We start from the raw sequence: 506,560 nt of genomic DNA, 5'->3' as shown, positions 1-506,560 counted from the left end.
CCAAGGTACTGGACTGGTTCAATCACTCCCACCCCTGCTTGATTTGTAGTTACTTGACAATTCACTGCTGATCTCTGACATTATACATTCATTAGACTACAGGGCTACTTAAAGATGAGTGCTTGTTCATCAGGAGTACATGGCTCATAATGTGGCTGTCAGGCAGGGCAGTCTTTAATTACCACATCTTAATGATGTCCTTTTCCACTGGAGAGCCTCAGTAAAATGCACCATGTGCAGTGTGCTCCATGGACACTGTAGTTCTCTCCCAGCTGCCACAGGAATGCTCCTTTCTTCCTCTGGGTCCCAACAGCACAAGAAGAAGCTGGCATTTTCCTCCTGCATCCACTCAACTGCTTCTTGATGTTTTTATTTTAAAAGTCAGTTTTCAAGTACTCTGCCTGGCTATCAGTGAATCTGTAGCCACCAAGCACGGGCCATGGCATCAGGACAGTGCTGCTCAGCCAAGGGGGCAGGAACAGTCTGGGCTTCTGGCACTCAGCCTCATCTCTGCAAGGAAATCTCTGTGGGACTGTCAGCAAGTCATTCTTCCTTCTTGTGCAATTGGGAATCATTTCCTACCTGACAATCACGATGTGAGGCCTGACATGTTGTGCTAGTTATGGAAAGGGAGGTCCTGGATGGAAAGCCCTACAGATGAGCAAAGGATTGTTGCTATTAATGGATATGATAGCACATAAATGTGCTTTATTCCCTCTCAATGAGACAAACTTAATAGTTTATTAAAGAAATTCCTAGTGAAGTTGCATAACAGCCTCAGAGCTGTGGATGCAGTGTATGATTCTACTCAAAAAATAACTTAGCAAAACATAAAGATATATATGATGAATGAGGAATATTTTTTCCTTGAGAAGGGGGAAATCACTGGACAATCAGAGCCTGAATAATTTAAAGGTGTGTTTACCCCCTTGGCTCCCTGTGCAAATAAATTCCTAACTGATCACGTGGCTCTCTGCAAGGAGCATAAGATGCAAGTGTCAAAATCACCAAAGGAAGTGAAAGTAGAAGAGCAAGGTAGTCTCTTAGCTTACAATAGCATGTGGGGGTTGGTGTTCTCTAGTGTCTAGAGCAGTGGACCTAGGATAATAATCTTAGATTTATTTCCAGCTCTGCTTCTGACTTGCTGTGATAATCACTTTACCTCTCGGTGCCTTTTTCTCCACCTGTAAAATGGGTGTAAGAATTTCCACCTACCTCACAGGGATGTTGTGAGGCTTCCTTAACTCTGTTTGTAAAGTAAGTAGGAATGATCTGATGAAAAGCACTGCTGAAATGCATGGTATCCTTGTTATTTCTTGGCAGAACTGCTAACTTGGGTAATATATGACTCCTCAACCAGAAGGGCAATAGTTTGGAAATGTGAACACTGCACTCCACTGACAACATTAACATGGATGTGGGTTTGCCATGGGTAAAAAAGACTTTACTGATTCCCTCACCCATGTGTCCCACCTTAGCCAAGGCCATGTGTGAAGCTGTGGTGACAGTGTGGTGGTGTGGACCCCTCTTCTCCATCCCCAGCACCCCCTCTGGGGCAGCATTTGTGCTGAAACAAGGCAGCTCCTGGAGCACTTGGTTCAGGCTGGTGGAGCTCTGACAGTTTTGAGGTGCTTGCAAGGCATGTGGGAGAGGGTTGGATCATACAGAGTATTGCTGGGCTTCTGTTTTAAACCACTCAGAGCAACAGAGACTGACACCCACAGCCTCTCAGTGCTGAAACACAGTGAGGTGCAGGTTCCTCCTCCTGCAGAAGAGGAGAGATTTGGGGGAATCTCTGCTCTCTAGGTCTGTGTGGGCATCAAATCTACTTAATGGTGGGGGAAGCCCTATCCCTCCTGCTGCTCAGTAACTCACTGACTGTGCAGTTTTACATTTAAAGAGCAGCTGTGTCACACAGTGCTGAAAAAAAAAAGTGGCAGTTTGCTGTTTTGTATAGAAAATGGCTTTTCAGGCTGACAACCGAAAGTAATCCTAGCCTAGGCTTAGTTTTGTTTAGTAAAGACAGGAACATCCATGAGTACTACACTAAAGCCTTCCTGTAAGCCCAAGGCAGCTGTGATAAAACAGTATATGGTGCCAGATTTCCTGAGGGCCAGGGCTGGATAAATGTACCAAAATCAGGGGACTTGTCCAAGTATTGGAATGGTTTTTCACCCCAACAGAATGACATTGCCATTGCTTGGGCTCTGTGTGTGCTGTACCTTTTAACATGGCTCAGGAAAGGCTTTTTGCCAACACCAAATGCGTTCACACAGCTGAGCAGTAACCATGGCAAGTGAGTATGTGTCAGCTTTGCCAAGACATAGCCTGGCACACAATCCTTTCCTTGCCACTAGCTTGGCACCAGCCTATTTCAGAAGAAGAGGCAGGACTTATCTATCTGTCAGCAATTCAAGCTTTCCTCTCAGCAGCCTGCTGCACGAAGAGACACAGGAGGTTTGTTCAGCCTGGGGAGGAAGGGGCTGAGGGCATCGGGAGCCCTAAGTGTTTTCTTCAGGTTCCTAAGGGAGAGGAATTCCAGGGAAGATGGAGGCAGACTCTTGATAGATGTGCACAGCAAAAGATCAGAGGCAACAATGACAATGAGCAGCTAAGGAAAATTTTGCCTAAAAGAAACTCTGACAAGGAAAAAAATTGTTGAGATGGAGAGTGGTTCAGCACTAAAGCAGGTGTCCAGAGACATGGTGGGATCTTCGTCCTTGGGGGATGAAGCTTGTCTGGGGAAAGCACTGAGCATCCAAATCTGACTGTATTGAGCAGAAGGTTGGGCCAGGTGATGCCTCCCAGCCTGAATTGTCTATCCCATGGGATATCCCATGCTGGAAGCCACTGCATGGTGGAGTGACACTGCAGTAGAGCTGGTTTGGGCTGTCCCAAAGGCCACACCACGTCCCCAGGCACCGGCAGAGGTTGATGCACACACAGTCAGCTGGTGAAGTGCTCAAGGCCTGGCTGGATGGGGCTCTGAGCAGCCTGGTCTGAGGGAAAGCGTCTCTGCCCATGGGAGGGGTTTGGAACTGGATGATCTTCAAGGTCCCTTCCAACCCAAACTATTCTTAGGATTCTGTGATTCTATGAAATGATGTTTGGTAGCTACAAAAGCTGCTTGAGGCCAGAATCGTGTTGTGTAACTGGTTTGGAAAAAGCATTATAAATAAAATTAAAAAAAAAAGAAAAAAGAGAGTATGCTTTTCAACAGATTAAATCATGGAAACATAGCGGCTTAGGTCTGTCCATATTTTAATTTCAGCATCAAGTGTGCCTTTAAATCCATCTGAAAGTGCAGAGGACTGCATTTTAGCATTCTGTCAACAAAAACCTGTGTGTTTTAAAGCTTGCTGATCTGGGATGAAGCAGCACTGAATAGAAATGGTGATTACAGAGCTACTGACAGAACATTTTGAAAAAAACAAAGAGTGTTGGCCTCTGCCTTGCTAGATCCAGCTTGGTACAGTGAAAGCAAACCAGGCATTTTTTGGCTTCCAAGGTGGAAAAGCTATATACAAAAATGCTCAGGTAAGTTTTTCAATACATACATGTTAGTTCACAAAAGAGTCACAGACAACCCTGTAAAGGAATCCATGAATTGCCAGTGAGCATCATCACCTGAACTCATCACAAATAAACTCAAAGGAAATGCAGAAATCAGAACGATGTGGGAATGCTTCCAGCTTCAGAGTTCTTGTTTATGAAAACCTCAGGAGAGAAGAAAAAAGAAAATGGGTGGCTGGCTGCCAGCTGAGGCTATTTGTCATAAATATGCCCTGTAGCACCTTCTGGAAACCTGTGTGATTTCTAAATATACTCTTGGCCAAATCCCATGATTTAATTCAGTATTCTGCACCTTCCTGTGTTACTTAAAAGGCTTGATTTTGGTTCTCTTTACAAACTGAACACAAAATAGCCTCATTCACTATAATGTGTGGAAGAATAACTACAACTGAGAAGATTCCTTTGTACCTGTGGAGGGCCATGGACCCTTCTCCCCACACATGCACATCAGTGACTGTGTGAGGAGGAACAGCACAAAATTAATTTTCCATTTTCTTTTCACACTTTTTGTCTTCCCTGAAGGAGAAGCCCTGGGCTGAGAGGTGGGTGTAGGGCTGGGTTTTTCCTGTAGGAATTATCTTGTTCCCTGTGTGTTTCTCCCAAGGCCCAGGGATCAGTAATTCACAGCTAAGCAGTTTCAAGCCTGTTTCCAAACACATGCAAAGAAGAAAGTTTAAGACCTATGACCAAACTCTGCCTTGTTTTTTACCCCTGTGTGGAAGTTGAGTTGCCAAGGCATAAACAAGATCAGAATTTGGCTCTCTAGAACTTATTTTTAAAGGATTTCCTGTTAACCTTGCTCTCTAAAAGGCAACCAACAGCTAACCTTGCCCCACAACCTACCAACACAGAACAAAACAACCACAAATCCCTCCGAACTCAGGAATATCATCACTTAAAGAAACAACAGTTTTTAAGCAGCAGATACAGAAAGAAAGAAGAGGCAAGGCCTGATCTCAGCTCTGCATTAACTGGCAGTGATACCAGAAGGTGTAAAGCAAGAGGTCTCAGATCAAATACAATAACCTGCTCCCTCAGTTCATTTCTCCATGAAAACTGAATGTGTTCTTCTCTTTGCAATACTGCAGACAAGGAGACAAATTTCAAACCAAGAAGTCTGAGAGCAAGACAGAAAGCCAAACAATCAGAGACCGTGGGACTAATCTGGTGTCTCGGCACAACCAAACATAGATTTGTTTTCTTAGTGAAATGAGTTGTAATGAATAAAGTTTCCTGATTTTCAGTCAGCAGGGGCTCTGTGCTTTGTTAAACTCATAATTTGATTCTCCTCTTCCTGTTTATTATTCTGAATACAGAGAGTTTTGAGTGGCAATGGTTAGAATCACAGAATCAGAATAATTAAAGTCAGAAAAGGCCTCCAAGATCATCAAGTCCAATTGCCAATCCAGCACCACCCTCAAACCATGTCCTCAAGCACCATATCCATGTTTTTCAAACATTTCCAGGGATGGTGACTCCACCACTTCCCTGTGCAGTCTGTTCCAATGATTTACAATCTTTTCTGTGATTTTTCCCCCCGCCAATGTCTAATCTAAATGTCCCCAATGGTGCCACTTGAGGCCATTTCCTCAAGGTGTGTATTTAAGAGGAAAAAAGAAAAATATTCAGACGCCATGAAGGTCAAGTGGGAACACGACTGTGACATGAAGGATTGGATTTCACACTGATAGCCATCAGGAAATTCCCTGTCTGCGCTTTTGCTTCCCTTCTGGCCCCATTCCTTGATATATTGTAATTGCAAGTCCTGAAGGCGTCCACAGCCCAGTTCTCAGCCTGGAGGGAGGATGGAGAGGGCTCCAGATCAATCTCCCCTTGCGGGGGAAGATGGGCCAGGAGCAGTTGTGGTGTCTCTGCTGCCCTGCAGAGGAGTCACAGCGGTGGTAAAATGACAGAATCACAGAAATGTTTGGGTCTTTAAGAGATCTTAAAGGCCATCCAGTTCCACACCTCTGTCTGTCATGGACAGGGATTCACCCACCACACCAGGTTGTTCAGAGTTTCACCCAGCCTGGCCTTAAACACTTCCAGGGATGGGGCACCCATGTCTATGGAAACCTTTTCCAGTGCCTCACCATCCTCACCGTAAAGAATTTCTTTGTAATGTTTAACAGTATGAATCCATTCCCCCTTGTCCTGGCACTCCACGCTCCTGTACAAAACCCCTTTTCATCTTTCTTGCAGGCTCCCTTCAAGGCTGCAGTTAGGTCACCCCTAAGCCATCTCTTTGCAGGCTGAACAATCCCAATTCCCTCAGCCTTTTGTCACAGGAGTGACAATTAACTCGGTGGCTCCCTCTGGACTTGCTCCAACAGGTCCATGTGCCCCTCAGAGCTCGGTGTTCACCCTCCCCTTATTTCTGCGCCTCGCACGACTCCTTCTGCCTCCAGCCCAGCAGCGGGTGCCCTTCCCGCGGCTTTGAGGGCAGCTGAGTTTCGCAGGGGCAGCAGAAGGACTCAAGTCCCCGCTCCGTGCCCTCACAGCGGCACCGCCATGTTCCCCCCCCTCCCGGGGCCCGCCACGGGGCGGAGCCTCCCCGCCGTGGCCCCGCCCCATTGCCCCGCCCCCGCCGCGAGGAGGGCGGGGCGCCTGCGCACGGCCGCCACCGGAGGCGGAAGCGCGGCGGGCGGAGCGGGGCGGAGCGGGCAGCGTTGGGCGCCGCCATGAGCTTCCTCATCGACTCCAGCATCATGTTCACCTCGCAGGTAGCTCCCCCTTGCCCGCCGCTGCTGCGAGCGCGGCGCCTCCGGCCGGCAGAAGGGCGAGGGAGCGGGGAGGTGCCGCCGTCACCGGGCTTCCCTCTCCCTGCGCCCGGTCCGTGCCTGGAGAGGCGCGAGGGCGGCGCCTGGGGGCGCGCGTGCGCAGCGCCCCGCGCGGGGGGCGCGCGGACCCTCAGGGGCGGCCGGGCCCGACGCAGCCCAGTTAAATTTAAACTTTACCCCTGCTAAAATTTAAATTTAAATTTAAATTTCTCCTGTTGGGACAGACGGGGAAGTTCACCTTGCTGGTCTCTGCTGAGTGCTCGGTTTGTTTCTGTTGTTTTTTACCAAGGCTGAACCTGTGCAGTTGGACCAGATGAAAATGCGTTCAAGGGATCACAGAGGGGTCTGGTTTAAGCTGCTGAGCTGGTGTGAAAGTTTGGTTCTGTAGTGATGAAGGATGAGCTGAGGAAAAGGAACCTTCCCCCTCTCAGCAGCAGGTGGTTGTCTTTGATAGACTTCAGTGCACAATTTTCATTCCTGACAACTTTCAGGACAGCTTTTGGCTGTTTCTTAGAAGAATAATGCCCTCCTATTTGATAACACTTTGATTTTTGCTTACAACGTGCTTTTTCACTCTTGGTGTCTTGAAGGGTTTAGGTTAGCATTATAGTGTAGCTTTGGTATTGTTAACAGTTCATCCAGAACAAAAACTCCCACTTTTTTTTTGCTTTGAGTTCTGAGCTCTAACTTATCTGACAGCTTTTCTTTCATTTCTGATGGCAGCTTTAAAATCTCTCATTACCTTCAGCAGTACCAAAAGTTAGATGTTCAAGTCGCTGCATGTAATTGTTAAGTGCTCAAGATTTTGCTGCGTTTGTATGTTGCCATTCACCTGCAGTGTCTTAGAGTGTGAACTTTTACCAAAGTGTGTTTCTTTGCTTTTGTACAGTCCCTAACAAAGGAGAGTCTAATCTTGTTTAGTTCTTGGTGTTTATTGTACCTACTTATCTCTTCATCTTTTACTTATTTTTAAAAGTTTGTCTCTACCTTTTTCCTTCTTCCCACTGTTAAATGTGGAATTACTTGATGCAGATCCCATTTGCTTATCATACTTATTTAGCTTATGACCCCTAGATAGGAGGCTTATGGAATATCTTTCCTTTTTGCTAGCAGCTGCTTTAAAGTCTGAAGTCCTCAAACAAGTTTTGCCAGCTGTTACAAATCACTCATTCGACCTCATTCCTATATTTCAGTTGTTCTTTCAAGGCAGCTCTGTTTGATCTTTGTGCCCAGCATTCCAGGTATTGCTTGTCTGTAAATCATGTTGGTGTGTTACCTTTGCCACCGTGGCTACTCCTGATATGCAGGGAGGTAATGCACAACAATTCCTTTGTTTTTGCCTTGGAATGTTTCTCATCATCATGGCAGGGTGGGCAGAAAGCTCTGGCCTTTCCCATGTGCTCTGAGTATGTAATACTCAAAATACACTGACTTTATTCTGTGGTATCTGACATATACTGAATTTTGTCTTTGCCTTGGACAAAGCTACTTCTGTAAAAAACACTGAGTATTTCCTGAATTCTCTTTTTGCTTGGGTTCTTTTAAATCATTACACTCCCTTTCAGTCTGATGAGGAGGAGATGGGACTGCCCATGGGAGGCTTGACAGCACAGTCCCCTTTTGCTGTCTGAAGACAGGTAATTGCAATTTTGGCCACCTTGTTCAGTTTGTATTTACTTCATTTAAGTCACCTGCAAAATAGCTGTGATATTAAGCTGATCCCTTCTGGAGTGTGAAGAAACTTTAACAAATTTTGTCATGTGCTTTTGTGACCACTGAAGTGCAAAGTGTAATTGGCTTTTTCTGCTTCTCCTGCCTTGTCCATGTGGCTTCCTGCAGCTCTGGGTTGTGCTTTGAGGCATTCAGCACTGCCTTTTCCCACCTTAGAGATCCTTGTAGCATCTTTCACCCCTGTCAGACACTGACAATGTGTCAGTAACCAGATGTACTGTAAAGACCTCTACAAAAATTCACATGCACTTCTAGTCTACAAGAAACAGCAGATGTTTTTTATAAAATTTACTCATCCCTAGAAGATGTGTATTCAAGTGTTTGCTTTACCTCAATTTCTGTATTTCCTGTAAAAAAACCCATAGGCTTTAATTCTGTAGATAACAAGAATCAAGAGTGCAAAGGATTCTGGCAGGCCAGGTACTGAGGAATTCTGAGAATTTAGGAACACCAAAATCTGTTGTCTTGATTAGATCTTCCTTAAGGCCATAGCATTTTGTATCTGCTACACTTAGATTTTAAAACATTATTTTTTCCATGGTACCCTGGCAAGTTTTAATCTTTTGTGGATCTTGGGTGCTTTGGGTGAGCTCTCTTCTTTCCATTTGTTTAATTTGCAGTCAGCAGTGCAGTGGGTTTGAGTTTGGCAAGTTGCAGGATGCAAATGTTGAGGCTTTGTCTCTTCTGCAGGTGCTGTTCTTTGGATTTGGGTGGCTCTTCTTCATGAGAAAGCTCTTCAAGGATTATGAGGTGAGAAGGAGCCTTTAGTTACAAGTCTGTATCTTAAATAAAGAATATCTTAAATACTCCTAATTATAGAAATGTTTTTAAAACTGCATTTAGCCTTATTCCTCTCTTTAATCCCTTTTATTTTATCTGCACTTACTTTCTTTTTAATTTCCTCTTGTGCTTCTGGTGGAAAGACTGGATATCTGAGAAAACCAGTTCTTCTGTGGCCACTGAAAGTTTCCATACTGGCTACTGTTAAATAAAAAGAAATCTGCAGGAGATGCAGGGGTAAAAGGAAACTGAGGGAACTGTTTTGCCTTTTAAAGATGGGTAAACCCACCCTATATAAGGTGAAATTTTTGAGACAAAATCAAATCCAGTGATTAACTTTAAACTCAGTGAGATGTGTTCATTGCAGCTGTATTGGTTGTGATGATGGGATGGGATAAAAATACCATTCCCTTATCCATAGTGGAGTATCAGATTGTAGTCTAGGTCAGACATGGTTTAAATGCAAGCCAAATTCAGACCCTGACAGTTTTTCTGTTGTGGATTTAATTTTAAAATCTTAAGGTTAGTATCCAAGAGCTCTCTTGGTGTATGAGTTTGCCCTCTGTTTTCCAAGAGGTTTTTGGCAGATGAAGGGCTTGGTGCCTTTAAGCAAGAGACCCCATCATACCTTGTGATTTGTTTTGTTATCTGAGGATATCAGGATGCCATTCCAGAAGTGCAAGTGCCTGATGTCTCTGGGTTGTTCTCTGCTTTGCAGGTGCGACAGTATGTGGTCCAGGTGATCTTCTCTGTGACTTTTGCCTTCTCTTGTACCATGTTTGAGCTCATCATCTTTGAGATTTTGGGAGTGCTGAACAGCAGGTGAGTCTGGGAGCCCACTGGGGACTGGCCTGCCTTGTACTCTGCAGCATTTTCAGTCTAACTTCTAAATTAATGGATTAGTGTTGGATTGGGGAAATCATGGAGAAAACTGTCAGCAGCTCAATGAAAATGTTTGTGCAGCAACATTTATTTATTTGACAGAACATGTCAAATAAATAGTAGCCATAAGCTTCCAATTTCCCATGCAATTGCTATTAACAATTGGTCTGGGTCCTTAGGGCAGGGCTTTTGCCTTTGAGTTCTCCATTTGTGAAGTTAAAAGAAATGATTTCTTTTATGGAAGTATTGTAACTCTTCAGATCATGCCAAGAGCACTTTTCAGATGCTAAAGACTACAGAATGTTTAAGCACTGGTTTTTCTTTGGTGGTCAGGGGTGTGAATAAGATGTGAAGCTAATTGTGGAGTGAAAGCTAGTCCAACAATACAGGATTTGTGAATCAAAGGTGAATCCTCCCGTGACAATAGGATGAGGAGTTTTACATAAAGGGGATGTTAAAAACTGTCATCTTTGGAAGTCAGTAGCAAAGAGAAGATAGAACAATACCATGTAGAGGCTAAGTTGGGTTTCTTCTTGTTCTGTCTCATCATACAAATATAAGAGAGCAGTCCAAGGGGTTGAAAGGCACGAAGTACAGAACTGATGAAAGGTAATGTTAGTTCTGTATGTTATTAATACATGGGGCTGGTAGCCAGAGAGATCACTGAGGAGAATGCTTTTGTGAGCTTCAGTAAAGGGCTAGACTTCAGTACAGATGAAAATGTTTGCTTCTCAATTAGTTAGGAAAAAGTGACAAGGGTTCTTGTCATTTCTTCTTCCCTGAGGATAAGAGTTAATATTGGGAATGGGGACATGTATTTTTCTGTTCAAGTAAAGTGAAAAGTCAGTTCAGCCAAGATGAGTCTCACCTGCATTTGAGTACTCTAATTTGGTCAGAGGAGTATTCATCATGCTGGTCTATATATATATTTATAAAACCTTGCTTTGCAAAGTCTTGCAGATGAGACAATTCACTCTGAAATGAAACATGCTGACTTATCAACATTAAATATTTTAGTCTTTTCAATATGAATTAGTTTTTTTTTTTTGACTCAGCTGTTCATTAGAAAATTAATTACTGCTTATACTTAGTTTTGATTTACTGTTCAACTAGATGAGCAGTCAGTCACATGAATCATGCTGCAACTGGCATTAGTCACCATAGAAAATACAGTATTTGATAAAAGACCCAGTGTGGTTTTCTGGATAGTTATTTAGTTTTAAATACACATCCTTGACCTCTTTTATTTAAAAATAAAACCATACAAAACTCCAAACCAAACAACTCCCTCTCTTCTACCCTAATAAAAATAAAACCCCAGATTATTCTATATGCTAAGCCAAAATTATTCATTGCTTGATGTAGTTGAAAAGATTTCACTGACATGCAGTTTTCTTTGAGAAATTTGTTGTATTATGACTTTGTGCTAATCAGTATTTTGGCTTTATTTCAGCTCTCGTTATTTTCATTGGAAGCTGAACCTGTGTGTCATTTTGCTCATCCTAATTTTCATGGTGCCCTTCTACATTGGTTACTTTGTTGTGAGCAATATCAGATTATGTGAGTACTTGGTTTGTGGCAGGGGAGCTGCTGATTTGAGACTAGAAATACAAATGAGAAATAATTTGGTTACTGTCCTTGTACCTTCTTCCTTGCCCTGATTTTATTCTGGCTAAATACCTTCTCTTTGGAACTTTCTGCTTTATCATGAACCACTCATTGAACAGTCAGGAAATGTTTCACATGACCCCAGAAAATGCTGCTTTTCTTCAGAAGTTTCAACAGAAAGTTGAGCACTTTGGAGTGATATTACTGGGATTTTTGTTCCTTTGCAGTTTTAAGCTTGCAGCCAAACTCTGCAGCCCTTGGCAGGGCTGTGTTTTTCTGCTAGGGGGCAAAAGAAATGAGGCAGAGAAGCTCAATAAATCACTTCTGAAGCAGAAAAGCTCAGTAAATTACTTTTGCTGGTTTTGTTTCTGCTCTCTGGATGAGGCCTCTTCCATGGGCTAATGGACACTTAACCCTTGAGTTGATACACATCACTCTTTTGTGTGAAGCTTAGGCTTATGGGTTTGGAATATTAAATATGTAGTTTTGCCATGAAGATGAAATATTTAAGATTCACTTTCAACATCACACAAGGAAGAAGCAGTGAAATGTGGACAGCAGAGCCTTGTGTGAGGTGCACACTGCAAGCTGTAGCTCTGTCAGGTGACACCTGCTTTGGCCACCAGTTCTCAAAGTAGCCTTTAGATCAATGTAGTAATGTTGCAAGCTATAAAAAGCCCTAAAGGAAGAGCCTGTTTTAATCACTCCCTTTCTCCTCTCCATCAGTGCACAGACAGAAGCTGCTTTTTGCCTGTGTTGTGTGGTTGACATTCATGTATTTCTTCTGGAAGTTGGGGGATCCCTTTCCTATCCTCAGCCCAAAACATGGTGAGTTTCATTTTATTGCTCATTTCTTCCCTCCTGCAAATAGGCTTTGTTATTTCACTTTTATTTTGGAGCTGTTATTATCTCAGCTCTGCAGTTGGGACTAGAAAGAAAGTTGTAGAAGGTAGTTCCTGGAACTGAGGGTCTGCTCTGCTTTGAAATCTGCAGTGTGAAGGTTGTGATAGAAATGGGTGGATACATCTGGATTATTTTCATTAGTTTTCCTTCAGTACCACAGGAAAACTTGAAGGAATTAAGTCCTAACTGAACCTAGACTATGTAAGGATGTGGTGTACTGTTGCAGACACAGAAACTTCATTTCTGTGAAAAGTTGATCACAATTTTTATTCACCTATTTCTTTCTATTATGGAGGCTAAACCTAGTTTATTTAAGGAGTAGATCATCAACCAATCCTTAATCTGGCATTTTTTCAGTCAGGTTTTTCTTTCTTGTGGCTGAAATCAGATGAGTTTAGCATGAGTGCCTGTCCAGTTGTGTCCAAAACACAGCAGTGTGCCTGAACTCCAGACTGTGGCCAGCAAGGGGCCTGGCAGTTGTGCTGGCTTTGGTACAGGTTCCTGCTGTGCCTGTGCCCAGAGGCTGTGCAGTTGCATGGCACTGGAGTGTGGCTTGCTAAGTCCTGCTGGATCCAGAGCTGTTGTGTACAGAATTAGCTTGGGTGTTGTGGCCATGAGTATTTTCAGTGTGAGGATCCTGTGTGCTCTTGGGCTAGTTTGGGTGCAGCAGAGCTGGCATGGGCCTGGCTGTGCTGAACCCTTGAGGCACCTGGCTCTGCTGAAGGGTTGTAACACTGTTAGAAGCAGACTGCTTGTCACTGGTGTTACCTGTGTAACTACACTGCCTTTCTATTTCCCCTGCACTGGAAAATTGTTTGGATATTGTTCCCAACAGGTGAAATTCAGTCCATTTCATGGAAATTGGTGAATGTGTCTGTCTGCATGCAAAATGCTCAGCTTAGTCCTTCTGTTCTGTGGGAAGCTGCTTGACTCTGTACTCACATGAGAAGTTGAAGGATACCAGCTGGTATAGGGTCTCTTTACCTTTTCATCTGTGATCCTAAAAGTTTCCTAAGAGAAAATGTATGTCTGTGTTTTGCAATTGTCATTTGCTTCTGAAATCCAGCAGCTGATGTACAGCCCAGATCCCTTTGCCCAGTGTTCCATTGCCAAGAAAGGCTTGTATCCATTGAGAGCTGCAGAAGGTGCTTGAGTTGGCAGAATGTAACAATCCAGTGAAACTTAGCCATGGGGTTTGGGTAATCTTCTTTAGGTCACCAAAAAGTTCTGGGAGGCTGTGTAACATCTGCAGATTTCCAGAATGGGTAGTAGGATGTTTTCTGGTTTTAATTGTACTTTACAGGGTGTGATGCCTCCACTTAAGAGTTCTACAGTGCCTTATGGTACCAGGTGTGGACATGAGGTCAGAGCAAAGGATCCTACGTGTTTGTTCCCTGCTGTATTGTTGGGGTGCTGCTGTGGTTTCATCAGGGACTGTGCCCCAGTTCAGGCAGGTGTGGATGGGGATGGCAGTGTCTTGCAGCTGAGAGATGCAGCATTGAGCAAGGCTCCCTTGGACTGTAACTTATCCAACAAACCTGAGGTTGGGAGCTTGTAGTAGAAGGAAGGTTATGCCTAATGACACATCAATATTCCAATAAAGCTCTGTCTGAGTTGATGGAACATTCATTCACTTTATGTGTGAGCTTCATGGGGAAGCATTGCTCCAACCAGTGGGATGTCATGTCATTTTGAAGGCACCTCTGTTTTAAGTGCTGCAGTCTGACAGTGTGTGGGGCAAAAGGCCAGTGTATTGTAGCACATTCTGTAGCTCCTGTAAATCTCTGTGCAGCTGCACATGACTGGGTGTCTCAGTTTCCCTTTGTGAAGTCTTTTTGCCTTGTTTTCATCATTCATTCCACTTCTCTGAAGCATGAAATGTGGTTTGGCGCTCAGCCATCTCAGCTTTGCAGTCGTGTAAGCTCTAAATGTGCTGTGTGTGGCAGCTGCTCTATAACCAGCTCCCTAAAAAGTGAGTGGTGTTTACGACACATGGCACTGTGTCCTGGGAAGGCAGGTTGGGGTCTGTGGTTAAGAATAAATGCAGTGCTTGGTGATGGTTACAGCACAGGCTTGATGTTCATGTTGAATTACATGTTTTAGAGTCCACTTGGTGCTCAGGTAGAAGATCTTGTTGGTGGTCATCTCAGCAACGTGTTTGTGTCAGCCAGATGAACACTGAACAGCCAGGAGCAGCTTGAGCTTCCCAAGCCCACTGTCCTACCAGCACAGCTTGTGTCTGATCTGGAGGGGTGCTTCTAATGGGATTGGGGGTTCAGATGCTTTTAGGCCAATGGTTTTGGTGATAATTGCTGATAATTGCAGAAGTGCCTTTCTGGAAGACACTCTTTTATAAGTACCTGGTGGATGATCTGTGTTCCCACCTCAGCAAATGGCAAACATATTTTATTAGTTCATAACCAAAATATTGATATTTAGTCCTCTCCACATATCTGTATATCTGTCTTAAGTTTCTTCATAGCTGGAGTTCCCCATCCCTGTTTCTAAGCATGGTAATGTGATTTCTGAGGGAGACTTCCTACCCCTTTCTCCTAGTCCCTGTCTGTCCTTCCTGTTACCCGGGGTCATTGCAGTGGGAAGGCAGTCAGATGAATTAAGCAGCTCTATGTTATGTTAGGAAGGCACCAAGTGTGGAACAGAGTGAAGAGAGCAAGGTTGCTGATGCCATGTTTTTCCCTCCCTCAGGAATCCTGTCTATAGAACAGCTCATCAGCCGTGTTGGTGTGATTGGGGTGACACTCATGGCTTTGCTGTCAGGATTTGGGGCTGTCAACTGTCCATACACTTACATGTCCTACTTTCTCAGGTAACTTCAGCCCTGTGAAATACTTGTCTAGCTTTTTGAGATTATTTTTTGCTTTTCCTGTGACATTGTTTCAGGTTTTTTTTTTATTTTTTCTCTGAATCTAGCTGTTGTCATGTCTGCATGCTAGAACCATATACAGGCTTTTCTTTGCCTCATAGGCATGTGCACATCTCTGAAATGGGGTGGCTGGCCTAACTGGGGTCTTTATTTTGCAGGAATGTGACAGATGCAGATATTCTGGCTCTGGAGCGACGACTCCTTCAGACCATGGACATGATTGTTAGCAAGAAAAAAAGGTGAGAGGACAACAGTAGCACGAAATTATTTATCTCAAGGATTTGCAATCATTGTGGCATAAAATGGTTCTTGAAATCTGCATTGTGTTGAGGTGTGTGGTGTTTTGTTCTGGCTTGATAAATGACTTTTTTAACACCAAGTAGTGCCCTTTGTGGCTTCAGTGGCACAGATTAGGCTTCCAAGACCATTTGTAACTCTCTGCTGGCAGCAGCATAACTGAGCTGTAGGATGGGCACCTTTCTCTCCTGCTCAGTCAAGGCCCCTTAGGCCTCTGCAGCTCCTCTTACTCGTGGATTCAGGACAGAAAGTGGTTTGTACATGTGGATCCTGGTCAAAGCTGCAGCAGGGTAGTGAGCTGGTGTGGACACAGCTATGTTCTTGCAAACAGCAAGGTTCATGCTGGTTAAGTTTTGCAGAATTTTAAAACATTGCTAATGTGGATATCCTGTAGTACATCAGAACTCTGCTGGCATTGGTTTGGCTTGTTCCCTGTCCCCCAAGCTAAAAAAACCCTACTTTCAGAAGCAATATAATTTCATTTACACTGGAAAGATTTTTGTCTGCATATTTCATATCAGTATTACATATTTCATGTCTTGCTAGTAGTGCAGAATAAATCCAGTTACTGGAGTTACTTCAGAAGTTTGACTATCTGACACAACAGTCTCCCAGTTTTACTTTTGGTGCCTTAATGTTTCAATGGAAGCTTTTAACTTGTGCAGGGGAGCTTTTAGGTAGCCTAACCTTGCCAAATTTATCACCATGTATGTATCTGCTGATGAGTATTAGCTCATGGAAGTGTAGTTAAAGCATAACCTCCTCCCCCTTTGAAAATGTTAAGTGGTGAACAACTGTTAACTCTGTATTTGTGGTCATGTGTGAGATGGTAAGTAGTGAGAGAATTTAATTACTGAGGTTTAATTGATTTAATTGACTGGAAGGACTCTCAAAGAATGCCACAGTTAAAAGATACTGTGTAGTGCTGTTTCTGACTCTGCTCTTTTGTTTTGTGCAGTGTTTTTGGATCTCTGGTCCAGGGAGAGTGGTGTTGGGGTAAAAGTCAGGATGCCAGAGGCTTGTAACTAACTAACTAGCACATTCATGCCTCTGTGGCCAGGAAATCTGAATATGGCAACTTCCCAACCATTATGAAGAGCCATGTATTAATCGCTCAGGAATTATAATGAAACTCATGTATATGTTTAAAAAAAAAACTCAACAAAAACCACAAAACAATGTGCAAAATTAAGTGGTCTCAGAACTGTGCAAGAAATAGCAGAAGCTTGAGTTCTGTAGATTCTTGTTCTCTTTTTTGCTTTGGCAGAGAGCAGTGCATGATTGGACTATTTGCTCATGTAAAGCCAAATTTAAAAGGTTAGATATGTATCAATCCAAATGCAATCAAGTAATTGGCAGAACAAGTGGGAATAGCAATATTTTCCAGCTCAGGGTAAATGCTGCAGTTCCATAAATTGTCAGTGATGTGCTGGCCACCTTCTCAGTACTACTGATAGTTCAGAACTTATCAGTGAGCACAAGAGTTGTAAGAAAATAGAACATAAAGCTTTTTGTTTTCTTTGCTGATCCTGACATTTCTTCTCATGCCAACCCTTATTCATGCTGGCTTTCTAGTCAGTAGGAGATAGCTGTGAAAGTTGTTTGTCCTGATGGTTTTTGCACAGGAATCACTTTTCTCTCCTTCCTGAGCACCATCAAGTAAAGCCTTATGGAAACTCCCCTCTAAGGCTGTCAGATTCTTTATGCTTGTTCTTGCAGGTGTGACATAACTAATCCTCAGGTTTGAAATGCCAACATTCTGATGGCATTGCTTCATTTGTGTCATGTTAGAGCCAGATCAGCTGATATAATAAATATCACACACTGTCATTACCAATCTACATGCACAGGGTGTGTGGGGTTTGCCTGTGCATCCTTTCTGTGAAGTCTCCAGAGCTCCTGTGTGGATACAGAGATCCCTTCCACCTCTAAAAAGAGAAGATTTGCCTTTGTGTTTCACCTGGGTATTGCTGCATTTTTGCTGCAATGCTGTGGATCATTTGGGATGGATGGACCATGTGAATCTGTGTACTGTGAAAAAAGCAAGGATTAAAAATGCATTTCTTACATTTGGCAGCTATCAGAATTCTAATATCTCTGTTATTTGTAGTCTGTGGCCATATGTGCTTTTATCTGTATGTAGGATGCCCTAAGGGTGTTTCTTTTGCTGATGTCAAAGGAATGATGGAATGATTTTTAATTTTTTTTTTATTACACTGCTTATCAACATCCTTGAAGAGGGCTCAGTGCCAAATGTAGCAATGCTGGAAGGAAGAAGGAGAAGAAAGGAACTGAACACCACAGAATCATGGATCATCCTGAGAATCCTGTGAATAGTTTTAGCTTAGGAATGGATAGCTTGCTCACAAATTTCAGTGGGGAGAAATGTGAGGGAAGGAGAGCAGAAGGCAGCAGTGCTGGTGGGGATTATGCTGTGGTGCACATGGAAGTGTGAGGGATGATACACAGCAGCTGCTGCTGGAGTGTTGGAATTAACTCAGGAGTCACATTCAGATGGCCTGCAGCACCCAGTGCTTCAGTCCAAGAATGGATTGGTGTGTTTGTGCTTCACAGCAGCTTGTCATGCAGCCCAGCAGTGAGTGACAGCATACAGAGTGCTCTGCACACCATCCACTGCTCAGGGCTCCATGGAAAAGGTGATGTGCCCTGATAAAGAAGAGGTGTCCAAGGGGAGGCAGGAGCATGAGAAGTCTTCTAATTCCTGAGCTTGAGATAACACAGTCATGTGTTTGAGGAAAGGAAAGCAGCTGATCATATGACTGAGAAATCCATTTGAATTCTGAATGTTTAACTGGGTTTAAATCCTTTAGGGTTGAAACAGGATCCTGAATGGAAGCCTTGGGAAGTGGCTCATTGAATCTCACTTGATTAGATCTGGGCTCTACTCCAGAGCTAATCAGGATAATTTTATGTAGCGGGATTGGTGTTTAGGGGAAGAAAAAAGGGTCATCTATTTTTGGTGAATTTAGTTTAACAGCGTCGTCTAAGAAACTGGTGGATTTGTTTTTTCTTTTTTTCTTGTTTTGATTTTTCATGAAAATATTATATTCCTAAGGACTTGTATTTTCTACTCTTTCAGGATAGCAGTGGCTCACAGGACAATGTTCCAGAGAGGAGAAGTGCATAACAGACCCACTGGCTTCTGGGGAATGATAAAAAGTGTTACAACATCTGTTCCTGGCAGTGAAAGTATCCTTCATCTGCATGCTGGCACCTGCCTTGGGAGGTGCATCCAGCTTGCTTTGTTTTGAGAGGTAGAATGTTAGCTGGGACAGTCACAAAGCATTTGTGTTTCAGCACATTTCAAGCCTGATGTCTCCTGGGAAGTTTGTTCTTTAGCACTCTCTGACCTTTTGCCCAGGCCTGGGGCACAGTTTTACTGTGACACAGGCAGAAGTTTTATGTTTCTGCCCTGCTCTATAAATGTTCTGTTGCATCACCATGGGTGAGGTGTGCAGCAGATCAGGGGACACTTGCTGTGCACACTTACCACAGATTGATAGAATGGTTTGGGTTAGAAGGGACCTTAAAGATCATCCAGTTCCCTGTAGAAGGAATCTCTTGGGAATGACTCTAACAGAGTTGCTTACCAATCATTTCTGTCAGACCACTTGAAGTGCATTTTGCATATTTGAGGCTGAGGACTCTTCTTCCTCTCCTTTCACACTAGCTGCTAAAATCAGAATTTGGCTATTTGACAGACTATTCATAGTAATCACTAATCTCTTGCAGCAGTTACTCAGCAGTTTTGTTTATGAAGATGATGTGAGATGACATTGTGAGATGCACTTCAGTGGCAAGGGACACTCATCAAAGTGGAGCAGCAGAACCAGAGTTTTTGAGAGCTCTGGTTCTAATCTGTGATGAGTTTCCCAGGCAAAGAAAGAGAGTTTATTGCACAACTGCCTAAATACTGTGTCCTGCCTACCTCCTTAAACTGGAGTAGTGTGCATCAGGTTCATCCTTGAGATTTCTTTCTTGCTGTTTTAATGAGGACCATGAAGTCTGAATTACAAAGCTGATCTGGGTGTAAGAAGAGACCAAACCATTAGATGTGGCCCTTGAGCTGAAGGTGGGGAATGTTTTCTCAATGAAGAATTCATGGTGTGTTCTAGCCTTGACTATGTTGGTTTGCCAGATCTGTCTCTTATCCAGCAAGAAGTGGATGCCCTGGAAGAATTGAGTCGGCAGCTTTTCCTGGAAACTGCTGACTTGCATGCAACAAAGGTACACAGCAAATAACTGTGGTGTTATTTGGTGTTATAACTGTGGCCCAAATGTTGTAATGCAGTGGAGTGAGGATCTGTTCCTTCAACTTTGGGGCCAGATGAGAGTTCAGATCCATCCCTGAGTCTGCCCCATGCCCCTACAACTATTTACAAGCTTATGAATTAACACTTAGGAGTTCAGAAAATTTGAATTGAAATATGTAGAGAGATAGGGCTGTGTTTGCTACTGTTGGTGTTCCACTACAATTTTATATTGTGGGTGATTGTGAAAATGACATATTTTTTAATGTTCTGCTCCCTCTCCCTTATTTTGTATTTCCAGGAGAGAATAGAGTATTCCAAAACTTTCCAGGGAAAATACTTTAACTTCTTGGGTTATTTTTTCTCTATCTATTGTGTCTGGAAAATCTTCATGGTATGTAAATGTTTTATTTCATTTTTTTAATGGATGTATGCAAATATACCCTGCATAGATTATGCTATGCATGTGGTCTATTAAGTAATGGTATAGTTTCTTTAAAATCCAGAAATTCTGAAAGAAACTGGCCCTTGATTGAAATAAAGCTCTGGATCTTTGGCAATCTGGCCACCCCCTGCCTTTTCTTGGTGGTACAATGAGCCTCACCTGTGAGAGTGAGAAATGCTTTTGCCTTTTTGCTTGAATGTAAATCCATCTCTCTTGCAGGCAACCATCAATATTGTATTTGACCGTGTGGGGAAGACTGATCCAGTCACAAGAGGAATTGAGATCACTGTAAATTACCTGGGAATCCAGTTTGATGTGAGTCTTTATTAATTCTTGCAGCCTTTTCAGCAGTTCATATCTTATCTAAATAAAATCATCCTGCTGCTAGGGAGAAAGTGATAGACCCTGGGAATGTGGCTTTCCTTTTGACTTACTGAGGAGGAAAGGAAAATGCACCAAGAATGTTGCTTTCACACTGATTTTATGCTGAGATGGGGTTGTGGTCTTGACAGGGAGGCAGTGATTTGGGTTTTTTTGTTTTGGAGAAATAGAAGCACTTTAGACAATCTGCTTAGATTAATACATTCAGCTCCAGAGTAATTTTGATTTTTTTTATGCAAATAGTTGTTCTGTCATTTACACCATCTATGAAAATGGGGTTCTTTGTGATTGCTATAAACTAAATCTCCTTCTCTTGTGTTTGGAGTAAACAATTGCTAATACATTTCTGAAAATGTCTGCTATATAAACCTTGTCTACAATAGATATCTGTACAATTAGGAGAGACAAAGACCCTGAAAAATTGGCAGCTATACTAGGTGGTGTAAATGAAGTTAGTGTTAAAGTTTTAACTGTGTTCTTTTTATTGATAACAGGTAAAATTCTGGTCTCAGCACATTTCCTTTATTCTTGTTGGAATAATCATTGTTACCTCTATTAGAGGGTTGTTAATCACACTTACAAAGGTAAGAACCAGGACACTCAAGTGGTTTTACACAGAGAAATTGATTATCAGATCTTTACCTTTTGATGGAACAAGTACTGTATAAATGCATATTTCAGTATGTATTTGTGTTTAAATATCTGAATATAAATTCTTGCAGAGGGAGGAAGGTAGGAAGAATACCTTTTGCAGGATACTTCCTCAGTCTCTGTCAGGAAAGGATCTAGATGTTAAATAAGATATAAAATGTAAGCAAGGGCTCACAATGCTGCTGTAGCCAAGGCTTATTAGTAAGGTTGATGAGATGGTGGTTAAAAGCATTTGCATTACTTAATTTAAGCTGCTGGTAGGACTGAAAGGCTCTGAAAGGTAGACTGAAAGGACTTGACCTGGCCTTTGGTACCTATGCTTGGACTTCTCTCTATTGTTCTGTGATTTTTAACTCAAGGTGCAGCTGGCTGGGGAAGATTGATGCAGACTAGGGTTTATGAAAATTTATGAAAATTTGAGGTTTATGAGAGTAGTTTGCAGGTAGCCCTCTAGAATGCATGGTTTTGATGGGGTATTTTGAGATAAAGAGGTATTGAATGTTGTGTACCTTTCACTCTGTCCTAAGGCACATCAGACTTACCTAACTGCTTATTTCCAATGTTTTTGGGTTTTTTCCCTAGTTCTTCTATGCCATTTCCAGCAGCAAGTCCTCCAACGTTATTGTTCTGCTGTTGGCGCAGATAATGGTGAGTATGGAGAAGGGTGGGCACACCCACGTGCATTTCTGCATGAAACACCTGGCAGCATGTCTGTGTGCTGCCCTGTCAGCCCCAGGGGCTGGGCTGAGGCAGTGACTGCTGTCCCTGCCCTGGCCTGCAGGGAATGTACTTTGTGTCCTCAGTGCTGCTGATCCGCATGAGCATGCCGCCGGAATACCGCACCATCATCACGGAGGTCCTGGGAGAGCTGCAGTTCAACTTCTACCACCGCTGGTTCGATGTGATATTCCTAGTCAGTGCCCTCTCCAGCATCCTCTTCCTCTATTTAGCACACAAACAAGCCCCAGAAAAGCATATGGCCCTCTGAGGCACAACTGCAGCCATGCACTGCTCTCTGTCCCGTCAGCTGCGCTGCTGCAGCTCCTGTGGGTTGCACAACTTGGAGAGACAGGACTGCTCTGTGTGTTCTGGCTCCTTGAACCTCCACACGTGTCATCACCAAGCTCTGTGGCTCGTTTTGTTCAGTGCCACAGCTGGAAGGGATGGGGGTGTGTGTGTTAAACTTGAAACAGGTAATTGCCAGGCAATAAAAGCAATGCTGGATACACCACTGCCCAGGGGCATCAGAGCTTGTGTGGTAGGCTGGCTGAGAGAACACCTCCTGCTGTTGGAACATCATCTTCACAGAAGGCACCGAGAAATGTGATTTTTCTTTTGAAAATCAACTTATAATTGGGGTTTGGAGGACAGCAATTCTGGAATTGAATGTTTGAGTCTGTGGAATTAAATAAGCTTTTGTAATATGTGAGTATCACAGTTGTTTTTTGTCAGTCCCAAAGATTTGGCTGGATTTGAGCCAGAAGGTGGTTGGGATTTGCAGTTCCAGCAGGAGTGGAGTGGAGAGAACTCCATTTCTGTATGTAGTGTGTGCTAGTGTGTATCACTAGTACCTACTACCCTTAGGAACTGGAGATTTGCTTTCTCTTACTGAGTGTCAGCTTTCTTTTCTCTCTCTGCAAAAGTGGAACTGAGGTTTTGGGTTCCTCTTTGGTAGAGTTCAGTGTTGAGTTGAAGACCACTGCCATGCCTTGTTTACATTGTATGTTAGGAATTTTATTCTTGTGACTTAAACTTTTAGGTTCTCATTGCCACTTTCTCAAGCTTTGTTTTATAGTTGTTCTGGAACATAAATTGTAGGTGGTAAGAGTAAGATTTGGAGGGGGGAAAATAACCACTCTAAACAATTTATTTTTGTATTGTCTTTGGTGTACAGCAAGGAAGCAAAGTGCACAGCAGCAGCATTACAGAGCCATTTGTGTCACATTCAGGACAACATGGTGGTGACTTGGGGTTAGACAAATGTGCATGACTGAATTACATCCACAGCTGTATGCAGAGGAGACTAAATAGTGATTAAACATCTTGAGTTGTGAATTACAAACTTAGCTTAATGTTTGAAGGAAGTTTCTGCAGTGTTAGCAGGAAGAAGGATCACAATGCACAGAGTGCCTGGGCTTATGCCATTTCAGAGCAGCTGCACTGCTGTAAGCAAAGATGCCGCAGAGATTGAGGTGATGGCCTTGGAGAGCTCCTTTTCCTGGGAAATGGGCAGAAATCAATTGCTCTTTATTAAGAGCTTATCCATAACAGCCTAAGATGCTTACAAATCTATAAAACATTTCCAGCTCCTGCTGCAGGACATTAATTATAAAGTTGCAGTTCTTTAGGCCTTTTCAGAAGTGAGTGAGTGCCCATTGCACAAGGCAGAAATTGTGCCAGTGGAGCACAACTGCAGGGTGTTAAATGGATGCAGGTTACACTGAAGTGTTTATTGCAGCAAGGGTTTGCAGTCCTTTATGGTTCTGGTACTCCTTGGAACAGCCAAGTTCTGAGAGGTGGAATAGCAAAGAAGAACTGAAGAAAAGATTTGGCAGGTTTCTTTTTTGTTGTTCTTGGCATAGTTTTGTCTCTTCACAACTTTGTGTCATCACTGTTGTCGCTGTCAGCTCTTGTGGAGGCTGCTGATTGGGAGGAGGAGGAGGATGAGTCTGCCTGCAGAGGAGTAACAAAGATGTTGTGATTATTTTCAGTTTGTAAATATGTTTGATAGTCTGCACTGTTGCAGACTCCTGTTTTCATCTGCACTAATCACACACTTGTTTAGAGGACAGAATGAACCAACAAATAGCATTTTTATTGTTGAAGGGTTTTTGTTGTTTAAGTACATTTTCAGATAATTCTGTTCAATAGAAGGTTTTTATTGTTGAATTCCCGTATCTGCACAATTTGAGCACAAAAGTAGTGCTGACTTCTGCAAAATGCAGCTTGGGTACTAAGACATTCTTGAAAAAACTTGCAGGCAAGGCTCATGAAAAATAAATGGGAAACACTATTGGTCTTACCTGGTCTGTCTCTTTTGCATGATTAGAAAATAAACATTTTAATATTTAAGGCTGACCACAGAGGGTTTAAACTGTTTCAAGAAGTCACACCTCGCTTTTCTGACTTTAGTCATGCTTTGGATTCTTTCTAGTGTAAAATAACTTCAAATCAGCACATTGCCTAGAAAGTGTCATAACGTGTCACTTGCTGCTGCTTCTCCAAAGGGATCCATTTTGAAATATTTCATGTGGTTTTCACAAGCGTTGTTTATGTTTTCTGTTTAAGCACTGTTTCTGTTTTATTTAAGAACTTTCTCCTCCACTTCCACAATTGTATTGCCTGTTTCCCATCATTGGGTTTTCTGTATTTGGATTATCTTGTTCCATAAAATCTCTTGTATGTGCATTGTTTGTGTGATTTCATCTTGCATTAAAGATACTCACCTGTATTACTTGTGGGAAAAGAAGACTTGTTGTGATAATTTACAGCTTTCCTTTTAAGAACTTGCAAAAATTCAGGCTCAAGTTAACAATTCTAGGTCTGGAAAACTTACTACCTGAAAGAAAAAAGTGTTTTTTCTATCCCCTGTGTGATCCCTCAGCACCTGCCTAACGCAGGATTACTCACCCTTTCCCTTGGCTCAGGTGAGTTCCTCTCTGGCTCTGCTGGATGGTTTTCTGTGTGAGCAGGAGGCTCAGGAGTGTCTGACTCTGCCATGGAGGCTGTGATGGGAATGTTTTGGCCTTGGAAGTACCTGTAAGCATCTTTGCTGCACACCAGCAGTGTCAGTCTGTCCCCAGTGCTCTGGATCCTTGCCACCACCTTGTCATAGGATTCCTTGGTCACATTCACTCCGTTCACTTCCACCAGGAAATCGTTGTTTTCCACACCTGCTCTGCCAGCTGCTCCCTGGCTTTGTACCTGCAGAGGGGAGTGCAAAGCAGGGTCTGGCAGAAAGCTTGGAAAGGTGCATGAACAGGTGAGTTACTGCTTTCCACAGAGCCTGCTGAAATAGGCATGGGGAAGGGGAGATTTGGGATGGCCGATGGGCCCAGACATAATAAACGTGGAGCCCATCAGTTTGACATTTTAAGATGATCGACTTACATTATATGTGGCATGGTAGAGCCATGAAGAGGGGTAAAAAAAGAGTTTTCTAACTATTTGGAGGTCTCTATAGTCCAGTAACTTCAAAGTTTAGAACAACTCACTAGTCCTTTAGTAATGAGCGGGACCTTTCCTCTCAAGAAAGCTGAAATTACAGGTGTAATTTGGGACAGAAGGAGTTTGGTTTTTACCAGCTGTGGATTTCAGGGAAGGTGGGTAGAATTAGGGCAAAGGCATCTCTTCTGTAGTGAAGCTGTTCTACAGTGAAAACCAGTTCTGTCTAAAATACTAATTTTAGTGTGCCAGACTCATGAATAAAAGCAGAAATTATGCAAAAGTCGAGTTCTACCCTCTAGATCTCTAACAGAAGGAATGTTTTCTGGTGCTGATTTTTTATCTTAGGCCAACAATGTTAGTCTGACTTAAACAATTCTAACTCTGATCAGAGGACATTGGCAAAGAGATTTTTGTGGCTTTTCTTGCATTTGTTTGCAGGATGGAGGGGAGGAAGCTGCCCAACAGACTGCTTGAGCTTCTTGCTCCCTGTTCTTCATTAGTACCTCAGTGATGAACAATCCAGGTTTGTTCTTGATCATGTTTAAACTGAAGCCAAATCCATTAGGTCCTTTCACCATCTTGCAGATCCTTGGCTTGTGGTTCACTTTCTGCTCAGTGTGCAACTCCACTCTTTCCTCCATTTTAGCCGGGGTTGAATCCTGTGCTTTGTAGTAGTACAAGAAAGGGGAAATTTGAGCCTGAAAAAGGTGACAAAATTACATTAAAATGAGAATTTCTGTTGTGAAATCTGTTTCAGACTCTCATGCTCAACATATTTTGCTTGAAATTTTGTTAATGACTCAGACTTTAGCTGCAGTGAAGAATTCTTCCCTATTCTAATTGGATAACTACAGTGTTGATCTGTGTGAGAAGGGAAGTTTGTTATTTATAAATAGTTACACAGTCATTAGCTCTGAATTGGATGTCTTAACAGCAAACCTTTTTTTGTGATGTGTTTGAATGTAGAAATTTTGCAATAATGTCTATAAAAATCAGGAAGAGGCCAAAGATTTGGGTGTTAAGTGACTTGCTGTACCAGTGTAAGTGGAGTTGCTGGCATTCAGGTGTCTCTTAGACATTTCCTGCGAGTTGAAAAAGCGTCAGAGCAGATTTTGGCTGTTCCATTGTGATAAATTACCAATTCCTAGCAGTGGTTTGTGTTTTCTCACCAGTTTGTACATGCTGTCAGTTTCCTTATCCACCACCAGCAGGGAGGTTCTTTCCTCAGACTGCTTTATTTTTCCCACCACGCTTTCGTGATCCAGCCCGTCCACTCGCTCGCCGTTGACAGCCACCAGGATGTCATTGTCCTTCAGACCTGCCATGGCTGCTGGGCTTCCAGAACTAACATCTTTGATTACGTGGTCTGAGATAAGAAAGAAGGGGAGAAAGATTGCTGTGAAGGCAGAGCTGGGTGAGTTTTAAAGGCATAAAAAAGCGTGGCAAATGTAAATTAATTGCACTTTGGGTTGAGGATGTTTTCCCTGAGGATTTCTCTTAGATGGCCAGCAAAAGCCAAAGAGAATGAGGGCTGTGAACATCATATAGGAAGAAATGGTACAGCAAATGCCATGGCCTGTGTGTTAACTTGGATCTTACCACCAGTATTTTGTTCCAGCCGTAGATAGAATCCATAACCGCTTTTTCCTTTCTGGATCTCAATAAGTCGTGGTTTGAGGGGAAGCAACCTTAGGCTGGCGCTCTCTTTGCTCAGTGCCATCCTCTGGCTTGTGAAATAGCGGTCTGTTTCTTCATTTGAAAGTAGAAACATAACATGATTTTCAGACTTCTTTACCTGTGACAGCACATGTACAGTCTCAGATGTCACCCCTTCAACAGCACGTGGGAATTGGGGATATTTGGTGACTGGTGCACTGGTACATAGCAGAGTCTGGGTGCTGTTAGTCCAGGCTACACACTGATTTTTCTTTTCCCCCCTTACAGTCAGAAATCTGGACCATGACAATATCAAGGGCATGTAATGAATGGGGAAATTTTCCATATTTCATGCTGTGTTCCTGACCTGTAGGGAATTACCTGTGGAGGGCCATGGGGGTGGCATACAGTGCTGTAGAATCCAGGGAGCCTGAGTAGATATTGTTTAGCTATTCTAGGTATGGAACTCTCTAATATCGACTTACTGTGTCATCTATACCACTATTTTAGATTACAGTCAAGTTTCTGTCACTCTTAATCCTCTCCTGTCTCCCTGTATTACTGATATTACTGATTCTGAGGTGAGTTTTTTTCCTGTCCAACCTCTCCAAGCCTGTCTTTTCTCTTAGTCCTTTCTACTCTAATGGGTGCTCTTTTTACTCCTCCTAACCAGTGTCACTGTGCTGCTGGTTCTTTAGCTCAAAGAAACCCAGGTGTTGCACAATTCCATAGTTAGCCCTGTGCCCTGAATGCTGCTGGAATGCTGGAGTCTCATGGCTCTCTGAAATCTCTTCAGCCCCAGCTGCGTTTTAGCAGTGCCAGCAGCAGAAAGCTGGAAGCCTCATTAGCATTGTTCTTTGCAGCCAATTAGTGAAATTACTTGCACAGTAAATTTCATGAGTTTTGGACTTCTTCACAGGAGAAAGGGGACTACTGTCTAAAATCATGGGATCTTCCCTGTATCATCAGAGGCTTCCTTCTTCCTGCCCTGGAAACCACATTTGGTGACTTGCTCTTCTGCCATTAGCAGCATTTCCAGGACTTCTAGGGAATGGATTTATTGAATAGATTTCCTGGCAGCAGTGTACTTGTGCTATTGAGAATCCTTTGGCCTGTCTTGATGGCAGTGCTCATTGAGAGGCAGCTCAAGAGGCTGCTGGATACCAGAGCCAGCACAGAGGGCTACGCTGAAGTGCTGGTGCTGCATGAACAGCAGCTCCCAAGATTTACTGTCAAGTGCTTAAATCAGCCAGCCTGGCCTCCTCAGTAACCCTGATAGGTTGCTGTGAAAGTAGGCCAGAACAGAGGATAAATCAATACCTTTTCCACCACTTCCTCGTGGGTGTCATTTTCCACATTTTTCCCATTGATTTCAATCAGGCGATCGTTATTTTGGACACCAGCCTTTGCAGCTGCTCCTTGTGATGAAAGCTCTACTATGAACAGCCCCTTCTGTCCTAAAATAAATGAAAACTCATTACACAGGGTAAGTCACTGCAACAGGCCTGAATGTAGCAGTTAAGGAAACTCAGCACTGATGTCCTCAGAGATTCTTGGCCCCTGCTTGCACCACAGGAGCACCACAAACGTTCCACACAAACTCTCCTCTGTCTCTTACTCTGGCCTGGAAAATCCCTTTGGCGGTGGAGGGAGATGTTTGTTCACTATCTGCAGCTCAAAATGGTGTTAATTTCTCTACCAGGATTGCAAAGTGGCTGATTAACATAGCTGAAAGGGATTTGATTCCTATTCCCCCCCACCCTCCTCTGCCCCCATCGTTTTGAAGAGAGAAGCTGCTTTTATGTTATTTTATACATTTAATAATTTCCTGTGTTTGGAAGCCTTCTATGTTTGGTCCTTCAATTATATTGTGTTCCAAAATACCCTTTAGAGGGCTCTTTGGAGGTGGTGCTTTCCAGAGGACCTCCCTCTTCCGTTGACTGGCCTTGGAAAAAAGGCATATATGGAAACGGTTCAAAATCCTTTTCTTTCTAAATGCATTAACTCAGAAATCAGGGAAAGTGTTTATTACAGCTGTCTAGAACCTCATGTGCTAATTCCTGAGGTGATTTTAGGAATGGAACAGGACTTAACATAGCACATTGAGTGTATATCTAGTGTTGGAGCAGGGACTGTAAATTTGGTTTTGTTAAGTGGGCTTAAGTAACAAGCAGAAAATAGCTTATTATTTTTCTATCTTTTTTTTCCCCCCCATCTGTTTTCCACTCCATGAGAAGCATGGTCCTCAGAAAACCTTGCACTGTCTATGCTGTGCAGAAATGTTCTGGAGATGGATCTGAACTCATCCTGCTACTTCTCACTTCCTTTCTGTTAGCAAGAGCAGTTTGTGTGTCCCCACTAACTCCCACGTGTTAACTGTGGCTGCCTCTGTCCCTGCAGCCAAATACACACATATTTATAGTTATAGATATAAACTATATTTATAGATATAAACTATATTTATATTTATAGATATAAACTATATTTGTATTTATAATATTTACATTTATATTTGGATCTCCAGTTTGTTCTCTGCAAGGAGAAGGCTCTCACCTTCTGTGCTTTTCAGGGAGAAGCCGTAGCCTGTCTCCTCCTTCACCAGGTAGCAGAGCCGGGGCTGTGGAGCTGCAGTGGCCGTGGATGGTGGGCACTGCTGCTCCTGCTGTTGGCCTGTGGATGCCTTTTGACCCAGCCCTTCCAAGTTCACTCCCTCCTTTTGTGCCTTTTCATAGGATGCATCATCCAGGACGAGGAGCACCACGGAATTCCCGCTGTTCCTGACCATCTCCGCCACCTGTGATGGACAAGGGGAAATGGAAGCAGGCACTGGAGTGATGGAGCTAAAAGCTTTCCCCAGGAAAAGCTGCACTGTCACTGCCTTTGTTGTCTCACCCCCTGCTCATGCACTGGGGAGATGTCACCATGATATTCTCTGAAAAACCCTCTTTGCCCAGGATTTTCTCCTGGGAAGCTGAGAAGCTTCAGAGAGCAATGAAAACCATAATTATCTCATTGCTGCCCCTGTGTTTGCTGCTTTGGAATGTGGCTTGGACATTTTTTTACCAACAGGTGAACGTTTGATTGGTTCCATGTGAATTGCTTTTTCTTCATGACCAATCACAGCTAGCTGTGTGGGACTCTGAGGAGTTAGGCAGGAACTTTCATTATTATCTTGTTAAGCCTGCTGATGTATCCTTTCTCTTTCTTTAGTATAGTTTTAGTATAGCATTCTATAATATGATATGATAATTTAATATATCACCCTTCTGAGAACTTGGAGTCGGATTCTCACCTCTCTCCTCATCCTGGGGACCCTCACAAACACCACAGGGAGGCATCCCAAAGACATCCTATGCCTGTGGTGGGTAATGAATGATGCAGGGGGATAACAACCTGGAGAAGCAGCTTCCCACAGCAGCTGTGGGCCTGGGGCACGGTGTGGATCCCAGAGAGGGCAGGTTTGTACCTGTGCATGCTCCTCCTTGTCCACGAAGGCGCCGTTCACCCTGAGCACCCTGTCTCCATCCCGCAGGCCAGCCCTGTCGGCCGGGCTGCCGCGCTCCACGTTGCGGATGAGGTGTCCGGCCGTGTCCTGCTCAACCCGCAGGAAGAACCCGAACTTCTGCTGGGGCTGCTTGCTCACTGTGCACTCTCTGGGCTGCAGAGTGGAAGCCATCTCTGCCAGACAGGATGGAGAAAACACCTGTGAGTAAGAACAGGAGGCTTACCTGGGGTATATTCCCTCTAATTACATGTCAAGAGGGTTCGCTTCAGAATTCTTGGGGTGGATTTTTTTGGTGTGGATGTTGTTTTTTGTTTGTTTGTTTGTTTGTGGGATTTTGTTTTTGTTTTTGGTTTTTTTTTTGGTTTTTTGGCCCCAGGAAATCTTCCAGCTGTGCAAAGCTGAATTTAGTTAACAAGGCTATCAAGAAGAAACCAAACCTATTTCCCTGACCCTCCTTGCTTTTTTTTTTTTTTTGTTGTCGCTGTATCTCAAATGAATTTAAGCCAAATGCAGAACTGAAATAAGAAAAGTCTGCCTGTGAAAACATAGTAAGGATTGTGGAAAGGGTGTAATACCAAGATTAAGTTTTACAGAGGAAATGAAGTTTTGGGAAAAGGGATTTTAAGTGGAGGAAAGGGATATTTCCCCTGCCTTTGACACTTGGGGGACCTCATGTGGGTACTGTCCCCATTTTTGATCTCCCCAAGTAATTGCCATATTTGAGCTAGTTTGCAGAGGGAATTTTGGTTCTAAAACACTTATTTAAGGAGGCTGAGGGAATTTTGGTTCTAAACCACTTATTTAAGGAGGCTGAGAGAGCTGGGTTTTTTTTGTCTTGGGAAGAGAAAGTAAAGGGAAAATCTTATTGATGTTAAATCTTATTGATGTTTTCTCACTGCCCAACTGGATAATGTGGAGAACACAGACAGACTCTTCTTGGAAATTAACAGTGGGAGGATGAGAGGGAACAGACATAGGCTGCAGCACGGCAAGGGAAATTCCAACCACACATCCATAAGGACAGCTTCTCCTCTTGGGGGCAGTCAGATGTGACTAGAAGTGCCCAGAGAGGCTGTGAAATCTCTGTCCTTGGAGATACCTGGATTGGGCCCTGAGCAAACCTGATCTAAGCTGGCCCTGTTTTCTGTGGGGCATTGCACCAGGCAACTTCTAAAAGTCCCTTCCTGCCTAAAATGCTCTGGGATGTAAAGAACCTCTGGTTTGGGAGAAGCTCGTCATGCAGGAATAGCACAGATGGATGGTAAATAACAGGTGGGACCAGGGAACATCTCCCAAGACATTGTCCTGCCAGAGATCCATGAAGACAGAGGAATGACACAAATGAAGACAAATTCCTCCAGTTGGAAAATCCAGGTAATTAGCAACCTTGGTTATTATTTTACTGGAAAGACTTTTTTTTTTTTTTTCCTGACAGAACTCAGTTCTTTGGCTCTGCTGGCAGTCAAATCCTTCTGAGAGAGCAGCTCAGTGCAGAGCCACGCTGTGGCTGCCCATGGTGCAGGCTCTGTGCTGTGGGATGTGAAGCTGCCCTGTTGGTGGTACTTGGGCAGCACCCAGCACCCCATGGATGTGTGGGGTGAGTTTGGCACAGATGCCACTGGAGCTGGGGAATGCAGGAATTTCAGCTTGCAAGGATGTGCAGCCTGCAGTTCCTGATTCACTTGTGCTCCATGGTCAGGTGCCTTGAGCATTTTTGGGTCTCTGTGTATTGCGCAGACATTAACTAATAAAGGCATGAACTTTCTTGTTATTTGAACATGGTTTAGAACATATCAGACTGTATCAATTGCAAGTACAATTCAAAGCAGCCTTTCCTGACAAACACTGGGAATCAGTGGATGCAAAACCAGTACTACACAGAGCTGGAGAAATAGTAGGCTTCTATGTGAAAAATAATTTATTCATATTTAGAAGAGGAGAGAAGGTTACAAAGCACTTCATACGACACCTTTTGATCTGTGCAAAATTATTTGTTTTGCAAAAAGGAGTTTTCAAAGGGAAAAGGGATTAGGAAAAAAGGAATTTCTTACCTGTATATCAATGTAGAGCAGCCTTCACTTGAGGTCTCTTGCTGCTCCTCCTGTGGCTGTACGTATAAGTAAGGCTGGACTTTGATTGGGCAAAGGTTGATTTAAAAGATGATTTATTTAACCAAGTTTCACTGAATGTGTGGTACCTTGATAGGCTGTCTTGTCCTTGTGGGCAGAAGTGCTAATCACATGCGTTTCTCATTAGCCTTGCATTTTGTCCTACTGAGATTATACTCAAAAACTCACTCAGGGAGGTCATCTGAGGCAAGCCTGACCTTTGCTCTGAGAAATGCCTCAAAGGGAGCAGGTTTGGGTGCTGCTGGATGGACTTGGGCCAGCAGCATTTGCTTGCAGGTTAGGAAGTTACTGGTTAAAATCTGTATACCCATTGTTGGATGAAAAAAGAAAAAAGGGCTGTGTCAAGTTAACCTTGACTGAGCCACTTTCAGCCCCTTGCTCTACAGGACATGGGGAGAAAATAGGATTAAAAAGATTGAAGAATTCAGGATAAGGACCATGACTGGGAGAGATGCATTGAAAAAAAACGGATTTGTGATTGAGGGGTGAGCCCTGACTGTTGAGGCCATAACACACATGTGAAACATGCACAGCAATCAAGTGACCATGTGGGTAAAATCTCCCTGGAGCAGGTGGAGGGAGGTGTCTGTGACATCCATGTGGTGAGGCATGGCAAGCTGGCCACACTGTAGGTGCACTGTGGGCTCCTCTGCCTTGGGAAAAGGAAAGTGCTTTTGTGGGATGGTCTTTGCTCAGACCCAGGTGCACCTGGTGCAGGAGAAAGTGGAAATGTGTACCTCAGGGAGATTTATCCCTGGCAGAAAAAAAGCCATTATTTGACTTGTATGGTATAGGAAGGAGTACAGCAGGAATCATCTGAACCAGCAGAGAATGAGCCTCACCATGTGAGTGCAGTGCTGACCCACCCCAAGTGGTCGTGTTGCCTGAGTGATCACCCTGACAGGTAGGACCAAAGTAATTGACTGTTCTTATGGAAATTTGGGGGAGGGAGGGCATGGAATGGAGGAATAATATCTGTGTATATGTCAAGGGACAAGGTATAGTGGTCATAGAGGACATATAAACCTGACTGCTGGATGTAAAGATGGTTTAGGTACACAGCATAAGTTGTAAGTGTTGGTAAGAAGCAGTTTCAGGAAAGATAAATAGATGGAATGAAAAGATTTGAGTAGAAATGAAGCAATGCATGAGTGGCACAGAGGATACTTTGATATCTCAGATCACACGTGAAATGAATGGTGTGGAATGAGGGGTTGGGACTGTGCTGTGTCTGCCTGGGGTGGAGTTAACTCTCCCTGGCAGCCTTTGTGGTGCTGTGCTCTGTATCTGTGGCTGGGACAGTGTTGATGCTGCTACACCACTCTTTAGGCTGCTGAGGAACACTGTTTGCTTCCTCTCGTGCCTTTTCTCCCCTTCACTCCTCCCAGACCACAGGGAGGGGACAGAGTGGTGACAGCTGACCTGAACTGTCCAAAGGGATGTTCCATATCCAAAGGGATATTCCATATTCCACACCCTCAGCATTAAAAGCTTGGTAAAAGGAGGAGGAAGGGCAGCTGTTTGTGGTTGTGGTGGTTTTCCACCACCAGCTGTTGTGCATGTTGAGGTGTAGCTTTCCATGAAGGTAGCTGGAGATCTGCCTGCCGATGGGAACCAGGGAATCAATTCCCATTTTTCTTTACTTGCACGTGCAGCTTTCCTTTCCTCTCCCTACCCAGCTATCCGTATCTCAATGCATAAGTCCAGCCTTTCTTTTATTTTGTCCCCATTCAGCAGGAGAGGAGTGAGAGGGAGTCAGGATGGATGCTTGGCTGTTGTTTGGGGTCAGCCTGTCACAAGGGCATAATTTATCCATGATCCATGAGCATGTGCAGGATATACTTATGGCCATGGATTGACCTGAGGGTGTTTCTAATGTTTAGAGGTGGAAGCCTCTAAATTTGAGATACCAAGGTAATTACTAAACTGACCGTGTGAACTTCTTGTTAAAAAACCTAATTCAACTTTAAAAACCTTTAAAACTGCTTATTTCACTCATTGATTTCCTATGGAATTGGATTATTAGAAGTAATACCTGTGTTTTCCCTGGCTGTCTGCTCTGTTTAATTCCAAGACAAGGTAACAGGAGTGATCACAACCCAAATGTGCTGCAACATGACAGCCACTGATGTTGTAAAAGCCTTACTGTAATCCCCTTACCCTAAGTGGATTTGCAAGCTGTTGTGGCTTGGAGTTGCTCCTTTTGGTACAGCTTCAAGCCCATGAAGTGAAGGAAGTGAGCCCTGGTGTTTTAGGGACCAGACAAGTCAAACCTGCCCTGTCCTGTGCTTGCAACCTTTCCCAAAAGTCAGACAGGCTGGATGATGAAGGACATCAGATTGCCTCATCAGCCAAGATGGGAACTCCACAAGGATCTCAGCTCAGCATACAAGGAAATACCTGATCCAAGGTTTATTTTTTAATTGCAGTGCCACTGCCATATCAAGTGAGGTAATTTTGGGTCCCGACAGGATTTTTCCAAGATAAAGGTGCTACATGAATGTAAAATATTAGTGAAGCTCAGAAATTCAAAAAATTTCCTATCCTAGAATGAAAATTATTTGAGAATTGATCAGAGTAAAGGCAGCTTGTGTAAGGTCTCAATTTGTCATTTCTAGAAGCCAGTGTATAAGATATGTAATAATGAAGTGGTACTCTAGAAAAGCAAACCCCGAGAACCAAGTCTGAAACTGAGGTAAAGCAGGAGGGTAAAAAAATGCCTTTTGTCATCACTGAGTTGCTTGGATATGTACTTTTCCCATAATGATGCATTTTTTTAAAACAAAGGCCCTTGAGCCTCTCAAGTGTATTCATACAGCTACAAAAATGAGGAGAAGGTATCTTACAAAAAAGGAGAAGATAACTTACTTTTTAACACTGTGAAAAGTGGTAAAATATGAAAAACCCCTCTTAATTTACAATATTCCTACATTGCAGGATTTGGCAACACTGACTTATGTGGTGTGGTTCTATTAGCACAGGCAATAGATTTAGGGGGTGTGCTTTCTCCAAATTATATCCCTTTCCAACTGTATCCTGGTTTGGTAATACATGAACCTTTGTTTCTAGTGTCATGGTATTATCCTGTGGGATAACATTTACAAAATATTTTCTGTAATTTCTTTTCGCCAAATCTTTCCTGATGTTTGGTTAGAAAAATTTATGTGAAACTCACCTGTGTTAGTAAAAATAGTCAGAAATAAGTGTTTTCTGGTAGTTGTAAGTGTTCACATTGTTTCCTCTGTGTGTTGGGGGAACGGAGGGAAGCACCTTTGTTCTCAATTTTGGTACTTGCTGGGATCTCTGACATTAGTAAATTCACAGGTGAAGTATATCTTTAATGTCTTTAATATGAGTGTAAATTTACAAAGTTCAGTCGACTAAAAGGTGCCTTTTGTTATTAACACCATTTTACAAGGTGTCTAGCCCTGAACTTGAATGACTGTACTTCATATGTTTTGTCCTGAAAATAAAATTGTGCTGAAATGACCTGTAACACTGCCAGCTTTGTTGTGTTGACAAAAGGTTTATGTGGCTATTTTGGTATAAAAATGTTCCTTCTTTGTTATGATCACTCACTTTCTTGCCTGGGAGCATGTGTACCTCCCTTAAAAATTGCTGTGATGAGGGTTTCTGAATAGTGCTTGTTCACCTTCTGCTTACTGTAGACTTGCTGACCACAGGCTCATTTCTCTCCTTGCAGTGCCATCCTTTTCTTGCATTCAGAACAAAGCAGTTAATGAAAATTCATGGTCAAATATTTGGAAGTATACTTTATTTGCTGCTGTATTTAAGACTTTCAGAATCACTGCAGCCTTTTCCCTTTGCCCCTTCTTTTGCCTATGATGGTTTTTCCACTTTAGTTTGGCAATTGTTGTATAAAGCACCATGTGATTTAGTTACAGAAATATTTGGTTCACTGAAGTCCTCTGTGATCATGAAGCAAAGTCCATTTGAGCTACCAAATGAACACTCATCCTGTACAAAGCCAAGTGTAATTAATTCTCTCTCCTCTGGTGACCACATGCTTCTGACATGGTAAAGAGAGGGGAAAAAAGGAGGGGAAGCAAATGTTGCAATCCTACTGGTTTGCAGGATCTTAGAAGAAGGACAGAATACCCCTTCTTTGAGCATTTTGGCCTAATATCTTCCTGAAAAGTAGGAGAGGAAAGAAATTAATTTGCTGTCGCTGTGTTTGCAGCAAAGAGAGGTTTTCTGTCCTCTGGACCTGTCAGCAAGGAACTTGGACGTGGGCAGTCCTCTCGCCCCAGGCTTTGCTCTTTGTGCTTTAAACATTGAACTGTCTTCCTTGGTGCCCTTTTTGCTGGAGAATATATAAACTCTGAGCAATGCTTTCTTTTTAGAATGTTCTGTATTGATCATGAATTTGGGCTTTTAGGTGCACAATTTACTACTGAGTTAACTATGAGTTCCTCCTTTTCCTCCTGTCAGACTGAAATCAGTGTTAAAACCCCAGAAATTTCTGTTGCAGCAAAAATTCAAAGGTCTTAAAAAGGAGGAGTTATGCAAGCTAAGTGGTTTTTTTTGGTGGATTTGTTGTAGTAAATGGCAGTACACATGTGGATATATTCACATGCAGCAATCAGGCTGTGTGCAGCCTGCTTGGCTAGCTGGAGCTGATGTTGGTGAGATTAATGCTGCCTGAATGGAAATGCCTTTGGAATTCTCCTCTTCCCTCAGGCCCTGGTACCTTGAGAAGACTTTTCATTCCAGCTCATCCCATTGGACATTTTCTGGATGTGTGTTTCTTCAGTTTTGCCTTTCATTTGCTGTATCATTTAGTGCTCTTTGGACATGCAGGATGCTGAGACATAAAAAATAATGAAGTCTGGCTTTTCCCATCCAGCTCATGGATTTTTCTTTTTACTACAGTATGTACTTTTATGAAATGTTTCTTTTTCTCTTGCCTATGAAAGAAAAGTGTAAGTTACTTACCTTCTCTGTTGCATGCGCATTTCTTGCCCTTTGGAGGGCAGATTTCCGAATTTGACAGCAGACTGTGTTCCTTTTCTTTTAAGCTTTGGAAATGTAGAGATAATAACCATGTCTAATTCCCTATTTTCCTCAAGCGGTACAATGAAAAGGTGCTTATACAATTACCAGAGAAAGCATCTACCCTTGCTCCAGAATACAGCTCAGTGAGACAGGAAGCATCCAAGCCTAAGGCATCGATTTCTCTTTCTCTTCCCTTCTTCCATTTCTCCTCCTGCTCCCTGTGTCTTGTCCCATTCCACCCCCAAGTCTGTAATCCTTCAAGGAAATGCTCCTAATTTCTGCATTAACCTGTCTGTAGCAGTCAGTGTTTAGTTCCCCTTTGCCAGTAAAGGGTCTGTTCTGGAATTTCATTACCCTAAGATGAGGCTGAGCTGATATTTGGAGTGCTTGGGTGCTTCAGCCTCAGCTAATTAGGACCCAACTTCTGCATCAAATTTCTCATTGGGTGCACTCACTCTTGCAGCAAAGAGGATTTAAATTGGACTAGCATTCATTTACCTTTCTATCTGAGATCAGTGACCATAACGGGGAAAAAAATCTGAATGTAGCCTTGAAGGCAATGAGAAATACAAACTTCCTGTAGGTTTCCATCTTCTTGGTTGCTGCATATTGGCTTTTGTGTTGGGAGAACCATTGTGTTCTGCTCTGATGAGGCTTTTGTGATGTTTATAGAACTTTTAATAGAAACGTGAGGGTGGATAATGCCTGGTCTTTATTAGTTCTTGTCACTTTGTGGCTTTGAAAGGCTTGTTATCTGTTATCACAAAAAGGAAATGGCTACTGCTATGTTTGGCGCTGCAGAAATGCAGAATGCAGCCCTTTTTCCTGTGTAACTATTGAAAACCATTATTATAAGCTTTGGGAGGGATATAAATCTAGACCCTAGTTGAACCCAAGACTAATAAATTAAAAAAATAGTATAAGATTAAATTATTTTAATATAGTCTAAAAGGCAGTAGCATTTGTATGAGCTTATATTTATTCTTTTAAAATTCCCTCCAAATAAGCAAGAGATCCTACCAGGAAGCCATGCCTAAATATAAGGACAGGATAAGTCTCAACAAAATGCATACCTGGAAATAAGGTTGGTTTGATTATAAAACTGGTTTTGGTTACAGCAGAATTTGTGCCCTTGATTTGACTGGAAGATGACACCAACTTTCTAGAAAATACCCACCTACATCTCAGCCTTCTGCCAGTCTTGAAAATCACCCTGATCATCCTGACATGACCATATCTGGGCCTAAAAAATGATCCTGAAATGCTGAACTGGATTGAGAGCTGCAGCGAGTGGCACATGCCCTTTCAAGAAGTAAAAGACCAGAGAAGGAAAAACAGAAGATCCCGTTATCCACAGACACGACTGAAGCTGGTTCCTTGGCATGTCATGCTGCAGAGGAAGAATTTACACATATCTGGGTCACTGGGGAAGCCAATGTAAGCCTGAATGAAACTCCTGTGTGTGGCAGTAAATTCAGGATTTGAGTCCCTATAGCCAGTGACAAGATCCTAAGAAGGTAAGCAGTAAATAATTTATCCTCCTGTCTTTTTTTTTTTAATTTTTAAAAAAGAATTAAAATATTTTTAAATTTAATTTTTTCTTTTGCTTTGCAGGGGGCAGTTACACTGTTATCCCTTGCTTTTTGTTTGCCTGTGCACATGACAGATTCCCAGCAGAGTTCTTTAATGATTTCCTAAACTTAAACCTCAACTTCTCACTGAGTCAGATTTTCTCATAACAATGGTTGCATTTTAAGCTGTTGCACGACTTAACCATTAGGCATTTTTTTTAAAGCTCACTGTGTCCTTTTGAAAAAAAGAATGATAGAGTATGAATCCTCCTGTAACAAAAGGAAAAAAAAGTACCTAGTGCACACTCAAAGTGCATTTATATTAAGAAAGGTAATTGAAAATAAAGGATGTTGACATTGTCTTAAACTCTCCTAGGGTTACCTTAGTGAGTGGCAATAATCTGTTATTTTACTTTGAGAGCTTGATCACTTGACTGTGTTACCCTGTTGTTCCACTATAATATTGTGAAATTCTATATTTAATTAATTTAGTTAATACTGCGGTCTTAATTTCTCAAGGTTTGCATACTTTTTATTTGATTGACATAATTAATTTTGTTATATTGATTAAAAAAGTGGTGCATTTTTTCACTAGATGGTATCCTGTTTTAATTCAATAGAGAACTCTTGGGTATTGATGTTAATTTTTTAATTTTTAAATTTTATTTCCCTATCTTGATATCAGAAAGTAAAACTGACAGCTAATTGTCATTGCTAGAAGCCAATGTATATGTAATAATGAAGTGGTACTCTAGAAAAGCAAACCCGGAGAACTAAGTCTGGAACTGAGGTAAAGCAGGAAGGTAAAAAATGCCTTTTATCATCATTGAGTTGTTTGGATATGTATTTTTCCCATGATGATGCATTTTTTTTAAACAAAGTAGGATAAAAAATCAGGATTTCAACAGCTAAATTTTATAATTGTTTAAACTTTTGATTAAATATAAACACAGAGAAGAACTCAAACAATTTTTTCCCTCCTCTTTCAAGAGGAGGTGGGTTTCTAAAGCAGGACACATGTAGGATACTGGAGGACAGTGCAGAACACACTGTCTGATCCTGTAATTTATTTTTTTTTTGCTAGTCCTGACTGCCTTGCAATCCTTTAATCAAATTTGTTAACTGTTGTATTGAATCTGATGGATTTACCAAAGCTGGGCTGCCTGAGGAGGTCTCATTTGCCTGAAAGCAAATGGGCACATATTTAGATTTACCCAAGAGAAACTTTGCTATTTTGATATTTACTTTTTTTCTGTGGTTGAAATAGTCGATTTTTCCCTCTTTCAAGCCCTCAGCACATTTGTCTACCTGTGCTACTCAGCTCCAGGGGTGTTGAGAATGTGTGTGCAGCTCACAGTGCTGGCTTCGAGCCTGCCAAGGCTTTTCTCAGATGAAAAGGTTGTTCACTACTCAGTTTTTGAGGGAAAAACCTCAGAGACATGCCCAGGGCTGTTTGCTGGTAAATGTGAATCCAGAGGCTTCTCTGAGGAGCTGAGTAACTGGGATTACACTGCACTGAGACCCAGTGCTGAATGTGTTCAGAGTGCACTGCTGCTCTGCAGGAGAAGGGATTCCTTGGGATTGCCATGAGATGTCAGAGAGTGGAAGGAGAAGAGAAAAATCCACCTTGCTTTGCTCTCAGAGCTGTGCATGCTCTGTGAGTGGCTGCTGCTTGTGTCTGAGGGCTCAACCTTTTGTGTCTTCCTAAGGAAGTTTGGAAGCAGCTCTGGAAGTGAATGTTTTCCTGCACAGAGTATTTACATTTTCAGTGAGCAGGTCTGGGGCACTGAACTGGTTTTTGTCAGTATTAAGGGTCTGATTGCTTCAATGGCTGGCAGAGGCTGTGGGCTGGCAGCTCCCATTATTCCCCTTCCATGAACCACTGGGCTCTGGGCACATCTGGAGCTGTTAAAAGAGCAGCTGAGCCCGTGCTTGTTTCCTGCAGTCTGAAATTGAAACATCTTCTGAGTCTTGTAAGAGTCTGAAAATCACTGGGCTGTCAAGGAAGTCTAAGCCAAGCTGGCCTTAATTAATAAAAGCGAACAGAATCTCCTGGTCCTGGGTAGCTGACCCATAACTGAAAGTTTGACACCAGAGAGTGCAATGTGGACCCTTTCAGAGCACTGACAGAGAGCTGAAAGATAAATGAAAAATGCACAGAATAGTTAAAATAACAAGAAACCAACCAGACATTTAAATTTTTGCAAGTACAGCCTACACAGGAATTTCTAGTGGTATAGTTATATATTTATCTGCACTTCTCTATACTGCTATAGGATATAGTATATAAAAGTGCAGATAAATGCTTGTTTGTAATTTTTAATCCCATTTGCTGTCCTCCCCTGCCAACAGAAAGATCAGGGCATACCCAAAATAACTGTTTTAATTCACACCAGCACACAGGACACAAACACGCAGCTCAAAAGGACCAGGCAATGTGGAACAACCAGAAATCTTTCCATGGCTAAGGTGAGTGGGGGAAAAAAAATCAATCCCAAAGCAAACAAACACTTTCTTTTGATTTTAAGTTTTCTATTGAATCACAGAACCTCTCAAGCCATCTACCCATCTGGAAAATGGAGGCCAAGCAAACCACTCATGTTTTCTCCTTTCCAGCAGTGTAACCAAGTTCCACTTGCTGGTCTGGCACTTAAAGATGTTTCTAAAAGACAGCTTTGTTTTTCTAGGAAAAAGAAAAATCTATATTTTGAAATAAAGCAAGAAGCTCTCCTGCCTCTTAACACTGGTCTGAAACAGGAGGATGTTGTGGTAAGCATTGCTCTTTTTTCTTTCTGAATTTCTCTCTTTTTTTCCTGATGCTCACATCAGAATTCTCCCACTTAAAGTACAGTAATTAAGAATTTTTTAAGTTACAGTAATAAGATTTTTTTTCATCATTGAAAAAGAGATGTGGCATGTTTTTTTATATATTCATGTTGGTGGGAGTCTCTTACCTCTACTAGCAAGATAATTCGATACAGGTGCTCTCTTGAGGAGGAGAAACAATTAAAAATGAGTTTTTCTGACTTTTGGCTTTTTTCCAGTCCAGTTTAGGAGTTCTTGGTGTGGCCAGGAGGTGCTGCCTGGGTTCTGGGAAAGAAAGAACATCTATTGCACTAAGCTTCTGTTGAGGCATGATGTATTTCAGTCTTTTGTTTTCTCTATGCTCAATTTTGCCCAGAGAGCTGGGAGGTGAAACCTGATCCCAACAGAGAGCTATTTTGAACCAATCAGTATTTTTAGATTATCTTTCAATGGAACAGCTCAACATTTGATAAAAGGAAAAAACCTTCAAATTGAAGAAATAAGAACAAAGACCCTTCCCAAATATCCCTCTCCCCTGATGCTTTCACTTGCTTGTTTTTTGAAGAGAGGATGCTTTCCTCATCTTCCATTTTAATGAAAACAGCAAAGCTTATGGAGAATATTCTGTTGGCTGCAAGATTTTGTTAGGAAATAGATTTTCTGTCCTCTTATGTGAAGGAAAAAGTAGAGTTTCATTGTGTTGCCTGTTATCCTGGGTGCTGTGTGCACATCTGAAGCACAAGGCAGCCCCTCCTTTTACCATCCTGGAAATCATTTATGCATCTGCCACAAAATACCTGGAAGAAGGAAAGGACCTGGATTGGAGCTGCACCAGCAGAATCACAAATTGAGGCTCATGGGTAAAAAGGAGCCAATAAGGACAGAGAGACTGGGTTTGGAAAGGAGATGGAGAGCTTGCACCTCTCTCAAAACTCAGAACCCATGGCAAAATCATGTCCTCACTGAAAACACCTGGAAATATGTGCAGTCAATCAGTAAGACAGTGTCTGCTATCAGTGCAGAGCCAAAATAAAGAGTATTTTCCTAACTGCTGTGGGCCACTTTGGCATGGTGAGTGTAGCAGGTAAGGGGCTTGCTTGTCCAGGGAGCTGGGAGGTGACAAGCAGAAATTCCTGCATGGTAAAAGCCGAGTTTATCTAGATGTATCCTCTCCTCCTAGGGTGTGAAACTGGAATTGATTGCTGCCACACTGTGACATGTGCAATAAGTTTCATACTCTGTCTCTTCATCTGTGCGTGCTAAATGCAAGGCTGACACGTGAAAAATGTCAGGGATTTGTTTTAGCTCGGCTGTGCATTTCTCTGAGCTGATGGGAACAGCTTCCCGTGGGATTTCTACTCTGAGCACCGCTACCAGAGCTGAAAGAATCTGGGTGAAAAAAGCAGGGTGGGAAAAATGTGTGTTAGTCTTGGGTTAGATGCAGGTCTACCCCAGCTCATCTGTTCTGGGTTCATTGCCACAGCTGCATTCACTGGCAGCAAAACTATTTTACCTAAAATTGAGATCTATGAATTTTCTTGAATTGAGGGCTTTGTGTGTGCCTTATCACCCCTGGAATTCATTTTTGTGTGAGTAGAACTCAGGGAGGATTGGTGCCTAGGGGGAGTGGGACCTGAGGTATGGCAGCCACTGCTGGGAGTTACTTGTTCTTTTAGAGGTGCCTTTTTAATTCTCCTGCTTCATTGGTTAGAAGAGAAAAAAAATAATGTGCAGAAAGGCTGGGGAGGCTGAAAGACACGGTGGCAGTGCCCCTGTGCAATCATTTCTTTAAGTGTCTTACCTGGTCATCACACCTTACATGGTGGGCTGTCCTCTACTTGTGCCCAGTGACTTCAGCTCCACACCCCCAGCACAGGGAATATCCATTAGGCCTAAGTAGCCAAAGGTGGTGAGTTCCCAGAGCTTTTTGGGTTGATTCTGATGTGTGTTGGGCTGAGAAACCAGCTCACATTGCTTCCAGGCTGTTCCCCAGCTTTGTGAAAATGTAGGGATTTATATTCACCTTTCTTTCTCCTTCCTAAAGTTTTCTCGAAAATATTTTGACTAGAAATAAAACGAGAATTATGCCTTCAGTCATCTTTTTGACACCAATTTTTAGGTAAAGGAAACATGCAATTCTGCAGGCTTTTATTTTCGTGTTTGTCCTTGTAATATCAGGTGTGGCAGTGCCAACTCCACTGAGAGTACAGAAGTTTACCTGGAATGGAGCAAAGTTGTGAGAGTGGATTTGGATTCTGGGCTGGAAAAGATGTGGGCTGTGGTCATGATATCCTGGATAATTGTCTGTGTCAAAGGTAAGAAGATAGATACATATATTTTAATATTTTTTTTCTGCAAATAAGGTGTATGACTGATTTTACAAAATCACAAGTTTCTTGGGAGGATTTCTGGAATTGTCTATATATTTATTGACCCCCCTTCCCCATTTTTTTTCTCCAGCTGTACTTTCTGGGACCTGCTTCCCATGCAGGGAGGTTTTCTCCTTTCTTCTACTGCTCTCTGCACAAAGAAGGAATTGTTTTCCTGTGTTTTTCTCTGCTCTGAAATATCTTCTGGCTCATTTCTAGCCCATCCTCTGTGCTCTTCAGCTTGCTCTGAGGAACCTGAGAACACTCTCAGTGGGATGAGCTCAAGGTGGGGAATGCACAGGAAGCAGAAATGAAGTTTGTGTCAAACTCCCTCTTGTACAAACAGAAACCAAAATAAGTTGTGATGTTTTACCCAACTCTGTGATATTTTGAAAGCTTATTTTGTCTACAGCCTTTTAACACTGCTGTGTCCCTCTCCCCCTTTCCAAGTATTTGCATTTTGTGAAAGGATTTCTCTCTCAGGCCTTAAAATTTGGTACCAAATGACAAGGAAAAAAGATGGTTACAGGTTCCACAGGTTACACCTGTGTCTGTTCCTGTGGTGGCTAAGGCTTGTCTGGTGAGCACTGCTGATCTCTGCTGTGTTTTTCATGCTTGGACATGGGTGTAATGTTTTTGCGTGTCAAAGCAGACACACAAACCAAGTGAAAATTTATCTCCTTGTCCCTTTGCAAGGGATCTGATTGTTTATCAGTTCTGAAGGGCTGCAATGGCTGCTGCTGTGAGAGCCTTTCAATCACAGGCAGCCTGATTTTGGATTCATATTGAAATAAATGTGTAAGCCCCATCTGACTTAGGAGCACCCTTAGCAAGCAGTAGAGATGTTTTGTTAGGATGGAAAAGGGATGTGGAGGGGCTCAGGGAGCACTGCATGATGCTGTGTTTTGGGCTCCAGGGAGCCAGTTTGGACTGCAGATATTTTTAGCACCATTCTTCAGCAGGCAGCACGCTGTACAACTGCGCATCAGCTTCTCCCTACGTTGGTGTAGCTCTGTTTCCACCTCCTGGCAGCTACGAGGAATAGCTGTGGAGAGAATAAGGAGGGTTTTTCTTGTTTTTGCAAGGCACTGGAAGATGAAGTAGGAATTTTAAAGAGGCAGCTCTCTCGAGCTCAGGGGGATTTTTAACTCCTTGGCATTCAGTATTCCATGCTGTGTATAGGCACAGAAGCTGCTTCCAAATATCCTGCTTTGCAACAATCGTGAATATGAGTCCTTGAGCTCAGGGGTCATAAAAACAAGGTGCTTGCAGCAGGTCTGTGAGTAATAAGACACCAGAGAGACATTTTACACTGAGGGAGGGAGCATCAGTGTATATCCATGGTAACTGGAGGCACAAACACACCCAGTGAAATCCCAGCTCCAAATACCTGTGCATTCTGTCTATTAGAAATATCAGCTGTTACAGAGGCACATTCTGTTATGGAAGACACATAATCAAGACTGGGGATTCTGTGATGTGAGTAACAAGAAAATGCTAATTTTTTGTCAAAAATGGGTGTTTTAGGTGGCTCAAAGAATCAAAGGAATTGGCAAAAGCAGGTTTAATGTTAAAGTGAAAGTATGAGAAAATGCATTGGCTCACTCTACTGCTTACTAGATGGGTAAAGCAGACAAAAATGCTCAAATGTAAAATCAATCAATCTAAAACTAAAATCAACCACAAGTGATCTACACTGAGGCTGGGGAAAGCAAAAGGGTAAAGATGGGGAAAGATAAGGATAGAAAAGAATAAGGAAAGCCCTCTCAATGTTCAGAGAGGTCTGCCTGGCCAGACTTAAGCCTGGACTTGGCCAATGGCTTAGGCATAAACTCAGATTGTTATCTGGGCAAGAAAAATAAGTTTTCAAAGCTGTTTAGTAAAAACCAAAATAACTAGTTCCTGGGAACAGACAGTGTTTCTGATAAGGTCAGCCCAGATGCAGTTCATCAAGGCCAAGGCTTAATGAGCATTTTTAAATCATAGTGCAGCCTGAGGAGAGTGGGGGAGGTGTTCTGTGAGTGTCCTTCAGTAGTAAGAAAACACTAATTTTCCCAAATAGAAATCTCTTGCACAAGTCAGTATGACTTCGCCTTGTCCTTGACAAGGGTGGAGCCAGAGATGGGTTTTCTTTCAGGAAAATCAGAATTCTCAGAAATCTCTAGTGCCTGTTTCTTGTCCCATGCCAGGGCAATGCCATCTCCCTGTTTCACAGGAAAGAATGACAGTTCTTTACCCATCTCAGAAATGTCCTGTGTAAACAAGGAAAGACAACTTTGAGTAGATTGTGCAGTACATGTTTCTAGAGCCTGTAAAGAAATATAGCCTGTTAGTCCAAAGCTTCCAGATCAAAAGTAGTTTTCAGTGAAAATGCATTTTCAAGCCAACTGTCCAGGTATGCGTTCAGCCAGAATTCCTCACCCTGTATGTTCCTTATGCCCTTGTTAACTGCATTAAAACTACTTTGGAAGGGTTTTGCAGCACAGGTACATAACCCTGATGGAGTAGAGGTGCTGGACTCACTGAATCTGGACTTTGAGAGAAGTTGTTTCCTTCATTGTTCAGTTGCAGGTACCTCCCATTTAAAATGCCAGTAGTTGTCCACAGGTCTTCTTATTTTACATGAGGAATTACCTTATTTGGGGGAGATCATCCTCTTCAAAGAGGTTTGTTGGAAGCCTGTATAGTTCAAAGTTGCTTTTGGTTTATCCCTTTAGATGCGTTTTTAAAATCACTTTTTTCCAGAGACACTTTCATTACAAAAGCCATAAACTAGCTCTGACAACAAACCACGTGGAAGCAATGTGCAAAACTCGGATTTCCAGTAGAGGAGACTTTGCAAAAAAGCCAATTAACTTTTCCTGCTGTGTCAGAGGGCTGTGAGGGCAGCATCTCCAAGTGTGTGCATAAAGTTGTACCTCTATATAATGATTTAAAAAAATATTCATGTAGGTAGCCATACACATAGACATGGCCACAGCACAGGTACTTTTAGCAGATTAAGACATGATTGATTCTTCATGTGTTTTAAGTGAGCCTTTAGCTGTGCACAGACACAGCCATATGGCTGTAGCCTATGTATGTACATAGCCTATACAAGCCTGAGGGCAGGGGTGGCCAAAAGGTTGTGGTCTGTGGCATGAATTACATTCAGCAGAGTCCTTGTGGTGGTGAGCTAGAGGCTTTCTGAGTCTCTGTCTTACACTTGTGCATTCTGTTTGCTTGTTGATTTTTTTTGTTTGGTTGGTTTTTCGCATCTTACTTCCCTTTCTCTCATTTGTGTCGTAGTGCTGCACTTCAACCTTTCACACAGAGCCTTTGGACACTGGATCAGGAGACAATGATGTGAATGTTCTCCCAGCCTGGAGAAGCTCTGCCACCCTGTCCTCAGGAGCTTCCCCTCTGGGCTGTACTTTAAACCACTCTGGGAAGATGGGAAAATGAAGATCTTTTATCAGCAACACCCACAGTCCCATGACAGCATTAACATCTGTGGGAGATGACCTGAACTTATTCTGTGTTTTTCACCTGCAGACCACTGGGCTACAAAATATGGGGGGAAGTTTGCTTAGCAGAAACCTGGATAAGGACATGTTGTAGGACTGCTCCCAGCTACTCCACTCTCCTGCATCATCCTGCCTCAAACAGAGCTTAAATTCTGCCAGCAGTACTGGTAACCAGAAGAGAAATGAGGTGAGAAGTTTCACTGGAAACCACCAGGGAGAATTTTTCTACACCACTGACACAGAGCTACCTGGCTTCTGAGAAAGGGAGTCTGTGACAGCAAAGAAACCTATATGGTGGGGAAGGAAAAAGGACAAGCATCCCCTGTGGGGATATTTCGCCACACCAAAAGAGTGTAGGCAGTGATAAATGGCATCCTGATCCTGGTGTCATGACTTTACTTGGTATTTGAGAGGTGGGATGTGTAGTTATTTCAAATATAGATGTGGGTTTCTATTTTAGGTATGTTTTGTTACACAACCAGTTTATTTCACTTGAAAAAAAAAAGAAGCCCACAGAAAGGAAAATGAAAGAAAACTATTCCTCCTTTGCCATATAAGAGCAGTATGCATTTCATATTTGTAAGTGTTGATCTAGCTGCTCTATAAACACAGGGAACAGCTTTTTCTCTTCCTTAAATATATAAATGAGTAAAATACATATTTTCTTCTGAGCAATGACTCCAATGAGGGAGGAGAATGCAGCTCCTTGAGGCTGGAGAGGCTGTCTCCCAGCTGATGGGGGCTCCTGGGGCTTCTTGCAGGATCTTCCCAGCTGTCCATGGAATGGGGAAGCTGTAGATTTCAGAGAAAATGATGTTCCCTGAAGTGTGAAGGGGAAGGAGCAGTGAAGAGCAGGAGGAGAGAGGTTGGGTAAGTCCCTGCTTAGCACTGCCTAAACCATGGTTAGTGGTGCTACAGATGGGACAGACTGACAGGTGAGGAAGGACTGCCTGGAATTTAATTTCTGCTGGACACCAGGTCTTATGCTATTTCTGGGATTTTTAAAGCAGGAATTAATTGAGGTTTGTATCTTCTTTATGTGCAGTTCGGATGTGTGGTGCAATTCCATCATGCAAATTCCATCATTCCAAACTCCATGTTTGGCTGTGGAGGGGGAGGCCAGTACCTCTGACTGAAAGATGGGGAGGAAACCTTCCTATATGGAGTCTGAGATACATCCTGATGCTTACTAAAGGAGTCAAACATCAAGGTATAAACCATCTCCCATCTGTTCATCTCTGAATACTTGTATGGAAGACTTTTCCTCTGGCTATCCACAATCCTGAAAGCAGTAATTACACTTGTGGGTTGCTAATTCCCAGGGTTTTTTTTTTTCTGGGAAATCAGCAGCAAAAAGCAGCAGGCCCACAAGGGGCAGGAGTTAAAGCAGTTAAGATGATGAACATATGTGTGGTAGGTAGATTTGTCTGCTGCAGTGCTGGGATTGAGTGAGAAGCTCCTGAGGTTGAAGACCTACAAGTGAGAAGGGGATTCTCTAGGGCCAGGAGCAAAAGTTGCTGAGCATGGCCCTGCTGGCCCAGTGCAGTCAACTACAGTTAAAAAAGAAATACATTTCCCTGATCTTTGCAAATTGTGATATAATTGCCTCTGGATATTTTAACAAGGAAGTGTCAGGTTTTACAGGCTGCATTACCAGCAGGGCTTTTCCCCATCTGTTTGCTGACATTGGTGAGAGCCACAGATGGTTTGTACCTGGGAAAGTCAAGGTGTTAGGTACAAGAACTGGGGTTTTTTTGTGGTTTTGTTTGTTTGTTTTGTTTGTTTGTTTGTTTGTTTTCATAAAATGGAAAATGTAAAGGGAATGTCTTCTCTCTTTCTGGAAGGAAGAGAATGAGCTACCAGAATGTTGTTCACATTCATCCTTTGCTCCTACTGCCCCTTCCCAACACTGGATTATTCCCTGAGGGACTGGCTGCAAGGCAGCTTCAGGTGTGAGGAATATGCCTTGGCTTGTGCTGTAACTTCATGGGACTAAACTATTTTCCAGATGAGCTAGTGATAAAAAGGCAAATATATCCTAGAAGAGGGGAGATGCCCAACTGCTTTCTGGAATTACAGCTACTATGTATGACAAATTTTTTTCCCCTGGGGAAAAATCCACAATTTGTAATGCTGGTATTACTTTAAATGCTGCTATCTTGATGAATTCAATAGATGGCACAAATCTCTGTCTTGCTGTGGAGGAAATTTCAAAACTATTTACTTTTAGGTATATTTACATAAACACTGTAATCTTACAGTTGTTTGGAAACTTGCTTGTGATTGTTTTGAGAGCTGATTCTACTAGCCTAATTCTCTCTTTCAGAAAGCCATGCACCCTCTATTTCCCATTTTGCAGAGAAAGCTTTGTAGTTTGGTAGTGAATGAAACTAGCTCACAAACTGGAGGGACTAAATTTCAAATCATCTCTGACTTCAACTGATGCCAGCGACTGAGAGACAGAGAGTGTGAGAAGAAAATGCACCGTGGAGTTTCTGATCCATCAGTCCCAGAGAGAGCTAAGAGTGTTCTGCTGTGCTAGTAGAGGAATACAGAGGGCAGTTTTCAGGGTCAGGATATCTTTAAGAGAATAAACATACCAGGAGGCTCTGAGGTCAAGGCAGAGGTCCATGACCCAGCAGCACTGCCAGGGGCCAGCCACAGATGGCTGAGAACAGAGAAAGAGCACAGCCAATCCTCTTCCCCCAGAGCTTTCCATTTCAGCTTTGGGAGTGTTTACCTGCTGCCCCTTTTGGTATGTTTTGTCTTCCACCCAGGGCATTCCAAGTCTTGCTATATTTTGTTGTTTCATTTTCAGTGGAGGGACTCGAGGAATTCCCAGCAGAGGAACCATTGGTAGGGAGAAATGGGAGCAGAAGAGGCTGACCTGGGGATGTTGAAAATACAGTATAACCAGCATCTCTCACTTCAGAAAAGCTGCAGGCTTTTGAGTTGGGTGTGTGGGATCTTGGTGATGAGGTAGAAACATCAAATACTGCGTAGAAGATGCTGATACTGCTCTGACTGCCAAAATTGTGGATTTGGATTTTAAATAACACATCCTTCACTTGCAGAGCAGTTACTTTACCCTTATAAGAGAATTGATGCAGATGTGTGTCACTGCTTTCTCTTCTTGCCATGCCTTCCAGCCCTTCCTTTCCCAAAGACACACATCTTACACAGAACAGAGTGCCTTCTAAGACAGAGTCTTTTGTACCCCTTAAAATGTGCTTTCACTTCAAAACAGAACCATATTCTGTTTTGAAGTGAGGTAAACACAGGAATGGCTCTGTGGTAAAAACAGAGGTAAACATGGGAATGGCTCTGTGACAGACTGGTTATCCTTTAAAAACTTGTGGTGACAACTGATGCTCTGATGGGTACCTGACCTTTTCTCTTTTCAGGCTGTGTTAGCGAATATTTAAATCATGTTGGACATTGCATGTACTTGCCTGGTTTTAGGTTGATGCTTTCATAGCTCAAGGCTTGTGGCTGGTGTGTGATGACAACAGACAGCTCAGGTTGTGGCTTGTTTGCCATGTCACAAAGCAGTTTGTTTCTCTCAATTTAACTCTGCCACATCCTCTTCAGGGCAGAGGGTTTTTTTGACTAATCTCTTTCAAGAGGGGAGGGGGGTGGAAGCTTTATCTGTCTGTAAGAAAAATCAGCTGCATGTGAAGGTCTCAGAAGCAACAACAGAAAGAAACTAATGAACCATACAGCTGAACGCAGGGATGGACTCTCCTAAACTGAGATAGTTCCCACTTTGCCATTATATTTGGGCTCTTGGAAGGGACAGAGAGGGAGCGGAGCTCCAGGTACATCCCTGCAGTTCCCTGTGTGCAGGAGCTGCCTTGGAATGAGCCCTCAGGACTGGGATCTCCGTGGGAGCGGCTGCCAGGGCTGAAGTCTCCCTTCAGGAGGAGAATTGGAAGACCAGAGCACGCTGGAGCTGCTGCTGCTCCCCTCCCTGGGGTGAGGAGGGCTCCTCTGGAGCCCCTAAAGGGAGCGGATCTCCCCCAGCCTCAGCTCTCCTTGGGATGAATCCGAGCGGGAAGAGTGGCACACGCATCGCAAGGTCTCGTGCCAGCCACCGCCACCGAGGCTGAGTAAAAAATTTAATTTATTTTAGGGTAAAAAGTTTAATTTATTTTTATGCAGCTGTTGAGGCGTTTTAATTCCATCAAAGGCAATAAGACAAGGCGAGCCACCAAGTGTTCGTTTGCTACTTTTAAATGGGTTTGATTCATCTCTGCTTGGTTGTGCCTTTATGGATTTTGAGAGTTCCTTCTCGCTCAGAGGCACAACTGTTCAAGGGCTGTGAATTTTAAAAATTGGAGATTAAATTCTGTGTTTCACCCATGAATATTTAAAGAGAGTCATATACTCTCTCCTTTCTGTAAGGTCCCATTTTTAATCATTAATGCCTGTTCTTTTGAGCAAATAAACCGCATATATGAGATTTCAATGCATTTTAAAAAAAGATACTTCTCTGGGACAAGTTCCAATATGAAAATATTCTATTATGAATATTTATGGACTCATCAAAATTGGTGAAGACTGAATTTGCTGATAGAAATTGTGGAAGGTTTGTTATTTTTTCTTTTACTTTCCTTTTGAAAGAGATCGAGCAATTCTTTGCAAATTGGGTCAAGTTCAGGACATAAGTCTGGTCAAAATGTATATTTTAAATTTTTTTAGTTAAAAAAAATCAGTTTTTAAAGAGTCAAACTGTTTTGATTGAAAGCAACTTTTGCATGCATAATGTATCCAAATTGCAAAGAAAAAAAAAATCCCAAAATTCTGACAGTGCTGAATAAAATGAAACAAAACAAAATATTTCCTTTATGGAAGATTTTATGTGAATGAAAGTGAAATTTGAGATGTTTTTAATGTAAGAATTACATTGCTAGTTGCATATTAGTAGCAGAATATGGGTCAATGTGGTTGTGTTGGTGTTTTTTACCAGGTGGTAACAAAAGATTTTCATCCAGATGCATGACGATTCTTTGTTAGAGTTGTGAGCAAAACAATTCTTTGAGGAAAACAATTCTATTGAGGGTGGTCAGGCACCGGAACAGGATGCCCAGAAAAGCTGTGGACGCCCCATCCCTGGAAGTGTTCAGGGTCAGGTTGGATGGAGCTCTGAGCAACCTGGTCTGATGGAAGTGCCCATGGCAGGGGTTTGGAACTGGAGGATCCTTCAGGTGCCTCCCAACCCAAACCATTCTGTGATTCAGTGACTTGAACATGCACTTGCATCACCCTGTGTTAAGGAAAACACCATCTATTGCATCTGGCTCGTGCCTGTGGCAGCTTTTGTTCTTCCTATGCCACACACGTGGCAGCCTTGTGGCTTCTCTCCTCTACACCAGGCATCCTCTCATGGTTTGTTTCACATTTAAAATGAAATCTTTGACTTGGGAATGAAAACATCATCGTGTCAGTATTTCCCATGGGATGGGAGCACAATTTTCCAATCATCTCTAGCTGTGGGTGCCTGATTCAGAAAGTAAATTATTAAAGAGATAGAAATGGCAGCATTTATAAGGCATGGTTTGTTAAAAGGTTTAGAGAGTTGTAGAACAGCAGGAGTTACTAGATGCCTCTTCAGTTCACCCTGCCTATGAAAGCAAGAAACAAACTCATATGATTTTGATCCCTTACAATAGGAGGGTTGCTCTTTTTGCTCTGCTCCAAAAGGGGAGTTACTCTTCAAGAAATTGATAGCATCCAAAGGCTAGGAATAATTTCTTTGCCAAATAGTTGATGAAGTCTAGATCCTGAGTGGTACCGGAGATCCAGGATTTTAAAAAACTGTTTGCAAACAGTAGCTTGTTTTTTGTTTGCTTTGGAGTTTTGTTTTGTTGGTTTTTTTTTTTTTGGTCTTTTTTATTTTTAAATTTTTTTTTCAACTCTGTTTCCCTATTTTTGCTTTACTTTCTTCACTGGCGCTTGACATGGGGTCTTGTTTAGAACTCCTGCTTTCAAAGGAAATGGGTTTTACTACATGCTCTCTTTGAAAGGATGAACACAACTATTTTTGACTACATGCCATTTTCTTTGCCTTCCTTTTCTGCAGTGCTGATTCCTTCTGATAAAGATGGCTCAGAAATGGGCAGTTTTGGCTGTGCTCCTTTTCTTGCCAATCAATCTGGTTGAAGGTAAGTGAAAAAGATCCAAAACTGCATGTAGCACTGTTTGGTACTCTGTATTTCCAGGACATTGAAAGTTCATAGTACAGCAGAGCAAATTTTGCCTATTGTTTTCTGGGAATGGAAAGAGTAATGTCACCTTGGCTGGCAAAACAATTGAGTGCCTTGCAGAGTGGCACAGAATGAAAAATCTGACAGGAATCCAAAACTGGTCATCTAAAGACACACCTGTTCAGCTGGGACAATGGCAGGAGAGCTATGATTTCTGGAATAAAAGGGATCCACATGTTTCTTACTAAACTTCTGGTCCAAGTGATGTTGGTGCCACAGGTGTGTGTTCCACAGCTATACTGAGTTTTACTGGCACTTGAAGCAAGGCACCTAATTCAGGAGCACAATACATTTTTGAAAGTAGTTTCCTTCCCCTTAAGAATGAATTTTGACCTCCCCATCAATTTTTCAAACCCTATATTAAAGTGATAGAAATTTATTGCCTAAAATGAAGGTGGAGGACTTGCAACTTGTCAGCATCAGTGTCCACAGCAAAAAGGCACCATCTCTGCTGCACTTCCAAACTCCAGGAAGGTGGATCTGGAAGTTGAATACTAATAAATGCCCCAAAGCTGCCAGTACAGTCAGGAAGTATATTTTTAAGGGTGATGAAGGCAAGGGTTTCCTGTACTTTTACAGTGGCTGAAGCACCTTTTTAATGTCTTTTTGTCATCTTATGCAGCTCACAACTGGGTGAGTGCGGAGATTGGCCGTGAAGCTGTGCTGAGTTGCCCCAACATCTCCGAGGTGCCTTTGCTGGTGATTTGGAAGAGGAATTGCACAAGTTGCTTGTCCTACAGAAGGGATCTCAATAAGACAAGCAGCCTGAACTGCAGTGAGAGGATCACATGGAAATATTCACCTGGCAGAGACCCTGCACTTCGTATTTACCCTGTGGACCTCGAGGATGAGGGAATTTACACCTGTGACTTGGTCAATGCCGAAGGGAATTTTCAGTTGCTCTCTTCTCTGATTGTGATAGGTAAGACTGCATCACTAAAATAAAAATGAAATTAGTCTATTTGCAACATAGGCAGGAACAAAAGAATACTAGGAAGCATAATGAATACATCAAATCATCTTTTTTTTATATAGTCAAGTAAATTATATCTAGGTTTCCATGAAAAAAAGGGAAGATTTTTTTTGTTCTGGCTATATTACTTAAGCCATCTCAATGTAACTAAAAATCATAAAAAATTAATTTTTCAACTCTGTAATTGCTATTTTTTGGTCATTGATTTGTTTTGGATTTGGGTTTTGAAGTATTTTTGGTTCTTCCCTGCAGAATCCTGCCTTTCTGATACATGTTTAGGTGTTGTGTGAGGCTTTCCCTGTTTTGCCAAATGCATAATATGAGTTGTTGGACTTCAAGCAGAACAGTTTTGCCCAATTCCTCTTTTATTTCCCTGCTATCAGATTTTTGATTCTTCATATTGAAACTCCTTAATATTCTACCTGAAGCTTCAGCAATTTGCCTTTTCATCAGTGAGGTTGTAAATCTTTGTTGAATCCACCCCTCTCTGTCACCCCATCTCCTGTTAATCTGTCATCACCTTTTGGCAAACAGGAAGAAGCAGCACTTGGGATGCTGCCAGCTAGTTTTTGAGGTGTCCACCTTGGACTTTTTGATGTATTGTTTTTCCTTTAAGATGTGCTAATATTTCAAATTATTTTTAAATCTCACACATTGGTCATACAATGTACAAAATACCACCTGATTTTCAGTTTCTCAGCTGGTGATTTTATACTAAAAAATGGAATAGAAATAAAACATATGAATAGAAATAATGGCTGTGGCTCTTAAAAATTTCTTTTGCAGTGCCTCCTACAGTGACTCTGACCCATGACAAGAGCAGGGTGGCTGTGTGCCAGGCATCTGCAGGAAAGCCAGCTGCTGACATCTCCTGGATCCCTGCAAGCAACCACAGCTCTGAGGAGGAATTCCATCACCCCAACGGAACAGTGACCAGAGTGAGCTACTTTGGCTGGGCCAACAGCTCAATTCCCTCTGTCACCTGCCTGGTCACCCACGCAGCCATGAACCAGACTCTGGTCATGGACCTGAGATGTAAATAATGCTGTTTTGTGATTGCTTTTCATCATGTCTTGGGCTTCTCTCTGCTGTTTTGTGCAGCTGTTCCCACTAAATGCCAGGGCTCTGGAGCTAGGGTAGCATGGTTAAAGGTGAAGTCCTAGTGTTGAGAGATAAATTAATGATTTTGACACCAAATGCTTTGTGGCACTCTATGGAGAAGCTCTCAGTGTGTTTTTCTTTCAATTCCTGTTCTGTTTTACAAGAATTCCTTATTCTGCTTTCAGTGGGTTCACCTTGGCTGGCTGCCAGGTGCTCTCCAAGCTGCTCTATTGCTCCCTCCTCTTCAACAAGACAGGGAGAAAAATACAATGGCCAGCTCATGGGTCAAGCTGAAGACAGGGAGAGATCATTCACCAATTACTGTCACAGGCAAAAGAGACTTGAGGGAAAGTAATTTCTTGCCACTCAAATCAGAAGAGGACAGCGAGAAACAAGAAAGAATTTAAAAGCAACTTCCTCGCAACATTTTGTCCAGCTTTTCCACTGTAGTGATAGCGTGGAGAAAATTTCCTTGGAGCGTGTCTGTCTGTGACTTGCAAGTGTTCCAAAGGTAGTAAAGGCCAAAATTCAGCTTCTCTGTCTGTGCTGAACCTGTTGGAAGGCTATTGCAGTAAGGATTTATAAGAGCAGCTAAAGATGTGCTCATATCACCAAAGTACTCTGCTAGTGGAGGCATGAAGAACAGAAATCAGCATAAACCAGTCATTAATAACAGCATTTTGCAGGGATGGCTGCTCAGTTGTTCAGGGCTAGGAGTACTTGAAGAAAATGAGAATGGAGAGGCAGATGAGTTGAAAATGAAAATGTGTTTGTGCACACAAATGCCTGGGAGTGTGAGGCAGCTTCTTATTGCTGGTTGGCACCCAGACATCTTATCTGTTTCTCTCTGCTTTGTTTGGAAGCAGAGGATTAGCTTTTTCTTCCAGATAAGGTAGGCAGTTATGTCACACATTCATGGATACTGACATCTAGCTCTGTAACCTGCTCTCTTTTCTCATTGCTCAGACACCTCCCATATGCTTCCCTACATCCTGATGGCAGGAGCAGCTGCCATTGCTGTCATTGGTCTGACTTTATGCTTGATTTTCAAGTGCAGAGGTGAGTCTTTTGAATCTGAAATATATTGCAATCCCATTGCTGACCATGTGCAGGTACAAGGACATGCACTTTATTGTTGAGACTGAGGTGGGAGGCAAGGATTGAGGAAAATGTTCATATATGCACATTTTGGAAAAGTCATAATAAAATAAGGGGTAGAAATTTAAAATATGTCTGGAGTTTTGAAAGAGCCACAGGTATTGTGGTATTAATGCATTACAGACATGTCAGAGATTCATTCATGATAAAAGGTCTCTTTCTGAGAATAGGGCAGGCTTTGAGGTTTTAGAATTATTTTGTTTGTTCTGCATTTACTGGCACAGAATTCAGTACTTAATAATGACAGTTCATAAACTAATGACTAAACACAAACTATCCTTGTTTCCATGAGCAGTGATAATTTTTCCCTTGAGCAAGTGTAGGAATAGGCCAAATAGTTTGATATCTTGCAGATAATTGTGTATTGGGCATATTAGATAGCTGATTAGTTTAATTTCTCATTCTAAATGCAAAACACAGCTACTAAGAAGAAAATCAACTCTACCCCAGTAGAAACCAGGGCACCCAGCATGACCAAAAGTTTCAATGAAGGGAAAAATAAAATAAGAGCGTGTTAAAAAGCAGGATGTAAAAAAAACTTAACGTATGAGAGTGACTGTATTTTGAAGAAAGTCTTTCAAGAGCTGGGGGCAGCTAGAGAAGAACCCCAGCTATAATAGCTGTGCACCCTGCACCATCAAACCACTCTAACTTCCTGACATCCTCCTTTCAGCTTGCTGCTTACCAAAACGGGCACGGGGCCCAGCAGAACACTCTACAGTAAGTGGGCTTTGTGTGCGTGTGCTTTGCAGGTTTTGGTGTTTTCTTCACTAAAACTTGGAATTTCTTTGCAATGTGTCTGCTCTGAGAAACCCCCCATCCACCTCTGTGAGCACTTGGAGGGTGGGACAGGGAACACATCATCTGTGAGAATGTCTGGTGTTTGGATGGCCCTATCTTCATTTACAATCAGAGTATTTGAGCAATTGTTTGAGCACTGGATAGAGAAGGGTGTGGTGCATTTCCTGTCTATAAGTTGCATTTACAATGCTGAATTTTATTTCTCCCAAAATGTAATATTTTCATATTTCTGCTTCACAGAGTAGTCTTTACTCAGACGTTTTATTTAAGAATGTGTATTCTTAATGGAAGAAGCTTGCCTGATTAAAGATTGGATAGAACTAGACATGCCTTTTACAATGAGGGGAAAAAGGTCCACTTTGTTTCACTGTATTGGAGATAAACACAGCTATGAAACTTATTTTTATGTGGCAGTTCATATACTTGTAAGCCAGGAAACACCAGGGATAAATCTTCCACCACAACTTTTACTCACTCTCTAATTCCAGTGTGTTGTGATATATATATAACAAAAATGAAAATGTGCTGCTTTTCCACAGGGCTTCTGCCTCACTTAATGCACATGGAAAGACCAATTATTTCCTATTTTGTTTTCTGCTCATGATTTAATTAATGGTCGTGTGCCCTGTTGGTTGCAAACCAGTCAGAGTGCTCTGAAGTTAAAATGATTCATTTCCTGATATGCTCTTTGGTGGCACTCAGGACCATTTCATTGATGAGAGGTGGAGTTGCAGAGATCAAAGGCTTCCAGTGATTTTAGGCGCCTAAATTGGATTGCTTGTGGTCTGTCTGTTTTGTTTTCAGAGAAGCTTGCATTGTTCATTTTCATCTATTTTGCTGTAGATACCAACTTTCAAAATTTGTTTTTGAAAAGACAGTATTAAGAAAAAAACAATATTAAGAAAAAAATTTCAGAGGCTGTCCTGTTGAGGCTTTGTGAAGGCTGTTCTTGCATCTGTCTGCCAGTTCATGTTTCACCCTCTGTGCTCTACCATTTTGCTCAGGGAGCTCAGAGAAATCACTTCACATTTCTTTTGCAACAGTCATGTTACCTACCAGGTATCTTCTGCTCTTTGCTTTTAGTTTGGGATCTATAGGAATGACAGTCCCACAAAATTCTACAATGTAATCCAATGGCACATGTTTTTCTTCCTGTTGCAGGCTAGAGCCTCGAAGTTCCCACCTCCACATGCAAGAAGAGCAGCAGTCAATCCTCCTGACTTTCCAGAGAGCAGCTATGTGAATTACAACCCAAGATCTATTTATGTAAGATTAGGACAGTGTAGGCACAAGTAGCCAGCTCAGCTACTAATGATCCCCAGGTACTCAAACTTGTACTTCAACTCTTAAGCCTCAGGCCTTACCCCCAAAAAACTTTGTCTTTCCTGACCTGACGATGGTGGACAACTTACTTACTTTAGTAAGTTCTTTTCTCTTTCTCTAAATATCAGTACAGCTCTAGAGAAAGTTGGAAATTTTAAATATTGAATTAGGGAAATACCTTAATTTTGTTAGAAAATGGATTCTGATGTAGGTGCTGACTTTCCTCAAAACAATCATGGACATATTTCTGTGCCAGAGTAAAAGACTGCTGGTGAAAATGTAGCACTTTTCTTTCAATTTTTACAACTGGATTCACTGCAAAGTTCCGTGTTGGAGACTTGAAAGTGGCATGGGAGACCTCAAAACACAGAAGGTCAAAGCAATACATCTAACAGAAATGCCCAAATGAGAGAGTTTTAGGTTGTTGTTTTTTGCTTGTTTTGTTTTCTGGTTGCAATGACAGATGATGACCTCATATTTGACATCTTCATATTTTTAACATATTTCTTTTTCAATTAATCTTTCTGTTTGCATTACTAATTGATGGAAAATAAAACCAATTTGATCTTATACTGGATATGGAAATAAGAAACAGCAATGGACAATTTTTGGACACATGAGAATATTTACTGGAAGGATTTTTGTGGTTATTTGGGAAATGTTTTTTCACCAATTTCTGAGAAGCTGAGATCACATCATGGTTTTACTGAGAACAGAAATGTTAAGTTGTATAAGGTGCAGGTGGTGTGCTTGTTTAAAACAAAGGAAAAAAAGACAACCCTAACCGCACCATTTATTTCTTTTCATCTTCTGTGCCCAAGCTAAAAAAACCTCCACAGAGTGGCTGTTAATTTCAGTTTTCATTGGTCAGGTCTGTCAGAGCTTCCAAACACTAATGCAGCAGTAACTAAACTGAAATGTGTGCTTTGAGGAGCCTTTTTCTGCTTGTTTCTGCAGGGTTATCTCTGCTCCATAAGCATTCTTAGGCATGAGCATATCCCAGTGCCTTTTAATTGCACTTTATCACTTCTAAATAGACGTGGATGTCTGCTGACATCACTCCAGCCTTTCATTTTAGTCAGAAAGGCATGAAGAATGGCTCTCTGCCTTAAGGAAAAGGACCTGCAGAGGCCATGCTGGTTTCCAGGCTTGGTGGACAAGCAAAGCCTTTCCTGTGGTGCTGGATGTCCATGGTGGGTTGCTCTCAGAGCTCTGTGCAGCATCATCATGCCTTCTGCAGGAAGGGAGAGGCCCTTTTCATGTGTAAAACCTCTGGGAGAAGTAAGTGACAGCTTGGAAGCAGTGCAAATAGGTTGGAAATGATGCTAGGGAGGAAAAGTGTTTTGTAGCTCTAGTGAAATCTGCAGCAGTGCCTTAGTCCAAGGCGATGTCAAGGGGTCATTTGTGACTTGCAGCTTCTGAAACAGAGGGAAGGTCTCTTGTTGCTTAAGGAACTGCCCAGTCAGGTTTAAATCTGGTGTTTTCTCAGTGGGGTAAATGAGCATGGATTGTTTTTGTGGACAGCTACAGCAATCTCTGACTTTTTGAGAAGCTGGATCATTGCAGCCACACCCAAGGATGACAAGGCTGTTAAAATTAAGAGTTAGGCTGTGGAGCAGCCTGGTTCTGGGAATCACTGTGCATGTGTGCTGTGATCATTAGGATGTAATGTAATTTTTCCTCACTTCCTTTGCCCCAAGTGAGATGTTGAAGGGTGAGATCTCATAGAGACAGAAAAGATAGAGCTAGACAGGGAGATGATGGTGTGTGGAGAGAAAGCTCTCTGAAGCTATCTGTGATAATTTGTCCTGGCTGAAAACTACGGTTTTCACACTCCTATCTTTATTTTCACCTTTAATTTGTATTTGGTGGAATTGGCCCAGTCACCTGCAATGTGTCAGCACTTTTGTTAACGTAGAAATTCTGAGCAGACTTAGATCTGAAATGAGGTACTCTGGCAATGACATGGGCTACCCTGGAATAAAACTGCCCTTTTTCTTTTTAGGCTTGTTGTGTATGATTAATAGAAGTTATCAGGCCAAAGAGAATAATGTGGCTATGGGGCTGGTTGTAAGAAAGGCTGGGACATCAATAAAGCTTTTCCAGGTACTTTCACTGTTGGTTATGACTGGTAAATGGCAGGGTTTTGTCATATGTGGAGCTCCTGGTGTGGGCTTTGGTGGCTTCCTCTCTGCCTGCCATGACCAGAGCCATGTGTGCCATGCTTCTTGGGCTGATGAGCTGGTCTGCTGAGTATTTGAGAATCAGAAATAAATCACTTAAATATTTTCTGTCATGCTGCTTTTGTATGGGATAGGCAGCTTGGTGTAACCCAAAGAACAACTCAAAATGTGTGTTTGGTGTCTTATCACAATTTGGTCTTAAAAATAAGCAACTTAAAATGTTTTTATATTTATCATGATTTCTCTCACCTCCCTGTTAATTATGAGCACATTTTTGGTGACCATACGCTTTTTATTTGCACTGAAAGAAAATTTAATCAAGGCAGGTATTTTAGACTGCCAAAACGTGTAGGAAAATGCTGACTGTTTGTTGAATAATCATTGTGAGAGAGCTACTAAAAAGTGATGGGAATTGGAGTCAACTATTTGCACATTGTCACAAGTACAACATTTTTAAAAAAGCCTGGGAGCGTGACACTGCTGTTTCAGATTGACTATTTAGTCAAATGCACAGTTGACCGAATGTCACTTGAGCTTTTTAGCACCAGATGTGATTATAGATGAAAATGCTCCTGTTTATTGTGTGGATTTTCACTCACATTGTTCATAGGACACTCTTTGTAATCATGATGATGTCTGCTTTCTGATTAATCTATGAACAATTTGTCTTCTGGAAATAGCAGGTGTTGTGATGCCTCTTTCTCTTCACTGAATATGGAAAAAATGGTGACAAAGCATTATGTTTAGAGCCTCATAAATTGGAATATGACTTTAGATTATGAACAATATTTGTTTAAAATCACAAATTTCAACACCAGGGTTGAAATGAAGGTGAACAATTTTCCTACAGACTCTGGAAATGGAGCAGATGTCCAAAGAGTATTTGCCAGTTCAGTGAAGAGCTCGATTTTCCTAAGTTTGAAGATGCAGCTATAAGTGTTGCCTAACCTTCCTGGCATCAATTTGTCACAACTTTTCCTCTCTGATGAGAAAATAATGCTTTCCTTGGTTCTCCTCTCGTAAATGTAACACCTGTGATGTCTTTGTGACCTGCTCTTTCTGACTTTGTGAAGTCTTTGCTGTTAATGATAACTTGTCAGCTCCTTGATTTTGTGTCCACAGTCTGTATACACCTGTCATGTGCTGGAGGCAGTGAAGAGCTCAGGAATTAACCAAGTGGGATTTTTTTCTACATTTCCTATGACTTCTCTGTCCTGCTGTAGTTTGTACTTGTGCTCTTAATGATGCTTCTTTAAGCAAGTGCCTTCTTTTCTTTTTTCCTCCCCAATCTTTTCATGCACTAGTTTTCTCAGTTTATTGATTTTTATGTTCTCCAAGTATTTTATTACCTAGTTTTATTTCTTTCTCTTTCTGGCATCAAGTACAATTTTATTCTTCATTATTTTGTTGCCTTTTGTATGTGTGTAACTAGAGGTTTCAAATAGTGACTTGTTTTGGAATTTTTTAGTGCTTTTCACTGAACTTCTCCATAGGGACATATTTACTCCAGGTCTCCTTCATTTTTTTGCCCCAATGCATAATAGGAAATTAATCACTTCTGATGAGAAACATCTTCTGTTCTTAGACTTCTGTGAACCTAAGCTCACTTACCAAATCCAAATGCATTATATGTAGCATTTTATTTGTTCTTGGCTGACATCTGTCTTACAGAATCACAGAATTGTTAAGGTTGGAAATATCCTCTGAGATCATCAAGTCCAACCATTAACCCAGCACTATCATGGTCACAACTAAACTGTGCTCCTCTGTGACAGATTTACATGTTTTTGAACACATACAGTGTTGGTGATTTCACCACTTCCCTGGGCAGCCTGTTACAATGCCTGACCAGCTTTTCAGTGAAGAAATTTTACTAAATATTTAATGCACTCTGCAGCACCCATGAGGAAGAGGAAACTGAGAGCGAGAAACTGCCAACACCAAGGTCAGTGGAGAAGGAGGCCAGGAGATGCTCCAGGTACCAAAGCTGGGATTCCCTTGCAGCCTCTGGTGAGACCATGGTGAGGCAGCTGTGCCCCAGCATCCCATGGGGGTCCATGGAGGAGCAGATTTCCACCTGCAGCTCGTGGGGATCCCATCCTGGAGTACACTTCTGGCAGGAGCTGTGACCTTGGAGAGGGATCCATGGAGGAATGGGTTTTCTGGCAGAAATCACACTGGAGCAGTCTGTTCCTGAGGGACTGCATCCCATGGAAAGGACCCCCACTGGAGCAGTTTGTGAAGCACTCTGTCCATGGTAAGGAACTTGCTGGAACAGAGGAACTGCGTGAAGAAGGAGTGGTGGAGGTGAAGAACCCCAAACCCCATTCCCCACCCCACTGCACGGCTGATGAATTTGAGGTAAATCTGTGAAGGGAGTGAGAGCAAAGGTGGTTTCAATTTTGTTTATTTGACATTATCCTACTCTGTTGTTAATTGCTAATAAAAGAAATTAACTTCCCCAAGTCAAGTCTGCTTTGCCCATGACACTAACCAGTGATCTCCCTGTTCTTATCTTGACCCATGAACTTTTCCATCATATTTTCTCCCCCTGTTGTGCTGAGGAGGGGGAGTGAGAGAGTGTCTGGCTGAGTTCTGTCAGGTGGCAGCCAGCCAAGGTCAGTGCACCAGGCAAGGCTTAGTCACCAGCAGAGCTATAATAGGAAAGAGGATGCTGTAAACATCGCATTCTACATTATTAAGGCATTTTTATGCCGATGGTCCCTCTCTAGGTCTTCTGACTTTAATCTCATCACTGTGTACTGAGCTCTGAAAATTTCATTTCCACTCATTCTATTCTCTCAGCTGTCAATAAGTACTGCTGAGCAAACAAGGCTAAGTGCTTTTGGGATTGATTTTTTTCTCACCTCTGTCACAGTGTTTATATTGTCATATCATAATGCTCGTATCTAGCTGTGCTTATATCTTAGATTTCCATGTGTGCATCTGAAAAAGAAAACATGGACAGCCCCCCTGAAATTGTTTCCGTGCTAGATTTGTGATCTCTGAAGAGTGCAACCCCCTCTTCTGTGCAAAACATGTGGCCACATGCTGCAGAACAACGTGCTTAGTACATGAATGTCTTGTAATTCACTCCATCTTGTGTGAGAGGAGTGTTGCGTGGAATAAACAGACAAACCAGCCAACTACTGAAAAGCTCTGGTCTGGCTGCTCATCTTTTTGTGCAACTTGCTTGAAATATTCAAATCAGGAAGATTGGAATCCAACATCACCAGTCAGTGTATTGTTAGGGCTGCCTCCTTAATCAGGCAAGTTAGTGCCTGCAAAGCTCTGATACCTTCAGGAGCACTGCCTGCCCCCAGGTCTGAATATGCACCAGCTACACTTAGTATCACACCCTTCATCATTGTCATTCTTGTGTAATCAACAGTGGCTGCCAATTTCATGCTGCTATAGATAGCAGAAATAAAAATGTACACCTATATGCAAACATCTTGATTCATAGTTACATTGCTCTGTGTGTGTGTGAAGCTGTGAATATACACAGGAAAAGTTATGGGGTTTTTTTTCCCTGAGAAATTAATTTCGTAATAATTTCCCATCAACAGAACATCTCATTATATATAAATGTTGTGAAAGACCTTATAAGACAGATAGACACATGAGGGATAAAATGAAAAGTTGCTGTGGAAACCATAACCTGAAATAAATCTTTCTTCTGTGCACTCAAAATCCCAGTCTTTGTCTTCTATTAGAATATTGTTTGCATATAATTTCCCTCTTTTAGAAAGAATCTGAATTTCTGATACACAAATGGAAATGCCATCTTGACAGTGACTGTAAAGTGCATCTCAGACTAATGGAAATTTTTTTTCCTCTCCTGTGAGTATTTTAAGCCTTGTCTTGGTATCAGTCTGGTGGAAGGCAGAAAAAAATGTTGGTCAGTACAGCCCACATCTGACCAGCTGCAGCAGTTTTGAACTGATTATATTAATTGGACCTATTTTTGGTGTAGGAGACAGCTTGGGATAGGCTATAAAGGAGAGAATAAGAAACACATAGAAGATGCTAAGGCACAGAGGAAATGTTTGGCTAAACACAAAACATTCTTTTAGCTCTCAGCTTGCAGCTGTCATCATCCCTCTATTGCACATTCTTAGAAAAACACATTTCAAATGGGGCCTGTCAAATGAGCAAAAAGAGATTTGAGCTCTGGCATGGAGAGGCTGGATCACGTTCTGTCCTTGGGACTCTCCTGTAGCTGTTGTTCTCTGCAGTCATCTGCTGGCAGATGCGCTCACACGGTGTTAGCCTGGGTCAGGAATGTGCTTTTGAAAAGAAGCTCCCGTGCTCGCTGTGCGGGGTTGGTATTGTCCAGCAGCCTTGCAGCACACAGCAAACGCTGCATCTGCTCTGCAACACCCCTGGGCTTCACCTAAAGCTACCCAGCTGCTCTCGGGTGTTCAGCTCACAGGATCAGACCAGAGCCAGCCCAAAATAAAATCCCCCAGCTCGTGCTGTGCTCTGTCAAATCACTCCTGCTGAGCTACGCAGCTGATGAGATAAACTTAGCTTTTGTTAAACAAGCCCTTCCCGCAGTGCGATTTTTCTTTTTAATCTGTTTTGTATGCAAGAAATAACCTCAGCATCAGCTCCAAGAAGGCACTGAAAAATACCAATTTGCAGTACTCATGTATTGAAGATCTTTTTTGATCACACAAAGGATGTGCGTGGAAAAGATGAGGCCAACTATTGAGTGTGCTCCTCTGATTCTCAGTCTAGCAAAAAGCACTGGGGACTGATTCTTCACCTGCTAAAACTGGATTGCTTGGCAAGAAAACATAGCAGACATGGCTTCATGCAGGCATTATTGCTGGCTAAGCCTCATGTTTTCTTCACAAATGCTGAAATACCACAAAGAATGATTTAAGATCAATCTGCACAGTGATTTGCAAATGCATTAGTCCCATTTCCCTTATTCAGTAGTTACATATATAGAAATATATATATATATAAACTGGCATAGAATTTCTACTGTTTTTGCACAACAGCTTGCATTTGAAAGGTCATTGTGCTTAACTGCCAATGGAGAATTAGCATATCTGTGAAAAAAAAAAAGGAGGGTATGTATGTGACAAAAATGTAAAAAGCCAAATTCTTGGCATACACCTACTAGATGTAATGTCAAAGTCCCATATCTGGAGTTCACCCTCAGCAAACATTTTAGATACAGACACCACCTGATGGGCAGGCAATTCTTCTGCCCTTCCAGTTTTAGCGCCATCACTGGAGAGCTCAGCCTCGTAGAGTTTGATGGAATTGGGGCTGAATTGGTACCTGAATGCCTCTGTTGTGTCTTATGCCCTGCCCATGGCAGGGGGGGCTGTTACCAGAGGAACTTTGAGGCTCCCTTCCAACCCAAACCATTCCATGATTCTATGACTTGAATGAGGAGCTGGCTGTGAAACAAGCCCAGACATTGTGAAACACATCTCTTTGTCAGCAGCTCAGAGGAACATTCTGAGGATGGCTTGAGACTGTTTTAACTTTGTGAAATATTTTATAGAATGGTCCAGAATGGCCAGAAGAGAAAAGACCATAGGAAGCCACAACTATCTGACCCTTTGAAAACCTTGCTCAGCTTCTTACAGTCAAGGGTTTAGGACTTTGTGAGATGGAGGTTGTGTTTGAATCATCTCTTTACAGCCACTGGTAAACCTGCCCACCATAATTATTTTAATGACATTTAACCTTTTTATGTTTTTTAATATATAAGATCCAGCAATGAGTTCCATGAATTTAATTATGTTCTGGGAAAGACTATTTTTGCTGGTGATTCAAACCCACTTCTTGGTAGTTAAATGCTGAGAGGAGGAGGCATTACTGTGGTGAAGCTGAAGAAAACAATCAATAAGTAGCACAAGAAACAGTAGTGGCAAAGAAGAGAAGCAAAGCACCTCACTCCAAAAGAGAGGCAAGAGTCAGGAAGACTAATAGTAGGGAGAGGACCTCAAAGATTCCCACCTGCCCCCAAAGGGCACATCCAGGAGTGTAAACAACCCTGGCTAAGGAAAAATTGGTCAGGTTTTCACTGGTGAATGGGAGACTCATGACCTACATCCCTAAGGAAGGACTAGGACATGGTCTTGAGGCTGAAAAAGATTCTGAAGGTCATAGGAAGAATCAACAATAGATTTTTCCCTTTTAAAAGAACTATCAATGTCCAAAGGAAAAAACCCCAAAACTGTGTGAAAGTGTGAAAGTGATATTCAACAAAGACTTGGTTTAGGTGAAACTTGGTAAAATACTTTGAAAGGAAGGACAGAAAAGCTCCTCCAGATCACTGCAGTCAGGGCAAGGAGTGTGGTTAGAAGGAAAAGCCATGCAAAGGGGCATCCCCCATGGGAGGGTGGATAATGCTGAAGACACAGCTTCCTGGGATCACACTTAACAAGGCTTGTGAAAGGAAATCTAAATAAAGAAATGAATGAAATTGTTTGGAAAAGTAGTGAAGTCCTTAGAGCTATTTTTATAATACAAGGAGAAGGGGAAAAGGGAATAAAACTGCTGCCAACTGTAGTTAAGTGGGCAATATCAAAGTATTTACTTTTATATGCCTAGAAAGTATGGTCAGGAGATAACAGAGATTGTGTTCCCACCAAGTGTTTATTGCAGGTGTTGTTAGAGCAGGAAACTGAATATCCTCATCAACTACAACAATTACATTGAGGTGGAAGAGCAGCAGTGATTATTACATGACAGGCGCAATCATGTCGGAAATGGGCTGTAGAGAAATGATAGAATAATGATTTTAAAGGTATTGGAGGAGTAGAAACATACTTTAAAGATGTTAAGAAAAAAAAGGGTAATGTGGATAACATAGATTAGTTTCCATCAGAATTATTCCAGGAAAAGATGTCAAAGGAAGCCCTCCTGGGATAGACTGGGGAGTTGAATTTGGATGCAAATAAAGAATTACCTAATGCTTTTAGAGAGTGAAATACTCCAGAGATTTGTGTCACAGGAAATTTTCTTAGTCATCCAGACTGAAAACCATTAGCAATCATACACCATGGGAGTGACAACAGAAGATCTATTTAACTCCACAGTCAATGAACCAGGGACTGATACAACTTAAAATTTTGTTTCTGAGACTAAACATTAATAACTTAGAGGAGATGTAGAAAAACCTTTAGTGAGCAAGTGAGGTTGATTTAGCTGATGTGACCTGTGACATGGGTATGTGATCCTAATTTAAAAAGGAAAAATCATGCATAACTAGGGGGAACTAAATGGTGAAGAACAGACCAAAAAGCTCAAGATTTCATTTTAAATGAAACTGGGAATTTCTTTATGTTAAAGATATAGTGATGTTGGAGACTTCTCTTCTAAACCAAAGGAAATATCAGCCCAGCCAGCTCTGGAAATAAGGGAAAATTCAATTCAAACAGATATTAGGAACATGGGAAAACCCTGAAAGGATGGGGAAAGATGATTGCCCTGCAAAAGGGCCTGTCCTAAGGATCAAGAAGCTCAGGGAATTGCTAACACCTGTGCAATTGCAGAGCTGGTCCTGCAAAATACCTTTAATTGCTAAGCAGGGGGCTTGCTAGGTTTTTGGGCTATAAAAGCTGTGGTGAGAGCAGCTCTGAGTCCTAAAGCTCTCACTGCACCCCTGCACTTTGGGAGAGCTAGAGGATCTTGTGGAGTTGGTGTTTGGAGTCATGGACAGCCAGTGCTCTGTAAGTAGGAAAAGGGGGTGTGGGCATAAGAAGTGCTACAGAGAAACATTTGGAGTTTTTTCTGTAATGAACAGAACGTTTTGATCCAAGTTTGCTTTTGGTACCTGGCAAGGTGGGCTGGGCCAGGGCTCTGTGTTAGCCCAGAGACTCCTGTGGTATGAGGCAGAAGGGGGTCAGTCTGAGCAGTGAAAAGCCTTGAGAAGGGGTACAAATGAAGTATTTAACTGCAAAGTGTTAGGAAATTTTAATTATCAGTCTCATCACTAATTTGATGTGTGATGGATTCACATCAGAGGATTCAGCATCTGTTTGGGCAGAGATGGAAATGAATCTTTGTTGATGCAAGGTACACATTCAGCATGATTCCCATGTGTTTTTTGTGTCCATTCTTTGGGGATAAATAGACACCCCAAAAATCACCACCTGCCTAAGGAGGATGTGCCCCTCCTCAAATCCTGTAGTGGCTGTATCTGGATCAGCAAATTGCTGAATATGGTAAGAGCTTGATATCTGCTTGATATTTGTAAGATCACAGCCTTCCTCAGGGTACCATGTGGCAGCCTGAGGAGCCATCTTAGTGTGGTGTTGAATAGACAGAGTGAAAATTTGATTGTGGCCTTCCACAGGAACTTGCTTAACATTTTTCCTACTGGTTTTATACAAAATTTCCTCATGTGAAATAACTTTTCACTTTCCACTATCTCTGAAAACACAAGCTGACTATGGCCTTGTTTTCACTGATTACTCACAGTGTCTCTGATGGTTTTTGATTTGTTTTACTTTAAAATCCCACTTGTTTGAGTCCCAGTTTCGGTGTTTGGCTACTCTGTGTTTCTGGATTTTAAAATGATTGAAAACCCAGAGAATCTGATACCACAGCTGTTAATGGCAAATTAGGCAAATCTCAGTTGTACTATTTTCTGAAGCCCCAGCTATGACTTTAAATGATAAAGGTTAATAGTAAGGAGACTAGCCAAAAAGAATAAATTTCTATATTGTTTAATCAAATCTCTACTCTAGACCCTGCACTTTTATGTCAAAGAAGGTCCCTTGCTTGTTTCCTTTAACATTTTACAGACTTAAAAATGGCTTAATGAAGCCTAAGGAGAGAATCAAATCATGTCATAGTAGGTGAGGAGAATTTGGTTTAGTTCTTTGTAGCTGTTTTCTTCTGTGATCTTGGGCAATAGTTTCTCCTTCTCTGTCTCTCTGGTACGATTTTTTATCTCTAACTGAGGACACAGAACAAAGGAAACTTTCTTGTTTCTGCTGGAGACGCATTCTTTTAATTACTATAAAAGACAATGAAGAGCTCAGACAGTAAAGCAAGGGGATTGTGTTAAATACAAGAGAGGGAAAAAAACCCAAAGCCACTCTGAGGCTTCTGACTTAAGGCTGGATTGTTTAAAAATCTCTATCAATTTGTTGTGCCCTCTGTGAAGATGGGAAGTGAGGACACCAATAACATCTGCACCTTACGGGGTTAGAGATCCAACCTCTGCTGCCAACTCAAACCTTGGTCTCACTTTTTCAAATATCTTTGCAACTGTTAATCTCTGATGTTGAACAAGACTGTAGAAAACACATCCATCTGTGAAATGGAAGTGTATAATGAAAGGACTTTTTCTGGCTTTTGGTGGTTTTTTTTTTTTTGGCTGATGTTGTTATTAAAATAGAAAATAAGATACTTAATGAATTTCTCTTGTCCTACTTGAGTTCTGTGCCTAGATGGCTACAACTTGGGTTTATTAACAACTTTGAAAAGGAGATAAGTAGATCAGCAAGGAAATGAGACATCACATTGATCTCCCATAACTATCAAGACTGTCCACAAATGGTGCTGGCTGATACCTTTGGATTTGATGACCTTCAGGCAGAAGCAGCCTGGAAGGAAGGAATTTCCCTGCAATATTAGACAAAACAGCCACCTGACAGGACAAACTACTGACTGATAGTGCTGTCATTCAGATGAATGTCTGGTTTATTGCCACTGTCTTTTTTTAATCCCCATTTGCTTGGGGAGCACTCTTTAGCCTTTTTGGGACAAGGTAATATCTGTATTTCTGCACTTGAAAAAAAGCCCAGGTGCTTGACTTTGCTCTTTTGACACAATTGGAAATGTGCAAATGGAAAAACCCATGAATTTGTGGGCAGTAATTCTGCACGTAGAGGCTATGTATCAGACTCTGGCTGCCCTGTGTTCTGTGAAGCCTCTCTGAGCAGTGGGCTACCTGTGAAGAAGTGGGTTGTACTGAAGCAGGAGGAGATCATGGTGATGATGGGGTCAGAGCAAGGAAATGACCGCAGTGTGGGGGATGTGTGAAAGAGGGAACTAGAAATACACCTCTAAAGACCAGGGAGGAAATGGTAACATGTCTAAGTCTTCTGCTGCATTAAAAGAGAATTATCTTTTACTTATATTTTGGGTTACTAAGGCGTACTTTGTATGTATAGATAGTCAGATCAGAAAATGCATTGCTGAGTGTAGTGCGAGTCCTATGGATTGGATAAGTGGGTCCCAGCTATTCTAAATGAGCCACAGCTGCCAAGTCCTTAGTTGGGCAGCAGCTGTGGCTCGTAAAGGTAACTGGGATAAAAGGGGTGGGCTGAGCCCCTGTGGAAGCCACGAGGAACTGTACTGCAGAGAAGAACTGCATGGTAGAAAACCAGCTAGAAGGTATGGACTTTAAGAATATAATAACAACAGTATGGGACTCTAGAAATATGAAATACAACAAGATAACAGCTGAGGGCAGTGATACTCCCCATTCCATTCTGGCAGCAAAGGCCAGAGTTATCTGGAGCATATTCTTGGTCAGCATTGCTTCCACAGCTGATGCCAAGCAAGAGGCAAGCTGGACTAATTGGCCAGCAGGGACTTCCTTGTATGAAAAAGGCCCTCAAAAGGCTCAGGAGTGACCATACCTTAATAACAGCAGACTGTCTAGCTAGCAGTGGTTGTATTTCAGTGGAAGGGCTAAAGGGACACAGGCCTGTCATCTTCCTTGGCTGTGTGTTTGGGCTGGCCTTTCCCTGACTGCAGTGACCCCAGCCCTGTGGACCTGTGAGCCAGCATGTCCCACACTGTCCTTGTGTAGCTGCTGCTGGGACACCAGCTCAGCTGGGCACTGAGATACCTCTGGGGAGGGTGCTCTCCCTGGGGGCTGGATTGTGGATTTCACTCATTCTGGTTATGCTCCAAGCCACACTCAGCACCCTGGCTCACCATCAGTCTTCCTTTTCCTTACCAGGGCCTGGGGAAGCTCTTATCCTTATTTGTTTCAGATCAGCTTGCTTCATTTTACCTTGGGGCCTTTGACAGGTGCCTTGTGTGATGCAGAGATGATCACTCACTCATCTGTGATTTCCTGAGGTGTTGGTGACAATGTTTGAACTTCCCTGCTACAGTAATGAAACTCCAGGAGAGGCATTTGAGCAAGGAGATCTCCCATGCCAGAACATTTGTCTGGATGTTATGTAGTGACAGAAAGAAATAAATTGAGACAGGGGAATAAGGGAAGGAGTTTACTCCACACTTATTAAATGGTGAGCTACTGCAGGTAGAAAAGAGTCTCTGTGATATTTTTGCATCAAACAAATGTTGACTATTTTAAAGAGCACTATCTGGCAAGAGATCCTACCCACACGTTTCTGGGCAATTGAATGGGAGGATGTGGTTTGCACCACATCGTGATGGTGCTGAATGCAGGGTTACTGTTCATACATCTTTCCAAACAATCTGAAAATGTGAATTCTCTGCTGTTTAAAACTAGCTTGCCTTGAGGTTGTCTGAATATATGTAATTACCACCAATATTAGCAATATATTCCACAGCAGAAGGGAATGAGATGGGATCATACTGCCACTGTGTATTCCCTTGGAAATGCAGCATGTGTAACTGTAACTGGCCTCACGGTTGTGATGAAAGATTTGGATTGATTTTTTTTTTTTAATCCTTTGATTTTATTTTGTTCTCCCCCTTAGAATCCAACAAAACTTGGAAAGCAATTTCCAGGTCCGGCAAAGTTGTTTGTGTGGCTTTTTTTGTTTTGCTTTGTTTATTTCTTTGTTTTGTGTCTGTATGACAGTGAAGAAGGGATATAGGGCAGAAAAAATAGATGTTGACAGAAGCACAGGAGTCAAAAAATTTGTCATAATTTTTCTTTTTTAGCTTTGCAAAGCAGCTCAAGTATTTCTATGGCTTTTGTGCTGCCTATATTTAAAAAAAGACTAAAAAAAGAATTCAAACTGCATGTGAATTGCATAAACAATTCTAGATTTACTTTTTGAGAAACAGGAATAGAATTGGACAGCTGACAAGAACCAGCTGAAGCACTTGGGTATAAATCAATGGCTAGGCAATGCATGAGAGAGAATTTCTTAACATGAAAAATGTCGGGGGAATTGGAAAGAGCCCTTTCTAGAATAGTTCCTCAGGTGTTCTCTTGCTCAGAAAAAATCTGCCGTCATGTTTGGTGATTTCTAACTCTGAAAAGGATTGTTTGTGGCACTTTAGCTCTGTGTTCATGTACAAATATTTGTGTGGTTTATATGTGTTTCTTTGTGTACATGTTCTGGCCTCAGCTGAGACTTTAAAGCTCTTCTCCTCAGTACCCTGAGTGGACTACTGCCCAGTATTCCACCAAATTCAGACATGCTGTTGGTTGAATTTCACAGAAAATGTATGAAGACATTAAGACTTCAGTTATTTGTACTTCAGCATGATTTTTATTTCCTAGAATGAAATTCCAGTCATTGACAACTTTATGATTCCAGAACAGAACTCCCCACTGCCACGTGCTTTGCTTTGTCTTTGTGCAGTATGAGAGGGGTTACAGATTCTGGAGATGAGGAAGTTTTTGGTCACTTTGCACAGTACTGTGCAATATCAAAAAGTGGTAAAGAGCAACTGTGAACAAAACCTCTAGTCCAGTAACACAAACAAATCAAATGGAGAGCTAAGTGGCTATTCCTGTAGTACTTGCTATTGTTCATGAGTACTTAGAATTAAATCCTGAAATAAGCCAAATAACACCTCAGAACCAGTGTATCTAGAAACTGCCTTAGAAGCTTTTACCTGTCACTGAAGCCTTTATTACTGTTTTATCAGCTCCCCTGATATCTAGTGATTTGTGATTTTTCTCCCCTATGTACATTTTTTGACTGCGTAGGTGTTTCTGCACACCATTTCAAATGACAGTATTTTCTGAGCTTTGCTTGGGAGGTCGTGCACACACTGCTGAACTCCCCAGACTTGCCAACTTTAATTGGAATGCTCTGGAGTCCCATTCAGCTCACAAAATGTTGCTCACTACCTCAGTCTTGAAGCAGCCATGAGAGGGAGCAAAGGTCATGTTCTCTTTCTGGGAAACCTCCATTGCCTCTGGCACCTGGTTGTCCCAGGAGCCTCATGCTAAGGGGGTTTTAACCTAGAGGAAAGCGCTATTGCAGCTCCCTTGCTCACCAACCCAGCCTTCAACCTGCTCTGTGCCCAGTGGCTCCTCCCAGTGATGATTCCTTAGGAAATCAACCTTTCACTGAAATTTTTCTTCCTTTTGTGTGTGTGGTGCACCAAGTCTGTAAATGAGCAGATGCTGTGGTGCATCAGGCACAGCAGCACTGGCCGGTCGAGGGAGGTGATTGTTCCCCTCCGCTCCGCACTGGTGCGGCCTTACCTTGGGCCCTGAGGGCGTTTTTGTGTGCCATGATATAAAAAAGGCATGGAGCCATTGGAGAATGTCCAAAGGAGAGCCATGAGGATGGTGAAGGGACCGGAGGGGAAGCCGTAAGAGGAATGGTTGGGATCTCTTGGTCTGTTCAGCCCAAGGAGAGGCTGAGGGGAGACCTCATTGCGGTCTTCAACACCCTCATGAGGGGAAGCAGAGCGGCTGACGTAGCTCTCCTCTCTCTGGTGTCCAGCCCTGAGGGAACAGCATGGAGCTGTGCAAGGAGGAGAAAATGGCCTGGATATCAGGGAAAGGTTCCTCATCCAGATGATGGCTGTGCACTGAAACAGGCTCTACAGGGAACTGGTCTCAGATCCAAGCCTGCCAGAGTTCAAGAAGTGCTTGGGTAAAGCTGTTGGGCACATGATGGGATTGTTGGAGTGTGCGAGGCCAGGGACGCGATGGTTGGACTTACTTGATGATCCTCGTGGTTCCTTTACAACTCAGGGTATTGTATGATTCTCTGATAAACCTACTGAACAGGGGTGCAGGTAGACATGGGGGGTTCTGAAATTCTTGCTGGTAAAGGAGAAATGCCATGCTGATGGTTTCCCCACTTTATCGGTACGTTTGTTCCCCGGCCAGGGCTGCCTATGACCGGGCGGCCCGGGGTGCCATGGTGGGCACTCGGGGAGCGGGGCTTGGCAGCCAGCCGAGCCCAGCCTGGCCGGGAGGGTGTGTGGGACGGTAGCCGGGGCCGTGACCCGCGGGCAGGGACCGGGAGCCGGGGCTGTGACCCGCGGGCAGGGACCGGGAGCTCGGCCGAGGCCGCTGCCGGGCTCAGGTGCCGCTAGAGGGACCCGCCCGCCCGGGAAAAGGCTCCGCAGGCCGGCGCATCCCCGGCACATCCCCGGCCCTGCAGCGAGCCTCCAGCGGCTCCGGGCTCTGGCACGGCGAGAACAGCCCCAAATCGCCTCCAGTTCCCACCCCTGGCTGGGAACTCCTGGTTTCTTGCCCACGGAGAGGAGCTGGGGTTACCCTCTCATTAAGTGTCCGGGTGCTGAGGCAAAGCTGCTCTGCCCCGTGAGAACCCAGCCCTCAGTGGGAACCTCTCCTTCCTCCTTCTTTCGTCTGTGCTGTTTCCCTGTCTGCACCTGAGCCAATAATCCCCCGTTCCTCTTTGGTGGTGTGTTTTTTTTTTTTTTTTTTTTTTTTTTTTTTTTTTTTTTTTTGTTGTTGTTGTACAGCTGAGGATGAGAGAAGGCAAAGCAGGTTCACAGCCTGCCTCGTTCCCCTGAAGGGTCTTTAAACGAGAGCTCTTTACCCCAATTATACAAAATAAGTCAAACCTGCTACTGGAATAACTTTTCCCCTTCCCTCCCAGTGTGCAGTGTGTTGTAGGTGAGAAGAGAGTGTGGAGAGGGGTGAATAGAAAGGGTGATTCAGAGGAGTGTCACTTGATTTATTTTCTCTTAAATCTAGGCTGCTTCCTTCTATTTCTATTTTATGCCCTATTTGCAGGTTTAGAGCTTGGAGGGTGTTTCAGTTGCTTTTTGTTATTCTTCTCCAGTCAAGTGAAAGAGAGGCGTGCAGGAGTAAATTGTTATGGAGTGCTTTAACACCATGTTCAGTGAGCTGGAGACACAGGCGAGGGCCGGGCTGGCAGGGGCTGGGGAGGATTGGCATACACTGGGGTATTTAACTAAGCAGAGCAGGAAACGTGGTAGTGGCTTGACTGTCTAAGTTGTACTTCTGAAATATAAAGCAAGCTGAGCATCTATCCTTGCCACATCTAAAGCAAAGGACAAAGTCTCCATTCAGCTCTCCAGGTGCTTGAGGTGGCTTTTGAGAAGGCGGGAGGGTATTGGAATATAGATAAGATTTTAAGATATCCTTTCTTACTGCTAATTTTTTTTCTCTGCTGTTCGTACCTCTCAAGATCTCCGTGCTTGCAGCTCCCCAGCCTCACTGGCTGAGCACGGCTGGTGCTGACCAGAGTTGTCACAGCAGTTTTGGAGCAGGATCACGTGTGCTGGGCTGTGCAGTGCTGCACTGACCCTGCGTGGGATGGAGGTGGCAAAACCACCTCCTCTCCCTCTCTCAGCTCCGGGAGGTGCCAGGCAGCTCCCAAGTGAACTGGCACTTCTGTTCGCTGGATCTGAGCTGTGATGAGTTCAAGCAAGTTTACTTCAAGGCTGCCAAGCCCTATAAGGAGAAAATGGCTCAGTCTTTCTCTCTCCCTGTTCTCCTCCTCCTTCTCCTTTCCTGATTTGCCTTGCTCCACAGGTCTCATTTTCAGCCCTCAGACAGTAGCATGTGATTCCTTGTGAAGTTAAGAAAGGTCTTCCTGCTCTCCCTTCACCTCCTTTCACCTCCCCTCCACCCCAGGACCTCAGGATGAGGTGCTGGCTGCCTCCTTCCCTTAGTTTTTAGTTTTCTGGCTATAAAAATTATATAAGACCTACCTGAGATAATTAATTAATTAGTATTCCTTCCACACTTTGAAAACCCGATGAAAGAAATACTTGTCAAAATGCAGGAGACCATCTATGCAAGAGGTTTGAAACAGTCCAATAGTAACATGTATTTATGTGTGAAAATGAAGTCCTGCTTAGCTGTTATGGATATATCTTGCTTGGCAAAATGTTTTGGGTTCAAAATGACTGCAGTTTACTGGCTGTTAGATTTGGAAGACAAATCCCCAACCTGAAAATATGTAGCTTGAATTTTCCTTATCTTAAATTCCGGTGTTTTTGCATATATCTAAGCTGATGGATCACCTCAAGCTTCAGAGGTGAACTTTTTGATGACAGAAGATGCAAGGCCTGTATTGACCAGAGCTGTTGAGGTAATTCAGCACTGTTTTGCTGATCACTGGCATTCTCCTTGAAGGGATCTCTTTTTGTGTCTGGCTGGGAGCAGTGCTGCTCTGTGTTGAGCCCACCTGGCCATGAGTCAGTTCAGCCTGCCTCCAGAGTAGTAGATGACTGTGAAAGATTTTTTTTTTCTTGTGGATGCAGGCACAGCTTTGCTGCTATTGGTTAGTGGTGTGTGTTTGTGGGGCAGCTATCTTCCAGTGCCTGCCAGACTAGAAACATCTGGAGTGCAAACTGGCTGGTTCCTCATTTTGTGGCTGTGGACTGCTTCATGCAGCTTTGTGCTGTGAAAGATAGGAAACCAGGCTTAGCCAAGAGCGAGCTGCTTAGCAGACGCTTGCTGTCATACAAATTAACCACAGCTTTTGCATCTTGGAGTGCTGCCAGAGCACAGAACCAGCTATTGCATTAAATGTCTACCACCAGTCATGATCTAAACTGAAAGTGAGAAGATTAATCCCTCTTCTAGCATTACCTTAGCAGTTAGCGCTTTTTGTGGTGTTAAACGTGTTTTTCATCTTTAAACCCAAACCATGAAATACAGCTCTGGATTTCAGATAAATGGGTGTGCAGGAAGAAGGAAAAAGTCTTAATTTAGTGAGGAGAAAACATCATCCATGTGCAGGAGGTATCTTGCTTTAAAGTGGAAAGAGAGGCTAATTTTTATTAGTGCTACCCATCTGGTGCATAGCAATGAATACCTTCAGAACTTCAGAATATTTAAAATAATCTTAGACCTATATTATATATAATATATTATACACAAGAGTAGATACAATTGGTTTGACCTATTAATGGGTTAAGAGCAATAGCATTGGATAAGTAGCATCTTTGACTTTACACAGCCCCAACCAGGATTTGAAATTCTTAATTGTACTGATGTACTTAGACTAATGAAAATGAAACACAGTACTTTTTCCTTGCCTGAAAATATTCCCTTCTGAAATTTTCCTGAGTTGCAGAGTTCTTACTTAAGAAGTAACTCACTTGAATGTGAAGTAAACAACTGAAATTTACGAAACTCATACTTTGGTAAGTCAGGATAGAAAGTGAGGATATAAAATTGCTTTGAGTTGCTGGTGTTCATTATGTGTGGGATATTTGACACCAGAAAGTCTGTTTTGAATTTGGCTGGTAACCTTGGCTGTTCACAGCCCTTGCTGCTGACTTCTGTTTGTTCTGTTCTCTGTAATCTTTCCTCTTAGCCAAGATCAGTATCATCAAAGATTTAATTTTTTGGAGTTACTTTATGATGGCTAGAAATACTAAATCACAAAACTGTTGATGTTTCTTTTAGAGTTTAGCTTTCCTGATTGAGCAGTGAAGTAAGAAATTTGATCATGATTCTCCAGTAGACAATGAAAAATCTGAAAAAAAAAATTGGTTTAATTAATTTCAGGATTTCACAGGGAAGGAGATATCAATGTCTTGCTGGTAGTTTTTAGCAGTTCTGCTATTGGTAGTACTGTCCCTGTACTAGGAATGACACATGTTAGGATTCTTCCTAATCTTTACAGGGCTGCTACAAGGGTTTCCTCTCACTCTTGCAGGATTTACTCTTTGGTGTACAGAGTTACAAAGAGCCCTTTTTTTTGTTCTTTTTTTTTTTTTTTTTTTGTTTTGTTTTCAGCAGCAGCTACAGCAGTGATTTTCTTTTTCTCTTCTGCGAGGGGAATGTGACGTGCAAAGGTCGAGTAGTAATGTGTACTTGCCTAGAAATAACGTGCTGAGTTTGTAACTGCTGGAGAAAACAATTTGGCACGGAGCTATTTCTGAGCACCTCCCCAGCACCGAGAACAATCAGGCGCCAGCTGAAGGCAGCGGCTGCCAAAAGCGCATTTGGATGAGGTGGGTGTTCCTGGGTGGCACAGTCATGTGTTAACAAGTGTGACTGCATCACTAAAACAAATGTGTTTTTGAGTCCCCAAGCTCTCTGTAGGGGTGTGCCATCCTCAGGAGGAAAGGACACAGTAAAGCATCTGGCAGGGAGGAAAGGCAAAGAAATGAGTGCAGCACAACGAGGTGTATCTGACTGCTTGTTGTTTGTAAAAACCATCCACCTGAGCTGCATGTTGTGTTCACTGCTGCTTCAGGAACAATTCTCTGTGAAAGCTGAAGTGGGAGTGGGTCAGGTGCTCGAAATCCAGTTCTCTGGGTGTTGGAATAAATGTAACTGATGGATGGGCAGCAAACAGCAATGGGAGGGCAGCTGCAGCAGTGACAGGGACTCAGGAAGCTCTGTGCAAACTCTGGAGGACATGTAAACCCTTTCCCTGAAATACACTCAGAGTCTTCTGGCAGAGGTGGGAAACCAGACACACTTTTTTTCTCTTTGCTGAGACTGAACTCTCACAGGGCACAGAACTACTTGCAAAAAAAAAAATCTTAGCTCCAGAGCTTAAAATTGTGCTCCTTGAACCTGGTGTGAAGGTCCAGTGGAAGCCTGTGTGCTTCACAGGGAGGGAAAGCAGCATTCTGCAGACATCTTAATGTCTATCCATTTTGAAAGGGGAATTCTTGTATTTTTTCTGGATGCATCACATGCATGGGTGAATGCTTAGGATGAAATGATACTGTGTGGTGCTGTGTGGGGAAGTGTTTGGCACAGTGGGTTCTGTGAGGGAACGAGTGATGAGTCGCAGTCAGACACCAAGAAATGATGGTCCACAAGCTGCAAGTGCTTTTAATGGAATAACTTCCCACTTGTTTGATCAGATTTCTTGTAGTTGCCTCTCCCACCGCTGTGCTGAAGGGCGAGCAGATACAGCTCAGTGAAAACAGTACAGAAGAAACCACCCTGCATCTTGAGAAATGTTTAGCAGCTTAATTAGTTTCAGAGTATAATACTGTTAACAGTGCATAAATGACAGATATTTTCTGTTTATCTACATATGGTTCCTTCTTTCAGCTTCACCCATTATTATTTAAATGAGTATTTTAAGTATCTTTTCTCCTGAAAAGCAGCCCCTATTTTTCCTTCCAATTTGATTTCACAAGATATTGTCAAACATCTTCCTAGTAAGAGGATAAACAATATAGTCTGTACTCCAGCAGCCATAAAGGGAGCGGCAGGGGGAGAGGAATGGATTCCCCCAAGACACCCAGGGTTGTGACTCAGGAAATGTGGGAACAGAGGTCTTCAAGAATGAACGATTTTGTGGGGTTTTCTGTGCTGCCTCCTGCTAATCTGCTAATCCTTTTGGAAAGCTAAAATTCATGGCTCTTTCTGGAGACAGCAGAGCACAGCTGATGCTGAGAGCAATTTTTTCTCTCAGCATAATGCAGCCAGTGCTGAGGTCATGGGAGCTGCAGAGGCTGTGCTCTGACTGCAATGGTAATAAAGCGTGCTGGCTTGCACTGAGCGTGAGCCAATTCCCCTCCATCGCATCCCAGTATCTTCAAAATTTAGCTGTGCCACTGCTGTGCTAGGGCTCCATGGCATGACAAGTGAGCTTTCCATTAGATCCCTGTCTGTGTTAAAATCAACAGCAAATGCACTGTTTCTGTTAATTCTGAATAGCATTTCATTTGGACCTCGATGGGGAAGCAGAATACAGTAAGCTGTAAGTGACAGAAACAAATTAGTTCAGTATCTCAAGTTTCAAACCTCGTCATCTTGCAGGAAACCCTTTTGACAGCTGTTGTGTCAGCTGGTAGCCAGCAGGGAAAACACAAAAATTATTACAAACTCCAGAGTTTGTATACAGAGGAATGAGAGGGGGAGAGATAAATGACAGTGAATTTTTTCTCTAATACAAACCACTCAAAGTCTCTTGGAAGAGCAATTGCAAGGGCCAGTGACACCTTTCCCCACCTAAAGGTGACCATGGTGCTGTCATTTCTCAGTTCCTTTGTGGTGTCCCTAGGCTGGTGGCCCAGGTGCCAAACTGGAGAACCTCTGCAGGAGGTTACTGCTGCTGACAGTGTGGTTTGTAATTCCTGTAGGGAGTTTCAAGGCTCTGTTCCTGTGAGGCAGCACTGAATGTCTGACAAAGAATTTGAATCTGGGCTCTTAGTGACACAGCCTGAATCTGTTTGTCCTGAAAAGTGCAAAACCTGGGCTTTGGCGTGGCTCTTAACAGCTTCATGGCTTTGCATCTAGAGCGTGTTGGTCAGGATTGGCCAAGCTGCCATCTTTCAGGCCTTGGAAGGGATTTGTTCATACAGGTCTTATTTGACTAAGTAACTTAGGGTGGGCTGGAGTTTCTGTAATGCCTTGTTAACTCTGCTGGGAATGGGGATATGGATGGATGCTCTGGAGGAAGGAGGGCTTTAGAGGTGAGCTTCTCAGTGAGCATCCCACAGGATTCCCTGCCCAGATGTGCAGTGCATACTGAGGTCACTCCCTCTTCCCCTGCTGCAGAAGGTGCTGCACAGCCTTTTCCAGAGACCCATGCTGCCAGCACTGTGGTGCTTTCTCACTAGCTTGGGAAGGCAGCACAGCCCTGGTGCTTGGGGCAGTTGAGAAGAGGCTCAGGGGCATCAGGCTTCTGAGGATGGAGGGCTGAACAAACTGAGCTAGAGCTGTCAGCCCCCATCCTTCAAACCGTACTGAGCCACCCTCTGTCAGCAGTGCTCAGCCCTGGCATGAGCTGTGCCTGGTTTGGTGCTGCAGGTCGCAGGCTCTGTGCCTGGCCAGGTGTGAGGACATGGAGAAAGGAGTGTCTCCTTGTCTCGTGCTTCTCTCCCCTCTAATATCTGCACAAGAGAACCAGCTGCTCTTTATGAACCTTCCCTTTCCCTCACAGGTGGTGTCTCAGAGCACCAGGCACTCCGTGTACCCAGCTCACTGGAGGAGCCTCAGATGTTTGGCTGTTTCCCTCGGGGTTATGCTCACATCTGCTGTGGGTGTGCAGTGGCAGGGGGCTCCCAACACTGGCTTGCTATGAAACTGGTAAGCCATGAGAGCCCCTTGCCTGCTGCTGGGTTGTGGACTTCCATAGAGAAGTCCACCTATGGAACAAGGCAGAGCTACAGCTCACTGACTTAGCGTGATGGTAGATATATTTAAAGCTACTACCCTTGGCTGAGAATGGCTTGGCTCTATGCTGCAGGCCTGTGCCAGACTGTTAAAATCATGTGGTCATTATATGGTATATTTTCTATCTTATATCAGTAGGGTTTAAAATGTGTGTTTTGTTTTACTTAACATTTCATTGATGACTGAGGGTTACTTTTAAAAAAGTTTTGTTTCTTCATCTACTTCAAGTGCATATTTCCTTCATATTTAAGGTAATACCTTATGCTTCAAGCTAGGCAGCTGTGCAAATCCCAACTGGATCAGAGCTACCTCTTTTTCTAGAGCAAAACCAATCCCAGATGATCCATCTCTTTAAAACTTGGGCAATTAATGCTCCCAATATTACCTATACAAAAAAAGTCAGTATAATGCAAATACAGAGTCCTGGTGCTTTGCCTTAAATACAACAAATGCCATCTCAGTTATATAAATTTATACAGGTTAAAAAACAACGAATGTGTTCTCTTATATGAACAAAAGCTCTTAAAGGTATTGCCCGCACCGTACAAGCTTCTGGAAGGCTTTCTTGAAATCTTCATTAAAGATTGTGTAGATTAAAGGGTTAATAAGGGAGTTTATATATCCCAGCCATGCCAGGAAATTAGACATGTCCTCTGAGATGTGACACGTTTCACAGGTATTAACAACTACTTCTTTTACAAAAAATGGGAGCCAGCAGATCACAAATGCCCCCAGGATCAAACCCAGCGTCGTCGCTGCCTTTCGCTCTCTCGTGCTGGAGATTCTCTGTTTTTTCCAGGACTTCTCGTGCTTGGATTCAGACCTGGGACTTCGTAGGGTGATGTTGATTTTATCAGAGCTCACCAGGGGATCTGAGGTCTTCTCTGTTGTGCTGGGCATTGAAGCTGATTTGGTGCTTCTTTCACCCGCGTCCAAAAGGACTTGTCCGTTCACGCCCTCCTCCCTCACGATCCGGCTGACGCTTCTCCTGTGAAATGTCTTTGCTGCTTTGTAGATCTTGTAGTACAGGATCAGGATCAAGGCCAGCGGGATGTAGAAGGCGCCAAACGTGGAGTAAATGGTGAAAACGATGTGGTCGTGTTTGATGATGCATTCGTCCTCCCTGCTGGTTGTCTGGTGCCTCCAAAACAAAGGTGGCATGGAGATAAAAATGGATATGATCCATACAACTGCTATCATGATGCCAGCGTGCTTAGGTGTCCTTTTCCGGGCGTATTCCACGGCATCCGTGATCGCTCGGTACCGGTCCAAAGCAATGGCGGAGAGGTGCAGGATGGAACAAGTGCAGCACGTGATGTCCACGCTCAGCCAGATGTCACACACCACCTGGCCCATGATCCAGGTCTCCTTCACGATGTAGACAATGCTGAAGGGCATCACCAGCACTGCCACAAGGAAGTCAGTCACTGCAAGAGAGCAGATGAGATAGTTGGCGGGGTGGTGGAGCTTTCTTGTCACAATTATTGCAGTCATCACCAGAGAATTGATGGCCGTTGTCATTAGAGCCAGCACAGAGAGGGTAATGGAAATGAGAATCTTGGATGTCGCCCATTTGAAAGGTTCTTCTGATGTACTGTTTTGTTCAGTTGAGTTTATTAAATCCATGTTCCCTTTTAAAGATGGTCTTTACCCGTAGCAGTTACCTGTTGGAAAAGTAAAAACATTAATGTGATGCACCCTTGATTTTTGTCATCTTAAAAGAGTGTGGGCCCTAAGCTTACAAGAAGTTCAGACTTATCATTAGAAATTATTCTGGCTCTAAACTACAACCTGGTTCCTTGAGTGGCTAAAAATACTTACTTCCCTTCTAGCTAGAAGCACTTATTCTGAATGCTTTGTAGAGGAGTCCTGAAACTGCTTAATGTGAACAACCTCATCCTAAAGTAAGCACTAATACTTCTTTTAGGCTCATGCTCTCTGCTCCACTAAGCAGTGTAATGACTGTTGAAAACATTAATGCAGCAGGCATAATGCTTATTTTCCCCATATAAACTCATTTTCCCCATCAATAAGTGACTCATTCCTCATGTATTAGCTAACCATGGGATTTCTTAACTGGGACATAGCTTTGAAAAGAAAATAGAAATGTGAAACATTGCCATACGCCCTGGGGTGACACCATACAAACAGGAGAAGAAAAACATGGTGTGATCAAAGTGTTGTATTACGTCTTCCTCTTACGCATCTCTAAAATGAAATATCTTAATAGGTTTTAAAGCTTCAAATGGTTCACTTATTGGCTAAGTGAAAATATTAGATGTACATTAGAGTCCTGAGAACATCTTTACTTTTCCTCAAGTTTTGCTGTTCTGTGGTTTCTGCCAAAGAAAACTGAAGAAAACTTGGGTGCTACCTGTTCTGTTAATGACTCTTTTTATGCAAATAGCCTAACTCCTCCTATGAGTGACTTTTCCTCCTATGAGTGACTTTTCCTCCTATGAGTGACTTTTCCTCCTATGAGTGACTTTTCCTCCTTTGCAGGAAGGAAAATGGAGGAAAATACTGATGAAATAAGTTCTTGGTTGTGTTCTGGGGATGTGTTCTTATCAAGAAGAGTTTCTGAGTACCCTGCAGAGTGCAGCTGACTTGGAGTTTCCAGCTTTTACTGTGAGTGACAAGCTCTGCTCTAAGGATCAGGTTTCCTTCTCTAGTGAGTGTTGACCTGCAATTTCTTGTCTAAGATCTACTTGATGAACACCCAAGTGGGATTATCTTTCACAGGTTTTTGAGTGTATTGAGTGAGTTGCACTTGTGTTACCTTGGATGCCACAAGTAGGGAAATATGTGAGATTAGTGAATATTTTTTCTTTCAGAAATTTGGTTTCGTTAACATAACTAAAGCTTTTTGATATTATGCTGGAGTGGCTGAAAAAGAATCTTGTTTCCTGTTTATAACCTTGGACCCAACTCATTCACTTGGCTTGATATTTTAACCCAGGCAATACTTAATATGCTACTGACTGCTCAGGAATATTTTTAGCACTGATTGACCAACATTTAATTGAATGGAAACACAAGGAAAGGAAATATATTTTATATGGTGATATTTGCACATGCTTAGCAGGTACTTGTCCTGTACAGGAGTTGATCACAACATGCGTGTGCTTTCTGTGTTCCTTTCTCTGAACTTGAAATATACTTTACACATGTAAAAACAGATCTTTCATCATGTCAGTGTCACCTTAAATCCTCCTGAATCCACACTAATTTCTGTTTTGCAGATATTTTTGTCTATAGCTAGCTGCCTTCTGGGGAAAGAACAGACACATATGCTATTATCTGGGGAATGCTCAATCTCTGCTAAATAAATCTTCCTTTTCAAGCTTGTGCAAATACATACAGAAAAGTTTATTGGGAAAAAAACAAATATATCTGTTGATATTCAGCAATTGATCATACTGTGGTTAATCACTCATTACGGTTAATCACCTTATAAATTTCTAACTCTTTGGATATTAGTCCTTAATTGCAAGCAAGGAAAAGCAATTTAGGGCTAATGAAAGCTGATTAATAATTTTTGAAAGATTCTTCAGTTCGAGACTGAGGAGTAAGGAAGACACTATGGGTAGATTTGTAAGAGTGGCGTGTAGGAATACGTGGTTTCCTTAGTGCTGCTGTGATTTGGAGGCTCTTTATGAGAAGCACAGTGGCAGAAATGTGCACATTTCTGGGCAGTGATTGTGCCTCTCTGTGTGGAGGCAGAGCCACGAGGGCTGAGCTGCTTGGGGCTGCCAGTCACAAAATTTGGTGGCTTTCCTGGTGGAGTGAGGTGGGGACCCATTTCTAACTGGTGCAGCTTTACTGGGTGGTCATTAACTAAAAAGATTGTTTTATAAATATGTGGAGTTGAAGCATTGGCAGTATTTAAGGACTGCTGCTTCTTTCTCTTTTGATAATGGCCAGAAGTGACCTAATTCTGGATTTTTTCTTAAGTGGAACTCAGTTCAGTCAGTTGCTATGGCTGGCTCCTGCCCTGAGCAAGCAACCAACGCACTCTCAGGAGTATGAAGGATGATCCTGCAGACAGTGACTGCATTAGAATGCAGGAGAGCTGGCCTCTGCCCCTCTGCTGTAGCCTTTCCTTGTCAATTTTTGAGCAAATTCATTACAGTGCTTCTGCTAATTCACTGTAAAACAAGAGGAATTCCCTGGAACCTTGGTTTGTTTATTTTTATTGCTTTCTCTTAGTAGCATGATTTATCTCTTGTGGAATGGGTTCGACAGTGACTATTTCAAGCACGCAGTTATTTTCAAAGAGTTGCTGCAGTCCAGATATTTGTAAAGCTACTTATGTGGAGTTGGCAGCTCAGGGCCCTCTTGTAGAGCTTATCAGTGATATTTCTCCATCAGCCATCTCTGATATCACTCTATCAGCTTATCACTGATAACTCAAATTCCATGGCATTCTTGCTGCAGATAGAAATGTTGTTTTTTATTACCTTTTCAACACTCAGCTGTTGTTCCAAAACTCTGGAAAGACATGAAATTTTGATTGCATTACATTGTCCTGAATTGAAGACCGGTGAAAATGGTGTCTTGTACTTTAATCATTATTTATTTATTATTATTAACGATTGTTGAACAAGAGCTCTGTAAACAAAGGAAGCTGCTGTTTACCCAAGATAGCATGCCAGTTATCTTGGACACAGGAATATTATTATTTTGGAGGAATTAGCCACTTCTACAAATCTTTTTTCCTTCCCTTCCAGATCTGGCATATTAAGGTGACCTGAATGTAAATAGTTCCTTGTCTGTAAACACACACATTTATCATCTTACTGATCATGTTTAGAAGGCATGGATGAAAATGTTTGTGCAGCCTTATCACAAAAGTAAGCATTGAGTTTGTCTGGTGGCCACTCAAGAAAAATGGATGTTGCAGGTGTTTCAGCTTTTCTTGAGCATGTGCATGTTATTAAGCCCATAATCCACCATTTGTGACTAAGATTTACAAAATAACAATGGAATTGATCTTGTTCAACAGCCTTAGTCTGCCATTCCAGGTTTGGAAAACAGTACTGCTCTGCCTTTGAAAACATGACAAATAAGTAAAAATGCCTAATGCTAGAGAAACCTGACTGGGAATAGCTTTGGGAAAGGTATCATCAGTCTGCTGTTTGGGGTTCTGAATGTTGATTGAAGTGCTAGAAATGTGCAGCTCTTGATTTTTGGACCTGTTTTTTTCTTTTTTTCTCTTTTTAAAATATTGCTTTAAGCATTGGTGGGGAGAAAACTTGCTGATTAGGGTTTAAGTACTGCTTTCAAATACAGGTTTTCTGAGGGTACTGGGAGGGGTGGGAGAAGGTGTTTACTTTTGTTCTGTGTGGGTTCATGAGCAAAATGTGTCTTAATTAAAAAACAGTAAGAGTAATCAGGCAGCAAAATAAGCCAGGGATTGAATTTAGGGTATTTAAACTGCTATAGGCAGCAATAGCAGCCTTTGTGCTGTAAGTAAACACAAAGTTGTGCCAGGGCAGAGAAAGCTCCTGCATTTCCACCTTCCACCAGGCTTCAGCTGGCTTTCAAATGGAACACTTCACTTGCCAGCAGGTTGGCCACTCTGACCTGCAAGCCATTTGGATCTAAAATTGTTTATGAGGCTTTATAAACTTGTACAAATCCTTCCTAACGTGTCTCTGTGTCTTTAGATACTGACCAAGGATGTACTAATGACAATTAGCTTCATCCACCATATTGAGTGGAGGGAAATATGGCTGCTTTGGATTAAAAAAAAAAAAAAATCCCCTTTAAGAAAGAAGAGCTTGTACTTGGATCTGACAGGGGATGTGTACTTTGAGCTTGAACTCCCATGTCCCAACAGAGGAGGAAGGGTAGAGGGACACTTTCACTTGATTCTTGGTGTCCTTAGATCCTTTCCTACCAATAACTCTTAGGCTCCTACAGCCACAGTGCATCCCTGGGCCAAGGTTTGTAAGGAAGTTCTTTGCCAGCTGAAGGCTGCTGCAGCAAGCCTGCCTCTCTTGGAATGCAAAGTAGATGTCTGTCAGCAGATTGAAGTGCGAAGCAGAAGTTACAAGGTTGCCAACTCTCCTTACCCAGCCTGCATGTCCTCATGCTTAAAACCTTGGTTTTTTTCTTTTTTTTCCCCCATATCTGCCATTTAACTCAGAGGTAGAGTTATTTCCAGTTTTTAATCTGTCAGCAAATATTTGTATATGCATGCTAAAGTAATGCTCAAGATTCCCTGTTTGGGTGATGCTATCCAGTCCATGGGACTGAGCACAGTTTGGACCTGAAATGTATTGGCAGCTGGAGGAATAACTTAAAAGCTGTTTAGTTTTTGCTGTATGAGTCTCCACAAACTGGAGTTATTTATGATTTCCACTTGTAAAAGGTCACAACAGATCTAGAAACACAGACAACAAATAACTGCAAAATTACAGGTAAATCAATTGAACTAATACCAACTGAAGATAATGTGGAATTCTGTCTCCCAAGCATGCCTCAGGAGAAGCAGGGGCAAATAAATATGCTTTGCAGCATGCTCTGAATACCAATATATCACAGGAAGGAAACAAGTCTGAGTCCTGGAGAACAGGTATCTCCATGTCTGAGCACAGGTGCTCTGATTTCTTACAGAATGGCAAAGGAAAGTCCTTTTGTGTGCCTTGAACCTGGTTTTGGTGCTTTTCTTAGCAGTGTAACAGTCTTCAGTCCTTCTGTGGCAAAATGATGTGCTGCAGTATGTTTTGTGTCAGGCACAGCAAAGATTATGCTTGCTTTAGATTTTCTGGATGTCTCTTTAAATTTATTCTGCCAGCAGAAATAATCCCAAATGGCTAAAAGACAGTCTGATAGACTTGGCCCTGAAAATTACCACCTCACATGTCTACTTTGTCATGTTATTGCAACAAAGAGAGGCAGTGCTTCCACTGAAGCAGCTGAAATGCAAAGTCTGAAGCCTTCCTCGAGCTGCCAGGGAAAGGGAATTTGCCCTCTGCCACTGGGTGCTGACAGGAGAGATGCAAGCACCCACTCCAGCAGGACAGGAATGCAGGCAGTGCTCTCTGGTAAAAGGGAAGCACTGGAATAGCTCTGTCCTCATCTCCTTGATGTGATTAACTCACCTTCACATTTCCCACTGTGATTCCTTTGCCAGGTTCTCTGCTTGTGTGCCTAGGACTGCAGTGTAGTCCCAGACTGCCTGTCAAGCCTGCCTGGAGTGGAGGATCCCTCCCCTGCTTGTTGGCATCTTATCTGTAGCAACCCCTGCATCTGCTTGTGTGGAGGAATGTGATGTTCAGAGGGTAATTATGCATTCCTTGCTGCTGCTAACGTTGAAGTTAGGGGTTGGCTTTCTGGCTCCTTTTGGAAAATTAGTCACTTGCCTGTGTTTGCTCTTTATTTCATGTCCCTCTGCCATCTGTTTTAATCTAGCTGAGGGGTGTGGGGGGGTAGGGAAGGAGGAGCAGCAAGAACACAGGATGATGGACTTGCTTATATAACACATGGCTCCCAAATCCAGCTTCAGTTACTTGGGTGGTCACAGAGTGATCCTCTTATGATTTGATCATTTTTGGCTGGAGAAAGAGAAGATTTCATTCTTCTATTCATAGTTCTCCAGAAGAGATGACAGTGACTTGTTTCTTTGTTAGGTGAAGGGATTTGGTTTCCTCCCCTATTTGAGGCTGATCTGAACCCCTAGTCCAGATCTCTGAGGATGAATGCCTGGCTGGTTGTCCATTGTGTTGAATATGTTGTGGTTGAGCCCCAGAGGATCAGATCCTGGACAGTAGAGCCCATAGGAGCTGCTTCCTGCCATCTTTTCTGCTGCTGATGTTCAAAACTCTTTAAATAAATAAATAACTATATGTGAGCAATAGTGTTTGAGCACCCCATCCTCCAGTGTGAGCTCCACACTGAACAGACTAGCACATCCATGATGATAAATACAAAATCCCATGTACCCCTGTGGCCACCACCCTGTCCTTAGAGGGGGTTGAGATCTGAACTTGATGCCTCCATAACATAAGGGGCCACTCACTTCCCATCCCTACTCTTTGGTATTTATTCTTTGGATTTGGATCTAACATGCCTGAGATGTTCCATTCAACTAAAATTTTTCAGTATTACGAAAAAGTTTAAAATTTTTGCTTTACTCCTGCTGAAAAAAAAGCAAGTTCCTGTTTGTTTTTACTTGAAGTTTTTTTTTTTTCTTTTTTTGATTGGTAGTGAATCAAAGAAGTGACTAATCACCCATTTTTTTATCTGATTTGTACAACTAGTTTTTTACTAGGCAGGAGTGGCTTGTTTTCATTATCAACTAAATTTGTACAGGGGGCTGAAGATGCAGAATGGCTTTGCTTGTGTTCCAAAAAAAAACTGCCTTTTCAGGTAAGGGCTTGAACCCTGTAGGAATCACAAGGCTGTGCTGGAGCAGGGAGGTTGAGAGGCAGTTTTAGTTTGCTTGAACAGTCATAAAATGCAGCCTTGTTTCTCCCACTTCCCACTCATCCTTATGCTTTGAGGCCATGTGTTCTTTGACAGCCCTCTGAAAACACTTGTATGTGCAGCTGCAAGTCCCAAACCTCCTTCACTGACAGACCTCCCTCTGAAACTCTTTTACAAGAAGGAGGTTCAGTAACAAAATAAACAATATTTTCAAATGTGTGCCTGGAAAAGATCTCTTATTTCAATCTATAACATAACAAAACATAATTTTCAGACTATACCCTGGTCCAACAGCTGGGGAATTATTTTTCTGCTGTGTGATCACCAGGACAGCTTTGAGGGAGAATTGGTCTCAGAAGAGTTTGCTGGAAAAAGAGTGAAGGCAACCACATCCCTGTGCTCCTCATCTGCAGCAGGATTGTGTGTGACACAAGAACAGCACAAATCTGTGGCTGATCACTTACAGTTAGGAGAGATGGCAAAATTCACTTAATCTTTAATCTCATCTCTGACTAGTTTTTAGAGACTGATGCTGCTTTAGATAGTATTTGTCTCACTGCATATTTCCAATGTCTTTCTCTGTACTTCTTCTCACTGTGTCATTTGTCTTTGTTCTAGTCCTTATCTGATCATCTTGGAGACTGAAGGTCATTTCCCCTTGATCTTGTTATCCATATGGCATGGCATAATCCTATCAGATGCAAACTCTGCATTGGGTTTGCCCTAAACAGCTTCTCTAACATTTCTAACATTCTCTAAACCCAAAACACTTCTCTAACATTTCCTTTACCAGGACTAACAGAGACAATTCAGGCTATTTCCCCTAAATGATGTGCATGTAGCCCTGGCCAAGAAGTACTTCAAGCAAAACAAACAAAACAGTCCTTAAAGCTGATGATTTTGGAATAGGGAAGAATATTAAGAGCATCAATCTTTTATAGGAAGTAGAATTCAAGATTTTTATTTTTGTCCTGTCTCCATGGGAAAGACAGGGAGGAAAGCTGCCAGAAAAGCAGGAAGAATTTGTGGGAAGCTTTCTCAAACTGATGCATCCATGGCACAAGATTTTGTTGGGGAGGAATGTTTGTTTTTTTTCTTTCAGACAATGCTTTTCTGCTAGAGGATGCCAGGCTTCCTTACCTTGATGACTTGTACACTTAGATTGGTGGCTGTCTTTCTAAAATTCAGATTCCGTGCCTTCAAACTTAGATTTATACTAACCAGGATGTGATTTTTGCTATACTCTGCATGGGGTGCCACAGTGCTGGTGATGCAATACAGAGAACTATTCTTGTCCCTGCTTTCTCCTGCATGGAGCCAGAGCATTAATGTGGGCAGGTAACTGATCAGACTTGCCATGAGCACCACAGGATAACCACAAAGTCCTCATTTGTTTCTTTCATGTGCTTTTCCTGTTGTGTGGAGTTTTCGTTGTTGGTTTTTTTTTTTTCCTGCTTGTTTGGTTGGTTTTAATTATATTTTTTTAGGGATTTAAATCCTAGCATTGACACAACTGAATATTTTAGCCAGAAGAATTATGTTCACACAGTGAATTGGCATAAATGCTAATGGCAGAAACCCCATTAGTTCCAGGGCTGTTTAAACCATCTGTGTCTTGAGATCTGGGATGCAGCTATGCTGGCAAACCTTCTCTAGTGCAGATTGGGCTTTAGCTTTCCTCCTTTTCACATTTCCAACTACTCTGCAGCTCTTGAGCATGCCTTTCTCTTTACTTCAGTTTCTTACTGCGCTGCAATGTGCTTTTCTTTAAAAGCAGCAGCATTTAGGCAGAGTAAGTCCCAGGACTTGTTTAGACAGAATAAGTCCCAGCCTGCATGAAATCAAGTGTGTGATGAGGAGAGTTGGGGGAGATAGGGGAGAGTACATCATATGCAGGAGTTGTGAGGAGCACTTGAGGAAGAGGAATGGCTGGGAAGGAGGGCTGCTGGAGTAACCAACCCCTGCTCAGTGTTGGATGTGTCTGTATCCCACACTGCTGCTGAACTGCATTGACACGATACAGATACAGCAACTTCCTTGCAGAGCTAAGATGCATCAAGCAGCACTTCCACACGGTGCTGTGGAGGTCAGTGTTTGGGATTTCTGAGATTTCTGGCAGCTTTCCTTGGCTCAGTGTGTGTCTGCAGCAGTGGGGATGAGAGGAAGGCAAACTGGAGCAGCTGCCACCAGCCCAGACTGGCAGCTGGTCTGGAAATGCCTTATGTGTGATGAGGACTGGGAGCCCAGCAAAATCTCCCAAGAGCCTGTTTTGGCAGAGAATGACTGTCTCTGTGGTCAGCTGCCATCAAATCTTGCTGAAGAATTCCTGGAAACATTCAGCCTTGGGTGTATTTTTAGGGTACAACACTGTGCAGCGGGACAGTCTCAAACTGTCCAAACACAGAACAAGGATTTATCCTCCTTAGGAAGCTCCCTGGATGTGCCAGGTCTCTTGTTGTAGATGTTGTGAATACTAAATCAGCTCTTAAGCTCTCTGATGCTTTGTGAACTCATTTTCATTTCTGATAGGAAAATAACAGACTGTCACACACAACTTTTTTCCTTTGCATAATTCAGATGTAGTTGTGACACTTGACACACAGCACAGATGACTGTGAATGACTCCTTAAAATTTAAACAGATGATTCAGAATTAATTATGAAAACTAACCTTATAGTTGTCCCAGGAATTCAGTACAGATGATCATTGTCTAAGAAGATAACCCAGCTCCAGCTGACCCCCCAAATTTCTCATTGATAAAGCAGCTAAAGAATCTTAAATTACAGACTAAGGAAGTATTTAAAAGTTTTTTTGTTTTCCTGTTGTTGATACTTTTTTTCCTTTCAGAATCTATCAATAATGGCTTTCTAAGATATTTTAAAACATAACATTGTGACTCTGAAGGCCTTCAACATTGTACAGAAGTTTAGATACAACTTTGTCCTCGGGATTCTTGGAGGCAGCACTTTAGCTCTTCGTTTCCTGAGTAAGAAAAACCTATGCAGCTTCAAAAGAAGGTGGTGCAAATGTAACTTTTAGAGTTAGATTGTAATTATAACATGAAGAGGAAATAATTCTAGCAGCTGATTTCTCTTTAAGTTGTATGCTGAGAAAATGAAATTTGTGTTTTTATATGGTAAGAATGTTTCTTTGAAAACCTGGTGCACTCTTGCAATGTATTTCAATATATTTCACAACAACTGTTAAAAAAAACCTGTTTGACTGTACCTGCACATGATAACATGAAATATTAGTTTGGTTGTGAAAAGAAGCATTAAACAGACTGGGTCTAATTGCCCAAATCCACAGAAGGCACATCAGTGCTCTGAACTGCTGCAGGAGAGCTCAGCAAACCTCCAGCTGATTCTCAGCAATTGCAGGCTTTCTGTGGCCCCTGTCGTTTCTGAGAGAGAGCAAGATTGTAAGATGTGCTTTCACATAATAACATGGTAAAAAGCAAGAGTAAAGGACAGAGGCAAATGGTTAAAATGCTGATCTTCAGGGACTGGAAGAGGCCTGGAAAAATCAAAGGTGAGCCCTTGCTTCAGCATGATCTGGCTTGTTTGTTATGTATGGGAACAACGTCATGCTTAGCACTGCTGGAAATGCTGAATTCCTTTCCCTGGGTTGCTTACAGTCCAGCTGTCACATTGGGAAGCTGGAGGATTTCTCTGTGGACTAGAACATGAAAAACTATTTTTCTACTAGGAGATTGGAAAAGACCAAATTATAACTTCAAAGCTGTCTGCTCAAAAATGCTTTTTCAATTTTAACCTTTGAAGCGACTGGAATTTATGAAAAAAGGCTTTTAGCATTTTAACATCAATATACTGTAGATAAGCAGTGAGACCTGCAGTGCAGGTTCTGACATTGTTTGCCCTTGTGTAGGTACACATGTGTATATTGCATCATATTTTCCCCCATCATTTCTGTGTTTTCTATTTCAAGAAGTCATCACTGAAAAGTACATTTCCTTAGTGTTCAAAATGCTTCTTTGCTCTTTGAAGCTGAAGGATTTTATAATGTTAACTCTTCTGGAAAGGAGCAAATGCCCACTTCTGTAAAATACCTTGGGGTTTTTTAACTCATTCCAAGTTTTCCCATTTTCAGCCACTAAATGATGACATTACGTTCTGTGATTCTTTTTCCTCTTTGTTTCTTTATTCACAATGTTTTGGTTGTGACTAGTTGATATATAGCAATTAATGCCCCTCCTAGTCCCAAGGGTTAGAGGCTTTCTTAAAAAGACACAAGGGGTTATATATGCATAAATCAGGGGGATTCTCTCTCTGATCAGTTGACCTGAGTATCTAAGGCTTCAAGTAAGACTGAAGAGAGATAGCTGGATCACCTGTTGGAGCAGGAAAAATGGCTGTGGTTACCAGCACCTGAAGAAATTACATTTATTTTTACATGGAAGCTCCATCTCTTTGTACTTTTTTAGCTCTGGGATTTGAGGTTGGAAAGTTCCAACACCATTAGCTGCAGTTCCTGGCTCTGCTCTTACTTGACCTCTACTGCAAGATTATTATATTTTCTGATAATTCAAATGTATGGTTTTAGACCCAGGCAAGCAGTCACAGTATTTTCTACCTGCAAAGAGTTTGAGTTTCTTTGTTCTCTCTGTTTCTGATAAATGCCTCCTAATGAAAAAAAGTAATCATTAGGCACTAATTTACACCATGCAGCAAACTTTATCTAAAATCTTAGAATTGGTTGTGTGGGAAATAACATTATATTATGCACTTACACTTTTTCTTTGATTACTGCTGTATAACCTGGTTTGACCATAATATTGACTGTCATTATTTTCTCTTCACTAGATAATAGGCAGCACTGCATGAAAGAATAGTTGATGAATTAATGGTTATGTCTTGGCAGTTTTCTAAGTCCAAATACGAATTTTAATTTGGAAAAAAACCCTATAACAAACAAAATAGGAACTTTCAGAAAATTTGTGATTTGAGGTAGCGTTGTTCAAGGTAAAAATGCAGTGCACGGAAGTCCTTGTTTCCCTATTATTTTGAGTTAGTCGTGGAAAAAATGCTGCAGACCTTTAAATACCATGAAGGTTTATCTTACCTCGGTTGGAGATAAGGTATTTTGTGAAAAGTAGGTGCAGAACAGCACTGAAGAAAGAAGCAAAACTGCCCTCCCCAAGCCTAAGAAAAAACCAACGAAATAGAAAATAACAAAAACAACAACAACAAACCAACCCCCAAAAATAAAATTTGACTGTCTTATAATCATCAAATATGGCAGAGGATCATTAGATTAACCTTTTGTTATGATGAAAAGCATTGCTGTAAGATGTTTTTCAGCTGTATTTAATGGGATCAGTAGGTTTATGCTCCTTATTACATTGAAACGGATAAAGATTTTAATTTAGATAAATGGGTACCTGACATGGTGTGTTGTTGTGGGTTTTTTATATAACTGCTGCTTTTATGTTTGCTTCTGACTTCTGTGATGATTAACAGATAATTACTTTTCCTGAAGTGAGCAGTGCTGAATTTGGGTGGCAAGAAGGAATTATGTATTTTGTGTGGATGCTGCAGCAGGAACAGTGTAGCTGGTGTCCATGTGGGTAATCCTGAATGAAAGCAGCTGCATCTGCCCAACTCAGAGAACTTGGCTGCCCTTTTTGGTTTGCCTCTGCCTGATTTAGAGAGCTGTGTCAAAATGTGCCTCTTCAGGCCTGTGAAACAGATGAATCAGTTTAAGTGCTAGAGGTTGTTACTCAGTTGGGAGAAGTTGATACTGGTGACAAAACTGTTTTGGAAAGGTCCCCGTTGGATGCCAGAGCAGGACAATACAAATCAAGCAACTGTGCTGGCCCCTTCCTGCCTCTCTGAACTGATTTCTTTCTTCTGTACCAGGGCACCTCTTTGCCACCTTGGCATCCACCCTGCATGCCCAGGATCCCGTGTGCCCTGCAGTGTCCAGCAGCTGGTGCCAAGCAGGGTGGTGGGATCCCTGCTGTTGCTTTGTGACTGCTAGGAAATCATGCTTCAGGATGCACTAGGAGAGCTTGGTGAGTGAATGGCTTCAGTGTGAAAAATGGACAATCCAGCAATTGTGCTTTGTAAATACATTGAACACTGTTAGCTCTGCAGGTAGTCCTGTGATGGAAAGATTGAATTAAGGTATAAAATGCATTTAGGCTAGAAAGTATCCAGCTCAAATAATCTGTTACAGCTTCTAGTTGTTCTTCCTTCAGTCTGAGTGCAGGATACTTTAATCACATCTATTTAATTTCATCCAAGGTTGCTCGGATGCCGTGGTGTGGAGTGCCAGTGATGACTCCCACAAAGTTATGCTGCAGAACCACTCGGAAATAACAAAGCTCACTATCTACAGGTGTCAGCATGGTCAAACAGTTGCACATTGCTCAAGGTAACCTTTTCAAAGACAAGTGGTGATGAGAAGTTCGGGTTTCTGAAAGAGTGAATGGCTGAAGCCTCTGGGAGCTGCTATCAGCAGTGCTGTGTTTGGGGGCACAGCAGGTCCTCCTTTCTTCTTTTCTCATCCCCTCCTGTTTGCATAATGAAATGCAGTGAAAAGAGGGTTTGCTTATCAGATGCTTTGAACACAAGGCAATTATTAATCAGTCCTTTTACCCCAGTAATTCCTTTACACCTGGAAAAAATAAATGCATTCCAGCCTGGCCTCCTTGCCCCATGCCACTGCTGGTGTCATACATGTTTTTCTATGTCTGGCTGAACAATTGCCAGATCAAGGCTTAGGGTCTGTAAGCCTTAATAGGTTTTAAGATAACTGTTTGATTGTTACTTAATAATGTATTTTTTCAGCCTAATATGATTAAAAATCTTTTACTGCCATGATAGTTGTTACAGAATACCCAGAAGGAGGATATTGAGCTGTCTTTGAATTACAAGTTGGTGTCATTGCGGCTCTTCTTTTGCTCACATGTAGAGTAGGTGCTTTTGTAGGGAAGAGGTGCTTTTGACCTTTTTTCAACTGCTGGGAGTGTGCTTTCTTGAGTTTTTGTGTGGGTGAGAAGTATGCCTGAGAAGGAAGCTGGGCTGCGTCAGTGACAGCATTGTGCTAACAGAAGTCTGCAGAAGAATTGTTGAGACATCCGTTTAGGAAATGGGTGGCAGGGGGCTCTTCATTTGCTTGACTCTGTGGCATAACAAAGTTATTTTCCAGTCTGGAACTGAAGGAAGTATTTGGATTTTTGACTGCCACTGTATGAGAGATTCATCAGAACAATAATAATAACAACAGCAGTTACTTCAGGCTTCTTCATCTCCATGTGTTGGCTGCATTGCAGGTTGCTAATAAAAGTGGTGTTATAGATTGCAGTGGCTTATATTTGGAATAGGTCTTTTTATAATCTCAGTTCACCATGGATGATGTTTACTGCATTTGCACTTTTAAAAGCAGTTATGTAACATCAGCAAAAGGTGTGTCAGAGGAAAGGCAATTGACTTGGAAAAGTTTTCATAAGCTGTATTATTAAGTATTTATCTGTGTGGTCTCAGAGCAGGTAAGTAAAGTAACTGCCTTTAAGAATGTCACAAATGCTGCTTGGGACTGCTGGGAGAGCACTACTTGGACCGTTTATCTATCAAAACAAGAGACTGATGAGCACAGGAACTTTCTTCTGACAAGAGTAAAAATGTCAGTCTGGGCAGTTCTTGCTGTTTCAAGCCTTTGTTTTTAATTTAAAATTCTACTACCATTTGATCAGAACATTAAAGTCTTGCTCAAATTCTGTGTCCTGTTCAATCAGGAGATTTTTTTATTCCTATATGCATGCCACAGATTCTAGAGAATCTAACAATTCATTTGCTAGGGAGTGAAGAGTCCACATGCCTCCTTCTGGACGTGGTTTTGTGTGGTTAGAAATTATATTATATTGGCTATAAAGAAGCTTTTAGTGCTAATGCTGTAGTCATATATAGGAGAGTTTTTGAAAAGACAACAACCATACAGCCTACATTTTTTGACTTTAGCCAAAAGACACAGATTCAGCTGCTTGCTTTTCCTGAAGCTCTGTTTATGACCAGAGAAAAGCTCGTAAAGATTCTCCTATTCTCCTCTCTCTCCATGACAAAAACCTCATGCATCAATTTCTTGAGAAGCTCTTTTAACATCTAGGTGACTTCCTTTGTACCTTTAAAGAACATTTCATCTTGCATTGATATTTAAATCAAATGCATCTCAACCTATAGGAAATGCTACAGATAAGTATCTAAAATTGAAGTGATTTAAAGGAATTAAATGTGGTAAAATAATATTTTCCTAGTCTGTTATATTGAAAACAGTATGTCAGGGACTGTATTTGTTTCATTGTATTTTTAATATTTAGGCTTAATGGTGCACCCGTTCCTCTAGGCTCTACTGCAATTTTCCTACTTGGACATAAGGAGTTAATGAATTAAACTTTCTCTATGAAGGAGATGTAACCCTTCCTTCAGCACATAGAATTATGGCAATAATAATGACTGGCAATAGAAAATTCACATACATATAAATTTAATTACCCATTTTTTGTCTCTGGACATCTGGATTGCCAACAACACATGGCACTAAAATTGGTTTTTGGGTTTCGTGATTTTATTAATCATTTAGGTGTCTGATAATGTTAGCAGTAGAGTGTCTATGAGTAGGGAGAGAAGTTGAATATTTCCTGGCCCCCCTTTTCCTTCCTCATCTGCTAGAAACACAGATGCTAGCGAAGTTAAAGACAAGATTTTTGCCTTTTTCCTTCAGCTGCAAAGAAATGTAAAAAATGGGCGACTTAGTGCCCCAGGAGGGGTCGAATAAGTACTTTCCTTTTGCTCTAGTGGCAAAAATGTCTTGAAGTAAAGCTGAGCTCAGTCCCCTGTTTCATAGAGCTTTTAGAATATTTTTCCGTGCAATTTGACGGAATGCTCCCATTTGGCTGCCTTTCCCATTCCATACCCCTTGGCAGCAGTGAGTTGGTCACATTTTCCCTGCCAATCTCTGCACAGTCTGCAAGCAGTCTGAGCCATGAGCACTGTCCATTAGTTCTGCAGCAGAGAGCCCAGCAGCAAATCCTTCCTGATGCATCTCCTGGGGAGCAGATTTGCTTCTCGGGTCCACTGCTTCTGATCCGTCAGGTGCAAATCCCGCCTAAGCACACTGAAAGGTTACAGAGGACTCTGTGAGCTCTTGCTTGAACTTCTCAGGGTGATTTATTAAGCCTGGAGAGCCATTTGGAAGTGTAATGGGTGTCTAGGATGCTGAAAAGCTGTCTGAGACCAGGAGCCTACCATTAAGGATGACATACTGGTTCAGCAGCATTTGCATTTATAAGGGTTTTTACCTTGGAGCAATTATGGTTTCACCCAGGTGCGATGGTGTAGGAGGGTTTCTGAAGGTGCAAGCTGGAGTTCCAGGGTGCAAGCACTTTGTGCCATCCTTGGGAGCCTTGATGTGCGCACAGGGTGAGCTGGAATCAAATGCTAATTGATCCACCACAATACCCCTGCCAATAGGTGCCTCCTTCCAGGAGAAGCCATCCAAGTGCCTCAAACATCTAAAGCAGGGATTCAGGCATGGCAAATCAACATGTTCACCATGCCTTACATAAGAATGCAGTCATTTTCTTAGTTGCTAGTGAGAGAGAGCTGAGTATAAATAACTTAAAAACAATTTAGCTGGTCAACAGCTGTAAACTTCTCTCCAAGGAAAGACAAAATTTATTGACAAAGTACTTTTTGGTGTGCTTGAGCATAACAAGACAGAAGGAGGCTCTTGGGTTTTCTTCTAGCCAAGGCAGAGCTGCAGGTGGAAGATCTCTTACATAAAATGGTGTAGTTCAAGGATGTATCCATGAAAGACAATTTTTGTAGAATTTCTTTCTGAGTCTTATATTCTCTAGTAAGAAAATATTTTTTTCCCAAGAAAACAAGTGTTGCTGAAAATAACTCTGGCATAATAATAACAATGGTGCTTCAAAGGACAACGGTCTCCTCCTTTTCAAATTAACTTGGTACTTCACTTGAAAGTCAATCCCTTTTGCATTTCACATGGGTGAAGTTAAACTGTGGCGCATATTTGATTCCACAGCTGCTGGCAAGAGCTATTGTTTGGAAGCAGTGGTGCCAGAAAAGACACTTTTCTGCCAATGATGGCAGATGACCCAGCTCCAGATGAGGCATCATCAGTGTTGTTCTGTCTAGGGTAGATTACCCTTGCCACAAAGGGATCTGGCATTATCCTTAGTGTACTTGGCACCTCAAGGAGCAAAGCAAGCAGCAAAGCTCAGGAAGGAAAGCTGGAGTAATCTGTGTAGCTGGTAAGCTTTTCTCAGGCACATTGTACATTGCCTGCTTCCTCTCTTAGGCTGAGCTTTTCCTCCATGCCTTACACTGAGTGATCTTGTGTTTCTTAGCAGAAGCTACATGAAGGATTAAAAGTAATAGCATATTTTTTTCTGTTGGAGAAAGGTATCCCTAGGCTTAAGCTCCTGGTAGTGGAGAAAGATCCAAAGCTGATTTTTATTGACACCTTGCTTGAGTGTATGGACAAAATAAAACCTGTCTGTCTTTGCACTGATGACACACTGACTGGGGACTGGGAAAGTGAGATAGCTCCCAAAATGACCTCTCTGTTCCCTCTAGGAAACTGCCTTTTATAAGCTGGAGAGGAATGATCCTAGCAGCCCACCTCTATTATACATCCCAAAGGGACAAGGTTCGGGGAGCACCCTGTCTCCTTGTCAGTGCTGGTCAACAAGATGAAATGCAGTCACTCAGGAGGTGTGTGGGAGTGACAGCTGCCTCATGCACCTCTAGCATGGCTGGAGGTGGTGTTTGTCTTCCCATTGCTCTTTCATCTGTGAACTGCAGCTTGAAAATCCCATGAGGGAGCTCAGAGAAGCTTTTCTCCCAGGAGGGCCTCCCATGCTGCGTTCAGAATTTAAAAAGTACCATGCTGGAGCATTAGAGAGCAAGCTGGAAGTAAATTATGACAAATCAATTAGCTACAAGTGCTATTTAGAGAGTGTTTTGGATTGAAATAGGCACCTAAGAGCGTGAAGTATTCTGTCAAATCATTGAACATGAGGGTGAAAAATGGAGGAAGTCCATTTTAGTACACATGTTCAGCCACATTAATTAGAGCAAACTGATAATTTTCTTCTGCTGGGAAATGTTGAGTCTGCTCTCAAAAGAAAATCAGCTCTTTAGAGGGAAAACTCTCCAGCAGGTTATTGTGTGCAGGCTCCACTTATGACCGTGTGAGATTTCCCTACCCATGTGTCACGCTCCACATTGGGAACATTGGGGGAAAATAACATTTTAAACCATAAATGGTGGGATTTAAATGACTAAATGCAGCTATCTAATCCTTAATTGTCACCCTACACAGGGAAGCAGTCATCTCCAGGGCAGAGTTGTTCTCAGCCTGAAGTAGCTGTCTCAGTTGAGTCAGGTGAATTATGCCTGGGAATTCTTATTTCTCCCCACTGATTGTAAAGGGAGCCTGGGAAGAGTGACTCACATACAGAAGTGTGCAGTGTGGCCCTCTAGAGCTAAGGGAGATGATCTAAACTTAAGATTGCCAAACAGAGCATTTGTCCCTGTCCATTGTGGTTTTACAGTGGCCAGAGAACACATGGTATGGAAATTGCAGAGCTGCAGTCGTTCATCAGTGTAGATAACCAACAGAGCAGGGCATGCAAGGAGCATTTTTTAGGATGTTTATAGTAATATCAACACTGAGATGACCTCTGCTGGGGAATTTATCCCATTGGGATTCACCAGCTGTCTTTGCACCCTTGTAAAAGAAAACTCAGAGGAAAAGCAAGAGAACTTAGAATTTAATCTCATTTCAGCCTGTTTGTATTACTCTTAGAAGATAGGTGCTTTCCTGTAATACTTCTGTTATTAAAATTCTCCTTTTCCCTTTCTCTTCTACGTGGAAAATTGTATATGGTGCCACTTGGATTTTATCTTATTGGCAATAATCAGTTTCTCATAAATGAGAATATGGGAATATGAGATGTGAGGTAATGGTGAAATTTATGGACCTGAAGAACTTTCAGTGAGTCTTCAACAATGTATTAGGTCTAAATTCACACATTTTAAAAATGTACCATGGACATAGGGTTGTGTTGAGGGCCTGTGTCTAGAACAGCAAAAGTTGGCTATTTCCCTATGTTAAACTATAAAAGCACTTCTAACTTCAAGGACACGGAACTGCAAGCTGCTAAATATATTTTTTTTTTTAACTAATATGTGTCTCTATAAAGACAATGAATTGTGACTGCCTTCTCATCTTGTGCAAAGAACAATAAGTCTTAGAAGGCAGCAGCTTTAAAGATTGGTACTTAATTAGAAAGTGTCCTAAATGAAAAGTCAGCGTTTTAATAAATTTCCTCTAAGATGAAAGAAATGTCTCTCAAAGGAAATTGCAGCAGATGTGTGAGTACTTGGGATCACTGGGGAGACCTTGGCATTTGAAGGCAGAGAACTTGAACTGTGAAGAGTTTGCTCAGTAGTTTTGAAGAATGTGTCTGTGTGCAAACACAGTGTGTGCATAACATTGAAAAATGTCTATAAACACGTAGATATATAGAGGTTTTTATACACACTAAAAAAATCCCAAAACAGCTCCCTCCATATACAGGAATAGGCATCTTTCTGAGCAGCACTAGTGGGTGGGAGGAGAGGTGGTAGCAGAAGTTGTTGTAGGAGTTTGTGAAGAAACAGCACAGCCTAGAAGGGATAACTGAGCCTAAGATGGGACCCCTGATTCCCAGGGCTGGGAATCCTGCATAAAATCACCCTTTCCTGCCTCCTTTGTTGCTGGTGGGACTTCTGAGAGCTTTTTGCATGCCATAGGTCCTTGACAAAACAAAAGCTGTCAGGGATGGAGGGGAGTGGGAAATCCCCTTCCAGCAGCTGTTCCTTGGTCCTCTTGGACACCACGGCTTGGTGTTCTCAGCCCCTGGATCCCAGCCTGCCCTGGGCAAGGTGAGGGGCAGCCGGGATGTGCCTGCTCCCTCTGCCCTGCTGCCCCCACCTGCTGTGCCCACAGCACTTGGGGGAAGTCTGATGGGGCAGGCTCAGAGCCATCCTCCCCATGTGGGTTTTGGTTTTCTCATCCTTCCCACACCAATGCCACTGGGAGTAATTTCCAATAACTCTCACATCCTTCCTCCTAAGTGATCCATGAATAACTTGGAAGAGCTCCTTTGGGCCATTATTTTAAACTGGCAGCTGTGAGTGATGCTGCTGTGGGAGGCTGGTACACAGTGTCTTGCACTCTCTTTATCACCCAGCTCATCCAATATGCTGGTGCTTGCAATGGGCTCCATGGGACTTTGATGCTTAATCTGTGTTTGAAGTCATGTTTTTCCTAGCACTTTTTGTAATTGAACAATTACAGAAGGTTACTTTTGGTAATGTAGGCTGCTACTGTCTTCCAGGTAGTTTCAGACCACTTAATACTAATTTTCTTAAATCAATGTAAAATTTGTTAAGCCAAGCAATGTCCTGTATGAGTTTATTCTTCAGTTCAGACAGAAGTATTTTATAAACTCCTCTGCAGGAAATGTCCAATTGAGTTGTTAAAACTTCTTGCCAGGTTCAAAATTACATTAACTGTTTTACCAGCAGAACAGGGGATTGTTGAAGAAACATCTGTTCTGAAAGGCTTATCAAATTTTTACTCCCTCATCATCAGATTAGTTTTTTGTCTTGTTCATTCAGTTGTGTTGCCTGACAATTTACTGCAATTTTCTGCTCATTTCTTTGACCTACAGTTTGGGATTTAAAGGTTATAAGTACTAGGCTAGTAGGAAACATTGGTTTAGTAGGAGAGATGGAAATATTTCCTGCATCATAGCAGTTTTGATAATATTGGTAAGCAGAAGAATTTTCTTCATTATCAAGTAATTTAAAGAGTGTTTCTAAGAGTAATGGATGTAATGCTCCATACATCCTCAAGTTGCTGCATTTCAATGACAACTTTGTATTATGGGGAAGGACAACTTTGGGAGTTACTGTGCAGTTATTTTGTGTTTAGAATGGATGGCTGGCAGGGATTTCTAAGATCTGTGCACCCAAAAACAGAGGAAGTTTCACATTTCACAGTATCACTGCCCACCTTGCTGTACCTGAGCAGCAGCCTCTGCTTGGCCTTCCTCAAACTGATTAGTTCCTCCAAAATATGCTCCCAGAATTTCCTGCCCTCAGGAGCCAACAATTGCTCTCAACCAGCACTGGAATATTGATGTTAAATTTCCTTACTTTATAGATATATTTATATAAATATAGGAATATATATATGTATAAAATCTTGTCATATGAACTTTCTGTGAATTCCCTGCTGATTTTGAGAATTACAGGACAATGAAGGCCCTCTCCAGACATTATTTTCCTTAGAGAACAGTCCAGTTCTCTATAATTCCATCTGGGATACTATAGTGCAGTGCAGATGAACAGTTTCTGCAATAATCATGTTAGTTCTGCAATAATGGAATTGCTTCATTAATAGAATATCAATTCTCTAATTATCTTATTCTATTTCAAATCCCATAAACCTCATTTGTACAAGAAAGCTGATTAGCACAGTGCTGCAGCATGAAGCTGTAACAGCACAACAATAAATGTGTTATGCATTTTCTTAGTAATGCCTTTTTTTGGTGATAAATACCTAGCTATTTTTAAAGCAACAATTGCAAGACTTATTGCTTTAGCTTTTGTGGGAATTACTAAGGGATGAACGATTGCATTGATATAATGAATATAACCTTGCATAAAAATAATGCTAAATGATTGGGGAAAGCGAGGTTATTTGAAAGATTTTGTGTGTTTGTATACAAACTAAGTGATCCTTAAGGACAAATAAGGAGAGAAATTTGCTAAGGAAGCATGTTTTGCTGGCTTGATGATTTTTTTTAATTTGCTGGACTAATGGTTTAGGCGACCTATTAGGTATCTAATGGAAATGTTTAAAACAACTATTTTTAAGTGACATTTTCAGTAATAAGCCAAGTAAGTCAAGTACAAATACAGTATGCAAATAGAGTATGTTAATAGAGTTCATGTGGTACACAGCAAGTTTGGAAACCCAAACTCCATCCCATGCATGTCTATGTTTAGAGCAGGTCAGTGCAGTGATTCTAAATCTGAGCACATTGATACTATTCAGAACTAGAACAAAAGAGTGAAATAAGACAGAACTCACTAAATCTTTGAAAAAAATTGCAGAATTTCCTTAACAGAAGAAATCACGTATCTTGTGCTTTGAACAGAGCACAAAAAAATGTGGGGGTTGTGACTGACAGGTTTCAGTCTTGAAAATGGTAAAAGTTTGAACATCTTTCAAAAAAGACTTTGAAAGTAAGGATGGTTGAATCATGCTGTTTGCCTGTCTTTTACATGATAGCCAGCTTGAGTTGCAGAATGAGATGTAGCTGTTTATAGTCCTTTTTAAAGGGGAATGGAGTATATGCACATAATGCTTTGAATATCTCTCTCTCTCTCTGGGGATACTCAAGTGGCCATTTTGGGAAGAAACAGAAAAAAAAATAAAAGTCTAGGTCTCTTCTGACTTCAGAGAAGCACTTCTTAAAAATAACCATTACCTTTCTTCCTCAGAAACTCTAAAATCTGAGCAGATTTGCCTTGCATTCAGATCACTGCAGTCTCAGCAAGCACAGGTGCAAATATGCAGCACAAAGGCCAGTCTCCCTGGGGATGCTGCTCTCCTGTATTTCCTCCCCAGCCCCTCCTGCTTGTCAGACTGTACTTCTCTCACAGCAATTTCTTCAGTGTTACATGAGCTGCATTTCAGAGGAGTGTTTAGAAGAGCAGAACAAACACAAGGGATGCCTTTCTGGAGGACTCTGGGGGAAAAAAGCTGATGAACCATAGCCTTCCTCCCTCCCTGCATGTAGCCTGTAGCAGCCAGCCAAGGGTGCACTAGCTGTGTTTACCTCTGGCAGAGATAAACTGGACATCCTTGGCAGCCTCATGTCCTAGGACAATAGGAATATTTAAAGTTCTAGCTGGCTGTGCCTTGCTGTGGGTCAGTAGGACAGGCAGGGATAATTACATAGGTCTCCTGGAACCATCAGCTCAGAGCTTTAATGACCAGGTGGCCAAACAGCCAGAAACTTCTTCAGAGCTTGGCTGAAGGGTGCTCTCTTCCTGTCTTGGCCCTGAAGAGTTGTGAGAATGGAAAGACAAGGTGCTGCTGAGAAAATAGGAAATGTAGAAGGTGATGAATGCTTCTTGCGCGTCCATTTGTTGAAACGTGATGAGACAGTTGCCATAGAAATGCTGTTCTCTGCTCAATACAATGGGTGCCTGTTCCAGGAAGCCATTGACAGCTGTCACAAACAGCTTTCCATGAATTTAAATGTCTAGAGTAATGTAAAGGGAAATGAGTTCTTGTGTTTCCTTCTAGATCAGATGCTCTAAGTTTTGATTTTACTTAGGGGAATATGGCTGAGCAGAGCATCAGCTGTTACACATGGTCTGCAAAGTGAATGTAACTGCAGTTTGGTTTTGCTGTAAACAAAGAACAGCATATGTTTTCCAGAAAGAAATTAACTTGCATCTTTTAAGATTGTTTTGATAGACCAGAACTTGCAACTGTCTTGACTTACACTACCAGACTATAAAGTTACACAAATTAATTTGTTTCAGAAGACAATTTTGGCAGTTTGAAACAATATACTCCATAAGAATAAAGTGCTTGGTAAGGAACAGTTTTCAGCTGTAAATACCTTAGGATATCCAAACTATTATGAATACAACTAGTAAGTGTATTATGAAAGGTCATTTAGCAAGGAAGAGGCTTCTTATTTGTTTTTGTGGCCAGCATTCCTTATCCCAGTGGTGTGCCCAGGTACTGCAGGAGGTAACAGCAGCTGAGGGAGAGCACTGAGCACATAGTATGAGCTTCTGGTCTACTTTTTTGGGTTATCACTTTGTTCTGCAGGCCTCAGTTGAAAGCAAACTCCTTTGGGCAGAAGTTACTCATCAGAGCAGTCAAAGTTGAGCTGCCTCAGGGGAGGAAGAATGAGCTGTACCAAACAGCCAGTGGAAACAATGAGTAAGAAATGGAAGGCTCTAAAAGTGTTTTGCAGAGGAAAGAGGCAATTCATGGATCCATTTAGTAGCTCATGCTATTTACAAAATTTTGGTGGTCAGGCATTATGCTTGTAAGAACTCGTTTATTTCATTACGAGATGAGAAAGATGAAAATTAAATTATTTTATGTAAGCAAATCCCTTTATGGAAGACTAGACTCTGTTACAAATGAAGAGAGGGCCAGTTCACTTTCTTTTCCCCAAAGCTTGCTGGACTGGAACAGCATCCTTAAACAGCCTTATAGTCATTTAAAAACTGCGACTGACTTGACTTTTTTAAAGAGACTTGCTACTTTCCTTTTCTGATAGTTAAATTTGGGTATGCAAGAAGATGTGCCTGTAGTAATTACCTGTAAAATTTATCTGTCCAGGTGAATGTGTTACGTAACCTACAGACAGAGTGCTTACTGAAAACTGCAGCTGGAGGATAGTTACTTTGCTTCTCCTGCACTGCCCCTCTACTCTAAAGGGACCTCTCTGGCCCATTACATCTTAAAAATTGAGAGTAGGATAGCTGCAGGCTAATTTATTAATTACTGGGAAGACTTGAGTCTATGTGAGAGTCTAGGTCAGAGATTTAGTGTTCCCTTTTCCTTTCCATGGAATCTCTCCAGCACTATAAGTTGCCAAAATATTCACAGCTACTCTGATGGGGAAGAGAAAACTTAGCAGCAAGGCAGCACCCAATCCCCTTTAGGGCACAATGATCTGGCACTTGTCTTGCTCCCAGGCCTCTGTGGATCCAGGTGAGCATCACAACCTTCATCTCACACTCAGTGCCTCCCCAAGTCCTGCTGGCAGGGTTTCTGGCTCTGCTCTGCTTGTTACTTGCACCTTGCAAAGGTGCAAGGAGAGCCTGCTCAAGTCCTAAGGGGGCAGGGAGAATAGTTGATGATTCCCCGTACTAGAATTGAACATCTGAATTGAACAACTGAACATCACTCTGTGGGTTACAGATGCTGTACTGGGAACCTGGGGAACAAGGGGGTCCCAAAATGACTGGGATCCAAGGGGATTCAAGGTACAGATCTCTGATTGAGAGCTGTGGTCATCCCTGCTGAAGGGACACGATTGCTCAGCACTTTGTGTCTTGGGGAACTTGCCAAGTTCTTGTTCATTATAGGGCAAACTTAATTTGGCACTACTGACTGCCAGAAGCCTGAAGTCACACTGAGGTTTAGTGCTCTGTTTCCTGCAGCTACTGTAAACAAATATGTGCTGTCTGCTAAGAGCATCATGTACTTGTTCAGCATTAGACTTACAGACAGCTTTGTTCTTGGAGCAGTTCTTTTATTTATCATTGCATGAGAATTTGCAAACCTATTTTCTCAACATCAGTACTGATCCTGCTTTTGCTTTTCCATCTCTGATTTGTTGAATATCGTTAATCTTGGCAGGATTCAATTGCTTGAAATAACCATATTGTGTATCCTGAAATGGCCTACTGTGAGGCTTCAAATTTGAGGGCTCTTAGAGCTGCAGCTTAATTTACATGATGCTGCTAGCATTTTCAAAGTATTTATTTCTGTTTGTAAACATTTGTGCTTTGATGAATGGCAGTCTATTGTCAACAATCCTGCGCCTTCTTTCTATTTCTCTGCTTTCCCAACCAGAGACAGGACTGATTTTACCCACACTGTGTGTGACTTTTTTCCTCTTTAAAAACACATGTATTCTTCTATTCTATTGAAATGGAGAAAACTTCTGCCACTGGGTGTGGGGATGTGGCAGTAGTACTGTTCACTTGTGGACAAAATAAATGCAACCTCTCTTGAAAGTGCACCACAGCATGAGACTCTCATTTATGTCAGTGTCCTTGGGAACCAAACCACTGCATGTCCTTCCTGCAATCCACAGCCTGTGCTATGAGATGGAGCTCCAGAGGGACCCCTCCCTTCCCATACTGTCCTGAATATTGAAACTTGAACCTGCTTGGACAAATTTCCCCCCTTATGTGCTTGAACCTTTTCTTCTTGTGGTGATTTCTCCCCTCCGTGGAGGGAGAGGAAGAAAATCTACAGCAGATTTATGGCTTTCTGTCAGCTGAGGACAGCCTGATACACTGGAACCACTGTGATCTCCTGCAAAACATGGCAGGGTAATCTATTGAGTCTTGCAGAGCCCACAGCTGTCTTCTCTTAGAGAGGAGAAGGTCTTTTGGCTTGTAAAACATTTGGAAATGAAGGATAAAGAGGGGTAAAAGTTGCCCAATTTCTGTGTTCTGGAAAGTCTGGTAGATTTTAACTTTTTAAAGTAAATCAGTTACCTTTTTATCTCTAAGTCACTGGAATGAAAAATATCCTAAACAATACTTACATAATGTTGCAAGATTTCTTACTCCTAACTCATTAAATGTTGTTTTGTTCTCTGACAGCCTATGCCTCCAATAAGAAATTCCTCCTTTGGGAATGCCACAGACTGTGCAGAGTGCAGGGCCCAGTCCCTGAAGTGGATGTGTCTAGGTCTGAATTTAGAGAGACGGACATTCCAGCTGGAGTGGGTGGTGTCTCCAAAACCTCAGGTGGGAAGCAGATGCAGGATCACTCTATTGTCTTGGTGATGGGTTTGGAAGGCTCTGCTACCAGCCTGGTTACAGCAAGAGCATCAGCATGCTGAATTAAACTGCTTGAGTCATAGCAGAATGCATCAAGAAAGATTAATTCCTGTCCAAGAACACCTGATACGTGATGAGGTTTGAAATTTTTATTTATTAAAAAAACAAACCCAACCAAATCAAACATCTTCCCTTTTCCTCTCAGCCAGTCTCCTGTCTGCTTTTTATTTTGCTGTAGCTCAAGACCCAACACCATGGATGCTGTGGTGAAAAATGTCACTGATATTACGTGAAGATAATTACTGTTTTCAGTGCTGCTTGGAGCATTTAATTTCATGTTCAATACAAATGAAACAAACTGCTTTCACAAAATAACTTTACAGTTTCTTCCCTTTGTGTTTCCATGGAGGAAATATCATTCTCTTTCTGGATTATCCTTTGCAAAGAATACTTTTGCCCTGGCTAAACTTCCCTATGAGGATTGACCCTGACTTAAGGGAATACTGAGTGGGAGACTAACAGAATTGAGTTAGAGTTTCTGTACTTTTAAATATCAGAAAGTAACAGAAGGGGAGGTTGCTTGAAATCTTTGTTAATTTGTTAGTCCATAGATAAAGGGTTTAATGTTATTAATGAAATTCATGATACTTGTGATAATGAGTGATTATTTGTCCTTTACCATTAAAGCCACAATGTAGTTACTTGCTGCATGGATTACAATCTGCCTTGCAAAGGGCAAGCCCCGAGGGGCTACATTTCAGTGAATTGGAAGAAAAGGAAAAGGACAGGTGGATGTGCAGCACTTCTGTACCTTTCTGCTTTCAAGGGCAGCTCTCTGAGTAAAAGGCCGTCTGACCACTGCAGCTGATGGCTCTCAGCCCCAGTTTACCATCTCCTTAAACTGAGTCAGTGGTGATTGCAGGCATCTAAAGGAGAACTACAGGGTGCAATGTCTTGCTCTAGAATATTGCTTCAATCTTGAATATACTTTTAAAGCAGCAACTTTTGACTTTTTTTGTGGCAATTCTAGAAAATTGTAGAGAGTAATGGCAAAGTTGTGACAAAGCCTGAAAAGCAACAAAACTGAAACGATAAGCAGGCATATAACTTAGAAAATTGTCTTTCTCCTTTGGTGTCAAAATAACTCTTTCTTGTAGTTTTGGTAGAAAAGAGATTATGAGAGGCTTCCAGCACCTCTGGAAAGTGCTGGAAACAAAGTGTTTGCAGCACCAGGTAGGGCTTCATCTATCTGCTGCAAGTTCTGGAGCCCAGACTGTCTATGGTTTATCCTAATTTTACAGGTAGAAAAGTCAAAATAAGAGAAAAGAAAGCTGACCTGAGTTTGTGAGCAGGGCAAGGTGAATGCTGAATTCTGCCTTAGGGTATGACAAAAAGAAAACAGAAGATTTGTGATTTTAAGATTGTTAGTTTGGCTTCTTGGGCAGTAGATGGCCTGGTAGCTCAGTGGTTTATCCATCCTGCACTGGTTTCGTGCTGTGCGTGCTTTGCTAAACTATTGCTGAGCTTCTGCTCTTGTGCAGAGGCCAGATTTCTTCAAAATTATCATCAAACAACATCTGTCTGCTGCTTGGGGACCCTGTGTGCTCAGTAAATCAGTAGGTAGACTGCAGAACTTGATTAAGACTTAGGTCTTTGCAATGCCCTTGGTAGTTCATCACTGCTAAGCAGAAACGCAGCCTTGTAATTTCATAAAGGCCAGTTAGGCCCTTCAGAAATAACGCCAGTAGTTATGCTGATGGATCAAGTGTGGGATCTCTGGATATAAAGCATTGCTGTTCATCATGGGATATAAAAATTTATATGGAGGGATCCTGTTGTGGGAGACTTTCTGTCTGTGTTGAAGTGGGTTGGTCGTAGCTAGAATTTGACTCTTCTGTACCAGCACGTTTTTTAAGTGAGAAAAGCTATTTGCATAAAATACAATAATGCCTCCCACCTGACATTTACAGGGGGAAGAAAAGAGTATTTTCCCAATTTTTACTACCCTTTGTTCATGGTGATATCTTTAGCTACAGGCTTGTCTTGTTAATTGATTGAATTATTTAAGTTGCTGATTTATTTAGTGAAGGCAAAATTAGTATTTTTGTCTCTGACTGCCACAGGGCTTGGAAGAATAGTCAAGGTATTTTTACTGATCTTTCAGTGCATTACCCAAGAACATGTTTCCTGTGTACTAGGTAAAAACAGGTGGAGAAATCTGATTTCTTTATTTTGAAAAGCTTACCTCATAGAAGTAAGAAAATTCTCTGCACAGGCCTTTTGGTTTTTTCTCCCTACAGAGGCCTTCCCATGAAAGGTCAGAATTTTGCTACAGCTCTGGATGAGCCTCATGAAGTTATTTACAAAGGTGCATGTTGTCCTGTAGGTTGTGTAAGCCAGAACTGCAGTGTATGTGTTTTGTGGGCATTTCTTCACTGTGTATAGTGCATGTCTGCACTGATAATGTGACAAAGTCTGATGTTGGCTCAGCAGAAAGTCCTTCTGGGTTTGTGTGCTGCTTCCCTTCGTGCCTCTGGCTGAACAGCCCCCTCACTTCCCTCAGCCAGCCTGTCCTGTAAAAATGTGTCAGCTGCCTTTGTCACCCCGGTGCCCTTTCCTCTCCAGAGCGTGCACAACACAGCAGCGTCTTGCAGAGGCACCTCGTCACTTGTAATTCATCCTCTCTTCCACAAGGAGCAACGCTGCTAAGTCCTTTAACTGGGGATTAATCTTTCTGTCTTCTACTCTTTGAGTTGCTGCCAATCAACTATTATTTATAAAACAAGCTCTTGGGTGATGATGGCAGATCTCATAAGTCACTGCTCAGCTTCTGCCATACGTTACTGAGACTACTGGCATAAATTCAAGTACATTCAGTTACTCATTTCTAATTTGGTCAGTACAGAGCAATTTTATCCCCATATCACTGCCCATACTGGCACATGCAAGCAAGCAACCAACTGCCCCTTCATTTACCCCCTACAGCTCTACAGATCAGAAACAGAGGGCAGGAGTTACTCTGCTGTGATCTCCTGGGAGGTTTTTCAGAAATGCTATTCTACCCTGCAGTGCTTAAAAACAGGAGCACTACTACTGAGATCCACCCTAGGAGAACTGGGTGAGTTTTGGAGGAGAAGGGAGCTCTGAATTGCAGAAATGAGGGCTGATCATTTTGGAGATGCTAACAATGAGCTTCAGCAGTGTTTGTATGGAATGGCCTCTATAGCTCCTTCCTTTCTTTGCCTCTGAAGCTATTGCAGTAATGCTGATAAAATCTTCATACCACACTAGTCTCAAGAGAGATGTAGAAGCAAGGAGACAGATATGTGTTAATTAATCTCTGGTTTGCACCATGCTTCAGTCAGTCTCTAGATATGACATGGGTGGTCAGTGTTGTGTTAGTCACAAAGCCTTGTGCCGAGGTGAGCCTTGGCAATTTTGTTTGGATGCTTACACAATGAATACTGGATAAGTCTCTTGAACTTCTGAAACTTTCTGAGGAACAAGCTCTCTTTGGGATGTCAAATCTTGTAGTTCATGCTTTAAGCTAAGTCTAATAGCCTGAAATACCTTCTTTACTGTTTTGCAACATTCCTGGATCTGGTATTATTCAAGCAATGCAGAAATATAAAAAAACCCCACCACAAATATGGGAGAGGACTGTGAGGATTCTACCAAATAAACCTCAGACTGTTCAAAAAACAATTCCCTGCCCCCCCTGACCCTTTTTATTTTTTATTTTTTTTTAAGATTCTGGGCATACCTTCAGATTATTTTCCTACTAAATATGAAGTTTCCACCTCCCATAGTGGAGGTGGTTAAAATCCAATCTCATTTAAATTTGGTACTCCACTATCAAAAACCATGAAAAAAAATACTGCCAAAGACTTGAGACCTACAGTTACCAGTCACATGATGTCTAGGTCTATTTTGCTAACCATCCCCCATGCTTAGTTTGTTCCCCAGCCTGCAATAACCAACTTGAGATTTACTGCTGCCATTAACTTGCTTATTATCTAGAGACTCCTAATGTAGTTGATGAATACCTGTGTTCTGTGCCACGTTGTTTTCAAAGGTTTTCTTTTTCTTCTTACAAGGTGTGAGGCTGATCCCACAGATTCTCACTTTGAAGCATTGTTTGTAATATTAATTTGGTGAAACAGGAAAGACAGCAGCAAGATTTTCTTTCTAACTTACACACTCCATTGAAAGGCTGAAGAGATCTGAAGCTTTGTTTGCCCTTGCAAGTTCAGAGAGGTTCATTCCTTTTGTGTGGGAATACTTGTCTTCCTAAACCTATTAACAGTGAGGCTTTGTGAGTCACAGAATCACAGACATCTTGGTTGGATGGGGCAGGTGCAGGTTGCCTCACCCAGCCTCCTCTTTGTACTGGGGACTTGCTGACATTAGAGACCAGGTCAGCATGGCTTTGTACTTGTGAGTTTTGAAAATCCTCAATAATTGAGACATTACAAGCTCTGTGGGAAACTTCCCTGTCCTGCCAGTGAGGATGTTTTTCCTAGTGTCCAACCTGAACCTATTAAGACAATGTTTGTAAATGTTGTCATTCTTCATTATCTTGCCTGCCACTCTCAAAACCAGTTTGGTTTCATGGTCTTTAGCCTCCCTAACAGTATTTGCACTAGATCATCCTTTTTTTAGTCTGATAGATCACCCCTTCTTTGAGGAGAGAACAACCCCTATTCTTCACCCTCTCTCACAAGCCATGTGCCCTGGGCCCTGATTATCTCATAGGCCGGACTTTCTCCTTTTTCTCCACATCCATCTTGATCTCCCCCTTCTTTGCAGAAGAGGCTGAAGTACTGCAAGTCTGGCCTGATCAGTGCTGACTGGATTGGGATAATGACCTCTGGACCTGCTGGACATGCTTATTTTAATGTAGCCATTTGCTTTGTTTCTGACACAAGTGCAGTGTTGGTTTATGTTAATCTGGCACCCATGGTAACCTCAGGACCTTTTTGGCAGGGTTAATTTCAGCCCACTTGATTTCCTGCCCTGGCAGGTGCCTGGGGTTTTTCTTCCCTGAGTGCATAGCTTTGCACTTGGCTGTGTTGAACTTCATGATGTTTGTTTGCTCAGTCCTCAAATTTATAGCCAGCTCCCTTTGTGTCTGTCTTTTGTCATGTCAGAAACTTCCAATCTATTACCCTAGAGGATACAAAAAATCACAGGCAAGTTTCTGCTCTGATTTATTTTGGGGGCGATGTCTCTATGCATGAACTATAGAGGGAACCATGGAAGACTTATTGCCTAAGCTATGGTTGGCTTTTGAGAGTCTTCAGCTTTAGTTTCCAGAAGTGAGAACAGTGAAATGACAGAGAAACTAGTATTGTATTTTCTTTTCATCCTGCTGTGCCGTGCCAAGTCTGAATGGAATGGAGCAAGAGCTTTTTTTTTGTTTGCTGTGATGTTCTGCTTTCTATCTATTCTGCCTTCCAAATATTGTGTTTCATCTTTAATGGTTATGGCACCCATTAAGCTGAGAACAGTCTTATGACTGAACCATCTTCACAGACTGTTAGCCTCATTATAGAACCTTAACTTAATGTTCAGACTGTCAGTGCATTAATAATTGTTTGGTATAAAATGTTGGCTTGCCTTCCTGCTTTGCCTTGCTGCCTATTCTCTTCTCTTAAGGTTCCATTATTTGTAAATAGGGCAGCCTGTGGCCAGTTAACCCATAGTGGGGTTTCCTTGTTACTCTTCCTGTTAAACATCTGATACATCCCAATTTTTCTTGTATTTTCATCAGATTTCCTTTTTATTTTATTTTAGACACTTTGCTTTAGACAGTAAGACCCCAATGGATATGTCTTCTGTGCATATTCTTCTCTTTTAATTTTTGTTATCCTCTCAAGGGTTATCTGCTTTCTGCTATTGACCATGCAGACATTATTTAGGCATGTTTAGCTTCTGCAGTAGTTTTAAGTTTTAAGCCAATGTGTAGATGACTAAAAATCTTTCAGTAGAAATGCAGGTCCCCATGTGATAACTGATGTCATGCACTAGTAGAGTTGTGGGTTTATTTTTGCCTAAATGTTTTGAGTGGATCTCTTAGAAGCTGTTCATGTAAAGGTTTACAGACCCCAAGATGAAAACAACCATTTTGTTTTATCTGATGGGAAAACAGAAAAGGAATAATCTTAGGCTGTAGCCTACAGTAGAGAAAGCCACATGGGATGAGTACATGTAATAAATATCTGATATTTCCTAGAGGATTCACAGCACATATTTGACTCCCTTTGTTCACTAAAGGATAAAAGGCTAATAAGCAAAACCTGGTTTTGAGAAACCACAAGGATCTTTCACTTTGATAGACGTTTTCAACAAAAACTTAGAACATGAAATCAGCATGCCTCGTTCTGTTCTGTCTCAGCTTGACCCGGACTAGGTGAGAGGGACAGTATTTTACCAGGGCAAGGGGTGTGCTGTTGTTAAGGACAGCAGAAAAAGGCACTGGGCTGATGAGTGACTGACTTGCTCTCTCCCAGCAGCAGCACTTTCTCTTTTCAGCCACCAGCCATCCTGATGCAGCCATATGAAAAGCCCACTGCTGAGGGGGAGTGAGTGTGACATTCTCTTCTGTGGAACTCAGAGCTAAATTAGCACAGTCCTCCTCCCCCATTTCTTCCTTCATGGATTGCAGTGCTGGGGCTGTATTAATGAGGCACCAGCCCTGTGGAGAATGTTGTTCTGGTGCCAAAGTTCAAGATGGGTAAAAATGTCTGAAAATGTTCAGTTTTCTACAGGTTATAATTTTTTACAAAAAGATTCTTTCATTTGTTTTTTCCTTTCTTGGTTGTAGCTTTAAGAAATTACCTATTTTATATAAAGAGATGTTTAGTGCTTGCAATTTCATTGTCTTCCACCCTGTTTTAGCTGTGGATGTGTTTACCCACATCAGAGGACATCTCTGGTGGTGTTAATAATATCTAGTTTTTATGAATTTGGTGGTTTGCTGTATTCCCAGAAAGAGAACTTACAGATAATAACCCTAAAAGTTTCTTACATTATTTCCCACTGTGAAATGTGGGGTTTGTAGGATAAATGACCTGAATCAATTCACTAAGTGGTCTCTGGACTGCTGGTGGTTGGAGGGCTGGGCAGCACTCTGCTCCTCAGCTAAAATAAGTGCCTATTTCACACTGCTTTGTAAGGGAAGCCACCCTTGATTTCATCAGTGTCTTCTCTTTCAACTCCAGGGTCCTGATTTTGTTTGGCACTAGGGCAGGACAAGAAGCAGGAAAGTGCCTGAAATGGATGCATGGAAAAATCATGCCTGGAGAAAGTGCTTGTTCCTAACTGCCACGAGCTGCAGGTTGGCTGCTGGTTGAAGAATGAATAATTACATTCCCTTTTAAATTACACACTTTAGAAGTGGTGTGGATTTTCCCTTTTTTTAGTCAGTCACATGTCCTGATCCAGCAATGTGTTTTAGTTCTTTTTAAACTCGGATGATACTTTGAAATAAATAAAGCCAGCATGTGCTCCAACACTGCTCTCAAGCATGAGTTCTTTCCAACATCCAGGCCCTAACTTTTAAAAAAGTGATAATTTCTAGGATAATTTCATGCATTCAGAATTCCTGTGGGCATTTAGCTGACGTGCCTCATGACAGACACCCAAAACCCAGAGCGTGTGTGATGTGGGCCAGGCAGGAACTGAGAGCTGACCCCCAGCCCAGTGCCTTAGCTACAATCCCACCCCCAGCCACTGGAACTGGAGAGTGCACAGGGCAGGGAGCAGAAATCAGGGCTGCTTAACCAGGCTGGTGATTTCAGGGATGAAGCTGATAGAAGAGCAGAGGCAGAGAAGTGCACCGAGGGGAGCAATTTTAAATTCTTAATTATAGAGTGCCTGAAGAAGGCTGGGCGCTTGCTGGAGCACAGATCAAGTGCTTTCTCCTCTGATGGGATCAGGCCACTTTGGCTACTTGTGTCAAGTCCCTTTCAGACATGACACTGCTTTGATTCCTCCCACTCCCCAGAGGACTGTAATTAAGAAGTTACTGCCTCCCAAGTGTGCAATTATGTTCTCTGAAACCCAATAACCAGCGCTGAGTGTAAAACATCCCCTGCCTCCTGCGTGAGCACCCTTCTGACACATAGGTACCTCAGCTTTGGCAAACTGCAGAGGATGTTTTGTCCCCAGACCATGTGTTGAATGTGAAGTGTTAGAAAGGGGATCAAAAGGAAGACATGAAGTAGGTAAAACACAAATAAGGGTGTAAGTATGCTTGGTAGGTATTTTTGACATAAAAGCTAGAATAAAAGCTCATATGAATGTCTGAGTAGTTGTTGAGTTCGCCAGAAAGGAGGAATGAAAGACTTCCAAGGGCTGCAAGTTGGGGTTTTGATGTTTTGCCAGAGTTTCTGTGCTGTTGACAAAAATAAAATTCAAGGAGTTATTACCCCTTAAAGACTTTTGTTTACACCCAGTTATGCCAGTCCCAATTTTAATCTTCTGCAAAGGCAAAACTCACTTTGTGAAAGTAGTATATACGAGACAGAAATATAATCTGCTGGAAAACTGGTTTTGAACAGTAATCTTGAGTGTTTCACCATGCCAGTGTTACTGTCACATCTGACAAATATTTACTTTTCTCTTGTTTAAGGCACTCCAGCAATAGAAACAAACAATTCCCAGGCACCATTTCCCAACACAGTCAGGATTTGGAGCTAAACCTCCCTTGTTGCCAGGCTTGCTGGGCTCTGGGTGGGCATGAAGCCTGTTTTCATCCCTCCCTCACTGCAACAGCCTTTAGGCTTCCAAATGTGCTTCCCTTGTTTAGACTAAAGAACTTGATTTCTTTGATATTTCTTCTTAGTCCACAGTTTCTACTTATCCGATTTTTTTCCTTGTTCTTTCCTGTGTGCTTTCCAGTATGACCCTGACCCTCCTAAAGTGGTCAAAAATGAACAGAGCAGTCTAGGGTGATGTTTTATGTATTACACTATAATAATATATAAATATAGTGTATTACACTAAAATAATATAATATTTTGTGGGGTTTTCTCTCCCCTCTCCAATAGCATGGCATTGTTTGTGATCCCTTAAATCCTTCTCTGCAGAGTCCCTCACAACCCTGCTTTGTACAGGTGATTATTCCTAACTCAGTGTAGTGCTTTGAAATTCGCTATGGACAATGAATGAGACAAATGTTTCTTTTTAAATGGGCTGTTTCCTCCAGTTTGCCCACATACGTGCTTGATTTAGGGCTGAGTTGTCAGAGCTGTGCCACAATCAAGGACACTTTTTACCAGAAAAAGGCAATTGTCTGTGCTTGAACTGTTCTTCTAGAAGAGGACTTGCAGCTCAGAAGACAGTAATAACTTTCAGAGAACGTTAAAAATGAAAAAAAAAAAAAAAAAAGAAAAATAAAAGAGGAGTATTCCAGGGGAAAAAATGAGTATATAGTTTTAAAAGTCAGGTTCATTGCCTAGTGTCTTTAAGTAGTATATTTTCTCAGTTCTACAAGTCATGGCAACTTCAAATAAATTAAGTATAAACAGTTAGGCTAGTTCCACACCAAGGATTAATGGCAACACATTGAGAAAAAAAACAAGAAGTAAACTAAGCAAAAAGTGAAGGAAGCACTTAACTTTGTTTGGTAGATGATTCTACTAAATTAAAATGTAATTAATTTTACTAAATTCTGACTTAGCTAATGAGCATAGTTAACAAATATACAATAGAATCTTCAATTCCTTCACTTCCAAAATTACTTTTGGAATCATTCCTGCTTTCTACCTGCTGTTGTCATGCCTGAGCTATGAAGTCACTTGTAAGAACTAACCTGGAAATATGTTAGAAGCACTGCAGTTATTCCAGCTGCTTTGAGCAGGGAAAAGTGATGCATACATAATGTTCTAGTTAGTATTTCTTCAAAATGTGTCCTGAGCGTTGTTAGAAGCACTGGGAGCAAGACATGAAAATAACAGCATTATCTGGCTTGCAGACTTCTACCTTCCAAATATAACTTCAATATGAGTCTATAAACCTATTTTTTGGGAGGTATCCCTTCAGTTCTGTTACCTGTACCACTAGTTAATTCTTGTATTCAAAATAAAAGGATGAAGAGAGTATTTTAGTTCTGAATGTGCCCATTTCTGAACAGAACAGGGAGCACTACAATATTTGTAGTAGTCTGGCTGTTTCTTAGTTAATTATAAACATCTGGTCAAACTGGCATCCCTATGACTGTGCTTGCTACAGAATATAGTATCTTCCTTCTGCTTCCTGTTGGTTTTCAAAGGGATTTCTATTTCCTACAAAATAGCTGTTAGTGTTGACAACAGCTCCTTTTAGCTTGAATGTTCCTGAATGGGTGAAAAGAATCTAGATTTGCACAACAGAAGGTAAAAAATCTAATTTAGGCAAATATTTTAAAGTGTTGTTGAATATATTGAAAAACCATCCCACACCTAAAATGACAAATGCCTGTATAGGACATATCAGCACTCTGCTGTCACATTGCAATATGTTGTATGACATTATTGGATCTCCAGGTTTGCTAGAGAAAAGTGAAAAGGGAAATAGAATTGCTGTTTCATACCTTAGAGAGGAATGTAATCATCATGAAATTCATTCAGGTGCCAATGCCTAAATCCATCCACATATTTTCCACTCCTAATGTGATTTTGACTTCCTGCAGCTTTGCAAAACACAAAAAAACCCTCAAACCAAACAAAAAAGAGTTGTCATGCTGATTTTGTGCCTTAGGATGAATTGGTAATGAAAGGGAAAAGAAACTAAAGGCTTCAGGATTAGACACTTGCCTCTGGATCTTAAAATCAGCTTTAGTCCTCCTTCTGTTCTAATATCAGTTACCAACTCTGAAGTCACTTAAGGCTCTTGTCCCTCTGTATAATCTCAAATGCTTGACTTGAGAGCCCATCTCTGATTTGCAGGAGTGATAAGGTGATGGGAAAAGCTGATATCCAGGAGGTTTAGAGTAAAACCAGAGGGCTGGGCATTACTAAAACCTAAGGCCACTGCCCTTGGGGGTTGGGGCAGAGGCCTTCACTGGATTTTGGTAAAATCTGTAGCAATGAACACCACTGGAAAACAGCATGGGCATTTCTAACTCGCTGTGGGGTAAAAGTATTACCTTCCCAAATAGGTCTAAAAATGCTGCTTATGTAACTTTTGTGTTTTTACAATGTGATTGATGGGTTTTTCCTTTAGAATTTTCACTATGGGTGTTTACAGTTATTTATTTTACGTTTCTGGGCAAGAGAAACCTATTTAACTCAATGTCAGAGAATAAATTAAGTCATCCTTCAGTATGTCACTTTTAATCTGGAGATCACTCTGAAGATATTTTTCATGATTTTGCATCTAGAAATATCAGTCTGATAATTTGTCTAAACTCCTTGAATACCATCTCTTACAGATACACTTATTTAAGGAAACTTATGGTTTAAATTTTGACTCCACTGTGTGTAAAATATGTTTCTTAAAATTCTTCTATCGTTTACAGAGATAAATATTACTATATCATTTTATGACCTTTACTGTTATCTTATTTAGAATCCTAGGAAAATCTGAAAAAGCTAATTTGATTCTAAAATAATATATGTTAATTATATTTAGCTAGCAGGGTACTGTTTTGAAATTATAGAAATTTAGCTGAGATGCACAACTTTCCTGTTTAATTCTGTCTTACCCACAGACCAGATAGATGGCTGCTTGACTTCCTAAATTTTGATCCCGATGTGTAAAAACAACCTCCACCTCTCCCATAAGAGGGCTGGGAAAAGCTGTGGGATATTGTTATGCCTCATAAATCCTATCTTGTCATGGTTTCACTCCAGCTCTCTTCCCTCTTTCCCTCATTTTCCTGAGGAGGTGCTGCCCTTGCACTCTGGCTGTGTTGCCTTTTTGCCTCCTGTTTTATTATCCACGCTGTTCAAGCACTAAAATTTGCTCTCTTAAAGAACAAAACAGTTTCTAACAGGATGAACCTGAACACAAAAGCCTACAGGTTTTATGCCTGAGAGTAATGACAGAGGGCAGCTGTGTCACACATATCTGTCCCCCTCCAGAACATCCTTTGTATCCAAATTCTGACTCCCTCATACCACAGCACAGCCATGTAATTCAAGTGTCATGGTGTGAAAATGTTACTCTGCCAGGTTAGGATGGGGGTTTTCATCTTTTTAGATTTATCTGAAAAAACCCCAAGTATGTGATAAGAATTATATATAATAACTGTGTTTTGGTGCCACAAGAGCTACCAGCCTGAGGGAGAATATCTGGGAGATGATTACAGGCTCAAATCAAACATTGCTTTGGCCCTGAGTCATGGCTGCAGCATTTCCCACCATAAAACACTGGCAAAAGGGCTGGCCCAGCAGGTGCCAAGTCTGGCTCTAAGTCTGATTGGTGATTGCTCTGGGGCTCAAACTTTGGGTCAGCTTTACTGGGCTGACCATGAAACTGAGTGAAATGAGTTGGGGTGATGAATTGTGCCCTCCTAGAGAATCACTCATTCCAGCTGCTGTCCTCTAAGCACACTCACACCTGACAGTCTTTATCTCTGTTGTTGGCTTTTGCAAATAGGGATGATAAGAACTAAAGGGCAGAAAATTGCCCCAGCACCTATGGATAAATGTACAAATGCAGTGCAGGCAACATTTCCCCCAGGAACTTTTCTGGTCTACCTCATTTTCTCCTGGCCATGCAGAAATTTTCCATGACTTTCCAAAAAATTAGTTATTGTCAAATTGTTTGCTCCAGATGATGCCAGGTCTGGGCAGCCTGAGACCATCTACACCAGCTGGTTTGGTGGCTGTGTTTCTTTTTGCTGGTGTGCTGCACAGAGACCATTTCCATGTGGCTTCAGGTGCCTTTCCTACAATTTCAGTGTTTTCATTTTCTAAATGAAGACTAAATTCTAGATATCTACTTCTCCTGTGTAGAAAATGACATATACCTCATATAGGGATATCCTAAACTGGAATGGGAATTCCTGGTTTCCCTTCAGTCTTCCATGTTAATTTACACCTTGGCCTCTGGTGATAATTTTTAACTGAGGTGTTACACTTCCAACCCTTTTGGCTTCTTACATGCTGCTGAACATTGGCTTCACTGGTGCATTTATATTTGTAAAGGAGTCACTACAGAGCAAGCAAGGTCAAAACTGTCACTGTTGCAGATGAAAAATAGAATTTCAAATAAATGGGGAGATTAACTTTTTCCTTTGAAAAGCAACTCTATTTTTCAGGAATAAAATACACCTCTAACTGCAACAAGAAAATAATTTTCACTAAGTTACTAATAAGTGCACTTTTGAAATGTGCACGCATTTGGACTGAGATGTCTGAAGTGTGCTTGAAATTTATCTAAAGTATGGTTCTAAGCATGTAAGATGGTGAAAAATAGTATTTCTGTTTAGTAGGCATGGGTGGTGTTATCTAATAACATAAGTTTGAATTCACACAGTAACATTTAAAATCTATTTATAAGTGAAAGACTAACATACAGATGAGTGAATATAGGTCAGAGAGGGGAGTTAGAGAGAATGGGAATAATAACACCTCTGGCTACATGGGCTGATGAAGCACCACTGCTGCCAGGGAAAAAGGTTCACAAAAATAGCTTGGTGTTTAAGTAAATTGTGGCTGCTTGCAGCAGAACAAAATACCAAACATTCTGAGCTTTACAGCCCTGCAGACTGCCTGAGGAGCTTTGTATTTCATCCCAGAGGCAGACATAGAGTGCTTATTATTCAAATACCCACCACTTATCCCTGATAATGCTTTCAAGGCATACCTGACTGAACTGTAAAAATCCCAATCTGGTCAAGTGCTGGTTTAATATGCACAGACACTGGCTTGCAAATCGCCATGGATTGTTTTCATGAACTACAGTTTTACTATCAAGATTTAATTAAGAAATGTATCAGAGCCTTTGGAAGAAGTAGGGTTGTTGGGGTGTTGGACCAGTGCAACGTGTGACGTAAAAATCTGTGCACTGACCAAGCTGCCTTCCCAAAAGGGAAAAGGGACAGGATTGCTTAAAAAAGCCACCAAGCCCTTACCTATAATGGACATGGTGCTTTTACATCATTCTCATCACTGTGAGCCACATTATGTAGCTGGGATTTGATTGTATTAACCTACATATTGCAGTCTTGAAAATCCTGGGGAAAGGACACATTTTATGGCACTATAAAGTCATCGTTTTTCTGCTGCTGTATGAAGATTATTACGTTCCCTGAAAGCACATAACAGATTTAATCCGAAATGGGATGTATTATTTTTTTCTGTACAAGCAAGCTGTCTGGCAGGCAGCAGGAAATAAAGAGAATGATTATTATTAGGTTTTAGTGACTTAAAGTAATATTTGTATAAATGCATATACATAGAACCACTAAAAACATCCCCACAACAAAAAATATTAAAGCTGATATGTTGATTTTCAATGAAGTTTTGAAATAGTGAAGCCTAATGGGCAGCCAGACATCATTCACAAATACAAATTAATATAAATTAAGAAATGTTTCTGCTCTAAACCTCATGTGTTAAACCTAATCAGTATTTACTGTATTATCTCTGAATAGAATAAGGACAGCACATTATCTGTTTCAGTAATGCAAAGTTAATTTTAGCTGTCAGAAGGTTGGAGTCAAAGACCTATAAAAGAATATATTTCCTGAGTGAAATCTAAAGGGACATTTTAATTTGTTTCTGTTCCATTGCTTCTGAATAAATTGTTTTGAAGCAGATAATGAATTCATGTAAGTGCTAGTCTTCTGTTCTGGTCCTAAAATTTCTAAAAGCATTTCTAAGAAAGCTCTTTTTTCCTACTTTTCAAGCATAACCAAACACATTGGGGTTTTTTTTCAGTGTTAAAATGCCTTTGTGAGGGCAGTTCAAGCAAGAGTTTTCAAAGTTCAAATTACTTTAAGTAAAATTTATACAGTTGTGTCAGACTTGTTTAAGATGTTCAATATGCATTTAAGTATAATTTTCAGGGCTGTAACTATGTTAGCTGTTTCCAGATGCTCACCATGGGGGAGGAGAATCCTAAACTTGGAGAAAGTTTCTGAATTTTAATTTGCACTAGCAAGGTGATTATTTGAAGGTAAGTGATTTAGAGCTGTTGAGAGATGAAGTGTGCAAGCAAAAGCCTCTCCTGCATGTTTTCAACTCACTATAATGCATATTCAGCTTCTGAGGCTCAAAGCTGCAAATTTGTCTTTTACCTGTGCAAGACAAATTACAGAGAAATTTCAGCGGAAGTAGCAGGGAAGGTATTTGCAAGCATGGTTTTAATAACAACACACACCCCCTACTACTGAATTCATGAAACCCTGGCTGGGAAATTATTAAAACTGCAGCACTGATCACCACAGGATGCTGAAACAGCCAACACTAAAAATAGATGGGAGACAAATCACAGCAAATTCATGGGTAAGGAACCACCACTGTTACCTGAACTCTACCGGTAACGTCCATCCCAGGAATTCCTAAGATGTTTAGAGCAGGACTATTCCAGTGTGGTATTTAGAAAAGTCACAGAGTGAATGTTTTTTGGGTCTTAGTGAAAAATACCTGTGTAGTGACATGGAAGAACTTATTGGTTCATAGCAGTGAATTATAAAGAACTTAACAGGAGCAATGCTCTGTTTAGTGCTTTGGGGTTCTTGCATGCAAACTGGAAAGTTTTTGCCAGATTGTTAATTGACTGAAAGGATTCCTCTAGCCTTGGAGAACCAGGCTGAAAAGTTTTCTGTGGCAAAGCAGCAGCTTCCCCTTTAGTGATGGATTCTGGCCCTGATGAGCCAGAGGGCTCAGTCACTCCCCTCCGTGGCACAATGACTCATTTCCCTGGCTGCTGCTGTAAGCTCTGCCTTCCTTCAGCTGAGAATAAGTGAGGCTGTACCAGAGCTTGTAACACACTGAGCTATAAAATCTGTTGCTAAACACAAGTCATTTTGTGTCTGAGGCTCATGAGGGAATGGGAGGGAGATACCAGAGTTGGCAAGTTAGCCCAGCACTTCAAAGGACAAAAAGCCCCTAGTTAGTTTGACTTCCTTAGGTTTTCTTCTAGATGTCTTATTTTTTCCTAGCTGGATGCCTAGATAAGCTCAGGAAAGTGGATACTCCCCTCTTTTCCACAAAATTATGACATTCCTTTCTGTAGGATAACCTGTTAAATTTTGCCACTACCTCTTTCTGCCCCTGGAGTATCTAAAATACCAAGAAATGTTCTTTGAATATCCTTCAGATTAGAAGGCTGATTTGTTTGAAACAGGCACGAGGATCCTCTGTGCTTCTGCTGTGCTGCACCCTCTGTGTTTGCAACACAAGTGACCATAGCCCAGCCACCCAGAACGGGCAGCAGCAAGGCACCAAACCCCCAAACCCTCCCTTGCTCCCTTCTTACAGAGCTTGCAGAAAAAAAAAACCAAACCCAGAAAAACAAGTGGAGAGCACAGGGTTCCTTCAAACCCATGCAAAGGTTGGTTGGTTTGTTTGTTTGTTTTCTTCTCTGCTTTCCAGTAAGGACAGAAGCTGGTGAAAGCACCAAGCTGCCATGCTTGATGGAAAAGTTATTAAAAGCTGGACCCACAGCTTGCAGTCCCAGAGAGGGCTCTGCTGGCCTGCCTGCTTTTTATACCACAGAGAAGTTTTTCTTACTTGTGTTGTTTCTGTAGGGTTGTGAGCCCAAAACACAGTTTAAACTGCTTTGAGTCAGTACCTGAGGACAGCTGGGTAAGGGAACATACATGTGTTGGGTATAGAATAAAACAGCTGCCTGTGGAAACATTCTTAGGGCTGCAAGTTTACAACTGAAGGGGTATTTAATGGGCAGCAAATGTAAACTATTAAATCCCAACCTATGTGGCCTTCAATTATCTGGCATAACTCCAGCTTCTGAAGGGCTTTAGTTAAATTGTTACAATTCATCTGGTTAAGAAAGACCACAAGTGTTTTCAAAACCACTTTTCCCCAAGCCTTCACTTTGCCTATTCATACTGAAAGCTCTCTAGCAAATGGACTACTTATTATTGTATTTTTGTGCAGTATGAGTGCCTGGGTTTGGAGGCACTACTGCAATAACTCAATTATAAGCAAATAACCACTTCAGGGTAATTCCACACAGACCTTCATATTCACATTTTTGTACCTCAGATACATTCACAGCTTGCTCAGTGCATCAATTAATTAAGCTAATCTGAACCTACTTATGACAAATGTCTCTAGCTTCCAAGTTGTGGAACTGTTTTATCTTTTTGAAACATAAATTGCAAATTTTGAAGGTTGGGGCTTATGTTTATGGATCTTAAAGCAGTGAAAGAGATGGGAAAGAAAAAAGACCAAACCCAGCAATATCCTTGTCCTGGTGAGCAAGAGCAGCAAAACTGTCAATTTTTGCCTTTTCTTCTTATGGGTCAGTTCAAAATCCATCTCTCTGAGTAGCAGCTCAGCATCTGGCAGACAGATTTGTTGCCAAGTAGTCCATTTCTATTATTTTAAGTACCAGCCTGAATCCACAGCAGGTTTCTCAGCTGCTTCCTTATTTTACATAATTAATCAGTGCAATAACTGCTAAACTTTAGAAATCGTTTTATGGAGGTGATGACCAAGATATCTGAAGACATGAAATTGAAATGCAGGTTTAATGTCTCCTCCTAGTCAAACACAGCATATTTGTGTTTTAGGGTTGCCTTTTTGTAAGCTGCAATAACAAAATGCGAACTGCTTACTGATGCAATTTGCCATAATAATATTTAAGTAGGTGATCTTCTGTAGTTTTGTTTTTTTTTGTTTTTACTATCCTATCTACTCTTTCAGATACAGCTGAAGGCAGGATGCGTGTGTTTGTCCAGCTTAGCAGTATACATATTTATAATTTAAAGCCAAATCCTGTTCCAAAGTAAAGGAAATAGTATTCTCATAAGAGACTCAGAGAACTGGACCTTTGTTTGCCTGGCCAAGTAAATACCAACTCACTGAAGGAGTGTAGAATTAAATCTAAGTTTCCAGCTTGGTGCAGGGATAGGTGAAGATCTGATGATCACTGTCTCAAAATTTCCATTCCAAAGCCCTATTTCTCTACTGTTCTCTACTTTTTAGCTAACCTTAAGCAGCTGGTTGAAATTTCTGTCTGCCTTGGGTTATTTTCTTTTCAGCGTAGGAAAAGAAGAAAGAAACATTTCCAGGAAATATACGTTAGAATATTTTCCAGCAGTCATGTTTTTCAGAGGCAGGCAGAGAAAAGTTCAATTGCTCTTGTCACTGTAAAATGTCAGTGAATATTTTTCTTGGCTGAGAAATTCTAGCTGTCTTTTATGACCCTGACATCTGACATAGGATGACCTTGCTGGTGGCCTTGACATCTTTGTGGAAGCTCAATTAAATCTGAGCAACAGAAAAATAAAATCTCACAAAGTGTACAGGCTTAGTACAGACTTCATAGATTTTTGAGAAATGAATTCTGCAAAAAATGCCAGTGTTAAGGTCTGTTGCCTCATAGGAAAACCACAATGCATTGTATTTCCATTCCATCTCCAAGCTATCATCAGTCTCTTAGGTGCTCCATCATCTCCAGCATGTCAGCAGCTGATTCCAAAGGATCCTGTTTTGTCAAACAGCTCTTTGTTAGCAGTTTAATCTTTGGAAGCTGCTCTGGGTCAGAGAACATCAAGAAATCCTGTATTTAGAATAAGTAATATTTACATTTGGCTGCCTTGTATTTTTTCTCTACAGAAATATTGATCTTTCTTCCCAAGAAAGGACCTGAAAGACCCCAGGGCACAAGTTTCTAATGACAGGCTCAGATAAAACCCAACACACTCTTTCGGGACAACATTTACATGCAAGCTTTGATTTTTATGGATTATAGCCCTTAGCTGTCATGGGAGACAAAGCTCAAAACAGCACAGACCTTGTCAAAACCTCTGCAGCAAGGACACTAAAAGCACCCAACAGCTGTCACATACAGGAACCCCTGGAATTTGCTGCTCACTAAAGAGTGGCCAGCATTTCTTGAACAGACCATGCTACCTGTTCCCCTGCACTGGGGATGTTGCCAAAGGTATTTGCTTATGTTAATCTACCCTGTGAATTAAAGGTGAATTTAATTTAAAAAATTAAAATTTTTTTCTTTCCCATGTTTCTGATAAACTCCTCTTCCTGAAGTCACCAACTCCTACTGAGTGAGGAAGTTTCATGCACCTGTTTATATAAAGGGAAACAAAACTGTCATTTCCTAAGTTTTTCAGCTTCTTTTAGTAGAATTCCTCTCACCTCCTTTTATATCTCTGCCTAAGCTAAAAGCAATCTGTGCTAGACAGGTACTCTTTGGCACTTTGGGCACCCTTTTTGGGAGAGGAGTGAAGCAAATACTGGGGTGAGATTGTGCTGACCTATTTACACCAGATGCCTTGCACCTCACAGTGTCTGCTTCTCTCTATTACTGCAAAAAGAAAGTTGGAGTGATTGGTTCAAGATGTCTGTCTTTGGTGAGTTAAATTCTAACCTTTATTTGCAGGTACTCAAATAAGGACCTGAAAATAAAGGCTAGAATTTAGCGTTTAAGTGTTTAAGCTTTGACTGAGAATAAGGAATAATTGGCAATTTTCTGGTTGAAAGGTGTTGTTGTGATAGTCAGCAGGAATGGGTTCTAATAGATTTTAATTGATCCAGCTTAGCTGTACCTACCCTATCTGCCCTAACTGAGCTTTGTTTAATTCAGCTAAACGTGTTTAGGTGATAACACTGTGCTCAAAACAGGACACAAGCTTATCAAATATTGTAGTTAACATCATTTTTAAAAACACATTTTCAAAGTCTGAAAATTTCTTCCCCCTGTAATTATAAGTGTATGCATTTTACTGAAGTAGCAGCAACTTGCTTTTCCTTATCTTAACTGTAAATGACCCTATTCATTTGTAGCTAAAATTGTCCTCCCCAGAGTGCACTGGCTTCAGCAGGATTACAACTTGCATGATTTTAGCTGATAGACTCTCCTGCAGATACATAACCTAAAGAAGTAACACATTCCTGGCAATACATGATAAAAGAAGCGCTTGGCAAAGGTCAGCTTTTCAGATGTTTCATGGAAATCTCATTAAGTACAGTCTTCTGATAGGTCCTCTTCTTCTGCCTCAGTGTCTGTACCAATTGTCCTGAATTTCTGATTGAAGTTGGGCATCTCAGTGACTTTTCTAACAAGTTAGAAGGTTCCAGTATAATTAAAATAACCTCAAAGTCAAATTTAACAGGTGAGAATTTTGATAAAACTCTTTGAATTAACTCTATTGTATCCAAGTAAAACAATCTTTAAATTATCAGTCCTTCTGAATGTAGCTAAGCCTGCTAAGATTTGAGTGAATGTCAGGCAAATTCCTAAATATTTGAACAAAAAAGCCTTGCTGAAGCAATTTTTCTCTATTAATGGTACCTATGCCAAAATGAAACCCTTGTGCAAGCAGGGCCTATCTTCTTTTCAGTTTTCCATTTTAAATCCAAAGTTTCCCTTCATTTCAGCTTTCTATTTGAAATCCTAACTTTTGTCTGCCATGATGACTTGTTGTTAAGCTGCTGTTAAAAGTCTAGGTTGGTGCATATCTTAAAAGACTGCAGGTAATGGAGATCAGAAAAAGAAAGTAGATGATCCAAAAGTTTTGATGATCTCTAGCTCAGTGCTGAGGGAAAACTCATCACTACCAGCATTGTTTCTGCCTACAAACTCCAGAAATGGTTTAAGCTGAGCCCCTACAAACAGAGAAATGTTAATATTTATGTGGTGACATTTTGTTTGACCATCAAGCCAGTTTTCAGCTGACAGACTGCTGTAAAATAAAAAGATGGACAGCAACTAAAAAAGAATAAAATTAAGCTGTGTATTAGATATGAATCAATTACAGAGTGAGATGACAAGCTCATTCTCTTTCCTGCTGGAGGTGGGGAAGCAGAGTACTCCATGACCTTGAGGTTTCTTTCAGAGCACATTTGCTTTCCTTACATGCACAGCAATATGTGAGCTTAAAGGCTGGCTCTTAAAATCTGCATTACATTCCCCTTTAGGAAGTTGTAAGTTACAGAGAGTCTTCATTCATGTTTTAGAAGAGTCTGTGTGCCAGTTTTCTGCTCTTGTACTTGTTCAGGATGCTTGATCCCAGCATTACAGAGATCCCTGCAACCTCTGTTGCATTGCAAGGCCTTGGAGTGAGGTGGCTGCCAGGAGGCTGAGCAGTAAGGACACATCAGCTCCAAAGAGCTAATGGTGAGTTCCATGGGGCACTGCAGGGGTTAAACTCACTGCCATCCTCTCTGCTCATGTGCAGAAGGACTTGTGTCATGTGAGCTTTTGGTCAGCACAAGCCTGCAGGATGCCCTTGCCCACTTCAGTAAACTTCAGTCACTTGTGTTGTACTGAACTGAGAAGGAAAGCCCTGCAAATTTGAAACCTAGAAGTAACCCCCATGAGACACTCAGCTGTCCCAAATATAGCTGGGACAGCTCAATGTCTGGTGAGGGCCCCAGTGGAGGCATCACTCCATTGGGGATGTGAATTCCTGTGGAGAACCCTCAGCCCAAGTCACAGAGAGTATCTCCTGAGACACCAAAGAAAAAAATAATGGAGTCCATTCAAAGGCAAGTAGGTGGTAAATGTTTCCATGGATTACAAAAGATGAAGTAGCCCACCAGATGTTGGAAGATGCAAGTACTTAATCCATAGAAGAAAAAAGCTGCAGGGATATCTCATGCCTCTGGAAAACTGCAGAAGGACAGACTTCACAAGCCCAGTGCTGTCCACTGACTCAGCTTCAGTCTCAGCCTTATTGAGGGGTATGAGATACAGGAACAGTCTACCAATATGCTGGTAATTTAAATGACAGATGCTGATAAGTACTTTTTTCCCTTCCTGCCTGAGCTTTACTCAAATTCTTCCATTAAAATATATAATTGAGTACCTAGACAGTTGCATTTTGATTTGCATCTCTTGCCAACCCAATATATCTTTCAGATAAGCCTTTCATGCATTACTTTTAATAATAATGTCTTAAATTAAAAGGCTGCTTCCATCAGCATAATGAAGCAAGATAGCCAAGGAAAATAGCTATGTGCCTCAGAAAATCATTAAAGTAAGAAAAAAAATCCATGAAAAAGGGATGATAATGAGAAAATATTGAGCCTCAAAGATGACAATACTGAAAGGAGAGACTGCATTTAGGGCTTACTTACTGTATGGGAGGGGCTGTTTTTCCAGAGATCTTGCCTTTTATTTTTTAATTCTAACAAATCACATAAAATTTTGGCAACTCAGTTACTTTTAAATTGCCATAGGCATCTAGGAGTTTACTAGCACAAAACCTGTGCCTGATAGTGCTATCAGGGATAATCCTTTATGCTACTTATGTAAGTGTTAGTTTTAATGATTTCCCTTCTTCCAACACTGAGAAACCTACAACTTAATAATGACAAACACTAGAGCTGCTCAAAGAAGGCAATTTATTGTAATCAAGATATGCTTTCTAATTACCCTCCTGGTCTCTATTTAAGCTGCAGATTGTGCTACTTATATTTATCTTAGAAATGCGTTGTCCATATAAAATCCTTTTTTAAAAAGAAATATTTGAAAAGGTACTGAAAAATATTATAGAGATTAAAAGGAACTTGCACAGTGAGCACTAATGAGGCACGTGCTTGCCTTTGAATTGCATTCCCTCTTCCTCTCCCTCCCATCTTTATCTCTTATCTTCAGGCAGCCACGGCAGCGTTAAACAAGACAAGCAGTTCCCATCTGACTCCTCTCTGCCTGTGTGCTGAGCTGTGCCGCTGCTCCTGGCAGGCTGTGGGCACTCAGGGACACTCGGGGGCTCTGCAGGAGGAGCTGACACACATCCAGCCTCAGACAGGTGCTGTAAACCTGCTCCCTGCTCGCCGTGACTACGCAGAGACAAAAGGCTCTGCCTGGGACACAACAACCCTTGGCTGCTGGAGCACAGATGGTGTGCAAGTGCTTTGTGTGACACGAGGTGTTAGAAAGTGCTCAGCTCACTAACGTGCTGTCAGGACCTGTTTTCTCCAAGCTGCCAGCCTGTCATTGTCTTTTGGAAACCAGCATGCAGCCAGGAAAACCATTTCCATCAGAAACAGAAGCTCTGTTTATACTTCACTTTCATTTTCTCCTACCAGGTAATTTCTCTCTCTAATGTCACCACAGGTATTACAGTAGAATTAAGGAACAGCCAAAATTTCTCTTTCATTACATAAAAACCCATAACTAGAAGAGAGAAATTAGGTTTTAAAAATGACAAGAGTAAAGGAAAGAGAAGCTTTCAAACCCAGCATTCCCCACACCTGAATCTGCTGAACTTCCCAGATACAGTATAAAAGTCTTCCTTTTCTCTATGAATTGTAGAGCTGGCAGCTGGAGGAATTCCTGGCCAAGGTAAAATCCAGCTTAGAAGTAGGAAATAATACAAGTTTGGGAACTTTGTCTTTCTGTATATGTTCTTCATGGAATCAGCAAGGGCTTGGAAGGGCTGAAATTCGCCCCTATTCTGATCTATTTTTGACTAAAATCTGTTGGTTTCTTAAACAGTACCATGAACCAACAGGATGACTTTAATCCATTTTAGAGCTACCCAGTGACATTTTTAATTTTTTCTCTTATGACAAATGCAGCAACCTTGTCTTTACCTCTTACTGTAAGACTTTAAAAAATGCAATTTGCTGTATCTCTCAGAGTGTGGACACAATCCTGAGATGGTAGGGGTCAGAACTTGTGTAGATATAGATGAGGGTAAGGAGAGCTGAACATGGGAACACATCAGCCTTAAGGGTCTTTCTTCCTCTAGCAAAAAAAAAAGCAAAAAAAAACCCCATGTGGTTAAATACCTTAGAAAGTCTCTGAATGTCAAATGGTGGCACATGAATACTCTGTCTCAACATATGGAATTTTCAGGTTCATTTATGAGCAATCATATTTCATGTTCATTTGCTCAGGCAATTAAATGATTGCTGAAGATTTACTTTGTTTCTTTTTGCTTGATTATTCAATAACATTATTATTATTTGCTTTATTATTCATCTCAGTGTTAAATGACAATTTTTTCTCATGATATTGTTGCAGGAAGATTTACCCTTCTGTTTTTAAACATTTTTGTATTCAAACTAATTGAATACATTACCACTGAAATGTTATCAATGTTAAGCTGTTATATTTGAATGATTGCAGGAAACAAGGATTTTGAGATTTCACCTTTGTTGTTAAAAATCTACAATTAGGCTATGGAAAACGTTACTTGGTGAAACTGCACAAGGCAAAACCAGAAATAAAATCAAGCATATGGTGGCTAATACAAAAATGGAGAAAAGTGTTCTCACAAAATATCTTTGTGCTGCTGGGCTTTCCATCTTCAAAATGTCTTGCAAAGGTTAAGTCTTTAAAATATATCTGTGCAATGAAGCATTATATTGGCACCATTGTTTCTTTCCCCTCAGTTAAAGTAGATGTTGAGTGTTTAAATGTCCAAGGCTGTGGAGAAGGTCGCTCAGATCTAGCACTGCAGGCTAAGCTGCTTCTGCAGTGCCTGAATTTCTCAGACTTCTTCATTTATTCAGTCATCCTTCTGTCATCCACTGCTTTGCTTTTCTCAACTGATTGTCCTCTTTGACACCTTTTCCTGGCTGGACTGCAGCTTTCCACTGCACTCAGTGTGCTCAGATTGCCCCATTAAGCCTTCAATAACCCCACGGGTCAACCCTCACTTGGCTGTGTTTCCCTGCTCCCACTTGAGGCTTTTTGCAGTGCAGACTTTTCTCTCCTCCTGTTTTACTTTAAGGAAAGGTCAGTCTGGCAGAGGTCAGCAAAACTCTGTATTCAACCTGCTTTGCAGAACCCCTATGGAAGACCCAACCAAATGAATTTGATCTCTAAAGCAGGTTCATCCCAAACACATGTATAAAGTCTCTGTGTGTCAGGGTAGAAAGCAACTCACCATCTCCTGTGTCAGGAATCACCTTGGAAAAGCTGCCTCTGGGAATAGGACTGGTAGTAGGAATTCAATCAGCCTTAGCAACACTGGATACTGCCAAAAACCTGCAAGAAAGCAAAAAAACCATAATATAGGCTCTGTAAATGACAATGAATGATGTCTCCTTCAGGGAAAGGAAAAGATTCTTCAGGCCTAATCTGTAGCTTTCAGGATCTCTCCAAATAGCTGGGAATGATTGTTTAAAAGCTTAGAGACCAGTGCCAGGAGCTCCCCCTGCTCAGAGTTCACACAAGAGCATGGCTGGTGATGACAGAAATACTTTGGAATGAGCTAATGACCAGCAAGGGCCTTGCAGGATTAGACACGCCAGCAATCGACTCCACTTGAGGAACCGGAGAAATTGAAAGGTCTGACTTGTACTTTGCTGAAGATAAACGACCTGTTAAAGCAAAGGGGAAGGAAGTTTAGCCAAACCAGCAGTTTTAGTGTGTCTCAAGCTTTTAGCACCCGGGTGCATCTGTCAGGTTCTAATTGTCAACTCCCACTGACTGCAGCAGGAGCCCAGGGCACTTGGCATTGTGCAGTATTAACCTGCTGTTATTAAGCTAAAGAGATAAACATGCCAGAGTATGTGATGTTTGAACTGCAAGGCATTGTTTCTTGCATTCTCCCAACTTTAATATATTTTTTTCCCAGTTAGCAGTGTCTCACAGCAAGCAACTGCCTAAAGAGGAAACATAATGCAAAAGAATATGCACTGTGAAAAGTCTGCACTGTGAAGTGCAGAAATATATCATTCTACCAAGAGTAGGCTGATTTAATTTTAAATATAAAATCTTTAAATAGCTAATGTGCTTAAAATGTAGAAAATCAGATAACAAAAGCAGTTCTTGTTTCAAAGGAGAATAGCAGTCAGTGAGAAAAATGAATAAAAAGAAGACAAAGTGACAAAAGAAATAAGGAAATATCATTGATTTCCTGGGAAAAAAAGGATAAAACCTAATAATTTTTCACACATTATCAAATAACATGGTAATTTATCCAGAATATAATTATGCTAAGATTTGGCTGTTACTTGGTATCAGATGAGTTCTTTCAGCTCAGAGTGTTCCGGGGCAGGTTTTGAGGGTGGTTTCAGACATGTTTGCTGGAATTATGGCTAATATCCCTGGAGGTGTTCAAGAAATGACTGAATTAGTGCTGTGGTTTAGTAGAAAGTGTGGTGCTTGGTCAAGGGTTGGATTTGGTGATCTTGGAGTTCTTTTCCAGCCTTATTGATTCCATGGTTCTGTGGGCTAGGCTAGGATAGTAAAGGATGTGGCTTCTTGAGGTTGTCAGGGCAACTTTGGGAAGTTCTGGTTCTATTATTGCTAAAGGAAGGGTGAGAGCACCGAGCAAATCCTGAGTTACAACATCAGTGCTGCATGTGTTGCAAAAACTTGGGAAAGTAAAAGCTCTTATACTTTTGTACCCATTCTGCTGGTAGACGTAAGACATTTTTCAAAAATTAAGCCTCCTGCTTAGTACAGAACGTTAACCTTCAAAGTGTAACTTATTGGCAGTAATAACAGAGTTTAAAAAGTAAAATGAGTGCCTGTGCTCTGTTTTTCCCTGCTCTCCTTTGTAATTCAGATTTCTCTTTCTCTAGGCAAGGTCAGAAAGGACAGAAGGCAGAGGGGCCAGCACGATCTGCTGTGGGAATATGCAGCACTCAGGACATAATGATCCACTTGGCTGTGTCTCATTGAGCATCCACCAGATGACCATCAGGAACTGACAGAGGTAGAGGCAGAGTGGCCCTTTTGTCTGGTTTTGTTTGGAAGTTGGTGTAACCATTGCCTCCATCCTTTTCTCTCAGCGCACTCCTTCAGATGTAGCAAAACTTGTCTGAATAAGACTGCAGGAGTGCACAAGAGCTGGGATAATTTTAGGGTTATCTTAAAATGCTCAGAAGGATTTCCATCTTAAGGGGTGGATGGAGAGGAAGCTGGCTTTAGTTCTTGTTTGACATCTTGCACCTTTGTTCCCAGGTAAGAAATTTTAAGTATCAGAACATCTAGGCAGCACCAGAATACCTCAGGGATTTTATTTGGCTTTTCAAACAAATAAGAAATCTCTTTCTTCACAAGCTCAAGCTCTTTTTCATGCATGCCTTACCCCTGCAGTCTATCCTTTTCCCATTCTGTTATTTTTCAGCTTCTGCATCTTCACATTTTCATCTTCATCTCAACACAGCTCTTTACATTCAGCTCATCTCCAATTGCATTGCCTATTTCTGACATGCATGTGCTTACACAGTCAAGAATTTAATTGTTGGCACTGCCATCCCATGACTTCAGTCTTGTCTGAATGGGGAAAGTGACCTCTGAAGGGGATCTGGAGGCCCCCTGGCTGTTCCAATCAGTATTTGCTCCCGTTATTTGGAGTTGTTTGGAGTGCTGCCAGCCATTCCTGTGCAGGGAGATTTGCAAGCTGCCTACAAGCTCTTGTGAAGACCTTGTCTGAATGGGAAGGATGTGGGAGTCCTTGTTGATGATACAGCTGTATGGATGGATGTTTTACCTCTTCATTTATCATTATCATTATAATTTCATTATCATTACCTTAGCAGTTTCAGCTTAATTAAAATGTAAGCACCCTGGACCGGGAGGATCAGCACAGGAACTGATCAGACCTCCCCAAGAGGAATCTTATGTAGCTGGAAAGCAGTGTTCATATGGATTTATGCTTTCTTTTATGCATCACAAAAAAATCAGGTAATGTTCAATGAGTAAAGTGAGGCTGGGTTTAAAGTAGTGCTAAATGCAGGCAAAGACAGAGAAGAAGACATTACAAAACTGCAGAAATAAGGATTCTTGGAACTATTGATGGGCAATTTACAATTAGAGGAATTTTTGTTATGGTAGAACATCCTCACATAAGCAAAAAAAAAAAAAAAGGGATTTGCCCCAAATCCTATGAACTCTCTTTTGTTTATTAAACAGAAGCCAAGATTTTAAAAGATTTGCAGTTGTTTTGTACATATGAAGACTTAATATTTCTGAACAAAACCCAAACCTCTTTTCACCCAATATAAAATCATTTCACATCTGCTCAAAATCCCAGCAGTCTCAGTTTCTGCGTGGCAGCAACTTCCTCTGGGAAGGTAGTCCAACAGAAGAAATTCTGGGCCTGTTTCCACCTCTGAAACACATTTATTTTTTCCATTGCTTCTCAAACCTCATGGTAATCCTACTTCAAGTCTGAATATTTATTCTGGAGGTTGAAGTCTGAGAGTAACCAAAGCCCAGAACTATCCATTCCAGCCCTCCTTCCTTAGCAAAGACATTGGTATTACGAGGGCTTTGGTCTTGTGAATCACAATGGGAAAAATCTCGTGAAATGTGTGGAAGGAAAGCTTTTCTTGTGGTTAAAAATAGCATCTGCAATAATTCCATGAGAAGAATAAAAGTGAGTTTCTTCCCGTGTAGAGGATGCTAAATAGGACTTTTTGAAATGGTACCTTTTCCTAGGACAATTATGGAAGAAAAACAGCTTTCCATGAATGTAACAGCTGTTTTAAAGGCTCAGCTGGCAGCATCATTTCCTATCATGCAGAAGATCTAAGTTCAAGATCACACACAAGTTTTTGTCTTCTCAAAAGGCAGCAGGAAGTGAAGGTGGCATAAAGAAAATTACAATCTTACTGCAACGGCAAACAGAAATCTCTCTGTGATCATGAGCTGAGTTTGTGTTTCCTGTACAAAAGTAGCAAGGAGTTAGAAGCAGATAATACTCCCTAGAATAGCTTGACATCCATAGCTGGGTGAGAATTCTCTTTTTCTTTAAATTTACAGTGGCTGCATCTGATGTTCCAGAAAATGATGGATCAGTACAGTCCTATAAATCCCAAACACATATGTAGTATATCTTTTCAGAAATAACTTACAAAACAGCCTTCCAGAGGAGGAGAGGTCTGCAATAATGACAGCACCCTGACAGTGCAATAAAGAGGAATTCATTATTCAGACTGCAGGGGTTGACAATGGCCAGAGGGCAAATGCATAAAATAAGAAGAAAGAGTCAATGCTCAAATGTCAAAAACTCTCTGCCACAAGAGGAAAAAAAGAGAAATGTGTTCAAAATATATTTCCTCTGTATAGGAATGATGGTGGTGATGATAATAATAACATTTATCTGAGTATGATAAATATTGCTGAGGATGAAGCATTATATGACATCATCTGTGTATAAATAAACTGTCCCTTTCCAGTTTCCATTGCCATAAAATAAAAAAGAAACTTTTGCAATCTAGAAAGTGGCAGCAAACCAAAGAGTTAAATATGTAGGATGGTTGGTTTTGTGAGTAATCCTAATTGACAGTTTTTAAGCTACTGTTCAATTCTAGAAACAAATCTGATTGTTATCATTATTTCTTTTATTACCTGAAGAGGATAATATCTACTCACCAGTGCAACTACTTCAGTATGAAATTTTGCAGGCATAAACTGCACCCTTAAACAAGATCTCAATCCCACAAAGGAACAGCAATAAGCTGGGTAAAAGCCCAGTTGTTTTTGTGGAGTTATTTAGTTCTAAACAAACTTCCCTTGCAGTCTGTCTGTTTTTTATTTTTAGTTCCTCCTTCTTTGCTATTGAACGCTTTTGTAAGAAGGAAGGATTCTTGTTCTGTATTTTTCTTCCCCTGCCATTTCCCATATGAAGCTACAGTCCTCTGATGGCTTGTATGAAGAGGATTAGAAACATGTCATCACTAATTGCAGATGAGGATTTAAAGGAGAGCTGGGCAGGAGAAGCACAAAGATGAGATTGCCTGACCTGTCTTGATTAGGCTGTGGATGTTCTGTGCCTGCCTCCCACATCTGCCCTCATCTTATGGCAAGGGAAAATTGTTGGTTGTTGAACAGGATGAAAGACTGATTTCTGCACTGCTCCTAAAGACCCATTTCTGCCATGAGGACTACATAAAGTTGGTTGGCTCATAATGCACAAGGCAGGGTGAAGTTGCAAAGAAGAATCACTTTTAACTCAAAGGGGAAAAAAAAGCCAGATTACACTTGTGGGATTGTTTCTTTCTCCCCAACAGATTTTTTTTTTTGTTTGTATTAAACTGTAAACTGAGTCACTGTATCCTCACACGCACCACACAAGTGTGAAAGTAGCAGTGGCTAAGCAAGTCCTCACCATCTGTGAGCATTGCCACTGCTTAATGTCAAACCAGTACCAGTTTGGCTAATAAGGTTAAGGAATTACATAACTTAAGTGGAATTACAACAGATTTACACCAGTGTGTGTTCCCCTCGCTTTTACTTCAGGATGAATCAATTATGAAACATAAATCCAAGTAATGGATACAATATTTATAACCATTTAGGCTCCCAGGCATTGATTAACCATGACTGAGAGAACTTCTTCTTGTGGAAATGGATGTTGGATCATAAAGAACCTGTAAGTTCCCATCTAGGGCTGTGAACTACTTGGAAGGACATTTTACTCTAGCTCTAGCACTCTTTGAAAGGTTGAAGTCTGAGGAGATAAGACACAAGAAGGAGGGCCAAGTAGTCAGAGTTGCTTTACACTCTTCTGTATGGATCGTTCCTCAGTGAGTCACATAAGTAGAAGAAATTTAATGAAGATGCCCCTTCATCTGCTTTAAAAAACAATAAACAATGCTACATTCTTCAGGCCTTGCAACAAGGTCAAAAGTTACTCAAGAGTTCCAAAAAGTGGTAAAGATGAGCCAGAGTGATATGAATTATCTTCAGACTTGTAAACCACAGAGTTTTGTCACAATTTTCAGGACTTGTCTGTCAAGCTTTGACAGATTAGGAATCTGAAAAGGATGATTTCTGGATTAAGACTAAAAATAAAGCCTGAACTTCACTTTCAAGGAGAAAGTATGTTTATTTTGATTAATAAAGAAATATGCAGTAAAACCTACCTCCTTCTCTGCCAACATAGTTATAACCACAATTCCACATCTCTGTCGCTCCCATAACAAATTTTGGGCTCTTGTTTTGGCAATAAAAATGTCTTTTACAAAGTGATTTGGAGAACAATCTGTGACTTATTTAAGGAAATAATGAAATACCTCAGTCTGCTCACAATTAAAGGTAAATAGCATTTTTAGCTGCATTAATAGACTTCTTGATGTAACCTGCTGGTTCTTGGTCATCTAAGTTTATGATGTACACCAGTATCTTTCTGCAAAATCTCTGTTGCTAAAATGGGCTCATTTTCTTGTCACTTAATCACTCAATTGGAGCACTTCTAGTGAGGAAAAACAGGGATTAACAGATGGAGAAATAAATAATGGGATTAAAAAAGGTGCATGTTGTTTCTGGACTGGTACAGCAGGCTGTGTGCTGCCTGTTTCACAGACAAATGTCTTACACCCCAAAAGGTCATGTCTCTAGAGCAGGCAGCCCTTCAGTCCTGTGTAACATTCTTTTAGCAAAGTTATCATATGGCTCAAACTTTCCTGAAACAGTGACTCTCTTTTAAAGTATAGCTATTGGTGATGCAAGATTTAAAGGAGACAAAGTTCTTGGAAAATGAAAGGAAATCTTGCCATAAGCTTTATCAATGGCTTGCCAACCCTTTGGAGACAGACAACTTTGGTGTTGGTTCATCTTTACTCACAGTTTGGGGTTCTGGATATAATGGTGGCTTACAGGAACATGTTGGGACTAACTCCCTTCTTCCTGATGCAGGTGCTGCTGCTGGAAGAGTTTTTGGGGAAGAGCTGTGAAACACAGAAATGGTGATGGATATACAGCAGGGGACCACTAAAGGTACTTGTTTATATTTTTCTTCCAGAGGAGGTCTGTAGAGCTAACATAAATGTTTATATTATCCTTCACTGCGGCTTTCAACTAAATTCAGTTTAAGAATCTCAACTTTTTCACAGTATTTGTTTGTGAGGCCCTGGTGAATGCAGCTCCAAAGGATGCTGCTGGCAGAGGTACCTTTTGAAACAGATGTGTTTAATGGTGATGTGCAGTCAAAGAATTGCTCTCCATTCTGCTAAATTACATTTTGTTTTAGCACTCCAATCTTTAAGCCATATCCAGAAGCTGGATCTGTTTAGGAAAATTCACTGGCAGCCTGGCTGAGATTACATCTCAAGCAATCATTTTAATATGTAGTTATAAATCACTTCTAACTTTCTGCACGTAGAGTGTTTTCTGTTGATGTATTTGAGAACATTGTAGAGAGGTTTGTAATTAAATGAGGAAAAAGTAGGACTTCTTTTATGAAGAAATAAATTTTTAATGCCATAGAAATAAGGGAATTTTGAAAATGCTATGCACTCTTTATTTTTGCTTTGTACCTGAAAGTTGCTCAAAAGTAATTGCATTTCTCTTTAAAAGACAGTGGAGAGAGAAATAGCCAGCTTTCTTTTACATTTGGAATAAAAAAATTTATCAAGTAGAGAGACCACTGACTTAGGTAAAGATGTCTAGATTTTTCTACATTTTCAGGGAAAAGACCTCCAAAATCTTTTGCCAAATTGAGTACTAAACTGTATCTTTCTATGCATTAAAAATGCCCATGCTTCACAGTAGGGTTTAGCTTTAAAATTATGTGCTATGGCTCAAAACCCACAGAGTTCAGTTTCTAGTACCAAATGTAGAAAATACCCTTCTCTTCCTCGTCCTTTTCCAGCCCAGGGTGGCCAGTTTAGTGTTCTGCCTGTTTTTGATTAAAGGTGAGGTACCCTATGATCCAGCATGGTAATTACTGTATTCCAGTGTAAGTCACAGACCATTGCTGCTATTATTTATTCTGAGACAAAAACATTCATTCACCCCTCTCCAGCTACAGGCTGCAAATTCTTAATGACTTGACTTTTGCTGTGAGTGAAACCACTTTATTTTTCATTTGCTCCAGTTGCTGAGATAGCTGCACTATCTGTTGTCCATTCTGTGTGCAAAGATTTGAAATTTGTCAGTGCTCTCTTTCACTATGGATCAGAAACCAGATAAGTTTTCAATGTTAAGGATGGTCACTTGTACCTCATCCAGTTTCTGCAGGCTTATATAAATGCACACATTTGTCAGACCACTCTCTCTACAGAAATTTTCTTTTTTCCTTTGTGGAGTTGGTGGGGGTGTCTTGCACACTTGAGGTTATATTGGCAAATTCCTAGAAAAAATGGATGATAGACTAAGGAGTTTATTGAACATGTTTTTTTGTGGGAAAGGCTTACTAGGTTCACTTCATTTTGTACAAAACCAGAGGCAAAAATGGAGCAGAAGTCTACACATAAGCAGAAACCCCAAAATAGCCTCCAGCCCCCCAACTTTTTCTCCTAGAACTGTTTAATGTGGGAAAAAGCTGAGTGCACAAAGCCACTCCATCGCGAGCTAGTGAGTCACTGCCTTCAATGTGTGCCTCTTTGGTTCACGCTGACGTACTTGCAGCTAAACTTTTTAGGCTTGCCAGTTCTCTGGAGAAGATGTACAGAAAAGTTGGGAATTTTCAAGATACAGCTCATCTATTCACCATGTATAGCACTTCTGAGAAACCAAGCATCTAACAATAGGGAAAGGGAAGGGAAGGGAGCGGGGCAGATACGGATCTGAGTAAAAGACCTGCAGAAGTGCTTTCAGCTTGTTAGAAACTTTTAGGACCTAAAACTTCTTAGTATTTAAGTACCTGCCTTGAAGAAGCTGTAGGTAGCAACAATAGGTGAAAGTGCTTTTTAAAAGAAGCGAGCAAATCTGTTCCTTTCTTAATAGAAAAATCCACACAATCTGTCAAGGAGTGGTAAGTGTTCTTCAAAGCAGACAAATACCAATGGCATGACATTTCCTGCCTGTCCTACTAATGAATAGGACATTGAGTAGAATCCTAGAATGGCTTGGGTTCCTCAAATTCATCAAGTTCCAACCCCCATGCCAGGGGCAAGAACAGAGAGTAAGCAAGGAGAGGTCAGAGAAGGACAAGAGGCTGGGATGAGGTGTGCAGTGGAGTGGATAAAGGTAGGCAAAGCTGCTGTAACTAACCATACTTGAAACTGGATCTTTCACTCCATGCCAGCAAACAGAAAACAAATTTTTCATTGTCCTCAGCGTCCCTTTACATTGCAAATGACAGGAATGTACAGGTAGAAGAAAGATCAGTCTTCAAAATCAAAATGTTTTAAAATGGAAAAGTGCTATTGATTTTAAGTACACAGTGTTCATGCAGAAGATTAGATAATCAGTTTTATATTGAAAATATTGAAGTGCACACAGAGCATTTTTTTGGGGAGTAATAGAATATTTTCTTTTATATTCTTATGAGAACTCTATTGTGCTTGCACCACCATAAATTTTCCACTATTGTTTACGGACAGTTCAAGAATTTGAAGCCAAGATTTGGTGTTGCAAAAATTCAGATAAAAACTGTGAGGTAAAGTAGGAAATGTGCAGAACATCTCAGAGTTCCATATTCAGATTCCCTGAGTGAAAAAAACATCTTCAAGGAAGATAGATATATAATGAAAAGGCAGATAAGTGTTTCATCTCATTATTTCCTGTCCTAAACCTCAGGCTCATATCCTCCCCCTTGGCTTCTGAAGACAGAACTGCTTACTTTTCAATCATGAGTAATGCTTCCCTGTCCTAAAAATCCTTCTCCCACCTCTTAAAATAGTTTCCAATGCTGGAATCAAGGTACAACCTCAGCCAGAAGTGGTGAGGTCTAACCAAACGTCTCATTATCCTGACTGGAAAGTTAAGGCAGAGCTGCAAGCTCAGCTAACTGGGAGGAAAATAGTCTTAAAATATCAAATCTTCCAAGTGAGGAGACTGAAACAGGAAAGATCCCAGGGTTGTTTGAAGCCCCTCTTAGCCAATGTGGCACCTGTCAAGACTCAAGAGAACACCTGGCTGTGTGTTTACAGAGATGTGTCAGCTGATAGTCGCTGTTGTATCTCACTTCATGTGATGCAAAGGAGGTCTGGCACTTGCCCCAGGGTGGCTCCTGTGGAGACTGTGACTGCCTCAGAACTGCTCCTAGCAACTGCTGCCATCTCCATCTCTGGCAGTATTTGATCTGCTTGTAGGGGCTGGAACACGAAGTAGGCTTGGAAAAATGCACCCATGGCTGCTCTTCTTTGCCTGGGAAGGAGCGACTTGAGCCAAGATTCTCTTCTGCCTTACTGGGCTTGTTCTCAAGCTACTTTGCCAGGGCAAGAGACACAGGAAAGAGGGCACAGCAATGGAACAGTGCTGGCAAGAAGAGGGGGTTTTGCTAGCCCTAAGCTTAAGCATAATCTTCAGGGTCTGGAGGATTCCACAGAAGGAAAAGTTTGGATGAGCAAGGCTGGAGATGTGGCAAATGGCTCGTAACTAGCTGCGGTCTGCATGGATATGGTTAATGCTGCTTTTGGGTTTATGATTTGTGCTCAAAGAGCCTAAGCAATTAGATTTACTCCTAAATACCACAGGACCCAGGTGGCCAGTTGAGCAGATAGGATTTCTGCTGTGGGAAAGGTCTCTGCAGTGGCTAATACCTGGTTTATAGTGGGGACGGTAACAGCTGAGACAGAACGTGCTCAAGGTGTGCCAGTGGTGGAGCCACAGTTGAAATCTTTGATGCCAAGGATGGGGGTCTGGTCTGGCCAAGATTTGGGAAGGGGGGTCAGAGGGAAGGACAATGGTAGAAGCAGGAGAAAGGTCAGATTTGATGCTCTGGCTGTTTTAGGAGAAATAGGAAGGAGGAGAGTGACTCCCTGCACACAGAGACTGCACTTCTGGGGCAGCCAAATGGAATATGTGGGAGCATACAATTTGTAAGGCCTACATAGTGAATGCCTACAGCTGATGCTGATCTGAAGACTAAGATTTACTGCTGGTTGGTGCAGGACCTTGAGGACTTCTGCTGACAAAACCCACTAGCATATGGATGCTCTTGAATGAGGAAGGTGTTGCTGAACTCTGGGTGAAGGCTGCATTTCAGGCAAAGACTATATTTAAGGAGCTTGGCAATGAGAATTCAATAATTATGTTTATTTTTCCTTCCTAACATATTTGCTTGGCAGGTTAAGGGAAGGATTGATGATAAAATAGAGCAGGTGGCTCCAGATGTATCAGAAAGTTTGAGAGAACAGTAGGTCCAAGGAGGGTGAATGCTGGATGCTGACAGCAGGAGTGGAGTTTCAAGGGAGGCTGCTCAGAGTGAGAACAAACATAAGTGGAAGAAGGAAAGGGGAGGGAAGAGGCAAAAGCCAAAAGCAATTTCCAAAGGCTTCTCTCTTCATCCCTGTCCTCCTCATCTTCTGGGTACACCCTGACTTAACCCATGCCCTCTTAAAAACTGAAGGAAAAACTGAAAGCTACAGCTCTCCTTTATGTTCACACTAAATGATTTGATGCCTGATTAAGTGACCTGGCCAATTTCAGCATCCAGAGATCACTGCACCTTTTTCACCTCTTTTTCTCCTGCTGGTTAGCAGAAAACAGAACACAGCTGATTTTTTTTTAAGAGTGCTTTTGTTCAGAGCATTTAAAGTAAATATTTTTACATTGTGCGTCTTAAAATTTCTGGATATTGGTCTTCATCATTCTCAAGCGCAGGAATAGCACGTTAAAAAAGTATCAGCTACTGAAAATCATGAAGAAAATGCATAACAGGGTATTAGATGTATTTATATCTATGTATATGTTTGCATATGAGTGAAGGACTGAGACACCAAGAGTCTCCAGATCTCAATAAAAGGGCTGAATAAAAGGAGAAGCAGGATACTGTCTGTGAGGGTGACACGATATTGTAACCTGAAAACTAATTAAAGAACAGAATTTAAATAACATTTGGATGTAACAGCAGGAAATGCAAGGAACAGGTGTTTAACAAGATTTCTTTTGACTGTTTAACCTCTTTGCTAATGCCAAAAAGCCCAAACTCTGTCAAACTTCAGCTTTACCTCATGTCAGTAGTTGTCCTTTTGGCTATTTCATGACTCAGAGCATTTATTCTGCTGTTAGTTTGTCTCTAGGGATCTGGGTCTCTGCCATTAAGTGTTTTTGATCTCCATTGCATGTGTTGTTTTCTCTTCAGGGAGCAGTGAGATTACATGGCTGCAAATAAGGCTCAGAATTTGTGACTCTGCTCTGTGGGTTCACAACAGCATCTGCGGGAGAGATCGCCTCACAAAACTGAGTAGGATTTGTTTCCTAACACTTAGAAACCAGGGAAGGCTTTTCTTTGTGATCACTATAAAATACAAAAGCATAAATAAGTGTTTTGCAGTGTTTCAGGTATTGGTACAGTCTGTTAAGAGAGTAGGTCTCTGACACCCTGCTGAGTGACTGGGATTACATAATACACTTTATGTATACATCTCTTAAGAAGCTTCTTGTTTAAATGACCTTCTAGCAACGAGCTCTTTCTCTCTTTTATACTCTGATTTCACACAGTTTCTTGGATTTAGAAAACAAAAATAAGCTCAGGTGATACCTGCTCTTAACAGTCACCTTTAATTGTGTGTTTTCTTCCATCATGATTTTAAAAAGTTTCTTCTGAATTTCTTTTATTCAGTGTTTGAAGTGAAGAAATTGTTAGAATAGTAAAAGTATGCTTTCTTTAGGAGGGGGTTTCAACAACTTTAGACAACAGACAGAGTCAGTACTGAAAGATTCTGCCTGCATGAACTCCCACCCCCCACTCTCCTCCTACACACATTTAGACCTCTGCATGGCAGGGACATGCATCTCTAACTCTTTAGGCTCGTTTTCAGAAATTGATTCCATTAGCTGCTGCTTCTTTTTGTTATTTTTCCCTTTCATCTTCCTCCTTGCTTTCTGCCCAGCATGCAGTCCTACCTGCTGGCTGATGTTCTCCTTCCAAATTAGAGGGTTTGACACTAGAATCTTCTACAAATAAACTGATCTATCTTTTCACCCCATTCCTCCAGTAGATGTATAAATGAGAAGTGCCTTTTTCCTGAACCTTGCTCTCCTCTCCCCGACCTCTCTCTCCACACTGAGGGCATCAGCACCCTCTGTCACCTCTCCCTTCGAGGGGCCTGGCTGCCCTGGCTCAGGGCTGTGACATTTGTTGTCAGCTCTTTGTTGCTTACTGGATGTTATCTCCAGGGCTGATGGTGGCCCAAATTCCCCTACCAAAAATCCTGTTTAATCTCCTTCCCTGTTGTTATCATCAGTTATGACCTGTAGGTTTTCTGGTTTCTTTTTCCAGTTTTTCTCCTTTTTTTTTCTCCTGATAACAAGTGCACCAAGGACACACTTGCATTGTCCAGGGACCACGCTGATCTCCAGGATGGGGCTGCTGGAAGGGGAAAGAACATTTCTGACCAGAAGAACCTATCAATAGATGTACCTAGCTCACAACTTCCCACAGATTCCCTAGCTTGAACATATTTTTCCATCTTGAATTTAAAAGTAAACTGCAACACTTGGAAATAGGAGATCCATTGTGCAACACGTTCCAAATTCTTGCAGTGTCATGTCTGAAATGAGTGTTTCAGTCTCCATTTCTAAACTCCTGGGAAGCAGGAAAAGAACCAGGTTGAGTGCAGGATGCAAGAGAGTGCCTGTGTGGATGCTGATAGAAGGGTGGGCTTGAGTGCTCAGACAGGATTCAAGCCATTAAGCAGACAGATGCTTTAATGTTTCTCACCCTAGAGACTTGCTTCCTATACAATACTTCATCTTCTATGATCTTAATTAATACTAATTGGTAGATGATTGCCTCTAAAAGTACTATTCTATGGAGAAAACTAATCTCTGATATTACAGTGAATGATATTTGGGAGAAATCATAAGGTACTGCAGCCCTATGTAAATGATTAAATAGATTGCCTTTCTATGTTTTGATTTGTATCTGTTTATATATTGTTTTCCTTCACAGTCTATATTGTTACTCCCACACCTGGGGAGTTTCATCACGTTTTTTAAACCATAATGTGTGGCTAGAGGAGATCACACTTTTGAAAGCTGTAATGAACACCCATTATAAAATAAGGGATTTAGCTGTTTTCTTTTGTTTTCTTTGTTTGCTTTCAATCAGCAAACTAATTCTGCTTTTATGTAGAATTTGCTCCTTCATTTATATGGTAGAATGATTTAATTTTTGATCTATTCCTATTTGAGAAGGAATGCTCCTGCATACATCCCCAAGATCCTCTTTTAGTGAAGACTGTGATTACATGAAAGTAGAAGCAGAGATCTTAGATCTTAGTAAACAAAATCAGAGGATGAATTAATGTTTAAAGCTGGCTGTGACACTGAACTTGCAATTCACTTATTATTTTTGGCAGCAGCATGTCCAAACTGCCAAGACCATTCTTGGAAATCACAGCTGTGATGTCTATAATAGCTGAACTACAGGAAAGCTGCAGTTAGGTCATACTGCCTTGTCACTGCACATGAATAGTGCAAGTGATAATAGTTACCATTACTGCCTACTCATTTTGCAGCATGTTTTGTTCACTTAAAACAATTCCAATTATTAACAGCATGATAAAATTGTCTGCTGAGTGCATTCCCTACATGGTTGACTCAGGTAAGGAGGGTGGTGGGGGCAGATCAGCCCCAGCTGAATCCAACTGGGCCCTGTGGGTAAGGGCACAGAAAGGTCATGGAGTGGGCTGGGAGGGGAGGTCATGGGACTGGCTGGGGCCAGGTGGTTTTTGGAGGCCACCTGAGGAAGGAGAAGTTTCAAAGTGAAGCTGGGGCGAGGCCAAGGCCAGTCAGAGCCATGGATGGAGGGGAAGAAGCTTGCTGAGCTCTCTGTGCAGTGAGTACTTGAATGCATTTTCATAAGTAGGAAAAGGTCTCAGGAATTTATTGGCAGCCAGAGCTGCTGGTCAAGGGGGAGGTGTTAAAATTAGATGCTGAGCTGGAAGGGTATTAGGAAATTGATGCTTATTACCGTGTTTCAGCAACCTAATTCTTAGAGTAAGTTATATAGGGCGTGCTGCCAATTAGTTTCAAACAGAGCTTGAAAAGTGCTCCTGGCCTGATGTGAATACTATCAACTTCAGAAGAGCTCAACTGCTGTTTCAGAGCACTTACATGAACATACATTCCACATCTACAATTGCTTGTTTTACAGGATTAAGTTTCTTTTAGATGCTATTAATGGTTTGGAAACCTGTGCCAGCCTCCTGCATGCACAGGCTGTTTGACCACAGGTGTCTGATTTAGAAGGTCTGTAAAACATCTACTTTGCATATTTGCAACCAGTCCAGGAGCAAATTGCTTGATAATGCTGTTAGCAAGACAGGCCACATGTGGTGAAATGGCAGAAGCCATGGACAAACAAAATATTGTAGAAGCCTAAGTACTGGCAGTAGCAGGTGATATGATGCAGGAGTTGTCCAGAGCTCCAAAAGATTCTCTCTCGTAGTGAACTGCTTTTTTTTCAATTTCTTTTTTAAATTATTAATTTTTTTTGGCTCGGCTTTTTGCTTTTCTCAGCTGGTGCTGAAATGATTTGGCTTAGCCTGAGGGAAGTGCAGGGGAATTGCTGCCCCTAGACCTGGAAACGAATTTTGGCAGGGAAGCTGGCACATGCTCCTCACAGCCTGTTTTGAGCTGCAGCCAGTCAATGGGGCCTACCTTGGGGCAGTAAAGCTGAATGCTGAAAGACACTCTAGACTTCATCTCATAGGATTTGGGGCAGGGGGAAAGAAAACTTGGAAAACAAATAATGTGTCAAAGGTAGAAAGAACTTTCTCTTGGCAGGTAAACAAAACAATTCTGATGCAGAGGCTTAATACAATAGAGGTGTAACTTTTTTTTTAATAATAATTGTTTTGGCTGTACTGCTGCAACAATAACTCAAGAACCTGTAGTACAGACTTTGTTTTTCAGTCTGAAGCAATTCTTAGGTTTATAAATCCCTGCAGAACGTGATTGAGCCATGTTTTAAAAGTGAGTTCCTCATCTCAGCTGCTTTGTCTGCAAGATTGATCCAGAGTTTCATGCTGATAAACATGAAAGAAATTTATTTTCTTTGCCCAGCTTCCAGTTCTATCTGCTGTATTATGAGTTCATATTTACTTGAATTTTTACTGATGTCTTTGGAACAGATCCTATTTTCCTGTTTGCCCCCTCTCAAATTTGACATGACAAAACTGTCCAAGCTCTTGTAACTTGTCCATTCCTTTAATAATTTTTCTGTTCTTCCTCTGTACCCATTCTAACATTGCTTTTTTCAGAATGTAAATTACCAGAAAAGTAGTCCAAATACTATTTCAGTGAAATCTTTTAAAACAGTTTTTTTCTCTTACAAAATTATCTTGCCTAAAGTGTTTTCTGATGTCATTAACTTCTTCCACACCTGCATCACACCAACAACTCCATTGACCAGTGCAACCTGATTTTCCTCCTTTTAGCCATCTCTTTGACATAATCTTTATGGAAATTCAAACAGTGACTGAGATCAAACAATTCCATCTCCTAAGCTGTAATTTTTTTTTCTTTTTTTTTGTGAGAATATGTTATTTCCTCTTGGCATTGAAAGAAACCCAAGAGCTCTGGTCATGTTGGGCAGCATTCTGTAAGGTCATATTTAAGGATAAAAGCATGAATCTCACTCAACTAAAACCTCCAAACTTTCCTGAGACTCATAGAAAGCCCAAAATGTGCCCCATGCAGGTTGGTGATTGTGGTTACAACAGCAAGACAAACCCTGACAAGGGTTTGGTTGCCAAATCCACTCTTTTGGATTAAAGTCATAAATAAAAAAGGCAGAACAAACATAATTAAGTTGGACACAGTACTCAGACTTACAAAGCTTTTATGCATTTAATATGTGTAAGAGCCAAAGCAAACAAGAATTTGAATATAATAGAAATACTGTAAAGTGAAGAGATTCTGATTGTACAAACAATTTCATCCCTGATTTTTCTTTAGAGTAGGTGTTTTCAAAAACAAAGTCAGTGTTAAAAACACCACTCCAAGCTGCCATACCAGAGGATGATCTGGAAGTTTTTCCTATAGCTTTGTAGTGAAACACTGCAGACCTTGGTCTGATCTCCTGCCTATAACCAGACTATTTATCAGGTAGTGTTTAGTTATGGGGAAGAAGCAGGTAAAGCTACAAACGGCACAATCAAATAAAATACATTTAATTGCAAAGGCTTGAAGTTTTTCACTATGTGGAAAGTGGACTTTATCTAAGCCAAAAAGCCACTGTTCTATTGCCTAATAGTGACAGATTACAAAAAATTATATTCCATGACTCCCACAAGTCTACATCTGATGTACTTGCAGGGACTAAACACAAGTCACTCCTCAGAGAATACTGAGCTGTGAGGGATGCTGAAAAGAATGTGGGATGGAGGAGGCACGGGAAGATGGAGGGAAGAGCAGATGATGTTCTTCTCTCCCTGACGAGACACATAAAAGCTTTTCTACACAGCCCCATTCTACACCAACGTGTTCTCAGTACCCACATATTTTCAAAATGCATTACTATGTCTGATGTGTGTCACCAAAGCACAGCTTGTCAGGGAAAGAAGAGATTCAAACAGCCTGAAGACAGAGAGAAGTGTGTTCTAATCACAACCTTGTGCTCATTCAGAAGCTTTGTGTCATCTATTTTCCTTGGTGTTTCTTGTAGTTAAAGGCACTAATGATACTTCAAAATCTGATCCTTGCAGTGTCCAAAGACAATGTTTGCAAAGTATTTTGATGGCTGAAAATAGCACCAACTAAACAACACTTTTTGTCACTGGAGCATGCGCACTCAGATGCATTGATAACAGAAGGAGGTGGGCAGCTCTCTGTACTAGACAAAGAGTAGGAAACTTTCCATCCTCGTGAAGAAAAGTTTATTTGAAAATTTAAGAGTTTTACCAGAGTTTTACAAAAGCAAATGCACAAAAAGCTAGAGAATAAATAGCAGCATAAACAATTAATAACTAAGTGCTGAAATAAAATGCTTGTAGTGGGCAAAAATACTGTGCAAGGATGGTTTGGTGTGTCAAGAATTTCTTGAGGAGTTATTGAAGGAGTAATGTAAGTAAAGACAATTTGGGCTATAACAAGGAAGTTAAGCAATCAAGAGATGAGATCCAACAAATATCAAATATCAGAAATTTGTTTAAAAGCCACAATAGTGGCAATATAATCCTGAAGGGTGTCACATATCCATCTCAGCTGATGAACAGCTAATTAGTCTTGTAATGCTAGAAGCTAAAACAATCCCAGACAGTGGCATGGGTGAGGTGTCTTTACATCTGGAAGAGAATATGTGGTGAAATTAAAAGTTTCTCAGATGAGCCAGACATCCTTTATGCTCAGTGTAGTGTTCTTCTCTCATATTATGCTTGCTTGAAATGAACTTTTTGGCTTGATTATTTTTAAAATAATTTTATTTAGGAGGAGTAAATGTTCATAAAATACCCATTCCACTTTAAGTATCCTGAACAGCTCAGCCTGTGACTGAGAATATATTTACTGTAAGAGAGTCCCTTTACTTGAGGAAATTAACACAGCATTCCACTGACATAATTCTGAGAGGAACGTGATTTTTATATAACCTTAATCCATCCATTTAAAAGAAGTGATGTGGTTTCTACTTTTAATGGAAGTTTAGTTCTGCAGCAGACTTAAAACTTTCAGGGAAGACAGAAATTTCCTTAAATGTTGACACATAGAAGTGTTTAGACTTGAAAAGGGCCTTGAGTCCAAGCATTAACCCAGCATTGCCCAGTCCCCAACTAGACCATGTCCCCAAGCACCCCATCTGCACATCTTTAAACACCTCCAGGGATGGTGACTCCACCACTTCTGTGGGCAGCCTGCTCCAGGGCTTGACAGCTTTTTCCAATCATAATTTTTTTCCTGATATCCAATCTAAGCCTCCCCTGGCACTACCTGAGGCTGCTTCCTCTTGTCCTGTCACTTGTTACCTGGCAGAAAAGACCAACCCCACCTGGCTGTACTCTCCTTTCAGGGAATTGCAGAGAGTCACAAGGTGCCCTCTAAGCCTCCTTTTCTCCAGGATAAACACCCCCAGCTCCCTCAGCTGCTCCTCAAAACCCTTGTGCTCTAAACCCTTCCCCAGCTCTGTTATTCTTTGGATGTATGTAATGCAAAAATCTATAAATTATGGGGGTTTGGGGTTTTTTTTTGCATTTTCTTAATGTTCAATAGTCTTTCTAGGGTGCAATGCTTTACATCTGAAAGTAAAATGTCTGAAACAGATGAGAGGATTTTGTCTTTTTCACTTTATTGGCTACAAAGAGAGTGTGGGATGACCTGCCTGGATAGGTTTCTGAATTACATATGAAAATCTTGACTCAATGGCACCAATTGGTATAACTTCATTAAAAAAATGGATTTATAGAAAATATATTGTTGCTGCATGACTATCTTTTGTATGACTATCTGGCTGGACTGAAAATTGGCTGTGATAAATCCAGTGTGCTTTAAAGTAGATCAGCAATACCACTTGGCAAATCTCTCCTACTAAGCTAGGATTTTTTTTTTTTCTACTGAGGAAATGAGGGTAAAGGAGTTCTTTTCTACTTAAACATGTAGTCCAGAGTCCACCTGCCTGAGGAGATGCTAGGTAGCTCATATTTTTTGCAGGTCTTTGCTCTGAAACCTCCTGCAGCAGTCAGAACTTGAGGTTCTACTTCTGGGTCATTTTAGAGCTCTGAGCAGAGCCCAGCCCTGTGCTCAGCAGCAGCTCCTCACCACAGGCAGGAGCCACCATAAATGAAGTTTTTTAGGGGGCTGTAACTGTCCCAGACCTCTCTGCACTTGCTGTAACTGGCTGCAATTCCCACAGTCCTGGAAAAGATCTGTTCCCTAATAGTACATATCTTTTGAGGGTGTGTGCTAAACTACAATAGAGAGTCTATGTTATTTAGTTAATGTCTCAAGTGAGAATTTTGGAAACTGGATATAGAGCTTTCCTGATCTGTGCACAGTACACAAAGGACTCTGCCAAATCTGAAATTGCCATGACTAAACAGCTCTGCATTAATCATCTTACCAATTTAATTTTAAAATGAGAACAAGAGAACTTAAGCTCATCCTTTAGGTCTCTGAGGGGTTCTTTTTTGAACTTTTTGTTCCCCATTCCTCCTTTTCCCTGTTCATCTACTGAAGAGTGAAAAAAGGACCAGAACAGTAGATTTCATTTGGCTATTGATTCAACGTGTTAATGCTTCTACCACTGCCATTAGAGCTACTGTAGCTGGAAAATAAAGAAAAAGAAACAGTCTTCTTAAATTTCTCCAGTTGGTCTACTGGGTTTTCTGATTCCACATTCTTCCTGAGTGATAGAGGCTACTTTAATTTGCACAATATTAAGACAAACAAAAATTCCCACCCTGAAAGGCAAACCCAGCAGAACCACTTTTGGTAGCTACAGGTGTGGTAACTCTGCCATCCCCATCCACCCCTGTGTAAACCAAAAGTGAATAAATATTGGTTTACCCTTACAGGAATCTTGTAATTTCTGTTTCAAGCATATAACAGCAGAAGCAATGCACTGGCTAAATGATTTAACAGCTAATAAAATAGTGACTGTCCAAACCGCTTGTACAAATAAAGGTTAGATCAAGTTCACGCTGGGTTTTCTTAGACATGCATCCAAAATGCAATAAGAATTCTGAAGGGAACACATAGTGCTTAAAATACCAATGCAAATGCAAAGATTCTATTCTGCACCTGTGCTAAAATTCATGCTTGAGGCAATGCCATGAGAGAAACATGAGCTACTGGCGTGCATCAAAATGAAAACTTTAGCCTTCTATTTATGCACATTGATGCATGGTACTGAAGCGTTATGTGCATCTAAAAACAAAACCATTTTCTCTCCTCTTTGACTGTTTGAGGCCAGGAGGAGCAAATAAAGCCCTACCACAGGGAAGAGTTTTGTCTCGTGGTTTTGTGGGGTTAGATAGGATGGGGTTGGATCTGGGTCTGGGCCCTGTGCTTGAGGCAGTCCAGGCACCACCCCAGAAAATCTTTTGTCCTTGTTCCACCCCTCAGCATGATATCCCAAATCCCCTGCTGACATGATTTTGGCATTCTGAACTGCAAAAAAATGATGCCTTGGAGTGCCAGAGGGAAAGGCAAGCTGATTCCTTGTGTTATCTCCTTTATCTGTGCCTTTTTTTTTTCTTCTTGTCCCAGGGCTGTTAGGGAATTGGGAATTGTTAAAGCTGCTTCTTCAGGCTGATGCTTCAAATCCAGCCCAAGCTAACAATGGCTGTTTCAGTGTATGTAAAATTAACTTTTCCCAAGTTTCAGTGGATCCTGAGCTGTACCTCTTGAAATAATTGATAGTGTTGCCAGAAGTCTTAGCAGACAAGCCAAAGTTGAAGTTGTGATGTCCCCAGAGATCTTACTGGAGATCTGAGATGCATCATTTCCAGGGAGCAATGGGAGGTAATTATGGAGTTCAGGTGCTTTAGCCTGCATACATATTTTGGAGGGGGAAAAAGGAAAGGCAGCTCACACTGATACATTCCAAGTATATTCACCAGGTACACGTCCTGTACACAAACACTGTTAGCAAAATTTCTAAAAGCTTGTAAAACAGTATAGCTTGCTGCTCAGATATGAACTGGCTGTGTAATGCCTCACTGGAATGATGAGAATGCTACAACTGTATTTTACTGATTACTTCTGGCTCTACAGAAAAGCTAACACTTCCTTTAGTTTCAAGCCACAAAGCTGAGTCCAGCTCTGCAGGCCATGGTTTCTGCCCCATCACTCCAGCCACTCTGCTAAAATCTTTTGGTAAAGCAATTTTACATTCCTCAGAGGATATTGCAAAAGGGTGGAAGAAAAAAGCAGAAAGATGTAGGGTCTAAAAAATATGAAAATAACACTGAATCAAAACAGCGCCACCTCAGTGCTCCTTTCCTAATGGTTTAGTTATTAACCATTTATTTGAGAGCTAGATACACAGATGGCACTAATTCCCTACCAATGCAAAGTGCAGGATAAATATCATGTTAAAATAATGTATTACTGTAAATTAACATGCAAGTTTCCCACAAAATTCACTCATTTTGTATGAAATTGATGTATTTATTAATATTTAATGCTTCTACTCTGTGAGCTCCAGTAAGAGTTTTCTGTAGACAGTTTGTCTGTTATTTACAGGCACATATAATTGTAGTTGACAGCAGGAATGTAAAAATATTTGCAGGTAAATTTTACTCAAATAAAAATCTCAGCAACTTATAATTATTTGAGGAAGTTGAGGAATATATTTTAAATGTTAACAAAAGAGCAGTTAAACATATTCCAAACTGTCCCATCTGGCACAGCTGTAAATAACAATCTGTCTGTTTTAAACAGTCCTCTGTTGACTGTGTCAGCAAATGTTAGGATTATTTGCTACTAACTGACAATTTCATCTTTGAGTGTATTTATAAAGTTCTGCAGCACTGACACCAGTACATATATCATTTCTTGCAGATCAGTATAATGCTGAAAGAATCTTTGTGCAAACATACTTAAAGCTCTTCATCTTTATGTCTGAAGATGTTGATACGGATGGAGTTAGAAAGATTTATCATCATCTTTACTTTGATCCTCTTTCCTCCAAAAAAAGCAATAAGCTTAAAAAATTCATGCTTCTGGAGAAGTAGGGAAGGCAGTTTCATCTGCCACTGAAATCACTTAGGCATGAGGGACTGGCTGACTTCTGGATGTGAGTGGGTACAGCATAAATGTCTCAGAGATATTGTGTGTGCCACAGTGGTCTTTCATCAGAGCAGAATTTATGGGGATTTCCTAGCTACTAGATGAGTGGTGTGTAATGTGATTCCATAAATTACTGTGAAAAGCAGATAGCAGTACAATAAAAGTCAATACTGTTAGCAGGAACCAGTGTACGTTACCCTGCATGAACACAGCAAAAACATGGGGAGATCACCTCAGTCTTGCCCATGAGGGCTTTAATAGTGACCTCACACTGGCAGGGATTCCTGACCTTTGTTCCAAATGAAAATCAACATCTGGCCTGTTGGATTGGATATAAGACAAGTATTATGTGATAAAGTGTGTTTTCTGAAACACATTTTTCATTCTTTAAGTAGCAATTATCAGTTTGTTGCTTCCAGTTTAAAATAACTGCTTATTGCATCAGATAAAAACACTCTGCCTGTGCTCAGACTATGCTGTTACCTCTGCACAATGCACGTAAAACTTTCCAACTTTCTATGGCCAAAAGCAGATGAAAACAAAAGTGAGAAGTTTAAGCACTAAAATTTACACTGTTTCTTAAAGAACAAAGCTAAATTAAATTGTCTGTCTTTTTCCAACTCAGAAAACTTACTTGTCCTGGAAATTTCTTGCATGGAGTTGGGTAAAGAGGAGATGCTACAAATGTTCAGCAAAGGGCAGAGCAAACTGAATGTGAAAGCAGCATTCAGTCTCAGGTATTTCAAAAGCTGCTCTGAGAAGAGACTTTATCTAACATCTCCCACTTCGATGTAAAATTACCACCCACTCAGGATGTTATTTATGTGTATTCAAAGGCACAGCTACTTGCTTGCCTCTCAAACTGATGTTTTAACTATTTTCTTTGGTGTGCAAACCCAGCACAGGAGATGTGCTGACAGTAAACCAGGTTCAACATTTTCTTGTATGTCATTGGTGTTGTTTGTGAGTTCTGGTCTGTGCTGTCTGTGAAAAAAAATACTGGCAAGGAACAATGCTCAAGTGTCAGTGAAACAACTGGGCCAGAGGATTCCTCATTAAAGCCAATTATGCATGAGAAGGACTTTGCTTGATTGTCAGCTTGAGCTGGTAGCACTGACAGATTGGGGAAACCAAACCAAATTTAACTTGCTGATAATGTATATTTTACATGGAAATAACTCACAGACAACAACTTACAAAGTTCCCGCCTACTGCTTGTGTGACCACTTTTCAGACAGAACCATCATTTAAATGGAAGTAAAAAGCACCGCCACCCTCTCCTGAAGGTTTCATTGTGATCAAGCTAAATCTGTTTAGAATGGAATAGCTGGGTACAGAACACCTTTAAATTCATCATGAAAAATGTGTTGATAAACAGCCTGTCCCTTCTGTGAAACAAAATTGGAGAAAAAAACAGCTTTAATGGAAGGGTCTGTGAAGTTTAGTGTCTGTGAGGTAGCCAGATTTAAGACAGACTGGGGTATTTTTGTTGTTGTTGGCTTTATTTAAAAGCAGAATTTTCTTCCTTAAGTTGAAACTTTTGAAAGAGCTGGTCTTGCATAAGCAGGAGGATTGCAAAACTAAAAAAACACCCTTGCCCAAAATCCTGCACCCTCTTCCATATGGGATACAGGGGTAATGATGCCCCAGCATCCCTCCAGAACCCTTCATGCTTCAGGGCTAGAAGGAGAGCAGATTCTCTAGCACAGCCCCCTGTTCTCTTGTTTCATTCTCTGGTTTGTAGCAGTGTTTCAACTACATCAAACTGATGCTCTGAGGTTGAGAAAAAGAGATGCTGGCAAATTTCATTTCCAGCTTTGAAAAAAATTCCGTGATCCAACTGAATTCCATAACTGCATATCAATTGTTATAAAGGCAAAAAAACAAAAAACCCCAAACCCATATTAAGAAGATTCAGTAGAAAATGGAATTGGTTTTAGGGATAAATAAATACAAATTAGCTACGAAATGTCTTTGTTCAGTGAGTTTGAAGAACAATTGAAGTGCATACTTATTCAACAGATTTTTTTTTTTTTAAGCTTTCAGAAATGACAAACAGAGTTGACTGGAAGGAGAAACTACAGAATTGAAATTTGTGGTGTGTATATGTATATATATTTGCAATTATTACTTAATAAGATGCATTCAGAAGTAGTAAAGATGTAATATGCACTGAAAATAGCAGACATGGTAGAAAATTGCATCAAGAAAATGAATTAAATTGGATTTCAAGCCATCCATTACACAGTGGAAATGAACTTAGAAGAGGAAGATACAGCTTGACATGCAAAATAATTATTTTAAATGCGTATATGCATTAAAAGGTTGTGTCAATGTGCAGGCACAGCTCCAGTGACCTTGCCTGGTAGGGCATGGGGAATTTCGCCATCAGACTGCTGCAGGCTAATTAGCACTGCTCTCCTTTTCCAAAAATAGAATAGTAAACTTTACTCTTTATTTGCAGAACCCTTTTTCTCTTGGACTATTGCAAGGCTTTTTAATAAGAAACCTTAAAGTGCCTTGTGAAGTGAGTCAGATATTTTAACTGGGTGTGTCAAAGCAAATAAAAAGGGACTTATCATAGTGATGTGTGAGTGGCAGAGCAGGCTGAAGAGTTCCAAACAAAACATACTCAAGTTTGGTTAAGGCCTTGCAGGGAATATCCCATCTACTTGAAACTTGAAAAGCATAACAGTAATTATCTAAAGAAACTCGTACCTTCCATTTTATTCTCATATTTCAACACAGTCAATAATTTGGTTTAGGTTTTACAAACTACATAAACTCTGTTAAAGTTAAGAAGCAATTGATTGAGGGGAAAAGAGTTGGTTGCTTATCCCTAAGTGTGTCTCTCATCTGGGCAGTATGCGTAGAGTCAATTCCATGAGTGGAGGGTGAGCCATGTAGGGATTTCAGCCCCTGTTACAGCAGCAGAGCTTTACTTTTCCATTTCCTCCTTCCTCTCCAAGAACAACTAGAAGAACTCAGTCTGTGCCATGCCAGCACATTCAACAGAAACCTTTGCCTTCTGAGAGAAGAGAAAGAACAGACCCATTTGTTTCTGGTCTAGGAATGGTCTCCTACCCACCTCAGGCAAATTCATCTCTAAATTAATTCCATCAATCTCCATTTCTAAATCCTTCTATGCCAATTACCCTTAGAAAACTCTTCCCCAAATCCAACCTAATTGCACTGAAGGTGGCATATGTCCTTCTAACTTCATGTTGTGTTTGCTTTCTTGAAAACGTTACCCTTCAGCTAAAATATTATTTTCCATTTTCTGGTTTTTACTTCAACTGTGTGTTTGTTGACAGAATGCTTATCTGCCAAAGCTGTTACTTTGGCAAACTCAGCAACCTCTTTGCAGTTGTATGGTCACTTAAGAATGGATTGACACAGCAGAATAATTGAAAATATTTGCTCTACCTGCTATTTTGCATCCTGTTCTTTCAGAATTCTGCTGTGATGATTATTTGGTCTCAAAAGACCAAATAAGCTCCTTAGCAATTTTTCCTAACCTGATTCCCCTTAGCTATTCTGCCTCTTGTTCCATGTTCAGCATCCTTTCCTCTGATTGAAATGAGGCACAGAGTATTTACCCAGTTTTTGGGCTGCACCTAGATTATCTTTAATCTCTGTCCTTCCTGCACAGTAACTCCATTCCCCTCAGTTTACTTTAGTATCCTTTGCAAAGTCTAATTTTTGCTGTAAATCTGCATTTGTTAATTTCTAACACACAGCTTAATTTGATGCTCAGTACTTTCTTGCTGGTTCTTCATACTCAACATCTGTTTTTTGTTGCCACTGCTTATCCTACTGGGCAAGCCTATTTACACATTTAAAAGAGCAATCAAAGATTCAAACGATGGAAAAACACATTTCCTAAATGTGGTACTGCACTGTGCTTCACAGCTTCCAGGTCAGGTTATTCTAGCAGCTTGTTTTTGTTGTCCTAAAGGAAACTCTCATTAGACAGATGCAACATTCCCTTTGCTTATTTAGCATTGCTTAGTATGTACCATTTTCTGTTTATATGTGGCTTTCAAGCTATATTCTGGGTGAAACACTCATTTGTGTTCTCTAAAGATTTATGTGGCTTTATGTAGCTTCTATATTCACTCCTAAATGGTGACAAAATGAAACTTTTCTATTTACTCCATGGATGACATTTATGGACTGAGCAAAAATGAATGTGAAGTATTCTGGTTATTCAGAAGAAAAACACAACAGTAGTATTGGTTTCCTCAAGGAAGACATATTTTTTGATCTGGTGGTGTAAAATGAACACTAACCAGAATTTCAGCAATAAATCAACTTTTATAACAAGGACAGTGCATTAAGCTTAGATATATTTATGCTAACGCAGAAGTTTTCAACTCTGTTTTGTACGGGTGTTTAGCTAATTTCATTCCTCATATTCTCCACCTGCTCCCACACATCTAATAACTTCTTATTAAGGTTGCCTTTTGTTGTCTCCCATCATGTTTCTCTTGAATTTCCTTGAATTGCCTCTTTTTTTCTACTGCAGTTTGTTTTCAGCTCCTACTTTCAGAGTAATTTCTTGCTTCAACTGACCGCCTTCATAAACCTAAGCAGCTTTTGCCTTGAGTATTTTGTGATAGGCAACTTGGAGCCCTGTAAGGTCTCTTGCCACCTCGGTGTGAGGGGAGGGGAAGCTGTCCTTTGCAGCATCTGTTGCCTAGCAATGTTTCTCAGGTGCCTTTAGCTGTGCTGCATTGTGATCAAAGCTGGAAAGGCTGAGCGTAAGGGAAAGCGAAAATGGGCTTGAAAAACACTGCAATCAAAGCACAGCTCGGTGCAACATTCATGATTTTTACATGGCAGTGGAGAGACCCCAGCAACATGTGCCATTGTGTGCAAAAGGCTTAGCTCTGCTTCCCAAGTGCACAGCACTCCTTGGAGGAGAGAGAGTAGCATCACCATCCAGCAGCTCTCTGCTGGACCCTGTGGCACAGCTCTGCTCATTCCGGAGTCAAACTGATAGAGCTCAGCCTGGATTTCTGTTCTGAAATCAGCTGAGACATTTTCAGTCACCATCAGGTGGCATTAGAACCAGAGCCCAGGGTGGCAGTGTGTTTCCTGTGGGATGCATTGGTACAGGTGGGATGGAGCACCCTGAGAAGCTCGACTGCTTTCACCCAGGCATTGTTCTGTGGGATTCTCGTTCTCTGAACCTGAGAGAAGCAGAGAAAAGAATGATCAAAACAATTCTTATCTCACTGGCTGCTCCTGTGTTGTGCCAAAGTAGAATGCAATATGGAGATTGTTTACCCAAAGTGATGGTGTTTGGTTTCCTTGGCCTATCAGGGCCAAGCGTGTGTGCAGGCTGTCGGTCAGCAGACAGCCACAAGATTCTGGGCAGTTGAGTTGAGTGCTTGAGCAGATTCAGTTTAGATGTAGTGTAATATAGTATAGAATAATATAATATGATAAAGTAATTAATTAGCCTTCTGATACCATGGAGTCCTCCTCATCATTCTTCCCAGATGTCAGGCAAAAATATCACTGATAGATAAAGATAAAGGCTTGGCTTTTGCATGTACCACACCATCACTGTGACCCATCCGAGCTATTTCATGACATTGCAACTCATCCAGTCCAGCCCCTCACTAAAGGTGGGAAAGTTCCCTGTACCTTAACACTGGCCCTCTTGTTTTAAGGCTCAAAAAATAGAAATTGCAGAATAAATCTCATGTAAGAAGGATTTGTTAATAAGCATCATGCCCAAGTCACTGACATGTCAGGCTAAGTTCTACTTGTGAGATGATACTAATAACAACACTGCACAAACTTAGATAAACTAGTTAGTAGCATTCATGATGTCATAGGGAAAACAAGATTAATCATCCTGGCAAAACCAATCCTCTCTCAGTGACATCATCAGGATGGGAATATCTATATTAAGACAGAATAGCCCCAGCCTAAGATAGCATTTTCCAAAACTGTATTTATAGTTGGGGTGTTTGGGTTATTTCAGTGTGACTAATAATTAATTTAGGCATTCATACAAGTATTTTATCTATGGAGTGACCCCTAATAGAAACATGAGCATGTATTCTGTTGTTAAAAAATTGAATTCTGTGTGTGGTAGATAAAATTCCAGGGACAAAGATAAGTAAATCATCCTAAAGACAAAACTTAGAAAACCAGAAAGATTAGGATACAGTAACTAAAAAAATCTCATGGTAATCTCTTGTCTTTCTTTAAAGTTCACAAAAGAGAGGATTTCATCACCCTGTCTTGCAAAAGTGTGAGAGGGAAACATGGTAGAAAGATGATTTTGAATTGCACTTCAAACTTTCAGCACTGCTAGAGAGTTAAGCAGATAAATATCTCCCCCAACTAACCAGCTGCCAAGCAAGACTCTTCACAATGACATTTCATATACCATGCTTTTGGCATGTGAACAAAATCCATACCCTGCTGCTTCTCCCTCTCCTGACACTTCCTCAATTAGAAAGATCTTAGTTATTTGTCACAGTTTTATGTATTATATTCACAAAAAGAAAATGAAATTACTTTCAGGGAAAGGGGTAATTAGTAGCATACTCACCCAACTCCATGATTCCTCCAGTATTTTCACACTTCAGCCATTCTATACTGCATGTGAGTTTCAAGTTTAAACTGATCATTTGTTATATAAGATAATCTTTCAAGAAGAAGATAGTCTGATGTTTTGTTGACTGGAAAAACTTTAATTGAAAGTCTTGATTTGCAACAGTTTTTTCTTAAACTTTTTGAGCTTGAAAGAGTGTTTTTTTGTCTCTGTTTGGTGTCTGGTTTGAAGTTTTCTCAGAAAGGCATTCCTACAGTTCTTCACAGGAAAGCAAGGGAACGAGCCTTCAGAAGTAACAGATATAGGACTTTTAGTCTGAAACTATTTTCCTTTGCAAGGCTGGAGGAGGGAAAGGAGATAGAAATGAGATGGTAACAGTAGAACTATAGCTGGACTGAGAGTCTCACTGATCCCTATTCTGGTTTTGGACTTGCTCAAGCTTCCACAAAATATACCTTATAAATCAATAAATTAGTAAAGGCTTTTCCTCCTCTTTAAACTCTGGGAGGGAAAACATTCATCTCCCTGCTTTTGAAGGCTTGCCTACAATGCAAATTACAAGAAATTATGATTTAATTGAAAATTTTTGCACAGCAACTAATGGCCAAGATTCCTCACTACCCTTTTAAATCTGTGCTGCAGTGCATCTTTGAAACCACAACACCCCAAAAACAGTTAGTCCCATGACTGGTTAGTCTCTCTCATATTGAAGGGTTGGGAAAATTTATTGTGGGTGTTTTTTCCTCCTCAAAAGGTGGTGAGAAATCACACAAGAAGATCTGGGAATGCTGGGACTGGAGACCAGCATAAACTCAAAAATCTTCTGTATCATTCACCTGTCTTTTGCAAGCCATGTCCATTTTCCAGTTGTTGTGTGGCAGCAGGGAAGGAAGGTGGTGCAGTGAGATCCCTGTGGGGATGCTGCTGTCTCTGAGTGTGCCATGGCACAGATGGGAGGCCACAACAGTCAGTGGCTTTGTCAGTCTGGACAAAGGGGGATAAAGTCGAAGGGGTAGCTTTTGTGAGCTCTGCCTGCACCAAATGGACCAAGTCCAGCTCGGTTTCTGGGATTAGGGAATCAGTATTCATTTTTAGGAATGGATGTGATGTGGGACGAGGGTATGTAACAATTGCATGAGTGTGAATATCTGCCAGCCACTTTTTGCAACCCCCTTTCCCTGTGACTGGAGCCTTGATACTGGCACAGGGTGGCTGGGCAGGGCCAGGCATGCTGCTCTTCTCCTGGGAGACACATTCTATCCCCTGCTCATCCACTGGTTTGTATTGTCTCTTGCTGGTTGCGTAAAATACAATTCCAGCTGTACCCTCACTGGCTGCAAAGGAATGAGATTTTGGAAAGGTGGAAGGACAAAGGCAGTGCTTGCTGCAGAGCCAGAGGTAACAGAGCAAGGTTTGTTCACTGGGTTTTGCACAAGGGCTGTGACAGCAAGAAAACAACGTTTTCCATGGGTGAAAGGTGTGTTCAGAGACACTTTACATGGCTGGTGATGCTGCCTCTGGTGCCCTTGTGGGTAGTTGTGAAGCCTAGTTGATCATAAGTGCCTCATCTTCCTAATTTCCATCTACAAGCTCCACTGAATCTTTATTACCCTGCCCGAATGCTTTTCCGGTGTTTTTGAACAAGGGCAGGGCATTACTTTTACAGCCCAAGTGATTTTATGGAAAGGATTGAACTCGGGTCAACAGCAACTCATCCATAAGAAGTGCAAGCTTTAGGGAACTGAAACATAAACCCTATCAGAAATGGCTCAACCACCTCATTCAGTGCAGCCATGTGGATGTGGAAAACTTTCAAATTATCAAATTAATTCTAGCTTTTGCTCTTCCTCTGAGAAGAAAGCATGATGTTATAGTTCTTTCCTAGAAGCTTTGCTTTTCCTCTCAGTGCTGAAGAAAACTGAGAGGCTGCTGCATCCTGGAAGGAAGAGATGTAAGTATTCATTGCTGAGTGTGTACAGGCTGTGCATTGCTCTCTGTGAGGGGCAGGACTTCATTATGGAATGGTAGAGGGTGACCATATGGTACCAAAGTGTTTTCCAGTTCTGTTTCTGCACTATCTTCAAAAGCAATTCCTCTTTTCTCTGATTTTATTCTCTCTCCTTTTACAAGGCCTCCCCTCACTTTTTTCTCCTTCTTTTCTGGTCCCTGCCCAGACTTCAGGTTCTTATGTGTTCTGCCATTCCTTTTCCAGTTCCTGGCCCAGAAATCTGTCAGGTGTGTTGGAATGTTGCTGGGACAGAACTGAAACAGTGGTAGAGTAGGGGAAGGAGTTAAAACTGAAGACTGGGAAGCTTTGAAACAGAACACAATAGTTATTGTGCTAATTTTCATCTCCATAGCAACACTAATGCAATGTTTTTCCCTCACTCCTGGAATTCCCTTCCAATGTCTCCTCCTGGGCTCAGCCTGGAGACCAGCACTGGCACAGGGACTGGGAGGGTGCCTGTATGGCTTGGAATTGTTGGAAAATGGATGGGATTTGAAGAAATCAGTAGTAACCTCGTAGTGCAACTCCATGGGCTGCCCCTGAGGTGTGGCACAGATCTAACCAGGAGGTTTGTCACCAAGGAACAGAAAGGGTCTTGTTGAGATGGCGATGGCAGCTGGTGCAGTAGACAGTGATAATTCTGTGGGGAGCTGGAGCTTCTCACTGAGGCTCTGTGAGGATGAGAGGTCAATGTCACTATTATAGGTGACCCCTCAGAGAGGCACTCTTGCATTTCAATGTATTATCCTTGAAATTTGGGTTTAGGTCATCTGAAAGTCTGAGCAAATTGCCTAGTAAAAAATGAGACATTTTGCACTATTTTTTTCTGAATTCGAATCATTAATAGTGTGAGACTGTGATTAATGCAAACTGAGTATCTTAAAATCTGTAGGCATCTTTGCATATCTTAGTTTGGGTAATGTATCTTGTAGAAGTTAAAGGTAGCTGAAGGCTCAGAGCATCATTCAAACTGTAAAGCAAATTACAATCTCAATTGCATTTTCTCCTATTCCTGCTATCTTGGTAACCATGCTTGCATTGTTATAAGCTTTGGGGTTTTTTTTAACCCTCGTGGTACTATCACAGTGAGCAAGAAAAATCTGGGAGGGAGGAGCGTTTTTGATACTCCATAAATGCAAGTGTCCCAACACTGCTGAACACTGCTGTGCCATTTGGAGAATGCCAGAGGGTAAACTTTGAAGAGGCATAAGAAGCACCAAGAGGGAGAAGAAAATATTAGAAAGTGCTGTTGTGACAGATGGTGGGATGGTAGGCTGTTCTCAGATGGAAACATGTTGAAGAGTTTTGCCTCTCCAGTCTGGACAGCTTCTTGAGAACAGGCTGGGGGCAAAAACATCCAGAAAGCCTCAGAACAGCTTTAATGTGTGAGCTGTAAGTGCTGGTGGAGAAGAGTCAGTGAGCAGCTCTCTCAGTAGCTGTAGTGGCTGAACGTGTTCTGGTAGCAGTGCTGGATGTCCATGAAATCCATCAGGAGTCCTGGCTGGAATTCCTTGTGCCTTGGCTGAGGAATTGATGCTGTCCACAAAACATGGGAATGCAGTGGTGATCTTCCTAATAATCCATCAGTGCCATTTGGAGCCAAACCAGCACCTTCTGGGAGCCTTTTTGTCAAGGGACCCTGACTTCTCTTGCAGTGTGGGAGTATCCAAGTGTTTCCTCCTTGGCTCCTGGCACTGCTGGTTGTTACCATCAGCTCTGGCACTGCTCTGGCAGGTAGGACTGAGCACAGAGCTGTTCCTTTGAGAAGTTTTTCACTAGGATTCCTCAGGTTTGGACTAAGAGGCAATCTCTTGGAAGGTGTGTAGTTCTACAGCTGGAACGCTGCAGTGTTGGGAATTTAGCTGCTAGAGAATGGAAAATTACAAAGCTGTAGCTAATTCCAAGTCCTGCACCTGCAAGATAGTATGTCCTTGGGCATAGCTGTAGTATGATAACAAATAATGAAAGAGACATGAGAAAAGAGAGATGTAACCCCTAAGGAATGGGGAAGAGCTGATGTTGTGGTGTGGCCAATGGACAGTGTAAATTACAGAATATTCATGAGCTTATTACTCGCTGTATAAGTGTCTGATGCTCTCTTCAATAAACAGAACTTGCTTATCACTCATATTGAGTGTCCGAGTCTCCCCTCACTGACAAATAGCTCATCCCCGACAAAGGCCTCATTCTGCAACACTGCAGTTCTTAAAGTGGGAATGTCACAGGGGCATCCCATGGAAAGAGGGAGCTTGCAGCTAAACTGAGGGCTCAGTGAAGGAAAGCTGCAGGAAAGTTAACTCAAAACACAGAACTGCTTTCCCTGTCAGCTGACTCTGAAGTTAAAGTGATGTCATTTTCAAGCAAGTGTTCCATTTCACCAAAAGTTTATACTTACTACTCTTATATACCCTTCTTAGCCTGCAGACATGAGGCATTTCTATTTAAAAAAAAAAAATTAAAAGAGGAATAAACCTGGGCATCTTTTACTTCCTCCACTACCTTCTGTCCATCCCTTCTCCCATCTTGAAAGCCTTAACACCCAAATTAGAGACCTTCCTCTCCCCACATATTCAGAGCCTAGAGCGTACATGTAGTTTGCAGAGCACTGAGTGGGCTTAATGTACCATCAGGCTGGAACGTGTTAGGAGCTAATTCTGGGATGCATGAGCACAGGAATTGTCATGGGAACACAGCCTATAATCAAGAAGGATAAAAATTCCAGTAGGAAACCAGGCTATGGGAGACTTCCATCATGTTGCTCAAAACAACCCTAAAGAGAGAATTATTTTGCAATTATTTCAAAGGAGACACCATGCCGTGGAAACCCCTGATACAGCAAATTGCCTGTAATTAATAAAAGAGGGAACTTTAAAAGAATAATTTTTTCTAGTTATATCCAAAGACATAAACCTGCCCTTCTTCTAGACCCACTAATGAGAAAAAAATCCAAACATTTGGGGAGTCAGTTTCCCTCTGACTGAAATTCAGCTAGTAAACATTGTGTAAAAATATGTTTCCTCACTTTTTTTTTTAACTGACAGAAAGGAAGGTTTCACTTAGCCTACCACATAGTCAGATGCTTCCTTTTAATCCAGTTTCCTTGGGAAATAACAGTTACAAGATTGTGCCATTGTCAGTCCCCATGAGCTCCTTTTGAACTCATTGCCCAGTTTCAACTAAACTTGCAGAGAGATCAAGAGTCCCTTTGCCTTTGATGAAAACAAGCAGATACAAGGCAAGCCCCTGTTAATGGAAAGGCCACAGCATGTGTTCAACATATTATTAGACATTAGAGAGTCTGTGTGAGGGGAACAGAAGGACTGAAAACTTTTGTGAGAACAAAAACTACAGCAAGCAAGCTTTAAAAGTGTCACTTGCTCAGATAACTTCTTGGGAGTTGCTGTACTAAGCTCCATGATATAAGGACTTGTAATTGTTTTCTAATTCCAACCTGTGCAGGGCCTCCTGATAATTAAAGTGTCAGCATTTCAGTGATGAAAAGCCCCATTGAAAATCAATGTTCAGTTGCCATTGCTGCTTGCTGGGAAGACAGAAAGGTCTTGTGAAGGTCTGCAGAACCAGCTGTGAAAGCCTTCTGTCAGCTTGGCGGGAGGGGAGAGCTGTAAGACCAAACCACCATTTGCAAATTCTCATCCTTTAAACTTAGGGCTGGCTATAGAGAAAATCAGAGGCATATCTTTCATGTGGAGGCCTCCAGAACTGCATGTCCTGCTTAAAACTTATTTGCAGGTATTGTGCCTGTTCCCATACCAAGAGAACAGACTGAGTAACCCTGACTGGAAGCTGCAGGGCAGCTCCTCACAGGAAGATCTGTCAGTGTTAGCAATGGCACATCCTCAGAGAGCTCAAATGCCTTTTACTGTTCAATGTAGACTTTATTCCCAGTTCTTTGTTAATCAGGGGAATGCTCCTCACCTTGCTTTATGAGTCAGGACAGTGAGATGCAGGGAGACTAAATGGTGACACCAAGGTCACACATTTTGGCAGAGGATGAAGTTAAACCCAAACCCTCTGAGCTGTGGGCTGGCAGTGACTCTGGGAGCTGAGGAAGGGGCAGCCTTGAGATCTCTGCAGGGTGGAAAGCTCTTCCATGTGCCCTCTGCCCTTCTTCCCTTCTCAAATGAGCTCTCTGATTCCTGCTTGCACTTTTCTGACTGTACTTTGGCCTATCAGGCTTCCCAGAACTGACCATTATGCCATCACTTTTGAAATGACTTTTGAGTATAACCCATTGCAAACTTGGTATTACAAACCTGGTATTACAAAAATGGCTTGCTGCCTTCCCTTAGAGCATTCATAAACTATGTCCAAAAATACTCCAAAGTAGGTGCTAATAGCCTAGATTGATTCTGACTGCATAAAAGACAAGTAATTTCAAATTATGAAAATTAACTACTTACATAATTTGATTTATTCAGTTACAGTCTCTGTGAGGATTTAATGATGGTGCCTTATTCCCAGCTCTGCTGCTGCTGAACTGACAATATATCACAAGTGTGATTCAGAAAGGTCTAGCAAGAATGCTGGGGTGGTATGAGGGAAAAACAGGTAGATGATATAGCAGAACTTAAATTTCAGTCTCTGGCTTATAATTATTCCATCTTTTTCTCATCATCTGTGTTTATCCTACTGCATTTTGATTTAGGAGCTTCTTTAGGATCATATTTATTATGTATATTTATATCTATGTTTGCAATCTGATTACATCTTGTACTGGAATTCCTGGCTCAGATTTGCTGGACTTTTGCAATCCACGAAGGATTCCTCTGCCTCAGAAAAGACTTTCCTGTATCCCTAATCCACACAAGCAGGCACAGCCCCCAAGTCCAGCCTAGCTCCTGCCTCTTGCTCAGGAAGATGAGCCCTGCAGCCACTTGCAGATGCTGGCATGGAACACATTCCTAAGTCCCTTTATGGCAAGGAGCATAAAGGGATGGTGGTGGTGTACCTGTGTCTGAGAGGCAGCAAGCTGACAGCAGGAAAACCTGCTTAAATAAGGATTTACTTCCGTAATCAGACAGAGTCCCATGGCACAGTCTGTGACACAGCCTCCTCCCTGACACAGAGAATCTAATTCTGAAAAGGAGAGACTGCACTGGGAATATTTCTATCTTCACAGTTTATTTGTGAAGTTGTTACCTTTGTTCTGATAGGGACCCTTCTGCTTGCCACTGGCCTCTGCAATCACTCAGCTAAAAAGGGGTAAAAAAAGAGACAAGCACTTGCACACAAAACACATTGTGACTTGAGCAAGGGGCACTTAGAATTAACTTGGAACCTAAATTTGCAAACAAACCTAAGGGATAAGAGTAGCTAGCTGGATAAACTTCCTGAAGGCAGAAACATCTTTCCAATCTCCTCTTTAGCTCCTTGAAGGCATTATCATCACTTTGATCTAAATTGAATTGACTCCAAGCCAGTTTATTGCAATGTATGAGCTGCTCCCCTGTAGATGCTGGAGATGAGGCCCTTGCCTGAGAGCTCAGAGTGACACAGTTCTTCCTCAAAGGCACCAAATGAGAGGTGAGAACTGATTCCTGTGGTTCCCTCCACCACAGAGACAGAAGAAAAAGTGATTCTCACTTTCAGGATAGGTTTTAGAGGTAGATGAGGATGCAAAGAAAGAAAGAAAGGTATTTCTTAGCCTTTTTTTCCCCCTCCCTACCCTCAACCAAAACCACCTTCTCTTCCCTGGCTGGGAGGTGGCTGTGTCTGAGAAGGAGAACAGTTCTGCCCACAAGGCCCTCTCTACCCCTCCTGGATATCTCCTTGTTCCAATTCAGCTCTTTCTGAGCTGGCAGCAATTGCAGGCAGGAAGAGTCTGAGAAAGGAGTGACAAAGTCTTCTTTACTGAAAGCAAGAGCAATACTTCTTGATCCTTGATCATTGATTACAGCTCTTTAAAGGGCAGAACATCCAGCAATTGCATTTGACAGGTGTTGGGCCAGAAGATTTGTAACAGGAAACATGAGGGGTATGATTTGTTCTCATTATCACAAAAAGAAGATTTTTGTTCCAGTTGGAACAAACAAGTCTTTTATTTCCTGTCTTCTTTTATTACTTCAACAACTTATTAAATTCTTTATTTTTATTTTCTTAATATCTCTGCAATGCCTTAGCTTTTTAGGTCAGTGACTCATATCTACAGCTGCATAAGAGCAAACCTCTTCATATAAATGGCTTAATTTTCAGGCTGACCATGTAGTTTTATCATTCTTCAAATGATCTATGCTTCTCTAGATTAAATGGATGAGTTTCCAGAAAGTAAATGTGTTTGGGCTGCACAGACAGAGCTTTATGTCAGGTTCCTGCCAAAGAAGTCTGCACAATATTGTCTCAATAAAAAATGAGAAAGTAAAAATCATTTAGTCACAGGTGTACTACACATTAAGATGCAGAAAAGGCATCACTAAATTATGTCATTGCATAAGTAGTTCCCTCAGTAACAGTTAAGGGAAGAAACTAGTTGGTCACAACTAAAGAAAGTGCAGCTTTTATGAAAAGAACTGGCAATAAAAAAGTCAGAATTACACTTCTATGTGAAGTAAGTTCTGATGAATTCAAGCAGCTCCTGCAGTTTCCAGTGCTCTTTCCTGTGTAAATGGTGCTTCATCCCATATGTATTTTCAGCACATCTCTCTGTCTGAGACTTTAACTTAGATTCTCTACTGTTGCATTGAATTTCAATCCAGATTTCTGTGCCATTTCCACCAAGGTACCTCCCAGATTTATGAGAGAAGTGAAGATATATGTACTGTTCCCTTCTTTCTTGGTTACATACCTCTTGGATACATGGAAGTCAGATTTCAGCAGACTGATGCCTTCAGGTCAGAAAAATGGTAGCTTTTTCATCTTTCTGCATTTAAGTCCATTTTAATTCTATATCTTCCCAGATAAATTCAGGCCAAACCTGTCTTTCCAGTATTTCATAATGAGCTTTGTCATGTAACTTTTCTGATGGAGCAGAGATGAGCAATTTCTAAAAAAGGTTTTGAGGTTATGAGCTGATGGGGTGTGTTTCAAAGGCCCTGGTAACTGCAGAGGGTCACCAGTTTATCCTCACCACACACCCAAGAAGTCAGTCAGCATCACTGCTGTGTTATCTGGGGAGATGAGAGGCAAACTCCCTGAGCCCCTATATCATCCTTGGGCAGGGGTCTGGCTCTGCCTCTGAATCAGTAAAATGGAAGGAACTGTCACATTTCCACCCTCCCACACTGCAGTGGGATGGACACTCAGTAAAACCCAGCTGATACTGCAGTAGTGCAGACCACATGAGGCTTTAAAGGGAGAGAAGCATCTCTGAGGTCTGCAGTGGAAAGCATTTTCCAAAGAGAATCAGGACCCAGCCTCCTCTTTCTCTGTCTTTCCCTCAGGATAGGTCCAAATCAAACAGACCCAGCCCATTCTTGCAAGTGGATGCAACACAGTCCCCGTGCTTCTGGGGTGCTGTTTTCCCATTTATCATGAGCTGCACCCACCACCCTTTGCAAACAGCCCTTGACAAAGAAGAATTTAATGGGATTTTCTGCAAAAGTGTATTGAAAAGGAATGAAGAGTTTGCCAAAAATGTGTTCCTCTCTTCATGTGGATGTAAATCAAATCCCTGGGTTTACTTTCTATACTCTTGGATTCCAGCAGAGGTCAGCTCTGCCTGTGCTGGGGATGGACAAAGCAATTCAAAGTGTGGGTGCCTGCACACCTTGCAACACAAAGCTCTGCTTGCTTCCCACTGCCCCTCACAGCACGAACTTCAGCCCATTTCAGGCCCTCCTCTTAAATGGAGATAAAAGGGCTTTGAACCAGAGTATCTCTGTCTCCAGGACTGCCATAAAAGCTGGTCAGAGACCTCTTCTTGCTGCTGCTCTGTGGCTCCAAGCCTGCTTGAGAACAGCCTGTAATGAGCACAAGGAGAGGGGACTGTGACAGTGGTCCTTGGTGAGGTTAAAAGTGTTGCAAGATGAAAAACCCCCAAAGAGCAGGAAGTTATGTCTGGACTGTGCTTTTCAATTACTGACCTATTAGGGAAACAGAAATACTGCCATCCTGTTGCAACTATCTTCCTTTGCTGCTGTATCAGGATTGTTAAAAAAACCCCTACAACTGTGCTCAAAAATGTTTGGTTAAAGTTTGTTCTGGCAAAAAAAAAAAATTGAGTGTATCTACAAAAAAATTTACTTCTTTAAATGGCATTATCTTGGTGGATATATGGTCCACTAAAATTCTTATTTCCTCTACCAGTTACAGTGGTTCTTTAGCTCTTCAGAACACAAGACAGGAATATTTTGAAGCTGAAGGCAGATTGTGTTGACAAAAACTCTCTAGTTTAACCATAAAAATCTGCAAATGTCCAAGACATGTTTTTATTCTCTCTTCTTTTTCAAATTATTGCTACATTGAGATTTTTTGTTAATTGTCATTAGTGATTGACACACTTTGCAGACTTTTGAAGTTAGAAATTAATGACTGCTTTTCTGAAATTAGATGTCATGCTTTTGACAGAAATCTTTCATGCAACCAGTGATGTGTGCCATTGAGACAGCAGCTGCTTCTGAAGGATAGCATCTAAAAAACCCCAAAGAATCTCACTGTAAATCTAATGCCTGGTTTTCCTAAATAATACTTTTCACACTTTTCTGGTCTTTTTTGAATTTAGCTTCTTAATACTAAAAACCAGATGAAGTTTCAGTTCATCTAAGCACCTCTTTTCTTTGTTCTCTTTGGGAGATTTGGTAGATTGAGATGACAAAATGTGGTTTGCTTATTTCTTATAGCTGTATATAACAAGAAATGAGTGCCATTAGTCTAACAAACTACCAGAGGAGCCAATAAATAATTTCAGCACAAGATCAAGTATAGAACTAATGAGCAGCAGACTTGACTTGTTAGCTGATAATTGAGAGAAGAAATCTAAGCCCACTAGAAAGAGATGATTAAGGTGCACCTTCACAGTGAACTTACACTCTGTGTGCAGTTGTGCTGAGCAGCTCCAGCCCTTAGGAGTGTCAGATGAATGTCAGGCAAAGCAAGAAAAGCCATTTTTCATTTTAGTGCTTGTTCCTCCTGATGGCATTATCTGTTATAGGTCAAGCAGCTACAGCTGACAGCTTCATAGGTCATCTTAAAAACAAGATATACACTCAGAGCTGTTGCTGCTGATTAAAGATCACATATCTGAGTGCAGATGACACTCCTGGCTTTTGGGTGACTACAGGGGATTTGGAATTCCAGTGGGAACAGCACATTGTGTCCCAATACCTTGTACACACACAGCCCAGGCTGTTGTTCACGAGGGACTGTGTAACTGCCTCACCAAAGAGCAAATTGTGTTCTGGAAAAGTGACAGCATTTGTAAGGCTCCTATTGTTTGTTGTTACAAGGAGATCTGGATGGTCCAACACTTAGAGGGGCTGGCTGCCACTACAGATGGTCACAAGCAGGCTTCTCACTTAATGCCCTCTTTACCTGTCTGTCTTTGGCAGCTGCATCCAGGTATTTTGTAGGTCAGATTTGTCTTTACAGAGAGTTCAAAGCACCACTAACTTTGTGCCAAAAACTAATGGATGCATCCTGGGCTCCTCATCTTGCTGTTTCACTTTGTCATCTCTCCAGTGGTAACTACCTAGCTCTGGGCTGAGGAGAGTCTGATCTGCTTTTCCCAGGGAGAATTCTTAGGGTGTCTCTAGGCCACTGACAAAATCTGAAATGCAAACAAAAACCCTAATCCTGAATCACAAATCTCTGAAACAAACAGAAGAAGATGTCTCTCTTGTTGAGAGTTGCCTGCTCCCTGGCTGAAGTGGGGCTGGTGCCCACAGTATTCCTGTTAACTCCATCCAGAGCAGTGTGAGCAAACAGCTGTGCCCACACTCTGTGGCCTGTAACACAGGGCCATGTGGCTGAAAGACATCATCACTGTTTTTCAGAGATTTTATGGTTCAAAAAACCTAAACTGACATGAGGGCTCAATCAGTGGATTGGTAGTTTGATAGCCTAATATCAAAAGGAGAATAAATTGCACACCTTTGGACATGGCCCGAAGGTTTGTGAGCCCTTGAGAGTAGAACTGCTGGAAATGTGCTGGAAAACACTGTGCAGCACAGAAAGATCCCAATCTGGATGTGGTCCTGGCTATTGTGTTTATTTGGAATGGTCTCCTCAACAAATCACCTCTAAATCCACATCTGGCTTTTGTCTTGAAAGGAACTGATTGGTTTTCTGCATAACAGGGTCCAAAGAAACTCAAACTGATACTTTGATGATCAGGAGATGGGGACTTACCAGCACATCAGAGAAGTGACAGTGTAGACACAGATCCTTATTATTAATAGTGAATTGTTGTTTATTCTAGATGTAAACATCCTAAAATATTAATTAAAAAAAAACCCCAAAACCCCGTAATCACACAAGGCTTTGGTCTAGATGAAAAGAGACACATTTTTCCTTTTACAAAACAGCAGGGGCCCTTTTTGCCACTGGCAACTGTCAGTCTTCAGGTAATTTCATAATGAGACCTGCAGTACAGTCTTTGAGAAGAGTAAGACTAGAATGGAAGAAAAAAATTAAAAGCCTTCAGTAAAAGGCAGAGTGAAAAGGAGCTTGATTTATGACCCTAATGTAAAAATTCTTTGTGTGGAAGAGATGGTAATGATGCCATTATGTTGGGCAAGCCCAATACAGAAGATTGTTTATGTAGATACAAGTGTTAGGACAGAATGGAAGTCATTTCCCTAGGAAAGAAATCAACAGCCTTAAATGCATCTTTTACAGAGACCAAAATGCTATTAGACTTCTTAAGTTTGACTTTCCTCTTTTCTTGAGAGGATAATTATATTATTTGCTTGTTTTCTCTGGTACCTTTGAATTTTTTTCTGTGTCACTAAATAATGTCTGTCATTTTTTGCCCCTGGCTTCTCCTGTGGTTCATTCCCTCACTGATCTGGGGTTGTCACTGGCCCCACCATGGGCACCAGGCTCTGCCTGCCTGTGCTTGGCTGTGTCCCCTCTGTGAGGAGTGCCTGTGCCGGGGTCACCTGGGCTCCCAGCCCACGTCCCCCTTGCAGAGCAGCCCTGCTCTCCCTGTTCTCCAAATGCCCAGGCTCAGGATATGGATGGCCATGTAGCAGCTTTCCTAAAAGCAGTCACCAGTGACATCATCGGGACATGAATCAGCTCTGTGATATTGCTGGGGTGTCAGCTCTGCCCAGCCTGTCATTTCCCCTGTTAAATTTGCACTCTTGATTGTTCCTGCCCAAGAGCATCCCTGATACTGGTTCTATTCAGCTGCATTTTTAAGACAGCCTTTAATTCTAACTCAGTTGTTCCATCCATTTGTTCCTCCCCAACCTTTCATCACCTGCACGCTAACCAGCTTCAGAGGTTATTCCCTCAGCTCAACTGTTAATGAATAATTAAACACTAATTTTTATTAAACTATTAATTAACACACTTCAGGGTACCCAGGAGAGTCTCATGAACAATCACAAGTGGTGTAAGGTTTATAACTTGACAATAGTTATTATAATGAGCTATTTTTGATTAAAGCTTTCCAGATAATGGTACATACTCCTATATTTTCACCCAACACACACTTACTGCTTTGTGTCTGTGGCACTGTTAAAAGCTTGTGCTGTATTTACCAGGATTTATTAGAACACAAATTAGAGGAAGAGACTCTGATAACTGACTGGGCTGCATCTCTAAGTGATACTGATGAGGTCCAAGTTAGCCTACATCCTTTAGTGGTTGAGTTACCAATAAACCATGGCCAAAAATCTCTCTCAAGGGTGATATTTTGATCACAGACTTCTCTGTTTCTGTTGTCTCTGCTGGTTTCAGAGCACCCCCTCCTCATCAGTGACTCAGTGAGCCACAGTCATTGCAGTGAGGTGACAAACTTGTACTCCGTGGGCTCCACCACTGCCTACTGCAGAGGTTTCTCCAAGCCAGGCTGATCTTTTATAATCTAGCACAAAGCTAAGGATAGAAAAATGAGTATCAATAGCTACTTCACCCCTCCCTCCCTATTAAATTTAGAGGTAATCTTAGGCTTAATACAAATAAACTGGATGGGTTTAATGCTATCAAATCAACAGTGCTAGGTAAAAGAAAAAAAAGAATGTGTTTCTTTCCTCCTAGAGGAAGGATCACTCTTATATAGTGAAAGATCCAATTACAGCCCAAATTATGGCCATCTAGAGACTAGCTAATGTGGTTATATTGCAAATAAATCATCTGCACTTAAAACTAGAAAATGCTTGTTTTGATGTATTACAGCCACCCTCCAGTAAGTGTCACGCACAGTGGGGTCTGGATTCAGGCAGAAACAACAACCCAAAGGATTACTGCTGCCCACACAGGAAGTTTTCCAGGCAGGGAGTGCAATCAGCAGCACTCCAGCAAGTCAAAACCCAGGAAACTCAACAGTGGAGGATGAGGATAGACGGGCTGCCTGACACCTAATTGCTGTGAGACAGGAAAAACAGCAGGAATAGGACAGAAGATGCAAGGTGATGCTGAAGTCATGTTCTGCTGCTGGCCATAAAGGTGATTCACTGAACAGCGTGTCCCCTGTCAGAGGGAGGGAACAATACGCAGGAACATTTGGCATTCCAGTCCATGAGAAGACCCAAGCCAACTGTCCTGCTCTGCTCATCAGCTGCTGCAGGAACCAACTACAGACAGCTCTAGGAAGAAAGGAAAAGGAATACAACTTGACTAAAATGAACTTTTATTTCCACTGCTGTGAAGAAGGGGAAAGGGGATGCTGACTCTTGTCGTTTTGCCTGTAATTGTTATTGCAGACACGACTGTGTTACAGGTACAGTAATTTAATACTCTCAAACTCTATTTTGAAGGTCAAAGTGTTCTAACATCGTCATATTTTTGACTGTGACTTACAGCAGCAGAGTTTGGAAGTTCTCCTCAAGTCAGGAGAAGCTGCCAAATGAAACCACACTTCAATAGGTACAAAGTACCCTTTGGCAGAATTCCATCAAATTATAATCCCCTCTCATTACTGCATAAATATTTCTGGGTGAGGTAGCTAGTTCCAACCCTTCTCACTCATGTCAAAAATCTACGTACTGGATCAGATATTTCTGTGATTCCTAGTTTTCATTTCTGCTTTGCTTTCCTATTTCTCCAGCAGGTCAACATCCCAATGTTGCTTCACATTTCACCACAACTTTTTGTTCATTCACATGGGTTTTGTATTGGCACCATGGAGCTGTTCTGTGTGTTTGTGTACATATGTAAGCACAGACACCTACCTATATTTGCAAGTAGGCAGCTAAATCACCTTGGACCCTCTTTGCACCTCACAGCTCAATAGCAGCATTGTCACTCTGCAGTCCAGTATTCCCTGTGGCAGAGAATGACCTTTTAACAGTTAGGCACTTGGGGCATAACTGCTGTGTTTGTGCATGAGCCAGCTGACTGGCCGATTCTCTTTAGATGTTTTCACCATCAAACCATTCTATTTTCCACAATCAACACAAATTCAGTTCAGTCAAAGCCTGAAAAGGTAACACTGCCATTTAAAATAGTGGAGTAACGGTTTCTTACAAAATACGATGAATTAGGCACAAGATTCTAGGAACAAAAGAGAAAAAAAATTAGGCAGCCATTTTTTCACTTTGATAAGCCTTGTCTTAAATTTGGGGATGCTTGCCACTCAAAATTTTCAAAGCTCATCTTGCATTTTGACAAGAAGAAACAATACTTAAAGTCAACAAGGTTACTTTTCTCATATACTGATAGAGCTTTTCCAATCCTCCCATTTTGCAGAGGAGCCAGTGATGTGGGAGTCCTTAGGTTGGACTTTTTGTAGTGCTGAGCAGCTGATGCTTCATGGCAGAGCAAGGCAGTTTAAAATTAGCCATCCTGCTTTTAATTTTGGGCTTTTGCCCTCTCCCCTGTGGCAAACCTGCAAATGCACACAACAGGGATGTGCACCTGTAGGAGGCAAACCCAGTTTCATAACTCTTCCATTTCCAAGCAAGCTTCCCAAATTACCATGTGACACACTCCTACTGCAGGCAAGGCAAACTCAAAAGTGTTTAGTCGATTCTTAGGATGTCTAGGTCTGCATATTTCACTGTACTCCCATGTGCTTTTCTTCCTCCAGTGCAGAACCAAGGTCCTGAAGAGAATGTGGAGGAAATGACCTCCAATTCCATCCTCTTACTCCAGCATTAATTTATAACATGAATCATCAAGAAAATAACACTTTAACTACAATAGATATAATATACATTCCCAATATTTTCTAAAATGTGCCCTGGTTTTAATTAAAATGTGAATTGTACAAGCAGAAGGACTTGTTCCTCTGCCAGGAGCAAATCTCCAGCCATGGACATCAAATGTCCATGGAAAAAATATTTTGTTTTTTTTCATGCATTGAAACTTCTCCAACTTTATTACATTTGGAAACAGAATGTAATAGCAGAGGGCAACATTATGTCTGACATATATAATTAGTTTACAAAAAAAAATACAACCAGGGGACACAATTTTGATAGAACCACTTTTTTCACGCAATAGTTGCAGGATAATGGAGCACATTGATCCTTTTTGCTAAATGGTATGACAAAGAAAATGAGCATTTGTATAAAAATGCCATAACAGTTGAAGCTTGAATTAGGGAGTCTGTAACCTTTGCTTGTGCTTATAAATTGCCCTGCAGATGAGAATGTGACATCAAAAAAAAAGAGAAAGGCATTCAAAGCCGAGAGATGAAGAGATGCAACCCATCAAATACTGAAATGCTTTATGCATATGTGTACCCAATGTTAATCACTTCAGATCCTATAGTACAAATTGCCTCCAGCAGTTTCTAAAGTTATATCACAGGTTAAATGGACACCCACAGATAGAGATTAGTCATTTAAAAGACAAAGGTATAAAAACTGATTTCAACTGCTAAAGCTGTCTTAAAGTCAGTTTTTCATGCATTTTGAAGCTGTATCTTTTTTACCCTGTTTCTGGGTGAGGGGTTAATAGCAGGGCCAAACACTGAAACTGGCAGCATATAAAGCTTTTTCCTAGCAAATACCTTAGAGAAAATTGGGGCAAAAAGGTGTTATTCTTTCAGATCAAATAAATTCAGTTGTCTCTTTTAACAGCTGTGCATCAGTACGTCATTAAAAAGATCTGAATTTTAATCACTTATGCTCTCTCAAACACTAGAATAGTAGTATGTCACCCTCAGATGTGGAATTAGTACAAAATGACATGAGAGATGTCCTGTACCCCCAGCTCACGAGGAATCTCAGTGCTGAGGAGTCAGATTCTGCATGCAGTGGGTGCCTCCTGCCTGACTGAATTCTGTCAGCCTGGATGAAAAAAAAGGCAATTTGGAGCTCTCAGGGAACGAAGGAGGAGGAAGCATACAAAGAAACTTGCTTATTTGCAGGTTTCACTGAGGGCAGTGACAGCTGTAGAGTCCAAAACTTCTGGGAGTAATAATAATAATAATAATAATAATAATAATAATAATAATAATAATAATATCCAAAACAAAGGCTTGATTAATCTCCTCTTAAAAAAGCAGACTTTTAGCTAAGTCAGAAATCCTGTTTTAGATATTGTATTAACTTTTCGCAATAGCTTGGAGCTGATAACCTTTTTCTCTCCTTTAACATTCCAGGTGCTTCAGTCTCCACAATCAAAAAGAAGAAACTCACAGCTATTTATGAGAGGCTTGGTGGAAATCTGAACTTTGCAGAAATTCCACCAAAGAGAGAAGGTGTGAATGGTAACTGTGAAGAGGCTGAGGTACCAAGAGCAGTTTACTTATAGTACCTTAAAGCAACCTGTACCTTTCCAAGTGTTCAGAAAGTAATAATCCTTGGAGTTACTAATGCTCTGAGCACTGCTGCTGACCAATCACTTAACCCCTTGAAGTCCTATAGCTGAGAAAAAAATGACTCCTAATTCTATATTCCTGTTTCATGCAACACTGCAAGAAGTGAAGCGTGCAGCATCAGCAGTTTGTATGATCATAAACAAAAATAATTTTTTCAGCCCCTAAGCAAAGTACTTGTCTCTTGGGTCAACAGATCTTAGAATTTAGCAGACCAAATGAACCAGCAAATGCATGTTTTATCCCATTTTAATGCTAACAAGATAAATGATGGATGAACACAAGTTTTTAGAAGATTAATTTAAATACAGATGTAATCACAGCAGGCAGCAGTTCAGAGCAGAAACTGTGCCAAGTCCATGTGAGGTCCTGCCTCTCTTCTTTGACTACTGGGAGTCATTTCCAAGGCAAGGTCCCTAAAATATGTGCCAAATAGCAAATATTTTAAATCCCTCCTTCCTTTTTCCTTTCCCCTGCATTGTCTGTAGTCCTCTGTGGCTCAAAACCTCAACTCTCAAGTCCTGCACTTGGACAGTATCAGGTGTTTGCCTGTGAGGGTGAATATGCTCATGCATGTATGGGTAGGCAGATTAATGTGTGACTGACTTCTCAGAAAGGAAAGAAACAAGATCAATAAAGAGCAACAGGGTCTACCCTGAGCTAAGTTTTTCCCAAGTCAGACTTGGAAGTTTAGCCCATATTTTACAGCAAAGTTCAGGTCAGTAATTTTTATCAACTATGCAACTGATGCTCTCATTTTCTCTTGTTTGATGAGAGTAAGACACTCTTTTCTCCATGTATACATTGATATTTTTTTTAAACTAACCTCTCAATTTTAATTTTCCTCAGTTAATATCTGCTGGATTAATAGTCCAAAAAGAAGAACAGTTTATAGTAGCAAGCATAAGCATCTATGGAATTATAATACTAACAAAGACATTTCATTTCCTAAAGTTGGTTTTCATAATGTGCAGAAAGCCTGGGGTTGCCCAGTCTCATAAAGCATCCAACCAACACAGGGACTGTATAAAATGAATATCCTCTCAAAAAAAAGCCCTCTGGATTATGAAGCTGTACAAATTGTGTGACCTGTACAAATGAGAGCATGCTTCTATCTCTGAAAAGGCAACCAAATAATTAAAGGGCTAAGAAACACTACTTGGTTCAGATGATCTCTTGGCAGAATCCACAAGTTGAAACAGGATGAAAACAGAAGACAGTTCACTTGTTAACATCATAAACTAAAGACATTCAAAGCCTAGTCGGAATCTCAGCCGTGAATGCCAGCATATAAAACCTGTCAGCCTACAGGACTTCATGTGTGTAGCATACACACATCTTTGCTGTGGCAAAAATTAAAGGAAAAGCAAACTCAAGAGGATGCTGCCGCAGGAAATCTCATCTATGTTCAGGTTGGTAAAGCAAGTAAACATACTCACAAGGCTAGTATGAGCTAGGAACGTTTTCCTTCTTCAGTCCAACTTTAGGAAAAAGCACAACAGTCCTCCTCTGTTCTGAACCCCAATATTTCAAGTTCTCCGGCAGTACAAGATCAGATAATTAACAAAAACCAAAGGATGACGAAATGAAGCCAGATAAATAACAAATATCTACATACATAAGCACACAGCAAGCAAGATAATGAAAAGTTAGCTAGATTTACCGTTTTAATTATCCAAGTAGGTGGTTTGTTTGGGTTTGGATTTTTTTTTGGGGGGGTGGGAAACATCGGGCGCTGTTTTCACGAGGATTCCTCCATACGCATCGGGAGCGCGGAGAGCGAAGCCTTTCCCTCCGCAGCCGGCGCTGCCCCCGCCAAAACTGAAACGAGAGAAGGCGGGGAGGGGCGGGGAAGCGGCGGCCGGCGGGGAAAGCTCCGGCGCCGCCCCGAGCGCTCCGTGCCCGGCGCTGCGGCCGCGGCGGCTCCGCGCTGATCGCAATCGCGGGAGCCGCGGGGCCGAGCCCGCGGGATGCCCGGAGGGATGATGCCCGGCGTGATACCCTGTGTGATGTCCGGTGTGATGTCTGGTGTGATGCCCGGCGTGCTCCGCCCGCGGCTCCCGGGATGCGCCCCCCTGCATCCCCGGTGCGATGCTGACCGCGGACCCCGCGCTTGTGCCGCCTCCGCGGCTCCAGGGCTGGGAGGGGCCACATGGAGTGGGGGCGCCCTGGTTTATCCTAAATTGGGTGGAAAGGGTGCTGCCTGGAGCAGGGATGAAGGGGAGGTCTGCTTCAAGCAGCCGGCTTGTGTGGGATTTGGGATCTTCGCAAGTGCGGGTTCGTGGGTGAGGCTGTTCATCCGCTCCGGGATGTTACGGCCACGCTGTGAGGAAGGGGTGCCAGGGTGCGTGTGAAGTGGTGCAGAGGTGGACGAGCGTGTGCTCAGCGCTTCTGCAGAGAAACAGCGCAGCTGTCAGAGCTGTGTGCTTGGCCCAGCAGGACCTGGAGTGGGTGATGGCTTGCCGGGGAGCGCAGACACGCCTGGCAGCTGTGACCTGAGCCCCAGCCCTTCAGCACCACCGGCGCTCGCACACCCACTCGGTGCCTTCTGTCCCCTCTGCTTCCAGAGCTGGGACTGAGACTCAGCTCCTCTCAGTGGCTGTTTCCAGCCCAGCATCGGGGAGGGCTGAGTGCCGCACACACACAACCTGTTAGCAGGCACTGCTTTGAGCTCCCCTTTGCATGCTGCTCACAGTTCCCTTCCATGGTGCACATTTTACCCTGGTACCAAGTAATCCAGAGTGCCGCTCAGTGCCCTTTCCTTTAGCTCAGGATTTTTATTGTTTGCTTGGACCTCTATTTATATGTTTTTCTTTCTGAAGCAAACCCAAAATGAGTTTCAGTGAAACCAGCCCCTACATCCCATTGCAAATATTTATTCCACAAAAGCTTGAAAGAGTTGAAAGTACTAGAAGGTAATATCTAATGTTGTTTATTAAGAAATGCAAAGCCTTTAAAGACAGAAGTTCTAAAAACTACCTGCATCACACAGCTATGTTGTAACTTCTTCAGTCTAATTAAATGCAGTTTCCCCGGGTCATTTGGTGCCTGCCAGGTGCTGAACTTGCTGCTTAGGACCTGTCTTCTGCAGGCTTTTAAAGTTCCAGTTTTGTATGACCTGAACACCTTTTTTCCTTTTGAAGGTTTTGGCACTAGTGGCTACAATCTCCTCTCTCAGCTGCATGCATCACTGGCTACTGTTTGAATTAATGTATTATACCACAAGTGGCCTTAGAAATGGCAGAAATAATAGCAAAACATTCCTGCTCTGTCCATTGGTCCTGACCAGTAAGAGTCAACTGTTTATGATTAATCTCTGCACTGTAGTCTGCATCTGGTGTTAGATTGATGCCATTACACTCAGTCCAGCAAGAATGTGAAAGTGCCTCTCTGGAACTGACAATTTAGTGTATTATTTTTTTGCTCTGTCTGTAAACCTTTAAAATACATTTCTCCTAGGGAAAACTGCCTGATGACATTGATGGTGGCAGAAACTCTCTAGTAATTCCCAAAACAGTATGCAAGGGCATTGGATGTCGCAGTGAGAGCAAGTAGTCTCTCCATCTCCTTCAAATATCTCCTTAGGACCTCTTGCTTCCTGTGGTGTTTGCTGAGAGTTTGCTCATTGTTATTTTGTGTGCTGTTTTGGTTTCAAACTGTGGCTCATCCTCAGATTGTGTCCTGCTCAATGTAGTGACATCTTGTTCAGCTGCTGTGCCTCACAGAAATAGATTTGATGGTAGCAAGAGGCTTTTCTGTTCTGATCATATCAGGTAGCAATTTAAAGCTTGTTTTTCAGAGCCTTTTTTTTGTCATTGTCTTTTACACACACAGGAATGGTCATGCTGGGGCAGGCAGAAATTCTTTGTGAGTCTGTTGTTTTCTCCCTGAGGAGGGCTGCCAGTGGGTGCTTAGGAAAAGAGTACAAGACCTGGGCAAATACAGGGAGATCCTTGTCCTGGAACACCCTCTCATCTGGCTAAAGCTTAGGCAATGCAGGTTTTAAATACTTCCTATGCCTTTGTATCTAACCACCTTGAAGGATCTTTTCTTAAAGAGTGTCTACAGGTGGTTTTTGAACACATTTCTGCTTTTGGTATCTGCTCCATCACTCCAGCAAGGCATTCTACAGCACACATAGACATGGTGCTTATGGAAAAGTATTTCTTGATTATTTTAAACTTCTTTCCAAAAACTGTGTCAAACTGAAAGTCAAGAAGTGGTGGGAAAGGTTTACTTAGCTTAAGTGATATTTGGGTTAGTTTAGATAAAGTTATTTAATCCCCTGCATGAATTAAAAAGAAAAATATGGAAATGGATAATTGAACTGGAAATGGCTGCATTCAGGGTTTATTTAGGAAAGAATGTCCACACATCCTATGTACTTAAATCTCAATTTTTTGAGACAGTCTTTTTGCCCTGAATTTGCATGACATCTTCTGCATTAAAGTCTTTATCCTGGACTCAGGCTCTAAGACACAATGACACTAAAGTGGTAATAGTGGGTTGTTTGAATGGTAAATAAAAAGAAAATTTAAAAATTATATGGTGGCTGGTGTGTAAAGCTGGTATTGGAGAAGAGCAGGGCAGGAAACCCTCAGTTTAACACCTTGATTGAAATTCCAGTATCCAGCTGTAAAGTCCAGGTTGCTTTCTTCTTTCTCAAACTCTGCCTCACATGGTTATGTAGTGAAAGAAGGACTAGAGCTTCTTTTTAAGCCACCATCATTTGTAAACTCTCCTCCCTTCTTGACTGTGTAGACTTGATACATCTGAAACTTTCAGGGGTTTCCATCACATTTAAATTCCCCTTGTGCAACAAATCAGGTGGATAATTTGTATTTCCTGTATGGCATCCCTTTGCAGGCTCTTTTCCTTCCTGGGATGTTTCTTTCCAAGAATGTTAAGAAGCTTTAGTTGTCTGCTGCTTCTTCATCCTTTCGCATTCACTGATGTGGATCAGGTTGCTGAAGTTTGCTTGCAGACACCTTTCCGCTCTTCTTGGGTTGTAACTGCAGCTCTGGAAGTTAATCAGATTGGGATGCTGGAGTTGTTTCCCTTCTGTCCTTCCTCCTTACCTCTCATATTACCTCCTTACCTCTGCTGATACCAACTGTGACAGAGGGACAAAGGAAAGTTTTAGCGAGGTTTTTACAGTTGTGACACCACTATGCACTCCATCAGATCTCCCCTCGAAGCATTTGCTTTCTGGGGAGTGGAGAAGAGGCCCTGAACACATTTGTGTGGATATAACCAAAGACACCAAACAGAAGATAAAACAGCTTGAACTGATGTAAGAAATTAATGTGGCAGATACTGCTGTCAGAAAAATTTCCTCCCACTGGGTTTATGAAAGGCAAATATAAAAGTGGCTGTTTAGTCTCTGGGGCCACACTGTCTTGTGCAAGAAGCTCCTCCTTGGCAGTGGCAATTATTAGGGCCATAACTCAGCACTGCAGGGGATGCACATCCTTTTTTGATTTTTACTGCTGTGCTCTTAGAAGAGATCTAGCTGACCATTTCCCCCTGCTTTTAAATCCCTCTATACTTTTGCTTTCCTGTTGGAGCATATCTGTCTGTTGTGCATATCTTCACTAGCTCGTATTGGGGTGAAGGGGGACTGAATCAGTGTGACACAGAGATTTGGGGCAGCCTCAGCCCTAGGACAAAATCCCCTCAGAGCAGTGTGAGGGGTCTCAATGGCTTCATGGACAAGAAAGATGAAAAGGAGCTGGCGGAACAGTGTTTTGCATCAGAGCCATCTTTTGTAGCTGTTGCTGAGTCCCAGGATCCCTCACAGTTCTTGCCTTTTCTGCTTTACGATAAATATCTACACATTTGGGATAAACTGTGCCATGCAGATGCCAAGTTAGCTTCATTTGGATGACAGGGGTTATGATATTATTTACAGTATGATGTCTAGAGAGGTGAGAGTTGACTCTGCACTGCCATCATGTGCTGTGGTGTGCCCTTAACGAGGGTCAGAGGAGCAGGTCAGGAGCACAGGGACAAACCATCTGCAGTTTGCAAAACCAGGTGCTCAGCATCTCTCAAAGTCAGACCATTTGTTTGCATCCTTTAATTAAAACACTCTTAGTTCACTTAAAGGCCGATTATGAAGCGAGAATGAAGATTGCTGCTTCGGAAAACAGATGATCATTTCTGCTTAATGAAATGTGTGTGTGGCTCACTGCTATCCATCTAAGGAGGGGAAAACGTGAAGATATTTGTTCCCTGTAAATAACATTTACACTCCATGTATTCATACCTGCTCTCATCACAGGGGCCAAGGCATGAAGCTCAAGGGGGCTCTCCAGCACATTTAGCTATGGGGCAGGGCATGGTGTGTTGCTCTTCTTGAAAGAAAACTGGAGAAGCTAAGGCTGCCTCTTGGAATAAAAAAAAGGAAATGCCACACCTATTATGTCAGATGGTGGGAGAGGAGATGCCTAGCACCTGGGGACTGAAAAAGAAGACTGGAATTCTAAAAAGCCTGAATGTTGCCTCACAATGGACAGAGAAAGCAGAATGCAGTGAGAAATCACTCAGAAGAAAAGCACGGGTCTTATTGTCACCAGAAAAATTCATTTGAGTTTTCAGAATGTGGGAACTGGATTTGACACACAGCTGAGAGGGAGGACAAGGATGCTTATATCCTAATTTATTATGTCAGCAAGGAGTTTATTACCTCTTTCTTAGATTTAGTATCTTCCATTCCAGTTGTCGACTGGGACTTCAGTGGCTTTCTTCATGCCAGCATATACCAGAGTGTATATTCATGTACAGAACTACAGAAGCTGCCAAAATCCCTGTACTTTCCTCAGTCTTTCAAAAGTGAGGATGTTGTCCATATTTCATATATTTCTAAAGTTCATATTCTATGAAAAACAATTATTTATCCAAAGTGATAACTGCTTAAGAGGTAGGTGGATATGACAGCCCTGAGTTGACATGGTGGCGTTTGGTCAAAGGTTGGACTCAATGACCTTAGAGGTCTTTTCTATCCTTAATGATTCTATGATTTTATGAAATCTATTTTTAATTATAACAAAGAACATAGAAGAACTCTAGATGACAGGCACTTGAAACCTTGATCATTTTCACTGCTCCATTACTGGCTAACTACATTTAACAGATGACTTATTTAGACAGATTGCTGTCTCTGGGAATGCATGTTTTTTGTCTTCTGAAAATTGTGTTTTCCACTTGGCTGGGTGCTGCTGTTCTGTCAGCTGCTGTGATCATGTTTGCACACATGCACACACACACAAACACACTGAGCCTGGTATCAGGGCAACATCCCACTGGAAAAGGAGGAGTTTGACCAGCAGCACGGAGAATTGCTAATTACAGAGAAAAAAGGTGTACAATATCCTGATAGCTATGGTAATAGTGCCCTTACAGCTCATCATTAAGTCCATTAAAATTCTATGATTTGATGAAGAGGTAAAAAACCCCTAACAAATTCTGATGCTACAACACTCCTTCCCTTTGGGTAGTTTAGAGGCATTTTGTTCAGACTCCTGTTGAGAAAACCCAGAACTTCATTCCCTCCAATGAGTTACCAGAATAATTTTGATAAGAAGCACTCTGTTCTCTGCCCCAGGGTGCTGACCAGTTACTAGGCTGATTTTGTTCTGATTCAGATTTGTTGAAGATTTACTGAAGTCTGTGGGGCTCAGTCACTTTCACTGAGAACGAGAATCTTTGTCATATTCAAGAGTTTTAAAAGTAATAAAAACTTGCTGAAGGGAATAACTGCCTCCACCTGATGTAAAAAAAGCAGGTCTAACAATGCAAATGTTAAGAGTACTTAGATCTGTTTTTTTCAGTAAAGAAAAAGTCATCCATATCAGTCATCAGGAATGACAAAGGAGGTTTCTACATAACCTTATTCAAAATGAACTTAGGATCTCTGCTGGAGAAGAATCAGAAAAAGACAGCCAAACAGCAGAGGAGTAATAAAGCAAGTCTTCCAAGGTTAATGGTTAAATGGTGTACATGCATTTATTTCAGTGCTGTCAAGTCTACCATCCCTTGCTCTAAGCTTTTTTTTTTACACTTTTCATGGACATTTGTCATGATTTTGACTGAATGACACCAACATGACTTTTTGCAGGAAATACAAATTATCCACCTGATTTATTGCACAAGGGCAATTTAAATGTGATGGAAACCCCCAAAAGCTAGATCAGTATTTGCCACTGTTTGCTTCAACCAAGTGCTGACTGCCACAAAGACTGTGGGACTTCTTATTTTAAAAAAATCTTCTCCCCTTCCCTTACCCTTCTTCATTCATTATATGGGGTTTGCATGACCAGGTTTTGCTGGTGGGGGTCTGCAGAGGTAGGATCTGTGTGAAGCTGCCAGAAACTGCCTCTGTGTCCAACAGAACTCATGCCAGACTCACTGATGGCCAAGGCCAAGCCCTTCAAAGATGGTGGAACAGCCTCTGGGATTTGAGTAGGAGGAGGAGAAAAACCTGCACAACAAGCTGTGGCTGGAGAGAGAGGTGAGAGGGGAAGAAACAGTTCTGCAGACACCCAGGTCAGTGGAAAACGAGGGCCCCTGAGGTTTCCCTCCAGCCCATGGAGGATCCCAGAGTGGAGCCTGATATTTAAATGTGACTTTGTTAGTGGATACCTGAAATAAGGCTGTGGGGAACTGAGCACAGCCACCACTCCCTCTACCCCTGGGCTGCTGGTGGGGAGGAGGGAGAGAAAATTGTGAGTGAAGTTGAGCCTGAGAAAAAGGACTTTGGTGGGTAATAAAGCCATTTCCCCAAGTCAAATCTGTTTTGCTGGTGAGTGATCTCTCCCTTTTCTTGTATTGACCTCTCTCTGTTTTCCAGCTGAGAAGGGGAATGATAGATCATCTTCCAATGGCACCTGGTGTCAGCCCACCACACCTAGAAAGATATTAAAAAAATTCCACCCAGTTTGGCACTAAATAGCTTCTACTGATTCTCTTAAAGAGAAGATATATATATTATATATGTGTGTGTATCTCTGTGTGTATTTAAATGTATATAATGAACATGGGGGCACCATCCTTGTGTATGGTTGGTTGTGATTGACTAAAAAATAAATAGCTCACACAGAGAGAAAACATTTAATATAAGTTTAAATTATTAGATTTGCTCAGATATCTCTGAGTCTTTTTGTTTTCTGCTGCTTTGATTAATATTTTGAAAATTGCATTGAAAAATAAATAGCCTAGGGACTTATTTATTGCAAAGGCTTTGAATTTTCCATTATTAAGCAGCTTGACTGTGTTGCTCTTAAACAGACTGGGCTCAGGTGAGAAAATGGAAGAATAGATGAGACAAATATTCTAATGACTTCTAAATAAATGCATCTTTCCATGACAGTGTTTGCTTTTAAAGATCCCACTCTCTGAAATATCTTCTTGCATCATTAGTGAATAGTGTATAGCTGGCTGATTGTTCATCTTCTTTTATGTAAAAGCTTGGTGCATTTGCTTTGAGTGAAGACTATGGAATTAATGTGTTGAGACCTTAAAAGTCTCTGTTTTCTAAAAGAGAGAAAACAGAGACTTTTTTCTTTGCCACCAAACTACATCTCTTGAGATCTGTAAGATCAGGGTTTTTTCTCCCTCAGTTTCTTGGCTTGTAAAAATGTAAATCATATTTTAGGACCCTCTGCCACTCATCTATCTATATGTTTTCCTCCATCTCTGAAAAGCATATTATTTTGAAGTTCAGATGAGTTTCTTTAAAAAGTCCTGCTGGAAGAATATAGGTAAAGCTTTGTGGTGTTATTTTTTACCTCCCCTCTTTTTCTTTTCTGAGATGCTGGGCTCTCTCTGTCACCATGGAGCTTTGAACATTTTCCATTCATACATTTCCTGGGAGAATCCACTTTCTACATATGTTTTCTATCCTTTCATTTGTGTTTTTCTGTCTCTTCTACCTTGCATGCCTGCAAAGCTGTTAGACCTTCACCTGCTCCCTCACAGAGAAAGATGCCTTCTGAGCATGTTCTTTCCTCTGATTCCTGTGTTGTGCATGCTTTTTGCTTTTTCAGTCTTTAATCTGATCCTCCACCTCTAACAAAACCTTTGGTCTTAACATTTAGTAGGGACAATCTTTAATATTGTTTTCATATCCTTAGGGTAGGTCTTGCTTCTTACTCCTGCTTTGTTTTAGAATAGCCTAGAATCTTTATGAGGACTAGTAAAGTATCATTAAGACATCTGTCACATCCATAATCTTGAGATTTATTTGATATAGGAGTGACCAGTGTCACATTAGTTTGCTCCTGACATCATCTGTGTGGAGCTCAGCTACTGCTTTCCTTGAACTTTAATCCTTCTTGGTTTGCATTATGAAAACTGCCTTTGCAAGGAAAAAAGAAGTCTAACATGAAAACTGAGATTCTTCTTATGTGTTTTTCCTGAACTTTTATGCACACTCACACACATGTGTGTGTATATATATATATGTGTGTGTGTGTGTATATGTATATAATGAACATGGGGACATAATTCACCAGTCTTTTGGAAGGTGTTTATGAGGGAAAGCACTTGAAGTTAATAATAAAACACATTTAAAACTATAAACACATTACTTTGAGTTGACAAATGTAAGTGTTGATCTGCTTTGCAGGCTAGGTGGAGCTTGAGATTGGATCCAGCTGACTTTGATTGCCATTGGATCCAGCTGACTTTGTTATCAGATCCAGGTGGGAAACAGGTGATTTCTATAAAATAGCAGAAAGGAGGAGCTGGGTTTTCTTGTTTGGAGGAGACGTGGTGGGGTCTGAACTGCTTTCAGCCTGCCTGGGCTGGGTGGCCTCTCTGCTTCAGCAGTATGAAGGTATCCTGAAAATATATATACACACCTTAGTGGCAACTCTAGTAGCTCTGGGTAAGTTTTCAGCTTGTTTTGGTGCTCTGCAACAGAAAGTGTAGTTATTGGAAGAGAAGAAGATGGGAGTTTGGAGTTGGCACCTGAATTGGCAGCGTTCAGGCTGTGGACAAAGGATGAGACCTGGTGGATGCGGGGGAACAGGTGAGTGCTGCTGACTCCACAGAGTGTCTCTAATGGATCTCAGCAAAGTCCAGGTAAGGACATTTATGGCTGATACATTTCCATTTTGCTCAGGTTAAGTGCAGATAGCACCTGGTTCCTATATCTGGAGGGCATCACCTGCAGGGGTGGGCTCCAGCCTCACTGAGTGCTGCCCCAGAGGCCTCTTGGGTGAACAGTCTTGTCTTTGCTGCTCATTTCCATGGTGCTGTTGCCTGACTTTTGAGGTTGTTTTAAGAAACAAAGCTTTGCTGCATGTTATGACCCTTGTATTTGAAGGGGAGGAAGTATCTGGTGTCCAAGACCTTGCTGTTGCTGGCTGTTGTGGCCCTGAATGGAAATATTTGTGCCAATAACTGAGGGGTGAGCAGTCCTATTATTCTTAAGCTTTAGCTGAGCATGCTTTGGAGAACATAAAATTATATCTTGCTATTAACCTTGGGATAAACATTTGGAATTAAGGCAGTCAAATGCTTTGATGCTCTGAAAAGACTTATCCCCTTTTTAACTCTTAGTGTATGCATTTTGTTCTCTTGTTATAATGTGCTACTATAAGCCTAAATTAGAGCCCGTGGAGATGATGGAAATAGGAATTAATTGGACTTTATATGTTTTTTTTAATGAAATAGTGAAATAATATGTAATGGGCTTTGGTGTGGCATGATGGAGGTTGGGCAAGAGTATTTGGTTCCTTTTCTCTGTAGTTGTTTGTAATTAATGACATCTTACAGAAAGGTTTTGAATACTGCTGGAAATGCAAACCCTGCAGCACTAGCTTTTTCTCACACGTATTTTCCTAAGCAAAACTGCCCCTTTGTGATAACTCTTTTTAATATAAGCATGGAAAGAAACAAAAGATTCAGCAGAATAGCACCTGTGGTATTACTGAGAAATTGTTCCTGAAAGGATGCTGTACTCTAATGAAATATTTTTAGTATCTTTCTGACTCTTCCTGCTCTCCCACTGTTTAAAGCTGACTTTCCTTTATGCTTTCTTGGAGAACTTGTATATAGTGACCTTTAGAATGTGCTGCTTATTGATGATGATCCAACATGTATTTAAGACCTTTTATTTTGCTGAATACTGAGCTGAAATGCTATAAGTTTTGCAGAGAAGACCACAAAACATGTTGTGCATTCATTATTTGATGTAAAACTTAGCCAGTAGAAAACTGTTGGATGACCACTTCCTAGCTGAAAAAGTGGTGAATGAATTCCTTTGTTTCTATCTATGGCTTTTTCTTTCCCTATTTAAGTGTCTTCATCTGAACCCATGGGTTTTCTCGCTTTTAGCTTTCTGATTCTCTTCCCCATCCCACAGTGGGGGAGTGAGTGAGTGAGTGTGGGGCTGGGCTGAGCTTGTAAAACCACCATTCCCTTGAGAAGCACAATTAGAAACAAAGATTGGTTGGGACAGAAACCTGATTGCTTTAAGTAAAGGTCATAAGAGAACATCCAGGGAATGTTCATACTTGTAAACAAGTTTATTACTATCATGCTGCTGTTGTGGTAAACTCCTTTTCTGGAAAGGGGAGAACTGAAAAGAAGAACACAGTGTTCTCTTCTGTCTAGGTTTAACTGAGTCACCTGGTTGATGCTTTTACAGCAATAACTGCCTGATAATGATTTGTATTTTTTTTTTCTCTTCTCCTTGACTCACTTAGAATGAAAACTGCTGTGTAGGATTAAAACATGCAGAAATGATGGTGGAAGTTCTAATCTTCAAGACTGGCTTAGTTTCAGAATAGATGTAGGTGAATCGAATGCTGTGTGCAATTAATGTACTTAAAATTCAATATCTATTTCTGATGCATTAGGCAATGTTGGGGTTTCTTTTCCAAGAAGTCTGGAAATAGAAAAGCAACTTTTTAATACAACATGAGGCTGAACATAATAACTGTACCTCTATGAAACTTTTGGCAATGACTTATTTTTATAACCCAATAAAATAGAATGCATTTTTTTCAATTTGTTCTGCTTGCATTGTTGCAAAGTACTCCCACTTTTTACCCCCTCAAGAGTGAAAAACAATTCCTTGTAAATGCTTTTCACTGAAAAAACAGTTAGATATAAGTTACACCACTTGCTTTAAGCACCTGTCCAAGGATATGCACTGCTAATAGCTTTTTCCTAACAAAACTTAATCAATAAACATTAACTGGAGAATTGGAGAATGCAGGTTATTTGTTTTATTGTGTATCACTAAATAACATTTTTGAGTTTGATGATCAGCCTACCTTCTGAATTTCAATTTCTGCCAAGCCTGATTTATTATTGTTTTTCTTCCTCAAAGTGGTTCATATCAACATCAGGGTGGATTTTTCTACTGTACTGATATAGCAGTTAATAAATTTTATCAAAAGTTACAGAACTTGGTCAAATGTATGCAAATGTCTTATTTGTATGCAGCAGAATTTGCACACTCAATTTTGTAAATGTAAAACCCAAACGATGCTATTAGAGTTTTGCTCAAGGCTGCAACACTATAAAAGAAACTTAGAGTTTTTGCCAAGTTTTTTTTTTTATCCTACTATCTGTAAGTCTTGATGTAGCATGTCTACATCCATGTCTCTGTGTGCAATATTCAATATCCTGTTACACTGTGCCTTCATACCAGCATCTGTCTGTGCATAAATTGGTCAATGATTCTTGTTTTGCTCCAAATCCAGCACTGTCACTCCTCCAAGCTGAGAGTTAGGAAGTGCACTGGGAGTGTTTTGGGATTATTGTGCTGTCAGTAACTGCAGGGAAAGTGTAAAGGCTGTTTTGTGGCTGCCCTGGGTTTTTTGGGGAGCCTCTCTGCAGTGCCTGACTCTGCACAGCTCCTCCCTCCGCCACCTGTGTTCGTGAATCTTGCCTCATCCTAGTGAGTCCTTGAAGCGTTTCTTACATTAGTCTATGAAATATTTATCATTTCTGTCAGCAGACAATTTGCTTTTGTTTTTTTCCCTTCTCTGAAAGATGTGCTCCAGTCAGGACCCCTGAATCCTCCCCAGCTGGAGGGGATCTTACTGGGATTGGTGCCAGGGAGATGAGCGTCTGCTTAGCCCATGGAAAAGCAGCCCAGCTCTTCAGAGGAGCTGTTGTCTCCTAGGACTGCTGCAATAGCCAGAGATACTCACTGATTATTAATACCTGCATGAAGATTAACTCCTAATTTCTCTTTTCCTGTGGAAGAGTTGGAACTAATTTGATTTCTGAGCAGGAGCCACACAATCCCCAAGTATCTGTTCAGATGAAGCAATTCATTGTGTGGTATGACCTGGAGTAAATGTGAAATGATCAGCTGAACTTGCTTGATATGCAGAGGAAAGGGATTTTGCTTCAGAAAGGCGTAAAGATGTGGAGGTGGTATGGGTAGGAAATTATGGTTTACAGATCTTTACCCTAAAGTTCTCCTGATGTCCTTGTGCAGGGTAATAGCCAGTAATTAAATACAGCATGTGTTTGGTTTTTTTCCCCTTTCCTCTATGGTATGTATAATTTTACTTTGAGTTTAGTGACCTTGTTAATTACCTGCAAGTCTGAAGTTACTTACAGACAGCTTTAAGGCAAGGTAAATAAAGCACTAGGCATAATGCAACTTTTGGATAATAGCAATTATAGTTTTGAAGCATTACAGAAGTCTCTTGACACTGCAAGCTGTTTTTTGGGTTTTTTTTAATTGTGGAAGAGACATAATTTTTCTGTGTGGTTGCTATCTTGAGTATTTAAACTGCTTAATAGCTAGCACTGTAAATAAAAGCTGATGTCTGACTTGAAAAATACATGTATAACAAAAATGGAGCAACTTTATATGAAACTTACACCCACAGACTGGAGACATTTCTTCCATTCATTCTTTATAATTTCATGCTTCCTTTCAGGCTTATCCCTTGTGTTGCCTACTATTGTAACCTTTCATCTCACTGACCTGTGCCATGCTGGACATGACTTAATTATCTAAAATGGTCTAAAATCTAAAATTATCTAAATGGTCTTTAAGAAACATGCAACAATTATGTGGCCATAATATGATAGTAAACAGTGACAACTGCAAGATGCAGGTTAGGTTTCCATTTTTAATATCTGAAATAATATTTTGGGAATTAGTTCTTGACTTCTGATTTTTGGACTTGGAAGAGTTTTCAAGAAACAGCAAAAAAAAAATCCTTTAAACCATGTTAACAGCTGCTACATGTAATATTTCCATTTTCTAATCATTAATCTAAATGGAAATTATTGGTTTCTTTTCTTCTTCCAGTAAGAGTAAGACATTAATAAGTGAGGAATGTTCTCCTAGTTTTGTAGATAACCTGTTTAATGCAGTTATTTACCACAGAAATAGGAGGAATCATCACCTCAGATCACAGGTATCCTTCCTACAGGAGTATAAATGAGACAAAACAAATCTTTAGATGACAAGTTCAAGATCATTTCCCTTCAGAAAAAACCACCTTGGTGAAATTCCAGGCTAATTCCTGAGTAAAAAGCAGTTTGAGATATTTAAGGAGTAGAATTGTTATCAGAAGCTTTGCACAGTGAGGGGACAAGCTGTTCTGGATGCTGCAATATTTGGGCTGCCCAGGAGTGTGACTAGGATCAGTGAAGATGGGTTATCAACCTGGTGCTGCATTTCTCTCTTCAATTAAATATGTAAACCATGAACAGTTCTTCATATCTGGTGTGGTTTGCTTTAGGTGTTTTTTTTTGTTTTTTTTTTTTTTTTTTTTTTTTTTTTTTTTTGCTGTCTTCACATTAGATTGGGAAGTTTGGCTTTAATAAAATAATGATGTTCCTTTTGTGATGGTTGGGTGTGTGCAGGATTTGGTTGTACAGCACAAGGTGCAAAGCCAGGGTTTGGCTGGTATTGTGGTGCAGGAACAGTTAAACCAGAGATAAGATTTCTTTTATTTCAGTGGCTGAGTGCTCTAAGAGTCAAGCAGAAGGCAGTTAGGAGGTAGTGTGCCATTTTTCCTGGGATGGTAATTGAGCTGTTTCCTGGGACAAAAGCCTCTGTGAATCTCAAGCTGTGGTTTAGCTTGTTGCCAGCTGCTGTAGCACAGCCCTGAGGAGAGGGATTAGAGGATGCTTTGGATATGGCAGGGCAAGGGCGATGCCTTGAGGAAGACTGAGTATGAAAGATCCCCTGGCTTTAGTGTTCTCCTGGCAAAAACAAGGAGTCTTGGCTGTCTTGTAACTGTCATTTAAGACATTTTCTTCTTTTTATCCCCCATGTGCTTGTTTGTGAGAGCTTACAGGTTTTGGGCAATAAAATGTTGGTTTAATCTTTGCTCCTTAAGCATGTATGTGGTTCTTCTGGAACCGTGCAGCCCTGGAACATCAGGGATGGTGTTGGCAGAAGCAGCACATCATTAGGATACAGTCAACCTCTCCTGCAACCAAAATCCTCTCTTGGAAATGCACACACTCCCTTTAGCCTGTGAACAATTCTGCTTGCTGACTGAGCACTTGTGCTTTCTCCCCCGCCTCTCTCTGAATCTGACAGGCACCTGGGGAAAGGGAATAAATGTTGGGATATTTCTGCCTTTGTGTAATAACCACAAAATACATCTTGCAGTGCACTCCATATTTGACTGCTTTGGAAGGAAGGAAAACTTGCTTCTTCAGGGAGACAGATGCCATTTAGTGTACAGGATGTTCGTGATAAAGTAAAGAAATACTCGCTCGTGGGGCCTTGACTTTCTTTTCTATTTTAGAATATGGATATTTCTAGCACAAAAAAACTCTGCCTACAATATGGGAACAGAAATGATGGCAAGAATTGAGGATTTACCTCTCTTGACTTTAACCAAAGAAGTCTATTGAATAAAGAGAATCAAAACTGTAGGAGGAAAAAAGTGAAATAGAGGCTTGCAGGATGGTGACTTGGAGATTTAAGAGTGAGGAGTTTGCACTATAAGCTGTTAACAGCATCATTGCTCTGTGAATACCACAGAGGTTGATTTCAAGGAAACAGATTTTCTGTTATGGACGGGAACCATTTATTGTTTTGGGTTTGGTTTTTGTTGTTTTGGGTTTTTTTTAATGAAATGCATCTTAGGTCAGCTGATATCTGCAGCATCCATTTACAGCAAATAGTTGTCACTCCTGTTCTCCACTCAGTATATTTTTTTTTAAATAAAATAGTCTCTGCCCTCAGTTTCACAGCACCATAGGTGAGGATATCAGAGGTATCTCAGCATTGTGCACTTTCTGTCTGTTTTATTATTGAAAAGATGTCATATTTGGGTTAGCAGTAAAAGGAAAACAATTGAAAGTGTATGAAAGAGCAAGAGGAGATGGGGAGGCTCATAGTAGTGGAGGACAGATTTTTCATTTTAATGATATTTTATGGTGTGCTCCTGAATATGCATCAACAGGTTGTAAATAATCCAAAGAGAGGATTTGCACAGGCTCTGAAATGCTCTCAGTATCCCAGTTCAATTTCAAGCTGTGACAAATAAGCATAAATACTGCAAACAGCATTTTGCTCATCTCTCTAGCATTCAATCACTTATAAAACAGACTTAAAAGAAACAATGCTGTGAAACCTGGCTTAACTGACCACTGGGGAGAATGACAAAATTGGGAAATATCTTTTTAATGGATATTTTATAATTCTCTGGAATGCTTCATGGAGAAGCATTTTCAAAATATCAAAAATACTTTTTTGATATAAGGGTGATTTCTTGCATAACTCTAAATGTATGGAAAATATGACTTATGGAAATAATGGCCCAGTTTTCAATCCACTAAAGAACTTTGTAAGCAGCAGTAATTTCACAGTGACCTCTTTCTCTCAGTGAGGTGTGATGGCTCTGTGAGGATGTTTCAAAATAGTGGTGATCGTGAATTTGCAGTAGAAGTTTCTCTTAGGTGCTGGTTCCGACTAGACTTAATTAGGAAATAAAACTCTCTTGGGTCCTGGATAAAACTTATGAATAAAAAAAAATCATGAAAATTATGAATAAAAATTCATAACTGGGAGTGGAGAACCCCCTGCAATAGGCAATAGTCAGTGCCTCTTGTGGTAAGGCTTTATTAGGGATAAGTAAGGACTGAGCACAAATATTTTGACTGCATCGTATAACAAGGATTTGTTTCTGTGTAACCAGTGGAAAAGCTTTGGGTTCCACTGAGGATGGACGGGTATTTGTTTGAGTGCTTTCCAGAGGGTTTCATCATGTGGGGTTTGCTGAAGTGGCACTTGTACATCTCTTTAAAAGATCCAAAATCAGCTGGGTTTATTTCTTATTATTCTACTAATAGTAGAAGGCAGGGGGTCTTCTGTAGTCAGACAGCTGAGGAAACCTTGAAAGCTGGAATATTTTCAGATTCATGTTCCAAATGAAAAATGCTTATTAAACAATTGGATTGATACTTTTAGAGACACTGTAAATACACTAATGCATATACAATCCCTGAACACTTTACATTATGATTTTGAAAGCTGCACTTCCAGAATGGCACAGAAGATTGGTGGGCATCCTTCTTTCTAATGGCTGTATTGATCAGCTTTGTTCTTCAAACCTTTAGTTCCTCTTTTGGGATAATTTGGTCAGTCCCTGAGCACCTGAAGCCTGCTGTTTCTGGAGACACCAGGTTTTTCCTCTGCTCTGCCCACTCTGGTGGGCTGTGAGAGTGTTTGTGTCCCTTTGCAAGGGACTGAGGTGATGGAGGAGTGACAGCCACCTTCCCCAGTGCCCTGTGAGAAAACAGGGAATGGGCAGAGGGGAAACAGTGTGAGGGCCAAGGCAATCAGTGCTTAAGGAGAGAGTACTCTATACAGGGATTTAGAAATGGAGTCTTAAACAAGTCCATGTGCTGGCAGACAGAGCGCTTCACCATGAAACACATAAATCATCCAATTATGTATGATTTCTCATCATCAAGTGGCTGCATTCACCATGCTGATTCTGCTGCTGAACCCCATTGTCAGGTGATGTAGCAACCACCTAATTCTTCATTTGTGTATTCCTCACCATCTCCAGGGTGCCAGCCTGGTTCTGAAGTGTCCATGGGAACCTGAATGGACCAGAGGAGGCTTTCCCTTTCTCATTGAGTGGGCTCCACACACAGGAATGTGGTTCCTGTGAGCTTCCTAAACTCCTTGCCAAGTGTGAATGTGCATGAACACACACTCAGCTGTCAATTTAACAAGAAGCTGGCATTTTAGTTATGAAAAACCTGATCTGTCCAGCATCTTGGATGTCTAGATGCGAAATCCATCATGCAGGAAAGTATCTGCTTCTATGCCAGGAATTAAATCATGCTGCCTTCATAAAATCACATCACAGAGAAGTTTGATGAAGTGCAATCCATTTTTCAAGGCAAAGCACGGTCACTTGGCTACAGTCAGTGTCTGAAAGTGCAGCTGCTGCTTCATTGACATCTGTGAGATGGGCTGGCACCATTAATTCTGTAACCAAATTAATGCAGGTATTTGCAAGAGCTTTTGTTTTTCTCCTTCGAGTATCCGAAGGTCACACAGCTTCTTGAGGGTTGACTTCAGGCAATGTTTTTATTGGTTTAAGGACAAAATTTCATTGCTTGTAGGAAGTGCCCATACTGAAGATGGGTAAAATCCTGACATGAAAATGTTCATTCTTGTTGTGTTATGAACTTCTGATGCTTGTGCTGAGTAATTCAAGGAGTGCTGGCATGTCTTGCCATTGTATAACACCCCTTTCAGCTGTGGTATGTTGATTTTTCCTGTGGACACAAGCAGGTTTTTAGGAGGACAAATGGTGACTGATGCTTTTTTAAGTTTACCTGAGCTCCACACTTTCAGTGAAATATGAATTTGTAAGCTCATGAAAATACAGGTAGGAGAATAAACAGCTGTGTAACATGGAGGAAGATGGGAATTAATTGTGCTTGAAGGCGTTGATTGAAAAATAAAACAAGCCAAAGCAGTTCAAGGTCAACCAACAACTCTTTGCTTCCTTTTTTTTCTTCACTGAAGGATTGTTTCTTTCTGACCTGAAATCTTGAGCTCTCAGCTTCCTATAAGTTCAGATTGTGACTTAAGCTGTTGAACAGTATGGTTCATATTTATTTCTTGTGCTGATACAAGATCAGGCTCTCTGTTACTCCTTATGAGAAGGATTGAATAGCAATGTGGTAAATGTTAGATTAGATCAATATTTTGAAACTGTCATTTACAGCAGGAGGCTGCTGTGAAACCACAGGGTAAACCCAGATCTGTTATGTTTGTTGTAATTCTAATTTAGTTACAGGATTTATAGTTAACTGAGACTTACATTGCTGTATGCCACATGTTATACCCTGCTGAGCCTTCCTGTAAAAATCAAGCAGATGTTTCCAAATATATGGGTGATTAGGTTTGCTCAAAATTTTGCTGTTCATCAATTTTTATGCACCATATAATAGCTCTAATGGATTTTAGGTTGAATTACAATGGCAGAGGTATTCTTGGTGCAAATTGAAAAAGATGCCCACAGAACACTAAAGCTGCTGCATGGATATAGCACATGTTGAAATATCAGTCATGAATAAATGAGGCTGGACCTTTACAACTTTATTGATACTGCAAGGTCCTAAACATGGGAAATTCAGTGGCTCCACTTTATGGCCATCACTTACTGAAAGTATTTAGACTTTCAATTAGAATATAAATATACAAGTTTTTATTTGTCTTCTGCCTTCTGATTTGATACGGTCCTTTTTGAATGTCGGAACATTTCTCTCTGCTGGCTCCGTGTGTGTAAGACATGGTGACACTGACACATCCTCTCTAGTGAGAACCTCTTTGATGTTGGTAAAGCTGATTTTCTGATGCTTGGTGACCACTGCATAATTTGCATGAATACAAATGTTTCCAGCTCTATATACAGGTGCAGTGAGCTGCAGCCTTGGCCCTCAGCAAAGATCATCACTGTGGAGATGTGCAGGCCTATTTTGTCTTTGCTATAAAGGAATTTAGATTTTTGAGGACTTGTATGAAAGTGCACATGATCACACATCTCTCTTTATGTTGTATCTTTTCTTCCTAGAGAAGTTTGTCACCCTGTTTCTGGTACTCACTGATGTAGGTTCACTAATGAAGGTCATTTTGTGTAACTGAAATATTGTAATCCTCTTCCACTAGCAGTAACATATTCTACCACTCAGGTCTAAGAACAATTAAAATAAGTAATTCTCTCTTTATTTATACTAATATAATTTGATATGAATTTAAAATGTACTTGGATAATGGGAAAGGGCTCATTGCCACTGGTATTCTTGCACTGCAAGTGACTCTCATCCATTCAGGTCTTATCAGAGGTATTTATTTTAAAGCCATATTTAGTGCTGCTGTTATTGGCTGTGTTAAGAACCTCTTCCTGACATTCTTAATGCAATGAATTATTTGTCAGCAAACCTACAGTTTGCTGAGTTCTCCATCCATGTACCCAGAAGGATAAAGCAGTGGGAGAGCTTTGAGGGGGCTTCCTGTGCTGTGTTAGTAAAGGGAGAGTTTAAGTCTGGTTCAAACCCTGAACTGGCTGTACTAGCTCAGGTTGGAAGGTTTTCTCTACTTAGAAAAGGTTTATCCATGAGCAGAAATGAGCCAAGCACAACAGCTAAAATTGATTTTGGTTTAGCTTTACAATAAGGAGCAACTTTATATATATTGCTTTGGGTGCATGGAATAATGGCAATAGCTTCTGACTTTGAGTACAAAGTAACTTTCACAAAAGGATGAAATGTTGAGTTTTCTTGTTTTGCTTGCTTTCTTATACCAGTTCTTTTCTCCTTCTTGTTTCCCAAATTCCTTATTTGTTAGTTTTCCCTTTTGATTCTTCCTTTTTACTCCGTTGTCTCAAAGAAAATGAAATCCTTTCTTACAAGATTGGTGAGACAGAGGCAGATTTGCAATCACAGTAATGAGAATATGACACAATTTATTATGAGTGATAGTATAATTACTAGGAGATGTGATTTATTGCAGAAAGCTAAGTAGATACCAAGGCTGTTGGCATGAAGTCTCCTCCTCTTCACAAGGACCAAAATACAAACTTGCAGTAAGTCAGCAGTTCTTCCCCATTTTGATTTGGCATTTGCAACAAAATGGTTTGTTTTCTATCTAATCCAGCTCTGGAACTAGCAAAAGCCAAGTCCTTGAGAAATTTTAGTAATGCTCTGGAGCAAGAGGAAATTGTGCCAAGATTTTCATCTTTATATATATAAACCTTCATAAAAGGTTTTAAAGTTGCTGTACCCACAACTTTGTAATTTTTCATGTTTGGCATGCACTGGGCAGGGCTGCAGTGATATCTGTACAAAACACTTGACTTCTGCCTCAATAAAAAACATGAGGCATTCTTCTACTTCAGTTTATTAGTGCAACACTTCAGTTATAAATTATCCAGATTCTGCACTTTGTGAGAATTTAGCTCCTTTTGTATGGAGAGGAACAATTTTATTTTTTTCTTATGAGAGATCTTGCCAAGAACTTTTACTCTTTCAATATTTGCCAAATGTTTTCAGTCTCACCTTGATATATTGGCTACAGTTCTGAGATTCTCTAAAAACCTCAGCCTGTAAGTAATTAATGAGGCCATGATTACCTTGCTGTTTTCCATCTGTTGACTGCTCTCCAGGAGTCACTTTCACAATATTCACCAACTCTGACATGTTTAATTTGCTCTATGAATTATGTGTGACAAGAAATAATCTTGTTCACTGCACAGGAAAGAGCTCATGGTGTTTGTCTGCTGTGTGTGGCATTAACCTCAGCCACAGTTACCCCTAGAAATGTGGTCAGGATTAAAAAGAAAAAAAAATTAATTAGGGGAAAAATATGCCTGAACAATGAAATGGTTTTGAAGAAGCTTCCATAAGACACAAAGCAAGATAAAATGCTATTTTGTTTTGGTGTATTCAGTCATTAAACTTCACACCTGAAAGCCCCTGTCTGATACCTCTGCTGCCTGTGAGGCATTGATAAATTATGAGCAAAGCACCCCATTAATTCTGGAAGCAGTGAAGGAACCTTTGCAGCATTGTCATGAGATGAATGCATGGCTCAGCCATCAGAGATGATCAGTGTGTCTCCAAACCTCTTTTGTGGGCTTTTTGTGTCTCTAGGATAGGTGAGAGCCCTACTGTTTCTGCCTTCACCTGTTTTGGGGCTTTTGAAGTGTGTAAAGTTCTGATTTTGGTGATGCTAATGTGAATGGATAGGTAGTAAAATGTGTCAGAGTGATATCTGAACCTAGTGGTCCCTTTCCTGTCTGCTATGGCTTGTATGGATGTGAACCTAAGGAGATTTGGATGAAAACCATTCATCTCTTCAAATTATTTATTTTTTCCTAGTTCAGCATCACTGTGTGCTCACCCTCACTTGTGAATAATGGTAAACACAATTTTGTCATACTTGAGTGTGGGTCTAAAGGGGACCTAAATCATCTATAACAGGAATTCACTGATCTTTTCCACATAACTACACCCACTTTTTCTTGGAAGATGTACAGATGTTTGTTCAATGTTTTCAGTTTATTATCAGACAAGTTCATAAGAATCCTTTTCTAAGAGGGTTAAAGAGATTCTCTGTTTTACTGTAATAATTTCACAGTTTTTTGTTGATGGTGATTAATCACATTACAAGATTAGAAAGACTAGCCATTTTTACTTCCCAAAATATATTTATGAACATTTAATAACAACATGAATTATAAGAATTCATATATGTGAATTATATAATCAGTTTTTACCTCTGTTATATTCTGATCACTGGAAGTTCTGAAAGAATTGTGTAGCATGGAGGGAGGATGGAGTTGATGAGTGAATTGATTTGAGTTGGAGAACCAGAAATTTCCATTTAAAGTAGAAGACTTAAAGCCTTTTCTCTTAACTGAGAAGCTGTATCATTTAAATGAAAATTATTGTGTTTGGACATTGGTGGCAAAAATAACTTGAACTTGGTGGCCTTTTCTTCCCAAATGTGTTTTAGAGTTACATTTTTCTTTTTGAGAAGCAGTGATGTTTTAAAATGTTTTTAGGGAGACATTGCAATTGGCATTTCTTCATCTTAGGCTCTTAAGAAAATGAAAACTGCTGTGTAAGTGTTATCTGTGCTGCTCAGTACTGTCAAAAGGTTTGGATAGTAGAGGTGTAGCTTTGGACTGGAAGTGACTGGCAATTTGAGGTAGTTTGCAATAAAATAATTTGCAAAATATCTCCTCCAATGAATTTTACTTCAACAGGATTGCCTGGCTTGGTGATTTTTCCAAGATAAGTTACTGCATACCTGAAACAAAAGGTGCTTTTCTTACTGTCAGTTAATTGTTACATTTTGAGCTTTTTTAAAAATTGTAGGAGGCTTCTAGTTCAGTGTTCATTGGCTTACTTGTATGTAAATTAATTCAGTTCTATCTCTATGAAGAAAAACATTTTTTACTTTCTCTCCAATTAACAATTTGGAAATTTTTCTGGTTACTGCTTTTCAAAATAATAAAAAATATGGTGCTTCTAATTAAACTTCCCTTTTTAACATTGCATTCTGCATGCAATATTTTGCTTGAATCAGTCATGTTTTCCTACTTTTGTTACAGCACATGCCTCAATTTGTACCTTTCAATCTCAAGTTGTCAAATTAATTAGCTTGATTACACTGTATGTCATCAGACTAATAATGCACATCTTGTCTATATCTGGATCTGAAAAAGTGGTAGTTCAGCAATCAATGTATGTGGAAATAGTTTCATATTTTACATCAGGGAAAATATTTTACTAGGAGATCTTATGCTAATGATTTGGAAAAATCTGAAAGTTGAACTGGTGGGTAAAGAATCCAAGAGCTGATATGCTCATGCCAACATCTGCAATCTGGAAAACTGTCTGAAAACACCATTTGCTGAATTTCTAGACTTCTCAGTTGGGGAGCAATAAAAAGCCTTTTCACTTACACATTTTTGGCACTGTTTTCTAGATTCACTTGTAAAACAAGAGGTCAGAGTCTGGAGGAATGTCTCCAGTACCAGTTTTCTGTGCTGAGGAAGGCTGAGGCTGTGATGTTTCTGAGCTTTCAAACACTCCTGGCAAGGCTGAGAGCTCCAGACCCTGGATGTGAGTGGATAATCTTGCTAAGTGAGATGGGATAGAAACCCTGGGTAGAGGATGTGTTGTCCAGTGTCTTATGAAAACTATATTTGAGCAGAGAAAATGGTATCAAAATAGAGTAGATTCTGCTTTAATCCTTGCTGTTAGTGACTGACTTCTCCCTGATGGGGAAGAGGTTTGCTCTTGCCTCTAAAGACGCTCTTACCTCTCTTCCCTGAGTATGTGAGAGCCTTCAGCAAAGTGCTCATTCATTCTGTGTGGACCTTCTGAGATGTTCTGGCAAGCCTTGGAGTCAGACTGGAAAGAGAGAATGAAAAAGCTTGTAAGAAAATGAAAATCAGAGGGCTATGAGCAAAAGGCAAGACATTGAAAAAGGCTTTGAAAAGGCACTCTTTTTGTGCCACAGCAGCATTTTAACCATGTCTAACTGGTTATGTTGATTCTGAGGTCTGGGTTTGTGCAGGTGCCCTTTTTATTAAATAAATCTGTATGACTTAGTGAATCTTTAGGGTTTTACTACAGTCACTGATGAAGATCCTCATGGAGAATCCCAATGGTTTTTTGAAGTAAATAGGGAAGAATGTCAGTTTGCTTTGTCCCACTGCTGGTGTCATGGCATGGGAGAGGTTACAGTACCCCAAGATACCCAACAGAGCTGTTTGCTAGCACAAATAGCTGTTACTTGTTCAGTTTCTTTTGTACAGCTCACAAACACAGGGAACATTGCAAAAGAAGCTGTTGCTAAACAGCTGAAAAACTTCCACTGCATTTCAAATATTTGAAGCTGCTGTGATACTTAAAGGATGAGAAGAGGTAAATGTGGCTTATCCACAGCAACAATACAAAACAAGTGTCTATTGTAATTTAAGTGAAGGAGTATCCATTTGTGAACAGCTGGCACACATTTGTGAACTATCAATTTATCAGGAGGGATAGGGAACTGAACAGACACTTGCATGCCCCTTGCTCCTATTTCTAATGATGTGCTCTCTGCATGGGCTTTGTCATCCCTTCAGGAAAGGGGGAAAAACAAAATCTGAAGATGGCACTGGCCAGAAATTCTGTGTGATCGCAGAAATGTGGTGTTAGCTGCTGCAAGCTGTTGCTCTGACGCAAACGTTGATAGAGGAGATGGTATCATCTTCCCTTTAGCTTAAGCAGCCACAGGAACTGTCTTGCAGAAGAGAAGGGTGAATTTTTGCAATATTTTAGTCACTTTCAAACCCTCCACTAAGACTCTGTATGCAGTGTCATGGGCACCTTTCCTGTAGGATGATTTTGGTAAATGATGCCATGTCTTGGGTAGCTGACCCAGCCATGCCTGTAGAGTAGACCATGGTTTCCTAGGGCAGGCTCTACCCCAGTGTGATCCAGTGGCTTGTGGTATCCGATTTCTGGATAGAATATATCTTAATAATATCTTATTAAGCTTGTGGTAGCCTATTTCTGGCCATAATATATCTTAAATGCTGGCCTGCTGCTCCTGCCAGCTGTGTCTTCCAGCATGGAAAGTATAATGCTGTAGTGGCAATTCTGCCAGTATGGAGAGTATGGCCTGATGGTGTTTTAAGTTCTGGTCAGCCCCAGCTGCTGGAAGAGCATTAGTCTAAGCATTTCTTGGTGCTATTAATGTGCAGATGGCTGGTCATGTTCTATAAAAAGCTCATTCACACTGCCCTGAGAGAAGGGAGATGGAAAGTGCCTGTGGGAGTGAGACCTGTCTTCCCTCAGTGAAGCATGGGGGATCCTCTGGCCAGGTCCAACCCTACAGAACTGGCTTAGGGATGGTCTTGAGACCCTGCTTTACCTTGCCTGGTCATTGGTTTGCCTGAGACTTCTGTGTTGATTTAATGGTGTTTGGTTTGTGTTTGCAACTCTAAAGCCAGAGGTTTATGCAGTACCTCTCAGGCTCTTCTCCTCCTCTTTGACACTGGGCATAGTGGCCGCTTGCATGAATGATCCAGGATGTGGGAGGAGATTTATCAAAGTAGCAGGCTTGAAAACATTGCAAAGTACATCTTGTTCCTAGTGATAGTTAGATTTCTAGGAGAAAAGAGAGTTAAAGGCATTTGAGTTGATCAAGGGAGAGATGCTTGTTTTCATATCTTAACACCTTAATCTTAATGCTGTCTTGTCATAGTTCTCACATCTAAACACTGTCCTTCCCTTCCCACCAAAACCACAACTTGGGGATTTGCTAAACCTGCAAATAAATCTATGATTAATATGTTTAAGCTTTGTATCCTGCCCAAAAGTCAAAACCAGCCCTTTGCTGGAGGAAATACTTCGTGGAAAGCTGATGTGCTCTGGAAAACAACTCACTGAGGGGAGGCAAAGCCTCGACACATCTTGTGGAGAATTTATGTTCAGAGAGCAAGTAGAGAAACAGAGTTTTGAGCCAGGAGAGCACAGGCTGAGAAGCATGCTGCCTTAGGCAGAAAGGCTCAGATTGCCAGCAGGAGTGTGTGCTGTGCACCATGAGGAGCTGCGTGTGCAGGAGCGGGGTTTAGCAGCTGATCTGTGAGGCCCTTGGGGGTGTTTCACTCTCCCCACACACACTGGGTTTGTGTCCCCAGGCTGCCTGTCTAAATCCTGCCTGCAACCAGAAGTGAGCTTGTGTGGCACTCCTGTGAACTGGGGGTTATTTTTTCTTACTGAATATTTTGATGCAATGAGCTCTTAACTGGAAAGACATGTTCCAAACACTTCTGCTCAAGGAGAGCATGTAGGAGTTGGACCAAACCCCAATGCTGTGATAGCTCAGGGGGGCTTTGTGTGCTCTGAGTTCCTGTTCTTTAAAGGCTGGATTGTGCTGTAATTAAATCTACTCTAAAGCACAGCTTGGGTGCTTGTGTTGGGCTCAGCTGGAAGATGGTTTATCCAAGGAGCCTGTGCAGGGGGGAGAATGAATAGAATAGCCAACCCCAATTCTAGTTCAGAGGGCACTGTTGTCAGCCATATCTGTATGGGAGGGGTTGGTTTTCACAGGATCACAGAATGACTGCGTTGGAAGAGACCTTCAAGATCATCAAGTCCAGCCCATGCCCAACACACCTTAACTGAACCATGGCACCAAGTTCCACATCCAGTCTTTTTTTGAACACACCCAGGGATGGTGACTCCACCACCTTCCCAGGCAGGCCATTCCAATATTTTTTCACTCTTTCTGTGAAATTCTTCTTCCTAATATCTAACCTATATTTCCCCTGTTACAGCTTGAGACTGTGTCCTCTCTTCTGACTTGCTCTTCACTGAATTATGTTTCCTGTTGGTGGCCTACGCTTTTTTTTCCTCCCCATATACGTTTTATTTTTATTTTATTTTGCTCCCCCTCAAATCCACAAATTCTTGATGTTATGGAGTACTTGAGGAAGTAGTAAAGTAAGAAAGCTTTGATAATGTAGAGTAGCTGCTGGGAAAGCAACCATCTTGATTTATGATGGCTTTATGAACCACAACTATTGCGCTTTTTAAGAAAATGGAAAGTTTTGCTCTTTGAAGATGGAACAGGGCTTCCAGATTTTAGCCTATTCTCACAAAGAGAACTTTCTGTGAGTTCATCTGCTGTTTTTAGCACTTGTCACTTTTAGTAACTGTTGCCCTCGTATAGGTTGCCATGGACAAATGCTGTATTGTCACTTATGTGATTTTTCTCAGAGGTGTAGCAATATATTGTTGGGCCTGTGTATAATCTTGTGCTATAAGAGTCATTAGAGAAAGACACAGCTACAAATAAGGCTTTCTGACTTCTTTTTTTCTCACCTGTGAAACTGATGATGAGGCCATTACATAAAGATTTCTCCTGGAATGAACCTCCAGTCATCAGAGGGACTGCAAACTGCTTGGAGGACGTGCTTTTAAGCTGTGCATTTGGAAAGATTGCAAGGATTAATATAACTGAACTTGAGAATAATGACACATCAATGCTGTTGGGAAAAGTTATTTTAAAAGTCTGAATCTGTCTGTAAGGCTTACGTGTTCATTTATTTTTTCATTAACATAAGAGACTAAATATCCATCTTTCCATGATAGCTGTGTTTTGTAGTGCTTTGTCAGACAGTTAATTTAAAGCCAGTCATCTTTTTATCCCAATTTGATGGATTCATAAGGGACTGGAGAACTGCAGGCATTTTGATTTGTGCTTTTGCAGCGCTAGCAGTGTCTTGAAACGTTACTATTTTTTGCAATTTCTAAAGATGTATGTTTGTGAAATTTAGATAAATGTTGGCTCATTATAAAGAGAGGGGCTATTATAAAATATTCTAGCAACAGTCTCTGCACCTTCATTTCACTGTGATATCATTGAGTCAAGTTCATTTTTAGTGTCCCTGTAGCAACAAATTCTGCTCAGGAGGTTGATCAGTTTGTATTCTCCTAAAAGAAAGGGTGAGAGAGCTTCCTTCTCCCTGCTGCCTCCTCCCCATAATAATGATGATGATGAGATTAAAAGAGTAAAGATGATAATAATAAAAGAGCTTGGCTATGGTACCTAATACACTACACTAAGAAAGACAAAACCTGCTGAAATGGATGGTGTGAGATATCTATGCTCAAGTTTGAAAAGATTTTGTTTTAATTTAAAAAGACATGAGGAGGCTGGAACAATACTTTATAAACACGTGTGGTTTTGCTCACATTCTTATGTTCTAGTTGCAGTTTCATTATATGAAGTAAAGCAAGAAGGCAAAGAGCTACATTGTGTCATGTGAGGAGTATACTATAGAAGAAATACCTTTTATTTGTGGTGCAACAAAGATGATAGAGTTGAAATTATACTGGTCAGAGAAATGATCTTTCAAGATAAAAGTTAATTTATTAAGTTCTACTTTTTGAAGTAGTAAGACTGAGTCATGTGCAAGTACCTACATCTTTTCAGTGATTAAAGATAACCATTTTAGCTTGCTCTGCTTTTGAACTGAGAACAGCAAGACAGTGGTACAGCAGCATAATGACAAGATGGGTATAACAGAAAAAAAGATGAGTAGGAAAGGGAGAGGTGAGCATGAAGCAATTAAAGTTTTAGTTGATCCTTACGGTGAAAAGCTGTTACCACTGACATGGTGATTCTTCAGCTGCCAGAGCACACATGCTGTTATTTTTACTCTGCTACAGTGGATGTTGTTATCATGCAGGAAAATATTTGACTCATCATGTCTTTGGGGAAGTTAATGATTTGGGCTATAACAGGACTTGTTTCCAGAAACAGGGACTGTATTTCTTCAGTGTTGTAGTGTTTCCAACTCAGTGAATAAACATTCAGAACACCCAGTAATTGATACAGTACTTACAGGTTACTGCTGCCTGTCCTTGCAAAATTCCTGCTGCAAAACAAGGCTTGCTTTTATTAAAGGGAACCGAGGGGAACAGGTTGAAGTGGATAATAATTTTGCTGGCTTGGAGTACCAAGAGGATTTGTTAAGTGTTTCTAGTGGCCTTACTGTGTCTTCCTGACACGTGAGATGCAGATTCCTGAAAGCCATACAAATGGGTGTGGAGTCACTGATTGCAACCCTGCCGTGTCTCTGTCCCTGAAATGGGTACTCAGAAAGGTGAAAGGCCTTCCCAAAAGTGAATGACTACAAAATGAGCCCAACAACTGTCACTTGCCTATGCAACTCACCACTGATGTATTTTTTTTTTTTTAATGTGTTGAAGCTGATTTAAATTCTGGGTTCATTTAATCCAGCCTTCAAAAAAGAGGTCAGGATGGGAGTAGTTGGCAGTCAGTGGTCATGCAGCACATCTGGGAGTGCCCCTGCTTGTAGGAATTAGTATGGCATTGTCTTTGAAAGGGAAGGGGAGAAAACACTTTGCCTAATCCAGGCTGTGTCAAAAATGAGGTGTCATACTGTGCCTTTGGTCCTTCCTATTCCTAGTGAAAGATCTGAACTTGGAAATGACTGTTCTTACCATTGCCACAGTGGGATTTCTATGATAGGATCAGGCAGCTTGATAAGGCTGAGAAAGGTGAGTTCACAGAAGCTCTGGAATTGTGTGCAAACACAGAAGTAATTCCCAGGAACATCCTGTACTGTACTTGGAGTAAATGCCATTGAGCTATTGCAAACTGATACAAAGCAGGAGAAGACCTGGGGTTTCCACTTTATGAATAGATGAGATTCCCATGCTGCAAATAATTTATTTTCAGGTAAATGTTAGCTAATGATCTGTAATATGGCTGTGACTTGAGTTCTTGCTGGCTGAGAGGCATCCTGTGAAATCTTTAGGAGGCAATAAATTCATCAATGGCAACCTGAAATGATGGAGTAAGTTCAAGCTGTCAGCTCTGAAACTCAAAGCAACAAGAGGTAGTCGTTGCCTTGTCTGCATTTATCTTTTGCTGCATCAATCCAAATCATTCAGCATCTTGACTTTGAGGGTTTGTGCATAAAAAAGTATTAATTTTGAGAACAGTCATTAGGTATAAACCCCAGGTCACCTTAGAAATATGAAGTACCATCTGGGAGAGTGTTCTGGTGGTGTTTAATTTTTGCAAATGTTTAGAGCAGGTCAACAAACAATGCACCTGAAAGTTGATGTTATTTTCCCATAATGGCTGTTTTAACTGGTAATGGTTCAAATGAATTAATTTTTCGAAGAGCCTTGCTGTTGATTCTATTCTTCTTCAGCCTGGAAAAGAGAGAAACCTTATCACAGTCTGCAGCTTCCTCATGTGGGGAAGAGGAGGGGCAGGCACTGATCTGTTCTCTGTGGTGCCCAGTGACAGGACCCGAGGGAATAACCTGAAGTTGTCAGGGCAGGTTTAGGCTGGATATTAATAATGCTGTTGTGATGCAGTCTTAGTTCTAGTCTTAGATTTTAGAGTAGTCTCAGCTGTTAGCAATTCTTGAGTGACACAAGCCAGAGCTGAACATCAGAAGTGGTTCAATTTATTGTTTTCCTTCTAGTTTGACACAGTCTCTAGAACAACTGAGATGGTAAGCAAGCTAATGATTTCCAAGTGATTTGATTTGATCAAGCATAAAAGAAAGACAAATACTGATGTTAATGCATTGAACTGATCACTCTCTTGTGTGGGTGAAGTATGGCTTAGTTTCTGCTTGTTAAACTGAAATCTCTGCTAACAGTTCAATAAGCCAGGACTTTCCAAGGTAAACAGCTCACTCATTTACTTCCAGAGATGTGCCCAGAGTGTGGTTTCTAGTGCTTTCCCTGTAGCTGTAGAGCTTAATACACTCTCAGGTAAAGCAGGAGGAGAGCTGTGCTTCTGTAGGCAGATGGAAACAGGTCTGATGCAGAAATCGGTCTCAGAAGCAAGTGTCCAGTATTTTACCAGCTGATGCATGCTGAGAGCTCCCAAAATGAGGAAATCTTTTTTCTGATGTAGCTGAGCAGGTTTAATTTGGTTTGCTGTCATTCTCTCACTTTCTGCTGGAGTTTTTGTTTTTACTTTGTGTGACCAGAGTGCTCAAACTGCAGCTCTCTCAAGAACCTGGATCTATGTGTGCTGCTGAGGATGTTTGTTTGACTCTAGCAGTCTTGTGTTGCTTATCTCTCAGTATATAGTGTCTGTCATGGCATCAGTTCTGATGTTTCTTCACAGCTGGGTAATATTTCAGCCTGTTATGTGGCTTTATGGTTTGTTTTTCTTTGTACTCTATGAATTCCAAACTGAAGCTGTTTGGAGAGAGTGGCGAGTGTTTTAGGTGTCCCTGATGAATTTTCAGAAATGCTCTTGTAGGGTTTCTATCATGCAGGAAGAAGAAAGGATGGGTTTTCAGTCAATCACCTTCCTTGTAAAAGTGCAGACCACGGATTTCCCTCCTCATGTCTCTAAGCTACTTGTTGTCCTTGAAATAAAGAAAAAAACATAGCCTGACACTGAAAATTAATGGCCAGGATATCATGGTGTACTGTGCTGCACGGGCTCATGCAGCAGGCATCTCTAAGCCTCTCTTCTTTCTGTGCTGCCTCATATAAATAAATATTCCTTAGGCCAATTCCCTTATGGATCTGTCTGGAGTGTTCATGGATCTGTCCCTGCTGATTTGAACCCTAATTCTTAAAGAGCAAATGTATATGCCCAAGTGCCCAAGGCGCCAGTTTTATCATCATCTGGGATTCACACAGACACTCTCTCCTTGTTCTTCAGCTTCTGCTCTGGAATAAGAGTAGCTGTAGGAAAAACAACTGAATCTATCCTGCCTCCTTGCTTTTAACAAGCAACTGCATTTCGATGAAGCCCCAGGGAGAGATTCCACAGCTATAGAACAGATGCTCTTTGCTCAGAATCTGGGGTTTTATTTCTTCCTTAGACATTTGAGCTGGCTGCTTATCCTGAGGTGTCTGCTTGTTGCTTCTGTTATAGGAGCAAAGATCCTTCCTTGAATTGGGAGAAAATGTCCTTCAGCACAAACATCAGTTTGAGATATTGTGGATGCAGAAAACTAGGTGGAAGTGTCAGTGCAGATGCTAAACTGGATTAAGTGATGACTGAAAATATGTGAAATCCTCTTTTCATCTGAGTGATAGTTGTTGCCTTGGGTAGTATTAATTTGCAAAAACATACCTCTTTATGTAGTCCAAAGAGATGAAGTAACCACAAGCTGTGCTTATAGAATATTATTATTTTTTCCCTATATTTCAACATAAAATAACAGGGGACATAAAGGAAACCTTTTTTTCCTAAGACATAATCAAATATCTATAAAACAAATGAAGCATGGGTTGTATCTTTGCTCTGAAATACAAATACCATGCTTTTATAAGAAGGCTTGGGAGCTGCTGGAGAAGGAAATCAATGCTGTATTTGAAATCCCCACGTTAGTGGTAGTCTGGTGGAGTTTGCAATGGTGTGGGGTGAATTCTGAACATGGTGCTGTCTATAAAGAGTCTCTCAGAGCTGCCTGGGGATTTATTGACTTTAGGTGCACTGGGCAGATTGATGGCAAGCTTCTTGCAAGGTAACTCCAGCCTTGCCTCCTGCTCTTGCAAACCCAGCTGGAGCAGCCAACTCTCTCTGCAGCACAAGTGGAGTCCAAGTAAGGGTTTGCTTTGGTGGGATCCAGCAATTACAACAAGGCTTTTGTGCACTTCCTGAAAGTTCTAGTCCTAAACTTGTCCCAGTCCTAGACTTTGTCAGCTCATGACAGTCATTTTCAAAGGATGCCTGGTAGTCTTTTTCAATATTAAGGTGTTGAAAAAGCTTTTCAAGCATTTTATGGATCTTTCTATTTCTGAAGCATCTTAAACCTCAACTATTTTAAGAATTTGTCCTGGATTTTTTCATTGCTTTTGGAGGCCTTTTTTCCTTTTAGAAGCAGCTTTCTCCTCATGTTCCCCTCACCCCTCACCTTTTGTTTTCAAATGACCTCCAGTAGAGTTGGAAATCTATTTGGCTTCTGCAACCTCCTAGTTGTGCAACCAAGGCAAATGCAAAATGCCTGTAGAATAAAACTCGTTTCTATATCTGCTTGTTTTCTACTGGCCATTACTTCTAGTTGTTTCTTTTTTAGTAATTACAATATTTTACAACTCCTCCACCTTGTGCCTTTTTTATATTCCTTTTCAAGCATTTTTATGCAAATGTTTAAATTCCTGAGTCATCTTGTGGAAGTGTTTCTTTGCCTTAGTTCTCATTTTTCTTCTTGCAACACCCTCACTGTGTTGCTCTTTTACATAAATTCATGCAGTTGTGTGCTCACACAGTGCTGTTGCTGGATAGGTGAAACATGCTAGTCTGAGAAATGAATTTTCTTGGAGAGATCCATCCCAGATTTAGCCAGGTGGACTTCTCAGTGTTGTTTCTGAGCATGCTGCCAAGTGGTGAAACATTGAAATTGCTATAAAGAGCAACAAATGCCCAATTATGGGCCACCTTTACTCATGTTGAATAGCAACCAGAGACCTCCCAGTGGTGTAGCCATCTCCTGCCTACCTGTTTGTGCAGCTGGATGACTTTTGGAGATAAGCTAATGGATGTATTGGACGTTAGGTCTGTGAGGGGCATTTCTAGACACAACCACATCCAGACATTGGTCCTGTAGTAGTAAATATCAGGAAAGGCACTTGGAGCTTTGTGGGAGAGGTATAAATATCCTTGGATGTGCAGAAATGATGCCTCTGCCTTGAAACTGAGCTGATGAGCTTTCAATGCTCTGGGCTAAAGGTGCCTCTGCACGTGCCTGGACTGGTGTCAGCAGCCTCCAGTCCTGCAGTTCAGTTCTTCTTTGTGCCTCCCTGCTTCTCCCAATCCTCTGAAAAGTGCCGAAGTATACCAAATGTACCAGGGAAACTGATGGAGGATGGGGTCCTAAAGGAAGGTGGTGAACTATGGGAGTAAAAATTGCTATTTCAGTCACAGCACAGAAAACAGTAGGTCCAGTTTCAGATAGTGCATGTTCAAGTCAGGTTTCTTGAACCCTGAGGCATCCTGTTTGTTGCTTAATAGGTATGTGCTACACTAAGGAGCTTTGCAAGGACCTGGCAAAATAAAACAACTGTGTAGCAGCACATGGAAGATCAAACTGATCCTTGGTGTATGAAAGTTAATGTACAACAGAAGGAAAAATGTGTGCTGTTTGCATTCTTTTTTACTGGCTTCAGTCCACAAATAACAAATGGTTTGCCACCATAAAGAAACATAATTGCCAGCAGGTTGTGGAAAGAACAAGGGAAATAATGACAGACACCCTCAGTGTGGTGTGCAGCCACCTGGAAGGCAGTGTGTGCTTTCTTAGCCTGCTGCTGACAAGAGTGTAGAGATGGAGGTGGAAGAAGCAGAAATAATTAGTGGTATGGAAAGATTTTGCTAAGAGGAGGTGTGCAGAGTCTGGGAGCATTTTACTGGAGAGAAAATGCCTAAAAGAACCACTGAAGAAAGCTCCAAAATGGATTGTGCATTGTTGGATTGCTGGGTAATGGAAGTATTAATGCTCTTCTCTCTCCCACCCTCTCATGAGTGCAGAATAACCCTTTCAGTTACGTGGACAGCCACTTTGTTTATTCAAGAAATGTGACAGGAAGGCCTCAGGATCCTGGGCAGCAGGTGAGGATGTTTGGAGGGGAAACATGGACACAGAAGTGGAATTTGAACCGGCGATGTGAGAGTGTTCCTGCAAGCAAGAGCTCCATCAGCACTGTGGATTGGCACAGCTCTAATGATTCTCTGAGATGTCTGAGATGTACCTGGTGTCTGTGGTTTTGTTGATTAAACCTCACAACCTCTGTGATCTGCAGCTTCTCTGGAAGTGGCACCTCCAGGTGCCACCTGGCTGATTGCTGCCTCCTGCTCCTCTTCTGACCTGGAGGGCTCAAACCAGGCTGAAAGCTCCTTGCATTTTGTAACTTGATTTGAAAAGTTCCTTATTTGACTAATGCTGTAATCAGATGTGGCTTTTTTGCTCTAAATTGCCTTTTAATAAAGTAATTTCCAGTTTAGAAATATGAGGGTAAGTGGTTGCAAAGGTTGTGCCTGTGGGAGTTGCTGTGCAGCATGGTCAATGCTGCTACAAGATGATGAAGGATGTTCCTACAGACATGTGAGAAGTTATAGGAAATATTAGCCCCAAGATACTTCAAGAATTGCTGACTTGGTTCATTGACTTTAGCTTGGTTCCATGCCAGAGAAGACATGTAACTTTCTTTGACTGTGTTTGTAATTTTTTTTGAGTGACGTGAGTGATTTTTTGGCAGATGGAGTTTATTAGCTTCAAACAAAAAAGTCAATATTTTACAGAACAGAATAAAAGGCCTCCCAAAAACCTCTGAATATTTCAGTGGCAATTGCAGGACTTTTTTGTTGTTGTTTTGCTTTTATATTCTGTGTAGGTAAGAAACATGTTTGTTTACACACTGTTGCGAAACAAAAGACATTTTCCTTGTTTCTGATCTGCTTAACAGGATAGTAATGGTATTTCTCTTTAGGTTTCTGTCAGCTTTGTTCCTGGTATACAAAAGAGTTAATCAGCCAAATTGCTTAATGGCACCTGAACACTTCTGTGATATAACAGCCAAATGAAGTATCTAATTCTACTAAGGCTTCTCTTCATGTCCACACAAAAGATATCACTTTTAATGTTTTGTTTCATGATTCATAACTACTTAGGAAGCAGTGTTCTTGGTGGTACAGTACCTTTAATAACACAGCTGTGTTGTGTATGTAATATGTGCATCCGATTGTGGACTTTGCTCTGGAGTACTGAGAAAATGAGATAAGAATACATTGTTTGGTGATAAACTTAACTACCCCTATATTAATAACAACTATATTGTCAGGGCTGCTGTATAAATCCATTTGACCTACTTCTACCCATAAAGCCACAATAACAATCTGTAATGCTGCTACATAAACACACTGGCTTCTCATGAAGAGTTGCTGTTAACAAAATTCACCGAAGACATTTCTTTATCATAACTTGTACTTATATACTGCAGCTGAAAGCTGCTTCAAGACTGAACATCTGTTTACAATTGGTTGTGCTTTATTACTGCTGTGTGGAGAGCATTGTGAAAGATATTTCAGCACTGTCTGCCTTGCACCATCTTCATGAGGTTTGTTTCTGGAAGCTGAGAACAGCCTGACCCCCTGATAACAAGGCTTGCCCAAGAGGGGTTGGCTTTAGCCACAGGGCTAAATTTGCTTATCAGTTCACTTGTTTGCTCTGAGCGAGGCAGGCTGACCATTAAATGAGAGTTTTAGTGGTGGAGGAGCCCTCCTTAAGCATCCTGGTGCTGCTCCCATGGGTGCTGGGGGAGTCATTGGCTGTGAGGACGGGCAGGGGCGCTGGGCTGTGGTACCCCTTGGAAAAAAGGGCAGGGATTGCTGGGAGCCATCCCTCTGAAAGTGTTCAGCCACGGTTAGAGAGCAGTGGTGGGCAGGCAAGGATGGGATGAGCTGCCTGGGGTGCTGGTGTTCACTCTCCTCAGGAGGAGTGATTGCCATGGCACAGCCTAAGGCAGTTCTGGGGGCTGAGCCAGCTGTTCTGGGCAAGCACTCCTCTCCTGTTCTCTCCTGCTATGCTACCTCACACCCTCCTCCAGTGGAAGCAGGATCACTATAAAACATGTGGCTTCTGCATCTACAAATTTACAGATTCCTTTTTAACCTCTTCAAAAGTAGGTTTTCACTAGAGTAGCATTTTCAGCTTTTTCTGAGTTATAGTAGAGGTGTATCACAGGAGCGTGGAAAGTATTTACTTATGTAATTTATTCCATAAAATGAAAAAGGGGTAATATAACTCAGAGCTGATGAGCTCACTATGCATGTTCTGGCTCTACTGAATTGAAATAGTTCTGTTATGTTGCCTGTAGTAGATGGTTCACAGAATTTTTAAAATCCATGGATGTTTTATGGCTGTAAAGTGCTTCAGTGCTTGACTAAGATGCTAAGACTCCTCACAGGAATGCAAATATCACCTAATATTTGTTTTCTTATTTTAGCACCCCATCTCTCTCAATAAACACAGAAAAACCTTTTATTTTTTTTTTTCTTTTTTATGGTGCGTACTTAATGTCTCAGGAAGAAAATAGCACACCACAAACCCAAGGAAATGAATTCATACATGACTGATATGGTGTTTCCTCTGGTTCTAGAGGAGAAGAGCTCCAGCTACAGAAATCTTTTCCCTGGTATGGCTGAGTGGCAAGTGTTGCTATTGTGTATGATGTGGCTCCTGCATGAGTAATGTCATTACTTGCTGTGCCACATGGATCTGCACTTGCCTGAGGTGAAAAGATTTGGGCTGAGATTCTTGGCGAGGTTATGCTCACAAGATCAAGGCTGAAAGTCAGAAAGGAGACACATGGAAATTTGTGCCTTGAAGGTTTTTGTAAGACCCATTGCTGTAGCAGCAGAGTGCCTGCGCCTTTAAGAACTGTGGAACAGATATTGCTTTTGCTCTGTGAATTCACTGTAGCATCAGTATTAAAGAACTTTGGAAAAAGCCTTTCATCTGAAAGCATGATCTGACTCTTGAGAAGCATTGAAAACCCTCAATTCCTTCTCAGAATGATGCAGACAGAGGAGGTGCTTGAGTGGCACTGTGATGGTGCCCACTGAGCTGTGTGACTCCTGCCATGGGAAGCTATGGAAACTAAAAGCTGAAGGAATTCATGGTGGTGAGGGAGAGACTGTCAAGGATTATATGATACAAAAATCCAACACTGCTTTTTCAGATGGTTTTAGTACCAAACAGCAGCAGTACTTGCTCCATAAGAAGATGGGCACAGCCATGTCCTGGCTTGGTGCTCTTTAATCAGTAGTGGCAACAGGCAGTGAGGGCAGGGACCCCTTCTACTTGACCTGATTTAGTGTTTAATTCTCCTCTGTTTAAATTAAAACAAGCTTAAAATGTGCTATTTCACAATATCTTGTTTAGCTGAGCTGATGGCAGTCAATTCCCCAGATCTTTGAGTGACTGCTTCATGATTACAAAAAATTGATATTGAGATCCCATCATGGCATTGATCTGTTGAGACGAGCCCTATTAATCTTTTAACCTCTCTGGAATTGGCAGGTTGCTGCCTCTTCTAACTCATTGCATTACAAAAATTGAGTTTCATGTTTAAGTGCTAAGTACCTTTCAGAGTACCAAGCAAAATGTAATACTCTCAAACTAAATATTTGAAATAAGTTTGGAAATAGTTTCTGTTGCTTCAATTACTTGTCATAACTTGGGGAATTACAGTTTCTTAAGGCATTGCTTCAGCTTTTCCTGACTCCAGTGGTTGAGGTCTTGTGTTTTTTATAAAGCAATGAAAGCATCTCTAATTTAACTAAACCAAGGTATGTGACAAATCACTGTACCTAAAAAACTGGTGGGCAAAATACTGATGAGGCTCTGAACACTTTCCTCTGAGCTCTCTATTGGAATTTGGGGAGCTGCAGACCTGACTGACAAATGGCTTTGTGTTAGGGCAGATTTTTGGAGATGGTGAATGCTGTGTAATATGGAAATGCACATGAAGAGGGCTGTCTCCAGCAATTTTGCAGACAACACACAAAATCTGTGTGTTGAAATGATTCAGCACTGAGCCTGTGAGACTTTGGAAAAGTCTTGGTACAATAGGAACAATGTAGAGGACTATTTTTCTTCTCCTTTTCTCAAGTCTCACATTCCAGGACAGACTGTGCTGTACTGCTGCATTTCTACATGGGTGAGCTTGAATCTCTCCTCTTCAAACACAAGACATGGTTTTCATCTGAATTGTGACAACCAGAACTGAGCAAGGCTCAATCAAGGGAGGCCAGGGTGGATGTGTGTGTAACTGCTGGGTTTAGGTAGCTGAAAAAAAAAGGCAGCAGTAGGAAAGGGAGGAAAGTGAAAAATGGGAGAGAGGAAGGAAGAGGCAGTGCCCACTGCTTCACTGCTTCCCCTCTTGCACAGGATTCTGTGTATCCTGCCTAACTCACCTTAGAGCAGTGCTTTTTCCCCTGGCTTCACTTCCAATTCTAGCACATTCCATTTCTGATCCATACTGTGCCCTGTTTCCTGACAAGGTATGATCCTTCAGCTTTTGCCTGCCAGCTGAGTTTTGATCCTGTTTTCTTGCTCATCCCTTCCCCAGGTGTTCATTTTGCTCCTCCATTGTTTTCTCCTGCAGAGATCTTCCCCATCCTTCTCCTTCAGTCTTATTCCAGATCTGTACTTTCCTTCTCTTTTCCAAGTGGCTTTTTCTACTCTTTGTCCTCACTGCCGCTGTTTTTCTCTTGGCTATAGGACTGCGTCTGTACCTGCTCCTAAGCAAATGTTTGCATGTTTGTGCACTGAAATGTGCCTGAGGATGCTTGAAAGAATGGTCATGTAGATATTTTGGAAACATCAGTTTCAGTATCTGACCTAGAAACTACCTCAGTCTGCCAGAGCAAGATGGAACAGCGAGTTGAATTTTATCTGCTTGGTGAAAGCTGGGAAAAGGGGGAAAAATATGCTGTTCTCTTTTTTTGATGCTTAAAAAGTTTTGGTTTTCTTTTTGCGCTATAGCGTTTGAACAGACTGTTCATTGAACCCTTCAGCATCCTGTCACCTTAATTTATCTGAAACATTGTGCAGCTCTTTCTTGTCTTTGTGCACTTGCAATGGCATCTAATTACTTCTATCCCTGGTGTGATAGTGTGGGTTTTTAAAAGTGAGACTTCTTTACTAGGTAATACATGTGACAGGCCAATTCAGGAGAGGAGAGAAACTGTCAAAATTGGTAGTGTGATCCTATCACTACTGTCTTTTGGGGTATGTTACCACTGGAGTGTGCTCACTCACACAGTCCCTCTGCTGAACCCCCAAATGACAGTTGTGCTTATGACCCCGCTCTTTTTAGGTCTTTACAGATCATCATTTTAGGAGCAGATATGGAGAACCCCCAAGATTTTTTTTTTCTAAGTTCCAGGAAAAGTTGCTTCCCTTTTGCACAAAATGCCTCATGTCAGGGTTCTGTGCTGGTTTTGTATTATTATAGATCCTATAAGTGAAGCTGAAGCTGTCATTTTGTGGTAGCTGTACCTTCAAGGTATTGAATATTCTGAAAATTGTAATTTAATGTTATTCTGTGGCACAGAATCTCTAATAAAACTGTGTACTGTGCAAAAAACAAGTACAAATAGGAGGATTTCTATATATTGGAAGTGCATTGTTCTGGTGAAGGGGTTGGCAGCTTTCCTGCAATATCTTTATGACAGAAAAAAAGCAAGGGGGAACTAAGAAGTTCTCTTTAAAGTTAACCTTCCAGCTGCTTGGAAATGTGCCTGGCATGGCTGCAAACAATTCTACTTATACATGTATGACTCCCACCAGCAGAAGAAAAGCCTGCCCTGAGGGAAGGGAAGTCACTTGTGAAAGCTCCTGGACTACAGGAAGCTGGAAAAATTTTCCATTTCCAAAGGAAAAACAAGTCACTAACTTGGCTGTAACTTATGGGGCATTGACAGAGGGTACATCAGTTTTTGCAGCATGAAGCTCAGCAAGTTCTCAGCCCTGTTCCTACAGGTCACCCTGACCACACACAGATGATTGATGTTATCTTCAACCTCTTTTCCTTCACATCAAGTGTGTCCTTCCCAGATGGTGCATTTAGAAGTCTTTTATGCAAATTATGGGTTTGAAGTAAAAAAAATCAGGGAATAAAGTAGTTTCTTGTGTTTCTTCATAGTGAACTTTACTTGCCATAGTCACTGAAAACGTTTTTTTCATGTTGCATCATTAACACTTTTATAAACTGTCAAAAATCAATGAACCTTTAAAGAATCTTTTTTTCAGCAACATGAAAACATTGATATGTTCAAGCCTAATTTTCAACTGCAGAAGGTTAACCTTTCAGTTTGGTTTTGTCATCCCCTTGAAAACAGATAGATAAAAGTTTTCTGATTTAAGGATCTTTTGTATTAATCTTTAAAAAATATGTTTACAGAAATTTTAGGTGATTTTTAGTCTGGTGTGTATATAGAGAGTAGGTTATTTTGTTCTTTTGTTGCTTTAAACTAACCTGTAGGGCATTGATTTATTCTGTGTGGTTTCCTAATAAAAGTTCTGTTCTCTTTGATTTAGGACGAAAATATGACATTCAGGGCAAATAACTTTATGAATCTTTTTTTTTCCATAACTAAAGTTTTGCTTTACCTGACATCCTGAACTTCATAGCTATTAATACACACTCAAGTGCTGGGTTCAAAGGAGTGACCTGCATGCTGAACTTGCGTTTTGTGGCATCAAGTCAGCTGGACTTGGTTGTGTTTCAGGTTGAGAGACTTCATATGCATGAAACAATTTACCAGGTCAAGCTTTGTCCTTGAGCACAAACCTATTTTTCATTCTTATGAATTTTCTTTTTACATTATACCACATCTCCCTGCCTCTGTATTGAGCCTTTGTCTATATTTTTATCAGCAAATGGTTAGAAATGTATAAATCCTGGGTTCAACCAACGATTTGGATTTAAGTCTGAAAAAATTCCCCTAATGTAACTTTGCTCAGGAAATGCATCTGTGTGGGCTGTTGCATTATCCAAGATGTCACAGACAGGAGGGAGTGTAGTGATGAGGACAGATATATATTCTGACCTGAAATCTCCTAGCTGTCATATTTTCTAGGAACATAGGGTATGGGTTCACTAAAGAAAGACAGAAAGGTCTGCATTTATCTCATCATTAGGTTTTTAAAAAAGTATAGCTGTACACTCTAATTTCCTGTTCAAATATTGTATGCCCAGTTTAATTTACCATCCTTGAGTAAATTTTATTTCACCAGCTCTAGTTAAACCCCAAGACATTTAACTATTATGAAAGCATATAGTTCATGTTTTAGGAAACATCAGTTCAGGTGAGGTTGATGCATTGGGGAGAGAGGGAAATGTCACTGATTGGTAAAAGCACTATTTTCTCTTCAGATGCAATTTCACAGTTCTTATATGAGGGAAATACTCTTTTGATTCGTGGAAAATAGAAATATCAGAAGTCAAGTTTCAGAGTGTGTCAGTGAATAGTACAAAGCAATGTTTTTCAGCAGCACTTCTGCTCCTTTAGAGAGAAGCCTGTATTTTTTTTTGAAAATCAAATTAAAGTGATTTGTTCTTTATCAAGATCCTTCCAGTTCTATCAAAAAGAGACATTCAGGACAGTTAGTGGTATTCTGATATTCAGTGGCAGCCTGCTGGAAGGTATGGGAGGGCTGAAGGAAAATGTTTTAGTTCTGTAAAGCCGCTGATTCCTTTGTTATGGAGACTGCACTGCATTTTTGATTTTGCACAGGTCTTCATAGGACAGTTTCTCCACCTTCCATTCTTTCTGAGCCACTTTGGCCTGCTCTGTGCATGGCATGCAGAAGAGGTATACACCTGCTGAAAATACAATTCCTCAGCTTATATTAGGGTTGTATTTAGTAGAGTAATTTTTCTAGGTTAAAATTGCTGAGTAATTGCTGCTGTGAGGGTTGCTTTACAATATTTGAGCTTAAGATTCCTATAGAACTACTGTGAGGTTTTTCCCATTGACATTGATACAAGAATCTCATTGCAAATAAAATTTTAGGCCTGAGATACATGCAACGCCTCTGAAATGACACTTTTGGAACTTTTCTCTAAAAAAAAAAATTAAGCTATTGTTAGAAGAAAAAGCAAGGAAAAACTGTTAGAGAGGCATCTTCCCCTTTTATCCTCACAAGAAAATGTTTGATGACTGTACTCTCTGTCCAGAGAACAGGTTTATGGAGCGTTTGCTTCAGCTAAGTAAAAATTGCAGAAGATGGATGTCTGTGTTTAAGTGGCTCACATTGTGGTCATGTTTCCTGATTCAGTATCATTTAAAAGACTCACTGGCTGCCTCTGATATTTCCTTAAGTCTTTATGTCATTGAAAAGGTGAACACTAAAGCAAGAAAACTGAATTTAACTCAGTGGGTGGTTTTAACCAGAAGTATGTTTAGTTTAAACATTCTGAAAATTCCTCTTCCCCCTTCCTCCGCTCTTCATTATCATTCTCTTTGATTTAAATGATCTCAAAGTGCAGCCTCATGTGTGTGTTTCCTTGCCAGGATATCCTGGGACTGTGAACCCAGGAGCAGAGGGAGATTTTACATAACAGGCAATAAATTCAGAGAGAAACGCTCTTGTCTTGTGAGCCATGCTCAGCAATAGAAAAAAGCCGACCTTGAGGTGATACCTGGTCATGTCCCTTTATTTATGGGGGGCTGTGGGTGGGTTGAAACCCCTGGAATTACAAGCTTTGCTGCTGGGCTTCCGGTGGAGTGTGCATGTGGAAAAAGGGCATTGCCCATCTTCCTTCCCTCGACCTGAAGATTTTACTGGTTTGGATTTTATTTCTCTGGTAGTGCAGTGTGGTGAAGGAGACAATCTTCCCCACAATAAAACTGGTTGATGACAACCTTCAGTATCATGTCAGAGACAAAAATGTAACACAAATATATTTGCAGTCCCCAAATGGCCATTCATTTTATTGTTGCTCACCCTTAGACTGAGGCACATGCTGCTGTCCTTGTTCCTGAGACACTGAAACTGGTGGTTAATTAATGTCCATGTGGTGCTGCTTTCTCCTTCCCACCATGGTCAGACATTCCTGTGAATGACTGTGACTGCATTTTCAGGATACATGCTGGAAACCCCTAAATTTGCAGCTCTCCATATTTTCTTTTTGTTTGCTTAAACAAACCTAATCTTCTTCCCTGTGTTCCTGCAACATCTATCCATCATGCAAGCTGAAGATCCAGCCTGGGCTTTTTGCCATTCTCTACCCCAGCCCTGATCCTCTGATGTTTCCTTAAGTCTTTGCCATTGAAAAGGTGAACACTTAAAGCAAGAAAACTGAACTTGATTCAGTGGGAGAATTCCCCCCCCCCATTCTGCATTCCAGCTGAAATCCAGTCCATGTTTTCCCCTATTCCATATCCCAGCTGAAATCCAGTTTGGGTTTTCCTCCACTCCCAGTCCCGGCCTTAATCCAGTCCGGGTTTTTCCTCCATTCTGTATTCCAGCTGAAATCCAGTCTGGGTTTTTCCCCTATTCCATATTTTAGCTGAAATCCAGTCCGGGTTTTTCCTCATTCCGTATTCCAGCCAATATATCCAGCTCTCGGTTTTTCCCCATTCCCAGTTCCAGCCCTGATCCTTTCTGGATCCTTATCTATTTCAGCATCGAGCCTGTCAAACCTTTGCCATTCACCTTCAGCTTAAAACAATTCTTTAAAAAAACAACTATAGGTTTATGAAGTGTTTTGAGTCAGCTTTATGATCTATGAGAAAACAAACCTGTTTTAACTTAGGGTGGGTGATCTTTGCCTTACTCTCCAAGGCAGCACAACATGGATAAAGGTTGGGTTGCTGCAGAGTTGTGCTCTCTTCTTCCCAGTTGATTGATATGTTGATTCCCATTAGGGACACTTGCTGGTGAGATACATTTTCACCACAGGTAGGGAGGAGGTTCAATATGCATTTTTCTGGTAATGCAGCTTCAGATTGTGATGTGCAAGCTCTTTATCCATTCCTTGACTCAGGACTTTAAAAAATTGTGGTTTTTACAATTATAGTGATATGGGATGTATGCTAAACTTAGAGCAGCTACTTAATTTACACAACTCAGTTAATCTACCTCAGTTAATCTTCCTGATGTAGCTTTACAATTTATGCTGCCCAATTTAGCATGGACAGCACTTCATTCCAAGTGTGTAATCTGAAATGATAGATGAAAAAACTATGTGCTGTGTTCTTTTTAAGGATTCTGAAGTTATTGATCGTATTTTGGCTTGTTTCACCTTTGGAATGAAGAGATTGTTCATTTTGTATATCCCTATGCTACTTTTGTCCTTGAAATCTGAAGGTTGTTTACAATTCCTGGTACTCAAATGCTTCCCTGCTGCTTCTGATGAGGAGGGTGAGGGTGCTGGGGTGGATTTTTTTCCCCTAGATGTGTTAATACAAGTAATAGAACCGACTTTCTGTAGCTTCTAGGGAAAGTGCAGTGGGTTTGCCTCATTACTCAGCTCAGTTCAGAAAGAACCTGTGCAGAGCAGAGGTAATTCCAAAACTCTGCCTGGCTGCATCTTTCCCTGTGAGCCTTGGGGAATGCCTGTGCTTGAGGCAGGTGCTGAATCAGGCCCCACTTGTTCAGCACCATGTGCTGTGGACTCTGTGTGTCCTCCAGAGACAGGATGCTGCTGCTGGAAGCCCAGGGCTGCATTCCCACCTGGATCTGACCTAGTCATGCTTTGTCCTTACCTAACACGTTGTTTTGCTGTTGTCTTTTACTTTTCTCTCCTTTCCTCCCCCACATCCAGGTTGGTACTGAATCTTTCCAGTGGTGCTTAACCTGAGCACATCAGTGCTCTGTTGACATCCTAGGATCTGTTCAGACCCTCAGCTTTGTCAGCAGCTCTCATGCTGCTAAAAACAGCCAGCTTCTAGTGCTTCAGTTTCCTGGCTTTTTCCCTCAGGATTTGACATCATATGTCTTCTGGATATTGCTAATGCCAGTTCTTTATATAGCAATTGCTATATAAAGTCAGGTGGTTTCTTCTCAGGTTTTTTTTTCTTTTTCTTTTTTTTTATGAAGTGGAAGTTGGATATTACCAGAAATCTTCTAGTGAAGTTCAAAAAGGCAGATATTAAGGGATTCATCGGGTATTTTTGCAAAGAGCTCATGGTGGGGAGGGCATATAGTAATATAAATCTTGCAACTTTCAGAACCAAAAATGCCAGCTTTTTGACAGTCTGATTATGGATGTCCAGTTGACATGGACACATGCTCTGATTTGATAGCGATTTTCATTGGAGCAGAAAAACCCTGACTTGGTGCTGAGTCACCTGGAGTTAGAGACAATTACAGGCTCCTCCATGTTGCTTTAGTGGGATATGAAGTAATTTGGGATAGGCCTGTCCTTGGTGAGAGAAGTCTGTGATACTTTAGAGGTGACAATCCAGGCATCAGCTGAGAAATTGCTGTTCTCTTAATTAAAATCCCACCTTTCTTCCATGGTAAACTGATGGTGATGGTGACTTTGGTTTAAAATGAATAAACACATAGCCTTAACCTTTGAACAGAAATGCTTTGATTGACATTTCCATGTCCTCTGTCTGCCTTGCCTTGACAGTGTAGTGTTTGGGATAAGAGTGTTTGAAACAGAGTGAAGTGAGTCTCATCTCAGGAGAGCAGAAATAATATTGCTGTATGGAGGTGCTTTGGGCAGTCACAGGTGTAGTTGATACCTACTTTTAAATTAAAGGACAATATTGAGGAAAAAAGTACTTTGTTCGTGCTAAAATCTTGATAGCTTTCTTATTTAAGTGTAGATATTTAAATCAAATAATATAATATATTTATATCAATATATATAAATAAATATAAATAAACCTGCCTTGAATAACTGTAGAGACTTGTCAGGTGGCTCCTGGCTTGTCAGGGGCTCCCAGTCCTGGCTCACCTCCTACGGGATGTCTTGTGTTGGCTCAAAATTGTTCCAGAGTGAAAGCTCTGTCCTTGAGCCAGACATCTTGCTAATTAATTATCTCTGCTTTCTAAAGTAAGTGCCTTCATGTAATATGGAATAGTTGCCTGTGGTTTCTAAAACTTGGAAGGTAGATTTAAAGCCCTTTATTACCAGAATTCTTTCCTTCAGTCAGTGCAATCCAATCTGCCTTGATCCATCTTTAGGTTAAACTATACAGGTTTAACCTGTACCTATTTCTGTCCTGCTAGTTCAGTGAAATATGGTGAAATGACACATTTCTATTTGAATCACAAGGTATAAGCATCGGATTTTTATTTTCTGCTTAATTATAGGTGATTTTTGTCCACGCTTTTCTGCATTTTCTGGTGCAAAAAGCACGATGAGAATTAAATAATAATAATAAAATCCAAATTCCCTTAACTACTTTTTTCTTTCTATTCCCTGGTATTGAGATGTACCTTGAGGCCTGAAAGAAATAAATGTTAGTGTCATCTAAGCTGACAGGTGAGCTATGATGGAGGTGTCAGGTAGAAGCTGCTGTTCCTGTTAGTTATGTACAAAGTCAGATAATCTGGTATTTGGGGAGTACAGCTTGTGCAAAAACTTTCCGCAGTATAATGAGATAAATCAAAATAGTCTTAGACCTTCAGCAGTCCCATTTCCACAAACTTAGAAAAGGCAAAAGAAGACAAACTGCCTGATGATGGGAAGAGGTGGGTGGAAAAGCATTTAACTAGAAGGCAGGAGATAAGGATTTTTCTGAGCTGAACAATAGGATGTCCCTGTGCTCACGGAGTGGAAGGCAGCCTTGCAGCAAGCAAATGCCTGACTTACTGACCTCAATTAACATTCCCTCTGTTTGTGCCAGGAATGGGTTTTGCTCCTCAAGCCTCCTAGGTGCGCATTAGGTGAAGAGCAGACAAATGTAAATGACCTCATTTTATCACTTGGACGGTGTGAATGCCTCAGAGCCCACCTTTAGCTGAATGAGAAGGCTGGAATGAAGAGCTGTAGCTCTGTGTGCTCCATGGGGAGAACTGTACTCCTGGGCTGTCCCAAATTGCCCTCTGTGCTTCACAGATCACGTAGGAACATCGAGTTAGAGCTCAGCCCAATGCCAGTGTGAATTTGCTCTTCATGGCCAACCCTGAATTTGTGTATTTTAAGTTATTTTTTTAAATTATTTCTGGTGATCTTTTATTGGAGAGATGTGTTTCACAGTGAGATAGCAAAAAAATCCCCATAAATCCCAAACTGGGCGTCTCTTTGCCTCTGTAATTCATGAGGAGAGACTGTACCTATAAATCACAAAAATGTAATAACTGCAACCAGATAGAGCACTTGTGTAAACTTGTAACCTAAAACTATAATCTTTGGTGGGCTAAAATTCAGGTTAAATACTGTGCATATCACCATTACATGAATAGACTGGCTCTGACAATAAGAAAAATGAATGCAAGTGCAGGGAAGGTCTTGAATCAATTTTCAATCTGCTTTTGTCTTGGTAATGCTTTTAACTGAAATTACACTGAAAAGTGTATAAATGTATTGCTGAAATATAGGTCATCTCTGAAAACTACCAGGTGGTAGCTTAGCTTTCTCTCATCCAGCTTCCGTATATTTGGAAGAGCTGCTTTTTTCTTTATATGCAAACAGTTAGTTTTGGTTGTAAAATATTAAAATACAGCAAGGAAATTATAGACAAATTTATTTTCCACTATGGGAATGCTGCAGCTGCACAAATAACTTGGATTCGCTCTCACACTTTATTTCTGAATTATTTTCAACCCTCAGCCACAATTACTTGTTTCATTCAGTTATTTATTTAATATGCCTTTAAGTGGGTAAAAGAATTATAACAGGTTTCCTTCAATCTCAGCCTTGGCAAGTCCCAGAATTCTTAGCTAGAGACCCATGCCAGTGTATGAAATCCCTGCTAACCATGGTTTCACAAGTCCATGAACTTTCATTATTTTATTACTTTACAGATAATGAAGATGCAGACAGAAGTTAAAAATTAGTATCTTGCTCATGGATCTTGATTTTTCTTCCAAATACTTCCTTGCTTTCTCTGCCATTTCAGCTTATGCTGGACCCCAGCTTCTATTAAACCTCTCTAATAGCCTTTTCTTTTACCCAAGATTCACATTTTCTGTTTGTACAACAATTGCAGGAAACTTAATTTCACTTAGACTTAATTTGATCCATCCAGAAGGATTTATTTTCAGTTTGGATCATGAGAAAGGACAGAAAGAGATGCTTTCAAATTGCATCATATATAGAAAGGCTCACTGTGCAGAAAGTCTTGGTTCCAAAGGATATAATTTCTGTCATGGCTGATTCCCTCAGGTATTAAATACCTTTCTCTGTTGCAGTCCATTTGCCTGAGTGACATGGAATATCATCTTTGTTAGGACACCTCACCCTCACACTTGATAAGGGTCACATACAGAGATAAAGGACTGTGGTTTTCTCCCAGTTGAGTTGTGAATGCCTGGTTCCTTAGCAAGTAATCCCAGCTGGTTTCCTTACCCTCTAATTCCACACTCTTGGGTCTGCTGTCCCAGTTTACAAGGACAAAAGCTGAAATCTTTTCATGTCTCCTGCAGTTCATTCAGGGATAGGGATCAAGTCATGGTTGTCTCTTCTGTCTCCCCTTCTAGTTCTGATGATGACCTTGATGATGGCCCTGAAAGTCACCCTTTTGATGGTCCTGCTTGTTCATCCTCTTTACTCTGCCTGTCCTGCTTGACTCTTTCTGGTAAAGCTTTTTTACTGAGTGGCTTCAAAATTCTCCACTGCTATAATCGATCTGGAGGGCAGAGAAGGGAAAAAGAGGGGGGATAAAACAAAAAGTGATGCACAATGCAGCTGCTCACCTTGTGCTGACTGATGCCAGAACCCCCTTCCTGAACCCAGGCTGGCCACCCTCCTGGGTAACTCCCCTCAGTTTATATCCTGGGCGTGATGTTCTGTGGTGTGGAATATTTCTCTGACCATTGGGTCACCTGTCCTGGCTATGCTCCCTCCCAATTTTCTTTTGGGCACCTCCTCAGTGGCAAAGCATGAGACAAGGGGAAAAAAATTGTCCTTGACTTAGGATAAACATAACTTAGCAAAACCCCAAAACATCAGTGTGTTATTAACACCACTCTGAATCCAAAACTCAGAGCTGTGCCAGCTATGAGAAGAAATTAACTCTATCCCACCTGCAACCAGGACAATATCCACCCCTGCTCTGCCACCTGAGCTAGCTGTCACATCATGTCCCAGCCTGGGAATTTTGTTTGGTTTTTTTTTTTTGTATATATACAAAATAGATATAGACATTTAACAAAGATACAGGATTGTTTATCTCCCTCTTTGGAAAGCTGCACTCAGAACACCTCTAATGACCGTGGCATTCTGCTTAATGAGCAAATGGAGCACTGGGCCATATCTGATAATGAAAAGGAGACAAGCTTAATTAACTTAGCACCCAACTAATCAGCAGTTAATGTAGCCCTGAAAATTGATAAGTTATTTAGTCTTGGAGGGCTGGAGTGTGTGTAGAGAAGGAAAAAGCTGGCGTTTTTAATACCTTAAGCCAGAAGCAAATAGAAATGGCCAACAGAAATTGATGTGACCTGGAGCTTTCTGTCAGTGGCATGCCCTTGATTCATGCTCTCCTCAGCCATCCAGAAGTTGTTTATAACTCTAGAATGAAGCTTTGTTAGCTGAAATCCTGCAGGCAGTTTCTCTGGAGGATCTGTTGGATTATGAACAAAACAGCCCTGCCATATGTGGACCAGCGAGTTAGTTGGATTCACACTGAAATAAACCACCTAAAACAGTGTTTTTCAGTTTCCCCCATGTGAATATCCCAGAATAGCTTCTGGGATTTTATTCAAAGTAAATATTAAGTTACAGTGCCTGGCTGGATACCTGCAGATATCTCTGCCCTGATTTTACTTAGATACAGACAGTGATTCAGAACTAAATATAAGATAATTTCTTCCAAAATCTTTGCCTCTCAGTAGGGATTTTTCTATTGCTCAGAGGAATGACTTAGTATTTGGAACCCAAACAGTGATGTTTGAAGAGGCCATCAATTTAGTTCCCTGCACCCCAAGGGATAATCGATGGAAATCTTGCTACCACTTGTTCATGTTCAGAAATCACAGGTTAACAGAAGACTTAATACAGCAAGAATTCTCCTGTTCCACTTTTTCCATTTTATGAGAGCTGGGCTTCTTTTTGGCAAGTTTTTTTCTTAATTTTGAAATGTTAAATGGTTTTCACACAGCATCTTGATCAGCAAGTAGCAATTAAAAGGATTTTTTTCCTGAGCATTTTTATATTTATTGGAAGAGCAGAGAGCTGAATGAAACAGTGGCTATATGCCCTGAATCAGAAGAAACAGCAGCAGTGCTTGGATGTTGTTTCCATGGCCTTTGAGTTGCTGCTTTGCCCCTGATTTTAGCAGCAGGTGTCTTTAGAGGATGCTGGGCTCACCACACTTTCCACTCCAGGAAAGCAGTCCAGGGGAATTTCAGGCCTCCCAGTGGGATGGATGGGAGTGGGGAAGGTGAATCCTCTGCCTCCATGTCAGGCCTGTGATTCCTTGCAGATGTAAATCCCTGCAGGTACGAACTTCTGCTTTCCTGTTGTTGAAAAACTGAAGATCCTACACAGCCTTGATAATGGGAAGCCACTGTTCAAATGCAGAGGGAGCCTACATTCAACTTTCTCCTTTGTCTCTTTTCTTCTGCTTGCTGGTGCTGTCTGTAAACATCACCACAGTCATACAACAATGAATTTTGTTTTATAAAACAAAAGCAATTTTTAAAAATTTGTGTATAGACTAGAATACTCCTCTCAGCTTTTGATTTATTTTGGTGCTATGACCTACCTACCTTCAGTGCTATGACCTACCCTAAATATATTCTGTATTGCTCCAAATAAAAATCCTTGGTCAGCCACCCTCAAACTTCATTTAAATTGGCTTTTAACCTGATCACCCTATACCTCATCTAATGCATCAGCTGTGAATCTTGATAAACTTCAGAGACTTGGGAATTTGCTTGTGGAACAAAGGGGAGCTTTGCCCAGCTCCTTCTGCAAAGCATCCTGTAGCCTTTCAAGTGACAGATTTTACTTGGCAGTGCTGGGTTTCTGTGCAGTCAATAACGTGTAACAAAGGTATTGAGAAAACATCCTGTCCTTTAAGATGAATGTTTATTATAGTGATGTCTGAGATTCCAGCTTTTTGTCAGATCAGAGCTGCAAAGTGTCCATAGACACTGACTGAATTGCTAGCAGGTTTTGTAAAGAATGCTAATGCAGTTGTTGTGGCGGTGGTGATCTGAGAACAAAAGCAAGGCCAAGACTGCATGCAGAAACAGAACTTTGAGACTTACTGATGACTAGCTCTTTCTTGTGAATTTTCCAGACTAATGCATTTCTGTTATTGAAAATATTTGGAGCCCAGACTAGGGATTTTCTGTAAACACTTGTAAATATGAAAGTTGCTTTAGGACAGACCTTGGGAAGAATCCAGATGCAGCCTTGGTGTTGCAGTTGTTATTCTTCACCCACTCTGCTTTGCTAACAGTGGCTTTAGCCAAGTCCCAGTGGATGTGGGAAGTGCTGGGCACTTTGTTCTGTATGCCACTGAGTTAAATAATGTGTGTTGTGGAGAAAGGCACTAAGGAAAACACTGAATGGTTTTTCTTAGATATTCCTAAGGATCTTTCTCTCCAAGTATTCTGTAGTGAACACAGTGTCCATCCTGCTCAGGGTGGTGATGGCCTCTCACCCAGCTGTGCTGCAAGTGCTTGCTGTCCCCATTGCTGGTGTTGAGTGTGCTCTGCCAGACTCTCTGGATCCACCCTCAGTGGGCATCAATTTTTATCCTTAGGGTGAAATGGATTATAAAGGAGGAATCTGTGTGTTGGTTTTGGCTGTTTATTACCTTGCACAGCCTGAAAATCATGTTGGTTTCCTGTGATATCTGATGGTCTCAGATTGGAGGGCAGCACCTTCTCCTTCACTGCCACCAACATCCAGCTGTAGCACAGCTGAGCTGCATCCTTCTGGAATTTCCATGGGGCAGGAGGGCACTGGGCTTGGGTGCCCAGCTGCTCTGGAGCACCCTTGGGAAGGTACCCAGACTTAGCCTACACTAAGTTTGAGTTTCCTTGCCTTCCTGTGAGGCTTTCTTTAATGGAAAGGGAAAGTAACATCTCAAGGGAGCTGTGCCTCCTACAGAGACAAGAATACAGACACCAGCACCTCTTGGATGCCTTCAGCTGCTGAGCTCTTCTTCTGCAGCAGCAGCTGATTTGAGATTAGAAATCAGATCTTTCTCAGATGGACTGATAATGAGGTGAGAATGATTGATTTTTCTTGTCTCTAGGAGGACTTCCTTCTTCTGTGCTGTGGAAAAACCCAAATATGCAGCCAGCTCTAAGATAAGAAGTAGGGAGGATGGGGTTTTATGCACTGGTGTGCAAAAAAGCCCTCAAATGAACACCTACTCCTGAAATGAGTGAGTTCAATGGTTACAGAGGTCTGATAAGGACTGAATGATAATTAACACTGCAGTATCCCAGGCTGGATTTGAGAGCACATATTCTCTGTCCCATATGCTTGGCTCCCAGTAATATGGTCTTTCTGTTTGCTTCAGTAAAATGAGCAAAAGTCATTTCAGTACCAAAAGAGCCAACTCTTCAGAGGCAGCCCAGTTGCAGAGAGTAGTTTTTGTAAGTATGAAATCTTATTTAGGAAACTTACATGCAGTATCATTGGTTTAGAATCATATCCAAACATGTAAACATGTTTGAGTGTGTATATATAGATACAGTTTCTGTTTGCATAGCATGGCTCCTGAACTCATGTTGTCATAATATCACTTCCTTAATAAAGGGGTCTTTCATATGAGTCTGCACCTTTCTGTATTAACTCAAGCTAAACATCTCTGATTAAAGGGTGTAATGTTAAAGATGAGTTCCCATAAGTCCTTAGTACCAGAATAATCCATCCTTCTGTTTGTGTCATACATTTGTGAGAATTGCCATTTCCAAGTCTGGTCACACCTTCCCGTGGCTGCACACCTGTTCTGAACCTCTTCAGCTCCTTTCAGCTGATAAACTCCCAAATTTCCAGCTGCAGAATTGCTATTAGTTTGCAAATATTGCAGTTGTGACTTTGTGTGGGGTGGTAAGTGGCTTTTAGTTGATTGGAGGGGTAATGCAGGGAGGAAGCTCTTTTCTGTTTAATATTTCTCAATAGGTTGTTTCCTCAAAGGTAAGTTTTTTTAGCATAAAATACAGGAATTTGCCTACACAAAATGTCCTATTAATTTAGAGGAACTAAAGATGGAAAAGACTCCCACTTCCATTGTGTCTTTTATTCTGTTCCCTAAATGCCCCGGTTGGATTTCTAATGAAATATTTCCTCTAGCTGTCAGGAAAGTTTACACTGGGATCATAACTTTCTGTTTCCTAGCAACTCTGCATCCTCCTGCTCATAAAAGAGGTTGGCTTATAGTTTTAATTAGTGTAATTCTAAGCCATGGCCAATGAAGAGCAAATGCTGTGGAAGAATAAATGTCATCCATACTTTAAAGAGAAAGTAAAAAGTTCACATCATAATTGCTTATCTGTTTTAGCATTTAGTTTTGATAAAATGGGTATTTTTTAAATATTTCCTTACATTTAAAATTAAGTTTTTCAGTTATGGTTGGCAATGTGGTTATGACTGTTTGGCTTTGGGATGAGGGATCACTGCATCAAAGGGTTTTAAATGGACTGCATCCCTGCTCTGCAACACCTGTGTAATTCAACTCACTGAAATATTTGCAGCAGTCCCTGCATGGTGATATTTTCCTAGCCTTCCTCATGTGTAAAATATCATGCATTGAAGTATTTTTCTCCATTCTCTTCCAATTCATTATGTCATTAGCAAGTTTTGAAACTAGAAGTTGAAATCAAATAATTTTAGCTATATTATGGGCAGCACATGGATGGCAGCTGTGTGGGAATTCTACTTCCCCTAAAAATTTAGGAAGAGTTAAACATCTGGTTTGAATATGAGATTTCCAAAGTGGCTAATGAGCTGGCATGGGAACAAAGCTAAAGCTAATAGGACAAGAAGCAATGGGTAGATACCTGTGCACCTTAACATGAAGAAGAACTTTTTTAATGTGTATTTCTGAGCGCTGGAACAGATTGATTGAAGAGGCTGTGGAGTTTTCCTCACTGGAAATGTTCCAGAACCATCTGGGCACAATCCTGTGCCATGTGCTCTGGGATGACCCTGCTGGAGCAGGGAGGTTGGACCAGATCCATTCTGGGAAACCTGTGTGAGAAGACACTGCTGAAAAGGGGATTAACTGCGCAGGGTAGGAAATAAATGCTATGATGCTTTACAGGAGTAATATGTTTAGTCTGGGAACTTGTCTTCAATAGAGTTGATAAGAAAGGGGAAAGTCCTTTCTTTTTAAGCTTTGAACACCACAGCAAAAAAAAAAATAAAAAAAGCAACAATCACTTCTAGAGAATACTTTCTTCTGTTTATCTTCTGCTACTCTAGAAATACCTTAATTCTTATTTATGTTAAACAACTGCTCCTTAAAAACTACCCTCTATCAGCTCCCTCAAATGTGTATGGGCTTTATAATTGCTCTTAATTTTGAGGTCATGTATTTCTTCCATAGAATATTTTCTTCCATTTATGACTCATGAAATTGGTAAGATGGATGGCATTAAAAGCAAGTTGATATTAGCTTTAGATTTTATACTTTAAGTTGGCCCTCTGTGTTGTTCACATAGGTTATTCAAATCCTGATCTGAATAGAAAGTGCTTGTTATAACAATGGTTTTTGGTAATGCTTTTATTTGTGTTAGCTTACAAGCTTTGCTACCATCAATGTAGCTATTTTCAAGGTGAAGTGATGCCCTCCCATTTTACATAAGGGGAATGGAGAGGCAGAAATATCAGGATAAAAAAACTCCACTAATTTGAAAAGCTTGAAAAATGCCCCAAAACTTCACCTTTCTGTGCCTAAAACACAGAGTACCTTTAAAGCAGACATCAAGTTCCAAGTTTAAAGGGAGCCCATTGCTGCAGCTGCTGCAGAGTTTGTGCACAAAGGGTTTTGCTGTGACTGCTTCATCCCTGAGCAGCCTCATTCCTTCCAGTGGCTCATCCACCCAAAACCTACAAAGGCTGAGCAGAAATTCTGCTGATCCCTGTGTCAGGTCAGTGGGAGTGAATGGAGCTGTCCCTTAGCAACCAAGGGCTTTCATGGAGTGGGCAATTCCTCCTCTGATTAGGGAGGACATGCTCCTTGCCAGTGCGGCTGAGCAGTGTTTGCTGGTGGGGGACAAATGGTGCAATAAAGAAACCCTGAGCTGCTGTGAGTGCTGAGGGGAGAAGCACAGGCTTGTTCCAGCACAGCTGCTGCCTTGGTGGTAGAATCTGAACCGCTTGATAAACACATTTGTCCACACAACACCCAGGTAACAAATCACTGCTGCTGTTTCAGCTGTACAGGTGGGGATATGCAACAGAATTGAAGCTGTGTATGGAGGTGTGATGAGACAAGAGCTGTGAGTTCTGCAATTGCTCAGTTGTAATTACAATCATTACAACTTTTGGTAGCCTTGTCACCATCCTTTCATCTGTCCTGCTGCCCCAGTCCCTCCACTCTGTGCCCTCTGCTCCTTTGCCCTCCTGCAAGGAAGCCTTGCCCAGGTGCTGCACTTCCCTGCCTTTAGCTGCTTATTTTGCTGTACACCACAGTTCCAGCCTTTTGGGTTTTTTTTTGTTTTTAGTGTATTTCTGATGTGCAGTAGAACTCTTGCTCACCATTGAAGGGTTTTTAACTTTGTTTCCTGAAGAGGCAGCACTACTGCAGGGCAAACTGGATCTTGTGCCTGCCATCATTTTGCCCTTTGTACTATAGCAAATTTTAGACAGGATGTGGCTAAAGGAAGGAAGGATGTAGAAGATAAAATTTTAGACAGGATGTAGAAGGAAGCTGTTCTGCAGTACTTACAGCACCACCAAAACACCTACTTGTTGTAAGTGTGTTACCCTGTCATTTTGGAAGTCAGAGATTAAAATTAGTCTCCTAGGTATGAAAGCTTTAATGGCTCCAACTATTTTGCTTCAATCTTTTTTTCTCCCCCCTTCCTTTGACTGAGTGAAGTTTTATAACATGACTGCTCATTGGAATTTGTAACAAGGTAATATTGCAGGCAAATGAAGAGGGGTAATACCTCTGCAAGTGCTGTCTTAATGTGATGAAAGACAAGGTTTTTAAAACTCCTTTAAATAGGTATCCTGTAGGCATTTCTCCTGTCACTTTCGTTCTGCTGTGTGGAAATTGTTAGCTACAAATCACCCCCTTTTTTCTGTTAAACTTTAGGTGGTTGCTACAACATGGAGGTAAGACTGAAATGTGTCAATTTCTGTGGCTTTATACAGTGGGAAATTCATAGGATAATATCTATGTAACTTTACCATCAGAATTCCCATCCACACACTGAAATGTGAGATGTGATCTCACACAGTGAGATGATTCCCATCTCACTGGCATGAAAAGAAAATAATATCTTGCAGACAAAATTACTGTATATTTGGAGTTGCTTTCTGTCTCAAATGGCTTATACACCTTCTGCAATAACCAGAAATAAGGTGGCATGTTTCAAAAACGGCTTTGAAAGCCCCTGCTTCAAAAGTCTTCTCCAAAGCTGGGGGGCAGACAGCATTGACCCAAAGACACCTTGTTCTGTCCAGTGCTCCATCTCCATCATCTCATCTCAATTTTGGGTTGCGGATCTAGAAGTAGGCAGACAGATGGGTACATGGCCTTTTGTTTCTTTACTGCAGTGACAGGACATCTCAAGTACTTTTGTTACATCTGTGATCTATTTACTCAGCTGAGCAGCCAGTGCTTTCAAATTACCACCCTTTTCCTGGTGCTTCTCTTTTCATGGCTAGGAAGTAAAACATAAATTTTGGTGCTGCTGCTGTGTTATTGATGTTTTTTTCTGGTTTTATTTGGATGTTTTTTTATCCAAAACTATGTATCCATGTACCCTCCCATCCTGGAAATCAAGCTGCAGTTTTGGATGCTTAGAAGCTGTGCAGCTTCATGGATAATTTCTGGTGTAAGAACAAATTGTTCCTCATTACAGAACTTCCAGCAAGGCTGCAGTGTTGCACCCTCTGACAGAGTTTATAATCCTGCCTGTGAGATGTTAACAAAGTAATTGATGTTACAGTCCTTTTAGTCCAGTCCAAAATATTTTAAAGCCAGGTATTTGATCACATAAGCTGGCACAATATTCCCCCACTAAAAAATCTTGCAGCTGAACATCAAGTAGGTCTAATTCGCTTTCAACTATGTGAAATTACTGGTTTTGTGATGTCTTAATTTAAGCTAGAGCTGAGGAAACATTCTTTGTTGCTGAACCTGGTCAGGAGGAGTTGATGGAGGGGAGAGGAAACTTGGACAGCTTTGATTTGATCATGACTTACTGTACAGAGCAGGATCTATACAATTATACTTGCAGAGTAGTATAGGTGTGATTTGCAGACAAAGGACATTTCCCTTCAGCATTTTAAACAACTTTTGGTAAAAAATAGGTACCAGCAACTCTCTGGATCTTAGAGCTTTGGAAAATGAGACTGCAGCACCCAGTACTGACATTGTTTAGAAACATCTTTGAAAGAACTTTGTGGTTTTCCTGTTTCCTGCTTTGTTTGGGGTTGTTTTTTAAAGATGTTTGGCCATTGTGGAAGTGGGAGTATGTTATCTTCAAAGAAGAAAGCTGTGATAGTGAGCAGTCCTGCTCAGTCCTGACTGCTGTGAATGATTTTTTTGAGTCGGTTGGACAGTGACGTCTAATGCTTGAAGAGAGAGAGCTGCCTTCCCATAGCTTCAGATGGTCTGACTGTGGTGTGTGCTACATACAGGGAAGAAAGCAGGGGGTTAAAATGCTCAGTTTTAACAAATAACATTATTTAGAGCATTTGTAGGTGCTTCTGAATTGCACAATGTGTTGGGTTTGCATGGCCAGGTGCTGCTAGTGGGAAGGCTACAGGGGAGGGCTGCCAGAAACTTCCCCCATGTCCAGCAGAACCAATGCCAGCCAGCCCCAAGATGGAATAATCAGAAATGGTGATAAGGCCTCTGTGATAACATGTTTAAGAAGAAGAAAAAAGTTATTGGGCAGGGGTGATTGTGGCCAGGGAACAGCCTCCCCAGCTCCTATGAGGTTGGAAATATGCTCTCTTTTCTTTCTCTTTTCCCTTTCTATTATTCCACCCATTTATACAGAAGTGCTTCTGGAGAGAAGTCTAGGATGAGATTTTCCCACTTTGCTAGTACATGAGGTTTTTTCCCCAGTAGGTTTTTAACATGTGTTGGAACAATCTAAATGTAATTTCTCTTCTCCATCCTCTCTGAAGTCTGGCTGCCAAACAGACATCCCTATTATTCACGTGCTGTTAATCATCTGGGCTGGGACTTGTGGACCAAAAGCTGAGCAGTGTGTAAAGAACACCGAGGTGACAGTCACACTTTGTGCTGTGCTCTGGTCACAACCGGCAGGATTCACATCATCCACCATTGTATCTGCACAGCACTGATGTCTTCATTTGGGTTCCAGCCAGCTGAGCCCCTTCATAGTCAGGGAAAAGCCATGGATGCTCTCAGGTCATGTTTTGTCTGACCTGGTGCAGATCTGGTGGATGCTGGGACAAGATGACTCATGCCCTGTGAATGCCCATTTTTCTCCACTGACTGGAAAGAGAACCAAAGTTGACTCTTGCAGATTTAGACATCAGCATTTGATGTGATCCTTCCTAAGCAGTTTAGGTTAGTCATTGTGAATGCAGCAGTGTCTTTCTTCAGAAAATGTAGTTTTGCATGTGTAGTTTTTGCATTTTCATAAAAGTACAGGCAGAAAAATGTTGATATTTGTGGTGTCCATAGTAAAGATGTAAAAAGGGGGACTAAAACTTTGCAGTGAACTTAGAAAATGTGGAACAATTTTCAGCTCTTCATTTCCTGCCTCAGTTGAGACATCTCTGCAGTGTGTCGTGTTGGCTCATGCCAGGAATGGAACTGCTCTGTGTTTTTTACTGCATGCAAGGAATGTGCATACATTAGTTTTTGCTTTAGCCAAAAGTAATTTTAAAAATCCAGTGCAGCTCTTTCACACCTATCTTTTAGCCATGGAATTCAGTGAATCGAGTAAAATGGGTATTCATGGAAGAGAGGGAGGGGTATTACAGGTTATTTCAGAAATGTCTTATCCTTTTTTATTTTCTTGTCCATTTACTGGGTACTGAAGAAAATACTTTGAAACTAGTGAGAAATCTGTTATTGTAGGTGTTATGTGATGGATTGGTGGCTGGTAGGATAATATCTGAGGAGGGAGAAATTTTAACAATTCCAAAGTAAAATGGATATGCCAGGAGGATTAATGAAGGTAAAGGGGCTTATTCCTAATTGATTTAAGACAAGAGATACTGCTTTTCATTAACAAATTTTTTTTGTAAAAATGAAAGGAAATATTTCTGTGTGGAAGGGAATAATTTGTGTGAGGATGTTGCCAGCAAAGGTTTAATACAAAGAAAATATCTTACCTGCTACTCAGCCGCTTTAATTACAGTAGCTTTTAGTCACCTATGAGTGAGACAGCTGTTAACCTTTCTTTTTCTTTAGGCAACAAGTTGAGCAAAGATTTTGAGGTTAATTTTTCATGTTCCTCTGAGGTGTTCCACTGAAATCTTGGTTGCAGAACGAGGAAAAATAAGGTACTGGTTTCACTGGTACTAAGCTCTTCTCTCATATTTTTCTATGACTCCTGTTTCTTGTTCAGTGCAGGCATTAGAAAATGTGACATAATTGGGTTTGTGAAAATGGATTTGTTCTCAAATGTATTGTACAACAAGAAAAGAGAAAATTATGGAGACTGAATATATGTCTACTGAAAATGACTCCTTGATTATTGATCATTAATAAGATTTTAATTTAATGCTGATAATGGTTGCTTTGATTGCTTTCCTGCAAGATGTGATGGGCATCTGGTTGAAAAGTTTCTGTCACTTCTGGTAAGATCACAAATCCTTTTGCCTGTTTGGTGGGCAGGTGTTGTGAATGAAGGCAGAGTAGGTGAAGATTTTGGCTATTTTTTGTTGAAATAGCTGTGAATTAAATTCATCAGGGTTTTTCATGATGACTGACAATAATGTGGAGTGGTAGAGAGCACTTCTGGTTTTATACCACTGCTTCAGAACAACCAGCTTTTGGGGCTTGTGATCCTTGTGCCCTTGTAGAAACCTTTCTTACTCAGATATCTTAAGTTGATAAAAACATTTCTTGTAGTGGGAATTCAGAATATTTTTTCACTATTGTGCTGGCTTGTGCAAGCTCTCCAGACATGGAAGCCTCCGGATGGATGGATGAATGCCTCTGCCACTTGGGGAGAGCCCTGACCACCACAGGAGGCAGGAGGTGGCCTTGATCTTGTTCTCGGTTCTAGTGGCTTTTTAGGGGGCTGTCTCAGGTCAGGCACAAGCTGTGGGTGAGAATGCTTTCTGTGAGGAGCATAAGCAGGGCCAGCCCTCTCCCATGGTGGGGTGGGCAAGACTGCAGCCAGGGAGGGATGTGGATATTCCCTGTACAGCCACAGCAAGCAGTGTCTGGAAGCCCCCTGTGAGGATAAAGGGCTGGACTGGTGTTGGGGCTGCTCAGACAGGTGGAGGTGTCCAAGGGAAGGGGGCTGCTTGCCTCCACACACTAGAAAAAGAGGAAGAAGTTCTCAGTTCTGTGTGAATCCCATCACACTGCTGGTTTTGCTGAGAAAATGCAGTATTTTTAGTTCAGGGTTGTCACCAGTTTGATTAATTAGCGTGATTACTTGCAACTGAGTTTTATTCATATCTAGACTTTCTGTAATGCTTTATCCTATTACAAATGTGTATTTGATTAGCTTTCTACTTCATAAAACTGCTCATTCAACTGTTTCCAAGGCTGCATTTTGAGGAGAAAAACCCCTGGCAAATCACCTCATTGCAGTTACATGGAATTACACAGAAGGTCCTGAGGGACTGAGCCCTTCTCTATTCACTACGTAGAAGATTGATTTTTTTTTTTTTTTTTTTGTCATTCCATCTCTTCTGATAAGCCATGCAGACAGTGAAAACTTGTACTGGAGCTCTGTAAACGGTTTCTCCATCATGATGGAAAAACCTGGCATGTGGGACACACAGACAGGGGCTTGGTGGCACTTCTGTGCCTCTCTAGGTTAGAAATGTTTAGGTTTTGGAGCTGATCTCACTTTTGGTCTTGAGAATCTGCAACCAGAGACTTCTGTTGGTTCCTGTTCTAAGTTGTTTTTTTTTTTCTGGTAGAAGTATTAGCTCTTTCCCAATGTACATGTTACAAATGTTGTGACAGTGTGAACCTGCATACTTCTGAATCCAAATGCCTTCAAACCAGTACTTTGTATTGTTTGTGAAGACCATGTATCCTCTCATAGTATTTATAATTACAGGTTATACATATTTTCATTGTCATTGCTGCTGTTGTGCTTTCTGCTTATCTAATTGGAATTTAGCAGGGGAAAAAAAGGTAGGGATTTAGTGGGCACTGCAGCCAGAAGGTGCCAATCTCTTGATAGTGGAACTCAAGCTATTTCTATTTTTATGCTAAGTTAGTGTGGTGGCTTGACCCCAGCTAGCAGCCAAGCTCCCACCCAGTAGCTTGGTCTCCCACAGCAGGATAGGGAAGAGAGGTAGAAAGCTTGTGGGTCAAGATAAAGAGATTTAATAACTTTAAAAAAAAGAAAGCTGTGTGCAAGCAAATTAAAGCAAGGAGTTAATTCATTGTTTCCCACCAGCAGGTAGGTGTCCAGGCTGCTGTGCCTTATCACGTATGGTGGCTGCTAAGGAAGGAAAGTGCCATAACCACAAATGTTCCTCTCTCTTTCCTTTCCCTTAGCTGTAATTGCTGAGCACAATGAGAAGTGAGATATGGGATATCCCTTGGTCAGTTCAGGTCAGCTCTTCTGGTTGTGCTCTCTTCTGACTGCTTGCATCACTGGGGACAGAGTAGGATGGAGAAGCCCAACCTCAAACCCCTTTCCTGCTGTGCTGCTGATCAATAGCCAGGGCACTGGTGTGAATTGTCATGGGTTTAGACCTAAATCCAAAGCACAGCATCCTGCAGACTGCTATGAGCAATGTTAGCTCAGTCCCAGCCAGACTCAATACAATTATGTACTCTAATTGTGCAGTTGTTTCACTGCCTGTTCATCACAGCTCTACCTGCTAATTTGGCTTTCCTGCACTTGTGTGCACATTCAAAGCTCTGTCAGTGTTTTTGTTTGTCTCCTCGAAAATTACTTGCCTCTTTCCTTTGAATCTGTCACTGAAATAACCCAGAGCTCTCCATGCCAGTTGCTGCTTGTCTGATCAAGCTGCACCCACTGAGGAAGGAGAGGATGTGTCTGATAATTCCAGACAGATGGGGTGGTCTTGTCACAGAGGCTACAGAGAGTGGCAACCAAACAGATTAAACTTGATGAAGTCATTGACAGACTCTCACAATTAACATACTGATGCATATCTTTCTTGCTTCCATCTGCCAGCATGCCTAATTCAGTTCATTACTGTGAAATTCACTTGACATCTCGGGCTGATTTTGTACCATAATTTACCTGCTGTGCTGCTCAAGCTTTTCTTGAAACAAACCCTTTGAATCAAAGCTGTTTGAGTTCTGTGCCATGATCTTTTCATCTTTAGAAGAAGTTTTACAGGCCTTCAAGTTACAGCAGAAATGAGCTCAGTATTACAGTAGCCAGTGACTTAAAGGGTATTTAAGTCTTGTCAGATATTAATCTTCATAAAGGAGGGTAGTCATCATCCTAATGGTTTTAAGATTTTTCTGGTAGTTTTGAAACCATTAAGTCATAGCACTGATGCTGCCCATGGAGCATTAGCTGCTGCCAGGATGCTCTGACCAGAATTGTGAACTAATCCTCGAGCAACTTGTTTTTCATATGAAAGGTGAAGCGGGGTCACTGCTGCTCTGAAAAACCCTCCACAAATTCTGGACTTATTCCTTTTGCTTTGAGGGCATTGAGATCCAAAATTGCAGTGGTACAAAATAAGTTGGTTTGTTGTACTTGTTGTAATTAAACGTATTTCCAGTTACAAGCTGTGATGGATTAAGCTTCACTTATTCACTGAGATCCTTAATTGCAATCTCTTTAAATGATACATTGTTGGTTAATAAGAAACACTGATAAATAAATGATGTTGATCAAGAACTGCTGGCTTGTTTGGGAAACACTTTGTGATAGCACTGCTTGGTAACTCCTCAGGGAGCAGAGCAGCCAGGGATGGCTTAGCAGGAGTTGGATTTCACCTGAATTAGCTGAAAGCCTCTAGAGAAACAAGGCCAAACCTTGGGGAAATGATTATTTCATCTTTGCAGTGTCTTTATCTCTCTTTGGAGCTGGGCTGCGAGCACGTCTTTCCTTATTTCAGGTACTATTTTGGTATTTAAATTAATCCCCAGTAATACTGGTTTCATTCATGGCTCCAGCTCACAGGCACAAATGGTGAGAGCAGCTTTGGGGATTGGGTGGCCTGTTGCTGTCCAAGTCCTTGTTAGGCTCAGGACTTCACAAAAAGGGGAAGAAACCTTTTCCTTTTTTTATTTAAAAAATATATATTTAATGTTTGTGCCATCTTTTTTGTTAGGTTGTTTTTTGGAGTTTTTTTTTTGTTTTTTTCTTCTTTTTTTGTTGTTGCTGGTTTTTGGGGTTTTTTTGTTTGTTTGTTTGTTTTTGGTTTTTTTTAAATTTAAACCTAACAACTTCCTGTAGCCCAAGAAGTTCCTGTTTTTTCTAAATATGGCCAAGTAAGAACTCAGCTACTGGGCCTTCAATTGCTGGGGAGAACTTTTCACTACTGGGCCAATGTCTGTCTTAAAGTCAGGACTAACTTCTGGGGTTTAATGTTAGAGGTTCATGAAAATATCACTAAAATGTTCACAAAAATTCGTACCCTTACATGTCAGTGGTTTTGAATGGAAAACTTTCACCCTGAACATATCAGATCATGTCTGCTGAAAATGTCACAATGGAATAAAAGCACACAAATAAAATTTGTTCAACTGGTCAGTGGCTTTGTGCTTGTGGAAGCCAGGGATATGGCCCTGCAGTCTTACATGAGGACTTGGAACTGCCTTCTCCTGGTATGAATTGCTAGAACTCTGTGTTCAAACAGTTCTGCTCCTTCTTTTGTTCCTCAGTGCTGCCCTTACTCTTATATTGTCTCAGAAATAGGAAAAAAATCTGGAGGAGAATAATAATGCCAGTATAAATAATTTTTAGAAGTTTTTACACTCTAGGGTCCAGGCAGAGCAGCTGATATTTCATTCTGTGGTTACTTAAAATTCCAATACAGAAGCAGAATAAAGTTTAATATAATAAGGGGAAAAGAACAGAAGATTTTGTGCAGGTGGTTGATTAATTTGAGTAGTTATCCCAAGATATCAATATTATGGCTTCCATAATCCTAATTTCTTTTGTTTTGCCTTTTGAATCATAATCAGGGAACATTCAGGCCAGCCCATGTGTTAGATGGATCTCTAATGAAAAGGAAGAGAAGCATTTGGAGGTTATTGAAGCAATTAGAATCTCACTTTTTCTCCATTGTGTCAGATACCTTATTTCCACAGAAACTTTGGCTTTCTACTGTACAAGACAGTTGAGCGGCAAAGCACCAAAGTTACATTTATAAATGCATTATAATACCCAGATGATTTCAGGCAAGGGAGGTCTTTCCAAATTTATCTCACAATTAGTAAGCTGCTTTTTATTTTGGTTTTCAGGCTCATAAACCACCTTGCAGATGTGTGGAGTGAGATGCTAGCTTGAACTCTGCTCTCTGCAGAGTCTCCTGCAGAAAGCCAAGCACTGACCTTCCCCTGCCTAAATTAGGGCACAGAGGGTGAGAGCTTGTGCAGTGGCTCCTCACTAAACCTGGTTAAAGAAATTGTATGAGAAAATTCAAGCTTAGAACTGCTCCATTTCAGTTCAGCTTCCTAAATTTGAGGAAGCAAAAAACCTTCACAGATGGATCACGCTAAACATTTATTTACCAGGCTTTTTGGGAGTCCTAATGATAATCCAAATCCTAAGATTAAAATATTTCCTCCTCTATTAGCACTTCTTGCATTTTGATTTTTAAAAGATATTATTACAGTTTGGGTCAGCTTTCAGACTTTGCTGATATTCTATCAGGAGATTTATCTTAGATAATCCCAAATCTTTAAGGATAAACTGTATAAATAGAAGGAAACAAGGAGAAAGAGGGAATTAAAGGTAAAATCAAGCCTTGTGCTCCTTTATTGTATTCAAAGGATTTGTTTCAATTTTGGGTTGCTTTATATATCTTGATTCCAGCTGAGCCACTAATGTGCCCATATTTCTAAAAAGAGACCGCCCTCTGAAGGGTAGAGCCACAGATCATGGGGGGATTTAGGCTGAGGATGTTTTATAGCTTCAGAGAGGGGTTTCATTGGGACCTATGTTACATGTTGCTTTGCATTTTGTAACTTTTCAGTGGCTGGTCTCTATCTGATATGAACAAATTTGGGCCCAAACCCCATGTTTTCTGCTGCCTAATCACACATCCTAGAAGAGTCAGGAGAAGGGAGTTCAAATGGAATAAGAAAACTGGTGGCCTGACAGGTATATTTCTGACCAGTGTGACAAATGTGTTGATCTTGTTCCTGTATCTCTAGCTGGATTTTGCATTGGTGGATAACCCCAATATTGCCTGAAATCCTGCTGAGTAGGGAAATCTCCCCTTTTGTGTCCAGTGGCAAATGACACCAGAGCAGGCAGATAGGTTGGGTGTGTACAGAGCACACTGGCTCATCTCATTCTTTCTTAAGCCAGCTGTAGCTTCCTTCTAATAAAGAAGGAAGAGAAAGAAAGCATGTCCAAGAGATGGTTGAGGAACTGCAGCAATTGCTCCTTTTTCTGCTTCTGTAAAGATGGTTGTGGATACAGGTTTCCTTTCAGGAGTTCTCAGTGTGTATTCTGTTTGGATTTGGGAGATACCTTTTGGGTTATACTCTCTGCATTTTGTGCTTGCTCTTTATGTTGTCAAGCAAACACTTTTCTGCTGTTGTGAGATGACTTTCAGCTGGTAAATATTGCATGGTTTTTTTTGCTGAGATGATTCTCTACCACAATGGAGGCTATGCTGTTTGCCTGGAAATGTTTGTTCTGGAAATGATTTTATATCAAATCTGCTACAGCCTGAGCATGTGCTCGTACACATTTAGGAAAAACCTGGCTCTAAGTGTTCCACATATGGCTAAAAAAAAAATCAACACACTTTATCTCTCACAGAAATTAAGTACACTGATAATCTCTAAAGACCCTATTTTGCCCCTTGACCTATGTTGCCATGCATTGAAATAATTTTAGATATAGTGCTCATTGTGATCAGAGATGGTGCAATCTGGGAGTAAAACAGAATTTATTAAACAGTGTCTGATTTGGCTTTGCATGTGCATAAGCTTTGGTCTGGTTTATCAAATGAAAGTAAATGACAGCATTCAAGAAACTGAAAACAGGAATTTACTGTAGTAGCAAGAAATCTGGAAACAAGAGTAGGCAGGATTATTTCATGTGGGTTTTATTCTCTTCATCAATGCCAATGTTACTATCCTTATAGCAGGGGAAAAATGATTAATTTGGTGTAAGATGTAGCAGAACAACAAACAAGCTTAGGACAAATAAATAGGTGTGTTATGTAAAGGATTACCCAGGGTTCTGCTTCTATTTATGACATCTGCTCTGTGAACTCCAAGTGGTACAGCAGTGAGCTCTGATACATTTAAATTATTCTAGGTTACTTAACATTAACATTTTCATAGTGACATTTGGGACAGTTCTGCAAAAATAAACATTAGCTTTATATAGTCATGTCTCAGGCAGTTATTGTTAAGATATTATTGTAAAGGTACTAAGATTTTAATGCAAATTCCATTATTTTTAACAATTTGTCATATTTTTCTACTATTTCATAGTATCACATTACTCAATAACCATTTTGAGAACAGTTTTATAAGAGAATTGCTATGACTCCCTTGACTTTTTCTCTCTGTGCAGTGTTACATTATCACACTATCCTCTGTGACTGAACCCTTGTTTTGATTAATGTCTCACAGTTCACATTCTCATTTAAGAAATAAAAAATGAAATTACAAAAAGGAAGCAAGAACTTTTTCTAGAAATATCTTTGGACTATTTAATTTAAAAAATTACTTCTGCCCTATGAAAGCAGTCAACTAATCATCTATTACCACATTAAAAACTGAATGCCATTCAAAACCAGATGACATTTTTGTAATATGAAGGCTAATATGCATGAGGTAAAATCTAGAAATCATTTTGGCCAATATTACAAAGTAAATAATTTAGATAATAATTCTAAACACACTAAATTGTGTTTTAGCTATGAACACTTACTCAAAATGAAAAGTAAGGCAGTGATCACTTGGAAGCTTTCCTGTCTTCAGATTGGAAGATAGAGATATCATGTGTTATGTTATTAATTTGTCTCTGAGAAAGCCATCATTATAGAATTAAGGTAAAATACAGCTGCCAAAGGTATTGCAAGCTTCATTCATCAAAAGCTTCTTTGTGTCCTGATTTTAATGCTGCTTATGAGGTGAATTACTCCTGCTTTATTTTCTATCTCTGTTGTGAGCTAGAAGTTAAAAAATCCCCATTCTTATTTAGCAATATCTTTCTAAACCAGCAAACTCTTGGTGATATTTGCAAGAATGTAGGTGAATGAGCCTGTGCTATTTTGAGAGAGGCTTAGGCTGGGATTCCTACATTGCTCTTTTTTTTTTTGGCTTTCTAATAATCATTTCACTTGAAATGTTTACCAGTTGTTTAAACAGGACTAGGCATAATAGTTCTATAAATATCATGGATCATGTCTTGGATCCTACAGAGCAGCTGTTCATGGCTGTATGAATAATTTACTGCTTAATTACACATATTTCTTTAAACTACTAATTCACAGCAGTTTGTTGTAAAGCCTTGAGTGTAATGCCACATGACACTGACTCAAAGATCACAGGACTTTCTGAGACATTTGGATTGTTTTTATTGCCGGTGCTTTTATTTAGGAAAAGGTAATCCAGGGTTTATTTTTATCTTTCAAGAAGCCAAGACTGATTGTGTGACTTGTTTTTACCTTTTGTCTCCAGCTGTCACCTACTGAAAATATTGTAACCCCAGCAAAATAAGTTGAAGACAACTTCTGGCAGCTACAGTGCAATCTTTTTTTTCTTTCAGTTGTAATTTATCCAACTGGAACTATTCTATCATTAAAAAAAACTTAGAACTGTCTGGATAACAATGTGAAAAATTCTATTTCAATCACTGTCAGTCTCAGTTTAATTTAGGTGAACAGAGTGCAACATTTTCCTCATCCCCCTAACACATGCAGATAGGTTTAAATCCATTAATGGCAATATTCTGAGACATTCCTATAGCTAAGTTGTTTTCTCAGACTTCCACTGACTTCTTCCCACTCCTCTCCCCTTCCAACCAGCTTGACAAGGGAAAACCTTCTGAACCTTTCCAAAGAAAAGCCAGAGAGTCAAATTATGTGTTAGGTAAGAGTAGGTAGTTGTCATGTTACTCTGGCACATAATATTAAAACATGGAGGATTTTTCTGAAATGGAAAAATTGGTTTGCGTGGAGATTTGTTGAGCTGAAAAGAGATTTGCTCATGTCTATTATTACATGGCTATTTGTGCCAAGAAAATGATTGTGAAGGAGCTGTTTCCCTCAAATACAAAAGCCTGAGAAATCATCTGTGTATGTAACTATATTTCCAGCGGTCCATTTGCATCTCAGTGACATCAGTGTGTGGGAAAAAGCACTAGTCTGTACTCTAACAGAAAATTTCCCAAAAGAAAAGCAAAATTAGAAAAGATGTCTACAGAATGGTGTTGTCCCCCTCTTGCTGTGCTGCTCACATCCAAACTGAGGGAATATTGCATTAGGAGGTGTATTATGTTCACATTTTTTGGTGGTGTCATTATTTATAACAGAGCTAGCTCACAAAATTGGTGGTGTTTTCTTGGGTTTTGGCTTGGAAATTATGGTCTTGAAATGAGATACAAAACAGCTTTATTTGCTGTTTGAAGTAGAAATAACAGGGTTATTTCCTTGCTGAAGCTTTCCCAGGTGCTCAGGTTTTCAGCTCAGCGCCCAAGGGCTTCTCATTGCTATGCCAACTGTGGTGATGCCTCCAGTAAATGAATGAATAATACAGCTCCTACAGGTGCCCCAGAGAATTAGTGGAGTTGTTAAATTAACAAATAGGAAAATATTGTGGCTTATGGCAGTGTTGGACTGTTGCTGAATCTGCGTGTATCTCTTCCCAGTTTGCTCCCACCTACTCCTGGCCCTGAGTTGTGACAGATCTTGCCTGAAGGGTGTAGCAACAGAATTTAGAGAACTCAATGTGCACATTGAGATTTTCATAATCAAAGCCACAAGCCCTTTTCAGATCCTTCTTCTGCTTTCTGACCCTGTTACATGCTGCTTTGTTTCCACAGGGCAGATATTTTGGAGCTTTTATGTGTCTCAATCCAGGAGGCAAAAAACTCCCACCCTGGAATTCACAATGCTTCATAAACACTGGATCAGTTCTGTGGCATCTTAATTATTCAAATTTTATGTGCAGTGTGGCTAGTTATTTAAAAAATGGTGAGTTAAAAGCCATGAACTTGGTTTTGACTGGAAGCTTTGGTATTTCAAAACTAATTATTCTCAAATTTGAATTAAAATTTTGACCTTTACCAGTTGGAAATAAAAATTATTTTCTTCCTGATGAAAAGTGAGCAAATTCCAGTTTGCTGAATTGAAAATAAAATGCTTTAGGTGTGGCTTCATTTGATCTTTGAATGCAACTTCCTAATGCTTCATGTAGAAAGAGCATTCCCATTATCTATTGTTTTATTCTGCCTTATTCTGTATCATTAGCTAGGTTTAATTTCCAGTGGTGCACTTGGGTGTATATTTATCTACACACACTGTAAGCAGTTTAAAGGGGTACTCTGTAAGAGTTACCATTTTGTGGAAAATGACTATTTTTGTGGAGTTCCTATGTGCAGAAAATGGGAAAATAGTCCAATCTCCTCAATTATTTCTTATAGCCCAAGTTTCTAAGTTACAGATTCAGCATAATCTATATCAAATCATGAAATGCTGATGTCATAATGTCCTATTTGTCACTAAGTTCCTTTTATGTAGTTTCAGCTGAATTTTAATCCTTATCTTTCTCAGTGGCTCTTTCAGATAAACCCGAAGGAGCAGCCTCTTACCAATCCATAATTTAGAACCTGCACTTTCCATCTGCTGTAGATGGCAATGTTTATATTGATTATACATTGAGCAAGATAAACACAGTAACTCTTGCAAAGCTGTCTTTAAATAAGTGGCACTCTCAAAAGTGAGCAGAACTAGATCATGGTATGATGTGATAATATATGCTGTAAAGTAAGAAAAAGAATATGGCATACTTTAGGCTGAAGGAATGAACTTTGAATTTTAGAAACAATGTACTGGAAAAAGCATTTCTGTGGTGAGACCACTTCCAATTTTTATTTTCTGTTTTTATCCTTCAATCTTGCTGCCTACCCTCAACATCCATTAGCATTCACTGAATTTGTTAGTGGTTCTTTTTTGATTTGGTATGATTCAGAAGTTTTCTGAATAGTTGCTCTTTTACATCTTGCAAAAAGAATTTTAAAATTTTTATCGTGGTCTTAATGATTTTTAACAAATTGGTGAGATTTCTGAATGCATTCTGATTATTTGGGCTCACTAAAAATGATGCTTCTGTAAAAATGTTCTTGTGGAGAAGTTACTTTCTTGTAAGGGTTGTGATTTCCATGAAATTCAGTTGACAGGTATTTGGAAGAGAGTATTTTAGTTCAAGCTCAAAGAATTTAGGTTTGCAAGTTTAGATAATTTTAGTCCCATTAAATGGGCTGGAAGCTCTGCACTTTTAATATACTCACATGGTGTCCAGGTCACTCTTTAATGAGTTATTTTTTAATAAAAAGCTGGCGAAACAGCAGTGTGGCAGTAATGAGGAAAAGGCCTCAAAGCCATGTACAAAAATACAAAAGCACAAAAATTCTGTGAGGGAAGTGAGGCAGTCTCAAGGAGCTTGTGCAGCTCAGACCAGAGGCTGAGAGGTTCTGTGTGAGATAAATACAGCACAGAGGTGAGAGATGTTATGAGAGCTGCTGGCAAACATTGTCAGAGGAGACAATAAAGGTTAGCTTGGAGGAGTAGGATTTCTGTTCCCCAAACAACAAGGTAAATAACTCTGGGAAAGCAACAATGCTGAGCATTCGGTGACTATCACTGTGCAGTTTTTGCACTTGGATCACAAGGAGCCAACACTTGAAATAATCCACTGTGTTTTCAGGGGGACAAACATTTTTCAAATGTGGAGCTCAGGTAGAGATATTAGTAATGTTTTCATTCTTCCCCTAACGGGTAGTGAGTAACAAATTCAACTTCCTCGCAAGGAAGCTCCCATCTTCTCAATCTCAAAATTATTCTATAGCTCTGCATTTTAAAGGACTTGCTATGCATTTAACCTGGTATTTAATTCTTAAAATGTGAGATTAAATATTTCCTAGCGTCTCACAGGCAAGGTGACACATAGATTTTCCACAGTCTGGAAATATCAGACAAATGTCACTGGCCTGATTCTGGGGAAAATTTACCTGACAGATTTTGCTGTATGTGGCAGCCTAGCTATGGATTATCTGAAGTATGATTCTTGAACTGCCTTGGAGTGCTCTTATTCCTTCTTTTCATTGTAAAATGAATTAGCAAGGATGTTGTTTAATTTTTGCTGTGAAAACACAGCTTGTTGTGATATGACTGATCAAAGGCAGGATGCTATTGCAATTATTTAGTAAAATATTTAATATCTGTGATATGTTGCTATGTTACTATTTTGCAGATGCCTTAAAATCAGGATATGGGCAGACAGGGAGCCTATCTGCTGGCATAACTTTTAAAGAATTGCAGTGCTTGTAGGCCAAGATTAGACCAGCATAAGCCTAAATGTGTGATGACATGCTGACAGGGAGGAAATTGAAGTTTGGGAGTGCATCTCAATGTGTGAAAGGCTGGTTGAGATGTAGGTGGGCTGTGGCGATGCTGGGGTTTGAGGGTGGCGGTTCACACTCACTTTTCACCCAGTGCTGGTCCTGTGTCTACCCTGGGCTGGCTGCTTGTGAAGTTGGCTGTGGTTTCCTGGATATTTGATAGGGTTTTAAAGTGTTTCTGGTGTGAGCAGTGCCTGGTTGAGGACTATGCAGGCCATGTGGGGCTGGGCTCTCTTCTGCCCTGCAGGATGTTGAGGTGGCAATTCCAGGTGGGAAAGATTAGTGAAAAAGGAGGATGTGAATGGAGGGAAGGGGGTGATGGGGCAGAGGAAGGAAGAAATGAGAAGAATCAAGGTTGAGGGATGCAAAGGCAGCACAGTGACCATTCAATAATCCCCTGCAGTGCAAGAAGGCTCAGAGATGTGCAAGTGCAACATCCTCAGGGAGGAAAATGGAGTGTGACTGACCACAGCTGTTCCAGAAAAAAACCCAAACCACCCTCACAAAAGTGCCAAAAACCCAAACCAAAACCCCCGAGCTCCCAGACAGAAAAAAACTCCAAACCAAGCAACCAACCAGTAAAAAACCCAACCCACACTGAGTTTTCCTCAAAAGAGAGAGAATCAGAAGGTGGCCTTTGTTTTAGATTAACCAGCTGTATCCTTTGAGTGGCTCCACTGATTGTGCAAATGTGTTTGCCCAAGTTAATTGAAAGAGCCACCCAGATCAGCATGGAGGCAGTCTATACTTGGCTCAGCTCAATAACAGGGAATGAAAACTAAGTGGCAAAGAAAAGTCCAGCATCATGATAATCAGCATACAAAGGCTGCTAATGACAATTGATTTATATTGACTGAACTGTATGGTGCAATTTTTGTTGTGCTTTTGTTGTATTTTCAGTATGTTGATGTATTACATCACATCAAAGTACTCTGCATCATTAAATATGTACAAGTTTGTACATTTGGGCTTCAGCCTTAAAGCCTCCTTGTGCAGCAAGTTTTAAAGGAATCCAGTCAGGGTACTGGGCTTGGGCAGATATGGAGGCTGTTCTATACTCAGAGGAAGATAATTGCTCAACTTTTCTGTAACTGTGTTTTCCTATAAATCACCAGTGATTTTCTGGGGATTGTCAGCTCATTGATCATATTTGCTCCATTTGCTTTTTATATTACCTTAAATTATATTGATTTTTACTTATTTCTCATTTAGATCAAATCAAAAACCTTTAATATGTTTATGGAGAGGCTTTCTGAAATCTGATGCTGATCTGGGTTAGGCTACAGGTTAATCCTCCTTCTAAACACACTAAGCATTAGTGAAACATCAATGAAAATAAAATTAATCTTACCAAGTCTGGCCAGGTTTTAGGAATTTCTGAAACCTTTTATATGTGAAGGAATAGTCTTTCTTTTAAAACCCATTAAGCAGAGCAAATAAGTGTTTATTTTATACCAGACTCCTCTTTTATTCAGCATCTTGCTTTCCCTGAAGCTTCCCATATTTTTGGTCTTCATTTGGAATATAAATCATGTAGTAAACAAGAGAGTTTTGTTTTTTTTCCCCAGCTGCTGTGCAGGTCTCAGATAGTCATAAAAGTCTATTTATCAGTGCAGTGATGCAGGGCCGTGACATATATCAGTCAACTAAAACCCCTCTTCTGGCTTTTTTCCTACAGAAGGGGCAAGTTCCAATGAGGACAGAGACAGCTACCAAGCCTCTAATTCCTCATATCTGGGAAGGGAACAGTGTCATGAAGAGGAAGAATCAGAAATACATTTTCCACTCGTACCATTATTTTAGGCAGGACTGCTTTTTCAGTGAAAGTGAGGAAGTGCTGTGGAGAGAAAGAGACATTGACTTCTCAGGGATGGTTATCAGGAGTTGGGAGCACGGGTGCTCAAATGACTGACATAACTTGATGGCATAGCTTAGCTCTGACTGTGATTGACATGCACTTTGAGGTAAATGTTGAAATATTTGTTCTGAAATGTAATACAAAACTTCAGGCCTAGCAAACTGATCTGGATTTACAGGTAGCTAAAGTCTAGATTAAGTGATCTCTGGCAGGAGTGAAACAACTATGGTTTACACAGCTGTGAGATTTTGGTGCTATCACCTATGCTGTTTAGAGGAGGGGGTTTAAAAAATGTAGGCAGGGAGGGATCCAACTAATTTACCTTTAGATTTGAGGTAGTGTAATGATGGATGTAATTTTAAGACTGTGTATTCAATTTTTATCAATTTGTATGCAGGCTTAAAAATAATTTGGAATATATGAAATGCTGGCTTATTTTAAGTCTGTGTCACACTTCAAATGAACAATAAGTTTCATCAAAGAAGATTGATTTGAATATAAATCAATATATAAAAATGAGGCCATACACAAATGCCAATGCCCATTTTATCTTTGCCATGAAGGCTTTTATCATATTTGCAGGGTGCCCCATGTCAGGAAGGAGTGATGAATCTGGCTCCATGTTCTCAGAAGGCTAATTTATTACTTTATGATACTATATTATATCAAAGAATACTACACTAAAGTATACTAAAGAATACAGAAAGGATACTTACAGAAGGCTAACAAGATAATAATTTAAAACTTGTGACTCTTTCCAGAGCCCTGACACAGCTTGACCCTGATTGGCCAATAAGTTAAAACTCACATGAAACCCATGAAACAACCTCCTGTTAGATAAACAATGTCCAAACACATTCCAAAGCAGCAAAACACAGGAGAAGCAAATCAGATAATTGTTTTCATTTTTCTCTGAGGCTTCACAGCTTCCCAGGAGAAAAATCCTGGGCAAGGGGATTTTTCAGAGAATGTGAATGCCACAGGCTTTAGGCTCTCACACAGATGCCACTGAAATCTTCAACTGTCATGGCCATGAAAAGGCTGAGGAATAGATTTCCTTCTCTCCCAAGTTCTGCTGACAAGGGCTCTGTGTAAAAATGGGCCTATCCTGACCATTGTGGTTCTTATTTCCTGCTAGCTGGTGGTCATCCTCCAGCCTCTAATTCCAAGGTGTGAGGGCTTCAGGCCAGATTTATGGTAGTGTAAGTTTTTGGTTTGATGATAAAAGAGAAAGAAGGGACTTTTCTTTTCTTTGTGGTCCAATGTGGTATTTTCTGGGGTCCCCCATGGCAGGAAGGAATGAATTTGACTCCATGTTCTTAGAAGGTGAATTTATTATTTTATGATATCCTATTATATCAAAGAATACTATACTAAAACTATACTAAAGAATACAGAAAGGATACTTACAGAAGGCTACAAAGAATGATAATGAAAACTTGTGACTCCTTCCAGACCCCCGACCCCTCACCCCCGCAGACTGGCCAATGAGTCAAAACAATTCACATGAAACCAGTGAAACAACCACCTGTTGGTAAACAAACCACATTCCAAAGCAGCAAAACACAGGAGAAGCAAATGAGATAATATTGTTTTCCTTTTTCTGAGGCTTTTCAGCTTCCCAGGAGAAGAATCCTGGGCAAGGGGATTTTTCAGAAAATATGATGGTGACAGTCCAGGAAGCACTTAGTATGGGTGCTAGAATGATGAAAATGATGTTTATACAATCTAATCTGTTTTCAGAGAAACGGAAGGCAAAGTATATCCAATAACTTCAGATGGTGGGCCTGCGTCACTGGAAATAATTGCTTTTCTGTTTTGCTGTAGGATGGAAGAGCAGCTGCATTGAAGTGCTGGGTAGCTGTTTGAAAAGCAGCATATGCTCTGTAATTTATATCTTCTTTAAGCAACTGGTGGTGCAAGATGGTTTGCTGTTTGGCCTGTCTCATTTTAATGACAGCAACAGGGAGTAATGTGCATTGAGGTTTTGATTAGCTGTGCTCTGAATGCGTTCTCAGTTTTTTTGTGCTGTTTGCATTTACATGGACTCAGGAGGAATTGCTTTCTGAAGCTGCTCTCCCTGCAGCTCATACAGAACATCAGTGTGTGTCAATTGGTGGGACTTGGCCACCTCTGTGCCACCAGCCATGAGCTGGTCGTTTTCTCATGTTTTTATGATGAAACTTAGCTGTTCATAAAAGCTTTTTGGAACAAAATAAGTCAATCTGAGCATGTAAGTAACCCTGACAGTAGTTATTAGTGGTGTTAGTTTGCTGTGAGTTCTTTGCCCTGTGAACCAGACCCCTACATTACACACAGGATTTTTTTCTGTCAGAATGAGTCTTTGCTCTTTCATCTTGAGCCATATCAGGGGAAATTTGACAACATACATGCTGCCATATTCATTCTTGTAGAAAAATCAGTGACAGCATAGGCTAAATTCAATCTGTTGGATTTCTCATATTTTAGGCATATGAGCTGCACTTTTCATCAGATGATCTTTCTTCTCTTTTTGGGAGATGTAATTTCCTTTTGTGGCACTCCCTGTAGCAGGTAATAAGTCAAAGGACTGTCCTCTTGGTCCTTTTTTCTATTTCCTTCACAAGATCAATAGTGGTTGTTGTCTGTGAACAATTTTGAATGGAGTAGCCTGATTACGACAATTGAATTTCCTGTAATACTAAATATATGTTATTAAAGGCCCAAGGGACTGCTCCAAAGTATGAAGGGATATTTGCAGAAAAACAGAAATATATTTGCAGAAAAATATCTCCACTCCCAGACAACTAACCAGTCTCTGCCAGCAGCAGTGTAATTAATGACACTCCTAATTGTCCACATGTATTGTGTCTGGTGGGATCAGCAGAAATCAGGGCTCCTTGTTTGCTGAAGTCACAAGAACTAACTTAAGAATTAATTGCATCTCAGCAGTTTCAAGTCAAAAAAATAATATACATTAGGTCTTAGAATGTTTTTAACCTGGAGCTATTAATGAGTAGTGTTGTTATTATGAGATTTTTTTTTCACTAAACTTTATTTCATCATGTTCTTGAGACTGTTTTTTACTGATTAACTGGTAAGGAACAAGTTCAGAAAGTGAGAAATCTTCAAAACATGCGTGAAATAATAATGATGTACCTTTGAGGATTTGTTGAAGTCAATGCAAGAATATGACAGAGTGGCATCTTTTATTTGCATAATGCTGATTTTATTAAAAAGAAAAAAGTATTTCTGGCTAATTAGAAGTGTGAACATAAAGTGAATCCATGAAGGATATAATTTGATTGGTACTGTTAAAATTAAAAATGCCTTCCTTTTGTGGAACAAATGGGATATTTGATATTTTTGGATAGTGTGGGACTTCAACTGAATTACTTTGAAGACCTGCTTCACATAATGATCAGCCACCTGCTTTCAAGTTACAGCAGTAAATTTTTGTCAAATTTTTGCAATGCTCTCAAAAGGGTGAAAAAGGCTGGAATAGAGAACCAGTTGTCTTGAACATATCACCTCCTTGTTGATCAAATTGCCAAAACCACTGGAAACTGGCATTGTAATATCTGAAATGTGACCCAAAATACAGCAAAGGGGTTTTTGAGATCTCAGTTGAGCTGTCTTACTGAGGCATTGGAAAGATTTTATCACTTGAACTGGGAATTAGACTGAAGCGTGTTCATACAGGGGTAGGCTCAAAATGAGAGAGCCTCCAAAAGTGCTGTGGGACAAAATATCTGTCAGGATCAGTTTGCTAATGATTCCTGAGGAACAGTTAATGCCCAGCTACTCGAACTTTTCACTTTTTGCAGTCATTTGAAGTGATCCCTTCAGTGATTTAGTGATAGTGAGTGCCAGAAGAGAGCTGCCCCTTCCCAAATTGTCCTTGACCCACAGCAGAGTCTGGTTCTGAGGGACTCAACCATGGTGTGAACAATCAGCAGGTCCTGAGGAGGTTTTGTTCAGGTGGTTGCTTCTCTTCTCATCATAAAATTCCCCTTTTGACTTGCCTACACTTAGTTCCTATTTTTAAACTAGGGTAGCATTTTATCAATACAGATGGGATAGATTTTATTCTATATATTCCTCAGTCTGATCTATTTTGTGTCTGAGTGAGCAGTCTGTAGGATAAGGGCACAACACAAGTTTGTGGCAAGCAGAGCTGCATCATGTGTAGTCTCTAGAAAACAACCACACAGCTGAAGTTACTGGGACAAGAAGGTAACATTTAAATCTCCTTCTCAAAAAGGCTTAACATAATGACGTTTACTGCATCTTCTGGTAATCTGTTTTCACTGGCAGAGCAGAAAGACTTTTTTTCACAGAGGTTTTTGGGCAAAGTTATTTTGAGTCTTGAGCTTCAGAATCTGAAGTGCCTTGGAATTCAGTGATTTTTGTGATAAAATGGAGATTGTGCTGTTAGATTTCATGAGAAGTTGTAGTTTTACTGTTTAAGTGTGATTAAATTGAAAGATTAGAGAGCATCTCTGTTTTTTTGGTGTTGGGTGCTGTTGTGTGTGTTTAATGTGCTCTGTGACATAGTGTAAGATAAAGGCCTTTGCTCTCTATGACTATTTAAATCTGAAGATAGCATGACTCATGGAATAAATGAACAGTGAGAGAAAAGGATTGGCAGTAAAACAGAAAGGAGAGAACTCTAGGAACTTTCTGTGGTGCTGTGTACATTTTATCACCATAACAGGACCTTGCAGGGCCATTGCATGGCTGACAAGGAGGAAATTGTGAAGAAATTGTGGGGGCCTGTATATAGCCCATAGGTTTGCCCAATGTAACTTGGGCTGTACTGGTTTGTTCTGGAATAGTAAACTGCAGAAAGAACAACTTTTTCTGGCTTTGTACATCGTAGTTGTCTTCTATTGTTTTGTGTGTGTGAATAGATATCAGGTTAGAGTCTTGGAGAAGTGGATTTTATGTTCCTGAGCTGTAACCAGCAACATAAACATGTTCTAAGGGCACTTTTAAATTTTTTTTTTCTATACAAGATAAGGAGCAAGAAGCATTTGGGGAGGAGTGTGAGGAACATCCACATGTGGTACACATCTGCATCTAATCCAGGGAAAATGCTGGAACCTTGTGCCAAACTTAAATGCATGCACACCTTGGGAATGGCAATAGGACTTAGAGATTTCTGTGTCTACTGACACTGGATATTCTCTGTCACAGCCTTTCACTGCAGCCAATTCTGCCTGATTTCATAGTGCCTAAAGCCCTAGACTATGAAAGTTCTGCTGCTCTCCTTTCCTTGGCATATAAATAGGATATTTAATTTCATGTTTGATCAGGTCAGCTGACAGCAGCACACAAGAACTGCTTGTTCTAAGTATGGGGCCTTCTTGCACTGAGAACAAAGCAATAGTTGTGTTTCACTGGAGAGTAATAATTATACCATATTTTAAAGCCAACAAAAATGACAGTGCATTCGCAGATATTTTTTTTTTTAATATCAGAAGTTGGGTCTTTTTCCTCAGTATTAATCCTTATGTTCTCTTTGTATATTGTGTGAAACTCTCTGCTGCAGGTCCAAAGGCAGCAGAAGGATCAGTGAATGGGATTCTCCCTGCAGGTAGCAAGTGCTTGCTTCAGCCCCTGAAGGCAAAATCCTGCTTCATGCATGTTAGTTTGGCTTTGAAAATGGCTTAATACAAGCTTTACTATGGGTTTCAATTTAAAACACAAACCTGTGGGCAGGATCCCTCCACATTGCCAGATTAGAATTGTTTTTAGCCAGGAGCAGTTTGGCCTGGCATGAGGAAGGAGCCCTGGCTGAAGTTCTGGGGAAGCATTACAGAATGCTGTAATTCAGTAGGCACCTCATGTATTCTAGGTCATTTTAGGGTGAATGAAGGATGTCATTTGTCTGTGTTATGCTTAAAGAAAAACCATTTTTCCAAGGAGCTGCAAAACTGAGGTCTTTATTACCTGTGATTTATTGTAGCTATTTTAACACTGTCCAAGAAGTAAGATTTGACTTTAATATAGCATCTTAGTGGTTTGAGAAGCTGTTTTCTGCCTACCTACATTTCCTCTTTGAAAGTATTTTACCTAGTTTTATGTCTTGAGCTGGAAGTTTGTTGTAATAATGTTGATATTGACTTGCAATAAGTCAATTAAGCCATTAATTTGTACTTCATTGCAATCAAAGGCCTTCTCAGAATAACCAGTTAATTTATCTCCCTGCTACCCTGAATACTAAATAGCCTGCAAGATCAGCATAAGGTGCAGAAAAAGTAAATAATCTTGAAATAACTTGAGTTAGTCTCCAGGATTAATTTAGTGTATGGCGTGGTTTTGTTTTGCATAGCTGTTCTATTAAGCTGAAGTTCATTTCCATTGCTGTGTCTGATTTTTATATACATCCCAGGGGTGGAATTTTTTCTTGGCAGAAAGGTTCACTCCTTTAAAAAAGTGAGAACCCAAAATTCTGAGTTTTCAGGGCTGGCTGTAATATTGGTGTAATTACTCTGAAATCAATAGAAATGAAGTGAGATGTAATATTTCTGGAGTTTCTTGGGTCATGCAGATACAAAGAATTATGTACTTAGTCCAATAACATGTTTGGTCCCTCAGTGAAAAGATACAATGGAACTTTTGTCGTTTAAATCTGCTTTTGGTACTTTATCTAGGGTACCATGATACCATGTAGAGAAACAACTTCTGATGAAGGCTCAAAATCTTTCTGTGTAACCAGCAGATACAAGAGGTCTACAAAAAGGAAGTTTTTAGGCCCAGCAAGAAAGAAATGAGAGCACTGAGAAGATGACCTTGTGAAAGGCACAACAAACCAAAGTATAAATGAGAAAAACTCAGATGTAGCTGCTGTAGGACTCCTTCCTCATTTTCATCTTGTAAAACTTAACAGCTATCGTTTCCCAGGATCTCATTTTTATTTGATGTATGAAGTCTCCCCTTGCATTTATCTTTAGATTATTTGATTGCTGTTTGAACTCATGCTCTGTGGGAATAATCCCAGCAAAGGTGCTATAGCTCTGCTCAGGTTTTGGGCTGCTGCTGCTGCAGAGCCTGGCTTTGCAAGTGATTTCACAAAGTTGTCATTTCTCTGGGGAATTCTTAATCTGAAAACAAAACATTGCTTGTGTTCTGTTCTCATTAACTTCCAAGCTACCACCTGCTTTGCCTTGAATTAGTAATGTAGTTGCAGGCAGATAATGTCTTTATAGCAGAGGTGATGGAGGATGGCTCGTGGCGTCGCTGTGCTCCAGCAGTAATGAGGGGAGCAGAGCAGTGCTCTGGGAAATACAATTGCTGTGTTCAAGAGAGTGTCAGTGTCTGCCTCTGTCACCAAGGACAAGTCTGAGCACCAGAAATGAGGGAACAGCCTCCAAATGAGTGTCTTTGGGGAGGCATTCCTTTAGTTGGGATTCTCTGGTGGTTTTTAATGTCTAGCTGGTGTGAGTTTCTCCTGCCAACAAGGGAGGAGCTGCATGGGGTCTGCAGACATTGTTTGGTCATGTCATGAAACTTGAATCATGCTTGCATTGCTTTTGGGACTAGTACAGGTGAACTAGCAAGAATAAAAGCAGCAGACAGAAATAAGTGTTTAAAGGAAAAATTGATCATACACAGGCCTTCTAATTAGGAAAACTGCCTGGAAACGAGGCCTTTAATGAGAGAAAAATTCATTTGCACTGATTGTTTTGCATTATTTGTACTTATTTTTTTTCTCTATTGTGATGTTCTGTTTTCTGCTGGGAGAGGCAGGGATGTGTTTTAGAAAGTTCAGGTAAATATCTGTTGGAATGAACCCCCTGTGCCCCTGCTGTTGCCAGGTAAGCAGCAGACCAACAAAGCAGAGCAAGAGCAGAGCGTGTTCACACATCTCTGGTGCCTGTGTGCTCCCTTGTGCTCCTGCTTCTGGACAGGCTGCACCCAGGTGGCAGCATGTCTGAGTAAAGTGGAAATGTGGGGCTCATCTGGGCTTCTCTCCAAGGGATGCAGCCAATAAAATGCCTCACTCCAGCAGGCTGGGTTTGTATTGATTCCCTTCTCCATACAAGTCCAAGAGGAAATCTCTGCTGCTGGGCAGGAAGTGTTTAAGTACCAAAAAGTTTCTACAAGTCACTTAGTGCAAGGCAAACAGCACCTTGGGATGCATTTCATTCTGAACAAAATAAATTAGTCTCTGAATCCATTTCTTTTGACAGGGTCCACTGTTGGTCCTACTAAGAGTATTTTTACTGAGGTTACTTGATGACAGGGGTACTTTAATTACTGTAAATTATGTTGGAAGCAGTTGTATTTTGGAGGAGTCACTGTTTCTTTCCCCGTGTTGTCTATGTTTTAATTTATAATAAAATCTGTAGCCACTTGTGGTTTTTACTCTCCTAATGTGAAAAATAGAAAAGCTGAAGCAAGCTTCTTAATGGAAAGCCAACCTGTGATGTACTTATTTCAAATGCTATTGAATTATGAAAATTGAGAGATAGTCCTTCCAAAAATACTTTTGCACACTTGATAGTCTTTGTACTTTTCTGGTGTTCTATGTAATTGTTTCCTGCTTTGTGACTGTCACCCTCTGGGTAATGATATTGAAAGTTGATTTTTCCGATGGCTTAAACAGCTTGATTCTCCTCACACCAGAAGGAAATAACTTTGTTCCATGGCACTTGTTTTTGAAGATATTAAAACTTTGAGTTGGTCAGGGCTTGCTGGGCAGGGTAATTATCTCTTTCCTTCTGTTTAAATCACAATAGACCATTCAGGACATTCTCGTGAATACCCAGTTTGCTCAAAGGGAAAATCAGTTTGAATGGCCAGAGTGGTAAGGCTGCAATCTCTGGTGGTTTTGCTCTGCAGGACAGGTTAATATACAGCTATTCCTTGCCAGTCCTAGCTGTCTGAAATTATATGGTGTAACAGAGTCATTTGATGTGCAACCTCTCTGAGCCCATGGCCTCCCTTTGCTGCCCCACCTGAACACCTTCTGCCACCTGGAACCTCAAAGGAGATTTATGTTTCAGCTGTCCCCTCAAGTCTGGCTGCTCTTACAGGGTATATCCTTTCTGTCCTACATTCTAATATGATCAAGACCTTGGCTTTATGGCAGTGGAGCTTAAGGGTTTGAATAGTTTTTTTTCAGTCTTCAAACCCACCTCCTTTCTAAGCAAACATAAATGTCTAATTTATCTCTGAGCTGCAGATTTGGCACTTGCTGATTTGAGGCTCTTATCTTTTTTGTGAAATACCATTATTGTTTTCAACTAAAACAGGCTCTGTATATTGAAAATGATAAAAGATTGCTAGCAAACTGCCCAGCTGAGAATAGAGTGTGAACAAAAATTGGCAGTAAATACAGCAATTCCAAAACCATCCATGGCCAATCATGTCCACCTGGGAAGGTAACAGTTCCACTCACATCTAGTTAGCTTTGGATGCCTTCCCAACTCTCAATTTTATCTCTGCATTTGTCCCATTGGCTGTGCAAAGGCTTTGTGTAACACCATGGAAGTTACAAAAGAGTTAATCCAGAAATGGTGTTGGAATCCAGGACCTGCTTTGGAAAATTTCTGTCATTCTCCAAAGTGGAAAAGTTTAACCACATTTTCTTGCACCTTCTTTATTCCTAAATCGGTCGCTACAGAGAATGGCAGTTCTGGAAACTTAAATGCCAGAATAAGTAGTAGAAACTTACAGAAATTAAACATTACCTTCTGTCTTGGTGTAACAATTCCTATGGAAGCACTTCAAAAAACCTACTTAAATCCAGAAAAAGACAATCCCTTTTGTGGGGGTAGAAAATAATTGTTTTTTTAATGGTGACTCTCTTGAATAACTTAGTCCCTGGAAACACCAAATAAAATGTACCATCCTGATTTTGAAGCCTTTCTTTGCAGTCAGAAAAAAACAACCCAGAAATGGTGATCAGGACTGGAATTATAGATATTGATCTTTACATGAGCAAAACTCAGAAGTGTCTCATGAGCTATCTGATTCAAGGAACAAAGGGCAGGATTACTAGACCCTATTCATTGATATGAATAGGGGAACAGACCTTAGAAAAAGAAAGGCATAGTATCATTACTTAGTTGAATTTATGTCAGTTCTTGAGGGATTATCCTGTTAAAAGAAAAATCATAATCTTGTTGGTTTTACATGATCTTACAGATGTTTCAAGTTAACTGCTAAAACTAGAATTTCTCTAAGTAAGTTAGTTGCTCTGAAAACTTTGACTACTTAAACACAAGATACTTTTCTGAGAATATCTTTGTCTTTCTACCAGCCTTTCTTTTTATGTATGTGCTGGGTGCTAGCTCTGACTTGTGACCTGTAACTAAAATGACTTTATATTAGATTAACATACTAAGCAAATTGGCAGCCTTTAATGATGTCCAAAGATGTTTTTTGTACTACTTTTCCTTAGCAGAAGTACAGAGACATGTTTGAAACTAATTTGTCCATTTTAAGTCTTTCAATGGTTTAATGATGATGCTTTCCTTGAATTAATTAAAAACCCACCACAGAGCAATAGGAAAAATATTTTACTTTATTGGAGATGAATTAAAGATACTCTAATAGTACATAGTGTATTTCTGGCTTTGTATTGTGAAATACATCAGAAGTCAAATAATTGCCTCCTCTTGAAGGTAACTCTAATGTTTTCAGTCAATTATATTTCATGTGGCCTCCTGTGAAAGAGGAAGCAAATTTGCCTACTAGCAGTAAGAATGGAAGTTTTTGTTCAGTTTTGGGGCATTTGTATCTCTCATGGAGTCTCCATTTGTGGCAAGTGACATGATGATACAAAAAATTAAAAATCTTAACTGCATATACAACAGGACCACAATTAAATAATTTCATGAATTAATGCACATAAATTACTGGAGAATAAGTCTAGTCATGACTTTGATTTTAGAGCAAAATTTAGCATTTCATTTAATTCAAAAAATGCCCTGCTGAGTTTTATAAGCTTACTGAAAAGAGGGCATTTCAATAGCATCACTACTTGTCACTAAATGGAACTGTATTTCAGGAGAGCTCTGGAAAACAATTTTCTCTCTAGCCCCTTCCAGAAGAGAGTATCTCTTGCCCTTATTTATGGAAGTAGTTTATTTTCTCTTGTTAGGTTTTGTACGTGCTGTTAGTTTAGTATCGTACTAAAGGGTGAGCTCTGTGCTCCTGCCCTTGTTTGTTAGCCTCTGCCCTGCCTTAAAGTTCTGTCCAAACTGGGTATTTTCCTTCTACTGATATTTAAATTTAATAATCTTTAAAATTTTAAATTTAATTTTAAATTTAATAATCTTTAAAGTTTTAATAGTCTTTAAAATAGTCTTTTACCTGCAGCTATGTCATGAGTGGCATAGAAATACTCTGACAGACTGCCTGTTGTTTGATAAATGGACTCTTGGCAACACAGGACTCCAGTAGTACATTATTCTCCTCAAATCATGGAGCTGAAAGGCTTGGGCATGAGGTTATCCAAATATCCTAATCCACAGGATCTCCATTATGCTCCCACAAAAGACAGATGTAGTTAAATTCACTACTCATCTACCAGTAGCCTGCAATGTGTTGTTTTATGAATGTTTATCGTGTCCATATTGAGGTGCTTGCATAAAGATTTGCTTGTATTTCTGCTTGTGTTTTGTTAGGAACTGTCTGAAACATGAATCTGTTTTGAAAACACAGTATTGCTTAACCTAATAATGTGTTTTTCTGTAAGTTTTCAAAATATTTCTTATAAGAAATGTTGTGTGACAAGGTGAAGTGGGGACTACAACTGCATTACAATACATGGATACTGTTTATTCCAAGTTTATGTTGGAAAAATTTTTATGTTCATTAATATCAAATAAGCCAGTCATTTTATTTTTTTAAATAATGGCATCAGAAGATTTAATGTTGTAAGAGGAAAAAAAGACAGGTAAAATACAGATTAATTTCAACCTGGTGCTGTGCTTGCACATGTCCAATTCCTCAGAGATGCTCAATTACACAAACAAGTTTCACAGTAAAGTCTGAGATGTTTTACACTCCTGGTGGCCATGGAGTTGCTTTTCTGCTTGGAAGTGGGAGATGATTAACAGAGCACAGGTTTTATGTGTGTTTTCAAGCAATGTGATTAAAAGTGCAAGAAGTGAGCATGAAAATATAAGATACCATGATGGGGGGCAAAGGCTGGCAACATTTTCCATTATCAGCTCTTTATTCCTTGGTGTTACAAACTATTTGATTGCTACACAGCTCTGGCTGTGGCTCAAAAACAGCTCTTGAGATGAGTGGCTGCGACAAAATAAGATGAAATGTGTATTTAATAACACAGGTTCCTACCTGTTCTTGAAAGGAATCAGTGTTTTGTGTCTGTCTGCAAACAGATTTTCCCTCTGGCTCTCTTCCTTATCTGTTCTGCAGCTTCTCAAGTGCCAAGGTACTGAAGTGCCAAGCCAAACACGTTTGGTTCCCTGTGGTAGAAGTTGCTTAAACCAGAATGCATGGAAAATTGAAATTTAATAGATTCCAGTCTCTAACAAAAAAGGGGGTTTTCTGCATTATCTACATTTCAGTTCTTGGTAACCATGCAAGAATTGCTCCAAAAAGCCCTTGAGCTTTCATAGTAAAAGCTGTGTGCATTCTATTAAGATATACACACACAAAATACTTTTACACTTCCCTAGAAAATAACCCCTTAAGCTACCAAACTCAGAGAAATATTCAATCTTTTTTCTTTCCCCAAGGAGGGTCGAGATAAAAGATCTTTGACAAGCAAGATTTATTATTTTGGAATGTAGAGGTCTCTAAGCTGGGCCAAAATATTTAGCAAGCAACATAAACGGGAAAAAATGTGCAATATGTTCAAACTTCCAACAAGTTGGGTTTTTTTTTTTTGTTTGTTTGTTTTTTAATAATCCTAAGAAGCCAAAAGCAACATATGAAGCTTCAGAATTAGGCTGTTGACTGTGGTGCCCATGTTGGTTATTTTGGGATGTAGTTTGTGATGACAGAGAAGGGTCACTGCCAAAACAGGCCATGCAGTGGGAAATAGAGGAAAAGTTTGCAGGTGGGAGAATGTGGTAATTTGAAGCATTTTTTGAGTCAACTCATGGCTCTCTCCTCTACTACAGAACCTCTCTGCAGTGCAGAATTGAGCTGTTGTTGGTGTTTGGCATTACAACTAGAACCCCTTCCCTGGAAACTTATGGGGATAGCTCATAAGTTTTGAGGGTTTTTTTGTTTCTTCCTTACTAAAAAAAAAAATAGAAAAAGAAAAGGCAACAAACCCTTCCAACCCATTTTTCCCACTTCACTTTGAAGTCTGATTTGTGTGAATTTCTCATATCATTTTTTAAGCAGTTTTTGTGTAGATCCCTTAGGGGTGAATAGTGACAAGCCTTCTCCTTAATTGATTTGGTTAAAAATAACAAATATTTCTTATCTGAGTCATCATCTCGGTCACTCGATTAGCCTGATGTTTCAATCAGGTCTCTTCTCTAAACAGCAGCAGTGACATAGGGCTGACACTGACAAGTGACATTTTATTCACTTTTTGTCCTATAATTTGTCAGCATTTATTCAGCTCATTCTGTATATATCCCATGACAATGTTTGCTTTGAATTTTAATTTAGGGTCACCTTCAGGCTTTGATGAAGGCAAGGCATTGCACATTACATATCTGATGCCCTGAAACTCAAGGGAAAAACTAAAGTTTGATCAAACAAACTTCCTGCAGTTACTGTGGGGGAAGAAAAAATTGTGGCTACGGGGAAAATTTCCAGCATTCCAAAGTTCCCTGATACAATTGATATTTATAAAAGAGGTTTTAGATATCAGGTAAGATATCAAGCACTGTTGGATTAAGAAAGAAATGGCACAGGCTAGTTAAAGGGCTTGAGACTCCACACAAGCACTTTGCAGTTCTTCTTGAGGCTTCTGAACCATTCAGGTACCTGGACCTGGGATCCAGAAACTGGAAACTTGGAGCATTCCCCTGTTTTTACTTTATATGTCTACTTCTGGAGAAAATCTCTTGCTTCAGTACATAAACTTGGGTTAGTAGGGACTTTTAATGTCGGGTTTAGTCCTCACGACTAAATCCAGTGTTTAGAGATAAGAGTCAGGATAATGGGTAGAGGAGGAAATATCTAGCAGTGCCTCATGCCCTCTCATCTAGGGAGATGAATTATTCTAGGAAAATAAACAATGAAGGAGCTGATCAAATGGGGATCTGATGGTACTCAATTACAAGCTATTAATAAACTTAAGAAGAAAAATATTAAAAAAGAAAGGCCAGGAGGACAAAATTATAAGGTCTCTCTCTGGAAAGTTACAATGCTGGATAAACTATAAACATCTGGGTAGCCAATTATTTTGTGAGCATTATTTTAGAAACTGGATGAAATCTAGGGCTGCAGCTTTTTCCATTAAGGGAATGTTCCATTATTTTAGGATTTGGAATGATCTAGTACGACACAGAGGTTATTGTACTCTTAAGTATTCCTCAGACAAAACTATATTACTGAAAGTACGACCCCCAGCTGCATTTTCAAACTGAAAAATACCCAATACAAGCCATGTATTTCTTGGTATCAGACAGACTAGGTATCTTGGAGCAAATTTCCTCACCGGGGCTGCTCCTAGAATCAAAACTTAATGTCTTTGATGCATTGTTTAGCTTTTTCTTTTTAAGCTCTTTTTTTTCCCCCCTCAAGATTGGTTCTTCTCTGTCACACTAAAATTGTTAAAGGAAGTTGCAGGAGGAATCAAAGATGTATGGGTAATATTCTTGCTTGTTAGAAGTTTAATTTAAACTTGGAATATGGAGGAGGTAATAAAATAAGATTGTTGACATGTGCTATTTTCCTTGGTAGAATAAGGTGACTTAATTACAGTGTAGAAATACACGTTTTTCTGTATAACTGCTATGCTTTACTTGGAATATATTTCCATTATTAAACTTAAAATGTAGTTCATTTCATCTTGGCCACATTGCTGGGATCATAAGTCTCTCAAATCTCCTAGCAAACTCCCTAATAGTTGTAGTGACTTTATTCATGTTTCACAAAAGTCTGTAGTGCCAAAATAACTTTATGATCCTCATGACTTGCTTAGTAAGTGAAAATTCATATTTATTTGAATCAAAAACAAATCATGGTGCCAAACCATGAAGTTTTAACCAGATTGGCTTTGCAAGAACCCAGTTCCTTCCTGCTTAAATCATTATCAGAACTATCAGAGATAAAGCTAACAGTTTAAACAGAGACTTGACAACGTTTGCATTCAAATCTTTTATCTGAAGTTTATAAAGGACTTTCAGAATTCTTAAACTTTCTTTAGTCTGTGTCTAGCAAGTAATTACAGATTTCTTTTTGCATCACTAACTCTTTGGATCTCTCCTACCACTTTAGCAGTTTGATTAAACTATCCATATTTATAGTTGGCTTGTGGCTGCTTAGTATTCAAATGCATTTTTGTCCCTTTATGGTTCCTGTTATTTGTTAAAAGTTTTTGGAAGAATGCCATCATCCTAAAAATTATGGGTTGTAACAAGCCATAAAGCTTTTGCTTCTCTGAGATAGGAAAACACCCATTATATTATCTGAGTTTTCATCACAACCAGTGTAAAATATGACTTTTTTCCTCTGTATTTCCTTTAATATTAAAATGTCTAAGTTGTGAGTTCATAGGATGACAGGATCATTCAAGTTGGAAGGGACACATGGAGGTATCTAGTTCAATTTCTTGCTGACGCCATGGTCAGTGATGAGGTCAGAGCACGTTGCTTGGAGCTTTACCAAGACAGGTGTCGAAAACCCTCACAGTTGTTCTGAGCAAACTGCTCCACTGGGATATACCTCCTCTGAGAAAGTTTCTCCTTATGGCTTGTGCGAGGGCGTACTGAGCCCTGGAATCCGGCTAGCTAGTGAGGGGCGAAGGCCAGCACCCCTGCACATCTGAAGCCAGCCCCCCTCGGCGTCTTGGCCTTGGGCTGAGCTGGGAGGTAGCTCGGAGCGGCACGAGTGTGAGACGAATTAGGAGGCGACCACTTGCTGGATGTAGGCTGTCGGTTTTATTACAGAAGCACCAACAAATATGGAGACCACCAGCAAATGGCTCCGAACAGGGGGCGAGACAGGGTTTTAAGGGAAAAAGGGGGGAAAAGGTAGGGAAACCCAGCTAACCAATAATAATACATATTTGGAGGTCCTAAACATAATTGACATACCTAAATAACCAACTAATATAAAGCAAAGGAGGGGCCCCGGGGCGGCAGCCAACCATAACCCCCAGAGAGAAGAAGGTTCTCGAAGCCTGGGAGGAGAAATGGGGTGATTGACTGGACCCAGGGAGGAAACGACTTTCACTTATAAGGGAAACCAGGGGAGGAGCAATTACATATCGGCAACTACGAATAGCGGTTACTATGGCAACTTAGCTGGCAGGCTAGCGGTGGCGGGAAGGAAGGGGGAACGAAACCATTTTACACATAATAGGGGAGAACAATACATAAATTGGGGGAATAACACAAGAAACTTAACAACACACTACAACAATGGCTCATCTGAACTTGCCATGTTTCAGCTCACTCCTTCATCTCCTGTCCTCCTGCCATGCACTACAGTGAAAAGTTTGGCTCCAGCTCCCTGGCACCGTTGGGCACTGGTAAATTGCCTTAAGATTTCTGAAACCTGCTCTTCTCCAGACAGAACAACCCCAGTCCTTCAGCTTCTCCTTCAGGAGAAGAGCTCCAGTCCCTGAGCAACCTCTGCTGAACCCTGGTGACCTCTGTCAATGTTGGCACCAGTTTGTCCTTGGCGTGCCAGCTGTACTCCTGCCATGACACCTGAGGATGCTGTTGGACACCTTTTCTCCAGAGCACAGAGCTGGCTTGAGGCCAGGTCCTTCTGTTAGAGCTGCTTCCAGCCCAGCAGTGCCCAGGAAGGGGACAGGTCCTTCTCTCCATGGCTTTCTACTTGTTCTTGCTTGAAATCAAAAGGTCTGTGTTGACCCAGCTGTGGTTGCCTCATCCCTGGAAGTGTGCAAGGCCAGGTGGGATGGGGCTTCCAGAAACCTGCTCTGGTGGGACCTGTCCCTGCCCATGGCAGGGGGTGGGAACTGGATTATCTTTAATGTCTCCTTCAACCCAAACCTTGTCAATTCTACTATCAGGTGGCCAAGAAGGCTTTTTGAGAATATTCAGATTTGGTGTTAGCTAGCAGAGCTGCTTCTGTGAAGGAGTGTGTGCAGCACAACCTGTGAATACACGAGGAGTGCTTACATGAATAATTCCTGTTTGATGTTAGTGGAGCACAGTTTCAGGCCATGGCTCAGCTGCCAGGCTGTTTCACTGGACATTGCCCAGACCTTTCTGCCATTCTGCAGCTATTTAAGGAAAATGGGATGAAGATGTATGGAAGAAAAAGAATGAGTTATTTCCTTTTCATCAGGTCTGAACCAATTTTCCATGACAATATTACTAAGAGCTTATCAGAGGGTTCAGCATGAAGCACAGTCGAGGGTAACTCATGACTCTGACAAGGAGTTAGGAATCCTTCAAGGGTAGCCTTGGGTGGAATCTAAGAATGCACAGATAGAACAAATTCAAATACTTGGAATTAGCTGCTGAGTTCCCATTAAATGGAAAAGAGAAGAAATGTGAGGAAAAAACCCACAAATAGGCAAAATTATGTCCTGGTATAAGCAGGTGCAGGTCCATTAACTTTCCTTGCTTTGTATTATTCTACCATTTTGACCTTTGAAATTTTGGTTTATCCACACAGGAAACAATCCAAGACCTGAAGTTCTATTCATCTGCAATTCAAATTATCCTAACTACTCTTAAAAAAGATTTCTTTAGTGAGAAATAAAACCATAAAATTATATTGTGTGTTGCAATTTCCCCTGCTTTCAGCACCTGTCTTCTCTGATGAATTATCTAGGTAAGATGAATTATTCCCCTATTTTTTCCAAAGTAATTGCAGTAACTCACACAAATCTATCCAAAATTTGCAACCAAGAGTGAAGTTTGCTGTTTGAGCAAACTTCCTGCCTGGTTTAGGGATCGATTTTAGTTTTCAGGGGGGATGATTGTAGCCAATACAATGGTTTGTTTTTTAATGGGGCATGCATTTGTACACAGGGCTCTCCCACACCAGTGCAGGCAGCATCTGTGAGGATGTGGCACACGTTTGCACAAGGGTTCAAATAGCTGCCAGTAGAGACCAGACTGAACAGAAGTGTTTGTCACTTCATTTCACAGTAATGATTTGAAGCTTTCGTCTCTGTAGCAAGTGTGGCTCAACTTCTGGTTTTCACTCATGCTATTTGGAGATTTTCCCCTTTCAATCTCTAAGTATTTAATTAGTTGGACGCACAGAGCAAGGGAGACTGTCCTGCTGACTTTGTGAAAGGACACTCTGCAGTGAGGTGAGAGATTCTGTGTCCTGTTTCTGCTCTGTCAGGCATGGGTCTAACCCTGAATAAGTCTACTTTGAGGGACCTCCCTAAAATAGCTTAACCAGGTTCTTTAACTTTCTCTTTTCTCTCTTGGTCTGTATAACAAACCTTCATTTAAACAGAAGTAGTTTTATCTTCTTTTGTTCCTTGTTCCTCAGCTCCTCAGGGGAAAAGGGAAAAAGGAACATTGTGACCAGCTACAGCAGTTACCTCTTTTCTTCAACTTCACAAAACAGGTATAAGATGAAGGAAAGTTGTAATATCATAAAAATACTGTGATTAAATTGCTGTTAGTAGAATCTGAGCTTTAATTTTTCATTCTTGTGCTCAGAATATTTTCATGTTCATTTTTATTCTCTGCAGTTCTTGGAGCATATGAATTTTGTGCTGCCCTCTTTTTTTTCTGTCATGTTTGCTCATAAGTTCTCCAGTGCACAGAAGGATTTGGATGCATAGAGAAATATTCTGTCTCTGATAAATTCAGTGCATGATTTCTCTGACCTCTTCTGTATGCTTTTCGTGGCAACTTGAATGTAACATTTTTATGAGCAAATCATAAACCCTGAATTTACTTGGGAGGATAAAATCCCCATTCTTTCCTAGCTTGTCTCTTAGCTCCAATATCAGAGAAACAAATGAAAATGCTGCTATATCAGCTTTGAATGGTAGTGATGCAATATGCATCTGCCCTGTGAAACTTCCACTGAAGGAAATTGATTTCTGGTGGGGTGGAGTTGCTTTGGAATAGTTTACAGGTCCAAGGAAAAAACAGCAGCAAATGCAGATGAGGTGCTGTGCCAATGCTTCTTTGTGCTTAGCATAAAAGCAAGCATAGTTAAAAATAAATAGAATTGTTGATCTGAAAGGCAACAAATTCATTTTTGGTTTGCTGCATGGCTGCACATCGGTAAGCAAGGAGAGGCTCTATTTGAAAGCAGGGTTTCAGCTGGGGCTTCTGCTGTCTCTGGGAGAGTCTGCAGGGTGAACATTCCCACCTAGCGGCTGGCTGCAGTGCAGGTGAGAGCTGCACAGCACCGAGTGTAGGCCCGGTGATGATTCCTTCTAAAATCTGCTCACCACATGCAGAAGGCTTGAAATCTGAGACACCTATCAGGTTTTGTCCAGCTTAACTCCCCAAGTATTTCATTGCACTCAGTAGATATCTTTAGCATGAATACACAGAATGATAGGACATTCAGCTTGCAGTTGTGATCAGAAATCCACTGGCCTCAGGCAGCAGGAACTACTCCTCTCCAGCAGGTTTGTGGTGCTGCCAAGTGGGTTCTGCAATAAAGGGGAACAGCTTCAACGAGGGCTCTGCCTGGTGAGAACAGAGGGACTGGCTGAGCTATGGAATGGAATTTGTTTCATTTGTCCCTTGCCAAAATGTTGGTTAAAACCAGCAACTTGTTCTTAACTTACTCCAACTTTAAACATGCTTTTCTATAACCTAAATAAATGAACTCATTACGAGGTTTAATTTCCCTTATGGTGACAATCCAATTCTGTTACTTGCTGTTGTGCTGCATCATGCATTGGCTCATTGAAAAGGCAAGAAACTGGAAGTGATTGGGTGTCTGAACTAGCTCAGATATTTGTGGTTTGACTAAGATATTTGTGGCTTGAGTAGGTTTTATACTTTTTTTTCCTTGCCTTTGAAGATGAGCATCACCTAGTATAACTTTGTTCCCTGCTGGTGCTGCTGCTTCCACCAGATTTTGCCTACATCCCTGGGGAGTCTGGAGTCACTGGGGCTGTACTAAGTAAGCTAGTAAGAGCAGCTAGTAAGTACAGGCAATTCTGGCTGGAGGAGCAAGCTAGAAGCTGAAGTGGAAAAGATTTCTTTTATCACAAGTGTGATAAATGGATCAGAAACAGGGATAAAAATATCTATATCCACTCTTATGTCTCTGTGTGTGTGCTTAAACCAGGAAAAGTAATGCTGGGATGGCAATTGAATCAGGTCAGGAAAAGGAGGCAAAATATGCTTTATGAATACTGAGAACAATTCTACTCATGAATTTATGTATTTTCATGTTCAGTAGTGTACTCTTCAGAATATCTCATTGTCAGCTTGTGGGTCTTGTGTTCTCACGGACCAATTTTAAATCTTTTGCATGCTGTACATGCTCTAAACTGTAAATGAGTTCTGTTCTGTAATACAAATATAGCTGTTTTCTCATGAGAAGATCATAGATCTACCCAAGTGTCTTTGAGTACACACAGTAGGAAAATATCTGGAGTTTTGACAATGACATTCAGAGGAATTTTATTTCTACATAGAATGAAACTTAGTGACTACAAATACCCAAGGGAGTTGATAAGTATATAAAAGTGGGTGAGGGAATGGCTTTTAAGCAATCACAAAGTTGTTTTATCAGATGTGTTAATACCCCATCATGTTGTTAGTTCTGAGAGATTTAACTTTCTAATCTCAAATGGGCTTTGTAATGAAAATAACTTCACAAATGCAACTAAGAGCCTTTGCAAGTGAGGCTCTGTAGAAACTGGTGGCAGGGTTGTCTTTTAGGTGTTGATAATTGTTCAATCACTTGCAAAGAAAAACTCCAGAGATCTCTGTCTGTTCTCCATGAAACAGAGCAGGAGAAGTTTCTGCTTCCTAAGAGTACCATTTCAGTGGTGGAGAATTAAAATGGGAAACAAGTCACTAATTATTTTTTTAAGCCAAAATACATAGTGTTCAAAGAGTTATTTTCTTTATCTGCCTCACCCCAGCTTTGCATTGTTCCCTTCCTGCCCCCCACAAATGGAGGAGACCTGCAAGAGCAGATTGGAAACTCCATGTTTTTCCTTCTGCTTTCCACTGAGACTGTTTAAAGTCAAAAAGTTGCTGTAAGATAATAGTCTTTAGAAAACTTGGGTGTTTTTTGGAAACAATTGCTTGTAGACAAAAGATCCACAAAAAATTATATGGCAGTATATGGATTATTGCACAGAATGTGTTCAGGAAGTCCAGAAACTAATTTCCTATCTATACAAGAGGAAAGGCTGAGAAAAACAGGTTAAAGCGTTTCTTAGTCTAAGATGAAATGAAACTCTGAAGAGCCCAGCATTCACTCAGGCCTTGACAGCATATTTCTGGTTAGCCATTTAATGCAAGCCTCTCTTCAAAAAGTAGATGCCAAAGCTTTATTATTTTACCATTTCTCAGTGGCCAAGGACAGCAGTTCCCGTAACTGCTGAAGAGACAGCATGAATAACCTCCCTTGTTAGTAAGGGAAAGGCCTCTTGAACAAATGAGTCAATAAAGCATTAATCTAAGAGGTCATTTGTTCTTCTTGATGGCAAATTCTTTATACACATGCCATGTGCAAACAGGTAGCAGTGGCTGCAGAAAAATCCAAGGTTTAAAGAGTTTAAGGTGATGGATGGTCCAGTAGTACAAGGCTTCTTATACTGAAATTGGCAATGTGAATTAAGTAATTCCTTATTATTAGCTGAATAATTATCTGTGACAGAAAACCATCTTTCTTCAGCAAAGAAAAGAGTGACTGGGAAGGTGACTTTTTATACATGAGAAAACAGCTAAACTGTTTCTGATGCAGATGCATCCATCCTAACTTCACTAGAATGTACTCAGCTTATGCTTTATTGACTCCTGCAGGGCTTGAGCACACCCTAAACCTTAAGAGGCTGCTGAGTAATAAAAAGTCAGTTAGCCAAACCTTGTGTTTAGTACTTACTTGAAAGTCTTTTTCTGAACTGAAATTTATAGCAAAGGCTGTTTGCTGCTTCTGCAAAATTGAAGTCAGTTTTGTAAGTGAAAAGTAAAGCATGGCAGGTTATTAATTTAGGATGCAAAATTATACTTATGGTACCACTTGGTTGAATTTTTTTGCCAAAAACATTTATGATTTTTGGGTGCCTTGTATAATTTATGGCTGAAGGCTGCTGTGGTACCCACTGATGCCATAAAGACCTAGAATGTGACTAAAAACTGGGGCAGAGACATGTCTTGGCTTTATACCTTATAGTTTATTAACATCCACTGTTCTTGGTTAAATAACTCCCTGAATTCCATTAGGTAGTGTCCGCTGGACAGTGAAGCAAGCAGGACCTGGCTCTTATTGATCTGTGGATCTGTACCTTGGACTTCTGCCAATAGTATTTAATGGAAAGGAAGGCTGAGATAAAATCACAGCCTTGTGGATGCCAATGTGTGCTTGAAGCTTTGTTAACCCACTTGTTTTGAATCTCAGTGAAGGAGTCTCACATAAATAAAACAGATTATTATAAAATAAATGATACACAAGATGTATTTTATGTAAATGAATAAGAAATAGCAGACTGGACTATATCACTGGTCTGTAAGTGGTTTAGGTATCTGTAGTACCAAAAAGGAACGGTAATGCACCTGAGAGTGCAAATGGCCTTGCCAGAACAGTGTGAAGAGAGAGATGGCAGGTGAAACAGAAAAACTTTTCTGCATAGTCTGTGTTCTTGAATATTTTTGTTTTCAGAAGGACTAAAATGGAACATAACTGAATATCAAGATGAATCTTGTCCATCTTTTGTTTGGAAGAATTTGTCTTTAACAGCTGACAGCTTTGGTGTCACATGACAAATCCTTTATGGTGCATTACCCAAATATCAGCTCACTATTGGGCTCTTGACAACCTCAGCTATTTCATTCTTTCTTGATATTCAGAAGACCACCAGATGGCCCTGTCTGAAATAGCTGGAATGGCATAAATACCTAAAGAGAAGGGGAGAGGGGAGGGAATGTAGGGAAATATGCAACATGGATTTCATGTTCCTATTAGTGTTTTAGGCCCACTTCAGTTTTTGAGGATGGGGTGTGTCAGACTCGTTTGCTCTTAATGGGAGAGACACACACAGATTTCCAGGTTTAGTGCAGCCATTGAACAAGTCTGATACCTAGGAGGAATCCCATGGGTGTGGGACTTTGGGAATGCAAGTCTGTGACAGCTCAGGGTCAGAGGGGTGGTTCAGTGAGCCCATCAGGGACTGAATGAAGCCATGTGGAGTTTTTTTGAAACCCACTGGAGCAGATTATCAGTGGGGAGTTTACAAAGATTTGTGAACAGTAACTTCTTAAATTGCTGCAATGACATCCAGAATGATCCTCTCCAGAGCTTCAGATATTTCTATGGGGATTTTTTGATGGAATTTTGAATGACACAGAAACAAGACCTGTAAGTTTTTTAGATTATGCAATTTATTTTCTTATTTTCTACATAGACAGGAAGGGTGAGTTTTGTGCACATCTTTACTGCATGGTTCAGAAGGTCACAAGACCCCAAGTTACAACACTTTTTAAGAATTTATTGACCAATAAAACCCTGCAAACAAGGATATTTATGCTTTTGACCCAATCCTTAAATATTTTTTTTAATGGACTCATGCTGCAGTGTGAGATTTCTTAGTCAATCATGTTATGATGCACAAATATATAGTACTGCATTCTAAACTTCTTGTTTGCCTTTGTAACTACTTTTCTTTTTTCTATATATTGAACTCTAAAACTCTAAATTTTCCTCTTCTTAACTTAATGTGTTTCTGTTTTAAACTATAAATCTAGATTCTCGTTCCTATCACCTAAGTTTAGAAACCTTTCTAAGGTTTTAGATCAAATCCTGAGTTTAATTTTAAGCTTTGGCTTACAGACCCAAAGTTCTGAGAATTTCCTACATTTTGTATTTCAACCCATTTCCTTTATCATAATTTTAAGTGACTCACTTCAAGTTTTCCTTCTCCTCCCACCTCTGTTTTAAACCCTTTGGCATTAGGGGAGCCAATCCAGATGTGCAAAAATGGTGTTTCCTTGTACATGGCATAGCCTGGGAGAGCATTTCCCCAATACCAGCTTAGCAAGTTGGCACCAAGGTGCACCAGGCAGCTGTGCTTGTGCAAGTGGGTTTTCTAGCTTAAAAATTTTCTGAATTTCTTGCTTAATTAAGACACAAATTAAATGTGCATCACATCTTTTGGTATTTTTAGCTGCAGCAAGAAGAGAGCACTAAAGGTCTTTGAAGAGATTGTTAGAGAGTTTTCCCATATGATAACAAACTTTATAAATAAATATTTCAATGTTAACAAAACTGAAATTATTATACATATAGCATATTCAGTCCATTATCATGCTTTATTTAATACTCACATGCACAAGAAAGGTCCCTAATCCTTGAAACTTTCAGCTGCTTGTCAAATTTTGAGGAGTAAAATAAAGGAAAAAAGAGTAGATGTGGAAGATAAAGTTAATGAAGATATTAAAGCCTGAAGTGATCTGTGGTGTCATAAACACCAATAAAGCTTTTTGTCATGCACAGGGAAACTCTAGAAATTGTTGCATGAAAAGAAGCAGAACTTGAGCAATGTAAAGGAAACAAATGTTCAGGGGCAGAAGGAAAACCTACCCTTCTACCCAGTAGATTTTGGTTCTAATGCTCCTTAAAATTAGATTATTCCATGATCCTCAAGGGCACTGGCAATTAGTCAGGTTGCACAGAAATTTGTGATTGGCTCATGTCCAAATCACAGCCCATAAATTGAAGGAATGTTGCAGGGTGAGTTGCTCAGTAATTTCAGCACCCTGGATCAGCTGGATGAGCTTCAGCTCTGGGGGAACAGCACATTTGGTGATTTAAATCCAGTTTGACTCCATTCAAGTACACAGAGGTGAGAGAACCCTTGAAGGAGGGAATGTACAATGTGCAGAGTAATTGCTTAATGGAGAATGTAGTGCATTTGATGGAGACTTGTATTGATTAGTGGAGGGGGAAATGGTGGTTTTATGGAAGTCATTGGTGTCTTCTTGCACTGTACAACTTAAGCACTGCATAGTGTGTGATTTATTTGAGGCTTCAGGAAAATGTAGAGGGTATTCAAGTCTGGAAAATTTCATATGGAAGACAGTTTTACTGTTTTATGTATATCCAAATAATCCAAATATACTGGCCTTTTGTCTCTTAAAGCTCTGTTTTAGATCCTGAACTTGTACACACAGAACCAAGAGGGCCTTTGTTTCACTAATTTTTTGGGATTGATGTTTCTCTCTGATAACAAAATCTCAAAAGATATATTATTTCTTAGGAATGAACTCAATCTAATATAACTCTAGGCATTTATAAAGAGTTTATTACTTATTCATCTTTTGGCTGGGTATAAACCCACCGATGTGAAGATAAATCACTGAATTAATCTCGCCTACTTGATTTTGTAACCCTTGGGGCAATGCCTTCACTCCTTACAGGGTTTGGAGATGGAGTTAAACACTGTCCAACCAAGAAATGCAGCATTGCAGGTGTTCTGCAGATTAATTAATGGAATAAGCATTTTTAATTTTTAAAGGATTTGCTGACAATAATATATATCCAGGAACAAAACACTAAGCTTGTTCAGATTTTCAATGAATGGTTTAGGCCCAAAACCAGAAGAGAGAGCAGGGCTAAAAATTTATTAAGAAGAAAAATTATTTTCCCACACATTGTGTGCATTTCATTAATATGTTAATTTACTATTTCCCTCCCGCAAAAAGTGGAATCTTTTCTGAAACACTGTTCAGACTGTAGAACATTTATTTAATGAAGGCTGTCTGAAAAATAACCAAAACGTCTCAGTCCTGCTGAGTAAGAATCCAATTTTGCCTCTTAGCTCTCCACCCACAAAAGGCTTCAGGAGGACCACACAATTAAAAGGAGGAATTTACAAGGGAGCCTTTTGTGTCTGAACTCTCACAGGTGGCATGTAAAACAGAACGAGGGGATTGCGTTCTAGCACTGCCCTCTGAGGGGTGTGCCAATCCACACATGAGCATCTAAAACTGGGTGAAATCAATCCCACTTTGTGTCCACCTTGCTCAGCCACCTGAGCCATGCTCTGCCTCCTTGGCTTTGTCACCAACATGGATTAAGTCCTGTTCCACCTGTTGGCTTTGCCATCCACCTTTTGCCTTTTGTCAAAGTAACACCCCCTCATTTCCTCACCTTTTGGGGGGTTCAGAAGTGGCAGGCTGCTCAAGGACATTAAATGGCATTTGTGTTCCTCTCTGTGCATGTGTGAAGGAAGCAGAGACATTCCTGCCCATCCCATCTCCCTTTCTCTGCTCTGCAGGAGAGTGATGGGTGTAGAAAGGTCAGCCTCCAGCTTGCCCAGGGAGCTGCAGCTTGGATAATGCTCCTGATGGCTCCTGGAAATGAGGTGCTTTTGTCTTGGTGTTTGCTGACTACTCATGAACCCCAGAGTTTTGGAAGTCATTTACCATGCTGAGTTTGAGCAGATGAAATTGTGTTTTCAACATCAGGGACACACTCTTCCTACCCATCCTTCAGTGCCTTTAAAGTAGATATGAGAGGCATAGATATTAGGCAATGTTTTATCCTTTCTGAAAGAAGTGGAACTCTTTTATTCTGATTTTCTTCCTGAAATGGCTGACTCCTGTAAAAAATAACCCCCACACCACCCAAGGGAAGGAGAAAAAACCCTCCTTACCCTGAAAATTCAACTTTGGAAAGAAACATGATGCAGATAGCAGCAGCCTCAATGATTTGATCTGTTAAGTTATAGAATGAGAGGAAAGAGTCTTACACAATCTAATGATAAAACTAGGTATTTTTTATATTTGATTTATTTTTGTGTGCATATTTATAAATGTTCTAGTTAAAGGCTAGAACTTTTTAAGCTCCCAGTCCTATCAGCAGAAAAGGATAAGCTCTAGGTAAAGCAAAACTACCCATTAATTTAGGATTATGCTTATCAAATGGCTAAATTAGGAAAGAAGTCTTCACCAGAAGGTGAAGTTTTATGATGTATTCAATAAGAGATAGTGAGGAATATTGAAGTTCAGTGCCTTCTTCTGTAAGCACATTTGAATTACTGCTGTCCAACTCCAAAGAAAATTCCGTGATCTCTGTTATATCAGATATATCAAGTATTGGTTATTCTGGCATTCCTAGTCCAAACTTCTTTAGGGTCTCCTTATTTAGCATTCCTTTCCTTTCACCTTTGATATTGAGGGTGGAGAGAAAGCTGCTGCCCATACCTTTATTTCTTGTCTTCATTATATTCCAGGTGTTTGAAAAAGAAATGCTCTGATTCAAGTTAGGCAAAAATAAATGTTAATGAGGATTTCCTGAGGTTTGAAGTAATCTGTGGCATTAAGTAATACGAGGATAGTGGAAATGCTTCTATCATTAATTCTCTAGTAGGTGTGAGTGATAGATGTTCTCCAGTAAATGTGCATGCTGGGAAGTTCCCTTTTATCTTAAGAATATGATTGATTATATTCCTGAATAGAGATGTATTTCTCTAAGTAAGCTGAACTGTGAGAAATGTCTAATTATCACCTTTTGATGGCAACAATTAACCTTTGTGAAATCGTCTGTTAATAAGATGTACTTGCAAAAAAAATTATCTGTATTAAAAACCTTTGTTAAATCTTTTAATTCCAGCTGCCCCCCTACAAGTTTCTATTTGCATTGGAATTGTGGAATGTAATTTGTTAAGAAAAGAAAAAAAATCTCATGTTTAATGAGAAGTTAAAATAAAGCCCAGAGCAATCTCCTGTTTTTCTCATGCTGACTTTTTGAGGTTCCATTTTTGTGATTTATTTTTCTAGGATTAGAATAACATTTGGTTTTGTCATGTATGCAGTTGCTCACTATTCCAAAGAATTAAGACAGGAATATCCTTTTCCAAACACTAGGATGCTTTTAATTGTTTCAATAGGGCTTCTGTACAGATGTATTTGTTAGGGAAAGGCATTTTCTTTACACTCATTTCAAAGGGGGCCTGTTCCAAGGCCCTAAAAAATCACTTTGCAAAGTGAGATTTACCCTTTGCCAGTGTACAATTAGCCTTATATCAAAATACATTAATAGGTGTGGGGTTTTTTTTCTTTTTTAGTAAACAACACATGCCAACTTTGCAAAATTCTGTAGAAATCCATGCATATTACACTTCAGAGGCTTCTTATGCTTAATTAGTGACTGTGAAGCATCTTATACCTAACTTACACTTCAGTCATTGGTAGAACAAGACTCAAGAATTAATTTGAAATTATTTCCCTTCTTTTGAGATGCCTTTTTAAAATTATGTACTGCTGCCTATGTTGGCGTTGTTCCCATTGCCATACCTGTGGGGCAAAAGACAATTTGCTTGTAGACAAGCAGAGGGGGAAATAGGCAACAGCAAATATTTCATCAACCAGGGGCTTCAAGATAAGGAGGTTCCCTGTGGATTGCACATCAAAGGTACAAACAGGCTGTGAAATAGGAGGTTGAACAGCTTCTAACAAACTGTTAATTGAGCCAGAAATGAGGGTGTGGAAATTTGGGGTGAGACAATGATCCATGAGGCCTGACTGGAAAAACTTCCACTGTGGTCACACACCTGGAAATTGGTAAATTCTTCAGACCTGAAACCCTTACTCAGAGGTGAGCTCAGTCCCTGGGCATCAGGAGGCAATTTTTGGGGTCCACCTACAAATTTTGATGCATGCATTTTGTTGCTCTGGACTATCATATCAACAGAAGGTATTTATTGTTTCCTCCAATCTGTGTCACCCCCAGCTTTAAGGGTATGAGCATGATACAAGTCTTGGCTCCTAATAATGATTGTGCTTGGCTCTAATAATGATTGTGCTTTCACAATGATTGTGCTAGAAAATTATCTTGCAGTTATTTTCTTATGATGATACCTCCTTTTCAGATGGCATGGAAACACTCTACTGTAAGAAGAGTTATATTGAAGTGTTTCTTGAATTTTTGCTTAGATCAATAAAATATCTCAGACTGCTACTGATCAGCAATTGCTTTGTAAGGCCTGTCAGTGCCTTCAGGGCCCAGGTCCTGGATTTATTCACCCTAGAGAAGGAAGGATTTGGAGAGGTTCTGGTTGCTGGGGGCATTAGAGAGATGGTGATGTGAGCTCCCCTTGGCAGGGCACAGCAAGGTGACAAGGAGCAACAGCCATAATTCATGAAAAGGCAAACTCCAATGGAAAATAAGAGAAGTTGTGGGGAAAGGGGGGTGGATTTGCTGTCAGAGAAGTCGGATACTGCAGCAGATGCCCAGGGAGGGTGTTAAACTTTCATACCTGGAGGTATGGAAAGCTTGAATGACTGAGACTCTGAGCTATTTGTATGGTTTGACTTTGAAGTTTGTCTTGCTTTGAGCTGAAGGTTGGACTGGATGATCTCTAGAGACCTTTCCACCAGAATGGTTTGTGGCTCTCATCTCAAATAGCTGGACATGTAGTCAAGTTCCCTGGTAGGGAGGGAGAGGGTATATAAACCAGCATGTTCTTTCTTTAAAAGTTTGAGGAAAAAGACAAGACAGGACAGCTAAAGGCCTCACTTTGTTCTCATGGGAAATAAAAGTGTGCTTGAAACCAGACTTACAGATTGAAAAAACTGTTTCCAACTGCACTAAAGCAGCAAAAGAGATTACTGAAGTCTCAACTTGCTACTCTCTACTAAAAGCAAGCAGACTTGTGCCTCACCTTTTCAGTGATTGGTGCTATTCAGAATAGGAATATGAACAAAAAAATTGCTTAGATCTTCAGTTTTAACTCATTTTTCCAATGTCTCTATTCAGCTATCATCTTCAGTACTGCTTTTTCTACTTCTTCCCAAATCCCTTAGCAAAACTTAAAAGAAAATAATCCTCCTCAGTGTGGCTCATTGCCACCCATAGTTATCCCCAGGATTAATAGCATTTGTGATAACTGCAATAAATTGGACCATTTCATGTTTCCATGGCAGCCAAGTTGAAAGTAGCAATTTTTTCCCCAGGTTGGCTAAAGATACTCTTGCAGGTAGAAGATATAAACTAATATTGATTAAAAATTTTCATCTGTGTTGCACCAAAAAAATCTTTTCCTACATTTCTACTTCTCTGTGATAACTAGCTGGAGTGTAGGAGTATTTCATTAAAAAATAACTGGAGACAGAAGAACTTCCTATTCGAGTCTATCAGTGATTAAATGAATTTGACATTTTTATCTTGAATGAAAGTGAATTTCAAGTGCTACTGTGAAGAACTCTCACCAAGCATATAATTGGAGCTTGTCAAACAAAAACTTCCTTCTATTGCTATTTAAAAAATAAAAATCAGGTCATCTTCTAAATTAAAGCAAAACTGAAACAAATGGCAAACAAAAATCAACAAAAAGACAGGATTTGTAACTAAAAGAAAGCTGCCTATTCTGTTTTTTATGTACAGAAATATTCTGAAAAGTGTACAAATGCCATAAAATTTTTTTCAAATCTGGCTGTTCTGTACAATCTCTATTCCTCTGTCACAGTATCCACTGGTCTCTCTCAGCTTATGCTGTGGTATTAAAGACCCTAAAAGTCAGTTGGTTTTGCAACAAACATGTAAAGTGCTTTCTTTCTGCATTAAAAATGACCTAAGAAAATTTTTTTGCCTATAAAGAGAAATTTTGGGGGTTACCTGTTGGAGGTTTAACAGGAGAAACCAAGAAAAAAAAATTATCAAAGCATTAAGTCAGTAATTAGATATCTGTGTTTACAGTACTAGCCAGGTTTATGTGTAATCCCAACCCCTTTTTTTTGTGTCTGGTGTAAACAAGTGGGGTCCTGCACCAGTGCAGGGCTGGATGAACAACAATAAAATGGTCCTCATCATAGCCAATAATTTGGCTTTCAATGCTACTCTAACAACAAACAGTGGTGTAAGGAGGTTCTCATCCTTGCATGAGCTCTGCAGTGGCATTTTTCCATTGTCACAACTGTTTTTAAAAAAAACCAACAAAATCTTTCTTGGCATTCAGTCAGTTTTACCTGACTATATTTGCATGCAATGATTTTGCCTCCATCTTTTATCACATATGCTGTAATATTATAGTGCTGGAGCTCAGGGTGTTTGTTTGTTTGAGCAGAAGACAAAAAAATGCAAAAGCCAACTGATAGGGTAAAAAATGCACCCTTCATCCCACAGATCTGTGTCATATTATTATGTAGAGATCGTTGTTTTTTCTCTCCAACTCTTGAATTTATCATTTTCCTCTCTAGCTCTTTCCATCAATATCCATGGATTTTGTTTCCCTCTTCTCCTCCCATATTGCCATTTTAAACGTTTGTCCTGTGTTTGTATGGGAATTCTAGGAAGCACTCATGTAGTTTAGGATCCTCTGGGAACTTTTTAACATTGTGTGCTCCTGTTTGAAGGCTTAGCTGAAATCTTCCTGTCTGAGCTGCAGCTTCCTCAGCTGTATTTTTTCCAGGTTGTCTGACAAATGCTGTCCAGTAAATATATTCTCTTGCCTGCTGTGATGCAGAAATTACTTTCCTGCTTGTCTCCCTAGAAAATATTTTTTTCTAAGAGAATGGTAGTTGCTAGGATAGAGAAAGACTGCTGTATTTTGAACAGATTTTTTATTAAGTGTTTTAATAGGTTTGATGTTCCTTTGTTTCAGTCAAAGAAATGCCTCTGCAGTGGGTTTGGATGGCACATCTCACCTGGAAACTGTTGCTAAGTGAAACTTACTTTTCTTGGTGAATAATTTTTGTTGGAGCATCTATCAGTAAGAAAATGGGAAGCAGAATCACAGACAAGGAAGCAACAGGGCTGGGAATGGTGGGCTGTGAGTAGTGTGGATTTGTGTGAAGCACCAGTTTAATTTATGGAGCCCATTTAAGGCTAATTCCATTATAAAGTCACATAGGTTCAGCTTTGATTTCTTTTTTCTCTTTTGGAGGGAGAAACTCTATTGGCTGTTTGTTCTTTATGTGGCATTATTTGGTGTGGGGTTTTCAATTGTTGTTTTCTTCATGGTTTTCTTTAGCAATCTTTTCTTACCAACCATTCTAATTGAGCTCAAATTTCTTAACAAAGAAAATATCCTGATGAATTGATGGCCGCATGTGGGCATGGATTTGTGGATGAAAGACACAGCTTAAACCTGTGCATTAGGCATAAATAGCTGAAATATTGTAACAGGAACAGAATTTGGCATTAGAGTGCAACACAAAGATATCACCTGTCAGCAAACCAGAGATAGGCAGCCTGGGGTGAATATGGAGGAATTTGGTAAAAGGCCAGCTCTGAAAAAAAATAAATCTGACTGCCAGGACAGAAAATCAGAGGAACAGCTCACAGCAGCAGGGAAGAAGTGCACCAGGGGTGACCTGCTGTAGAGGGCCAGCGTTAAGGAGTGTCTGAGGTGACTGCCCTGAGGATGCTCCACACTGGAACTTTCTCATCTCCAGCCTCCCCCATGTGAGCTGACTGTAATTAGCTCCTGCCCATGCATGCCAGTGCTGCCTGCCTAACTCTCAGCTCATTCTGAAAGCTGCCAGGTGAGAAAGTGTGTAATTGCCTTCCCTCAAGAGGCAGCAGCTCCTCGAGTGTGAAGAATTCACACACACAAGTTTTTGAACTCTCAGGGAGGTTTTCTCAATTGTTTCTCCCCTTTTTCTTTGCTAGCACAGTGGTTACAGCTGGTCTGGGAGTGCAGCACTGCACTTCAGGATGGGAGTGAGAGGAAATCTCAGGATGGGTTTCAAAGTCATCACAGCCCCTTCTCAAAATGAGGGAAAGCAGAGTCTGTCTTCTTACTCTGACAGTATTCTGTTACCTTTCTGTCTTTTACAAAACCATCTCCTCTTTCAGGTCTCGTTCATATTTGGAGATGAAGTGCCATCAAGAAGGTTCTTTCTTTTGCTGTCTGTCCCTGGTGCTCTCCAATGGTGCCCCAGACTTGTTGCAGGTTTGCAATCCTTTCTTTTTTCTGGCTTTCTGGAAGGTGATAAGAGCCTACTGAATCAGCAAGGAAATTGGCTTTTCCATGCAGGCAACTCTGCCTTTGCTCAAGAGAATATTTCACAAGGAGGTAGAAGGGCAATGCCTCAGCTCTGTAGACAGCAGAAAGCTGTGCAGCAGTACAGGACACAGGAATACACATCTCACAAAATTATCTGAGATTACAAGGCTCAGCAACTTTTCTTATGAGTCTAAAAAATCCTTAGCTGTGACACGTAGCAGCCGTCCAAACTGCACAGCATAATTATTTTCCCCCTTCTCAGTCTTCCTCTCCCAGCACATGATATGTTGTATTTGACACTTAGGAGGGAGAAGATACTCAGCAAAAATCTCACATTTTTGCTGTTTAGGGTATTTAAATCTTGAGCAAAGTTCTTTAGAATATTATTGTCAAAGATAGAATATTATTTAAGTGCAGAGAAGCATGAAACATGCATCCAATTTAGCATCTTGCTCAGAATGTGTTTTAAAGCCTCTGTAGCAAAAAGAAGTGAAGTTGAGGTGACAGAGCTCTTATAATCCACTGTATAAGCCAGTAAGAATAATTCTTACTGCATATGTATGAGAAAATGATTTTTAGGTGTCACTCAGCTTACTTAAGATGCTTGACAGAATATTTGAAGCCCAAAAACATCCCTGGCCAAAGAATTAAATAATATTTTCAAAATCTGTGTACAAAGAACTCACTGTCAGCATGGACTGAGACAGGAGCCCTAATGCAAGAGCAGGGATATTTACTCACCAGTAGCAGTGCATTAAAGGAGAAATATGCATTAGAGAAGGTGAAAAAAATAGTGATTAATTTGGCAGAAATTGTTAGCAAGGCCAAGTGCTAGCAAGACAAGAATTTTTCAAGAATTGTCTGGAAACACATGGACATTTTGATATTTTTTCCCAGCAGTTTGAGTAGTGTCTACCATGATATATATCTCATGTGAAATCCAGAGCTCCAATTTTAATGTGCAGGACATTATATGATATTACAATATAAACTTTCAGTTTGATACTGCCTTTTATTCTTGAGAAAACCCAGGCTTAAAAAAAAATACTGTCAATCTGGGAAAATTCTTTGCATGGTGCCTTTTTCAGGTATTGTACAGGAATACAGTGCACAAACATGATTTACTGCTGGAATCTGTGTTGATTTGCAATCACTTCAAAATTCAAGACAAAGGAGATTGGTTGGGGCTTTTTTGGTTTTGGTTTAGTTGTTTTTTTACTAGTTTGAATACACAAATAAATGGTTAGCTTGTATGCTTGAATCTGAGCCAATTCTGCATTTAATAATCAATTATGTTGTTCTTATTTTTCCCTGGGGGTGGTTTGCAGCATAAATAGGAGTAATTAAATCAAAACAGTAGTAACTAGAATGCTGTACAACTTATGAAGGAGTCCAAATGTCAAGTTTATATTTCTGTTTCACCCTATAAATAGGGTGTTGAAATGGTTGCAGAAGCAAATATTTTGAAAGTTTTGTACTCCCCTAGTAAATGAACAGGAGAAAATCAAGAAATATTCTAAGAAATCAGCTACATTATTTTGATTGTGCAGAGCTGTTTTAGGCATGCTGTAATTTTGTAAGTCAATGTACATTAAGAGAAGAGGAAGATTTTACTCACAACTTTAAGCAGAAATTCTGTAAGAGCTTTGACTTCTTGTGCTATGAAATGACCCACACCAATCAACTATTAATCAAGTATGTATTTTTATAAAGAATCTGAGCCTTCATTGCAAGAGGACAGTTTGTCTTTAAAAATGTCAGTTTATTGCTGGATGGATAGATCTGATCCATTTTTCTGTGCTGTGTGTGAACCACAGTATGGACATGGGGTTCCATGTGGTCCATTAGGATCACACTATTCAAACTTCCTCTCCCAATGGAATAAAATTCTGACTCTTAGCTCTACCAGAAAACTGGAAAAATCAGATTTAAAATGTATTTCTCAATGTTGATTTGGGTTTCCCACAGAAAAGATAATTAACAGTGTGTTGTGTTACATTTAAATTTGCAGATGTAAAAGAAAGTTTTCACATTTCAGAATCAGTGTGTTTCTAGTAATGGTTTCAGGAACTGTGGGAAGAGGATCCACCTAGGAGATGTCTTGCCCACCATTTACATACCCATCAAGGTGTGGATTAGCTGGCTAATAATTGCTAACAATTTGAGTAATTTAAAGCAGTGTGATAATACCTTCTGGAGGATTATATTAGGATTTTTACATGTAATGTATAATCCTAATATAATGTATTTGCATATATAATATATCCTAATAATATTATATTAGCATCTTTCTTTAGGATTACATTTAATATCCCCACCTTGGATTTAACTAAATAAGGAATAGCTGAATAGATTTACACCAGAGGAGCTGGGCAGGAAGCAATAACATGGGTGACCTTGCTGATGCAAGGCTCAGCATGGTTATGAGCTGACCCCAGCCTGCTGCTGCTGTTATTTACAGCAATGTCCAGGGAGACAGAAACTGTCATTTGTGCCTTATTTTTCAGAGCTACAATCAGGTTTGCAGTTTAGGAAAGTGATCACAGATGCACAAGTAGCATTTTCTTTTTGCTATTTCTCTAAAACCACTGCTCTCTAAGTATAACTGATTTTGAAGCCTTCAGTCAATTTCAATTTTCATTTCCATGACAAAAGCTCATTTAGTTTCAGTTGTCTCCTCTAAAGAAATGACTTGTTTGTTTAAGGACAAGGTCATCCTTCTCACAGTCAGGTGGGAATCTGTGGATGACTTCCCACTCTGGCCTTGGCTGTGACAACTGACCTTTATTTGGTCAAATATCAGGGAATGTTATGGTCTCCTACTTCTTACAGGAATTAAATTCCTTTCTCAGCTTCTGACAATTTCCATTTTGCCCACAGACTTGGTAGGTGTCCTAATAACCATGGAAAGAGTTGAGATAAAAGTATCAATGCCGCTAGTCCTATCACCTTTTTCTTTTTTGCATCTATTTGCCCTGTCAGGAATTTAAATTTACACTTTCTAGCTGTGTTTGCTGACTGTTTCCAGTGTAACCCAAAATGCAGTGAGTGATAGCTTGAGTGATCTCAAGATGCATCTTGAGATGCAATGTGTAAAAGTCCACAACAGCTCTCAAGTGGAATGCTTTGTCACCTCCTAGGAAATGTCTGGAGAGGGTTAGGAGGAGCTGTGTGGCTTATGGAGAACATTTGCTGTCACTCCAAGGCAGGCAGGGAACCTGCTTCAGTGCAGGCTCTGAGACCACAGCCAAGTGTGGGAAAGTAAATGAAAATATTCTGTTTTGTCATGCCTCCATCCTGAGCATTTCCCACTTTCCTGCATGCTCAGGATGAACAGGAGATGGCCAGCTTGTCTGGACATAAAGAGCTCATTGGAAATAGAAAACCACCATGTGTTTGGCTTCTGGGAGGTGAGTTAAATAATGTAGGAGATCTCTGCAGAAAGTAATGCCCACAATCTGGACAAAGCTGCTTCTGGCCAAGCACATGAACGTGATCAGCCTGGGAAGCAGGTATTGGTCATCATTTATTGACTGATGCAGTCAGCTCACTAAATTTGATGTGGTTTGGATTCCAGGTTTCAGTAGGGCATGATGGCATTTTTTGAATGTGCTGTCTGTTGCACAAAAAATGAGAGGCAGAGGCTTTGACAGTGACATTTGCCAAAGAGAGGATTTGGATTAGAAAGGAGTGGTTAGGTATACCTTGACGGAAGCACTTGAAACCTGAGGGTTATTCAATTAATTTTTTGAGAGGCAGTACAAGGGAATAAATGCACTTTGACAAAGCATGGAGTCATCTCTCACAATCCAGTGCTGCAGGACAAACAGACATCATTTTGGTGGGGGTGTTGTGTTTGGGTTTATGGTTGAGTTTTTTCAGGGGAACACCTATGCTCTTTTCCTTACTGGCAGTAAGGTGCCCTCACAAGACAGGGTGCATCAGCAATGTAGAGATTTTTTCCTTACTATATATATATATATATATATACACACACATACATATATATGTAGTTTTTTTTTTCATTGCCAATACTGTTTATACCTGGAATCAAGTTCTTTTTGTGTGTGATTTGGTACAGTTGACTTCAACAGGAAGCATGCTATTGTTATAAAGTACAAGTGGAAGAATGTTCTGTTATGTTTTCTTTTATTTGAGGTTTTGAGCTACTTTTATTTTGGTGGGGTGAGTGGGAAGAATTCTAATGTGTTAATTCAGATCCATTAGAGAGAAGGAGCCTGCCCTTGTAAATCTAAGACTGATTAACAGTGGGTATTTTTCTTCTTGCACTTAGGCATCAGGGAAACACCATTTTCTACTTGAGAAATTGCACCTATAATTGAAGTGTGGCAGTGCTGCTCAACTCTTGGCATTTCTAGAAAAAAAAAAAAAGAAGCTCCAAATTCAAAGATTTATCTACCACAAACCAAAATTTATGAAGCAAACTGTAACACACAAATAATTCCTAGAAATTTGACGAGAATGGCTTAACCAGAGAATTAAATAAAAATCCCACCCTTGAAACTGCCTCCACCACTCCTCCATCATGCCAACATGACCAAAGTGGAATCACAGCGTGGTTTGGGTTAAAGGGACATTAAAGATGAGCTGGTTTCAAGCCACCTGCTGTGTTCTAGGGTACCTTTCTCTAGAGCAGGTTGCTCAGAGCCCCATCCAGGCTGGCTCTGAAGTGTGCTCTCTTCCTGAAGTGTTATTTTAAACCAGATGAAGAACCCAGGGCAGCCCTCCTGTGTTCTTTTTGTACCTGTGGGGGAGTGAGGACAGAGCCAGGGATTTGGGACTGCCCTGCCTAAAGGGGTTTAGGAACCTGAGGGTGCCTCCAAGGGTGAGGGAAACCAGCCAGGGAAATCTGCTCAGGAAGAGGGCAGTGGAAAACAATGCCTTATATTCTTTCTCTCAGACAGTGAAGACGTACATTTGTGAAATCTGGCATTCTAAGACTCTAAAATGGAGAAGGTAATTTTATTTATTGCTTTTTTTATTATATCCCACACAGAAGATGACTGCAGGCAGACACTTGTTGCTGAAGCTGCTCACTGGAATTTCAGGAGCTGGTATCAAATCAGGGTTTATTCTCAGGCTGTATAGTACATTTTTCTTTACTTAAAGAGAATGACAAGTTATTTTGCAGGCTTATTTTTTGGCATCAGCTGTTACAAATTCTCTGCAGGATTATCTCTGTTTGTAGAGAATTTCCTGGCAGGACATGACTGGCAAAAAAAAAAGACAGCTAATGTAGTGCTAAACAAACTTAGCAGTCAGCATACCCAGAGCATGGCACTTTGAAACCTGCGCACATTCTCAATATTACAGTGGCTTCTAGCTTGATATATCTAGTTATAACAAGATAAAGGCAAAACCCAACCACTGATTAAAAAAAAAAAAGTGGTTTTATTCTTTTTAATTGGTGAAGTTTGGAAATTAAAGGAAATGCATCAGATATCAGTGACCACTGGAAAAAGCCAAACAAACAAACCAACCAACCAAGAAAAGAATTCATCTAACATTCTCTACTTCCTTGATATGTCTGTATGGGGGCATATCTATATCTATATCTATATCTATATCTATATCTATATCTATATCTATATCTATATCTATATCTATATCTATATCTATATCTATATCTATATCTATATCTATATCTATATCTATATCTATATCTATATCTATATCTATATCTATATCTATATCTATATCTATATCTATATCTATGCATGTATGTATGTATATATGTCTGTATTTGAGTGACCTTCATTGAAAAGGAAATCATTGCACTATTGAACTGGAATATTTAGGAGAATTACCTTGCATAACAGTGAAGGCAGTAAATGTGTTTACTGCTCTGTTTTGTTTCCCCATTCCTGCCCGTGTTCCGAGGCACAGCAAAGAGCATTTCTTCTGTAGCAAACAGAAAATGTAGACAGATTTGTGGTCTTGTGGAGTGGGAAGTTTTCCCTGCTGTAGTTAACAGCTCCCTTGAAAGGATGTGAGGTGCTACAACACTGCTTTTATAAAAATAATGAACCAAGAAGTCAAGGCAAACAATGCAGAGCATCACTGATGGACTTTGCAGAGCCACACTGCTGTGTCTCTGCAGCCTCCAGGGGGAAGGCATTGTAAAAACCCATTTATTTTTATTTCCAGTGATGTGATACTGTAGAAACTTGGAAGCCCAGGCTGGATTCACCTCCTCTGGGTGCTGCCTTGTGGCTGTGGCAATGAGCAGAGGCCCAGGAAGGAGAAGGGCAGGAGCTGAGGGACTCACAGAGAGGCCTCCTCTTCCTCAGGAGGACCTGCTGGGCTGCTCTGTTCGTTTTCTTCATAGACACCTAGATGATTTGCAGCTTTTCAAAGTCCAGGCTTTTGCTGTCCTGCATGAAAATGCTTCCTCCATGAGCACAAAGTCTTTTGAAACTACCAATTCAACCTTTCTAATGTTTTTTAATCAATACCTGAAATTTATGTCTTATATTATCTAAATATAGAGTTTGGGATATAGCTCACCCTCTGTTTTCAAAATCCTTGCTTTTTCTACTTTGTAAGTAACAGAAAAGAGCCATTTTGGTAATTAGAGTACCCTGGGCTCTTCCTGTGACAGATTTCATCTTCTGGAGTGTAAAAGAGAGATTGACTTGTGTTTTGGGGAGAGGAGGAGGAGTACTTCAGCCATTTCATAGAAACACTTTAAGAGTTCATCCCATGTCCGTTTTCCCATTCCTGCACATTTCAGTAGCACTGAGGGGTCCCATCTATGGGTTACCTCAGGTGGTTTTCCCTTTGTTTGCCTCCCATTGTTTGCTTATTAACTGTAGTTAAATATGGATTATGGAAATAAGATAGGAATAGGTAAGTGTCTTACCAGAAATTATTGAAGAAATTAAAGAGATTTTTTAAATCTTTCCTGAAAAAAATAAGAGTTCTCAAATGGCTCTTCATCCAGGGATCTTAGAGCTTGTCAGGAATAAATGTTTATTTTCAGACACTGAGCAACTGAAGGCCAGAAATGCAGTTAAAATCCCTTCCAGAGAGTAAAAAAATGTCTTAAAAACCACGAGTCACTGATTCAGGTGCCCCCCTCCACCCTCTGCCACTAAAGGCAGTGAGTGATGCTTTGGAACCAGAAGTTTTTAGAGGAGTATGGAACACACATGCAGAGACAGAAAATATTTTGCTTTTCCCTTTGAATATCTGATTTTTATATTTTGGGACTGTATTAATATTAGACTGCATTTGGGATGGCCTGCAAACTTGCTCTGCTCTCTGGATCTCTGCTGAGAATTTTGGTGAGAATGCCAATTTTTATTTGGAGTTTTGTTTGTGATCTGCATACCTGCCTGTCAGGAAATTAATTGGAACAACTTGGGCTTACAGGGATTGAACTGAGGGAGAAATACAATCTGTCTATTTCAATCAGTGCTTAAGTCATATTTTTTGGTTTGTACAAGGAATTGATTATATAAAGTCCAGATTCTGAATTCATTGAGAATGACATTTATGGGTTTCACTGGCAGCAGCACAGGCTCTATTTCTGCACATCACAAACAGGGGTGTGTGAGTGCAGGCTAACACAGAATTCAACAGAAGGCTACTTCTACAATGTTTCCTCTACTGTTTTCCTGAAGAGAAAGCGGTTTTTTAGAGACTTGACAGCCCTGAAGTCCAGGGGCCTACAGGGCATCCTTTAAGGGAAACAGTATCTTGTACTTTTCTTGGTTTTGTAGTTTTTTTTAATCTATGGGTAGGTTAGCTCCTGGAAACCATCTGTGTTTGCAGCTTTGCCACAGCATTTGCTTTTAACTAAAAAAAAATATTAAGCAGAAGTTGGAGCATTCTCTTATCTTTGTTTATTCCTTGTTTTGCTTTTTTCTTTGCTCCTGTGTATGGGAATATGCTTTTGGAGCTGGGGCTGAAGCAGCAAGCATTTCACAGTCCACCTTCTGTTTTATGAACCACCAGCAGCCCATGAACTACAGGCTCAAAAACATTTCAGTGCACTGGGCTGGAGCCCTCTCCCTGTTTAACCATGCAGAGCAGCGGGATACAATTTTGGCCTGATGTCTGTAACTGGAGGGAAATAAAGGGAGAGATTTGACTGACCATATCTCCTGGTGTGCCATGAGTCCTGATTTCTTGGCTGGTGGGGAATAGGCAGCTCATTTCCTGCACAATGGGAACTGAGGTGTTTATTGGAAGGTACACACGCTGCTCTGTGTGTCCTTGTGGCCTTTTCCATATGTTTTATCCAGTTTTGATCCCTAAGCAGTGAGGATTATTTTATAACTAAGTTCCCAGACCTGGTTATTTGTTAGGAGTATTCATTTTCTGATTCCCTTTATTTAAAGCATTCTGAATACAGGTGCAGCTCTCTGGAATTTTATTTCTTTTCTTTGTGAGCTGGTTACTTTCCCAAATCACTGAGATTCAGAAAATGTTCCTAGGGTTTGACATAATCAGTTGCTGCTACTACAATATGTACCTTTCTGGTACTATTTTTCAAATTATATTACTGAATTTCCAGGAGAGTCATTTCAGTCCAAGATCTATTTTCAGTGCCTCGAAAGGATGAAGGTTTCTAACTCTGTAGTTGTGAAGAGATCACAGTGCAATTGAAAGCAAAAGCAAAAGAGGTCTCCCTTAGGGAAAGAGTTGGGGAAATTAGCCAAGGTTCAGGAGCTTTCAAATCTAAGGAAATCCTCAGCAGGGAAAACCTGAGGATCAGAATGGTAAAAATAGGACAGATCGTGTTCCTTGTCAAAACCCTGGGAAGCTGTGGATTTCCTAAGTGTCTGAGCTCTGGCTATTACTCTCCTCTGTGCCTGGCAGCATGTCACGCTCCCCTGATCCCTAACTAGAAATCACAACCCATCTGAGAGGCTGTGGCCCTCCAGTAGCATGAAAACTGACTGGATTTCCTTGGAAAAAACCCAGCTCATTCAGCTGGTCATGCCCTTGGAAATCACAAAGATAGTTATCCATCTGCAGGAACAGTCCGTGGAGCAGGAGCTTAGGACGTTGTCACCTACAGTCACATAATGTAGAGTCAATCCTTGCTGTTCCCATGTTTTATATTCTGGAAGAGAATTGGGAAGTGTCATTATCTAGCCAAGATGGAATCAACTGAAATATATTTAGATTTGATCCTGGCTTACTGAACCTTGTACTGATGAGGTCACTAAAGAGCTGCCTGAAGTACAGTGGTTTCTCTTTTTTGATGTCTTTCCAGGTGGACAAATATCAAAATCGATGACTGAATATGGGATCAAGCTTCAGTGGAGGGAAGACAGACTGTATTAATATGGATGCCATGCATAAGAAAAATATTACAGAATAATGAAGGTAAATGCAAAAACTACTGAGGTGGGCACAGGTTTGTTGTCTCTTATGCTTTTTTTCCACTGTACATAAATTCTGTTTTCAGTCCTGCCTGGTAAGATAGCAAAGATGGAGACGTGAAGAGCTTAGTGTGGTAACAGAATCAAGATCAGGAGACTTTAACCCATGAGAAAATTTTTTCCTGTTGTTTTCTCACAGTTTTTACTATTGATATGCACATGAGCTGCTTCTATCAAAGGATTAGATCAAAGACTTAGAGGCTAATTCTCTCAGATTTACTCAATCAGTCAGCTTGATTTATTGTTCTTGGCTTATACAGTTCTCATCAGTTAACTTATTCTCTCAACAGGTGGTAACATAATTAAAATGGATTTTTATTGCAATTAAAGCTTGAAGCTGTTTCTGTTTGCCAGGAATCTTTCATATTTTAAATCAGTATATGAGAGAAGTAAAAGTATTGGAGGTGGGTAGTGATTAAAATCACTACCTGGAGAGTGTTGGAGTCAAGTTTTTTTCTTGGAGTACCTTTCTGAAGATGCTTTTTGATTTTTTCTAGTGAGATGGAGGACATTTGATAAGCATGTGGCTGGGTTGTTTCTGAACTGGTGATGTTAATTGTGCAAAGAAATGTTAATGGCTTTTCAGAGCTCCAGGGAAGGAACTTTCACTGAGAAAATGTGTGTATAGGCCTGTTATGTCTGACCTGGTTGTTCTGGATTTGTTTTGTGGTCAATAGAGAGAAATTGGCACTTTTTGTTCCAATTCAACTCATCTGGGGTGAAAAAGAATGTAGTCTAAAAATGGATCAGACAATTGGGCCCTCAAGTACTTATTTCTCGCTATTGATTATAAAGAGAGTCTGAGGCTCCAGGCCCAGCTGCTGGCATCTTCACTGCAGATCTCTACAGTTAAGTGAAATAAATCAGCCTTGGAAATAAATGGAAAATTAATCCCACTGTGGCCACAAGCTGGTTTGGTTCCCCCTGCCCTCCTATTCTTCGCTCTGATTTTAACAACTCGGCTGGTTTTTGTGCTTTCCTCCACCCTGAGGTTCCCACCCAAGACTAGCCAGAGCATTGAAACCAAGCTCTGCTCCTTTGGCTTTGTATCTTTCTTACAGTCTGGTGGATTTTTTGTACTGTAGGATTTGAGGTGGTTTTCAGTTGGCTGTTTGTTTCTGCTTGTTGTTGGATGGTTCATTTGTTTGGACAAATGAATTCCTGTAAATCCTTGTGAGTTGCCAGCTCTGATGGGCTGAGCTCACACTGCACCCAGGCTGAGCTTGGGCTCAGCTGCTGGTGTTTTGTGTAGCCCAACCTGGAATAATCCATGGCACTGGGAGAGAACTCTTGGTGTGCCAGCAGATGTGCACACACAAAATGCAGCTGCAGCAGCCTCATCCTGCTGGGAAACAGGGAAAATGCTGAAAATGCTTTGCTGGCGCTGCTCCCTGCTGGCAAGAACAGCCATAGCTCGTTTTCTGCCTTCCATGGAAGCACAGATTAACTGCAAAATTACAGGAGTATTTCAGGAGTATTTCCTCCGATTAATTTTTTTTTTGTGTTGTTTTGGGGGTTTTTTTTGTTTGTTTGTTTTTGTCTTGGGATTTTTTTTTTTTTGAGTGTGGCTATAGTTGTTGTTTTTCTCAAATATAATTTGTGTGGGTGTGCTGCTGGTTTATTTTCAGATTATGCAAATTGCCAAATATTCAAAGAGCAACGCTTAACTTTATGAAGTGCCAAGGCTCAGTTCTAGTTTATGGAAGGTTTTTTTAGCCACTTTAGCAATTGGTTTTTCAAAGGGACCTGAAAGACCTGAATTCGGCAGTCCCATTAAAGCTCCAGGTTTTCAATTTGCCTGTGGCAGCTTTGGAGAGCTCATCCAGAAACGCATTTCAAAAGTTGGTCAGGATGAAAAGAGGAGGTTTTGGTGCCCAGAGTCGAAGTCAGCATGCAGAGAAATCTTATGACACACAGCCTTTATTTTGTCTGAGGAGGATGCTTTCTTGTTCATTTTTCAATTTCCCAATGTAACACTCTCCAGAGCATGACTTTGGAGGCAGGCAGAGCAGGTGCTCTGGATTTCCTCCTGGAATTAAATGTGTCCACCTCACTGCCCATGCTGTTTCTGTCTCAAACCCAAACACACAAACTGTGGTGATTTGCAAGATGTCACATTAACAATGCTGCTGCAGCCCCTGTCCTTGTCCCTGCTCCAGGGGCTCCCTTTGCCCATAGCACCTCTGCTGCCTGGAAGATTTTCTGCACCATGAGGCATTGAAAGCTTATATCCATGTTCAAATGCAGAGGTAAATAGTCCCAGAGGGGTGAGGAGGTGTTCCCAGCTCCAAAAGGTGTGAGGTGTGTGACAGCTCTGTGCTGGCCACTGCCAGCCTGCCTCAGGAACTAATCTCATTGTCTTCTGCAGAACATGGATTTTGGCACAGCACAAGAATTGCCAGCTGTCTCCTGGCAGTTACTGGTGTAAAACCCTGTGGAGTGTGTGCCATCTGCTGCCTGAGCTGGGATTTGATATCCTGGGATGGGGAGCTGGGTGTAGGTGAGGTCTGAGACATCCCTGTGGCATGGGAGGGAAGACTTTCCAAATGTGAGGTGTGAGTGTTGCTTTTTTCCCAGTCTGGAAATGAAACTCAAGATAATTTTAATAAGAAGGTAATATAAAAAGGGGTTTTAATGAAGGCCTTTGGGGCAGTTATGGAAAGATAAAATGTACTCACCTCCTCCCAAGGGTGAGTACATTTTTATAGATTTTAGGAAATTAGCATAATTGATGAAAAGCACCAATTAGCAGGAAAAATGGTGATGCAATTCCCCTCCACGTCAAGCCCCTTCTCTGGAGGCCCCCATTCAGCACTGGCTGTGCTCTGTCCATGAGAATGGATCCCAAAGAGTTGTTTTCAGCCTTGGCTCCCAGGAACAACCAAGATAACATTGGAGCCTTGCACCTCCTGCGACTTGGGACTCTGGAATTTTTGTCTTTCTGCCTAGGGAAAGGCCATGGAAAATTACTGGGAAAACTACTCCCTAATGCAACAGGTGACAGAGTTACAAATATAGGTGTGAAGAATACAGAGAACATGCAAAAGAAAAAAGGCAAAGCACAAATGGCATCGTGAGGACCTGCAGGGCAGGTGCTTGAAGGGGACTTGACATGGCAGAGTGGTTTTACTGAAGGCCATGAGGTCTGTGCTCTCTGGTCCTGCTCCATCTATCTAAGTTTTGCCCTTTTCCCCATGGATTTCCTATGTTTAAAATATGATTTGCGATCATAGAAAAATTCTGACCTTGCAGAAATCACCTTGTGAGAGCAAAGCATGCTACCACAACTTCTTTTAGATTAGTAGCCTTGTTTTTAACATGCATTTTAATTATAAGAACATGGAAATTCTCTCCGAATTTTCGATGTGTTTAAATCCAAACTCACCCTAAAATGGTGTCTTGCTTCCCTTTTCTAAGACAAATGGTTTTGTGTCAGTATATAACTCCTTTCTAATATTCCTTTCTAATATCACTCTGCAGCTTTCACTACAAAGGGGATATTTTTGAAACAAACACAATCCAGTGTGATCATTTAGTGGTTTATATAATTTTCAACCATTGAGCAAACAGTGAAAATTAAATAAGCAATCTTTACCTGAGAATGATTATTTAAAACAAAGCTATTAATAAAATCCTCTGACAGGTGGAGGCACTTAGTAATATCAATCAGTTCTCTCTTTAGATATGAAGTATTCATTTTATAAATTTATTTATTCTCTATATAAAGTTTGTTGCCTCTTGAAAAATGGTTTGCTATTGGGAATACATCTTGCTATTCATTTAGAAAAATGTTCTGTAGGTGATATGGACAGGATTTCAACTGTTTGAGGGGAAAAAAGAACAAGTGGTAATGTTTTGCAAACATGAAGATGAGGCTGAGTGTTGGATTAAGAAAGAGATTGAGATGGCTTTGTGGAAATCTTCTATTCAGGTACAGTGTTTACTATGTGGAGATGACAAGTTATAGGCATTGCTAGAAATGCATGTTTTTTCTGTAATTCCTTATTTCTTAATTATCTTTCTCTGTTAAATAGAATTAACATGGTTAATCTCTGTGAAATCTTTTGGGGACTCAAAGATAATTTGTTTCAGGCTGGTATGGAAGTCATGAAGGGCAGAAGTAGAACTTAATTGTAAGGATTTAATTAATCATTCAGGTTGCTCAGCTGATGATCTGCATGAAAATTGTAAAACAGAATAAATACCAATAGCTGTGAATCATAGCAGCATGGGGTTGTTTAAAAAAAATCAAATGTTTTGGGGTGGTTTTTTTTCCCCCCAGGCATTTTAAAAAGTCACCATGCTCTCAGTGTACTGAAATAGAGGAGGGAGATCTGATTTCATGTTCCTTTTGCTGTGTTGGGGTGCAAGGAGGGAGGCAAACTCCCTGCAAAGGAGAATCTGGTGGTGCACCAGGTATTTTAAACAGCTCCAACAGGACTGGAATTGGAAAACTGGTGTCTATTCAGTCTAAGGAAACCTCTCCTCTGTGGGGAAAGTAGATATTTAGTCAGTCTGAGAAAATCCAAAGGGAAGTTCTGGAAAAATTCCACTTAGATTTTATAAAACTAGTGTCAAATAAAAGTAATTTAAGTGTCAGAGACAACGGTGGTTGTATTTTCCTTTACTATAGTCTTGTGAAAGGGGATGTGCTGGGTTTTTTGTTATTTTCTAATTGAATATACAGTAATACACTGCCCAAATTCACTTCTAGCTAAATATAAACAGGTTAGACTATGCCTAATCTCTGGAAAAAAATAGTGCTAATATAGACTATCTCTTAGGCATGCCAACCTTTTATTCAATATGCTGTATATTTTTGTTCAGCCTGTAGTTTTAAGTTTTACTGGGCAACAAGAAAAACATGTTCTCCAATGCAAGTGATTTTGCACCATGTGGTTGAGTCAACTGAGTGGCTGGAGGGAGTTTGGAAAAGGGAATTATAGCCAGTTCCAAGGCAGGAGGAAAACAATGTCTGAAAAGAAGAGAAAACAACAAAGAGAATTAATAAGGTAATGGCAGAAAAGCAAAAATTTTCCATGTTTATTTGATCATCCAAGGAGCTTTGGGAAGATGCACTCAGCTGAATTACATTTTTCAGGGTAATATGTTTTGTATAGGTCTTTGGCTTCAGGTTTTTCTTGTGGTTTGTGATGGATCATGTCACAGGAAGGTTACTAAAAGTGGTCATTTATTTTCTTTTTTTTTATTTTAGATTTTGTTATTTGTTGAAGTTTGTTGAGGTCTGTTGAAATCCACACCTGGAAATACGTTTCACAGTGCAGTGGTGGGATCATGGCATAATCATCAGCATAGAACTTGAGACCGTAATGGAATTATGGTCTAAATACAAATTACAAATCATGTACCTGTTCTTGCTCCCCCTTTGCTTCTGAAAATACTCATCCATACTGATCTGAGGGTGAAGGAGGAGGGGAATTCTCTTGGAATTCTTCCTTAGCCAGTGTTATATTGATAAGGCAATGTTATGCTTTATTCCTGTATCTGCCCAGCCCTGGTCCAGGTATGTGGTTACGAAAAGTTTCTATTTCCCTGTGTACAACACTTCTGGAGCATGGAGTCTGCACAGAATCCTCTGTGTTTCTGACTTGTTATTCAGCATCACACATGGATAATTATTATTCTTGTAAAATAAAACCCCAATAGTTTGGCAGCGACTTACGAAGAATGTTATTTGTGTTAAGTCTTACGTTATAGCAAGGGTTGGCTTATGTTTTCCTTGCAATACCTCCTTTTTTTTTCCCTTAATCCAGTGGAATATCCTGATGAATGGTGTAAAAGGTGTAGGGAATTGTGGTCAGTTTGTGTTCTTTTTCCTTCCCCTGCCAGAGAAGGCTGCACTGACAGGTGGAAGAATTTAACTCTGGTGAAATCCTTGCCCACACAGGAAGGGATTGCATAGAGAAAAATCATGTTTAAAATCCCTGGAGTTTGTGTGTTGTGCTTGGTACCCTGGGAGTCCCCTGAATTAAAGCAGCTTCTGCAAGAATGTCCCAACAGAGACCTCATTAAAAGCCCAGCTCCAGAGATGCTGAGCAGTCCTGAGATGATGTGGTCTGTAGGGTGAAGGAAAAGGATGTGGCCTGGAAGCATCCATTCCTTGAGGGGCTACTTCAGGCACTGAGGAACAAACTGGGGAGTGCTTGACTGCTCTGGATGGGAAAAAAATCCCCCTCCAAAAGGGAATTGCCAGTAACTTCTGTGGCTGCTGCTCCCGCATGTGAAATGTCAGAGTTCCTGTGTCTCATGCTGATGCTCCCTGGCTGCCTGTGGCCTCACAGCCTGGAGCTGATGGAAATTGGCCCACTGTGCCCCTTCCTGGTGTGGTGGCCTTGCTCCTGCACCACTGCCTTTGCAGGGCAGCCTCAGGTGTGGTACAAAGCAGGAGGTCACCAGGACTGAGCCAGGCTGAGGATCAGACTCCTTACCCACAGCTACCCCTGCTCTCCCTGCATGAGAAGAAAGGGGATTTATTTCAAAGGTGTAAATGCTGTCGAGTTAAACCTAGGATCTCATTTCCCTGGAGTGGATCTATGTAAAGAACAGAAGGGCTCCCCCTCTTCTGCTTTCCCCCTCCCATGTATGTATTTCAGTTGTGCTTTTCTTGCTTTAAACCTGTAAAATGGTGTGGTGGGTTTTTTTTAATACCAGCTTCTTCAGGTCAGAACATTTGCTGATGGAGAGAAGCTTTTAGCCATATGTTAAACGTACATGCTGTCAGACTCAAATGCAGCTCTGGGATTTAAAAGGAATTTTCAAAGCCCTGTTGTTCCTGCCACTTGCTGTGGTGTCTGTGTGGTCGGGCTCTTCAAAGGGGTTTAGCAGAGCAGGGATCTTGTGAGAGGGCTGTAGACACAGTTCCAAGCAGAAGCATTAAAATATTTGCCTTGGGGAGAAATGAAAACATCTGAATGTTTTCAAAGAGTAAGTAATTCTTCTATGCCCATGCAAATTGTAAATAACAGGTGCTCCAAGCACTATTACTTGAGTTGTGTTTTGTTGTGGGAAGTTCCCACTTTCCATCCTTTACCTCAACAATATTTTAAGAGGTGTGCATATACAAATTATATCATTTTACTTCTCACCTTCAAAAAAGTGAGAAAGCCCTATTTTCCTAATCCCCATTCTTATTTAGATTTGGAAGGAAAGAATACTCTCTCAGCTGTCAGCTTGCACAGAGACAGGATCAGCTCAGACCTTGGGCAGTGGTTTCTGAGTTCTGAGGAATAGACTCACATGGTCCTTTGCCTGTGGACACACCCCAGAAAGTGCAATTTCTGAGTTCTTATCTCAGCCTAGTGAGAGGTTTCACACTTTTCCCCATGGCACAGGAATGTATTTAAAAGCTGTACAGTTTCAGAAGTGAAGATCTGATCAAAATGCCCTCAATAGGTCTGGCTGCTATCCCCAGGCTGGCCTCTGATTTCATATTCTCTTGGGAAAGCTATTTAACACATGGTGTTCTCACCCAAAATATTCAAGCCATACATTTTGGGGACAAAAACAAGATCTTTAGGTGACAGAAGACACCAAAGGGCAAAAATCATGCTTTACCATGATGATTATTCTTCTCCTGAGAAAGCTGCACTTTTCAGTTTTAGCACTGCTTGGTGATGATTAATCGGGTTGTGCAGATTAAATTTTCAGTGAGAGTTATGAGATACTTTCCTAAAGAATAATGCATTTTAAATGTTATGTGAGATTTAAGAATTAAAATTTTATCTCATATTTCAAGGAATTTTAAATGACCTTCAGACTGAGCCAGCCAGTGGTTTGAATATGCTAATGAAATCACTTTGCTGGCAAGATGTTTTGTTTGGAAATGAAACACAAAACTGCTGACCGTGTTGAGCTGCTGCTGTTTGTCTGTCTAAGGCAGTAATATTCATCCATGCAGTGTGTGTAGGCAAAGTTCAGGGATGAATATAGATGACCAGGATTTTCTGGGAGCTCACAGAATGGTGTCCTTTAGGTTTTGATCTTTGTAACCAGCTGATGACCTTTATTTTACACTGATAATGAGAGAAAATGGTGTTATTCTATCACTCCTCTCCATGAATACAGAAAATAATTGAATTCTAATCACTAATCATTTTAGTGAAATCAGAAAGTCCGACTTAGCCCTCATTTTGTACTTTTACTGAGTAATGTTTCTAAAGTATTGTGAGAATATTTACTGCTTAATTCACTCAGTGAAGATATCAAAGTCTGACTCTAATATTTTGAGTGAATTTCAGTCTTTTTGGGGCTGTTTTCTGTTTGGTTTTTTTTTCCTCCTTGATTGTTCATTTTCATTAGACTCAACCACTTGATTGTTCATTTTCATTAGACTCAACTAGAGGAATGTAAGTAAATTTCCAGGTTGAAGTATGAACATTACAATTGTCTTGCTAAAAAAGAGCAAAATGTATCTGCACAGGTTGTGATCTAAAGTATTAAAGTTGTTTAAAAAAATTGAAATCCAGACCTCAGAAGATTCAATTGAATTTGAATTCAATTGAATTGATTCAATTGAATTTTTAAAAATCCACAGATTTCCTTTTTATTTTGTGCCTTTACTACTGTAAATCTTATGAAGTAACATTGTATAAATTATCACAAATCTGGATAAATTCCAAAAGAGTGGATGTCTGAAATTGCAGTTTGTCTGGGAACTTTTTCTCCCACAGTTTATTCTGTTTGTTCAGTTTACCTTGTACAGTGCTCACAATGCTGCAGATTAAAAAAACTTGGGTATTTTTTCTAAAATAACCTCAAGCAGTAAAAAAAAAAAAAACAACCAAAAACAAAACAACAACAACAAAAAAAAAAACCACACCAAAAAAACCCCCAAAAAACAACAAAAAAAGGACACCCAGAGCATTAGGAAAGAACTTTGATACAGTTTTTGAAATTCTGAATTACTTTTTGTCGAAGCCGAAAGTTTCCATTTAAAATTGTTTATTTGATTTTATGCCAAAACTGTTGGAACTGAAGATTTTGCTTTTAGTTTTGGAACAATTTTAGAGCTGAAAAGTGTTCATCCCTTTTGCTGGTCAGATATCCAAATGTATTTGGGAACATATCATCCAGTTTCTCTTTTGTGTGACACATAACGAGGGAGGAGTGGGGAGTTGTGACAGGAGGCACAGATGAGGATAGCAGAGGCTGATTTTTATTCCAGAGGGAGAAAAAAAGAGCATCCTCATTATTCAGTAAATTCCTTGTGAATTTTACCACATCCTTATCCCAAGCTTCCAATAAAATTGACCAGTGGGCAAATGGATTAATCAGTCTCACAGAACTTTATTTCTGGTGTTGTCTATTATGTGCTCCTTGCACTTCCCTGGAGAGGCTTGGGCATGTGAGGCACATACTCACCTCTGCCTGTGAATCATGGAAAGGGCCTGGGCTAGGACATTTTCTTGGTTATTCCTGTTATTTAAGTTAATTTTTGAGAGCTGGACATGGGGCTACATATGTGAGATGCATGGAAATGCTCATGAGGATTGTCTTGCTATAGCAGAAAATTTTCTGTGACCCACCAAGGGCTGGAGCAACACTGGGACCGTGAAGTTCTTCTCCCCAGGGAAAAGCAGAAGGTGCAAGCTGTCCAAAGGTGGCACAGGCTGTAATGGCAAAGGCATCTTGCTGTGGAAGAATGCTTTGAGCCTTCAAATATACTCTGAACCTTTCAGGTTTTTTGACCTCTACAAGGAAATTTCTGAAACCCTTTCAAAAGATGGTGAGGGTGGTATTCAATGCCCTGTCTGGGAACTAAAAAGAAATTTTGCTTTCAGAGATATGTGAAGTAAAAGATACTTACAAGAAAAGTATCTGGGGGGTTGTTCACTGTCCTTTTTTTTCTTTTTTTTTCATTCAATTGCTTGATTATGTAAGCCCATTTTCCAAGAAAAAGTTGTGTTCAGTAGATTTTTGCACAGTGGGCAGGGAACTAGCAGTACTAATTTGTACTGCTGGTTACATTCTGGTTTTTCTGACAGAAACTTTTCTTGCCAGCTTAAGTAGTAAAAGGATAAATTCATAGCAAATATACAGCAATAGATGATGTGTTCTTAGGTGATGTGTGATGTTGATGAATTTCAGTATTCATGTGGTAGATATTCAAATGGCTGACCTGGGTGGTTCCAAGGTGTTTTCTGGGGCCAGATTTGTCATCTCAGCAATCTGGCTTAGGAGCTTTACCCTGGCAAGCAATCTCCCTTAAGTTCTATTCATTTTTTGCCCTGCTGTATCTACACTCATTCAATTTTTCTCTTCCTTCCATCTTTGTGTTATCTCAGGGTATTTCTGCAGCATTTCAGATGTGGAAATGGTAAATTCCTCTTGTTTACTTGAACATCTTTCACTTTTTAAATAAACAAGACTTGTTGATTAACAGCATTTGAGAAAAAAAGTGTTCTGCGAATGAAAGTATAAACTCAGAAGTAGAGGATGCATATTTTGCTCCATTTTATGTTATGTGGAAGGACCTTTAAAGTGCATGTGCAAGACTCAAAGTACCACTTGCACTGCATTTGTACAGGATTATTTACAAAAGCTTTGTGAAAACAATGTTTGTCTTGTGCCTTGAAATGCAAAACTGGGAAAGAATTAATGGTTTGGCTACTGTAGCATGATGAAAACTTCCTGGGGCTACAGATCCCCTCTCTGAAATGACATAAGAAAAATTGAAGAAAGGCGTTTGGAGAAGAATAAAAGCACTGAAACTCTAGGTCCCTGAAAACTCTAGGTTTCTAGAAATAGCATTATGTGGCTTTAAATTTATAACTGGGTATATAAATTTGTTTCTTTCTGTGGAAAAGTTCTGATTTTCCAAAGGAAACTATGGGAAAAAAGACTTTTGCTACTGAAGTTGTTGTTACATCGTCCTGAAAAAACTGAATATGAGTCAATTGCAATAGATGTGAGTTTTAAACCTGGCCTTTAACAAATGTGAAATCATGGTCGGTAGCAATATTTTGTAAATGCTTTAAAGTTGTTGAGTGCAAGTTGGTTTTTTTCCCCTCATACTTGATTAACTCATTCCTGGTGTAGGTCCCCACTCTGGTCCCAGTCATAATTGTTTGCAGTTATGATCCTACCCTGTTTTTCACTGGAATAAAACTTGGAATGAGCTTGGATCACTTCCATTAGGTGTCAGGGTCTCCACCAGTATATTTGCAATGTGAATCATTTTGAGGACCATCAGTCTGACAAGGAGCATGAAGAAAAGCAGTGGAATTTGTGTCTGTTATTTCAGATTGTGGCTTTCATAGATAAATTTAACCATATTTTCTGCTGGGAGCTGCTGCCCTGGCTCAGGTTGTTGTTTGAGAGCCGTGGGAACAGCACCTTTCCCTGCAGATAACAGATCATGTCTGTGCTGCACGTTCAGGGGGCTCTTTTCTGCAGAGGTGATCTAAAGTTAGGGACAGGTGGCTCAGAGAAACAACTAATCTTGCATCCTTTCTGGTCTTTATCAAGTAGTCCCACTCGGCCTAAATCAGGCTTTAAGGCTTTTGTTTGCTCTAATGCAATTGCACATGTGTTTTACTCAGACTCCAGTGAGCCAGACTTTGGCAGCAAGACCGGATAAGCTTTCTATAGGTTTTTAAAAAGCAAATTGCATTGTGCTGCTCCATGGGAAAGTGTCTTCCTTGAAAGTGTTTAATCCACCCTCCCTCCTGAATGAAACTCTCCATGGCATACACAGACAGTTTGTGAGTCAGTTTGTGTCTTACCTAAGAAAAAAGATTTATTTTTTCCCCGTGCACACTGTTATGCACTTAGAGATGTCTTTTTCATTTACAGTGTGGGAAGTAAACCCCCTTTCCCTTGTGGGCATTTCAATGACATGAGCATAGTTATTGCACTTCAAGGACTTTCTGCACAGGAAAAACAAGGGGAAGAATTGGGTAAAAGTGCAGGAATATGCAGATCTCTAGAGCAGTTTTATAGTTTTTACCCAACCCAGTGAAAAATAGCCATGAAATTATAGTTAAAACCTGGGAATTTCAGCATTCTGAATGAAATGAAATGTGACACAAATATTTACACATGAGTACATTGTACGAAAGTGTATGGGGTGGCAGGATGCAAATTGCAGTTATAGAGTTGAAGATCACCATCTCCATGTGCAGTGAAGGCAAAAATGAAGCACACTTCCCAAAGAGCCATTATTAGGATAGACAGACAGACAGACAGACATACCCTCCTCTGCAGAGTGTAAATATGTGAGTGACTCTTTCAGTGGGATATATTTCAGCTGCAGGACTGTCATAGTGATTAGATTTGTTGAGACTCCCATCTGTGCAAGCTCTTTATTTGTACAAGCCTTATAGTTTTCAATTTATCTACAAAAGGGCTTGGAGACCTGGGAAAAGGAATGAATGAATCAAAGATGCTGCCAAGACTTGCACTGTGCCAGATTTTCTTTGTAATTTTGTGGTTCTTGGCAAAGGTGAGGCTGGAAATCCATGTTGTTGACCAGCATGGAATGATCTCTTGGGAACAGAAATGCTGTGCTCCTGTGGAGGAAAATGATGGTGTTTCCCTTTCCAGACCTGAGATCTTACACTGGGATGCTATTTCTGAGCTAAGAAAACCACATGAAGGGATCTTTTTGCCTCTAAAACAGACAGTTTCATGCTGTGTTAAAAACCTTCAGTGGGTTTTGATGGCTTTCTTCATTATTTTGGGATTCAATCAGAAGAGATTTATGGGGCAAAGAATCAGTCTACTGACATGGAATAAGGATTGGAGTTCAACCTAAGCAAAGACATTAAGGTAAGCTCAGAATTATCCAATAAATCTTCATTTCCCCCCATCATCCTTATAGAAGTAATTGCCCCCCAGAAGGCCAGTTTAACTGAGGATTCAGCAGGAAGCAGATGGGCTTGTGTGACATTTACCAGCACCATCCAAATGGAGAATGGGGTCTGGGTTTCAGGGCAGAAAACTCCCTTTCTGAGCTTCTGAACAGAGAGCACTTGTAAGTGTAGAGAAGCAATTACCTCTTTAGTCAGTGGCCTGAAATTCCTGCCAGAAGCCTTCAGCTGAACTGTGTGCTGTGAAGCAGAGATTTAAAACTGACCAAGAAATCAGAATATAGGGTAACTTTGGGTCAGGCAGTCTGCAGCCTTAGCACAGTATCTGTGGAGGCTGGTAACAAAGCTTTATGAGAAGTACTACTTGTATTAGAAATGAGCTCTGCTGAATGTGAAATTTTTCCAATACCTAGTATTGGTAATAATCCAGCTTTCCCAGATCCTCAAAAATAATGCAAAAAACCCTTCATTTGAAACTGAATGCAACTAAAGAAGCTTGGTCATAATGAAAATGAGAAATGGTGATGTTATTAGCAAGAAGTGGGTGATATAGCACAAACATGCAAAATTAGAATGTTTTTTTATTCAGCACTATAAAACACAATAATGGGCATGAAAAAACTCATTTGAGGTGGTGTCTGGAATGCTGTCACAGAACACCTTTATACTGCACTCTGAAGGGAAGCTCAGTGCCTTGTCACTCCTGACTGAATTTACTTTCCCAATCCAAATCAGTTCTGGGTTTTGTGGGTGAGCAGCATCCATGAACTCCACAGGTCTGGAAAGCCTGAGCACCTGGGCAAAGCTGGGTAAGCTTCTCCTGACCTGGGCAGGAAAGGGATATCTGGAATGAGCTCCATCCTGTACTTGGGGACAGGCTGCATCTTCTTTGCATCTAGACATGAGTTTCCAGTGAAACTGTAAATTTGCTGTTTATCCAATCACTATCTACAGTGACACCTGTTGGGATTTGAGGAAAAAAAATTGTCAAAGACAGGGATGTAAAGTTATTCTTTTTCTCCTGTGGCTTCAAAACTCTGGTATGTGGAGGGGACCTGCTGTTAGATTTATCATGCCTCTTGGTGAGGGAGAAAAGGAGGGGAAAATAACTAAAATAAGTTTTATATGAATCCACAGATAGTAGGATACACTGAGCCACCCCAAAGTAATGCAGATGGGGTTCATTTAACAGCAGTGTCTTCCATAACATTGCAACAATTATTTTGATTTTTTGGTATATTTTGCAATCTGAAAGTACCTGCTTAAGCAGTAGATAACCACTGTTAAAGACACTTGCAGTTTGCAATATGCAGGAATTCTGGAATTTCTTCACAATCTTAGACACAGCCTTTCCCAAAGCACACTTAAAGGATTCTGCAGAATGGCTCAAAGCAATGCCACTTTTCTGCAGTAACACATGAAAAATGGTGCAATTACAAGTATGATTGCTCCCATCTCATGTATCTGAAGTTGTAGTCAAAATGTTAGTTCAGACATTTAACCCAGTTTGGAATGCGAAACACCCAAAATATATTGTCATCTTCATATAAAATATGACCAAACGTCTTTGGTTACAAAAACCAAACCAACCCTACTTTTATTGCATCTACATAGAATATGTGACTACGGTGTACTGCAGAATTTTTCATCATTTTTAGGGTAACATGTATGCTCTCTAGTGTTCCAAAGTTATTCTAGTCTCATGTCAAAAAACCATTTTTCTTCTTTGAGTAAGGATCTTGATTTTCCTTATGATCTTGAGGGGAAGACTTCAGATGCTGCAGTAGTATAAACCAATAAGAGGAACTGTGAATTAGTGTTAAGGGACACCATGGACTCTGTCAAGAGCTCATCTTAGATAAACATTTAGATAAACATTTAGCACATCATGCTTATGGAAAGCTATCTGTTCAAAAAGTTCCTTCTGGCTACAGCTGCTTCATATTACACATCTCTGATTTATACCAGTATAGGTCAAGACAAATGATCGCTGTGCTACTGCTGGGAATTAGGTTAATTCAGATTATTTTGCTATAGGTTCTTGACTATTGCAGGCTTCTGCTTGAGCTCTCAGACAGGTTGCCTTGCAGACAGTTGCCTGGATGAGATTTTGGAGGCAGGTGTTAACTGTGGAAACCTACTTGGTATTAAACTCACTTGTCTGGTGCCACCGCCTTTGGAGACGATACTTTAATTTTTTTTTCTGGTCATTGTCCTCCACAAAAGACCTAATTGAAAATATCTGTCAAATCATGTCTCTGGTTTCCCTCTTCTTCCCCCGCCCCTCCATTAATTGGACACGTATTGTGTTTGTGTGGGAAGGAAGGAGGCTCTGTACCAGGCTAGCAATATTGCTGGGAAAAGAACATTAAAATGGATAAAGGGATTTCCTAGTGGTATAAATACCTGCACACGACCTCCCTGTGCTCTGGAGCCCTCCTCTGAGTGTATATCCAGGTGAAATCCTGGAACAGAGCTTGAGGTGCCATCAATCCTGCAGGATCTGCTCTGGTAGAACACCGGACAGGCAGCTCTCTCGCCTCTGGGAGGGTATGAGCTGCCAAGCATTTGCTTCCTCAGACACCTTTGTGCCCTTGAATTCTGACTCTTCTCCCTCCCTGCCTCTGATAATGCACCACAGCGCTGCAGAGTGCCTGCAGGTCTCCAACCACACCACCAATGTTGTGTCTACAGGTACTTTTTGAAAATACTCTTGCTCTCATTTGTAATTTTTGGGTGATAGATGAGTTCATTGAGTTCTCAGTGTTTAAAGTGTTCAGTGTCAGTGTTATGTATGATTGGGGCTATGCCAAAGTAGAAGCAATTTCACAAAACCCTGCATATGAGTGGATCAGGAAAAGCACAAATGTTTGTGTTTTAGCTAAATACGTAATTTTCTTTAAGTTTGGGACAAGATTAGACTCAAATATGCTGCCAACTTAGAACAGGTTCAAACACTGTTTTTGGTATTACTACAGTCTTCATTGACAACAGTCATGTAAAATAATTGAAAGGTTGTTTATTATGTAACCATAATTTAAAATATTATAAATTGCCTTAAATAGGAAATACATTTAAAAGGCCACAAGTGTAAATATAGCTTGGGGGAGTTTTAAACAAGGAAAAACATTGCTTTGCAAGGCATATTGCAAACTGGATCAACACTAAGGTTTAAGTGTGATGTTCAAAATGGTTAGTAGAAATCTTGTCATTATTTTTGAATCTTGTATATTCGTGTATACAATCCAATTAGATGCATTTAAATATTAGGACTATTTAATCACTAAATATCTGAGCCAAATAGAGTTTTCTTGCAGTGTTAATACTGCAGAGTTGGGATTGTGGAATACAGGAATTGTTGATAGAAAGCCTTCAGGGAAAGAAAAAGAAATAGTTGATTTATTTGAAATTGCATTAATATTGGAATTTTATTTGGAGTCTTAACAAGAAAGTAGATTTTTCCTGAAAAGCATTGGTAATAAAGCATTTTAATGAAAAGAAAAAGCATGTATGTAGTGAAAATTGATTATTGGTAAGAGAAAACAGGATCATCTTATACATTAAGCAAAAGGCTCAAAATATCCCAATACAGCTGTAGGTTAGCAATAGTGGCAGGGAATAGGAGAATTTAAATTTTGTATGAGGTCAAATTTATGTATCTGTATGACAGCAGTATTTTCCAGATTCACCTGACTTGTAATGGAAAGGACACGATGAGGGCTGGCCCAGAGCAGATGCTCACCTGCCACAGGTTCAGGTTTTGGTATTTTGTATCTGCCACCCAAGGACAAATGCCACTGCAGTCAATGGAAATTTTGGTTGTTGAACCACATCCAGAAGATGATCCTGTGAAAAAACCACCCTGGGAAAGCAGAAACAGAGAGTAGTAACTATAATGAGTCAAGATTTACAAATTTCATACATAGGTTAAGGAACCGTCATAAAAAGTGCGACTTTGAGCGCACGTGAGGAGAATTTGTGTACAATATAATGGTGAAAGAATTTTGAATAACAACTTATTTGAAATGTCAAAAGTTTAAAAATGGATGTAACAATTCTTCATCACAAGAAAGATGAAAATACTTCAGTTCAAATACTATGCTGTGTCATTCAGCTGATAATCTGCAGTATCCTTCAACACTGTAACTGCTATTATTTCATTTAAATAGCATCATCCTCACTATTTAATTTTAAATCATGATTAGCAGGTCAAAAATTGTATGTTCATGCATAAAATTTATAGTATGTGGATTATGAAATAGTGGAAAATGCAACCAGTAAAAATCAGATCTTAACAGCAAAGTTGAATTGCTCTACATGCATTACAGTTATTAACAAAGTCTTTATTTTCACTGCATCTGCATTAGTATAAGCATGTTTGTCTTAGTAGGTTTTATATCTGCGCAAGTATATTTAAACGGGACACTTTACTGTTATGATTACTGTTCTAAAACCCAAATATTCTAATCCCTAATTAAATAGACTGTTTTGAACAACAGGAATGTGTTCTTTAAAATGTGGTCTTACATATCTGAATGTTCATAAACATTAATATTTAATATTCTGTTTTATTGTAGTTGTTAGAGGGGACAGTACATGCATTTTTATTCCTACTTATACATGAGAAACAGCCATATCTCTATATTGCATTCAGCAAAAAATGGTCTCATTCTTCAGGCACTGGCTATTACTGAGCATAGATCCAAAATATCCCTGTGAGAACACAAGAGATAAACTAACAGTGTGTTTGTTGGTGCTGGTGATGGAAAATGTTTATTTAGGCCCGACTTCAGAAGAATCCAGAATTTACCATCTTGTTTCTCTATCTCACCAAAGCACTCTGAAATGCTTTTTGTTGCTTGGCACTGAAGAAGTTGTGATCTTTGGATGCATCAAAGCAGATGTCCCAAACTGCTGCCTTTGGAAACCTAGGCCTTTGTTTGCTGTGGGGTTTGCTTGAGAGTGAGCATTATAGGGTTCCTGGGACCCTAGAATTAGTTTTTGTGTGAGGTTGAATGAATCAGTGTGGGGAAGTTGAGTGAGGAGAGGAACAGGTCTCCTCCTTAAGAGTGCAATACTTCCCCTGCTCATCAGTTTGTGCAAACTGGGTTATGCCCATAGGTTATATCAAAACCAAGGGACAGCATGGCAGTTCCTAGTCCTGCCTCTGAGGAACTGAAGGCACAGAAGGCACTGCCTGCCTCACACTTCAAGGCTGTGCCTTGAACCTTGAGTTCTTACGAGTCTCGTCTGTTTTCTCTTTGCTCCCAACTCGTGCGTGTTCGTGCGTTGGCTTTGCCGCGACGACGCCGGGACACCCTTGGCCAGGCCTGCACTACTCCGTGCCCTCCTGTCACTATGGGAATCAACCTTCCACCTACGGGGTGATGGCAGGTAAGGGGGCAAACCTCAGCTGGGTGAGCTGTCAGAGTGTGGGTCTGAGCCAGTTGTGCTTTAGAGGGATCAATCCAAGACAATCGTTTAAAGAAGATGGGATTTGGATTGAGGCGCTAGAAAAAGGGTTTGGAAATTAGTGCCCAGAGCTTCCCAAACCTCTGCATCTCTTGTGAAATCACTCCATATCTTATGTCTCCCTACAAGGCTGGGAAAGTCCTGCTCTTTTTGCCCACCTCTGGCCACTTCTGCTGGTGATTATCACTTTTTGAAGGGCCAGAAGTGACATACCCAGCACACCTGGGTGTGACCAGTACCTGGACTGATACAGCCCTGGCTGAAGCTATAAAATAAAATTATGGCATAATGAAGGGATAGGTGAATGCAGCAGACAGATCAGCCATGTGATCATAGATTTTTAAACTCATGAATGCATCCTGCTTATTCTTCCCTGTCCCAGGCTCAGAAAGAGTGAGGCACTTTTGCTCTATGCAAGTTTAAGTAGCAGTCAATGAGACAATTACATGAACCAAGTTAATATAACTCCCAGGAAACAACTAGGACTTGGAAATAATCCAAAATCAAACTCAGAATTTTATTTCATTTAAGAATTAAAGAAATGCTAGAGTAAATCAGCATAAATGTCTGCAGAGTTGGGCAGAATATAGGCTTCCATCATGGCATGCAAATTTTCAAATTCTTGTATTCCATCATGCATTTCTGTGCCTTTGAAAACATTCCTAGCATTGTCCAAGTCTCTGGGGAAATTTAATAAGTAATAATAAATTATATTGCTCAGAAATTAGTTTTCTTTAATTTCAAAAGAAATACCCTTTCATTCTTCTCCTTTCTTTTTTTTTTTTTTCTTATTTTCACCTTGTTTTCTTACTTTATTTTCTTAGGCATCAAGTCTGCAACTCCAGAGATGCTCTCAGCAAGTCTCTCCCAGACTCGTATCTTACAGACCTGCAGCATGCCTCACCCCAATGTGGTAAATGGTGTCAGCACCTTGCAAAGCAAGTCCTCCTCTTTTAAAGCATTTTTCATTATTTTTTGAGATTTTTTTTTGTGGTTATCCTGTGTGGAGTGTATTAAATAGTTCAATGGGGTCAGAATCTCCAACATTGATGGGAGTAATTGGGGCAGTAATGAAAAACCTAGCTCTAATAAATGGAGGCAGCAGTGGGAGGTTAATGAAGTTCTGAGTTCTTCTACACAGTTTTGTGTAGTTTAGAAAATTGGGAAAGATGACCTGAGAACCTGGAATTTAGTGGCTGCTCCAGATACACTGAGGAGTGTTAATATTTCTCCAATAATTCCCCCCATGCCTCCCTCAGGTCAGAGACTTTTTATCTCTGTGTACAATATCTAGGGAAAAATCAGCCCTCATTCTTAACTCCTTGTTAAGTCTGACATTTGGGAACAAAAGGTGGTGAAAAATAGTTCTGTTTTATCCTGGAGCAATTTCTTTTTCAAAGATCATTCTGAATGAGTTGTAGGGTTTTTTTGTTGGTGTTTTTTTTTCCCTTTGAGCTCTTACCTGTGTACTTTCCTCAAAGAAATTCTGTGCTGCAGCTAAGCCAAGAGTGTATCTTGTCTGAGCATCAAATGGCATCTGCATGGAAGTATTCTTTGTGCCAGAAAATAGAGACTGGCAAATTTTAAGTGGCTCAAAATGACACATATCCATTGATCTTGTTGTGCCCCTTAATTCCAGCTTAGAGCATGGATTTTTATTTGCGTAAGTTTTGACCATTTGCCTCTTATTTAAGTGCTTCACAGTTTGCTAAGTGATAGGATGGCTGTGGCTGGTGAAAGGGGCTGTTGATAGACTTCCATGCTAAGCTAAGATTGTATCTTGTCTGAGCATCAAATGTCATCTACATGGAAGTATTCTTTGTGCCAGAAAATAGAGACTGGCAAATTTTAAGTGACTCAAAATGACAGATCCATCACTCTTGTTGTGCCACTCAAGTTCAGCTTAGAGCATAGATTTTTATTTGTGTAAGTGTAGACCATTTGCCTCTTATTTAAGTGCTTCAGTTTGCTAAGTGATAGTGATAGTAAAAGGTTTTAAAATCATAAAATTCGGCAAATTAGAAAGAAGCTAGACTTAGTGGGGCCCTGGAAAAATGCTAAAAATAGACTTTGAAAATGTTAGGCTTTGTGTTTGCCAGATCATGTGAAATTGCACATGCGTAAGCAGTATATGATAAATGATATAATTGTTAGATGTGATGATTGTTTAGTAATTAAATATAATTATTGTTTAATCGTAAGAAGAATCATGAGAAACTATGTTAGAAGTTTGAGGAGGACCACGAGGAGCCTATGCTTGGATGAAATCTATGTATACAATAGAACAACAGAAGTTTAATAATTAACATGAAAGTTACATAACGATAGAATATAAAAAACATGTTCATCCTGAACCCAAGTTGAAGTCAGATTTGGGTTTGTATCCCTGACACCCACCATATAATGATTCTCATGATTATGTGTTTCTGAATGCCAGCAATAGGATGGCTGGTGAAAGGGGCTGTTGATAGGTTTCCATGTGCTGGGACAAAAGGAGAAAACACATCCTAGGAAACTCTAACTCCTGGATTCTCCCATGTGTATTATAGAATTAAAATTGCGGTCAGGGATGAGGAGGTGATGAGGGGAGGTTTTTCCAGTGCAGCAGCAGCGAAGCAGTGCCGTGAGCTCTCTCTCTTGGCGTTCCCAGGTGGCCTGACGCCCTGCCTGTACAAGTTCCCGGAGCACGCGCTGGGTGCCAGCTCCTGTGCCCTGGGCCACGGCTTCGCGGCCCTGCCCCAGCCCCTGCTCACCGAGGAGCCCGCGGAGTTCAAGCAGGAGTTCCGCAGGAAGAGCAAGCCCGCCGAGGAGCCCGTGGACATGGACTCCCCCGAGATCAGGGAGCTGGAGAAATTCGCCAACGAGTTCAAGCTGCGGAGAATCAAGCTGGGTATGTGCTTCATGTCCACGAACAAAAGGCTGGAAGAGTCCAGTGAAAGCACAGTTGTTTCTGTTTTACGGTCTGGCCTCTGCTGTTGTCTCATCATAACTCCAATCCTGCCTTGCCCTGAAAAACCTCCTCCATTCCTAGAAGACTTCTGTGGAATTAACGAACATCAACTTTTAGTTTGCAGAAAGGGACTTTAAACTTTCCTGCCCTTAAATTATTTGTGTTAAATGCAGAGAAATTTTTTTATGTTCAATAAATTCTATTCAGTGCCAGGTGCAATATTTTGCACAGCTCCAAATTATCTGTAACTTAGGGCAGATAGCCCTTGTCAGGGAAATTAATCCACAAACACCAGAGGTTTATGTCCAAAAAGGAGACAGAGGAGTCCTTTTACTTTATTTCAATAAAGGGAGAGGCCATGGGGCATTCCCCTGGCATCTCTCAAATTTTTGGAAGATGCAGCCTCCTTTTTATCCCAATTTCCCAGCCACATTTCCTTTCTCTCTTTCCCCATTGACTGAGGTACTTGAGAGGTACAGAATCCCTGATACACCTGACACTGAAGATTTCCCTCTAATGTATAACCCTCCCTTTTAATTTTTAATACTCATGGAATTTAGGGGTTTTTCTTCTCCATTGCTTCTTTCATCTTTCAATGTCTAATTTCGTTTATCAGCAAACCTAAAGTTTATTTGTAAAAGCAAATATCTTTTTCCATTCATCAATCAGTGAAATCCTTCCCATTGTTTCTTTTATCTCCCAGTGCTAGTTTTATCTACCAGCAGACCCACAGCTCGTTTGGAAAGACAAATCCACTATTCCTCTCACCCTCATAACCATCTAACCTCCCATATCCATTCTTTTCCCCATGGACTGTTTAATCTGATGGTCTGCTGTCATTTCAGTATACACTGAGTGACATCCATGGGAAATCCTTCACACCAGCAGGAAGCTTCTCTTCCTGGTTTATTTTTTTGTGCCATGACACTGTTGGAAAGCAATTGATATTTTTGTTGCTGTGGAATATCTGCTGAGGACAAAGGTGGGCTTTGCCCTGTTGTTCTTGACATTATCACTTATTGCATCAGAATTATAAGCAATCCTTTTATTTTATAAAACTAAAAAATGTATAAGGTTATATAAAATAATAATTATATAAAATGATAAGGTTATATGGGGTATGTGTGCACTATCTCAACAGCTAGAAAGCCAGTATGTTCCATTTGCAGTTTAAACAGAAATAAAAGAAGTTAGGGTTTAAAATACATAGCAAACTGGCCAATTTTCCTGTATATCCTTTATTTGATGTCAGCCACAGCAATGGGAAGTGTTTGCCAGGCCACACATAGTCAATCACTGCATCTTCATCTGGAATTTTTGAGGCAACAAAACTTTCTTTGGTGCAAGCAAATTACATGGAGCCTGTAGAATGGGAGAAATGCAATATGCACAGGAAAAATAATCTGAGTTTGAGCTTTACAGGACAAAACAGGTTGTGAGTCTGAGGGGCACAGGGTTAGTGGAGTAAAAAAGGAGGTTAAAAGGTGCCTCATGGGACACTGAGTGCCTAAAGAGATCCTGCCTTGTCCTGGCACCAGAGCAGAAAAGAAGGATGATGATCCAATCCCTCAGCCACGGCAGATCCACATTCTGAGAAATGAGCAGGGAGCTGTTGGTGCAAAGTCAGAGTCTGCAAGGAAACTGCAGCATCTCTCTGATGACTTCAGCTTGGATGTTTCAACAAATAACAGGATACCAGCAGTGCCTCTAGGGATTATTGCTCTTGCACCATCTACAGAAAGTCATGGTGTGTTTGTAACCTTCTCAAATCCCTAACCTGGAGTGTGAAACTCCCCTAAATCAGTGTCACACTGCACAGGAACCACCAGGACAGCGAGCAGGCTCTCAGTGAGCTCAGCTGGCCACAGAGACCTCTGCGGACGCTCAGCCTGCAGGCACTGCAGCACACACTGACCATGAGGGCCAGCAGCGAAGGGCTGGGCATCACAAGGAAAGTAAGCTCTCTAGAAAACTTCAAAGCTGCTTTTTCCTCTTTGTTTCTGGCAGGTTATACCCAAACCAACGTTGGAGAGGCCCTGGCTGCTGTGCATGGCTCCGAGTTCAGCCAGACGACGATTTGCCGCTTTGAGAACTTGCAGCTGAGCTTCAAGAACGCCTGCAAACTGAAATCCATCCTGTCCAAGTGGCTGGAGGAAGCAGAACAAGTGGGAGGTAGGGAGCTGAAACCCTCTAAATATTGATTTGCACTTCAAGAAGAATCCCATGTAAATATTTTAGGGCTATTATGTGTATTCTGCGGACTAAAGATTTTGTTTTACCAGCTTTAAATGCTGAGGCGTGCTTGTGTTAAAGTATAGTTATCTTTTTTTTTTTTTGGATGAGCATGGAGGGGAAAACTGAAATGCATGCAGAACTGAAACAGAATAGCAGAAATATCTCTTGGGCTGCTGGAAGAAATTTCTTCCAGTCCCATCCCAGAAAACCAGTTCCAGTCCTGTAGAGAGCCAGAGTAGGATCTGCAGGACAGCCCATTTAGCAGTGTACAGGGATTTTTCCACAAGCAAAGGCCTTTTGCTTCTAACCATTTCTGCCTATAACCATTTATGATTGGAGGTAAAACAATGACCAGCCATCCTAACAATGGAAGGATCCTGTGTGTGATGCTCCTCTTATTCAGCAGCACTTTCTCTTGTGCTTTCTTCTTCCTTCAAAGAAAGTGACTATTTTTTGTTTTCCAGTCCTGTGGAATGTAACTGCCAGCTTTTGTTGTTTGGCTGCTTCTTCTTTTTTTAATACAGCTTTGTATAATGAAAAAGTTGGGGTGAATGAACGGAAGAGGAAGCGCAGAACCACCATAAGGTAATAAATATTTAGGTTATTACAGGTAAGAAACAATTTTGGCTAAGATGCTTCTTTTTCTTCTGTCAAAATTGAAGTGCTCTTTTCTATTAATGAATATCTACATCCTGGGCTTCTAAAAGTTGCAATACTTGAAAATATTCTAGTGAAAAAAACCAGCATAACCCTCCAGAGCCCCAATTAATTTGAAAGTATTATATTTCATACTTTGCTCAAAACCTGTGAAGTTGTTAGTCAAAAGTAATGATGTTTCTATACTTCTGCCAGTTTTGTTAAACATTAAATATTGAAAAACTATAAATGTAGAATGCAGAAGACCCATAAACGAAAGACCAAGAGATGAACTAACTAGAACTGGAGCGGATGCTGTATTTCTGCAGCAAATACCTGCACCTCACTTCCAGAATAATGCATGAAGTGCCCTCTCGTGTCCAAAGAAATTACAGCTACTGCTGAAACTTCTGGATGCCTCCCAGTGGCACACAAGCATGCCACATATGCAGTTTTTCAGAGTATTTAACAGAAATTGGAAGCAAATTCTATCTGGAAATAAGAAAAAAATAACAGTATTAAATTATTCTGTTTAGTGAACCACTCACTTTTGATCACTGCTGACTGAGGAACAGATGAGGGCAGACATTTGGAGAATGTGATGGTGGCTAAAACAGCTGGCCATAATCTCTGTGATTTCTAGGAATACTCTAGTGCTGTCTCTATAATTAGTGAGATGCAAAACACACAGTGTGTCCCAAATCTAAGTGATGAAGCTCTTCCTCTCTGTAAACCCAAATGATTTGATACAACCAGGTAACACCACTGATGTGCATTTGCTGGGGCAGAAGGGTGGTCAGGCTTGTTCTAATTCCTTTGACCCCACTCATAACTAGTTAGTAGCTGTGTCTCCTAGATAATACCAAGAAGCACGAATATTTTATAATTAACACTGAAATTGCACTGAGCTTGATGCCATTTTTGCCTTTTAATCACCCCATGCCAAAATTCTGCACGATGTCACTCTGCTCGTACCAGTAGAGAACTACAGAGTATTTTTAATGCTTCCTTTATGTGAAGAAAGATTAAACAAACCAAGTCACTGCCTTCAGTGTTGTTACTTGATCTTTCTCTTGAACTAATGGTGAAAGCCTGAATGTACAGAAAAGTTTTTAAAGGTGAAATTTTCCCCCTGTTTCCAGCATCGCTGCCAAGGAAGCCCTGGAGAGGCACTTTGGAGAACAAAGTAAACCATCTTCTCAGGAAATCATGAGGATGGCTGAGGGGCTCAATCTTGAGAAGGAAGTCGTGAGAGTTTGGTTTTGCAATAGAAGACAAAGAGAAAAAAGAGTGAAGACCAGTTTACACCAGAATGCCTTCAGTTCTATTATCAAGGAGCACCACGAATGCCGGTGAAGCTTTTCCACGTACACATGTGGATTTCTGGTTTGCTTTTTGTAAATATTGTAAATACTGTGTTGTTAAAAAAGAGGAAAATCAGTAAACCCCTCATTCCTCCTCCATGCTACCAGCAGCTGTAGCATGGGAAGGATTTTGCTGTCATTAATTAAGGCACTGTGAGCTCACCAGGACAGAGGTGTCACACTGCTCCTACTGCATGCTGTGTCTCAGCCCAATATTGTAAAGCAGAAGTGGCTTGGATAATGCTTGTTATCAAAGGTAATTCTTGCTAATTTGTTATGTGCCTCAAAGTTTGTTTTGGGTAGGCTTAGCTATAAAAACAGGAATACAGTTTATCTGACCTCAGGACTTTGTGGCCTGAGGGGAAGAAAAAGGGTTTTATTACATTGGTCTTTCTCTGCATTGTACTTTCTTCTGATTAAAACCATGTGTGGACATACTTACACCAGAGGTGGTGTGTTAAGCTGAAAAAGTACACAAAATAAGAATTTATTGCACTGCACATTCCCTCTCTATTACACCCCACTAATTGAAAATAATCCCTTATTTGTCATCCTCCTGCCTCGAGATAATCGAGGGGAAAAAAAACCCAGTGCCAGAGCTCCACCTATCAGGGAGGCACTGAGAAAACTGAATTAATGACTGTAGTACTCACCAGGGATAGATTATCCAGCCATCTCATCAGCCCTGCTCATTGTTATGGGAATTAGCCCATTACCATATAAGTATTTTGACTGTTTTCCCAGGACTGAAATTAAGTGAGTACACGCAAGTAGTCCTGGCCAGATGCATTTTATTTTTCCATAAAACAAACCTGATGATTTAGAAAATGTCTCTATAATAGGCCCACAGAAAGCCAGAGGAGTTTAATGTTCAAGACCACTTAGAAGCAGCATGTACAAGTTAAGTGCTCACTCTCCAGTGCACATTAAATTATCTCTGATACTTATTACAGTGACCGTAAGCATATTCACCAATGGAAATCAGGCTCCTGGATTTCTAAAAATCCACATTTTTATGGATGAATGCACCACTCTAAGCCCTTAACTGAGAAGAAAACTTCAATTGAATAACTCAAAGGGGACAAACTGTGGCTGTGTGCTCCCTTCAGGCTGCTTTCATCACTAGCATAGCTCATTGCTATAGCAGAGACCAAGGTGCATACTTTTATCCACCGCAGGTTACCAGCAGGTCATGAACTTCACAAAAAAAGTTCAGCTGAGAGGATCAGCACTCAGCAAAGGTGGTGGCATGCATTGGTGTGTCTTTCATGTGATGTGGTCAAATGTTATGTGTGTTGAAATCACTATCTGGTATATATAGAACTTTATTTATATTCTAAATTATTTTCTTAATTATAAAAGGTTTCCTAGAAATGCTATCAGCCTGTACTTCCCAGCCTCCTCATCCAATAAAGTATTCCTATACTTTTGGCACTCCAGGCAATGGTTTGTATCTCTCTTTGGTAACACTTTACTCTTTTTTAGCTGTGTGTCATTCTGAGATGTATTTTAGAATGCTCTCACAGATAGTTCCAGAGCAGCCTCACAGTAACATGGTGGTCTCTTGCCACTCAAAAAGTCTCACAAGTGACAGCTAATTGCAGCAACAGAGTAAAATAAAATGAAAGGTGACACATAACAAAATTATGTCTTGCAAAGGAATGACAAAAGGCCAACTGGGAGAAGCAACCACCATTTAAACCCACCTACCTGCTGCCACAGAAATACAAACAAATTAGGATTATTTAAAGAAGAAAAGCTAGATGAAATCAATTTCAATGGCTGCAGCTGGTGCTTTACTTACAGAAAATGGCAATTCATTTTTTTTTCTCTAGGAACAACTTAATTACCACCAATTACTCTTGATTAGGGTGGGGGGAGGACCCAACCTGCATATAAGGCACGATTTTCAAGGAGCAGCTCTATGAACTTGCAGTTTAGCTGGCCATTCAGCCAAGCTGGGCTGTTTTTGAGATATTTGTGTGGTTTTTTTCCTTGCATTTCTTTTCCCATGGTAACTTTAGTGTGTTAAAACCACACTAGAGGGCAAAACAAGGTGTTACCACTTTAAATCTTAGGTTTAGCTGTCCCTGAAGAACTGTGATGCCCTCGTGTGAGGGACAAAACTGACCAAGCACGGGCCAAGCTGCTGAGCAAAGGTAAGGTGAATAACTTAAGTTACTCTCTTCTAGATGTAATGTGTGAGCATTGAATGCTTTTATTATAGTGCTTAGACAAGTAGTGATCATTTATGATCCAAAATTGTTCTCAAAACTAATATTTAAAGTTAGTTTATCAATGTGATCAGTTGCATCTTAGCAATAGAGTCTGCTCAGTTATGGACTGTACTAAAAAGCCGATGGAGGCAGGCTGTACATAATATAAGAACTAGGGAGTAAATAGAGGAAGATGGAAAGAAGCTTTAAACAAAACAAAATGATGTTTTTTAACATGCTTGGGGAAAAAATATCAGTGGAAAAAAACATGGGGGGTGCCAGAAATTCCTTTGTATGTAGGAGTTCTCAGCTGAGCAAGCCACTTAGAGCTGGTGTGTGTAGAATTTGCACAGGGCTCTGGATGTACCTCATTTTTGAAACCGAGATTAGAAGAGTATTAAGGGAGGAAGCATCATTGATGCTCATTGTGTTCTCATTGCTGCCCTGGGAATTGCTTCTGGGCACTTGAGGAATAAGGTTCTGGGTAGAGCCATTTTTAGGTGTGGGCACAACTGTGTCATTGCTCCCAGATGGAGACAGATCCAGCTTCTATTTAGGTGTTAGCAAGGATAAAGGAGGGTAAGGATTGAGTGGTTTCACTGGGTTTTTTTAATCACTTTTAGTGTGATTTAAAAGGAATTTCTATCTAAGCAGGACGTGCAATTTTTTTAGCCTGATCCAACATACTGACCATAACTACAGACACATAACAAGCCTGCAAACACACACACTTCCCACTCTGCTACCCAAAGATTTTTACACAGATTAGAGCTGCAGGATTGAAAAGGTAACTTGTAACAAACCACAGGATTGATACTGACACCAGCCCTAGTTCAACAGTTATAATGGCACCAAAAAAGCAATACCTTTCTTCCTGTTCCTCAAAAACCCAGAGGAAAAAACTCATTATGGAATTAAGCCAAATTTTGACAGTTATTAAAAATCAACTTCACACCTCATTCAGCAAGGACACAAGCCTTGGTGTTCAACCAAACTACAAAAAATCACTAACATTTTATCCTTGTGTTTATATTATGATTTCTCTTTCAATACCACAGAGCAGTACTTGGGCATGAGATTCCAGACAAGGGAATGCAAACTTGAACAAGTCTTTACTGAATATTAAATCAAAGGCCCACGAGCAACTACAATAAATATGATAGTGCTTTACCAAAGCAAGTCAAAGGAGTATTTATCAGAGCTCACAAAGAAAGTCCAGTTAAGAGACAGATGTGTAAGAGTAACCCTACAGAGGACAAAGCCATTGTGGGATAAAAAGCCTTTTATTAGATTTTTACAAAATAACTTGTAAAAAAAAAATCACCCCATATTGGATATATGCAATATATTAACTCACACATTCCTACCCACTACCTGACAGATTCAGTTTTGCATTATTTCTTTGAAAGAACACCTGCAATTCTAGGCCTAAAACCTGAGGAAGGCTCTCCTGTGAGTTCTCTTTGCTGACTTCAGTCCTAAACAGTAGATGGTGCAACAGCAGCAGATTCACTGAGGTTTCCTGCTGCACTTTGCCTTGCAGCAAAGTCTCTTTATGAGGTTTGTTCCCCTCCAGTTTTCCTGTTTTGCTTTTGGGAGGTATTTTGATTTTCTCTTTTAAAGCCAAGATGATTGCTGTTTCTGTTCAATGAGCAGCACCACTGAATCAGCACTGAGGGGTAAATATCTCCAGCAGAGTCAGGGCTGAGGAATATCACACCATCCAGGAAGTAACAGCTGGGAACTGCATTCTCATTTTGCCTATTTCCAGTATCAACAGTTCTTATTCCTTATCACAATGCATACTCCACTTAAAGCTAGAATTGTGTTGATGCAGTTCAGAGACCATAGAAAAACCTTCACAGAAACCAGAATGCTTTTATTATAGTGTTTAGACAAGTAGTTATCATTTATGATCCAAAATTGTTCTCAAAACTAATATTTAGATTTAGTTTATCAATGTGATCAGTTGCATCTTAGCAAACAATACAATTATGCAGTTATCTTCCATTAAGAAGTACTGTAAAATATATACAAATGTTGCTTCAGGCAAATGTCCTTTTTTCAAGTGCACGAACTGCATTTCTGAATGAGTGCATCTCTCCACTTCAGCACCGAGTCCCATCAGGTGTACAGAGAGGTCTCACCCAAGCATTGTGTAAAACCATCTTAATTATTAAGTTTACTCACCTTTCCAAGACTCCTTCTGAAAGAAAATCACAAAGGTACAAGATTTATATACATAAAGGCACAGCAATTCTGTTGAAACCAGCTATGTTACAGTACAATAGAGTTCAATCAGTGCCTTTCATGCAACAAATTTCACTAACACATGTAACTCCTCTTCCAGAAGAAAAATTAACTGCACAAGGAGTGTATCCTTCCCTTCTGGTAAGAAGAATAACAAGCTATTTTTTCATCAGCTTAAAAGGAATTTTGAAGAAATACATAAAATGCTTTTTCTTTCTGCCTAAATTAGCTAGACATTCAAAGCTATTTCTCATGGAAAAAAAAGTTTCCAACTAAGAGCCAAGGTGAAGTTTCATTTGTGCTAAGAGATGGCAGACTAAATGTTTGTCTAATGATACTTTTGTAAAAATGATAAATATTACAGAGGTGCTGTCCTAGGAAAGGGCATGACCTGCCACTGAATAGCCAGTTCTAGAGACAGATCAGGAACAGAGATGGAAGAAAACTTGGAATCCAAAGGACAGCTCTGGATTGGGTGTAAGTGAATTTATTGTTAGAACTACACCCCTGAGTCAAAAAGGCTCCATGCGATGGACAAAAAAAAAGAAGTACTTTTCTCTGCAAATTCATCTTCAAGTCGGCATTTCCGAGACTTCAGGGTTCTGCTGGAAATGAGTTGCATTGAAAGAGTATTTGCACTTTGCACGTGTGTGTAGGGCTGGGCCCCAGCAGCAGAGGCTGAGCTGGCTCGGTTAATCCACGCCCAGGGCTTTGAGCTGGCGCTCGATCTCCTCGTCCGAGATGGTGGCGGCGCTCGAGGCCGACGCCGAGGGCAAACCGCGCGCGGCTGAGGGAGCTTTGGCCATCTGCAAGGACACAGGTTCAGCACAACAATCAGGTTATGACACGCTGACTTTTAGAATAAACTGTGTTTCAAAAATGGAATGTGGGGGGAAACAACAACAGCCATACCTTGCCAGAGATTTCAATCCCGATCTCGTCAAGCACTTGGTTAACAATATCTTGGGTTTCTTCCTCTTCATCAGAAGCATCAAAAATGTCATCCAGAGTATCATTAACTTAGAAGAAAGAAAACAAAAAATCCAGATTGCACTAAGCAAAAAGGTGACTAACATGACCTAGTATCATCTTTCCCTCCCAGAACACAGCAGTAATAGCACGGTGTGAGATGGCAGCAGAAGGCACCTGGGTGTGAGAGGCTTCCTTAGCTCTGCCTTGCAAAGCCTGTGAGCACAGCCAGGGCAACAACAGGGTAAGGCATGGCTGGATTTTTTTATAAAAAGGTTCAGTTCCACCTAAAGAGTTCAGCTGCTCTATATCCCCCCACATTCGATTTCAAAATTTCTGCAAAATACCTATGGTTTCATAAAAATCTCCTTCCTCTCTTCCTCCTCCAAGTACATTGCAAAGTTGTTAACTACTCAGATGACTTGTGTGCAGCTGAGGTGTTTCCATCTTGGTTTGAGTCCATGCTACTTAATGTGACCAACAGGGCAGGGATTGGGATGGGGAGAAGACTCTGAGCAACACAGTGCTGACAGTGAGCACATACATGCAGGAACAAGGAACTTGCTGCCTCCCCAAAAAGTATTTGTGGCTTAATTTAAGAAAAATGAGACAGAACCATATCATACCACCATGTGCAGAAAGCTGAGATTATCAGTATCTAAATTAAGGCACAATTTCAAGTCTTTCTACCAGTTATGCCATCAAGGCCTTGAATGGGTCTCAAACCTTCTTTCCCCCCCAGAATGTTCCTTCTAAAAATATGATGAATATTTTGCAGAACATGGGAAGGAATGGATTCTAGATTTAATACCTAGAGCTTCTAAGAAGTCTAAGGCTCAGCTTTCCTACTCAGACATACATTGTTTTGTCTGCTCTACATTTTTGCTGTCAGTCTCATTGACTACAGAAATAAATTTCAAACTGCCAAGAGCAACCAGCTGTCCCCTGCAGTGCAGAACTTACTCATCTCTTCAGTCATGTCCATCTTCATGTTTTCCTTCTGGAAATTCTGCATAGTTTGTAGTGTCTTTTGTGGATCCATTTTCTTATTAACTGCTTGCATTGTCTATTAATATGGAAAAAACTCTTAAATCATACAATGAGACATTAGTAAATATCAGTGCATTCATTAAGAAAAATGCTTTAATCCAAATTTTACTTTACTTGTCTCTCTACATCCCATAAGAACATTAGATAAGTATCAATAGTACGGCCTGCACTTAGTAAGAAATATTGCTATTTAGTGTCCTAATAGACAGACTCTTAATTTGCCCATCTTTCTGGCACCATGACCTTCCCCTGGCCTTGTATTAGGAAAAATCCAACTGATCTCAATGAAAAGAATGGAGAACATTTCCTAACTTGAAGGCTACACACATTAAAGAAATAAATGGCTGCAGCTTCTTATTCAGAAAGGAGAATTTATTTGAACCAGCACTGGAGGACAGGCCTTAAATTGTTTCTTGATGTTACAATTTAATGGAAAAATTACTTTTCTCTGGAAAGAAAATATCCAAGTGTTGAGGAAGTACTTGTTTAGGGTGCACCTGTGTGATGGGTGAAGATCTTGCTGTGACACTGAAATAAACTTCACCCATTTTACTGCCTTTGTGGGCACTGCTATGGGGTACTTCCCTCTTTCCTAAAAAGCAAGTTACTGTGGGATATCAGATTCTAAATACAGATATAAGCAATTCAAATGTAAAATTTAACCATCTTTGATAAGAGAAAAGACTTGGTTAATTAAAAAAGATGGAATGAAGCCACTACAGGCTTCACAGGAGGGCTTCTGCCTTCATGTCTGAGTTTCTTCAAGGTGATAATGTTCTATGATACTAATGTTGAATTTCCAAGACAGTGCTCATGGTTGCATTATTTGAATTTAAGAAGTTGTTCTGGACTTGGAAGGTGTTGGTATAAATGGATGTCAAAAATATCTGCACTGATAGAGAGTTTACAGATCTTCAGAAAATAAGGGTCAGATATATGAATAAAATAAACAGGCAACTTAACTGGACGTTACCACCAGTTCAAAATTAGCAAAATATATGCTATGAAGTATACTGAAAGTATACATACTTGAAAGCTTTGCATTCACATATTTGCCTTGCTTGTTAAGGCAACTGGTCCCACACATTCTTCACTGATGGTTTTATGAGATTAACAATAGTTTAAGCTTCCCACATTGATAAAGCAAAATATTCACTTTAAAAGTGATGAAAAGAATTTAAGACCTTTTCTCCAATACTGTTACACAAATAGTACATATAATTATCTGCTGTTAAAAAATATTTTTAGATTTTTTTTCCTACTGACCTAATCTTCCTAACTACTCCAGTGACTTTAGTTTTGAGAAATTTAATCTAAGATCTATCACAGATAAAAACAAGTCACCCACGTAATAATTAAAAAGCAGGACTAACTTGTTCACGAGTGCTGTTGTAAGAATACAGAGCAAGGAGCTGAACCTGATCAGTCAGACAAGTCCAATGTGTAAATTTGCTGCAGAGCCACAGCTCTGTGTCAGTGGCTGGCTGGAATCTGCCCTCATGCTGTGTCTGAAAGGCACCTGCCCACCAAGCCTTTGTGGCAATTCCTTTCTGCACCGAGTTGCATTGCTGGGTTTAACTGGATTTAACTTGGACTGGGATCAAAGCCCAGCTTGGCCTACAGTGATGCACAATAATTCTGCTTCCTGCACCTTGAGCTGAACAGTGCTCCTTGTCAAAAGCCAAATCCCTCTTAATTAATTCAGGGAAATAAGGGAAAGTTCACACCTAACTCGGAAAATTGAGATTTTTCACTCTTTCATGAGATGAGATTTGGGAGGAAACTTAATGCAATACTCTTTCCTGAGAGAGCACAGAGAGAATGACAGCAAACTCCAGATTAGATTTGTTTAGGAATTTTAGATCCAAAGCAATAACCTACTTTCTTCAAAAGCCATAAAGCTATTGTGACACAGTGCCTTGATTTCTAGACAAATCATGCCCTACTTTTTCCCAGTAAAAACTGCTTGTGACAATAAATACAGGCAAGGCACTGTAGCAGCAGGGTTTAGGGTTTTTTAATGTACTAAAAGAATTCATTCACTGGCATTAGTTTATTTTTGTCATGTAAACATTTGACAGATGTCTAGACCAAGCAAGTATGTAGGTTCTATATGGATAGTTTGACCAAACAAAAATGTAACAATATAAACCCAAGTGAGTTTTAGTACTGCAATTACCAAAAATTACCCAAAATAACAGAATTTTTGCAACCATATGCTGCCTGTGAATATAGAACAGAATATCTTGTGGTGCCTTACTTTTGCTGTGGCTGACATAGCTCCTGCCATCTTCATCTGGGAGTTCATGACCTTGGTTTGGGTGGACATGGAGGTGACTTTGGAGCTCACAGCATAGGTTCTGTTCTTCTGCTTCCGCAGCTGCACCAGCTGCTTTGCCAGCACTTTGCAGGCCTCTTTGTTGCCAGTCTTAGCCATTTTCTTGATTTCCAATTCCTGTGAAAAAAGGGGTGAGATTAACTCCACAGAATTTCCATTCGCGCACAGACTATAATTAAGCCTTGCCACTAATAATTAAATTAAAAATTAACTATCCTCTTGAATCTTTTAAGACATTTAATTTATATAAATAGCTCCTTGCTTTTTTAACAAGGCTGTTTAGCAGAATCAATGTCATGCTGGTATGATTTGACCACAAGGAAAAAACTCAATGAGACTGAATTATAGTGTGGTAGCACACAGTTCCCCCAAAGACTTAAATTTCTGCATGATGTCACATTCACTTCTGTGTGCACATTCAATTCCATATCTGGATAAGCAGCCACACTTCAAAAAAAAAGCCCCAAAAAGTGAAGGAATTATGATGTCCAGTCACCTACTGGTGCCATGACTCTAATCAAGTTTGATTTCATGTAATCAAACAACATCACTCATGTAAGAAATTGAGAGCTCTTTTCAACTTTTTTTCAACCTCAAGAGAACCTCACAGCCTCTTTGGGGAAGGAGTAGATAAAGTTAGATGACCAACAATGATGTTAATTAGATAACCAATAAAGTTAGACGACCAATAATTATAGGCTCTTCACCCTTATAATTTCACTGGACTTAGATAATAATAAAAATAGCATAATTTAACATGTGCTTGTGCTGTAAGAAAGACACTTCTGTCTTAGAAAACCAAACCCCAATCTGTCAATTCAAAGAGAAATAACAATCTGTTTAGCCCAGAGGTACCAGGAAAAAGCCTGGCACCAATAATCTTGTCAGCTGGGACTCTTCAAAGTGTGCCTTCTGATTTGTGACTTGGTAATGTAAAAATTGCAACAACTTTTTCCTTTACAGCCTTTTTAAGCAGGTCGTGCCACAGTGGCTCAGTTTTCTGTAGATGTCCATTTGTCCATTTTGATTTTTACCATTAAGGAAAAGCAGCTTTTCAAGACCAGCTTTCTCCTGGATTTTTCAGGATAATATGCCTGGGGCAGGTATGCAGTTGCTTCACTTTATGTGCACTGGTAATCCAGAAAAATGCACTTAAAAGAAGCTATGAAAAGATAAATTCTAGTCCCCAGGACATGCAGAACAGTCACCTTTAAAGGCAGATGTAAACTGGCCCAGAAAAGATCACAGTTAAGTTTATTCCAGAGACGGCTCTGGCACAAAATCCCCTCTGCAGAGTCACAATTTCTAAAGGGTGTGTCATACACACTATTTTTAATCCAGGAAGGTACAGAGTGGCAGTGAAGCAGCATGAGGCTGTTCAAACCTTAAGAGGCCTGAAATAGAAGTAAAGCTGTGCTCTTTGAAAGTAGTTCACAGAAGCCACAAAAATTCCTATAACATCACCAGAATATTATTTCCCTTTTTTTATTGTATCTAAAGTATTGTGAAGGTGGAGAGATTAGTCTGCAACCCAGATTTTAACAGCAAATGTTTGAAAATAGGGATTTTCTCAGTAAGTTGAAAAACCTACATAGCTTTTATAACCTGATTTTTTTCAAAGCAAAATACAAACCATTGCTAAATCACTGCAGATAATCCACCTGCAGAAATCAAACCCTATATACAGATTATTTTATTTCTAATTAAAAAGAATTTGGGTCAATTTGGTGTACATTATCTGCTTTTGAGAGGTCTGGGGCAAGCTTATTGAAGGCAGTCCTGTTCTTCTGGGGAAAAAAATCAAAATTCCTATAGTTATATCAGGTTACTGAACTGAAACAGAACTGTCTGCATACATTAAGGCATTTTTAGCTGTAGAAATAATATAACTGCATAACTTGGTTTTCTCAGAGTAGTACCTTAAAATTAAGGGGGGAAAAAAAGTTCTTTCTAGAGAAAGCACATAATGAAATGTTTTGTGATTGACTGATAAGCCCCTGATCCTTCTTCACCTGATCTGACACTGAAAATGAATATTTATTGTGCACTGCTACTCTCATTCCAGCAGCAAATTTTAACTTTTTCAAAGACATATTTCCCTGCTCCTTTCTTCTCCTCAGAAATCCAACATTTCTGAAACCACTTAGTGTGGTAAGTAATCAACACTTCAGCCTGAATAGTCACTAAAATTAAACTTATTTCCATATTTGGAATATTTCATACTGGAAAAAATGCCTTATTTATGAGCAACCTACTATATTCTACATGTCCAAGTCTTTCAGAAACAGTTTCTCTGATCTTTATTATTCCCAGCTCTTGGTATTCATGCAACCTGCTGCCACAAACCACCACCTCAATAGCTGCTGGAACGGGCTGGATTTGCACAGCTTTTCCCACAGTGTGAGCATTCTTCATGCATCAAACCCCACCATCTGGCACATCCATTTCTCCTCTTAGAGCACCACACAGGTGCAGCATTCAGCCACTGAGTGCTTGAAAGCTCACACACACAGTGAGTTCTGAATACATCTTAATTTAGGCAAACAGTGCTACTATTATCAGCTAATTTTAGGGAAGTTCTGTCTGAATGAAAAGAACAGCTCTAGGGGTTTTCATGATATCCTGTGGTTTTCCAAGTACTCTCTCCCACTGGACAGTCATGGTAACACATGATAGCACTTCTACTTTTAATTTTTCCACAAGACAAATGATTTACAAATATTTTAAAAAAAACCTCTGAAGGACAGAGAATGCTGGGAATTGTAGGGAAAACCCACTGTGGTTATTTTATCTAAACACATTGTTTCAGGATTTTCCTATGTCAAAGGCTGAGAATCACTTTTAGGCAATAAATATTTTCCAACACAATTTTAGCTGAGAAATGAAAAGGGGAAGACAACTGTTTTTTAATATTTCATTATTATACGTTGACTGGTATCTTTAAAATCTTGCAAGTTTTTTATTGCATGTGTGTGTTTTAAAGAGCAAAATAAAGTTTCCTGTCATACTTACCAGTTGTTTCTCCTGTTTTTCAAGTGCTGCTCTATCTCTGCTTATAGCCCTCTGTGTACCTCTTAACTCTCGATTTTGCTCCTTTATTATATCTGGAAAGAAAACATTGATAGCTGGGCAAAGTTTTTCAACATTCCATGAACATCTGCTAAGCACCCTGCAGAGTGAAGTGTCAACATTTCAGATACAGAAAATATTAGCAAAATACAATTTGGTGTATGCAACATCATTGTGTCAGCAGTGTGGGCTGTATCCTGTTGAAAACAAAGCTGTTTTACCTTTACTTAGAATGTTACTTTGCACCATAACCACAGCAAGAGCCTTTATCCCACAGTAAGACATCTGTACACACATTTTCCAGCACTAACTCAGCCATATCTAGGTCAGGGCCATCCCATTGCTTTTCCCCAGCCAGGCCTGACTGCAACAGGTAGGGCAGCTGAAGAAGCCTTGAGTTATGAGCTCTCAGATCAGGTGAGGAGCTCCATAAAACAGTGACAATAATTCCAGCTGCAGGTCCTGGATCCTGCTCTTCTCTGTCCTTATTCTGCTCTGGGGGACCTTCTTCTCCTCCACATTTGTGCAGCCCTTATTCAAGTCAGTCTATAAAGCAACTTTTCAATTAGGAGATGCTTAACAATAGTAAGGTAGGAAAGTGCAGGCCTTTACAACAAATTTCAGTTTACTGACCACTGACATAGCGAGCAAAGCTTGAACAGTCTGTCAGGTGAAACTTACAGGAGTTGTGTGCACTGTGCTATTAAAAATTATATACTGATAACATCCTCTTATTAAAGCAAGTATTATTTACAGTCTAGGCATCAATCATGCCAGCTGCAGCTAACTTTTGATAGGATTTACAGCACGTGCTTGGGTGTGATTCACTGGGGTATGTGACTCAGCATCCTCTGGCCTCAGCTGAGGGAAGCGTTGTTATGGAAGAGAGATTCAGCTACTCCTGTATCTGCACTTTGGGTGGGAGTCTGAAAGGAGCAGACTGTCACATGAACTTTCTTTAGAGCTCATGATGGATAAATTCTGGAATCACAGGCCACCTTCTCATTTTTTAAGGTTTGAGGCAATTTTTCTACAAACAGCAAGAAGCATTTGCATTCTTCATTCCTAAAGCCAGACATACTGTAAAACATCTATTGGTGAAATTATGTCAGCATTAATAGGTTTTAATCAGAAAAAAATCCCAAACCTTTAGTGGCATTTTAAAGACAGAATATACATTTCCTCTTCCAACCTTGCTGGACATTGCCCAGTTCTTGGGCAAAGAAATATATATTAAAAAAACCCAGTGTGGAAATGACACCTGTTTTTACAATGCTACTACTGCTGTGAGTAGTACAGAAAAAGCATCCTTGGGAGATGCAGACTTTTCAGTGGACAGTAACTAAGAACTAAAAGATGACATGGGATATAACTGCATTCTTCACACTGGCAAAACAGCAGAGAAAATCATTCTGAAAATGCTACAGGCAAGTAATTTTGAAGGTAGATAAATGTATATTACTTGCACAGCTGCACTTGGTGAAATTGAAAGAAAAAGCTTAATAGCTACATACAAGTCTGGCTTTCCTAAATACACTAGTTTAAAAAAAATCCTTAGTATAGTGAGCTGGAGAGGTGGGAACTTCAAGGTGACAGCAAACAAGAACAGTACTTAGGACACAATAAGGGCAAGCACAATGCTTATTTCTGTAGTTTCTAATCCCCCACAGTGGCTTCAACTAAGGATGGCAATAAACTGAGAACAACTATCTGCAGTTACAGGCTATTTAATTTGTTTTTAGAAGTGAAGGCCAAGATGAGAACTTGGTTCTTGTTTGTTTCTGATAACCGAGGAAATTCCCAGCTGCTAGAGCAGACAGAACACGACAGGTTATTCAGAGATAAATCCTATGCCATTAGCCACTCCTGTGTGTCACGGTGTCGTCACACACACACCAGGGCAAGGAGGAAGCATTCCTTAAAACAGGCTGGACAAGAGACATCCAGCAGGGCTTTTCCTGGCTCCTGCAATCCTTCCTTGGTCACGGCAGCTTAATGCCAGCTCCCCTTCTCAGGCGCTGCATCCAAACTGGGAAGAGCCAGGTGGGAGCTGTGCGTGTTCCCTGCTGTGCCACACAATTGGATGATGTGCAGCGTCATTTTCTGCGAGCCCTTTTCAAACGCCGACCCACCACCAGCTCTGACACGGGGCACCCAACACACCGAGAGCCAAACCTGGGCCATGACAACGCGGAGAGCCGAGCATCGCCCAGCGGCCTGCTGGGCAGCTAAGCCGTCCTTTATTTGAGGGGCTTTATTTGAGGATGGGCGATTTATTTGACTCCTGCTGAAGTTTAAGCGTTTTGGTACCAGCCTGGCCACAAAGAACCAACACCAAGTTGTTTGCACAGCGGCGCGGAGCCCAGGGCCGGGCGGCGGCGGCTCCTGCAGCCTGGCCGTGGCTCCCGCACACGGCACCGCTCGCGTCCCGGCTCCCCTGGGCCCCAGCAACTCCTGCCGGGCCTGTTCTGCGTCCCTCGCTGTTTTGTGCTCCTCCTCCTGCCTCACCCACGGCCCGGGACGGCCGGGCCCGGCTCCCACCCCTCCCGGAGTGCCAGGGCCGGCCCGGCCCGGGGGCTCTCCCAGAGCGCCGCCGGTGAGTCACGGCGGCCGGGCCGGGGCCTCCCGTTCCGCTCCGCTCCTGCTCCGCTCCCCGGAGCTCCAGCTCCGCCGGGACGCGGGGCCGAGGCCGCGATCTCCGCCCGGCTCCCGCTGCCCCGGAGCCCCGGCCGGGACCAGCCCCGCGCCCGGGGCCGTGCGGGGGCTGGGGGCGGCCGCTGCCGGCGGCGCGGCGGGGCCTCCCCGGGCGCCCACTCACCGTCCACGGTCTTCTTCTTGAAGAGCGAGGCCATGGCGGCAGCCGGACCCCCGCAGCCGCCTCGGCGGGCTCCTGTCGCCTCCTGCTCCGGTGACCAGGAAGCGGCCGGGCCGCGATCGCCCGCCCGGCTCCGCCTCCCGGCGCCGAGGGGCGGGCGGGGGCCGGGCCGGGGCTCCGCGCTGTGCCCGCCCATCCTGCGGGCCGGGCCGGGCTGGCCCCGGGGGACGCGGCTGGCGTGGGCTGGGGAGAGACCGTGGGCACGTCTTCGCTTCCTCTCTGTGGGGATTTTCTGTCTGTCCGTCCTGGTTTGGCCTCCCCGAGCTGCGGGAGAAGCGCCGAGGGACGGACCCGGCTGTCCTAAGGGCGAGCCAGGACGGGCGGGGATGTCCCGGCTCCCCGCTCCGTGCCTGGGGTTCTCTTCTTGTAATGAGAGAAATTCTCTCTTTAAAGAGAGTAATTTACTTCTTGCAATCTCTAAAGGTTAAAATGAAAACATATCAGAAGTTAATTCGGCAGCGTGGCGCTCTCCGGGCTCGCCGCTTGGTTTTGTGAAAACACCGGTCTCGCTGGAAATTGCAACTTTTCACTGGTTTTCATGTGCCCCTTTAGTTACTTTACATTTCCTGAAATCCAGATCATGTGTACACAGACACTATGGGAATTCAGCGAGCTTCTCTAAGGAAACCTGGTGCGTGGGCACCTGGAGGGATTTAGGCACAGTTAAACAATTAAACACACAATTAAACACAGAATTAAACACACAATTAAGCACACAATTAAGCAGTGGGGTCGCTGCCTGTCCGTGACAGATGAACTGTGAGGTTCGGGATTTTCTGTTCAGGAGCATCCCGGCTCTCACCTCAAGCCATTGCTGACTCTGGAGAGCTGATTACACATTAGTTCTCTTGGATATGCCTTTGTCTGAGGGTCACAAGAGTATGGAAAAACGAACAATAATTTTCTTGGTTTCAATATGTAATTACAGTCCTTAATTTTTAATAAGGTAGTTTATAATGTAGCTGTGGTTTCATTGTTGGCGATTGCCTACATATGTATCATGCCCTTAGAAAATAAGAAGAGGGCCTTTATTAAAAAAGACAGAGCTATGGGTTTGAATGCCAGCTCGATATAACTTCCCTTACTTTGAAGTGTTGGGGATGATTATGTTAATGTGCAAGGAAAAAAAGAAGTGACTGGAATGTAGTAATGCATTTTGATGGCTAGATATAAATTCAGCCTGAGAAACAATCCTAAGTTTATGGTTGCAGTACCCTAATAAACCACACTTTTATAACCTTGCATGGAGAAACAATCTATTAGAATATTGTAATAGCAGTGTAAGGATGCATGTGGGCATGGAGAGGTACAGACTATGTGCTTGCTGTCAGTATTCCTTGATTTTCTGAAAACGCTGATTTTGTTGCAAATAGCAAGTTTTCATTGTTTTGCATGTGTCCCTTTAGTTATTTTTCAGTGATTGTCACAGGATGAAATCCAGACCATGTGTGATGACATCGATAAATGATGTGCATTTCTGTGGAAATTTGGTGCTTCTCTACGAGGCAAGTTAAATAAAATACACTTTAGAAGTTTATTCCTGCACGTCTGCACTCTTTGTTAGGTCAGATCAGTCAGACATGGGTTAGTAAGCAGGACTGAAATCCTGGTTTTGAAAATGCACAGATGAGGGGGAGGAGAGCACTTGCAATTTAGATTCAGATCCCCACTTTCCTTGAGAGAGAGGCTGGGCAGCTGAACTACAGGGTACTCTTAAATTGTGCTAATTAGCTAGGAGACCAGAAATGCTTTTTTCTGTAATATTTCTTCATGAATGTTTAATTGTGATGAGATAAACAAAGATGTCCATAACAGACTCCATGACTGCAATAAATACAGTATGTCTGAGCTATTGCTTGCCAGGACTTACTTTTCTGTGTTGCAAGCCTGAATGCTGGAATGCTGTTGTATGTATTGATAGTGGAGATAAGAGAAGCCCTCCAATTTATCTTTTAAATTATTAATGCTTAAATATCAGTGTTTCTCTTAGATTGTGGCTTGGTTCAGGATCTAATCACCAATCAAAATGTAAAAAAAACCCCTTAGTTCTTTATGCTACAGATACATTTTAAAAATCAATCAGATGGAATAAATAACCTTTCCTTAGTGACTATATGTAAATATCTCTAGCAAACCAAAGCAGGGACTCTGTGTTTCCTGTTTGTTGGATTTACAGTGAAACTGGGACACAACAACTGGTTTAGCAGGAGGATACAATATCCTGTATTAATTTAAAAATGAAAACAAGTCAAAATATGCAAAATGAATGGGTAACAAAACCAGATTAAAGCCAGTGTTCAGTGTTCTAGAGTTGTACTTAGAAAAAGACAGGAGGGAGGGTTTGGTTTTAGAGGTATAGATAAGCTATTCTGGCATTGGGGCACTGGAGTACTTAAGCACATAGTTAATTTAAACCAGGTGATGAGGTTCAGTCTGATTAAATCTAAGCATGTTTGGGTAGTTAGAGGAAATGCCTGCTGTGAAGAGACTCTGGAAAATTGCTGCTTTCAGGTACTGCTCTCTAGAATAGTAGATAAAGTGTCTGATTTGAAAAATATAATAAATCCATGCTCTTGGGAGAAAAAAGGAGAGGTGAGCTTTCAGGTGTGTGAGCATTGAAGAAGATCTTGAGGTCATGCTTTAAATAGTTTTAAGATTTTTGGTCTAATGAAGGTTGCCAGTCTTCCCTATCTCCTTTTCTAGTGTGAGTAAAGCATTGCAAGTGAACTTTCACTGACAGCTGAGGCAGACTGTCTTGGGATGCTTTGTGGATAATGACCCAAATTCAGCACTGTTTGATCTATTCTGGGCCTGTCTAATTCCTGCTCTGCAGATATAAGGAAATTAAATGAGGCTGTGTGTAGTGAAGAATGAAGTGGTTAACTTGAAAATTACAGAGGCCTGAGAAAGATAAATGATCAAAGAGTGTATAAATGTATTGCTATGTGAAATGCACAGCACTTTACATGTAAAATAAAGTTATGAGGAGAAGTGTCTTTGGTGCCTCAGCAAGGGGCCACTTTCCCAATTCTGCAATGCTTTACCTTATCCTGGAGGAGCTCCATGGGAATCAAACTGTTTACTTGCATAAGAGTTTGTGAGATTGTGCTGAGGGCTCCGTGACTTTATGCTTGTCATGTGAAGGTGGGCTGAGCTGGGAGAGGAGCAGGGAGAAAATTCCAGTGCCTAGTGAAGCTCAGGCTGCACTTCACCCTGGCATCTGGATGTGCAGTGGCACCAGGGGAATGTTGTGGCTGTGTTCAGTGTGGTGGTGGTGTAAAATGTGTCATCCTGCTATCTCTAACTGCACCCGTTAGCAATGGAACCTGGCGGTGGGAGTGTGCTCTCCAAGGTGGGGAGGCCATGGAAATGCAGAGGCACAAAATCAGAGAGGATTAGAAAAAGGTGAAGCAGAAAAGAGCAGGTGAGGGGTGGTGGCCAGCACAAAACCAGGGTGTAAATATTTGAAGAGTAAGGAGTTGGAAATGGTACCAATAAATGAAGACAGCCCTAGGAAAGAGGATAGAGAAGGTGAAGAGGAGCTGTTGGGGAAATGCTGTGGCTGAGGATGGTGGAGATTTCCTCCACTGCTTTAGTGGGTTCAAATAAGTTCAGATTCATTTGCCTGCTTTGTTAAAAAAGAAATCACCCGTTTATTTATGCAAGTTTAAAAACCATGTTTTATACAGCATATCTCACCCTCACCTTGCAGATTAGACACCTTTACAGCAACATTTGTGGAAAGCTCATGAGAACTGGAAAATAGCTCATTTGTAGGAGGAAAACGGGGAGTCACACCAAGCAAATACACAGGTAAGAAATAACCTTTATAAATGCTGAAAGTAAAATTATTGAAATCAATTTCATAGAGAAAATTAACTGTCTGCAAATAATGCCCATAGTGAATTGCTGTCCAGTAAGAATAATGCCACAGTCAATGAGGTGGCAAAGGGAAACGAGTCAGTAAGCTAAAGATCAGTGGATTGCCTATTTGGAAATAGCTTATACTTTTAAACATTTTAATTTTTAAAAAGTGTATTTTTATTGATCTAGAAAAATATTGAGGAATGTGGTGAAGCTGAAATATATGAGAATGTTTTCCTTTCCATCTGTTCACAATTCAACTTGAACTGGGCATGTGTGTGAAGCACAGAATGTATTGTTGGTCTTATTCATAACTTAATTGTTTTTTTGCTTTCCCTGCCTAAAAAGAATCAATTGCCAATAGACACCACACAAGGTGCAAGGGGTAGAGGGTAATACACATTTAGGTGTGTAAGCATGGCTTGATTTAATTTGTTTTTATGAGTACTTGCTGACATCTATGGAGATTGAGATTGTCTTTTTATGAGAGAGGGTATTTGTGATGTGGATGTTTTGCTTGATACTCTGCTGAATTTGCTTGACAGACCTATGAATAAGTAAAAACCAGCAAGAATGAGTTGAAGGAAAACTGTAGTGCCTGAAATGTGAAATGTTACTCTAGTTTGCTGGAAAGCTTTTAGTGAACTGAAACCTTGAATGTATAAAGAATGTTGTCTTCATTTAAATTTTTTTCTCCTAAATGTATTTATGAACAATTCTGGGGGCAAAAAAAACCCCAAAAAACCAAACACAACCCAAAATACTCCCACCCTTAAAAATCCTCAACAACAAAAAGAAAACTGCCAAATTCCTTCATCCTTAATGTATATGAGGGTAGGCAAATTTTTTCTGTTGCACAGGGTTAGCCTAACAAAGTAAGATACTTATGTATGCAAGAGTACACCTTACTTTTAGTCACTTTCAGCATGTTCTTAATAAAGTAAGAGTACTTTGAACTGCTTATTATGTGCATGAAGTTCAGTACTTTGTGAAGCCCCCTAAAAGCCTGCCCCCTCCTTACAGAAACCTGGTATTAATTATCACCTTGATTGGTGCTAATAGGACACTTCTGACTTGCAGGCTGCATCTTGTATAACCTTCATTGCTGATTACAAGGTTTTTCCTTCGTGGAACAGCAAGTGCTTCCCTATAAAATGGTGCCATTACTTTGTACCAGCAGAGTCAGTTTTGCTTCAGTAATCAAATACAGTAAAACATCATATTTCTGTAGGGCATTCATGAAATCAGAGGTTATACTTTTAAGAGCTTTTGCTTGCAAATATCTTTTCTTTAAATGACTTTTCCCAGGGAGAAAAGGAAATCCAGGCTAGCAACAAAATAGGTAAATACTGTTAGCATTTTATCACAAGCTTCAAGACTTCCTTAAGGCATAGTGTTCAGAAAAAATGGAGTAAGATATTATGGGGAGGATATTTATTATTACAAACTGCAAAGTCAACAGGGACTGCTAAATGTTCTTGCAGTCATAATAGCCTATCTCATGTTAATTCTAGCCCAAAGCTCTGTGACTCTTTATGTGCAGAGATAATGGGGGGTAAAACTGTGTTTTTAGTTTAGCACCAGATTCCTCCCAACCATGGAAAATAAATTAGGGAGCTTCACAAACTAAAAATGATTTGGGCTTTGGAGGAATTCCCAGCAATAATATACAAGACTTATTACCCTGGATACTTAGAAGGTCCCATATGTTTATGGCTGATAGTAGTAATTTTGATGGAATATTGCCTCAACAACTTGTTTTCTAATAATTTGCCTGCAACCTGGATCTGTTGATCCTAAGAGAAGATCTTGGGCTCCTAAGAGAAGATCTTTTTGGAAGTGTTTTTCTCGTTTGTACTCCCTATGTGTCTCTTAGATAAAATGCAGTGTATTTTGCCCAGGAAAAAAGCTGCATTAGTGGTCAAGTTTCTACATTTAATTTAGCTGGAGTCCACTACACATCAAAGTTTAACACATCAAGGCTTGGGTTATATAGATTCAGATTGGAGAGCATGTGTGAATTTTTTTTTTTTTTGAGTAAAAGACACTACAGGTAGTTGTGCTAAAATAATGTCTTAAAAAATCTAGGAAATCCAGCTTAAGGTTATTGCTGTACATTATTTGTTTGACATTGTTGTGTAGGAATGTGGCTGCTTTGGGTTTGGGATGCTGTATAATGTGGGGGGAAGAATATCAGTCCATCCCCCAGAGAATATATTGTCCCAAAATAGTAAGGAATAGTATGATAATGTCAACAAACTCAAGTGCAAAGAAAGCAGAAGTTAATTTATGTAGCCTCACATATTGTCTGTGCATAGGTGTCAAGGTAAAAAGAAGTTAAGCTTTAGAAAAAAACATCAGTAAGGAGAAGACAAAAGATACTTGTTAGAAGCAAAATTAATAACAGTGTCCTGAAAGCTTAACAAGAATTGAAGGAATCAGTGTGGTGTGTGAGGGTGTGGAGTTTGGGATAGGCCAGGGAAAACCATGAAGACACCTGCACTCTTTGTGGTGAACAGCCAAAGGAGGCAATGAAAATGGCAGTGCAGTCAAAGAAATTATCTGAAGAAATGGTCTTGTTACATTTATTGAGTGGTATTGTGATGGTATTCTTCAATCCATGTGAAGATAATTTTAATGTATTTAGGAAAGTTAATATTTCTTTTAACTATTAAGGGAATAGAAAACTGTCTGTTAAAACTGGAAATGTCAGTTCAAGGAACTCTTATCTTGGTCTTGTTGGTAATGATTTATATTTTCCCTGGGGTTCAGAATGCTTGTCATTTACACTGTCCTTTGGGTACAGCTAGAGCTGCCTATGGCCCAATCCAACAGAAAATATGTTCTCTTCCTCTCTGACAAAAGTGTATATAAACCTCAAAGTCACTAGAAGCTGCTCCGAAAGCATACGCTACCAGAAAGATATATTTTATATTGCATTGGACCCTAAAGTGTCATAAAAATGGCATATCCCTTTTTCCCTTTTTTTTTTTTTTTTTTGGTAGCTTTATGACCAGCAAGACAGCATCAAGCAGTTTATTGCAGAGCTGGTTTATGCCTTGCAAGACAGCAGTGTAGTAGACCCTTGTGCATGCTTTGTTTTCAGCACCAACACTGGAAGCAATTTTGAATCTCATTTGATTTTAGTTGAATCTATGCTCTCTTTGTTGTCTGTGTGAGCGAATTTAAAAAAAAACAAACTTAAACTAATGTTGTTTTTGTTGTTTAAAGAGGCGTTTAATTTATTTTTGATTAGCTTAAACTGTATTTGTATATCATGCTTAATGTTTTCTTTCTTAACCCTTTAATGTCATTGTCACTTTATACAGCTAGGATAAAACCTGTGCCATTTCCAGGGATAGGGAGAGGCACTCAGCCACACGTAAATGAGGATTCAACCCTACAAAGCCAGGCAAGACATTTGAGCACATTAATTTCAGCAAGAATTTGATGCATAACCCCTATGGAAGTTAATTGGGCTGTTTCATTGGTAAATGAGGTAGCCAGGGTCCATGGAAGTGTCAGTGTCCTTCTGGGGGCTGAGCTGTCACTGAGAGAAGAGGTGAGAGCAGCCTCTCCTCTGCTGGTACAGCACCAACTCTCCCGAGCTGAGCCTTGGAATCTCATTAGATCCTGATTCAGGGAACCTGGCTGCCTTCACCTTTAAATTGGTTTTGGAAATGCATTTTTCTATGGTGGGTCTCTTCTCCGTTGAAATGAGTAATGTGGCAACTGGTTGCGTATAAAAATCATTAAGCTCACTTGCTCCTTGATTCTGATAGAGCTGTAATTGCCAAAAAAGTTTGTGTGGCAGTTATGGACCTTGCTCCTATTTTAGAGGGAGAACATGGACCTCAGAGAGTTCTGCTACCCAGTCCCTTAAAGTTGTTCTGAACCTGCACTCAAGGGGTGGATCCTTCTTTCAGCAGAAAAGTCCTTTTATGGGGATTGCATTATTTCATTATTTTCTCTGCTGTCCTGGAGATCTGAGCCCCTCCAAGTCGGGTCTTGTGACTGGGGGAAATGCAGCTGGCTGGAAAGTCAGGGAAGAGAAATATGTGTGATTTGCTTCTTTATTTTTTTTTTTTTTTAGCAGTGATTTCTGATTGTAGCTGCTCCTGGGAATTGGATGTTTTGGTTTAAAGAATAGTCCCTGTATACCAGGTATTTTAAAAGACAGTGACAACATTCTGGCATGGGCTGTTTTGTTCAGAGTTCTGCTGACTACATCACTTAATTAATGAGGTATTTCATTATTAAGTGCCTGAAGAACCAAGAAATTTGTAATGTTGGCCAAATTCACTAACTTAGCAGTTTAGCTGTCACTGCAGTATGAATTACAGATAGTTCTTGTGGTTTTTCTTGCTATTCACATTCATGGACTGCCTTAATAAAGGGAATAAAAAGAGGATTATCATGCACTTTCCCCTTGTAGAGAAATAGATGATACAAGCACATCAATTTTGTCTCACTTATAAATAGCTCCCGGAAACAGTGGTCTGTGAGGGAATAGGGCTGATTGACTCATTGGCTGTGAATAATTTAGCCTCAAAGATTAGCATTTTTGTACATGTATTATCCATGGAGGACTGAATTCATCTATTTGTTATTATAATCTTCCATTTAATAGTTTATGAATTGCTGTCTGAATTTTTTGGAGATGTGCTTAATTCACTGCTTTGTTATACGTGATGTGTGCTGGTCCTCTGAGTCATCTTGACAATGTTTGGGTCCCCGCTGGAGGACTGGGACATTCAGCTGGAGAACAATGACAGGGTCCACAGCTCTTGGTGGCCACATGAGGAGATGGGGAGGATTGATATGCCAGCATTTTTTAGGAAATGATTGTCATGATGGGGGGAAACTCTTCAGACTTGCAGTGGTTGTGAGGGCTGCTTTGCAGTGATTTTTTTTTTTTTTTTTTAAATTGAGTTTTGTGCAAGACCTTGCACAGAGCAAATTCCCCTTTTATTTTGGGGGATGCAGAGTAGCACGGGGTCAGTGTGGGACTGGGAATTTCAAGTCCATGATTGCAGCTCCCAAGCAGGAAGCACTGCATATAGAGATAATTGAGAGCTCCTGAGGAAGGTAGTGCAAGTGCCAGAAACAAGCTGCATACATTAGCAAGGTATTCTACCTATTAAAAATAATAAATCAGGATTCTAGTTCATTAATTTCTTGGATACCTCTATTGATTTGTGGTTTATGTTTAATTGTATACATACAATGTATTTGTGCCTCAGTTTCTCCCTCTTACTCATTTCTGCTCTGGGTGAGAGTGGCCTTGTTTTTCAGCAGGAAAAAGTGATAGCAATCCTTTCCCACTTCCTTCTCAAGATTGTTGTATTTTAGTCCATGTTTTTGAAGTGCTCTGAGCATGCTGACCATTGGTATGGAAAGCCCAACAGTGCTTTGGATTGCACTAATGAGTAGCAGGAGGAATTAAAGTTATACTCACACTAGCAAATATACAAAGCCACTGAATGTTAGTTTTATGCACGGTTACAATCGGTGTCAAAGCTATAAGATGTTGTATAATCAAATAATTTATTAGGCACAGCTGCTTAACTGCTGACAGCAAAACAACCTGTAGCTTAATTGCTCCTTCAATTGCACTGGTTTCCTGCATGGTCCTTCTGGTCCCAATACCCAGAGCAGAAAAACCCTGCCTTAGGCTTCCTGAGAGTTGTGCAAGACACTGTGGGTCATAACTCATCCATGTCAAATTAATGTTGCTGTCATGGGGCATCAGTGGCATAATGAAGGGAGAATAAGGGCATTAAGGAGAGTTAGTCCTTCAATAGGACTTCCCTTCTAATTTCATTGATATGCTAAATAGATTTGTATCTTTTTTGGGGTTTTTCCATTAAGAAATGATGACAATGTTAAATAAATAGTTTGAGGAAGAGATGTGAACCTTGTTGTTTTAAAGTATTAATAATCTGTTTAATTCAAAACGAAATTGTTCTGTACATTTAGAAATGCAATAAGGAAAGTTGCAGCATGATATCTATTCTAAAATTTCTTTTCCTCTAAGTTAGTTGTTGTTGAGTTCAGTTATTTTACTCCATAAAGTACAAAGATAAATGTCCTGCCTAACCTGTACTCTGCAATGGCTGTTTTTCATTTTGTTTTCAGTATATGCAGCCAGGTAGATGAAGAATACTAATCCTTAGTGACTTGCATGTTGGGGATCACTTAGAATAGAACCCAGGAATGTTCTTGATTGTCAATGAGAGAACTTGAGAAATTGTGCTTCATTCAATCATTGAAAACTTTTACCTGTAGTGTTGGATATTCATAAAAATCACCTGATTAGGTGATATTGATTATTACCTGATTGCAGGGACAAGGGATGTTCAGTCAAACAAGATTATGTCTTCAAGTCGTTCATTTACTGTATCATCACAAACAACTCTTCAGTCCTGTGGCATAATGGAAATAGTTGCTTATTCCTCTTTTGAAGATAAAACTTTTTCCTGCTTTACTTATGTCCATGTGTGAAGGTCATGTCAGTTTAACTTTAGCCTTCACCATTAAATATTTCAGATTTTGTGCATAGCTCTGGTGCTAGATACTGTGGAAAATATATTCATAGGTCTTCACACTTTCTGTCTTTATGTTTAGAAGCAGTGATTTCTTAAACTAGGAAATACATACAGATAGAAAATAAATTTAAGTTGGTGTATCAGGTAAAACTCCTTTTCATTGCTGTTTTACTTTTTATTAATCCAACGGTCAGTCCAATGGATTTGTACTAATTCAGTGAGATTGTGAGTTCCTACTGCTTTGGAACTACACCTCTTGGAATGGGAATTTCTTCTGCTACTGAACACTGGGATTGGGCAAGATCAGTTCCCACATTTCTTGTCTATACTGTAGTTCCTAGCCCTCCCTGTGAGATTTTTGTGGACATTTTAACTGTGTGGAAGCTCACCCTCTGTGCAGACCACTTAGCACCTTATCCTCATGTTTTGTTCATCTCACATACATGTCATGGCAGGTCCTCCTGTGTAATTTTTAGGTCATATCACTTATCATTCTCTTGTCTCTGTAGAACTAGAAGTGAGAAGCTGTGAATTCCATCTCAGCACTGGTGCAAAAAAGCCCTGAAATTTGATCTTGTTCCTACTGCTCTTACAGATGTGTCTGCCTTGTAATAACATGGCCATTTGGTGAACATTTGGTAGCTTCCTAGTTTTCAAATATGCATTTAAATGAAAGGAGAATAAGTTGAAAATTTAGTTTCTGGGTTCAACTGACTTAAGCAGTTGAATATGACTAATGTACTTTGTCATATATTTGTCTCTGCTAATTTCTTCCAAGATAAGCAGCTGGATTCACTTTTATTTCTGAGAGGTGTAGTTTATTTTAACAAAGGGCAAGGGGAAACTGGAAAAAATCTTCCTGTTCATTTGCATGGTGAGCTGTAAGTGGAGTGATTTTGTCAGGATAAAAAAAAAAGTAAATATTCTTATGTAACTCCTTCCAGTTTGTTTCCAAGTTGTTCTACAGGTCCCTCAACAAACTTGAGGCCTGTTTTTAGCACATCCATTAAAAGTCAGTCAGAAAGATAAGCTGTGGTGGGCTTAAATTGGCTTTTCAAGTGTTCAACACTTTTGTGGTAAAATTCTTATGGTGGCTTCTAAACCAGAAATGGTTGTGAGCCAGAGCAGATGAGTTGGTGATGCACACAAAATGCTGTATGTGTGTTATTTATCTGTTTATTCATGCAGCAAACTGAATGGCAATATCAAATGATAATAATTTTTCTTTAGACTATTGTTCTTTTTCTTTGAACATTTCTAAGTTGGACACCCAGTTTCCTGGTTTTTCTAAGTACTTTACCACGTGTAAGTGCTTGATTTGCCAAAATTACCAGATTCCAAGGAAATCAAACCATAAATTTCTCACAACTCTTAGCCTTTATTCCTGCCATCAGTTTCTAAGCAGGAGGATTGTTCATAGAGTGCTGAACTCGGGGTACCACAAACACAGCTCAACAAAACCGAGTTAAAATCACACAAAAGGGGAGAAAATAGGTGAACATGCTGTAACTAGTCCTGAACAACAAACTCTGTGCTTAAAGACCTTTAGAACTGGATTAGAGGAGACACAGGGAAGTAAAGAGGAGCTAGAGGGAACAAGCTGCTTCTGAGGGAGCCACATGATTTCTCCCCTTGCTGGTATCACTGGATGTAGGAACAGTGATATATTCAGTGTGCCAGCATTTGCATTACAAATGCTTGTACTGGGTTTAGAAAAGACCTAACAGATTGTCATTGCCCAGAGCACTGGCATTACAGTGATTGCTCCAATACAACACGGGCTGGTAAAGTTTTTCTTAACCCTTGTGCTTCCTCCCTGCAGCTTGAAATTGAGTTGTTTGCCCAGAGTTAGCTTTCCTAGGCGAGTGCACGTTTCCATGCCCGCAGAGATCTGGATAAAGCAGTTACCTCTGTTAATCACTGGCATCTGGGATATGGCGTGATTTGAGATGTGATTTGGGTTTTCTCAAGTGCTGCAGTGATAGATGATGCACAGCTCACTCGGAGCGCTGCTGAGATTGCACCCAGGGCTGGCGGGAAGATGAAGTATTATGCAGGGCTTTTCACACATTCTGTGCTTCTTGTATTGTCTCCAGTTTTCTGAAGGCTGTGGCAATAAAATTAACAGCCTTTTTCATTTATGCTTTCGTAGCAATGCTGCCATTTGGTTTAATTTCAGTTGTTCTAATTTAGATTGGTGGAAGCTGGAAGGGAATCTTGTCCCCTAAATGAATACATCTGGAAAACTGTGAGGGTTTGTTTTGTGAATCTTTTATTTTTAAAAATTTCTTCTATAAATAAATTTTCCAAGTCCTAATTTACATTTGCCTTGAAGTTCTACACCTAATTTAAAAGCAGTGAATCTCACAACATTTTTAAGTGTTAAACCTAAAGATTTTTTTTTTTAACTTTTTAACCTAAAGATGATCTCATTCCAACCTCCCTTCCCTGGGCAGGAATATTTTCCATTAGACCAGGTTGCTCATAAACCCTGTCCAGGGATGTGGCATCTTCAGCTTGTCTGAGCAACCGGGGCCAGTGCCTCACCACTCTCACAGTAAAGAATTTCTTCCTAATATCTAATTTAAACCTCTTTCAGCTTAGTGCCATTCCCCTTTGTCCTGTCACTGCATGCCCATGGGAAAAGTCCTTTTCCAGCTTTCTTGCAGGCCCCCTTTAGGCACTGGAATGCTGCCAGTTGGTTTTCCTGGAGCCTTCACATCCTAAGGCTGAACAATCCCAACTCTCTCGTGTTTGCCATCCCATTGAAGCAAAGCAGATCTGTGTAGACATCCATAAGCCCCAAGAGTGGTTATAAAAGTTATTAATCACCTCAGCAAAGCATTGACAATTAAAAAAAACAAACCTAAACCAACAAACCCACCTCAAATCAACCCCTTTGTTTTATTAACTCAATGAAAGAAACATTTTATATTTGAAAAAAAATAGTTTTTAAACTGATGTAGTTCTCAATTCAACCAGTTAATCAGTGTTTGTACTGTGATGTTTTACATTTAAAACTGATTATATTACCAAAAACCCCTCTGCATCAACATGCAGAAAATATTCTTAATATTGATATAACTTGCATAAAGGAATTAATATATGATAGTTTGCAACTAAATGTAAGTGTCCTGACAGTTATCTGAAAGAGGAGTATAAACCTTCAGCATTTAGTGGGCAACTAGCATGTATTTTGAAGGAAAGACACAGAAGTAGCTATTATTATCTGGAAACCACTGTCCTTCTATAAAGGATCTGTATGACATTTGAAAAATGGCAGCTTCAGAAAATTACTATACAAAACTATTTCAATGCATCAGAAACCAAGTTTCTCCTTGCCATAAACACACGAGGTCCAGCTTCATGACTGGGCAATAACACATCCAAATTAATTCCTTATTTTATTCAGATGTCCTTCAGGGAGTGTATCATCATGTTAAAGATTTTGAATGTATAGAGTACCCACAGGTATCCAAGCAATCTCTTTCAGGATAGAAATATCATCTCTGATAGGTTGGTATCTTGTCTAAAGGAGTGTCATTAACTTCTTTGAGAAAGTAGTATTTTATGGGGGCTGGTTTTTGGCTCTTGGTATTACAGTTTATAATTATTAATTAATTTATGACTTGCAGTAAAAATCGTCCATAAATATTCTATGTAGAAGACAAAAGGATCTAACATGAATGTGTTTCAAAACACTGTGTGAGAGAGGATGTAACAGCATGGTAAAAAGAAATAGCATCATAAAGCTGCATTCCAGAATCTGTGCAAATGTCCTAAGCAATAATAAATAGGATTTTGTGGGCGAGGGATGGTCATTGTATCCTTTTTATCATCTCTGAGAGAAATGAGCTGTTTCTGCAATTATCTTGCCTATTTCATCATGCCTGTTAAAACAACCTTTCATTCTGAATTTTAAGAATGGGTTTTGGCTGAAAGAAAAGGGCAGATTTGTGATTATCTAAATCGTGAAAAGACATAATATTTTATTAGCAGTCTTGGCAGCAGTATACTCATGTATGCAAGCTGTAGCACAATCCATGGTATTTGTTACAGTAAAATCTAATTAAAAATTAAACTAAGCTGATGGCATTCAGACTGCCATTGGAGAGGGGGGACTGGATTCTGTGGGTCTCTTTGTACATATGTGTGCTGCTGCCTTCCTGTTGTGTGGCAGCCAAACAGCTTCTGCCTGAGCTCAGCAATCTCAGCAATGTGTGAGCCTGCAGTTGGCTTGTGAGCTGTTGTCAGACAGCAGACACACAGCCTGGCATTGGTGTGATCCTGGGTAACTCCTGTGATCCTGGATAGCATCCCTGCCCAGGCATTTCCAGTGCTCAAACGCTGGAGCCCTCGTTTTCTCCGCAGTTTTACTCAGCACCGTCCTATTGGAGATTTAGTCATGCAAAATGGGGTTTATGGGAGTTTCCTAGATAAGAGCTCAATCAAAACAGCTGAACCACCTGCTATTAGGGTTGCTCCACTCCAGGTCACTGAGGATGAGTGGTAAATCTCGTGTTTCATTTTTGCATATGAAGAATGACAGCTCAGTGCAATGTTTTCCTGTACAACGTGTTGGTCTGGCATGTAAATGCGCTCCTCTTCTTGAGACAGGATTACAGGAGCTGAATAAAGAGCAGGATGTGCCGTGGTTTGCTCGCACTGACAAATGTGGCTTGTGCTAACTGTCAGCAGGGCTTAGAGAAAACTACCTTTTAAGTCAGGACTCTCACACATACATAGTGAGCCACCTGCCCTTCTGAAAATTAACAGTTATTCTATGCAAGTTTCTGTGCTGCCACTTTGCTGGATTCAATTCCTACACTTTCAGCTGGATGTGATCAGCACATTGTCCATTTCCTTCTCTGTTTTCTATAGGATCTCTTTTGAAAAACATACCAATTAGGGTGGAAGGTCTATTTCTTTGTGATGTTTATTCCTTTTTTTTGATATTTAACCAGAGAAGACTAACCCAAATATATGAGATGGTGAATTCCAAACATTAGGTGAAGGTAAACTGTGTAGAAAAATAAGTGAATTGGTGAAAGATAGATTGCTCAATCATTTTATGTAGGTGCTTACCACACTTGTTTTTCTTAATTCAAATACGTAATTGAATCAATTAACACTTTTTTTTCTTAATTATTTTTTTTCTATGTGGAAATCTTAGAAGGAAAAGAAAAAACTGTAAAAATTTCCATGATTCTATTAAATTCAAAACACTGTGGTAGTGTCTGTAACATTGTTTGAATCTCATATGCCTGGTTTCAGTATATGTAGAGATGCAAGAAAAATAGTTGTTCTGTAGTTGGTGAAAAGCGTCCTCTAGACAATGAAAAAGTGAAGATTGACCAAAGACTTGGAACAGTTTTATACCAGGGATATAAGTGGAAAATTGTAAAGAAATAGTGAAATATTACAGGCAATCTCTTTTACCACCTTTTTTTTTTTTTTTTTTGCTGCTCTGATTGTCTCCACATCAGGGAAGTTTTCATGCTACAGAATTCTTTAAGTGTTTTCATTCAGAGTAGGTTTGTGTTTACATTTTAATGTTTTCCTGTTATCTAGAATATAATAATGCTTGTAATAATAAGCAGTATGACTGGGAGCATATATGGAGTCTAATGGAGTTTAGCAAAATTTTGGTGTAGCCTGAAATTTCTTTTCAATGGAAACAAATAGAGTGAAGTTCTTTCTGGTGTCCCACAGGAGTATCTCCTGTGATTTTTGCATCTATTAAGGTGATTGGCAGCATTTTCAATCCATTTTCCAATTATCTCTCAAAACACTTTGGAAAATTCAATTGCCTAAAGCTCCTTTCCCTCCCTGTCTCTGCCCCCCACCCTCTTCAATTTATGCTAGTCCTTATATAAATAAATTGAAGAAAGAAAGAAAAAAAATGCTATGAAAAATGCAAGAGATCAGATTCTTATGGACAACAAACTGAATTTGGTGAAACTATGAAAATACTTTTCCAGTCTTTATATAGTTTGATGATTTTACCAAAAACTGTAATGGAGTATAACATACTGCTGTGCTCTCTTGCACTTTTTCACAATAGAGTGCACTGACAGTTTCTTGTGCAAGAGACTGTTGTATGTGTTTTGAGTTGAGAATTCAAACCCATGATGTTTTAGAATTATTTACTTCATATTACTTCATACAAAGAAGAAGTTATTATTTACTTCATACAAAGAGGCAGTTTTGTAGAGAAGTTTCCTCCCCCCTCCCTGCTAGGACTTCATTTTATATAGACACGCATGCTAATAGTCACTGAAAAGTTATTGTACTTAAAGAGAAATGAGGTGGTTGGGTTGTTTGTTTGGTTGGTTGGTATTTTGTTTTGTTTTGTGGGTTTTTTTTTTCCTTTTGTGGATGGAAATGAAATTCATAACTTGTTAATGTCTGTTTTATTCCCTCACTAATCACCATTTTCCACCCTCCTCCCTGTCCATACCATGGTTAATGGCTTAGCTGCAAAAATTGGTGATGGATGGGAGAAGAGAACAGACACAATAGCAAAATCTAAATATGTAAATGCATTTCAAAAGTGATGTCCTTGACATTAAATCTGTAAAAGACCCTCACTCAGTCTTCACATCATGCTGCTGCCCAGCATCCTACCTAAGCCTATTACTGCTCATACTTGCTGCCAGAATATTCATTAGCTCTTTAATCTTTTAATTCCTATGTGACAGAGAAGTAATGTTTAGCTGTAATTATGTGTGTGCACATGGATTGTACGCCCATGCAACCCAAATTTTATTTCTGTTCTTCCTTTTGTTGCTGTGCTTCCCTTTCTATGTCTTTACAAAGGGCACAATCAACCTTCTGATTCTGAGTCTTGACACTGGGCAAAAAGATGTGCTGCCTGGAGAAAGATTTCTGAGGCTTTGGCAGGTCATCTGGGAAGGTTCTTCACCTCAGGAGATGTTTCTCTCCATCTTAAATGTCCTGTTGTCTGGTGGACACTGACAGTAAGTCCTTGCCAAGAGGGGTTACTGTGTCCTCAGCTGGGTAATGAACTCAGTTCTGGGGATGTGGGGAAAACAGCAGAACTTCAGGCTAAAGAGCCCAGTCAATGCTGGCTCCTGTGAGCTGGCACCAGAGCTGGAGCATTATAGGATGCAATTCCATGAATCTGTTTCTGGGTTTAAAAGACTGTTCCTACTGAGCACAGGGAACCACCACTCCCAGTGGTCAGTAGCCAATTTCTTTTTGATGAGCAGTTGTATCATTAGAGAAGTCTGCCCAGAGTCTCCAGAAGACATCCACAAGTCCACAGTGTTCAGAGAGTGTGTGCAAGTGCTGACTGCACCTCTGCTCCTCATGGTTTGCTGAGTTGTGTACTGAAATTGTCCATGTCTGGACCTAGCCATGACTATTTGGCCAACCAAATGAGCTTTTTTTGTATTTAATTCTGAAATGCAATCAGATTGTTGTTACCTTTCTGTGAGACATGATGTCTGTGACAGTGTGCCAGCAGCCTCTATGGATGGCTGGATTTGAATGTTCCTTTATTGGCCTAGCTCTTCACACCTTTCTCTCATGCAAAGACTAAAGACATCTATTTGGAAAGTGATTCTGCTGTGGCAGCCTCATGACAGCCCATTCCATTTCCCCAAATCCTCGCTACTCCATTACAAAGAAAACACCTGCTTGCTAAGGCGAAAAGGCCAAAATATGATTGGGAGAATCTGGTCAGCAAAACTGTTCAAAGGAAAACTTTATTTCCTGCAAGAGCCAGCATGATTCTCAGTGTGTGTGGAAATGAGTAGAGAGAGGGCACAGGAGGTAATGGGATGCGTGAAGAGAGATACATACAAATAGTGTGTGAAGCAAACAGCAAAACAGAAACATTTCCATGACTGTAATGACCTGGCTGCCACTTCACCTTTTCCATTGAGTAAAAAATACTTTGGGATGTTGTATGAGGTCAGCTGTGTGTGCTGGAGCAGAGCTGCAATTCCCTGGCTGTGCTGGGCTGCTGTGGCTCTGCACACACTCCTGACTGGGAACAGTGAGGGTCACTATTGGCACTGCTCAGGGGTGAGCTTGTGGTGTTACCTCGGGTGTAGGAGACCCCAAAGCTCCATTAGCTCCATTAATGTCCATTTTGGATTGACCAACAGATGGCACCATCTGCCCCCTTTTCTCCTGTGGCTCAGAAACAGCTCCTAATGCAAACTCTCGTCCAGACCTCTCTGCTGCTAAATCCAGGAAATGCTTTCTAATTAATATTTCATTTGAATTCCTGGTGTCTTATAATAGCGCTTAGGATCTGTGCATGCCTACATGTGCAGTGAAACAAATTATGAGAATACATATTTATAATTTAACCTGTAATATTCCTTCTAGTGTATTAAATGACTCTTGATTTTCAAGGGGTTTCTAAGTCAATTCTGAATTTGAATAATTTAAGCAGAAAAGGCACAGATGCATGCAGTAATGAAGAGGTAAAATGCTCTTTGAAAATTGGTGTAATAAGGTAAATTGCATAAAAAGCATGCTGCACTGATTTCTGGAAACTCTACCTTTCTCTTCTCTCAGATTCACAGTAACTTTGTTGTATTCTGCAGCTTTAAGATACATCCTCAGGGTCTGTAGAGCACCTCATCAACTGATAACAATAATGACATAGCAGCTACCTTTTCCTGAATTATCTGAATTGCTTATTAGATTTTCAGAACGAAACACTGCTGAGAATGTGTCAAGAATAAGAGCTGCTTGGAGAGAAAGCCAAAAGTCACAAGGAAACAAAGTTCAACACAGGGTTTAAAGGAACCAGTATATGCTTTTGAAGGGATGGATGCTAAGCTATGCAGATATCCAGCTTTGATTAGGTAGTGTGGGAGAGAGAGAAAACTCAGCTTATGCTGGGTTTACCATCCTTGCAATGCAAAGGGTTTTTTACTTCTGTTTAATTGAAATTTCCTGTATTTCAATTTGTGTTACTGAGAGGTGTCTGCCTCCATCCCCTCATTTGTACATATTGATAATATCCCCATTGAGCATTCTGCAGCCTGAGCTGTCCCAACTCTCACAGCCTCTCCTCATAGGAGAGATGCCCCAGTCCTTTAGTCATCTTTCCTGGGCTTGAGCCATGTGTGGGGAGCACAGCTTTTTGTTTTGAAAGGCCAGCTTTGGTATAAGGATGTTTCTGCATGATCCATGCAAAGAGCCTCTAAAGCACTACTGAATTGCTTGGCTTCACCAGTTGCTGACTGATTATCTACAAAAATATGTGACTAAATAAAATGTCTGTAAAATTTGGAACCAGGATTTTTTCTTCTCATAGGAGAACAGCAGTGTTATTCCAATTTCTTTGTGGGGACTGAGTACAAACACAAGCTTAACTTGCAGCGCACCAATGAAAACTCAGCTGTTAGGGTGCAAAAAGCAGAGAGAGGGTCTGGTAGCAAATGCCAAGTGAACATCCTTTACACTCAATGCTTCTTTTTCCATTATTTCCTGGAGGTATTTTTATCACCACAGGTATTCAGTTATGTTTTAATTAAGCTGTATGATTATAAGTGCTTGTCATTGAGGATATGTAGCTGTAATTAGAATAATAGTGTAAGGGAGAATTGGAGAATATGAAAAGTAGCTAAAAATGAGTCTGTTGTGATGCAGCTGAGTTGTGCACAGCTGCTCTGCTTTCCCCACCTCACTGAGTGCTTAAGTCACTGGCTTGCTGTCCATTCACACTACATTACTTTAAACTGGATTAGGGAAGAGTTTGAAGTGAAAACTTATTAAGATGGAAATCCATCAGGGATGTGAATGAGGGGACAGCAACCAGAACACCATCCAAAGCCTCTTGTGGATCATAATGAAGTGTGTTCCACAACAGACAAATCTTTCCTCAGCAGAAGTAAAATAAATACATTGTTCCATAATAAATCCTGTTTAGAGATCCCCAAGGCCTGTGTCAACATGCTGCTTAAGCATGTGCTCAAATCCAGTCTGATTTCATCAAGTATTTAAGCTCTAGTCAGGCTGGCTTATGTGCAAGGAAAGGTTGAAAAATCAGAAACTGTTAATAAATACCCACTTTATCAAGCTAAGATTTGTTAGCCCTTTGCCATCAAGGCTTTGCTTAGATAGAGTTTGATTAAAAATTATAGATATTTAGTTTGACTTTGTTTCAAGCTGCTGGAAATCATCAGTAGTGTAGGAACAAATTATTCTTCATTTTAGGTCTGATTTCAAAAAGACAATGAAAGCTGATGGAATTTTTCCCTAAGTCAACAGGGAGCAGCATCAGGCCTTTGCATTCTTAAAAGTTTTTCTTAGATTTCATTCAGCACACACATAATTACAATTTGAGTCCCTAAGAACACCATTGAAAAAGTCCAAAAAGAGTGAACGTGAATCCAAATTTTTATGCAGAATTCTGAAATCTAGCACTTCCTAATGATGCTGTTCATGGAGTAAAAAGCTAAGGGTCAGAGTGAAAGCTTTAAAAAAAGAAACACCATTTCCAAAATCTAGAAAAAAAACTCAACCCCAACTTTGCAACTCTCAGTGTATTTTGTAGGTTTGTGAGGTGTCCTTGATTTTTGTCATAGCTCTTTTTTTTAATGAGACCTTTTGAGAAGAAAAGAAGCCAGCAGTTCTCTTGCCTGCACTCCTTTACTATTTGAGAATATTTTGGGAGAAAAAAAGGTGCAGCTGTTCTTGTTCCTCTGAATCTAAAGGAAAGTTTCTGAGTTAAGGGCTTGCTTTGTAACCCCAGGAAGGCAGGGGTAATTTTCTGATTAGCTTTGCTGGGTCTTACATGAACTTCATCCTCTATTGATTTATGATGAGTAGAGATAATTCTATGGCATACAAATGATTCTGTCTTAAATTGTGTGCTGGAACCTCTCTATAAATTTGTTGTCCAAGATGTTTCTCTTTCATAATTAAATTGCAGTACCTAGTTTTATTGCTGTTCCCAGGGATAAATCTCTGATCTGAGAGCTTTCACACTCTGTGTCTTTATTGCTCTCATTTTTATTACAGGTAAGGGATTATTTTTTACTATCTTCTTCACAATCTTGACAGAAACTTAACATATATTGGTCTGTTCCTTCTAATTTATTCATTGAGTGGAGAAACCTTGTATTAATAACCTTTTTACTATGTTATCATGTTATGTGCATGTACCATCTGATTTTCTATAGCATTTTTAAGCTTGTTGGTCTCTGTTCTTTAGGACACCCATCGTGCTGAGTGTATGCTGTTACAAGTTAAAGAATGTGTGTGACATTGTATATGGAACAAAATCAGAAATTCTGGAAAGCAGAAGATCAGACTTTTATTTTAGTTATAGGAGCAGACCCTGAACCCCCCTTTTGGAATTACTGTCTAGACCATATGGGGGTTTTAGGGCTTTTCCAGAGAAGAAGTTGAGTAGCTGAAACATATGTGAAAATGCCATCAAGAGCCTTGTCTTTAAAAATAAGATGAAGCTCCAGGTGTGAGAATTAGAACAGAAGATGAAAGCAGTGCACAAGAATTATAAACAGCGTAAAATCTAATGGCAGCATTTAACATTTATGCTGTAATGTCATAAATGTCAACCAGTGGTGCCTTCAGCAGAGATTAAATGGCTTCACTTCACCAGTGGGACAGGCATGAATAGTAAGAATTCCAGTTGTTCCTTGTGCACAGCTGTCCCAAGATCTCTTTTGGCAAAGAGTCCTACCTTTGCTACCTTTGAAATGCTTCTTTTGGGATTTGTCAGAATGTTACCCAGGATTTATGTAAATTGGGGAGCCAAAGTGTTTCCATGGCAATCTCAGCTGTTTATAGCTTTTTTGATACATGAACACCATTTGTTGTGGCACAGTTTCTAAAAATTTGTATTAGGAATGGATATATACATGATGGAGGGTGCTATCTTTCTGCTTTTACAGGAAAGGAAAGAATATATGAAATCTCATTTCTCAAACACTTTAGATTGTATAAACAAAGGTCAGAGTGCACCTTTGTGCATTAAAGTATGTTAATGTTCCAATGCATCAAGCTCCTGGCCAGACTTTGTTGGGTTGGATCACATTTATGGAGCTGGAGACGCTCCCTCTGGTGGCTCTTGTACCACTTGGCATTTCTACATTTTTAAAAGCTGTTCTTCGTGTCTTCTGGTGGGTAAAACTCTGGCAAGTGTTGGTTCAAATGATTTTGGAAATGCAGCAATGTATTTCAATTTACATTCAGCCAGCAGTGATTAGTGGGCTCTGTTAAAGGTGCTGTGTCAATCGTGCACAAACTTTATTACAAATTTGCCTGCACATCTCAAACACAGGCTTTGACCCCTGAAAATCAAGTTGGCCACCTCTTGACAGAGGTTGCTAACATTGCTGAAGTTTAAGAAAAGACTTTTGCCCATCCTAGAGAAGTTATATTTATTATATTTGTTTTTTCGTCTTTTAGCAAAAAGAAAGCACTATGTTTATTTTATGTTGTGAAATAAAGGGAGAAGCTGCATATCCTTTTGATTTAGCATATATTTTATCACATTTTGCGATGGGGAAAAAATACTATTTCTAGAAGAAACAAAACAAAACCACATGGATGTCAGCAATAAAGGCTCTTAACATCATCTCTAGTTTAAGAGCTTTGGAGCTGAGGGTTTCATTCAGATAAGACATTTTTATGGACTGTCTACAACAGTGACTGGGCATTTAGGAATATATAGGGCTTGCAAGGAGGTTTTCCAGTATTTTGAAGTAGCATTTTCCTTTTCCCATTCCAAACAGTTGAATTCAGCATAATTAAAATATTGTCTCTATGAGGTGTAACTTATAAAGAAAGTGTAACAGCTTATAGAACTCATAGGAAGGATATTTTCAGGGATATTCAAGTTAGTTGGAAAGAAGCCTTAATTTCATATGCAAATGCAGGTGCTCTGGAAGCAGTTTCTCTAATAAGTGATAAGTCTGGGATCAGTTTTCTCTAATAAGTGATAAAAACCGCAATATCCAATGGTGTCCAGCTTTTGGCAGAGATAGCCTTGTAATCAGTTCAGTCTCCCTCTTGTGATTTGATTGAGATGATGTTAAATCTTTGATGGTGTCAACTTGTACTTTGTGGAAGCATTTATAAAACCAAGTATTTTAAGTTCGCCCAAATCTGTAAGTGTTCTTTTCAGCTTTGTTCATAAGTTTTTTGTGATTTGAGTGTTTCCCCTAAAAGCTCTGGAATCAATAAATTGCACTGAGAACATTGTCTTTGATTAAAGTTAAATACTGTAAGATATAAATACTGTCTGCAGTCTGCCTTTGCAGAGGAGCTCTTTAAATATTGAATTGATTGTATTGTGTTGATTCAAAAGTCAGAAGTGAAAAGTCAAAGCTAAAGAATCACAAGCTTCATGACATTGAATCTTGTCTAAGAGTTTTGGAAGCTAGGTTGCTGTTTTTCCTTGAATTTCAAAATAGTGAGATTCTGAACAGCTAAACATCTGCTGAAAATAAAAACATGTTATGTTTTCAGTAACCAAGAAATTAACTGCTCCAGAAACTGCTCCAGCTAGTTTAGAAATGCTTATTGACCAAAAATTAATTTCTTTCCTGTTTTTGATGAAATTCCATGCCTTTACTTTCAGTCTTAATGAATGTGTGTTTTTTTGTTATCTGTCAAGCGAGTGACAGCATTCCAAATTTAAGCTTTTCATGTGCTTGGTACTTCTAACTATGGCCATTCAGAAATTAGGTCTTGTTTCTACTCCCTTTCCTGAGGGAAATTGGTCACTTGGCCGTACTATTATGATTTGAGAAACCAAAATCTATTAATCTTTAAAAGTCAGTTTGTTTTTTAAGGGCGTTTTTGCATTTCTTAGTGATAGAGACTTCCTTTTCATGCAGCAAGAAATACACATAGCTCTTAATGTTCTGATTCAAACAGTTAAGTATCTTGTTAGATTTATTTAAAAAGCCACGCCAGCTAGGAGTGATGTGCAGTTTCAGTCTGTAGTCTGGTTTTCTTATTGTCCTGGGACAGCAGAATAATCTTTCGCATTTTTTTTGCACAAAACACTGTTAGCCCGATGCAACCTCTGCATTCCTGATGGTGAAAGGCCTTGGAGGAAGCTGTGTCAGGAGCAGCTGAGGGCACGTTCTGTTCAGTCTGGAGAAGGGGAGGCTGAGGGGAGGCCTCATTGTGGTCTCCAACACCCTCATGAGGGGAAGAGGAGGGGCAGGAACTGCTCTCTGCCCTGTGGTGACAGTGACAGGACCCAAGGGAATGGCAGGAAGGTGTCAGGGAAGGTTTAGGTTGGATATTGGGAAAAGATGCCAATATCACTCAGAGGGTGGTTGGGCACTGAACAGGCTCTCCAGGGCAGTGGTCACAGCACCAAGACTCACAGAGCTCAAGAAGTGTTTGGACACTGCTCTCAGGTGCATGGTGTGACTTTTGGGATGTCCTGTGCAGGGCCAGGAGTTGGACTTGGTGATCCTCGTGGGTCTCTTCCAACTCAGCATATTCTGTTGTTCTCTGATCATGTCTGAAGCTCCTACCTCATGTTTTCAGTCTATTGTTGACATTAACAAATTTTGACAAAAGGTTAGATGTTTCAGAAACTGCATATTTACAGTTTCCAGCTTAGCTTAACCTGAAGAGAAACCTGAGCTGTTCCTGGAAAGAAGAGGCCATGCATTGCTGCTTCCTCCCTTATGCTGCTCTCACAGTCCTGTGGCTCTGTGGTCACCAGAGCCATCTGCTAACCTGGGTGAAAATGAATCATTTCTAGGCCAAGCCAACTCAGATGTGGGTAAATAAGCCGAATGTGTGGCCCCAAGTTTCTTGTCAGTGACTAAAGAGTGCCAACAAGCAAGTAAGAGTGAGCTGTTGGGGACCCTGGCAGGGAGGAGGACAGGGAGCTGGGGATTGCCTGGTTCATTATCAGCCAGTGGTTGTATTGAACCACAAATCTTTACAGGGTCAGGCCTCCTTGGTCTGATTTACACACAAATTTACTCGGTTTTCTGAGCTTTGTGCACCATGGTAGGAGCAAAGATAAAATGGGAAGCATCTCCAAGTGCGAATTTCCCCCTTGTGGACTATAACTAGCAGATTAATTTTTATTGTTCCTTTCTTCTATTATCTTTGCATTCTCACATGGGACCAGCTCAGTGAGGCTCATGTAGCAAAAGAATAAGTTGCTCTGAACTATGGCCTCTTGTGATTCAAGAAGGAAGGACAATGTGGAGGAGGGATGAGGAAGAAAAAGCTATAAAACAACCTTGTGCCTTAGTCTTATGTGAATTTTTCTTTAAGTATGCACTAGGCAGCATAGAAGTGTTTCCCTGATGCTCAGTGTATAACTATGGGCATGAAAGCAGCCTATAATTTAATTAAACAGATTAAAAAATTAATTCAGACTAACATTAGTGATTTAAACATTCAACTTGGCTTTCCAGAAGACTCCTAGAGCACTTCTCTATATAGTGCTCTATATAGAACTGTCTCTGTAGTTTCACAGATTGTAGAGACACTTCAAGTTCAATTTTGATTTAATAAGTCTTCCAGCAAAATGATAGCAGTAGAATAGCAGAAAAATTGCCTTACAAGGTGCCTTTCACTGATAACACAGCATAAGCAGCCCTGACTTGCCTTATATAGGGATGTTAAATTTCCATGTCCTATAAAGAGCTTCAGCCTCCATAGAAATGAATGTGTACTTCCACTGCCTGGCTACTCCTGTGAAAGGAGACCTCAGAGGGCAAAATAAAATATTGTCTATTATAGAGTTTTTCCTTATGTTTAGGCACTCAGAATCCATGTCACAATAAAAACAAGTCCAAATTGATCCACTGTGAAAATTTCCAGACTGGAAGAACATGTCTATTGAGGTGCATGTTGCCTTTTTAAAATATTTTATATTCCTTCAAAACTTCTTTATTTTAAAAAGAAAAAAAATCCCAATAACTGAAGTTTATCATTCATGGAGGTCATTGAAGAAATCCTGCTGGGTCATTGATACCTGTAGCATTTTGAATTTGATAGTTCTCTACCTATTATGTGAAATTTAAAAGGTATTTTTGTGAAAGTCCCCAAGCAAACATCTACCAGCCTTGCCCATGATAGCTTTGTTGTTTTGTTTTGTCAACTAAATCTGAGCCTATTGAGGGCAGCTGCTAAAGGTTCAGGCAAAGGCCAAGATTATTCCTGTTCTATTGGCTTGTTGTAATTGAGGATGAGGTTGATAAATTCAGCTTAGCAAGCAGGCTGCTTTGCTTGTGCACTGCTGGGAAGTATCCAACTAAACTGCTCAATTGAAGGCAAATATTTCTATACATTTGGGCACTGATTGCTATTAACAAGTGCCACACAGAGCTCTTTCTGTTTCTTGTGATCTCAGAATCACCTGTACTCTCTTGTTCCCACAGTGCTCAATGCTGCTTCAGAGCTTTCCTAGGGAATTTATTGTGGTCACAGATATTTGTGCATAACTTTTAAATCTATTTATGGCTATCTGATGATCTTAAAGTATTTGGAATCTGCCATTTGTTAAGTAGTGACTAACTCCAAAAACATTTTTGCTGTTGCATATCTAAGTGTTGCACAGCAAATGAGAAAAAGTTTACATGTGTTGTCTTACAGGCAAATAAAAAGGGAGAATTTCAAATATTCTTTTCTACTACTGCTGATGAGTAACACATGTTCTGTGTTTTCAAACCTCTGCACTTCAGAAAAATAAGAGATCCTTGTCTTCTAAAAGTCACATGCTTTGATTTAGTGAATAAACAGAATACACGGCACAAAACAGTGAAAACCCAAGTGCTGAGAGAACATGCAAGGAGGTGAAATAATCCTTGTTATAAAACTTGAACATTTAGTAGCAATTAGATGCTGCATTGAGTAATTTATTAAGGCTCTTCTTTCATATCTAATGTCTGAAAACAAAGGACTGATCCAGGTCCTTGTGTAAAACATGCAAGTGTGACTGTGCAGAATTACAAAAGGACTTTTTACTTGGTCTAGAAATTCACTTATGAGTTTTACTGGATTTGAATTTTGGTTTTTGAAGGCTCAGCACTCAGTAACTGATTTTGGTGTCTTTAATAAGCTGTATGAGGAGACAGAATGCAGAATAAAAGAATAAGAACATGACAAATGTATCAAGAAACTAAATATTTATTCTTAATAATCATGAATATATGCCTAAACCACTCTTCCACTGCTTCTAAGGCTTATCCATTATTACTGAAGGGACATTTTTATACAGCATCTGTTACAGTATATATTCTTCTCATTTGACTATAGATAACTTTTTGCCTTGATTTTACCTGTTATTCAGAGGCTGATTTAAAAACTCAGTTCTTCTTCTACTGCTGTGAGTCTGAAGTTAGCATTAGAAATTGTACTTTTTTTTTGTTTTGTTTTTAAGATCAAAATTGCTTTTTGCATCATTTTTCTGTACTTTTTCTCAGTACATAAGAGATGAAGCTATGGGAGAGAATCCAGTAAAAAGCCACTTTGATTAAGGATCACCATTCTGTGATACTTCTTCTGTACTTGTACTTTTGTTCCCTTGTTATGATTTGGACTAAAAGCAAATCCTGCACAAATTCACATTTAATCAGTGCCACTGCAATTCCCTTGCCATCCTGCATGGTGACAAGCACATTGATAGCAAAACTTCATTTTTTTGTGGCATCTCTTGGACTTATCTGGCATATCCTTGAAAATACTAATGAGCTGGATAACAGCAGTTTTTGGATCAGATTTCTCAAGTTTAGTCACTTAGCATTAGATACTTTATTGTAAAGACAACAAGTAATAGGTCAACTCATTATTCTGAAATGGGCCTCAAAATGGTTGCTGAATAGAGCAAAACTGTGCCTGCAATTACTTGTGCGTGTAAAATTTTGTATCAAAAAATATCCACAATGAGAATCAGATCTTCTAAAAAAGACGGTGAATTGGTAGGCTACTGTACTAGGAATGAGAGGTCCTTAATCCAGAGTGTTGTATGGAGAAGAGAAAGTATAACTCACTCTGTCATAATTTGCAATTCCTGTTCTGTTATAATTAAGGGATAGGAGTAATAAATAGAAGGATAGCATTCCATGAAGGAAAGAAGATAGAAGAATGAATATATCACTTTTACTTCTTCTGTAACTTCTCCTCGATTTATTTCTGTAATTTTGTTTTTGAGAGATTGTTAGTGTTGATCACTCTCTAGCTCAGATTTGATAAAATAATAAAGAAAATATTGTTCCCAAAGGTGCTATTACTACTTCCATAACACAGACATCACTAAAGAAGTCCACCTTTTTTTCCCCCATAATGTTTAAGGCACAGGGTTCTTGCAGTGGAGAGAGAAAAGAGATAAGGAGGAGGTTGGCCAGTGTCACTTTATTGCTGTTTAAGTGTTTTGCATGCCTCCAGTATGCAAAAGATAATTGAGAGGAAGGTAATGTTAATAGATGATAATGCTCAGAGATAATTAAGAGGAAGAAATGTCAGGTACTGCCTGAGAGTGAGAAAATAAAGACTGGTAACATTTTCAGATGGACTGTGTGTGTTTCTAAGTGAGAAGGCAGGGCAGGTATAATCTTAGACTAAGATTTTGATGTATGAAGATATTTGAGGCATCACAAGGCTGATACTGAGTTATATAAACATGCTGTGCATACAAGAGCTCATTATACAATATGGAAACAATCTCTTGAAAGACATAAATGGTGGAAAATTTTAGGATCCTATTTTGTATTCAGTATTTTCACTCCAGTGACGTTATTCTCTACCTCCAATCTGCTGATTTTATACCAACAGCTCAGCACCCTCTAAGTCACATCACTATTTGCAATTTCTGGCTATAGGTCTCATTGTGATGACAACTCCCTCAAACTATTCAGGTATTGCACGTCCAGAAAACAAAGGGCTTTATTGGTAGTTATTCTCCACCAGATGAACGTACAGCATGTTGGATAACTACCTACTCCTCCAAAATGAATATGTTGAAAGAGTTATATTCAGAATGTATTTTTTGCCCTCTTCTGCTGACAAATTGTTGAGCTGGCTGCTCGTCACAGCAAGCTGTCAGCCATATGGATGCCGTTCAGCCATTTTTGCTCCTCACAATGCTGTTGAGCAGGGCCCACACAGCCAAATGTCCGTGAGTCCTGCGACTCAGAGTGACTCAACAGAGCTGAGAGAAAGGCCACAATTTTCTCAAGTGGCAGCAGGCACCTGTGTCTCTGCTTTACTCATCTTCCTATCATAAAAAAAATAAAAAAAAATATCCAAAGGGCCCTCATGTACATAAATTTAAGTGCTTTCTGCTGGGCTGCACAGTTGCATAGCAGTCTGCTTTACTGATGTGGCTTTGCAGCTGTAACAGATGAGTAATATTAGATAAGATGGATGTAAAAATAAAATAAGAAGAGAATGGCAGTTTGCAATAACCTTGGTCATGTTGCAACAGAGAGGGGAAAAATAAAACATGCGAAAGTTGTCAGCTGGTGTGGAGACGCTGTTATTAAAATAGAAATGGTATGGAAAAATCATGGCTCAGATGAGGTACTAAGAGGTTTTCAAGAAGCCATAAAAATGTGCAGTTATATTACACTAAATGTTAGTTTACCATTAGACTTCATAACAATAATAGCTGCTAACCAGCAAAATCTTCCTAAATATGTTGTCATTGACTTAGTTATGCAGCAATGCCCAGGGAGTAAACAGGCTGCTCATGATGGCTTTTTAAAGTTCAAAGAGGGGACAAAGGGATGTGCACTGTGTCCCTTTTACTTTGATATCATGGTCCTGAATGCTTAGAGATTTAGATCCTACGGGATAAAGGGAAATGAGCTATGTAAAAATGAAACACAATTTTGAATTTTCTCATTAGATTGATATTTTCTGACAAGGTCCAATGCAAAGAGAAACACCAGCCCTGGTTTGGTCCCTAATCCTGGATCGCATGGTTGGTCTGAGCCCTCTTTGTGTTTTGGCCATCCATTGGCCTCCCTCATGACAGAAAGAATATTTTAAACCATTCCAAACGATCACGGCTCTGCTCGCTGCCCACACTTTGCCATGGTTACGTGAAGCAGTAACTCCATGACACATGGTTGGCATTTCTGGAGTTTGTTTGTTTGTTCGAGCTCTGGGAGGGTTATCAGTGATCCACATCCGAGAGAGGAGGCTGAGTTTACATCCCTGCAGCCCCCGGGCTGTTAATTTTAACAAAGCTGCCAGAATTTGCACATTGGATGTGTTTGGGGCGTTCCAGGGAGGAGGTGGTGCAAGGGGGATGTGCTACCAAACAGCAGGTGAAGGTGGCCCCACTGCCATGGGAACCAGATCTCCTGGGGGGAAGGGGGCACAGAGAGGTGTTGTGTGGTAGCTGTGTTTATTTTTGAATTGTTTGTGGCATGGAAATGTCTCCAGTGAAGGCTGTGGCTCGGAGAGGCCTGGCAGTGACCTTGGTTTAAAGCATCTCCAGCTCTGCATTGGCCAGGATAACCCTTGCTAAGTTCCTGGCTGAAATGTTTTATGTTAAGATTGGTGACCTTGTAGATATGCATTCTTGACAGCAGCTTCATCCACTGGGCATTTCACGGGTGGATCCTGCCTGAAAAACTAGGCCTCGGGAACATTAAGATTGGATCAAAGGCTGAGCATCTTTGGTGTCCCCAGATCAAGCTTGTGTTGGCCTGTAGCTCCCAAACCAAAATGCTCTTCTGATCATCTCTGGCCTGACCCTTTCAGTTTCTTGAGTATTGGGATTTGGCACAGGTGAGTTACAAACATGATGTCTCCACACTGCGATATCTCAGCTGTGACTCAAGCAACGCTGCTTGCACTGCAATAAAACCTGCAAAGGTTCAACTTAACTCATGTTTTTACTGATGATTCTATTCAATCAGAAGACTAAAATCAAATAATAGTTCTAAACTTGCCTTGATAATTTCTCTAGTAAATCTAGTCAAGTAGGTTTCCTCTCTCTCGCAGCCATTCAAGATTTCAATTGCAAGTGAGTACAAAGCTCACTAAGGGAAATATTCAATGGGAAATATATTAATATTTTAAAAGAAATTATGAAATACAGTAATGCCTTTTGCCTTTTTTTTTCATTTAATTTTATTAGACAATTGTGAATGGCCATTGAGAATCACCAATAAGAACATTGACCACTGAAAGGGTACTAGCTTGACTTCGTTTCCACCCAATTATACATTCATTCAAAAGTGGATTCCATGAAAATGTAGAGAAAACATTGAAAAATAACATCAAATTTCTAAAACTTTAAGAAGTGCTATTGAATTGCAACTTCCTTGCTCTGCTTCTACCCCAGAGGAAACATTATATGTGATTAGTAAACAGACATATTGTGGTTCACTGTATTTGTCCATTTTCTGAACTGACAGAACCTCTTACTACAGTTTTTGGAGTAAAAAAGAAACTAATTTACCAATTAGCTCAGAAATTTGTATGAGATGAGTGTTGAAATAATTGCATTAGAGGAATGTTCTTTACACCTGCAAGTGAGGCAGCTGCTGCCAAAACCTCAGAAATATCACTTCAGTAAAGTCTCAGTCTACTTAATGACTTTGCCCATTGATGCTAAGGTTTGGCCTATTACACAAACATGAACTGCTCAAGACATTAAATCTTATGTTTTGAGAATTTGAATAAATTTTGTTAGAGCTTAATGTATGTTGTCCTGCTTTAAATTTAATTTTAAATAAAATAAATAGACTTATTCTATAGGAAGTATAAAAGAACACAACATTTTAAAAATTAATTTATACATCTTTTGGAATTTTGAATTATCTGGTTTTGCACTTTATTATGTCTGCAGATTTCAAATGGCATTAGACTGGGCTTTGTGTACTCCCTAAGCCAGAATTTTCAGTGAATATTTGTATCTATGAAAATACAGATAAAATCCTTGTTAACAGGAGGAAATTATTTTCAGGTTTTTAGTAGGACTGATAAGATGACATTATTGCTTTCCAAGTTACATGGAAGAATTTTTCAGCCAAGGACACAACTGAAAGCTAAGGACCTATGGCAGAATTATCTGATTTTACTTGGCATTTGTTTAACTGTTGTGTGTATTGCTGAAGGCCATTTACTCTGACAAGAAATGTCAAATAAACCAGTAATAAATCAAAACAGGAGATGGAATAGAGTTCTATTTCCTTTTTTCATACTTTGGCAAGGTAAGGAGGGGTTTAGAGACTACTGAAATTCAAAGGATTGCTCACATATGGAAAAATATTTTTTCATTGGGACAATTCTGTAAACTTAAGCCTCTGGAAGTGTTACAGAAGTCGTTCCCAATTACATATTTTAATGGTATCTAACTAGCAGTATGTACAGTCTTTTGTGTATGACCAGCAGTAACCTATTTCTTTTAAATGAGCATTTCTCCCTCTTCTCTAGTTCTCTAATACAGTAAATATGTGGCATGAGAAGACATATATATCTGATGCACGTGCCTTTTAAAATATGGTTAATTTCCTTGCTATAAACAGATCTTAAAATTTAAATTCTGGTCAGTAAGTGGACTTATATTTGTAAACTCTGAAGCTTATTGGTTCCTGCAGTGGATGATGGTCACTTTACATCAAGGAGAGTTAATTTTTTTGATTACTAAATGTATTTATTTGAAGATTACTTGCTACCTTTTGTTGCCCTTCTTTCCTTTACCAAAATAAATCTGTTCATCTAAGGACTAGAATAACTATTTAGAAATGGACTTTTTTTCAAATCCCTCTTTACCAAGGGGGCTGTGGGATTCAGTACAGGACAATTCACAGCTTTCACAATATCTTATTCATAAGGAGCAACATCCATATCAAGTTAGAGAAGGTGAAGGAAAATGAATCAACTGCTTAAAAATCATCAGCATTTTTGATCTGCTAATAAGATCCTGAATATTTAAAAATCAGAGAGGAAGGATTAATACAGGTGGAACAGTTCAAACAAAGGTAAGAAGTTTTGGAAGTGAAAAGTCATCCCAGTCTCTAAGCAGAAAAAAAAATCAACTTTATTTAAAATGCAAAACTAAAGAGAATCCTTTAAAATACATTGATGTAGTAAAACTCTATGGGAGCTTTGACTCATTTGTGTATTTTAATGGTGTTTAGGGTTTTTTGTGCCAAAAAAAGGGAAATGCACAGTAGTTTGAATTAAGCAATCATATATTTTTACCTCAGCTTTGTCATCTATTTCTGTGTTGATTAATTCATGTAGTCATTTTTGTTTAAAATTGCTGATAAATAGTGGGGGCAAAAAACCCCAAGAAAACATTTCTAAAAAGCCAATTCTGTTAATATATAATTTTCATCATATATTTCCATTTGGTTTTAATTACTAAGTACATTTTCCTGAAAATTATGAACCCTTATGGGTTAAAGGTTGCTATGCTCCTGCTGCTTATTTTTTTCACACAGACATCCTTCCCTGTTTCTGGCAGCCAGACTATCTTTAAAGCAGCACATGGAAACACTGAAAACTCTGAACGCTGGCTTCAGTGAGAAACAAGAAGCTTTTGAACAACAAAAGCCTGGATCAAATCTTGAGGTAACTGATTTAGTTCTGACTTGGGCCAGACACTCAGGTTTCCACTATCTGAGCATCTTATCTGTGCATATCTCCACATAAAGGTCTGCAAAAACCATCAAGAGGTAAAAACTGAAAATACATAGTGGCACAATCTCTGTAAATAATAAAATCTCAAGCTTGCCATACAGCATTCCTTTGGCTTTTGTGGTCAGCTTTGTACATATATTATAAATATAATGAGCATACAAGATGGGTTTCAATGAGAGCAGGATCTGTGTTGCACGAATTAACAGTAGTTTTATCAGGGCTGGATGAAGTCTTCATCCAAAGAGGAATGCTGCTCAGCTGCATAGCTGTGACCATGTCATCTGTGAGGGAAAAATGTATTTTACTCAACAATGCTAGTAAGTCTGGAAGGGAGAAATAAAGCATCTTCATTCATCTATAAGATCTATAAATTATATTTTCCACTTAACTTTAATAATGTCTTCCACTTCAGACTTTAAGATAGTGTTATTAGAGAACAAGCTTTCTCCAAAAATAAAAAAGAAAAAAAAAGGCAGTAAAATGATTTTCAGGACAAAATGTTAGGCAATGTTAGGCTGCCAGCTTCCCAACTTGCTCCCACTGCTGTGGCACAGACCTCATCCCCTCCTTCAAGCTGTTTGTGGGACAATCCTGTGACCTGGATTGGGGTGCTGTCTGCATTAAAATAAAGCCGAATAGATGATTTGCAATTGTCACCTCACCAAATACTGCCCTGCCAGAAAGTGACCATGCTTCAATGGGAATCTTAGGTACAATTCAGAAGAGGTGAGCCACATGGTGCTGCTTTATTCTTTATCAGCATCCAGTTAATTTGTATCAAAAGCTGCCTAGATAGCTGGGAGTGTTGGGAAGCCTGTATGCTAATTGCTTTTAAAAATAAATGCATCAGAGCCACTGGGGCATGTCTGTTGTGGTTTTAGATTATTCATTTAAATTATGAGGTTATCAAATGCGAATGTGAAATTGTCGGGCATATGCTCAAATATCATCTTCCTAAGCTGTGCAATTACTCAGGGTGTCATCTCAGTCTTCAAGCAACCAGAAACTTCTGCTTCTACATAAAACATCATCAAGGTATTACAAAGCCTTTGGCAATAGAACACAATTAAAACACCTCAAGCAGTGAAAGCCATTAATATAAACCATGCGAAGTTGAAGAGGAACGGTTCAGGCGTGCCTCCTTGGCAGTGACAGGAGCACAGAGCCCTTGCAGATTAAATCCCCCTGCTGAGGAGCCAGGGCTCTGCATTGTAATGTCTCTGCTGCAGTGCCGGAGCTGCGACACTGAAAGATAATTTGGGCATCTCTGTGCCGTGCCTTGGTGCCTAGAGGCAGTGGTGGTCCTTCTTTTGTGAGTTCCAATCATAGCAAGGCAGGAATTGTCCAGCATAAGACAGATGTTTGTGTTACCAGCTTCATGTGCAGCTGCGTTAGGCTATCCTGTTCTCCTCCTGACTCCCTCTGGTGCTGTGGCCAAGTCCTCACAGCCCATCCATACAGGCACAACCAGTTGGAGCAGCTTGGATGCAAGCTGCCTCTGCTCAGGCGCTCAGTGAAGTTATTATGGGGCCAAACCTGCTCCAATGTGTTCTGCAGGACCAGTGAAACTGAGGAAACATCCCCTCAGCCCACAATTAATCATATCCTTTGAGACCAAGAATGCTCTGTCAACACGCTGAGTTAAAAACACAAATTATACAGGCGGCTTCTTAGCACTTATGCAGTGCTTTTATAGCAAACCTATGTTTTCATCTTTTCAGCATGAAAAGAATGAGGTTCACTGCACCATGGTAAATCAGCTTTCCTTGCAGACAGTTTGCTAAGTTATCTTCATAGGTGTTTTTTGAAAATAGTAGTTAAAATAGTTTAAAATAGTCACATAGAAAAATTATGTGCTGGAAACTTTCACTTCACTGTTGCTGCATTTACACAATGTAGAGTTTACATTATGCACATAAAGAAAACATCTGTATTCTCTAATTATAGAAGCTTTAATAAACACCAGCTTTGAACCATGACTTCTCTCTATCCATACAGTCCCAGTATACACAACGGAGAGACATTTCCCTGTGCTACCTTTCTGATGCCCCCAAGTAAGTACCTCTGTGCAGATAAAGCTGGGGTCTGGATACAGTGCTTTTTGAACTCTGCTTTAGTTGCCAGCTCTGAGGCTTTCTGGATGGAAACATCCCATCACTGGAAAGAGAAAAATTTAATTCATGTAAGCATGTAAAGAGCTCTCAGATGAAAATCACTCTCAGTCATTGCTTGCATGGCCTGTCCTTGAAAGGATCATCAATTTTCCCTGTTTTTATATATCATTACTGAGTTACTCATTTCTCAATTGATGTACTGCAACCTTAAAAAAAGGGTGGGCCATATCCTTTATCCCACTGTCATCCTACCTGATGCCACTCTGCTTTTCAAGAGGGCAGCATCTCTTCCCACCACAGCAGTCATGAAAAGGTAGAGCTATCAGTGGTGCAGTCCAGATGTACATCCTACAGTTTTTGCCAGGCAAGTAGAGCTACATATCCTTTTCTAGGGAAGTTTTGTCTTCTAACTTAGAATTAACTTTTCATTTTTTTCTGCCAAGGGGGCCTGTCTGCTGTGGGCAATCCAGTTATTTTTTGAAAATGATCAATCTAGCAATAATAATTATACCCATAAACCTTCCCTCTGTTAGCTTCTATCATTAAATGAAAAATGTGTTTTTACATATAAAGGTGTGATTACCTGTGCCAGGTTCTTTAATGAAATCTACATACAATATGTGCTATGCTTCCATTTCAGAAATGTTTATGATTTGCTCAAGTACTTAGTCAGGGTCTCTGGGATGATCTATTAGCTGTTTAAAATTCCTAAGTGTCATTTCCTTTAAGTGGTTACAAACTTTCTCATTAATACCGGTACAACCACCACCATAGACGTTGCACACCAGATGACACTTGCCAAAATCCTCTTGCCCCCTGTGCTGTCACCTGGCTCCAGACTTGCACTGCAGTGAATGTTCTGGAAGCTGCCTCTTCCATCCTGATTCCTTGTGCCCTGACTGAGGGCTCACATCACCAGCCATGCCCTGCAAACTGCTTTGTAGTGGTCACTGTACAGGTTTTGGCTCTTTTAAATTCATCAAGTAATTCCTACCCATCCATTCCTACTAAAAGCATTTCATTTGTAAAGTGTGAAGACTGGCATGCTAAATAAGCAGTATAATAAATGAATGCTTGAAATAATATGGTAATGATTTGAATGGCTCAAAACTCCTCTCATGATTTGTATGCAATCTATGTGGGAAATAGCATTTACAGCTTCACTGAGGAAGGTTTCTGTTTGCTTGAAGGCTCTCACTGTTTGTCCCAAAATAAACTCAGGGAAAGAAATTCATCTTCCAGCACGTTTCTAGAAATCTAGAAAACATTTGTTATGCTCCTGTGTCTTCTTTATCTTGTGCCACTCCTTGACAGAGCCCTTGTCTTGCAGGTTTTGCTCTCAAGCTGGATACCAGGCTGCCTGCAGCAATGGAATTCCCTGCTTCCTAACCTGAGCAGGGACAGAGGTAAGCAGGAGGGGAAAAATGCTTCTGGCTAATCTCTGTGAATTATAAACTTTTTTTGTAATATTCTGGGTTTGTATTGACTGAAATCTGTTGCTTTGGTTGTAATTTGTTCTGATTATATAAAAAAACAATTATTATGATGCTTAGATTTGTGAAAGTGAATAGGAAGCTGCCACATATCGTTAGAAGTGTGTCATTTTAATTTTATGCTTGCATGATCTCAATTTGGTAAAAACACTGATGGTTACCAAGTACAGCAGAGAGTAGAGGATAAAGGACAGGGTGTGAATGCTTTGTCATTGTGCCCTGGGTCCTACAGGGAGGATGACCCTGAGCCCTGAACTGCATTTAGCCGCACAGGAGCTGATTGGAAATGTGTGATGGGCAAGCAGATGCCCATGGCAGGGCAGCATTAAACACACAAGTATTTACAGGACCTGTGCCCTAGGAGGCCTCAGGCTGGAGGAATGTTTGGCCAAAACAGCCCCTTGCCAGCTTCTTTTCAGGGGCTGCCACACAGGCAGGAGCAAGCGAGCTGTGCACATGAACCAAATCTTTGCTTGGCTCACAAGCCAGGCATGCTCCAGCACACCCATGGAATCATTCCATGCACTGAGAAAGGCCATGGGAAATCAGGCCCTGCTGTGTGTGCATGGCAGGCATGGACACAGCTCATGAAAGAAGGCACTTAGGGCCCTAAGTGGCCTTGTGTTTGCAAAAGCCAGTCCACAGAGGGCTGCATGTGAGAGGGATTGGTTACTTTATACTCCTCCTTCCCACATAAAAAGGCAGCTGTGTTGTTGCACTCCCAAAAGACAGCTGAGTTCTTGTGCATTGGAAAAATCAGCTGTGAAATGACTGAGAAAAATTTAATTGTGTTTCCCAAAGGCAAAAATAGTGGTGTGCTTATACAGTGTGTTTATAGACTGATTGGATCCAGCACTTTGCAGGGCTTGGAACCAGTTGTATTTTGATGAGGAATTCTGTTGTTGAAGGAAACATTTAATTTCTTTAAAGATATGGCTTTTTATTATTAGGTTATCACTGACTAGGCTATGATGAACTGTATGGAAACACAGCCTGTGATATGTCAGGCAAGTCAGAAAATTTTGCTCTCTTCCACACAAAGGACAGCTCCTGTCACTGACATCAGGTAAGTAAGGCATACACACCACAGGGAAGCAAGATTCCTGAACTAATCTTGAATCTGCTGTTGATGTTCTGCTTGACTTTTTAGAAGACTCCTCACATCTCCTGGGTTCTGTAAAACAGAGAGATATTGTGATAGACTTGGATCTTGTGGATTTAAATGCTTTTTATTCCACCAAATCCTTTAATATTTTATTTTTATGCAGTAAATATACTACCTAACTTCTTTAAAACCACAGCCAGCTGACTGGTTATATTCCTGCCAGTGTTAGTCACTAGCCTGACTTATGACTTATTACTCTTCTGACTGATCTCCTCTTATGTGCCACTTTACCTGAATTCCTCTTCTGAAATTGCCATTAGTGCTTAGGTAATAAAAGCACAGCATCCTGTACATACTTCAGTACTTCACATCACTCAAGAATCTACCTGTCAGGATTGCCATTCTTCTCAGTAGCTTTTCTACAGATAAAATTAGCAACATGATAGAGGCTTTTATCAACAATTAGCTTATTGTAGAGCATATTTCGTAGGCCAAGAAATGTGTTGTGTGCCATTTTGGAATGGTTTCGTGGTTTCATAACATCCTGTCAGCATGTAGGCACTGCAGTGAGAAGCACAGGATTCTGACTTTGCTCTGACTCTGTGCTGGAATAGCTCCATTGCTTCAAAGGGACAGAAGTGAAATCAGAGTCAGGTTCAGTAGAGTTTGCTGATGGGCAAAGCAGAAACTGTGAGTGACTGGACAATTCATGGTTAATGACTCAAAATATTCTGCACTTCATTGGCAGCTATAACAATTCTTAAATCTGCAGGTAAATTTTAATTAATCTTCCTTGCCCATAAATGTGTTTATAGGCATAAAGTTTTCTGTGTGGCAGAGTTGTTGGGTTCCAAGTGTCCTCTTCCCCAGTACAGGAAAGTGAGGAGTGGCACATCCCAAACAGCACTCTGCTATTTCATGATGTTACTGCTGCTCACGTAGCTTCTCCCAAATTAGCTTTTGACTAATTGCTGGGTCCCTCTAAGAAATAGCTGCTCCTGCACAGAGCCCAGTGCAGCTGCCAGGGAGGTCTGGTTCCTCTCCAGCTGAGATCCATGCCACTGCAGCTACACAGCTCTTACACCTGACCTACTTACTTCACTTTGGGCTGAGTTATTAAGCTGCAGTCAGGCCCTTTTGTTTAGGGTAGATGGAGTCTCAGGTCCAAGTGCCTATCATTGCTGTGAAAACCACAGTGCTACCCATGTGCTCATAGATTTCTGTGCAATTATTTGCATAATTTCCTCTCTGTAGTATGGCTAGTGTTAAGTCTTAGTTAATGAGATGATTCCACACTGGCAGTTGTTCACAGGTATTAACTTTTGTTTAGAAATAGAAAATCTTGCTTTCTTAAACATAGTTTTTAATTTTGTAAAGAATAGTGATGTTGTATTACTAAGTTTTTATGTGCTACTCCTCCTTTCTCCTGGCTAATCCATTGTATTATCCACTTTGGGCTCCCACTCTACACTTCATGGAGTCTTGTAGACCTCATCAGAAACAACAACTAATACTGCTATGAGGGTTTTGAGCATAAAGTCTGACATAGCTTTTGACATGTGTGCTCATATCCTGAGATTGATTCCCTTCCTGCTGTCCCTGAGCCCAAACTTTTGGGTTTAGGGATATCAAGGGAACATTCCTGCTTGTTCCTCTTATTATCCATTTATGGACCTGTTGTCCATGATTTATGTGCAGCTGCTTTTTGAACCTATTGATACTCTTTGTTATCACAAACTCTCATGGCAAGGCTGAAATGGAAACAATCAGCTTAAATACCATGGTTACACAGAGAGTGTTTTTTGAATGTTTTATAAAAGGGAATTTCTACCATAAATATATGTCAATAGTTTGACTTTTTAGTGTAGCAGATATCTGCAAAAACCATGAAAAATAAGAAAAGCAGAATGATACTTCTCAGTGTCTTCTCATAAGACACTGACACACAAGAAAGGCAGATATGGGCCAGATAAAGGCATGGCCAGTCATGGGTTTCATCCAGTGACTTCTTTCCAAGACTCACCTTGCTGCTTAAGGTAGATGATAAGCAGAGGGAACACCTATAATGCTACTACTTTTACAGCATTTTTCCAAAGGTTTCAGTGATTTGGAATTCAAAGATCCCAAAGTCTTTGGGTTTAATAGAAACTTGTGGTGGTTTTCCTTCACAAAGTTATCTAGCTGCTTTTTGAATCCCTACAGTCTCAGCTCCCAAAACATTTTGTGACAGCCTGTTCCCTTCACAGGAATTCTGAAGCTCTGATATTTGCACGGGGTTGCTGTGAGCACCTTGTGTGCATGTGGAGAACTGCACAGACAAATGCACAGCTATTTTGAGCAGCAAATTCAAAGTGTGTTAATGAGCTGTGAACAGAAAAGAGGGTTTGATTTGATTTATTCACTTGAATTTTTTAGTAGGGCTATTGGCATGATAGGCATGGACCTGCTCCCTGGTTCCTGACTATAATAATGAAAGACAAACAAAGGAATGAGTGGTGTGTGTAACCAGGCAAGTTATGTAAGTTAGGGGCTTACATACTTACACATACATGTGGAATCAAACATCATTTTTATAGTCAGAGCAGCTTGTTTGGGTGGATCCAAAGCTATAGCAGCACATTAAACTTCTGAGAAAAACAGTCCTGGTTCTGCTGGGCTCTTCAGAATGTGATGTTTTAAACAAGGCCTGCTGCACTCCATGGTGTGGCTTATCTCACAAAGCCAGGCCTGAGCCTTCAGTCCCAGCACTGGGCTGGAGCCTGCTGGAAAAGATGGGAGAGGGGAAGGTTTGTACACAGCTGAAGTGGGGCCTTCTGGGTTTAATGTGTTCCATAACCAGCACAAACAGGGCAGCAACTGAAAACCCCAGATGTCAGAGTTACACAACAGCTCCTTCAGGAAAGCAGCTTCAAGTTTTCAGTGGGCTTTATAATAAAGAGCATGCATGAGATGTTCACCCACAGAGAGTGAAGTGTTTGCTTTGCTAGCAGTACACACCCACCATCGACTCTCAGCTCATCCTTTCATAGGGGGAGAGAGGGATCTTCATCCCTAATGCATGTTTTTACATTACCCTTATGTTACTGTGCGTGGGCTGTGTATAGCAGACTTAATGCAGCAATCTGTGGACCTGCATCAATTTTGTGCCTTTTTTTGTTCTTCAAGAAATGCTGTATTGAATGAAAGTTTGAGGCTTTTTTTTTTCCACTTGTGCTAAGGTTGAGTACTTTGAATGAAAGAGGGTTTATTTTGAAACTTACAGAAGTTTGGCATTTTCTATTCATACCTGTATCTTCATATCCCAGCAGTGATCAATTATATCAAATCTATTTTAGCTACATACCATAGGATGTGAGTAGCTACATCCTACAAGCAACCATTTCTCCCCTCCTATGAAGGGAGCTAAGACTGCAATCTCTTGTACTGAAGCTGTTTAAAGAACCTCATTTCAGCTGTTCTGGTTTTAAACATTTGATATTTCTAAAATTTTCTTATGGAGCTCTGCAAATTTAGTGTTTCTAATGGTCAGGACTCTTCCACATGGCTCTGGTTTTTGGCAGGGTATTTTTTTTTTAACCATTTTATCGGGGTATAAGAGCACTGTTACTCATTTTTCTGATTTGCAATGCCTGAATTTAAAACCTTCAGTCTTTTTAAGCAAAGATTGTTTTCATTCTGAGGAATGCGTTAAAAGAGCCAACACTGACCCCCTTCAAACTGCCTGGAAGGGTTTGGCACAGTCAGGGCTTAGCTGGGCACTGTCTCACCTGCCTTGATTTGTATTTCTCTTCCTCCCTCTTTGACTCTCTGTCATTTACCATCAGCATGCTGATGTGTTCCCACCTGTGCTGAGGACTTTATCCCAGTCTTCTCATGGGATCAGAGTAAAAAAGATGGAAGTTACTCAAGGTTTTCCATCTCTCATTCTCACACCTCAGTGTTGACCTTTACCTGACCTCTGCCCCATTAAATAAATACTAGTGCCAACCTATAAACAACTTTTCCACCAGAAAAAATCATCTGATGAGAACTGTCTGTGATTGCTGACTCATTTCCACTGGAGTGCTGTAAGAGGATTTTAATTGTTTTTTTTTTTTCCTATCAGTGCTTGATCAGTAAGGCTTGACCCAATATTCTTATTAATGAGGTGTCTGACTGTTTCATAGACTTTGTTTTTTGTATTGTACTCAGTGTAACACCCTAAAAAATGGGAAGACATATCAGATGCTGATTTGAACTTATTGTATAATTATTTCTTATACATTTATTATTTATGGCGATTGTCTTATTATCTTACCTTATTTTTCCAGAGAATGAGAAAACTAGAAAGAAATACAAGTTCTTTTTCTTCAAGTTCATTGAATGATGATTTCTTAGGTGACTTTTCACCTTCCATATTTGATCAGTGGCCTGGATTCAGAGTGGGAAGAGCAGAAGTATCTAAAATCTGTTCCTAGCTAGCAACAAACCTTGATGTGACAGCACAGGAGGAAAGCAAATAGCTGGGACCTGTTCCTGCAGTGCTCAAGCAGGTGAGGAGGGTGCAGTAATTCCTGCAGAGGCTTTCTGAGCCCTTTGTTTGTGTGTGTTGGTGTGAGACCATTCACTGGGGTTCTCCACAGGTTACTGGGTCCTACTGCATGCCCATGCATCAACAGAGGCAACACAGCAGGGTGAAACCTCCCCTGGGGACTTCATGGCACAAAGTCAGAAAGAGCCTCTGTAGCCCATTAAAACTTCACATTTTTAGTATCATGAAAGGGTTTCCATGTATTGCAGGGTCAAAATCTTGTACTGTGTCATCAACAAAATCCTACCCATTGACCTGAAAATGTCACTCATTTGGGGACTGAATTTAAATTGAGTCTGTCAGTTATCCAGGGATGATGCAGAGGCTGATGAAGAGTTGCAGAGGGGGTGATGCAGTTCCCTATGGTTAATGTCTCAATACCTTGTGTGCTTAGAACAAAATCATCACTTTGTACTTGCAGAAATGAGAAGTCTCTAGCACAGCCCAAAGTGTGAGCCTGGGTGAGGAGCACCTAATTTATCCTGGTTACCACTAGGAAAACCACAAATGCTTTGTCTGTTTTCAACAAATTTTACTTATTCCACCACCTCTGTTTCCTACTTCAAATTGAAGCTAATATAACATAGGTAATAAAATTTAAAAGCAAGTTCATTTTTCCTCCTAATAAGACCAATAATTTTTCTGTATAGAGTTGCCTTCAGTGTCTTTGATGCAGGAATGTGAAGGTGGAATGTGAATGTGATATGTTTCTTTTGGGTAGCTTGGTTTAGCTCAGCACTGCGGTATCCTGATATGGTTGGTGCTTTTTCCTGGTGGTCAGAACCCCCTTCTCTGGAGGAGACTTGTAACAGCAGATGGTGCTGGTGAAAGCCTACAATGATTGAGAAATGTGATGAGTTGTCTGTTCTGTTCCCTCCCATACTATGCCTTTTCCCCAGGATTCTTGGTGGGCAAAGGGCTGTAGTGCAGGAAGAAATAGGTTAGTGCACTACATTTTATTCCACAGGCTCTGCTGGCAAGGTCCAAATGGTCCCTGCATGAAAATTATCCAGATATTCTTGCTCTGACTGAACTGGCAGAACTTCTTTGCTGGAATAGAGGTAGAAGTAGGCTCGAAGTCACTTTTGGTTTTGGACAGCACATGTCTCTTCATGCTGTGGCAATGTAGATGCTCCAGCATGTTTTGAGTGCACAGTCCTTGTGCTGAGTGTGTTCTCTTCCATCCCCTTTCAGATGGGAGGGGCAGATACACTGAGTTTGTTGCTATTACATATTTTTCTGGTGACTCCATGATTTATCACAAGCTTTCTCTCATGGTTTTTCTCGTATGGAGAGAGCTGTTTAATATAACTGCAGGAATGACTGGATTGTGGTAAGGAGCACGTAGAGCTTGCACCAAAGGGTATTTTGAAAGAGTGGACTTTTCCAAGAACTCCTAAAGGTAGTGAGGACTGACTTGGCTCTGACTTTAAATAATGTAAATCTTGTCTTTTGTAATAATTTTCTGATAAGCTACATCCTCATTCAGTTAGCATGGTAAGCAGTCCTGTTTTGTGAACTCTGTATTATTTGAAGGTTCAACTTTCATCTAAATTATGCCAAATACATGAAAATAGCATCCTCTCCTTATCAGCATGTAGGTTTCTTTTTTTTTTTTTTTTAATTTGTGTGAAATAGAAGGTAAAAGAAGTGACAGAATTAATGTAGTAACTCTAGAAGCATCACTATCTGGCAGAACATTCCCTAATGAAATCATCATTCAAAGGAAACCTTGCTCCTAGTTACAGAATGAATATGAAAATGATAGATGAATATGCTTAAAATAAAAGTAGGTAAATAGACAGAAGGCATGATTGAATAAGATGCAGTTAACTTGGGTAGTTTGCATTTCATTTTGTACTTATAAATCCATGTTATTGATGCCTAGCAGAGACTTGGAGTTTTCTCTGGGCTTTCCATCACTAATTCATCACTGTGGATTTCTCTGCTGCACCCTGATTGATATCATATCATTGACTGTCCTGTGGCAACTACTCCCCAGCAATTTGGCATGCCCTTATCACTCACTTTTAATCAGATAAAATATTTTCTTCAGCACCTGCTCTTATCCTCAGTAGGCTTTCTTAATCTTGCATGAATGTTACTGACAACTGATTAAGGCCCAGTGTGGTTATAGAGGTGTCCCCTTAAAAAAAATAAACTATTGCAATGTACAATAAAACTTACTCACAGTTTCAATATTTAAGAGACTTTTTTATGATCATATTTGATGGGATCCATCAGGAATTCAGATCTATTTCAGCTGAAGTGACTTTATCTCCCTATGTCAAAGAAGGCAGAGACTCATTTTTGAATTCTGCTTCCTCCTGCAATTCAGGCTGTCTTATCAAGATGGAAATCAGACAATTTTCAGGTGTTTCCTGCAGTTGTTCAGAGAGGAATACTTTAGTAGTTCGCCTTTCTGTGTTTCTTGTAGTTTCTGTGCTCCCAGAAAAATGCGGTTTTGCCTTGGGAGGCTGAGGAGTCAGGATCAATTACTCCACAGCTCTGCTGGACTCTGGGGTGTAAGGTCACCATCTGAATTTCTCCTCCCATGATGAGCAACTTCCTCACACCAAGCATGGAAAGGCATATTCAGTATGACTCTGCACCAGAGTGAGGAGTGGTATTTCTATTTCCCTTGAGGAACAGTGGTCACATAACCCACTTAAAATAGCCCAGGTTTTGGTTTTTCATTCTAGAAACAAAATTATTTATAGCTAGCGTGAGTTATGAAAGATTTACTGAAGAACAATACAAAGCTGCTGATGGAATTATAATGAAAATATTAAGGTAAGGCTATAGCATGAAGAAGGAAATAAAAGCAATTTAATTTCATGAGTTTTGGAAGTCTTGCCCTTTATCTATTTAAGATGTAATTTCATTAAAATTTTGCAGCCTGGATGTTAATTCATTTTTTAATGCATGTTTGTCTTTCAGAGTATTAATGATTTAAGCAGCAGGTTGCATGACTGTGGTCTAGAAACAGGAATTGGTGTGCACAGTATTTATATTTCCTCTTCAAGGAACAAAAATGACCTTTTTGTTAAAGCTCCTTGTTTGGTGTTTTTGCAAACCATGCTAAATGCAGGTTGGTTCACTAATGAATTGTCCCTTGATCCTCAGGATTATGAAGTTTGTCCCACAAAACCCAGCAAGTGTCCCCACAGGCATTGTGTTCTTTTTCCAGCCTGCTGGCAGAGCCAGAGTTGGGCTGAGCTGCTGCTGAGCACCTTGCTAGAAAAAGAGATTTCTCCAGTCAGAGATGCTCTGTGGTGTTCCCTAACAGGGAGTTCAAACCAGAACCTGATCCTGAAGGTGGAAGCAGTAGTAGTAGTAAATTCTCATAAAGTGAATTTATCACTTCTCTGATCCTGCAGTTTCCCATGTGCTGCTATGTTAATTCATTCCTACCTTCCTGCATTTCCATGCTGCTGTTGCAAAATGCCTCTTTCAGAGGTTCAGTGTATTCCAGGATTTCTTGGAGAAATCCACTGGTAAGTTTAGTTCTGATTTTGATATCGGGAGGCACTGAGATTCAGACAAAGCTAAGGTTATCTTGCATGTTGTGCAAAAGGGACTTTTGTAGCTCAACCCTGGGTTTAGAAATGTATTTATTTAGAAATAATTCTTGCAGGGCTATACATTTCCATATATTTACCAAAGAGCCTGAGTGTTAATGCCAAATATGAACCTCAAACATTAAGAAAATTTGCTTCTAACAGTTTTACAAAAAAATTTTATTCTTGTTTCAAATCACACAACATTTGCTGGGTTTGCACATCTATTCTTTGAGTCACATTATTATTATTTTTTCATATTCCTTACTTTTTATTTAAAATGCAAATGAATTTTTTTGGTCACAGTTACAGAGGAAACATCACAGCAGTGTTTTCCAAATGATCCAACCCAAATAAAGCTCAAACCACAATGAACCTAAAGGCTCAGAAGCCCTCAGAATTCTAACAAAAAATTCAGATAGGCTCAATCTTAAAAATAATAGTTTAAAGCTCTCCATTTGTTTTAGAAGACATCACACCAGAAAAGATTCCTGAGAGACTGAAATGCATCTTTTTACTCTTTACTCAACTAGATCTTGCTGCCTAGGAGATGCACAACTGGCATATGTAATTGCACAGCGTACCTGAGCTGTATTTAAAAATAGGAGCTCTGTGAAACAGAGAGGTGAAAGCTTGAATTAGCATGATTAACAGACAGCTCTATATCAATTTTATTTATGATGAATAATTCAGAGCATCCCAAGTCCCTCATCAGGTTGGCTACCATAATCCATGGAATGAAACATGGATCACAGAACAAGCAAAAAATTACAATATCCTCTTGAAAATGTCACATTGTTTTGAGGCCATCTAATCAAAACCATCCCAAAGTGTAGTGCAGGACCAAACCCAAGTGTTGGACTGTCAGAAATGGGAATCCTGCTCCATTTCACATCCTCCCCTCATGCCAGCATGCAAAGGTCGCACTGTTGATGCCTGTAAGCTGCAGCCCTCTCTTCTCCCCAGAGCCTCTCCTCACTGGTGCTGATTGAACTGATCCATGTTCCTGAATCCCAGCCAGCACAGTGATCACTCTCTTCAGCTGTTTAACACAAGGGCAGGAACCACAGAGTAACTGGAGGGTGGTTGTGAGTCCTGCTTTGATGGCTCCTGAGTGTCCTGCTGTGTGTGTTTTCTCCCTCAAGTACCAACATCAGGCTAATTTCTTACCCAGTGAGCTCTGCTGGCCCTCATGCTCTGCAGAACGAGTAGAGCAGCTTCCCAAGACATTCACTGCTCTTAACAATTGATGGACAAGACATTTTCTTCTTGTGATGTTCTGTACTCTTGCTAGAGCAAGGAGCTTCCTCTGAAATGGGAATCTTTATCCAGAAGCTTCATGGTTTCCAACTTGGCAATTCTCTGTGAAAAATGCTCACTGCTCTCAACAAAATTTTAATTCTAACAATGTTTAAAGACTGCTTTAAACAAAAAAGTCAGTACTCAAGGTGTCATTTAAATAAATGTGTCATCAAATAAATAGTGAGAATTGGTAAGGGATATGTGTGTGTCGGTGCTTAGCTATAAGCAATGGATTAACTTCTTGATTTGACTACTTTAAAATTCATTATGTGCACTCAGTTTTTTTAAGTTTTGAGAGGAAGCCATGAATGAATGAAACAACTTCATTCTCTTTAGCACATTAAAATATAAATTACTGAAGTTAGTACTAGCATTCATAGAACACTATTTCTATTCCTTGTATGCAGAAATATAAAAATGAGAATAATGTCTGAGCAACTTTCAGCTGTGCATGGTGATGGTTTTATTCCCTTTAAAGAGGTAAAGGTGGGGAGGGAAAGAGTTGGTTGAATTACTAATATAGCTATACTTGTCTCTGTGAATGTTTTTGAGAAAACAATTTCTCATCTCTGATGGAATCATTATTGACATTTCCAAGGACTCTGGTGCAGCCTTTCACCTTTTTACCTGCAGAAAGTTCTGTCTTCTGTAGAGATTTATGTCCTCTTCATTCTGGAGCTGTGGGAGCTCTCCCCTCACTCTGAGGAGGCAGAAACCTCGTGGCACACAGGCTTTGCTTCCAAGCAGTTTTCAGTATGGAGCAGTAGCATTCCCATTATCCTGGAGTCACCTCCAGGCATTGGCCATGACAACAGGTGGGACATAGAACAAAATTACTCCTGCACCCTAAGAATGATTTTGTTGTATTTTTTAGCTCTATAGATGCTATTCACAACAAGGGGAGTATCTTTGCCAAGGTTAAATATTCTGAGAACAGAGAAATTACCTTTATAAATACTGCAATGGGCCTAAGGGACATTTTTTTTCCTTACACAATATTAATTTTAAAAGTAATCAAATCTCCTAGGAGAGCAATGCCACATGAAGTGATTTAAAGTGTGTCAGAAGATGAACAGAAAAGTTAACATTACCATTTCATCTCTGCCATTGTTTCTGTTATGCCCAAACTTCTCAGCATACAATAATGCATGTAAGAGATCTGGCCGGCTGACGTCTGTCCGTCCTGAGGCACAATGAAAAGAATCAAGACGAGAGCAGCTGCTTGAGCTCTGAACCATCTTGTTTTTATAGGCTCTTACATAAGCCTTTTTTCCTTCTGACTCTGTATTTACCAAGTCAAGGGTCTCTCTCATTGTTCCATTAGCGCAGTACCTGAACTTACAGCAAAGTAAGGAAATATGGCAATAAATCTTATTAGCTGTTGTTGTAGATGGAACACAGTCCCAATGGCTCTCCTGAGTGAGCTGCATCCCTCTCAAGCAGATATCAAAGAGAATAAGATTATGTTCAACAAAAGAGAACAACAAACTTTTTTTCAAAACGGTGATTTCTAAACTGCATGGCACAAATGCCATTCTTTGGGAGAGTGAGGTTTTTCAAATGATCTGTGTATAGAACCACTGGTAGGATATGTGAGAAGAGGGGACAAAGTGCTCCTGCTCTCATTCCTGTCTCTCTCTCCACATACCTGGCAGCAGCCTGAGTGGGCCAAGGCTACAGGGGCTGCCCCATTGTTTTCAGACCCCACAGACGATGAACTTCAAATATTAATCTGACTTCAATGCAACTCATTTAAAGGATCAATGTTCCCACAGTTCAGTCTGAAGAGAGAAGCTGCAGTGTTTTAAAAGCTTGTTTCTTGCCTTGCTGTGAGTGAGGTACCTGGCTCATTGGTTCTTAATAAGTTGCAGCTCTGGATATTTCTGAGAATATTGAGATTGCCTCTCTGCTGCTTTGCTTTCCTTTGTGTACCTGCTGGATCCGTGATGTGTCTTTGAGCAGGCCTGTCTACTGGCACCATTTTAACTGATAGTTATGTTGAGATCATTTATTCAAGAGACACAGGTAGGCTTTCAGGTGCTTCTGTCCACCAGGTGAATGTTCATTGGGACTGAAACCTCTTGGGCGCTCAAGAGGTTCAGCACTGGGCCAGCACGAGCTTCCTCAGCACTGTCAGGAATGAAATGTTTGTTGGCACGTGCAGGAGCTGAATGCTGGGCACCTGGAGAGCTCTAAAATTGAAATAGACACCTACTTAGGTTTAAGAGCCTTCTGAGCTGGGCAGCAGCTGAACAGAAGTTTTTAGTGTCACTGTTTGTAATTGCAGCTGACTTCTGCCTGCCTTGGATACCTCAATACCTTTTTGGGATCTGGTCCTAAATGCATTAAATAATAAAGGACAGGCAATTAAGAAGTCTTGCTTAACTGGCTCAGCCTCTTGAAGAGAGCTACAAATCAGCCTTGTTTCCTCCTCCTGAGAATCATTAGATCATTTGTTACAAGGGCACGGGGAGCCTCTGCAGTGTTTCATGGCAGAAAGTGCACAGGGCTGCTCTGTGGAGTGCTCTGTGCTGTTGTTTACAAACCCAGTGTGCCACACTGAGCATCCCAGCTGCATGTTTAGTTTGAAAAGCGATATGTCAGTTGCTATTTAATTAGGACCCTGCAGCCCACCTTTCTCAGATGCAGCAGCTTATTAAAGCATTCCCTGATTGGGAATATGCAGATGCCATTGATGGAGGAAATAGCTGCCTTTAGTTAGAGTGAAAGGAGTTTGCCACCTCCAGCCTGGACTTACAGCAGCACACTTGGACCCCAGGGTTTAGGTGGAAGGACAGAGGAGACAAACAGGCTGCTATTCTCCTTCCAAGGAAAATGATGTTGGAAGGGGTGTTGCTGTGCTCCCTGTCCTGGGAGAGGAAATTCTCCTTCCCTGCTGCCTGTGTATCCTTCTCACATGGCTCTTCTCTGTGAGGATTTCAACAACAGGTGAGCAACTTCTCTTTACTGCTCGTTCGTTTGGGCTGGGATGGAGGGCAATAGGAGGCAAAAAAAAGTTGGTGCTTGGTGTCTCTGGGAGAGGCCTGCAAGGAATAAGCTGCTTCCAGTGAAAGAGCATGGCAGTGTTCAAGTCCAGGCTGGATGGGGCCTTGAGCAGCCTGGTCCAGAGGGAATGTCCCTCCCATGGCTGAGGGTGGGAATAGGAGATCTTCAAAGTCCCTTCCAACCCAAATCAGGCTGTGATTCACCAGTGTGCAGCCTTCTCTCATTTGGAAGGCAAATAGTTCTTCTTTAAATTAAGAGAATTGAGGCTGCAAAGAGACTCCCCAGTTAGCTCTACCAACATTGTAAAGATAAATCTAAAATAAACTATAGTGTGCCATTCAAATGCTGGGTTTATTCTTAGTGTTGTTAATCACTTCCTATTTCTCTATTGCTGCAAGCTTGAAAAAAAAACAAACCCAAACCCTCAAACTCACCAAAAATTGATGGTATTTATGTGAACTCTGGTACTGATACACTTGGGGAATTACATATTTTATTTATGCTGAGCTACAGGGGCTATTCCAGAGCTTGTTTGTTATTCCAGAGCCAGTTTGTTATTTTGGCTCAAATGTACCTTTCCAGAGGTGATAATTCTCTGTCTCACTTTGAAATACGAAAGATGAGTTTAGAAGAAAATGTTTAATATATTTTTTTCTTCTACAAAAGTTTAACAAAGTAAAACACTGAGTACTGTTTCATTGGACCCATCTCCTCCAGAACACTTTTGTCTGTACTTTTAAGATGGGCAGTGTTTCCTCTAGATAATGTGTGTGTGTATAGAGGCAAGGGCTGTTTAACTGGTGAGAAAATTCCATTATCGAATAAGAAGATGGAGCTCAATCTTCAGCTCTCCTATTTGGAATATTATCCCTATTTGCTAGTGTGCTCTGGCTTTTGTTCAAGCAAAATTGTCCTGCATTTCCCACCTCCTCTGGCTTTCTGAGAAGTGACAAATCATCATTGTGAGCAATATCTTCCTTCTAAGTTAATTTTTCCAGTTTCGAGATACTGGTTTTGCTCACTTAAAGACCTCCTTTTTTTCTTGTTAAGGCAATCACATCCTAAGCACAGAGGTACCCATAGATCAGGAAATAATCATGACAATGAATCTTGCTCCCTACAAGAAGCTAAACAAGTTGCATGACTGAAGCCCATGCCTGAATGACAAAAAGTTCTGGCCATAATTTGAGCTAATTAAGCCCACAGCTTCTGTATCTCCAGCTCTAAGAGAAAAAGTGGTGATAGCTCACCATGGTAATTGTGAGAATTAGTGCAATTATATAAATATTTTACACATTTTACTATGCCACATGCTATTTCACCTAGGAATGAATGACTTGCTTTCCCACTGTGATGGGAAAGGAACAATGTCACAGAAAAAAGAGAAGAGCTGGCTAAGTGTTACTGATGGCTGTATTTTATTTACTGAGAGATGGGTATTACTTTAGCAATGTATTTCTAGCCTTTTCCTTCATCAAACACACAAGTTCTTTTGATGAGCAAGGCAAAGCTAATGAAAAGCCTATGATAACAAAATCACAAGAGCAATGTGGAAAGAAACTGGGAAATGCTGACGGTCTCAATTATTATAATTGTGACGGTGTTTACAGGGGTTTTAGGATGAGGGATGAGAATGTTGACTTTATGTTTTAGAAGGTTTGATTTATTATTTTATGATATATATTATATTAAAACTGTACTAAAAGAATAGAAGAAAGGATTTCATTAGAAGGTTAGCTAAGAATAGAAAAAGAAAGATAGATAACAAAAGTTTGTGTTTTGGACAGAGAGGCTAAGTTAGCTGACTGTGATTGGCCATTAATTAGAAACAATTGCATGATACCAATCACAGATCTTCTTGTTGTATTTTACAGCAGCAGATAACTTGTTTACATTTTGGTTTTGAGGCTTTTTAGCTTCTTAGGAGAAAAAATCTTAAGGAAAGGATTTTTCATAAAATGTATCTGTGACATATAATAATCTAGAATAGAAGGAAATTATATTATTACTTTAATACACACTTGGCAAAAGGAGTGAAAAAAAACCACACCCCAAAAAATCAAGCAATTGTTAAATTTTTAAAGGCATTTATGAAAGTGCAGCAAAACAACTTTTCACTGCCATTTAACATATATTTATTTAGAGTTGGGAAATGGTATGTGGTATTAAAAACATGGCAGTGTTCCTTGTAGTAAATGCTTTCTGTCCTGTAAGCCAAAGAAAGGGTTGACACTGCCCTGTTTCTGCAAACCAGTGTTCATCAAACGTTCCCATAGTCACTGCTCACACCCAATAAACCATAAGGAGTGTTATTAGCTGAAATATTATTGAAACCACTTATGTCAAGCAAAGGGGGAAGGAGGAGGAAGTGAAGTGAATGCAGCTCCACTGGACACAGCACTGCAATTCCCTTGTTTCATGAGGAGTTACTTGGGAAGGATGGACATTCAAGGTTTGGTGACAAGCTGTTGGAGTGTGACATTATTCTGAGGGTGAAGCAGGCATGCAGAATCACTCCTGTTCTGAAGATTGCCATGTTGGAATGCAAGACAGGGGCAGGGATGTTAGCTGTGCCAGCAGGGATGGTTGTAGGACAGACATTTAAATACTGTTTGACCATAGGGGAGCAAGACTCTAAGACTGTTATGTTTTTTTTTTCAAAGTAAGAATTAGTCCAAGATCAAAGGGATCATTATTTCACTGCATTAGTCTTGGTTTGTACTGCTGTCTCTGTCCTGCTAACCATTTAGACACATATGCATAAAACTGGCAGACATTCTGTGTCATATTCTGGCTAATCCATCCAAAAGGTGTCCATACACTTCATTCCCCAGTTACAGGGGCTGTGCCAAAGCCTGGAGGGTTTGCTGGGATATTCTGTGAGTGCCACACTGACAACAGGACTGATGCCAGGTGTCAGTCAGTGCCCTGACTGATCACCAGAGCAGGAACACCAGTTCTCCCAGGCCTTTCAGCAGCCAGGAGCTGCTGGGCTGCATCCTCAATCCTCCACATCCTCCTTTGCTGCAGCCTGAGAGCTCCATCAGGAAAGCAGGGACGGAGTCTGTGCTCAATCTGTGGCCAGGTAGGGAGCAGAGAAACCCTTGGGGTGACTGTGAGCAGCACTGAGGCTGCCCTGCACTGGGTCAGATGCTGCTACTGCTCCAGCTAGAACTTTTGGGATCAGCCCAATGTGATTTTCTTTTTCTATGGGGAGAAGGATGGAGGAGAGCATTTGAGGGTTTCAATCATTTTTCTGCTTCTCCTTCAGTTACTTTCCAGCTGCTTTGCACTTCCCTCTCAGATGCAACAGGGCCCCAGATTTCAGCTGCTGAGATGGAAATATGCTTAATAATAGATTATGAAAAAGACATGGTGAAAAATTCCAGTTTAGATGGAGGATTTTAGTGCCAGATTGTGCCCTGGGATTCCAAAGCATATCTTCCATTAAAGCCATTTAAAATGTTTGCATTTTAAGGAAGAATTTGGACTTTTGACACAATTCCCTCTTTTTCTTTAGGAGCCAAACATTTTCTGTGGTAACAGAACATATTATAACAAGAATAAATATAATACATTCAGGCATTAAAATGAATAACAGTCCTTGATCTATTTGCTGAAGATTACAGGCATGAAATGTGAAAGCTGTTAGTGGTTTGAAGAAAGATATTTTGCTGTAATTGGCACTGCAGCTTTGGTTTTATTACAAAATATGAAGGAGATGACCAGAGAGATGTCCAGAGCCTCACATTCTGTGGAGAGATCACAGTGCATCTCAAGTACATAACTTTGGCCAGTGGTTTGCTGCTTTTTGAATCAAGAGATCCTAAAATCTCAGGGTAATGTGTTTGTCACACACAAGCTGCTGCCTCCTATTCCAGGGGAATCCAAACCTTGGTGGTGAGGGTGTATAGCTACAGGTGTAAGGAAAATGTTTCCTGTATTCACGAGGTGCTGCATGAATTAAAATGGCTTTGCATGAATGGAACACTTTGCTTTAAACACTCAACCCTTCAATTTCTGTATAGTTTCAAACTGGAGCAATATAAGGATGTGCAGAGAGAAGGTTTGTCCTGCAGCATGGAGGTAACTCTCATCCTTCTCTCCCTCCTCAAGTGTTTGAGACAGGCTCTTTCCCTTCCTTTCCTTCAGAAATGAAAGCAAGTGCCTACAACTTGTGCTTATTCCTTGGGGAATAGGGAAAGGCAGAGCTCAGTCCAGGAGCTTCTGAGCTCTCTGTTGCCTCCTGCTCTTCTGGGAGGCTCTTCTTCTTCCCCGAGTCCTGAGGTCAAGACAGACTTCACAACTGGGCTACCCAGTACAATGCAGTTTGATGTAAAACATTTAGAAATTTGTGTGATGGCAGATTTCACCAGAAATTTAACTTGCTTTACACACTGGTTTATTTTTTTTCAAGACTGATTGTTGTCCACAAAGAGTAAGCTGTTTCATCAAAGCTGACTTCTTGAAAAAAGAAAAATCATTGTCCATCTCATCAGAAAATCTCCAACTAGCTGTGAACAAACTTTGTTTTTAACCTACTTATTTCTTTATACATAAGGCATAAGTAATGCCTACTGTGTATTTCCTTGGCATGCTGTGTGTATCTTTCAGTTTGGTCTCCTTGAGGAAAAATTAGCACGTTATATTTTTGGCTGTTGGGCAGGCCATAACAGCAAAGCCAAGGGGATTTGCCTGCAAACACCAACCACAGATGGGGTGTGGTTTCCAATGATTTAAATACTTACAGAATGCCACCAGAGGGTGAAACAAGGAGGAGGGGGGATAGGATACAGCAGTGGAGGGGTTGTTTTGGTGGCTGTAACCTCTGGGGGACTGCTCACTGTACAGAGCTGTCTCCTCAAATAAATATTTGGGAATACTGTATAGTGGTGAGAAGAGAGGGAAAGGCCCTTACTTGCTGATATTGTTCAAAAGGTTTGAGATGCTTGCAACTGTTTCCAGAATTGATTTAGACCTCTAGATAACTTTTCTGATCTGTGGAAGGGGTGAGAGCATCTCTAAATGCAACAGTAAAGCTCATCTGGGAGCAGACAAGTAAATGAATGCTTGAAGAGCCTGTGCAGATTGCTTTGCCACGTTGCTGTGCTCCTCCTCTCTCCTTCAGATCACCAGTGTATCAGACATGCCATTTTCCCTTGATGGTACAACCCACATAGCTGCTGTACCAAGTCATGTTTGGTCGTGGCATTTGCTGAGTGCTTTCTGAGGCTTTTCTGGTCTTTATTCCTTCTGGTTACTCTTAGCATCACTGAAGTTCAGCTAGTCCAAGAATCAGTTGTTCCCTGATGGATATAAGAAGCCAGAACACACAGCAAACATGAATGAACTTTATTTAAAATAGAACCAATCAGTCCTTTTCCTCACTAAAGAAATAGACTGAGGCAGAAAGCTGGGATGTTTCTGTTCTATAAAGAAGATCTCACACCAGTCATACCTTAGCTGGTTCCCCTCCTCTTCTTTTGTCAGTGTTATGCATCTGCATTAGCAAGCTGTGCTTTTCATTCCAGAGTGATGAAAGGGAACAACAATAAATTACAATGCCTTTTAAGAAGTCTCCAAATCTTATCAGATGTCGCATTTCATCCTGGTTACTTTTTCATGTCATTCTTTTACTGTTACTCTAATTGGCACTCAAAATTTATTTTGCTGCTGTTGTGCACCTAGCACTTGCAGCTACTGTGGAGAAATATTATGCAGGCAGAAAGCAGGGATCCTCTCTCCTCCCTTTTTGTAAATTCCTGTTGCTTGTGAAATTCCCAAACTCCAACCTCCCAAGTTTCTGAAAAGAGTGGCCCTCTATGTACTCTGAGGTATTGTTACACTGTTAAAAATGGAAATCTGACGCTGCTTCTTGTGGGGTGGAGGGGAAGGAGCTGAGAAAGGTGGCGCTTTCACCCCAGCTGTCTCATGATGCTTGAATGCTGGGAGTAGAAAACAATATAACAAATACCTGAAAATGCAGCCACCTACCACTCTTTTATATAAATTTGTGAGCCAAACTCACTGTTGACATAAGCAGATGCAAATCTAATGAAGTCACTGCAGTTCCTTCTGCTTATGCCAGAGGTGAATTTGTCCCTATTTTTGGAACGTGCTGGTTTTGTGCTACAGCACTGGCACACTGTATCATGTCAAAATCCTCTTGAGCAATGGCAGTGTGCCACTGGCTGCGTAACATGATGCATCCTGTCAAACATCTGCCTGATAATGGTCCTGATCTGCTTTTTGACAGGATGCATCATGCCACTGTACCGTGCCCGAAGGCATCTGATAGGAATCCTGTCAGGATCTGATAATAAGAAATGTGTGCTAACTGAATATTGGAGCATTTCAGCATTCTGTGGATCACTGTGGAAACAGTGATCTCTGTGTTAGTGCATTTATAAATCTCTTCCAAATGCCTCATGTACTTGGGTGAAAAATGATCACTAATGTACTCCCACTTCAATGTGTCACATTAACATAATAAACGATAAATCATTTTCTATTTTAGTCCGTTCTGCTTTAAGGACCGATATTGGATTTTCTCCTAAAAATGATCAATTGGTATTGAAAGAATTTGTTTCTATTTGTGATTTTACAGGCTTGTTTTCTCAGTGTTATTAAGCATAAGAGGGTTTTGTTCAGGGTTTTTTGGGTGTCGTTTTTTATAAACTAACAGCAGGCCTTGCTTTCACTGCATGTGAGAGCGTTTTACCTCAGACAGCTCGGTGCTGAGCACACCCTCCCTAAAGCAGGAAACTGTTTCACAATCCTCCATGCTTCCCGGGGAGGATCTGGAGGGTGGACAGCAGCCAGTCCTGCAGAGGAATGCCTGCAGGAGCCTGGCCATGTGCTTGCGGTGAAACCCTGCGGGTCAGGAGTGGGAGCAGGCTGGTGGCCAGAACAGCGAGCGGCACAGGGCGGTGCTCGGTACTGCCGGCCGGGATGGTGTCCTGCCTTGGGAAAGGAGGGGAAACAGAGCTCTCCAATTCACAGGGATCAAACAGAGATTTGCAGATAGCAATCAGCACCTGGATTTTCTGTTTTGACAAAGAAACCTGTCAGGAGCCCTTGCATTTTGTATCTGCAAGTGCATTTTACCCTTGCAGAAACTTTGCAGTGGCTGGAAAGGTGAGAGCTTCAGCTGGAGTCCATTCACATGGATCTACAAAATGCAGCAAGGACAGGCTATCAGAGTGCTGGTTAAAAAGCATCCAGATACCTTAAAATCTGTATGCACAAAATTGAAAAAAAAAAAAGAACTAAACATGTATGCAGGAAATTGGACTTTTGTTCAAAGTATTGCAGTTTGAATGTTTTGGAGATACACTTTCTACAAACAGGGAATGCTACTGGGGTCAGACAGAGCTATTTTAACCCTGTGTATTCATCTAACTGTTCTGGCCAAAGGAGTGTATCTGTGTTTGTGTGTATGTATATGCAAAGAGAGGGAGAGAGTATAAATGTAGAAATTTTGATCAAAGGTTTCAATTTCTGGCCACTATTAAATGTAGGTAAACTTCAAAATAAATTTTGTGAGAAAGAAACTTCAGATAATTCACTTTAGACCTGATGAGAAGAATACAAGAGCACACAAGTGTAAATCCCTCCCAGACTCATAAGCTGGGATAATGCTAACAAGGCATAGTCTTTTCCATGTGAGGAATGGCATCGAAAGCCTCCAAGCGCAGCACTGCAGCAGGGCAGCTCGCTGGCAGAAATGTGCAAACAGAGGTAGGCCAGGAGAATATCTGAATACAACTGAAGTCATTACGACCAGATCCGAGTTTTCCATCTATTTTTCAAGCTAAGAAGTACACTTTAAAAAAAAAAAAAATTGTTTAAACATACAAATGTGGGGAGGGAAGAGAGACTCCGGGCTAGTTCAGCCTGCATCCAACATGCTCCTGTGGAATACGGAGGTTCCTCCTTCCTCCCAGAAGAATTTCCATGATGGATCCTGGGGAGCTGAAGCGCGGCCCATACAGGTGGCACCTACTCCAGCAGCTCCAGCGGAGCTCCCCGGAGCGCCCCCCGCTCGCAGCCGGGAGCGAGGGCACCCCGCGGCCGGGGCCGGCGGCGGGCGGGGCCGGGCAGGTGCTGCGCGCCCGCGGGCCGGGCGGGCGGGGCGCGGAGCCGTCCCCGCCCCGCGGCGCTGCCGCCGCCGCCGCCGCGGCCGCCGGGGCGCCCCGCGCAGCCCCGCCGCGCTATAAGTGCGGGCGCGGGGCGCGGCGGCCGCCGAAGATGCGCTGGCAGCCGGGGCTGCGCGGCGCCCGACCGCGGCCGCCCCGCGCCGGGGAGCGGGAGCAGCGGCAGCAGCAGAAGAAGGAGGAAGAAGAGGAAGGAGGAGACGGCGGTGGCGCGGGGCGGCCGCGGCCATGAGCTGCTCGGACGTGGCCATGCAGCAGCCCGGCGCGGCGGCGTGCGGGGCGCCCCGCTATCTGGCCGCGCCCGCGCAGGTGAGCCGCGCTGAGGGCAGGGCTGGGAGGTGCGGGGTTTTTTTGGGGAGGCCCTCCCTCAGCGGGTGCATGGCGCATCGCTGGCTGCCCTGGGCGGAGACCTCCGCTCCGGCCAGCCCGCGATGCGCTCCGCAGCCCCCGGCCTGATTTGGAGATGCGGGGAGCTGCTGAGGGTGCCCCGGAGCAGCGGAGCCTGGTAAGAGCTTTCCTAACCAGAAAAAGGCATTTCCCCCTCCAAATTCTTGCATCTGGCGGGTGGATGTTGGATCGCTCAGCTGCTGGGGCAGGAGGGAAAAGTTATTTCCTTACTCCTCTCTACTTCTGTCCGCCTTCCGTGCTGGGTCTCCCTTCTCGCCGCGTTTGCGGGCACGGAGCGGCGCCTTAGCCCGGCCCGGCCCGGCTCGGCTCGGTCCGCGGGCGCGCACAGCGGCGGAACGCGCGCCGCTCCCCGCGGACGGGGCGCGCCGCACCGCCGCTCATCCCCTGAAAGATCGTCGGCGATGAGTTTCCACCAGCTGAATTTGGTGATCAGATGTTGTGTTTTTTCTTTTTTCTTTTTTTTTTTTTTTTCTAAGTGAATCAGGAAATTCTTATCGGGCTGACAGCATTTTTAGACTATGCAGTGCGTGGGTGAAGTGGGACTAATATTGACTTGGCCCTAATGTAGTCATCTGAGAATACATTTTTTGGTTGTTGCTGCATTCCATAAGGTTTTATCATTATTATCCATGAAGATTGTTTTCTCCGTACATGGGAAGTGACCCCTAGTATCAACTTGCCTGGGAGACACGAGTATGGGCTAAAACATTAAAATTCCGATCGTCTGTTGCTGATTTTTTTTCTTTTTTGTTGGGAGACGGAGCCCGTTTGCAAAAATGATACCCCAGTGAACTTGTCCAGGTTGCTCATGTTCACTCTAAGCTCGAGCTCTGGAAAACTTGTGAGTTCTGCTTCTTGCAGAGTGCCTTTGCTATTATTTCTTCTCTCATCTTGCTCAGAGCTTGCAAATCTTCCATCTGTGCAGTGATTTTACTTAGGAAGTTTGTATTTGGGTATCTGGAGGTCCAGTTCACAGCCTGTGTGCTTTGGAGGGAAAATGAATAGATAAAAACGAATAGCCTGATTCTCTGACTGAGAGACCTAGAAGTAGAAAACAGCAGTTGAAACTCTGCTGAACTTCCTGACATTTAAGTCTGGAAGTGGATGTCTGTATTTCTCTTCCAGAACTGTAGAACACTTAGTATGGGGAAATCTATTAAATGACTGTGTCACGTTCAAGTGCTGTGCTTTTTATTTTTAAGCAGAGGTATGAAATTTCTTCTTCCAAAAGCAGGTCCATGTATAAAATATTCTAGGGGCACCCTAATGATCACTGAAGTTTCTTAAAATTTTATTTTAAAAAGGCTGAATTCTTGGGGGTTATGCTGTTTAAGCAAGGCAAGAAACATAGATAGCTCTGATAAGCCAGTGCTGGTCCTGAGCTGGCCATATATCACATTTCCACCTAAAAGCTTTCTAAACATGGCTATGATGAATCCTGGTTGCACTGGTTTTCCTGACACACTTGTAGCTGAATGGTCTTCACAAGCTGCTCGGATGCCGGACTGAAAAGCCAAGCTGTTGTTGCTGAAGAAAGTGTTGCACCCTCTACTTCTAACAGCTGCTAACTTTAGAGTGGTTTGTGTATTTTCTCTGAATCCAATGTTTTCTAAATTTAAAAAAAAAAAAAGTAAACACAAAATGAGCTCCTCAAGCATCAAGATTTATTGTTTGGTGAACAAGTGACATTTTGCAAGTCTCTGTTCCTTCAGAATTGTCCTGTCAGAGATGCTTAATCAACTGGTAGAGAACGTAACAAAAAAAGATGAAGAATCTGTTGCCAGGTTTTTGGTTCTTACACATGTGTTCAACATGTAGAACGCTCTTGCACACTCTGTGAGGATGATGACCATATTAAAGAATGTTCCTCTTTGCTGGAATTAAAACTGTGGTTTAAAAATAACAGTGAGGGAAGATGAATTAGTGGGATACCTTAAAAATAAGTCTCTGTGTTGGAGATGATAAAACGGAGCTCACCCTTAAAATATCCGAGGACTCCACCAAGGCATTTTTCAGTGGTATTGTACTACTCTGGTGTCTTTCAGTTTGTTTTCTGAGAGAGAAGGCTCTTCCATCCTCTGCTGCTGTTGGCTTTCCTTTTCTTCTCATGGCAAGGAGGTGTATGTGTGTCACTCTAACTAAAGCCTGTGCATCTCCATTGCAGGTATTTGTAGTAAAGCCATCTCAAATGTGTAATTGGTTGTGCCTTGGACATCAGTTTTGTATGCTTTAAAGAGCAAACAGCTGTGGGGCTCGTGTCTGGGCTCTGGGATCTCTTTGGAGAGCCAAACCCATCGTGTTTCTTTGGGTCAGCAGCAGTGCCTGCAGCAGGACAAAGTGGGTTCTAATGCTTGTCTCCTTTTTTATTTTTTATTTTTAATGGGAAATCTCAGACTGCTTTTAAATGGTGCACCTGGGTTGTGCAGAAGTGTTGTAGCTTTAGGGGGTGGTCCATCGTGCCTTTTTAAAGTTTCCCCACACTAAAGTTATTCCCGCATTTCTGTGTCTGTGTTTTTTCCGCCCTTAAAATCAGCACGGGATTGATTTTTGCCTTGCACAGAAAGGCAGAATTTCTGGAAATGTGGCTTTCACCCATCCTTAGCCAGGAAAGGACTTACTGGCAAATTGATTTAGATGGGATTTTTTTTTTTCCTTTTTAAAGCTCTTAGTGGACTGAAGCCTGAATTCCTCTTGAATGTTAATGGGAGCGGAGGCTTAGCACCTTAGCTCTTTGAGATTGCTCAAGTCCAGGGTGCTTGCTGGAGGGAAGTAAGTGAAACACAGATATGCACATGCTCATATGGTGCCAGAATGAACTGATGGAAATGGGGTGTGGCCCTGATTTTACAGATAAATCGGGATTTCCGTGCTCCTTTGCCGAAAGACGGAGCGAGCGTGTGCCGGTGTTAGGATCCGAACGTGTTGCTGTGTCTGGTGGGGAGTGTGCAGGCGTCAGGGTGAAACCCTGCAGAGTGGCACCATTAAAATGCTCTTTGCTGTCCACTCTGCTGAGGGGCTGTGCAGCTGGAACCGTGAGTTTTGGCTTTCCTGTGGGCTGGGTGAGGGATGGGTGTAACGGGATTCGGAGAGGCTGCGGGAACACGTAATTGGAGCAGAATCCCACCGTGTTCCCGGCACACAGGGATGGCCTGTCCTGTCACTACAGGCTGGGCACAGCAGGCTGCAGGGCTGAGGCTCAGGTAGGGCTCAGCCAGGCTCACTAACACACCACCTTTGGAAGGGGAACTTACAGTAAATGGTAGGTTTGGAATTTCTCCATGGTATGTAGAAGCAAGCCAACATCCAAGCCGAAACTGTCCTTGCTAAATCCAGTCTTGCATAAGGAGTTGTGATATGCTCAAGTCAGACTTTCTGCTGGCAGTGCTTAGACAGGCTTTGTCCAGATAAGGCCTTGTCTTCATTAGCAATTTAGGTCACTAACTGGGCTCTTCCTTCCAAACTGACAGAGTTGCAGACAAGGACAGGTCACATTTGATACTGTGTCAGCTGGCTGTGGCTAAACCCCAATTCACATACTGTAGCTTTTTTTTTCAGTGAAATTCTTTGCACCATGTGTCCCCAGCTTTTGAGGATGGGCTTGTTATACTGCTTATGCTGCATGGCAGTCTGCAGTGTCTAATGGCAGGTAACAGCAGAGCATGGCTTCACATCCAAGTTTTGCAGTTCAGATTCTTTCTCAGGGCTATTCCTTTGCTGTTTGCTCTACTGACTTCTCTGGAAGCTGTATAACCTATATAACTCATCTGCTCTCACATTCACAGGGTGTCCAACCTGGGTTAGGTCCTGCCCTATGTGTGAGGTTTTGTTGGTTGGTTTTGTTTGCTTCAATCCCACGAGACATCACTGATTTTAAAAGTTTGGCTTGCTTTACTCTGTCATTCTGACTGGGACCAAATTCTACTTGATCTTCGTCTAGCTACATAAAATTAGATTTAGGGTACATCTCTGTTTACATGTACAGCAAAAGGTGTATAAATTCATTATTTTTTCATCACCTCCCTCCATCAGCAGAGCACAGCAAGACCTCCAGGCTCTCTACCTCTACAAATCCAGTGGCTCAGCTGAAAACAAGCTCTCACCTTGCTCATTTATGTGGGTAGAGGTTATTGTTTCATGTTTTTAGGGCAGTGCCACAAACACATCTTTCAGGCCCAGCATTCAATGTCCCGATTGCTTGGAATTGTCTCCTTCCTTGAATACTTTCTGTGTTATCAGGAGGAGCCTGCTTGGCAGACAGCTCCACAAATGGAGGGCTGTCTGAGGATTTGCCTCGAGTTTGTTGCTGGAATTCCTTCTCAGAAGCTTATGTCAAGTGACAGCCTTTTTCTCAGGGTAGGGTCATATAGTGTTTCCTCAGCGTAGTTGTTCTTTATTTTTGGTTCCTGTTCTTTTTCTCATAATGGAAAATCTGTAACAGGTGGCCACAGGCACACCAGACTTTCATGCTTGGGAGCATAAAGGACCATATGCTGTATGGTGGCATGTATGGAGATAATAAATTGTAGGAAAAGGCAACCAGTTTATGTGAAAAGTAAGAGCTGGCCTGAATTTTCGATTAAACTTGGCTGAAGTAAAACCTTCTCTGCTCTCAAAGTATGGTTGTTTTTATGTTGTTGTTTTGCTGGCTACTAACTGGTTTCTGCTGGAAGTGAATTTTTTTGGATTTGCAAAGAGGAATGTTCTGACATTTTTACCAGACACTCTGGGTGAGACCCGGGACCCTTGAAGTCACTTGGACTTTTGCCACAGGCTTTAATGTGGCCAACATTTCGCTGCATGAGAACAGTTTTGCTTGGTTCTGGGTAGGGTATGTCATAAAATAACAGGAATCTTCAAGGCAAGGATTTTGTGTGAGATTTTGGACAAAATGTTTTCTTGTTTTCTAATTTTTTCTTCTTTTCTTGCTCAAAAAGACAGGATTATGATTGTTTAGAATAAACTTCCTTTTTAATAGTCCCATATCAGCAGTGATATGATGTTGGCCTTCAGTTTCCTTCTGTTGTACAATTTGAAGTGAAAGGCTTAAATTTTCTTTGGAATTGCTTGTTTGTGAATATATGAAATAAAAATAATGTTGGTTGAAGCTGAATTCAGACTGGGCTGTACAGCTCAATTTATCCAGAGATCGTGCTGTTTCAGCCATGAACTGGGGTCTGTTATCTAAGGTATATAGACACTGGATTTCCCTGTTTTCCACTTAAATTATATATTCTGAATTTAAATTCTGTATCCTGTGTCTTGGCCAAGAGAAGATTTTGGGTGCTTGTTTTGTTTTTCAGAGGCTGTTTAACATCAGTCTCTAGTGTAAGGAAGGGAGAGGTGTATTTCATTAATATATTAAAGTACTGAACCTTGACCAGAGATAACACTGTGTTTGGTCAGAAACACTTTGTAAAGCTCTTACATATGGAATTGGCTGCTAAAATATATGCTTGAACTGTTCAAATGAAAAAGTACAAGTTAAACTGGGCTAGCTGAGGTTAGTGACCACAAACCTACCCTGGTGTTTGTGGGTTTTTTTGTTTTTGTTCCCTCACACCCCATGATTGTGGGACAAATTCGTTTCGCAGCTGATGGTCTTGCATAGTTTTCCACTCACACAACTGCAGTCAAAAATACTGCGAGAAGGTTACTGTTAAGGTCAGAACAAAAATTAGGGAATTTATATGCAAACAGAGTATTTTAGGTGAGTTTGGGGGGAAAAAAAACCCCTCACATTGTCAAAGGATATATACAGTGTAAAGAATGTATTTACATTGCATACAAGGAAAACTTGTTGAATAGCTTTCTCTCACTGTAGTGTCTCACTTAAAGAGTTTTGCAATTACAGGCTCATAATTTCTTCCTGAAATGCAAATTAATTAGATCTGTGTCTGATCATGGGCTTGCTGTTTTGAAAAATCTTTTTATTTAGAACTCTCATCCTTTGGTGCAAACCACAACTTAGTACTGTACATAATCAATTCACACACAAGGCCTTGTTCTTCTCCATCAGTCCAACTATTCTTTTTTGCATTAGAATTTTTTTTTTTACATTAAATAAAAAGTCAGATTTGGAGTTTTTGAAAGGAGCAAGTGCTCAGAGCATCTTGTAATGACTGTCCGTGGACTGGAGGGGAGGGAAGAGAGTTGAAATGGAAAACGAATTAGATTCTTAAGCTGTGGAAGGGGGAACATTCCTGCGCAGAGAAGCCACTCTGGAGATAAGTTTTAATTTCCTGAGCTCCAGTGCCTGTATAGGAACATTGGAAGACTTCCTTCCTGATCGCCAAGTCAAGCCAGGGGCTGTGTTAGCGGTGTGTGTCTGTCTGTAATTGCGTGCTTGTGTCTGCATCTGCATGACTGCAGCGTCAGTGCCAGCACCTGTAGGGATGGGAGTCAGCTCTGAACCTCTGCTGCCTCCGTTCGGGGTCTGGCATGTCGGGATTTCTCTAGAGGATCTCTCTCATACTTTGTCTCTACTTAGAAAAAAAAGCCTAAGAGAAACCGAAAATGAGAAAAGCACCCTCCCCAGCCACTTGTCCTGCATTTTTAAGAGGATCTGGGTTGTGGTACAGCTTCAGGAATGGCCAAGTTGCCGAGGTGGATGCGTTGCAGGTTTCCAGTGCACGTGTCTCCTGTATGTGCAGTGTTGCTGGAACTGTTTTTGTCTTACTGAGGTCTCAGGGGTCTGTGATTACTCAGGCAATACCATGAAGTTCAATTTGAGTGATATCCTAGTAAGCATTTGGGAAACAAATATTAGGAGAACTTTCCTGAGATGTTTGTTTGTTTACAGAAGGCACGAAGCACTTCCAGAAAAAGCATAGGTTACCCCAAATTCTGCTTTTTCAAAAATATGCTTACAGCCTCAGACTGTTTCGTTTTAGCAGTTCTAGTTTTACTAGAGACTGCTTTATTTTGCTGTTTCTGTATTTTTATTTTATTTACTTTTATAAGTGAATCCCAGCGGTTCTCCCAAAAGTCTAATATTGTGCTAAACTGAGCCACAGTATAACTTACTTTGTGAAGCACAGATTTATTGGAAATCCAGGCCATTGCATGGTTATCCCCAGCTGAAATAAAATTGCATGTGTCCCAAACTGCAGTTTGTGCAACAGCATCTGAATTAATGGTGTCACTGAGCTGCTTCACATTTATCAGTTAACCCATTGGAATGTCAGATACGTTGCTTAAGTTGCCGTGAGCTTTAAGTGTAGTAGGTTTTAATTCCACTTGTCAATAGCTCTTTCTTACAGTTATTTTTTAAAATAACCATTCATAATTAACACTTTGCCCCAGAGCATTTATTTTGTACTGCAGTGAGAGAATTTGTGTCAGATTGTATGATTTTAGAAAGCACTGAATTTAAATGTACTGATGGTACACAAAGTCAGAAAATTACTTTCGATTATTTCTAAATTGTACAAGCACATTTATTGTAAAAATGAAACTTTATAGAGTGTGTAGTTGTTTGACTTTTTCTACACAACTATTTCAGAAAAAGGGTAAAAAAGCCATAAACTTAAAGAGATTCTGATGGCGCTAGAGTGTTGCCAAGCAAGCCATTAAAGATAAGTCAAACTGTAATTCTATAGGAATGCTATGAAATAGTTCTGCATATGGACTGTAGTTGTTTTTGGGTTCCTGAAAGTGCTTGTGTGTAAAGTCAGCTGTGGAAATGGCTGGCTAGCTAAAAGCTATGATTCCTGCAGCTTGACTATTGCGGGGAGAGATTTTTTTCCCTGTGAAAACAGTTGTAAAGTGGAACATCTGAAAAATATGTTCCATGCAAAATGGATCTTCACACACATTTATTTTGACATTTAGGTTTGATTTGAGAGAGAGAGGGAGAATATTCTGAAATAGCCATTCACAGATGGCTTGTGAGGGTTTTAGTTTTTTATGTGCTTCTCTGTGTTTTTGGTTTGGGGTGGATTTTTCCGCATATGTTTGCGGACTTGTCAATCCCCCTCTTCCCCCAGATCACATGTTTAATTTTTTATGACTTGAATTTTTTTTCCCTTTTCCCAAAAGCGGGTGTTAAAAAAAAAAAAAAAGAAAAAAGGAAAGAAGCCCTTTCCACCCCAACCTCACAACAACAACAAACCACCCCATACCAACCAAAAAACCAAGCTCTCAAACCCCTGACCAGCCCCCAGTCACCACCCCAAGCTATAACTTCCTGTGATAAAAATTCTGTCGTCAGTGAGTGAAAATTTATGCATTTTGTGGATTTTGGTGATACAGTAGAAAATTTCTCAGGAAGCAGGAAACTCTCCCACCTTTACAGCTTCAGCAGTAAGTGTGGGGAACCCAGAGGGCTCAGCTAGAGGAGTGTGCCCAGAGAAACCTGGTGCTTGCCCAGCTGGATGTTGAAATGCACATGCTGTGTATCTGGCCACTCTTCCGCGGGGCTGGGCTTGACCTCTGCAGCCTTTATTGATGGAATATCCTCCCCAGGTGGGAGTCAGGAGGGAGTTGTTAGAGCCTGTCTGCTTTCTTTTGAAAGTATTGAGTGAAAGCTGGTGCTGATAAATTGTGGCTGTGAAACATGCCTGAGAAGCAGGTCCATCTGTGTGAGAGGAATAGAGACTCTTAAGTGGGTGCTGGTATTCTCTTCTTTGTGAAATGAGAGTGTGAAGTATCCAGGTAGTGCAAATTTATTTACAAAATGAGTAATCTGTGTATTCAGTTATTTTTGTTAAGGAAACTATATGTTGAGCTTCTGCTGAATACCATCACTGATGCATCTCTTGTTTGTGTTGTTTCTAATCCCAGAAGAAGTTAGCTGTGTACAACAAGATGCAGGAGTCTCTGGAAGTGAGCCTTCCCAGCAAGCAAGAGGAGGATGAGAAGGACCAGCCTGCCGAGATGGAGTACCTGAACTCTCGCTGCGTGCTGTTCACTTACTTCCAGGGGGACATTGGTGCAGTGGTGGATGAACACTTCTCCCGAGCTTTGAGCCAAGCCAGTAGCTTCAATTCAGAGACTGCCCTTTCCAAGAGCAAGGCAGGGCTGAATCCTCTGTGGAGAGGTAAGAGGGGCAGGAACTCGCTCTCTGTGGCGTGGCTTACTCGGGATGCGTTGCATTGCCCATGAAATTCTGCTGCTCTGTGGAAGTGGAAGAATCCCCCTCAAATCTCCAAGAGCTGAGGAGCTTCTTGGGTTGAGTGATCTGAGGTGTTAAAGGGGAGAGAGCAGCCAAAGGCATGAAAGGAGCAGGCATCTCCAGCTCCTGCCATATCCTGTCTCTGCCAAGGGCTGGGAGGGAGAGGGCTTCACAAACGTCTGCTGCAAGGTTGGAGGCTTTATTTTTTTTAGCTCCAAGTGTGAAACTTGGCCTGTGAGGCAAGAGCAAAGCTGTTTGGGGTGCTGGCCTTGGATGTGAAGGAAACCTATGCAGCCTTCTCGAGTGGCTTTGCCAGGTGATCAGGATTTGTCCACGGCTGCTTTCCAGGCGGGGAGGAGCCAGCGCAGGATGGAGTGGGCTGGGGGGCAAGCCCTGGCTCCTGTGGCTGCAGCCACGGGGTGTTTTCCTTTGCAGCCTGCTTGTGGGAGAGACACAGATGATGTTATGGCTTGCTGGGTGTAAAATGGCCATGACATTACTCTGCCACCACGCAGGGAGCAGAAATGTGGTAGGTTCTGCGAGGCATTTACTCGCTGTCCTAACACAGTGAGTAACAACGCTGTCTTCTTGTTATGCACGTAAATGCTTAAATACTTTATATGTATTGGTGTGACAAGAAGCAGAACTTGCCAGAGACAACTAGGTAGCCCTTGCAGACAAGACTTCCAAATTGGAAAAAGCGTGGCAATAAGATGCTGTTTCCATTTTGTTGGATGTGCCAGTCTGGGTGTTTTTTAAAATCCCCACAGCTGCATTGTTTCTGATCACATCCTTACGTGGACTGGCAGAGGGGTGCAGCCTAAGCAAATGAGTAATGGTGAGCAATGGCCTTACAGTGGGTTGATGAGAGAGGTACTGGTGGGATCTGAGCGGGAGCAGTGGTGTTCCTAATCAGTGATGTGGAGGTGAGACTGCACTGATGATAGCCACAGATATTTAAGAGAGATGGGATATTTGGAAACAACTGTGAAGAGAAAAATAGCACAGAAGAACTTGCTTTCCAGAAGGATGATGACAAATCCGAGGAAGTTTAAGCAAAGGTCAGCACAAGTGGCTGGGGAGCTGGAGGAATTTATGGCTTGAGCTGGGACCATTAGCGTTAATGGGAAATTTTCCGTTGACTCGACTGAGAGCAGGATTGAACCTATACTTACTAAAAAGGAGACTGGAGCGTTTATAAATGGCCCAGACAGGCTATAAATGTTTTAGCAACAGGATCAAGGCAGTCCTCAGAGACCCCATGCCCACAGCAAGCCCTCTTCAGTGAGCCTGGGGATGTTCCGTGGGTGCGGTCGCGTGTCTTCCCTTTGACCTCAGACATACCCTGTTGTTTTTCCCTGTCCCCCGCTGTGGTTTCACAGCCATCCCCAGAGGGCTCTGAGTGGCCTGGTGTGAGGATTCTCCAGCCATGCTGCCCCCTGACCCCGTGTGCCCCATGCCCTCAGTGGGGAATGGAGGTCGGCATGTCCTGAACATCTTCTGGGAATAGAGTAAGGAGATAGCCCTGTGCCATCCCTGCACCTGCTGGAGGGGCATGGAGATCCCTGGGGAGGCTCCCAGGAGCTGACAGCATTTGCTGCTCCAGAGGAGAGAAGCTGACAGGAGCTTTTGTCAGCCCCAAATGGGTTTCTGAAATATTCCTGCTTGAAAGCAAGGTGGAAGGAGCAACACTGCCAGCTTGGTCTTCTGGTTTATGCACAATATCAGAGATGCTCAGTTCCAGCACATGAATGTGAGCTTGTGTCCCATTACCTAAAGAAGTTAAATTACCATTAGCTTGAGGTTCTTCCATAAATAACCTTCATGGGTAGTCAGAATTGCTGTCAATTTCTTACTCAGAGATAAGCTAGAAAGTATTTCATTTTGCAGTAGCTGTTTTGGGAGATGCAGGTTTCAGTGGAAAGTGTGTGAGCATGAACTGGCTCCCCAGCTCGCTGCATTTTCTCCTTTATCTATAAGAAAGGAGGGATTAGCAATGTTTTTGACTTTTTTTTCATAATTTTTTGTTTTCTTATTTATTTTTAAGGTGTTCTGATAAAAATGCAAACTCTGGTTTTATCATTAAGGTGATATTGCAGGGGGGTTTTTGCTTGTTTTGAGGAGGGATTTTGCTTATATATAAAAACGGAACCTGTTGTTCTGAAAAGAGCAATTTTTTATCATTTGCATGTTGATCAGGTTGGGCTAAAATTATTTTGAAAACTGATTTTTTATAAAACACAGTTCTATATGACAGGCTTCAGTAATGTGAATATTGAATTTTAGGTGTAGCTGCCTGAATTCTTGTGCTGGTGCTAATGATACCTTGACACTAATATTACTTTAATGGTATTTTTATCAACATGTTTTTCCTTGCTGAAAGTGTTGGGTTGTTTTTCTATCTTACTTTCTTTCCTCTTGCCTTAAGTGAGAGCTGATGTTGTGCTACAGAAAGCTCCATGTGTTGTCTCCTTTCCAGTGTGTGCACTTCTGGTGTGTTTTCAGTGTGTGCTGTGAACATTTGGGTTGGCCACCGTGAACATTTGCATCAGCCACAGCTCTGTGGTCCCTGGGATGCTGCCTTGTCCCTGCTTCCCTGTGTTTGGAGTAGGAAATTGTGGTGACTGTAGTATCTTTCTTGGCAGTATTTGTTAAATGACTCCTGAAAGGCCATGGAAGCAGAGAGATTTTTGAATTTTTATTTTTCTCTTTCTCAAGAGCAGTGTGGACGTGGCTGTTTCTCCATGTTCCATAGAGGCCAGGTATCCCTGGGCACTCGGGGCGGGTGAAATTTTCCTGCATGTTTATGTGACATATAAACTGAGCCTGTATGTGACATGGGCTGAGGCTTTGTGTCCAGTGGCAGGACTGACCTTTCCCGGTGAGAATGGCCACACTCAGTGGTGCCAGGGGGTGCTGGCCCCTGGCAGTGTCAGGCAGCAGTGATGGCTTTGTGAAACCTGCACAGGTTTGAAAAATGGAGGTGACCAAACCTGTTTGCTGTGGCCTGGACCTCCTGCATGACTGGTGAAGCCGAGCTGTTATGCAATCTGGGATGAATTCACGTTGGCAGATTCTGTGGCTTAAAGTGCTCTCTCCTGTTACTAAAGCTGTCCTGCAGATACTTTGTGGTTTTCTGTGCTTTTTTGAAGTGCAGGGCTTTGGATTTAGGGCTTTTCCATGCAGATAACAGCCAGATAGTTTTCAAAAACTCAATTACAGAGGTTAATTTTCCAGAATACTGGCAGAGCATTGTCAGGCTATGCTCTTCTGTTAAGTAGTGTGGAAAACAACAGACTGGACATGAAGTTTGCTCTTTTTTTTTTTTTTGTATCAGCCCTGCTGCCAACAGCACAATCCATACATACTCTCCATCTCAGTGTAATCCCTTTTTACAAGGAATGGTTTACAAACAAGGAACAATACCAATTTTGGAGGAGTGCTGAGGCTTCTGTAATATGCTTGAAGCTCTCTGTAGTCTTCAAGCATGAATTGCAATAAAAATACATTGCTAAAAGCAGCCCAGCCTTTTGAAGAAACCCATGGAGTGCAGCTTGCCAGATAAGTTTGCAGCCTCTGAAGCATTTTGGCACGAAGCATCCACAACGTTTGTCCGTGGTATGTTTGCAAAGTTTGTTTCCAATATCGGAAGTTAATCAGACTCAAAAAACTGCCTAAATCAAAGCCAACTGATGTGTGGAAAAATTTCTATGATTTTAATGGATTTTCAAACAGAGACACGAGTGTCCTAGTGATGCAGTCAGAAAACACTTTCAAGTTTTTTGCTTGCAAAATATTTTTGTATAAGCAAAGTTCAGAGGCAGGAGTGTTTGAAGAATCTGTTCATTCTCAATCATGTCTTCACCCAAGTCTCATTCCAGCTGCTTATTAAACAAAGCAAAACAAAAGGTGATTTAAAAAAAAAATAGTACTTTTGTAAAAGTTATGAGGAACAGAGGATTCCTCGCCTCATCAAATACTAAACTGCCCTGGCTTTATTCCTCCATAGGCTGTTTTTATGACTCTTCTTTCATCAGAGGTGAAGTTCTGTATTTTTATGTTTCCATCTTTGACCAAAAAAAAAAGTCCTATTAGAGCTGAGAAATATTGCATGAAGCAGTACTTTCTAGCATGAGCTGGCAAGAGGATTGTGAGACTGGAGAAGCCAAGACTTTGCTGCACATCAAAAACACTAACTGCTCCTTCAAAAGAGGAATTTTTAGAATGTGATTTCATAATGTAGAGGTATTGGAATCCATTTAAATATAGTCTGAGCCGTAGCTGTAAGAAGCAGCAAGTCTTTTAGTTCTGACAAAAACCTTTTTGAGCTACATAGATGGTTCTGCTTGTAGGATCCTATTGAGTAGAGGGCATCATGATATATTCTATAAAGGAATAACATAAGCTGTGTTAGATATGACCTTTATCCCATCAAAGCATGCAATTAGTTTGAGAAAATCAGGTATTCTTTTAGCCAAATGTTTCCTGTTGTGCAGTGTGAGCTGGTTCTCTTTCCTCTGCAGCATTTGCAGCCACAGCAGCTGCCTTTCCAAATGATGTGCTCTAGTCTGGCCAGGAGTTAGCATCTGCTCACAATTTCTGTACCAAGATCCTGAGAGGGCTCTGACTCTACAACCTGAAGAAGAAAAATCTTCTTGAGGGGAGAATCTTATGTATGTGAAAACCTGATGGGAGGGAATGAAGATGGGGGGAGCCAGGCTCCCTTCAGCAATGCTTGCTGACAGAACAGGAGGCAATAGGCCGAGATTAGAAAACAGGAAATTCCATCTGAATACAAGAAAACTTTTTGTTTTGTTGGATTTTTTTAGGCTGGTTGTTGCTTTTGGGGATTTTTTTTTTGAAAGGCTGCAAAAAAAAAATCTGACTTGACATGGTCCTGGACAACTGCTCCACTTGAACAGGGGAATTGGACTAGACAATCTTTGTCACTATAGGACATGAAACAACACGAGCACAAACACAGCTGCTCTCAAGGTGAAAAAAGGGAAGTTTATTTTCTGACTCCAACATTTATAGATTTCCAAAAGTGACAGTGGATTGGAGGGTGACAGTGCCACCTCTCCAATGACACTGGACAAACCAACAGTCCATCGAATTTCTCCTTCTCCATAAAAGAATGCAAAACAACAAGGTATTTACATGAAGCATGTGAGAAAGTTCATTACAAGAATGTAAGCATCAGAAAGCTTAGAAAATCTGAAAAAATCGGAGCGACAAACCTGCCTACCTCAAATGTCCAGTGATTCTGTATTTACTTAGAAAACCTTAAAAAATCAGAGTGACAAATCTTCCTATCTCAAATGTCCAGTGATTCTGTATTTACTTAGAAAACCTTAAAAAATCAGAACGACAAACCTTCCTACCTCAAATGTCCAGTGATTCTGTATTTACTTAGAAAACCTTAAAAAATCAGAGTGACAAATCTTCCTATCTCAAATGTCCAGTGATTCTGTATTTACTTAGAAAATCTTAGAAAATCGGAGCAATGAACCTTCCTACCTCAAATGTCCAGTGATTCTGTGTTTACTTAGAAAACCTTAAAAAATCAGAGTGACCAACCTTCCTACCTCAAATGTCCAGTGATTCTGTGTTTACTTAGAAAATCTTAAAAAATCAGAGCGACAAACCGTCCTACCTCAAATGTCCAGTGATTCTGTATTTACTTAGAAAACCTTAAAAAATCAGAACGACAAACCTTCCTACCTCAAATGTCCAGTGATTCTGTATTTACTTAGAAAATCTGAAAAAATCGGAGCGACAAACCTTCCTACCTCAAATGTCCAGTGATTCTGTATTTACTTAGAAAATCTTAAAAAATCAGAGCGACAAACCTTCCTACCTCAAATGTCCAGTGATTCTGTGTTTACTTAGAAAACCTTAAAAAATCAGAGTGGCCAACCTTCCTACCTCAAGTGTCCAGTGATTCTGTATTTAGTGAGGAAGCTTGAGTTCAGCCAAACTTCAGAGAGCGGCAAATCGTTGTGGGGTTCTTATTCTGGGATGTGTTGATCATTTTGGGGTTTTTATTCTGGGATGTGTCGTTCAGCTTCCTTTCTTTCCTCCCCACCAGAGAGCTCCACGATTTCAAGCCAAAGGAGCGGATTCCCCACCTCCTTCTGGACCAGCTCTTACCAGCCTCCTCCTCCCCCCTGCTTGAGCGGCGTGCACCCCGATTTCCCTGTGACTGCACCAGGCACCTTCCCAGCAGCAGCAGCAGCAGACCCCGGCAGCTGGCCGGGACACGGCCTGCACCAGACTGCCCCAGCCCCTGCCCCGGCCGCCGCCGAGGCCTGGCCCTACCCCTTGGCGTCTCAGGTGAGCCCCTCGTACGCACACATGCACGACGTGTACGTGCACCGCCACCACCCTCACCATGCCCACGTGCACCACCACCACCATCACCATCCTCACCACCATCCCCAGCACCGGGAGCCGCGCTACGGCTCGCTGCTGGTGCCCTCGGTGCGCGCCGCCGCCGCCAGGATCCCCGCGGCCCAGCCCGACGGCGCCAAGGCCGAGCCTGCCGCTGCCGCCGCCGGCGCTACCTCAGCCTGGGCCGGAGCCTTCCACGGAACCGTGGACATCGTGCCCAGCTTTGGGTTTGATACAGGTAAGATGGCTTGGGTTTTGTAATTTTTTAAAATTTTTTTGTAATTTTTGTTGTTGTTGTTGTTGTCATCGTCTGTGACTTGTTTGAGCAGACATGAACTCCCCGCAGTTGAAGCAGGGCTGGCTCTCAACAAGGAGACATCTTCATTGATTAAAGAGCCTCTGATCATGTTTTTATAGACATGCTCTAGCTGAGGGATATCCCAGTTTTTCCAGTCTGTAGGAACAGGTACAAGTGCATGTGAAATGGAGGAGAAAGCACTAAACAAAAACGTGTCCAAATGGTTCCCACACATGTGGGAATCCCTCCTGTAATTGCTGTCAGGGCAGCTCTCCCTGCCTTCTGCTGAGAGACCTTGGTCCCATTCAAGCTAGATGAGTTGTGGAACAATCCACAATTTTTTTTTTGTTCCTTTCTATTTAAATATTGTTGGAAAATGTTAGTTATGCATCCATGAGGAAGTTCTCAGTTTGTTCAGTTAGTTCATATGTGCATCCACCAGTATTTAGCTCCACTGAACTAGCAACTTGAAGTGCATGAGGACTGCATCTTGAGGTGGAACATCTCGGTGTTTCCTTCCAGTTGTCACATGGAGAACAGAGGTGCTGATTGAGCTGAGCTTTCCATCAATCTAAACATCTTTCTATAGGGTGTAGGCAGAGGTGTGTGAATTAAATCCTTTTTACTGCAGAATCTGTAGTCTGAAGTGCAGAGCATGAACTCCATCTGTGTCTGTGAGCTTTGAGTGGCAGTCTCTCGCCTCAGCATCTGAAGCAGTCTGGCAGCCCTCAGGGTTTGAAGTTTCTGGCCATCAGGTGGCTGACAGTTCCCAGTGCATCCATCCTGGAGCTCATGGCCCCCACTGAGGGCTCCTTTTTCCATTTGATATTTATCTCACCAGCAGCAATCCTTGCAGATCAATATTTCTTAAAGACAGTATGTTATCTGATTAAAGAAACACTAGGTTTGTATCTTAGTTCCCTTTTCCTTAAAGTATCTGTTTGTCTCCATTTTTGATAGCTCTCTCTGACTAGTTCAGTGTGTGAGAAGCACTTCTTTGCCTGACTGATTAGTGGGCAGGGAGCAAATAATGGATGTGGAAAAGGGGCTGTTTCTTAAAAATTAAATACTGTGAATCTAATTCAAATCTGTCTCTTCCCTTTAAAGCAACTTGTAACCAGTAATCTCATCTAAATACTACCACTTGCTGTCTTGATGTCAATAAAACTAAGAAAAAACTTATCAGTATTCTTAACAATTTATATATAAATAACATTTCTAGCTAAACACGCAAAACAACAACAATTATATTTTATGCTTTTGGGTACAGAATGCTAAACTAACCAGCCTGGGATCTTGAGCTTTTCCTTTGTGACAAATTCCATAAGGGGAGTGGGCTGTTTTCTCTGAAGCATGAGCAGAGTGTCACTGTCACTGGTGTAAGGGACAAGCCCTCCTGGACCCAGCCCCACCTGCAGGGCCCTGGTATTTGGCTTCACCTTTTGTGGTGGAACAGAGAACTGTGTGAGGAATTGTGAGTCCGGAGAAGCCTCTGCCTGGCTTAGGTACAAGTCCAGCCTAGACTATGAGTTGTTTTTCTCTTTAAGAGCAAGTACCTCTAAAAGGACTGGGCCCTAGCACTGCCTTAGAGAGCAGACACAGCTTTGGCTTGGTGCTGCCTGCTCCTTGTAAAAATCCCTGTGGAGGGGTACAGTTGGGTGCTGATTTTGTCAGGATGCTGATTTGGCAGTGCCTTGCATGTCACTTCTTTCCTCAGTGTGGGAGACAGTGGGAAGGATCTGAGCTGTTCACTTCTGACCCATGCTTGGTTGTGTGCGTTTTAGTCTGAGTTCCTGTGGGGAAAAAGGAAGAGGGGAGATGTGTGACTGGTTTGAAGAAACAGAGAATCTCAGCAGACCATTGTCTCACTAGTTTAGGACTGTTCAAAAGGGCCACAACACTGAAACACAGCAGCAAAACCCTGTTAGGCAGCCCCGGTTTTGGAAACAAGGGTGCAAGCATTGGTACACAGCAGGTAGTGGAAACCTGTGACATTGCAATTATTTGCTCTCTTGCCCTGCACCCTCATCTTTCCCATGCTTTTCACCCTTTGCTGGGAAGGGCAGGAAGGCTGAGCTCCCCTTTCAGCCCTGCCTTTAGCTTGTGCAGTTGAGACAAGTGCTTTGGTTACAGGCACTCGAGGCATGGAGAGAAGAGGGAGCTTAATTGCCTCAGGGTTTTGTGTGCACATCCAGCAGAGTCATCCCAGGGAGAGTGTGGGGAGAGGAGGGGTTGCTCGAGTGCCACATGGAGTCACATCCAGCACTTGTTTCATGTGCACTTCAGGGAAAGCAGATTATACTGGATAAATCTCCACATCACACAGCATTTCATTACATTCAACTCCAATGTCAAAGAGCAATCTCAAGAGAGAGGCTACAAACTCAAGAGCCTGGAAGAGTGAATTGGCTTTTAGTGACATAGAGTGCTTTCTCCAGAGGAGGGTAAGGACATAGTGGCAAGAATATATCAGTTCTGAAAGTGTTTGCTCATATATCCCTGGAGAAAATAACCTGTGGAGCTGTCAATATGTCAGATTCCATGAGCTTCAGGTGATTTATGTTAAAAAAGTTCATTTGGTCTATACCTGGACATTGCCTTTTGGAGTCCTTCACTCACAAACTGATTCTCCCTCTTCTTACCATGGGCCACATTTCTTGTGCTACTGTCACATGGATTGTAGGAACATCTGCAGAATTCCTCATGCAGAATTATGTGGAATGATGGTGTTGGGATCAGGGCAGGCTGGCTGTAATCTTACCCTCTTCCAGCTACATTGTTGCATCTCTGCCCTGCCAAGCCAAATAATCCCTCTCAAGAATGGATGATGCCAAATCACTCCAGAGGTTAAGAGGAGGTTCCCACTGCATGCCCGGTGTAGTTTGGGAATTTATGGCTCAGAACACATTGTGTGGGACATCAGCACAGAGCTGACAAACTATTGATCTGTCTGGCACATCTGTTTGAACTTACATGGTCCCGTTTTAGAGGATGAAGGAGGATTTAGCTACCTGATTGCCGTTAAATGTGGCTTAATCCTCACGTTGTAGGCTGCAAATTAACCCTTTGGGAAGCTTCTGTGTCAGTCCAAGTGCAATTAAAGAAAGTGCTGGTCTGCATCAAGAGCTGTTAAAACCTGCTAGGTTTGTGTCTGCTGGTGTGTAGTGTCTTTCCAAAGTGCACAAGCTACAGTGCTCAATAAAAGAGTACATTTCATGTCAAGCACTGATGTAAACATGTTGGAATAAGCAGAGATTGTTTGGATTTATACCTCAGTTCCTTGTCCTGCTGGTGTGAAGCAAAGCAAGGCTGGGCTGTCCCCAGCTCTGCCTGTGGCTCAGGGCTGCAGCTGTAATGCAGTGTCACCACTAAAGCTTTCTGCTTGTGCCAAAGCCACATCCAGCACTTCAGACCAGGGGCTGGGGAGGGGAATTGTTGTCTCTCAGTGCTGCTGGTGGTTGTGGCCATCACTGCTTCCCTCAGGAGCAGGTGGGAGGTGTCCTGCACCCCAGGTGAGCAGTGGGGTTTGGCCGTGCTGCAGGCAGCCCACGGGAGGACAGCACAGCATCTTGTCTTACCAAGGATATCCTGTCCTGCTGTGGGACACATGTGCTGGAGCAGGCTCCCTGCAGCCCCAGCACACTAAAAGCAGAGCAAGACTTTGGCATGAGTGATGGCTGTAACTCTATTAAAACTGAGGTGTGTGTTCTTCATACTAGAAAGTTACGCACACTGCAGTGAATAACTTCAAATTTAGGTGAATTAATCAGCATCCTTTAGTCCTGGTTTACTGTGGAAAATCCCCCTTTGGAAATGCCTGTCAGTGGCACATGTCGAATTTGGAGTTTGAGGGGCCAATCCAATCCCTTCTGCACATTTGTCTGTGTTCACACACATCCCACAAGTTTGTCACAACTCATTAAATTTGCCTAGATGTTCCCACAGAACCTGCATAATGTTTGTGAGCAATTAGCTCTAAAGTAGGTGGCCCAGGGAAAGGGATTTTGCTGGAGTGGCAGTGCTGGGTCATGCAGTGCAAGTGAGGATTTCCTTGCTGAAGGGAGAGCACTGCAGGTGGGAGCTCTGGGAGAGCAGCCAGCCTTGGATTCTGTGTTAGGACTGCAGATGGCCTTGCCTTGAAGGAGATGGGAATATAATGAGGAGAAGGCATGGAAAGTGTTCCACATTCAGTTCTGTAAATAGGACAACTTTGGTTTTTTGGATTGTTTTCTATTTAGAGACCTTAAATCTCCTTGTTACAGTTATTATGCCTTGCAAAGACACCTGCCTAGGAAGGTGCCTGTTCAGCTTGTTATTCTCTTTCTACCACTTGCTGCTGTCAGGTGGCAGATCTCTTAAACACGTGTGTGTGTGTGTCATTTTTTTCAGCTGCTGGGAGCCATATAACCTGTTCCTCTTCTTAGAGGCTTCCATGGCCTCTGGTGAACTTAAATGGCTTCTTTATGCTCTGAAAGTTTTCTGCTAACTTTTTTGTTTGTTTTTCCTTTTTTTTTGGTGGGGGTCATCTTTGTTTAAAAAAATTGTAAGTAGCAAGGGAAAAATAGTCCCAAATTGTCATCACTATCTTTGAGGGAGCTTTGAAGGGAGCAGCAGTTCGTTATGGCTGTGTATGATGCTGCCAGGGAAACAAATAGCTCTTAAGCAACAAGGAGGCATCTTCATTGAATAAAGAGCCTCTGAACATGTTTTTATAGGCATGCTCTAGCTGAAGGATATCCCAGTTTTTCCAGTCTGAAGAAACAGGTACGAGTGCACACAAAATGGAGCAGAAAGCACTAAACAAGGTTTGGGCACCACAACTGTGGGCTCTGCTTTCCCTTTTTCTTCCCTGCTGGACACACAAGTGTTTGTACCCTGCTTGGGAATCCTCACAAGGATAGAGCCATATGCTCTCATCTTTTATGTGAGGGCTAATTGCTGTGCAGCTCAGCTCTGAAAGGTTGATCATCATTAAATATTTAATTGCTTATAATCTTAAAGCAAGGAGGTAATTGTCAGATCTGAACCCTCCATGCCTGCCTGTAAGTTTTCTGAAAACTTATGGGTCTTCCTTCATATTCAGTGTGTGATTGGATTTTGGAAATGAGATCCATGCCTAGCACGTGGTTAAACATCACATGAACATGGAGCTCTAGTGCTTACAACATCTATGTAGTGCTTACATCACCACTGTTTACATTAGTGGTGAAATTAACCCAAAATTCTTAGCAAGTCAGGTGCCTGGGTACATTGCAAAGCAGAAATGATGACTTGTAGTGGGAAATGTACTTTCATTTCATGGAATGTGATTTACTCCCCTCAAAACATCAAAGGACCGGTTTTAAGTCATTGAGATTTGAGTGCCTTTCTACCTCTGAAAATATGTGCCTGCATCTCTGTCCTTTACTTTCCCTATAAATGAGCAAGAATGCATCTTCTTTGAGACATTTAATCTGCACCTGCCCTTCTATTGTCTGCATTTGAGGTTTATGCCCTCTTAGGTGTGAACAGAGAGATTGGATCCCTCTGGAGCAGAGAAATCCCAGATTATAGTGCAGGTTCCAAGTCTATAATGCTAGAGCCACAGTATAGCACCACATTTATTAGATAGTCCTCACTTTTTTACAAAGGAAAATGTTAGAGGAACTCATAACAAATGCAAGCTGAAAACCATTAATTTTTCCCATGTGGAAGCACTAGCCATTCTTGGCTGGAAATCTTGCACTCTGTAGGTGAAATTATTTGGGATTTTTTGCCTGCTGCAGGAACATTTTCCCTCTCTCCTCTGCGAGGTGAAATACCACAGAAACTGAAATCCTGAAGTGTCCCAGCCATTTTCTAGAGGAGATGGTGTCTGTGGCTGGACCCTGCTGGAAATACTGCTCTGCTGCCTACTGGATAATTGATGCAGACCTTTATGGGGGGTTTGTTCACTCCATGCTATGTTCCACATGAGCTCAAGCCAAGGAAGCGCATGCAGGAATTTTATCACCATTTCTGAAATGCTTGAGCCAGAATCAAACTTCAATATGGTTTAATTTTACCCCTCATAAACCAAAAGGCTTGGAGCAGTAACCCTGTTGCTAACAAGTCCTTTAAACTGTTAAATTGTCATTTGGTGGGGTTTGTTTTTTGTTTTGTTTTGTTTTTTTTTTATTTATTCAAAACTTGTTTTTCTTCAGTTGCTTGGGGAAGGGGAAGAAGAAACCATCTGATTTATTAATCCAATATTTATTGATATTAATTATTTTCTTTTTATTTTATGAAATGTAGGTCTACAGCATCAGGACAAGAGCAAGGAAACTGCTTGGTTCTGAGGTGCAGAGAAATTCAGACCAGCTAGAGCTGGAGTCAGCAGAGCTGGGTGGGTGATACAGCAGTGCTTGACTCCTTCTGCGTGGAGCAAAGGACACACATGAAGATGAAGAGCCAACTGTTCTGGTTTTGCTATTGAGCCTTTTATTTGTAAGGCCGTTTATGGGTCCCACAGAGTTGGAAAAAAAACAGAAACCTAACTTTTCTTTCTTTCCTCATCTGAGCCTGCTGCAGCTGGGCAACCTAACTCCTTTCTGCTCCTTTAACAGTGTTTCGTTTTGTTCAGCTTGATATTTTTATGAACAGTCTCAATAGTCAGGAAAAAAGACTCTCCCTTGACTACAGTGCGCCTTCTTTCAGGAATACAGTATTTTGTAGCTCTTTGTGCATCTATTTTTGTAGAAATACAGAAAGTTTGGGTAAGGATCGATGGGCTATTTTAGGATGACATATTTTTTTAAAAAAAATTGTAAAATTGTTAAGTTCTGTTTAAAGAACTTGCTCTCAGAGAAGCACTGGCAAAAATGTATAAAATGCTATTTTTAGATGTCTGTGATGTGTTTGTGCATTTTGGGTTTTTTTTTGTTTGTTACCTCAAATGTCTATCTTTTCTTTTTAAAGAGCTAAACTCCTTTGTTTCCACATTACTAGATTCTGATGTTTTTGTCCTTTTGTTCTAGCTTAAGCAAGTATAATTCACACCTGAAATTTCAGCCAAATATTTTTTTCCTGGTGTTAGATTGTAGTAAAAGTGGTTTTGTTTTTCTTGCTTCTAAAGGTGGCTTTGTGCTGTGCTGACTGTCAGAATCTTGCAAACACCTTTAGCATAGAGCAAAGCTTGAGGTTACAGCAACTGCATTTCCCACCCATCCATTCTTTCAAAATGGACCAAATACTCTTACATCAGACACGAATATGGGCCTCATCTATGATCCACTGAAGCTGTTGAACACAGTTTTCTGTGGGTTATGGGGCTCATAAATATCAGTAAAATCTTACAGGCAGGACTTTCAGCTAAGCCATTTCAAGGTGGTCACTTACAACATCAATATTCAGGGAAAATGAACAAAAAAAAATAAATCCAGGTTTATAAAAATGTGTGGCTTGTGGAAACAAAAGGTTGTCACAGCAAGGAGAGCACAAGGAGAGCTCCTGTTGCCTTCAGGCTGTGTTTGCCTGGGCTGGGCTCTGCCATGGGGCTTGTGGGACCCCACTGCAGCGCTGCATTTCATACCCAGCTGAGCCTGCATGCACTGGGGCCACGTGGAGCCACAGCCCCTCTGCTTGGGAGCCCCCCTGGCCTGGGCCTTGGCTCTGACTGGGTAATGAAGGCTTTGCTTGGAGCCAGGGTGGGCACCATCAATCCTGGGTGAGGGTGGTGAGGGCGCCGTGCGCCCCTGTGGGTTCGGTCTCTGTGCCCAGCCCTTGGAGGGACTGAGGGGGGCCCGGGGTCAGCACCTGGCTTGTTGGGTCCTGGCTGTGCCTTGGAGATGTTGCCCTTGTGCTCTGTGCACCAGGGTCCCTGTGTAGTATTTCCTAAGGCTCTTACAAAGCATTATGTTTATGTCACCACTGCTCTCAGACATCCCTGTTTGAGAGACACGCTGGCCAACAGGATACAAACACATGGCTGAGATAAGAGTTTAATTTTAAGGCACTGAGCATTGTAAGTGTAGTTTTGTCAGGTGGAAACCACATGGATCTGTGTGTGAAAGGGGAGGGGGGTGTTGGGAAGTGCCTGCCACTCCGAGGTTCCCTGCACTGCTGCTTCCCTCCAGGCTGTTTGAACTTGATCCTACGAGGTGTTGAGCATTCTCCCTTGTCAAGGGAGAGGGCTTGACATGCTGGCACTGGAGGCATTAGAATTATATCACAATTTGGCAAGACCCTTTAGTCTCTACCTTGCTGATTTGAAGTTTGAGACAGTGTATAAATGCTGAATGGACTATGCTTAAATATTGCTTCAAAGTAATAAGGTTGTAGTCTCTGTGTTGGGATGATGAATTAAATGTGGTGGGGTTTTTTTCCTCATCTTTGTAGTCCATCAGTATTTCTTTCTCTCAATAAATTTCACTCTCATGACAGTTCTCTATATTATTGCTGCTCTGGTGGAGCTAGCTCCTCAATTTGCCAATAAATTCATAATGCAGTGGGAAAACTGTATGGGAGGGAATGGAGTCCCAGCTGCCACAGTTCACTTTCTTATCAGGACAGTACAGTTCAGGGAATATCTCAAGAAAAAGAGTTCTGACTAGAAATGTTGATAGTATTAGAAATTCTGAGAGGAAGAAAAATCATAAAAAAATCTTAAGTTTTTTTTTTCCTTTTTTTTTTTTCCTCTTGGACTTGGCAAAAGTGGAAATTAAGGAAGACAGCGTGTCCTCTTTGAACTTCAGGGATGGAGATTTTGGGTGGCAGGGGATGCAAAAGAAAAGACAGCATTTCTTTTTGAGGTGTGTTTGACTTCCTGAAATAGTTTAAAGCCTAACCAGAGCAGTCTGCTCACTGCCTTCCCCTTCACAAGCTCATACTATGGGGGCTTGGTTCCCTATAGATGTCAAAGCAAAACAGGACAGGAACAAAACAGGCCCAGTTTGCACTGGAATTTCTTTCTGGATTGTATCTGAGTTGTTGGTTAGTGGGGATGAAGAAGAGGGGAAGCTGTTGCCTCTTCCCCTCCAGGACTGCTGTTCTGCAGAGTTTCTGCTGCTGAACCTGGGACTGAGCTGGTGGAACTTCTGCAAACTCTGGGTGACAAGTGCCAATAAAAACCTGCTGTTGGCTGTAGCCATCCATGCACCAGTCTGTCAACTCCAAAAGTGAAATAAATTCTTCTTTTCCCCCTAAGTCACTGATTGTCCCCTGTGCTAACAAGTGAGAAAGGAAAAACCAAAGTGTGTAGCAGCAGCCCTGCTTCTACAATTCGAGGGATGGAAAAGGAAAGAAAAAACCAAACCCACCCTTCCCTGTGACAAAGTTTTGAGTTAAATTCAGCAGATTTCCTTCTCTGCCTCTCTGCCCTACACGCACACTCACACACACGCACAGAGGTGCTTATGAGAAGCAGATGCTGCCATGGTTTTGCTCTTGGAAGAGGAGAGGAGCGCTCGCCTGCAGTGGTGGGGGATCGATGGCAGCCAGAAGGAGCAGAAAGGTTGAGCCTGCTCGTGTTTCTGCAGATAGGAAAAAAAAAACAAAAAAGGCCCTTGAAATCAGGTCACAGATAAGTTGTGTGTCTTAATGCATTACCAAAGGAGTTGTTTCATTCTTTTTATGTGTGGTGTGTTCTGATGCTGTCCCAAGAAAGTGGATGATTCATTTTGAGAGGGCTTATAAAACATGTTGTACTCTGTCTCTGTTTCTGGGAGAACATAGGGAAATTATTGTTTTATTTCGAGAAACTCAAAATACTGACCTCTTTAAAGTTGTCCAGGATTTTATTTTATTCCTGTTAATATTGAGAAATCTGACATCAACTTTTAAGTCTTCACTTGAAGACTGGAAGGGTTCAAGTTGTCCACCAGTTTGTCAGAGGCAGATGCCAGTTTTTTCCAATGGCCCACTTCCATCCCAACAAGAAGATGGAATAGTGCAGCCCAGGAGGTTGGAATTTTGGAATTTCTGGATAGCTGAATAAGCTGCACGTGGCAATAGTAAAATGGACTCTGTTCTGATTCCTTCCCTCACCAGCCACACAAGTTGAGGTGTCCTCAGTGAATGACAGTTCTCTCTCAATCATCCACACCTCCATCAAAACATTTGGAGATCAGATCTCTCACCACAGCATGCACAGGGGGAAGGGAATGTCACATTTCCTCCAGGCTGCCCTTAGGATTGCCTTGCCTCACCCAGCCTTTCTGCTTCCAGGCTGTTACATGTCTTGCTGTCCCTCTCCCACAATTCTTCATGTGTATGGATATATTTTTCTACAAGTATATCTATGCACATTCACATGTAGCTATACCTGGTTCCCTCTGTTCCACTCTCGTGCCTCGAATGCATGTCCTTTGGAAATGAAGTGAATGACTTTGTCAAATCTCATCTGAGATGGAAAATGTAGGCATTTTATTGCATCTTATTCTCTGTTAACTCAGGATTGAATTTTTTCCCTACTTGTTAAAAAACCCGAACACAACAAAACACATTAAAAAAGCCCTTTCAAATCACCTGATTTGTATCTAAAAAGATGATAATGAAATCAGCAGTTATGTAGAGAGGTGCAATATGTTGTGTTTCAGCAGACAAGCCTATGTCTGAATATGATTATTTTAATTAATTTCAGGTACAAGCTTTTGCTCCATATCAATGGACCAGCAACATATATATTTCCTTATAATCAATTTAGAAATTGATATTTTTCAAGTGGAATTCTTGGTTTTAGTATGTCAGCTTCTGAGCTTCTAAAGGGTATTTGGATGATTAATATTTTTTGTGTGTGGGTTTTTAAAAAAAGTTGATGCATGTTGTTTGGAACTAAAATCTCATGTAAAGTGGAAAAATATTTAAAAATAAATACTGCTTTTACATATTAGCCCTATGGGCACAATCTGAGAGTTGTGGTGCAGGAAGATTCCCCTTTAAAAGTGAGTTTCTCTTGCCTGAGCAAGTTAAAAATCCAGGACAGGTGGGAGTGGTCTTGGAAAGGTTGAGCTGGTGGAGCTGAGGGCGGAGAAGATCCTCTCCAGAACTGTATGTGCATGGTTGGGCAGTCACTGCTCAATACACTAAATTTAGGCTGTGATAGCAGGTTTATACTTATGGGGTGAAATGGTTGGCAAAGGGAACTGTAGATGTCCCTGGAAAACCGTATTTTAGCCCTTTTAGCCATGTTTTAGCTGCCCTTGGTCTGCTCAGTGCCTGTGACCCTCTCCCAGTTCTTGCTCAGCAATCTCTATGCTGTCACGGTGGGACCTCTGAAATCTGGACTGGAATTCCCTGGGAAATGCACGGTTTTGGTTTTTTCTTTTTTCTTTTTTTAACTTCCAATAAAGAAAATTTAGGTATGGGGGTCATTAAAACACTCCAGTTATTTCATGCACCTGCTCAGAGGCTCAGGCCTCCAATATAAATCAGCTGTGCACTGTGGCTGCCTACAGAAGCCTGGGTGCTGTTTCCTCCTCTCAGTGAAACCTGCAGTGGCATTGGGATGGTTGGGACCAGCCTTGAATGCCTGAATTTCAGTCCTGTGGTGGCCAGGGCTGGTCCAGCCTTGATTCAGGTGAGCTGGGGCTCAGGAATTTGGTACTATAGACAAGCAGTTTGTAGGAGTTTGAGGTTTACAGTAATGAGTGAAGTATCTGCAGAACTGTGCTGCACTTTCCCTGCTGGCTCTTTGGAGCTGCTGTTTGAAACCATCAGTCAAATCAGGGTTCCTCTTTTCCTCCCCACCTGTTTTCCCACTTTGTTTCCCTCAAAAATCCATTGGAATTTTTCCCCCTCTCATCAAAATTGATGGGGGGGTTTGTGGGGAGGCTTTGTATAAAGAAAAGTGTCACTGTTTATTACTGAATAAATAATGTAATGTGAATTTTATTGTTATATTTGTTATGTAGCAGTTTCAGTTTTATCTGTATTTCTCAACAATTAGCTAATTCTTTCTTCTTATGCAACTAAAGAACTCATAAATCTCTTTGTAAATTCCTGCATCCTGAGATTCTATTATTTGCATGAGATTAATTTTTAGAGCCAAGGATTTGTCTTCTGTTGAAAATGTTGTAAAACAAGTGTTCTGAACTGGTTCTGTACTAAAATTAAACGCAGTGAAAGCCTTGCATTGAAGGGATTTCAAGCAGAGATCTCATGAAGGCACAGGCTTGCCTTCTCAGACACTGTCAAGTGCTTATGCTGCAATGTCCTATTTAATTCTTAACATCTTTTTTTAAATTACATTAATGCCATTTTACAATCAGACCTAGTGGAATCACAACCTTAGTCTAAGACCTCTTTTCTTATTTTTATCTTCTCCTGGCAGTTCTGACAGTCATCAGACGGAAATTTTCCAAGTAATTTAATTACCTCAAATTGATTTTTTTGGCAAAGTTCAGCAATTCCCACTAAGGAGGTAACTGCCCTTGCTAAAATTATTTTACAGCTGCTTAATTAAGAAATGCTTGCATGTCTGTCTTCTGGCTGGAGGGCTGAAGGTTTGGTGTTTTGGTCACAGATACATCATTTACTGCTCCAGCAGTGGGGGGAAGAAAAACCTCCAAGCTCTGGCCAAGCACTCAGCTTTTGAAAAATTGCCACTTGCACGCAATCAGCAGGGAGCTGTTAAGAATTTAGTTGCAAAACCCTCTGAAGATCCTGACCATATGGGATGTGCTGTGTTTCAGAGCACAGGGGGATGAGCAGGGTTTTTCCCAGACGTCCTGCTCCGGAGCAGACAGCGAGCAGGGCTCTGTGCAGAGTCACTGTGTTCTTCTCTCTCAGGCTGTGAGGAAGGGATGGAGAGAGCTGGCAGCCAAAAACTCCAGGAGAAGGAGCCCAGGAAAGGGAGAGAGAGGGTTCAAAAATCTTTGTGTAGGAGAGAATGGGATTGAGAGCTCCTGGGACAGGAGCAATCTCAACAATGGAGATGGAGATGGGATGTGGACTGCTGGAAAATAAGCAAATAATGCCTTGTGATGAATGATCCAGAGTGGGATGTGGCAGCTATCTGAAAATACCAGAATAATGTGGGGACTTAGAAATTTGGAAGGAAAACATAGGATAAACACTGCAGAAAATGGCTTGCTTTGAAGTAAGGTGTGATTTAGTCAGTGAGAAGAGGCATGGGATCCCTTTGCTTTAAGACAACCACCCAGAGAGAAATGTCCTTTAGGAAGCAGGAGGGTGTTAAGCTGGGGAATGAGGTACCTGAAGTGCTTTTTCTTCTCCCTGTAACTTCTACGCTTGCCAGGGCTGTTCTCCAGCTGCATTGCCCCACACCTGGCTTGCCAGGTGCTCACAGGGGTTATTTCTATGCTCATTGAATCAAGAAATGGAAACGGGCAGTGATACATTATTTTGTGACTGATTTTATTAATGATGGTCCATGTCCTCTATCAATGTGAATCACTGACGCTCCGTTGGTTTTAGTGAATTTAACACCCATCGAGAATCTTATCAGTCACATCTGGATAAATCGTGTTTTGGGTGCTGTCAGCTGGAAAGTGGGTCCCAGATGGGTGCATGGGACTGTCCCTTGTAGCCAGGGTCTGACTGGGGTGCTCAGCCCACTGGAGCAGGGCAAGGTGACAAAAAGGAGAGGAGTGGGGCTGCGCTCTGTGCTGGAGGAGCAGGGACGCGTGGCCTGGGGCTGGGGCTGTGTCTGGGTGTCCCTGGTGGCACAGGGGTGTCACCAGCCTGTGCTGGACGCTGCAGGCGTGGTGGGGCTGGCCATCCCAGCAGGAGCTCAGGCTCGGAGGGGTTATGCTGCCTGCGTGACGTGGGAGGCCGGGTGGGGACCGAGACATCTGGTGAGAATTCCTCACGGCTGAGCTGTGCCTTGGGCTGGGATGCCGAGTAATTTAGCCGAGTTCTTTTTTGGGGTTGCTGGGAGGAGAAGGAGGAGGGGGAGTTTGGATGCCACAGCCTTCCAGTAACTGTCTCTCCTTCAAAATATCACTTTTGCTTTCTTTGAAGACAAGAAAGAAATTATATTAAAAAAAAACAAAACAACAAACCAGGAACTGCCCCGATGTGTTTGCCTTGACAATAACTGTACATCTGCAACAGTTTATCACTATGGGAAAATGAGTGGGTAATAAAGTTTTGATGTCGGCTGTTGCATGTACAGAGGTATCACAGGCTTTGAAAATGATTTGTTATGTGAATGCCCATAGTAGCACCGAGATTCAAAGGGAGGTGGTTTGTTTTTCGTGCCCATTTAGTTATGAATAACACCAGCTCTAATTTCCTCCTCCCACCAGCAAACAGAGAGTCCTGCATTGGAAGCCAAATATAGCAACAAAGATTTCTATCTCTGGCCAAAACCAAAAAAATCTGTTCCCTTTTAAGAATAGCACTCTATTCTTTTCTGATGGAGATGGATAAAGAGAAGTCAGCTTTAAGGAAGCCAGTTTCTCAGTGGGAAACTCCCTGGTCTCTCTCAAATGTCCAGTGCAAAAGGTATGCACTTATTTTTTGGCATCAGTGTAGAAGCCAGTGAGGAGGCTTCTGTAGAATGCCATCAGTAAAGCCCTTTTGGGGTTGCAGTCTGGGTAAATCTTCCCTGCTTGCTGGTGTGTTTTCCTGCACTGCCCTGTCTTGTGAGCAGCAGGGCCCATGCTGAATGGGAACGCCATGAATTGCACAACTACCCCTGCTCTCTCTGCACCCTTTTCTTCCTGGTTTGCTCTTGTGGAGAAGTTCATCCCTTGGTTCTGAGGGACAGAGCCCTGCTCCACCTGACAAGGCAGCTTGGGGAGGTAATGTGAGGAGTAGCAGTCAGCCCGTGATCCCTCCTGCCCCCTTGGTTTTCTCATTTGGGAGGATGTGGGAAGTCATCCCTGTGCTGTTTCCCGTGACTTCCCAGCTGTGTTGTGCCCTCAGAGAGTGAGTATGGCTTGTGGGGCTGCCCAGAATTGTGGCTGGACGGGCTGGGAGAGAAAGGATGCTGTAAACAGAAAAAGCAGAAATGTTTGTGGTAAAGCTCTTCGTCAGGTGGTGATGTGACCTTTTTTGGATGGGAATTGATATTCCCTGAAGATGAGCGTGCACATGGGTGTCACTGCCTGGTTTTAAGTAAGATATGCTTTTAGGTGGAGGTACACACCTACACCCACACCCCCTTTCTGATCTTGAACTCCGATTTTTGTAACATGTCTCCACCATCTGAGGAGGGCTATTCAGCCTTTCCTTCGAAGGACTTATTCCCATTCCAGCCCACCCCCACCACCCACCCATGAGCAGCTGGCATGTGTGACATGTGAGCAGAAAAAGCCCTTTCTCTGGTGGAGCAGCTGTCCTTGTTTCAGAAGTGTTGCTTCATTCATTTGCAGACTGTTTGGCTGAAGGCCTTTGCTGTAAGGTGAATGCTGAAGGATTACAGAGTTAGCTCTTCCTCATTTGGAAAACTGTGACTCCTTTTCTTTTTCTTTTTTTTGAACCTTGGACCCCTAATGGATTTTAAAAACAATGCAGGGAAGTGTCATCCAGTAAATATATTTGCACTGGATCTGTTTTACCAGACATGTTTCTGATGGAGTTTTAAATAAACACAAGGATGTTTGGAAATATCTTGTGTATGTAAATATGTAAAATATGCAAAACAAAGCTGACAGCTGTGGGGTGTACTCATTGCTCACGTGAGGAGGTTTTGTGTAATGTTTTTTTCCATCATCCTGTCTTCTCTTTGAGCATCTGTGTCTGTTCCAAGACAATCTGTGATTCCCCCTGGACAGAGAGGGAGGAGGCTGGATGGGCCGGAGCGATTCCCCTGAAGTCAGCCTGAAATGCAGTGAAGAACCTCCTGGTGAATGGTGGAACTGCTTTCCATGGAGCAGCACATGGGAATCCCTTCTCCTGGGAGGTGGGACAGTGGTGGGTCTGGCTGAGCTTGGCCCTTGAGGGGAGAGCAGAGCTGTGTCAGGAGCGTGACAGCAGTGTTGAACACTGTGATGATATTCACGGGGTTCTTGGATAAGGGAAGAGACCAGGATCTGACTCTATGTTTCAGAAGGCTTGATTTATTATTTTATGATATATATGACATTAAAACTGTACTAAAAGAATAGAAGAAAAGGTTTCATCAGAAGGCTGGCTAAGAATAGAATAGCAAAGAATGACAACAAAGGTTTGTGGCTCGTCTCTCTGTCTGAGCCAGCTGACTGTGATTGGCCATTAATTACAAACATCCAACATGGGCCAATCAAAGATCCACCTGTTGCATTCCACAGCAGCAGATAATCAAGGTTTACATTTTGTTCCTGAGGCTTCTCAGCTTCTCAGGAGCAAAAACCCAAAAAAAAGGATTTTTCATAGAAGTTGTCTGTGACAAGTCACCAGCGCACCAAGCTCCATTTCCTGAGCTGAGCCTGTTGCTTAGGAGAGGATGACACTTTTGCAACCTCAATTTAGCCTCTATTTAGCCAGGGAGAGCTCAAGCCTACAACCCCATGTCAGGTATAGGGAGCACTGCAGTGAAAAGGAAAAAAAATCACCAAAACTCTTAAGATTTTTTTTTTTTAATTTTAATTGAGTGTTATGCTGCTTTTTAGACACCCTTCCCGAGGGTAATTCATCCTCTATGCGTAGTAACTGTACCACTTCCAAGTTCTACAGGATATTTGGTGTGACTTAGCCACCTGTTGTTTTTGCTGATTTTTTTTCCCCACCTCTTTCCTTGCTCTTGTTTTCCAGTCCCACAGCTTTAAGGGCAGTGTTCCAAACTCCTGGCTGTGTGCCGGTGAGGATGTCCAGGCCCGTGGGGCAGCAGCTCTGTGTGCACACTGAGCTTGTCCTGTCCATTAGCTGGGACATTTGGATGTGCAAGTGTCCAAAGGTGTAGAACAAGTGCAAGCTCATTCTATTTGCTTGGTGGTTTCACTCATAACAAATGGAAGTGCTTGGCCGGAACAGCAGCCTGGGTGAAGGACACAGTGGAAGCACAGCAGCTCAGGAGACTTTCTGGCTCCCTTGGGAAAAGTCTCATTTATTCTGTCCAGGGAAATAGCTTAAGCACATCAGGTTTGAGCTGCTTGTTCTCCTTGCTCCCAGGCAGTTTTTGCTTTGCTGTTCCTGACATTTCTCTATGAGCATCCTTGAGGAGATCGTTATGAGATCTAGTGCTGAACCTCATCATCACCTGACTGGGTTGTGGTGTCACCTTTCCTGTGTCCCCATCACCGTGGGGAAGGACACTGGAAATCTGTAGCAATTCTTAATTTTTAACGCTATATTCTCATAGTTTAGAGTTTTCAAATGAACTCATTTCCTCATCTCTTACCCCACATAAAATCTTCCAGTGACTGCAAATATTCCACCTCCAGTTTTACCTGGAAATGACCAGAAATTGCCACCAATCTGGATGATGCAGTAGAGTCTTTGAAATCACTGTTAAAGCCCATGGCTCACAAAAATGTTACTGCTTTGTGGCTCATATGTGGCCAGGTTTTCTATTCTCATCTGTGATAGAAAAGTGGTTGCTTTTGCGTGAAGGTAGACACCAAAAGACCAGAATACCCTACTTGTGCCAGATTTGGGTGAGCCAGAGAGGCAGAAACACTCAAGAATGGGAAACTGAACTTCTTGCTTTCCCCTTCCACCCAACACCTGGATGTTGTGGTGAGAGCAGCACAACAAGACATGGCATTTCATCCTTCCTCCCCCCTGCCCAGATCCTTGGACAGCAAGGAATTTATTTTAGTTGCTTTGTGTCTATGATAATTTGCAATGTGTGCTGGTCCTGTCAAACAGGCCCTGGAACCAGCTGGACAGTGCCTGACCAGCAAAGCCTTGATGCTCTTCATGGACAAACTCATCATTCGCAGTGGGCACTGGAAAAACAGTGTTTGTGGTGCAGGGAATTGATGACAAACTGGGAATCGTATCAATGTTTTTATTTGGATTTGAAACATGGAGAATTTTAACATTGAAAGTGGATGGGTTCCCCAAGCTTCAGATCTATGCCTTAGAAATTCTCCTCTAATATTTTGGGCTGTATTTCTGTGGTGCCTAACAAAGATTCTCCCTAGTGAAGGAGAAGATGCAGCTGTCACCCATGACAGACATTGCTGGTTATTTTTCATGTTGCTGTTTGCTAGTTTGCAGAGGTCTGAGAGGAAGTATAGAGAACCCAGATCAACGGATAAAACCTCCAGTTCTCCTGTGCAGAGCTTAATTCACCATTACAAAGACTCTTATGCAAATCTTAGACCCGAATTTTCATGTTTTCTTTATATGAAATCAGTAATCATTATAATTTCATTTCAGCTGGAATATTATTTTTTCTTTTTTTTTTCCTTTGCTGTTTGATGGGTCAGATTTAAACCATCTGCAGGCAGATGGAAAGGAAAAGTGGAATTATTGTTTTCACCAAAAAATTTTGCAGCTGTCAGGGTGTGTTTGACACAAGCCTGATGGCTGAAAACAAAGACAGGACACGTTGTCCCGGCTGGATATCAGAGAGCACAAGAACTCTCCATGGCCAGCTCTTACTTGGAGAACTTGGGGCTAAATGAGGTAAACAAGGTCATTATTTAGCCATACTCAAGGGCTTTTCAGAGGGAATTATTCACTGAATTATGTGCTGCTTCTGCTGGGGCTCTGTTGGTTTTGGCATGAGGGGGTGGCTCCCCAGCTGACAGCCACAATTTGTCACCTTGGCAGGGCTTTGTGACTGTCACACCACATGCCTGGGGCTGCAGTACCTGTCAGGATGCATTGCTTCCTAATCTGGTTTAATTTATGGCTCCACCATTAGAAAAGGGCTGGAAGCAGAGCTCTTTAGGAGGGACACCAGGAGCTGTGACCCAACCCCTCCCAGCAGGGCTGAGATTGTTGCCTCATGTCCAGCACTAGGGGCTCCTCAGGGATACCAGCACTACTACTGCTTTTTAAAGCAGTCCTTCCCACAAGGATTCAGCCTGGGAGAGCTGGATCCACCTCTGGGAGCTTGTGCATCTTGCTTCTGGTGCTTTTGCTGTTAGTCTTTGTAAGAGTGGCATTTCTTCTGCTTGTGTCAAGCTGGGAATCTTCAGGAACCATAAATGAGTTCCCAAAATGGTCTAAAACTCAAACCTTCTTACACACACATCAGTGTATTTGTGTGAAGAGTGCAATTCTTTGCTGTCAATGTGAAGTTTATGACTGCTAGGCCTTCCTGATATCTGGGTTTTTTTCCCATTTAATGGGAGATTTCTGCTAGGGTGGAGTTTGTTGGTTTGTTGTTTGGGGGTCTTTCAATATCAACATCAGCAATGCGGGCTAAGACAGTTAAAACAAAGCTTTTGTCCTTTTCATCATGAGTTTTGAGAGTGCTAATATTATGTAGTCATTGGGAGGTGAATTTTTCTGCTCTGAAGTGACAGCCCTGTATCATTTCCATCTCCTGTGGCTGACACTGTCATGTTGGTGTTTATCCACATTGTATTTTTCCCCCCCCAAATAATTTGACTGTGTATATCTGTAGACAGAATGTTCTTGAGCAGAGCTAAACCTAAGAGAATCAGACATTTGTGAACTGTGAGCTATTATCCATCATTAAGCCATCTGAACCCTTGCAGTGCACAAGAATTGAGTTGCACTCTTGTTATTCTGTGGTTACTGGACATGTTGTACAACAGCACAAATTGGAAACAATTTTAGAAATGGTTTATGGATACTTGTCCTCCAAAATAGCTCAGAAGATCCAGCTTTACATCCATCTCTGGATTGAGGTAAAATGGAGCTGTGCTGCTGCAGTTGTCATAATTTGGCTACTGTGGGAGAAGGGGAAAGGTCTGGAGATGTTTAAGTTGTTTTGGGTTTTTCCCCCTCACCTATTTTGGGGGCCAAGATCCTAAATTCAACAGGAAACCCAAGAAATCAGAGCTGTATTAGCAATGTTATCACTGGGAGCCTGGAAAGCACAGAACAAAAAGAACAGAGGCCAAATCCAGCTCTTGTCACTCTCATTAATCTGGGACGTACACTCCTGTTGGAAAGAGTGAAAAAGATTTAGGTTAAATGCATCAGAACTCCCTCTCAGCAAGGGGTTATTCAGCAGGATTGAGTGAGGGCTGTGCTGTGCTCCCTGCTCTGCACTTGGCACAGTTCTGTGCACCTACCCCAAGTGGGTGTGAAATGCCCCCACCCAGCACTGGTTATGCTCATTCACACTCACTTAACTCTGAGGTTCAGGAGCCTGAAAGTGGCCCAAAGGCAGAAAATCATCCCCAGCATCCTGCTGGTTCCTGGGGACAGATGTGCCATCGCTGTGGATCGCATCCCTGTCACCTCCCACACTGAGCAGTGTGAAGTGAGGGAGCTGCCTCCAGCCAGCCCAGCAGGACACCTGCTTTCTGCACTGCTTTCTTTCAGGGTCCGAAAAAAGGGGGGGAAAAGGGCAAATATTCACTTTTACTTTTATTCCTTTGCTGCCCAGCTATCTTTGTAAATTTTAAATTTAAAAAAATGCTCTCAGTGAGGTGAGGCTGGCCTGGTCTCTCAGATCCATACCTTTTCATGTGTTTTTCTGCTGTTTGTAGGTTTAAGGGATTGATTCCCACATGGGAAGCAGCAAGTGCCTTGCAGTGATCTCTGAGCAGGTGCATCTCTAGCATTGCCTGCCCCTCCCTGAAAGGAGCACCACAGGCTTGAGGAAAGAGAGAACTTGAAATAAATCCCAGGGAAAAAAAGTGGTTTAAGAGAGAACAACTTGCTGAGCACTGAAATGATATTTTAAGGAGAGAAAAATGTGATACCATCCAAAGGCAAATGGTAGAGGAAGTGTTGTGGGATCCAAATGCAATTTGTGTCTGCTACAAGCAGAGCTCAGCCTCTGGAAAAGGGACAGCTTTCCACAACCCCTGCACAGAGCCAGGAGCTGCACAGGAGTGCAGCTCTCCCTGTCAGTGCTTGTCTCCATGTTCCTACCCCAGTCATGGCTCATAAAACTTCAAATGGGTAGAAAAAAACAGGTTTCAGATTATGTTTTTTCCCCCTCAGCCTATAAACTGACTCACTAAGGGGAGGCTGTCTATGAAATCTTCCCAGAAGTTCAGCAAAACAATTCCTCCACTTTGTTCTTTCTGTCCTATTTTGGAAGTGCTTTAATACCCAAAAGTTATTAAAAAAAAAAAAAAATCGGTACCACCCTTGATTCTGGCTGTTTTGTGCACATCAGAGCCCTGAAACAGGTGTTGCCTTTTTCCGTACACAGCTGAATGTGGACAGACTCCTTAGCACCCTGATATAATGTCTGCAGGGAGGAAACACAGAGTGAGGCATGCTGCTCTGGTTTTGTAGGTATTGGCTCACTGAATGAGCATTAGTTAAGGAGAGATCAGTTCCAGGATAAAAACTAAGATTATACTTTGTGAACAGTGTATTATAACATAAGGAAAAGCTTAATTTTTTAATTGAAGGTCAGGGTAATTACAGAGAAACATACAGCTGAGCTGACTGCAGACCAAGTTGAAGAAAGAGACAAGCAATTTAATGGCATTTCACCTGGGTCTTCCTGAAGAATGCTTACAACTCAGGTAAGTTTTCATCTATTTTTCACCAGTAAAATTGCCTTTGTTTTCTGTAGGGTCTTGTCAGGAGCACTGAAATCAAAAGCTGAGAAATGGATCTTATGTTTTCTGTGATTCTGTTGCTGAAGCTGATGATGATGTTTGGCTTTGCAGTAACTTTCCTGCTCATTTAGTGAAACTTTTGAAAGTTGCCTGAGATTGTTAAGTAGGAGTAAGCTTAGAGGCATAGCATGATGTGTTTTGTTGTACTTATGTGTTTAGTTTCTTTACTGAGGGAATCATGCAGTCTTGTGGATTAAAGGTTCTCCCCACCCCACTTTTTTTAAAAATTTTTTTTCCTCTGGGCAATTTTTAGAGAAGATTGCATTTGAATTGAACTCTTTAAGGGGTGCAGTCTTTTATTTTGTTGGATGCACAATAATAGGTGTGCTTCTTGGAATGAGATAGCACAAAATCTCCTGCTGCCAGAGTCCTTGAGTAAAATTATAGCTCAGCTGAAGGCAAACATCATTTTGATATCAATTTTGATCTGCTTTCTCAAACTACTCCTATCTAATTGTGAGATGCATGCACATTCTGTCCACCTCTTCATGTCCACCTCTTCAGAAAACACTACACAGAACTTAAGGCTTTAAGCTTGTTATGGAGATAAGTGTCTATTTTTTTTTTTTTGTGGACAGCATGTATCAGTTACTTGATGATATATTTTATATATATGAAATATATAATCAAGTAGCTATATATATAATAATACATATTATATATCAGTATTTTATTAAATACATAATATATTATATAATATATAAATAATATATAATATATTTTATATGAATTCTATATACTATACATATCTATAAATTATACATATTATTTATAAATTTATATATAATATATAAATTTATATATAAGTAATATATACATTATATATTTATATATGATGTTATATATTATATATTAATTTATAAATAATATATATAATTTATAGATACAATTTTATATTTATATAAAATTATATATAAAGATAATATATAAATATATATAAGAATTTATATTTATATAATTATAAATGATAGTTTTATAAATATATAAGTATATTTATAAATATATGTTTATTTATTGTTTATATATTATAATATATATATTTATTTTATATTTAGGCTATTAATAGAGACTGCACAGGCAAAAAGGAAGTTTAAATGCGTCAGTGGACAATATTATGAATTAGTTCACAGAGTGTAGTGGTACGTTTAGGGCTGCGGTATGACCAGAGTTTCTGTGTTAGCTGCTGCCTGTAAAAGCAGTTTTTTGTGCTGGGAGAGCTGCCCAGAGAGCAGCAGAGAGCGGCTGGGAGAACAGGGAGGTCCCCCTGCTGTCAGCACAGGTGAGCACAGGCAGGGATGTGTGCTGAGCCTGGCACTGCCCCGTGAAACCCAAGCCTTGCTGGCAGGTGAGGATGGATAACGTTAATTACGAAGGCAGGAGGTGTAAACCAAGTGAGCAGGTTGAAATCCTGAGAAGGGATTGTTTAGAGTTTACCTCTGTCAGTTTTTGTGTGGATGGTTGTGATTGTAACCCCCGGGAACAGCCTGTGCAGCAGCTTGGCTGTTACCATTTACAAGCAATTATTAATAACACTGTTAAATTACGAGCTAATTTCCTCTAAGGCAGCTTATGCTTGAAGCTTCTGTGATTTAAATGTGAAACGACCCCATTATTCCTTTACTTGATTGATACTAACTGAGAATAATTAACACACAAAAGTTAACTCTGCTTTAATTAGAAAACCCTTGCTGCCACCTCTCTAATTATTATTGAAGGCATTTTTGCTGAATTTACCATGAAAAGTAGCTGTATATAACCACGGTGAAAGGAAATGGCTATGGACTGAATAGAAGTTTTGTCTTCATTTATTTAAGGTATAATATACACCCTAGGTATCATATACACCTTCATTCTTTTAAGGTATAATAAATACCTGTAGAGGTTTTGTCTTAATTTTTTTTAAGATTTAGTGATTTTAAACTGTAGATCTACCATTAAAAACGATGTACAGGCTCTCATATTTACCAGCTATTTCAAGGACACCTGTATTTGTATTTAGCTTTCATGGTGCTCTATTACAGCAGGCTATTTCTCTGTCCTTAGTAGAGGAATTAAGATTGAGCTAATTCTCCTGAATTAGCATTTGAATTGACACAATTCAAAGTTTCCTTCAGAGCAGGGTAAATCTCTCCAGCTATTTATGAACTGGGTATGAGCAGCTGATCTCATCTCAAGAGTCCAAGCTGTGAAACAAGGCAGGGGAAAGCTGTAGGGCAGGATGTGAAATGGATAGTGATGTACCTTACTATCAGACTGGTCATTCAGTAAAGCTGTGTGCTTTACCTGTATCTCCTTTTAACAAGATCTCTTTGGTTTGCTCTGAGATTTTGTTCTTTTAACACTGCATAATAAATGTGTGCTATTATAACCAACTTGCTGTGCTGAGAGAGGTGCACAGCGTGGTCTCAGAGGTGCCCTTAAAAATGAAAATTTTTATGTTGGTCAAAAACTGCATGTGTGTGCAGGAAGGGGAACACAACAGGGGAAAGAATGAAAGTTGTATGGCTTTTCAAGTGAGAAGAAAGCTTCCCTGAGCTAGACCTGCACACCAGGAAAGGTGCCTGGGAGCAGCTTGGGCACAGCTCTGCTGCTGCTGGGGAGGCTCAAGGGGCAGCTCAGCCCCAGCGCCATCATTGTGGGATGTGGGTCACCATGTCCCCTTGCAGGTGCTCTTTGAAATATCAGCCTTTTCTGGCAAAAGTTTTGCAGAATGTGTTCAAACCCTCCCCACACTGTCATTTCTATCAGTGGTGTTGTTCTGGAAAGATCCTTATTTGAGCCTCTTGATTGGCTGCAGCACTATTAGAGAAGGCCAGCAGACCAGATTTCCTCTCTGACGTGTTTTCTGTGTTGTTGTTTTTGGTTTTTTTCATTTTTTTTCTTGCATCTCCATCTGTGTGAAACAAGTAGAAACCATGATTTAACTAGTTGCATGGAAATCTCTGATGTATCAGTCCACCTCCAGGAGGTTTAGTGGAAATATCCAGTCCTGCATGTTTGAAAAGAGGAAAAAATACCCTTTGCTTATCTGTCTGTCTTTGAGCCTTGCACTTTGTTAATGTTGGACAATACCCTCTTGCACCAGGGCTGGGTTTGGAGCTCAGGAAAGGCTGTGAGCCTTTGGGATGGAGCATTCCTCTGGGCTAATGCTTGTCAGGAGACAGGCACAGCCAAGGTTTTGTGCCTGGCTGAGCACTCAGCACATCCCTGGGGGCAGCCAGGCAGGCACAAGTGGCCACTGGTTAAACTGCAGGGTCTGAGTGGAAATAGGGCTTCCCAAGGGGCTTTATGCAAGTTTGCTTTGTAGTTGTTAAGAGTTTGTCTTTTTCTGTTTACACTTTAGATTAAAATTACATGTAGTGTGAATATCTGCTTCAGAAGCAGCTTCCTTTGCAATCAAGGCCTTAATAAGGTCAGGGTATCTTTTGATAAAGGAAAGGGTTTTACTCCTGTGCCCCACCAATCTTTGTCAATCACTGTCACAGCTCTGCATGGGAACAGGAAAGAAGCTGCAGAGTGTGGGAGGATAAAATGTTGGTTTTTGACAGTAATTTCAGTCTGTTCAGTGGAACAGTTAATGGAAAAACTGCATTAACTAATTGACTGCTTTCACAAGCTGGACTTCCAAAACCACATAGACTTTGACCTCACAGCAGAAGCTGGAAAGAATGTTGCAGTGTAGGAACATATCCTGATAAGATTTGAGATTCTTGCAGGGCCTTCTGAGTGCCTGTTGCAATGTTTGAAATATTAGGAAATATGCATTAGAGCAGTGTCAAGGAAGCATTCTCCATATGCCTATTATGTGCAATGGTAAGAAAATAGTGAGTCATTAAAAATTAATACCCTTTGAAATTTCTGTGGCTTCTCTCAGGAAATGTCTGTAATAATTGCTGATATAAATACAAAAATTTTGGTGACCAAAGGTATGCCATGAGGAGAAATGGAGCAATTGAACATTTGTTCCACGCTAATAACTGGTGGGCCAATGAGACAATCTAACTGATGGGGCTTTTATAGCATCTTCTAAATTGTAGCAGGTATTCAAGATGACATTCTCATCTCTTTATACATTCTCTCTTTTAATGCAAATACTGAAAGCACTGAAAACAACCCTGTGCACCCTCAAGTGGCTATTACTTTTGATTTTCATTGCAAGGCATTCAAAGATGTGTGGACTTTATCATATGTAGACAAAATGGAGAAGGAAGTTCAGTGGAAAATGGGAGCCTTAAAGAACTGAAGGAAATGTTAGTACAAAACTCAATTTGATTATTCCCTATACATTTTTTCACATGTATTTGAGTATAAACTATAAGTGTAATTTTTTTTTCTGCAAATTCACAGCTTTTCAGCCCATCATCTAAACTTGGGGCAACTTTACAGCTTATATGAGTGATGGTATTTAGGCATGAGTCCTTGGCTGAATCAGGGTCTTTGCTCTTAAGTAAAGTTGGATTGAGCAACTGAGTAACCAATCAACCCCCAACCAAAAAAGATGAACCTCTCCCATCAAGAGCTGTGTTTCTAAATGCTAGATTAAAAGGAATCTTTTGGGTATGAGGCCAAAACTCCTTGTATGCCATGTGTGTTTATAGATAAGTGGTTCTTGCTAGAACCATCTCCCATTTAAATGGGAGACAATACCAGCAAAACCCTTCCTGCAGCTGAGGCTCTCATTGTGCTGCTGTCATTGAGCAGAGCTCCTGGGTACAAATAACCTCAATGCAGGGGTTTAAAAATAAAATATATGCCTGTTCAATCTTGGCTTTCTTTGAACTTCCTAGGCAAGTCTTGTCTGTGGAAAAACATTCTGTGCAATTTCAAAACAGAAAATTGAATTGCCAAGTATTGTGGAATACACTCAGATAAGCACCAAAACCAAGATCTGAAAACATTTGAAAAGCTTTATTTGCCTTCACTTAAATGAGTTTTGAATTCACATACTATTATGCTTGTACATTGGAAATGTAATTTTATTTTAAAATGTCAACAGCAGAGTGGTGGAAAAGACAAGATATGGAAGCTACAGAGCAGCAGCAAAAGAAATGCAGCAGAGGCAAAAAGCCCTTTTCATTACAGAGAAAGTACTTTAGGCCAAATCCAGCTGCACTGGAGTGAGGGAAAAGATACCCATTAACCTCTGTGCAGCTGGATTAAACTCACCCTGGGATAAGTGACTTCCTTAGTGGAGCGTATTCCACATTTCATTCTGTGTGTTAAGCTTTTTCATGCTGCCTTAAGTAACACTGATTAGCATTACTGTGTATGTTCTATAGTTTATATATTTGGGTTTTTTTTCCTGAAGCATGAAAGGTGTCACTGATCCTGAGAGAAAATAAATTTTCACTGTTGGTTGGAGGTTTGATAAGTGCATTGTCATCCTGTTCTCTGAATGCTGTGGCACGTGGATCATTTTGTTCAAATTTACGTAGAACCACTGACTAAATCCCTCCAGACTGATCATAAACTTCTGGAAATCAGAATATTCTTCATTCATCATCAGGAACTCACTTTTAGGTTCATGACAGGTTTTGCGTGTTTATAGAAACCAGGGGATATAATTGAAAAAACAGAGGAGAAGTGTTGACTGACAAAAAGATCTTTAATTTTGTTTATATATCGTGAACGTGACCTAAATAAAGTTGCTGTAGCTAAAGGAGGCTAGATTTATTGTAGGGGGGGAAAAAAGAACTTTTATAACAAAAATAGGCCTATATCCCATTGCTGAGCAGTCATTAGTTTTTATAAGTTCCTTCCTTTTTCCAGGTTCTAATTGGTGGCCTGTTGGGAGCCCTGAGTGCAGAGCTGTCAAAGCAACCCCCCTTTTCTACTTTTTTTTTTGTCACATTCCACTATAATTAGAGAGATGATTACAGTAACAAACACAGTACCAGCTGTTTGAAGCTTAATACTATTTAAGTATTACCATGCCTTTATTTTAAAGGTACCAAAACATATGGAAATCATAAAGCATTTCTCTCTCTTTTCTCTGTTAAACTAAAGTTTTGTATTCAGATGCTAAGCCTGTGTTTGAAGTAAGGGGACGGGGGAAAGAGAATATTCGAAAGGGGGGAGAAAAAGAGAATATTTCTGAAATATCCCGCAATAACTCCAACTCATCTGTACCATTCATGCAACTACAGTTCCCCTTTCTATTCTATCTCTGTCCTGGCATTATTTCTCTAGACACAGAAGAGTGACAATAATACAGATTAATGCAGCTCTGACAGCTTCAGTATCAATTAATGATGATAAAAATAGCAATAAAACTAATAAAAATATTTTGAGTGCTTCTTTCCTTAAAAAACTTCTTGTTTTTTAAGCAGCTGTATCCTTTCTAGATGGGGCTGCTTGGGCAGCTACTGGAACTAATTTCTCTCAGGATTCAAATTTTCTATAGTAGAAGTTTTTTTCAGAGAGATACATTTTTTTTCTCTCATTTCTCCTGTATGTTTTAGAAGAAAGCTCATATAGAAAAAAAAAAGGACCATGCACCAGTAAGTAATTTAAAGATGCGTAAAAAAAAAATTACAGCCAAACTTGCCCTGTGCAATATTACTCAGAAATCTGCAGAGCTATTCCAGGGATTAAAGTAACCACAGAGCTTGCATTCTTGGTTGTTCAGAGCTAGCTTTCTGCCAAAGCACTTTAAGACTTTGGCATCTTTTGCTTTCATGTCGTGGGGTATTGGGTCCTAGAGCTTTATCCCCTGCACTCAGAGCCCTGCTCGGAGAAATCCCCGGGCTTTGCTCGTGACGGGAGGGAGGAATGCGTGCAGGGAGGCTGCAGGGATGAGCAAAGCCAGGGCTGGGAGCTTTGGAATCGACTTTGGCATCGCTGGGACACCGAGGTGTCCCTGTGGTGGAGCAGAGGGATGTGCTCAGGGTGATCCCACTGCTCCCATCTCCCACAGCAATTCATTTTCCGCTGCGTGCGAAGCCCGTGGGTGATTTATTCTCCTTAAACGCCATCCATGCTCACACAGGAGCCAGGAAAATGTCACTGCACTTGGAACTGAGTGCCTGGGCTTGTCAGCAGGGGTTTTGTGGTGCAGGTTTGGCTGCACCTTGAGCAAAGCTGCCTTTCCCCAGGCTTGGGTGACAACACGGGCTGCCCGGCTGGGAATGCGCAGCGGGAGCAGCCGCTCCTCGTCACCCCAAAACAGCTCTGGCTTGGCTTGAACTGGACTCAAATATCACTGAATGATCTCTGTTTGCATTTCTATCAGAGTATTGGGAGCATAAGTCCGGTTTCTTTTTAAATCTAAACTGGAAATAAGCATAAAAGCTGCTGCTGCTCCAGTCAATGCAGAGCTTAGATCCTGCTGGCTCTCAGAGGAGCCTGGATGCTGATGGTGTGATGAGCATTGCTCCTGTAAATTGTAATTAAGCCTGATTGTATCAACAACTGCTTTATAAATATTAGCTAGGAAGAGGAAAGAGAAATTCAAGACAACAAGAAAATATTTTACCTTATTTTGGAGGTAAAGAAGTTGTCAGTGTTTTCAGCAGAGCATTATAAATGGATATTGGCTGTGAAAAATTAAGTGGTTTTTTCTTTTCTTTTTTCTCTCTCCTCACCTCCTTATTACTTTGGGTTTTTAAAATTAATCCTTTCCAAGAAGCTGATGTTTTCTGGTTTTTTTTGATGTAGAGTCAGTAGACAACTGAGCTATTTCACACTTGGGGAGCCAAATTTTGTCTCCTACTGCACATGTTCCAGCAGAAATTTGGGCCTCAGATGTTTCAACAGGAGTACTGCAGGCACAGGGTGTAGAAAATTACACTGGGGCTTGTGTAGGTGCTCTAGGGAGATAATACTTTCCAGAGTGGGAAATCATTTCACCTTCAGTGACTCAGTGACTTTTTTTTGGAGAAATAAATCTGTTTAAAACATCCAGCAGATTTAGAGAACAGAAGATGTGGTTTAATTGCTTAATGGAAGGCTGAGTGGAACTTTAAAGCCACGCTCTTCAAAGGCAAACCAAGGCTCTGGCATAAATCAGAGCAGCTTAAAAAGTGCTGGAGTTGTTGATGAGGGTCACCAGTGTCCCAGTGTCATCCTGTGCTCTGGCCTGGCCCTCCCTTGCCCCCAGGATGCATCATTCCAGAATGAGAAATCCAACTCTAAGCACCATTTCAGGATGAGAAATCCAACTCTTGCTCCACAGAGACAGAAATGAGGGGAGGCAGGGAGCTGAGTGTGGCAGGGCATTTTGAGGGATTATGTATTTACGGATAATAAATTCATAAATATATTTGGTTTTATATATGAATTCTTGGATTTAATTGTGAGCTAAATGCCTTTAAGTTGTAGTTTGTCCCAAAGCAGGCTCTTTCATAGTGGTGGTGCAGAGACACCTGTCAGACAATTCCATCTGTCCCTTGGTGCTGAGCAGGGCTCATGCACAGCCCCAAGCAAGCAAAGAAATGCTCTGGGGATGCTGGGGAGGACCCTGAGGTTTTCTCTGCATAACCTGGCTCCCACCAGACAGCATCCAGCAATGGATGAATAGATGGACCCCAGTGTAAAACTTTATCTGGGTAACAGTGCCTTTGCCAGCTCGGAGTTTTTTCTCATTTTTTAAATTATTTTTTGCCTTTTATTTTATTTCCCCTGAAGCTTTTCTGCTAGGAATAAGATGGTCTCCTACTGGGATGATTAAAACCAGTTGGCTGCCTCTGAAGTGGGCACACCATATAGTGCAGCACAAGACATGAGATGCTCTGAGAAAGCTTTTGCTCATCTATCTGCTCTACTGTTGTACCAATTAAAAAACAAAGAAACAAAAAAACCTGCAGCTCCCCCTCCCCAGCCAGGTTTACCTGGAGAAAGCCACGCTGAATATTGAAACTCTTGAATTTTTTAGACATCAGTCTTAAAGCTCAGCTGTGGTCATTTTGGTTTGGCTTCTTTTAATTGTGCTGAAATATTTTTTTGTTGTTATTAAGGCTTAAAAATCTGAAGCAAAACAAACACAGATTGCAGAGAGAGGATGGATTTTAGTCCAAGTGGACTAGAATGGTGACTGTACTAGAGAAGTACAAGATTTTATATTTATTTATTTACTTTAGAGCAATTCCTTGTTTTGAGGGTCTGCAAATTATAATTTAATAAAAAATTTAAAAAATAAATACATAAATAATAGACTAAATATGTATATTTATATATAAATATAAAAATATATATAATATAAACAATATATAATAATTGAATATATTGTAAATATATATTATATTTACTTATATATAAATATAGATAAATAAAATATGTAATAAATAAAATATACATAAATAAATAAAAACAAATAATATATAAAAATGAATATATAAATATATAAATAAATAAAAATAAAATATAATCTGCAAATTATAATTACTACACAAATTCATCAAGGACTGTACTTGGAGTAATATCTGCCTATTAAAAATAAGCAGACTGCACATTCTCTCCTTCTGGAGCTGAATTCTGGCACCTTTTACTATGGAATGGAGTGAAAATCACAGCCAGCTATTCAGCACTAGGAATGCAGGGAGGTGAGGTGCCAAAACAGAAGTTGAGGCCACGTGATTGGTGCAAATACTTTTAATTAACTTGTCCAGTGGCTCCTTGTGAGGAACCTTTCAAAATGTGACCTGTCTGTATGAGAGGGATCAGCCAAGTGCCTTGTGGCACCCCTGACTCTCAGGGACAACGAATTATTTCCAGTTTGGTGCACAAAATACAAAAATCATTGCTGCTTGCTTGAGCACCCAGCTGCATTTGATGCTTTAGATTATCTTATGGAAGATATCTGGAAACTTCATAGTACCCAGGCCATTTTCAGAGCAGAGATTGCTAATACCAGTGTGAATTACTCAGCTTTCTGTCACTGAAAGACAGAGTCTGTCATGCCTGGGTGATGAAGCAGAGAGACCAACTTTAGATCTTAAATATGAGCCTAAGGGGTTAAAATCCCTTCTCTGGGGGCTGATCACAATGTAGTCAGGGCACTGGAAGCCCCACAGACTGGTTTAGTGGGATCAGGTCAAAGAACCAGTGAGTTTTGGCCAGCATGGAACTCTGTGGTACTCAAATATCTATAATTCAGATAATCTGGTTGTGCTCTGAACCAGCACAACTTGCAGCTGCACCTGTTTATTGCTTGGTTTGAGAGGAAAACTTGACCTTTTAAATTTGCTTGGAATGGACTCTGGTCAGAACTCAGAGATGTTTTGTCCTCTCCCTGTCCCTGAATGCTGTTAAAATGCATAATGTTGTGCATAATATAATGTTATGAGCATGATGATAAAATTTACTATGAGGCTGTTTGTCAGACATCTGAGGAGAGGCAGCAGTGCAGCTCTTCCATTTCAAAGGTATTTGGAATTTTCTGTGGATTAGCTTTGGTCTCAAAACTCTCTGTTCAAAAGACCAGCATGGTTTCTTCTCTGTGCTTCATAGCATGACACTGGCTCATAACACAATATATTTTAACCACGAGAGGAAAGAAAAAGACCACTTTTGCTAAGCCACAAGCATTTTGTACAGAGATATGTTTTGATTCAGCTTCCTTCATCCAGCCCAGACCATAATTTGCTTTGCTGCAAGCTCTGTAGGGCTATGCACAACATGTGTATATTTTTGGACAGTTATTTCAAAACAATCTTTAAAGCTCATAGGAGGCAACTTTGAATTTTGGTGGGGGAGAGAAAAGGAGACAATGATTTGGAAATAATCATGGTACATGCCCAGTTAATGCTTTTGTTCTGAATATTAGAGGTGGCTCCAAAGACCCATATGGACTTGGGCTAAGTCACTTTTTTGCAGAATGCTTGGCATTAGAAAGGAGCCCTGAATGTCACCTTGCTCAGCCTTCCTGCTCAAACAGCATCCCCTGGACTTGACTGCTCAGGACAACTTGTGGATATCTCCAAGGCGAAAACCTCCACAACCTCTCTGGGTTGCTCAGATCAGAAGGCACCTGCCCAAGGTCTTTTTTATTTTTGCAATGTTTGGGTTTTTTATTTTTCTTTTAATATTTGTCCTTCTGTTAGGCACTCAAGCACTTCCTTACTCTTAAGGAATGTGTTGGAGATGCCCATTGTGAGGCACACAGGCCATATCCAGGAGTAGCATCAGCAGTTCAAGTCTATGTGAAATATTTTGGCTGCTTGCCTTTTTTTTTTTTTTGCTCATGTATTTAATAGCTGGTGGTTTTTTCCCCCTTCTTTTTTTCCCCCCTTCTTTTTTTCCCCCCTTCTTTTTTTCCCCCCTTCTTTTTTTTTCCCCCTTCTTTTTCCCCCTTCGTTTTCCCCCTTCTTTTTCCCCCTTGTTTTTTTCCCCTCTTCTTTTTTTTCCCCCTTCTTTTTTTTCCCCCTTCTTTTTTTCCCCCCTTCTTTTTTTTCCCCCTTCTTTTTTTTCCCCCTTGTTTTTTCCCCCATCTTTGTTTTTTCCCCCATCTTTGTTTTTTCCCCCATCTTTGTGTTTTCCCCCCATCTTTGTGTTTTCCCCCCATCTTTGTGTTTTCCCCCCATCTTTATCTTTTTTCCCCCCCTCTTTGTCTTTTTTCCCCCATCTTTGTCTTTTTTTCCCCCATCTTTGTCTTTTTCCCCCATCTTTGTCTTTTTCCCCCATCTTTGTCTTTTTCCCCCATCTTTGTTTTTTCCCCCATCTTTGTTTTTTCCCCCATCTTTTTTTTTTCCCCCATCTTTGTTTTTCCCCCATCTTTGTTTTTTCCCCATCTTTGTTTTTCCCCCATCTTTGTCTTTTTCCCCCCATCTTTGTCTTTTTCCCCCCATCTTTGTCTTTTTCCCCCCATCTTTGTCTTTTTCCCCCATCTTTGTCTTTTTCCCCCCATCTTTGTCTTTTTCCCCCATCTTTGTGTTTTCCCCCCATCTTTGTGTTTTCCCCCCATCTTTGTTTTCCCCCCATCTTTGTGTTTTCCCCCCATCTTTGGTTTTTCCCCCCATCTTTGGTTTCCCCCCCATTTTTTTTCTCATCTTTTTTTCCCTTCTTTTTTTTCTTCTTTTTTTTCCCCATCTTTTTTTTTTCTTCTGTTTTTTTTACTTCCTTTTTTTCCTTCTTTTTTTGTCTTCTTTTTTTCCCCCATCTTTTTTTTCCTTCCTTTTTTTTTTCCTTCCTTTTTTTCCTTTTTTTTTTTTTTCTTCCTTTTTTTCCTTCTTTTTTTTTTTTTTTTTTTTTTTTTTTTTTCCTTTTTTTTTTTTCCTTCCTTTTTTCCTTCTTTTTTTTTTTTCTTCCTTTTTTCCCTTCTTTTATTCTTCTTTTTTTTTTTTTATGTCCTGACTTTGTGGATTAGCAGGGAGCCCCTGCAAAGGGGAGCTGGAGGGCTCTGTGTGCATGCTCAGGGGTGATGGGCACAAATTAGGAGGAGTGTGGGAAAGGAGGGCCCCGACCAACAGCTGCTGTGCCATGTGCATGGCTGGGCTGGGAAAGGGGAAGGCAGGTGGTTTTCTGATCAATAAATGCTCTCCTGGCCAGAGCCATCTTGTGGATGCACTTATGGATTATGTCCCTTTCACATAATGTGAATTTATGCCTCTATCCCCATAGGAGGCTGGGGCTGCAGTGAATTATGCTTGCATAGCTACAGTATGGTTCAAATTATCTGAGTAGACAAGACTTATTTCCAGTTTTTAATGAAACAATGGGGACAGGTCCAAACCCTGTCAAAATTAACGACAGGAATCCTGTGGGCTTCTTTCCATTTATTCAAGAGCCACCTAAGAGGGCACTTTACCCTCTAGAAAGAATTTTAAATATAATTTTCTATGACTTGTGGGCTTATTTTCCCTCCCAGGCCAGTGGAGAGGACCCCTATTATTACTTCTGGGAGGGGGTTCAGATGCTAGCATTGGATGTGGATTCTTTGAGAATCTAATTAGGAAATACATCATTTCAGCATTCTTTTATTGTAAACATACATCACTGTAATATGGCACTGTTATGAGATAAATACCCCATATTCTGGAAATATGGAACAATCCCATTTGTTTTAAGAACAGAAGGCAGGCAACTTTTCCTCAGGATCACAAAAATTTGCTGAAAGCATGCTTTGCGTTAAATTCTAGAGCCAGTGGGTCTGTGCCCAGGGATGTGGAGCTGCTGGATGTGCAGCCTGAGGAGATGGCAGCAGTTTTGGCAGCCTGATTCATGTTACAGAGAAGCAGCACCTTGAGAAGCAAAGCCATCCTTTTCCCTCACAGTCTGGTAGTTTTTTTTTTAAAGACATCTGTACAACTTGCCTGTGGGCAGTGATTTGTCCTACCTGTGTGGGTACTAGAAATACCTTAATAACAAGTGGCCTTTAGAAATACCTGTCCTTGTCGTGTCCCAGAGTAGCTGATAATGTTGCTGGTGCGTTATTTGCTCTCCATAATCTGGTTTACTGTTTCAACCCCTTCCAGTGCAAAAGAAATCACTGCCCAGGTCAGGAATCAGTGGCTTTTTGCATAAAGGCTTAATTATCTGACACCTTGAGTCCTTTTGTGAGCTAGAAGTTTAAAATATTAATTGTCTGACCCGAGTCTACTTGAATCTGAATGTAGCAGATTTACTTGATATAGTATTTCCTCTTTTGCAGTTTTTCACTTTGGTTTTCTAATTTTGCTTATTTCAGTGCTGGGTACCAATGTAGGAATTATTTCTGGGCAGTGGGTCCTGTGAATACAGTTCTGCACAGCTGGTGGCTGTGGTCTCCTAGAAAAGGGTCATTTGTCAAAATAAAAGCATTTAGCATAGCTAAGTTTCAGACCTTGTTGGGGGTGGGTGGGTTGTACAGCATTTTTTGACTAAAATACTCAATTTGTTTGCCCAAAATACACATCCACAATTTCTTCTTTTCTTCTTTCCTTCTTCCCGTTGTTAACCTGTCTCTAATTGTAAAAGTAGTCACAATTCAGCATAAGTGGTCTTTGCTTGAACCAAATGAATATTTAATTCAGATGGGGCCAGACTAATTATTTTCAGGATTTCCTTTTTGTGAAAAATTGGATTTCTTTCAGTCTGGAACCCACACTAATGGCCAATGTCAAAATGTTTGAGCTGACATGCATGCCAGCTTCTCTAGGTGCTTTTCCCTGAAAGCCATTTGTCTGGTGCCATGGTGATTCACTGAGGCAGCAGCCAGGCTGGGATCCTGCACAACACAACAAATGGTGCCCTCCACACTGCCGTGACAATGGATGGCTGCAGAAAATTTGGGAAAAAACACTCAAAAATCTGCTCCTGTCCACCCTGGAGCTCAGGCGGACTCAGGGATGAGCGTGATCCTGGGAAGGTGTTGGTTCAGGCTGTCCTACAAAACCTGCTGTGGCATCTTGCCTGGTGGACAAGGATGTGCTGAAAAGTTGTGAGACCCAGCTACAAAAACCATGTGGTGTCCTGTGGTAAAGCCACAGCCAGGAGAAATTGCAGATTATGGCAAAAACCAGAGCTGTCTTGGGTTGTGGCCTCAGCTCCTGCATGATATCTGAGCCCCAGCATTTCTGGGTCTGCCTCCAGGCTGTTTTTTTCCCCTTCTTTAGGACTAGGATGAGGCTCAAAAATGAGCAAAGAAGGTGAATTTATTCCTGATTTAACTCCACACACAGTCTGCTGGGCAGGGGCACACATGGTGGTAGTGGCCTTTGGTCAGGAATAAGGTTTAAATGTAACCACAGCCTTTCCCATGCACTTTAAAATCCCATTTGAAGTGAGGGTTATCACTCAGGAATTCACAGGCCCTTGTGCCACCTCCTCTTGCCTCCTTTCTCTGCAAACATGGGAGAATCACAGGGAAATGAAGCAACAACTAAATGCACAAATTGCTTCTTCCTCTGAGGGGTCATTGTTGAGGAAAGGGGCCACACTGAGATTTCCAGAAAGCAATATGGAGAAAGACACTTTAAAAATGCCCCTGTGAAGTGACAGATGAGAATTGAGCTGTACTAGGAAGCAACTGCACAGGTATCTTAAAATGGTGTTTGGTTATAGCAGGAGTGGTTTATTTTTACATCAGTCAGTCCCTCACTTGTTCAATCCATGTGCCTTCTCATTAACTTGACTATTATGGAAAAAAGAACCCAAACAACTAGTGCATAGTTGATTCTTTCTAATTAATAACTTTGGATGTGATTTTCATATTGGTTTTGTCAAGGTCCTTTAAGTGCAGGCTTGGAGTCCCCGCTTTTTGTTATGATTTTCTTAGCAGCTGAAATTTTTAAAGCAGTCCATTGGGAATTAGATCTTCATCTTCTAAATTTACAAATAAAAATTCTTGGGATCCCAAGGAAGTTCTTTCCTGGAATATGTGGCTAATGTGCATTCTTTTCTTCCCAAGGCCTGTGCTTTAGGGTGGGTGAAAAACCTGTGCAAAGACTACATTATTAGTAGTATTTTTTATTATTTCACATATGTTGTACAGTCATGGATGCAACTTTACTGCATGTATAGCATTGACAGCTTTGTCAGGCAAATCTGACTTTTGTTAGTGGTTCCTTTGTGCTCTTAAATCTCAGAAAGTGAGTATGCAACAAATTAAACATTGGAGTCCTGGGTTCCTGCTGCCACCTGCTATGGACTTGAAATTTCCTCAATTTCCTTGGTGTTTAACAAAAATAATGTGATTCAGCCTGACAGGCAAGCACCTGTAGTTAAAAATCCTGACCTGTGCAATGTCTTGTCTTTGCCATGGAAGCATCTGAGTGCTCTGCCCTGCTAGAGATGAACCAGATGACCTCTGTTGGTCAATTTAAAGTCAGCACAGTTGATAAAGTTCTGTTGCCATCTCTTTCCTTAGAAAAGTTGCTGAGGTATTTGCTTACCTGATTGTTTGTTTAAGATCTGGCTGTGTGTCTGTCCAGACCCACCAAAGTGCCAGTGCCTTAGGGCTGCCAGTGAATCCCCTGGAATTTTGTCCTGAGCCTGGCAAAGATGAAGCACCTCTATTCCAGTGCTGTCAGTCCCAAATAGAATTTCTGACAGCAAATGAAAAGCTCGAGTGCATAGGTGGACCCAGGCCTAACTGTGAAGGCTGTCACAAAAGGGAAGACCTGAACTTCAGGATTCTTGGAGAAGCAACAGGAGGCAATCTCATGTTTTGCAGTTTGTTTTGATGTTACTGATTTCTTGTTCTGTTAAATTCCACATCTGTAATGTTGTAAGGGAAGGCAAGAACTGGTGTAATTGGAGTCAGATCACTGCTGGTGAGGAGCTGATGGGCTCTCTGACCTTCCATGGTCTCCTGCAGGAATTGCAGTCTGTCAGGCAGGAATGCAGGTCCTGAACTTGTGGTCTGTCCTTCAGGATCTCTTGGTGCACACCCCCAACCACGGGGTACAGCTCTGCAGCAACTGCTTCCCAGAAAGGATATTCTCTTTCTTTTGCAAGCATAACATAATTTCTTTATTCCTGCTTGGGTTTGATTCTGGCCAATTATTTCTGTTCATTGTGATGATCTCAACCTGGCACCTGTGGATAATGGGGATTAAGCTCTGAGTCAAATCACTGCAGAATTCCAGTAACATCCTTGAATCACTGTTCTTCTCCCAGTTCCCCTGAAACAGAGCTGTAAAGTTATTGAGGAAACCAAGAAGGGCTTTGAGACATCATTCCATGGCTCTTGTGATCCTGAACCAGAGTAAAATGAGCATGTAACAATCTGCTCCTCCTCTTCCTGCTGAGGGAGCAACTTTGTGCAATGCTCAGCCATCCTCTGTGGTGCAGGTGTTATTTAGGGACACCAGAGCAGCCCAGAATTACTCTGTTGGCTGCCCAAATTTTAGTATAAATTTGCATTTCAACCCTGCTATTGTGGGGATTGACCCAGCCATAGGAGCCAGCCTTTGCCACCTTTGCTCATGTTGACTCATATTTTGTAATATATGGGAACTACTCAGGATGAGGAAATTCAATAGGAACAGGTCTAGCTATCTAGTCTCAGAAATTGATGTGGGAGATTTGGCTTTAGGCATTCCCTGTGTCCTGGAAATGTGAAGAAAATGCTTGCTTTCCTTTAAATGAAAAGCATGTTTATCAATTACCACAGTTTAAAGCCAGTCATTAACTTTCCCTGGGATCACAGAGGAGCAGCTGCTTGTTTTAGACTGATTTGATGGGAATTCTGAAAATTCTAGCTGCAGAGCAGAAAGGAAAAGGCAGGAGGTGGTTCTGCCTTTACTGGGTTAGCTCCTGGTTGCTGGTTTTATGTTGTTATCCTTGAGTGACATTGCTTGTTATGTAGGGATGAAATATTAATAAAATAATGTAAAATATTCATATTTCAATGATAATTTTTCCCATTGTAAGTGGTGAGATTTCTGGGCTGAAGCACCTGGTACAACTCACAAGACTTGTTTAATGGAGCCATCTCTGTTTCTTGTTATTTTTATTTTTCACTAGCAGCCAGTCCATGGTAGGTCCATCAAAGAATTACTTCCCTTTTCTTCTCTGATTCACTGTCACCACACCGGCAGGAAGATGGTTTAGGGGACTGATAGTGCCATCTCACAAATCAGCAATGTTTCCCTGGCCTGTAACTAGAGACCACGCTGGTATTAGAGACAAAAATCTGCTTTGTCTAGATCTAAAGTTCGATGCTTTTTGGCAAAACAGACATCTGTCTGAAAGAGCTGCAGAATTTTTCTGTGTATCAGCTCCTCTGCATAAGTGGAAAAGATTTTGCAATAATTCTTTTTTTTTTTTCCTTTTTCCAATGAACTAGGATAACTAAGTTAAATACTTTTGGGAGAATATTTATTAATATTGGAAAGAGTGTCTGGAAATCCTCAGGCTATAGTATCCACTTGCATTTTGGTAACAGATTCTTCCTTAGCTGCATTGAAATAGTTTTCACTAAAAAGGGTGATTCTGAGTTTGAGGCTTGTAAAGCTCATTACACCAATGCAAGAGAAGAATGGGTTTTTCTGGAAACCATTCATATTATTCCAGGCCACAAATCTAACAAATTAATATAGGATTTACAAGGTCACATGAAATTTAGGGTTTTTAGAGAAGAAAGGCTTACTTTATGGTATTATAAAGTAAAAAATTTACTGTCACTTTAATATTCTGTAAAAGTAACCTCAAGATTTACAGCAGAATGAAAGTTAAATATTGCCTTTGTTTATAAAATATATATAAATATGTATATACAAAGGAAATTGAGAAATTGGTGTATGGAGTTTTTTAATCAATGCATGTGTGTTTAAAGATTACTGTGGGATGGTATACATTGTGTGCATATGTGTTTTGGTACATATTTTTAAAAGATATTATCCCCAAAAGCATTTTTGAATCATGTTTTTATACTACTAACTGGTTTTCTGACTTCTGTAACTCTCAGGATTAGTTTTGATTGCTGAGAGTTACAGAAGCCACAATTTGTGGACAGCTAAAAGTAATATGGAGAATTCATAGCTCCATAATGCCTCCAAATTATAAATACAGGAAGCTGAGTGTGGCCAATATTGCAATATATAATATTACTGTATACAAAGACCTTGCAATAATCTGATTTGCAATAATTTGATATATTATATCTTGACAAATGGGAACCCTGTAGTTTTTATTCACCCAAACTTTACACACTCATTTCTTGATTTGTCTTTCAAGAAATTTCACCTCTGGAATATTTTAAGACAAAATTAAACAGTCATATATCTGAATTGCTCTCAGTTCAGAGGAATTGTTAATATATATTCATTCAATGTAAGCTCTTTAGGAAATTTGGGTTAGGTACGCTCACAGGGTTTGGGAATTTTTGCTTTTTTCTTCAAACAATAGGCCAGCACCATGCAGTGATGGTCTTGGATGACTTTTTTGGTTGACAAGAGTTGCCCTGAGTGCAGGAGCTCCTTTGGAGCAGCTCTTACCCTCTTGCCAGACCTGGACACCAGCAGTGCCATTGCCCAGAGGTGCAGTGCAGTGAATGGGTGCTCTGTGAATTTGAATGGTTCTAGCAATAAGGGTTATTGATTTGTTTTTGGGCTTGCTCATACCATGGAAACATTTTGCAGACCCCAGAAATTATTTCCTCATCCTTTAATCTGCAGTGATTTACTCTTTGTTTGTCCTTTATGCTTATTTCTTCTTCAATCCCCTACTTAAACAAGTGCTGTAGGTTCAGTGACACTTTTTGATTAAAATTATCCCAAACCAGAAGACAAATAGGAAAATAAGGATGTGGAGTGACTCCTTTTGTGCTTATGAGGACTTAGGATTCTCATACATGGAGGCTTGACCAACTCAGAATAGGTCACTTCATGTTACCAGATGTGTTAAAATAACAATCTCAAAGATGTTTATTTAACAATCAAAGTTAGTTCATTATTTTGGGTTTGCTTTAGTAAGTCCTTAAGTAGTCTTTACTTTTAGTGGGTCTTTAAGCAAGCCAGGCTGCTTATTTTGACCTAAAGTATCCAACTTTCACCTCTCCTTGAGAGAATGGAGGGCAATCGTGCTGCAGCAACGCCAAGCAAGGTCACAATATGCTTTCAGAAGGACTTTGTTATTTAGAACATTTGGGAACAGGGTCTGAGCCAATGTTTAGTTTTGCTTTTAAAGTGCCTGTCCTCAAACACCAGATACTTATACAAATGATTATAAATACAGGAAAAATATAAATAATGGCAAGGCCTTTCAGATTATGCCAGATTCCCAAACATGAGTAACCAGCAAGAAGACAAATCTCTTCTAGCAGTTTTATGATTTACCTTGTTTCCCTCCCAGTTTTCCTCTTTCCAAGAGTTTTAGCAGGTGAAGTTGTTTGGCAGGGTTCCTTGAGGGTGGATGGATTTTGGTGAGAACCTGGGATGGCTGAGGAGGGGATGAGTGACCGTGGATGGAAACATCACCCCTACCCTTGTCCTCTCTGCAGCAGGGACCCCAATAACACTGGTATTCCCACCTGTTTGGACTGTAGCAGTAACTCCAAGATAATTTCACAGGCTGCCAAGCTCCAGATCACAGCAAAATTGCCAAATCACATCTTCAGGGTATGATTTCATCCCCCAGAATTCCTTCCTGTGTTAACCCTGCCTCTGGGAGGGAAGGGAGTCCTGCAGATGTGACTTGAAGCATTTTGTACTGGGAGGTTTAACTCTGGCTGTTGTCACAAGGGAGAACCAGTGCCCAGGCAGCACAGTCTGAAAATGCAACAGCTTCAGGGTGAAGCACCAGTGTGTTACCTGATTCAATCCATGTGAAATGCATCCTTCAGCGCTGATTTTCTTCCTGGTTTCCATGGAGATGGATGATCCATCTTCTTATTTTTAACTGCAACTCTTACTGAGAGGGGGAACATGAACAAAAACGCACAATAACCACGATATTATTTTTTACTTAATTAAAGAGATATGCCCTCTTCTTGAGACAAACTCAAGGGATCACACTGATGATAAGCCAATCATGGCAATGGTTGTTTCCTTAATTCTGAATGTGCAGCAAAGGGCTAACTTTGTGTGTCTTTCCTTCAATGAAATAGTCACAAATTGTGACTATTGGCTCCACTGAAGTCAATGGCATTGCCCACAATGGGTGGACAAACTGCACTGATGTCACAGCAGTTGGGTTTTGCCCAAAGTGCAGCTCAAGGGATTTCTCACAGTAAACCTGAGGATGAAAATAAACATCTCCCTGGTGTGTTTTACACCTCAAGCAAACCCCTTTGAGGTGGATCAGCTGTGATAGGGCTGTGAAAGCCATCTCAGCTGTAGAGGAACTGAAATGGAAAAAAAACATCCCAATGACTTCCTCAGCAGTGGACTTGCACATGTTGTCACTATTCAGTAATAAGGCACAGCAAAAATACACTTTAATTTTCAGCTAAATGAAGTTGTGCTTTAAATTCTTTTCTTTCTGAGTTTCTTGTCCTTTCTGAACCAGGAAAGTCACAAAAAGTTTTTATAATTTTGGACAGCACTGTATATAGTACAAATTTTCTCATACAATTACCCTAAGTAATAGCATCTTGTAGTCTTAGTATTTCATGTCACTTGTGACAATAAAAGTGTGTTTATAAAGATAAGAGGTTTTAGGATGTAGGTCATTGAGTTGTTTGTCTGACAAAGTTGAGAAGCTTTGTTAAAATTGGCAGTTTTCTGTTGAGTGTCCCTGGTCATGGAATATAAGAATTAGATGGAGAATATGGATTGACATACTGAATTCAGGTAGGAATCGTATGAAAAATAAATATTTTAAATATATTTTTAAATTTATTATCTAAAATACTAAGGCAAACTTGGGATAAAATGTGCCTTTAGTTTTTGCTAACATTTCTCCAAATGACAAACTAGGCAGCTTAACTTGTGAAATCTGCAGGAAAGCCAAGGCTCTGCAACCTTTTTACCTGCTACTTGAGCCTCACCAAACCATCACCTACAGCAATGTGGCATGTTCATGCCTGCAAAGCTGGCAGGGAGGTTGTCTATATTTACAGTTCTGAAATATTGACTTAAAGATAAGGATCTTCATTGATTTTTTTGGGTTTTTTTGGTAGTTGTTCATTCTGTGCATGAATGTGTATGACTGTTTCTGAAGTTGAAGGAAGGAGATCAAAATTAGAAAGGAAAAGGTGTTTTTAAGTGCAGCAGGGAGATTATTTGGAGGAGGAGAGGGAACCCCTCATTCTCCTGGGACAGGGATAGAAAGCTTTGCTTTGCCAGCCAGTGGGACTGTTTGTCTGTTGTGACCCAGTTCCTCCTTGGAGTCAAGCACCTTACTCTGTTTCCATGAGGTCCAAGTAAAAAAAAAAGAAATCTAATTGCATGGTTAAATTTCACTGCACCTGACGTGCTACTCCTGTGCTATGTGAAATGAAAGTTCTTTGACTGGGACAAGGCAGGAGTTCAGCATTCAGTAGTAGGGACCTGCCAAATCTGAAACCTTAGAAAAAGGGAGAGAGGAGAGAAGGGAGGATGATTTATTCCATCTCAATAAAGAATTTAACCATATATAACAGTTGGACTACCTATGCTTTTTTACACGTGGATGTGTTCAGACGTGGCCAGAAATAATAAAGCACATTGGGCATTCAGTGAGTAGGAGAAATTTTTGCCCAAAAGAGTAAAGAGGGAGGGGAAGCTACAAGATTTTTTAATTGAGGTTTTGCATGAAAATACTGTGCCAAACAGCTACTGCATGGCAGCAGTGACAAACTAATGCTAGGGGACAGCCATTGGGAGCATCACAATAACCTCTGGCAGGTGCCAAATGAAATCTCTGAATCAGCTTCTGCTTTCAGAGGCTGTGCGTTCCCAAAAGGAAAATTCCCACTTCTGCCCTACTCTCCTGCTCCATCTTCTTCTACCTGCCAACAGCTGTGAGGGCTGGGGAGCTGTCTAGAAGGCTCTTTGCAGCCTAAATTAAAGAGGCATGTTGATTTGGGAAGGCTTCTTCAAAATTTGGGAGGTGGCAGAAATGCCATAATTCTGTCTCATTCATGTTCTTCTTTCAAAACTTATATATGTTGGGGCATAGCTGGTGGGCCAGGGTTGATATATATTTTTTTCTCCTGTTTCCCAGTCTAATTCCCTATTTTTTGACCAGATGCTGGCAATCTGGCACCCAGGATTGTACCAATGCACTAATTAATTTTTCTTTATTTTTCTGGCGCATAGTTCTATTAAGATCATTGAAACAAAGTAGTTTTAGAAAGGTGGGGATGGCTGCTCCTATTTGGGGGACTGTCTGGAGCTGGAGAAGGTGCAGCCAGGATGGGAATGACAGTCCTTAGTGAGCAAGAAGTCCTCTGGGCACGATTTAGAGCAGCCTTGACATGGTTCTAACCTGTAGCATGGAAAGGTAAAATGTCTTCCAGCTGCCTGCTGGATCTGGAAGCAAGAAATCTCAGCAGCCTTCCCCTGTGAGGCCCTGCAGAAACTATGTGCAGTAGCAGAGAGAGCAGCTTAAAGGAAGAAAATATGGAAATGAAAAAAAAAAGGTTTCAGAAATGAATTGCTTTGGGTTCTGAGGTTCAGAAGAAAGCAAGGGATGGAAACTCTTTGGAAAAAAAATAAATGAAAAGGGATCGTGCGAGCCTCAGTTAACTTTCCAAAATTACAGGGCCTGCCAGGGAGGTCTATGCAGCATTGCAGACCCAAGGGAGCAACAAACCCAGCTGGATTAAACTGGCTTTCCTGCCAGCTCACTAAGACAAGTGGGAAGTCCGAGGTTTGTAATCTCCTTTCAAGTTTTCTCTGGACTTGAGTTGCTTGGAGCTTGTTTGCTCGTTCCCTTCCCCCCTCCTTCCTGCCATTTAATAGGAAAACCAAGGATAAAATGCTGAGTCTCTCCTCTCCTATTAAAACACCCCAAAACAAGCACAGAACAGAGCAGAGAGAAATAACCCCAGTGACCAGTGGCCAAAACTCACAAGCAGTGTGTGCATATCTGGAATAGTTGGTGCGCTCGCGTAGGAAATCGCTGGATATTTTACACCTCTTGCAGCGGTTTAGTAACTGGCTGTGGAAGCTCATTCCCCACTTGAGAAAGTCATGAATTATACAGTTTTTACATCTGTTGAGCATGTTGTGCTTCTCAATCATCCAGCTATACTGAGCCCTGAGTTTTCAACCTTCACAATGAGATCACTGTTTTCAAGCACGTTCTAGTGGCATTTTGTCAAGCCATGTGTGTTTTCAGCATGGGGGCAGGGAGGGAGGAACAAAAGTATGCTGCTGTTTCACAGGATTGCAATCTACTTTTCAGCCTACATAAAACTGTGGCTGACCCATCAGCGAGAAATATTCTTTGTTTACTACTTCTTCCCCCTTGAAATAGTCTGACTTTTGTTAAGAAGAAGAGTGTAAAAGGGAGGAATATATTTTTCACTTTTGATTTCAATACCTGAATATCTTAGAAAAACCCCAACCAAATAAAACAGTCACCATCAAAAATAGCACCCAAAAAACAAACAAACAAACCGAAACCAAAATCCACCAAACCAAAGCCACAAACACTGTGCCATCCCTAATCTTCTTCTTAATGCATTTATTTCACTCTGTGAAGATTCATTGCTGCTTCAGCTGTGTGTTATGAGTTAAACTCTGCTATTGAATGAGAACTGACCATGCTGTCACTGAGAATAAGGGAGATGTAGCATTTTAATTTTGTTTAGGTATAAGGAAACCACATGCAGTAATTGGCACATGTTAAATCAAACTACTCCAGGTTCACAGTAGCAGGAGGTTGATTCCATAAGAATAAACAGCTTGGGAAGGGCCAAGGAGGGAAAACCTCTGCAGAAATTATCCACAAATAATCTTTCCAGTAGAGGCAAAAAGAGAAATTAATACATTTATCTTCAGTCACCCAGGACTCATGGAGACCCCTCCAGGCTGAGCAATTCACAGGCAGACAGTAATTCCTTGCACTGAATGCATTTGATCATTGCTGTATTAAGATTCTTTTTGAAGTTTTTTTTTTTTCCTGGAGATGGTCTCTCCTCACTTAAAAATTGGTCAACCATGGTAACACTTCTGGTTTAAATTCAGGTGCAAATAACACAAAACCAATTGATGTAATGAAGGCTGATCACTTGGTGCATAGGGGTAGCTTAAGATTTATGCATCTTTTGTACCAGTTGTTTTGGATTTGGAATAAAATCCAGTTGCTTGTATAGTTTTCACATTGTTTGAAAAAGATGAACAGGCATTCCTATCTAAGTAGATAACAAGCACTTGTAGAAAGGCACTGAAAATTATAGCCCCATGTAAAATAAGCTGGACTAGCAGTTGGATCAAAAATGTTCTTGCTGAGAAATGACAGGCAGAGAAAACCACTCTAAAGGCAAAACTGCTCTAAGGCGCTTGGACCCTCAGTGCTTAATTCAGGTAGTCTGAGTGACTGTAACTCATCTCTTTTCCCAGTGCTGTGAGCGTGCAGGGCCAGCTGGGCCCAGCTGGGCTGGGGGAGCACAAGGAAGGCAGGAAAAGCTCTGCTGCTCCCTGCCGTGTCCTGGGACAGATGTCAGACCTGCCTGATGGTGCTGATGCTTTCCCCACTGCCCAGGGCTGTGCAGAGCAATGGGCAGGGAAGAAATTGAGGAGCCGAGGACACCGCTGTGCAATCTCTATTCCCCCACTTAGCCCAAGCACTCACTGCTTTTCCCTGAGTGTGCCCTAAGCCCCTCCTGAAATGCCCAGATCAGCTGCTGCTCTGTGGCTGTGCTGACACGCCCAGAGAAGTGTCCTGGCTGTGGGTTTAATCTTGACAGGGAGAGCTGGCTTAAGTTTGGCTGAGCAGAGCCCACATCCCCTCCTAAACCTGACCCATTCCATCAGTTTTCTCCTTTAAGCACAGGATAATCCTCACTCTGCATGGACTGAGGAAACGGCATTGCAATCTCTTAGCCCGTGCATGGAATACACTTAATTTTCTCTTCTTTTTCATCTCATTAGTGTATTTTGTGTAAGGTCAGCAGCATCTCAGGATCAAAAATGAGTTGTCTGTGCCCTGCTCTGGGAGGTGATTTTGTGACCCTAAGATGGGTTTAGCTGGTTAGAGCATGGTGTCAATAACAGCAGGATTAGGGTTTCAATCCCTGTATGGGCTCTTCACTTTTGAGTTGGACTTGATGATCCTTGAGGGTCCCTTCCAACTCTGAGACACAGAGGGTCCTGGCAAGCCATGTTATTGATCCTTACAGAGACCCCACACCAGCAGTTTCTATAGAAGCCCTAAAAAGTGGTGACTTGTTATCACCCAATAATGTTTCTGTTGAAGAGCTTGGGCAAGGTATAGGAAAAAAAATCCCTTTTTGGGCACAATATGGCTGTGGTTGATGTTCCTAAAAATGCTTACCCACCTGCAGCTAAATGCAATCTGCATCTTGTTTATATTCTAATTAAATAAATCCCTTTCCATCCAGAACATACCAAGGCTGAGGTCTGCTGCACCCAAGTGTCCTCAAGTTGGGTTTTTAAGTTTTAGCTACATAAGCTCTCTAAGAGACTCTGATTAAACTTTAACATCTGTTGGTGCCTCTGTTCCTTCTGTTTAGATCATCCCATTCAGTGTTTCCATTATATGTATGGACAATACTCTGACCCTTGTATGATTCCTTTACCCTACTGCAAAACGTTCTATGCAGCCAGTTTTGCCAGGATGCAGAAATACTATTAAAAATAGGGTAAAACAGTCTGTGACTGGAATTCTACTTGGCACATATCAACTGAATGTAAATGGATGTGTAAAAAATCAAAGCTGTCTGGAAAAAAATATCTGAAAGGCGATGAAGCTCACCAAAGAGAATTGTTCACTATGAATTAGTAAACTATATTTTAATTTTATGGTGTTTAGGCTGAGCTCAGTCACAACAGAAGTTAAGAGAAGGAGCGCAGACTGGAGGAGGGCAGCTTATGGGTTAATATTAGCTGCGCTGTTTGCTTCAGGACCCTGTCCCAGGGAGGATGGGAAGCTGAAGCATCCCTGGTATCAGCACTTGCATGGTAAATGGGATTCCCTCCTTGAAGATATTTTTTGCGTTGTCAGAGGAAGGAGGGAGCAGCTGCGAAGCCGCGCTCGTCTCACGCCGACCGCAGGGCCCGCCCCACCCCTTGGAAATCTATGCCAGATGCAGCAAAGAATGAACAAGGGTTTCAAAGTGGACACTCAGCATATGGCAGGGAATATTTTAGCAAGCAGAGAGCCTCGGATAATTTCAACAACTCTTGGTACTTGAAGCGGTTCTTGAAGACAATGCGGCCCGAGTCCTGTGGTTGGGTAAAATAAAGAGCTGAATGTCTTCTTCCCATCTATGTGGAAACCAAGCTCGAGAGCAGGCTGCTGAAAGCCTCTTTTGATACGCTGTCTGCATGCTGGCTCTGAAGCAGAGCTGGTAGGAGCTGGCTTTGGAGGAGCAGCAAGCTGAGGCCAGCAGGGATCTATGAGAATGCAAGGATCTTTGGCCAGCCTCTGAGACAATTTGGCCTTTTTGGGCTCACTGTCTCCAGAAGGTTCCTTGATTCCTCAGCCCAAAGGCCTAGCTCTTAGAACTGGGATTGATTAGAAAAATGGTAAGAAAATGCAATGGAAAAACTTAGGAAATGCTTTGCTTGCAAATATCAACAGGTTCAGGGAGAACAGATGAGCACTGAGAAATCCAGCTTTATTTTCCAATTACTTTAAATGTTTCCATAAAATCCTGTCTTTTAGGAACACAGTGGAAATATTTTGGGCTCCTTTACCTATGCAGAAAAGAGAAAAACTGGAGCAAAACATGTCTCCAAAACGAACCATTTCAGGAGAGGCCTTTCCCTTCTTTGTGCAGAAAAGTGCTTTGGTTGAACAAGTGTGACTACCCTGCATTATTGAACTTTCTATTGAGTACAGAAAGCTCACAAAGGACATCTTGGCTCTCTTGGTGAAAGGACTCACTCTGTCCCTCACTTTGGACCAAACCCACCCAGTGAACTCAGCCTTTGGTGTTTTGCACAGCCAGTAGTGGATACAAGTTGAAGATGAAAAAAATGAAACAGGAGTATAAGGAGGCAAAGAATAAGGGCACACACTGGGACAAGGTTATAGATCTGCTGAGATAGAAGATGATTCTTCAGCTGGGATCAGCAAATTGCAAGATCAAAGGAGAGAGAGAAAACAAGTGTATATTTTCTGGTTCCTTCCTGGGTTTCAGTAATAGACTTGGGTTCTCTGGTCCTCCACCACAGCCATGTTTTTAGAGCCTTAATTTCTTGAATCACTAACTGAAAAACATTTTAATGACATAATACTAGGGATGTTTTCTGAAGAGCTTTTCAAATTTTCTATCTTCCAATGTTGTAGCAAATTGCAGTTATTTAGACACAGCTGCTGCCTTCTCCAAGCATGTTTGTAGTGTCAAGATAGGCTGGATGTTCAAATCTGAAGGCTGGGTCAGAGAACTCCTGCCATCAGTAATACACTTGTTTTTCTCTTGTATGATGTGCACCTTAGTCTTCTTCATGAACAATGGGTTGAAGCTATACCCTTATTCCAATTTACGTCAGCGTTGGATGTAAGTGGAAATATTATATATATATATCATTGTGGGTTGAGACATTAATTGTTATATTTGGTCATCTGTCTTTCATGGATATATTTCATATCTGAGCTGAAGACAATATAGGGAATTACATTAGGAATATCTCTTTCCTTGGGTTTCCCAAGGGACACCTTCAATCTTTTCCTATAAGCCCTACCCAGGGCTGATCCTGGGCACTCAGAATTAATATGGTGCTGCAGCCCTCTGGTTGCAAAATTTGTCTTCACAGGAAAATTTTCCTTTGCCTTTCGCAGTCAACAAGGTCATGGACTGCTTTTCTGAAAATTGCCCAGTCTAAAATGTGTGTTAAAAACTCTTGCCCAAATAGCTCCTAACAGAGTTCAAATACAGTGCTCAGCAAACTGTATTTCAACTCTAGTGCTGTGGCCTGCTGGCTGAGAACTGCACTCCCAACAATCATTTAAACAGAAGCTTAAACAGACGCATTCCCTCAGTCCAACACAAAGACATTTAATATTGTAATTATTATAATGACAGAAAATGGTGTGCAGTCTGGGGAAAATAGCTGTGATCATATGTTTGAGTGCATTAGTGAGCATTAAGCATTTAAGTTCTCTGCCTCTCCTTCTCTTTGTTGCCATGGCCATTTCTAATTTGGGTTGTACTTGGTACAAAACTTTTCAGCACCTTCTTGTGGATCTGTGGTTTTGTGGATCTTTGTGGAGCATCGTTGGTCTTCCTTCGGGAAAGCTTAGTTCTGTAATGTCAGGTGGTGGGAAAAACAATAATACCAGTAACTAATCTGTAAAGAGTGTGTTTTTAAAAGACAGAAATTTAAGGGCATCACATTCAGGATTATGCTTTTATTTGATCCATGCCTTTTCTCAAGTCCTGTTTCTTCTATGTCTTTTGAAATCCCCACTTTGTTGCCACAAGGCTGAATTAAGGGATAAAAAGAAACATTTTTTTTCTGAGGAACTTTCAACCTGCAAGATCTAGGTTCTGGAACTAAGAAAAAAACTCTCTATACAAACACTACAGTAGCATAATGGTATATATTTTGTCATATCTAAATATTGAATTTCTCTGAGTCTTACTCATTTGACTCTCAGATATAGAGGACAAGGCAATTAAATTAAAGCGATGAAAGGTCTAGAAATAAAGACTGGACCAATAGCATCTAAATATAGAATGATTCTAGTAAAAAAAGAGAAAAATATCCCAGAGAAAGAGCTGTTTCTCTTTATTTTTAATTATTTAAGTTTTCTTTTTCCCCCTTTTAGTAGTTTTAAGTTCAAAAACTTAATACCTTTTGCAGAAAAAAAAATCCACAATATTACAATAGCAAAAACACCATGTCTTTTATAATGGAACACCTATTCAGGATACCAATAAGTTAGATGAGCCTTTCATAAAAGCATAACAAAAAAAAAAAAAAAAAAAGGAGAGCTGTGCTTATCATTTATAGGAACACCTCCCAGACAAATTACAAATAAGGGCAGCTCTGATACTGCATTCCATTTCACTGGCTTCTACCAAATATATAGAAAAGAGTGTTGAGCATGCTCATGATCTGGATTAAATCAGGAAGGTCATCTAAAGGCAGCTTTAGATCTGAGGAGAACTAGGACTCAGAAAATTCCCTTTAATCTGGCCTCTGGTACTGTAACAGCTTTATAAAGCATGTAATCTGAGTGACTTCTGAATGCTGTTGATCAGAAAAAAAAACTTCTTTGGGGTTCTTTAATTCTGCTAAGAGGAGTGCCCCCTTCTTTTTATTAGATGGTTTATAAGAAAAATTGTTTTGCAAACCACAGCCTGTAGGTGATAGTTTTCATGGAAATATTCTATTCATGGAAAAAAAAGACAATTTCCATATTCTTACTTCATTCTCCTCTGCCTTTAAGAGAAAAGGAAAATCTCACTAACATTCCCTGATTTAAATAATTCTCCAGGGCAAAAAAGTACATTCTGCATTGAAGGAGGCCTTGTATTGCTTTTAATATAAAAATTGCATCAAATTGTGACAGGGATGGAGTAGAGACAGTGAATTCAGCAGATGTAACAATTTTTCTTGGACTGAAGTGATATTTGGCATAAAATCAAAGGGCTGGAAGTTCTTGTGTGTGGTACTAAAACCTTGAGGACAATATATTCAAGTAAAAACAAATCAGAACCAAAACCCAGAGCCCAAAACAAGCTGGAAGGGTTCTTTCAGTCATCAGCTGGAAGAAAGATGGTGGTTGTGATCTGGTTTGGGTTTTTACCCAGTTGATGTGTAATTAATCCTCTCTGCACCTCCTTGCAAGTCTCCCGTTTCAGGGCACTTGAAGAACATGACAAATCAGGCCAGGTGGAAAGCAGACCGCTTTCTTCACACTCTGCCAACAGAGTTACTCCTATGTGTAACTTCCTCGTGTGTTACAAAATTAACCTTCAGATGGGGAGCTGAGCGCTCTCCATAGCCCTCCATGGCACTGCAATGCTCCAGATGGAGCTGTGTAGGGCCCAAGGTTTTGGTATCACCTATTTCCTCTTTACTTCAAAATACTTTTGAGCATTCCCCCTTTTGTGCCTGCATTAATGCCCCAGGAATCACTTCTGGCTGGAGCCTCGTGCTCAAATCTCCATTGCTGTGGGATCTGCTCTTCAGGACTTTGGATTCAGTGTGAAATAAGCACAAACTGAAGAGCTGCTATGAGTGGGCCCTTTTCCAGAGGAGAGGCCTTCCCTTAACATCCAGAGCAGCCTCTCTAGCTGGCCTCTGTGATTATTCTCTGAGCACAAATAGCTCTCCTTATAAAATTGCCAAAATCATGGATAGCACGAGTTTTTCCTCACATACTGTTAAATCAGTCATGCAAGTAAAACTGAAGTTCTGCATCCAGATCTGAAGGAAGTCTGAAGCACAAACTGGGTGAAACTTACTTGGATTTAGGTTTTCTTTTCTTCCTATTCTTTTGGACTCACATGTGTTCTCACATGTGCCATATGGGTATGGCAAAGCAGAGCCAACATTTAAAGTGGTAGTTAGTGTGCCCTTTTTTTTTTCTGCCAAAATTGAAATTGTTTGGCCCAACACATGCTTACACAAGATGTTACTGCTTTTAGTTTAGGTCCTCATTGTAGTAATAACTTATCTCTGATAGATAATTCATTTCTGAGGGTATTGAAAGCAGGACTTCCACAGAGAAATGGTCTCAGTCAGAGGAAAGGTAAAGGGTTGATTTAGGTGATGCAAACCTGTATCCTCTGTGATGAGCGTGAGATGTTCAGTGCTGTGTTTTCTCATGTAAAGGGCAGTTAATCTATGCAAGCAAACTCACTTGCACTTAAATTTTACATGTCTCAGTCTTTGGATTTATCCTGCCTAACTAAATGCTGACTTTCTGTTAGAAATGAAACAACTTCATCAATCTGCTGGCAAACTCTGCTTCCACATTTTGATTGTACTTGCACTGGTAGCTCTCCTGAGGAATGCCCCTTAATACCTCACAGGGTCTTCTCTCTGTTTAAACTGTAAATGATAATCACCAGGAAGAACATCAAGTGCTCCATTAACAACACTCATTCAACTCCATAAATCCTATTTCCCAAAACCCTCTGAGGCTACCTGAGGGTTTTTACAAGCTTCACCGGGCTCCAGATAAACCTAAGCAGGTTTTGATCTCAAAAAAGAATAATACTGGTCAAAACCACTCTATCACCCAGCTACCCTTCAGGTATCATCGGTGGGCAAGGGGAGGGACAGAAAAGCTGTCTGCTTCTTGGGCCAGCTGAAAGCTTTAATTAGATAAATATAATTGCTGAATTATACTGAAAAGTTGTGCTTTGTAACACCCTTGGTGATTTCACTGGAATTAGTGTGTTTTAATTAGGCATCAAATAAGTTGCTGTCTTCTACCAGCATATTCATCTCTCAACAATATCTCCCCAGCAGCATCAAACAAGTTTTAGTTTCACAGCAAAGGTGTTTTAAAAAGGAGAAAAAAATCCCACCCCACAAAGGAGTACTAACTTTACTAAGATTGGCCTGGCTGAGGGGTAAAACTTGATGATCAATAACAATAGAAAACACTCAGTGGGGGGAAAAGCATGACACATATCCCAAGAGGAATAAGAAAATATGCCCTGCTTATATGGTTAATCTTCTCTGTAGGCTTGCTCTGCAAATTTAAGGAAGATTAAATTTCAGATATGCTGTTTCTTGTTTTTTCTGGCAACAATAAACTTAAATTTGAGGGAGGTGGGGGAGGGAGAGGCTGAGAGGGGAGAAAGAGCCACAGTAAAGTGTCTGCTGTCCATGTAGTTTTGCCAGACTGCTGTCTCAATTGAGAGCTGTGATCGAGATTTATTGGGCTTAAAATATGAAACAGACCTTTCATGTTGGAATTCTAAATATCTTCTTAAGCAGTAGTGAGTACCACCAAATGCTTAAAGGCAACACACTAGAGTTCAAATCCACACAATAGTTTCTTCTCTCTTGTGAGCCAGCAGATTGTAGGAATCTTGCTCCATCTTACATTTGAGCTGGGCAAAGAGTATGTTGAATGTTATTATCATTGTCTGAAAATCACTTTGTCTTTTTATATTAGATTTTGGCTCAGATGGTCGAGATTGCTTGCATTTGAACATGTGCATTGAATGGGCAGGTTTATCACTTAAGTTAATAAAGAAAATGCTTGAATGCGTGCAAGATGTTTGCATCTTGGTAGCACATTTTATTAAACCCTTGGTTGTGCAGTGGGAGCAGGAACAGCTTGGGAAAGGTCTGGGCTGTTTGTTTCATGCCACTTTGCCAGCCTCCTGTTCTTCTGTTATGCCAACAGCGATGTTCCATGGGAAAAACAAAGCTGCCTGCTGGAGAAATAAACCCAGAGCCAAAGTTTCCTCTGTGGACCTCAAGGCTTGGAGAGCAAAACTGCCCTCTCTCAGTATCATTATGTTTTATAAGTGCATTCAGAACCATCTTCTTTAGTAGGAATTTGTTTAGTAGGAGCAGCAATAAGAACATATTTAGGATTGTTAGGCTGTGAAGCATTGTTTGTGAGATCTGACTAGGCTGCAGGTCAGGTAGAAGTTACATTGAACTTCTGGTACCAAATATTTGATTATTTCAGATTTAATATTTGAATGGGTTCCAATCAGCAATTAAAGCCTGGCCAACAGTTTTTTAGTAGCATGTAAGAAATGGATCTTCAGTAGCGCCCCTATCAATGACGTGTGGACCAAGTGACCTGTTAAGTGTCCACTGCACCTGTGCTCATGGTTTGCTGCAGAGTAAATAATAAATAAATTGCAAAGAAAAGGAAAAAAATAGAGAAAATTCCATGTGTGCTGGATTTATTCTCTGATTTGATATGCACAACTGAGTAGCTGGTGGTCAAATTATTGGTCCAAAATGTTAGGTCTGGGATAATGAACATACTTTGGACTCATTGCATTCCCCATGCAATGACCCTGATCCACTTCTCATTTTTGTGTAATGTATGCTCGTGGCACTATAGCTCCACAGTGGTCTGGCATTTGCATTGGCAGCAGTAGGATTCCTGGATATAGGAAGAATGACAATAGCCAGTGTGGGAAGGAATGGGTGACAGTCAGGACACCAAACAGATGTAAAATATCTTGTCATTCCCCTTAACAGCTGTCAATCACAGGCCCTTACTAAATCAGACACCCCTGAGGGTGAGAGTCTCTGTTGTCTTCTGATTTTCACAGAAGCATCCCAGCAGGAAGCATGGTGGGGCAGCTTACCTGGGAAACCCAGGCTCCAGCAACCTATATCTTTTTTAGACAAGTCTAAAAACAAGCAAGCATGGAAAGTGGGAGCTCCTTGCTCTTTGGGAAGGCCTCACTGCAGGACTGGGCACAATGGAATTAGCATCCAATTTGTATCAGTTCCCATTAGGGTCAGATCAACTCGTGTTATCCTGTTAGCTTGCAGCAGCTAGAGACACACACAGATGGGGCTGTGTTCTGAGGACCAGGACAAAGCCTTGTTATGCTTTTTTTTCCCCCCTCTCCCCTCCAATGGGATTACAATGGTCCCTGTTGTCTGCCTTTGTTTGGGCACTCCTTGATTGACAATACCCTGGGAGATGTCACTGTCCCTGCTCTGTGCATTGCAATAGCCTGGAGTGCCAGGGGTGCTTTGGGGACCATGTCACTGTCCTTGCTCTGTGCATTGCAATAGCCTGGAGTGCCAGGGGTGCTTCAGGACCTCGGTCCCCTCCTTTTCTTCAGGTGTTGTAAACATCTGTCACTGCTCCACAATGACGACCTCTTGTTGAGCTTACACGTCTGCTGCTCTATCACTCAGTGTCTGAGGAAGATGCAAGGGAAAACTTTAGGTAGTGACATGAATAGAGGGCAAAGAAATAGGGCAACTTTATTATGGACTATCATCTCAAAGTAGCATGTGTGGAATGTCAATTTAATAATAGAATTGACAGCTTTTCTCTGGTTTCCGCCATGCCACAAGTGTTTCTTTGACAGTTTAAAAAATAGGCCCTTTGTGGCAGGCAGTGAGTGGCACCACATACATTTGTGAATGCCCTGCATAACTGAGATTCCCCCAAATGCCACTGTCCTCAGAGCAGCCCCAAGAATCCTTCTGCATTGACTCGGGGAAGCGGTGCATGGCAATCTGGTGAAGTTAAGCAGTGTAAAATATATATGGTGTACAGTAGCTGGGAGGATTTGGGCCACCTAAAGAGATGCTGAGTTCCCATTCTGTCAGGAGGGGGTTTCTAAATCATGTGCCATGGCAAAACTTGCTAAATAGCTGGCAATAATTTTTTAGATGATTGGTGACAATTTTTTCCAATTTTTCATTCAATGAGCGTTCACAGATAGCTTCCACTTCCTCGCCATAGAAAAAATAGTAGTGACAAAACTAGAGGTTCACAACTTTTTTCCATTTTTCAACCAAAAGGTGAAAGAAATAAAAAGGCAGAAATTTACATGATTTTTCTCTAGTTTGTTTTTTATATGGGGAAGAAATTCCAACTAGTTCCTCTGGTTTTGTGTTTATGAATACAGCTGTTTTAGAAAACAAGGGACACAGTCTGGGAAATAATACTGCTCCTCTACAGGCTGAAAATACAAAAATAATTAGAGATCTCTCTTTTTTAATGTGTTCTTTTCAGTGTTGGATCTGACATGAATTATCTTAGCAGAGTGCAAAGCACACTCTGACTTTATAATTAATTTTTTTACCTCAAAGTTTGGACAGTTTATTTGTCTGTAAATCCCAGGAGAGAGCCATCCAATTACCTTTTACTCATTTTCATGTAACAGTTTTCCAACATTTACTGGCAAATGTATGGGAAACTTATAACTACATGAAAAAGAAAAACCCTGTTTCCTTACCTTTCGGTGCTTGTAAAATTGGTTCTCCTTCAAAGATGCAATTTACAGTGACTGGTTGAAATTGAAAAGAAGCTAAGTCAAGGGAAACACATCAAGCTGAGAGCCCTTATACCTCCACACAGCAAAGCAAAGCAAACAATCTCTGTTTATTCCCTGTGATGTGTTGGGAGAAAGCAATAATTGTGTCTGAATGAAAATTCATTTGTTCAAATGATCTGCAAAATAGCCTTAAGTTTTCTTCCTGTGGCAATTTCATGAGAAAAGCAATTACTTGTGTCTGTTATGAGATTTGTCCCATTTCTCAAATGCCAGACACGTATACTCTAAATCAGACTATTTGGTAACTTTTAAGATTTTGAATTGAGTAGCATTTGGACTTATGACAGAAAGATAGCTCAAGGATGTGTTCATTCTTCTGGAAGGAAGGGATTTTAAGGCTCTTGTGCTGTCAAAATTTACTAATAGGTGCATTTTTTTTCTTTATTTTGTGTGTGAAGGTTTTATACATTATGAAAGAGAAATTTTCCTTTACCTGGTTCTCAGAGGTTAACATGAATGTTTCTTCTCAGATTCTTTCATTTATCATAGTTTAGAATTAGATCATTAGTGAACTTGTGATTTACAAAGTTTGTTTCCCTTTTAAACAGTCAACATCTTTGAAGTGAAAGTTCAAGTCAGACAAGCTTAGCTCAAAAAAAAGACATAGCTTTACAGTGCTGTCACTACAAGGAGCTGAACCACAGCCAGTTTAGGCAGTATTATATCATTGGAATTAAACTGGTTTCCTGTCCTCTTGAGAGAAAGTCTTTAAAAAAGAGAGGGGAGAAGAAAACAATATTCTTCTTGTTTGACTTTTGAGCTTTATGGCCCTGTGCAGCCCCCTTGTCACTTCCATTATCCAAGGAAGCATGTTTCTTTGTTTGGGCATCCAGGGCTCCTCGTGGGATGTGGTCTCTGTTCAGATCTTTATGGCTACCCTACATGGGGCAGTTGTGATGTGTTTAGAAGGAAACTCATCCCCACATAAGGGGTTCTGTCACTGGTGGAAGCAAACTCCCTCAGAGCAGATTTTTTTGATTTTTTTTCTTTTTTGCTTTTTCCTGGGCCATGAAAGTTGGTGCAGAGTGTGCACCCAAGCCCAACCCAACTTGCTCGTAGTGCAATCTATTCCTGCCAAGGGGTTAAGATCAAAATGCCCTGTACTGTCTGGATGGATACAAATGCTCTCCAAATACTTTTTTATTTTTTTGAGCCTAGAAAGACAGAGAAGGCATGAATTAACTTTTGGATCTGATCATGTTTTGGGGGGCTGACAGGACAAAGAAAACCAGACAGTCTAGCCCTTACTCATTCCTCTCTGGTCACAAAAAATCGGTTTAAGGAACAACTAAGAACACATTTTTGAGAGTTTTAGTCTGCTTCCTGTGTGTAAACAGAAGAAAAAGGAGACTTTATCAGAAATGTTGCTCACAAAACAGTTTGTCTATATCTAATTTGGAGACAAGGTTTCAGTCAGCCTGACCTCACAGTTAAATAAGGCTGGTGGTCTCAATCTGACACCTAATTAGTATTTCCCCACCTTGCCATTATACTGCTTGCAGTTTGGCACGGTCTGTGATTTCTCCTCAGGAGACCCCAAGTTGTGCAAGGCTGGGGCTCCTTTGGGCTGGGAGAGGAAGCTCAGCTGAGCTCCAAAGGGAAGTTCAGATACTCCTTCCACGCTCAGCCACCACCATCAGCCTCATATTTTCACCACTAAACTGGAACACAGCTGATGATAGCCTGCAGCTCAGCTCCAGTGAGAGGGAACACAAGAGAAATGTGAGGAGCTTCCAGGGTACAGCTGCTCCCCCAGCACCCATTTGCTTCATGCCTGAGACGTTGCTAGACCCCTCATAAGTGCAAATTGGTAATGATAGCCCAGCAAGCAGAGCAGGGAGGCTGTGCTTTTGTAAAGCTTTCCACCAGTGCCACTAAAGCCACTCTGGGGTAAAGGGCTTGGTGTTCCAATTTGCAGAATTAATTTTGCACATTTTATCTATGGGGAGAAAACAAAGTTTTCCATACTAAAAGTAGTGTTCATGACCTTATTCTTTAGTTTTTGTGGGCTTTTCTTCTTTTGATTTTATTTTAACCTCATAACTTTTCTTTACCTGAATAAAATCAGAGCTTTTGCTGAAGCATAAAAATAATCTTTCTTAAAAGTTGTATGTGGGCAAAATGTTAGCACTCGTCACTACGTGACATAAATTTGATATATTGAATGAAAGGAAAAAGTCTCATTCAAATAGAGAAATTTCTGTAATCTATCACTTAGGGCTTGTATAGTACATGTTTCAGGCACAGGGTGAGGTGATGGTGATTGAAAGTTATTGGGAAATTAGAGAAAAACTTACCTGAACTAGCACAATGAACAAAATAGTCACCAAAGGAATGCAGTTCTAGCCACTGACTGGTAGAAAAGGTGCTATCCCTGATTCATCCAGTCTTAGGCCTTCTTTCCTGACAAGAAGGCCAAGAAATGACTCCTTTTGGCCAGACTCAACGCAGTGATCATTTTGTCTCAGAGATGATAAAAGTTTTGGTCTTTTTTACTCTGAAGGAAACCTTTCCTGTCTTATCCTGCATTCCCTCTGCTGTGAGGAAAGCCATGCTCAATTCTTCCTTTATCTTCTAGGCCAACATGAATTCAGTTCTTTCTACAGCCTTGGAAAATACACCCTTTCTGTGCAGATTCTGCCATTATATCCCTTAAAATTCTTCTTCTCCTCTTACAGCTCTTCTAATCTCTTGCCAGTAATACAGAATCACAGAGTTGTTTAGGTTGGAAAAAAACCTTAAGATCATTGAGTCCAATTGTAAACCTCACATGGCCAAGTCCACCGCTAAGCCATGTCCCCCAGTGCCACATCCATGCTGGTTTTGAGCACTTCCAGGCCTGAGCCTCCTTTTCTCTCCAGGCTAAACACCCTCAGCCACTCCTGATCAGATTTGTGCTCCAGAGCCTTCCCCAGCTCTGTTCCCTTCTCTGGACTCACTCTAGCCCCTCAATGCCTTTCTCAGAGTGAGGGCTCCAGACATAAACATAGGACTTGAGAGGCCTCACGAGTGCTGGGCACAGAGGGACAATCCCTGCCCTGCTCCTGCTGGTCACTCCATTCATGGTTCAGGTGCCATTGGCCTTCTTGGCCACCTGGGCACACTCTGGCTCATGGTCAGGCCCTGCTGACCAGCACCCCCAGGTCCTTTTCTGCCAGGGAAAGATCAGGTCTGATAATTTCTAGCTGGTGTTATCAAGAGACAGCAGGTTAAAGATCCCACATGCCCACCAGGTCACTAAACCCTGATGGCCTGACTTGCCATCCAAGGTCTGTGAGGGAGGAACAGGCTGGGGACACACAGCACTGTCCTCACACCAGCAAATGCCTTGAGCAAGGAAGATCACCTCTTACAGCTCATAAACACTCACCTGCCCTGTGCTCCCACTCAATCCCCCCATGCCTTTTAAATTCCTTAGGTTGGAGACCTTGAGCATTTGCAGACACAGGGCCCTGTTGGCAGCCAGTAACCACCATGTGCAGGCCTTCCACTGTCACCAAATTCACTCCTTGCCTCTGGGATTCACACTGGAGTGTGTTGGGTTATTTCTCTCTGCTTTCCTCTACCCTTTGCTGAGACCTCAGCTGTTTTTCCCCCTCTGCAGCTGATACCCCAAGTGCTGGGGGCACTCCCAGCTGGGGACAGTGCTGTGTGTGAGGAGGGCCAGGCTGGGGTGTGGCCTCTGCCATGGCCACGCTGCAGAGCCCTGTGCCTCCTCCTTGGGGCCCTCCTGCAGCAGGAGCAGCTGGTGAGCAGATCACAGATGGGAGAATCAGCATAACATATGAGGTTAGAGAATGAGAGGGTGTCTGCCTTGCTGCAGCACAAATGCAAAATGCCAGGATGGCTTTTTCTGAGGGAGGAGGGATAAGATACTTCAGGTGGTGCTAGGTGAGGATGTCTCTAGAGCAACACATATGGTTTGACACAGACTTTTCTTGTACCAAATTCTTTGGAAAGAGGTGCTTATCTCTGAAAATTAAACCCTGAGCAGTGTTACATGTGCAAGCCTCTTGCTTCTAATAAATGCTAAATCTTCTGAAGAATCATGGAAAACAACTTGGAGGTAGAACTCCAGCAATGTCACAAAAAACTAACCAAGATGATGAGTTCATGTACAAACTCTCCCTCTATAAAACAGGACATACCAGTGCAGTAAAACAATTTTCCAGTGGCTGTGTAGGGCTCCTGTACTTGTAGCAAGTGCACCGTGACCCATGGCATGTTTATCCTCAGAAAGTCCCCACAAATTATTAAATGCTCACAGAGGCTCAGAGGGTCAAAGTAAGGTACCAAATTTGGCCACCTGGTAACTTGCTGCTTTGTGAAAATCATCTCTCCACTTCCCCTGGGCTGGTATTGGGGTTCATCTCACACCACGATGAGTTCAGGCGATTCTGCTCTCTAAACTGATAGAAATGTGTTCCTCTCTCTCCTGCTGATTGATTTTCTGTCAGTGGAGTTCAGGAAATAGCTAGGGTGAGGGCAAGAGAGGTGATGGCAACTTGAAGCAAAAAAATATGCAAGAAGTAGGGCTGTTTCTGTTAGAGAAAGTGAATCTTCGTTTAGTAACGGGTAATGATTTTCTGAAGTGGGGCTTTTCTTAGCAACACTCCCACTTGTTCAAAAGAAAAAAAGGAAGAAACCATGCTGCACAACTTCTCCTGAAGTGCCTTAACTCAGGTTATAGCAGGGCAGTGACTGAACAGAATGGGTTTGAGATTGAGAGCAAGTCTTGAAGGGTGAGGATGACACCGTACATTTGGGATCATCCTTCCTCCCTTTCCTAAGCTTTTGTTCCATTTTGTTGTTCTGAATTCCATAAAAGGAGACTACAGGAAGAGAGAATTTTTTGATTATAGTTCCATTAAACACACATGCTCCCAAACATACTCAGTTCCTTCTACAGTAGTGACTCATCAAGCATTACAGTAGAAAATAGTTATGTATTACATAGGGCTGCTGTGGAGAGCAGAAAAGAATGTGATTGTGCAATTAAAGTCTCTGTATTCGAGCACTTGAGATGGGGAGCTAAGCTAAAATTACATATAAACCATTAATTTATCCATTTCCTGACTATAATTCTTTGACTGTCCAAGCAGATGGTTGCATTAACATGGGGTGGGTGGGTTTTTCTCATGCAAAATAGCAATTTTTAAGTTGTTCCTAATAATTTAATTATTACTGTATCCTTAACCACAAATAATTTCATTCATTAACTTCAGTCTTAACTTTCCCTAGGGTATGATTATTATGAAGTAGATAATGTTTTAATCTGGTCAAATGTTCTGCACATTAAAATAATCTGGCTATTTGCTTACAATATAAGTTATAGGTTTAAGTCAAATTTAAAGTGACTTATCCAAATTTTCACATTTGGGTGAGATATCCATGTTTTGGGAAGGAGGGAGTCTGATTTGAGAGCAGCTGTTTGGAAATAAACACCCTCAGATGTTGTCTTTAGTAACTACTAATCAGAAATTTCTGCTCCAAGACAGGCTTCTTTCTCACTAAAAGAAACATATTGTCTGAAGAAGAATTTTTCTTAGCAACATTGCCATTTGTTAAAGAGCAGAACAAAAACATTTAAGTGATTTTAAATTAATTTCACGTTTACCTAGAGAAAAACTTCAGCCCAACCATCTGCAGGAAAAGGCCACTATAATTCACGTTTCTATAAACATGCTGTGATGACAGGATTTTTAATACTGCACCTGAAGGAGAAAGATAGTGTACAAATGTAGTGCACCTGCTGGCTTGGGTGTTTATATGATCAGCTAAGCAGGAGCTCTTAATACTTCCCAGCAGATCCCTGCCAGTGGGCCTGCTATAAATCCCTCCACAGCCAGACAAGTTGGCCTTTATTTTTTTCATATTGCTCTGGGCATCTCACATGACATTCCCAAAAAAGGAATTGTACTACAAGCCTGCTCTGATTGCTAGTAATGACTTAACTGCAGAGGAATTATAACAGTATGAATAACAGTGGTTTGCACTGTGAATGCCTGAGCTACTCCAAAAATGCCAGAGCAACCAATATAATGTGCTTCTCACTCATAACTTTGAAATGGGGAGAGAAAGTCAGGGCACTTTACAACTGCTGCTAATCTGTAAACATGGGTTGTTCATTCAACAGCAGGAAGCAAAAACAAATGGAGAGCAAATAATATTATTCGCTGTTGTTGGGTGTTATGGCAGCAAAATTATGCAGATAATTAAATTAAAATATATAGGAAGGGAAATAAAAATCTATCCTGTTTAAAAAGGACAATTTGAATGGACAAGAAGTTTCTCTGTGCATGCAGGTCTTATTAGATTTTTGACTCCTAGTTCCAAATAAACCAACACTGTTTGTATATGAATGACCCTGCAAACTCCCTGGGGACAGAATCCTTCTAATTGTTTTGCCTTACAGCATGTTTAAACTGTCCTGTAAGTTTGGGCTGCACTTGTGAACTGTTTCTAGAGAGGTATCTCATAAAAGATACCAACAAAAAGACTGTAGGGTTGAAATATTTAAAAAGGCAACAAATATATGAAAGAAATGTAACATGTGGGTCTCTTCAGCAAGGCCAGTGAATCCCATGTAGAGCAGGGAGGTGCTTACAAATGGGCACTGCCTCTCAGTGCTTGTTCATGGAAAAAGCTGGAAATTGCTGATGTGTGTGGAGGGGACCAAAAAGAAATTTGTAAATCAAGCACAGGGAAGTAAAGAAAGCCTGGGTCTAAGCTCAGCAATTCACAAGCAATTTCAGCCACTCTCCAAGCATGATTTAAGCAAATTCCTTGGAAGGGTTTCACCTGCAATTGCTACTGTGCTGGTAATGAGCAAAGCAGTTTCCCTAGCTGTGCTGGCGCTGCCTGGCAGCACTGGAGGAGCGAGAGCCAGAAAGGACAGAGGGACAGAGAGGGGGTGTTGGAAAGGCTTTGTGGGACTCTAAGGCGGTGTAGAGCTTCTTGTAGCATCACTCTATCTGGTGGGAACTGTGATGGGGTCATACCCAAAGCCAGCCCCCTAAGGATGGGCTTGACCTTTCTGGCAGGGGAGGATGTGTGGTGCTTCCTGCAGGTCAGTGTGGGGATAAATCACCCAGCTGAGAGAGCTGGTGTGCCTGGATGGGCAGCTCAGGCCCAATTCTGTCACTGCAGGGCTGATTCATCCCCAGGAAAGCTCCAGGCTTGGTGCTGTGGCACCCTGGATAGCCCTGGGGGTGCCTATCCTGCCACCACGGAGCTTGCTATTTGGAGCTGCAGTGAGAAACCAAAAGAATTCCTCCTTCCATGCTATAAAAACCTGCATTCCTTCCTTTGGGCAGAGCAGGCTGGATTGCTGCTCGTCTGAATTCTCTGACTTAGCTGTGCAATTTGCCAAGAAGTCTGCCTCCCTGGAAAAGAGCAGCTACCACTGATTGTTTTGCCTGAGAATCACTCTTACGAGTTGTCAACCAAAGCTGCCTCCTGGCAGCTGCCCAGGTTGCCATAGCTGTAGACAAAATGAAAATTTTATTCAGTGAGGCATCTGTATCAAAGCTAGGGTTGATGGAAATATCAGTCAGCAAAACCTGTGATGTTCTGCCTGGGAGTGGCTGTGCCTCAGTGCTTTACACCATTGTGAGAATGGTGCTTGCAAAGAGGGTGAAACTGTGAGAGAGCACTGCCCATGGATTCATAACTCCATATAAGGAAGAATTCCATTTTTCAGATTTTGTTTTTCTCAAGATGAAGCATGCCCTGGGTTAGAATCACTGTTTTCTCATCTACTTGCCTACCTGAGCAGAAACACCAGGGAAGAAAGATCAATGCTTCGTAACTTACACATTAGCCTTCAAAAACTTATTGCTTTGGAGATTTTATCAAAGCCCCTAAAATAAAATCCTTACTGTTATGAGCAAAAATTAGAAAAAAGAAAGCTTGCAAATCTGGGAAGGGCCTTCTCTGGGTGACACTCTGCTTCAGCATTTTAAATATTGCCAACTAATTGCTAAGAATTTTTACAGAAGTTCACCATGGTGTGGTAGGATATTTAGTAATTTGATAATTTTGCCTTTAAGAAAAGAAAATTACTTCAAAAAAACCCCCCTGAAATGATGGAAATATTAACAACATTACAAAGTAATCTTGAAAGGAGAAACAAAGTTGAACTTGGATTGCAAAATCATTTTTTTAAACCCAGAAGAAGATCAGCTGATACTCCTCTTTTTCACTGTGATGATTTTTTTGTCAAATGGCTGACATGAAAAGCATTTTGCCAAGCAAAATATAAGGTGATTTAGTGTAGTTTGACTCTTGGTGCAGCTACGCATTATCAGAGGAGAGAAGGATGGGCCGACCTTGCCTCCAGCTCCCATCCAGGATTCTCCTACAGCGTACCCATGGCCACATTTCTGCGTTTTTTGCAAGGCAGACTGGGTGGTTTTAGTCACCTCCTTAACATTTAGGACGAAGGGATTCTGGGCCCTGTGATAGAGTCACACAGATGGGTTAATCTGTGGGTGCTGGAGGAGTGAGAGCTCCTGGTGAAGCCAGCCAGTATCCAGGCCTGTGTGTTGGGAACACAAAGAAAACATGAGGTGTAAGGGAATGAGAGTTGTTTGTACATTTTTTTTTTAAATAATTAAAATCAGATTTGATACATCCTATCTTTGGTACTTGTTATTATTTTGATGGTTCCTTGATTCCTATATCTTAGTTATGTTTCCTGCCATATGTGAAATAATAATTTATCGGCCTTGTGCCTCACAAATAAATTTTGCCACGGCTTCATCGCTGAGCTGGGCTTTTTCTTCTGCTGTAGGTTATTGTTTGAATGATGTGGTGTACCTCAGGATTTTGGACTAGAGGGGAAATTGTACAGTGAATAAGACACTCTTAGTTGGATGCTTGCATGAGTAGGTAAACCTTCTAATAGCTCCTAGGGCCCAAGACAGCTCCACGGCAACTCTGCAGGCTATGAACATAAAATGATAGAAATATTTTTGATCATATCCAGTTGTTTATAAAAACAAAATTGAAAAAAAAAATGGTGCTTCCCAGTCTGTTTCTTTTTGTGTAACATTCTTGCTAATCTGATAAGCATTTCTATCTCTCTCTAGAATTTTACTTTTTGTTTTTTTCACAATAGCAATTGTGTGCAGTGCAGTCACAGATAATTTGCATTTGGGTTTTTCGATGTGCATTCTTCAGAGTCCCAGGGCAATAGTGGGATGCAGAGCCTTGTTAGACTATTGGCTTTATTATCCAGCTCATGATTCACAGGAAAATGTTGTAATGACCTCTTACACCAGCAACTAATTCTTTTAAAAGATGAAAGTTATTTTTCCTCCTGGCACAGATATCAGAATCTGCCTTCAAAGAATGATATGGCATTAAAAGTACAAGCTGCCCAACACTTCTAAAGGAGTAAAAACAGCAAGAGCATTTTTTTTTTCAAGTGTATACACAAGCCAGCTGTACTTTTTTTTATCCTGTGCTTCAGAGGCAGAACTGTTTCCTCCTGCTACTCAGACACAGCACATGTTAGCAATAAGTGAATCATATTTAAGATGGAGAAGAAAAACAACTCTGAACAGAAGATTGACCCAACTCCCAAATCAAAATTAACCTACAAAACTTGGATTCGTTCAGAGAACTTTTCACAACTATGCTGGCTGTTCTTAACACAAAAGAGCACAGGTTCTTATTCCAATCTGGAGTGTGCACCCTAAAAGAGCACCTAGGCAAATAAATATTTTTTTTCTGCCATGGGCATTCATGTAATTTATCTCTTTTATGAACCATACTACTGTGATTTCTTCTCCTGAGTGCTTTTGATAAATACTTCCTTCAAATTATCACTTTCCTTGTGTCTTGACCTTTTTCAAGTTTGTTATAATTAATTGATGGTCTTCTAAATCTTATTGGGTGATGCTGTTCCTTAGCTTAAATGAGTTTCCTTCTTCCCTGGTGGTTCTGCTTCATCAGGATAGGCAGCAAACATTTCATCTTAGCAGGCCTAGTGTATCACTCTGTCCTGCACATTTTCTGATTATAGAGCCATGGTCCAAGAGGTTTACAGCCCTGTTTTGTTTTGGGTTACCTTGATCATGGTTCAGGTTTTTTATATCTGTAAGAAAGAGCTCAACAGTGTTTTGTGCTTTCTTATTTCTGTGGGAAATGTAGTCTGATATGTCATATTTGTCCTTTCACAGGGGTACATCACTGGTGGATTCACCATTCTCTAGGGCTTCCTCCTTCTTGGTCTATTTTGGTTCGTGAGCTTAAATTTGTAGGAAATATTCTTATCAAATGCTAAGTGAATGATCTTTGATTTAATTTTCTGTTTCATTTCACTTACGTCAGTCCTGGAGTATTCCATACCTTTTTGCATTTGACAATTAATTTTATACATTTTGTGCATGTTAGACCAGATCCAAAAGACTGAGCATATTTTGGCTTAAAACAGCTCATTTTCTGGTCAAACTGATATCTTAATAAAATAGAAGTTGCTTATCAACAATAACTTGAGTGAACACATGCTTCATTTTCTCCCTTTTTGTTTATCCCTGTTTCTCATTATCTCCTGCAAGACTTTTTCATAGCTCTGGAATATTACTGTCCTTTTCATGGGCAGGTATTATTGGCCCTTATTTTTCTTAAGCTGCCTTTAATCTGACATCTTTTAAAGCACCAAATCCCATCTCTCAAGCCCTTTCTACAGGATCTGGGATTTCAAACATAAAATCTGTCAGCATTTTAAGAGGAAGGGATCCAAGCCTTCTGATGGGAATGTGTTGCATGGCAATCTGGCAGTCTTTGGCTTCTCTATTACACGGAATGACTTTTCATCTTGTTAGCTCCTCATCTTGCATTCTGCATTACAATTACTTCATTGAAAATGGAGGCAGAATATTAATCTTGCCTTAGAATCTGAGTGGATTAATTTATGTTTTAAACTCTCCCTTCTGCTATATGATAAACTTCTTTTTAGCAGTTTTTCCCCAGTGTACAGCTGCTGAACCATTTGTTTTTGCTAGTAATTTGCTTCATAAGTTCTGACTTCACTTCTAGAAATTCTTGTGTTCCCCCACTTAAAAGTCTCCATAGTGATTAGTTTCTTTACTGATCTTCATAGCTGTGTCCTTATTTCTGCTATCCTAATCCTTTTCACCTTTTGGTGGTAATTGCATTTGGTCCTGTATTGTGTTTACACGAGGTTGGGGCCACATCACTGGTCCTCTTCCTCAGGGTGCCCTTGCTTAAGTTCTCAGTTACCTGTTTGAATTTTCAGTCCAGGTAAATTCCCTGACTTTTTTGGATTTGCATTTTTGAAATAATAGTCTTGATTATATGATCTATTATGTTATAAACTTGTGATTGCCCTTTTCAGGACCATTTTTATAATCAGGATTTCTCTGAGGTCCATGCTATGCTACCTTTCAGAAATGTTTCTAAAACTGCATTATCTTAACCTAAAACATTGTTTCCTTACTGCATGCCCAAAGATCACTTCCCATTATGCTCAAATGCTTTTGAGCATTTTATTACTTACATTTGCTCTCCATTCTGCCTAGAGGAAGCCAGTGCCTTTTAATGATAGAATTTTAACTGTTGTCTCTGAAGTTATGAGGGAAGTTTGTAACAGACCCCAACCTATATTACCTTAGATGTGCAACACATTGCTGATCTAGCACAAGGGATCCACACTTTTCTGCTTTAATGCCTCAATGTGGCAAAACAGCATTGTTAAAACCATTCTGTATCTGAAGATTTAATACAGTTAATAAGCTTAATACACTTCTCCTAAGAGGAGAAGGAAAATTTTCTTAAATATTTTTTCTGTGCCTGTAAAAATTATCAAACCTCTTCTTTAATATATCTCCATTATTTTTTAAGCAAGATGTTGAAACCTACATAGCACAGGCTGTGTCAGTACAGGATAAAATGGAAGACTTACTGTATGAGACTATTAGAGTTTCTGTTTCTATATCTCAGGGTTTGTTTGCTTTGTTTGGGGAGTTATCTTGTTTTGTTTTATTAGGTAATCTGCTCTAATACCAGGTCATCTTCACCAAAGTTGTTTCCTGACCAGTCTCCCATCCTGTTTTGTGCACCTGCTGCTCCTTGCCCAAACACAACATCCTGTGCTTGTCATTTGGAGGAATTTTGAAGTTTTGCACTGCATTTTGAAGCTTTCCCCCTCTGCGCTTGACATTTATCTTCTTGCATTTGAAGTCCTTGCTGGGGTGGTCAGGTTCCAAACTAAGGACACTGTCCCACCTTATTCAGCTTTCTGTGGATGACTACTACCTGCACCACATCCAAACCAGCTCCCTGCACAGTCCTTTCCTTTCCATTTAGAAAATAAATCACTGATAACTCTTTTAAATGATTTGGTTGAGAGTTTTTTGGGGTTTTTTTGTGGTTTTTTTGTGTTTTTCTGTTTGTTTTTTTTTATACACCACTTCGAACCTGCCACTCAGTTCTCATTCCCAATAAGAAGGTAACCCAGGCCACCATTATGTCTTTCCAGCATCCAGACACAAAATTCCCTTCTCTGAGAGGGCAGTTAGCTGGGGCTGATACGGTTTGTTCTGTACCCAACCAGGGAGCAGCTGCAGAGAGCTCTCCCATGGACACAAGAGCTGGGGGAACTTCAGATTGGCCACCACTCCTGTGCTGAACACAGATTAATTTATAGGCTCACTGCTCTGCTGGAGTACTGAAATTGCATGCTTTTAAAGTTAATGGCAAAGCAAAACAGTTTACCCTTTAGTGCATCCAGTTCTGACGCAAGTGGAGAAAATACTGCAGAGACAACACTTTTGGTTAAAAATGAATACTTCATGACCTCCCTCCCCTCTGAAACTGAATTTAGCTACTGGTGTCATTAGGAGACCAAAGCAGCATAGTGTGAGGCTGAGCTCTTGTCTTCCTAAGGATCATTAGTAAATTAATGATAGGGGAAAACCCAAGATTTTTAATATTACAGAATATTAAGATGGCTCTGCCTTTGATTGGGATCAAAGGGCTGCACTGTGAGCATGCAGTAAATGGCAAACACATCTCTGTGCACTGCAGATCTGGCACTTCCAGAGCTGCACTCCTCAGACAGACCAGTGAAATGAGAGAATTAAATCCATCTGATTAGCAAAGCACCAATGATGCAATAAAATGCTGGGGGGCATCTGATGACCTGAAGATGAGGCTGGGCTAGGGAAAGAAAGTTACAACTTCTGCTCTGGATGTCGGGCTTGCTGCCATCTCTGCCTTCCCTACCTCCGCTTTTCCCCTCTCACAAGTGCTCAGCACTGAGTTTTCATTCTGGCTGTTTTCATTCCCAGAGCTGAGGAGTGGGAATCCACCTGGATTCCCAGAGCTGAGGAATTGGGAATCCACCTCTATGCTCTGCTTTGGTTAAAGCTGTGTCTCCTGCCCTTGTGACCTCATCACTTCCAGTGCTTCTGCCCATGGATGTGCGTAAGATGACCAGCAGGATTTTATTCCTGTTTCCCAGGATGGATTGTTAATATTGAAGGAGATAAAATCTGATTTCAGGGCTGTTGTTCCTAAGCTGCAGTTTTCTGTTGTTTTGTGGGTAAAGCTGACCCTGCAGTGCCGTGGTGAGGTCTCTGTGCCACCTTGTACCTGTCCTGCAATGACAGAGGTGCCAGCACTCCATTTGTCAGGCTGCTGGACAGCTCAGCAAGTTCTGTGAACTACACTGGAGGGAGAACCCAGGGAAATCCTCATAACTTCCCTACAAAACCTCATGTTTCTGAAGAAAATGCCTTAATTAATTTTGTTTTAATTCCTTTTTCCCAAACTGAAAACGTGAGGGGAATGTTTGAGAGAATGCCAGGCAGATGAATTCTCCATCATTTAACTTGGCTGAGAGTTTCTAATTGCTAGGGCACCACCATCTAACAAGTTTTCTCTTGCAAGGGCACACAGGGATCTGCAGTAGAGCTCTGTCACAGCCTTCCTGTGGCATTCTTTGATCTGGCATCGCAGGGGCTTGATATTTCCTAAGGCTTTTGGCTTCCTAAACCACTCACTGCACGTTGGGGACCACATTTCTGTGCTGCATGTCACAAAAGAGAACTTGTTTGCTTCATAGTTCTTCTTCAACTTGCATATAACAGTAGTTCTGCGTCTAGAAACAACAACAACAAAAAAAACCACCAAATAAACAAACAAAAAACCCCCAAAAACCAAAAAACAACAGCAAAAAAACCCAAAGCAAAACATCACCTAAACATCTGAATTACTAGATAAATATTAATATTATCCATTCTCATGCCAGGCTGTCCATTTATGGGTTACCAACTTATAGAAGGCATTTTTCTGTGTAATTTTTTTTCCTCAAGGCTGGTATTTTGCCTAAATTTGAATAATTCCTCTAAATTTACTTTTTGTTCTACTGGAGCCAAAAAAAAAAAAGTGCTACAAAGACAGAAAAGTTGATTCATTTTAATTAATGGCTGGTGTCTGACCAATATAGACTTCCCAAGAGACTGATCCTTTTTCTCGTGCACAGTGGTTGTGAAAGGAAAGGAAAATGCACTGAGTGACAAATAGGGTTTGAAATAATTAAAAGAGGATGAACAAAGCACAGATTCTAGGAAATATGGGCAGAGGCTGATTTTTGCATTACTCATTCTTTTTATTTTTAACTCAAATTGGGGAATGGCTTTTTCTGTACCAAATCTAGTGTTGTGGCTTGGGCTCCCCTTGTTGCTGCAATGTGGCTAAATATAAAAGTACTAATGAGGTTTCTCAATAAAAATACTTGGTGTTCCAATGTTCCAGCTACAAAGTGTGAACATCAGTGATGGATGGCTTTCAGTTGGGCCACTGATTAATCTTTTTATTCTCTTTCTTTTTTTTTTTTTTTTTTTGTTTTGCCACTAGATTCCTTTAAATTGTCTCCTTTTGGGTAAATTGAGTGTTGCATAAGCTCTTTCTGTAGAGCGGAGCAGAAATGAAATTGGAATAAAAATGAAATTGTACTCCAGGTATTAATTACAGTGCTGGAACGTTGCTGCAAATTGGATTTCCTTTCAAATGCAGTGTGTTTATAACTGGAAAAATTACACAGGCACAGATATCAGATTGAAGGAAGAAACATTCAGCAAGAGGCTTTCCTGTTTTTCAGTAACCAGACTTTATCACCTTTCTTTGTGGTAACTCAGCTCATAGTGGTTCTGTGAATTAGAGCTTGACAGGAGGAGTTGGTTAATATTGGTTAACTTCTCCTGCCACCTCCTGGACAAGGCTCTGAACAGCTTTTTCCGCCCTACAGATATAAAACCTGAGGCAGCACAACCCTCTCACTTACAGCCATCCACTTGTGAAATTGTCTTAGCCTCCCTGCTAGCACCTTTCCAGCACAAAGTAATAAGGAGCATGTCATAAATTACATTTCTTCCCCAGGAAACTTCTCCCAACCCCCTGAGTTGAATATCAAAAAGTTAAATGAAATGTTTTAACTCCTGTGAAAACAAAATCCCTCAGCACAAGGCTTTCAAGTCTTTCAAGCAAATTTTCCAGCTGAGATTGTGCTGCCTTTCACTGGTACCAGGGTAAGGGAAGAGCCACATAGACCTTGAATAGTCTTTGTAATAGATGTCTTAAATGTGGGGATGCTCAGGTTTTGAAACACATCCTGAGTGTGTGTTTGGCTGTAAATCCTTCTGCTGATGTTATTTGCAATGGCATCACCACAGATGCTCTGTGTTCTGAAGTCACACCAGTAAATAAACAAGCACTGTTCCCTGTGCCTTCTGAATGTGTTGATCTTCTTGGTTTGAATCTACTTTACTGAATTTCTCTACCTCAATTCCTATTCACATTTTCTTTCAAAATTTAAAATTCCTTAGCATGATGGTTTGCTTTGTTTAAACTCCTTGATGTGTGGCTCCAATGCTGTTATATTCCAGAAAAACAATTTATTGGTTTGTACCCGCAAAAAGATTTCCCTATTTATCAACAGGTTACTATGTAATTTAAAAATTGTACTTTCTAGTGCTCAGCTTCTACTAAATAGTGAAATGTAACCAGTGGCTGCCTTATCTTCTAGAATATTCCCCTGGTTTGGATATTCTTAATTTGCATGGATAGGATGTTGCCTTTTATGACAGACTGGGTTGACAGAAGCTTTGAGAGCGAAACCTCAAATGAACCAACATCATTGTATTTTATCTCCTGTCTAACTCAGACCATAACACCTTGTAATTCCTTCATCAGACTTGTAATCTGTATTTGAACTGTACTCCCTCTCAGAGAAAAATAGCCAGACATGAGTGTGGAGCTTTCCTTTGTCCTGTGTCCCAGTGACTGATGAGCTTTGCTTCAGGAATATTGATAGAGAAGTTAATTCACTTTGAGGCCAATGTATCTACTGCTGAGGTGGAAATGGAGTGGTGGAAACTGCATTACAGAGAAATGGTAGATTTACCTCTTAAAATTGCTGTTCTCTGAGCAGCAAAGTAGTCTTTCAACTCAGATTAAACTTGGTAAATAGTTCAATGGCAAAGAAAAGCCTGAAGTTCTCTTTATGAGATACTGCCAAAGTGAAAAGTTACAACTTTTCCTCTTAAAGAGTTTTAAAGAGCTGGAACAAAATTCCATTAACTAATCTAAAATTTTAGTTTCTCTTTCAGTAAGTAGAGGGGGGAAGCAACCTTTTTTCTCTCCATTCTTCTTTAGGGATGAGACTTCACATTTTTTCCTGTTTCTGTAGCATGTAGCAGTTTTACATGTGGAACAACAGTCACTTGTACTTTCAGTCAACTGAGAGGTATTTTTCAGCTTCAGAAATACTATTTTAGGTAGCATTCCACTTCTTATCCCTCAATTGGTCAGTTTACAGGCTTTGGTGACAAGCACTCTCTTAAAAGAGAGTTTGCCCCATAGTTTAATGGCTCCCATCACGAAAATACACCTGGTGAAACACATGGGAGGAGATGTGCTGAGCAGAAACTATGCTCCTTATGAAGCACTTCTAAAAGAAAAACAATTTGGAGACACAAAAAGGAAGTATCAAATCTGTTTTCCTCATCAGGGCACAGAGATGGGCAGTGTGGCAGAAAAAGGGAATAGAAAAAATACTGGCTGGCATAAAATCAGAAAGGAGTTGGAGTAAGCTTAAAACCCATTTCAGATCCCGATTTCTACAATTTATTGGTTCCTTTACAATTTAAAGGTCCTGCTTCAGCATCAGAACCTTTGTATCTGTCATGAGAAACCCCAAGCAGAGTTTTGTAGCCTTTTATACCTTGCCACAACATTCCTTAATAAACTTTTCTCTGTCCTAATGTTCACATTTGTGTGAACCAAGCCTTGGCACAGAGAGAGGGAAATTCCTTTTCTGGCTTTTATTTGGCAAGAATAGCTAAAGAGAGACTGAGAGACCTGCAATTCTGCCATTAGAAATTTAAATTATAAATGAAATCTCTAACTCTCTTGTTATGAATACATTGAGGTTAAGAGTTATTGTAATGACAATAAGGGTTGTAATAATTGTGATAACCAGTGTAAGGGTGGTGAACCTGAGCACTTCACGGTACCTTGGAAAAAATCACACTTGGGGGTACTGGGGCAGAACTGAACCTGAGAGACTGAGAGACACCCTGTATTCTTTGCAGTTCTTATTTCAAAATATTATTCCCTCTGTAATAATTGCATTTCTCTAAGAAACTGATATTTAATTGTGCAGCAGAGTTCTTTTTGATTTATGTTCTGTTTGTATTGTATCTTTTGTAGCAGTAATACAGAAATGAATAGAAAAAATATTTGAAAAAGCTAGATTACTGAGCATTTTTGTGAGATCAAAACTTGGGGCAGGAAAGAAATAAACTGGAGAATTCTCAGGAGGTCATTAAAATTTTTATCAAGTGAAAGTTGCTTTTCTCTTTGTAAAGATAACATTTTTTTGCTGGTTGCCCATTAATTTACAGAGAAGTAATGTGAAAATGGTACAAATCACCACCATCCTTGGCTCTCCCTCTGAATCTGCAGTCTGGGTATCTGCATAGCTCATGTTTAACTGTGCCACAATTAAAGAATCTGGATTCAAAATTTCAGTTTCTGCTGATTTTAAATTTTCTCACCTCAGATGAAATGCATTGCCTTGGAGCTTTACATCCCCAAAGCCACAGGTGCTGTGCTCAAGTGCTGTGAGAGAACATGTGCACTATTTTAGTGTGTGGCACAGTGCCACAGTGTCTGTGGCATTATCCTGTCACCACATAAAATTTGTCAGAGTCAGTAAAGAAGGAGATTGGGGAAATGTTCCATGTAGTTGGGCAGGTTTAGAAGACTTGTCTCCCAGCAAGAGCCACTTGAAATTAGAATTGAGATTTACAGCTCCTCCTTTATATTGAAAGCACAGAAACCAAGATGTACTTCTTAAAAAACACTGAGATATGAATTTATAACAGCACTTGGTCTTAAAATCAGACAGCATTCCAGGTTAGGTCTCACTTGTGAATATTTACTTGGTATGAAATATTTGTTCAAGTAATTAAAAAAAATCACCTCAAATTTCCAATTATATCTACTAATTGTACTGTCTACATCTTCTCGTGTTTTACAAATATTTGTAATGTACTGTGTGAGTGTCACTGGAAGAAAATACATGGAAATCTTTCAATATTCCAGTAGCCAGTATGTTGGCACAATTCCTGTGCCAATTCAGTAGGATGTTTTGTTTACCAAGTGTACAGCTTGGGTTAGAGGAATTTCCAAGGGGCTTGGATATGGATGATTGCAGTTAAAGGTGTTGGTTTTTATGGTTTTTGGTAATACAGATAAAACAATGCAATATGTCAGGGGGTATTTATTATAACAGTCTAGAAATGCCTTATTTCATTGTTCTTACATACTAACTGCATTTTACTGCTGCTTTTCTGGAAGCCAGTCAGACCAGGCATTGCCAAATCTGATTTATCTGGGCACCACAAGGCAGGCAGGCAGGTCCCTGCTGCAGCTCCAGCAATGGCTTTGTCACAACCTAGCAATGTAAGAAAAGGCTCCACTTTTTCTCCCCTCTCATCAAATCTGTCCAGCAATTCCAAACCAATGGCCCTATATAAAAAAAATATACTCTCTCTCCCTATATATGCACACACACCTATGTAGGGTATACTTATTAACATAAGTAAGATTGGGGTTTGATTTGCCATGGGTGATGGAGCAGCAAACCCCAGTTTTGTTTATTCTGTATAATTTTACTAAAATATCTCTTTGTCCTACTCTACTAGCTGCAAATTTAAAGTGTAATATACCTCTTCCCCCCCTCCTTTTCATTAAGGGCAAAAGGAGTTTCTCTTATTGCTCCTAACAATAGGATCTATGATAGAAAATCCCAGGCTGTTGCATGGATGGTGTCCAGCTTGATTTACTCTTTCATCCCTACCTGAGCCTGACATTGCAAACATCCTGCATTTCCAGTGCAGCTGAACAAAAAATAATCTCAGTGCATTACTGAGCCAAGAAATAAAACCTGGAGGAGCAGGGGAGGGAGAGAAGGACAGATAAATGCAGAGAAGCAGGAAAAGGGAGAGAACAGACAGAGAGCAAGAGCCCCCTATGTCCAGCTCTTGTGTTTTTTCCTGATAGCACCTAAAGCAGTGCAGAGCTGGAGGGGCAGCAGCTCTGTGCCCTCTAAGAAGTTGTAGCTGAAATAGCCAAGTGGTTTTGCCCAGATCTTGTACTTTATTTTTTGGCTCTGGGGTGATCCAGCTGCTCCTTTCTCTTCCACCACTGACTCCAGCACAGGCTGTGGCAGCAGGGAAGATTCCCCCTCTCTGTGTGCTTCCAAATGGTGGCTCTGCCATCCAAATGATGACTCTACCATCAAAATGATGGCTCTGCCATCCAAATGATGGCTCTGCCACTCCCTTTTGAGTTTTCACCTCCACTTTGTGCATTGTTATCCTTGCTGTGGCCACATTCCTTGGCAGCAGGTGGACTTAATGCCTACACTTCAGAATGACTCTAAAATACACACCTCTTCTCCTGGGGTGTTGCTGGTGTAGTGACCAGCAGAAGGAGAGGTCAGACTGCTTTTAATTATGATTTTCTAATAATTTTAAATATTAGACTACCCCTTCAATTGTTGGCTGGTTTAGGGATCCCTCTTTTGAATGGGTTTTAGCACAGAAGCCTTGGTTGCCAACCCAAAGGGTCTTGGAAGTGTCCCTCCTGTTCAGTGGACTTCTAAGTTAGTACCTGCACAGTGGTGCTACTTTTTATTAATGTTTATGCCTCAGGGGATCAAGGAGGGAGAGACAGATGTTCAGTTATATGTTGCCAGAATGCCACATGAATGTGTTCTGGATGCAGTTAGTCTCTTCTATCAGCAGCATTTAATGAATCCCAGTTTTCACTAGCTATCTTGACTGAGGGTGGATTACTGCACATTTCCTGTAAGCAGCTTTATTTTTATTGTTATGTGACATTCCTTGCTTAGCATAAAAAATGAAAAACTCGATGGCATTTTCAAAAGCTGAGAAGCCTCATCAGTAACTGTGGGGGAGTATTTACAATCCTAACATGACAAAGATGCCATATACATGAAATCATCTGTAAATTTCTGGAATTTTTTTTCCATAAAACAAACTTCCTTCCAACCAATAGCTTCTAGAGCCACTATGCTGCATTAAGGGAGAAAAATCCTAAAGGCACAGTGATTGGAGAGAGAGACAGTATGTGATTCTTTATTAATATAATGAGCCATTTAGAAAAAGGAAAACATCAACAGTTTGCGGTTCTGCAGCAAAAGGAGGCATAACATAACCTTTGTGGTATTGATTTGCTGCTCTGGATTAGCCTAGAAGGGAAAATAATTCCTGTTAAAGTGCTAAGAGAAACTGTCCTTGTCCTCAGAAGTTGATCTAAGATTACAGATGTCCCAGAAGTTTTCTAAGTTGTAGCTGACCATGAAAGAATAATTTACTTTGTGTGAAGTGTAATTACTAGCTAAGAAAGAAATATGTAGATTATCTTATCTCATCTCATCATGTTGGAATAGTTTTTGATGTGACCAAATAAATCAGGGTGAGAAATGACTCACTTTGGCTTTTATTTTTCTGCTTGTGGTATGCAAATGGCCAGGTCAGAGTTTAATTTAATCTTGTTAGCAGCATCTGATGGAGATGGTGAATGATTTTAATTGCATTATTTTCTAAAGACAGTGCAGGGGAAGCGTCACTGTGCATTATCTGCAGATATGCCCTACTTGTTGCCCTCAGAATCTGCAGGCTGAGCAGATGGATCTTTGATCTGGCCTGGTGTAATTGTTCTTTTTCTCTTACATGGCTGTGAACAGAGTGTATTTTACAGTGCTTAGATAAATGTGCCAGCATTTCTGATTCATGAATAAGATTTTCCTGTTTTGTCTGCAGGAAGTCTTCTGGAAGGGGCACAGAAAGTTGCACTTAGTGAATTTTAGTAGTAAAATTAAATGAAGAGATTAATCTTGCTTTAATTTTCCTTCATTGAGAAAGAACGAGGAAGAATTGCAATTCAAGGAAGCTTAAACTGTGGCATACCTTTTCCCTTTCTAAGCATTCTGGCCAAAATACCCCACCCCAAACCTGTTTGGATGGATGTGACAGTTTAAGCTTTTCTCAGAATTATAATCCTCATGCCAAGTGAGCTGGATCCATGGATTTTCCCACTCAAAGCAAATCCATTTTCAGATGAGATAAATTTTCTCACTCTTCTTTGCAGGGAGTGTCTGGGAAACTATTAAATAAGGTGTCCAATAGCAACTTGTCACCAGGGAGAAAAGATGAATAAGAAATATGTTTGTCTTTAACATATTCCAGTTCTTAGAAGAGCAGAATATAGAGATTCCACCTCTTAATGAGCAATCCCTTATACCCATGTTGATTTTACTGGTGTTAGGAATGCTCTGTTTGGCATAAAAAAAATCCATTTGCACATATCTCTTTCCAAGGAATCCGTTTTAGAGCTGATTGTTTCATTAGAGAAGGGAGAGGGAAGGAAAAAGAGTTATTGGTGGCTTATGGACCAGACCTGCTGTTCAGACAGCATCAAATTCACAAAATCTAATTTGAACAGATGCTGTCTGGCTAGGAATGTGAAGAAATGCTGTCAATTACTCCTTTTCCATGATTCTCTTGGTCCCATTACTGGGGCATGTGGATTAATCTGTAACCTTACAGAGGAAGGTGCACTGAAATTCTCAGCTGGAATCCCCAGCTGAAGGAGGTGCAGGCATAAGGCAGGAGCATCCTTGGAGGGCAAATATTGCAAGCAATGTGTCAGGAATCAGGATCCCAATTGGGCTCCTTTGCTGCCACACTCAGCCTCTTATGGATTCAAATTCACACTGAATTAAAGGCTGGCAATGTGGTGGAGACAAACAACAACAGCATCAACCAAATTCTAGTCTGGCATTTGAAAAATACCTTTTCTTTCTGGTTGTTCTGTGCAAATGAAAGGAAGGCAGAGTGCTCCTATTGTGCTTACCTTGCTCTGTGACCTGTGTATATGAGAATAAAATTTATGCATTTGTTTTGCTTGTTTTGACTGTCTGAGTTCAATCCTAGTTTTGGTTCTGTATCTGGACCTGTGGTGTTGGCCCAGATCCACCAGTGAGTTTGGGAGTAGTTCTGCTTGTGGGAATCTACAAAATCAGAGGGTTTTGGGAAAGATGCAAAAGGCAGGTTTTAGATAAAGTAGAACTATGATTAGAGCTAAGCAGCTATAAGTTAGGTGAGCAGAAAATTTATTTAAAAGTAGAAAAGCAAGGGCAAATAGAGCAATGATCTGTGTATTAACGCTTGTCTAGAATAAACCTCTAAGCTACAGAAAAGTTTATCTAGCAAGATATTAAGAAGTTTGAAGCTTAATAATGGAGCTCTGAGCACTGTGTTTTAAGGCTTACAAGTAGATATTGTATTCAAAATAAGCAAGGACTGTTTAACCAAAGATATGTGGGCTTATAGTGATTGGATCAAACTACTGTCAATGTGATTTTGCTTTGTGTGATTGCTCAAAAAACTCATAAAGTAAGTTGTAACATTAAGTTCATGGTCTGCTGTCTGGGATGTGAGCTGGTGGCATCTTCCCATTGTCATAGCCATGTAATGAGAGTGATGCTGGAAAATAAACCAGCTCAAGGCACGTTCCACAGCAGCCCCATCCCGTTCGTGATTTGACATAGCCCCCAGCTGCTGATACTGCTGACTTACATTTTAAGGAGCTAAAATTCCAGGAGTGAAATTTGAAACAGCTTCATGCAGGTGCTCAAAGTGCCTGCCCAGTGCACAAGGGCAGGTCCTTGCCCCAAAGGACAACTGGGGACAGCTCCAGACAGCAGGAGCAGGCCAGGCAGGAAAGTCCAGCGGTGCATTCTGTGAGTGCAGGAAACGTGGCCCAGGTGTGTTCTGTGCTCATGGGTTTATTTTTAGGGCAGTCCCAGGCTGTGTGAGCTCAGCAGCATCCCAGGCAGCTGGTCTGTGGATGGCAGAGCTGGGGAATCTTGGGTTTTCTCCCTAAAGCCAAGGAGGTCAGTATCTCCTGATGTGTGGTGCATCACAAGTCACCTGCAGGCTGTGAGCAGAGTCTCTCCTCTGGAACTGCCTGGCAAAAGTGGCACCTTCAGTGCTTCTCTGTAGTCCTCACTTTAGTCAGGCTTTGGTTCACTTCTCCATAAAGAGTACATATTATTCTCTTGTTCTTATCTCCAGGATCCCAGGAGCAATCTAGGAAGGATATTATATATAAAAAATAATTTTTATTTGTTCACCATCCTCCCACTTAGAAAAATACCAGATTTAGAGTTGTTACATTTTTTAAATGCTCAGTACAAGAGATGAGCCTACTTCCAGCAAGAAAATATGAACTGCTGGGGTAACCAAATATGAACTGCTGGGGTAACCGAGCAGCTTTCTGCTGTGCAGTTTCTGCTGCGGCAGATTGCCAGCGAGTGATGACATGGGGTTGGCATGGTGGTCCCGACTCTGGCCTTTTCCCAGACCTGAATTTATGCTGGGAATCCTGGGGGGGGGGGGGGGGGGGGGTTTGCTGCAAACTCAAACAATTAGAAAGGCATTCCCTGCTTCACTCCAGCAGCTCAAAAAAGGATGATTGCCAACATTTCTTTCATCACCAATTCCCTCTTCTGCAGTTCAAACCAAGGGTTTAAATCTGATTCCAATACAGCTAAAACAGTAAAAAATCTTGAAGCAAAAATTCAGGAAAGTAGGAAACCAGGAACTCAGTTTTCTGAGAGGACATTGAAAGGAAATGCTCTGTGCTGTGCTGATGATGAGGAGGAATCCCTCTATCTCCTCACACCCATCTGTTTTGTGTCACATCTCCCTTGCATTCACCTACATGAGAGGGATTTAAACTATGACTTTACCCAGCCAAAACCTTCTCCTCTGCTCCCCAAGGCTTTCTCCGCCCAGACAGACACAAAAGCTCCATTTCTGTGCTGATCAGGATGTGTCACTATTGCTTCCTGCCCATCTGAAATCATGCATGCACCAGTCTGTCCATCACACCTCAAAAAAACCTAGCTGGGTTAGAGCTGCAGGGCACTTCCAAAGCAGTGAGTGAAAATAAAATACAAGTGCTGATGAAAACATAATGGAATAATTTAATAATATTTTTTCAAGATTTGAGTTATTGTTTGCTTGCTGTAGACCAGTTTACAATTAGTTTACAATTTAGGCAATTGTCTTGTTTAAGCACTTTATGTTGGCCCTCCTTAATTTCCTCTCAGTTGTCCTAAGTCAGAATCCAGGAGGTCATTGCATCACTCATATGAGAAAGATGTAACTGCAGATTCTTTATCACACATGTGCTTGTCCTCCCCCTGTGCCCATTTTGGCTCTAATTGTTAAAAATACCTGTCAGAAGGACTGTGTGTTTTGATGGGGTGGATTCTCAGAAGCTGTGTGTGAACTGTTCTCTGGATTACTGCTCATGAACTTCTGATAAACTCAGCTGGTCTGCACTCTGGGCAAATAAATCCTTTTATTTGGCAGACATAAAAAAACAGAGAAAGAGGAAGACAGGGGGAAATAGAGGCCATCAGACTGTTCCTGAACAGGAACATTCAGAACAGTAACAAAAAATGTTACTGCTGCTTTGCACAATTATTAGAATTGCTCCCTGGCAAAGGTCAAAAGCATTAACCACGTTGGCAACATTTATAAATAGACCCTTTATGGAGCTTTACCTAAAGTGGGATGGAGAAACACTTTGACTCAGGAAGACCAATTAGAACCAGTCTTTTAATTTAATAGCTGCATTAGGCAAGATTGAATGGATGTTGGTACAGACACAGACATGGAACACCAGACAATTTCACTACTTATGGAGTCTGAAATAAAATGCAATTTCAGCTCCATCACTGAAGGCCACAGAATGAGTGGTTCTGGTGTGGCCATGTAAGAGAATGAAATGAGGGAAAGTTCTTCTAACCCCAACAGGGCCCTCTGACAAGCATTGCAACTCTTGCCATTAAGGTCTGGAGTGCTGATCTCTGGCACATCCAGTGGGGTCCAGCAAGAGCTGCCAACACAAACTCCATGTGTGGAGGCCAAGGATGCCTGTGACTGAGTGCCTCCTGCAGGGCCAGGCTGCCCTGAGCCTTTTGGGACACCCAAAATCCCCCATGGGGGATCAGGCACAGCCTGGACTCCCTGATCCTCCAGGTCTTTTCCAGCCTGAATGATTCTGGGGTTCCAAGAGGTTCCTGGGGAGCAGAGGCACGGTGCAGGTGCCCAGATGTGAGTGCTGCTGCCCCAGGATGGCTCCAGCAGCTTTCACTGCACTCCCCAGCTTTGTGCATGTCTCTTGAAGCAGCCAAGTGCAGGGATTGCCTGGCACCCATCAGGAAATGGAGTTTGTGCACCAAGGGATGTGTGCAGGGCCATGAAGCGCTGCCTGTGCAGGGATTGCCTGGCACCCATCAGGAAATGGAGTTTGTGGACCAAGGGATGTGTGCAGGGCCATGAAGCGCTGCCTGTGCAGGGATTGCCGGGCACCCATCAGGAAATGGAGTTTGTGGAACAAGGGATGTGTGCAGGGCCATGAAGCGCTGCCTGCCCAGCCCTGCCTCAGGGATTTCCTCTGCTGGGCTCCCCACAGCCAGCAGGGCTTGTGTGACACCCAGAACCTGTTTGCACGTTTGGAAACCCTCCCCTGGCAGCAGGAAGCACTCAGGGATCCCATGGCAAACTGGCTGAGCTCTGTGCCCCACTGCCTTCACGCGGCACTGCGGGCCAGTGCCATGCACACACACAGAGCCAGAACATCCCTGCAGCCCTGGGATGGCACAGAGCCACAGGGATGGCAGGGCTGGCACAGAAATGCTCTGGCTGTTCCCGTACACTCCCGAGGAGGGTGAAGGTCAGGGGTTACTGCAGCCCCTGGAAAGGTCGTTGCTGTCACCAGCTGGTCTTTAAGTTCACAAGTGTCAGCCCCAGTTGGAGTTGCTGGGGCAGCTGCCAGGAGGCCTGGGGATGTTTGGCTGCTTGTGAGGGGATGGACAATGCCCTGCAGCCCTGGAGATGTTTGGGCACAGACAGAGCAAAAAGGCAACATTGCTTGCTGTGTGAAATGCCAGCCAGAGGTGCTGAAAATCAGGTATAAATCCAGGGAACCCAGACAGGGAAAGCAGCTTGGCACAGCAGAATTAAGCTTCCCTAACATGTCCTGGACACACAATCCCTTAGAGGTGGGAGGTGCAGAAGATACTTTTTTGATGAGACTAGAGCTAGATCAAAATATACTCTGTATTGCTCTGTGAAATAAACTGTCAGTATTCCCCTCCAGTCTGTCACTGTTTTGTGTTATGGCACTACACAGAGACTACCACTGCCCAATCCAGAGAGTTCTCCCATTATTTTCTGTTGGGCTCAGCAGCTCATTTAAACCCCAGAGGTTTAAAATCCCGGGGAGCAGTTGGAATCAAGAGCAAATCACACAAAAACCAGGCTGGGAGAGAATATGAAACCTTCCAGAGATTTACTTTTCCTAGTGCTATTTTAATTTAACACAGAAGCCCTCTCTTCCCCTTAGACCCCATATCTTTTAACTCGGGGGTTTTTTTCTCAAAAAGAATTCCCTGCCTAGGCTGGGAAAAACCCCCTCCAAATTATTTAGGGGATTTGGGATGGGTTCAGTTGGTCAGAAGGAGCAAAAAATTCCTTATCTCTTGGGTTCAGCGAGGGGCTCAACGTGAACACGACTGAAAATACATTAAAAATTAAAATAAGAATAAAACAAATAAAAATAAAACAAATAATAATATAAATAATAATAATAAAAATAAATTTTAAAATAAAAATAAAAATAAATGTTATTTATTGGCGCCCCAGTCGCGCTGCAGTCCCGCCGCCTCCCACCGGGGGGCGCTGCTCTGCACCGCCGCGCTGTGTCCGCCAGGCGGCGCCTGCGGGGCTTGGCGGGTCCCGGGGCCTCGCCCGTTCCCAGCCGCGATCCCGGTCCCGATATCCCGGTTCTGATGCCGGTCCCGGTTCCGATCCCGATGACAGATGAACACGGCACAGGGAGGGGACATAGCCGGGCGCCATCCCTGTCCCTGCAGCGTCCAAGCCCCGGCTCTGCCCACCCTCACACGACGTCCCGTGGTACCTCGTGGCCGCCTTCGGCGCCGGGTTCCGTGCCACGGCGGTGGCGTCGCCGGTGGACGTGGTGAAGACGCGGTCCATGAACGGCAGCCCCGCAATGCCCCGCAATGCCCTGAGCTGCCTGCTGGCCCTGCTCATGCAGGACGGCCCCGCCGGCCTCTACAAGGGGTGAGTTCAGCTCCTGCGGACCGGTCGCGGCACAGAGCCCCAGACACCCCAACCCGCGGGCAGGATTTGGGGGATCCCCGCTCTGGGGATGTCCCCGCACGTCCCCTGAGCCCCGCTTGTGCCGGCACAGCTTCGTCCCGTCCTTGCTGCGGCTGGGCTCCTGGAACGTGGTGATGTTCGTGTCCTACGAGCGGCTGCAGCGCCTGATGGTGCTGGCACGGCCGGCGCTGGCCTGAGCCCCCGGCGCCCCGGGCCGCCCGGCGAGGCTCACATCGATTATATTAATCCCATCAATTCTATTCATTGCCGGAGCGCCGGGGAGCAGCGGAGCCACAGGCCCGGGGAGGGACGCGAGGAGGAGGATGCTGGAGGAGGAGAAGCGCGGGAGAACGGAGGTTTTCAGAGAAGAGTTTTAAGGGACGGAGGAAAAAATGTTTGTTGGCTTTCCAGCCGGGAAGAGCAGCACTTCTCGAGGGCGGGGGTGTGGGCAGGCGGGACCAAGCTGAGGGCCAGGGAATTCCCGTTGTTCCTTACTGGCGCTTCCAATACATCGCCCCTATGGGGTCTGATCACAGCGTGGCTCAGGGATTCTTTACCTTTTTGGGGTGTTCAGGGTCATTGTCCAGCTCTACGTGTGACACCAGTCCAGCACATTCTCTGTCATTCCTGGTGCACTGAACAACTTCCCACTGATCTCTAATTATTCAGGCCATTGTCACAATCACCAACAGCAGCTCCACCTTCTGCCCTGCCGAGGGAGCAGATCCTTGACCCACGGCAATCTCTCTAAAGCCTCAAATGGTCCCTTTATGGGACAGTGAAGATGTGTATCCTGAGCAGGTGAGGACACAGAATTCCCTTTCCTTGTTTCCCAAGCATAAAACGGCTGGGAATTGCTCTCTTCCCATGGGTAACTGGCAGGAACAAGGTTCCCTCTGCTGTCACTCCATCTTTAGCACCCCCATTTGTCACAGACAGTTCTGTTTCAGGGACTCCCGTCAGACACCTGATGGCTGTGATCAGAAGCAATTCCCCAGGCGGTTTTAGCCCCGGGAGCAGCAGGAATGGCCAAGGACAGCTGCTGTCCCGGGACAAGGCGGCCGGGCTGCGGTTCCGTGCCCAGCCCCGTGCCCGCCCTGCAGAACGCGGGGTCGCTCTCTCCGCCCCGTCCCTGTGCCAGGATCGGGACAATCCCCTGGCTCGGGCAGGGCACGGTGCCCTCGGGTGCGGCCGGAGGGGACAGGGGCGCGCAGGGGCCACGCGGGCGGGGTGGCACCCACAGGGCCGCGTGTGCTGCGGCGCCGCTGCCGGAGCCGCTGCTGTGCGGGACGGGTCTGTGCCGGCACTCGCGGCTCGCTGCGATCGCGGTCCGTGGAGTGAAACCCGCGCCGCGCTCCAGCTGCGGTTTGATGGGATGGGCTCCGTTCTCAGCAGGCAGCGGGACGGGGGTCCCTGTGCCACCCCACCGGTCCCAGACAGAAGCTGCTCCTGTGGCCGAGGAACAGCGGGGAAACTGAACAGTCCTGAGGGAAAGCGATGGAAAAACAACTTTGATTTGGGTTTGGACTTGACATTTTCCCCTGGCCCCCACCTGATCCGAGTGTTTTGCCTTAGGGAACAGGAGCCAGAAGGGGGAATGGGGAAAGAGATAATTTGTTACCCCAAAAGGGACGAGCTTATTTCTGTTAATTCCCGAAACACCTGGAATGATTTGGGTCTCGGAAGCACCTGGGAGCCTCCCTGTGAATGCTGGGTGGGACCGTGGTTATAAAAGGAGGAAAGGATGGAGGCAGGGGGGGTTCGGGGGGGAGAGGAGCAGCGCTGCCTTGGGGATTTGCATCTGGAAGCGGCCACCAGTTTCCTGCTGGGAATCCTGGAAAGAGAACTCGGTGAGAAATGCGAATGCTGCGGCTGGAGTGCTGAGGGGGAGAGTCTGCAGGGAATGTGTCTGGTGAGTCTCCTCATGCCCCATATCTGATGCTGGGCTGGCACCGGGGCACCTCATTCCCATTGAAACTCTCCCGAAATGCACTTAAATTACAAACTGGACTGCAAAAGGCACGTGGGAAGCTTTGGGTCCCTAAGGGAACGCTCCAGGGATGTGCAGCCTCTGACCTGCACAAATAACTCCTGCTCCCACAGAAACCTGCTGGCTCTAGGGCAGGAGTGGCAGCAAAGCGGCAGCTCCAGTGCCACCCCAATAAGTGACTGTCCTTGGGGCTCTCGGGGCCGGGAGGGAATGCTGTCCCTGCCCCTGGGGGAAAGCAGGAGCAGGATCAGCGCTGCAGCTGGGTCTGCTCCTGCTCTCTGTCTCCAGGGTGCCCTGGAGGGCTCTGGCTCGGGATAATCTGTGTGTGAGAGCTTCCCGTGCCTGTGCCCAACCCCTCTGGGGACAGAATGTGCCCAAAAGCTCCATTAACCCTTTCCCTTCTGCTGGCAGGGCAGCGTGTGAGCCCAGGCCGTCCTCCCTGGAGCAGGGACAGCTGAGGATGAGCCCCAGGGATTCAGCCATCAGAGCAGGTGAGGATGGATCTCTTTGTGCTTGGCAATTGCTTTGCTGGTTTAATGTCACACTGCAGTGCCCTCCAGCCCCTGTGCCCTGCAGCAGCACCCACAGCCCCTGGGCTGGGCAGGGAACAGCTCTGGGAGGGAAATGGATGTGTAGGAAATTTCCAGAGTTTGACAGAAGGCTCACATAGTGTGGATCTGTATGGAAATTCTGAGATAAGAAATGCCATGGAATAGGACAGGCATTGCTGAGAGAGAACTGGAGCTAGAAACAAGTTTTAAAGGATGACTTTGTAAATAAGACTGGATACCTTAGAGAAATAGAACTATGAAAGATGCATTGTAATGAGATTCACAAGGGGTAATTTTAGATGATTGGCTTTAAGGCATTTACAGCATGGTGTGGCAAAAGCTGACAGACCAAGAAACACAGTGTATTGGAATTAGGAAATAGTTGGCTGCTGATTGTGATGGGTGAATTGTAACATCTGTATTGTCTCACCCTTCACATGAGACTGAACATGGAATCCAAGTTTTTAAAATGCCTCTCAGTTGCCCCATGTCTGGGTCAGAAAGGAGCATAATCTGATAAATTGTGCTTTGTGTGAGGAAGATTTAACAGCTGCCTTCCAATCTTCTCTGGGGTTTTTGTGCCAAAGGGGCTCTGACCCCAGAGCCACACAGGGTGTCTGTGCCTGCATCCATGTCAGTGACATTTGCCAAGTGTGACAGGAAAGCAGAAACATCCTGGGTTTGTTGGGCCAGAGATGGAACATGGAGATGTCTGTGCCAGCAGGGTGTGAGTGCTGCCAGCCTGGGCTGTGGTGCCTCTGTCCCTCAGCAGCCAGGGCAGGGAGGGAAGTGCAGGTGAGGCAATTTTGGCTGTTTCAGACTGCTTGGTGCAGACCTGGCAGCACTGGCAGAACAGCTTTCCTCCTCCTTTCTGTCCATCCCTGGGCAGAACATTGAGATGCTGCTGCACTGAGCCCTCTCTTTTGTGGGTGTTGTTTGGTTGGTTTGTTTGGGTTTTTTCTGTTTTTAATGTATGTCTAAGTGGTGCAGTGAAGAGCAAGTTGCTGGTTACATGATTTCTGACTGACACATCACAGAAATGGGCACAGGTGAGTGCATGTGCTTCCTGGCACATCCAGTGTGCCATCCTGAGTGAGGATTTCCAGCCCCAGCTGCCCGTGGCACAGCTCCTCACTGCTCAGTCACTGTGAACAGCTCCCTCCTTTCCTGGGCACATCCCTGCAGTGGGAGCAGAGTCCCCTGACCCTGCAGGAATTCCCTGCTCCTCTGGAGAGGGGTGAGGCCAAAGCTTGGGGGCAAAGGACAACAACCAAAGCAGGGCCATTGTGTCCCTGATGCATCCAGGACAGCGTGTTCTCCTTGTTCCCAGCACTGGTAAATCTAAACAAGATTTATTTTTGACAAGATTGCCTGTTCTTCACTTCTCCAGCTCTCCCCCACACCTGGCTCTGCAGCTGTAGCTCACCTTGCCCTGGCTGTGGCTGATAAAATATCATTTTTGTAGCAGCAATCCATTCTTTTAAAGAGCACAAAGAGTGCACAATGCAGCAGAGACTTTGGGAAATCCATCCAAATAAGGGACTCTGCCTTCCTG

The 506,560-nt window shown here is 41.1% G+C and overlaps 8 protein-coding genes and 3 long non-coding RNA genes across 21 annotated transcripts; 7 read left to right on the top strand and 4 right to left on the bottom strand.

The window, feature by feature from the left end:
• The first annotated feature begins 6,188 nt into the window (after nt 1-6,188).
• On the top strand, nt 6,189-24,618 carry GPR89B (G protein-coupled receptor 89B). Of its 4 annotated transcripts, XM_064727167.1 has the most exons (15): nt 6,666-6,790; nt 7,919-7,990; nt 8,775-8,834; nt 9,583-9,686; nt 11,200-11,306; nt 12,081-12,182; nt 14,964-15,084; nt 15,300-15,380; nt 18,539-18,648; nt 19,598-19,686; nt 20,011-20,103; nt 20,374-20,469; nt 21,030-21,119; nt 21,769-21,834; nt 21,968-24,618. In XM_064727167.1, the coding sequence occupies exons 3-15, from the start codon at nt 8,808-8,810 to the stop codon at nt 22,172-22,174; spliced, it is 1,293 nt and encodes a 430-aa protein (XP_064583237.1). In that variant the 5' UTR covers nt 6,666-6,790; nt 7,919-7,990; nt 8,775-8,807; the 3' UTR covers nt 22,175-24,618. The 4 variants fall into 4 exon arrangements, with proteins under 4 accessions (XP_064583230.1, XP_064583257.1, XP_064583237.1 ...); XM_064727160.1 differs by lacking the exons at nt 6,666-6,790; nt 7,919-7,990 and adding an exon at nt 6,189-6,296; XM_064727187.1 differs by lacking the exons at nt 6,666-6,790; nt 7,919-7,990 and adding an exon at nt 6,190-6,296 and having other exon boundaries at nt 21,990-24,618.
• On the bottom strand, nt 23,733-30,685 carry PDZK1 (PDZ domain containing 1). Its single transcript, XM_064727147.1, has 8 exons — nt 30,476-30,685; nt 29,563-29,803; nt 28,330-28,466; nt 26,953-27,148; nt 26,523-26,719; nt 25,857-26,051; nt 24,817-25,110; nt 23,733-23,859 (listed from the first exon to the last, which is right to left on the bottom strand). Exons 1-8 carry the CDS (start codon nt 30,683-30,685, stop codon nt 23,779-23,781), a joined length of 1,551 nt encoding a protein of 516 aa, XP_064583217.1. The 3' UTR covers nt 23,733-23,778.
• A 23,313-nt stretch (nt 30,686-53,998) lies between these two features.
• LOC135443380 (cell surface glycoprotein CD200 receptor 1-B-like) lies at nt 53,999-59,891 on the top strand. The gene is made up of 6 exons (XM_064703601.1): nt 53,999-54,074; nt 54,799-55,098; nt 55,936-56,184; nt 57,217-57,309; nt 58,082-58,128; nt 59,371-59,891. The coding sequence occupies exons 1-6, from the start codon at nt 54,014-54,016 to the stop codon at nt 59,503-59,505; spliced, it is 885 nt and encodes a 294-aa protein (XP_064559671.1). The 5' UTR covers nt 53,999-54,013; the 3' UTR covers nt 59,506-59,891.
• Nucleotides 59,892-78,751: 18,860 nt separating this feature from the next.
• On the bottom strand, nt 78,752-184,956 carry HTR1F (5-hydroxytryptamine receptor 1F). The gene is made up of 3 exons (XM_064727079.1): nt 184,789-184,956; nt 136,021-136,121; nt 78,752-84,605 (listed from the first exon to the last, which is right to left on the bottom strand). The coding sequence occupies exon 3, from the start codon at nt 84,565-84,567 to the stop codon at nt 83,464-83,466; it is 1,104 nt and encodes a 367-aa protein (XP_064583149.1). The 5' UTR covers nt 84,568-84,605; nt 136,021-136,121; nt 184,789-184,956; the 3' UTR covers nt 78,752-83,463.
• Nucleotides 126,030-137,829, top strand: LOC135454729 (uncharacterized). Its single transcript, XR_010442184.1, has 4 exons — nt 126,030-126,143; nt 132,178-132,296; nt 133,779-134,212; nt 137,666-137,829. It is a non-coding gene; the product is annotated as an uncharacterized LOC135454729 (long non-coding RNA).
• Nucleotides 150,644-184,793, top strand: LOC135454733 (uncharacterized). Its single transcript, XR_010442188.1, has 3 exons — nt 150,644-150,765; nt 179,537-180,080; nt 182,910-184,793. It is a non-coding gene; the product is annotated as an uncharacterized LOC135454733 (long non-coding RNA).
• An 8,919-nt stretch (nt 184,957-193,875) lies between the features above and the next one.
• Nucleotides 193,876-328,719, top strand: POU1F1 (POU class 1 homeobox 1). Of its 5 annotated transcripts, XM_064703578.1 has the most exons (10): nt 193,901-193,962; nt 194,049-194,157; nt 292,275-292,371; nt 301,673-301,785; nt 320,000-320,065; nt 320,968-321,081; nt 322,794-323,033; nt 325,101-325,265; nt 325,853-325,913; nt 327,107-328,719. In XM_064703578.1, exons 4-10 carry the CDS (start codon nt 301,749-301,751, stop codon nt 327,318-327,320), a joined length of 897 nt encoding a protein of 298 aa, XP_064559648.1. In that variant the 5' UTR covers nt 193,901-193,962; nt 194,049-194,157; nt 292,275-292,371; nt 301,673-301,748; the 3' UTR covers nt 327,321-328,719. The 5 variants fall into 5 exon arrangements, with proteins under 5 accessions (XP_064559661.1, XP_064559648.1, XP_064559655.1 ...); XM_064703591.1 differs by lacking the exons at nt 194,049-194,157; nt 292,275-292,371 and having other exon boundaries at nt 193,876-194,013; XM_064703585.1 differs by lacking the exons at nt 193,901-193,962; nt 194,049-194,157; nt 292,275-292,371 and adding an exon at nt 284,245-284,319.
• Nucleotides 328,720-330,808: 2,089 nt separating this feature from the next.
• Nucleotides 330,809-342,187, bottom strand: CHMP2B (charged multivesicular body protein 2B). Its single transcript, XM_064727066.1, has 6 exons — nt 342,039-342,187; nt 339,164-339,255; nt 336,074-336,268; nt 333,727-333,829; nt 332,707-332,813; nt 330,809-332,600 (listed from the first exon to the last, which is right to left on the bottom strand). Exons 1-6 carry the CDS (start codon nt 342,070-342,072, stop codon nt 332,487-332,489), a joined length of 645 nt encoding a protein of 214 aa, XP_064583136.1. The 5' UTR covers nt 342,073-342,187; the 3' UTR covers nt 330,809-332,486.
• A 2,344-nt stretch (nt 342,188-344,531) lies between these two features.
• LOC135443336 (uncharacterized) lies at nt 344,532-388,122 on the top strand. Of its 2 annotated transcripts, none has more exons than XR_010438974.1 (9): nt 344,532-344,606; nt 345,808-345,908; nt 373,048-373,246; nt 375,301-375,447; nt 375,936-376,042; nt 379,556-379,631; nt 380,669-380,784; nt 385,230-385,355; nt 387,831-388,122. It is a non-coding gene; the product is annotated as an uncharacterized LOC135443336 (long non-coding RNA). The 2 variants fall into 2 exon arrangements; XR_010438972.1 differs by having other exon boundaries at nt 375,913-376,042.
• A 13,362-nt stretch (nt 388,123-401,484) lies between these two features.
• Nucleotides 401,485-428,480, top strand: VGLL3 (vestigial like family member 3). Of its 3 annotated transcripts, none has more exons than XM_064727048.1 (4): nt 401,485-401,726; nt 410,610-410,862; nt 417,029-417,568; nt 423,902-428,480. In XM_064727048.1, exons 1-4 carry the CDS (start codon nt 401,646-401,648, stop codon nt 423,943-423,945), a joined length of 918 nt encoding a protein of 305 aa, XP_064583118.1. In that variant the 5' UTR covers nt 401,485-401,645; the 3' UTR covers nt 423,946-428,480. The 3 variants fall into 3 exon arrangements, with proteins under 3 accessions (XP_064583118.1, XP_064583110.1, XP_064583126.1); XM_064727040.1 differs by having other exon boundaries at nt 410,607-410,862; XM_064727056.1 differs by lacking the exon at nt 401,485-401,726 and adding an exon at nt 401,821-401,922 and having other exon boundaries at nt 410,607-410,862.
• A 73,646-nt stretch (nt 428,481-502,126) lies between these two features.
• Nucleotides 502,127-504,390, bottom strand: LOC135442279 (uncharacterized). The gene is made up of 2 exons (XM_064701905.1): nt 504,086-504,390; nt 502,127-503,948 (listed from the first exon to the last, which is right to left on the bottom strand). The coding sequence occupies exons 1-2, from the start codon at nt 504,388-504,390 to the stop codon at nt 503,411-503,413; spliced, it is 843 nt and encodes a 280-aa protein (XP_064557975.1). The 3' UTR covers nt 502,127-503,410.
• Between the last annotated feature and the right edge of the window lie 2,170 nt (nt 504,391-506,560).

This window comes from Zonotrichia leucophrys, chromosome 1 (genome assembly GCF_028769735.1).
Source record: "Zonotrichia leucophrys gambelii isolate GWCS_2022_RI chromosome 1, RI_Zleu_2.0, whole genome shotgun sequence".
NCBI lineage: Eukaryota > Metazoa > Chordata > Aves > Passeriformes > Passerellidae > Zonotrichia > Zonotrichia leucophrys.
Note: the sequence above shows the minus strand (reverse complement) of the source record. Positions and strands in the feature narration are given on the sequence as shown.

What these genes read in the sequence shown, in the direction of transcription:
- LOC135442279 (XM_064701905.1), bottom strand. Translation starts at nt 504,390, where the DNA reads ATGAGGAGACTCACCAGACACATTCCCTGCAGACTCTCCCCCTCAGCA. An exon ending in ATAAGCTCGTCCCTTTTGGG is followed by an intron (nt 503,949 to 504,085) that starts GTAACAAATTAT and finishes GCTTTCCCTCAG; the next exon opens with GACTGTTCAGTTTCCCCGCT.
- POU1F1 (XM_064703562.1), top strand. Translation starts at nt 317,224, where the DNA reads ATGAGCTGCCAAGCATTTGCTTCCTCAGACACCTTTGTGCCCTTGAAT. An exon ending in GCTGCGGAGAATCAAGCTGG is followed by an intron (nt 323,034 to 325,100) that starts GTATGTGCTTCA and finishes TGTTTCTGGCAG; the next exon opens with GTTATACCCAAACCAACGTT. An exon ending in AAGCGCAGAACCACCATAAG is followed by an intron (nt 325,914 to 327,106) that starts GTAATAAATATT and finishes CCCTGTTTCCAG; the next exon opens with CATCGCTGCCAAGGAAGCCC.
- LOC135443380 (XM_064703601.1), top strand. Translation starts at nt 54,014, where the DNA reads ATGGCTCAGAAATGGGCAGTTTTGGCTGTGCTCCTTTTCTTGCCAATC. An exon ending in GCCAATCAATCTGGTTGAAG is followed by an intron (nt 54,075 to 54,798) that starts GTAAGTGAAAAA and finishes CATCTTATGCAG; the next exon opens with CTCACAACTGGGTGAGTGCG. An exon ending in GCCCAGCAGAACACTCTACA is followed by an intron (nt 58,129 to 59,370) that starts GTAAGTGGGCTT and finishes TTCCTGTTGCAG; the next exon opens with GCTAGAGCCTCGAAGTTCCC.
- GPR89B (XM_064727160.1), top strand. Translation starts at nt 6,255, where the DNA reads ATGAGCTTCCTCATCGACTCCAGCATCATGTTCACCTCGCAG. An exon ending in AGCTCTTCAAGGATTATGAG is followed by an intron (nt 8,835 to 9,582) that starts GTGAGAAGGAGC and finishes TCTGCTTTGCAG; the next exon opens with GTGCGACAGTATGTGGTCCA. An exon ending in GTGTCTGGAAAATCTTCATG is followed by an intron (nt 20,104 to 20,373) that starts GTATGTAAATGT and finishes TCTCTCTTGCAG; the next exon opens with GCAACCATCAATATTGTATT.
- VGLL3 (XM_064727040.1), top strand. Translation starts at nt 401,646, where the DNA reads ATGAGCTGCTCGGACGTGGCCATGCAGCAGCCCGGCGCGGCGGCGTGC. An exon ending in GCTGAATCCTCTGTGGAGAG is followed by an intron (nt 410,863 to 417,028) that starts GTAAGAGGGGCA and finishes CCTCCCCACCAG; the next exon opens with AGAGCTCCACGATTTCAAGC. An exon ending in CAGCTTTGGGTTTGATACAG is followed by an intron (nt 417,569 to 423,901) that starts GTAAGATGGCTT and finishes TATGAAATGTAG; the next exon opens with GTCTACAGCATCAGGACAAG.
- CHMP2B (XM_064727066.1), bottom strand. Translation starts at nt 342,072, where the DNA reads ATGGCCTCGCTCTTCAAGAAGAAGACCGTGGACG. An exon ending in AAAAACAGGAGAAACAACTG is followed by an intron (nt 336,269 to 339,163) that starts GTAAGTATGACA and finishes CTTTTTTCACAG; the next exon opens with GAATTGGAAATCAAGAAAAT. An exon ending in GGATTGAAATCTCTGGCAAG is followed by an intron (nt 332,601 to 332,706) that starts GTATGGCTGTTG and finishes GTGTCCTTGCAG; the next exon opens with ATGGCCAAAGCTCCCTCAGC.
- PDZK1 (XM_064727147.1), bottom strand. Translation starts at nt 30,685, where the DNA reads ATGGCTTCCACTCTGCAGCCCAGAGAGTGCACAGTGAGCAAGCAGCCC. An exon ending in GCTGGAACAAAATACTGGTG is followed by an intron (nt 26,720 to 26,952) that starts GTAAGATCCAAG and finishes TTCTTATCTCAG; the next exon opens with ACCACGTAATCAAAGATGTT. An exon ending in CTGACAGCATGTACAAACTG is followed by an intron (nt 26,052 to 26,522) that starts GTGAGAAAACAC and finishes CACCTTTTTCAG; the next exon opens with GCTCAAATTTCCCCTTTCTT.
- HTR1F (XM_064727079.1), bottom strand. Translation starts at nt 84,567, where the DNA reads ATGGATTTAATAAACTCAACTGAACAAAACAGTACATCAGAAGAACCT.